This window comes from Anabrus simplex, chromosome 5 (assembly GCF_040414725.1).
Source record: "Anabrus simplex isolate iqAnaSimp1 chromosome 5, ASM4041472v1, whole genome shotgun sequence".
In the NCBI taxonomy this organism is placed as follows: Eukaryota; Metazoa; Arthropoda; class Insecta; order Orthoptera; family Tettigoniidae; genus Anabrus; species Anabrus simplex.
The window spans coordinates 232,750,844-233,185,785 of record NC_090269.1 but is presented as its reverse complement, the minus strand read 5'-3'; the positions used below and the strand labels follow the sequence as shown (position 1 = coordinate 233,185,785).

General features: G+C 39.4%; 1 protein-coding gene and 1 pseudogene across 1 annotated transcript; one reads left to right on the top strand and one right to left on the bottom strand.

The window, feature by feature from the left end:
- Positions 1 to 14,247: 14,247 nt before the first annotated feature.
- LOC136874793 (uncharacterized) lies at positions 14,248 to 325,830 on the bottom strand. Its single transcript, XM_067148465.2, has 10 exons — positions 325,746 to 325,830; positions 296,531 to 296,840; positions 266,602 to 266,734; positions 250,325 to 250,467; positions 174,703 to 174,859; positions 140,123 to 140,328; positions 121,391 to 121,526; positions 85,953 to 86,104; positions 65,619 to 65,742; positions 14,248 to 15,737 (listed from the first exon to the last, which is right to left on the bottom strand). Exons 2-10 carry the CDS (start codon positions 296,785 to 296,787, stop codon positions 15,144 to 15,146), a joined length of 1,902 nt encoding a protein of 633 aa, XP_067004566.1. The 5' UTR covers positions 296,788 to 296,840; positions 325,746 to 325,830; the 3' UTR covers positions 14,248 to 15,143.
- Positions 81,383 to 82,190, top strand: LOC136874231 (tigger transposable element-derived protein 6-like; annotated as a pseudogene).
- Positions 325,831 to 434,942: the final 109,112 nt, after the last annotated feature.

Sequence of the window (434,942 nt, the reverse complement as noted above, 5' to 3'; positions counted from 1 at the left end):
TATGGGAGTCTAGCCGCTGCTCGAATGCATTTGTTTTGTATTAGTTCTAGCTTATCCAGGTTCGTCATAGCAGTGTAGCCCCAGGCGGGGGCTGCGTATGTTATTATTGGCCTAATTAGGGCCTTGTACATGTTGATTGCTACTCTCTTGTTAATACTGGATCTTTTATTCAGTATAGGATAGAGCTGCCTGACAGTCGTGCATGTGTTTTCCTCTGGATTTCTTTAATGTGATATAGCATGGTTAGTTTTCTATCTAGGACTACTCCTACATATTTGACCTTGTCGTGCCATGCTATATCTTGATTAAATAGTTTGAGTGGTTTTATATTGGCTGGCCTATGTGTGCGTCTGTTCTTCCTAGTGAACATCACAGCTTGGGATTTGTCAACGTTGACCTTGATACGCCATTTGGTTAGCCAGGGCTCGAGGGTTTGCAGTGCTACTTGTAGTCTCTTTCAGGTGCATGCTAACTGAGGGTGTTGTGCTGTGATAGCAGTGTCATCTGCGTAGAGGTGGGTGGTAGCAAGTTCCGCTGTCAGCATGTCATTCGTATATTGGACGAACAGGATTGGGCCTATTAGTGACCCCTGGGCTACGCCCGCCCTGATCGGTTGCATGCTTGACAGTGTGTTGTGGACATCTACTTGGAATTCTCGGCCTTCCAGGTATGATTTAATTAATCTTATGTACCCTGGGTGGAATTTGAGGTCTATTAATTTTGCTAATAGGCCTTCGTGCCAGACTTTATCGAATGCCTTCTGGATATTGAGGAATACAGTGCCTGTGTCCCTCCGCTTGTTTAGTCCGATGGTCGCTTGTTCTAAGACCCGGGTAAGCAGTTGTGGGGCGGAGTGGCCGTTCCTAAAACCGAATTGTTCGTGTCGAATGATTCCTCTTTCCTTAATATGTGCTATTAGCCTTTTCAGCAGTATTTTCTCGAATACTTTGCTGAGGGCGTCCAGGAGGCTGATGGGCCTGTAATTATTAGGGTTAGATTTGTCCTTGCCTGGTTTGCCAAATACAAGGATTCTCACCCTTTTCCACTGTTCCGGATAGTACTGCAATTGAAACATTGCATTGTATATTTTAGTGAGTAATGCAAGGGCTTTCGGTGTTAGCTTTTTTAGTATTATATTCTGAATCTCATCTGGGCCGGGTGCCTTCTTCGGGTTAAGGTGGTCTATTATCCACTTAATTTCATGGATATTAGTCTTCTTAACCTCGGGCTTGGGTGCGTTTGCTAGGAATTCCGCTACCTTGGCCTCTGTCTAATAAAGGCGGGATCTGACCGTTCGTCATTTGGCGTGAAGGCAGCTTCCAGTGAGTCAGCTATCACCTCGGCTTTATCATGGTTTTCGTATACTGGTCCATTAGGTCCCTTGATTGTTGGGATCACGTGTGGTTCTCGCATGAAATATCTCGATAAGTTACATACCGGTCTGGTATTAGTGTCAAACGTACTCTGTTATTCCAGATCCGCGACCTATACTCCATTAGCTCGGTTTCGATTTCGACTCTGAGTTCATTTTTACGTATCCGGTCTTCATCGCGATGGTATCGGGCCCATTTTCGCTTGTGTTGGTTGCGCTGGCGTATTAGATCTTTAATGTGAGCCGGTATTTTGATGTTAGTGTGTTGTCTGGGTTTGTGTACCGGGATGCTCGCAGTTGTGGCTGCCTGGATTGCATTTATGAGTGTTTTTAGGGATTCATCCGTTTGGGCTGGGTTTACTATTTGTATGTCCTCAGTCCCCTGTTGGAGTGAAGCGAGTTTTCTTTCAAATTTACCCCATTTGGCTGCTTTATAGTTGAGTTGGCGCTTGGGGTTATTCTCATATTCCTCTGGGTTCACGTCCAGTGTAAGTATCGCTGGTTAATGCCTTGATCCTAGGTCGTTAATGACTTTAATGCTGTGTCTTTGAGGAATATGTCGCAGTAGGGCTATGTCTACAATATCGTCGACCTATTCGTTTGGTGCTAGGAACGTGGGTTCACTGGGGACTGTTACCACAGTCCTGGGATAGCATGTGGTTGTACAGCCTTGTGCCGTCTGTGTTAGGTTTCAGGCATCCCCAGCTGGCGTGTTTCGAGTTTAGATCTCCTCCTAGGATCGTGTTTCGATTTAGCCTTAGTACCGATTCAATGTCTTCTTGTGTGTGAAGGTTTTTAGGTCTGGAGTAAGCCGATATGACATTGACGAGTGTTCCTCGCACTGGCACGGCAATTCCGCATGCTTCCAGCTCGACCAGTTCTGGTAAGTCTATTTCCATATGTTTAACGTCCTTCCTTACCAGAACTGCCACCACTCCGACTCTATTGGCCTTAATATATAATAATAAAGTTTTATTATGAATCCACCTGTTCAATACATTATAATGTTGTTACATTAAATTAACTTCATTAGTTAAAAAGTTATATATGGGACATGTTTCGCTCCCCTATAGAGCATCATCAGCCAAATCCGAATCTCAAACAATTGTTATTTACGTAAACAAAGACTTAAGAACCATTAGAACACTTTTGACAAACTTAAAACTTATTCTATTAGAAAATCATAAAATATAAAATCCTTGTATACATGGCTCAATTACATGTGCTTAATAGGAACATACATTAAAATTGTGGAAGAGAGAGTACTAAAATATAAAATAAATAATATATATATCATGTCCAAATTCTAGAAAGACGTGAAGATCAATCTTAGGAGTCAAATTTGAGGATCTTCTTAGCAATGAGATCTGGTAAAAAAGTTATTTATCCCTTGTGGATAAGAGTCTATAAAGATTCAAATTTATCGTCAATTTGATGATTGAACTTATAACGGGATGAAGACCAACATTTATCCTGTTATAAGTTCAATCATCAAGTTGACGATAAATTTGAATCTTTATAGACTCTTATCCACAAGGGATAAATAACTTTTTTACCAGATCTCATTGCTAAGAAGATCCTCAAATTTGACTCCTAAGATTGATCTTCACGTCTTTCTAGAATTTGGACATGATATATATATTATTTATTTTATATTTTAGTACTCTCTCTTCCACAATTTTAATGTATGTTCCTATTAAGCACATGTAATTGAGCCATGTATACAAGGATTTTATATTTTATGATTTTCTAATAGAATAAGTTTTAAGTTTGTCAAAAGTGTTCTAATGGTTCTTAAGTCTTTGTTTACGTAAATAACAATCGTTTGAGATTCGGATTTGGCTGATGATGCTCTATAGGGGAGCGAAACATGTCCCATATATAACTTTTTAACTAATGAAGTTATTTTAATGTAACAACATTATAATGTATTGAACAGGTGGATTCATAATAAAACTTTATTATTGTATATTAACAGATTTCAATACGGATTAAAACATGAGATTAGTCACTTGCAATCTATTGGCCTTGTCGCTTCTGTGTAATCTGTAGCCTCTTATGGTGAACTTCTTCCCCGGTGGGAGGAAGGTTTCTGTTAGGAGAGCTTCGAGTTCGTATTTTCTAGACCTGACGCCCTGGCAGTTCCATATTAGAATTCGAAGCTCCTGCGTGTTATTATTATTGTTATTGTCATTATCATCTTCGTTGGTTTGTTCAGCCATCTAGGGTCAGGAGTTCGGAGATCGTGTTTGCCATGTCCCCTAGCCATGGGAGTGATAGGGTCGCGGCCAGCATTTTGGCTACCGTAACTCCAGAGGTTATGATCACGGTTAAGTTCAAGTTCGGAAGGACGTTTTTCAGAATTTCGTCTATCTTCTCCTTGAACACCCTTCCTGCCATGTTCCCTTCTGGCTGTTGCACCTGTGTTAGTATTTCAGGTATAGGTGGTGGGATGGTAGTGGCTGGTGTAGTGGTGGGGGCGGGCCCTCAGGTAACTCGGTGGGATCTCGCGTGGGCTTAACCTGCCTTTGTTTCTTTACATGGGACTGGGCCTTTTTGTTGTTGTTGGCTAAGGTCTTAGCTTGGACAGTGGTGGGGGCTGGTTGGGCTGAGGGCCCTGGGTTGTGTGTACCCTCCGTCCGTGTGGGTTTGAAGTTTAATAGACCTCTACCTGATGGGCGCTGGTTGCCTGGAGGGCCTTGGTTTTGGCCCTTTCTGCCTGAAGGGCCAGCAGGACCTGAAGGGTCCTTTTTGCCTGACGGGCCTGGATTCCTTTTGCGTGAAGCGCTTATGCCTGAAGGGCCTGCTTGGGCTTTGGCCCTTTGCCTTGAAAGGCGGCTTCGAAGTCACTGCAGCTGGGACATTGCTTGAAATTAGCCGCGTGTTTCCCCCCCGCAGTTGGCGCACTTAGAGTGTGCGGGGTCGCTGCCGTGGGGGCAGTCGCGGGACAAGTGGGAGGCGGCGCATCTGCGACATCTGGGCTCCAGTCAGCACGCTGCCCCTGGATGGCCATGCCTCTGACACACTCCACATTAGGGGCCAGTGGCTGGGGGCGGTACAGCTCGACCGACACCAGCATGTTCGCGAGCATCCGCATTTTCCGCAGATTGTCCGCTTCTGGGGTGTCGGCCACGGCAACTTAGGAATAGGTTGCCCTTGACTGGCCTATTCCCTGCTCGCATCCGCACCACGGAGAATGCGGGGATATCCTGTGCTTTCAAGGCAAGCTGGATTTCGACCGCATTACTTCCGTTAATGGGGGTCCTCACTACGAACCGCTTCCTAGTGCTGTTGGGCAATACTTTTACAAAATTAATATTTAGCCCTTTTAGCACTCCGATAGCAATTTCGTAGCTCTCAAAGCTTTGCATGTGCAGCCGGATTGCTTCGTGTGCATCCATTCTCGGCCTGGAGAAGTAGTATTTTCCCTGGTCATGTGGTAGCTTTGTGAGGAGCTTCATTTCAAGTGTCTTAGTGTTGGTGGTGTATACCGTAAGGGGTGGGGGGTGTTTGGTTTCATTTGTTGTTGTGGTTGAGGTGGGCTCTGACGAGTCTGCCTCTTGTGTGTGGAGTGCTGGGGCTGGGTAGAGCCGATAGATGTTTCGGTGCTACTATCGACTCGGGTACTTGGTTTATGTGTCCCGCCTTTCTGGGCCTTGCGGCTCAGGGGCTGGGTCACATTGACTTTCCCCTTCCTCTTCTTCCTCCCTTTTGCCTCCCTGAAGCCGTCACCCTGGTTTCCCGGCTGGGTGGCTGGGACCTCGGGTTCGGTCACCCCGTGCTCACTGAGTCCCTCTCCCTCGGAGCTTTCAGATTTGGTCTCCCGGGATTTACCTGACAGGTCAATCACCAGTGGAGCCTCGTCCGAGTGTCTCGTTTGCACGGGTGGGGGTGGACTTTATTTAGCGCCATCCGCAGAGTCCGTCTCTTCCTCTCATTCCTTCCCTTGTGCGCTGTTGTCTCTGTGCTCGGGTTGGCGGAACTGGGTCCCACTTTCCCGGCATCCGACGGGCTGACCACTGGGTCGGGTTTGAGGGTTCGGTTCATGTTAGGGGGAGAAGTAGCCTCCAGTTTATGTTTGTGTTGCTCCAGTTACTGGCTCAGTGGAGCCATACGACTGTTCCTTCCTGTGTTCGGGTTCCGGCACATCGGGGCCTAGCCCCGGTTCCCGGTCGCCCTCACACAACATCACGCACTCAAGCTCAGCTTCCAGGCTTCGCCTGCTCTTATTTCGGGGGTCAGCCCTGAGGCTGGCCAGCCGATTGGGGAGTGGCTGCACTGGTATGTGCGAGCTGGCTTGTACTGACGGGGTGGTGATCGGAGATGTCGTGGTGGTGGTAGTATTAGTAGTGGTGGTGCACGCATAGTTGTGCATAGCGCGCCCCGCTAGGTAAACTCCAGTCGTTAGGTTTACTTGCCGAGAGTCAGGTGTGCAGTCTGCTCCCACCTCCTCTAACACTTGTCGTTTCCCGCTCGTGGAGCATGCTAGGTGCTGAGTCACCTCCAGCTCCCGCTCGGCCGGGTCATTGACCTGAGCGAGGGCCGGTAGCGACACGCTATGCGCGCTTGTAGCATTGAATCCTACTGACATATTCAATACATTATTACTAAAGAATAATATATTGCCGATGGGAGTAATTGGCGGCAGGCGGCGCTGTGATAACTGCGCTTTGCCCTCCGCTGATGAATTGACGGCCGTAGAGTGGTCAGAGTGCCATGATAACGACAGCTCCTCACTCTCCGTCAGTTCTTGAAGTTCGTTGCTGGTTGTCTGTATGGTTCCAGGCTTGCCGACAAATTGCTCTTTACGGGTCCCTGGGCCACAGATTCCCTATCCAACCCTAGGTACTGGCTGGGACAGGTAGTGTATCCTCTCGATGTTCTCTGAAGGTCTCAGTGAAAGGAGAGAGACAGCGGAGCGAGAGGCACGTATATCATTTCACTACGACTGTCAGCTCTTCCCTCATACAGTGATGTCGAAGTTTATATAAACATCCGCTTCTCCTTTACTCTCATATGATACGTCTGGATTGGTCCTTGCCAGCCAATCATGAGTGATCCTCAAGTCAAGACTATACCCTGAACTCATACTTGGTCCCAAGACATAAACAAATGCTCGGGTGTTCCACATGAGTCATAGAACTTTCCTACTACCACAACAAGCTCATCTCATCAGACACTGGGATGCCCACATGAGGTCATACGAATTACCAGAGTCCAAGATAGCAATGTTTTCCCACTCATGCAAAACAAATTACTCATACTACATATATGGTTACCTTCCAAATTACAAAGATTAATGACAAAATATACAAATGAAATACTGAAAATAATAATAATAAATCAAATACTGACAATAATATCTCTAACTTCTACATACAGTGCGAGGATGTGATATATGTACTATCACAATATTAATAATTTAACAGCATATAGTGCTGACAATGCTAATGTGAATTTTGGCAGGAAACAATCTGTTGTTGCTTTCCAAGAATCCCAACCTGCAGAAAACAGCTGTTCAAATCACATGGTTCATAACGCGTGAGAAACTGAATCATTTCTTGAATTTATGGATTTTGAGTGGTCTGAAATATTAAAACATGTACCCACAAGATGGCCCTCCTTAACTCCTGCCATTAACAGACTGAATGAGTACTGGCCAGCTATAAAGTGCTATTTCAAGAGCATGGATGCCTGTCCAAAGCAGCTTGCATCAGACCCAGGGAAGGAAATTATTCCTGAAATATATTTGCATTTTGTGTCAAATATAGGAGGTCAAATGCAATCAGTATCAAAATACCTGGAAAAAATGGAGATAAGTACTATTGAATCTCATAACAGTCTGTGCAAGATCTATAACAAGATCACACAAAGAAAGAACGATAAATTCTATGGGAGTGAAACTAAGAAATTTATGAGAGAGATTTCATCAACATCCCTTAGGAAGATTTCATGTGAATTTGATCGTTTCTATGACACATGGCTGAAATATTTTGAAAACAATTATGACTTCTCAGCTAGTAATTATGCATGGTTGGAACCTCTTTCTTTGAATGGGGAAATACAATATTGTGACTTTGAACTTACGGTTGAAATCCTCAATCTACAAGATCAAGTCAACCTGGACCAGCTATATGAAGAATTTTGTGAGGTGAAATATAACTTTACTGACTGTATCACTAAGGATGGAGATGTGTCTAAGTGGGTGAATTTCATCACACTAGTGCCTCAACAAAAAGTGTTTTATACTAAGCATACCAGGTTCAAATGCTTTTGTGGAACGAGTGTTTTCGATGATGGACAAGTGGACTGATGTTAGGAACAAGTGCTCACCAGAACTCATAAAATCAAAGCTTCAAATTGTAATAAATTTTGACATGTCCTGCAAAGAGTTTTATAACCTAGTAAAGAATGAGAGTAGATTCCTAGATTAAGCTAAATCAGTTTCAAAATACGAAAGTGATACGAAGCAGTAGGGTTTAAGACGTAAATGTGAGTGGTTTTTGATTGAAAATGGCATTTAATAAAAATATGTCCATGAAAAATCTTCCTTCTTTTTGTGAAGAAAGTGGCAACCCTATTTTTTGTAGGTTGTGTATTAAAATAAAACTACCAGAGATGGTTTTCAGTAGGTCATAAAATCTTCCTTTTTTTCCTGACCAAAACCTGAAAATCTTCCATTTTTTGCTGACCAAAACCTGGCAATCCTAATATTGGCCCATACAGGATTGTGCATCTATATGAGATAATGCATATAAAGTAAGAAGTATGGAAGACACCGTAGAAAAGACATTTAACGCCACAAATTTAAAGTTCTACTATCAACCAGAGCAACTCGGAATTGATGAGATGCAAGACTGTGGAGCACTGGAAGACGAGGAAGATGATGGCAATGGGGACGAAGAAGATGAGGTTGTCATTCCAGAGGAAGGAGAGGCTGAGGAAGATGTGAATGTAATTGAACCCGAGACTTCTCCCGAAGAAATAGATTCTAGATGTACCAAATGCAATGGGAACCAAAGAAAATTCTTGGCCTTATTGGATGTCTACTATCAAGGAAGGAAGGAGCAAGAGGAACTCATGGAAATTAATAAGCTCAGGCAAGAGAGATAGAGAGCACTCAGAAGAAAATACTACCGAGCTCGATAGCTGCAGTCGCTTAAGTGCGGCCAGTATCCAGTAATCGGGAGATAGTGGGTTCGAGCCCCACTGTCGGCAGTCCTGAAGATGGTTTTCCGTGGTTTCCCATTTTCACACCAGGCAAATGCCGGGGCTGTACCTTAATTAAGACCACGGCCGCTTCCTTCCACTTCCTAGGCCTTTCATATCCCATAGTCGCCAAAAGGCCTATCTGTGTCGGTGCGACGTAAAACAAATAGCAAAAAATAAAAAAATATAAAATAAAATACTGAGGATGGCATGTAATAGAAGTTTGGAAAATCACCACATTTCAAAAAACCGTCGTATTGTTTTTCGACAGAATAAGAGAGGAATGAATCGTATAACCTGTTCACAGCCCAGTAATCATTATATTATTCATGGCATAGTAATTAATTTATTCAGCCTGCATATGGACTCTTCCTGATCAAAGCGTCAACCCCACCCAACTCATTAGATCCTCTCCCCTCTAGGTCTTCCTAGTCTTCCCCGATGGCTGCAACACCTACTTCCTCCTCCCTTTTCTCCATCTCATGACCCTGTTCCACCTCTCTCCTCCCATCCTCTGTGTTTCTCTTTCCACTTAACCACCCCCATCCTCCGCACCAACTTCCCTATTCCTCACCTTTCCTCTGCTGTTCTACTGTACCTACAGTGACTCATACCGATTCCTCAATGATACCTCTCCTGAACTTTGCCCCTGACTAGATTGCTTGAACCTCAATTACCTTCCCCTTAAAACATTAGTTCATCTGTCTTCCAAAACTTCTTTCTTTGCTTCCCTTCTGTGTACTAGCTATCCTGTACGTTATTTGAGGGACAACTACCTTCATTCCTGTCCTCCCTTAGAATCCTAATTATCTCCCTCAAACTCTTTCTTCATACTCCTGTGCATGAAAACTCCTATCATATGAAGTCTTCTAACTGCCACCGAATTTCATTACATCAATATTTCTAGCCTGAACTTCTACCAGCAGACTACATTATAAGATATTATCATGCCAAAATTGCTGGTAATAAAGTTCAGGAAAGAAAGTTGCAGACTTCTTAAAAGATCATAAGGCCGGTATTCACAGTAGCAATAAGTAATAAGTTACTTATGTTCAAGTCGAATTTAAATCTCGACTTTATTCCAGATTCTTTTTTTTTTTTTGCTAGTTGCTTTACGTCGCACCGACACAGATAGGTCTTATGGCGACGATGGGACAGGGAAGGGCTAGGAGTGGGAAGGAAGTGGCCGTGGCCTTAATTAAGGTACAGCCCCAGCATTTGCCTGGTGTGAAAATGGGAAACCACGGAAAACCATTTTCAGGGCTGCCGACAGTGGGGTTTGAACCTACTATCACCCGAATACTGGATACTGGCCGCACTTAAGCGACTGCAGCTATCGAGCTCGGTATATTCCAGATTCTGGCACAAGTAAGTCCTACTTAATAGCGATATACTTCATAAAGTCTAACTTACTGGAATTCATGGCCATTTAAGTGCTACTTATGTGATGAAATAAGTTGAATTTTGTCAAGTCAATTAGACCCTTGACTTGTTTCGCATCTTAAACCTATAAAATGGATGAAGATTTTGAGGACGTGTTGGAAAAAATCTGTGCTCCAAAGTGATACTTGCAAAATGTTATGGACCAATTTGAATTCTACAGTGAAGTGGAATTCAAAAGGAGGTTCCTGTGATGGCATTCCATATTTGCCCATACCTCTTGCAATTGTTTTTCATCTCGCTACAATAAATTATAACCAAATTAGTGCTAGGTATAATAATACATAATCTTCGCTTCTGTAATAGTATTTTTACCATTATAAGAACATTACTTACATTTTCTACAGTATGTGTTGAGAAATTGAATTCTTCAGCAATAGTTAACCAAGCATCTTCCCTTTGCTTAGAAGATACCACGTCCATCTTCTTATTCTCTACTAGCAAATGTACCCGTGCTTTGCTACGGTATTCTATACTGTATACGGATTTCTACATGAATTACTGTAGGCCCACACGCGGTGAGTGAGATTTTATGAAATGGCATGTCTCTTAGCGTTATCGAAGAAACGCCATGGGGAGGACCCCATTTGTGGAGTTCTGATGATAACGGCAGGCTCATTTGCCTAATGCCATTCACAATCGAGTTGGCAAGTTTCATTATAATGGCAAGCCCCTTTGCCTACTGCCGGTCACAATAAATTTGGGGAGTTTTCGTTACAATGGCAGGCTGCCTTTCCTACTTCCGGACACATTACAGTTGAGGAGCTTTCATTATAACAGCAGGCACCTCCCCTACTGCCAATCAAGATTGAGTTATACTGTTATCATTCTAATGGCAGGCCCCTCTTCCTAATGCCAGTCACACTCGAGTTGGTGAGTTTTGATTATAATGCCAGTCATATTTTAATGGGTAAATTTGTTTATAATGGTGGGCACCCTTGCCTACTGCCAGACACAATCAGGTAGAGGAGATGTGAGCAAAATTGCAGGCTCCCTTGCCTTCTGCTAGTCAAACCGAGAAAGGAATTATTCATTAAAATGGTAGGCCAGCTACACAGTAGTTGGAGAAGGACCCCATTCCTACTGCCAGTCAAAGTAGAAATGGGGAGAATTGATTACAACAGGAGATGCCCTCCTGCTGGCAGTCACTATCAATTTGTAAAGTATTAATAATAATAATGATGCACACACCCTTTCTAGATCACTCCAAACTGACTTGCTTTTATATGTAGATGACAGATAAGCATGGGCACATTTATAAGTGCAGATCTTCATTTCTATATTTACTGCTCCTAAACAGTTCATCATATCGACAAACGGTTTGCGCCATCAGACGCCCCTTTTATCGTTGGTCGTGAAACGTTTTCTCGCATCTGCCACATTTATGGGTACGACTGAGTTAGGAAATTTGAATGGGGTGAAATTTGGGTACATTTTTAACACTTTATATATTATTTTTTGCATATTTATGTGGAAGCTAGAATCATGAAATTTGGCTCGCATATGGTCACCATTGATCATGTCAGTATGTGTGCCAAATTTGATGACTATCTTCCCAATAAGTGTGTCAAACTATGAAATATAGTTGTAAAAATCACAAAATCGATGTAAAATCGAGGAATACAGCCAAATCTAACGTATAAGGGAGAGAGATATGACAACAAGTCAAAGGACCAAAGTTGTAGATCACTCCAATTTGAACCAAAATTGTGCCATCTGCTTTGTGAAAAGACTTACCGTTTAGTCACCAAATACCTTGAAAGGAAGGTTTGTACCATCATTAAAATGGCTTGCTTACAGGCTAAAAGCTATAATTTCACCAAATTTCAATTTTCTAGCTCGTCTGGCAGATTGTGCCACCATCTTGATTTGGGGGAAAGGGGGATAAAAATTAGGAATTTCCTGAAATCTTTTAAGCCCAAGAAACCTATAGGTTATCGCTTTGGGTAAATATTTATGACTGCGTTCCTATGCCGAGTCCAAAATTGGAACCCCCCCCGTACCCTGAGGGAATTTTGAGAATTTTTTATTTTTCTAGGGATTCTGAGGTCATCAGCTTCTCTGGTACCAAGTTGTAAGTTTCTGAGATGCCTGGAACTGCCTCATTAATTCACGTCTATTTTCATTTTTATACCTTTATATACATTCATAGATCGACCTGCTTATATACAGTATATAGATAGGTAGCTAGATAGATGATTTGAGAATGTTTCAATAAAATATCCTTGAAACCTCATTTTCAATGGAAGTAAAATGTTTGCGACTGCTTTTCATATCCATTTAAGAAAAAGTAACTACAATTTAAGCCGCAGAGGAACAGGTAAAAGGACAAATAAATAACAAACTCAAAATAAGGAGTGCACCGTAGATCTAGTTGGCCGTGTCTGAAGCAAATCACAGTAATTCCTCTCCTAAACCTAACAGCAAGTTTCCTATCTTACGTCTGAAGGATGACTCGCATATTCAACTGTTGTTTGTTTTTTTGTTTTTTTTTTTTTTTGCTAGGGGCTTTACGTCGCACCGACACAGATAGGTCTTATGGCGACGATGGGATAGGAAAGGCCTGGGAGTTGGAGGGAAGCGGCCGTGGCCTTAATTAAGGTACAGCCCCAGCATTTGCCTGGTGTGAAAATGGGAAACCACGGAAAACCATTTTCAGGGCTGCCGATAGTGGGATTCGAACCTACTATCTCCCGGATGCAAGCTCACAGCCGCGCGCCTCTACACGCACGGCCAACTCGCCCGGTATTCAACTGTTGTAATGATGGCTGTACTATTTCTCGTACTATAAAGTTTGACTTGATTGTGCAGAGTGTTTGCATAATAAGTAACTCATTATGAAGTCTAGATTAACAAAGTAGAACTTGACCAACGACTATGAATATGAGAAACGTTTAAATTAACTTCACGAATAAGTAGAGCTTTGGTAAGTCATTTTTATTAAAGAAATAAGTCACCAACTATGAATAGCGGCCTAAAACTAAGGTAAGAACAAGTTATGGATTATTCGCCTTTTCTGATATCTCTTCCTCCCCTTCATTACACAGGATAATTAAGGTCCTACTGTACTAACTTGGCACCCCAGGGAAATCTTCCAAAAAAAAAAATTGATCTGGGTTATAAATGGTATTTCGTGAATACAACTCAGTTCAATAAAGCCACAAGGACTATCGCCTGTGAAATCTACTTTACAAAATTTGTAACAGGGTATTCTTTCCTTTTATTCCAAATGTAGTCTTTTATTAAAATGCTGTGTTAGAGCTTGTAAATCCCAAATGAGAAATCTATGTGAAAAGCTTTCATTTTCTGACCACAGTCTTCTCTCAGCCATAGGTTGACACTGTCGTTTCATGTCCTGTGGAACAAATGTTTTCCTGGTGTATGATGAACAAATATTCTGCAGTTTTGCTGTAAAAAGAAAAGAGTTTTACCAGTGTAAAGCCCAGAGAGTAATTTGTATCAGTATAAAGCCCAGAGAGTAATTTGTGCAAAGTGGAACCTTCAATATTGCTTCAATATCAATGGCGTCGGCTAAGGTGAAACTTTCCCTGTTAACATTGTTCTTATTTGATACAAGTCATCTCTGTACAGGCCATGAAGGCCCTTGGAGGGATGGAAGGTGAAGGCTTCTACTATCCGTAACCTCGGCACTTGGTGGGGTAATGGTTGGCTCTACACCTGACCCCCTTTGCCCCCAGGAATTAACCTGGTACTCATTTTTGGTGAAGGCTGAGTGAATCTCAGGGCCATGTGCACCTCTGAAAGTGGAAATCTCGTTTCTTAATTTTTTTCAACTTGTTAACGGGGAAACGAACCCACGTCCTTCAAGGTGAACCGAGCACGCTTTTGCCGCCTCGACTAGGCAGCCCCTTCATTTAATGCATACGATATCATTATTGTACCCTTCAGCAGTGTTGGTAGCTCTTCACTGAGTATCCATAACCAACGTCAATGACATGCACAAAATTGTATGGAACTTTACATTAGTGTAAACACACTGATGATGAACAAATACAATAGTAGTTCCACTAACATTTTTTAACCCACCCATTCCCTTTGATTCCAATACCATTCTTCCTGGTGATGTCATTTTTACCCCCATCATTTTGGTATCATTGTGGTCATGGGATTTGTCCCCCAGTCTCTTTCAGCTTGGGAGCAGGACCACATAGTACTGTTGTAAACAAGAACAATACCTTGCATGAAGTGAAGTGATACACAACACATGGCTAAATAAAAATATGGCCTTTTATTTGTACATATAAATTACATAGACAACATAAACTTACAGTGCACAAATACCATACCATAAATATATAAGATTTTGAAATAATTATTTTCTAATTTTAAAGAATACAAGAGACACTGAACCAAATTATTTTTATGTTTTTTTTATCTGGTGATTTAAAATTGCACAATGACAAAGTCATCATTGATGGAAGTGCTCCTTTCAAACAATTTTTTGTTTGTTTCTTACTACATTCACAAGGTACGGAAAGGACACACAGATCGTTACAAACAGAGCCCAGGAAGACCATTAGGTTTGTAAAATAATACACACTGTACGAAATGAGAAGACTATGAATATGGGATACAGTTTTAAAAGAAAGTAACTATCATGTAAGTTGTATCATGATTAAAATGGTCTACAAAAGTATGCTGCCCTACAGAAATTTCTGCAGAGGTCATCTAAATGGCAATACATGCAAAAGTCCTGTACCCACCTCAGAGTAAGAGGCTATATACATCTTCCTTTTAAGTAAATTGAATGAACTGTTGTATACTAGAAAAATTGCACATAAGACATTCCTTAATGACAATTCCCATGTGAATTAAGTTTGGTTTTTCTTAAACTGTGGGATATATACTATTATGCAATAATACTGAACTGCAATAAAGATAGAGTACTAATCACCCTCAATCCTCCACAAGTAATTTACTTTAATATCTTTTCTCACTGAAAAATATCAATGGGGTCCTATTAAACCAACAAGTTACACAGACAAAATTAGGATTTACCTTCTCCATATTAGCATCAACTTACTTACTTGTTTCTGTGAAACTAGGAGGAATTCTCTTACTACATTAACCTAATGGACTTCCATTTTAAACCCAGGAACAGCTAGTAATAATAAGAGCTGTTTGAACCATATGAGTAATTTGACCCATAGCTCTTACTCGAACCACTATAGTAATTATTCATACCAGATTTGCGTGCTTCAAGTTCAGTTAGTGCTGCTAGAGCAACTTGTTCTATCTCTTTCCTTTTTGCTTCTTCTAAATGTGCACTGGGTCTTGTAAAACTACTTGACCTGTAAGCATTATTCCAGCCATCGTTATAGTGACCACTGCCAGACCCATAACTGGTCATATAAGGGTCATATGCCGCATAGTCCATGCTACCCTTCATCTTCTTCAAAGGAGGGATGTACATGGCATCCAACTGCAAATTCCGTGTCCCCTTCCTCCTATTACTTCTTGCTTTCCTTCTAGCATTTGGTGAATTGTATTTTGATGCTTTCCCTTTGTTGTTTGCAGGAGTGTTTTTCCCTTGGTTTGCAGGAGTATTTTTCCCTTGGTTTGCAGGAGTATTTTTCTTAGCATTTGCCTTCTGGGCCGCAATGTCCAGCAAATCTTTGGGAACAAGTTTGCTTGTTGTAGGCAGCACACTAATGCAGTGTTTACCAAGGAAAGTGTTACTTAGGCTGATTGCTTTCTGCAAAAGAACAACCCATTTCATTATTTAATGACATGTGAAAAATATGTTATATAATTTTAACATGGTGTTGTAAAAATTCCTGTACAATGTGATATAAGAGTAGAGAACACGAATATGAACTTAGATAGCAATGTATGTATGCTGAAGACAGCTGATTTAGAAAGCTATATCTTTTCTCCTTTTTACATAGACTCCTATTAACTAGATGATGAAGAAATATAAACATGCACTTCTCCTCATCTGCAGACATACATCGTTCTCTGCACAGTGAATATGGGAGTGTTTCAAGACAGGTGAACTGGCAGACATGCATCTGGTGTATGAACAACCAATGGAAATAACTATGTTTCAACACTGATGCTAATGGTTGAACCTTTGAGGTTCCATAATAAATTAATAACACAGCTCCTCCCTTCTAAAATAACCCTCAACAACTTGTAAAACATCCTGTAGAACTGCATCAACAGCTGATTTCCAAATGATTAAACCTATTACATACTACATAATGAATATTTCAGGACTTTCTTTCATTTAGGAATGAGGTATAAATTATGACTTCAAGCCTTTCAGAGGAACAAAATTATGGAATTAATACAGGAGTACCTAAGAGGTGCTGGAAACTAGAACTTAGGGAGGGTTATTGCTATTCATTTATGATCAAATCCCCAAACTTTTTGGGAAGTGTGTGTGTATATATACATATTTAAAAAATAAAGCTTTATAAATGCCTTCTGTACGTGGTGGGAAAGAATAATTTCAGTTATAAAATTGTCCGGCTCCATGATTAAATGGTTAGCGTGCTGGCCTTTGGTCACAAGGGTCCCGGGTTTGATTCCCGGCCAGGTCGGAGATTTTAACCTTAAATGCTTAATTCCCTTGGCTCGGGGACTGGGAATTTGTGCTGTCCCCAACATCCCTGCAACTCACACACCACACTTAACACTATCCTCCACCACAATAACATACAGTTACCTACACATGGCAGATGCCGCCCACCCTAATCGGAGGATCTGCCTTAAGGGCTGCACCCGGCTAGAAACAGTCACATGAAATTATTAGTTATAACATTGATACAATCTATGTAACTGAATGGAAGTTAGGAAAGTATACATGGCAAGAAATAATTTTTTTAAATACGTATATCGTAGGATTGTAGTAGTTATATTTAGTGTTCGACAGACTAGAGAACTTAACCCTTAGCACTCGTGCAGCAGACCACGCCCGACGAGATATCCTGCGTAGGTCCTATGTTGGGCAAGTTGGGCAATGCCCAACTTGCCCAACATGATTTTCTTCCCTATATAACGCCTTTGTCGGGTTATGCATGCATGAATTACAGGTACAGTAATCTACTGCCATCTTTCAACGACAATTTGAAACCATGTACAGCTATAAACTCTTTGAAATCAGGCTTTGTGGGCATTCTCTGAAGATCATGCAAGTTTGAAAAATAGACGTTGTTTATCAACATGGCGTCGTTCGAGCAGAATGAGAAGAAAATAGCCAGACTTTTAGATGAATGTGACGTTGATTTCAGCGATAGTGACAGTGATTTTCAATTAAGTGGTGAGAAGATATTGTGGAACTGGACAGTGTTAGTGAGTTGAGTGATAAAGATCACGATAATGAGAAAAGTATGCTAAATAACAGTGCTGGTACCTCTACTAATGACTGGAGAGAATACTGTGACACGGACTTGGACTTCAAAGGAACTCCATTCACAGGTACGTCAGGTTATAAGTCACTACAAGGGACTAAACCTAAGAGTGAACTTGACCTTTTCCAATTATTCATGACTGACGAGTCATTGGAAATTGTGCACAAGACTAACTGGTATGCCAGAGTAAACATTCAAAAGGTTATGCCCTTCAGATATGAGACTATTTGGAGGTCGTGGATAGATATTACTCTTCCTGATTTCAAAGCATTTTTAGGTGTAATCCTAAATATGGCAATGAACAGTAAGCCTGAATTACATGAGACTGTTTTTCTGCAATACTTCTAGAAAATAGCCTGGATTTCATCCTGGTGAGTGCTTTGAGAAGTTCCACACAATGCACAAGTACAGATAAAAAGTGACAGATAATTTCAGACTTAAATATGCTGAAACCTGCACCTGAATATTGTTATTATTATTGTGCTTTTACGGCCGCAGTGGACCACTGTAGTCAATTTCTGTCCAGTCTTCTATGATGTTTTATGTTTTTTCTTTTCTGATGTTTCAGTATTTCTTCAATCTATCCGATCTTCGTTGTTCGTTCTTCTTCTGAAAATACCCTTTTTGTTGTTTCTCTTTTATCACATTTTGGTAGAAATCTAACTTTACTATTCTTCAATTTATTCTTTAAATCCTCCAGTGTTATGTCTAATTCTTTCATGTCTTCTTTTATTTCTTTTAACCAGACAGGTTGTTGCTTTTATTTCCAAAGCTTTTCTCCAAAATTCTGCGTATTAACCTGTCTTGATGTGTTCTTAACAGATGATCAAAGAATGATATTCTCTTCTTTCTCATGAAATTTGTTATAGGTTCTATTTCCTGATATACTGCTGAATTTGGGATGATGCACCATTCTCCTTCTTTTTGGTATTTCTTATTAATGCATGTTCTTACTATCCTTCTTTCTATTTTTAAAATTTTGTCTATGTTATTCTTTTGCTTTAGTTTAAATAATGTTTCACTTCCATAAGTTATTTCAGGTTGGACTACAGTCTTATAATGTTTCAATTTTGTATTTATTGACAAACATTTCTTGTTGTATGAATTTCTGGTTACTTTTTGGGCTCTGGATAATTTATTTGTTCTCTCTGTCCAAGACATTTTTTTCATTTAAATTGTGTGTTATAGTTTCTGCAAGGTATTTAAACTGTTTTACAATTCCTATCTCTTTTCCACATATCAGAACACTACTTATTAAAAGGCGATCTATTGCCATTACTTTAGTTTTTTTTTTTCAAATGAAATTGTTAATCCTATTTTTCCAGCAATAGTTTGGAGACTTGTGATTTGATTCCGAGCTTCATCAAGATTATTAGCTAGTAGTGCCAGGTCATCTGCAAATCCTAAGCAATTTAGGTTAATTTCACCTTTAGTGTATCCAATTCTTATATTTTTGTCGTACTTGCTTCGGCGGTACGTTGTCTTTATACCATTCTCTCATCAAGTATTCCAGAGTACAATTAAACAAAAGTGGTGATAGAAGATCACCTTGTCTTAGTCCTGTTCTGATTGAGAATGCTTCGGATTATTCTCCTCTAAACTTCATCTTTGACTTAGTGTTTGTTAATGTTAAGCTTATCATTTTAACTAATTTAGGATGTAATCCAAAATTTCGTAATTTTTTAATACTGAAGGTCGGTGAATGTAATCATAAGCTTTCCGAAAGTCTACGAAAGTGATAATAATTTGTTTCTGTCTTCTTTTGTAGATGTCCATTAATAATTTTAGTGTTATGATTTGATCTGGACAACTGCGCCATGGTCGAAATCCTCCCTGGTACTCCCCTAATTGTTTTTCCAGTTGATATTTGCACCAATTGTAAATTATTCTCGAGAATATTTTATAACTACAATCCAGGAGTGATATTCCTCTATAGTTATCAGGATTTGTTCTATCTCCTTTTTTGTGTAAAGGGTGGATTACTGCCGTTGCCCAATGGTCTGGTAATTTTTCATCATTCCAAATTTTAATCAAGCATTATATTTATTTTGTGTTTGCTTTATTTGATTTTTATAAATATGTTGTCCATATGTTTGTGCTGTCTCTTATCCCTCTGCAAGCATATTCTTAAATGGAGCTAGAGAGGCAGGAGTGTTCTGAAAAAAAGGAGGGTTAAGGGTTAATGCTACCTCTACCCATGTCAAAGCCAGATGTATTTCTTCTCAGCCCCTACTTTCACTTGAAGGGGACACCTTATATTCGATCTGAACCCTAATTTATTTTATTATTACTACCGGAATTACGTATGCTCAAGTAGGGGTAATACATATGTAAATTTTGAGCCCTGTTGAGATAATAAAGGCATGTAAGGAGTCACAAGAACAGTTTCCTTTAGGAATGACCCTACCATTTGAGCTGAGTACAACTCAAGTACATCTGATTAATAAGATTGTGGATGTTACAGCATTTGTTAGCAAAGATATGGTGGTGTACATTGTGTTAATGCTGCTCAGTGATGATCAAAATGATCAATTTGTAAGTGTACAAATAGAAAAAGGCTTTGTGCTTATAGACTCTGAACAACAATTCTATGCTTATTCAAGCAGAAACCAAATAAGCAATTGTAAGCTTGTAACTACAATGTCTAGAATGTGTAAATCAGAGTTCATAATGAAAATGGTTCATGGAACAGAGGAACGTGCAATTATGTTGTTAAAAGGTGTTACGTCAATACACAAAAGATGTAAAAAGAATGTGATGCACATAAAAGAGTTAATATGGTTACGTATAGACACAAATAAGTATTTGTATTCAGCTCCTAAACCAGTAAAGGTAACGGTTGTCTGTAAAGAAACTAGCGACGTATTATTAAATGGTACAGGTATATTGATATTGTATGAGCCTTGGACAGTTTATGGGTTTAACATCAAGATTAAAATTATTAATAATGTTAATGCTACTTACGGGAAGGATATAGTTCCCAGTATACCTCTTGAATATGACTGCTGTGAATATCTAAATTCTAAAATCAAATTACAAGATTTAAATGTAAAAGAAAATGTGCTACATGATCTCTTAACAGATGTTGATGACTTAAAACATGCTGGTAGAAAGGTCAACGACGGAGTTTGAGAGTGTTGTATTTGAATCCCGGAGCTACACATCCGCGTGAGCCAAACATCGCATCATTCAACGCGACTACGGTATCGTGGGCGCAGAGAAGAATTCAAGAGACAAGACGACGCCGAAGATTGAAGAAATCTTCAATCAAAAGCTAAGTAACCACCAAGCTTGTATGGTACGATCTTATTGTATTATAGAATGCAATGTAACTGGTTAGTCAAAGTCTTTGAGAAGGACTATCTAACCAAGAGCTAAAGGTGTAAAGTACAAAGAGTTTCAAGTATATGTGTAAATATGTAATGCATCTCTTTTATTCAATACAGTTGAAGGGAACAGTGTGAGTGTGTAAAGGTAATCTTATTATTTTAAAATTAAGCTCCCGTAAATCCGAACCCATACCCCCAGCCTGCCAAGTCCTTAGGATCATGACAAGTACCAATATTAGACTGCACGCTTTCGGCACAATCTGCCATTAAGACCAAGTCATCAGCATAGGCCAAACTGCTTACTACATTTCCACATAACTGAATCCCTCCCTGCCACTTTATACCTTTCAGCAGATGATCCATGTAAACTATGAATAACAAAGGTGAAAGATTACTGCCTTGTCTAACCCTTGTAAGTACCCTGAACCAAGAACTCATTCTACCATCAATTCTCACTGCAGCCCAATTGTCAACATAAATGCCTTTGATTGATTTTAATAATCTGCCTTTAATCCCATAGTCCCCCAGTATGGTGAACACCTTTTCCCTTGGTACCCTGTAAGATGCTTTCTCTAGATCTAAGAAATATAAACACAACTGTCTATTTCTCTCGTAGCATTTTTTCAATTACCTGGCACATAGTGAAAATCTGATCCTGACAGCCCATCTGTGGTCTGAAACCACACTGGTTTTCGTCCAACTTCCTTTCAAGCACTGACCGCATCCTCCATTCCACGATGCCAGTGAATACTTTGCCTGGTATACTAATCAACGAGATACCTCAACAGTTGCTGCAATCCTTCCTGTTTCCTTGCTTATATATAGGTGCAATTACTGCTTTTGTCCAATCTGAAGGTACCTTACCAACACTCCATGCTAATCTTATTATTCTATGAAGCCATTTCATCCCTGCCTTCCCACTATACTTCACCATTTCAGGTCTAATTTCATCTATTCCTGCTGCTTTATGACAAGGGAGTTTATTTACCATCCTTTCTAGTTCCTCAAGTTTAATTTCACCAACATAATTTTCCTCCTCTCCATGAGCTCCGTTGTTCGCGACACCACCATGAACATTTCTTTTTACATTGAGAAGATTAGTCCAGTGATTCCCTGGGATCTATTATGAGTTCACCTGAATCCCCTAAAACACTGTTCATTTCCTTTTTCTCCTCCCTTCCTAAGATTCTTTCTTACTGCCCAGAAAGGTTTCCTTGCTGCTTGACCTAGCCTTTCCAGGTTATTACCAAAATCTTCCCACGACTTGTACTTGGATTCTACAACTATTGGTATCGCTCTGTTTCTTTCATCTATGTACAATTCCCTGTCTGCATCAGCCCTTGTTTTGAGGCATTTCTGATAAGCCTTCTTTTTTACGTTTACAAGCTGCTCTCACTTCATCATTCCACCAAGATGTTCGCCTTTTCCCATCTTTACACACAGTTCTTCCTAGGCATTCCTTTGCTATTGCTACTACAGCATCCCTGTATGCCACCAATTCTCTTTCCATATCCTGAACCTACTTACTGTCCACTGTTCGGAACTTCCTACTAATTATATACATGTACTTCTGTCTAATTTCCTTGTCATGGAGATTTTCTACCCTTATTCGTTTGCAGTCAGATTTCACTTTCTCTATCCTAGGCCTAGAGATACTTAGCTCACTACAGATCAGATAGAGGTCTGTTTCATCAAAAAACTCTGGAAAACCTGTACATTCCTAACAGATTTCCTGAATTTGAAGTCGGTTAAGATATAGTCTGTTATGGACCTGGTACCCCTAGCCTGCCTTGTGTAGCGGTGAATAGCCTTATGCTTGAAGAATGTATTTATAATTGCTAAACCCATACTAGCACTCAAGTCCAGCAAACGCTTCCCATTCCCATTAGCTTCCTTATCTTCCCCACATTTACCAATCACCCTTTCGTATCCTTCAGTTCTATTTCCAACTTTCACATTGAAATTGCCCATTAGCACTATTCTATCCTTGCTGTTGACCCTCAATGCTTCATAAAACTTGTCAATTTCATTCTCAACTGCACCCTCACATGGTGTATACACTGAGACAATTCTCGTCCTAATTCCTCCAACTGCCAAATCTACCGACATCATTCGCTCGTTTACGTGCCTAACAGAAATTATGTTGCATGCAATAGTATTCCTGATGAAACCCCAGACTCTGCGCTTCCCTTTCTAACACCTGTCAAGTACACTTTATAATATCCTATCTCTTCCTCGTTATGTTCTGCGCTCAGTAAATTTGTGAAGCAGGGTGGTACCCTACTTACCCATATTCCAAGTGAGGATCTCTCCTCTAACTGGTTAGGGACTAACAGTGGATTGTACAGCCCTAGCCGCCTGAGCACAAAGAAGGCCATGACTCAGAATACATCAGAGATGCCCACTCCCATTCCGTAGCAACTGGTATCCCGAATCTCAGGACCACTTACTAGGCCACTCAGCCGTTGCCCATGGTTCACGAACTAGGACGTGACTACAGTAACCCACACCATGAACCATCCAGTTACTGAAGTAAAAAATGTGGAAGAGGAGTGGGTCAATTTTAAAAAGGCATTTGTTAGTCCAGCAGAGAGTGCTTGTGGCATGACATCTACAAAAGTGAAAGAAAAGGAGACACTGTGGTGGAATGAGGAAGTGAGGAAAGTGGTAAAAGAAAAGAAGACAGCCTGGTGAGAATGGAACCGAGATCAAACCGAAGTAAGCTAAATAAAGTATCTCAACATTAAATGGAGATATAAGAAGGTGGTAGGAGAAGAAAAGAAGAGAAGAATTTACACAAAAAATGGAAGCTGGTGCAAGTGGCAGTAAAAGGATGCTGTATGGACTTATAGGAAGTAAGAGGACAGAAAGAGTTACCACAAAGCTAGTCATAAAGGAAGATGAGGAACTGTTAACACACCCAGAAGAGATAAGGAGAAGATGGAAGGTGTATTTTGATATGCTACTGAATGTGAACAACTATACAGGGGAGACAGAAGCAATACAGTGTGAGGACTCAACAACAGAGGATGATATAACAATGCAGGAGGTGGAGTTAGAGGTATAATAATAATATCGTGTGGCTATTTCTAACCGAGTGCAGCCCTTGTAAGGCAGATCCTCCGATGAGGGTGGGTGGCATCTGCCATGTATAGGTAACTGCGTGTTATTGTGGTGGAAGATAGTGTTACGTGTGGTGTGTGAATTGCAAGAATGTTGGGGACAGCACAAACACCCAGCTTCCGGGCCACTGAAATTAACCAATGAAAGTTAAAATCCCCGACCCGGCCAGGAATCAAACCCGGTACCCTCTGAACCGAAGGCCAGTACGCTGACCATTCAGCCAATGGGAGTTAGAGGTACAAAAGATGAAGATGGGAAAAACAACAGGGATGGATGAAATCAGTGTGGAAACGATAAAGGCTGCTGGACCTGTTGGTATACAATGGTTGAACTGACTAGTAAAGTACATGTGGTGACACCGTGGTTATGTTCATTTACCTTCTCCCCTAACATTTTAGTTGTGGGCTAACCGCCATTGAAATTCGTGTCCTATAATCCTAATTTTCTTCAAACCATCTTTCCTTACTTTTTCTAGTCATTTCATGTTTTATTTAATTCATATATTCCCGAGCCTAGCGCTCGATATCGTGGTTTATTCTTAAGGCATGAAAAGTTCCTTGTATGTGCTGTTCTCTCTACGGAGAGTTCGTACTGTGATGCTCCGCCCGTTAACCAATAAGAGCTCTCGATCTTGTGAGCTCTGTCTCCCTCATCTAGCGGGCGAGGGCCGCCATTACGGTTTTGTTGCTTGAGTGAGATGGATCATCGGCGTGCTTCGTGTCTCATGCAGGACCAGATTTCAGCCTGCATTATGGATAATGGATAATTCATCTGTGTGAGAGGGCTCTCTCTCGCCTTCAGAGCTGTTTTTTACTTCTACCTTCTGGAAACGCCCCCAGACCGTATGGATTATTTATTAATTTATTGGATTATAATTTTGACGTGAGTATGGAAAGTGGCGCTAACGTGTCCCTGCAAGCTTCCTGGAATCTCTTCATGTTCTTAAGTGAATATGATGATCTTACGGCATCCATGAGTTTGGAAAAACTATTATTTGAACTTGAGGCATTTTAGGTCTCCTAAAAATCTTCAGTCTTCCTATCTCGTCTTTTAATTTCAATGATTGCAACTTAAAACATATTCGGGTTTCGGGTGTAAAACTAGGTTAAATTTATTAATATCTAAACCAGATAAACGTATTCTGAATGCATATTAATGCTTTTCATATCAGTTTCGTCGAAAGGATAAAGAATAATGTTATTAAAGTTGGCAATGAAATCGCCCCACTATGTAAAGTTTTTGAGCCATGCGAGTTCTCCCCAAGAGGATGGAAATTTTATTTAATTTTCACTGTCTTAATTTCTTTCCTGGTCTTTTCTTTTTTATTATTACTTGTAAATTTGTGATTTTGCCCCTTGAAGTTATGGCCATTGTTGCTGTTGTACTGATTGGTCATGGCTTTTGTTCATGGCGTGTGTTCGTTGCCATGACGATGTGTTGTTGCTGGTGATGATTATTATGATTCCTTCTCGGAGACTGTTGACCTGGTGGTGGAATTCTATTAAATTGTATGACTTTCCCCTTGCTCTTGTGGATTTTTGGAGCATGTTATTTGGCAATTAACTTTTCCTTTGAATTTTTCTCTATGTACCTATGTTTTTTTCCTTTAGTACTTGCGGTAGTCGTTTGTGTTAATGATAACGTGTGCAGTTAGTATCTGATTCCCTTGGAGAAAACTCCGTGGTTAATGGAGCCGGTATGTTTAACTGCAGTCAAATTTTAAATGGATAAGTAATAAGGACTTTCTGAAACCATAAAAAGAATAATCTTTAATATCCAGTTTCACTGAGATGTGGGGTTTCTGGAATAATTAGCTTGTGTAATTATTATTTATTATTTTCTTCTTGTCTTGGTCGACCACAAATAGGAATTTTAATCCTTCCAATTTGTCATTTAACTTAATTTAAATAGACTATTAATTTCCTTTTTTTGGGTTAACGTTTTTCCTGTTATGGCATTTAATTTAATTTTCTTGAAATAAAGGTATTAGATTTTTCTTTAAAGGTAAGACATGTTGTTCTTCATTTAATTTTAGTATTTTGATACCAGGTACAGTTGTTGTTTTTAATCCTCGGGTTTGAGACACCTCTCCACCAGTTCTGGTAAGTTCTTCCTTGTTTATTTTAGGTGGTGTTTTGGGGTGTCTGTACTCGCTTCCCGTTTTCTTTGGTGAACTAGCTCATTTGCTGTACAGCTAGTTCGTTTTTTCTTTTTCTTTTTACTGCCGTTTAAGTGTAGTTGTGTTTTACTACGTAACGGGTCAGTGGAAAGACAAACATGTACCAGAAGACTGGAAAAAGGGATAATAATACCAGTGTTTAAGAAAGGGCACAAGAAAGTTTGTGGTAACTATAGAAGAATCACACTTATATCATAGGTAGTAAAAATACTGGAAAGGATATTAGAAAGAAGAATAAGAAGAAAGATTGAAGGAGTGTTACAAAAGGAACAATAAGGCTTCACGGGTGGAAGATATACAGTGGACCCAATCTTTAGCATGAGACAGCTGATGGAAAAGAACAGATAAATTGGAAAGCATCTGGTCATGACTTTCATAGATATAGAAAAGGCATATGATAGTGTACCCAAAGAGAAGGTTTGGGAAACCACGGTTAAAAAGAGACTCGGAAGAGAAATGTTAGAAACGGTGCAAGCAATGTACAACAACTGTGTTAGCAGAGTACTGACCCCAGTTGGAAAAATAGAATAGTTTAGGAATAAGACTGGACTAAGATAGGGGAGTGTGCTGTCACCTCTTTTGTTTATTATGGTCATGGACGAAATTGTAATGGAAACAAAGGAAGCGTAACAGGTTGTAGATCTTCATTTTCAGCATGAAAATCACTACAGAGAGAAGCAAGACTATGGTGAATTTGAGACGGAAAAAAAAAGGGGGGGGGGGGGGCACTGTGAAAATTGGAAGCCAGGGCCTGGAAATTATGGACAGCTTTAATACCTAGGAAGTGAATTAATGCAAAATGCTAGGGTGGACATGGATATTAGCAGGCGGGTACAGAAGTTTAATGCATTCTATCCAAGTGTGAGAAAACTTGTTTGGAGCAAAGAAGTACCAAGGAAAAGTAGAGAGATAATGTACAAAATGTACTATGAAAATCTGAAGGAGTTTGGAATGGTAATTAGTAATAGTAAAAAGAAAACTGTAGTCATGCACTGTGGAAAAGAGAAAAAGAGAAGCCAAGTGAACATAGACAGAGAACGGTTAGAGAATGTAGAACAGTTTACATATCTGGGTAGCATTATTAATGGAAGTAATGAAATCAACCCCGAAATTAATAACAGACTAAGTAAAGGTACAACATTTTATCATCAAGTCAGAGAGCTTTTATGGGATGACAAAGTACCCAAGAGAACGAAATTAACATTATATAAACAGTATTTCATACCAATTGTAATATACGGACTAAGAAACGCTGGTAACTAATAAGAGACAAGCAGTAGAAATGATATTTTTAAGAACATCGGTTAAAAAGACAAGAAGAGATTGAATTCAAAATATTAAAATCAGAGAAGAGCTAAATATAGAACCGTTAGTACAGAACATACAGACAGCAAGACTGAGATGGTTTCGGGACATGTAAAAAGAATGGGAAAGGAACGGGTAGCAAGAAGGGAATTGGAAAGAGAAGTTAAGGGAAAGAGACTAGTTGGAAGACCGAGAAGAAGGTGGATGGATAAAATTTGGAAGGACATTAGAGAAGTTGGATTGGATGTGGCGGAAGTAATGGAGCAGAAAAAAGTGGAAGGACAGAAAGGAGTGGAGGAGGCTTGTTAACCACACCTGGGCAACTGGAGTGGGACACTGATTATGATGATGACCCATACTGACTTATGCAGCTGAGACTTGGACTTTGACTAGCAGGCAACAGAGTAGAATTCAAGATGAAATTCCTAAGAAGTATGATAGGAAAGACAAGGAAAGGCAGAGTGAGAAATGAAGATGTTAGGAAGGAAGTTGGAATAGGAAAGCTAAATGAGAGAGATGAAAAGAATAAACTAGATAGTTTGGACATGTAAAGAGGATGGAGAAGAATAGAATTCCAAGATAGATGCTGGAGGCAGAGTGCGAGGGCAAGAGAGTAAGAGGAAGACCGGAACAAGATCGTGGAAGAGGAATGGTGGAAGGAAAGAGGAAGATGGAGAAGTACCATATATACCCCGACCCAGCAGGAGCTAAATAAGGTGAAATGATGATGAGAGTATGCTAGTAATTTAAATTACCTAACTTCATCTGAAACATCCTATACTATTGTTACTAGTTTATTTATTTATTTATTTATTCGTATCAGAAGCATTAATACTATAAATACATATATATACTCTTACTGAATTATAAACATTATATACGAAGTCACACTTATAAGAAAAATTCTATACTACTTTTGCCCAGAAATTGGCGACATCCAGTGGATTTTCTGTTGCCTGAAGTAGATCTTGTACTGTTACTAGTTAAATAAATATATTTTTTGAAAAACTTTTTTCAAAAAGGCCCATAATCATTATGTGATTTCACTTTTATATGGAATTCTTTAACAATTCTATTAAATTCGTATGATTGGATTTCTTTCTTGTTCCAAGATTATCTTTGGATTACTACCTTTCTGCTGTATTTACCATACTGTCAAACCAACTGGTATTACGTAGCTGCTAGAATTACCATCCTTGGTATATTTTCTACTGGTAAACTTATTGTGATAATTTTCAATAAGGACCATAATGAAATTAATTTCACATAAGATGGCCATCGCATTGGTTGGGGACTCATACTAATTTGTTATAGTACAATTATCTACTATTTTTATGTGCGCATGTCAATGAACCAATCTCAAAGGTTAGAAATAAACTGACAAGAGGGTCTACCTTTTCAATACAATATATCAAGTAAATGATAGCTTGTTACATCAATCTTGGAACTAGTTTCAGCCACTTAGTGGCCATCTTCAGCCAAATAAAAATTATGTGATAACTAAAACATATGTATACCAGACAAAGACAATGTTGCAGGAATAATTATAACATTAAAATACATATAATTAAACAATCATGGTTCATAATATGATGCATTTAAGTTCACTTAGGACTTCAGGGAAAGAAGTAAATCTGGAAATGATAGCCAGAATTAGGAATGAATAAACACACAGAAAAGAAATTAAAAAGGAGAAAAATTATTTATGAGACTCATCTCTAATGTCTGATGTAGAACGAGCACTGACTCCTTGTAGGAAGCAGGCAATGTAAACAAAGGAGTAGATAGGAAGAGGAGGGGACGGGGTAAAGCAGGGAAGGGGAGGGGTGGGAAGACTGAGAATGGGTGTCTAAGGTGTGGCTGAAGGATGCGGAAAGAAAGACTGCTGCTGAGAAGGGAATTTAAAGATATTATAAACAAAAGAATTCTTTTTATCTGAGACATAATTACTAAAGACAGGAATTGAAAGGTCAAATAAAATGTTTGATTTCTCTGAAATTTTATTTGGATTGAAGTTACGATTGAAAAACTGTTCCGGATGGATTTACATTTACATTGTCGTGTTGTACATTCTATGATGGTTTTTATTACAATCTCCACATTTTCTATTAGTACTATATTATTTTTTAAAAATTTGTTGTATTTAAATATTATACTGTATGTATGTTAATTATTTCAAATATTGTGGTTAAGTGTAAGAGAGGTCCTTGAGCCCTAACTTCACCACGAATAAAGACGAATTACTTACTTACTTACTTAAAACAATTTTCTGTAATATTGAGCAGGGGGCCTCATTGTATAACTTTGAGAATTTTCATGTCTTGGTTGTTATTAGTGAACTTATGGTATCACTATGCATGTTGACAATCTTGAGGTTGTTATCCTACATTTAGTTTATTATTCTCTATTGTTAGTGGCATGTTTACTTTATTATTATTATTATTATTATGGCTATTTTTTCAGACTCCTTTCCTTTCTTGGAAATAAATGTAAATGTTCATGATTTAGTATGTGAAAATTTCACATTACCAGCAATGCATATACAACAATTAAGAGGGCTCTAATGTAAACTTACAAAGCCCTACTACTTCTGAATCATCTTTACCACCCTACATTAACATCCCTGTTAAAGATAACCTGCAACCTGCCTCTACGCCACATAATGTGGACTCGATAAGGAAATTTCTGTGTTTCCATTTACCACCAGAAAATTATACAAAAGTATCCAGTGCAGCGAGACTAATAGACTTTTTCAAAATCCAAAATTGGCGCAGCGATCTCAGTCTGTACTTCAGCCTTCAACTTCCAGTAATAACTCTTTAAGTCACTAACTTAACTTTCACATTATTAAACAGTCTCTTACCTAAGTATCTCAACTTGTTGCAACAGATCCGCGATCATTAGTTAATTCATATTAGGTCTTTAAAAAAGAATTGGCTCCTTTTCAACAACTTATTAGTCTTCTCTATCCTAAAACTTCTTCCCATTCAAGTAGTTTTTGGTTAGAACATATGAATAAATATCCAAATTGGATTAAAATCCAGACAGTTTTACACAATAATTTCTTACCTTATGAAGTTCGTTCCAGTTTTAGTCATGAGCTAATTACATGATACCAACGTTGCGATGAATCCACCCATGATTATTTGGACTTAATCATCACAGTGACATTCTAGCTATCGCCGACCATCCTCAAGAACTAATTTCCACAGTTCAATTCTATGCGTAACCATCTTTCAAACACTTGATAAATCCCTTCTTACCCCCAACCTCGATTGTTCAGGTATATATCATTGCTCAGGACACACTTACTAGATCGCAGAAAACTTAAATGGGGGAATTGATGATTGGAATGCATTACCTCGAGTGTCTGAGAGCCTTTCCCATAAGTGTAAGATGCTTCAAGAATAGACTCCAACGATCTGTTAATTTTGTGTAAATTTTTATGTAATGTCATGTTTTAATGCAATGCTCAACCCACTGTAAATTGTAGTATTAAGGCATATGAATTATTTAAGGAATTTGTGAATTTGTATATGAACGTGCTGTATTTACAATGCTAAGATAATAGTAATTGGACCACTCAATCTACTTACATACACACATGATCATTATAGACTGTTATGCCTTTCAGTGTTTAGTCTGCAAGGCTCTGTGAATTCACTAAATGTTGCCACAATCCTCTTGGTCTCCGTCTACTTCTCTTACCCTCCATAACAGAGTCCATTATTCTCCTAGGTAACCTATCTTCCGCCATTTGCTTCACATGACTCCACCACCGAAGCCGGTTTATGCTTACACCTTCATCCATACAGTTCAATCCTAACTTTGTGTTTATCACCTCATTCCAACTACCCTCCTGCCATTGTTCCCACCTGTCTGTACCAGCAATCATCCTCACCACCTTCAGGTCTGATACTTCTAACTTAAGAATAAGATATCCAGAGTCCACCCAGCTTTCGCTCCCATAAAGCAAAGTTGATCTGAAAACAGACCGATGTAAAGATAGTTTTGTCCAGGAGCTGACTTCCTTCTTACAGAATACTGATGATAGCAACTGCGAGATCACTGCATTAGCTTTACTGCACCTTGATTCAATCTCACTATATTACCATCCTGGGAAAACAGACGTCCTAAGTACTTGAAGTTATCCACCTGTTCCAGTTTTGTACCACCAATCTCACTTTCAATTCTGTTGAATTTCTTACCTACTGCCATGAATTTAGTCTTCGGAAGGCTAATTTCCATACCATACTCATTGCATCTATTTTCAAGTTCCAAGATATTAGACTGCAGGTTTTCGGCACAGTCTGCCATTAAGACCAAGTTGTCAGCATAGGCCAAACTGCTTACTACATTTCCACCTAACTGAATCCCTCCCTACCACTTTATACCTTTCAGCAGATGATCCATGTAAACTATGAACAACAAAGGCAAAAGATTACAGCCTTGTCTAACCCCTGTAAGTACCCTGAACCAAGAACTCATTCAACCATCAATTCTCACTGCAGCCCAATTGTCAACATAAATGCCTTTGATTGATTATAATCATCTGCCCTTAATCCCATAGTCCCCCAGTATAGTGAACATCTTTTTCCTCGGTACCCAGTCAGAAGCTTTCTCCAGATCTAAGAAACAAACACAACTGTATATTCCTCTCGTAGCATTTTTTCAATTACTTGGGGCATACTGAAAATCTAATCCTGACAGCCTCTCTGTGGTCTGAAACCACACGGGTTTTCGTCCAACTTCCTCTCAACCACTGACCGCAACCTCCCTTCCAAGATACCAGTGAATACTTTGCCTGGTATACTAATCAACGAGATACCTCGATAGTTGTTGCGATCCTTCCTGTTTCCTTGCTTATATATATTTAAAGATAAAAACTTCATTGTTCCGTATTGAAATTATTGATGTTAAAAATTAAATAATTGAAAAGGAGGTTCAACCTATTCAATACTTAAAAGAAGGAAATGCAGTAATCACATTCCTATTTAAATGGGACCGGTTTCGACCTTAGTCCAGGTCATCATCAGCCGTAAAAAGATGTACAATGTTTATGAATATTGGAGGTCAGTTTAACACTTTGATAGGCACAAAGACACGACACCACATTCTGTATGCACAAAGTCACAACACTATCAACTAATATACAAAGATCAAAAATAACTAGAAGTCGCAGACGAATAAATTTGTAGTAGAAAGCCGCCAGCTCCTGGTGATCAGCGCGGCACATTCAAGGTCATGCGCTGCGGTCGAACGCCAAAGTAGAGTGGAGAATGTTTTGAAGGTCTAGAATTTGTCACGGTTGCGGGAAGTTAAGTACGTATATAAAAATATACGACGCAAATCAGAATAATTGAGTGAGTATTTGTACTCCTGCTAAGTTCTTGGAAAACAGTTGACTTGAAAAAACAATTGTAGAGAGAAGAAAAAATGTAGTAAAAAGCGCAATATCGGAAAACAAATGAAAACTTATATGCACAGTGCGCTATTTTTAAATGAAAAATTTTTAGGTTATGATTGAAGTAGTCGAAGTTGGTGCAAGACAAGAGTTAAAATTTGAAAGAGGAGAACCGAAATGAAGGTCGTGTGTTTTTTTTTATAGAGAGAAGGAAGAATAAATTAAACGAGGAAGAGTGATAGTGAAATAAGAGAAAGAATAAAAGAAATTGAAGTTAGATGGTAATGAGGAAGGATAAGAGGATAAGATAGGGAAAATGAAGGAGGGGTAGTTTAGGGTGGGTTAGGAGGGTGGGTTATTGGAGGTAGAAAATGTGGGTGGGAACTATGTAAGGCATGGAAAATAGAATTGGGGTTTTGGAATTTGGAATTTTTGAGAAGAAGAATTAGGAAGTCAAAAAGGATATTGGGTTTTTCAGAAATGTCGTTTAAATTGAAATTAGGGTTGAAGTACTGGTCAAGGTGGATAAAGCAATTTTCAGTAATGTTGAAGAGGGGGCCTTTGTTAATGATTTTAAGTATATTTAAGTCATTGTCAATACTGGTGAAACTATGCTTGGAGTCTTGTATGTGCTGTCCTATGGCAGAGAATCTGTTGTATTTAATGGCGTTGACATGTTCAGAGTACCTGATATTGAAGTTGCGGCCAGTTTGTCTGACGTAGGAGGAATTGCATTTGTTGCATTTAAATCTGTATACACCAGATTTAGAAAAAGCATTAGACTTATTTAGAGATTTAGAGTTGTGTAAGATATCAAGACTTCTATTGTTAGATCTAAAAGAAATTTTCATATTATGTTTTTTAAAAATATTAGTTATTTTATAAGCATCCTGAGTGAAAGTGAAGGTGGAAAAAGCAGTTGGTTTAATTGTGTCTTTAGATAAAGTGGTTTTTGGACGGTGTTTGAATTTGTTGATGATGCGGTTAATGAAGGAGTTGTTAAAGCCATTAAATTTAGCAATGTTGCGGATGGTGTTTAATTCATAATTTAAATCTTTTTTGGACATAAGGGTGTTGAAAGCACGAAAAATTAAGCTGTTATAAGTAGCACGTTTATGAGCTTGGGGGTGCGAAGAATCTTGTCTTATTGTAGTTGCTGTTTGGGTTGGTTTTCTTAAAATTTTGTAAGATAAAGAAGAAGGATGTCTAGTAATAGTTAGGTCTAGAAAATTAAGAGTTTGGTTGTGTTCTGATTCGAGGGTGAATTTAATGTTAGAGTCTAAGTTGTTGAGATGAAGAAGTGTAGAGGCTGCGTTGGTTGATTCCTCATTTAATATTACTAAGGTGTCATCGACATATCTCGCCCAATGTAGCCACCAATTTAATTATTGAATCTGAAATAGCCATTAACAAAATGCCAACAGATGAACAAGATGAAATCAGATATGAAGTAAAAAGGAAACTTGAAAAAATCTTCATTAACAATAACAAAAACACTTCTCTTATTAATAATAATAATAATAATAATAATATTAATTTAATTAAAGATAATAAAACCATTACAGATCTTAAAAAGAAAATCAATGACAATAGCCTCATTATCACCAAATCTGATAAAGGCAACACTACTGTCATAATGGATAAAACTGACTACTTAGATAAAACCAAAAACTTTTTCAGTGACCCTTCTTTTTCTATAAAAAAAAAGACCCAACCACAAAAATCCAACGCCTACTCAAACATACTTTAAAAAATGCTTCCTTTCTCCTCACAGATCAAGAAAAAACTAAACTAATAAACATGAACCCTGGACTACCCACTGCCAAAGCCCTCCCTAAAATTCACAAAACTAACATTCCTATCCGTCCAATTATCAATTACAGACCCAGTCCCCTATACAACACTTCTAAATTCATCCAAACATTTTTACTAAAAAATTATCGATTTTTATCCAACAAATCTATCAAAAACACTTCTGATCTAATCAACAAATTAAAGAATTTTGAAATCCAACCAAATTTTTCTCTCCATTCTTTTGACATTGTCAACATGTACCCTAGTATTCCAATTCCAAAATTATTCCCCATTATAAACAACAACCTAAACAAATTCCGTAACCTAAGTAAACTTGAAATTCAAGACTTCATGTCTATTTTAAAATTAGTTCTTAACAATAATTATTTTACCTTTGACAACACCATTTATCAACAAGATGGCTCGGCTATGGGCTCACCTGCTTCTGGCATTCTGGCTGAAATTTACCTCGACTTCTTAGAAAACACAAGAATTAATAATAATAATAATTTCTCCAACATCCTCTTTTGGGCGAGATATGTCGATGACACCTTAGTAATATTAAATGAGGAATCAACCAACGCAGCCTCTACACTTCTTCATCTCAACAACTTAGACTCTAACATTAAATTCACCCTCGAATCAGAACACAACCAAACTCTTAATTTTCTAGACCTAACTATTACTAGACATCCTTCTTCTTTATCTTACAAAATTTTCAGAAAATCAACCCAAACAGCAACTACAATAAGACAAGATTCTTCGCACCCCCAAGCTCATAAACGTGCTACTTATAACAGCTTAATTTTTCGTGCTTTCAACACCCCTATGTCCAAAAAAGATTTAAATTATGAATTAAACACCATCCGCAACATTGCTAAATTTAATGGCTTTAACAACTCCTTCATTAACCGCATCATCAACAAATTCAAACACCGTCCAAAAACCACTTTATCTAAAGACACAATTAAACCAACTGCTTTTTCCACCTTCACTTTCACTCAGGATGCTTATAAAATAACTAATATTTTTAAAAAACATAATATGAAAATTTCTTTTAGAACTAACAATAGAAGTCTTGATATCTTACACAACTCTAAATCTCTAAATAAGTCTAATGCTTTTTCTAAATCTGGTGTATACAGATTTAAATGCAACAACTGCAATTCCTCCTACATCGGACAAACTGGCCGCAACTTCAATATCAGGTACTCTGAACATGTCAACGCCATTAAATACAACAGATTCTCTGCCATAGGACAGCACATACAAGACTCCAAGCATAGTTTCACCAGTATTGACAATGACTTAAATATACTTAAAATCATTAACAAAGGCCCCCTCTTCAACATTACTGAAAATTGCTTTATCCACCTTGACCAGTACTTCAACCCTAATTTCAATTTAAACGACATTTCTGAAAAACCCAATATCCTTTTTGACTTCCTAATTCTTCTTCTCAAAAATTCCAAATTCCAAAACCCCAATTCTATTTTCCATGCCTTACATAGTTCCCACCCACATTTTCTACCTCCAATAACCCACCCTCCTAACCCACCCTAAACTACCCCTCCTTCATTTTCCCTATCTTATCCTCTTATCCTTCCTCATTACCATCTAACTTCAATTTCTTTTATTCTTTCTCTTATTTCACTATCACTCTTCCTCGTTTAATTTATTCTTCCTTCTCTCTATAAAAAAAAACACACGACCTTCATTTCGGTTCTCCTCTTTCAAATTTTAACTCTTGTCTTGCACCAACTTCGACTACTTCAATCATAACCTAAAAATTTTTCATTTTAAAAATAGCGCACTGTGCATATAAGTTTTCATTTGTTTTCCGATATTGCGCTTTTTACTACATTTTTTCTTCTCTCTACAATTGTTTTTTCAAGTCAACTGTTTTCCAAGAACTTAGCAGGAGTACAAATACTCACTCAATTATTCTGATTTGCGTCGTATATTTTTATATACGTACTTAACTTCCCGCAACCGTGACAAATTCTAGACCTTCAAAACATTCTCCACTCTACTTTGGCGTTCGACCGCAGCGCATGACCTTGAATGTGCCACGCTGATCACCAGGAGCTGGCGGCTTTCTACTACAAATTTATTCGTCTGCGACTTCTAGTTATTTTTGATCTTTGTATATTAGTTGATAGTGTTGTGACTTTGTGCATACAGAATGTGGTGTCGTGTCTTTGTGCCTATCAAAGTGTTAAACTGACCTCCAATATTCATAAACATTGTACATCTTTTTACGGCTGATGATGACCTGGACTAAGGTCGAAACCGGTCCCATTTAAATAGGAATGTGATTACTGCATTTCCTTCTTTTAAGTATTGAATAGGTTGAACCTCCTTTTCAATTATTTAATTTTTAACATTGCTTATATATAGGTGCAATTACTGCTTTTATCCAATCTGAAGGTACCTTACCAAAACTCCATGCTACTCTTACTACTCTATTATACCTGCCAACTTTACAAAACCAAATATTCAGGAGATTTTGATATGAAAATCAGGAAAAACACAAGAAACAATTGGTCAAAACTCCTTATTCTACATGTCTTGCGCAATACAATACTATGATATATTTATAACATTTATTGTCTCAAAGCCCGACTGTTGCTATAACGAGGCTACAAGGCTAAAAATTACAAATCTCTATTATGTCACAGGAAGTATGCGAGTAAGATGATAAGTCTCTGATAAGCCTTTCGAAAATAGTATGAACTCATGCTACACACGTATGAATCGGTCATGCACTTAAATGGCATTACTTAGCAAATGCATAGATTAATATATTGCATCAAGCGCCTGCGTGATTATGCGAAGCGCAATGCTATCTGTATGAAGTAACTAGCTGTTGTACTCGTGCTTCGCTACGCAACTCTCAGAAAGACTGTCCGTATAGTTTTCCCAACTGAAGTTAATACAGGTTATTACAATGACGCCAGTATGAATGTCACGATTAAAAGTAATGCTGTCATATGAAATATTCCCTAAAATGAAAAACAGCACATTTTCTCGCTTTTAAAGAAAAGTACCACAGTGTTGATCTAACAGTTCAAAGTTCCAAAGCTAGAATGACCAGGCCGCAGACAGCCGTGAACACTCCTGTGTCATTATTCCATTTAAGATGGATGCTTGTTGTTTAACGGGACCTAACATCTAGGTCATCGGCCCCTAATGGTACAAAATTAGACGAAATGTAATGACAATTTACAAGTCCAAAATCATCCACTGACCAGAATTCAAAACGTGGTGTTCCTGACACAGTGGCTACTAATCATAGGCAAGACAGATTGTGTTGCTCATAAGAGTGGTACTAATCACAGGTACTGTAAAACTCACCCTGATTCACACACTCTCACTACTAATCACAAAGCTATTGTGTACCTAACATAGTGGTACTACGCGCAAGTAAAAGCGACCCAGCGTGGTGGTACTAATTATAAGTAGTCTCATGGTTCTAATTCAAACATCCCTAGGTCACCCCTTTTAGTCGCCTCTTACAACAGGCAGGGGATACAGTGAGTGTATTCTTCGCCTGCGTTCCCCACCCACAGGGGGGGGGGGGGGTGTTTGGTCCGCAAGAGATATTTTATTTTGCTCAAGTCCGCCGGCAAGCCGGTTAGGAACCCCCTATCCACTACCTGGAACGCGCCACGTAGTAGTATTACCTGTCACCCCCTGCTACGCCAACGAAATAGAATCGTGGTTGTTCCATTTAAGTGTGCACACTGCTCATTCCAACCACTGCCTCAGAGCAGGGATCGTATAGCTGGAATACTATGATGATTCGGTGTGCTACGTACCAGTAGTATCAAAATTTATGAACCAGAGGAATGGCACGCTAAAGAAGAGAGAGATCTAACTCCCCAGCTACTTCCTGCCAATATTCAGGCAAGCTGTTATACTAGGTACGCAACAGTAATCCCATCTATCGGAGATAAATGGCAAAAGAATACACAAAGCACATCACAACAAACAATGGTCAATGAAATGTTATTGTTGATCAATTTTATCAGCTGTCTATACTGCAGGCCTTCATATTTAGTTTTCTTCCGACTCTGCGATATTAGAGCATCTAATGTAAAGGGAGACGTCCTTTCTTTTACGACTCCCTCTTGTATTATTATTCAAGCGATCGTTTCTTCATGACTGTTTTCTCATTCTTATAATCATCTTCAAAATATTAGTATAGTCGGTGCGGTAAGACTGAATGAGACATAAATAATAATAAATTGTACTCTCTATAACTTTTCTAATGTAGTACTTTTGATATGACCAATTAGATAGGTAATTAAAAATTAAATTTTGGCACCTTCCCCTAAACTACCATTTTGAAGAGGGTGAATAAATTATTTATAGCATAGACTGTAGTTCCTTATTGCCCAACTTTACATACTGATTTTCATTAAATTCTGTTCACCCATTTTCTCGTACCTCGGCGCTGATAGGGCCAATCTATCTATATATATAAAATAAAATTTTGTCTGTACATTGCTCAGAATTTGAAAATAATGGTATTTCTGTATTGGTCATGTCCACAGTAACAAGGAAATGCACTTTATACTTTTCCGTAATTTCTGTCTATCTGTATGTATGTATGTACATGCATCACAAGAAAATGGTTGAAGAGAATTTAATGAAAATCGGTATGCAAAGTCGGGGGATGAGCCATACAATCTAGGCTATAAACAATTTTACTCACACTGAGTGAAATGGTAGTTTAGGGGAAGGCCTACAATTTAATTCTCAAATATTTATATTATTAGTGGTTCTATCGATAAATACTACATAACTGAAATTATATACAATTAAATTTCCGATCATTTATGTCATACATTTTTACCATACCGGCTATGAACACAGATATTCATTAACTTGTATTTTTGTTGCTAAGTCCAATTCAACGCCGAGCCACGAGAAAATGGGTTGACAGAATTTAATGAAAATCGATATATAGAGTCGGGGAGTAAGAAACTACAGTCTAAGCTATAAACAATTGTATTCACCCTGGAAGAAACGGTAGTTTAGGGGAAGGGGCCTAAAATTTAATTTTTAAATACCATGTTATTGGTCCTATCAAAAAGTACTACATAACAAAAGTTATAGAGAATACAATTTCTGATCATTTAAGCTTTATTCAGTCTTACCGTACCGACTACGATAAGAGTGGTATTTCAGAGTCGGAAGAAGTTCATCATAGTATTCCAGCAATTTGATCCCTACTCTGACGCGGTTTTTCGAATGAGCAGTGTGCTCATTTAAGGCGGTGGCTGACTTAATGGTGGTAGTATGACATGGTCTAGAATTACAATTTATGCCTATTCCAAATTATAGTACCACAATTCAATAATAAACTCAAAATTCAACCCTGAAAAGAGCCGTTTCTTAAGAAGGGCTTCTTTCTCTTCACTTTTATTAAATTCTACATTCGTTTTATTCCAAATTAGCAGTGAAGAGGGGGTTTCTCCTCTGGCTTGGAGTAAAAATTTGCCTCCAAGGCAGATTTTTCCGCTGTCAGTGTAGTGAATTGAGATTTCACGACTCATCGGGTACTCCTAGGAAACAGATTAGTAAAAGGGCATAGGTTTTGCCCTGGGACTCTCCACTATTCGACACTCCACTCACCCCACCGAAAAAAGACGGAGTGTGTTCACGCATCACGGCTGTGTGCGGGTTGGTCATTGCAGCTCTGGAACTTTGGACTGTTAGATCGGCAGTGTAGTACTGTTCGTTAAAAGTGAGAAAACGAGTGGTTTTTCGTTTGATCGAGTATTTCATATGAAAGCATTGCTTTTAATTGCGCCATTCCTACTGATGTCATTGTAATGACATATGTTCATTTCAGTTGGGAAAACCACTAAGACCGTCTTTCTGAGGATGTCAAAGGCAGATGGACAGTGAGTGTCTGTCATTATAATAAAAACTACCCAACCAGATTGTGACTGATGGTAGGCAAGCGGGCCTACCATTACAATGAAAATTACCTAAGCCAGTCTTCATGTGAGAAAAGGCATTTTGTGACTTCTCCGTCGCGTTTCTAGGGTAACGTTAAGTGCGATGCAGTTTAATACAATCTTGCTCACAACGTGTACACTACCTAACCTAGAATTCTGTATACAATGTAGAATTCCGTAGCGAAGCACGGGTACATCAGCTAGTAATAACATAAATATGAGAGAATTAAATTTTAGGCCTTCCCCTAAACTACCATTTCATTTAGTACAAACACAATTATTCATGGCCTAGATTGTAGCGACTTATTCCCCAACTTTATATACCGATTTTTGTTAAATTCTCTTCAGCCGTTTTCTCGTGATGCACGTACATACATACATACATACATACATACATACATACATACATTACGGAAAATTAAAACGTGCATTTTTCTTTGTTACTGTGGTCACGACCAGTACAGTAATATCATTCATTATAAATTTTCAGCAATGTACAGACACTCTTATTTTATTTATATTGAGATAAATTAAAATTAGTCAGAACTGTCTCCAAATGGCTCCTAAAATCCCTAGAAAAGTCACATTGAAATTCTATCACTAAATTACTAAAAAAGACTCAATATCTAGTGACTAGGCTCTAGAATCGACTAGACTGATGTGAACGAACACGAACACAGCACGCGAGAACAAGAGATTGACGATCGATATATGCGTCGCGATATACAGGTTTCAATAAACGTCGTACATTCGCGCACATTTATCGCAATAATAAATGCTCAATGAGCGAAGGACTTCCGGCCACTCACATAAACAAGCTGAAATGGCAGGATTTGAAAACAAAGGTCTGAAGATCACCAAAAAAGAAGCTAAAATCGGGAGAAATAATAGACTAATCGGGAGGCGGGGAAAACTGTTGAAAATTGGGAGTCTCCCGCCTAAATCGGGAAAGTTGGTAGGTATGCTCTATGAAGCCATTTCATCCCTGCCTTCCCGCTATACCTCACCATTTCAGGTCTAATTTAATCTATTCCTCCTGCTTTATGACAATGAAGTTTATTTACCATCCTTTCCAGTTCCTCAAGTGCAATTTCACCAATATCATTTTCCTCCACCCCAAAAGCTCGGCTGTTCGCGACACCACCATGAAGATTTCCTTATACGTTGAGAAGATTTTCAAAATATTCCCTCCACCTGTCCAGTGATTCCCTGGGATCTATGAGTTCACCTGAATTACCTAAAACACTGTTCCCTTCCTTTTTCCCCTCCCTTCCTAAGATTCTTTATTACTGTTCAGAAAGGTTTCCCTGCTGCTTGACCTAGCTTTTCCAGGTTATTACCAAAATCTTCCTCCGACTTCTTTTTGGATTAAACAACTATTTGTTTCGCTCTGTTTCTTTCATCTATGTACAATTGCCTGGCTTCATCAGCACTTGTTTTGAGCCATTTCCCATAAGCCTTCTGTTTACATTTACAAGCTGCTCTTCTTTGATCGTTCCACCAAAGATGTTCACTTTTCCCCATCTTTACACACGTCGTAGCATAACATTTTGAAATACTTAAGGTACGTGTGAATTTGCATATGAGGGTGTTGTAATGTTAAGCTAGTAGTAAATTCAACCTATATTACTGTAAGCCGTAATGTTAAGCTCTGGAAATACTGGACTTAAGTTGTGTGTGAATTTGTATATGATGATGCTGGATTTAGAATGTTAAACTAGTAGTATTTGTTGTAATATTTTCTTTCGATGGAATTGCTTGTTGTACTCTTGTTATTGTAGTTGTTGCGGGTAATTGTGTTTTAACTTTATTATATTACACTACTGTAAGTGATCATTGCCACCGGGGTATTTCCCAATTGCGATGTATTTGTTAATAATAATAATGTGTGTAATTTTAATTTTAATTTTTTAATTTAGCGTATGATGAATGTGTGTAATAGGCAGTATACACAAAAAGCGATCTTTCACATTATTCTGCTGTGACTCCACCAAATACTACTCTGGTGGCAAAAGTTCCTGCAATTTCCCAACCATATATCAGACCTTCTCGTCAAACATCACATCATCCTACCTCTAATCAGACATATCATCCTATAATAAGATAATTTTGTTGAAATGGTATTGGCTATATTGCTGAGAGTTGCCCTAAACCTCGACAGGGAAATGGTTACCACCCTTGTCATTACGCAGTGGACGACAATCTAGGTTAAATCTGCCAGTTTCTTCTCTACCATTTCAGCCTTTCCCTGTGCTACCACCCCATACATCTTATATTATTGTTCAATTGAATAATGTCCCAACCACTGCTCTCTTAGATTCTGGGGCTTCAATTTCCTTAAATAATATATATTTTTTTTCCCTTCAAGATCTAAAGCAAACATTCCCAAAATTAGAAACCTGTTCTTCTATGTTACAGTGTACCTCAATTTCTAGTCATGTTTTAGAAAAATTTGGAACAATTCAACTTAACTTAAAAATTAATCGGTTTACTTGGCCTTATACTATTCAGATCATTAAATACTTTCCATTCCTTCTTATTCTTGGTTTTGACTTTTTTTTTTCATCATACTGGTCTAATTTATAACTCTCATACTTCTACTTCTTTCCATTTTCAACTAAATACCACGATCCAAACCAAACCAAACCCCATGGCACTAAAGCCCTTGAAGGGCCTTGGCCTACCAAGCGACCGCTGCTCAGCCCGAAGGCCTGCAGATTACGAGGTGTTGCCTGGTCAGCACGACGGATCCTCTCGGCTGTTATTCTTGGCTTTCTAGACCGGGGCCGCTATCTCACCGTCAGATAGCTCCTCAGTTCTAATCACGTAGGCTGAGTGGACCTCGAACCAGCCCTCAGGTCCAGGTAAAAATCCCTGGCCTGGCCGGGAATCGAACCCGGGGCCTCCGGGTAAGAGGCAGGCACGCTACCCCTACACCACAATACCAAGATACCTTTAATAAACTGTTCTGGTTATCCTATTTGTACAACTAATACTACATCTCAACAAAATACTTATTGTACCTCTAGCCAACACGACTCCAATGTATTTGACTGTGTGAAGTAATGACCTGTCTCTGGAGTCCTGGAGGAACAGTCATCGTGTGTTGTGTGGCCAGTAATGCTGTGTTCAAACTTAGCTGTCTGTAAACAGCTGCTGTGTGGGGTGACTGTACTTGGAGGAAAAGTGAAAGTAAGGCAAGCCTGTCAATAAGGATTATACCCCTCTCAGGTAATACTGAGGAGCTCTACTCCCTGCTGTGTGAAGAGGACAAAGATTTGTAAATAAGCATTAATTAGTGGGTGTGGTCAGTCATGGTTGAATAGAATTAATTGTGCGTGTGTATTTATTGGGTCATCCTGAAATAAATTAGAGCAATAAAACATATAGTGTGTTATTCGTAACAATATGAGTAACAATGAAGGTATACCTCTGCTCATTTTGTATTTTCACTCAGTCAGCAACACTCTTTTATCATCGCGTATTACTTTCAGAAGCACTTGTTGGGATGGAGTCCGGAGGTTCATTCAACAAATTTTTCAAATAAATGGAGTCTCCCTTCTACCATTCTTCACTTTCCTGTCTGAACATATAGCACTACATTTGTTTTCTTGTCCTCTAGAGCAGGGTTTTTCCAAACAGTGTCCTTTGTAGGTAAACGGCGTTTTGTGAAGTATCTGGACTCGGAAAGTGGAAGACAGCAGCTATGAAATGTTGCAAAATATAGTACTCAAATGCTCAGAGATTTACCAGATCTGAAAACAAATGTTTATGAATGGATAAGAAATCCATTTCTTCCATCACAAGTTGTTGGACTTTCCTCGGTAGAAGATGATTTTGCCCATTTGGCTAAACAAGCTCTTACGTTTTCTTACAGCTTTTAACCACACGTTCTTGCAAAGTAGGACTTTCCGTGGTGACCAATATCAAAACAGTCAAAAATATTTGTTTAAAAAAAGCTGGATGGAAAAATGCATGTGAATTTATCCCATATTCATTCAAACATTACAAAAGACTCGCCAAACACAAATGAGCCACTAAACAACTAAATGTAAGGGTGAAAATATATATGTCTGATTTCCTCCTCTTAGAATTGTATATAAAAATCTTTTTTTTAAATTTTACCTGCTGTAAATTGTAAATAATACTGGACATGTGTGTGTTTTTTTTTTTCACCTTATGAAGGGTAAGTAAGTAGCCTACTAATGTGTGGGATATTTTATTGAGGGGTAGGATGTTGTACAAAACTTTAGAGTTGTAAAGGTGCCGCCATGGAAAAATTGTGGATAGCTGTGCTCTAAGAGCCGTGAAACAGGGCTAAGGGATGGTCCACATGTTAATACAATTAATATACAATAGTATAGGTTTACTCATTTACTACATTCTAACATCGTACATGTTTCGCTAACAGATGTATTATGTATTTTCTTCTTCAGCGACTAATAAACATCTCTCTATGGATTTTGAGATTGCCCTCCTCCCCAAGACCTCAGTTGTTAATGATGTCAACAGAAAGATTTCCTGTTACACTGAGAAGATCCACCTGTCCAGTGATTCCCTGGGATCTACTATAAGTTCACCTGATTTACTCAAAACACTACTGATTTTCCATTTTCCCTCCCATTCTAAGAGTCTTTATTACTGCCCAGAAATGTTTCGATGTCGCTTGGCCTAGCCTTTCCAGGTTATTACCGATATCTTCCCATGACTACTCCTTGAATTCAACAACTATTGTTTAGCTCTGTTTCTCTGGTCTATGTACAATTCCTGCTCTGCCCACCCTGTGATAGCCCCTTTTGGTATTTCCTGTAAGGCACTAGCGAGTCAGACCTGACAGTGTTTGTTTGGTGCACAAAACATCATTTGGATTCTGAGGACAGGACTACAAACCAACTGCCTGTGCACACTCCCGTAGTGAAATAGTTCATTTAAGAATGTTGTATTTCATGAATTTGTGCATTTTAACAGATGATCTGATTTCAAAGGATAGATATTTTATGTTTAATAAACAGCATTTTCAGGGAAAATAAAATAAAATGTACCACCTGGTAACATTAAGCACATAAAAACAATAACATAATAATAAGGAAGCAAAGGGAAGATTAAAAAAAATAAATGCAAAACACAGATGAGTAGCCTAAAGGTAATATGAATACACAGACAACAGAATGTGGCAGATACTGGAAAACCCTACCGGGATCGTAACTTGGTAGCGCATTCTCAAGCAAAACTATCGGGTTCCTTAAAATATAATTTATTAAATTCCTTAACAGCCTTCAAAAATTTGATGTTTATAATACATATATAGCTTAACTATATTAACAGACATTGAAACAGTGCTCGGCAGCACTAGCAAAATGATTTGAAGGTATTATTTATGATGTTAATCTGAAATCGTCACCTGCCTTACAAATGTGACTATTCAGTTCTATGACTGTAAAACAATAAATATTACATTAAGATACTGTACTACCAGGGAAAAAAAAAAAAAGCAGAGGTGCCAACCTTTGAAGTGGATTATCAGTAATCGCTGTCCGCCCCCGAGAAAAATGTCGAGTCAAGTCCAAGGCAGACATGTTAAAGAAATATTAACACAGGTCAAAAAGATTAGGGGAACATGTTTTTGAACACCCCTTTTACCCTTCCCTCTAGCAATCTATTCGAAAGTATATCATATTACACAATAACATTTGCACACAACCTGTTAGTTCTGTGATAATACATTCCTTGTAGGTTATTTCTCACGCAGCAGCTGCTTTTCAGTGTAGTTTTTCTTGAAGCATCCTTCCCACTGTGGTGACATTTTCGTCTTCTGAACCATAAGCAATTCCTGTGCAGATGTGCTTAATGTAGGCCTCACTTCTTTATCAATCTTCCTGTCAACTGCCAGGTACAGTTAACACAGCAAATACATTATTGAAGGATTTATAGTGGAGAAGAGGAGCGCCTGAGCTCCTTCATTTCTTCTTCTTCTTTTATGACCACATAGGATCACTTTAGTCAGTCCGTCGTTCAGGTCTCTTTGAAGGGATTGTTCGGGCTTTGCGGTCCTCCCAGTACTTCTTCAGACGCCCCGATCTTCGTGCCCTTTCCTCAGTTGAAAATGTGCATGTTGTTGGTTTGTTTTGTGTAAGGGTAAAGCGGAGGTTTGTATTCTTGAGTTTTGTATTCAATTTTATCTGTGGCGTCTTCTGTTGTAAGGCCTACTTCCTTCAGATCCTCTCTTACTTCTCTGATCCATTTACATCCTGTTGTGGTATTTTTTGAGACGAGATTGTATTGTACTAGTTGTTTCAGAAGTCTCTAATCCTGCATCCTCATATGTCCAAAGAATCCCAGTCTCCTCTTACGCATAGTATCTGTAATGGGTTCTAGCTCTTTGTACACGACTTTGTTAGGTATTAACAGCCACTGTCCATCTTTCTGGTATTTTTTGTTGATGCAGGTTCTTCCAATCCTCCTTTCAATTTTCTGAAGTCTGTCAGTCTTTGATTGTTTATTCAGGTAAAAGAGTGTTTCTGCTGCATATGTAGCTTCCAATTTTATAATTGTGTTGTAGTGTTTTATTTTTGTATTTATTGATGGACATTTCTTTTTTGTAGATATCCCATGTTAATTTTTGTGCTTTAGCTAATCTATTTGTTCTTATTTGGATTGAGATTTTTTCATTTAAGTTATGTGTTATTACTTCTCCAAGATATTTAAACTGAGTTACTATTTTGATTTTATTACCATTTATGGTGACTTCTTTTAGCTGTGTTGGTTTTTGGGGCATAATTTCTGTTTTTTCAAATGATATTTTGAGGCCAATTTTATTTGCAATGTTTTGAAGTTCTGATATCTGGGTTTTGGCTTCTTTTATGTCCACTGCTAGTAATGCTAAATCGTCAGCAAAACCCAGGCAATTTGTTTTGATTTTTCGGCCAATCTTTATTTTGGGTGGACATTTTCTAAACCATTCCCTCATTACCATTTCTACAGCACAGTTAAATAATAGTAGTGAGAGCCCATCTCCCTGCCGTAGTCCAGTTTTAATTTCAAATGTCTCTGATGTTTCACCCTTAAACTTCACTTTTGATTTGGTATTGGTGAGAGTCAATTTTATCATGTTTATTAATTTGGGGTGTAGTCCAAGGTGTCTTAAAATTTTAAACAGAGATTCTCTATGGATGCAATCATAAGCTTTCTTGAAATCTACAAATGTTATCACCATACCTCTGTTTCTTCTCCTGTTATAGTCCATTATCAACTTAAGACTCATGATCTGATCAGGACAGCTCCTCCAGGGTCTGAAGCCTCCTTGATATTCTCCTAGTTCTTTCTCAAGTTGTAAACGTATCCTATTAAGGATGATTATTGAAAGTATTTTGTACGTTATGTCTAGGAGCGAGATTCCCCTGTAGTTATTAGGGTCGGTTTTGCCCCCTTTTTTGTGCAGTGGATGGATGAGGGCTGTTGTCCAGTGTTCTGGTAGTTCTTTAATCCAGATAGAGACAAGTTGTTGATGGAGGGCAACTTTTGCTGATGTTCCTGCATATTTCCAGATTTCCGCAAAGGTCTGATCTTCTCCTGGTGCTTTGTAGTTTTTTAATTTATTCAGAGCTTGGTAAACTTCCTTTATTGTGGGGGGGATTGATGTTCTCTGGTGATGTTTTTATCGGGGTGTTGGTGTCCAAATGAAGGAGTTCTGTAGGTTCCTCACAATTTAAAAGCTTGTTGAAATGTTTAGCCAGAATTTCTGCATTGTCTTTATTGTTATGGGCCAGCTTACCATCTTCATCCTTCATCAGTAGGGTCGGGGGTTCATATTTTTGGAGCTGCTTTCTGAAGGTTTTGTAGTAGTCCCTTGATTGAGTTTTACTGAACTGTTCTTCAATTAACTACAGGGTGTCCTTATGATGTCTTTTTATTCTTCTTAAGACTTGGGTAGTTTCTTTTCTCTGTTTTACTAGCTTTTGATAGGATATTTCTGTCTTTTGGGACTGATGTAATAGCCATGCCTGATGTCTTTTCTCCACTGTTTCATCACATTCACTGTTCCACCATTCGTGTTTTTTACGTGGTTTAATTGGAGCCAGGTCTTCTGCAATTTGTTTACGGTTGTGTACTAAGTCTTCAAGTTTATCTGTCATTTTTATTTTTTCAGTTGCTTTCTAGTAATTTTTGTTGTTGATTAGCTGGGTAGGATCTATTTTTCTTTTAGTTTTAAGGGCTTGCTTTTGTTGTCTCCTCTGGGGAGCGAGTTTAATTTTAACTACGTAGTGATCTGAACCTGTGTCTATTCCTCGGAGGACTTGGACGTTATAGATCTCTTTGTGGTGGTATTTGTCCATGCAGACGTGATCCAGTTGCCATTCTCCTTTAGTGTAGTCAGGATGTTTCCATGTTTTGAGTTTTTGAGGTTTCCTCTTAAAACATGTAGATTTTGAGATTAAATTATGGTTTCTACACAGGTCAACTAGTCTCTCTCCATTTTTATTTGTTTTCTTGTGTGCTGGCCATTTACAATGAATTTTACAACACTTATGGGTAGCAAAAGGAAGTCACGATCGAATAAGTATCGTTGCCAACTCACAAGCATTGAAACGAGGACGATTTAGGAGAAATGTTCAATCCCTTCGAGCCTTTTTCCTTCTTTAATTTTTTTCGTAGAAAATTTTTTTTCTTGATAATGTCGCCTTTTCCGTTATAATTTCCCCTTTGACCGTAATTCCGCAATTGTGAGGTGAAATCCGTAATAGTTGGCACCTCAGGGAAAACGATCAACTTGACAGCTGTGTTCCTAGGCATGTGAAGGTTGATAGTCCCGTCCTCAGAACCATGAGTGATGCTCCATGCACCAAATAAATGCTGCCAGGTTTAAAAGCGATATCAAAGGAATTTACAATTTTAGAAACAAGGTTAAACAGTAGCAAATTAGAAAACACAAATAACCTAATGGACATAAAGTGGATTCTAAAAACATGACCATACAATTACTTCCATTTAATGAATACATATTGTGAGGCAGCAGCATACCCAATTATGAACCTATTTTGGAACTGAAGATTTAATTAATTAATTAATTAATTACAAATTAATTGCCCGCTCCCACAACAAACTGCGTAGCATAGCGCTGAAAAGCGCTTCTTCTGATTAAATTAAATCATCAAAGATGCAAGCCTGCCCTGTAAAATTCCTGCACTTGAAAAGGTTAAGACATGTTAAAGAAATATTAACACAGGTCAAAAAGATTAGGGGAACATGTTTTTGAACGTATGCCATGCTCCACAAAACAATACACCCAGGTATATTACCAACCGAACCTTTATTCTTCACTGCTGAAGTATACAAAAGAACATCATCGGATTTGAGTTCATTTTCAGAATACAAACAGAAATGTCCAAATAGGGGCAAAAACAAAGTATAACTGTCCTCCAGTGTGGATTTTTATCACAGTTGAAGATTTTCAGTATGGTGTACGTCCTCCGCGAGCACTTATCACAGCTTGGTACCTACATGGCATGCTCTGTATAAGTCAATGGAGGTCACATTGCGGTATCAGGTCCCATTCTTCAATGACAGCCAGTTCGAGGTCTTGGAGAGTCTGTGGTGGAACAGAACACCCATGAACACTTCTGTCAAGCCTACCCCACACATGTTTGATGGGATTAAGGTTGGCACTCACTGCTGACCAGTATATCTCTTGAATGTCCAGTTCTCACAAGACAGCTCTGGTGATGCGCGCTGCATGAGCCCTGGCATTGTCGTGCATGAGTACGAATTCAGGGTCAACACTGTATGCAGCAACCAACACATGCTGTAGCAGTATCTGCTTGATGTACCCCGCAGCGGTGAGATTACCACGGACGATGACAAGATACGTACGGCCATCAATACTGATGCCACGACACACCATCACAGAACCTTGTCCGAATCGGTTGTTTTGCTGGACAACATTTGTCATGTACTGCTCACCACGGTGTCTCTATACACGTTGACGTCCATCAACTGGACTCATCTGTGAACAACACAGGTCTCTATTGGCAAAGTTGCCAGTTGACGTATGTACGGGCAAACAGAAGGCGAGCTGCGTGATGTTGCTGCGTTAAACAGGGCACTCAAACAGGATGTCAGGGTTGTAAGGACACTTCTGTTAACCTGTCCTTACAGTCTGATTAGACACCCTGGTCTTGCTGCAGTTCTCTGGCAATTGCTGAACGACGCCGCAACGAACAGATGGCCAGATATCAGTCATCCTGTGGGATTGTCATGCGTCCACGACCTTGTCAAACCCTCCTTGTGAACTGGCCTGTCTCACTGTAGCGATTCCACAAGCGCTGAATAACAGACGGAGAGACATTGAGATCCACAGCACCACGATGAAAAGTTCATCTTTCCTGGATCAAAGTGATGGCCCTTGTGACTTGAACCTCGTTAAGATGTCTCGTGAGATGTGCTGATTTACATACAACGTGCTCAAATGACCGCAGTAATGTGTGTACCTCAAAACGACACACGGACGCACAGAATTGACTATTTTCAGCATTTTGGTCCGTATTGACTTATATACAAATTTCTATAAAATAATTTTCCGCCTTGTCAAAACTTTATACACTTCATTCTATTTAATTACTGTACATGTACATGTTTCGAGAGCCTCTGCTCTCTTCCTCAGCGGCGCCAAATACTAATTTTCTTAGGACTATGGTTCATTGGTATGTTTCAATTATATATTAAAATATATGAATTTTAAATTAGTTACAATATTACTCTAAGTTTTTCTCTTGCCCATTTACATTGTCATTTGTCACATATTTTACCAGAATTTTACCAATCATAAATGATAAAATCTAATTAAATTAATCTCTCTATGTTAATATATGTCCTTATTAATATCTGAAAATAGTAACTCTTTCTTCATCTTCTATAAAATCTATAAAATTAGTCTCTATCCTGAATTATAAAATAACAAACAATAAATAGCCACTTTGTAAATTAAATTAATAACCTACATTTATGAAGTTAGTCATTTTTTAAAAAATATTTCTTCTCTTACTCTCTTCCAATTCCTTAAATAAACAAAACCAAACAAACTAAAATTTAGAGACTTTTTACGAAAAAGAAAACGACGACTCAGATATTTGGAGAATTTTCATTTAGGTCTACTTACTTCATTCCTTTAATTTATCCGCAAATTGAAATGATGTGATGTTTGTCTGAACCCAAACAATATGTCCTCCTTCCCTCCTTGTTGCTACTTTGCTACTGGTTGCGCGATGATCTGCTCATTGTTTCTAAGCGTCAAATTCCTTAAATAAACAAACTAACAACCAACCTTTAGCGAAGTGTTTTTTTATAAAAAAGACGATATCTAGATGTTCAGAGAATTGTATTTTACTTACTTCAGTTCGTCTTGATGTCAAATTTTAACCTTGCTCTCAATATATACTTGTGCTAGTTTGAAAACAAACGTGTCTGCTGTCAATGACCTTGTTGTGCTCGCTGCTACTATTCGCTGCACTGCCGGTTACGTAACGTAGGGGGTGGAGGGGAAGCGTACTTGTGGCTCGGAACTATTTCTTTCTCTCTCTCTTTCTTTCCTTCCTTCCTTATAAGATTGTATGCCAATTTGTACATCGCATTTTAAGTTCATTTAAGTTGTTTTCATTATTGTTTTTCTGATCAATATATATATATTTATCTTCTCCAGAACGTCCATTAGTTTTTCTTTTGTTGTCGTGTGCAGTATTTCCATATCTTTGTCTATTTCCGTAAAATTATGATTGTGTTCCTCCATGTGTTCGCCCATTGCTGAGAACCTCCTATGTCTTACCGCATTCACGTGCTCCTTGTATCTCGTCTCTAAACTCCTCCCTGATTGTCCAATGTATTTTTTCCCACAATTTTAGCACTTGATACAATATACTCCTGATTTACTAAATCTGTTGGATTTGTTGACCTCATGCGAGTTAAATAAAATTTTCTTGTTACTGTTGTTTGTCTTAAACGCGACCTCAATGCCCTTTTTGTTGAATATCTTTTTTATTCCGTACGAGTGAGTGTTATGGAAAGTTATTACTGTTACGTTCCTCCTTTCTTTCTTTTCTTTTTCCAAAGTTGAATTTTGTTTATTTATTAACTTGTCCTTTATTTATCCACATATTTCTTGGTGTATTCATTTTTCTTCGCGATCTCATATATGGTGGTCATCTCTTTTTCGAACGCTTGTCTTTTTAAGGGAAACTTAAGGGCTCTGTTTATCATATTATAAAATGTTGCTTTCTTCTGCTGTCCTGGATGGTTGGAGTCCTTCCTAATAATTGTACTAGCGGTCGTTTCTTTTCTATAAACTTGATATTCTAATTCCCTCCCATTTCTCATTATTTTGACGTCCAAATAGTTCAGTGATCCTCCTTCCTCTGATTCTATTGTGAATTTCATATATTTGTCTATTTCGTTCACCCTTTTTAGTATTTCTGCCAGGCTTAATTCTTTCTCATCTATGATAATAAACACATCATCTACATATCTCAACCATTTGACTAATCCCTTAATTTTCCCAATTATTTTATTAGATTCCACATGGTCCATGTAAATATTCGCCAGAATACCCGACGCCGGGGAACCCATAGCCAATCCCTTTTCCTGTTTGTATATCTTGCCGTTGAATCCGAAATAATTGTTCTCTATTACGTATTCTAACAATTTGATAAATTCTTCGACCTCTACTTAAACTGCTATGCTCTGTTAAGTTTTTCCTAACAATATTTATTGTTTTAGATGTGGGGATGTTGGAGTACATGTCTTTAATATCTAGACTATGAACTGTGTAATTTTCTTCCATTTCAATAAACCTTGTTTTGTTACAGAAATCGTTTGTGTTACTGACTGTTGTCTCAGCTGTGAATTTAAAGTGTTTTTTTAAAAATACTTGTATACATTTGGCTAACCCGTACGTTGGACTATTTCTATAGTTTACTATCGGTCTTATGGGAATGTCCTATTTATGGATCTTGGGCAATGCTCTCATGGTGGGCATTGCCGGGTTCATATTTATTAGACTATTCGCATCCTTTGAGTCCATAATAAATGTTACCTCTTTCAACATCTTTTTTTAAAAAATTTGAACTACGTTCGTCGGATCTTTCTTAATTAAACTGAACTTGCCATTCCTTAGAAATTCTTCTGTTTTTTCAATGTATTGCTGTTTATTCATTAGAACCACTGTGTTACCCTTGTCTGCTTTGGTTACTGTGATGTTATTGTTTTCGATTTTCCCTTTCAATCCTTTAATTTTCTTATTCATTACATTCGCTTCTTTATCTTCGTACTCTATTATCTTAGACAGTATTTTCCCTACTTCATGTCTTGTTGCTTCTTGCTCCTCAACTTCTACTTTGGATATGACTTGTTCTACTTCTGCTACTATCTCCACTATTTCCGTTTTATTATTATTATTATTATTATTATTATTACCCATTTTCATCCAATTATGCTTTGGTCCCTTTTCCAATATTGCCATTTCTTCCGCGCTAAACTCCGTTTCTGTTAAATTCTTAACCGGGGGATAGAAACTAATTTCATCATGATTCGATCTCTTATTGTCGTCTTTATCGTCTCTTTTCTCTTCATTCCGGCCCTTCAGTAATTCGAGTTTTTTATCTAATGCATTCTGCTTTTTTTTTTTGAGAATGAAATACAACGAATTCTCTACATTATCTACTATATCATCCCATACTAGACCTGATACATCTTTCGTGATCTGCAGATGAAAGTCATATAAGTCCTGGTTCAGACGACATTTTTTAATGTATAAAAATCTAATTTCACTTTTTAACCATATTTGATTCACCTTTAACTGAGTCTCCCTCTCATGTTTACGCAAAATGCCCCTTCTCTCTACCGACTTCAAGTGTTTTGGAATTAAATTATTTGCTAGACAATCCTTAAGAAATTTCAAGTCCTTAGATATTTTGGCTATTTTTATTTTTGTGTTTTTAAATTTGTTCATTAATTTTCTAGCCTGGCTGGCATGCTCAGAATTGACTATTTTCACCATTTTGGTCCTATTGACTTATATACAAATTTCTATAAAATAATTTTCCGCCTTGTCAATAATGTATACACTTTATTCTATTTAATTACCGTACATGTAAATGTTTCGAGAGCCTCTGCTCTCTTCCTCAAAAATACTAATTATCTTAGGACTATGGTTCATTGGTATCATATTTCAATTATATATTAGAATATATGAATTTTAAATTAGTTACAATATTACTCTAAGTTTTTCTCTTGCCCATTTACATTGTCATTTGTCACATATTTTACCAGAATTTTACCAATCATAAATGATAAAATCTAATTAAATTAATCTCTCTATGTTAATTTATGTCCTTATTAATATCTGAAAATAGTAACTCTTTCTTCATCTTCTATAAAAATCTATAAAATTAGTCTCTATCCTGAATTATAAAATAACAAATAATAAATAGCCACTTTGTAAATTAAATTAATAACCTACATTTATGAAGTTAGTCATTTTTTAAAAAATATTTCTTCTCTCTTCTTTCTTAACGTCTGCTTTAATTTTCTAGACTTCTTATGAATCAGAATTTTCTCCTCTTACTCTCTTCCAATTCCTTAAATAAACAAAACCAAACAAACTAAAATTTAGAGACTTTTTACGAAAAAGAAAACGACGACTCAGATATTTGGAGAATTTTCATTTAGGTCTACTTACTTCATTCCTTTAATTTATCCGCAAATTGAAATGATGTGATGTTTGTCTGAACCCAAACAATATGTCCTCCTTCCCTCCTTGTTGCTACTTTGCTACTGGTTGCGCGACGATCTGCTCATTGTTTCTAAGCGTCAAATTCCTTAAATAAACAAACTTAACAACCAACCTTTAGCGACGTGTTTTTTATAAAAAAGATGACATCTAGATGTCCAGAGAAATTTGACGGTTAGAAACGAGCAGATCATCGCGCAACCAATAGCAAAGTAGCAACAAGGAGGGAAGGAGGACATACTGTTTGGGTTCAGACAAACATCACATCATTTCAATTTGCGGATAAATTAAAGGAATGAAGTAAGTAGACCTAAATGAAAATTCTCCAAATATCTGAGTCGTCGTTTTCTTTTTCGTAAAAAGTCTCTAAATTTTAGTTTGTTTGGTTTTGTTTATTTAAGGAATTGGAAGAGAGTAAGAGGAGAAAATTCTGATTCATAAGAAGTCTAGAAAATTAAAGCAGACGTTAAGAAAGAAGAGAGAAGAAATATTTTTTTAAAAAATGACTAACTTCATAAATGTAAGTTATCAATTTAATTTACAAAGTGGCTATTTATTATTTGTTATTTTATAATTCAGGATAGAGACTAATTTTATAGATTTTATAGAAGATGAAGAAAGAGTTACTATTTTCAGATATTAATAAGGACATAAATTAACATAGAGAGATTAATTTAATTAGATTTTATCATTTATGATTGGTAAAATTCTGGTAAAATATGTGACAAATGACAATGTAAATGGGCAAGAGAAAAACTTAAGAGTAATATTGTAACTAATTTAAAATTCATATATTTTAATATATAATTGAAATATGATACCAATGAACCATAGTCCTAAGATAATTAGTATTTTTGAGGAAGAGAGCAGAGGCTCTCGAAACATGTACATGTACGGTAATTAAATAGAATAAAGTGTATAAAGTATTGACAAGGCGGAAAATTATTTTAGAAATTTGAAATTTAAACGGAAGCACCGTGATTCACTTTGTTTTGAAGGGTTACCTGCCAGTTTAATGCATGGCTACGCCTACAGATGGAGTATAACTTTGATTTGACATACCCTGAGTAGCTAAGGCCTCAAGGTATGATGTACGACCATTGGAACCCCATCTACCAAATTTATGTTCACATACCAGACGTTACAAAACATGTTCCCCTAATGTTTTTGAACGGTGTCTTATGAAGGTGGGAATAATAAATGTTGTGACCCTAACGGGAAAAATCAGAGGAGGCGATTGATTTTATGGAGAAAGAGAATGTTGCAATGATGAGACAGAGTGAGGTCAAGTGGAGGGGAAAGGGAGTGAAGAAGAGGAGTAGAGGGTACACCTTATACTGGAGTGGAGGTGAGGCAAAGAATGGAGTAGGAGTGATTAATAAAATCCTGGACGAAAATGTGGATATGTTAGTGATAGAATAATCAGAGTATGACTGAGGACGGAAGGAGTGAAATATATCATCCAAGTTTATGCACCCCAAACTGGAACAGTGAGAAAAATATAGAGGAATTCTTGGAGACACTCAAAGTAATCACCGATGTGGAAGTGATAGCCATGGGGGACCTCACTGCACAGGTTGGAAATGATAGAATTGGTAAAGAAGAAGTAATTGATCCATATGGATATGGAGAAAAAAACAGCGAGGGAGATAAGTTGATTGATTTTTGTGAGAGAAATGGAATGATTGTGGGTAACACTTGGTTTAGAAAGAAGAATAGCAGAAAGATCACTAGACATGGCTGAGGTGAAAGGACAAAAACAGTTTATTATTTTTTTTGGTTGAGAAAATATATCAAAATATTAATGGATGTAAAAGCACTACCAGGTGAGGCATTTGATAGAGACCACAGAGTAGTGGTAGCAAAATTGAAAATGGATAAAACTGTGCAAAAGTAAAACAAATAAGACAGAAGAAAATACAAGTATGGAAATTAACAGATAAAAGAACTCAGTAAAAATTTCAGGAGGAATTAACACAGCATATCCCTGTATCAGAAACAGAAAGTGTGGAAGAAGAATGGACCAAATTTTAAAACACATTTGTAAGCTGTGCAGAGAAGATTTGTGACAGAACTTCAGTGAGAGTGAAGGAAAAGGAGAGACCTTTGTGGAATGAAAAGGAGAAAGCATGGCAAGAATGGAATAGAGATAAGAAAGAAGGTAGTAAGCAAATTAAAAAAAGTGGTAAATGAGGAAAAGAAAAAATGTTGGGAGAGATTCATACAAGAGTCGTTAAAGGATGTGGAAGTGACAGTCATGGGGGACCTCACTGCACAGGTTGGAAATGACAGAATTGGTAAAGAAGTAATTGATCCATCTGGATATGGAAAAAGGATGTTGTATGGATTGATAAAAAATAAGAGACAAGAAAAAATATACAGAAAACAAGTGAAGGAAGAGTGGAAGTGTAATAACAGACCCAGAGGAGACGAAGAATATGTGGAAAGACTATTTTGATGGACTCCTGAATATGAGAAATGATGCAGAGAGTGTGGTGGTAAATGAGGATGATCTAGAAATGGAGAATGATATTGTAATGGCAGAGGTGGAAATGGCTGTTAAATGAAAACAGGAAAAGCAGCAGGGATAGATGAAATGTGTGTGGAAATGGTAAAGGCAGCCACACCTATTGGTCTACATTAGTTATATAGGCTACTAAGGTGTACATGGAGGAAAAAGCAAGTACCTGATGATTGGTGTAAAGGTGTAATAATACGAATATTTAAGAAACGTGACATGAAGATGTGTGTCAATTATCGAGAATTACACTGTTGTCACAAGTAGCCAAAATATTGGAGAGAATAATAAGAAAGGAAGATGAGAGGAAGTGTGGAAAGAAATTTAGAAGAAGAGCAGTATGGTTTTTGGCAGGGCAAGTCAACAATAGACCCTATATTTACCATGAGATTACTGATGGGAAAACAGTGGAAATATGGAAAAGATCTGGTGATGGATGGTATTTCTGGATCTAGAGAAGGCATATGATAGTGTTAACAGAGAAAAGGTGTAGGAAACCCTGGAGAGAAAAAGATGTGGAAGGCAATCAAGGGAACTATGAAAGCAATGTATATGAATTGTTTCAGTTGTGTTCAGACTCCAGTGGGGAGAACAGATTAGTTTAGAAACTAAATTGGACTAAGACAGGGAAAAGTGTGTTGTTGCCACTTATGCTTATAATGGTTATGGATGAAATTCTAAAAGAAATAAATGCACGATATGGAAGGGATATGAAAATATTGTTGTTTGCAGATAACATACGAACTGGAGAGTCAACAATACAGAAGTACAAATCCAACTAGAGGTTTTAAATGACAATACTGAGCGATATGGTATGAAAATCAGTGTGGAGAAGAGCAAACCAGTCGTGATGACAAGAGGAGAAGGAGAAGGAAAAGGAATAGTCAGTATCAGGGGACAAAACCTTGAGGTTGTTGAATACATCAAAATATTTGGGAAGTTCCAACCTATCTATATCTTATTATTTTATGGCTCCCTCTTCAGGTACCATGTGTTTTGTACGCGTAAGTTGTTTTGCATGCCGCATTCAATCAAACTGTCTCCTTCGAAGCTTCTGTTCCCAAAGCCACGAAACATTCTGCACTGACATGAACTTGTCATTTTAGCCTCAACATAGTTTTAGCTTAAAGTTCTGCTCTATGATACCTTTTGTTTTTAGTTTTAAATCATGTAACATGTACTAGGCTACTCAACGTAAATAAATTGAAGAAACTTGTATTGTACAGGCGGGAACTTTGTGACTCTCTTACAAGCCTCAAACAGGATATATCGAAGATGACAAAGAAGAATTCCTTACTGAACTTTAAGAACAGTGAATGGAGGAAAACACCACAATTATGGGTAATTTGAATGCCCAAGTTGGTAAAAAGAGAGAAGGTTGTGAAAACATCATTGGCTCTCATGTCTTTGGGAACAGAAACTCTGAAGGAGACAAAGTGATTGATTTCATATGTGGAACAACTTAAGTATACAGAATACATGGGAGAGTAATAAAATAACGAGATATAGTTGGGATGGAAAGCTCAACGTGACAGACTACATCATCACTGATGGCAAAGCTGGTCGGTATGTTAGTGATGTCAAAGTCATACCCAGTGAGCGCCTAAATAGTGACCATCGGCTATTAATAGCTGATCTCAAAGATGTCCATGTCTCCAAACCTAAGAACATGAAAATGCCAAAGATCAAGACCTGGTTGTTGAAGGACTCAGAGAAGAAAGAGAAATACCAAACATGGACAACAAAATGACTCAACACTGAGATTAGAGGAGAAGAAGAATAGACCCTGTTAAAAGAAACTCTCATAAAGGAAGCTGAGGAAATCTGTTGGAAAACAAGTGCAAAACCAATAGAGATGGAAACACCTTGGTGGAATGATCAGGTGAAGACAGCAGTAAAAGGAAGAAATATGCTGAAAAGAAAATTGGATCAAGTAAAACAAAAAAGGGGCGATAGAAGAAATGAGGTAGAAATAGAAGAGTGAGCACAGGAATATTGGACCAAGAAGTTGGCTGTGAAACGACTAATCCAAGAATAAAAGAGAAAGTGCTGGGATGACTTTACTACCAGGATAGAGGAAGACTGCCAAGGAAGTAGGAAGCTACTATATAAAGTAGTAAGAAGTAAAAGGAGTGAATATGGAAACATCCTTGCGCTGGAAACGAATGATGGTAGTTTGATAAGAACAGAGGAAAGGATCAGAGATGAAATAAAGAAGTACTTCAGCATGTTAAATGGAGATGGAGACGACAATACCACCACCACCAACCATAGAATAAAGGAAATCAAGAAAAACCAAGCCCCATTAACATGTCTTGAAGTCGAGCACTAAAGAACATGCAATACGGGAAGTCCTCTGGCTTCGATGATCACACCTGAGACGTGATAAAGTCAGCTGGAATACCACTCCCTTCGTCTGTACTCTCATCCGTGAATGGTCATCCGCAGATATTGTAAATATTTAACTAGAGTATACTACACCCAAGGTATTGTAATGGATAGATCAGCTAACATAATACAATAGGCCTGATACCTGGCACCAGAACCTGTACAGTCACAGGTTTATGAGGGATTTTCTCTTACAACAACTACCGTCGTACTGACCTTTGTCACCTCCTTCCACTAACCGAGGGCAGGAGCCAGTTAGGCTCAGGTGATATCCTTATGGTCTCAAGGCTCTTTATATATATCACCATTTTCCAATATCAATGTCAATGGTTGCCTAACCACAAGCAAAAGTAAGAGTTTACCTGAGTGAAAATTAATAAATTTCATTATTTAGAAATTACCAGCAAAGTTATCCGCACTGCCATATAGTTTGCATCCGCCAAGACACTAACTTCGCGGATATCAGCATCCATGTAGGCTCTACTCATAGGTAGCACAGATCTATTCTGAACCCAGGGGAACCGACACATTCCAGCACAGCATTACGGCATATGGACATTAGTTCATGCAGCTGAATGCCCACTCCCCCCTGCTTTAGTGGAATACATACAATCGTAGACCCTACTAACCACAGAACCGTGGTGTTCCTCACATAAAGGCACTACTCATTGGTAACATAGATCCATGGTGTTCTTCACATAATGGTACTAAGCATAAGTAGTTTCATGGTTCTAATGTCATAATACCCTGGTCACCCCTTTTAGTCGCCGCTTACGACGAGCAAAGTATACTGCGGGTGTAGTCTTCGTGAGTGCCCCCCAGCCACAGGGGATGGAACCTTTGCTTGAGGAAGAACAAAACGGATTCAAAAAAGATTGAAGTACTATGGATCTCATTTTTGCCATAAAAATGCTTTCTAAAATGTACTGGGAACATGGAAGGAATTTTTTTCTTTTTGCTAGTTGCTTTACGTCGCACCAACACAGATGGGTCTTATGGCAACGACAGGATAGGAACAGCCTAGGAATTGAAAGGAAGCGGCTGTGGCCTTAATTAAGGTACAGCCCCGGCATTTGCCTGGTGTGAAAACGTGAAACCACGGACAACCATCTTCAGAGCTGCCGACAGTGGGGCTCGAACCCACTATCTCCTGATTACTGGATACTGGCTGCACTAAAGAGACTGCAGCTATCGAGCTCAGTGGAAAGAATCTTGGGATTACATTTTTGAACATTGAAAAGGCCTATGATAGTGTCCCTCGGAACAAGATCTGGGAATGCCTGGAAGACCTAAAGGTGCAAAAGTACCTGACTGACAAAGTGAAAATGTTATACCAGAATTGCTACAGCTGTGTTCATATAGGTAGAGCCCTGCGTGGATATCCGCGATGTTGGTGTCTTGGTGGATACAAACTGTACGCCAGTGCGGATAATTTTGCTGATAATTTCTAAATAATAATAATTATTATTATTATTTCGCCATTGTAAAGTAAATTTCTAAATAATGAAGTTTATCAATTTTCACTCAGATATACTCGTATATTTGCTTGTGGTTAGGCGACCCTTGACAGTGGTATGGGAGAATGGTGAGATATAAAGTGCCTTGAGACCATAAAGCCGTAAATATGACCGTGCCTAACTGGCTGCTGCCCGCAAGTAATGAGAGGAAGGAACAAAGGTCAATATGTTGGTAGCTGTCGCAAGAGAAAATCCCTCATAAACCTGTGAATGTGGGGGTCTGATGCCAGGTATCAGGCATATTGTTTTATGTTAACAGATTTATCTGTTCCAATACCTTGGGTGTAATATTCTGTATTTAAATACTATATTTACAATATCCATGGATAACCATTCGCAGATGCGGGTAACTATTTGCAGATGCGGATGAAGGAAGTGCGGATGAGGAGTGGATATTTTTTATATCCGCGCAGGGCTCTACATATGGGCAATGGACGATCAAAATGGTTTGAGACAAAGAGAGGTGTTCAACAAGGAAGTGCCCCATCACTACTCTTATTCATAATAGTACTGAACAAGATCATAACGTTTATCAAGAAAATGGACAACAGACCAAATGCCTTGGAATGTGCTGTTATGGAGAGAAACAGAAGCTGAGGTACAAAAAAATTGACTGAGTGGATGAGGATAAGCACAACAAAGACTGCAGAAATGACCAACAGGAAAGGAACAAACTCAAACTGCTTTTTGGAAGGAGCAAAACTAGAATCAGTTTCTCACTTAAAGTACCTCAGAAGCACAATCTCCAAAGTAAACACTGTCAAGCAGGAAATATTCAGCAAAAAGCATAAAACTTTTACAATCAAGTCAGAAATCTACTCTGGGACAGCAAAATACCGTAAAAAGCAAAACAACCCTGTACCACACCCACCTACTTTGTACCGATTCTCATGTACGGTTTAGAGACATGTACTCTACTAAAAAATTACTACAGCAGAATTCAGGCAATAGAAATGAGATTTATTAGAACTATGAATCAAACTACTCGAAAGGACAAAATCAGGAATGAAGGAAACAGAAAAGGTAGCTAGCAATGAGGTACCTATTACCAACATAATAAAGAAGCGCAGACTTCAGTGGTATGGACACATTATGAGAATGAAGAGCAAGAGAACTGCCAGAAAATACTTTGACCTTACTGTCCAAGGAAAAAGACCGAGGGGAAGGCCAAGGAAAAGCTGGATAGACACAGTGGGCCGATTGCAGAAACGATGACTAGTTTTAAGCGTTAGACATCGTCTACCTAACCAACGCCTAAATCGTTCATGATCTTCCATTGCATAAACAATGTTCAGTTGATGTTTAACTAGACATCCCTTAAAGTTTCAATTTTGGTTTGAAAATGGATACAGAAGTATCTTTCATGCAACTCTTTGCTTGTCGCAACCAATTAAATTCGCCGGTGCGCGCGCCGAACGCCAGTCAGCTGTTTGTCTTCCTATACATTACTCAAATATGGCTGAGCATGACTTGCCTACAGATAAGAGTATCGTTTTCGGTGGAAATTAAATCTCATCATATTATCGACACTAAAGCGACACGGCACCGTATGGGGAAGTGTAGCTTTCATTATAGCGTTGTTACAGTGAGTGTAATCTACTCATAAATACGGTAGCTTCGACGAAGGGAAGATGAAGCAATAGTAATGTGTAACCGAGTGTGTTGTACGGGCCATATAGATGTAGCTTGCATTCTGGAGATCGTAGTTTCGAAACGCATCATCGGCAGCCGTGAAGATTGTTTTCCGTAGTTTCCCTATTTTTACACCAGGCAAATACTAGGGCTGTTATTATGGCCACGGCTCTTCTTCCTCAGGCCTCTTTAAACGATAATCACCACCACTTGCCTTTTCCTATCTGATAGTTGCCGATGATATATATATAAAAATCCCATACAACCTACTTTTTAGTTTTCACTACTATGTGTGTTTACTTGGCAGTAAATATAAGTGAATCCCTCCTGATTGATATATGTGACAGCCCTCAGACGATCGGGACACATAATTCCGATATGTATGTAGTCGAAGTGACCTATAATTCCATGGAAATTACCTCATGTACATAATAAAATATATCGGTTGCCAAGAATTGTATTCAAGTTGACAGTTACCGGACTGTCACTTTGTCAGTCTCAAGAAACAAGTCTCTCGTAAAGCGAAATCTTATTTTATTGTTATCTCCCCGTGCATGTCAAACGAATTGCTGCGATTTAGCAGCGGGCGACCCACAGAGAGGCCGTCGGACTAACCTTTCTTTCCGGAACCATTTCAACATGATCATACAAATTACATATTTTATGGTACATAACCTCTAATTGCGATTCACTCCTCTCATTTGAGGTTAAACAGTGCTCTCGGCAGTGTTTAAACATGACCGGTTGAACATCGGTTTTAGACAGTGTCTAAGTGATAAATAACGTCTCTGCAATGCGGCAGCCATGCTTAGGCATTGTTTAACCGTAGACATCGTCTAAATACCGTTTCTGCAATCGGCCCAGTGAAATCAGATGCGGAGGAGAGAGGCCTTAAATGGGAAGATGTCCTGGAACAGAAGATGTATGCAGATAGGAAGAGATGGCGAGCACTTGTACACCACACCCGAGAAACTGGAGTTGGAAAATGATGATGATGATGATTACACTGTCAAGTATATGGAGAAGAGAGAACACACTGGCTAGAAAAGAAGAATGCTTTGAAACAAGGAAATACACTCTCACCATTACGTTTCATTGTGGTAATGGACGACATAATGGCGAGAGTGAAACAGGAGACTGAGGGGGGAAAAATCATGCTGGTGTGGTGAAATAGGGAGGAGAAAGTTCAGGAGCAGTTGGATCCATGGGATGAAACAGTATAAGAATATGGCAGGAAATAAAGCGAGATGACTCTGACCACCAGAAAGGATAGACCAACAACAGGAGTAATGATTATTGGGGAACAACTGAAGAAAGGGAGTGAGTGAGTGAGTGGAGCAGAAACATTCCTAAAAAATGTTAGAAGCTTTGTGTGGAGTAAAGATATCCCCCAAACCAGCAAACGAATGATACAAGACGTACTATATCCCAATGCTGACTTATGCTCCAGAAAATTTGGGCAATGAGAGGAAGAGAAAAGCAGGACCCAGGCCAGTAAGATTAACTTGAAGTATTTTTATTTTTTGCTACTTGTTTAACGTTGCACTAACACATCAAAGGTTTTCAGTGATGGAAGGATGGGAAAGGGCTAGGATTAGGAAGGTAGCGGCCATGGCCTTAATTAAGAAACAGATCCAGCTTTTGCCTCGTGTGAAAATGGGAAACCACAGTAAACCTCTTCAGGGCTGCTGATAGTGGGATTTGAACCCACTATCTCCCGAATGCAAGCTCACAGTTTTAAAGTAGAATAGGAGTAACAAAAATAAATGATAAATGAGATGGTTAGGGAACAAGTAAAAGTGGAAATACTGCAGAACGTGATAAAGAAATCTAGTCTTAGATGGTATGGACAAGTGAAGAGAAGGGAGAAGATACTCAGGAATATATATGAGATGGGAGTGGAAGGCAGGAGACCAAGAGGAAGACCAAGGGACACATGACTGAAAGGAGTGGGGAAGCAGATGAAGAAACTAGGGGATGACTGGACCAAAGTGTTGACAGAGTGATAGTGGGAAGTTAGATGATGGAGAGGCTTATATTTTAAACAAATGTCTGGCCAGTGGCTGGAAGCTGTGCAAGATGATCATGATAATGATGACTAAGACTAATACACAGTATATACAAAGGGATCCGATTTGTAGCAACACCAGAGGGCAGAGTGAGTTCTTATGTACAGATAATTATTTATATTTGTCTACAAAAAGAAAACTATCTTTTGGCTATAATTTCAAACTTTTTTTTTTTTTTTTTACAAACATGTTTACTAAACTGTAAATGTCTTACATACCTCATAAGCTTCCTCATTGCCCAATTCCATGTAGGCAGCTTTCAGAGTCTTATCTTTAGGAAACCGTACACACACAATTTCTCCAACAGATTCAAAGTGCTTTTTCAAATGGGTGTCTGTAGTCCTAGAAAAAGAAACAACCATAATTCTTTACATGACATGAAGTTCAATATGAAAAATACAAAATGAGCTCAGCCCCTCCAAACATGCAAACTTGTGTGTTTGGATCATCAGGTGGTGGTGATGATTATCACTTGAAGAGGAACTACAAATTAGCAATATCCTCTATGGATCATCAGTCCATACACTGGTTTCATACAGGTCTCATTTCTGTGCAAGTACTCCATCCCATATCTACTGAAATCTGCTTGCCATATTCATGCATTTGTCTACCTCTACTGTTCTTACACCTTCCTCAGAAACTAACTGACCAAGTCCTGGATATCTCAGAATATATCCTATCAATCTCCCTCTTCTCCTGGTCAAACATCACCAATTCACTTTTCTCTCACCAGCTCGGTTCAGAATATCTTCATTTGGGATTCATTCCACCAAATTCGCCTTCATCATTCTTATGCAACACAATATTACAAAAGCTTCAATTCTCTTTCTTTCTATGCTAGTTACAGCCCCATTCTTCATTTTCATACAGAGCCAAGTCCCACACAAAAGTCTTAAGATGACACTCCTGAGATAAACATATTTTTACCTAATGCATGGATTTTCACAAAACTTTGCGAGAATGTCACCTACATAAAAGTAGAGATATCACAAACATTTCTTTCATATACAATTAACAGTCTTTCAATATTTTTTGAAATTTTTAATTTCATTTTTTCATGAAATTTAATTAACATGTTAATGAAAATTAGTGATTAGGTATATAATACTTCTTTAAAAGGCACTACGTATCGATTTTTCTGTACATAATCTATATAATATCATACTGAAGTTTGTGTAATTTTTATGTTCTAAAATTTTGTACTTAAAAATCCCTACTACTTGAAAAAACTCTGCAATCAAAAATTCCATATGCAGGTTTCCTAACAGAGTTGTGATACATATACCCATACCTGCCAACTTTTAGAAACCAAAAATAGGAGGATTTTTTCATTCTTGGATTTTATCGCGTATAATGCGCCACAGACTCGACGAAAAACGGCCTATAGTTACAAGGCGAATTGAACATTCAATTTAAATTCTTAAAGTAAGAAAACAAAAATGGTTACAAGAAAATGTAACAAACACGGAACAGAGTGCATAATAGTTTCCTTTCTTTCTTTCTTTCTTTCTTTCTTTCTTGTGAACCGGTCAAACTTAGGACCATGCCAATACCACTTCACTTCCTTCTTATCATCCCTTCTTCCTCTTTCTCCACAGTGCCTTCATTCTTTCAGAATGTTGCCCTCTTCTCTCTTCAGTCCATATTCCCCTCTTTGCGCTCTTTCTTTTCTTCCACAAGAACTTTTATGTTGGAAAGTCTTTTCCTGAATTGGTCTCTATCATGACATTCTTCATCTGCAATTCCTAACCTCTTGAGTTCTTCCTTAATCTGCTTGGCATATCCCCCCTGGCTCTTCAAGTAGTATATTTTATTAAAAATGTGTTTATTTCACCTTGCTGGATTCATTCTGGCCATGTGTCCAAAGAATCGCAGCCGCCTTTTCCTTATCGTTGTTTCCAAGTCTTCTGTTCTTTTGTGCGAGTATATCTCCTTATTTGATCGTAATCTGTAGTTTCTCTCTACCACCCTTGGGCCGTAAATCCTCCTTAATATTCTCCTTTCAACCTTTAGCAGTTTTTCCAGGTTCGTTAGTGTTGCTGTTTCCACCACATACAGAATCACTGGTTTTACCACAGTATCATAATGTCTTAGTTTGGCATTAATGGGAAGATTCTTTTTGTTGTAAATGGCTCTGGTGGCAGTGTTTAGCCTTTCCAACTTAAGTCTCCTATTATCCATGGCCTCTTTATCCATCCCGCTGTTGCTGATAATCTCTCCCAGGTATTTAAACTGCTTTGTGACCTTCACTTCGCTATATTTCGTCTTCATTGTTCTCTTCACATAATTCCTGTCCGTGCTCATCATTTCTGTTTTTGCGAAGGAGATTTTTAAACCCGTTTTCTCGGCTATCTCCTGTAGTTAATTTATCTGTGTTATTGCTTCCTGTTCTGTCTCAGCGAAGAGTGCCAAATCATCAGCAAAGGACAAACACTTGGGTTTGACATGTTTATTTTTACTACCTATTATAGCACCTGAGTCATTATGTTTCCACAGTGTTTTCATGACCTTATCTAGAACCACACTGAACAGTGTTGGTAATAAGCTGTCACCCTGTCTCAGACCTGTTTTTATCTGGAAGGGTTTGCTGATCTCTCCTTGAAATTTCACTTTGGATATGGTGTTTGTTAGTGTTAACCTAAGTAAGTTGAGTGTTTTTTAATTGATGCCATATTCTCTCAAAATGTCCATCAATGTGTCTGTATCTATTGAATTGTATGCTTTTTGAAACTCAACGAAAGAGAGGAAGATGTTCTTTGGTCGCGCATTGTAATATTTGATTATCATTTTTAGACTCAAGATTTGATCCTGACAAGAGCGCCCTCTCCTGAAGCCACCCTGATACTCTCCCAACTTGTGGTCAATTTGCGGTGTCAGTCTGTTCAATAGGAGTTTAGAAAAAATCTTATACATGACAGATAACAGTGATATTCCTCGGTAGTTGTTGAGATCTGTTTTCGGTCCCTTTTTATGTAGTAGGTGTATTAATGCCACTAGCCAGTCTTCTGGTATTTTTTCATCTCTCCAAATATTCCTGAACACTTCTGTCACTTCAGAGATAAAGGCGTCATTGGCTATCTTCCACAGGTCTATTATTACTCCATTTTCACCAGATGCTTTGCTGTTCTTTAGGGAGTTTATTACTTCCCTTACCTCTTCCTCGTCTGGTGGTTCGGAATCTGGGTTCTGGATTGTGTCGTCCTCAATCTCCAATTTTTCCCGTGGTGATTCACAGTTAAGGAGATCTTCAAAGTACTTTGCAAAGATCTCACAGTTATCTTTATTGTTCAGGGCAAGAATTCCGTCCGTTTTCTTGAAATGCAGGCTCGGTATTATGTAACCTTTGATTCTATTTTTAAAGGCTGTATGGAATAATCTGGTATTGTTTTTCTTTGAAGTTCTCATCTATTTCTGTGACTTCTGCCCTAAGGTGTTCTCTTCTGATTCTTCTCAGTGTTTGGTGTGTTTGTTTCCTTATTTCTCAAAATTTTTCCAAATTTGTCACAGTTCCATGATTTCCACATCTCAAATCTTTCTTTGATTGCATTTTCGCATTCTGCATTCTACCATACATGCTTGCTTCGACGTTTTGTAGATGTTAATTCAGCCACTGGCTCCTTTATTAGACTAACACGAACGGAAATTCAATTTTATAGGTATCTCTCAACACTTGGAGATAACGTTTGTTATGTTTTGTGGTCATAATCTGAAGAGAAAATACCATAAACTATCACCAACACTGCTCTCTGAAATACACTCTATAACAAAAAAAAAAAAAAAAAAACAAACAAAAAAAAAAAAAAAAAAAAAAAAAACAACGCAATGGGAAAGCGGTGTCCGACTGTAAGGAAATTAAGTATGCAAAGGCATTCGGACCGAACATGCAAATGATTAAAGTTTCGTGTCCAATGAATGAATAGCGGGAGCTCCCGCACATTCGAACTGCGCATCCATCAGGTGTATATAAGGCGCGATTCTGAAGCGTATGCTCAAAGTAGCTGTTGCATTTAATTGCGCTATCTTAACGTTCGCTGTAAGAATGCCACGCCGAAGGATTCGTGCTCATTACGAGCAGATGTCACAGAGTTTGAAAGAGGTTGTGCGATCGGATTGAAAGAAGTTGGTTGGTCGAATCGAGCTGTCGCTGGACATTGCAGTGCTTATCATCGGTGGGACGAACTACGTAGCTCACGACGACGCCAAGAATGTAAGATCACAACTTAAACATTCACTAGGGAAGCTGACCCACACTAACGTCTTTGTAGTGAACGTGCCCCACAGGCATGATTTGAGTAGAGACTCGTGTGTGAACATTGAAGTGGACAAGGTCAACACAGATATTGTTAAAATTTGTAAACATTTTCGGAATACTCAGGTTATTGAATGGAGCAGTTTTGAGAGATACTTTTATACAAAACATGGCCTCCATCTAAACAATTCAGGTAAACGAAAGATAGCAAATATTGTTCTAGATTTTATTAATCTTAAGATATGTACTGTAAAACAGGCAACTCCCTTGAGTTATAATACTGACCAGGAAAACTAGTAGAAAGAGCCAGCTGTACTTCAAGCTGGCACAGTCAACTAGAAAAAGAAACTCAGGATAATAAGGAATTTCAAGTTACCCAATTGCAACAGTCAATTTTTAGGGAGGAAGGGGGTCGGAGATTGCTCTTGGTAAACTGTCATAGTAAATAAACAATTAAAATTCGGTACATTGATGGAATCTTATGAGACTGATGTGGTGATAGGAGTGGAATCGTGGTTGAAAGAAGGGGTGGATAATAGAAAAGTATTTCCAGAAGGGTACACAGTCTTTCGTAGAGACCGAGCAGACAAAAAAGGAGAGGGGGTGTTTATTCTGGTGAAGGAGACTTACTGTTCACATGAATGGTTTACCGATGAAAGGAATAAAATATTAGGGATAAAATTAGTTTGTGATAATATGAAGGAGGTGGGAATTATAGGAACATACAGGCCTGGAAGAGAGGAAAGAGACATGGAAATATTTGAGAAAATAATAGATTATACTCATAAAAACAATAATAATGATATGGTAATAATTGGGAGAGATCTAAATTTGCCTGAAGTTGAATGGAATGGAGCTGCAAGTGAAGCCCATGAACAGAAACTGGCAAATAAGTTAATTTGGGAGGGAGGATTTACACAAGTAGTACAAGAACCGACTCGTCTCAATAACTTACTAGATGTATTCTTGGTTAAACCATGGGAAATTGTTGATAAAACCGAGGTAATTGAAGGAATAGGAGACCATAAGGCTGTAATAATGGATGTAGGACTCGTACCAAAAAGGCTTAATAAGAGGGTTACACAAGACAAGAAATTGTACAGAAAAACTAAAGTTGTTGAATTTGGGACTTCCCTTAAATCACAATTCAGTTGTTGGGTAAGTGAAGGGAGTAACGTGGATACACTTTGGGCTAAATTTAAAGGAATCATTTGGGAAGGAGAGAAGAGATTTGTACCTGTTAAGAAGGGTAAAATGACCTCAGACCCTGTTACAAGGGAAATAAGAAAATTAAAAAGAAAATGTAGAATAGTAAACAGGAAAATCAAAGTTGGTAGGGAGAGTAGAGAAACTAGAAAACAGCTAATGAGGGAACTGAATAGAGTGAAAAAGGAAGCAAAAGAAAATTATATGAATGGCATACTTCAAGAGGGTAATGACCACAAAGGGAAATGGAAAAAGCTGTATTCATATATCAGGAATCAAAAACGAAAAGGAATCCAAATTCCTACAATGGTGGGAGAAGGGGGTGAACACTATTTAACAGATACTGAGAAAGCAAACCTATTTAGTAGGGAATTCAGGGATTCAGTAGATGACTGTCAAGAGTTGGAAACCGAAACAGAAGATAGAAAGGGAGAGACACAGAGGGAAACAAGAAGCTTCTCATTCACAAATGAAGATATTTTCAGAGAAATCCAACTGCTTCAGCAAGGAAAAGCAGCAGGAAGTGATCAAATTACTGGGGAGGTATTAAAGACAATGGGGTGGTACATAGTGCCTTATTTAAAATTTCTGTTTGACTATGTCATAAATAATACTGTAATACCAAAAGAATTAAAGGAATCTATAATAATACCAATTTATAAAGGAAAGGGTGATAAAAGGAAACCAGATAACTACAGATCAATCAGCCTGACCAGTATAGTTTGTAAAATACTGGAGAGTTTAATATCGAAGTACATCAGAGGGATATGTGATGATAAAAATTGGTTCATGAGGAGCCAGTATGGATTTAGAAAGAAATTTTCTTGTGAGGCACAAGTGGTGGGATTTCAGCAGGACATATCAGATCAATTGGATTCAGGAGGTCAGTTAAATTGCATAGCCATAGATCTTTCCAAAGCCTTTGATAGACTGGAACATGGAATATTATTAAAGAAATTGGAGGGAATAGGATTGGACGTAAGGGTTACACATTGGATAAAAACATTTCTAAATTCAAGGGTTCAGAAAGTCAAAGTAGGAAATAATGGGCCGATTGCAGAAACGGTATTTAGACGATGTCTACAGTTAAACAATGCCTAAGCATGGCTGCCGCATTGCAGAGACGTTATTTATCACTTAGACACTGTTTAAAACCGATGTTCAACCGGTCATGTTTAAACACTGCCGAGAGCACTGTTTAACCTCAAATGAGAGGAGTGAATCGCAATTAGAGGTTATGTACCATAAAATATGTAATTTGTATGATCATGTTGAAACGGTTCCGGAAAGAAAGGTTAGTCCGACGGCCTCTCTGTGGGTCGCCCGCTGCTAAATCGCAGTAATTCGTTTGACATGCACGGGGAGATAACAATAAAATAAGATTTCGCTTTACGAGAGACTTGTTTCTTGAGACTGACAAAGTGACAGTCCGGTAACTGTCAACTTGAATACAATTCTTGGCAACCGATATATTTTATTATGTACATGAGGTAATTTCCATGGAATTATAGGTCACTTCGACTACATACATATCGGAATTATGTGTCCCGATCGTCTGAGGGCTGTCACATATATCAATCAGGAGGGATTCACTTATATTTACTGCCAAGTAAACACACATAGTAGTGAAAACTAAAAAGTAGGTTGTATGGGATTTTTATATATATATCATCGGCAACTATCAGATAGGAAAAGGCAAGTGGTGGTGATTATCGTTTAAAGAGGCCTGAGGAAGAAGAGCCGTGGCCATAATAACAGCCCTAGTATTTGCCTGGTGTAAAAATAGGGAAACTACGGAAAACAATCTTCACGGCTGCCGATGATGCGTTTCGAACCTACGATCTCCAGAATGCAAGCTACATCTATATGGCCTGTACAACACACTCGGTTACACATTACTATTGCTTCATCTTCCCTTCGTCGAAGCTACCGTATTTATGAGTAGATTACACTCACTGTAACAACGCTATAATGAAAGCTACACTTCCCCGTACGGTGCCATGTCGCTTTAGTGTCGATAATATGATGAGATTTAATTTCCACCGAAAACGATACTCTTATCTGTAGGCAAGTCATGCTCAGCCATATTTGAGTAATGTGTAGGAAGACAAACAGCTGACTACCGGGCGAGTTGGCCGTGCGCGTAGAGGCGCGCGGCTGTGAGCTTACATCCGGGAGATAGTAGGTTCAAATCCCACTATCGGCAGCCCTGAAGATGGTTTTCCGTGGTTTCCCATTTTCACACCAGGCAAATGCTGGGGCTGTACCTTAATTAAGGCCACGGCCGCTTCCTTCCAATTCCTAGGCCTTTCCTATCCCATCGTCGCCATAAGACCTGTCCGTGTCGGTGCGACGTAAAGCCCCTAGTAAAAAAAAAAAAAAAAAACCAGCTGACTGGCGTTCGGAGCACGCACCGGCGAATTTAATTGGTTGCGACAAGCAAAGAGCTGCATGAAAGATACTTCTGTATCCATTTTCAAACCAAAATTGAAACTTTAAGGGATGTCTAGTTAAACATCGACTGAACATTGTTTATGCAATGGAAGATCGTGAACGATTTAGGCGTTGGTTAGGTAGACGATGTCTAACGCTTAAAACTAGTCATCGTTTCTGCAATCGGCCCTATGTATCTCAGGAAGAGAAAGTTTGGAAGGGAATTGCACAGAGTAGTATAATCGGTCCGTTACTTTTCTTAATATACGCAAATGATTTAGGGAACAATATAACATCAAAAATAAGATTGTATGTAGATGACATAATTTTTTATAGGGAAATAAACAACATTGAGGATTGTTCATAATTACAAAGGGACCTTGAAAGTATCCAACAATGGGTTGAAGAAAATAATATGAAGGTTAATGGAGGCAAATCAACTGTTACAACTTTTACAAACAGGAGCTTTAAAACTGAATTTGAATATACTTTGGATGAGGTAGTTATCCCAAAAGATGGCAAGTGCAAATACTTAGGTGTGAGATTTGAAAGTAATTTGCACTGGAAGGGTCATGTTGATGACATTGTTGGGAAAGCATACAGATTGTTACATGTCATAATGAGGCTACTTAAAGGATGCAATAAAGAATTAAAAGAAAAAAGTTACTTGAGTATGGTTCGTCCATTATTGGAATATGCAAACAGTGTTTGGGATCCTCACCAAGAATACCTAATAAAAGAAATAGTGTGCAGAGGAAAGCAGCAAGATTTGTAACAGGGGATTTCAGGAGAAACAGTAGTGTATCCGAAATGTTAAAGGAACTTGGGTGGGAAACTTTTAAGTAAGAGAAGGGAGAAAACTAGACTTATAGGATTATATAGAGCCTATACAAGAGAAGAAGCATGGGGAGATATCCGTGAGAGGCTTCAGTTGGAAAATAATTATATCGGCAGGACTGACCACAAATATAAAATTAGAAGGAATTTTAGCAGAAGCGATTGGGGTAAATTTTCATTCATTGGGAAGGGTATGAAGGAGTGGAACAGTTTACCAGGGGTAGTGTTTGATCCTTTTCCAAAGTCTGTACAGATATTCAAGAAGAGAATAAACAGCAACAGAGAAAATAAATGAAGTGTTAGAGGGCATTCGACCAGTGCAGGTTATTGTAAATAAAAAAAATTTGTGTGAATAAATTAATTCCATCCCCTGGTCTAAGGAGTTTGGACAGCCAAAGTAGGGGACTGCCTGTAGGGGTGAAGTACAGTGGGGATTTTGAGGGCTCTGGGACCGCTACGGTAGCTGTGAAGGCCCTTCAGGAACTCTGAAAAGTGGTGGCAAAAGGGGCTCTGGTTAAGAAGCAGCAAGTCGTTATGCAACTTAGGTTCCAGAACTGGTAAAAAAAAAAAAAAAAAAAAAAAAGTAAATAAGTAAATAAATGAAATGTAAATATTAATCTTATACCAGTTGTATACTATCATTTGAAGTAATTCCACATACTGTATATCAGTTGACTATATTTGTAAGTAGTACAGGAGATATTATAAGTAGAATTTTGTAAACAATATAAATTTATTAAGGATGAGCTGTGTGTTTAATAGAAAATATTGTTAGCGTAAATTGTATAATATTGTATTATAGGAAAATTTTCTTCTCTTGTTAATTTAATATTTAGTGCTTGACAATAATGTATTTTAGTGTACCATTTGCCACCGAGGTAGACACCTCATTTGCAAATAAAGAGACTTTGATTTGATTTGGGTCGAAGTAATGCGGCGATCAGACGATGCTGGCAAACGTGGGTCAGCAACGGCAGGCATCAGTGTCAGGACTGCAGTGGTCGACGAGGGCCACAACAGCACGGGCAGACAGAGCAATTGTCAGAACATCTGTCACAGCACCAGAGTCATCGTTATCAATGATCCAGCGTGTGACCCGCACACATGTGTCCACCCTGACCATCAACAGACGCCTGAGCGAGAGGAATTTGCGCTCGCGCCGCCCGTTACACCGCTTACCACTCACGCCTGTTCACCGTCAAGGCAGATTACAGTGGTGCCGCACTCGAGCAACATGGAATTGCACTGACTGGGGACATATAGTCTTTAGTGATGAGTCCCGCATTCAGCGGTGCCCTGACGACGACCGCAGACGTGTTTGGAAACGTCTAGGCCAGCGTGGGGATCCTGCCTTGACTATTGCACACCACACAGCCCCACAACAGGGGAGTGATGGTCTGGGCTGCCATCTCCTTTGATAGCCGGACCCCTCTGGTAGTCATTCCTGGCACACTGACAGCACAGCGGTATATTGATGACATTCTACGGCCGGTTGTATTACCGTTCCTTCAGTGACATCCAGGCCTTACTTTCCAACAGGATAATGCCTGGTTGCACATGGCACAAGTTGCTATGAATTGTCTTCAGGCTTGCCCTATCCATCCTCGACCAGTTCGGTTGCCAGATCTCCCTCCCATAGAGAACATTTGGGACTTCATGGGAAGGCGATTGCGACCATCCCGGAATGTCGCCGATTTAGCCCAACAGTTACAGACCATTTGGCATGATATTCCGCAGGACACCATCCGGGAACTGTATCAGTCTATGCCACATCAAGTGACAGCTTGCATCCAGGCCACGGGTGAACCAACACCTTATTGACGTCCTCACTTTGTAACGCTCTAACTCTGCAATAAATCATTTGAGTGTTCTGCACTTTTGATCGTTTGTTTTTCTATGTCTGTTCCTCACATCCGATTTTTATTGCCATCGGACAATTCCTTCCTGATGCGTCTTTTTTTTGCATGCCTGCCAACTTTACAAAACCAAAAATCAGGAGAAATCAGGGGATACAACTGGTCAAAACTACTTATTCTACATGTCTTGCGCAACATAGTACTATGATATATTTATAACACTTATTGTCTCAAAGCCCGACTGTTGCTATAACGAGGCTACAAGGATAAAAATTACACATCTCTATTCCTTCACAGGAAGTATGTGAGTGAGATGATCAGTCTCTGATAAAACCTACCAAAAATAGTATGAACTCATGCTCCACATGTGTGAATCAGTCATGCACTTAGATGCCACTACTTAGCAAATGCATAGATTAATATATTGCATCAAGCACCTGTGCGATTATGCGAAGCGCAATGCTATTTAGATCAAATAAGTAGCTGATGTACCCGTGCTTCGCTATGGAATTCTCAGAAAGACTGTCATTATAGTTTTCCCAACTGAGTCAACATAGGTCATTACAATGACGCCAGTATGAATGTCGCGATTAAAAGTAATGCTGTCATATGAAATATTCAATAAAATGAAAACAGCACATTTTCTAACTTTTAGCGAAAAGTACTATGGTGTCGATCTAACAGTTCAAAGTTTCAGAGCTAGAATGACCAGGGTGCAACAGCCGCAAACACTCCTGTGTAATTGCACACTACTCATTCCAATCACTGCCTCAGAGTAGGGATAGAATAGCTGGAATACTATGATGATCCAGTGTGTTAAGTACCAGTAGTATCAGAAAATGTGTGAACCAGAGGAATGGCAGGCTAAAGAAGAAAGAAATCTAACTCTCCACATCCCAGCTACTTCCCGCCAATATTCGGGCAGGCTGTTAAACTCGATACGCAGCAGTAATCCCATCTATTGGAGATAAATGGCAGTAGAATACACAAAGCACACCACAACAAACAATGGTCAATGAAATGTTACTGTTGATCAATTTTATGAGCTTTCTATATTGGACGCCTTCACATTTAGCTTTTTTCCGAACCTGTGATATTAGAGCATCTAATGTCAAGTGAGTCGTCCTTTCTTTCGTGACAACCTCTTGTGTTATTTAAGCGATCGTTTCTTCATGACTTTTTTTCTCATTCTTATAATCATCACAATTTAATCTACATCCCCACCAATATTATTATAGTTGGTATGGTAAAAAGCAATAGAACATAAATAATCGGAAATTGTATTCTCTATAACTTTTGTTATGTAGTACTTTTCAATACGACCAGTAAGATAGGTAATTAAAAATTAATTATTTGGCACTTTCCCCTAAACTACCATTTCGAACAGAGTGAATAAAATTATTTATAGCACAGACTGTAGTTCCTTATTCCCCGACTTTAAATAAAATTCTGTTCACCCATTTTCTCGTACCTCGGGGTTGATACGGACTTAGCAAAACAAAAAAAACAAAACATGAATATCTCTGTTATCATAGCCGGTACAGCAAAAATATATATGTAAGACATAAATGATAGAAAAATTTAATAATAATTTATAACCTTAGTTATGTAGCATTTATCAATAGGGCCAATAATAACAAATATTTGAGAATTACATTTTAGGGCCCTAAACTACCATTTCACTCAGCGTGAATACAATTACTTATAGCCTAGATCGTAGCGACTTATTCCACGACGTTATATACCGATTTTCATTAAATTCTCTTCAGCGCGCGCGCGCGCGCACACACACACACACAGAAATTACGGGAAATTAAAATGTGCCTTTCCCCTCGTTAGTGTGGTCACGACCGGTATGGAAATATCATTCATTTTAAATTCTGGGCAATGTACAGACAAAACTCTTATTTTATTTATATTGAGATAAATTAAAATTAGTCAGAATTGTCTCCAAATGGCTCCTAAAATTTCTAGAAAAGTCACTAGTCGTTATCGTTGAAATTCTGAACTAAGAATGAACACAAATGCACTGAAATATGCAAAATTACCACATACAAAACAGATCAACATGTCTCATACGGTACACTATTCACACACGACTTCGACAGGGGGAAAAGCACAGAACCGCAAGAGAAATCACGTGGCCTACAACTCCAACAAAACTACGCACAAAAATTGTTAACAGTGCGCGAACAAGAAATCCAATCTGTCGTCCCGATTAACCGAGTCGCTAGCGCACGCTAGCCTCTCTCACTTGTAGGACAATTGCCGCCCCGAATTCCCAGCTGTAAAACACACACCATGCTGTAGTGAGTAGGAAACATGATACACGAAGATGACGGATGATACACTTGCCAAATAAATACACTTGAAAATCAGGCTGCGTAAATTACACAAGCACATATTAATTTATCCATGGGGAAGAGTACTGACCTCCGATTGCTCAAAAATAGGAAGAAGTGTAAAAATAAATCGGAATGGTTGGCAGGTATGTATACCATACAAATTTTGTTACATTTGGCAGAATATTATGGGAGAAAGTTTAAAAGTTTAAGAAGCCTTTCTCGTGGATAGTCGAGAATTCTTCTGAGGACGCAGAGCACAATTTTCTGCGAAACATTAAGAATTTCACCTTATTTTCTTGACACGGCACAAGCCCAAAAGCCTATACAATATCATATCTATTTTGAATAGATTGTAGATAACCATTCTTTCTCAGTATTTAATCAAGAATTTACATTCTTCTTGTACCTTGCGATGTCGAGGTTTGGCAGAAAGACCACCAGGCTTTCTTGTCTTGTGTTATATGTTGAGCTTCCCTGCACAGGATACCTCTGGTTTCTAGGCTGGACTTGATATTATCTTTCAAATTAATACGGGGTCGTCCTCTCCCTCTAGCTCATTCACACCGGGCTTCCTACACTCTGCATGGCAGTCGTGTTTCCAACATCCTCATCACCTGTTCAAACCAATGTTAATTGAGCTCCTTCTATGGTGACTTTCAATGGTGTTACTCCCAATGTCTTCCTAATAGTACTGTTCCCAATATGGTCTCTCCTTGTCTTGTGTTCTATTCACCTTAGACATCTCATTTCAACTGCTTGCAGCCTGTGTGTTTTGTGCCAAGTGCTCATGATTTACAGTTGTACATGAGTAGTGGTAAGTATACTGACTTGTATACTTAAAGTTTGGTCCTCTTACTCACTTCTTTCTTATTGACAAAGCTACGAGGTAAATATAGGCGTCCAGAAGAGGCAATTCAATCGTTAAGTTCATCATCCATCTTCACTCATGATGGCTCCCAGGTACTTGAACACTCTTACCTGTTCCAATTCTGTGTCATCGTCCTTCATTTTTATATATTTTTTTCTTTCTTGTGACAGCCATCACTTTTGTCTTGCCTGGGCTTATAACCATGCCCCTCTTTTTCATTTCTTGATTCCAAATATCTAGATTGTATTGAAGATCCCTGGGAGATTTTACTAAAATCGCAATATCATCAGCGAGTGCCAGCTATGTTATGTATACAGGTTTCAATTTGTAGTTTCCCACTTTAAATTTTTTAACCTGTTCTTTACAGCTTCTCATGATATCAGCTAGGAGGATTATGAACAAGTAAGGTGACAATACGTCTCCCTGTGCACTCCGGCTGTTGTGATTAACCCTCCAGATGTACAGTTGACTGTCCGTAACTGGTTTCTGCATTTTCGGTAGAAACTTTTAATTGCTTGCAGCAGGGAAGGATCCACTTTTAATTTCCTCAAAATTTCCACAATACCTTCCATGGTACCTTATCGAATGCATTGACCAAATCTAGGGAGCAGACATAAGTCTCACGCTTGTGCTCCAAGTTCTTTTCACATACTTGTCTGATAGTGAAGATCAAATCCAGGGTGATTCTTCCTCCTCTGAACCCACATTGCTCTTCCTAGAAGTGTTCCTCCACTTGACTTCTCAGTCTGGTTTCAAGGATTCTCAAATAGATTTCTCTTGGGATACTAAGCAGTGATATGCCTCTATGATTTTCAAACAGCCTATTGTCTCCCTTTTTGAATATTGGAATGATTGTGGCTAGTTCCCAATCTTGAGGAATTTCTTTATTTTCTCAACAAATGGCCTCTTCAATGAATAGATAGAAATGAACGACTCTGAAAATCTACTATACTACATTTAAAAGTAGCTATTTCAAATAATACAGTACAGTTAATCCCCTATATATCGCCACGCTCACTTATCGCCCATGATGAGCAAAGAAAGGATATTCCTGATGAACTACGTCAACATAATGCCACCTCTTCCTGCCCCCATCCACCATTGGCAGCACAGGTACAGAAGTGTTGTACAATGTTAAATGTGTACTCGATATATCGCCAACTGTTTATTTAAAATTCTTGGCACAGAGGTGCCAACCTTTGAAATGGCTTTTCCGTAATTCCCCTCCCCTACCCTTCGAAAAGTTTTGGAGTCAAATCCAAAGCACACTCATCCCTTCTGGATAATGACACCCTCTTTGCCCTTCCCAACAACAATTTATTCTAAGATATAACCTATTACAACATAAATTTGCACATAACGAGTTCTGTCATAAAACATTCTTAGTAACTTGTTTCCCCACGCAGCAGGTGCTGTTGTGTGGGATTCTTCTCGTAGCATTCTTCCGCCCTGTGAGGACATTTTCACCTTATGAACAATAAGTGATTCCAGTGTAGATGTGATTATTGTAGGCCTGAAGTCATTCTGTTTTTTTTCTATTACCACTGAAAACTCTGTCTGTGGGAGACTTAATGTCAGGTACACTTAATACTGCAATAATACAAGATTACATTTTTAGTGAATAGGAGAGGAGAGTTACTTCATTCACAATGAATTTCACATCGCTCGCGGGTAGCAAAAGGAAGTGACGATCGAAAAAGTATCGTTGCCAACTCACAAAATTTGAAACGAAGGGAGTCGAGTACCAATGCTCGAAAAGATTTAATTCTCCTTGTTTCCTCATTTTTATCCGTAGAAATTATACTTTCATTATAATGTCGCTTTTCCGTAATAATTTACCCTTGGACTGTAATGCCGTAATCGTCAGGGGAAATCCGTAACAGTTGGCACCTCTGTTGGCAGGAACCCAGATACTTCATCTTCAAATGGAAATATGGCTCTTGCCTAATCCTTTAGGAATGTGAATCGGCTGGATGTTACTGACATTCATTAGTAGCTCATTATCTCAAATGGCGTTGTGCAAGAATGACCGTGGCATGCGATGAGTATTTTCTTATGGCTTATCACTGTGGACTGTTTCTGAGATTAGCTTTGGAACCCTGGACAAAGCAATTTGAAGGCAAAGAGCTTGGCAGTAGCTCACCTTGACATGTTATGAACTTTAATCCTGTCTGTGTTATCTGCTTTGTGTGCTTATAAAGAACAGTATCCTCCTGCTAGTCAGCAGAACACTGCACCCCATTTTTCATTGTTGTGAGATAAAACCATAAGCAAACGGAATATTGGAGACATTTAAGTGAAAAACATAAATGGACGGATGAAACATCTCTGCCAGCCACAAAACTGAAAAGTGCTAAGTGAGACAAGCTAGAAGAAGCTTTGGTTATTTGGATAACCCAAGTTAACATGTAAAATGGAACTGCAACTGATGAGGTACTTGAGGAACAAGCAAAGCTTATTAGTGAGAAATTAGGTGTTACAGACATGGCATACAGCAATGGTTGACTATTTTGTTTCAAGAAACGCCACGGGCTGACACAGCATGATGAGACAGCAACAAATGACCTGGCGGTTGTACAAGAGGGTCACAAAAACCTTTCAGCAATCATTTAAAATGATGCAAGTAGTGATAGGTACAATATGGATGAAACTGCTTTATTTAATCGTATGCAACCTGATAAAACAATATCAAAAGCTACTGTAAGGGGCTGCAAGAAATCCAAGGACAGAATAACTGTTGTATTTTGCACCAATGCCAATGGAAATAATAAAAAGAAAGGTGGCAGTGAACAGTAAGTCTGCTAAACCTCAGTGTTTCAAAAATGTTAACCCATCGGTTTAAGTCAATTATAGGAACAATAGAAAGGCATGGATGACTGCCGTTAAATTCGACAGATGGATCAGATTTTAACTGTGACATGAGAATAAAGAACCACAACATGTTACTCATTCTTGACAATGTGCCATGTCATAAAATTCCAGCTAATACTGTATAAGCAACATTATGGTGGAATAATAAAAAGTTTTAAAGCACATTACAGGTGGAATCAAGTACAAACATTTGGCAGTAGGCTGTCACTATTGTAACAGCCATAGGGTTTTGAGGATTTTGTACACTTACTTACGAGAAATAAAAGACAAATACGTATTCAATCTATGCAAGATTTTAAGAAGATGCGGCCAGCAAATTTCATTTGCACTCATTGTCAGTTTACCCAATTGTCGGATCATTGCAAACAATTCATCTTTGCTAGCTTGCCAATAAGCTATAGAATTCGGGAATGATTTTAGAATGCGAAGTTCTTGTCCAGACACTCGCTGATAAATTGTGGATCTTCTATTTCTTTCCGAGTTATGTTCTCTGTGCCATGAACACATCTGAACGAATTTCTTATATCGTCAACCACACGCAATCGCAAAATATTCATCACCATATGGAGAATATGCTGAGGTGTTACACCACATTGATCTCTTCATCGTATTTCACTTGTTGCCATCCTGTAAGGAGTCATATGTACATCGCTATTGAATTGTTGCAGAACACCATAGTATATTGACAGAAACAATAACTCTTCAGCAAATGTATTGTACAACAAGTTAACTGGTTTGCACAGTGTTGTCCCGGATCTATATCTAAACAGAACTCTTCATTCCACATTAATGTTTGTCTGTGAGCTGCTAAGATTTCTCATTTGGGGAAAAGCGCTCATTGATTTCTTCAAGTTTAAACTCTTCTTCATTTCTGTCAACAGCAGGCATTAAACTATCAAACACACTATAATCAATCTTGATACTGAAATATCTATATAGTGGTTGCTTCTCCAAGTATTCTAACCACGCTTTCACCACACACTTATTCGTGGTGCCACTCAAGTATATCGACTTGTGAAACAAACTCTTCTTGATATTTACATTATATGATTATCATTAAAATTTCGAGGCAATGATGTTACCACAGTATTCACATCCACTGGCACATTTATTACTTGGCCTAAGGCTGCATATCCCTCTGATCAATATGTTCGACTCTGTATAAATGGCAACTTTGCTGAAATCAAACACCTGCTTATTGGATCTACCGGCAGCAAATATGCAGTATTCAGATAAATGACGGTGGAGGTATCTTCTTGTTTGATATGTTTGTTTTATTGTACACTTCTCTGGTCGCAAGATAGATAGTCCTCATCTTTTTCACCCTCTCTTTTTTCCCCATTGGTGATCCGTATCCCTACCCTTCTGGCAATCTTGCTCATGCTGTCAAGTTGTTTCTTTGCATCTTCGTCCATCTCGCTTGCTATGGCCATCTGACTTCAGTGGAGAGAAGAAAATGTTCTTCAATAGGTCCACTTGTAAGTTATATATACATAATAAAATTATTTAAGAAGCAGGACATGTTTTGCCTCTATTTTGAGCATCTTCAGTTGCTTAGAGAAGATTAAACCACTAAAATTCACTTCTTTGGTTATGTTTATAAACGTTCTTGAAAAACATTTTTTTCCTTCAAAATGTCTAGAAAACGCTATAAAAATGTATGAAGACAACATCACCTGAAAGGTTTTTAGATAACATGTATGACAACATTAAATGCGAATAAATAATAAAAATGGAATAAAACACAACTTTAGAAGTTTCTTTGAGTCTTATCGACGAACATATGATTAGAACACCACATAAACACTGTGAGAACTTATCTTCTCGTTTCTGTTATTATAGGGGGCTACACTTGTAAAATTTATCCATTAAAATTCACTTCTTTGGTTATGTTTATAAACGTTCTTGAAAAACATTTTTTTCCTTCAAAATGTCTAGAAAACGCTATAAAAATGTATGAAGACAACATCACCTGAAAGGTTTTGTAGATAACATGTATGACAATATTAAATGCGAATAAATAATAATAAATAAATAATAATAAAAATGGAATAAAACACAACTTTAGAAGTTTTGAGTCTTATCGAAGAACATATGATTAGAACGCCACATAAACACTGTGAGAACTTATCTTCTCGTTTCTGTTATTATAGGGGGCTACACTTGTAAAATTTATCCAAGGAACAATTTCAGAAATGCTATAGACTATCAGAAACAGTCATCAGTGAGGTCATTGATGAAGTTTGCGAGATGTTAGAATACACAACAGAAAAAAGCAAGCTCTTCTCTCTCTCTCCCTCCCTCCTGTATTCTGCAGGTATTGATTGTGTTAAGATTTTATGCCACAGGGTTGTTTCATACAACAGTCGGAGACAACAATGGGGTATCAGAAGTTACGGCAAGCAGATTGGTATCTAAAGTGTCTGCAGCTATAGCGTTAATATTTTTGTAGAAAACACTTTTTTCAACACTTGCTTGCTAGTTTGCACTGTCACATGGGCAATGCCATTAAATTCGCCTGTAATTTCTTCCTGTGAGTTGTCTTTTTATCTTAATTTCTCACCATCACTCCTCTTACATTCTATGATGCTTTGATACTTAGTGACAAACTCAGTAATGATTTTTATAATTTTTATTTTCTAAAGCACAAAAATGTGTGCCTGTGTTTCACTTCTGAGTCTCTTACAAATGCTTCACTGCTATCAGATCTTTTACAAAAGAGTAATTCAGGCTATCACGGACCTATGCAAGAAAACAAGACACCGCACAAAAAAGAACTGTCCAAAAAGTGTGTTCATAACCTCTAATTTTCAGTCACAACCTCCTTGATTGGTACGGTAGCTGCTTCCAACGAGGGTTAATGCGGTGTTAGTTAACACTCTGCCAAAACAGCTTGGTGAAATGTGTGACTCACAAGAACAAGTTAAAATATTAACCTGAAGGTAACAAATCCAGGGTTAAAGTATATTTAACCCTCCTTGATGAAACTGGGCCTAGAAGTAGCTCCCTCCATGGATCAGTGATAGGGTGCCGGTCTCTAGACCCGAAGACTAAAGGTTCAAACATGGCAGAGATACTCAGATTTTTGCAGGGAGGAAAAAGGTACTTCTGGCACTCCACGTCATATGATGACAACATGTAATAGATCTCTACCGACATATTTTGCATGTACCAGACAAATTTAATTGAAACTCAGGAATAGACAGCCCAACAAAAGTCCATTTCTCTGCCTTCTGGTAGAACCAAACAGAACAATGAACACTGACATGAAGGCTGCCTACATAATATCAAATCAAAATGCCTGCACATGGTAGCTGAGGCCATATAATCATCATCATCATCATCATCATCATCATCATCATCATCATCATCATCATCATCATCATCATCATCAATAATAGAAGTACAGTATGTTCAAATTATTTGGTTTGTATCAAGTTTCAGGTAGCAGTTAGGCTATACTCAATCCCTGACAACCCAATGATACAAGATTGCTTTAATCTGGATGTCTACAGTCAAAAGATAGAGTAAACAAAACAACTAATTCATAAAAAAAATTCTGATACTCAGCATGCTTGAAAATCACAGCATTTATTGTGATGCTAAAACACGTGCTTTTATACTCATTATTACCTTTATCATTTTCAAGTATCACACAGTTACTTAGAATAGGGTGACACTTCAGAAACTATGAACTGCTTTCAAAAAGGATGACATAGTATTTTTAAACATATCTCACTTCCAGAAAAATAACTTAGTTTCTCATAATTTTCAAAGACCAATACTACCCTAGGTTTGAAAAGAAAGACTATCTTAAATTTTATCATATTTGAATAATCTGAATGGTTATATCACAATTTTTATTATATTCTGTAACTCATACTTACTTTAAAGGAATGTTTGATAAGACTACAACAAGAGGTTTCTTCAGCCAATGTGCATCAGCAACTATTCTGCCTTCCCTCATTTTTCCTTTCACAAAAGGAGTGATTTTCAGAGCATTCTCTTCTAACTTGGAACCTGAAAGCTCCAATGCTTTCTGGAAGAAAAAAAAAAAAACAAAAAAAACGCCAGTTACACACTACCCCGAAACAAGTAGAATGAAATGTTTGTAAGAGTGTGAAGTGTGAGATGAACAAATAAGGAACATGAATGCAAATGATACAAACTTTACGAACTAAAAAAAAAAGTGGGGGGAGGGGGCAGGATCTCCAAGGAGGGCATCATATTACATGACACACAACATGATACTGTATGTAATTCACAGTAGATGCCTACTACTATTCCGCTACAAATACTGATGCATATACGATCCAGATTAGTGATGTGGTATTCTTTAGATCAAAGCTGTGTGAAATGGGTAAAAAACTTTATAAAGGCTTGCAATGGTGGTGGTTAACTTTTGAGGAAATGGAACAAAGACTTACTATGACAGTGGTGAGGAAGTGGTGCTATGACTTAAGGGCTTACTACAACAATGGTGGGGAAGTGGAGCTAAAACTTACAACAGTAGTGGTTCACATGTGAGCAAGATCTCTAAGGGAAGCATCAAAGACTTAGAACAGTGCAGAGGAAGAGGAGCTAAGATTATAACAGTGGTGGATCACTTGTAAGCAAGCAGAACAAGACTTGCTGCAACAGATGGTGAGGATGTGGAGCTACAACTTACGGCAATGGTGGTTCAATTGTGAGCAAGTGGAACAAAGACTCATCATCATCATCATCATCACTACTTTACAGTTCTAATTTCCCGGGTACAGTTCGCGAGCCTCTTCCACTCTGTTTTACTGAGACACGTTCTGTTGTCAACGGCTTCCTCCAATGTCCTACCCCGAACTGCAATGCCCATCTTTATGTCCATCCAGTGGGTTCTTGGTTTTCCCACCATCAGTTTTCCTTCCACATGTCTCTCCAAGTTAACATAAGCTGTCCTTGTTGGCTCCAACCTCATTACATGCTCAAACCACCTCAATCTGGACATGCTGACCCGATCTAACAATGATGTCTCAATCCCAACTTCCTTTCTAACCATGCCATCAATAAGTTCAGTTTTGTTTTTTGAATTACAGATCGCAGGAACTTCATCTCAGATGCCTGCAACCTTGTTGAGTCCTTTTTAGTGAGGGTGCAGGTTTCAATAACATAGGTTAAGATTGGCATGAAGTACTGAATGTCTCCAAAAACCATAAAAGTAGTTAGTGGGATGTAAAGCAAACATTATTATTATTATTATTATTATTATTATTATTATTATTATTATTATTATTATTATTATTATTATTATTATTATTATTATTATTAAGCACTGATAGACCATCACCAGCTTTGATTTTGTTGGTACTTTGGGGTCCCAGAGGAATGTTTGTACTTGCTGGTAAAAGTGAGAGCTCTTCTGCACTCTATTTGCCACCTCCTTTGCAGCTAGTGTATCTTGAGATATTACACTACCCAAGTACGTACAGTTTTCCATGCTTTCCTGTGGATAGTTTCCCAGCATTACTTATAACAGGAAGATCTTCAGGATACGGAAATCAGCCAGACGTGCAAGGAAATAAATAGTGAAAACTTCTTAAGAATAAGCAGAGTTTACTGGGAGCAGAACAATGCTGCCAATGAAATCACACTTGAAGTAGAGGACGCTATATAAACCACAGTGTCAGCAGGAATAGAAGAAATTTGACCTGGAATGAAATATTTAGAAACCAGGAATAAAATAGCTTCATAGAATAATAGGATTGGCATAAAATTTAAGTATGATACCTTTCAACTGCTTAAAAGCAGTTGCACTAATTGAACAGGAACTTCAGAGTATCTCTTAGAGAAGTTTATAACAAAAACTGTTTAAAGACCTTTCAGAAAAGAGAATGCCATCAATGTTGGTGTAAAAGTTGGATGAAAATCAGTTGCCTCTGTGGATCAGTGGTAGAGTGTCGGCCTCTGTGGATCAGTGGTAGAGTGTCGGCCTCCGGATCCCAAGATAGTGGGTTCAAACCCGGCAGAGGTAGTTGGATTTTTGAAGGGCGGAAAAACATCCATTCGACACTCCATGTACGATGTTGGCATGTAAAAGATCTCTGGTGACACATTTGGTGTTTACCCGACAAAATTCATTAAATCTCAGCCATAGATGCCCAAGAGAGTTTCGGTTTACTTGGTCTGTCATCTAGTGGGCCTAGAGTAAAATGGAACGTCGAAACTAACGAGCAGACAGCCAGATGGCATCAAATTGAAATGTCTGCACACGGTAGCCGAGGCCATATGATTATTATTATTATTATTATTATTATTGGATGAAAATCAGATATTTTCAGACGATAGAGGGCCTGTCAAGACCATATTTTCAGCATTTTTCAAGAAATTGAAAAATGCTAGACAGGAATAGATAATATTCCTATGTTCCACAAATTCATAGATCTAGGAAGTACCAAAGGAATTTTTCTGGCCTTACTGAGAGATAATGGAATCAAGGGCAGACCATTTAAAATCAGGTCGTAGAGAAAACTGGTGGAAGAATGAGTTCTTGATTCAAAGTAGTTACAGCAGTTAAACAAGGTTGTAACTATTAAAATGGTTAAGTAAGGTACAAAATTGCAGGGAGGCATTCAGTTGGGTTTGGCCTATGCTGACAACCTGGTCGCAATGATAGACTGTGTTGAAAACTTGCAATCCAGGACTTGGAGCCTGAAAAGAATGCAGCCAGTAGGATATGAAAATGAGCATTTCTAAAGCTGTCAAGGATGTCACAGTTGAGAGGATATCTAAGAGGACCAAATGCCAGGTAGAGAATACAAAACTAGGACAGGTACTTATGGGTGATTCCATATCAGATCATAAGTGCTGTCCACAATGAATTCAACAATTTAAATACTGTACAACAAAATGCTATTTATCTATAGATGGTATGAATCCACATCATATTTTACTCATCATCATCGCTGAAGCCCTCCAGCATGCTGGATAGGTGGTTGTAAATGAGCATTCTGCAATGCTGTCTGTCCAAAAATGTTTTGTTGTTCATGACAAATTCCCAACTCCGTCCTATGCTCTCCTCGTCTTCATTCAGTTGGTCTATCCATCTTTTTCTTCGTCTTCTAACAGGTCTTCTGCATGTTAGTTTTTTTTCTCCATATAAACACATGGCATTCTTGTTGTTCTTTTAACATGCCCAAAAAGTTTTAAGTCTGGAAGACTTTAGTCTTTCCTCCAAAAGGTTCAATTAAGCCTAGGATTGTTTGGATCTCTTTGTTCTTTATACGATCAAGCCATGTCTTTTGGAGGGCAGTTCTGAAGGGAATATTATATAGGATGCGGTAGAAGTAACTCCTGAATGTTGAATGTACATAACAAAGCAACGCTAGAATTGGGACGATACGACAGTATCAATATTTTTCATTTGGGATCTGAATATTATACGAGACATATAATTTAATCACGTGTCTGCAAGGCACGGTTCATCTTATATGATGAATGCATGGAGCGCTTGAAATTTCTGTGTTGGCAATATGTGTGTGTATCAGACTGTAAATCGTACTCTGACGCCATTGTCCGCAAACGGTGGAACTAGTATTGTGTACGAACTCTTATCTCCAGAGAGCACTACGTTCGCTAGACTCTACCGCTTTGCACAGACTACTAATGAAAGTGACTGTCTGCTGTTAGAACTGCTCGCGAGTGGACACCTTTGGTAGTCATGTCTGACTTCCCATCTTCTAATATGATGGAACAACCGACCAGCATCAATTAAAATAGGACATTAAACTCCATCAGGGGATTGGTTATTCATTTTTTTTTTAAAGTTAATATGTTAAACCAAATGTAAAATTTTAATATTGTTTAATTCTTCCCTGTGAGTGTTACTAGTACATAGGTCAATAATGGTAAGTTATCTCGCTACGATGTAAGTACTCATTTAATGAAATTTCTTCCGTTCATGTAATTTTATTTTTATGTGTCATTTAATTTATTTTGGTGTGCTTCTTGTGATGAGAATTCTATTTTGGTATTCGCTTTGGTACGCCGTTTAAGCTCCATGTGGGTGCCATGTAAACGAGATGCTATTGTCTGACCGGTAACTTTATAATTTTTCTTTCCCTTTCTAAATTTTATTTTTCACCTCTGATCTATATGTTTTTCTGCTTGTTTGGCATGTGTTTCATGGTATTATTTCCTTGATGCATGTGTTGTTGCTATTTAAAAATTATTGCGGGTCGTCGCTGTGTTTTATTGCCCGTAGCGGTGCTTATTTTCATTTTGTCATTCTGATCTGATTTACTGACACATCATTCCGTGTGTTTCTACTCCATTATGCCCATGTATTGACCTATGCGCTACGTAATCACTAATCATCACAGCTTTTTATTATTATCATCAGTATATTAATTTTCATAAATATTAAATTCACTTTCGGTATTGTATATAATTATATGTTTTGATTATCACTACGAATTATTAATTAATTTATACGTCACGTAAAATTGGTTTATCCCTATGTTATATTTAAATATGTAAGATTCTAAAGTGGTAGTTCTTGTAACAATTATAGTTTTTCATTGGGGTTCTTTGGGCAGCCCTTAGTGTAAGGTATCTAACATTCGTAGTTCTTATCTTTTCTTCACATTGTTGTGTTATCTTATCCAGACTTGTCAGTTACGTAACTGGCTCATTGTATTATCTTGGGATTTTTCTTCTTGTTCTTGCGTGGCGTTGTTAATGTGATAATGAATTGTTTTCATCCTGAGGCGAAATAGTGGTTGATTCTCCTGTTGTGTGGACGCCTTTGGTTACTGAAACTGCCTTGTTCTCTAACTTATTGACTGTGGGTTTTAAATTTGTTGATTTTCTTAGCCATTGGATTGTGTTTGTGATTTAAGTTTATTTGTGTCAAAATTTTCTGATTTTGTGCGAGCCTTGTGTTAAATATTTTCATCAGGATATGTTTATGTTTTAATTTCAAGTGATGAGTTGTGGAACTATGTTTCCGTGGGTATTGTGGGTGAATGATCCTTTCACTGGGGTCTGTCAAAAGCCACTCAAAGTTATTCAACCTACGTTTCATTCTTCATTTATAAAATTTTAATTTAACATAATGTATTTTAATAACTTATTAAGATTAAGTCAGGTATGGTGCACCATTTTTATTTGTTAATGAAATTGAATTATATTAAAACAATATATTTATTTAAATTTTCATTCATCTATTTATTAATTTTATTTATTCAATTACTGTTCTGTTTGCTCATATTTAAAGTTTTCTTTATTTTAAAAACCTTTTATTTTCAATCTTTATTTAATGTAAAATTGATTTACACTTTTTATATAGTTTTTCTTATCCCTTGTGTGTGCTTCTTCAATTGTAGGGGGCTAACCTTGGTTACCCTCTTCAATTGAAGATCCTCTGCGTGGTGAGGGGGACTAGTAGCTCCTTTCTTGAGATGCCGAATGGAGCCCTGTTGGGTAACCATTCGGTATACAAGGAGGAGGAAGCTAAAGCACCACCCAACCCTAAGGTGTAACGCGACCTGTGCCGATGAGGTGCATGGCACATGGGAGATGTGTCTTGAACGGAGCCTTCGAGATACCTGGCGCCCTCTTGAAGTAAGTAGCCTTACCCGGGTATCCGGGGCTCTGCCTCGGCGGACATCATATTTCCCTAGCTACTCGTGGGACCTACATGAGTACTGTAGCAACCCAAAAACCAGAGAGCTCCTCTGGGGCCTCTGAGAGAAACACTAACTCGACGATAACCGATGGGGACTCTTATAAGATACCCTCGGACAGCATGACCTCGACTATAAGAGAGCTCACTTTAGAGGTGGGCAAGCTTCTAGTTCCGAAGAAGAAGAAACAGTGCTCTGGTGTTGAGAAGAGAAGGTACAAGAAGGCTTTAAAGGCCCAGGAGCAGGCCAAAGAGGGCCTGGACCTGAGAGGCCTTCTACTGCCATGGCAACGATGACTATGAGGGGATCCAATGTGCACAAGAGATGGGACTCTGAAAAGGGCTCTGCTTCCAGGGCACAGAGGACTCCTCCCACCAAGATGCCAGTGGGAAAACGACTCCTGTCGGTAGGGGGGGGGCAACCCCAGAAGAAGATCGGCAAGCCCACAAAAGACCCAAGGTGGAGTATGCCAGGATAGCTAAAGCTGGGATCAGGATGGCCATAGTGCCTGAAGGATATCCAGACCAGCAGCTAACTGAAAAACGGGTGGAGTCTGTAGAGGAGGCTATCACCAATCTGACAGATGAGCTTCCGGAGCAGGGGTCCATTAAGCCTAAGTTCCTGGACTGCTATCTGTTGAGAGGTGCGGCCATCACTATTGCAGAGAATGACAAGACTGCAACATGACTCTCTAGTCTTGTTACAGATATGCAGCCGTGGGAAGGAGCCAGGCTCACAATTGTGGCCATGGATAAACTTCTCTCCTATAAGAGAGTCATGGTCTGGATACCAGGACAACCAAAGGACAACAATGTCCTTTTGAGAAGAATGGCACGCCAGAACTATGGTCTAAACCCCAGTAGCTGGAGAATCTACGACCGCAAGGAGGAGAAGAAGGGTGTCCGCCTTGTTGTCAGCATGGACTCCAGGGATGTGGAAAAAGTGGTGGGAAAGAAGATCTTCTGCGGGGTGCATGTTGCTACCTTCACCCTGATGGAGGGCAAACGCGACAAGCAGAGGACCAACCCCATCACAGACAAGACTGCGACCAGCAGGGGCAAGGAGCAGGAGCCTGGACAGGAGCCGGGGCCAGCCAAGCCTCAAGATGCATCGCGGGAGACGGAGCTGAATGTTCTGGAGACCGCATAAGGTAAAGCATTGCATGAAGGTAAGAAATGATTACTTTCATACAATCAAACATACAACATTGTATAGCAGCCTCTAGGGTACTTATAAGAAATATCCAGAAAGGTGGGTTTTCGGTCGCCTTGATACAAGAACGCTGGTTAGACAGGGACATATCATGGGGTTAAAATGTGCAGGCTTCACTCTCTTCAGTGGAATAGTGGAGGAGAAGCATAGAACATGTATACTAAAGGATTATAACGCCTAAGCTATACCGGGCTTCATTACTAGAGACCTAGTAGCAGTCCTAGTGAGATATGAAGAGGGCGGACAGCCAAGAGATTTGGATGTCTGCTCTGCATATTTCCCAGGAGACTCTGAATTTCCATCCCCACCAGAGGAGTTCAAAAGACTGGTGACATACTATAGGAAACAAGGACTTAACCTCATAGTAGGATGTGACGCCAATGCTCATCACAGCATTTGGGGAAGCAAATGTACAAACCGAAGGGGAGAGAATTTCATAGAATTTCTATGTACAACCGATCTTGAGATCATGAACATAGGTAATACCTCTACCTTCATCAATAATAGGAGTGAGGGGAGCACAGACCTTACCCTGGGTTCCATGGGAATCATGCAGGAATTTAAAGACTGGAAAGTTTCTATGGAGTCTTCCTTGTCAGGTCACAGACACATTGTGTTTCATATAGAGGGCTCCTTCGAGATCCCATCTTACAGGATTCCTAGATGAACAAATTGGGCATCTTTTAGGGAGGATGTGAGGAGGGGACTGGAAGGGGTCCAATATAATCAAGAATAAGGAGGAGCTACAGCTCGGTGTGAGTTTTCTCACACAGACACTAGTTACCTCTTATGAATTAAACTGCCCAGTGGTTAAAGCAAAAAGAACAACACGAAGCTTCAAGTGGAACAGTTATCTGGAACACCTGAGGAGAAACACACGAAGGCTCTGGAACAAATACAGGGAACTTCAAGACCAAGAAAGTCTAGATTCTTACAAGGAATCACTAAGAAAGTACAAGTCAGAAGTCAAAAAGGCTTCTAGGAAATCCCGGAGACAGTTTTGTGACTCCATCGAGAGTCAACATGAAGCGGCAAGGCTTCATAAAATTCTAACCTTGGATGGAAGGGCAAGGCTGGGCTTATTGAAGCCTTGTTTGGGTGGATATATATCCAAAGAATGCCCACTTTCTAGGTTCAGTAGTCACGAATAATGAAGTAGAATTGAGCGGATCCTTTTGACCCGATAGAAGTGGTTGGAAGGAAGCTGAAGAGATTGTTACCCCAAGAAGGGTGAAGTGGGCATTAGAATCTTTTGCCCCTTATAAAAGTCCAGGAATAAATGGGATATTCCCAGCACTTCTTCAGGAAGCGGGTGTGGTCCTTATACCTTACCTAGTCAGAATTTTTAGAGCCTGTCTCACCATGGGGTACGGATACTCCTTGTGGCATCAGGTGAAGGTAGTGTATATACCTAAACCCGGAAGGTCTTCATATACTAAACCTAAGGATTATAGACCCATTAGTCTAACATCTTTTCTTCTTAGGACTTTGGAAAGACTGGTGGATAGGCATATCAGGGAGAAAATATTAAGAGACTGTCCCCTGCATCCTCATCAACATGCATACCAACCAGGGAAGTCAGTTGAGATGGCACTACACCAGCTTGTTTCCAGGCTGGAGAGCGCTTCGGATCATCAACAACTTGCTATGGTGATATTCCTAGACATAGAAGGGGCCTTTAACTACACATCTTTAGGCTCCATAGAACTTAGTCTAGACAGAAGAGACGTGAGCAGGATGCTCACCAAATGGATTATGGCCTCACTGCAGGGCCGTCAAGTTCTGTTTACCCTCAACGCAGTAATGTTGAGAGCTAATACAGACAGGGGGTGTCCACAGGGAGGAGTATTATCACCAACATTATGGTGTCTAGTAGTGGATGAACTACTTATCAGGTTAAATGTTGGAGGAATTTATGCCCAAGGCTATGCAGATGACATTAGCCTGATGGCGGTGGGAAATTTCCCCAGTACGGTTTCAGAGCTCACACAGAGCTCCCTACGCAGGGTGGAAAGATCGTGCCACAATACGGACTTGTCGGTCAATCCCGACAAGACGGAGCTCGTGGTGTTTACCAGGAGGAGGCTAGACGAACTGTCAGAGCCATTCCTATTTGGGAAAAAATTAGTTAAGACAACCTCAGTTAAGTACCTAGGGGTAATCCTCGAGGCAAGACTGAGTTGAAAGAAATATATAGGTGGATAAGGCTTGCAAGATTATGTAGGCCTGTTGCAGGGCCTTCGGAAAGACTTGCAGCCTAGGACCTAGGGTAGTCCAACGGCTTTATATTTCTATTGTACGGCCCACGATAACCTATGCATCTTTAGTCTGGTGGTCAGGTTCTGAGAGTAAAACTGTGACCACCAAGTTAAACAGTGTCCAAAGACTTGCGTGTCTAGGAATAACAGGGGCACTGGATACTACACCATTATGTGCAATGGAGGCCATCCTATGCCTTCCCCCTTACATTTATATGTTAAGGAGATAGCGGGAATGAGTGCTTACCGCCTCTGGTCACTCGGAGGATGGTCTTTCAAGAATACGAATAGAGGTCATGCTTCTATTCTTACAAGGCTTCACCAGACTTGGCCTACGACAATGATGATCGGGGACCTGATGAAGCCTAGTTTTAACCTGTATTATAAGTTTACAGTGGTGATACCCATAAGGGAGGAGTGGGCTTCAGATGTTGGGGCCCCTCTTAGGCCTGGGGGCTATACATGGTACAAACATGGCTCGCGGACGGAGACGGGCTCGGGTGCCTTGGCCTGGGGCCCTAAGACAAGGCTCTCCCTTACCATGGGTGAATATGCTACTGTTTTCCAGGCTGAAGTATATCAGGGTGTCCACCAAATCCAGATTTTAAAATTCCCTGACATTTCCCTGTTTTCCAGACATAAAAACCAGTTTTTTCCCTGACACATGATGACAAAAAACATAATTATAAAGGAAGTGTCAGTAATATTAAAAACATTTTTAAAACTTAACATCCAAAAAAATAAATGAGCAATTAATGTGCATATTAAAACTTGGAAGTTTAATTTAGTCTGATTAAATTCACTTCAAGTTTTTTTTTACATGTATTACCATTACTGCTTCAGCGAAGAAACTTCTTTGTAGCCACCAACGACTCGAGCTTCTGCCATCACCCTCCACTTCTTTTCTTCTAATTCCTTCAGCAACAAAGCGGCCTTTCTCTTATTTTTTGCAAAGAATCTTCTACTTCCAATATTTCAGGTTTCTCCTTTAGATTTTGAACGTACAAAGCATGAGCACTCCTTGCAGCATGGAGGATGTTCTTATTAATGGAGACCTTTTCAATTCCATCAGGGTTTGGGATAGAATCATATATTATTCTTTGTGCTACAAGGGATACTTGTAGCATGTTCTCTACTATAATTTCTTTATTAACAGGAAAACCACATTCAAGTGAAGCATTTCCATGAAACAATATTAGTATCATTTTGAGAAATGAAGCCAACTTTTCTGTTTTCAAATTTACTATTGGAAGAACAGTGCGAAGCCACAAGTGATCTAACCTCTCGTCTTTAGAATACAAAGAATTCACTTCTTTCAAAGTATCATTCTCACAAACAGAAGTGAACTCCCTTTGTACATGAACGGCTTCATTACCCGAGATCCATTTGTTTTCAACAAAGGCATTTAAAGCTATCCTTAGCAGTCTGCTGCTCAGAGGCTACTTGGCTACACTTGGATCAAAACAAGAAATTAATTTAGTCAGTTTATAAGCTAACGGTGAGCAGATACGGCCAACAGCTGGAAACTGCAGATGATGACGTTGATATGCCAGCGGTGACCTTTCCAGTAACTATTTGCACAAAGCTACCATTCCTCTTACACAATCTGTGCAAAACACCAATATATCTCTATCATTTAATCCAGGATTGCCACAAAGTGCTGCTTTAGCAGCATAACCTATGTCAATTTTAGAAGCAGGCAGAAGATTTTCTTTACTGTCTAAATACGTTTTAGGAGATCTTCTGAAGACTGCAGTGACTCAGACTTAACAAACCTTGTCATGATATTTATCATCAATGAAAGATTCATAAAGGAGTGATGCAAATGGGAGACCTGTCAAACTTTTAGGAATGGTTCCAAATCTCCAACAAGTGTTAATAAAAATGACAACTTGACCTTAAGAACCTTATCTTTAAGTGAAGTTGATACTATTTTGAAGCTGTTACAGCTTGGGATTTTCTTGTCTCTGTTTGTTCCTTCCACATATTTTTTGACATTAGGTAGGATATCTATAGGATGTTCAATGACTTGAAAATTTTCAAGCCATCTTATAGCACAATATTTCGAAGGAAATACATTTGAACCTGAATAATGTATATAATCAGCACGACTTGCAGGAGCGCAGCAAAAAGAGAAGTGAAGAGCATGAAGAAATTCTGCAATATTCCACTGGGTTTCTTTTACTCCCATTTTATATGAATTGTGCACACTATGCAAGCCACAAGATCCAATGTTCAACAAAATAGGAACATCTAGATCAACTAATAAATTACCAAAATCCTGAAAGAACATTTTATTAACATTTGGACCATCCACTGAAATTTGTAATTTATTTTAGATACGGTCCTTGCTGTGCTTCCAAAAAACCATAAACAAATCTGAGGAGGTAGAGTGACCAAGAAACATAGAATCAAAATAAGAAGTGCATACTTCATTAGTATCAGGATTGAAACAATGAACTACAAGTTCCATTTGGCCTATCTGAGAAACTTTATTCAGTGACTCATCAAACCCAATGGTGAAATGTGTGCACTTACTACCCATCTCAGGAACTTGTTTATGGAAATAGAGAGCCAAACCATGAGTGATTGTATATGCAACTTTTGTTCTGTGCAGTTGAACATTCGAAGTTGTTTCAGAGTCTGGAAACATTACTGGAAAAAACTGAGAACGCAATATAGGTCTAATTCATCGAGCTCACCATTCCCCAACAACACAGAATATTCAATAGTAAGCAGATCAAAACATTGAAAATTCGATCGATCAATCATATAGCTATTGATATTATTGATTACTTCACATTCGAGATCACACTTTTTCATTAAAATTTATTCCTGGCATAAAAGACATGCCCTAGATTAATGTTATAAAAACTGAAAAATGTGTTTGTATTACACGGATAAATACGGTATGTCAATTTTATCTGGCAGAAGAATGAATTTCCAGATTTTTTCCTGAATTCCCTGACATTTCCAGGTTTTCCCGTTAATTATCTAATTCCCTGACATTTCCCTGTTTCCCAGGTTTTCCATACGGGTGGACACCCTGTATATGCAATACTGGCCTGTGTTGTACATGTATGGAACATGCCTGGGCATAGAAGATGCATCACCGTTTGCAGCGACAGCCAGGCAGCGTTAAAAGCACTATGCGCAGTTAGAGGACATCCAAAATGGTATGGGAGTGCCAAAGGATGTTAGATAAGCTGTGTGAACTTAGCCCAGTTACCCTGTTATGGGTTCCTGGGCACATAGGAATCAGTGGAAATGAAGCTGACAAACTAGCGAAACAAGGCTCAAAAGGTCCTTTCATAGGACCAGAGTGTCACTCCAAAGTGTGAAACTGGTAATATCCCAGCGGACAAACCAGTCTTACTTAGACATTTGGAAGAGGCTAACCACAGCAAGGCATGCACGTGAACTTATCAAAGGGCCTAGCCAAAGTTATAAAAAGGTCCTAATAAATTTGAATAGAACCAGAATACGAACGCTAGGCCACAATACCTTACAGAGACACCTACATATCATGAAAATCAGTCAGGATCCGATGTGTAGAAGATTCGGTAGGGAGGAAGAGACATACGCGGATGTGTTGTGTCAGTGCGAAGCTCTTGCAAGCACTAGACATCGATAACTTGGCTCACATTTTGTGAACCTGGAAGACATCAGGAATGCCAACATTCGGACACTGGTAGCCTTTATAGAAGCACTAGGGCTGGACTCGGCAAACCCGTCTAAGGGACACAAAGGGTCTTCACAGATCTACGTGTGGAGCCCTGCGACAGCAGGGCTCACCCATTCCCTATCTATCCATCTATCTATAGTTTTTCTTTAAAAATTGGAGTTATTTTTGGTCCCTGCCTCAGCATTTCCTGGGGACCTTAGGCCTTTTTTTCTTAATGGGATGGGCCTTGCTGCGATGTTTGTTGCTTCCACTTATGTATCGTAAGTTATTCACCTAAAGCTGTGTACTGTTTTATTGTTTGTGTTTCCATCCTTGTCGTGCACGTTACCCTATGGCGTTGTCTAGACTAAGGCCCCTTTCATACGAGGCAACTAGTGGCAGCGATCGGTGGCGGCAGCTGGTCGCCTGTCCTTTCATAAGAGGCAACTAGTGGCGGCGATCGGTGGCGGCAGCCGATCACCTGTACGGAAAACAGGTCTACTCCCGATTTCTAAAATGGTATTTATGAGTGAGAAACTGCTGCTTGCTTTGCTAATCCAAACGAAATAGATAAATAAAAGCAGGGTAAGAGCAATGAAGGTGTATCCTCCACCACAGAGGTCGTACACAGGATTTGATGAATCAATGCCCTTTGTATTTGTAGCTGATGAGGGATTTGGTCTTTCCCGTCATATACTGCGACCATATGCGGGCACTTTTCTGAGTGTAAAGAAACGCGTCTTTTAATTACAGACTTTCAACGGCACGCAGGTACATTGAATGTACCTTCGGAATACTTACAAACAAATGGCGTATTTTCCATAGACCAGTGGATGTTGACACCACACTAGCAGAGGACATAGTGTAAGAGTGTTGTGTTTTGCATAATTTTGTACGAGAGAGGTACGGTGTTCAAATAGAAGATACGTTGACAGCAGATGGATTGTTTGAAATGGGCCCTGCTTCAGGACCATCATCAAGGCTTGCCAGAAATTTACGAGTTTGCCAACTATTTTATCAGTGAGGAAGGTGCAGTTTCATGGCAAATGGATCGTATTTAGAGACATAAGTATTGTGTCTAGAGTGCTATACAGATCATAGATGGACACCCAAAACACAATTGTACTTTACATGCGTTTAGTAATTTTCAATTTGCCAATGGGCTCTTTTTAATAACATTAGTTAACTAGTGATGATCTTTTATCTTTCATTCTATTGCTATCTTGCTTACCATGTAAATCTCCTTCATGATTGAAACTTTTCACTACAATAAAAATAATTGAGGCAAATAATGAATGAAATACTCTTTTCTGAATATACTCTGTAATTTACAGAATTGTTTTGCTAAATTGAGTTTTCTTGCAACAAATTAACAAAAGGTGGTACGCAAATTATAAGGAAAACGCTTACTTATCTAGTTTCTCTCTGCTGGTGTTTTGTCATGAAACTCGCGAAGAACCTCAATATAATGCTACGCCATGCGTTTCTTCGTTCACTTTTCCATACTCATCGACTGAAGCGTTCCAAATTGTGGGATATTTTTCAACTCCATATGTCAGGTCTTCCGTTTCACTTGTTCATCTGTTAATCTAATTAATTAAGTGCGGCCAGTATCCAGTAATCGGGAGATAGTGGGTTCGAGCCCCACTGTCGGCAGCCCTGAAGATGGATTTCCGTGGTTTCCCATTTTCACACCAGGCAAATATCCGACTCGTTGGCTGAATGTTCAGCATACTGGCCTTCGGTTCAGAGGGTCTCGGGTTCGATTCCCGGCCGGGTCGAGGATTTTAACCTTCATTGGTTAATTCCAGTGGCTCGGGGGCTGGGTGTTTGTGCTGTCCCCAACATCCCTGCAACTCACACACCACACACAACACTATCCTCCACCACAATAACACGCAGTTACCTACACATGGCAGATGCCGCCCATCCTCATCGGAGGGTCTGCCTTACAAGGGCTGCACTCGGCTAAAAATAGCCACGCGATATTATTATTACCAGGCAAATGCCGGGGCTGTACCTTAATTAAGGCCACGACCGCTTCCTTCCAATTCCTAGGCCTGTCCTACCCCATCGTCGCCATAAGACTTATCTGTGTCGGTGCGATGTAATGGAAATAGCGAATCTAATTAATTAATGGCGTATGGCCTCCGGAGAGGCCTAGTGCAGGTCTTTTTCTAGCAGACGGTCTATTAGGCGACCTGCATATCTGTGAAGATGAGGATGATTTCTAATGTTGAATACGCTACACACGCCCAGCACCCCGAGCCATTGGAATTAACCAATTAAGGTTAAAATCCCCGACCCGGCCGGGGACCGAACCCGGGACCCTCTGAACTGAAGGCCAGTACGCTGACCATTCAGCCAACGAGTTGGGCTGTTAATCTAATAAGGCTACTTCTTTCCACGTTTACACTCATATCTGACAATGAACGCAGTACGCTTGTTATTCAGGACTTCCTAAATTACATGAACTGGAACAAACTGGAGTGGACAGTGAGAAGTAGCTACTAGTGGCACCATGTGAAAGCTCTCATTTAAAATAATGCTTCACCTCGAGTGGCGGCGACTCACGGTGGCGGCCGCTAGCTGCGCGAGCGAGCGACTGTAAGCGACTGTTTCCAGCTGCCGCAGCTGCAGTCGCCACGTATGAAAGCTCTCATTTAAAATAATGCTCCACTGTAAGTTGCCGCCACCGGTGGCCGCCACTAGTCGCCTCGTGTGAAAGGGCCCTAAGGTCATTCTTAGTCATAGCTTGGGGGCGTTGCAGAATCTATTAAAAAATTTAACAGTTTGAAAGAGCAGCATTTGCCATTTACGTCACATACATAATCACTTGGTTTTGAAAATGATTTCCTCAAAACGCAAGTCTCTCCCTAAAGTTCCGCTTTACTTTCATGGTCATTCTATTGATATTGTCTAGATTTCTTGACAGATGGCAACTGTCAGACTGTAATTGTGAAGTCTTTTAGTGTTCGCAACTTAAGTTTTTGAACTTCAGCCTTCAAGTATCCCCAGAGAGAGAAATTGCAAGATCGGCAGAAAGGGCTGGGCAAAAAATGCCACAGAATGCCATCTTGTAAGGAGACCAGGAAACATTTCTCTTAGAATATGAAGGCTTTCACGGCCGGTGTCAATATAATAAAAATCTTCCGGGCTATTATGCCGTGGTCCACTCCTCTCGCTTCTCCCAGACGTTTCGACTACTACTGCTGGCAGTCGCCAGCGAGATACAGGAGAGCGTATCAACACGACGCCTCAGAAGATGACTACCGCAGCAGTAGTCGAAACGTCTTGGAGAAGCGAGAGGAGTGGACCACGGCATAATAGTCCGGAAGATTTCTATTATATTTCTCTTAGAAGGTTTATCAATGACTTTGCTGTGTGCGCTGTGGCACTGTCCTGCTGGAACCATAAAGCAGGATTCCCTACATCGAGATTTCGCACTAGAAAGTTTAGTAGCACTTGAATGCAACAATCAGAAGTTACAGTCAAAGTTCTGTCCTATTAAAAAAAGTAATGAGACTATAAATCCAAACTTGTTGACAACACACCAGACAGTATCACATTCACCATGGAGAGATCGAAGATTAGTTTTGGTCTAGTACTGAAAATGTTATTTATTAGCTTAGTCTGACAGATTAAAGTGAGCTTTGTCACTTAACCGTTAACTGGCGCCAGCTACAACAACTTCCAGGATAGTCTCATGAAATGCTCTGTAGCTGGCAAGATCATGTTCACGAAGTTCCTGCACACCCACCATTTTGTAAGGATGGAACATTATCTCTGTTTTGGTAGCTGGCGATGTCACCAGGAAGATTTCTTTATACATTGAGAAGATTTTCAAAATATTCCTTCCACCTGTCCAGAGATTCCCTGGGATCTATTATGAATTCACCTGATTTACCCAAAACACTCTTCACTTCCTTTTATCCTCATGCTCTAATATTTTTTATTACTGTCCAGAAAGGATTTCCTTACTGTCCATCTTTTTGGAACTTTTCACTAATCATATCCATGTATGTCTGTTTAATTTCCTCGCCCTGGAAATTTTCTACCCTATGTCGTCTGCAGACAGATGTCACCTTCTCTATCGTAGGCCCAGAGATATTAGTCCACTACAGATCAGATACTGGTTCGTATCATGGAAAAATCCCCGGAAAACCAAAACATTCCTAACTGATTTCCTGAACTGAAAGTCAGGTAAGATATAGTCTATTATGGATGTTATGCTTGAAGAATGTATTTGTAACTGCTAATCCCATACTAGCACAGAAGTCCAGCAAACTCTTCCCATTCCCATTACCTTACATATCTTCCCCACATTTACCAATCACCCTTTTGTATCCTTCAGTTCTATTTCAAACTCTCGCATTGAAATCTCCCATTAGCACTATCCTATCCTTGTTGTTGACCCTGACTATGATGTCAGTCAATGTTTCACAAAACTTGTCAACTTCATCCTCATTTGCACCCTCACATGGTGAATACACAGAGGCAATTCCCGTCCTATTTCCTCCAACTGCCAAATTTACCCACATCATCCACTCATTTATGTGCCTAACAGAAAATATGTTGTGTGTAATAATAGTCCTGATGAACAGTCCTACCCCACACTCTGTCCTTCCCTTTTTAACACCAGTCAAGTACACTTTATAATTTCCCCTCTCTTCCTCGTTATCTCCCCTTACCCGAATATCATTATCTCCTAACACATCCAGATGCATCCTCTTTGCTGACTCAGCCAGTTTTACTTTCTTTCTTACATAAACCCCATTAATATTGACAGCTCCCCATCAAATTCCATTTTGTTCGCCAAGTTGTTTCCAAGCAGTCCTTCGCCTGCCAAATGGGAGTGGGACTCCGTTACTCCCACAGGTCCGGGGCCTGCTTGAAACGTTCTGAGCGTACTCTGTGAAAACTTTGTGAAGCAGGATGCTACCCTTACTTACATATAGTCCCAGTGAGGATCTCTCCTGTAACGGGTTAGAGACCACCGGTGGCTTGTACAGTCCTAGTCGCCTGAGCACATGGAGGGGCCACAACTCAGAAGATGTCCGAGATGCCCACTCCCATTCCATGGCAACTGGTATCCCGACTCTCAGGACCACTTACTGAGCCATTCAGCAGTTGCTCATGGTTCGTGAACTAGGACGTGACTACAGTAACCCACACCACGAACTAGTACGTTCTGATAGTAAATTAGGATGTGAATAAGCAACTTATTCCTACCTCTGGAACATTTTCTGCATGAAGGTCTGAAATTGGTGCCATACTGATATTCTTACCCCTTCATGAGGAACTTAATCAAAACATGTTTAACAGGTACAGTACCCAGATTGACTTATTATTACTGTGTCATGCTCAAGGCCAACTAGATAGACAGGCCATAAGGCTCCCACTCCACTTCGAACGCTACGTCACACAAGTCGCTGGCCGCTTCACTTCTCGCAGTGACTTGTAGGCTGATCTGAACCTCGCAGCAGTGAGGCTATCTATGGTGTTGAATGATTTAAACGTGTGTGAACATTGTGAATTATGCCCAAGTCCTGTTGTGTACCTGGTTGCAGAAGCAACTATAGTTCAAAACAGCATTATATTTCAGTGTTTAAATTTCCTACTGACTTGGTTCGGAAACAAAAGTGAATCTTAGCCATCCATCGAACCAAATTTGTCCCTCCAGCAAACTCAGTTGTGTGCATAAAACACTTAGACGAAAGTTTCTAATTAGGGAGGATTCAGTTAAAAGACCTGATGAGTTTATTTTAACTGTAAAACGTAACCATTTAAAACTCTCCAAAGATGCTATTCTTACTAAGTCTGAAAATATGTCTGCTCATCTGTCTAAAAATCTTCCAATACCGAGGAGAACTCCTATTCAAAGACAAGAAGAAATTGCAAAACAGGAAGAAGAAAGAAAGAAAGAAAGAAAGAAAGAAAGAAAGCTGATGAAGAAGATGACAGGATCAAAGACTTCGATGGTGTTAATTGCAAATGAGATTTTGACAAAGTTTTTGTCAATTTTCAAAACTTATATGACTGAGGAAAGAAAATATTCCGAAAATTGGTACTTCTTTAACATTAAATGAGGATCTTGATTTTAAAGCCATAAAACATTATATTTTCATGAATGATAACCCTAATACACATGCAATGGATGACGGGGGACAAGATATAAAATGATCAAATTTGGTAAGTATCTGTAACTTTCTGTTTAGTCCTGTTTGTTACTAAAAAGTGACTGTCGACGACAAAATAGAAACTGTGAACAAAATAATCGATGAAATTGAAAGTGAAGTTGATGACTGTATCATTACTGATAAATTAGAATTTTGCAAGGAACAGTTAAATTTAGCCTTTGCAAAGAAAGTGTCTTACTCCGGTGTGCTAATAACATGGTTCGCTTCAATATTTTTCACATTTCCTGTGGCATATAAGATAAGATCAACTCAATAATGGCTGCTAGCTGCTAGTCGCACGCAAACTTTCTCTCGCAAAAATTGAAAATCGCAGGTGATATAGTGCTTGAAGTGAGAAATACGTTATCAGATTCGTGCTGAAGTTACATGTGCTTGAAGTGATAAAGTCGTTATTAGATTTGTGCTGAAGTTAAACGTGTGCAGTTAACTAAACTGCCACTGGTAAGTTTTCATAATGGCTCCTAAGAAGCTTCCCCAAGCCAGCCTGCCGCATGGCGCCAGCATACAAGAATTACAAGTAACAACTCTCATTATTGTTCCGTACTGAAGATGACATTAGGCATAAAGTCTCAAAAATAATTTAATAAAACCACTTATTCAATACTTTCCACATTTAATGTGGTTTGAATCTACATGAATTTATGTATACTTATCAGGTACGTGTTTCACCCATTATTTGGACATCTTCAGCCTGTAGACAACCCTTAGGTAAAGGTTTGGGACCTTATTTAACCAAATATAGTATATGAACGTTAATAATCTCTTAAGACTAACATGTCAGGATAATAATTTAAACAATGTGAACAATGGAAGATAGGAAACTTAAAAGGGTCCACCTTTTCAATACAATAAATGTTATAGTTTATTTACAACATACACTGACTGACAGAGCAAATGCAACACCAAGAAGGAGTGGTTCGAAAGGGATGAAAGTTGGGGAAAAAACAGAGACGGCACGGACGAATAATTGATGTTTATTTCAAACCGATATGCAGGTTACACAATGCGCATGGCATCGACTCAGTAGGATGTAGGATCACCGCGAGCGGCGATGCACGCAGAAACACGTCGAGGTACAGAGTCAATAAGAGTGCGGATGGTGTCCTGAGGGATGGTTCTCCATTCTCTGTCAACCATTTGCCACAGTTGGTCGTCCGTACGAGGCTGGGGCAGAGTTTGCAAACGGCGTCCAATGAGATCCCACACGTGTTCGATTGGTGAGAGATCCGGAGAGTACGCTGGCCACGGAAGCATCTGTACAGCTCGTAGAGCCTGTTGGGAGATGCGAGCAGTGTGTGGGCGGGCATTATCCTGCTGAAACAGAGCATTGGGCAGCCCCTGAAGGTACGGGAGTGCCACCGGCCGCAGCACATGCTGCACGTAACGGTGGGCATTTAACGTGCCTTGAATACGCACTAGAGGTGACGTGGAATCATACGCAATAGCGCCCCAAACCATGATGCCGCGTTGTCTAGCGGTAGGGCGCTCCACAGTTACTGCCGGATTTGACCTTTCTCCACGCCGACGCCACACTCGTCTGCGGTGACTATCACTGACAGAACAGAAGCGTGACTCATCGGAGAACACGACGTTCCGCCATTCCCTCATCCAAGTCGCTCTAACCCGGCACCATGCCAGGCGTGCATGTCTATGCTGTGGAGTCAATGGCAGTCTTCTGAGCGGACGCCGGGAGTGCAGGCCTCCTTCAACCAATCGACGGGAAATGGCGGTGGACGTGGCGTGCGGGGCTGCCACCGCTTGGCGGCGGATGCACCGATCCTCGTGTGCTGACGTCACTCGGGCTGCGCCTGGACCCCTCGCACGTGCCACATGTCCCTGCGCCAACCATCTTCGCCACAGGCGCTGCACCGTGGACACATCGGCTGCGATTTGACGAAGCGAGCAACCTGCCCTTCTCAGCCCGATCACCATACCCCTCGTAAAGTCGTCTGTCTGCTGGAAATGCCTCCGTTGACGGCGGCCTGGCATTCTTAGCTATACACGTGTCCTGTGGCACACGACAACACGTTCTACAATGACTGTCGGCTGAGAAATCACGGTACGAAGTGGGCCATTCGCCAACGCCGTGTCCCATTTATCGTTCGCTACATGCGCAGCACAGCGGCGCATTTCACATCATGAGCATACCTCAGTGACGTCAGTCTACTCTGCAATTGGCATAAAGTTCTGACCACTCCTTCTTGGTGTTGCATTTGCTCTGTCAGTCAGTGTATATTTACACTTGGAACTAGTTTCGACGCTGTTTGGCGTCATCTTCAGCCAAAATGTGGCAAATAGGCTAGCATGTAGACATTTATATTACACAAGGCGTTATGTTAAACAATACACATCTTACAAGGGGATAAAAACAGGGACGAATATAGAAACAAATGAATCGTTGAGAAAGCAAAAGATATACATATTAAAAATAACCTTAACCACACATCTTGCAGTGCGAAAATATTCGCCTTGAATGATTTCTGAATACAAAATGCACACGCACACACTTCTGAAGAGCCAGCAGGCAGGAAAAAGTAAGGTGAAACCTTAAAAGTTCTTCTGAGAAGAGTTCATCATTTTTTCTATGTTCTGACAAACTAATGAAGTCTCCCTTGAGTTCCTGATAAACATACACAACAGGAAATTCTCCTTCACTCTCAACAATAGCTATAAAGACCAACGGTAAATTGTATTTTAAATACTGTGCAGAGACATGAAAGCATGATCTTGAACATGATATAACTTCTTCATTTAACCACCTTTGAAAGTTTCTCTCTATATTACATAGCTTCATTAACACCACTATTCTGTAGATGCACAAAATAATCTTGTAATCTTCACAGGTCCGGTATTCAGCTCGACAAGAATATAAAATTGGTATTAAGGAATACGTTTTTGAGAGTTTGGAGGTTGACTGTGCCAGTATTTGTGGTGTATTGTTGCAGCGTTACGTGTAGGGTGGGGGCAGGTTTCTATGATGTTTATTGCGGGACATAAGGCGGTAAAGCTATGGCGCGAGATGAAGAGGTACAGAGCGTGTTGGATAGTTTAGGTCTGGGGAGCGGCCATTGTTGGATTAGGAGGGGAGAGGGAAGGAGCGGTAGGGGAGGAGGAGTGGAAGGAGGGGAAATATGGAGGGTGATGTGGTGAAAGTGTATGGCGTGACAAAGTATTATGCATAATGTGAAAGACAGATCTGTTTTTCGGGATATTCATGTTTTTGAAAAATTCAATGAGAAAGTCGAATAGGATCTTTGGTTTCTCTGAGATATCATTTAAGTTTAGGTTGGGATTGAAATATTGGTCTAAATGAATATAGAGGTTTTCAGTGACGTCTAGGAAAGAACCTTTGTTTAGAATATCTAATACCTCAAGATCTTGACTTATTTCAGTAAAGTTGTGCTTAAATTCTTTTATATGTAGGCCGACCGCGGAAAAACGGTTGTGTTTTATGGCATTGACATGTTCTGCATATCTGATTTTAAAGCTGCGTCCTGTTTGCCCTAGGTAAGAACTTTTGCAGTCTTGGCAAGAAAACCTATATACACCTGATTTAGAAAAAGGACTACTTTTATTTATTGATGAAGAGTTGTGTAGGATCTCTGTGCTTCTATTGTTAGTACGAAAGGCTATTTTAACGTTGTGTTTTTTAAGAACGTTAGTGACGTTGTAAATTTCTTTATTGAAGGTAAATGTGGAAAACGTGGCAGTGCTAGTATTGTCTTTTATTAGGGTGGTTTTTGGGCGGTGTCTGAATTTATTGATTATTCTTTCAATAAAGGATTCATTATATCCATTAAATTTTGCTATAGAGCGAATGGTGTTCAATTCTTTATTTAAGTTTTTTCTGGACATCGGAATTTTGAATGCTCGGTCTACTAAGCTACTATACGTAGCCGCTTTGTGTGTTTGGGGATGTAGTGAGTCATTTCTTATAGTAGTGGCCGTTTGAGTGGGCTTTCTATAGATGCTATATGTGAACGAAGAGGGGTGCCTATTGATTGTTAGGTCTAGGAAGTTGATGGAGTTGTTTATCTCTGATTCTAAGGTAAATTTAATGTCATGATCAATGTTATTAAGGTTTTTGAGGGTGGATGGCGCGTCAATGGAGCGTTCATCTAGGATTATAAATATGTCATCTACGTACCTAGCCCAGAAATGGATATTAGCAAATTTGATGTTATTGTCGATGGCGGTGTGCTCTAGGAAATCAAGGTAGATCTCTGCTAAAATTCCTGAGGCTGGTGAACCCATAGCCAAACCATCTTGTTTGTAAATGATCTTATCGAATGTGAAATAGTTATTGTTAATTAGTAATCTTAATATGGTCATAAAGTCTTGAACTTCTAGTTTACTTAGTTGATTGTTAGCAAGTAAGTTCTTTTCGATGATCGGGAATAATGAGTTGGTTTTTATACTAGGATACATGTTGACTATATCAAAGGAGTGCATTGAATGATATGGTTGAAGTTTGAAACTGTTTAGTTTGTTCACTAATTCTACAGTGTTCCTGATGGATTTATTTGATGAGAATTTATAATGTTTATTAAGAAATTGTTGGATAAATTGAGATAATTTATATAAGGGGCTTGGTCTGTAGTTTATTATGGGTCGAATAGGGACACCGGTTTTGTGGATTTTGGGTAGTGCTTTAGCTGTTGGTAGACCTGGGTTCATAGTAATTAACTTTTGTTTTTCTTGCTCAGTGAGGAGAAAAGATGTGCTCTTTAGAATTTGTTTCAAATGCCTTTGAATTGATCGTGTTGGGTCCTTCTTAACTATCGAAAAGGAGTCATTATCTAAGAAATTTTTGGTTTTTTGAATGTAATCTGTTTTATCCATAATGACTGTTGTGTTGCCTTTGTCGGCCTTTGTAATGATGAGTTGGTTGTCTTTGACTTTCTTTTTAAGATTGAGAATTTGTTTTCTTTCAGTAAGGGAATCTTTGTTGATTTTGGTGATAGGGGTCGCAGTGCGATTTTTTGAGAAAAAAACTTTTGTTTAATTGTTTTTTTACGTCCATTCTGAGTTCGTCTTGTAGTTCATATGGCATTTTGCTGATAGCAACTTCTGATTCAACTACGAGTTTGGAGGCTGTAAGGGCCGAGTTGAAACAGGGCCAGTTGTGCTTTGGACCTTTCAAAAGAATTCTTCTATCGTCCTCATCTAAGTTGGCGGTACTACTAATGGTAGTATGGATTCAAGAAGTTATATCATGTTCAAGATCATGCTTTCACGTCTCTGCACAATATTTAAAATGCAATTTACCGTTGGTCTTTATAGCTATTTGAGAGTGAAGGAGAATTTCCTGTTGTGTATGTTTATCAGGAACTCAAGGGAGACTTCATTAGTTTGTCGGAACATAGAAAAAATGATGAACTCTTCTCAGAACTCCTCTTAAGGTTTCACCTTACTTTTTCCTGCCTGCTGGCTCTTCAGAAGTGTGTGCGCGTGCGTTTTGTATTCAGGAATCATTCAAGGCAAATATTTTTGCACTGCAAGATGTGTAGTTAAGGTCATTTTTAATATGTATAACTTTTGCTTTCTCAACGTTTCATTTGTTTCTATATTCGTCCCTGTTTTTATCTCCTCGTAAGATGTGTATTGTTTAATATAACACCTTGTGTAATATAAATGTCTACATGCTAGCCTATTTCCCACATTTTGGCTGAAGATGACGCCAAACAGCGTCGAAACTAGTTCCAAGTGTAAATATATGTTGTAAATAAACTATAACATTTATTGTATTGAAAAGGTGGACCCTTTTAAGTTTCCTATCTTCCATTCTCAGTTCAATACGGACAAAAATGAAATTCTTAGATTTAAACAATGTGAACAATACATAAATGCGAGTAACATATTCTATCTAACTATTATATCTAAAAGTCTTACAGGGGGGCTCAATAGACCCACATATATCAATTTCATGTTCTTGACGTAACTAATATTGAAATGTGTTGTCAACCACAAGTGGGGATTTAGAACTGATAGTTATAATTATGTAGACTGGTCAAGATTGTTGTTGTGAATGAAGATATTAATTAATGGTGTTTTTACACAGTTAAAACTTGTCAGTCCTATTCTATCTAGCTTAAAAAATATGTCCAAAACTAGAATGGATCTTCTCCCTCTAACATAAAAGTATTGTGTAAAAAGGATATTCATACAAGGGCTTATTTGACCCTCGCATATCATTTTCATGTTTTTGACATAACTAATGTTGAAATGTGTTGTCAACCACAAGTGGAGATTTAAAACATTGTTATATGTAGACTGGTCGAAATTGTTGTTGTGAATGAAACTATAAGCGTCTTAGCTTCGGGTCCTATGTGACAACAAGGAATTGTAAAGAGTACAATCTTAGGCTGTTTCTTAGTTTTAGGCTACTGCTTAATTGAAAAGGAACATCCAACACACTTAATACAGTCTTGTATATCATTCCCGTTGATGTGCTGCTTAGCCTTTGGGAGGGATCTTAAGATAAATTCATACTAGGTGGACCTGTCTGTTCCGGCAGCGCTTGCCTTACTAACATTTCTATTGCTGGTAGATAACAAATGTGCATTTATGGTACTTCTGCACCTTCTTCTTTCCAACCACCATTCTTCTTCAGTAATTCTCTTCAATTCCACATTCCTTCTTCCTATAATGGTCTTTGTGCAAGTCCATCCACCTTGTTTATTACTGTGATGGATGAAATTCAGAAAGCAGTAAAGAAAGAAAAAAGAAGTTGGGTCACGAAATATTGAGAGCATGGTTATTTTCTGACGATATTGTGACATGCAGAGGTGCCAACTATTACGGCTTGTCCGTAATGATCACTTCGCGGTTACGTTCGAAGAGGAAATTGTTACATTGTCATGATAAAAATTAAATTCTACAAAAAAAATGAAGTAAAGAATGTTCAATCTCTTAGAGCATTACTGGTCAACCCTTCTCATTTCAATGTTTGTAAGTTGGCAACTAAAGATATTTGGCAGTTATATGGGCGTCACTTCCTTTTGTTTCCCATGAGCATTGTGAAATCACGGCCAGCTACATAGATATACGCTGCTCTCTTAGCTAGAGTGACGCATCAAGTCGGCCGTGAGGTAGGCTCTGCTCCTTGCTCTGCTGTTCTCCAGTGCGCGCATTCGGCTCTCTGTCTGTTGTGTGCATAGAATGAGTGGTATATTTAGCACATTTCAATTCTAATTATCCTAGTCGTAGATTCGAAAAGTGATTGGTTTTGTAAAATGAAGCGGAGCAATTGTCAAATTGCCATCTTCTTCTAAGAAGATGGCAGTGTTACAGATATATAGAGACGGTTACACAAAGGAATGGTCATACCTACTTGCTTCACGTGTTAATGAAAACCATATGTTCTGCAGTGTGTGTGTATGTGTGTGATTTCTCTGTGGCTCACGGTAGACGAGATGATTGCAGAATACACATAGAATCCAAAAAACATAACACATACGGTGAATCAAAATTATGAAACCAGTCTGTTTCATCGTTCTTCGTAAAAAATAATGTGGCAAATGCCGAATTGCTGTTCATATAATTTCTTTTGGAACATAATATTCCGTTATCAGTTCCAAAGCACGCTGGAAATTTGTTTAGATCAATGTTCCCTGACTCTAAAGTATCTCAGAAATATGTTTGTGCAAGAACTAAAACCTCTGCTTTAGTTCTATACACGGCATCTGACACAAAAAAATATGAGTGAACGTTTGCAAATATATATATTTTTTCTATTTGTTTTACGTCGCACCAAGACAGATAGGACTTATGGCGATGATGGGATAGGAAAGGCCTAGGAACGGGAAGGAAGCGGCCAAGGCCTTAATTAAGGAATAGCCCCAGCATTTGCCTGGTGTGAAAATGGGAAAAAACAGAAAACCATCTTCAGGGATGACTTTTGCTAATAACGCCTTTTTCTTTGGCTACTAATGGTAGTATGGATTCAAATGCATTTAAACTATATCCTATAGTTGTCTCTTTTTTTGATGCTTAGAGAGGCCAACTATCAAATCTTCTATTGTCATTGTTAGAGAGTACCGACAATGCAGGTGAGGGAATTTTCTCTGTTATTAATAGTGAATTGTCTTCTTTAGCCATTTCAAGGGAAAATTGCACTCCTTTTTCATCTGACAATGCATACACAATGATAGGAGCAAATAAAGGTGTTGCCAAATTTGTGAAGGACAGGCATTCTTCTGTTTATGTCCCAGGTTGTTCATGTCATCTCATACACATCTGTGCACAAAAAGCAGCAGCCCAGTCAATGTAGATAAGGCACAGAGGGTCACAAAATTTTGAAATATGTTAGTCTATTGATAGAGTTCTTGAGCAGTGGGAAGCTTTGACACTCATGTTTTGTAGTGAGACCCACCACAAAAATGAGACCACAAAGCAGTTTGAAACTGTGAAATCTTTCATACAAGACCCACACACAAAACTGTTTTGCTACTTTCTTCAGAGTACACTTCTTGTTTTTAACTCAGTGAACATATTTCTGCAACAAGATGCTCCAGTCAACTGACTGGTCTTTTAACTGACCAATTGGTCAGATTTGTTCAACCATGTTCTATTCAGTCAGAATCTACCTCCCTTTCGATTGTTGAATTCAAGAGGAGGAAATACCAGAAAGCCAATAAGGACTTGGTTATTGGAGCAAAAGCCGGGGCATACTTGGAAGATAATGACTGTGATGAAGGGATGTTTTATAATTCTGTAAGAGAGTTTTATATGGCAGCTTGCAGTTACATTATCAGGAAATTTCCCCTTGATGATGAATTTCTTCATCATGCCAAAGTTGTAGATATTTCTCTCAGAATGAAGGTTTCCTATTCATCTTTTGAATATTTTGTTCGAAGATTCCCAAGTTTGGTCAAGGAAAGTGAACATGACAAACTTGAAGAGGAATTTGCAGTTTACCAGTGTGATACTTTCCCTGAATATATTGTACACGGACCTAACATTGATGTGATTGGGGCAACATTGCAGAGCTTAAAAATGAAAGTGGACAAATTAAGTATAAAACCTTAAGTAATGTTTTATTTGCAGTACTAAAGTGTACCTCATAGTAACTTTCCCACAGAAAGAGTTTCCAGTATTGTTAGGAAAAATCAGACAGAATTCAGACCTACATTAAGTACATCTACACTGGAATCGCTTATGGTTCTGAAGACGAAAATGTCATCTCAGGGGGAAGTATGTTTCAAGAAAACCTACAATGAAAAGCAGCTGCTGGGTGCGAAACAAGCTACAAAGAATTTTTTTCCGCAGAACTAACAGGTAATGAGCAAATTGTATTATGTAATAAGATATACTTTAAAACCGATTGCTGTAGGAAAGAGCAAATGGGGTGCTTTGGATTTGACTCTTAAACGTTTCGATGGGGAGGTGCGAGAGTTAAAAATGGGATTACTGATAACCGACTTCAAAGGTTGGCACCTCTGGACATGAGATGAGAATAAACAAGAGGTACAGAGCGGGTTAGATACACTGAGTGCAGTTATCGAGGAGTGGGGTACAAAATAAGGACAAAAATAAAACGATGGTTGTGACCAAGAAAAAAAGAAAGCTTATATGAACCACATAATGAGTCATGAGAAATGGCAGAAAACTTCAAATATCTGGGAAGTGCACTGTCACAGAATGGTACAATAACTAAGGTTACCAACGGGGTACAACTTGCAAGAAGATTCTATCAGAGTGACAGACTTAGTGTGGAATGAACAAACAAGATAAGAACCAATACAATGCAAAGAGGTGTTGTACAAGAATTATTTTGTCCCACTTTTAACATATGGAGCATAAACATCACTTACAACTACCAGACAGGAAAGTAAAACACAAGGAAGTGAAAACAAAGTTTCTTGGAAGTATGCCACAAAACACAAGGAAGAATGTATGAAGAACAAAGTGACATGAGACAGGCTGGGAAATGAGAAACTATATAATAGAGAGAAACAGGCTGAAATGCCAGAAGGATGGAAGAAACAATAATTCCTGCTCAAATGGATGGTGAATGGGAGGAGGCCAGGAGGTAGGCCAAGAAGAAGATGGATACAGAAAGTGAAGGAAGGAGTGCTGCTGATGTGCTGAGAGTTTTCAGAGAGGAATGGTAGAGAAACAGACAGAAATGGAGCTCAGCAACCCATTACCCTATCCAAGAAGAAGAGAAAGAAAAAGAAGACACAGAATAAGAAGAAGACTACCTAGGAGTATTTTCTATTGCTGCCACCACCCGATCAGAGGCGAGAAGGAGAAAGAGCGAGTAGAAGGAAGAATGATAAAGAGAATGATATCTCGTAAGTATTCATATTCTAAGTATTGTGTAAGAAAATGATGGCATTAAGACATCAGACCTAAATACAGGCCCAAATTCTAGATACATACCTTAGTATAGGAAGCAGTACAGAAAAGAGCTGCTGATGTGCGAAGAGCATTCAAAGATGAGCAGTGAAAGGAAAGATCCATCACTCTACCCAACAGGGAGTGGTTGTTGTAGTCTGACCAGGGACCTGTTCCATGAATGAACTTTGCAACTTTTCACTTTGCACTTTTCAGTTCAGATTTTGTTCCACCATCACTTTTCAGATTTAGCTTGCAAAGTGAAAAGTGAAAAGTTAGGGATCTTTTCACTTTTGAAGCCTGTTATGCTCCTCCATTGGTTCAGAAATGCAAAGTGCAAAGAAATGAAGTGAAAAGTTTTCAGAAATCTTTTTTTTTCTTTCTAGTTGCCTTACGCCACACCGACGCAGATAGGTCTTATGGCGACGATGGGAAAGGAAAGGCCTAATGGGAAGGAAGCGGCCGTGGCCTTAATTAAGGTACAGAACCAGCATTTGCCTGGTGTGAAAATGAGAAACCACGGAAAACCATCTTCAGGGCTACCAACAGTGGGGTTCGAAATCACTATCTCCCGGATGCGAGCTCACAGCTGCGCTCCTAACTCGCCCAGTATTCAGAAATCTTGCGAAGAGATGATTCCCTTTTCATCTGTTAATAATAATAATAATAATAATAATAATGGAGGTAGCGTTGCTCACGTCCGTAGGTTTAACCTCTAATTGCCCTACACGTGCCTCCTGGGTGGTGCTAACTGAGCAACAGTGAAAACAGGCAGCCAGACTATCCACAGGATCTCCTGGCAATGACATATTTTCGACGAAATAATAGAAACAGTTCTTCTCAGAACTCACTAGTGAGAAACATTGGTCCATCTATCAGACTCCTACAACTGAATGTCGAGGGCATTAGCAAGGCAAAGTGTGACTATTTGTCGAAATTCCTGTTGGACAATAACATCGACATTGTCGCCATTCAGGAAACTCATGTTTCCAACGAAGAAGCATTCCGAAGCAGAGGTCGAATTCCTGGATATACTGCTCTTGGTGCAACTTATCACGAGGTATATGGTATTGCTACGTATGTTCGGAGCAACCTAAACAAGGCTTCACTAATATCTGTTAATGTGGAGGAAGATATACATACGGTTGTCATGCAAGTGCATGATATCACTATAACAAATGTTTATAAGCCACCTAAGACACCCTGGCCCGATTTTGTCTTACAAACTGCAGAACATCCTGCAATTTATATAGGGGACTTCAATAGTCACCATGAATTTTGGAAATACTCTGACAATGATGAGAATGGAAGTATGCTTGCAGAATGGGCTGAAGTGAACAATCTTCATCTAGTGTTCGATGCCAAAGATCAAGGTACTTTCAGGTCAGCTGCTTGGAGTAAGGATTCTAATCCTGACTTATGTTTTGTTACCTGCAATGACAGAGGTTTCCCGATCAATGCCACAAGAAAAGTGATAGATGCCTTCCCCCACAGCCAGCACAGACCTGTAATAATACAAATTGGTTGCACGGTCCCTGTCATACGATCAACTCCACATGCTCGATGGAACTTCCAGAAAGCTGACTGGGCAAAGTTTTCGAGGGAACTGGATAAGTGCATTCGCTGGATCCCTCCATCTCATAAGAACTACCATCGGTTCATCGGTGCAGTAACAACAACAGCTAAAAAGTGTATGCCGAGAGGATATCGAAAAGAATATATCCCAGGATGGAGTGATGAAAGTGAAACACTGTACCAACAATTCCAGCAAAGTAGTGACCAAGAGATAGCTACAGAACTTTTGACCAGCTTAGACTTATCTCGTAGGCAGAAATGGACAGACACAATTGAAAGTATGGACTTTACCCACTCAAGCAGGGAAGCATGGAGTCTTCCGAGGAGATTGGGAGGAAGTGGATCAGTATGCAGGAAACCTTCAGGAGTAACACCTGACCAAATTGCTTCCCACATCATTACCACATCAAGAGTGCCTCCCGACAAGAAACATACCAAACATATCAGACGGCAGCTTCGTGACTTGAAAAAGACAACATCTCCCTCATCTGAATATGCACGCCCCTTCACAGTTTTAGACATTGACATGGGACTGAAGGACCTCAAACCTTTTAAGTCACCTGGTTTCGATGGCATCCATCCAGAATTTCTTATTCATTTGGGAGGATATGCTAAGAAATGGTTGGCAGAGTTCTTTACTGACATCCTACTGACTGGTCAACTTCCACTGGAGTTCAAGAAGGCAAAGATAATTTCTATTCTGAAACCTGGCAAACCCAGCAACAAGGTAGAAAGCTATCGACCCATTGCCCTTCTTAGCTGCTGTTACAAACTTTTTGAAAAGTTGATATATAACAGAATAAGTAGCGCAATCCTAGAGCATATTCCAGTTGAACAGGCAGGCTTCAGACCAGGACGTAGCTGCTGTGACCAAGTATTGTCTCTTACATCCTTCATTGAGGCAGGATATCAAATGAAGCTGAAAACATCTGTAGCATTTGTTGATCTTACTGCTGCCTTTGACACTGTATGGAGGGAAGGCCTTATCTACAAATTTCTTCGTATCATACCATGCAGAAAGATGGCTCAACTGATTAACAACATGTTAAGTGATCGGAAGTTCCAAGTAATCACTGGATGCAAGATAAGCAAGGAGAGGAAGCTGAACAACGGATTGCCCCAAGGATCAGTTCTCTCACCATTATTGTTCAACTTATATCTCTCTGACCTTCCTGACACTTCATCCAGAAAATTCTGCTATGCCGACGACTTGGCTCTAGCTGTACAAGATCAGGTAATGGAGACGACTGAAGAGATTCTGACCAAAGACCTGTCTTTACTGGAAGACTACTTCAAAATCTGGAGACTCCAACCCAGTGCGAGCAAAACAGAAGTGTCCTGCTTTCATTTAAATAATCGTTTGGCGAACGTGAAACTGAATGTTAGTTTCAGAGGGAGAATTCTTCATCATAACTGGAACCCAAAATACCTTGGTGTCATCTTGGACCGTACACTATCCTTCAAACAACACCTCCTGAACTTAGCACAAAAGTTGAAGTCTCGAAATAACATCCTTCATAAACTGTGTGGAACTACTTGGGGATCTTCAGCAACCACTTTGCGATCTTCAGCCCTGGGTTTGGTGTATTCAAGTGCCGAGTATTGTGCACCTGTTTGGATGAACAGTCATCATACAAGGCTTGTTGACACCCAGCTTAATACCACAATGCGCATCATATCTGGCGCAATCACATCTACTCCAGTTCATTGGCTTCCACTGCTAACTGGTATAATGCCACCTGATCTACGCCGATCTAATGCCCTTATGAAGGAATTTCACAAGATCTCAAGAAATCCTAGTCTACCCGTGAATAGTGACCTGCCACTTCTGAATCTTAACAGACTAAAATCACGCCATCCAACTCTGCGTGATGCCTCTAACATGGATGCTAAAGATTTTAAATCTCTTGATGAGTGGAAAAGTAGATGGGAAGCAGCAACGGATGTGCGCCTTCATACCTTCTTCTCAGGTCCCAGACTTCCAAGTGGATCCCACCTACCACGCAAGACCTGGACTGCCCTGAATAGAATCAGAACAGGACATGGTCGGTGCAGAGCCGCTCTCCATAAGTGGAAAAAGCTACCTAACCCAGACTGTGACTGCGGAGCTCCACACCAGACTGTTCGTCATATCGTCAGGGAATGTAGGATTCGAGCCTATCACGGTGATGAGGATGACTTCCTGCTGCTAACTCCGGATGCTGCACGCTGGATCGAAGAATTAGACATTCAATTGTGAAGCACAAGTTGCTTTGTTTCTCAGCTGTAAATATGTATATATGTATATTACTGATTATGTCTGTATAAGCCATACGCTAAATATAATAAATAATAATAATAATAATAATAATAATAATAATAATAATAATAATAATCGTATGGCCTCAGCTACCGTGTGCAGACATTTCAATTTGACGCCATCTGGCTGTCTGCTTGTCAATTTCGACGTTCCGTTTTACTCTAGGCCCACTAGATGGCAGACCGAGTAAACCGAAACTCTCTTGGGCGTCTATGGCTGAGATTTAATGAATTTTTTGGGTAAACACCAAATGTGTCACCAGAGATCTTTTACATGCCGACATCGTACGACATGGAGTGTCTAATGGACTTTTTTTCCGCCCTTCAAAAATCCGACTACCTCTGCTGGGTTTGAACCCACTATCTTGGGATCCAGAGGCCGACACTCTACCGCTGATCCACAGAGGCAGCTATCTGTTAATTAACATGTATGTACACGAGTTTCTTGGCATAGAATTTGGTTTAGTGATATAAACACGTTACGATGAGAGCTTTTGTTAGCATCACGTGAGGACAGTGATGAAAAATCCAATAAGAGAACATGCAAAGACAGGATTCATTTTCATAACCTCACTTAGATGGAATTTCACGAGTGATTTCATATTACCCCAACACAGGCTGACTATATTCTTGAAATGATTGGTCATTTATTGAAACAAAAGGAAGTCAATCCCTTTCCGAAAAAGAACGAATTCTTATATGCTTACATTGGTTAGTAAATGGTGTAACAGCAACGCCTGGGACATCAAAAACAATTATTTGCAGAACTGTCACCAAAGTCGTAGATGTTATAGTAAATGTAATATTTTCTAACATAGTACGTTGGCCTTCTAATGAAGGCTGAATTTCCCTCTGTGTGTGGATGTGTTGGCGGTACTATTGTTAATACTGATACGTGTCATCATTCGACAGGTTATTTTAAAAGTTCCCAAAAGGGATGTCCCATCTCCTTGACAACTTCCAGCACAGCCAGCTTCTTGTACTAACCTTCGTTTCCCATGATAAAAACTTTAAAACTAACGGTACCACAAATACCGTCAAGTTTTCCATGAAAAATAAAGCATTAAAATTATAGAGTATTAGGCCTATACAGTTTGCTCATGGACTAAACTTGATCGGATCACTCACTCGCAAAGACTTTTCACTTTGCGAAGAAATTGAAAAGTACAACCTAGATCATGGTGGAACAGAAAGACTTTGCACTCTGCAAGAACTGAAAAGTGCAAAATTGAAAAGTTGCAAAGTTAGTTCGTGGAACAGGGGTTTCTTGCAATGGGACAGAGAAGACCAAACAACCAGCGACTCAATGCCGAGTGCTAGGCGGGGGTAAATAACGTGGCTCTCTAAAGGGGCCAGTGGCTTCGGGCAGAAGAGTCCCTATATTTGGGTACTGTTTCCCCCAGTGGAAGAAATGCCGTGGAAGTTCAGCAGGCAGCATCTGTTTTGCAAGTTAGGGGCAGAATCAGTAAGACATGGCATTAAGGTATGAAATGTTTTTGCGTAAGGCCAATCCACCATCATAATAGCCTACTTGAAGCGTCAAAATGGTTCAGGACAAAGAGCTGAGGAGTACTCCAAAAGTGATGCAGATATCCAGAGAGGTGCGAGAAGTGGATGGAGGTCATCAATCCACTGTTCAACCCAGGAAGAATGGATAAAGGTTATGTAATAATAAAATAATAATAATAATAATAATAATAATTACTAGTTGTTAGGGTTGGTTATTGTTGTAAGGATAGGGATAATCTTCCCTTCTTAATGCTAACCAGAAGAGCAAATGGGAGAGTTTCCACCCTTCGGACAATGAGGGTATCAGAAAATAAGTTGGCCATTTTGAGTCCAAGTAAGAATAAAATTCCCTCTCTACAATGGGTGGAGAGGTTGAAGTAAATTGTTTATTGCTTAGTACACATAATTTACTTATTTCGACTGGATGTGTGACAAAGACCACTCAGAGCTAGAAAGTACTTTATTTCTGAACAATTTGCTTCAACTGTGACAAAGACAACTTTAACACATACTAAGCTGGTTGTGTTTCTTTTTTCTTTTTTTGAACAATTTAGAAACCGTCATACAAATTCCTTTTTAAGCACCCAAAGATAAGGAACAACCAACTATTACCTTGTAGCTCTCTTCGTCAGCCATTGTTACAGAGGCTATCTGTGGACGTTTTCTCGTTGAACACTCATCTGGCATCCAGCAACTAACAACTTCACCTGCTTGTGAGAGATGTTCTATTATCTGCTTACTGTTCACCCTGGAAAAAGAAAAAACAATTTAACAATTTACAACTTATGGCAAACATCTGCTACTTCTGCTTGGTCTGAAAGATTACAGTAGAACCTCGATAATTCGAAATCGGTTAATTCAAAATCCTGCCTAATTCAAAGAAGCTCTCGTTCCCGGAAACATGAGATACAGTTTTGCATGTTATTTAAATGTTTAATTCGAAATACGGATAAATCGTAATTCGAAGTACAATGTCGGCCCCATTACCGAAATTCAGACTTTTAATTCGAAACTGCCTTTACATTTTAAAACAATAGTATGTTACAGAGTAATTTCAACTCGAAATTTATCCGCTCCGCGTCATAATAGAACGCGCGTTCCGGAACGTGGAAGGGTAGCTTTCCGCACATACACTCACTTCGGTGAGTCTATAGGCACAGTGCGCGTCGCTCTAGCGGCCGGGCGGAGAACAACACGTGAGGCAGAATCCAGACTCGCAGTAGCTGTTCTGTTATGACAGCGTTTAGTCACTCAGATGATAATGACAGACAAAAGGAGATCAAGTAAACGCAATTGTTGTGTTGTCAGATGTTCCAGTACTTACGCAAATACGGGAAGTGAAGTACAAATTTATTGTTTTCCAAAACGAGCGATAGATGTGGACTGAAGGAGGCGATGGATAATACAAGGAGTTAACCGAACGAAGTAAGCAGGCCTACACATACATACTGCACATGTTTGCAATAAGTTCAGTTGATCCGATTTAATTTAATTTTTAGCACTGATGGATCACTTTGGCAACCTACGACATAATCAAGAATATGTAGTGCACATTTCATCGGAAACAAAAGATCTGGACATCTACTAAGTCCAGCCTATGTTCCAACAATATTTCCGGATGAATCCAAGAAGAGGAATGTGTCGCCGGGATCCAGCTTACAGCGCTTTCACTGACAACTCAAGCGACTGAAATGGAAGAATCAGACGGAAAATTTTCAAGTACAGTTTGCCCAAGTAACATAACCAAGGATCCATCCGTGGGAACAGATGCATCTGAATTTCATTGTTCAGACTTCATGTTTTCTTGTTCAATAAATGAAAACGACGTAAATACACAAGCATGCATTCCACTTAATTTCGGTCTGGGAGGGGACATTACGAAACATGATAAAATGTGTGGAACGGAAAACGATCATGCAAATATCTAGGGTCCAGGTTTCCAAGGCTACAGTTCCATAAGGAACAATACACAAATGTGTGATTTAACAGGTGTGAACTTCAACGACTTTGCCTTGCGTTATTACCAAACTGTAACGTTTCGAAATTATGTAAAGAAACCAGATTATTCATTTCCCTAATGAAAATGAAAATCGGACTGTCCTATTCTGCTTTGAGAGTGTTCACAGGACAACAATTTCACGTATTTTTACGACCGTGCTTATGCAACTGGCACTGCATACGAAACATTTCATATTCTGGCCTAGTAAGGAAAGTGTTCAAGAAACAATGTCTCGATCATTTAAAACAAATTACGGTAATTGTCGAGACATTATTGACTGCACGGAATTTAGGGTTGAACAGCCTCCCCAAGTAGATCAAGAGATTGTATTTCTATTCTCAATACAAGGCTTGCTACACTGCAAAAGTTTTAATTGCAATCACGCCTAATGGTATGATCGCTTTAAATCTAAATGTTACGGTGGAAGAGCTAGTGACTCGTTCATAACAACCGTCAGTGGTTTACTTTCCTTCAACCTGGCGATGAGGTCATGGCTGATAAAGGAGTTAGGCATCAGAACTAACTTATCTGGCCGCGGTATCATAATCGTGACACCACCGTTCTTACATGACGGGAGATTAACAGCTGAGGAAGTTGAGAGTACTTCCAATATTGCGAGTGTTAGAATTCGCGTAGAAAGGTGTATTCAAAGAATCAAAATGTACAATACATTACAGAAATTGCCAACACGACTTTTTCCACACGTGGAAGACATCGTCTATGTGTTGCGTGTTAATGAATTTGCAACCTCATCGAATAACACGAACAATAAATGAACTTCCATAGCATTCTATTGCTTCACTCTCCATTTCACTTCCGTAAGAATGTTCAAAGAAGCTCCCCCAATTGGAGATTCATTTAAAAAAGGCGAGAGCTAAAGTATCAAAGTTATGTCGCCTAGTTTTGATCCGATTTGCTTTCGTGCTAGCAGATATTCTTATCTTTTTTTTCTTGAAACCATCGAGGGCTTCCTGATTGAGGGAGATTTTAATTATATGATCTGTATCAACCTGCACTTTGCTGGTAAAAAAACATTTCGTCACTCACAGTGCGAAAGGTGTATTTGTTGGGCATGCGCACGTCGTTAGAGACTTGTAAATGTAATAGCTGTGTCACAATTTCCTCACATTCTTCTCTCTCCACATCATTCACTACCCTGTCTGTCAATAAGGTGACTACGGCCCTGCACGATTGTTCGATTTCAGTACCTGCTTCTGCTGGATGCTTTGTACAAAGACTGCAAGGGATGCGTTTTAAAATATCCTCAGTTAATTCGAAGGGGGATGTCCTCAAAGTCTTTTTACCGAACAGTTCTTCTACATGTTTGCCTTTTCTATATTATTATGTTGACATTGTTTTCGGGCTCGGTTTTCCCCACTGTTGCGGACGGTCTGTTTTGGAGACAACACTTTCATTATTTATATAATACACTACCGCAGCTACGCGTATGCAAGTTCTTCTGGCACCGGCAGGACAGGAACATTCGCTGGTAGAGACATTACTATTCTGGTCAACCTGAACACAAAATAAAAATGCGTACAACTTAGCAAACATGCATCAATTAATTCTTACTAAATAAACTATATAAATTTTTACCTAACACTTGCCTACCTCAAGTTTCACGATATAAGGCGGCAAATTGCCAGACGTTTGTCGGGTGACTTTTCCTGTGATGTATCCGAAACCATTCGAAATTAACTCTTCAGCGCTGTTCACGTGGCCACTGACAACAAGGTTTCTTCCTTTATTGCATGATGATTTACTTAGATTCCCGAATTGAATTACTTTAAGCCCGCCACTCTTTCGAATGTTACACACGTTGTACTGAGACTCTCGCACTGCGCCTCACCTCTTGCCACTATGTAGCGCTAGTAGTAGCATTTCGATCTATCTGCACGGTGCCTATAGTGCGCTTCATGATTGCTAAGTAGAATGAAATCGGAATTCTTTTGTATTCAACCTTTTAAGGAACGCCGTAATATCACGCAATAGGCACTGTGTGGAAAAACAGAATCCGTGAACACTGGCGATGCCGACAGTTGATGAAAAAACGTACGGTAGCTCATGTAATAAATTCGTAGGCACATAACAATATTGTCATTGCCGGTGAAACTGCATTGCTTTATTTTAATGCAAAGCCCAACCGGTCTTATGGTTTTAAATGGGACATAGTAGTGCGTTGCAATGCACATGCGATGGAAGCATCACAGGAAAGTTCGATAAACCACAATGTTTTAAGGGCGTCGGGCACTTTCCATGCAAGTACAAAGCATCTAAAAATGCAAACAGTACAGAAATCCAAAAAATAATGCATTTGCACAGGGGGACCGGCATAATTTTTCCTCGTCTTTGAATTGTGTGATTTATTTTTTCTTTCGTTGCGTGAGGTTATGTTTGTCAGTGATTTATCCAATTGCATTATTTGAACATTGTAAATGCACCTTGTTGGATACATTTCGGAAAGCCGGGCTGAGTGGCTCAGACGGTTAAGGCGCTGGCCTTCTAACCCCAACTTGGCAGGTTCGATCCTGGCTCAGTCCGGTGGCATTTGAAGGTGCTCAAATACGACAGCCCCGTGTCGGTAGATTTACTGGCACGTAAAAGAACTCCTGCGGGACTAAATTCCGGCACCTCGGCGTCTCCAAAGACCTAAAAAGTAGTTAGTGGGACGTAAAGCAAATAACATTATTATCATTTCGGAATTAGTTTTTTCCATGGCATTTGAAAGGTTTAAACTGTGAATCAAGGTGATTGCATGTATTAATGGGTCTTAGAATAATTTGTGACGCGGCAAGTGTTTACATTTCTGAAGTACGAGAAAAGTACCATGGCGGGAAATCGTACAAGGATAGAGTCATAGAAAAGTTCAATTTTAAGGGCATCTAAAATGCATACAGTATAGTAATCCAATTAATAAAGCACTTGCACATGGGAGCCAGCATAGATTTCTCCTCATCTTTGAATCGTGTTTTTTTTTTCTTCTTTCTTTCGTTGCGTGAGGTTATGTTTGCCAGTGAGATATCTGAGTGCATTACTTGAATACTCTAAATGCACCTTCTTGGATACATTTTGGAAATAGTTCTTTTTTCATGGCATTTGAAGGGTATAAAACTGTGAATCAAGGTTAACTGCATGCAGTAACGGGCCATAAAATATTTTGTAATGCAGCAAGGGTTGGTACTTCTAAATTGCGAATTGGCGGTTAATTCGAAATCACGTAATTCGAAGTCTGATTTTTGAGTCCCAACGACTTCGAATTAACGAGAATTTACTGTATAATATTAATTATGTTGACCGACTGACCAACCACGATTGATCTGCATTTAAGGCTGTTGTACAGGTGGCAGATTCCCGACCTGTTGTTTACCTAGTTTTCTCTTAAATAATTTCAAAGGAGCTGAATTTAATGCTGATAAAACAGAATACCAGGTGTATTCATAAGTTTTTTTGCCAGTTTTTGTGGTAAAGAAAACACATAATTTTCAAGGGAAATTCATTTTTTGTTTTTTCAAAATATTGGCCATAGGCTTCTACACACTTCGCCCATCTTTCAAGTAAGTAGTGAATACCACGCCAGAACGCAATGTGTCGGCTGGAGACGTCCATCAGTGAGGTCAAGGTTGATGACATGATAATTGGCGCATCAAATACTTTCTCGGATCCCACGTTAAACTGAACCAAATTCGACATTCCCTGAGAACTTTACAAAAGTGAAAAAAATGAGTGTATCCTCCTAATTCAATACATCATACATTCCATCATTAGACGGAGTAATCAAATTCAAACATGTTTCGGCTTGTTTGAGCCATCTCCAGTGAAAGGGGGGGGCGAGTGTGTAAATAATTTACATAATACAAGCTAAAAAAATGCCAAAAAACATAATGAAGGAACAAATTTAAAAAACAAAACAAAAGAGAGCCTAGATGGAAACAGAATTAGCACAATATAAAATATTCCCATCATCATGTGGAGCAAAAAACAACTCCCTGCGACAAAATTCAGTGAAACAGGGGATAATACAAAACATAACCTGTTGTTTACCTAGTTTTCTCTTAAATAATTTCAAAGGAGCTGAATGTTATGTTATGTTTATGTTTTGTTTTGTATTATCCCCTGTTTCACTGAATTTTGTTGCAGGGAGTGTTAACCTAAGAAGAAAAGAAATGAAAACAAGCGATACAGATGGAAATGAACAATAAGTAAGTGCACATAGTGAGGTTGCAGACCTCTTAGTTTACAAAATATTGGTTTTGTAACAATATAAAACAGGATGAAATCACTGTCAAAAATTCAGGCAGAAAATCTATCTTTGTAGAAACCCATCACATCGAATTGGCTATGAGGGGAGCGGGAGCGAATTTTTTTTTAGAAAACTAAGCCTGACATAACGTGCAGGCTAAAAGCCTGTGACAAGGAAAAACACAGATGAAATTTAAAGCTTTAGAACAGCAGCATTCTCAATATCTTCTCAATCTAGCAGTCCCATTCTTGATTATCGTTTCAGAATGTTGGCTAATTGGTTTGCCTTATTATAAAAGGCCGCAAGGGCCGCGACATAAAATTGAGAAGATGTCTTAGGGAGGTGACAGATGCATGGTAAACTGTAAGTGACCTAGTGGATGGAAGTTCTGACAAATATATGGAATGAATGTTTCAAGTAGTGCGTTCTTTTTATCGTTGACTTCATTTAAATTGTGAGAGGGGTTCATAAATTGATGAAAATCGATGTGGATGCTCTTGAGAACGTTGAGCAAGGAGCGTTTTTGCTCATAATGCAAGATTCTAAGACCTTTATTTATTGAAGTGTATATTTGTGGCTGGATGCTTTATGATGTTCACTCATAGCTGAAAAACGATTATATTTGAGAGCGTTGCGATGTTCGGCGTATCTTATGACAAAATTGCGGCCTGTTTGACCAATATAGCTGGAATTACAGGATTGGCATTCTAATTTGTAAATTCCAGAGTTCAAATATTTGTTATTAATGTTGTTATTGTTATTGTTGACAGTGCATGGATTGAAAATGAGTTTGGAGTTGGTGTGGGAGGTTCTATATGCTATTTTGATGTTGTGTTTTTTAAAAATATTAGAAATTTGGCAAATGCTACTATTATTGAAAGAGGATGCGGAAAAATTTCTTTAGGAGCGGAATCTTTTTCTAGGGTAGTCTTGAGCCTGCTCTTATATGCATTGATTATGCTGATGAAGGTTCTACTGAAACAAATGTGTTCTGCAATATTGTGTAATTCTTGCGAGATAAAGGAGCAGTTAATGCTCTGAGGACCATGCTACTGTAAGCTGCTTTTTTATGTATGTCTGGGTGCACAGAGGTCTGATTGATGGTATTGATGGTGTGGATGGGTTTCCTATATATATTGAAGGATAAAGTGTTGTTGCTGTTGCGCATAATGGTTACGTCCAGGTAATTAGGGGCTTTATTGTTTTCTGACTCTATGGTTTATTATTTTTGCTAGTTGCTTTACGTCGCATGACACAGATAGGTCTTATGGTGACAATGGGACAGGAAAGGCCTAAGAATGGGAAGGAAGCGGCCGTGGCCTTATATTAAGGTACAGGCCAAGCATTTGCCAGGTGTGAAAATAGGAAACCACGGAAAACCATCTTCAGGGGTGCCGACAGTGGCGTTCAAACCCACTATCTCCCAGATGCGAGCTCACAGCTGCACACTCCTAACCGCATGGCCAACTCGCCCGGTGACTCTATGATGTCCAGTTTTGAATGCCGTTAATCTTGCTAATAATGTGAGACGACACGTTTGTTATTTTAGACTATCGTGTTACTAACAGCAACACAGTACTTTAATTTATCAATTCCATTGACCCACATATAAAATTCACCATAGAGTCAAAAAACAATATAGCCGTTAATTACCTGGACTTAACCATTATGCGCAACAGCAACAACAATTTATCCTTCAATATATACAGGAAACCCACCCATACCATCAATACCATCCATCAGACCTCTGTGCACCCAAACATACATAAAAAATGCAGCTTACAAAGCATGGTCCTCAGACCATTAATTGTTCCTTTATCTTGCAAGAATTACAGAAGAGAAATTCATACTATTTATAATATTGCAGAATACAATGGTTTCAGTAGAACCTTCATCAGCAGAATCATCAACAGATATAAGAGCAGGCCCAGACTACCCTAGAAAAAGATTCCGCTCCTAAAAAAATAAGTTTTCCACATTCACTTTCAATAGTAGTAGCATTTACCAAATTTCTAATATTTTTAAAAACACAACATCAAAATAGCATATAGAACCTCCCACACCAACTCCAAACTCATTTTCAATCCACCTACTGTCAACACTAGCAATAATAACATTAATAACAAATATCTGAACTCCAGTGTTTACAAATTAGAATGCCAATCCTGTAATTCCAGCTACTGTATATTGGTCAAACAGGCCGCAATTTTGTTATAAGATACGCCGAACATCGCAACGCTCTCAAATATAATCGTTTTTCAGCTATGAGTGAACATCATAAAGCATCCAGCCATGAATACACTTCAATAGATAAAGATCTTAGAATCTTGCATTATGAGCAAAAAGGCACCTTGCTCAACGTTCTTGAGTGCATCCACATCGATTTAGATCAATTTATGAACCCCTCTCACAATTTAAATGAAGTCAACGAGAGAAAGAACACTCTACTTGAAACATTCATTCCATATATTTGTCAGAACTTCCATCCACTAGGTCACTTACAATTTACCATACATCTGTCACCTCCCTAAGACATCATCTCAATTTTATGTCGCGGCCCTTCCGACCTTTTATAATAAGGCAAACCAATCCGCCAACATTATGAAATGATAAATCAAGAATGGGACCGCTACATTGTGAAGATATTGAGAATGCTGCTGTTATATAGCTTTAAATTTTATGTGTTTTTTCTTATCACAGGCTTTTAGCCTGCACGTTATGTCAGGTTTAGTTTTCTCAAAAATGTTTCGCTCCCGCTCCTCTCATAGCCAATTTGATGTGATGGGTTTCTACAAAGATAGATTTTCCGCCTGAATTTTCAACAGTGATTTCATCCTGTTTTATATTGTTACAAAACCAACGTTTTGTAAACTAAGTGGTCCGCCACCTCACTATGTGCACTTATTGTTCATTTCCATCTGTATCGCTTGTTTTAATTTCTTTTCTTCTTAGGTTAACACAGTTTTTAGTTTCAGTTATGTTTTGTATTATCCCGTTTCACTGAATTTTGTCGCAGTGAGTTGTTTTTTGCTCCACATGATGATGGAAATATTTTATATTGTGCTAATTTTGTTTCCATCTAGGCTCTCTCTTGTTTTTTCATTTGTTCTTTCATTGTGTTTTTCTGGCATTTTTTAGCTTGTATTATGTAAATTATTTCAAACACCTCCCCCCCCCCTTTTCACTGAAGATGGCTCAAATGAGCCGAAACATGTTTGAATTTGATTACTCCGTCCAATGATGGAATACATGATGTATTGTATTAGGAGGATACAGTCATTTTTTCACCTTTGTAAAGTGAGAATTGCCAATACGGAATTATTCTAATATCTTGTAATAAATCCCTGAGAAAGTGGCTGGAAATCCTTTAGGTTGACCAACCTGGACGCAAGGAAGGGTGCAGTTGTAATGGCAGAAACAGAGGCTTCAACTCAGATACAGTTGGGGAATATTAGCAATACTGCACCACAACTGGACCTCATAATAAATGCAAAATCTGTACATGTAGGAGTTAAGTACAACTGACTAAATGGTGAACCTGATGAACAAGTACATGCACATTTTTTAAAATATTTATTTATTACACATCACATCAACACGGATAGGTCTTATGGTGATGATGGGATAGAAAAGGCCTAGAAGTGGGAAAGAAGCAAACGTGGCCTTAATTAATGTACAGTACCAGCATTTGCCTGGTGTGAAAATTGAAACCACGGAAAACCATCATCAGGTCTGCCGACGTGGCAGTCTCAAGTGATACCACTGCCCAAATTGACAATACCCAGGCATTTACGAGCTTAAAATGGTGTTTGTGGAGAAGAAAAACAATGAGTCTGAAGACCAAACTAAATGTTTATAATGGTGCTATTATTTCATTTCTTCTGAATGGTTCCAAAACCTGGACAGTGCTAGCTGCAGACCTCTGTAAGCTGGAGGTATTTCAAATGTGGTGTTTATGTAGATTTCTTGGCATCTTGCTTTTGGACTGTTGGTAAAATTCGCAGCTTAGAAAGGCATGTTCTAATCAAGTAGTCATCAAATGTAAAATTAATTAATTATGAGCTTTCTAGAAACTCTGTTTTGGATAATACCAGTAGTTTTGAGTAGGTAAGATTTGACTGGTTAAAGAAATACGGCAAGGTAAACCCTGCATTTGTAGTGGTCACATTTTGTGCCTGCCCATTTCCTGTTTCATCATGAATGCTGGCTCCTTGGTGGGAGTGTGTGAAGATGTGTCGTCATGAGCTCCTCTAATATGAGGAGTGTAGGCACTTTATTAGTTGCTAATTTTTGGTTGTAACTTCTTTTAAATTTCATGTAATTTGTTTTCTAAAATGCAGGAGGTTTCCTTTGGATTTTACCTTAACTTCTAATTTTGTATTGCTTTATGATTCAATTACGCCCATCTTCAAATTAGTTGAAGGCAAGCCTTTTACGAATGGTTTTGTAAACCTTAATTTTTAATCATTCATCAGTATTTTCTCATAAAACATATTGTTCACAAAGTTGTTATCCTTTGCAAATTTCAGAAGAATTTTGTTCTAAGCAATATTTTTCTCTCTTATTACAATTCTTTCTTGCAGCTTGGACTTAGAATGGAAATAGCCCACTGTAAAAATGGATGTAAAATATCCAAGTAGGATTTCAGGTTAAGTGCACTGAGCACGAGTTTTAAGTAGATCCACTCTGTGTAGTGGAACTGGTAACTATTTTCATTTTATTTTACACTCTTCCTCCTTTTCCTTTCTTTTCATGATTATTCTAGGTTATTTAGTTTTTATGTAATTTTTTAGTTTTTTCCACTTGAGTCTTGAAAGTCATCGTCCAGAAAAGACTTTGTACCCACATATCACAGGGTCCTTCCTCTGACATATCCTTGTCATTAAATGTCATTAGAGATGGGCCAGAGCCGTTCAGTGGAAAGAGCACGCTCTATTGCTCCGCTCCTTATGAGTCGCCTCAATCTCATTCAAAAGAGCGGTTAGCTAGTTACACACCTCAGCTCTCAGTACACCTCTCTTCCCAACTCTCCCTCCCTCCCTCCAATGTTCAGCACACACATCAATATATTGCTTCGTCACACTACCGCTCCTACTACAGCTTCGCCTCTTGTTGTAATATCACCAATAAAATTTTATGAAACTCTCCTAGCAATGAGGCAAAAGGCGCTACTATCCTATATAATAGAGGAAGTTAAGCTTTTGTCTATCAAGGATGTTCAAAAATACATTTTTTAAACAGTATAAAAATAATATTTTGTCCACGAAAAATATTGCCTTATTAGAGTGAAGTACCAACGTTGGCAGCTTGTAGCAGGATTAAACACGAGACCAATCTTCGACAAGACATAGTGCACCAGACACTCAACAGACAATGCTGCAAGCCAGTTTTGATTCCTAGTATACCTGCAGAACACAGTAAGTGAGATGTCGACATCAGGAAACCACATGGGACAGAACCCACCCCAAGTCATAAAGACATGGTAACCAACTCAAGTAACACAAAACTGTTTTATAAAACCCTACATTTTGTTGTCCCTGTTATGTATAAACACTAAATCCTGCCAAAATTCAATTTTCATTTATTTAATGTTTATTTCAAAAACCATTGAGCTCTGAGTTGGAATTTCAGAAGCAAAGAAAAATTATCTTGTACACAGGTCGGTAGCTCAACCTCATTATAGTACTTTGCGTCACGTTCAAAACTTGCATCCTACTATAGTGTTATCTGTTGAACGTATAAAGCCTGCCAATCTTCCCGCCGATGAAACTCCTGATGAACCATTAGTAGCAGATGACAAATGAAGAATGTTCTACTGCAGCAGCAGCAGCAGCAGCAGCAACTAGTGCCACACCACATCAGGTCACAACTGCCCACAATAATCCTAGTCAGTCTTTCGTTAGATCATTTTCATAAGCCTCTTTCCAATAAGAGGAATAAGGAAATAGATTTTTACTTTTAGAGACAATCATTGAAAATTACCTATGATTCAAAATTGTGGAGAGTAAAAAAATCAGGGAAACTGCTTCAGTAACTGAACAGTGTATGTACATTACCAACCAGAAAAACCCTTACAAATGTAATTCCTCCTCAGACGTACAGGATGACGAAGGAAATGGTCAAAGTACCGTTGGAATTTGCAGCCTTTTCACAATAACCACTGATGACTGGACCTTGATAAATGATTCGTATTTGTCCATAACAGCCCATTTTATTAAGGGAATGAAATTTGTAACTTGAAAAGTTGTTTTTTTTTCTTAGTGAGGGTCATCCTTTGCCTTCTTCAGTTTATAAATAGTCTTCATACAGCAGTAAAGCTTTAAACTTACACCTTCTACATGCCTCCATTTTGAAATTTTAACAGCTGTTAAGAGGGTTAACACAGGGTTGCTGCCATGTTAATTTAACAAAAGTATTAACAATTTGTTAGAGTTAACAATTCTTGATGAGACGACCATTTTGTTAAATTATGTGTTAAGTCTCCTTAACAGCAGTGGTAACACTTAACATTTGTTGAAGCAACAGGGCCGTAGTGATCTATTGTTTAATTTGGTTTGAAGTGAAAGTCCCTATGTTCCTCGTAAATTGTGTGCACTTGGCACGGACACCAACACCAGATTGACTGTTGAGAGGGAGCAGGAGCATAATAAGGAGTAATTTGTCGGTCTTCATCAATTTTTTTAAATTTAGATTTTAAATCGAGACATACCAGATTGTTTTCTTCATTATTGGTTGTATGTGATGTTTTCCAACTGGATCGTGGCTGAAGATGACCCAATGTGTATGGGGTTGAAACTAGTACTAGTTATATAGGACACTATACAAGCTAATGGTATTGAACAGGTGGACCCTTCTCTACCCTTTGATAGTATTCATCAGTAGAAATCGAAAAAGCGCTGTAGTGGACAGAGGTGATATTACTTTGTGGCCCAGGTGTTTTCTCCGCAAAGTAAGAGAATTTAGTCAACAGGGGAGGAAATTTTACTATTTGGACGAGACGTGGATTACGAGAGGGCACACATCAAAGGCATGGCGAGACACTACTTTAAAGTCGAAGAAACAGGCATTTCTTTCAGGGTTTTAGCACAGGGCTAAACAATCCAACAGGGAGGGGTAAGCGACTAACACTGTTACACATTGGAAGTGATGACAGTTTTGTGGAGGGTGGTAATCTTGTGTCCGAGTCTAGGAAAAACGGAGACTATCACGATGAAAATCCGGCCCCGAGGTGTAGTCACCCGGCGGTCTCGGGTTCGATTCCCAGCCGAGTCAGGGATTTTTAATTGTAAATGATTAATATCCTTGGCCTATGGACTGGGTGTTTGTGTCCTCTTTAACGTTCCTTTCCTCACATTCAACACTCTACACTTCCGCAATTCCATTTACACGAAGGTTCATTTCATATGGTGAAAGTAGAGGCAAAAGATCTGAGGTCGACGCCACAAACAAATATTTTTAAAACAAATCACGATGAAATTACTGTTGACATATTTAAATTGTGGTTTGAAAGAATACTAACAATGCTGACGCCTGGTAGTGTTATCGTGTTAGACAACGCTCCTTATCACAGTGTGAAGTTAGAATGGATCCCAAACAAATCCTGGAGGAAAGCTGAAGTAATTTCCTGACTGAGAAGTAAAAAATGCAACATGCGATGAAGGACTCGTTCAAAACCAAATTGCTGGAATTGATGAAGACTTGCAGGCCTTGGTTCGATAAATACGTAATAGATGACTTAGCTGAAAAAGCGGGCCACACTGTACTCAGACTGCCCCCGTATTGCTGTGAATTAAACCCAATAGAGATGGTGTGGAGCCAGATCAAACATTATGTTGCCAGCCTTAACACCACTTTCAAACTTTGTGATGTGCGTAAACATCCTGACACAGCATTTTGTGAGGTGACAGCTGATCAATGGCATTCCTACATTCAGCATGTCGTATGTGAATAGAAAAAGACCTGGAAAGTGCCATAGATGCTGTAGTTATAAAAATGGTTATCAATTTAAGGGAGGATTCTAGTGTTGCAAGTGACAGCGAATCGTCCGGTCTATAGGGAAGCAACCTTCTTGCCAGTTTGGATTAATGGAATAATGAAATTTCATCTAAGTAGGCATATTTTTTAATTTTCATGGCAAATATATTTTATAGCAATGATGATGTATTTTTGTTACCATAACTCAAATATGTTCATATGTCTACATCCATCAACTTTCATTTATGTTCATACTGACATAAACAGGCAGTGAGACACATGGGTACGTGGAGTGATACAAAATGTTTGTTTATGTCTACTTTATTCTTCCATTGGAAATAGTTTAGTTAACTTCAGAAAAATTGACACGTAACTCCCTGCGCTCAGTGTAACACCATGTGCTAAGCATGTTAAATGCACCATTGTTGCAATAGAGCACATGTAAAGAATCAGCGGCCTTCACCATACAGGGTGATGGATCTGTTATTAATAGTAACATATGGACAATGTACCAATCCAGTTGGACAGCAACATTCTCAAGGATTGGTCAGTAACTCTGCTGTTCATTGAGTAGTTTTTGTCCAACTGCTCATAATGTACCAGAAATTGTTCTGCAAAGCTCCCTGCTTTATGTATTTTCCTAGAGTATTTTCTCCTCAACAAATACTTTTTCACTGAACGCTTTCTCTTATTTGTTGCGAAATTTTGTCATAGCACCAGCACCAGTTCTCCACATTCTGGTTCCAAATTTATTTTCCAGTCTCCTCTTCTAAGAAACTGTGCAGTTTTGTTTGATACAATTTGTTCAGTTGAAGATTAGCATGAGGTAAGGCTGTGTATAATTTTTCACAAAATGGTGAAAATGTTATGAGTTTCCCCTCTAGGTATACATACAAGGATATCTTCATGTCGTTGCAGACCTATTTCTCCTGTGACATGTAAACAGTTTCTCATTACACAACTTGCAGAATAATTCTTCCCCATACTGCAAAACAACTCTTAAATTGTTCTACACCGAGACAGTATTTTAAGTGGAAGTGTACACGAATAATACCAGATTTACTCGCCTATAAAACCCCCATTTACCCTAATTTTCAACTTTAAAAAGGGGGAGAAACTAGGGGAGAGTTGAATACTTGAAAATTTCACATAATAGAGGTTAAGTTGATATGGTTAAGCAGAGAAAGGAACATTCAGAATGGTTAAATTGGCACACAAAAGTTATTTAAATATATACTTTATGCAAAACCAGTTTTGTATCAGCCCCCTCCTGCATTATCAAAGCTGACTGGTCACATGGCTAAGCACCATCCCACAGAACCACATGGAGTTCAATGTCACCATGCAGTAACTGCCTGAAATACAAAATATTTGTTCTTAATACCAGCTGACTTTTATAGAATATTTTCTTCTTCTTCTTCTTTGATTTGCCTCATGACTGAGGCGTCGTGACTATCATAAAATTCAGCTATCTAGCCGATGAACCATACTCCGCCATTCTTCCCTATCTAAAGCTTTCAATGTGGTTACTCTGAGAGAACTCTGTAGGGGGCTGTTCACCATGTCAATCCATCGTGTTGGTACTCATCCTCGTCTCAGTGTACAGTCCACTGGGAGACCTTACACGATAGACAAACTTTTATCTGAAGTTGGTTCAGGATTGATGCGTTCGTGCGATGAGCTGTCCAAGGAATCCTCAACATTTTCCTCCAGCACCACATTTCAAAGCTTTCTATCCGTTCACGATCACGTTTAAGGATGGTCCACTTCTCTGCGCCATACAAGAAGACTGAGAAGACTAGAGATTCAACAAGCTTCTTTTTAGTATTGATGGTGGTGATATTATCTTTCTCCAGATCTTCTGCAGACGGATCATTGCTACCTTTGCTATTTCAATTCTTCGCTTTATTTCATCTTTGGAACCACCAGAATTGGATAGTAAGGAGCCTAGATATACATACTGATGTACAACTTCACAACTACAATCTGTTGGATATGTGGACTGTTGTTGTTCTTACGATCAACAATCATGACTTTGGTTTTCTGTCGATTTAGGCGTAATCCAATTTCAATCCTCCACTCTCTTGATCAGCTGTCAACTCCTCTTCAGATGATTCTATCAAGTGTCATCAGCAAATCTCAAGTTGTTGATCTTGCATCCCCCAATGGAAAATTCTTTGTCCCAGTCATCTAATTGCTTATTCACCATAGAGATTGAAAAGTTACGGTGACAGGATACAACCCTGTCGAACTCCAGCCCTCGTACAAAACTGCTTTGACCGTTTGTTTTGAATCTTCACAGTGGCTGTATTTTCCTTACACAAGGACTTGACGAGATCAATCAAATGGAGTGGCAAACCCATGTCATCTAAAATGTTCCAATGATGGTTCCATTTGACGGTATCAAAGGCCTTTTGGTAGTCAATAAAGCACAGGTATACCGGAACATTGAATTTAGCCTTTTCTATGATTTGTCTTAGGCTTAAAGATCTGTTCTTGAGTGCCTTTTCCTTTCATGAATCCAGTCTGGACTTCAGGAATTTGATACTCCAGGAATGCCCGGAGTCTCTTACGTAGGATATGAAGCATAACTTTACTGGCATGTGAAATCAAAGCAGGTAAGCGGTAATTTCCACATTTTCTCACTCGATCCTTTCTTGTGGATTGGGACAAAGATTGACTGTATCCATTCCTCAGGCCAGCTTCTAGAATTCCATATACGTAACTATTAATAATTAATTTCTTGTTACCTTTTGCACAAGTGTACTTCAGATTACTCAGTGGGATCGTTACTATAGTCACTGCTTTCATAGTCTCCTGCTCGATCAGAATCCTCATTTTTCACTCTTCTCTTTCCAGAACAGATCGGCTTATAATTCCGTCCACAGCAGAATAAATTCTTGTTTTCTTAAAACTGTTTTATAGACTATATTGGGCATGATTAGTACCCACACACTTATGACCCACTTGCACATTACAAGAAAGCAACGTGATTTTTGAATGGCCTATTTATGGAGACGTCCAACGACTGTACAATTCACGTAAGGCCACCTGGGATGATGATTGGACATGTCTGTGCCATGTTTATCTGCTTTCTCTTAATACAGAGTGGCAGAAGCTGTCTAACACCACCACCACGGACTTCTTGTTCAACAGGGCTCCTGGTCAACATTCCCACACTGTCTTCAATTAGCCCTCCTTTAATTTAGGTTTCATCCAATCTACCTCTTGTACTTGGACTAGAATACCACTGGGAAAATCTTTTGGCAGCATTCTCCTTTTAAATATGTAATGACGTGGAAGCTTTCTGCTGTCAGCGGCCACTGTTAACATAAAAATGCATTATAAATGTTTTATTTTTTTATTTTTTAAATTTCCAGCAGTTTTATTTAGAACGCTTGATAGGCCGATGACCTAGATGTCAGGCCCCTTTAAACAAGCATCATCATCATCATCAGAACGCTTGATGCAATGGAGTCAGCTGTCAGGGCTAACATAACAGTGAATCACAATCTTCCATTTCCTGTAGAACCCTTGATGCACCAGCTGCAATGATTGTGGTACTTAACAGTATATTGAAGAACAGTGGAAATGATCAGCGTTGCCAATTTGAGATAAGAGAACCATGCTCTTTGCGTAGCCTTGCGACAAAGCGGTGAAATTTGATCACTTTGTAAGTACAATCTGCTTGAAACCACTGACACAGTGGTGTCTTTCTCCGCAAACTTAGTCTATTTTGACGCACAGTGTGATCTGACGAACCTCTAGTCGCTTTAAAATCCTTCCCTGCAATACCAAGACTTCGTGAAATTTCATATGCTTTAAAATGCATCATTTCAAGATTTACAGTTCTGACCTTATCTCTTGCTTCTCTAACGCACTCCAGAACTCTTACGTCCACATTTGGGGCCAATGACTGTGAAGTTAGGCCCCTTTACACAACAAGCATCATCATCATGTCCACATTTTTGAATTTTCCTTTCTTCACACCACAAAAGGAACCAGATGTTTTCTTTGCCCCCAATAATTTGTCTCTGTAGTTATGCCAACAATGAATCATACACGACTGCAATTTGTATTTACGACTTGCCGCTCTCACTCAATTTTCTGTAGTATAGTCTATCACTTTCAATATAAGGATGCCATAAAACTTATTATCTTGCTCATGTTCTCTCCTGCTTGTGTACTGGACACTTCCCAATTAAACACTACACACGAGCGCTAGGGACATGGAGCTCGGGAGCCGGAAGGACATTGAGAAATATGGGGTGGTGAGAAAGTGAGAGAGGGGGAGAAGGATGGGGGGGTTAGCCAAGGCCAATGCACAGGGGAAAATTCCTACTGGACGCCAGACTGAAGGCTACAATGTAGGACATGTCCGGGAGAAAGGAGGATGTCTGATTACTCTGTCATTGCTCTAGTAAGTTACTGGAGTTGACAAATGACCGAAGGTAACAGTAACATTAGATAACATGTTATCCTGCATTAACTGTTAACTGAAATGTTGCAGTTGCTGTCTGGTCACTTGAAAGGTTTTTTTGCAATCCAGACCTGGTAAGTCAGAAATTAAGGGTATGTGTTATAGCAGAGTAAACACTGTAATATTATTTACTTTATGTCCCACTGACTATTTTTAAGGTTTTTGGAGAAGCTGAGGTGCCAGAATTTTAACCTGCACGAGTTTCATTAGGTTCAGGTGTATCTACCAATATGAGGCTGACGTCTACCACCGGACAGAGTAGGGATCAAACCCAACAACTTGAGTGTTCTACTGTCTGAGCTACCCAGAATGCAGTATGCAGAAGTGCAGGGAAGTCCAGCATATTCCTCGAAAATTCAGGGTAAAAGCTATTGCTATACATCTACTTCTTACCTGGAAATTTGATGACGTGTGAGGACAAGCAGAACAAGCAAGAATACTATAATTAAAACCTCGAAGTATAAGAAAAATGTCTGCCAGCAAATAAATAAAACTGCTCCCAAAATGACTAGGAAAAAAGGCACAAAAAATGAATGCCTCAACAAATTGATTTCTTTCAATTATTTCACATTACACATTTCCGTATATGCAAACACTGTTTCAACCTTCATGGAAAAAATTATACCTGGCAGCAAAAGCTATGGTACTTACGAGGTTGGAACGTTCCCAACAAAAACTTTGAAAGGACTTTCTTCCTCCTCCTCCTCCTCCTCTTCATCTGAATCCAACAGATTTTTCATAACAATTTCAGGATCTGCTTCAGCCAATTTCTTGTATGCTCCTTGTGCATCCATTACAGCGGCTTCCACTTTTATTGGTTGCCCACCGAGTACTGAGCCATCCATTTTTAGGACATTCTGCAACATACAAAACACATTCAGTAATCAATAGCAAGAAGAAGGTTTCTCGCAATATATTCTGCATTAAAAGGAGCAGATAATCTCACTCTTCATTTAAAGAGTAAATTATAAATGTTGTAAAGTACAGTACAATACGGTGGTGGTAAAGACTAATACAACCTGACAATGCTCCTCTAACAACACAATGAATGTACTAATAAAATAGTAAATCAAGTACATCAGAATGAGGTGATGGTATAAATGAGTACAACCTGACAATGACCTCAAATAACAGTTGAATGAAGGTATTGAAAAAAAATGTATATAAACTACGGTATGCGCCAAAATATACTGTACAGCATTTGATTTTGCACAGCTCTAATAAGCATGTCTGTTCGTCGGCATATCATTGCATCAGCATTGTGTGTTCCTAGTAGTGCAAAGAACATTGTGCTGTGAGGTTGGAGTTGAAAACAGGTCTCACAATGGAGGAAAAAGTTTTATAGTACAATATTTTGCTTGTATAGAAATGGCTAACAAGGCAGGCCGAGCCTGAAGTTAGTAGTGGAACAATTTTGTGAACAATTTAATAAGGTACCAAACAACAGTTATTCTGCAAACTGTTACAAAATTTTGTCGAACTGGTAGTGTAAAATGTCAACGGAAGGGAAGGTCTGGTAGGCCTGCAACTGTGTCCAGAAATGAGAATCATGGATGAGTCCTCAATCAAATCTCGGGAGTCACTAAACGAAGTCCTTGAAATTGAACATCAGCATTGCGTTGCTTCGGCAATGGTTTAAAGATATAGGTGGATTTCCGTACCACATACAGGTTGGGCAGCAATTGACGGAGTTAGATACGCATACAAGATTGTGCTAGATCTTTGGCCATGGTGTACAAGGATTCAGATTTCTTGCTCTTTGCATGGTTCTCCTATGAAAGTCACATTCACTTAGATGGTTTCATCTATCACCAAACAACCCGCTTTCTTAGTTTCGAGAGGGCAAATATTAAAGGAGAAAGTGTTCAGCTGTACAGATCTAACCAGAATTGTGCTGCATTACGTGAGAAGATCGACTTATTTTTCAAGATTCTCCAGCAACCTATGTTTCAGGCTGTTTCAAAATCTGGGTGACCATTATGAACACTGCCCACAGTGCAATGGCGCACATTTTGAACACTTACACTACCGTCCAGTTAATCAATAAATAACAGCTCCAATACTGTACACTGATCCACTACCGTATATTTGGCACACAATGAGGTGGTGGTTAAGATGAGTATAACTGGACAATGAACCTTAATTAACAGTACATTAATTTGTCAAGAAGATGAAATACAAAAAATATTACAAATGAAGTTAAATGGAAAAACAAGAAATAATTAACACAACTGAAGAAAACCCACATATTACCTTATACAGGCTTGAAGCAATTTTGATTAGTGTCACTGAACCCAAAATGGAGCATAACAGACAAGCAAAACCATGGTACAACAAAACCTCTTACAAAGCTAGAAAATAAGCTCTAATTGCTCTACCATTCATGTGAGTTCACCCTCAAAAGAACTTTTATTGAAATACTCTTGCACGAGGAATACCAACGAGATCCTCAGAGAAGAGAGAAAGTAATTCAGTTCTGCACAAGAATGAAAGAATCACCTTATAACGCACTTCAGCCAAGGAAGCCAAAGGTCAGCAGGAACATACCTATGGACGAATGGGGAAACACGTTTTATAGACCTTCTACAGAGTAATGACACCACACCAGTTTTACAACCTGTGAATAACAATACAAATCATATAACATTGATTACCTCAAAGAAGTGGAAGATGACATACCATTAACTATGTCAAAAGAAGTGGAAGATGTCATCAGACGCACAAATAATGCAAAAGTCTGCGGACCTGATCATATATTATACGAACACCTGAAAGACAGATGTACGTTCTTGTCAAACGCCTGGACAACATTATTCAATCAATGTTTAACACAAATTGCAATTACCAAGAAATGGAGATATTTAATACAGAGATTACTATACAGTGTGTTTCTAAATTCCCATTACAGTCTTTGAGGGCTTGCAGTGGGGACCAAGACTGTTAAGTTTATCATGGGAACTTGTGTCCGTAAATGTACCGTCTTCCCTCTACCAGCAAAAAAAAATCACAGCACACGTTCACAGCTCCCGAATTTTCGGAGCTCAGTCCGACTTCTGTTGTTTGTCGTCTGGGTCCAATTACAGTTGGGGCTCGATGTGACGACCACCGATGTCAACACAGACACGGTACCTCCGCACCATGTTCTCGCACACATGATCACCAATCCCTGGTCTTCCAACATCCGTTGCAGCCATAACCCGCGCCAGTAGGTCTTCCACGGATTCCACAGGGGTCTCGTAAATCAAAGTTTTCATGTCGGGTAAACGTGCAGGCCAAGCAATCAGGCCACCGCGACCTATCCACTGTTGCCCAAATCTTTGGTGCAACGATCTCAGACCACAAGTGAAAATGAGGTGGTACGCCATCGTGTTGAAACCACATATTTTGACGCAATGCAGTGGCACATCATCTGAGAACTCATGCAGTACGTCTTCATGGAATACTAAGTACGCGACACCCATGAGATTTCGTGGAAGAAGGTATGGCCAAACCACACATCCATTCAGGAACCCTGCCCAAATATTCACGCCGTATCGTTGCTGAAACCAATGGGGGCGCGCAACATGTGGGTTTTCAGCAGCCCACACATGACTGTTGCGGGTACTGAAAACACCTTCCCTGGTGAACTTTGCTTTATCAGTGAAAAGGATCCGATGCGGCAAGTGGGGATCATCCAAACAACGGTGCAAGAACCACCTGCAGAAGTAGGCTCTTGATGTGAAATCCTGTGGCTGCATTGCCTATACCCTCTGGGGGTGGTACGGGCGTAGCTGCTGCTAATGCAGAACATGCAGACAGTTGTGTGAACCACATTTGGTGTCCCTGCTATGTTTCTGGTACTCGTAGTATCGACCTCTTCCACTACGTGGAGTATAGCCTCTTCAAACTCGGGTGTGCGCCGCAGTCGTGGAGCACCACAGTCGTCTCTGTTGGCCGTGAATCTACTGATCTCCAAGGCTCGCTGATACACCTTAGAAAAGAGCGTGTGGGAAGGTGTCCGGCGGTTGTGGAAAACGCACACTATACAACTGATGAACAACTCTCCCATTGCACTGAGCTTCACTGTACAATATCAACATTAAAACTAAGAAACAATGTTAGGTTTTGGTCCACCAGTCAACACACATCACTTTACAAGTGAACTATTTAATTAAAAAATATATTAAATATAATTAGGGACATATTTCATCTCTATTTGAGACTTCATCAGCCATAAAATCACGTGGTAGATTACAAAACTCAAAATTCAGAAAATGAAAAAATGGAAGAACCCAATGCCTTTTTAAGGACATTTTTGAGAAACGCAAAAGATATAAATATAAATACATATTTACACAAACTGACCTCACTTCTTATAAAAACTTTTGTTGTCTTCAATGGTAATGTAAAAAAATGAAATATAACTTGAAATATGACAAGCCTGCCATAACGTCTTGTACGGAATCGATGTCCATTGTTGTTGTCCGTATTTAAAACGGAAGTCTCTTTTGAACTATTGAGAAAACATTGGAGAAGAAACATACACATATTTAATGAGGTAGTTTAACAGTTCTTGCAAACAATCTTTCTGCATTTTAACAGTTCTTGCAAACAATCTTTCTGCAAAGTTATATATGAATGACCTTACTTGAAAAACGTTGCAAGCATTGTAGAAAAGGTTGTTCATATTTAACTTTTCAAAAAGATTGTTTGCAAGAAGTGTTAAACTACCTCATTAAATATGTGTATATTTGTTCTCCAATTTTTTCTCAACAGTTCAAAAGGAACTTCCGTTTTAAATACGGACAACAACAATGGACAATGATTCTATATGAGACGTTATGGCAGGCTTGTCATATACACAAGTATGAAGGATGAGTTTTCCACCTAATCAATACTTTATTTTACATAGTGTCAAATATTATTTACATTAAAAGACAGTACCGGTTCCGACCTGTGAATAGGTCATCTTCACCTGTTGAAGAACCTGCTTAATGGCGACTGTACAGAATAAATACTACAAAATTATAACAAGAATGCCATTAAAATTAAACATGAATGCCACTATTCTAATAAATACTTAACGTTAAGATATTTGCTTATGGTACAGTTTTGGAGTTAAAGGGCTTTTATCCTGGCCCAATGATTGCCACATATTTCAGTAATTATATTTTCTGAGGTTAAAATTGGAGACAATTCTTAGAGTTTATAAAGAATCACTGACATTCTGGTGTCAAGCTCGATTATCTAATGTTTAATGCCAACACTATGTCCAACGGTTTTATGATATGATTCAAAGTGCATTGTTGGTACGCAAATATGCGGGGAACATTGTGTTCATTAGAATAAGAGGTTCAGTAACCTGTTTACAGATACATAGCTTATTCTCAGTCTATATCAATGCTGAAAAGCATGCTAGATTATATTAGACTCCCTTGTTGAGGTTTACGTTGCTGTGTGACATACTGAAATCAATGATAGTAAGTTGTGGGTGCTCCCCTCTTCATACTTGTGTTCCCTCAGATAAATTTTAAAAATCTGAGAAAGAAGAAAAGGAAGGTAGGAATTAGAATAACTGATACAGAGTGCCCGCTAAATAGGTTGGGTACTATGGTGTGTGTTACTTACGTGTGAACTGGATATGTCCTCGAGCATAGTTAGGAGCGTGTTGCACACTGTTGCGTGAAAGTCGTGTGGCTGTCGTAGCATTAAAAGTGAGAGGTAGTGGGGAGGCAAAAGCAGCTTGTGGAGGGGGTGGAAATTTTAAATATGAACCCCACAGGCCCATTGCTCAATATAATGGAAGATTTTTACATCAGAATGGACCAATACGCTAATCCTAACTTCAACTTAAACTAAATCTCAGAGAAAGCAAACATTCTTTTCAACACAGTCATGCCCATTCTAAAAGACACATATTTAAAAAGAATCAGCAAGCACAAACCCCACTCCACACCACCCCCTCCACAAGCTGCTTCCGCCTCCCCACTACCTCTAACTCTTAATGCTACGACAGCCAAACAATGTACACGCAACAGTGTGCAGCAAACTCCTAACTATGCTCGAGGACATATCCAGTTCACACATAAATAACACACACACACACACACACACCATAGTACCCAACTTATTTAGCAGGTCTTCTCTATCAGTTATTCTAATTCCTACCTTGCTTTTCTTCTTCTCAGATTTTTAAAATTTCAATATGTCACACACAGCAAAATAAACCTCAAGAAGGGAGTCTAATATAATCTAGCATGCTTTTCAGCATTCATATAGACTGAAAATAAGCTATGTATCTGTAAACAGGTAACTGAACCTCCTATCCTCATGAACACAATGTTTCCCGCATATTTGCAGCCCAACAATGCACTCTGCTTTTGCTAGAGACTTTACGTCGCACCGACACAGATAGGTCTTATGGCGACGATGGGATAGGAAAGGCCTGGGAGTTGGAAGGAAGCGGCTGTGGCCTTAATTAAGGTACAGCCCCAACATTTGCCTGGTGTGAAAATGGGAAACCACGGAAAACCATCTTCAGGGCTGCCGATAGTGGGATTCGAACCTACTATCTCCCGGATGCAAGCTCACAGCCGCGCGCCTCTACGCGCACGGCCAACTCGCCCGGTACAATGCACTCTGAATCATATCATAAAACCGCTGGACACAGTGTTGGCATTACACATTAGATACTCGAGCTTGGCACCAGAATGTCACTGATTCTTTATAAACTCTAAGAATTGTCTCCAATTTTAACCTCAGCAAATATAATTTTTGAAATATGTGGCAATTATGGGACCAGGATAAGAGCCCTTTACTCCGAAAACCGTAAAAATAGTTAGTGGGACCTAAAGCAAAAAGCCCTTTAACTCCAAAACTGTACCATATGCATATATCTTAAAGTTAAGTATTTATTAGAATAGTTTTAATGAAATTCTTGTTTTAATTTTGTAGTGTTTATTCTGTACAGTCCCTATTAAGCGGTTCTTCAACAGCTGAAGACGACCTATTTACAGGTCGAAATCAGTACTGTCTTTTAATGTAAATAATATCTGACACTATGTAAAATAACGTATTGATTAGGTGGAAAACTCATCATTCATAGTTGTGTGCTTGAACTATCAATACAGACTATAATAATAATAATAATAATAATAATAATAATAATAATAATAATAATAATAATAATAATAATAATAATAATAATACATACATACATTATCATTATAGACTGTTATGCCTTTCAGCGTTCAGTCTGCAACCCTCTGAGAATTTACTAAACTTCGCCACAATCCTCGATTTGCCACTAGTGTTGTGGCCTCATTTAGTTCTATACCTCTTATATTTAAATCGTTAGAAACCGAGTCTAACCATCGTCGTCTTGGTCTCCCTCTACTTCTCTTACCCTCCATAACAGAGTCCATTATTCTCTTAGGTAACCTATCCTCCTCCATTCGCCTCACATGACCCCACCACCGAAGCCGGTTTATGCGTACAGCTTCATCCATCGAGTTCATTCCTAAATTAGCCTTTATCTCCTCATTCCGAGTACCCTCCTGCCATTGTTCCCACCTATTTGTACCAACAATCATTCTTGTTACTTTCATGTCTGTTACTTCTAACTTATGAATAAGATATCCTGAGTCCACCCAGCTTTCGCTCCCGTAAAGCAAAGTTGGTCTGAAAACAGACCGATGTAAAGATAGTTTCGTCTGGGAGCTGACTTCCTTCTTACAGAATACTGCTGATTGCAACTGCGAGCTCACTGCATTAGCTTTACTACACCTTGATTCAATCTCACTTACTATATTACCATCCTGGGAGAACACACAACCTAAATACTTGAAATTATTGACCTGTTCTAGCTTTGTATCACCAATCTGACATTCAATTCTGTTGAATTTCTTACCTACTGACATCAATTTAGTCTTCGAGAGGCTAATGTTCATACCATACTCATTGCACCTATTTTCAAGTTCCAAGATATTAGACTGCAGGTTTTCGGCACAGTCTGCCATTAAGACCAAGTCGTCAGCATAAGCCAAACTGCTTACTACATTTCCACCTAACTGAATCCCTCCCTGCCATTTTATACCTTTCAGCAGATGATCCATGTAAACTACGAACACCAAAGGTGAAAGATTACAGCCTTGTCTAACTCCTGTAAGTACCCTGAACCAAGAACTTATTCTACCATCAATTCTCACTGAAGCCCAATTGTCAACATAAATGCCTTTGATTGATTTTAATAATCTACCTTTAATTCCATAGTCCCCCAGTATGGCGAACATCTTTTCCCTCGGTACCCTGTCATATGCTTTCTCTAGATCTACGAAACATAAACACAACTGCCTGTTCCTCTTGTAGTTTTTTCGATTACCTGGCGCACACTGAAAATCTGATCCTGACAGCCTCTCTGTGGTCTGAAACCACACTGGTTTTCATCCAACTTCCTCTCAACGACTGATCGCACCCTCCCTTCCAAGATGCCAGTGAATACTTTGCCTGGTATACTAATCAATGAGATACCTCGATAGTTGTTGCAATCCTTCCAGTTCTCTTGCTTATAGATAGGTGCAATTACTGCTTTTGTCCAATCTGAAGGTACCTTACCAACACTCCACGCTAATTTTACTACACTATGAAGCCATTTCATCCCTGCCTTCCCACTATACTTCAACATTTCAGGTCTAATTTCATCTATTCCTGCTGCTTTATGGCAATGGAGTTTATTTACTATCCTTTCCACTTCTTCAAGCATAATTTCACCAACATCATTTTCCTCCTCCCCATGAGCTTGGCTGTTTGCAACACCACCATGATGATTTCCTTTTACATTGAGAAGATGTTCAAAATATTCCCTCCACCTCTCCAGTGATTCCCTGGGATCTATTATGAGTTTACCTGAATTACTCAAAACACTGTTCATTTCCTTTTTCCCTCCCTTCCTAAGATTCTTTATTACTGTCCAGAAAGGTTTCCCTGCTGCTTGACCTAGCCTTTCCAGGTTATTACCAAAATCTTCCCATGACTTCTTTTTTGATTCAACAACTATTTGTTTCGCTCTGTTTCTTTCATCTACGTACAAATCCCTGTCAGCCTCGGCCCTTGTTTGGAGCCATTTCTGATAAGCCTTCTTTTTACGTTTACAGGCTGCTCTCACTTCATCATTCCACCAAGACGTTCGCCTTTTCCCATCTTTACACACAGTTGTTCCTAGGCATTCCCTTGCTGTTTCTACTACAGCATCCCTGTATGCCACCCATTCACTTTCTATATCCTGAACCTGCTTACTGTATACTGTTCGAAACTTCTCACTAATCATATCCATGTACTTCTGTCTGATTTCCTCGTCCTGGAGATTTTCTACCCTTATTCGTTTGCAGACAGATTTCACTTTCTCTACCCTAGGCCTAGAGATACTTAGTTCACTACAGATCAGATAGTAGTCTGTGTCATCGAAAAATCCCAGGATAACTTGTAAATTTCTAACAGACTTCCTGAATTCAAAGTCGCTTAAGATATAGTCTGTTATGGACCTGGTACCCCTAGCCTGCCTTGTGTAGCGGTGAATAGCCTTATGCTTGAAGAATGTATTTATAATTGCTAAACCCATACTAGCACTCAAGTCCAGCAAACGCTTCCCATTCCCATTAGCTTCCATATCTTCCCCACATTTACCAATCACCCTTTTGTATCCTTCAGTTCTATTCCCAACTCTCGCATTGAAATCGCCCATTAGCACTATTCTATCCTTGCTGTTGACCCTGACCACGATGTCACTCAATGCTTCATAAAACTTGTCAACTTCATCCTCATCTGCACCCTCACATGGTGAATACACGGACACAATTCTTGTCCTAATTCCTCCCACTGACAAATCTACCCACATCATTCGCTCATTTACGTGCCTAACAGAAACTATGTTGCGTGCAATGGTATTCCTGATAAAGAGCCCTACCCCAGACTCTGCCCTTCCCTTTCTAACACCCGTCAAGTACACTTTATAATCTCCTATCTCTTCCTCATTATCCCCCCTTACCCGAATATCACTTACTCCTAGCACATCCAGATGCATCCTTTGTGCTGACTCAGCCAGTTCTACCTCCTTTCTTCCATAAGCCCCATTAATATTGATAGCTCCTCATCGAATTCCATTTCGTTCGCCAAGTTGTTTCCAAGGAGTCCCTCGCCTGTCAAATGGGAGTGGGACTCCATTACTCCCATAGGTCCGAGGCTTGCTTAAAGTGTTCTGAGCTCGGTAAATTCATGAAGCAGGATGCTGCCCTACTTGCACATAGTCCAAGAGAGGATCTCTCCTCTAACGGGTTATGGACCACCGGTGAATTGTATAGTCCTAGCCGCCTGAGCACAAGGAGGGCCACGGCTCAGAATATGTCTGAGATGCCCACTCCCATTCCATAGCAACTGGTATCCCGACTATCAGGACCACTTACTAGGCCACTCAGCCGTTGCTCATGGTTTACGAACTAGGACGTGACTACAGCAACCCATAAACATGAACCATGTGTAATTTTAAGTCCATATATAATTCCATATTTCAATAAAAATAACTAAATATATATGTACATATTTCAATAATTATTAGTACATATAAATCCGTTCCCTGGTTATCACTAACCCCGCTGTATTAACTAAACGTATGTACAACAGGGATATTGTCACTTTTTGTCCAGTTCCAGTCCGTCAAGTTAGTCTGCGCCGAGGTACGAACTCGTTTCAAAAGACTTGGCCCACCGTCGTCATTTGTATCACTTTCAGTGTTATCTGCTCTATTACATGCATCACTCAAACTTTAACTAATACCTTCAGGGTCTATTTCATCATCACAAACATCACTGCCTTCATAATCACTCTCTAAAACACTATTTATTAGCTTTCGTATTCCATCTCCATCAACACCAACACATCGCTTCACGCCATGATTGCAACTGACGGGAGCGAAATAATATGAACAGAGATTCTTTTATCTCTTGTTCCAGAAGTGTGTGACAATCTGGAGCATGGGAAATAACTGAAGCTACATGTCTGCACTTCAGCTCAGAATGCATACTGGTACAAGTGGCATCTCTGAGTTAGTTAATGAACTATGTATTGATTATACAGCAGGGCATTGCTGCGAGCTGAGCTCGTCAGTGAATTCATATGCCACAAATGACTTTTGCGGGCTAGGGTCGTCAAATGATGCGATTGGGTTAAGGGGAGGTGGTACCCCCTCTGGTTCAAAAATTCTTTACATTTTTAGGGTGGATTTTTAAATATTGAAGTGTACTTAATTATGTATGAGTAATAGGATTAGCCACAATCATTCCTAATGCTCTCAAATACAATTTAAATAACAATTTGACACATGAGGTTACGGCCCATTTTCAGTTTAAGTTAAAATGCTTAAATATACTCTGATATTCTCCTTTCTGTGGTGAAAGTAATGTTGATCACCAAAGGGTATGTTTTTGTTGTGTTCATTTGTGTTATGGCAAGCCTGTGTCACATATTCCCACTCTTCTGTTCATTGTTTGTTTCCCTCGTATGAAAACATGTTGTAAACAAGTCTTCAAAATGCCTAGACAGAAATCAGTTTTTAAAATTCAAAAATGTCGAAAAGCAGGCCCTAGTAGAGGAAAAGTCACATCTATAAATACAGGTGTCGATACAAATGATAATATTAGTGAAAATAGTGCAAATACAGTTGTTAGTGAAGGAAGTGTGAGGTTAGAAGAGTCACCTGTAGGAGCATGCTCCTCCGTAAGTACCCCTGGTTCTTCAAAGAGAAAAGAGAAAATCTTTTGCAAGCAGGGAATTTGACAATAACACCACATGTAGTGACAAACTGACTAGTGGAAACCAGATTATTCATTTAGGTATGCTTTCTGCTGCTGGTATGCAATAAAAAGGTAATCTTAACTTGTTCCTTTGTTTTCTCCATTTGAGTTTTTTTTTTTTTTAAAGAAAAGGTATCAACATTTCAGGTAGTACTAGACATATGAGCATACAATTTTAATCACTTATACTATTGGGTATTTTACAAATTTCTGTGTTTTCATAACATCATTACTTAAAAACTGTGGATTTTATTTGGTTACAATGTGTTAAAAAAATTAATAAAAATAGATGTCCGTTAAAAAATTATATAAATTCAGTCGGTTAATTATTCAGTCTAAAAACAATTGTTGTTGCAAAAGCCCTTAAGCTGTATGCATACCAAATTTGAAAGTGATATTATTGATTGTTATCACAAAATGTGTACCTGAAGTACGTAAAATTAGCATTGCAAAGATAGGGGGTAGCACCTCCCCTTAAACTAATGCAGACAATTCATAGAGACATGTACCGTGTGTGTGTGGACAAGCATTGTCCTGTTGAAAAATGTCACCACAATACTGTTTTGATCCTTGAAGTTCATGATAACCAAAGCCACCATTAGGCGGATTATCAGTACCCACTTATCTTCTTATCAATCACTGTCCGAACTATCAATAGTTTCAGAGGAAGGATCTGACTGCTCGTGTTCACTAACAGAACTACTAGGAACTGGAGCTACATTTGTCACATGGCATTGCCTAGGCAGCAGCAGACTTACAGAAATATCATCACTGTTATTAGAGGATGCAAAGTCATCATTGTCATCAGTCAATAAATCAATCACTTAATGTTAAAACATCATGTATTCAAAATCTCTTATATATTTTTCCATTTTATACTGTCGGAGGTAAATAAACAAATGTACGAAGGTTGATCAAATATAAACAGAATTTTTGTTCCTGAACATCAACGGTTGGTAGGACTGACCCCGCGCTTCTGCTATGCTTACACGGGACCGTTAGGAGTGGGGAGAGTGTGCTTTCAGATATTTCCCGCCGTTTCATCAGTAACGCTCACGGTGTCAGAGCAACAGGTGCACCCCTCCACTGGGCAACGCAAAAAATGAAATTTCTTGCTCATGAAGGAGATTTGCCGGAAATTGATCAAACATTGTCAAGGACGTGTGTGTGTAAGAAGTGGTGGCGGAAAAGGGAGGCTGCACCAGTTAAAGCCAAGACTTGACTATCAGAAGGCAAAGTACTTGCAACTGCTTTTTTGAACGGCGAGGCATTTTGCTCATTGATTTTTTGCATGAGCGACGCAAAATCAATGCCGATTACTACTGCGAGCTGTTGAACAAGGCAAGGGTTGTATATCGCCGCAAAAGACAAGACCAACCGATTCAGTAATGCGCGGCCACATACTGCAGCTCTGTCTCCAAGCTACAGGAAATGCACTGGACTACACTTGATCATCCTCCTTTTTAAAGCCCAGACTTATCACCCTGCAATTTCCATTTGTTTGGACCGCTTAAAGAAGCTCTAGGAGGGGAACGATTTGAAGATGATGAGATTGTGGAAGACTTTGTGCGCAACTGACTGGTGACATGACCCTGTTCTTTTGACGATGAGGGCATCAAAAAGCTGCCCATACGCTGGGACAAATGCATTTCCAAATCAGGAAACTATGTGGGGGGAAATTGTAATTGCCTTGTGTTTTTCAATAAATGAATTTAAATAAAAAATAAAATCCTGTTTATATTTGATACTCCCTCGTATAAGTGAACGAGATAATAAACGATGCGAGTGGCAGAGCCACCAAGCATAAAACATGCAGTACATCGAAAGGAAGTGTTTTATAAAAGTTCACTGATATTGATACTACCATACAGTTAGTAAATAATATACTAGAGGTAGCAGCGGCTCTACCGCCTGCGAGAGAATCACTGTAGCCAGCGGACATTGCTGAAATCTCAGCTGTTTGGCAAAAAGCTCGCTCCACTGTGCTCATCAATGTAAATAGGAGACTTTTAAACCTTTTGTATATTGATATGGTTTAAAATTCTTACATGTAAACATTCTCAGACACTACAGTATACTTGCGAAGTTTCTCTCCCGCAGAAAGAAAGCCAGAAAGAAGAAATACAGGACAAATGCTTGATAAGAAAGGACGGTGTTCAATTGCAGTTAAGTAAACAAAATCATTTACAGTTCATGTTAAGTCTTTTAACAACATACCTTTTCAATGGGAATACATATATTTCGCTATCTTTTGTGTAAATATAATAAATGGTCAGGACTTCGACATAATTCTGTTCAATGACCGAAAACATTCCCTCTCGTATGAAGCAAATAAGAGAGTTTTTAGGCCTAAAAACGTTGGCGATATTTTGGAGCAAAACAGAATAAATATTGTCATCCTCTTGTTAAGGCACCGGCTTTCTGAGCACTAGTTGGCAGGTTCGATCCCAGCTCAGTCTAGTGATATATATATATATATATATTTTTTTGCTAGTTGTTTTACATCACACCGACACAGATAGGTCTTACGGTGACGATGGGACAGGAAAGGGCTAGGAGTGGGAAGGAAGCGGCCATGGCCTTAATTAAGGTACAGCCCCAGCATTTGCCTGGCGTGAAAATGGGAAACCACGGAAAACCATTTTCAGGGCTGCCGACAGTGGGGTTCGAACCTACCATCTCCCGAATACTGGATACTGGCCGCACTTAAGCGATTGCAGCTATCGAGCTCGGTGTAGTGATATTTAGTGCTCAAATAAGTCAGCCTTGTGTCGGAAATTTGCCGGTCTAAATTTTGGCACCTCGGCATACCCAAAAAGTGTAAAAGTAATTAGTGGGACTTAAAGCCAAAATTATTATTATTATTATTATTATTATTATTATTATTATTATTATTACTACTACTATTATCATCATTATCATAACTGTTTCCTAAACGTGGTTACAAATGGAAATATAACACTCTGTTGTGGTTTCAGTCTATTATGAAATTTTTTATTTAGCTTTTGATGAAATGTTTGATTTGCTTTAAGACTTTAAGTTGTAAAATGACTTCCTTTAATGGAAAGTGAGAGTAGTAAATGATATGATTGAAGAGACCTGAACAAATCTTTACAACAATATTTTGTTTGTTTACAATTTGCTTTACGTTGCACCGTTACAGGTAGATCTTATGGAGACGATCCAATAGGAAAGGGCTAGGAGTGGGAAGGAACCTGGTGTAAAAATGGAAAATCACCGAAAAGCACTCTCAGGGCTACCGACAGTGGATTTCAAACCCACTATCTCCTGAATGAAAGTTCACAACTACGCGACCCAAAACCCGCATCCACTTGCTCGATATCATGCACATCAGTGGCATTAAAAGACAGGAAAAGAAATACATTAAGTTAACCTCTAAACACTGCGTAATCATGGCCATGAGGAGCCAATTATACCAGTCAATATAATCAGCGCTGTAGGAAATATGTTGAGAAATCAACATTACTTTCTGATTACAATGAAGAGTAACAGTGTATCAACCTATTGGTTACAAAACATAATTGTCTTTGTTAACCTACTTCTAGCATAGGGATCATTCATGTATGATCTGCCAACATGATGTATACATAGGCCTATATTCGTATAATCTTTCACTGGATTTTCCAGATATTCGCTTTCAAAGACATGGCCATTCAGTGAAAGAAAAATGTCTTCTCTTATATTTCCCAAAACATTAATTTCAGTCTTCAAGGAGGTCGAAAGAATCTTGTTCACGCCGACAAGGAAAGAAACCGCGAAGTCAGCGCAAGTAGGCCAATCCACATGGTGATAAGTGTCACACAAATTATTATATCTTATTCACATGAAATGCCTTTGCTGGCGAGATGTAGTGTTTATAGTGCACTATGTCTTCTGGTATGGGCTATATCAAATTTGTTACTTTCATTGACCTGTCTCAGTCTCATCCTTGGCTTTGACAATGTGAAAGTGACTGAGGTATGAGTGATGCTAGTAATACCATTCCTTATGCAGCCAGTCCCTGTTATGAATGGTGTGAAAATATCGCACATAGGGTTGGTTGTTGCATGCATTTCAGTGGGCTTGGCAGACTGATATGTAATAGCAACGGCTGACTCAGTGAGGAAAGCAACAGGAAACTACCTCACTCCTCATTTCCCTAGTACGCCTATTCAGTGACGCCTAGGCTATTTATGACAGCTGTTGGCGGAGCTGCAGAGGATCAAACCAGCCTTCGGGCTGAATACCCAACATACATTCACATGAAAATGAATTTCAATACACATACCTGTGAAATGATACGCCTCTGCCCTTTATGAACCTCCCTGTGCAGCCATAAGCTGCCCAGGAGACTGACATTTTCCTTAAGAGGAGTATCAGACTTCAATTTAGCAAGTAACTCCAGTAGTGACAGTGCCAAACAATCCAGCTTTTGCCAAACAGCGCGCTCATTCAACTCCGCACGCGACTGCAACACCATTGCTATCTCTAGTGTATTATTTACTACCTCTATGGATATTACATACATACATACATACATACATTATCATTAAAGACTGTTATGCCTTTCAGCATTCAGTCTGCAAGCCTCTGTGATTATACTAAAAGTCACAAGAATCCTCTATTTGTAACTGGTGCTGTGGCCTCATTTAGTTCTATACCTCGTATCTTTAAATCATTAAAAACTGAGTCTAACCATCGTCGCCTTGGTCTCCCTCTATTTCTCTTACCCTCTATAACAGAGTCCAATATTCTCCTAGGCAGCCTATCCTTCTCTATTCGCCTCACATGACCCCACCATTGAAGCCGGTTTACGCGTACAGCTTCATCCACAGAGTTCATTCCTAAATTAGCCTTTATCTCCTCATTCTGAGTACCCTCCTGCCATTGCTCCCACCTGTTTGTGCCAGCAGTCATTCTTGCTACTTTCATGTCTGTTACTTCTAACTTATGAATAAGATATCCTGAGTCCACCGAGCTTTCGCTCCTGTAAAACAAAGTTGGTCTGAAAACAGACCGATGTAAAGATAGTTTCGTCTGGCAGCTGACTTCCTTCTTACAGAATACTGTTGATCGCAACTGCAAGCTCACTGCATTAGCTTTACTACACCTTGATTCAATCTCACTATATTACCATCCTGGGAGAACATGCAACCTAAATACTTGAAATTATCAACCTGTTCTAGCTTTGTATCACCAATCTGACATTCAATTCTATTGAATTTCTTACCTACTGAAATCAATTTAGTCTTCGAAAGGCTAATTTTCATACCATACCCATTGCACCTATTTTCAAGTTCCAATATCTTAGACTGCAGGTTTTCGGCACAATCTGCCATCAAGACCAAGTCGTCAGCATAAGCCAGACTGCTTACTACATTTCCACCTAATTGAATCACTCCCTGCCATTTTATACCTGTCAGCAGATGATCCATGTAAACTACGAACAGCAAAGGTGAAAGATTACAGCCTTGTCTAACCCCTGTAAGTACCCTGAACCAAGAACTCATTCTACCATCAATTCTCAATTGTCAACATAAATGCCTTTGATTGATTTTAATAAGCTACCTTTAATTCCACAGTCCCCCAGTATGGCGAACATCTTTTCCTTCAGTACCCTGTCATATGCTTTCTCTAGATCTACGATACATTAACACAACTGCCTATTCCTCTCATAGCATTTTTCGATTACCTGGCGCATACTGAAAATCTGATCCTGACAGCCCCTCTGTGGTCTGAAACAACACTGGTTTTCATCCAACTTCCTAACCCCTGATCGCACCCTCTCTTCCAGGATGCCAGTGAATACTTTGCCTGGTATACTAATCAATGAGATACCTCAATAGCTGTTGCAATCCTTCCTGATTCCTTGGTTACAGATAGGAGCAATTACTGCTTTTGTCCAATCTGAAGGTACCTTACCAACACTCCATGCTAATCTTACTACTCTATGAAGCCATTTTATCCCTGCCTTCCCACTATACTTCACCATTTCAGGTCTAATTTCATCTATTCCTGCTGCTTTATGACAATGGAGTCTATTTGCCATCCTTTCCACTTCCTCAAGCGTAATTTCACAAACATCATTTTCCTCTTCCCCATGAGCTTGGCTGTTCGAAACACCACCAGGAAGATTTCCTTTTACGTTGAGAAGATGTTCAAAATATTCTTTCCACCTCTCCAGTGATTCCCTGGGATCTATTCAGAGTTCACCTGAATGACTCAAAACACAGTTCATTTCCTTTTCCCCTCCCTTCCTAAGATTCTTTATTACTGTCCAGAAAGGTTTCCCCGCTGCTTGACCTAGCCTTTTCAGGTTATTACCAAAATCTTCCCACGACTTCTTTTTGGATTCAACAACTATTGTTGATATTACATGTTATAGATATTTCTAGAGAGCAAAAGCTTCAATTTTCCAGCAGTATTACTTCTGTTGCCACTGTGCAGTAGGGATTAAAGATACAGGTGAAAGAAGAACGTGTCTGACAGAATGGCCCCTTGCATTTTTAGCAGCCGTTTAATTGGTAGATAGATTGGCAGTCAGGACTAAGAGAGTTAAGCAGCTTCAAAGGCTTTCAATACAGATATCAATTAGTCTATTTCTTATCAACATCTCTCTGATTATAACTCATAGCATAGAAATAATACACAGTATAGGAATACCACACAGAGACTAACCATTAATCAGATAGAGTTAAGAATCAATAGACTAAGCGCCATTTGACGAAAATTAACATTTTAGCACTATCTTGTAGAGGAAAGCTTGAACTACTTTTTGTAACTTCCCCACTGTCTTACAAGAGGGCATTAGTTGTCAGTAAACTGAAAACCTAAGCGACATAGCAGGAATCAGTTAAACTGTAAATTGCATCAGTAGATTATGTGATGTTCTATTCTGCATTATTAGAACAAGCGCCTAATTCTTCATACTGCGTCGTGGATGACAGCGTGGGAGCCCGCATTTTTGATCGTGCTAAGTTATTGACATGGTGATACATTGATTGGTTTATCAAGTGACGAAGTTCAGCGATGTATCAAGTACTATTACAGGTCATTATTCTCATGGTTGTTCTGTACTGAATCATGTTATTCACAGCAATTATTATAAGAAGCATTTCTTGTCACCTATTCAATACAAATCACCTTTATTGATGTTTACACTTTCATACAATTAATTCTTCAAAGGGACATGTTTCACTCATATAAAGAGCATCTTCAGCCTTAATTTTAATCTTAAAAAGATGTTCTTGAACAGTCATAAACATGTTAAAAAGACAAGAGTCAAAATTTAAATTACAGTAGTCTAAAAACAAAATTACATTACATCTAAAAAACAATATTAAAGCACTTCTAAAACCGTGATAACATGAACAATTAAAATTATCACAATGTCAATTCGAAACCTTGTGTCTGGAACTATTATTGAATCTTCATCTTAAAAACAGTAGTAAAGGTTTTTCTATAAAAACAGCACAAAGGTGAACACCAATCTTATGGAAAAATGAAAATTAAAATGCAACTTATGTGACATGGTGTTTTCAGAATGTAAGTTAAAATAGAGTGCCCACAAGCTGAATTATGAAAACACAATAATCCATATTGCTTTAAACATAACAGACAGGACGCAGAATGTGTGCAGGAGTCAAATTGTGGGCTCTAGTTGAAAATGCTGATCAACTGTTTTTAAGACGAAGATTCAATACATTGAAGAATTCTGGAATTTTTTAAGCAACCAGCACAAATTTTAAACTTCTCTTTCCCATCGGAATTCAGTGCTGAAAAACATGATTTGGAACTAATCGTATTATGTGCACCACGGTGAACGGTTCAAAATATATTATGTTCACAATCATGTTTCCCAGCCTGCATTTATCGCACTCTTTTGTTGGCTGTTCCTGATATCGTACTTGACAGTGTGGTATTGCTTGCATGCCCGATCACTTTCCATCAACATGGATGGCAACTTACCCATAGGAAAATGTTTCCGTGGACCTGAAAGTGAAAAGGTGGTTCTTCCAGAATATTTTCCGTACACAGTTCAACATTGGGTTTGGGACACCATCCATGGATGCTTGTGGTTACTGCGCTCGAATGCTCTTTCTGATAAAAGAACCCTTTACTAGCTGATTTGGGAGCAGATAAAATTCACTCACAGGCTTTTCACAAACTTATTAGGGAATGACTTGGTGACACAATGTCCTTCTGCTTTGATTTGCAACAGGCACAACCACTTCCTAAATTATCAATTGGTGAAGTGTTCTATTCGCGCCCAATGTCATTTTATGCACTGTGTGTTAGCGATGTCAGTATTCAGAATCCAAAATTTTATGTATGGAATGTGGCTTAGGCTGGAAGAGGGCCAAACGAGGTGTCATCAGCCATTACTTCGTTTTTAGATGAGGTACATTTCGATAAATCGAATCACCTGTATCAGGCTGTTCGCAGACGGAAATGGAGGCCAAAACAAGAACATGCATGTAATCCATGCTCTAGTTTACTGGCTAAAAACCAAAGCACCCGCTAACATTTCCATGATTCTTGTCATGTTTTCTGTCAGAGGACATTCATTTTTACCTGCAGACAAGGTTTTTGGCATTGTAGAAAAGTTTTTTTGTAAGTGCTCTGACATCGTTACTCACAAGGAATACCGAGAGATCTATCAGTCCATGGGGACTGTAAAACATCTAGGAAAAGAACGGGTTATAAGGGACTACAAAATCCTCGCCAAGCATTTTAAGAAATTGGGTGGGATTAAAGAAATGAAGACGGTGATTCTGAAGAAAAGCGAGAAAAGTGATCAGTACCACGGTACAGTAAAGATGGAACCGACACACAGGTTTGATGACCCCTCAAAGCGATTCGTAACCCTTCTGAAACGAAACATAAGGCTGGGACAGGTACATGAACCTCCGGTAATCGATAAACCGTGAGCATTACCTGATGCTAAATCACTGGATGACGAGAACCTGCTGAGAGCAAGATTTAGAGACAACTGGAAGGAGTTTGACAGTTTACAGTTTTATGTTTAAGCACTAAACATCGTTTCAACGTCAGATAGTGGTAGGCTGACTCACGATGACGACTGTGACTGTTTGCATGAGGAAGGAGAATTACTTGAACAACTGTAAACATCCATATAGCATTTTATTTATTTATATCGTGTCAGAAGCATACGTAAGTTTCAAATTAAAGATAAGGAAAAAACATAAAACATAATATAAATACTCCAATGGTGAAGAGCCACATTAAACTATGTGAGCCCAAAACCTTGCAACATCAAGTGCATTTGGCTTCGCTTTAACCAGGTCTTCTGTTGTGCAGCTGAATGGGCATGAACTGCATTGCAGCAAATGGGCTGTGGTCTGCTCTTCTCCACATACACACAAGGTACTGTCCACTTCGAAACCCCATTTCTTCTGGTTTACCCTGCACCGCGTAACACCAGAGCGCAGTCTGTTCAGTGCTCTCCAATTCACCCTATCTGTGACATGGCCAGGAGGGAGTTCCTCTTTTGGGGTCATCCATTGACTGATCCTCGTATGTTGACTCCTGACGCGCCATTCTTGAATTCTTGCTTGCTGCGCTGCTCCTGCAAGTGTTTCCATTACTCTCAAGAAGCTTTTCCTAGACTTAAGCCGCTGGCGTAGTGGCTCATATCCAAACAAAGGATGGGCTTCCGATGTCAACACCTTTCTCTTTCTTGGCTGCCACTTCACGGCGAATATCGGGAGGTGCTATCCCTGCAAGGCAACACACTTTTTCCAAAGGTGTAGGTCTCAAACATCCAGTAATAATGCGGCAGGTTTCGTTGAGTGCTACATCAACTGCTTTGGTATGGCAAGATTTGTACCACACCGGGCATGCGTATTCAGCTGCAGAATAGCAGAGCGAAAGGGCAGATGTCCTCACTGTGTCTGGTTGTGCTCCCCAAGATGTTCCAGTTAGCTTCCGCACAATATTGTTTCTAGCAGCCACTTTCTGCTTGATGTTCAAACAATGTGTTAATAAATAATAACTTAATTTACTGTACATGATGCGCCGTAGCTAACAATAAAGCCAATAAAAATCTTTGGAATCAAATGAACGGTTCACATCGTATTATGTGAATAAAAGGTTTATCAAAACTTATTTTGTTCAGTGAATCGGTTCAAAACGTATTAAGTAAAATTTTGTAATTAGAATGACGCCTTCATGTATTGGGAAATGATTTTAATCATGACTGATTCAGGAACATAACCTCAATACCTAGATTTTGCCGTATAGAATTTTGACATGTCTTATTTCGTTAGGAAGTAAAACGTTTTTTCAACTTCCTGTAACATTATAATCTGTGCATTTAATACGATTTGAAACAATGCTCCTCAATTGCTGTGAGTATCAAGTACTTCTGAAAGTAAGGAGAAGGACAATGCTACTAATGCAGCTTGGTAAAATGGTTACATTGGAGAATAATTCTAGAAGAACAATGAGATTGCTGTACTGTATCTAATACGGTAGTCTGAAATGTAAGTCGGCCTAATATTTCTGTATCGATATACTTATTTAAAGAAGCTGCAAAGGCTTCACTGTAACAGTGTTTTAACATGTTATGCTAGGTAATATGCACCAAATCAGTGAATTCCAGATTAGAATAATGAATGCAGTGACTTTGCAGATATTTAGTGTGCCATCAAATTGCATCAGCGTTTATACACTGCAGAGGATTACGTAAACATAACGAGGAAGTGCAGGTGGAAAAACCCCACTGTTGTTCGCCAGATGGAAGACGTTAAAATTGAAATAATAAATAAAGAGGTTTAACCTATTCAATACAAAAGAATAAGAAATGCAGTGAAATAAGTAGAAGTGGTACCAGTTTCGACCCTAGTCCAGGTCATCATCAGCCGATTAAAACATGAAAAACAATGCATAGGAAAAAGAAAAGAAAAGATCAAGTTCACTACGGATCGGTAGAAGAGGCAATATAAAAATGACGGAGGTAGACACTGTAAAATTCAGAAGAAGTAAAATGTAAGTCACTTAAAAGAAACAGTGCGTAATTTTCTGAACGGCAGTATGGCACACGCAGTGTTAGGCAAAGTCTTATAATATTTATGAAAAGCAGAGAACGGTTAAATGAGCTAGATTGTATACACTGTCAGGCACAAAGTCATAACACAATCGAACACACATGAAGATCCATAATCGTGCTGAAGCTGAAGATGTGTAGATCACTTGAAGTAACTTGCCAGCTCTCGGTGATCAGCGCGATATATTCAACATCAGGCACTGTGGTTTCAAACGCCAACGTAAAATGAAAAATAGCTCAATGATCCAGTATTTGCTTCGGTTGCGGGAATGTAAGTATATATAGATACATATAATATAATTCAATATAATTGAATAAGTAATTGTGATCCTGTAGAATTTTTGGAACAGTTGACGTGAAAAAAACGGAACAATGAAATTTGTATCTTTAGATGGAAGACGTGTCGTTCTTCAGTTCAGCAGAACTTGAAAAATTGATTGTGAATCAGGAAACAAATGTCCACGGTTGCAAGATAAACTGGCAAAAACTAAAAGAAATCCAGTTCTTGAAATTGCAGCCGTTCAGCATGTAAGTCAAAACTAAATTTGATGGTAAATATATGGAAGTAAATCTAAATACGTCAAGACTGGGATGGCCATGGAAACTAGAGTTCCCTTTAATCAGGCATTAATACCTTTGTGTCCAAATGGAAAACCTATCTCTGAAGCCAAACTTGGAAACCTTAAGTTATTGATGCACCTAATACACTGACTGACAGAGCAAATGCAACACCAAGAAGGAGTGGTTCGAAAGGGATGAAAGTTGGGGAAAAAACAGAGACGGCACGGACGAATAATTGATGTTTATTTCAAACCGATATGCAGGTTACACAATGCGCATGGCATCGACACAGTAGGATGTAGGACCACCGCGAGCGGCGATGCACGCAGAAACACGTCGAGGTACAGAGTCAATAAGAGTGCAGATGGTGTCCTGAGGGATGGTTCTCCATTCTCTGTCAACCATTTGCCAAAGTTGGTCGTCCGTACGAGGCTGGGGCAGAGTTTGCAAACGGCGTCCAATGAGATCCCACACGTGTTCGATTGGTGAGAGATCCGGATAGTACGCTGGCCACGGAAGCATCTGTACACCTCGTAGAGCCTGTTGGGAGATGCGAGCAGTGTGTGGGCGGGCATTATCCTGCTGAAACAGAGCATTGGGCAGCCCCTGAAGGTACGGGAGTGCCACCGGCCGCAGCACATGCTGCACGTAGCGGTGGGCATTTAACGTGCCCTGAATACGCACTAGAGGTGATGTGGAATCATACGCAATAGCGCCCCAAACCATGATGCCGCGTTGTCTAGCGGTAGGGCGCTCCAGAGTTACTGCCGGATTTGACCTTTCTCCACGCCGACGCCACACTCGTCTGCGGTGACTATCACTGACAGAACAGAAGCGTCACTCATCGGAGAACACGACGTTCCGCCATTCCCTCATCCAAGTCGCTCTAGCCCGGCACCATGCCAGGCGTGCACGTCTATGCTGTGGAGTCAATGGTAGTCTTCTGAGCGGACGCCGGGAGTGCAGGCCTCCTTCAACCAATCAACGGGAAATTGTTCTGGTCGATATTGGACCAGCCAGGGTGTCTTGCACATGCTGAAGAATGGCGGTTGACGTGGCGTGCGGGGCTGCCACCGCTTGGCGGCGGATGCGCCGATCCTCGCGTGCTGACGTCACTCGGGCTGCGCCTGGACCCCTCGCACGTGCCACATGTCCCCGCGCCAACCATCTTCGCCACAGGCGCTGCACCGTGGACACATCCCTATGGGTATCGGCTGCGATTTGACGAAGCGACCAACCTGCCCTTCTCAGCCCGATCACCATAACCCTCGTAAAGTCGTCTGTCTGCTGGAAATGCCTCCGTTGACGGCGGCCTGGCATTCTTAGCTATACACGTGTCCTGTGGCACACGACAACACGTTCTACAATGACTGTCGGCTGAGAAATCACGGTACGAAGTGGGCCATTCGCCAACGCCGTGTCCCATTTATCGTTCGCTACGTGCGCAGCACAGCGGTGCATTTCACATCATGAGCATACCTCAGTGACGTCAGTCTACCCTGCAATTGGCATAAAGTTCTGACCACTCCTTCTTGGTGTTGCATTTGCTCTGTCAGTCAGTGTACTTGCAGTTGCCGAACAATTTTACCAGAAACTTTAAGGAGATTTTGACATCGTGGATGGCATAGATGGATTCAATGGAGATGCCAATTTCAAGATTGAATGAACTGAGAGTAATGATCTTATTACCTGTCCAGTGTTTTATATGAATTTATGCGAGCAAATATTTTAATCACATTTCCTGTTCCTGTTCTGTTCGACTGAGATAAGTAAAGAAAATTCTAGACTTTCCTTCAGAATCGCTTTATTTTTCTAGGAATAAGGTGTTATTGGTGTAGCACTGTGATGCATTATTCGCATTTGAGAAATACCTTATATTGCATCAGTCGACTAAGCGCCATTTTTTCAAGAAAATCTATGAACTGTGAGTATAAAAATGTTGAAATTTGGTGAGAAGGTACAATCTATTAGTGATGAGAAGCGATTTGCACACCTGCTACTAGATCACTGCTAGTGTGAAATCACAGTTCAACCTGCTAGCGGGTTGGCCAGAACAGGTCTTAACTGTGACTTTCATATTTCGCAGGTGGCAACACTGAGAGAAATCATTAAACTAACGTGATCAACCAGCGTGAAACGCACAGCAAAGCCAATAGTAGCAGCCAGTAGTAGTTAGCAGACTAGTAGTTAAGAAAGCATTAGCAGATAATCTAATCAGTACTGGCAGCACTGCGCTGTGAGAAATAGATAAACTAATGTGATCAACCAGCGTGAAATGCACAGCAAGGCCAATAGCAGCAGTCAGTAGCAGCTAGCAGACTAGTAGTTAAGAAAGCAGTAGCAGCTAATCTAATCAGCAATCACAGCAGCACGCTCACAAGCTTAACTGTGACCCACACCACAGTCGCAGTTGTAGTTGCGCTGTGACTGTAACCAGCTATTGTCGAGATTGTTGTACAATCGGAGGAAAAGAATCTGTGGCATGAAAGCCATTTTTCCCATCTTTGAAAGAAGCTATTGTCGTGCTGTGGGATTTATAACCTCCTAACCTGTGATTTCTTTTAGTCTTCTCATTATCTCATTCTATTTATTGGGTTGTGTCTTGCGGCTGTAGGTCTAAAAGTGAAAAAGTGTGATAGTAGCAGTTGACTATGTATTTTAATCAGTGATTTGTGACGTTGTAGGCATAATATTTAGCCTACTGTTTTTGTTTTTACACTACTGTACAGTAGTATAAGTAGTCTGTACTAAAACGAGTGGTATCGCTAACAAGAGAAGTGGCAGCAGGCGAACTCTGAGTGAGTTCTGAACATTTTTTACACATTTTATCAGAATTGTCATTTCCTCCTCCTCATTCCCTGCTTTTATTTCTTCCTTAATGAGCAGCTCTATAATTCCAATATAATTACACCAATGATTTTGATAAAAGACCACTGGTTAACCCTCAAATCTATATATATAAAATAAGAGTTTTGTCCGTACATTGCTCAGAATTTAAAAAGGATCATATTTCTGTATCAGTTATGTCCACAGTAATAAGGAAATGCACTTTTTAATTTTCCGCAATGTCTGTCTGTGTATGTATGTACACGCATAACGAGAAAACGGCTGAAGAGAATTTAATGAAAATCGGTATGCAAAGTCGGGGGAATAAGTCGCTACAATCTAGGCCATAAATGATTTTATTCACGCTGAGTGAAATGATAGTTTAAAGGAAGGCCTAACATTTAATTCTCAAATATTTATGTTATTAGTGGTCGTATATTAATGGAAATCACTAAGCAAAGTCGGGGAATAAGTCGCTACAATCTAGGCTATAAATAATTGTATTCACACTGAGAAAAATGGCAGTTTAGGGAAAGGCCAAAATTCAATTCACAAATATTTGTTATTAGTGGTCCTATCTTAATGAAAATCGGTATGCAAAAATCGAGAAATAATTTGCTATAATCTAGGCCAGAAATAATTTTATTCATGCTGAGTGAAATGGTAGTTTAGGGGAAGGCCTACAATTTAATTCTCAAATATTTATGTTAATAGTGATTGTATTTAAAGATAAAAATTTCATTGTTCCGTATTGAAAAGTATCACAGTTAAATTGAAATAATAAATATGGTAGTTCAACCTATTCAATACAAGTAAATAAGAGATGTAGAGATTACATTCTTATTTAATTAAAAGTGGAAATGGTACCGGTTTCGACCCCAGTCTGGGTCATCATCAGCCGATTATAACCCGAAAAACAATGCATAAGTAAGAAAGAAGTTAACGGTCAAGTCCATACAATATCAGTTGAAGAGGCGATATAAAAATGACAGGGGTAGGCACTGTAAAATTCAGACGAAGTGGAATGTAAGTCACTTAAAAGAAGTAATGTGTAATCTTCCGAGCATTAGCACGGCACACGCAATGTTTGGCACTGTCTCACAATGTTCACGAAAAGCAAAGAACAGTTAAATGAGCCAGACTGCATACACCGTCAGGCACAAAGCCACAACACAATCCAAATATGAAGATCTAAAGTCGTGAAGAAGCCGAAGATGAGCAGCTCAACCGAAGTAACTTGCAAGCTCCAGAAGATCGGCGCGGTGTTTACAACGTCAAGTGCTGTAGTTTCATACGCTGACGGAGAATGAAGGGTAGATTAATGATCAAGTATTTGCTTAGTTCACGAAAATGTACTTATATATATATATACTTATAATACGTAATTATGATCTTGAAGATTTTTAGAAAAGTTGACGTGAAAAAACAATAGTGAATAGAAAAACTGGTAAAAAGCGCAATACCGGAAACAAATAAAAACGTGTATGCACAGTACTCTATTTCTTGAATATAAAAAAATTCAGGTCGTGATTGAAGTAGTCAAAGTTGGCGGACGCAAGGCATGAGTTTAAATTTGAAAGTGAGGGCCCAAAATGAAGGTGGTAATGTAGCTTCTCTTTTTTTAGGTGAAAAGAAAAATAGGTTAAGTTAATAAAGAAAATTAGTGGATAAGAAAAGATTAAAAAGGTTTAAAGTTAAAAGGTGGTGAGAAAGGATAAGATAGGGATGAAGGAGGGGTAGTTTAGGGTGGGTTAGGAGGGTGGGTTACTGGAGGTAGAAAATGTGGGTAGGAACTTTGGAAGGCATGGAAAATTGAATTCAGTTTTGAAATTTAGAATTTTTGAGAAGAAGAATTTGGAAGTCAAATAGAATGTTGGGTTTTTCAATGTCGTTTAAGTTGAAATTGGAGTTGAAGTATTGGTCAAGGTGAATTAAACAATTTTCAGTAGTGTTTAAGAGGGGGCCTTTGTTAATGGTTTTAAGTGTTTTCATGTCTTTTTCAATATTAGTGAAATTGTGCTTGGAGTCATGTATGTGTTGTCCTATGGCGTTGATATGTTCGGAGTATCTGATGTTGAAGTTGCGGCCAGTTTGACCGATGTACGAGGAGCTGCAGTTGTTAAATTTGAATCTGTATACTCCAGATTTTGAAAAAGCATTAGATTTATTTAGTGATTTAGAGTTGTGTATAATTCTGAAAATGAATATTTGTTTTCAGCATTAGCGCGAGTTCATCCATGTACTGAATGCTACACGACATCGTGCACCTCGGTACTCCAGTAGGCCACAGAGTGATGTTATATTTCGAGTGTACCGGCCTTATATCCCAGGTGGCGTTGGCTGAATCACAGTTGATGACAGTTAGAATCACTGCTACTTCAAAATAGCAATCACAGTTTGACCTGTGAGTGTAAAATCACTGCTAGTCACACCACTACAATCTATTATCCTACAACACCAGAAATACCATTATGTCTGCTCGAACTTACACAAAAACCTAAAGTAAAATGCTAATATCTCAAAAACCAACTTTAGGCGCTTGGTCTAATGATGCATAACGGCATCCAATTGAAAGAGTGGGGAATACACTTTAAAAAAAGACTCCTCGCCTATCGAAGTATACATCATCGAGGCTAGTTTATGAGCTAACCCAAGAACACTTCTATTTGAAAGAACTCTGAGTTTCCATTGCCATCAAAGGCTCAATACCAGACAGGACCTGATTAAATGTCAATAAATCAGGCATCTGGAGTGATGTTGTAAGGAGGATGATCAATTGTAGTCTAGTGCATTTCCTGTAGCTTGGAGACAAAGCCCAACATCTCTACGGGAAGTCTGTTTGTAAGTATGAGAGGGGAACACATATAAATGGGATATTATTTTTTATTTAAATTCATTTTTTGAAAAACACAAGGCAATTACAATTTACTTTTCCACATAGTTTTCTGCTTCGGAAATGCATTTGTTCCAGCGTATGGGCAGCTTTTTAATCCCCTCATCGTAAAAAGAATAGGGTCATGTCACCAGCTGCGCATGAAGTCTTCCACATCTTCAAATCGACCTCCTAGAGCAGGGATGGCGGACTTTTTTCCAACTAGTATGCCATTTTAAGTCTGGTTTATTTTTCTGAACTGTATACTGTGCCACTTGTTTAATAATATGTTATTACATATACAGTGGAACCTTGGATTGTGAGCATAATTCGTTCCGGCAACATGCTCGGAATCCAAATCGCTCGTACATCATAGCAAATTTTCCCATAAGAAACTATTGAAACTCGGATGATTCGTCCACAACACAAAAACATTTATTCGCATAACATTTCTAAAACAAAATATAACATAAAACAATTAAACTGCACTTTACCTTACAACAGAATCATTGTTGGTGTGAGGGAGACGAGAGATGACATGAGAAGAGTTACTGTGTAGCACGAATTTCATTAACGGAATCACTGCTATCGGTTGGCTCATTGGAAGTGTTTTCTTTTCGTGCAACTTTAACGAGGAACCTGTCCAATGACTGTTGCTTTTGCTTCTTTTTGAGGATTTCACGAAAATATGACATTGCATTGTCATTGAACAGATTCATCCACTGTAATCATCTCCTTCTTCCGACTGAATTCCTTTTTTAGCCTTCTTTTCGTTCACAGGGCCCATCGTTGCAGAACAGTTATATCACAGATGACAGAAACAAAACATGTACACTTGTACGGTGTTGACAATGCGAGCGAGGCACGCCAACTGAAGTCCAGCGCAGGAAATGATTACACACACTTTCCCAGGGAAGAGAGTGGCAGGGGGAGGGGAAAACAAAGGCACAAGGGAGGTGGAAACGTACGTACATGTGACGCTCATATTGCGAAACTTCACTCGCTTATCAAGTCACAATTTATTTAAAATATTTTCCGTCTTGCAAAACAAGTTACTCACAATCCGAGGTTCCGCTGTACACCGTAAAATAATAGCATACATTTCATCGCATGTTCTGTGGTCGTCTTTTGCCAATACTGCCAAAATACATTTTTAATATGCAAGTTTTAGAATACCTAACATTATTTTTATTTAAGTATAATAAGCGCCCATTGTAACACACTTCGTCACTGAGTATTTGGGTATAGAAATCAAATATACTAATATTGCCAAAGAGCTTTAAGTGAAATGTCATTCTCAACTTTAGTGTGAAACTTGTTGCTGAATCTTAGTAGCCATGTCATTTATGTTAGGTTCTTAACTTCTTGTCTTCGATAAGTTGCTGAATCTTAGTAGCCATGTCATTTATGTTAGGTTCTTAACTTCTTGTCTTCGATAGTACACAAGAAGCACTAGGTTGGAACTAAGACGGTTTCTAACAGTTGGCTTCACAAGGTTCATGGCATAAAATAGCTGTTTGGAGGCGTATGATGATTCAAACAAAGTAACTAACCATGTAGCAAGTTTCTTCATGGCCGAAAACATTTGTGGGAGGCTGTTCCGCTGTTCAAGTATTATGTATAGTGTTTGGTGACAACGGACTTAACATCGGCAGTCTAGATAAGCACGTAAGTTTTCATTATATTAATACTTGTATATGTTTTTATTTTTATCATTACTGTTTCACGTTATCACTAAACTCTCTATCATTGACAAGTTTACGCTACGTAAACAATACTGTACATATATAAGCTTGTTTTTAAGCGATTTGATAGATTCTGAGAATGTTCTTTTAGGACGAAACATGTCATTCTTTGTATGTTAGTGTGTATTTTACAGGTATGTTTATAGTGTTATAATTTACATTGTATTTGCTGTGTGTTTGACAGACTGAAAACCCTTTGTTACATTTAACTAAGTCAACACTGGAAAACATGGCTTCATTCTTAAAGTTCAAGTACTAAGTTCTCTAGTTTATGGAAATAATATTCACCATCAACATCACACTAGATTTTCAACAATTCTTCACCAAGTTGTAGGAATTTGTTAACAGATGTATTGCTTTGTAGAAATTCAGTCAACTCCATTTCTTAACTGTCAGTATCTAACCACTTAAAAAATTGACCTTGATATCAATCATTTGTGCAAAATGAGGTTTTGAAATAAAGTGCGATAGTTTCTCCAAACCTTGAAGTTGGGATAGTCTCTGGGCAACTATTTATTTGTCTTACAAAATTTGAAACAATAAACAGTTACACACTACGAATAATTACGCGATGCTGGCAACCACACACAAGCTAAACTTCACTAAGTGACTGATGTGGTTGAGTGAATGGTTCGTCGGGCACATCTGATATTTATCTCACTTGACTCCCGGATGTATCGGTGTTGATGTGTTGCCATAATGCACGTCCGAATGGAACTAGAATTAAGGTTTTCGGCATTTGTTTCTGAAACTTGAAACACTATAACTATACCCTGTATGAGATATGTAATGTGGCTGAGTGAATGGTTCGTTGGGCGCATCTGATATTCATCTCACTTGACTCCCGGACGTATCGGTGTTGATGTGTTGCCATAATGCACGTCCAAATGGAACTAGAATTAAGGTTTTTGGCATTTGTTTCTTAAACTTGAAACACTATAACTATACCATGCATGAGATATGTATAGTCTGTAGTACAAGACATACATAAAAACGTTAATATGTGCATGTGGTGTGCCACCAAAATCGTGTTCACGTGTCACTAGTGACATAGGTTCGCCATCCCTGTCCTAGAGCTTCTTTAAGCCCGAACACATGGAAATTATGGACGGACGGAGCTCTTGTACAGGACTGGGTCCATACGGTGTGGGGAGCACGGCCAGGGGCACTGCTTCGACGCCCAGTAATGGTAGTGTGGGACAGTTTTCGTGGGCACTTGGTGGAAGACACGAAGAAAAGTGTTCAGGAAATGAAAACTGATCTCGTAATTCCTGGTGGACTCGTACATTGTCTAAACCCTTAAATGTTTCCGTCAACAAGCCCTTCAAGGACAAAATACTGTATGCGCACCTTTTAGTGATACATTTTTGTACTGGGTTGAGGAGTAAGGAGAGAGCACTGCCGGTTCTGGCAATACTGCCAACTGAATGGAAATGAAATCTGAATTGAATCAATAATATGATCGATCGATATGAATTTTCTAAACCTTTATTATCTTACGCCAACAACGGTGTCACACACACAATATATAATACTATATAACATGCCTCGATGCAAAACGTGTTCCTAGCATGAATTCTACAGTTTGGCTTTGCTGTGTAAAGAACAACAGTACGAGTACGTAAAGTGTACGCCAGATGTCGCACAGCGATCATAAGCGTTTCTTAGTTTGTGTTTCTAAGGTTGCCAATACGAATCTCGAAGATAACTGAAGTCGACCGATTCAGCACTAGGGTGTAAATCTATCGCTAAAAAATGTGCAGATAATACGTAAATTGCACACCAAATGGATGGCAGGAGGGAAGCATGAGCTAACACCAGCAGGCAAAATAAAGAGACCGTCAGTTGAACTCATGTGTGATTGGGTTATGCGGGCATGGGTTATGGTGTTGACAGACGTTATTGTGAAGAGTTTCCTGAAGACAGGCATCGCAAATGCGCTGGATGGAATTCAGGATAACAGGAGTGTGGGATGTGACCAAGGGCCTATTCCACAAAAGTATGGTCTTGTACATTACAAGTTACTACTGTGGGTTCTTGTAATGTATGGAGTTGTTCATTTCTGTTCCACAAAAGATTGAAAGTCTCTTGTATATTACCAGTGAATTGTTACAAGTTTTACAAGTGACGACATATCAATAAACATACTACGTCATAGCATGAATCAGCTGTTTATCTTCGTATTCCATTCGTTGAATTAGGTTATGCTTGCCTCATTTATCGTAATATCATATTTTAAGGTAAGTTATGCACCAGAGATTCAAAGTACTCTAATATTTCTGTGAATTTCTTAATGCTACAATGTTATTTTTCAGTTTAATTCTTTGATGACAGGAAATCAGTCCATTATCACCACCCATTCTGTTCTTCCGCAATGCTCGCATATGTTCCATGATAGTCTGACATACCCACCTTGGTCTGTCATTATGAATCGGATGTCGCTAGTAATGATATCGGCCACCAAACTTAATTGTTATCAAATTGCAAACTCAGCACGAATTGTTAAAATGGTGTCAAGAGAAACAAAGTTATTCAATTTGAAGGAAATAGAAAGAAGGAAATATATTATTTTTGGTGCATTCAGAGAGAGTCTGAAAAGACAAGACAAAATAAATAGATGGATGGAAATATTTCACTCGGAAAAAGCTCATGGAGCTGGATGCTAGATGTATGTAAGAGATATACTGCTCATTAATGATTCCAGGAATGTCCTTCTTGGAACATGTTTGTTCAGTATTTTCAGGCCAACGAACAATTTGAGGAAATTTTATATCATTTATTGCAGCTACCTCAGAATGTATTGACCTACAGACGGAAGATTTTGCCATCCCATGCATTTCTGCAATGCCATGGTACTGACCACCATTTCCTAGCCAATGTAGTGTTGTTAGTAACTGTTCTTTAGCAGAGATAGATTTACTTCCATTCGTAGAATGTTTTAATCTATGCCCAATATCCATCAAAAGTTCTTCCATTTGTATTGTGCTTAGCCTAAAATGCTCATTGTATTCAAATACAGTATTAAACTGGAAATTTATTCTTTCCCTACACAGATGGTAGTTTTCATTTTCATCACCATCACTATCACTACTGCTTGACCACATATTTATCAGATTGTATCTGAAATAAGTATATTTAAATAGCACTAGTACATTTATATATTACTGTCCTTTCACTGGCAGAGAATACTTCCCAATTCACTAGTAAGTTACAAGTACTAGTACTTTCATGGAACACACCCATAACAATTCACTGGTAATTTGTAAGATTGGAGTAGTACAGTGCAACTGTAGAAAATTCTTTTGTGGAACAGAAACTCTGGTATTTGTACTAGTTACTAGAGAATTTACTTGTAATGTACAAGACCATACTTTTGTGGAATAGGCCCCAGAATGATGCACGCGAGAATAGCTTAGAGACTGAAGGCAGTGACAATGAATAGGGTTAGTATGCCAGTTGTTTTATTTCAATAGCCTAATGCAAATTTTACATTTTTTTTTTCTTCAGGAATACGATCTTTTGCACACAAATCCCCGCATATATAATGCACGGAAAATGTTCACACTTATTTTTTGTCAAAAAAGTGCAAGTTGTATGTGAGCATATACGGTATATCATCTTGAAATTAAATATATTTCCGTTGACTTTTCAAGAAACGCAATATTTTTCCTGTACTACTGAGATGATTTGGAAGATTATGGTTCAAACGGCACCTTTTAACTCCCTCTGGTTTATGAGCTTGAGTTTTGTGAAACATACACGTTAGCGTTTTATGTACACTAAGACAGCATAGTAGCAAACATATTTTTATTTTATGTTATTTATGTATTCACTGGTTAAGTGTAAGACAAGAATATGTCCCCCTAGCATTGCCAGTTAAAAATGAACCATATATCTATCTATCCATCTATCTGCATACTATATTTCTGTTGTATCACTGAAGTTGGTTAGTCTTCAGAGTGGAGTCTGGCCCGATTAAAAAAAAAACAATCCACCATCAAACCAATATCTAATTTTCACATCTGTGCTTTTAGCAGACATCTTGTTGAGCATGGTTGCCAGGTACAGGAGAAAGAATGTTAGTGCAAGTATACAGCCATGCAAACGACCTGCATAAGTAGAAACCTATCAGGAAGAAGAAGATACAGCCATGTTTAAGCCCTGCACCTGTATTTTTTTAAATGCCCCCTCCAACCCCACTAGTAGTTAATAGTTACTAGCAGTTAAATGACAACCTACAACTAATTTCATCATGTCCTCTTCAGCTAGTGCTTTGGTCCAGTTCTAAGTGTAAAGACTATATACTGTACTGCTACAGCAGGTTAGTGAAGACTTACTGTGAAAGTTTCCAGGTTTTTAACTCTGATGTTTGCTGACCAGTCGGCTTCAAATAGACCATCTTCTGTTGTTCCAATCTTCCGTGAAGTCTTACGAAGAAATCGTCTATAGAGGCCAGCAGAAGAGAAAAATTTCTTAGCTTCTTGGAAAGTAGTCCTATGAAGAAAAAAGAGTCGTGCAGAATATTGACATTTGACAGTATAGAATTAGCAATTCTAACCCAATACAGCAATAACTCACTAAATACAAGATTTAACTATTTTTCTTTATATTTATCTTTAACTGTTGTTTTCTGAGAAAGCAGCTGCTGTAAAGTATTGAATATGATTTCTTGTTATTTTCAATGCATTATCCTCCTTCCATGACGGTACAGCCCTAATGAGCCTTAGCCTACCAAGCAACTGCTGCTCTGCCCAAAAGCCTGCAGATTACGAGGAGACCCATGGTCAGAATGACACATCCTCTTGGCTATTATTCTTGACTTTCTAGACTGGGGCTGCTGAATTATTCTCATGTAGGCTGAGTGGACCTTGAACCAGCCCTCAGATCCAGGTGAAAATCTCAGACATGGATGAGAATAGAATATGGGGCCTCGAAGTAAGAGGCTGGCTCACATCTAACCAAGGGGTTGGCACATGATTTCTCCAACTACTCGGAAAATTTTTATGTTCGTAAGGTGGTCAATTTAATGTCTAGTTTGTGGATCCAGGAGTGGCTCCAGGTAATGTCCACGTGAAACTAAATGGGATTGACGTTTAAGAGAGCAAGATGCTCAATGTTGCCACTTGGTGTTACACAACAAATGCCTCCTAGCAATGAAGTCAAGTACTGGGTATTAGAGGAGATGTATTTTAAAGAATTCAACCAGATATTTAAGGTACATTTTTAAAAAAATTCTAATTCATATTAGGATGAAAGAAGTGCAGAAAATAACCCACTGTATAGACTAGCATATTCTCATTTAAGGAACAAAAAGAAGAAAAAAGAAGACAACTTGAAGATCTCAAATTTATATAAGTATTATCATTCAGTCCAAGAAAATTGTATGTATTAATCATTTCCATAATATTTTATAAGTTTTCTTTAATCATTGATATGGTGAATTAGGACACAATACTTCTTTGAATTGTAAGAACAAAAGATAGTGTTATATTGTTTTATTCTTTGTACTGACCACTGATGAAGGGAATGGTTGACTTCCCAAAACATGTATGGTTAAATAAATAGTTATCTTTCATTAATAAGTGTATTGACAAGGCGGAATCAAATAAAACTATTTTAAATAGTTCTGTAATACATTTCAGACTAGTCAATATGGATCAAACAACCATATTAACCTATCATGGCTAAGTTCATCAACAATTAATTGTTATTCAATATTCTAATTGTTACCGTATCTTATGAACTTTTGTACCTGAATTATAAAGTTTGTTTTTGAAAAACCAAAAGATAACTGAGAAAAGAAATATAACACTAATTTTAAAGTTTTTAATTAATCTTTTTTTTTTTGCTAGGGGCTTTACGTCGCACCGACATAGATAGGTCTTATGGCGACGATGGGATAGGAAAGGCCTAGGAGTTGGAAGGAAGCGGCCGTGGCCTTAGTTAAGGTACAGCCCCAGCATTTGCCTGGAGTGAAAATGGGAAACCACGGAAAACCATCTTCAGGACTGCCGATAGTGGGATTCGAACCTACTATCTCCCGGATGCAAGCTCACAGCCGTGCGCCTCTACGCGCACGGCCAACTCGCCCGGTTTAATTAATCTTTTGATTATCTTAGAGTGAACCGTTCATGCCCGCACCTACTTTCACCTCTGTCCACACGGTATCCCCGTAACAGTCAATATACATTATATTCATTTATTTGAAATACATTTTCTAATATTCGAGCCAAATTTTCTTTGACAATCCTAATACTGTTTGTATTATCATCGGATCCCTCTCACTTTTTTTTTCTTTTTTCGTGTGGCTATTTCTAGCCGAGTGCAGCCCTTGTAAGGCAGACCCTCCGATGAGGGTGGGCGGCATCTGCCATGTATAGGTAACTGCGTGTTATTGTGGTGGAGGATAGTGTTATGTGTGGTGTGTGAGTTGCAGGAATGTTGGGGACAGCACAAACACCCAGCCCCTGGGCCATTGGAATTAACCAATTAAGGTTAAAATCCCCGACCCGGCCGGGAATCGAACCCGGGACCCTGTGAACCGAAGGCCAGTGCGCTGACCATTCAGCCAACGAGTTGGACTCCCTCTCACTGCCCAGCATGACTCATGGAAAGCATGCACATTCTTGCATCAAATTGGCCAACTCTAATTTATCTTCTAATTTACTAGTATTATTAGCTGGTGGAATTACAATTTGACTGGTTTCTTGATCATGATGATAATAATAATAATAATAATAATAATAATAATAATAATAATAATAATAATAATAATAATAATAATAATAACAATAACAATAATAATAACAATAATAATAACAATAATAATAACAATAATAACATTGATCTACAAACCTAAAGTGTGTTACAAAGATGATAGAATTTGTTACACTTCCTCTCTAACACTTCCCTGCTGTTCTACGTGCAATGACTCATACCGATTCCTCAGATAGCTCTCCTGAACTCGCTCCCTGATAGAAATACTCAGCCCTCATTTTCTTTCCCCTTAAAACATTAACCTACCTCTCTTCCACAATCTCTTCCCTTTCTTTCTTCCATCTTTCCTACCTACCATATCTTAAACATTGATCAAGAAAAACCTACCTTCATGCCTCTTCTCCACTACAAGCTTAATTATCTCCTTCAAACTAGCTATCTCTTTCCAATTTTCCTTGATGCCAGCTCCCACCTGCAGTCCCTACACCTGTCTCCCTTAGTCATTCTTCTTCACAGAAATATGAAATAATATGGAAACATGAACAAAAATAAACCGTGTATTCTGTGAATTATTTATTATATTGCTCTTAGCGCCACTAGTGTCCGAAGATTGGCTCACCTGGTGCAGGTCTTTCTATTTGATGCTGATGGGCGACCTGCACGTCTGGGTGTGGGAAGATAATGAGGTAGGAAGAGGGTGAAACCCACTGTCAGGCCATAATCTACTAATGATGATTAACTCCAAGGGATCAGTTCAAGGCTTAAAATCCCCATCTCATGGACAAATCACTAACAGCATCATATGCCCTCACTCCATATGAACAATGCAGAGAGGTTTCTAATTAAATCCAAGCTTCTGGCATGCAATCTAGCAATTAGGAATTGTATACCAGCACCCATTTTTACCAACAGGAGCTATACTATGCTATTTGGAAATACTATCTATTGTGTCTCTCACCAATACCCAAATTCCAGATGATTGAAGCAAATATAATCCCGATTTCTAAAGGGGGCAACAGACTGTTAATGGACAACTATAAATGCATTAACTGTATTGAGCCGTATCCTGCCAGCCCATAAGAAACATTCAAGAGTATTATTTGACATAATATATAAATTTTATTCATATAAATTACAGTCATAAATGGCAGAGTATTGAATCCCAAGATAGTTGAGACAGGATGTCTATGGAGACATCAAGTCGCTGGATATTGCCCAACATATCCTCGAGACCGTGAGAATAGCTTAGCGTAACCAAGCATTGGTAAAGATTGGCACGTGTACAAGGTGCTGACTAAGCTATATATTCCGCCAATGAGAACGTGAGGATACGGCAACCATGGAGTCTACATCACGCCAAGTGATAATCCCAGGTTGACCAACGTGTACAGTTGCTTGAGTTTAATTCTGTCATTTGTCAGTTTTCCACAGGTCTATAAGTGAAATATTAGAAATACGATCTAAAAATTATAGGAAGAGATTTGCCATAGTTCGAATTGTGTTTTATAAATGTATTAAAATTAATATTGTGACATTATATATGGCAAGCTTTCTGATTGGTGGTTTGTCTAGACAAGCGGGAACCCCATAGTTGAAACGATGTCACCGAAGCTTCCTCAGCACCCCAAGCTCAAGAGAGCATCATTCTGACCGGATAGTTTGGAGAGAGTAGAAGTGTCATTGTGATCGCGGATACTGAAGTGTTATATAAGTAACAGTATATGATTTTAAACAAGTGTTTCAGTTGTGCAGTTGGATAAAATAACTGTTCCAGAGTTAATTGCAGATTATATTATTGCAAAGTTTACTATCAACATATAGAGACGGTGATAATTAGCCGCAGTGTAGCAAGTGCAGGAGAGACGTGCCATTGTCTCACATTTTCGTGTCTGTCGCGTTTCGCGAGGAACTCTCGATCCGTACCGCGTGCCGCTCTCAAAAACTGTGTATATATACCCTTAAATATAAAGTTTGCATTATTAATGTGCCAGTGTGCTTGGCTGAATTTATAACCAAGGATTGTTCGGCACTTATAGAAGTGAGCGGTGAAGAGATATTCATCCAAAGCTTTCTGTGTTCCAGTGTTAAACAACTTTTCAGCAAGAAGATGGCTTCGCCTAAGGAAGAAGGAAGTGCATTTCCACATGTTGAAGCTGTGATCGACATGGAGTAAATCCCTAATATAGCAGAGATGTGAGCTGCTACCATGTATCCAGAGAGTCGCCACAAATTAAGATAAGACGCATGTGTTAATTATGGAATGTTATATGGGTTATGTTAAAATACTAGTGCAGTTTAGAATAGAGATTTTATTTAATGTAAAGTAAGCCTGACGGCATGTGTTTGATTCATTTTGATATTGTTGTATATACGGATAAGAGAGTAATGCATGTTCTTTTTACTTTATTTTGATTTATGACTAGATAATTGGGATAATGAGGGATTTGTTAGGATTAGATTGTTGTTCATTTATGCATGTTTATTTAGTGTAGAATATTCTGATTTTTCCTTGTAAAATAGTGCTAGGAGGATTAGATTGACAAGTTCATCCAAGTTCAAAGTTAAATACTTACTACGTCATTTCATTTTGATCATTTAGAGAGACAGTTATAGCTAATTGCATGACAAATGGTATTTCAGAAGCTGTACGTAAGAAGCTGCATAACGACGTTGAAAGAATAGGATCTTTGAATTTAGGTTGGAATCTGTTTTTGCCCAATGATTTGCACAGGAAACGAACTGGGTCTCATAATGTAGAAAGCTAATGTGATTCATAAGAGATATGAGAAATAAGATTGCATGCGGAATGATAAAGTGATTATGCAGGCTGATTGCATGCCAGATATGTAAAAGAATAATGTGCAGTGGACATGTACCTGCCAATTGTCTTCTGAGAGTATATTGTTATCAGAATTGACGGAATTGATTCCAGACCAAGGAGTCTGATGTGTGCTAATTTGTAAAAGCATGCTAGGAAGGAATGATTATACGCGTGTTTCCGTATAGCCGACGAAAGACGTTACCTCATTGCAAGCTGATATATTGGCCGTGTTTTTATTAGACGGCGCGAATGAGATGATATTTCCGTGTCACAATCTTGGGAGACAGAAACCAAGCCTTAGTACAATGTTGAGTTCAACATTTCCTTTCAGCTCACAGCCCACCCGGATATACACGACGGATGACCGCGCCGTTGAGCACTCAAATGCAGCCGGAGGCAATGTTGCCCATTGCTTTCTACATACTATTGATGGTTATTTATATGTTTTTCCCTTACAGGATGATGTTTTATATTGTTACATGTTGTTTGAATACCTTGTCTCGTTGTTTTAATGGGGAACAGCCCGAGTGCTGAGTTTTATTGATGGTCAATCTAGTTCTCACCAGATCATTTGTGGTGAACCGCGATTCACGTAGAATCTGTGTAGTATGTAAGACTTTTTCTCTTTATCCGATGTAAATAGATGTGTTTAGTGTTGTTTATTTGATTTGTTGTAAATACACTGACTGACAGAGCAAATGCAACACCAAGAAGGAGTGGTTCGAAAGGGATGAAAGTTGGAGAAAAAACAGAGACGGCACGGACGAATAATTGATGTTTATTTCAAACCGATATGCAGGTTACATAATGCGCACGGCATCGACTCAGTAGGATGTAGGACCACCGCGAGCGGCGATGCACGCAGAAACACGTCGAGGTACAGAGTCAATAAGAGTGCGGATGGTGTCCTGAGGGATGGTTCTCCATTCTCTGTCAACCATTTGCCACAGTTGGTCGTCCGTACGAGGCTGGGGCAGAGTTTGCAAACGGCGTCCAATGAGATCCCACACGTGTTCGATTGGTGAGAGATCCGGAGAGTACGCTGGCTACGGAAGCATCTGTACACCTCGTAGAGCCTGTTGGGAGATGCGAGCAGTGTGTGGGCGGGCATTATCCTGCTGAAACAGAGTATTGGGCAGCCCCTGAAGGTACGGGAGTGCCACCGGCCGCAGCACATGCTGCACGTAGCGGTGGGCATTTAACGTGCCTTGAATACGCACTAGAGGTGACGTGGAATCATACGCAATAGCGCCCCAAACCATGATGCCGCGTTGTCTAGCGGTAGGGCGCTCCACAGTTACTGCCGGATTTGACCTTTCTCCACGCCGACGCCACACTCGTCTGCGGTGACTATCACTGACAGAACAGAAGCGTCACTCATCGGAGAACACGACGTTCCGCCATTCCCTCATCCAAGTCGCTTTAGCCTGGCACAATGCCGTCTATGCTGTGGAGTCAATGGTAGTCTTCTGAGCGGACGCCGGGAGTGCAGGCCTCCTTCAACCAATCGACGGGAAATTGTTTTGGTCGATATTGGAACAGCCAGGGTGTCTTGCACATGATGAAGAATGGCGGTTGACGTGGCGTGCGGGGCTGCCACCGCTTGGCGGCTGATGCGCCGATCCTCGCGTGCTGACGTCACTCGGGCTGCGCCTGGACCCCTCGCACGTGCCACATGTCCCTGCGTCAACCATCTTCGCCACAGGCGCTGCACCGTGGACACATCACTATGGGTATCGGCTGCGATTTGACGAAGCGATCAACCTGCCCTTCTCAGCCCGATCACCATACCCCTCGTAAAGTCGTCTGTCTGCTGGAAATGCCTCCGTTGACGGCGACCTGGCATTCTTAGTTATACACGTGTCCTGTGGCACACAACACGTTCTACAATGACTGTCGGCTGAGAAATCACGGTACGAAGTGGGCCATTCGCCAAAGCCGTGTCCCATTTATCGTTCGCTACGTGCGCAGCACAGCGGCGCATTTCACATCATGAGCATACCTCAGTGACGTCAGTCTACCCTGCAATTGGCATAAAGTTCTGACCACTCCTTCTTGGTGTTGCATTTGCTCTGTCAGTCAGTGTATAACGTAGGAAATGCCACTAGTATTTTACATAATTCAGATCATATTCCATTGCATCTTAGTTTTTCTTTTTCATCGTAACTTTTCTTTATATTGTAATTTTCTTTAACAATAAAATTTTGGCAACTCTCGATTTAAATTAAATTCGTAACCCGTATCGTTGCGATATTTTCTAGTGTGACTCCATGTGAAATAACTACATATCAGTGTATTACTTATTACCATATCACATGAACTATGGACAAAAAAGAAGATCATTTCTGAAAGTATGCAAGTATTCAATGTTGTGCTTGATATTTTATTCACTTTGTTTCTTTAAATAATTAACATTGTCAATGTCCAGCTATTTCTGTTATTTTGAGATTTTATAATGCTATTTTATTATTTGATTTAATTGATTTCAAGTAAAATGATTCGGGGATATTCATGAATAAATTCATCCTACCCCATATGATTGTTTCTCATTCGAGTTATACCTCCATTTTCCTGTCATTTACTTATATTTAAGTGTAGAAATTTTATTTTTATCCTGACCCAATTGACGACCAACCCACTCTCTGCCCAACCCTGAGTTAGTCGGATGTTCGTACAGAAATGGAGACATCGTCCTAGAGGATATTTACCCCTGGGTACGGTACAGTATACCCATTGTATGTAAACAAATGGAACACCTCATTTCAGAATATTTAAGGGAACAATGGGAGAAAAGTTTGTGGATTAATGGTCGGCAACATGGTTTTAGAAAAGGTTTCTCCTGAGAGAGCCAGATGATGTCGTTCTTTCAAGATATTAGTGAGTCATTAGACAAGGGCATGCAAGATGATGCTTTGTGATTGATTTTGCTAAAGCATTTGATGTAGTACCATATGACATTCTGATCCAAAAATTGGTGGAAACAAACATTGATAAAAGAGTGGTTCTGTGGATCTGGGAATTTTTGACAGCCTGCACGCAGAAAGTCAAGGTGGGAAATTAAGACTCTGACAAAGAGGATTTCATGGTTTGAACTGTAGAAATGTTCTACTATGGCAGACTGGCTTGTAGTATTCTCTGTGGAGGAAGAACGATTGACATTCTTTTTTTTTTTTTTTTGCTACGGGTATTACGTCGCACCGACACAGATAGGTCTTATGGCGACGATGGGATAGGGAAGGCCTAGGAGTTGGAAGCGGCCGTGGCCTTAATTAAGGTACAGCCCCAGCATTTACCTGGTGTGAAAATGGGAAACCACGGAAAACCATCTTCAGGGCTGCCGATAGTGGGATTCGAACCTACTATCTCCCGGATGCAAGCTCACAGCCGCGCGCCTCTACGCGCACGGCCAACTCGCCCGGTACAATTTTATTCTAGCCCATACCAGAAGACATAGTGCACTGTGATTGACATTCCTGATCGATCTGATGTGTTCTTTCACCCTGGTGCTAACAAGCCTTTTTGTCATGCCAATAAATGAGCAACCAGAACTACGTGGAACTTCATACACGCCCAGTGTTTCAAGATGTGGTTTTTCTTTGACTGGTCGAAACATGGATTTGAGCTTCCGGTCTGTGGTGAAAACTAAACTTATAATGTACTTCCTAAGAATGCACCGTATTCTGTCAGTTATACCTGCCACGTAAGGAAGGAATACTTTTTACCTTTTACTGTAGTCCTGGTTGGTACTATCCCTGTTAGACGTCTTGATCATCACATGATTTATTTCTTTATGTTAATACAATGAGCTACGAAAACTAACGTTCATTAATGGTAAATATTTGTTCGTAAATTTCTGTGATGGTGTCATATTCTAATGTAACGGTCAACCCATTGTAAATCATAGTTTTAAGGTAATAAAGAATCTGAATTATTTAGGGTATGTGTGAATTTGTATATGAACGAGTTGTATTTACAACGGTATGATAATAGTTAGTGTAAAAACTTTGAAATACTTAAGGTACGTGTACATTTTTATATGACGGAGTTGTAATGTTAAGCTAGTTTTAAGTTTACTTCATTATCATACTACTGTAAGTGATCACTGCCACCAGGATATTTCCCAATAGTGATGTGTCTGTTAACAACAACAACAACAACAACAACAATAATAATAATAATAATAATAACAGCAACAACATTCAGAACCCATCTTGAGGCAACCTCTAAGGCTTATTACCTTAGTTGTAACACTGATATCGACAATAGGGGGTCTCCCCATTACCTTTTACATTTTAGCATGATGGAAATGTCAGCAGGCAAAGAAACTACTCCAGGCATTAATGAGAGATTCTGGGGGACCGAAAACATCATGCGGAAATGTATCAGAGCTTCCCAAATCTCGTCACCCCAATTGCAAGCATTTTCTTGGCACCATCAACATCAATAGACTTCTCAAGACTGACAAATTGAAGCTATTAACAGATATGTTGGACAGAATAAATATCCAAATTTTAGCTCTACAAGAAATCAGATATACGGACAAAAATCACTTAGAGCCAGGCAAATACAGAATATACAAAGGTAAACCAGCAATTCCAGTCTTTAATACACCATTGCAATTTGGCACCGCGTTTGCAGTACGACAGAATACCATAAATTCAGTTATGAGTTTCACATCTCACTCTGAAAAAATTTCAGTGCTAGCAATCAAATCAGGTAACAAAGCCTGTTTACTAATCAACGCTCATGCACCTACAAAGAGTTACAACCAAAAGACCCAGAAAAAGTGAAAGAATTCTGGGACCCACTAGAAGAAACAGTAACCCAAATTCCTAAACATGCCAAGAGTTTTGATGGGAGATTCCAATGCACAAATAAGCAAAGAAAAGAAGTACAAAGCTACAGTCGAACTCTACCCTGCCCATAAAAGAAGCAATAAAATTGGAGAAGGATCAATCAACTTCAGTGAGACCTTTGATCTGAAAATAATGTCAACTAATTTTCTAGCACGTCCGCAGAAGAAAATACCCTACAAGTCCCCGAATATCCATTTAGGAGAATTTCACATAAACCTTTTGGATATTGCAAAGAGAAACCAAAAGGGGATCATGAATGTTAAAGTCAAGAAGGGTATCCGACTCTGATCACCATCTATCAGTAATTGAAGTTTCAACCTAACAGACCCAAATGTAGATCACGGCGAAACCCACGAATCGACCCAGAGATTCTGAGGCAAAACTGAGGCTCTTTCCTGGCCAATATCTCCGAACAAAAATGCTATTGGTTGGTCAGAACTTAAAGATGAACTTGTAAAAACAGCCAAGTGCACTGACATGCCACCCTGAGGAAACTTAAACACAAGTGGTAACTTTGGGCTGGAAAGACTTTGGAGAAAGGAGAAGAGATGCTCAACTGTATATGTTTTGAACTGTCAGCAGAGAGATGGTGTGGAATGACTTTAGTAGTTGGAATTCAAGAGGACAATTTGGGGAAAATATTCATTTATAGGATGAGGAGTAAGGGATTAGAATATATTATCAATGGAAATGTCCTATAAATTTCCAAGATCTTTGAAAACTTTAAAGAAAAAACTAGGTAAACACCTCGGCGATAGCCCTAAATGCAGATTCCTGATGACTGAACACTGCTACCCAACACCCTGTATACCTTTCCTTTTCTTGTTATGACTTCTTCACCAGGTCCCGGATTCTTCTGTACGCTCATTATGTTTCCCTGGACTAGTGATGAGTCGTTCATGAATGAACTGACTCCTTTGAACGAGTCATTCAAAGGAGCTAGTCGAACGAGTTGAACGAATAGCCTAACCATCAACTGCAGCTCCAAAAAGGAGCCAGCTCATATCATCAAGAGCGAATTGAATTCAAGACTGACAAGAAAAATCAGCGAACGCATCTTCAAGGAAAGAATAGCTATTTGGAAAGTTAAGTGTCGAAATATTAAGAGTAAATTAATAGAAAGCAGAGTGGCAATATACGTCTATACATATATGTATAATTTATTATCAAAACCAAAAATATATCGTCAGAATACTGTAATGGTTGTAGAGTCCGCCATGCTAACTCGCTACCTGCCAGGGGCGTCACCCATCGCCCCACCCCCCTTGCGCTCGAGCGTGCCAATCCGCGAGCAACACTCAAGCGCTGGGCCGGCCCTTCTCACTTCTATCCGTGGTCGCGCCGCAGAGGACTACGGAAACGACTGGAAGATTAATCTGGAGTCTTCTATTTCGCGAGGTTCCTCGATCCATCGAACATCCGGACTATTCCAGAAGGGCTGGCGCAGGTATATAAGAGCAGTTACTTGCCTGCAGTGGGAGTCAGTGAGAGCGGTCAGTGAGAATTGGAGAGTGAGAAGTGGAGAGCGAGAGTTAGTTAGTGAGTGAGTGGGAGCGAGATTGAGTTCGCTGGAGCGCAGTTAGTGATAGCCTGGGAGAGTGCAGCCTGATAGAGTACCTGTCTGTTGGAGCCAAGGACTCGTTCCTGTTTTCCTGATGTCGTGTGTGTGTGTCCCTTGAGGCTGGCAGCTGGAGGAGAACCTGGAGTGTTCTGGAGCAGCGAAGAAGGGAACACTAGGAGATGACGTGTGAAGACTGCGGAGATCAACTGAACAGCGGATACTATCCCGACCTGCAAGGCTGACATGTAGGCTGTGGACCGTGACAGCGCTAACGAGTGTGACTGAGTGGCTGAGAGAGTGTACTGCAAATAATCGATGACTTTGTGTGTATGTGTGTGTGTGTGTGTCATTGTAGATGGAACATAAGAGAAACTAAGAGAGAGAGAGAGCGCAAAACGTCTGTAGGTGTATGACCGCGTAAGTGTGTAAGTTGTAAGCTCGGCTATCGTCTGTGTGTGTGTAAATCTGTAATTGTAGTGCTTAGCTAATAAATCTTAGAAATAAGTTGCTACCAGGTGCTGTACGCATTTTATTTATTTATCTACACCGCCAACACGTTACAACTGGAGTCAGAAGTGGGATGGACAAGTGTGATAAACTAGTGGATAAACTCTTAAGTAAAACTGGTGTCAGAATCGAGTACCTGGTAGCGAATTTTGTAGTCGACAGAAATATCTACTAGCGAAATGAATTCCGAACAGCTTCAGATTTTTCTACGCAAGTTTAGTGAGCTTGAAAACAAAATCTTATCTTCCTATGGCGAACTCATTAGTGAACTGAGATCTGAGCGGAGGTCAAACCCGGACCAGCTGAAAACCGATTTGAGTGAACGGAAGAGTGAGAAGTCGGGAGACGAAGTGCGCTCTATCGAAACCGAGGTCGACGATGACGATATGCGGGATGGCAACAAAATGGACGAGAAGGGATCTGAAGAGATGCTCGCGGTTGTGGAATCCGGAGTTCGAGGCCCAGGGGTGGAAGTGAGTGCCCTGCGTGCGAAAACGATGGCTGTGGAGACGCGAATAAATCCTGCCAGCAGCGACGGCAGCTCCACCATCGTGAAGTTCGAAAACCTACAGGACGACGGGATTACTTCCAAGAGAACATGCCAGACCCAGTTCGAGACCGGATCGACGTCCAAGAAGAGTGCCGAATATCCGATCGCCGGACTACGTGTACAACGCAGCTCCCAGCCAAGTTCGACCTATGAGGAGGTTATGGGAGTGCTCGACGTACGCTGCGGTGTCCACCAACAGAGATCCACCTACCGAGTCCAGTCGCAGGTGAGGACTCAGCGCACAGATATAACGCTGCGGATAATCGACGCCGAGATCGAGCGACTAGGCGACGTGACTGTGGAAGAGTTATCGCAAGGTGAAACCAAGCTCGAGGCGGCCGACGCCTGTGAGAAACTACGTGGCGCTGAGATCCGTCCAGAGAGGACGATCGGCAAGAAACAGAACTACGGAGAGACTCTGATGATGGCCCACGAGACAGAGGCAGCGATTGCAATGGCACGGCTGGAGGGACCCCTACTAGAAGACGAAGCAGCAATGGAAGACAAACCGATGACCAACGGACAAGGATGCCACCTGACTAGGACACTTGTTCCGGCACGAAACTGCATGCCGGTACGAAGATCAAATTCCGCACCTCGGAAGAAGAAGAAATCCAGCAGGGCTAAACCTGGGACGAGCAAACCAGTCCCGGACATCACACCAGAGGACTACGAAGGCGCTCAAGCCCTGAAAATAGACGCGAATGTGGACGAAAGGAAAATCACCAAAGTTCCGGCTGCCACACGAGGAGTTGCTGATCGTTACCAACGGGAACGAGGACACCGTCGACCGGACCCAGCGGATCCCCCATGGGAAGGTGGTGGCCAACCGAACAAACTGTATTGCAGCGAATCGTGGAGCTGCTCGGGACGAGCAGCCTTAAGGAGAGGGCAATGTAATGGTTGTAGAGTCTGCCATGCTAACTCGCTACGCGCGTCACCCATCGCCCCACCCCCCTTGCGCTCGAGCGCGCCAATCCGCGAGCAACACTCAGGCACTGGGCCGGCCCTTCTCACTTCTATCCGTGGTCGCGCCGCAGAGGACTACGGAAACGACTGGGAGATTAATCTGGAGTCTTCTATTTCGCGAGGTTCCTCGATCCATCGAACATCCGGACTATTCCAGAAGGGCTGGCGCAGGTATATAAGAGCAGTTACTTGCCTGCAGTGGGAGTCAGTGAGAGCGGTCAGTGAGTATTGGAGAGTGAGAAGTGGAGAGCGAGAGTTAGTTAGTGAGTGAGTGGGAGCGAGATTGAGTTCTCTGGAGCGCAGTTAGTGATAGCCTGGGAGAGTGCAGCCTGATCGAGTATCTGTCTGTTGGAGCCGAGGACTCGTCCCTGTTTTCCTGATGTTGTGTGTGTGTGTGTCCCTTGAGGCTGGCTGCTGGAGGAGAACCTGGAGTGTTCTGGAGCGGCGAAGAAGGGAACACTAGGAGACGACGTGTGAAGACTGCGGAGTTCAACGGGTTGAGTGAACAGCGGATACTAACCCGACCTGCGAGGCTGACATGTAGGCTGTGGACCGTGACAGCGCTAACGAGTGTGACTGAGTGGCTGAGAGAGTGTACTGCAAATAATCGATGACTCTGTGTGTATGTGTGTGTGTGTCATTGTAGATGGAACATAAGAGAGAGAGAGAGAGAGAGCGCGAAACATCTGTAGGTGTATGACCGCGTAAGTGTGTAAGTTGTAAGCTCGGCTATCGTCTGTGTGTGTGTAAATCTGTAATTGTAGTGCTTAGCTAATAAATCTTAGAAATAGGTTGCTACCAGGTGCTGTACGCATTTTATTTATTTATCTACCCCGCCAACATGTTACAATACGATATATATGTATATATATTTATTTATTTATTTATTTAATTCACCATGGGGGGAAAAAAAAGGAAACAAGAAGGCACTTAACAGGCCTAACTTGCAAGAAAAGGGTTCTTTAAGAATCGTATCTTAAGAAAATGTGTTCATATAACAAATACTATTGAAGTAAACTACATAAAGTTACAAAGGATATTTTGGTAGTCTGCATTACAATTCAAGCATAGACGTTTATCTAAGCCGATATATATATATATATATATATATATTTAACACTACTGGGATACAAGAAGGATGTGCATTTGGCGAGATATTTTAATTAATTTTTCTTTGAATTTATATTCCTTAAATGCGCAAGAGACCGACATGATGGGCCTGTGAGATGAAAATGGGGAAACCAGCCAACTTAACGGGCAGATGAGAGCTCGATTCCCAGAGGAGAGATTCCCGATGAGCGATCCCAGACCATCGAAGAGGACCACTGCAGCTGATGGTGTAGCTGAACCAACCCAAATCCCGGCAGGCTAATACAGAATAAGGTAAGTTGTGAGAATTATCAACTGATTCTTTGTTCCTTGTGCAGCGTAGACGGTTTATACTTTGTTTGGAGTGTAATAGGTCATCATATCATCGTGTTATATTCAACATCAAATCTTTTCTTGCAACTGATCTAAACAGTGTGATATGTTTATGGAGGTTATAGGTAATTTTCATTATAAATAAAGTTTATATCTAACTAGGGAAGTGACAAAACATTACTATAGTAGAATGCCTACGATATCAGTCAATTATAACAAATCATGTCATTAACCGAACAGAATATGTTGAGAATAGAATGTATAGGTATTCATATGAAATGTAGGATATCAGGTTTGTAAAGATAGATCATTTAATGCCATTAATAAGTCGGTTGAGGTTAAATGATACATGAGAAAGGAAATATGAGATGATCATCATCTTTTCTTTGTGGGGCCTCTAAATATTAGTTCCTAATTAGCGTCGACCTCTAAGATCTTTTGCTACCATGTTTACCTTCATTCCCACCGAGATATACCTGCTCCCTCCACAAAGCTGCAGGTTGTTCTTATTGAGTCTTCTTGGATTTTTTCTCTCCCTTCACCAGGTAGTCCTGGAGTTGAGAGTCTGATTCTACCCACTACCTTACATTTGAAAAGTATGTGTTCAGCTGATTCCTCTGCTTCATTGCATTTCCTACATATATTGTCTCTTATTACTCCAATCCTATGTAGGTGTTTTTTCAGATGGCAGTGTCCTGTCAACAGTCCTACCACCCATCTTGTATTTTCTCTGCTGAGTTTCAACAGTCCTTTAGTATTGTACCGTTTTCATCGTCCTGAAAACGGAATAAATGATGTCATATGGCGTTAAAATTTGCCATGCACGGTAATGAGATCACAGAGATTATGTAATTGAGCCATACATCTAAAAAGAACGAATGTATTAAGGTAATAGGCCGTGATTTCATGATATATAATACGGACGCATAAAATCAAGGAGGCCATGAATGTGACGGCAAAGATGTTCATTTGGCGAATCAAGTATGCCTAGGTCACGAAATTAGACATAAAGATATAAAGGATCCATGCGGCCGTTATAAAAAAATAATAGAAAGTTTTAAAAATTGTTAAAAAAAGAAGCGAGTGAACAATAAAAAATTTTACGCAAGACTTCGAAGCAAGTTCATCCACGAAGAAAATAGCCCTCGCGGGAAGAAGAAGGGAGATATATAAATGAGCAAGAGCTAAAGATCCAGCACATTGAAGAATTTTTAAAGTTACGCCGATATCTGACCTAATATCGAGGCGGAAAAGCAGAAGAAATTAAATAATATTTGGACAGTAGTCGGAATAAAAACTGAAGGTCGACGCGAAATACCAAAACAAATTAGGCTTCTCATATGCTGATTGAATGAAAAATTAAGAGCTAATTCGATAATTCACTTGTTAAAGTCTGTTACGGGAAATTGACATTGAATTTCTGCTATAATAACCTGATACAAAACTATAATCCAGCTTCTTTGTAGTACATTTTGAAGGCTATGGTCGTGACATTAATTACGATGCTGGAAATGTTTCTTTCACATATGACTAACGGCTACAACATGAGAGGCTAAATCGGAGATGGGGCCGACTTTCCGACGTAGACCGCCCAGCTGTTCCTGCTAGCCCGAGTCTTGAGACTACCGCCTGATGATGACGTAACGGATGTTGGAGACTATCTACGCAGCCCTAAGATGACAACATCGAAGCCTAACCCAGTCATCTAACATCGGCAGTCGCAAGTTAAGTTCCAAAGAATTATTTTATAATCTTGAAATTTATGTGTCGTAGACGTAGTATATAAATATTTGCAGTAAACATTGGTATGTAGCTTGTTATGAAGTTCTTCGTGATGAAATCTCAATCGATACTATCTTTGCAATGAGGTTATCCTAGTTGATTTATCATTATGGGAGTAGGTATTCTTCGAGTGTATATAATCAATGTCATGATATAGGAATGCTTAAAGTTAAACAAGGAGAGATTTCTAATGATGTTTTCAACCATTATGGAATTGAAACAACGTACACAATGTGATATATTCCAGACGTAACGTTTTAAAGAAGATAATTAATTTCTGAGTTGCTTAGACTTGGTTACTATTACGACGCGACTACATGTGAGTAAATATTAACTTATTTTGTTTATACATGTGTTTCCTTTACAGAATAACGTGATCATGTGTATTACAAGTGAAACTTAACCCAGAAATGCAAAGCTGTAGTATATTAACGATATGTTAAGATGATTTGCCGCCAAGATGGAAATGATTAATGTTTATGTAGGGAAGTAAGGATTTGGGCGACATGTTCATGTGGTTTTACGTATAATTATTCGTTGAGATATATTTATGGTAATGAATGACGTGGTATTATAATATTTAATATTGGTATATGGAGAGATAAATATACTTATGAATTTTTGGTGGTAAATACGATGTGTTACTAACCGATAATGTTATTTAACGTATGCGGCATGATTTTAAAATAGTAATGCAAGATATATTGGGTTAATGATACATGTATACAATGAAATACGTCGCAGAATTCGTATGTTGGTTACCGTAAATTGTCTTCAGGTTAAATATCCAAATAAGGAATAAATAAGGGTAAACTTGTTGTCTTCATGGAGAATATGTCAACGTTGTAATGAATGTTATTTGATGTTTGGTCTCAAGGATATATTTTAACGAATAAAGCGACTTAATAATTTGAATCTCTCCCACAATTAAATAAATAATGTTACTAAATACATTCCTACGAATTTTATGGTACTTGATTGGACATAGGTGCAACCATAAATCATGATAGGTATAATTTCTGTTAGAATTACAATAATAACTGATCATTATAGAGCAGGAATTGGCAAAATTGAAGAAGTTTCCCAGATGAAAACCGGGTTAAGCGAACTTCGAACCGAAATGATGGAAAAGATGGAGGATAAGAACAAAGAGATCCATAATAAAATGAATAAAATTAGAGGAGAACTAGCAGAAAGTAGAAATTACATCCAGGAATTGAAAGAGGATGAAATCAAGAAGCTAACGGAAAATATGGAGTCGATGAGAGTAGATTCCCAAGAAAAATGGAATCAGTATGATGAGAAGTTGAAAGACATAAATGAGAACGTATTAACAGCAAATAAAACGCTGGGCGATAATTTTATCTTAGCACGTGACCATGTTGGAGACGAGATGAGAATTATAAATGAAGAAATGAAGAAGAACAAGAATGAAACGGAAAAAGAATAATTATACTCCGCACGGCCTTACTTCTAAATTGAAGTTTCGCAAAACAAATGAGCATCGCTTTCCCTCTGTTGCCAGCGCGCTACGCCTGCGAGAACAGCTGAAGCAATATGACCGCGGTAAACAGCCCTTGTAAATTGTAAAACAGTACTCAGAAAAACGAATGAATATGGATTGAAAACAAATTCACAAGAACTACACTTTCTAACAATATATATATATATATTATATATTATTAACAATAAAAGAGAATGAGGAAATAACACATCACTAACGACTAATGGCTGGCAAAGAAAGGAGGTTATGGCCTACAAAGGGAACACTCCACTGATCTCAGAGTCACTGGAACCCTCCAACAATATGAAAAACACACTAAATATTGAAGGAAAATGCAAAAGATCGTGAACCGTACCGAATACCATACACGCTGAGCGAGATAGGTTAACCACGTGGCGAATGTAAATATTAGAGTTGGCAACTAAGTTTCGAGACTGTGCTCTGCCGATATAAATCGATATGAATGGCAGCTTTGGATTGGCTGGATATCTATGCTTCAGCGCATAACCACCAGACAGAGCCAAAATCTGCTAAAACGTCAATTTAGAAGTAGAGCCGTACGGAGTATAGAACAGAGCAGGGAATCGATGAGATGAAGAAAGAAATTCAGAATATTAGAGGTGAAATTCAAACGACAAAATTGGAAATATCAAAACAGTTGAATGAACAGGGAATCGTAGACATAAATATAAACGACAGGGAAGGAACACCGACAATATCGGGCGAAACCGACCAGAGTAGTAAGAATGTGATGGTTGGAAATATTGGAAATGGAAGCCCAGCCATTATAAATATTGTAAAAACGTACGATGACAGACCCAAAAATTTTAGCAACACTGCGGCAATGTCACCAAAGAGATTCTTGCGAGAGATGGAAGAATACTTTAAAGAAAATAGGATACCTGACGAAAAGAAACTCAGGATAGTTGAAAAATCAAATTTGTGGTATCAAGCATTTAAGTATACTTTCCACGATTACAATGAGTTTAAGGTCGCATTTCTCAAACGTTTTTGGAACCCCGAGATACAACAAAACCTTAGGTTGGAATTGTACTCGAAAAGATATTCGTCAGTGGGACCAACGAGATATAGTGACTACTTTTCGTACCAGTTTCACAGGTTCCAGGATCTCGATTCCGCACCCAGCGAATTAGAGGCGATAAAGACAATACGAAAGCAATTTCCTCCGGAAACTCAAAGATTACTAGCTGCCGCAAATGTGACTTCCGCGATCGAAATGGAGGGCATCTTGAGGCAGCTAGATATGACATCGAGTCACCCGGCAGCAAGAATCCACAGGAACACAAATAATCAAGAAGTAAACGTAATAAACTGGGAAAACACTCAGAAGAAATCAGTACCTGAGAAAAGAGATAATGATACAAGCTCAAGGAAAAGAGAAATTAGTGAAGATGAGGAGAGGATAAATGATCGGAACCGATGCAGATGCAGGCAAAATGGACATGATGGTGGAAGGCAGAATGAAGATAGACGATTTTTGTCATATCATCGACCGCCTAGCCGGTTTAGGAATGAAAGGGAAAGAGGAAGTTACAGACAAAGGCCGCTGTATCATGGAACGCCGATGAACAGATACAATAACAGGGAGAATAGGAATAGGCAGTATGTTCAGGAATTGAGAAAAGAAACTAGAGAAAAGAAGATATGGGAGGAAGCGATCAGAGATCGAGACATCAATGGAGATATAGAGGGAGCCGAGAGTTTAGAGCTTCAGGAGTATAAAAGAAAAGATAGAGATGGGCAGAAATTGAATCCAGAAGCCCAATCGTATCAAACAGACTCCCAGAATAAAAAACGCCAATTTCAATTTAGAGATCAAGAGAGATGATATTTTGGAAAAATTGGGTAGCAAAATTAAAAGTTGCTATGTACTGCAAATTGAGGCCTGGGATATCGATCCGGATGATTTACTGGACGAACCGCAAGAGATTAACAAAGAAAATAAATTGCACTTACCCATTATTACCGCACGGATAAATGGCTTGAGGACACATTGCTTGATTGATTCGGGGGCGAGTATAAGTGTAATATCAAAAGCGCTATTTGTTGAGGTCAATTATTTAATTATTTTATTTAATTATTTAATTTTTAATCCAGATAAATCTGTCGAGTGTAAAATATAAACTTATTTAAATATCAGGATTGGCAGGTTTATATTTGAGCACCCATTCATAGTTATGAACGAAATCAAGTACAATGTGATTCTTGGGGTAGATTTTATAATAACAACAGAAATGATAATAGACCTGAAAAAACAGGAAATAAGATTCCCAATTGTTAAGGACAATGGGAAGATAACCAAAGAAAGGATAAAATTAGAGGAAAAGGCAGAAGAGACGGAACATATGAAATTTGAAGGTGTTGAGACACAAAAGCAAATGGAAGAGGCAACATCGTTAAATGAGACTGAGGAAATGGAAGGAATTATACATAGTTTGGAGAAGATCTTGATGAATGATGATGAGAAAGACGAGTCAGACATATCGAGAAAAATCGCAGAAACAAAGTTGGGTCCTAAAGAAAAGCAGAAACTATATTCGATCATAGAAAAATATTCAGGAATATGCAACCATAAATCATGATAGGTATAATTTCTGTTAGAATTACGATAATAACTGATCATTATACGATACCTACATTTAATTTTAGGATGTAATATGATTATTTTTACCAAATGACATGGTCAAACTGACCAATATTTTTCATTTAATGATCGATATATGTTCGAAATAGCCATTTTAAGCTATTATATACTTGGAACTTACTTGCAACTGCTGACGTTACGATTTTGGAAGATATGCATTTGTTTAGTGACAAAATATGAATTCAATATCAACGAAAATAAGCATTATTTAAAAAGAAAACAAGAGCCGAGGGACTCCAATTAAGCATATTTATTATGCATTTTTCTAAGGCTTAGGGACTTGGTTTTTTAACCAATGTTAATTTATCTGCTTACCAATTGATTGTCGTTATTAATATGAGATACTTAATTTCAAAGAATATTTGACTACATCCTCATCAAATATGATTGATACCTACGATTTATGTGATTATGAGAATTTTTCTTTGTTTTTATGATGCGGATAACAAGTATTTAGCAAGAGGATTAATTGAATCAGATCGCAGATAGTTTAGGTTTATATTTTTCAACAGAAAGAGAAAGGTGATTGATGTAAATGGCTGTTATCATATTTTCTTTTATGATTCTAGAATCATAAATACAATTGTAGATTTATACAATTTAGAGGTTATTATTGAAAATAGGCTGATATAATTATGATAGATAAGATGATTTTGAATTAATTAAAAAAAGATTATTATTATTTTTTCTTTCTCGAATGAATGGACATGGACAACTTAACATCGATTCCGACGGATGGATGGTATCGCTGGTAATTTATTAAAAGGAAATGCGGTTTCCCAGTTGACCTCACGTAAAAAAATACTGTTCACAGATGCATTTTAATTATCCCTGAGAGGTGTCGCGTGGCAATTTAGGAACTATTTTGATGACAAATGTGACATGTGAAATGAAAATTGCGGCGTTGCTTAATTTTTTTTAATGGCGCGGTCACTGATTTATTCATTGATTGATAGAAGCAAGTATAGCTACCGATGCTAAGCATCGTTTTCATAAATGCATTGATCCATTCTACTGATCCGAAGAGATGATAGTCGGAGGAGGGGAAAATAGCCGGAGCACCTGATAGGTCGCCCATGATGGTGCAAGAAAATTATTCCCCGCAGGATGGTGCAGTATGCTTCTTGTTTGGTCCTTTTATCAGTTCCTTTGCAAGCCAGCGTCCTGGAGTATTTTTCTAAAGTGTAGCTTCCACCGAAGTCCCAGTTAACATCCATGGCTGTGACAATATGGAAGTTGCTGGGGTATGGGTAGTGCTGAGTAATGACATTCAGCACATGACTAGTGCATCTGAGTGTTATGAAAGGTGCTGCTCATAGGGTCAGTCGTGCTGCAATAGTACTTTCTGACCCAGCGAGGAAAGCAATGGCAAACTACCTCACTCCTCATCTTGCCTAGTACACCTCATTTTGGTGCTGCCTTTGGTTTTTGGGGTTTCCTTATAACCGCATAACCTTTGGTGGTGCTATTTGAGGATCCAACCAGCCTCTGGGCTGATGACCTAACAGACAGACAATTTGTTTCTATTGTATCCATTTTCCTATGTAGTGTTGGGCTTGTCGATGCCCTAGTACCCATATTATTTTGACAATGTTGTACTTTGAGAGCTTCACGAGAAGTGAATGGCAATACCAGACAATTATGGATATTATCCGGACTGCTTCTAGTGCCTAAATGGCCACCTGGCTGTCCGTAAATATGAAAATGTTCTTATTCCTATAGTTCAATTTCAGATTTTCTTCAAGACATGTGATAGCTATCACTTCAGCTTGAAAGACTGCAGTTTGTGTGTACGGGCTCATCTGTATTGATCTCTCAGGTCTTCCCCCGTTGATCCCTCAACCTGTGCCATCCACAGTCTTTGAGCCCTCAGTCCACCACACTCTTATCTTCTTTTTCAGTATTCCATTTGTTGATATCCCAGTCTTCCTTTTTAATTATCGGGGTCTCAAACGATTTTTCAAAATTCTACGTTGGTATCATATGATCAGAAGGCATGTGTAGAACTTCCCCTGTTATTACTATGTTAATTTTACAGTGTCCTAGATTGGATCTTTGTGCATTACAGCACTCTGATTGTGCTAATCTATATGAACTCATTCTAGCCTGTCCTTTTATGAAATTGCATAATGATGGGAGGACTAGTAAACTATTCAAGGCTTCTGTCGGCGTAGTTCTCATAGCCCCAGTTATGGCTATGCATGCCATTCTCTGTAGGCTATCCAATCTATTGCTGACTTTTCCTTCACTTACTTTCTGCCACCAGATGATTGCAGCATAGGCCATCAACGGTCTAATGATCATTGTGTATATCCACATTACCACTGATGGTCTTAGGCCCCATGTCTTACCGACGGCTCTTTTACATGCATACAGCAAGTTCTTGGCCCGGGTTATGCTCCTTTCTATATGTGGATTCCAGGTTAGATTTTTATCTAACACTACACCTAGGTGCAGTGCCTGTTCTTCCATATATATATCTTGTCCAAATAGCTTCAGTGATCTCTTTCCCTCTAATTTTCTCCTTCTTGTAAAAGGGACTGACTGATAGTTGTTCTTCCCCACCAGTTCTCCACAAGGTGACCTTTGCATGAGGTCCTGGGTGACACTCATCACCTTACCTCGTACCACAATCACTAGGTCATCTGCGTATCCTTGTGTATAAAAAACCCTGTTCGTTGAGCATAGCTATGATTTTGTTTACCACGAGGTTCCACAGCAGAGGCGAAAGAACTCCTCCCTGAGCACAGCCTCGGGTGGCCCTAACCCTCAGCGTTTCTTCAAACAGGGTTGCATTTATCTTCTTTCCGTCTAACATGGATTTAATCCATGCAGTTGAGAATAAAAATGGAAACAGTGTCAAGACAGGATAAATCAATTAAATGAGGGAATCGAAATTAGGAATAAATCGATGAAGTAAACTTTATTGTGGCCCGCGATCAGATAGCAGACAAACTGGGCGTAATAAAAGAAGAGGTAGAGCACAACAAGAGCAAAACCAATGGAAGAATTGACAAAGCGGGAAGTGAATTACGAATTATTCGTAAGGAGATACAAGAGCTAAGGATAGAGAACCAGGCCACGAAATCCATTCTACCGAGAACCGTGGACATTCAAGTCAATGATACAGAAGCGACACCAACAGTGACTACTGAATCAAACCAAATTACTAATGATATTATGATAGGAAATGGAACTAATAACAATGGAAATCCGGCAGTAATAAATATAATTAAAACATTTGACGATAGGCCGAAGCATTTTAATAATACCGCGAGCATATCCCCAAGCAAATTTTGAGGAAAATTGGAAGATCATTTTTAGAGAAAACTGAATTCCTGACTAGAAAAGACTCAAAGAGTAATTGAGAAACAACTTGACTCCAATCCCAACATATGGTATCTAGCATTCAAGTATAGTTTCCATGATTATGAGGAGTTAAAGACAGCATTTTTAAGGAGATACTGGAATTCAGAAGTCCAACAACTCACGATGGAGCTCTATTCCCGAAAGTATGCTTCTACAGGACAAACGAGGTTTAGCGACTACTTCACGTACCAATTTCACCATGTCCAAAACTTGGACGCTGCACCAAGCGAATTAGCAGCTATAAAAACCATCCAAAAGCAATTTCCACCCAATGTACAGAGATTATTAGCAGCAGCAAATGTAGAGTCAGCGATCGATATGGAGAACATTTTACGGCAGCTTGATATGACGACGATGCATCCCACGAGTAGGTTGATTCGAAGTTTGGGAAATGAAGAATCCATAAATGTAATAACACAGGGAAACTTGGAAAATGGTATATATAGTGAGCATAAGGATAACACCAGAAACCAAGAAAGAGAGGGAAGAAGAGAATCGAGCAGATGCCAATGTAGGAATGGTCATGAATTTCCCGGGAGATATCAGACAAATGATAGGTATGTACCGTATTACAGACCGAGGGAATGGAAGTCGGTATAACTACTGAAGAAAAGGTCTTTATGACGATCGGAGAGAACAGAACTTTAAGGAAAGGGAATTTGCGAATAGGAAGAATATACAAGAACTGAAGGAGAACACATAAAGTAAAGAAAGATGGGAACAGGTGATAAAGGACAAAGATGTTACTGGAGAAATGGAAAGTGTGGAGAGTTTGGAGCTCTAGAAATACAAGAACAAGGAGAGAGAGGAGCGACGACTCAACCCGAACGCACCAAACGTCAGTACTAACTCAGATGTTTCCGAGAGAAAGAAAAAACTTTGACTTTAGATTAAACCTTGACATAGATAAATATAGAGAAAAGAATAAGGATGAGTAAATTTTAAGTTGAGCATTTGCCAAGTAATATGTTGGAAATCTGTGAAGAGGAAGAGTACTCTGGCATGGAATATGAAACACATAGTGGAAGTGAATCTATTTAGGCAAAGAAAAGAAAGATAAAGCGTAGAGAGTAAGCTTAAAATAATATTAATCATTTAAATTCAAAGAAAATTGCGAAACGAAAATCAGAAGGAAGAAATTGAGTAACGTAAAGGTCCATTAGATGTGAGATTGAAAGGACATTATAAATATATTGCAAGCAATATATTTAAAAGTAACTGAGAGGTGAAATATACCATTACGTTACATTCAAGGCGCTCATACACATGGAAAAGGAGCGGACAAAATGGCCCGCGGCAGCATCAAGCAGTACAAATGCATATAAATTCTTACCAAGATACAGATTAATCTAAGTCTAGAAGGTGCAGAATCATAGAGACCTTGCAAAGGAGTTTCAAGATGGAACAAGTATTGTTTTAGAAAATAATTGAAACCAATTCATTCTTAATACTGAAAGAAAAAGATCGTATGGGAAAGTCAACTCAGAAGCAAGAGGAGGCAGTCTTAACATTAAGGAAATAAATAACAGATTAAATAAGTAGATTGGAATAGAATTCCGAGTTACGTAACTGCAGAACAACAAGTCATGTTGTGGAAAGGACCGAAGACCTTGAAATTCAAAATATTAGAGAAGGGAGATATTGGAGCCGCCGAAAGAAAACGTGAAAGGACAAATTTCTGTGCTACAAGCAATCTAAAAACACTGAAGAATATCTTAACCCTTTCAGTCCCAATGTTGCTTTAGGTTAACATGATATTCAGTGCACACATGCACTAAGCTTATTACTTTCCCCTAAGTCCCAATGTTGCTCTGAATTAACTACAGATATAAGCTTCCATAATCAGTCAAGAGATGGCAGAAAAGTTGAATATGATTTATCTTGGATAAAAAAGTTGACAGAGGTGCACTCCATGGTCATGGAGGATGATGTCTTGGTGTTTACTTTCTGCATTTTATAAGTGAGGGTGTGTTGAATTAGGAGTGTATTTATTATGTTTTGTGTAAAAACCTTTCAAAATACCGTGTGTATCACATACACTTACATTTAGCAATATCATTTTGTTATAAATATATCTGAAGTTGTTGTTAATCTAAAGCAACATTGGGACTCAAGGGGTAAACTGTGTTACCATATCCTAACCTCAAAACAATAATGAGCAAGATGAAGTGTTTTGGTAGGGCACTGAAAGAGACAGAAATAGAGGATATTCTCGAGAAGCTTATTGACGGGACAATCTCTGACTTTGAAGATAGTGATTCAAGTAATGAATTTTGTAACTATATAGGCCTATATATAAATAGTGTATTATGAACATCATACTCGCCTTGATTTAATAATTTGTTCTGTAGGTCACAGATGCAAATCCAGATTATGGAGAACAATGTGCTGGAGGAAGTTTAGACAACAAGATAAGTGAACATGTCCCAGAAAAGAAAAAACGTCCCAAGTATCGTTTTGAATTTTATACCGGGAAGGGTAGTTGCAAAGATGTGGGTCTAGGTTTTTCTGGCGACATTGTAATGGCTCTCACAAGTGAACTTCCTGATCATAAACATTTTAAAGTTTACTTTGACAATTCGTTTTCCTCCCTACAGTTAGCTATTGCCCCAAAAGAAAGGGGTATTCTTTGCGTTGGTACCATCCTAAATGACAGAATGGGGAAATGTCCGCTTATGTCTGAAAATGACCTAAAGAAGAAAGGAAGAGACACCTATGTCTACAGAGTGGAAGAGGAACACAACATTGCCCTCATTCCGAGGTTCAGTAGGAAGGCAATCCATTTCATTTCTACATATATCCGTGTAGACCCAGTAGATACGTAAATGCCAACGATGGTGCCAGTCGGAAAAGAAAACTGTGGGAATAGTGTGTCCCCAAGTGGTGAAAGAATAATAATCATGTTATTTGCTTTACGTCCCACTAACTACTCTTTTACGGTTTTCGGAGACGCCGAGGTGCCAGAATTTTGTCCCGCAGGAGTTCTTTTACGTGCCAGTAAATCTACCGACACGAGGCTGACGTATTTGAGCACCTTCAAATACCATTGGACTGACCCAGGATCGAACCTGCCATGTTGGGGTCAGAAGGCCAGCGCCTCAACCGTCTGAGCCACTCAGCCCGGCGGTGAAAGAATACAATCAATTCATGGGGGGAGTAGATCTAGCAGATATGCTGCTTGAGCTATACAAAATAGACATCAGAACGGTCAATTAGTATATGAGAATTGTGTTTTGGTGTATTATTGTTGCAGTAGTCATGGATGGCTACTGTACGGTAAACATAAAAAAAAGCACCAAGGAGAAAAATGCATGTATTCCCTTGTACAATTTCAGTTAGAAATATCTCAAGCATTGACTAGGGCAGGGAAAGTTCTGAATCAAGAGCATGGCTGACCAAGTGACAGTCCAATTCCAGAACCCAGTCGAAAAAAGTTTGCTCGAAGACCAGTCGATGATGTAAGGTATGATGCATATCCACACTTGCCTCAGTATGAAAAAAGGAAAGGCTGGAATAGAATTCCGAGTTACGTAACTGCAGAACAACAAGTCATGTTGTGGAAAGGACCGAAGACCTTGAAATTCAAAATATTAGAGAAGGGAGATATTGGAGCCGCCGAAAGAAAACGTGAAAGGACAAATTTCTGTGCTACAAGCAATCTAAAAACACTGAAGAATATCTTAAGTAGCAATTGGAAGCCGTAATTAGCCTGAGGGAAAGATATATTTATTAAAAGAAGCCACAGCTGAATAATTATACAGACGCAGTTTCAACATAAAGACAATAATATATATGTGTTGAAAGGCTAAAATGAATGACTCACTTATATGTTCTGTCAGTATACTGTCATTTTCTACTTTCATGAGCAACTGTGACATCATGAGATCCACCTAAACTGTTGGGAGAAGATTGCCTGGGATACCATAACGAGGTCAAGCAGTACCATGCTGTGGGACCAGAGATGACGTCTCGAGAGGTGGAATCCAGCCACATGGAGATGGCATAACGAGCAAGCAGAAGCCAGCAGTCCCCAGAAGAGAGACGAGATATAAGTTTCCTGTGTAAAAATATTTGTAGTATTTGATAGAAATAATTTGTGTTAGTGAAATATTTACTATATATGAATCCTACGTGCCAAATTCTAAATGTTAGCAGTACGCCGTGATCATATAACCACGAATACTCAATAATTTAAGCAGCAGATATACTCGAATGTGAAGTGATAGGGTTATATTGACATATTTAACGAATGTATATCGACTTAACGTACCAATCTACATGGAAAGTCTAGTCAGCTATGAACTGGGAGATATTGGGAAGAATACATGTATTACAGAACATAGTCGAGTTTTAAGAGAAAACCAGATCGACAGACATAACCGTACCTACTTGATTAATAAGAAGAAATGGATCCTGCTTGGAATATGAGATTATTATGGAAAAGATATTGTCGATGGAAAGTTGTATCGTAACAAATATGATATACAAGGGAAGAGTAATGAGATGTTAAATATAAGAAGAATGATTAATAAGAAGAGATGGATTCGAATTATGTGTTAATAGAGATGATGAGATGTAATGTTTATTTCGTCGAGAGGTTATGTGAAAGAAGATGTTACGAACTTGTATGATATATGTTGGTAGAGGATCGTATTTGAAATGAATGTCCCAAGGTTAGGTCATAAATCAAGAATGTCAACAACAAGAAGACCCAACATGAAATTTTCCCCATAATGAATAAAAATAAAGATAAAAACCTTGTGTAGGGACAACCCAAAGATCAATTATGAACTTACTTGGAAACTAATCAATTTTTGAGCATTTAATTTTCAATAGGCTCGTTGTTCACTTAGTAAAACTAACTTTTCACCAGTTGAGTTGAATTACGAGTTGGAAGTTGTGTAATGATATTAATGAATTGAGAAAAGCAACTTTTGGCATTTAATGAGTGTATTAGCAGAAGAGACCCCATTTCAGCTAGGAAAACAACAGATAGGGAATCTGCCACCTGGGCGACTGCATTCTTGCATTACTATTTTAAAATCATGCCGCATACGTTAAATAACATTATCGGTTATTAACACATCGTATTTACCACCAAAAATATACCATATTATAATACCACGTCATTCATTACCATAAATATATCTCAACGAATAATTATACGTAAAACCACATCAACATGTCGCTCAAATCCTTACTTCCCTACATAAACATTAATCATTCATTTTCCATCAAGATGGTGCGCCACCTCACTGGCATAACGACGTACGCGATTGGTTGAACGTCACTGTGCCCGAGCGCTGGATAGGCCGCAAGGGCCCCAACGACAAGACTTGCTTGGCATGGCCTCCACGTTCTCCCGACCTAACGATATGCGATTTTTTCCTTTGGGGCTTCATCAAGGATCGTGTGTACATGCCTCCGCTACCAGCTGACTTTTTTTTTTTTTTTTTTTGCTAGTTGCTTTACATCGCACCGACACAGATAGGTCTTATGGCGACGATGGGACAGGAAAGGGCTAGGAGTGGGAAGGAAGCGGCCGTGGCCTTAATTAAGGTACAGCCCCAGCATTTGCCTGGTGTGAAAATGGGAAACCACGGAAAACCATTTTCAGGGCTGCCGACAGTGGGGTTCAAACCTACTATCTCCCGAATACTGGATACTGGCTGCACTAAAGCGACTGCAGCTATCGAGCTCGGTCCAGCTGACCTTCCTGAATTAAGAAACCGGATTGAAGCAGCTGTTGCTGAGATTACTGAAGACACACTTAATAATGTTTGGGAAGAACTCGACTAGAGACTTGATGTATGCCGTGTAACAAATGGTAGTCACATTGAACATTTGTAAAGTTCGTAATAAAACTGTTTGAGTTGCTCTTTCATTTGACATTCAATTTATAACTGTAAGTTTAATGTATTCAATATTATAAGGCGTTAAAACTCCGATATTCATTTGTAAACACCCTGTATTCTGTCTTGATTAACCCAAACACTGCAAAACCTGTATATATGCGTTTTGGTGCCGTGTGTACTTCAGCAATCTCACAAATGAACGCGATACTGTAATGCCTTGAGATTCCATGGAAATGCTCAAATAAGTTCTATACTGCAGATAAACCACTACATTTTGCGTGTTTTGAAAGCGATCTGGTATTATTTCAGCTTCGTTGGAGTGGAACATCTTTCCGCACACGTGTACTCATCATGGCGTCTTGAAGTATACATTCATCTCTTGTTGACGAAGAAATTGAATGTTTCCTCATAAATAGTGATTATGGACTGCTATATTTTGATAATGAAGGTGAAAATTATCTAAGTGGCGACAATAAACTGCAAGAAAGTGCGAGACAAAGTAGTAATGATGAGTCTCGTGCGGAATTGTCACCTCTCCCTCAGATATATTATTTTTTCCCCAAATGTAAATGATTTTGATATTACCAGTTCTTGGATAAATACTTTTATATTATATATCAGTAATAGTATCACCGAGCGGGGTAGCGCGCATATTAACATGCTATGGCTATGGAGCCAAGCTCTGCACTCGGCAGGCGAGTGGGTTCGAACCTCATCGTCAACTCTCTTGAGAATTTCTTTTCTTTTCTTTGTGGTTTCCCTTTTGCACTCCCAAGTAAATGCTGGAACAATTCCTATTCATAAGCCACAGCCAATTCCTTCCATTTCTGTACCCAGTTTCATTTACCATCATCATCATCATCATTTCATATTCATTACCTTCTCAACTGAGGTTTGCGTCGGGAAGGGCATCCGGTCGTAATATAAGGTGTAAAATATAATCTCACTTCATCCCTGACATCGTATTGGGCTGTGGGGCTAAGGGGACGATATGCATTCCATTAATAGTATCAGTAAATATGTATCTGTCAAAGTGCTTCTTCCTTTAAAAAACCCGGCCTACAGGACTCGGCTGGTCATCAAAACTCGGCAGTGAAAAGGTTAAATCATACATGAATTACATATACTAATTAGGTACATGTTTTGCCGTAGTTTTGGACATCTGCAAACTAAAACAATGGTCTTATACTCATTTTTTTTTTTTTTTTTTTTTTACAAAAAGTTGTGTTATAGGTTATACTTACATAGATTTAAAATGTGTACATTAATTAAAACCCAGAATTTGTGACAAGGAAGCAATTAAAATTATCATACAATGACTAGAAATTGTCCAAAGCGTAAGTTGGAACTTCTCCAACTGTATGAATGAATCATTAGGTTGATAGTTTATACAAATGTGTTCTCATTGACTAGAAATTGACCGAAGCATGAATTGGAACTTCTCCAACTGTATGGATGAATCATTAGGTTGATAGTTTAAACAAATGTGTTCATTCAAAGGTGGTTATGATCACCTATGTTGTTAAGTACACAGCTACAAAACCGGAACCGTGGTATAATGTCGATCTTGTTGGGCTTGGATATCCCATTAGAAAGAAGCGTGGTTGGATGGTATTATTTTAAGAGGTAAAAAAAGTGTATGTTGGAACATGTTGTCAACATCATTCATTAGTCAGCGGATCATCTGTTAAAATGTTTCTTGGAATTTTGTGCCATGAGCACCTGACTAATGAATGATATTGACAACATGTTTCAACATACATGTTTTTAACCTCTAAAATAATACCATCCGACCACGCTTCTTTCTAATGGGACATCCAAGCCCAACAAGATCGACATTATACCACGGTTCCGGTTTTGTAGCTGTGTACTTACGACATAGGTGATCATAAACACCTGTGAATGAACACATTTGTATAAACTATCAATCTAAGGATTCATCCATACAGTTGGAGAAGTTCTAATTTACGCTTTGGTCAATTTCTAATCAATGTGAACACATCTGTATAGACTATCAACTTAATGATTCATCCATAGTTGGAGAAGTTCCAATTCATGCTTTGGACAATTTCCAGTCATTGTATGATAATTTTAATTGCTTCCTTGTCACAAATTCTGGGTTTTAATTAATGTATACATTTTTAATCTATGTAAATATCACCTAAAGCACAACTTTTTGTAAAAAAAAAAAAAAATGTAAGTATAAGACCATTGTTTTATTTTTAAGTTCTAATGTTTAATTGGTTTAAGGACTTGACCTTCAAGGTTATTATTAGGCTGAAGATGCCCAAAACTAGGGCGAAACATATACCTAATTAGTATATGTAATTCATATAGGATTTAATCACTAAAGAATATAACTGTATTGAATAGGTGGACACAGTAAATTTTATTCCTGAAATTGTTTTACTTAATGTTATTGCTTTTCGATTAATTTAAATTCATTCTTGTGTTTCAGCCTTTTCTTATTTAGTGTAATCTTCGGTGGTAATGTAATTGTTTCCGCGTAATGGAGTTTTTCCCTAGATTTCCATATTCACCCATTTTATATTTTTAATGACCGTGCCTTGATGGACGGTCACAGCAATAGTTGTGTTTTCAGAGGCAACTCTTTTTTGTTATAAATTTGTAACTTATGTAAATTATAATTTATGTAAAGTTTACTTTCTTTGAGCTCGCCTCCTGTAATCTGAGACGAGTTCTGTGTTAAAGCCTATATAACCCACCATCAGAAAAGCTGTAGTTTTCTATGTTAGTATGTATTTTAGTTTAGGGTACATTAGTTTTATTTCCTACATTATTAGCTGGCCTCTTTCCCTTTAATGTTTTAAGTTTGTATAATATATATGTTTGTTTTTTTAGGGTGGTTGCCACGCGTTTCTCTTTCCCCACAATGGGATACGATCCCATGGCCTCAATAGGGTTCCTTCCACGTCCCACAATCCTTCTGCAGTTGCCGTCGTTAGACCTGTAAGTTTAAAGTTGCCACAACACGAACTTGGAGATAAATTTGTTTCTTCTTTAATTTCATATATTCCACTTTCATTGTTTATTACGTAGACACGAATTACTGCTACACTGATAGCAGAGCGTGAGTTGGAATAAAGCGAGACTCGCAGCAATTATCCTTAGCTAAATTTAAAAAAATTGATTTATGAGAGTTTTTTTTTATAGGATGTAATTGTTACATGTGCATTCCTAAACCTTGTTTGTTTTTCATGACCCTTGTTTGAGTTTGAGATAACCTGAGAGAGCTGCCTATTATCTCTGAGATAGACGCCTTTTGTCCGTCATGCGGAATCTGTGTTTCGCTGTTCGTAACCTCTAATTGCCTGAACTGTTGGAGGAAATGGTAAGTCACTGTCTATAACAAATTCTTTCAGTTTCATTGTCATTAAGTTTCCATTGTGGCAAGCCTTCTGCTGACGTGTTTTTTTGGCAAAGTTATATTATCATATTGCATGTGCCGGGTTCGAATTCTGTAGATCTTCTATAATAAGTTTCAATGTGTTTTTGATCATTTAAAGTTTTCTTAATCTGTGTGTCTCTAAAGTACCATCTGCGTAATTACCAGGTGCTTTAGGCCATGTCATCAATTTATGCCAAATGCTGTACTTCCTTGTCTGACTGCATGTTATCTTTCAAATGGCTGGTGTGCTTTATATGTTGGGGACAGCTGATAACTTTTTTTTTGCTATTTGCTTTACGTCTCACTGACACAGATATGTCTTATGGCGACAATGCGATTGGAAAGGCCTAGGAATCGGAAGTAAGTACCCATGGCCTTAATTAAGGTATAGCCCCGGCATTTGCCTGGTGTGAAAATGGGAAACCACGGAAACCATCTTCAGAGCTGCTGAGAGTGGGGCTCGAACTCACTATCTCCCGATTACTGGATACTGGCCACATTTAAGCGACTGCAGCTATCGGGCTCGGTACAGCTGATAACTGACCTACCTTGAGTCTGTGCGTAGATTTTACATCTTTAAAAATTACTCGTGTCGTAATTGTCTTGTCTTCTTCAGATTTCATAATAATGTAGTGTTGATCATTGTACCGGTCATCGTATAGGTATGGATAAATTTTAGCATGGAGTTTCATTGGATTTTGTCAAACATCTGTTTTCGTAAAATTTCAGGAACAAATTTTTAGGTTAATGTTCGTAATTTATAATTAACTCTCAGTTCAATACGGGAAGATGTTCTTAACTTATAATAAAAATCATAATTTACAGTCTGTCTTTTGGGAGTTTTGTAAATTTCGTTTTTCAGGAATTTATTTTCAAAATGTATATCTTGTCGCCTGTTATGTTTTATTTGGCATTATTCTTCGTGTGTAATCTTTTAAAAATTATCTGTTACGTCGTGTTTTGGCTCAGTGTATATCTAAATTTCTGAACATGTGTTGTGTTCGGTCTTCTACTGTACCTGGGTTCGTTTCCAAGTAGGTATGGGACTATTTGGGGCGGTTCCCAGCCAGTTACTAAATTCTTCAATCAGATAAGAGATTATGGGGTCTCTGAATCTGCGTGAAAATGTTCCTAGTTCTTACGTTGAGCGTTTACATTGTGCCGCCTTCTATTTCCTTGTCAAATACTTTTATTTACCCGTGTATTCCTATACTTGCTAGGGAGGGTTCTATGAGGACTTGGATAGTCTCATAGGGTGAAACGTGCTCAGCATATTTATAGATCAGCTTCTGCTGAGGCCATTATGGCAAATTTTGATGGATCTGCAATTGTGCTCATGACATTTTTGAAATCTGGTGTGCATCTGATATGAGATTCTTCTGTAATCTTTGGTCCAATATTAGGTGACTAGATGGAGAATAATGTCCATTGTTATTGTAAATAGGAAGATTTTCTTTAAATGTTATTTTGGTATCAATATTCTGAGCTATTAAATTCAGTTATATTTGCTGTTACTTTGTAGGTCATCAACATTGTGTTTCAGTTATTCTAAATTTGTCATGAAAATTTGTAGTAAAATTTTGTAGGTGTTACAATTTGGTAAAGGTTTATTTTTGTTCATTTCTGGTTTCGTGTCTTCTAAATTTGTGGACTGAATAATATTTTCAAAATTCTATAATGAGCTGTGTCGTGTCTGTCCATCCATATTTATAAATCGTTGTAAATATTGGATGCCATTTGTGTTTGTCTTTGGTGTCTTGGGAAGGCATGTACGTACTGAGACTTAGGACTTTAGGTGGTGAGAAGCCATTCCTCTCCTGGCAGTAAGTAATTGGTTCTAATAGTCTCATTGTCGTGTGATGGATTCAAGAGTACTTGAGGTCATGTTCTGCCCTTTTTTTCCTTTTGCGGGGTTGATGTATGGATAATCGCATGGGGTGTATTGGTGTGGAATTGTGATGTGTGATGGAATCAGTAGTATTGAGGTTATGTTGTGACTTTTTCATTGCTTGGTACAGTGTGATTCAGGAGTCATAGCACTTGTGTTTCGTGTGTTGGAGGACAGATAAGATTGGTGATCACGGTGTCTCATGCTGTAATCTCATATTCCCTCGTATGAAGGTGTTATTTGTGCTTTTTATTTGTATGCACACTTTTGAACTGTTTTCATTTTTCTTTTGGATTTTCTGTTCATCGGTAAATTTTGTGCGATTTTAATTCTGTATTCCTGGCTTAACTGCGTTTTAATTTGACTGGTGTGACACGTGATACGTAAAGTGAGTTTTATCAGCATTAAAATGTTAAAGTAATGTGCACATGGCATGGTAAAGGGACAGTGACTTACTAATCTCATTTCAATATATGTAGTAATGTTGCAAGCTAACGTAATAAAGGTAACTATCTCCCTGTTTTAAATTTCCTTGCAACATTGTAATTTTCACCTCCTATTAATTTTTTTCTTTTTAATGTTGGATAATTAAGAATGCACGTAGTAAATCAATTTAGAGAAAATTTTTAGTGAGGATATGGGTAGTACATTGCGTGCCCAAATGGTAAAGTTTTATGTGTGTAGTACTTCAATCAATGAAGGTCTAGTTTGGGTAATTTATTACTTGGAGGATGTTTTCTCTTTTATGCTGACCTGTCGTACCTGTAGTACTTGAAAATGTTGATTGTGAAATGTTGTAACGGAATTGGGTGAACTGTAATGTGCCATGCTGTATCATCAGTATCATTTGTTTTTAAAATTAATTTTCCTGGTAAATTTCCTGTATTTGAATTTTGGGTTGTGTAAAATCTTGATTTCTTCCTGTAATTTGTGGATCTAGGGTAAACTCCAGAAATTTTTTATTTGTTTTGCCTGCTTTCTTTCTTTTGAAATTTTATATAGCGCTTGCCTGGGGAGCTGGGGTACCCCAAAGTTATAGCATGGGAGGGACCTCCCTGAGGAGCCTTGTGGAGTCACCAGTTTGGTGCCTAAAAAAATATTTAGTTAATGAAGAAAAACTGAAAACCCACCTTTCGGCCCTTCCTTTGTATTAAAAAGCTCTTCTGGAAGGCAGGACAATGGTTTCCTTATGTCTTCTTTACTCTGCTGCAGACTGATCTCTCTTACAGTGACTGCGATAACCGGGTCCATCCAAAGAAGAACCTGCCGTGCCTATGGGAAGGGCACTACGAATTTCCTGGCCGATTAACATCCGACCTTAGAGTGGAAAGACCAAAAGTTTCTGGTGGTGGCAGTTGCTCTGTACTGTGCCACGGTTCACTACTTGCTCACTGTAAGTTTCACTGGTGGCCTCGGTGGGACTGAATGTGGATGGAGATCGTTGGCGGTCAGTCATAGTCAACGCCTACAATGAACACCAATACCGGTGATCAACTTGTGACTCTTCAACCAGTATGGACGTTCCTGGCGAGAACGAGGTCATGATTTGTGTTCCAGAAAGTGTTGGATGGGATATCAGGTCAACTCCCCCCCACCCCAGTTCACTTATTGGTTTTGAGCAATACTTAAATTCAAAGAGGGGGAGGAAAGTTGCAGTTTGAACAGTCATCAAGAGCTTTGATGTAGATGTTGATTCCCATAGGGAACCTAAAATATTTGTCCTGAATGAGTAAATTTATAATACCAATATTATGGTCCGTTATTGGACATTATAAATTTTCCAGCTTTGTGTTTTAATTGTAGTATATTTTTTTAATGCAATTTAGGGAAGCCTCAAGATAAGACTTCAATTTTCTTTATCTATCGAAATTTGGAAATGTGGAGAAAAAGAGACATTATTAACTGGTAATCATAAGAAGTTTTAATCTTTGAAGATGTGAAGGTTCACTGTTGATTTGCAGGGGTTTTATCATACTGTGTAATTGTGTTCTAAAATTGGTAACTAAATTTTGTGCCAGCGGGCTCGTGTAATTTTAATAACAAAATTTCTACATGTTTTGCATCGAACTCCCTCGAACTTTCCCTGCAGAAATCTGAAGAGTTGGGATTGGTCGGAATAACGACTTTTTCCATTTGTGAATATGGATACCTAGAGAAATTCCCCGTGTTTTCATTAGTCTACTTGTGATCGCACTATTTTCGGTTTTGGGCTCCTTGTGTGAGCAATGCTTATGTCCGTGTCTTTGAATTCTGATCGCCTCAGCGGGCGGACACGCTTTGCGTCCGTCCCACCTTGGGTCCCTGGTCTCTTATGGTAAGCACTATGTTATTGCTTTTCGATTAATTTAAATTCATTCTTGTGTTCCGGCCTTTTCTTATTTAATGTAACCTTCACTGTTAATGTAATTTGTTTTCACTAACGGAGTTTTTCCCTATATTTCCATATTAACCAATTTTAAATTTGAATGTGCCTTGATGGACAGTCAAAGCAATAGCTGTGTTTTCAGAGGCAACTCTTCTTTGTTATAAATTTGTAACTTATGTAAATTATAATTTATGTGAAGTTTACTTTCTTCGAGTTTGCCTCCTGTAATCCGAGACTATATAACCCACTGTCAGAAGAGCTGTAGTTTTCTATGTTAGTATGTATTTTAGTTCAGGGTACATGAGTTTTATTTCCTACATAATTAGTTGGCCTCTTTCCCTTCAATGTTTTAAGTTTGTTTAATATATATGTTTTTTTAAGGGTGGTTGCCGTGCGTTTCTCTTTCCCCACAACGGGATACGATCCCATGGCCTCATTAGGGTTCCTTCCATGTTCCACAATAATTTTGTAGTTGTCGTTGTTAGACCTGTAAGTTAAAAATTGCCGCAATGCAAACTTGGCATTAAATTTGTTTTTTGTTTTCAATTTCATAGTTTCCATTTTCATTGTTTTATTACTATTATTATTATTATTATTATTATTATTATTATTATTATGTAGACACGAATTGCTGCTACAGTCATTAAAATGTCTTTATATTCTTCTAATGTTTTTTAATGTGATTCAATATTTTATTACATGTTAAACATTTTGCTGTGTTATTTTCTTGAACTATTAAACACTCTTCTTCTCAGGAAGGTTTGGACCTTGTTGGCCTAAGCTCTGCTGAACTCTCTTCCATAGTAAATGCAACATTATCCAACTAGATTTGAATGTCGTGTGGTGTGAGGATAAAGACAGAAACACACTACTGTCACCTCACATGAGTTCATGCGTATCATGTCGCAATCTAACATGTCCAGAAAGATGTACTACACCTTTGTGCAACTGGCCTGCAGTACGTACTACGTCATGCACTTCCCCTACTTCTTCCCCCACTTGCTCGCTAAGCTGCTCTCGTTCCTCGAGAGAGGGGAGCAAACTGCTTCCGAAGGCATTCCGCTCTCGATTGACGATGCCTGATTTAGAGTGACCGGCAATAAAATTGAAAATTACAAAAATGAATGAATATAGGGAAATTACAGTCAATAATTGTGCAGCCTGTTTTCTCAATGTATCATTGTAAAAGGTGAAGGTAAAAAATATCGACTAAGTACAGTACTATATCTACTAAGTACAGTACTAAGATTCTCGCATAATATAGCACACAATACTGCTCCCTCTAAACACATGTCCAGACCTGTGCTACCTACCAGTGCATTTTACTGAACTAGCAAAGCAGTTCCATGGAGGTGACTCAACTACCCTGGGCACAACTTTGTGGAATTTGCATCAAATAACCTGAAGTCCTTGTCGTTCTGATTTATAATATTATACTGTAAATGGAGTATGTCTATGATGTGAAATAAATGAGGACTCTATTTTCATAACAGGACAAGTCCATCTAAACAGATTAGAAGAAATCGAAAATAAACTGTTAGGGATACATAACATTTTTTACTACATACTGATGTACTTGGGGTTATCATCATGTTTGGTAATTATTTTAGGGTTGTAGCCTATCTTTTTGATATGGAAGACTATCATTTATATGGGAACAATCTGGACTTGTCCAGTTTTGAAACCAAGTCATGGATGTGACCTGTTATAAAAGTTAACTACTCTGACAACTAACTCCATTTTAGCTGTGGCTCTGTGAAGAGCAGCTGTGGCCTAATGATTGAATTCAACATTTTAAATCAAATTCTGTAGTTTTAATAAATAATCAAATAAATCACACCAGAAAAACTTACTACAACCAAAAGCAGGTCAAATAAAAGGGTTAACTAACAAAATTAAGTAAAAGGCTAAAAAAATTAGTTTACAAAATTGATAAACTCATAAGTAGGTTATAACACAGCCAAACACACTAGGTCAGGTAATATTACATAGAAACACCAATGTCATGACAATCACCTTCACAGAATTCTGGTTCAATGACATCAGAAATTTCACAAGCATTAGAAACTATGTCTTTATAGAACTGTAGTTCGTCCTGAATTTTCCAGTCTTGTCCAAAATGTTCTTTTAAGAGCTGATCGATATCTTGAATCTTTTCTACCTTCAGTTTATTCATACCAATGAGTGCTTCAAGAGGAATGATCACACTGCTTGTTTGTTTCATTTTCGTGATTGTGCCCTCCACTCCTACATCAGTTCTGTAGTGTTGCTCCCCCCTTATATGAATATTGTTCCCCCTAGTCTTCCTGACTACAAATCTCTCGCAGTGTGATATTCTGAAGGGAAGGGATTGAGTAGATTTCATCACATTCTGACATTCAGTTTTCCAATCATAAATGGACCAGTCCTTTCCTATAACTTTGACAGTTCCATGATTAGAGAACACTTCGTGATACGCAGAAGGTTGGACAATAGTATCTATTCTTTTCAGCTCCTCCTCTATTCGTACAAAAACTTGGTCTTGTGGAAGAAACGAGTGGCGAGTAACATGGAAGATTATCACAATTTTCTTGAGAGGAGCACTGCTTAAGCCATTTAGATAACACTGTCAATAGCATTAAATTCTTATTTTCCCCAGGGCATCCTTCGGCAAATAGTCTTATTATGTTTATATCTTGAAGATCAATAGTTTGCAGCTCATGATACAGGGCGGACATCACTTCATTTGATGTTTTAGGATGTTCATTTTTGGTCCAAGTATAAACTAACACTAGATTTGGACATACTGCTCTTTGAACTGCCAGTAACAACCGTGAAGTTTTAGAGATTTACTTGACGGGAATAATATGCTGACTGGTCTGGTAGTTTTGGTAGAGCCTGATTTTTCTGGCAGTTGAAAGATAGTGTTACCATGCCATCTCTTTCCTCTAGAAGAAACTCATAGAATGCCCTGTATTGGAGTTTATGAACTCTCTTCTCTATAATAAGGTTGATCTTTCTAGAAACGTCTTTCTCATTTTGAATGTATGCATTCAGTTGAATGCATTTTGAACAAGCATCAGTTGCCGGAGATCGAAATCCAATATTAAATTTGGTGTTAAACACTTTCCGGAAATAACTTTCTTTTACCCTAACTTCCAAGGGCACTGATGTATTGTACATCCGGCACAATTTCTTGATGTTCAGATTTGAGGCAAGGTACACTCTTTCAGGCTTATTTCGACAATAGTGAGATTCTATCCCTTTCAAGTTCAGTAAGTATGTTATCACACTTTCCAGTTTCTGAGCCTAAGACTGTGAACGATGGTCCCCACCTCTTCTTTCACAATTTGCAGATCCATTTTGCTTTACTCAGCTGAACCCACTAAGTACTCTGTACTTAGTTATACACAGTATTCCAAGAAATGCTTCACGACACACTTGCATTCTATTTCCACACACATCTGCCACAGTATATGTTATAACCTCACTTCTAAGTCTCTTCGGGCTGGTAGACTGAACTCTGCGTCATGAAGGAGGAACAGAATTTTAGCTTTAAATGCATCCTGTTCAGTTTTTACACTCGATGCATAAAACAATGCGCGGAACCTCTGTATGTCCCTCATTGTAAGTCCCCGACAATTTTTGCGACCTTTCCCAAGGCACCTATGATTGCAGTCTAGTTATTTTGGTAGATTTCTCGCCATACCTATCAACAGAGTTTAAAATGAAGTGAGATTACAGATCAGAGGCTACTAGCAGCACACGAAAGGTATATCACAGATGAAACACCCGTCAAAATAGAAAGAGGTAGTAAAAATTGAATGTATTTGGCAATTCAATTTACACATTTTACAGTTTCCTCTCGCATTATCAATTATATGAATAATTTATTATTTCAAAATGACGTTCACTTGGATTGAGCCCTCCAAAGTTTCAAGTAATTCCAAAAATACAACTCCGTCTACATACCTCTCTTTCTTTCCTTTTGCACGTTTCCATTTTTGAGGATTTCATTGCTTTCTCCGAGCTCTGTTGCCTCCAACAACTTCCTCAGTCGTGTTACATGTTAAAGAACTCATTTTCTTTATTTTCAGATTATGAATATTCACATTAGTAATCAAAAGTAGTATTAAACTTGTAAGAAATCAGTAAACATGTTATCAAACAGCAGCCATGACACTACCGTTGTCACGTGATCAATATAAGTTGTTCTCATTGGTGATGGAGAACTGGTCCGCTTCTGAAACTAGCTTATTGAAGACAAGTTCGTTTTTGATGCTAATAGGCACTTTTAAAGAGACAAATTAGATTGATTCTGTCCGGTTTTGTTCCTCACAAGCACTATGAACGCAAGCAGCTTTCAAAGCTGTTTAAGATTCGAGATTTATCCCAATTACCATGAAGAGTGGACTTGTCCAGTTTTGAAATTACACGCTTCAAATGGACTTGCCATATTCTGCAAAGTTTGTGACAAGTGTGTGGACTATCCATGCAGGTGATGTTCAACATAACTAATAGGTATTATTGCACCACTTACATTTATTCATTATTCTATTATCCCCTTATTTCCCCACATTATTAAACTCCTCCTGCTCCTTCCCATACACCCATAACATAACAGATACTAGGAATCATGTGATTCAGCCCTTTCTTTTATCTCTATTTTATTTACCATTTCTAAAATATCTCCTGTACACGCACCCCAATCTATTATACTACCTCCGTGCATTTTGATATATGTCAGCTTTCTCATTTTATCTTCCTGCCACCAGCCATTCAGAATATATAGGTTTTTTGCAGCACATAGTTCTGAGAATTTTTCCTGTTATAAGCTCACCGGACAAAAAATTAGTCATCCTAGCGCGCACGCCTGTCCTGTACAGATGACGCAGTGAACGAGTCCTACGCTCAACCGCACATGCATTGCCTCTACATGAGCATAAGGCGAGTGAGACATTGATGTTTCAATGTCACTTTTGTGACAGTGGCAAAAAAGGGTCAATTGTGTTTGGCCGTGCCCATGACCATACAATGTGTGAAGTTCCTACTAGATTTGTTGGTGTTTCACAGCGGACTGTTCAACGTGTCTACAAGAGTGGTGTACTACACGTTACCACGAAACAAGACGCTAGAATTGTGGTCAGAAAAAGATCCTAACTGAGAGGGACCGGAGATGCTTTTCACAGCTTGTGAAGCAAAATCGCTTCTAAACCTGATAGGAATTGCTGCAGTCAGTGAATTAAGGTGCATCCCAACCAGTTAGTGAGAGAACATTGTAATGGGAACTGCATGCACTGAAAATTTGGAGTCGGTCACCTCGCAAAAGGCCAATACTCACAAAGGCACATGAAGCTGCGCATCTGCAATGGGCTAGATATCATCGAATGTGGATAGTTGTGGCGTTATTAAACTAAATACGCTTGTTGTGTCATGTACTTTGGACAATCTACTGTCTACGCGACATGTATTTTAATTGTGTCTCATCGGCACTTGTAATTTTGGGGAATTATTTAATTCCTCTATGGACCTCGTGTTCACGGCCTAGTTATTGTACAGAGCTGTGATATACCACGATTATATGAGACTGGAATTCTACTATATTTGAAGTACTGAATTAATAAAAACTTTGTATCTCGTGGACTCTGATAATATCTGCCTTAGCACCTTGGAAGCTTGGCCTACTAGTCATCTACTCTGTCTATACGAGGAGAAGTGAACCTTTCGTCACATAGTTACACTGTGTGTTATTATTTCTAAGAGTATAATTGCACTTCGGACAACTACACGTACTCTTATGCCATCTATGAGACTACATTTGGTATTACAGTGGGTGGATCGACATTGCCCACCAGGGCGAGTATCTGGTCTATTCTGTGTCGTTCCTAGCGGGGACTTGGAAGTGGGGCATTTTGCGCAGGAAGCTTTGGAGAAAAGACGCTGTCGTGAACATGGCTAACGTTTCCATTGCAAAAACTATGCATTCGCAGACTGGTATAGGGTGATAACCTTAAAAAACTTTCCCACCTGGAGAATTTTTTTTTGAACATGCAGTTTGTATAATAGTTCCTTTGTGTATATAAGTAGATATGTAGTTTGGTGTTATTTTGGTACTTGTGAAGTGATAGTGATAGGTCAAATATGAGGTGAGTTATCTTGCATAAGGCCTAGTTGTAAATGTGTTTAATGTATTATTTCTGTTAAAATTATTTTACTGTGTATGTATTATATTCAGTTTGGTGTGTTATATGGACGTGATGGATATCTTAAGTTTGGTGATGCTGTGTTCTGCTACAAGTGTGTGCGTGTGGTATGTAACGGATGGCCATTATTGTGCTGAGATAATATTTGAAATTTTCAGTTTTCTTGTTGTTTAAATTGTCGTTCTTTTCGCCCGGGCTTATTTTTCGGTGTATTTGATGGTGATTTTCTATGCTATGCCCTTATGCGTGTGCCGTTATTCCTTGAAATTTGGTATTTTATTTGTCTCTTCTATCGTGATGTATTGTGGGTTCATATTCAAGTTTGTGGTTACTCTCATGGGTGTGATTAGTGCTTCTTGTCGCGTGTTTTGGCTTTCGTGTGCCCGTAATTGACCTAACACTGCACTTACACTTGTCTCTAATTTTTTTAAAATTTACATTATTATTATTATTATTATTATTATTATTATTATTATTATTATTATTATTATTGGTAATTTAAAATTTGTTTTTCTCTCTCTCTGAATATTTATTTTGACTTGAGTTTATTTTCATCCCTATTGCGAGCCTTTAATGAGATCCTTGTTCTAAATTATTTTAATAATAATAATAATAATAATAATAATGTTATTTGCTTTACGTCCCACTAACTACTTTTACGGTCTTCGGAGACGCCGAGGTGCCGGAATTTAGTCCCGCAGGAGTTCTTTAACGTGCCTGTAGATCTACCGACACGAGGCTGTCATATTTGAGTACCTTCAAATACCACCGGACTGAGCCAGGATTGAACCTGCCAAGTTGGAGTTAGAAGGCCAGCGCCTTAACCGTCTGAGCCACTCAACCCGGCTCTAATTATTTTAGTAAACCCGTAGTTACCTTAACGTTTGTCAACAATGCCATTATAATTTTTCATTTTAATCGAGGGCTTAAACAACCCGAGTGCAAAAGATAATGAAGCCTGGTCCTTATCTTATATCTCCTGATTTGTATTGTTGTGTTATCTGCTCTGGCCTGACGGTTACGTAACTTATTGTCATTATTATTGGGGATATTGTGAATTGTCGCCGGTGCGATAAGTGCACCTTGTGGATTGCTCCGTGAATATTATTATGACTGTTTCCTTCTGGAACTGCTTTCTCTTTGGGCTCACGGTGAAGTGATATGAACTGGTTCTATCCAGTAAATTATGTGTTGGTATTTTTATTTATTGCCTCTCCTTAACCCATTAACGCCTAGCGTTACCATATGGTAACACATGTAACACATTATTAAAGCTGTTACTGTACTTTCAACAGTTGTGCTGGAGGATTGGTACCACTGCTTATCGCTCTGTAAGGGAACCGCGCTTACGACAATGTAGTGCTCATTGACGTGTTTGTTACAATAATAAGATACAGACAGTTCAAAAATTGCTATCGCTGAATGTGCAGCAAAAATGGACATCCGCTTCGAGTAAGTGCATTTTTATAAGCTTATAATTATTACATGGATTATTTTTTGGTGTTATACTTATTTGTATAGTGTAATATACATTCTATGACTATAACAAATTATTTTACTCAAACCATGTGGAAGTTATGGCTTCCGAATTTCAAGTTTACCATATGGTAACGCTAGGCGTTTATACTCAGTAAAACGTATATTTTGCTTTATTGTTTTAGGAGCGGGTTTTCACTTGCTGAAGCACTGGACATCATTTACAATGATGATATTGACGGTGATGTGGTTATTGGACCACCAATACCAAATATAGACACAGATGAGGATTCTGGAAATGAGGATGAAGGTGGATTAGCTGACAATCTGACGTCTCGTCAATTACTGGCTAACGCTGAAATAAAGTTATCCAACGAAGAAAGAATAGGTGTGGACGAAAACGAGTACAGCCCATCGGTACAGCCACCCACACTAGCGGCAGCTTCACCTGAAATTATATCTACCCCAATAGCTGAAAATGTTATCAAGTGGATCGCTGAGAAGAAAACATCCGACACGCGATGGGAGAAAGGAGCTGATTTTGACATTGAAAAACCTACTGCATTCCCCCTTCCAGATTATTCAAGATATGAACACTTGTCAGTAATGGAAATTTTTGAATTGTTTATAGACAAAGAATTCATAGAACATTTAGTGGAGGAAACCAGACGCTATGCATTATTTTTGAATTATCAGGACCCAAAGATAACAGCAGAAGAAATGCGCTGCTTCATTGCCATTCTATATGTCAGTGGCTACAACAACATGCCTTCTAAAAGGCACTTCTGGGATTCGAATGATGACTTGAAGAACCTGGCAGTTTCTCGGTCAATGAGAAGAGACCGATTTCTTCAAATCTGTAGGTTTTTGCACTTTGCAGACAACTCTAGAATTGACCCTAATGATAAGGCATGGAAAATAAGGCCTATAATGGAAAAGTTAAAGAAGAGATGTATTGATAATTTCATACCCGAGGAACATCTATCATTTGATGAATGTATGGTGAAATATTTTGGCCGCCATGGGTGCAAACAATTCATTCGTGGTAAGCCCATTAGATTTGGATACAAGATCTGGAGCCTGAACACCAAGGATGGATATTTAGTGAATTTTGAGTTGTACCAGGGTAAAGGACCAAAATCTAATGCTGACTATGATAACTTATTTGGTAGGGCTGCAAGTCCCCTCTGCTTGAGGAAGTTCCAGATGAGAAAAGAGAACTAAGATACACCTTTTTCATGGACAACTTATTTTCTAGTACACGACTTTTCTCATTTCTCAAGTATTGTGGCTATTCTGCCATTGGTACTGTTCGAGAAAAACAAATTCCTAAAGGATGTCCTCTGGAAAACAAGCAAATATTTTCCAAAAAAGATCGTGGGACTTATGAGACAGCATTAGAGAAGAATGATGGACTGCTTTATGTCCGGTGGATGGATAACTCCGTGGTAACAATGATCTCTTCTTCATGTGGTGCACAAGAAGTCGGTCAAGTAAAGAGATACTCACAGCAGCAGAAGCGAACTGTAATGATTCCAGGCCAAGGCTGGTCGCCAAATACAACACCTTCATGGGAGGCACTGACCAGATGGATCAGAATGTTGCCTGCTATCGCATTGGGATACGAGGCAAAAAATGGTACTGGCCTTTGTTCACATGGATGCTAGATGTGGCTGTTCAAAACAGCTGGATTTTATACAATAAAGGGAGAAAACAAAAAATTGCTCAGCTGGATTTCAAAAGAGAAATAGCTACAATGTATCTCCAGAGATACCAGAATATACCAAAAGGAGCTGGAAGACCAGCAGTTTCACGGACCTCTCTTCGCGGCCGCATATCAGATTCTGTAAGACTTGATAAAACTGACCACCTTGTCCAGCACACAGAAGGAAAGAAGAGGAAAAGGTGCGCTAATGAAAACTGTAAATCCAGTGTGAGGACAATGTGCCTGAAGTGTGGAGTGAGATTGTGCATCGACTGTTTTGTTCCTTTTCATACTGGCTAGACCGTGTGGTTTTACAAACACAGAAAGAAGTGATGTGTGTAATATATCAAATGTAAAGTTCTAATTGTTATTGCATTTTAGTAGTATTACATTTAATAATAATAATAATAATGTAGAATAGTAGCCTGCTGATGATTCAGAGTGTAAATTTTTAATCAAAGTGATACCCAGTATAAGTAGGTAGTAGACGCGCCTAGCGTTGCCATATGGTAACGGCAAATATTTTTAAAACTGAGTGATGAATAACATTAAAAATTTCTTTTTCCGTGTGTTTGTGTTACTTAGAGTCATAATAATTTCAGGCGTTAATGGGTTAACATGACGTTGTGGTCTTAAATTTTGGTTTTATTTAGGTCGTAGTTTTTTTCCTGGGCATGTCTCCTGAGGGGACATTATGTCTGTATTTGCTGTGTTCTGGGTTTATGGTGATACATCGGGTTTCCTCATTTATATGTGGGTTGGTGGGATCTTATTTTTCCACTGGGGTGCTGTCGAAAGCTCTCGATTCTCATTTTAAAAGCTGTATTAAATTTTAAATTAATTTAATATTAACACTCTTCAGACATGCGTCTATTAATAATAATTATTTAGTTAAACTGATGCATCAGTACATATGTATATATATTTTTGGGAACAGAAAAGTACTATTTATTTGAGATACCATTTAATTTACATTTATTTAATTTTATTTAATGAATTTTCATCTTACCTCTTAATGTTGTGTTGGTTTTCTCTTGCAATTTTTTTAATGATTCCTCTGAGGTATTTAATTTTCTTTAAAATTGATGTATTGTAGAAACCATTAATTATACTTTTATTTTTATTTTATAAAAATTTTAGGTGTCATTTTGATGTTGCTTGTCCCGTAGTCCCTTGATCAACTCCTCTCTCATTCCTATTTGGGTTGGTTCCAGTACTCTTCCTTGCTTGTTGTGTTGTTATTCTGATTTGTTTTGAATTATTGCTCTTTCTATATTGGTCTTGTGTGTGCATGTCCCTATGACATACGTCATTTTATTATTTTATTATTAAGGGGCGTTGCGTAGTAGATGACTGGCAGTACATAATGTGCCCTGACAAATCACATTTTTGTCTGAATTCCAATGACGCATGTCGTCGAGCGCACCAAAGGCCAAATTCAGTATTTCATCCTAGATGTGTGCAAGGTCAGGTTCGAGCCGAAGGTGGGTCTGTGATGTTTTGGGGGTGTTTTTCGTATCATGGATTGGGCCCAGTCACTAAGGTGACCACTAACATGAACCAGCATGTTTATTTATGTTACCGAGGTAACGTGTTTTAGGCCCTCTCCTTAACTCTTTCCGGTCTAACTGCGATCATAGCTCGCAGCAGCCGAAATTACGCTCAGGCCGTGCTGCGGGCATAGCTTGTAGTAAGTTTTGACAATTCATTAAAAATCGAGAACGAGCTATGCACGCATTCTGGTGGTTACATCGTGTTTCTTTACGTATTCGTTATGAGAGTATTTAAGCAGATGGCAGTATTATATGTCTATTACAGAGAATTTACGATATTTTCGACCAGCAGTAATGTTGTCACTCAGTGAGCTCTAAGACATGGCTTCTCGCGGTAAACATGTGCATGACGAGTGATATTTTCAATATTTTATGATATATTACAAGTTTATGTGCAAATGAACATATTATTGACATATGAATTCAAAAAACTTCTTACATTTCATTATGATTGGAGTTCGTTTTACGGCCTAACGCATGTTCCTGCGTATTTCATATTTGCGTGAATAAGTAAGATTGTCTACATCTTAGTAAAGTTGTCTGTTTAGAAGACTGTATTTTCTCTTTCTCAGAAGTCTTTCGTGGTAAATGGAACAATATTTTTACATTTGAGTAACTTTTGACAATATATATCAATTAAAATAAAATTTGATAAGAGCTCCCATTTTCATTATTGTAATTATTATTATTGAATAATTATTATTTTTATATTGTGCTCATTATTGTTGTTTTGTAATTGCAATACACATTTTATATTAGCAAAATAGGGTAAATATAACAGTATTTCAGAAAATCGTTCTTGCTTAGTTATCTGTCAGGGTTTTTTCCATTTGCAAAACATGGTATAATATATAAACAATTTTAAAATCTCAAGTGATAGTTGACATGATACAAATAGAGTTTTTCAAAACTAGATGCTCAAACAAGCACAAAGAAAACAGAATCATGTAAATATCTCTTATAGGTACAGAGATATGATGTTTTAAAAATCCTTAAAAAAGTCCAGTCCAGAACGTTTGTTAGGGATATTAAGGCCCAGACTGGAATGGGTTAAACATTTCAGATGTGGCAAACTCACCGTAGAAATCTGTGTCACTGGGCATTTATTGCCAATGTGTCTTCTACTGTTATTTTCTAATGTGACTTAACGTCACACTTAATATTTATATCCTCTACGTCATGAGCATTAAGCTCCTACTCTTTTAAATACTTCATATGTATTTCGTCAACTAAGCACGTCATGTGCTTGTTCGCTTCTGCTTTGTGCTGCCCTCTTCGGCAGCCGGTCTAAATTTGTTGTCTCTCTCTCTCTCTCTCTCTCTCTCTCTCTCGCAGGCCAATCAACGCACGGCTACACCACTGAGCCAGCCAACGCAACACTGTGAGCTTGGATCATCCATGACTGTATGTTCAACAACCATGAAGGAAAGACGTGTTTGGAGTCCACACAGTGTCCTAGCTTCGGCTAGTATTACGAATCCGGGATAGATCTATTAACTCGAGGGTGTTTTCAACCACAGAAGATTTAGATTCCTTTCTAAAATCATCCTCGTTTTCTTCAGTAATTTATAGAGAATTGAGTGTCTTCTGATAAACCTCGTCCATTATGGATAATGGCATGTGATACGCATGTTAAGGTATTTCTACAAGATTCATCTGAAACTGCAAGTTTTCTTCATATTTTATTTTCTTGATTCTGGATTTTCTTTGTGCACTGCGAATTGCGCCCATACGGAATCTACTACTACTCTTCGGCCTTTGTGTGTTTAATGAAACTCCTACCAATTACAGTATAATCCCGAATACCACCCGCCACCGAACAAGACCCGCACCCTAAATTTGAGACTGCAAAATACGGCAAAAATAAAACTTACATACATATTTAATTTTCTTCAAACATACCACAAAAATAAATTCCAACAGCTTACAATTAATAAAATCATCACAAAAACCGTCAATAAAATTGGTTCAATACTTGGATCATTCACAATTCATCGTCGTCATCTGAAGTTTCACCATAGAAACTTTCGTCGCTGGCATCCTTCCACAAATACCTGTCCTCACTACCGTCCACTGAATTTGATATTCCACATTTCTTAAAGCTTTTGGACACTAGATCGTTGGGAATGCGCGCCCATGCGGTCTTGATCCAGCTGCACATTAGTCCCACTTCAGGCCTCTTCACTCGTCCAGTTGGTGTTAACACGTGATCACCATCAGACATCCATTTGGTGTACAACTGTTTCATTGCAGTTTAGAAAGACCGGTTCACGCACACATCCAACGGCTGTAGAATAGAAGCGAGTCCTCCGGGAATTATCGCAACATCGGTTTTTCCTTTCCTCATCATATCTTTTACAGCGTCAGTTGTAGGTCCTTGGTAACTGTCCAACACAAGCATGTTTCGTTTTTGTACCAAAGCTCCCGGGCAATGTCGCCAAACCCACTTCAACCAGTCCTAAACAAAGGCACTGTCCACCCAGCCGGACTCGTGTTCTAACAATAACACCAACCGGCAAGTTTCCTTTCGGAAGTGTTTTCCTTTTCAGAACCACACATATGGAGGGAGTTTGGTTCCATCCACTAATACGCACAACATTATCGTGCATCGTTGCATTTCGTTACCACCTGTTCTGATGGTTACACTTTTAGAACCCTTTGTTTCCACTGTATTTTCCAACGGCATTTCAAAATAGACAGTTGTCTGGTTAGCATTCCCAATTTGCGACAGCAAATAAAATTTTGCTTCCTCAAATGAATGTGACGCTGAAAGGCCGTTAATTTCTCTTCATACGGCACACGGAGACGTTGTGAAATAGACGTACGTCTCCAAATGCACAATCCCTTTCTCCTATAAAAGTTTCGGATCATCCGAGGCTTGTAGTAAAACCCTGTGTTTGAGTTCTTTTGAAATTAGTGCTTTCAATTGACACATTTCACTAGGAACACCATATCCTTCCTGACGTTATTCTATCACAAATTTGTGGAGACTTTCTTCAATTTCTGGAAACACTGCACTCCACCTGCGGAATGCTCTACGATCGCCGTTACTTTTTAGAAGTTTTTCCTTCTTCTTCCGCCAATCATGAATGCAAGACTCATCAATATCGTACTTTCTGCCAATGGCACGATTTCCATATATTTCAGCTTGGCTTACAACTTTAAGTTTCTCACGCACAGTAAACGACCGCAGATGCAGTTTTGAATCTATTGCTTACTATCGAGACAGCTCTTTCGCGGGACAGATACGGAACTCGAATGTGAGCGAGGTAAACTTCCATAACCAACAGTCTCGACTCTCGTAAAGTATGATACCCTGCGACATTAGCACCCAGCATGCCAACAATACTTGTGAAACAAATGACTATCAAACATCCGCAGCAGCGGCTTTCATGTTTATCGCATATTTACCCATATTCTTTGATTTACCGTATTTCGTTACCTTACATTTTGCGTTTACATGCCACTGTAACCGTATTGAGAAAAAAATCAATCTTGTTTTCAAGCACGCAACTAAAACACAATAAGACCTGAACACCCGTTTACATGTGGTATATTGAGTACGTTAAATGTATTCAAATCTATTTCAATACTCCATGTAAACGTAGTAAATATTTACAAGAATGAACGGCTTGAATATGACACGCACCCAAGATTTAGAACCAATATTTTGGGTATTCGAGATTATACGGTATGTCCACATTCTGAACTTTAAATGATTCTTTTTCTTCTTAGTTTTGACTGGGGAAATTGGGTTTCGAATGCTATTATCATCTACATTCCCTAAAGGGTCTTGCATTAATTGTCACATTAAATAGTTTACTAGCATATATTTGAATTAGTAATTTATTACCGTATTATAATTACTTGTTACGAGGCATCATTGCCCTCTTATGTATTTCTTAAATATAAGATGTTAAAAGGGGTTTAACAGCCACGCCAGTTTCCGCAAGGGTTTTAATATTTGGATTTTATCCCATCCTTAATACTTAACTTCTGTTTCTCTTTTGATTTTAATTTATCTTAATATTTTTGGGTTTTAAAGGTTCACCTGTTTTTCACTTGTTCTTCCCATGAAAATTACTATTGTTGTGTTTCAGCCTTGGGATTCGTCCTTCCCTTTTGATTTTAGCGTGTTTTCGTTACCTTGGAAATGATGATGATGATGTGGATTGTTGATTGACCATTTTGGCTGTAATTGAGTTTCCTACAGAAAAGATTTGGATCTTGGTGGAGTATTTCAAGTTCATTTTCCCCTTTAATGATATTTGTGAATTTCCTTCCCTCTTTGTGTTTATTTCTGTCCCTCTACGTGGGTTTGGTAACCAATAATTATTCAATTTGATGAGCGAAGATAGATATTTTCTTGCGGAAGCTCTCGGGAAGTAAACCAATGCTTCTAACCAATGTTTTCAACTTACCTGTTTGTTCTTGTTTAAGTCGGCTGGCTGCGTTTAAGTTTAACTATTAACTCAACACTAATTTAATTATCTTTGTCGTAGGACAGGTATCCTAATTATGATAAAATCTTCAATACTCGTATTTTGAAGTTTTATGATGAGCCAAAAGTATTATGTTATTATATTTATGTTTCGTGTCCATGGACGTATAACGTGCGGACGTACGGACACACAGACTTCCAATATGGCGTCAGGGAACAGCACCATTAGGTCTCTGATGTGAAACAAGTATATTTTTTCTTTGTAGATTGTTTTTGTGACGAGTGATTGTTTTTCTTGATCTGACAGGATAAGTTCGTAGCGATAATAAAGTTGTTTTTTTTTAGAATTACGTAAAAGTGTTCTCGTGTGATATTTTTATTGCGTAAAATAGAAAATCGCATATAGAGAACGACAAATTGGCGACCGTGACAGGACTTTCGAAGTTTAATGATGAAGATTGATCAAATGACCGTCGTGATTTTACGAAAGGCGCTGATATCCCGGACAGGCCCCCAAATTTGTCGTTCTCTATATGCGATTTTCTATTTTACGCAATAAAAATATCACACGAGAACACTTTTACGTATTTCTAAAAAAAACAACTTTATTATCGCTACGAACTTATCCTGTCAGATCAAGAAAAACAATCACTCGTCACAAAAACAATCTACAAAGAAAAAATATACATGTTTCACATCAGAGACCTAATGGTGCTGTTCCCTGACGCCATATTGGAAGTCTGTGTGTCCGTACGTCCGCACGTTATACGTCCATGGACACGAAACATAAATATAATAACATAATACTTTCGGCTCATCATAAAACTTCAAAATACGAGTATTGAAGGTTTTATCATAATTAGGATACCTGTCCTACGACAATTATCCCCCCCTAAAACCTTCAATACTGATTCCGGACCTTTCTGTTTCTAGGTCTTAAATTATACCTAGAGATTCCGATCTCCATGTCTTCAGTTCTCTCATCCTCCAAGGTCGGTACCGACACATGTTGATCCTCTCTGGAGTTCGTGTCCTTCTGGGGTCCTTTAGAGAGTTCCCACTCGCCGGTCCCTCCGCCTTCTGTTAGGGTTTGAGGCAATACCTTTAATTCAGACGTATGCACCTTCGTCGGCGGCATAGTTTTCAGAAGATACACACCATTTCCCAACTTTTTCTCCACCTCAAAAGGTCCGAGCCATTTTGGGGCCATCCCAGCGTGGAACTTCTGAGGCTTGTTGCTGAGGGGATGGTTTCGACGAAGAACTAGTGTTCCCGGTCTGAGCTCCGTTTCTTCTGGTGTATCGTTGTTCTCGGCTTCTCTCCTGGAACGCTGTTCGGCTTGGCTATGTGCCTGTTGTATTCGCTGCTGATTATGTACATACCATGTATCCAGACCCTCCGGTTCCTCCTCTCGTCTATGTATGAAGTCCCACTCACCGGTTCTCTTAATTGGACGTCCAAGAAAAAGTTCTGCGGGCGAGAAACCTGTGACGCGATTAATCCGCTGTCTGATGGCCAAAAGGGACTCAAGTAGCTGTTGGTCCCACTTGGTATGTTCTTTGTCAACCAAGTGAATTCGGAACATCTTCTTCAGCTCCTGATTTCTCCGTTCGGTTGGATTCGCTTGTGGGTGGTAGACTGGTGTCGTCCAGTGTTCGATTCGCCATTCTAACAAAGTTTGCAACCACTGTCTTGAAGTGAATTGACTACCACTGTCTGTGAGTATACACCGAGGATATCCATAACGACTGAAGACTTCTGTCCTTAAGAGGTGTATGATTCGTCCCGATGTAGCTTCGGGGATGGCGAATGCTTCCACCCATCTGGTGAATAGGTCAGTCACCATGACTATTCCCGTTTTTCCCCGAGATGTCCTAGGGTAGGGTATACATAAGGTCAATAGCGAGTACCTCCCAAGGTTGATGGGGTCGTCGTCCTCTCATGCTGGTACTCGCCTTCTGATTGTTCGCCTTAGTGCGAGCACAGATAACACATGCTTGGATGTAGCTCTTAATTTCTTGACGCATGTGTATCCAGAAGAAACGTCGCCGAATCGAAGAATATGTTTCCTCTTGACCAGGATGCCCTGCTTCTGCATCATCATGATATTTATTCAGAATCCTCGTGGTTTGCAACTTCGGGATGACGATGACCGGGGAAGATCCAGGCAGATGTGAAATGTATTTGAGTATGCCGTCTTCGAGTCGGAAGTTCTTATAGCACATCTTAAACTGGACTGGGACAGATTGACGATTAGTGCTGCGTTTGCTGATCCAGGATTTCATTCGGTTACAGGACATGTCCTCAGTTTGCCATTTCCTTATTAATTCCAAATCGATCTCATTATTCCTTCGATGGATAGCAAGAAGCACATGATCGGTTTGAGGCCTCTTAGTTGGCAGAGGGATCTCTCTCTCTCTAATAAATTCGTCGCTGATACCTGCCCGTCCTCAGGATTTCTTGATAGGCTATCCGCCGCTTGATTGGTCACCCCACGAACGTGACAATCTCGAAGTCAAAGTCGGCAAGGATCAGGGCCCATCGCATGAGTTTGGACTTCGATCCAGATACTTGGTTCAACCACTGAAGTGAAGAGTTATCCGTAAATAGCCTGAACTTCCTTCCCTCTAGGTAACCTCTAAACTTCCCGACAGCCCACACCACTGCTAATGCTTCCTTCTCGGCTGTACAATAGTTTCTTTCGGAATCTTAACTTGTTGGTTGTACTCTGAGTTTACCAATAATAAGTTTATTTTTTTTATTCACACGAGGATGATATTTCTGATTTTTGACAACATTAATTTAATTTTCCTTTCTGAATTAAAATTATCTATCAAATTTTAAAATTATTTTTTTCTTAACTCTTGTCAAGTCGATACCATGACAGAATTTTCTTGAATCCGCGGGTAATTAGTGACTCCCTAACCTGCTGAAGGTAAGTCCCATGTCTATTTTGTTTCATGCTGTGTTTTTTGGGGAGGATTTTAGCTTCCTTGAGCATTTATACTTGTACCAGTTCAGTGGCAGTACCAGGTCGGTACAATTAAAACATTCTGGATGATCCGGTGTTGCCTTTCAGTCAATCTCTGCATATTGAGTATGCTAATGATACCCCAATTTTTCAAGATGACAACAGCAAAGTTCAGCGGGCTGGACGCATGTGTGACTGGTTTTATGAACACTCCCCAACCCTATTACATCTCGATTGGCCTGCAAAATCAACTGACTTAAACTCCATTGAAAATCTGTTGGAACAGCAGGTAAAATGCCGTCATCAGCATCCCCGCAATTTGGTGGATTTGCGCAATCAAATCCTCAACAACTGGCTTAACCTGGATGCGATGTACCTAGGACTTCTAAAGCCTAGGTATGCTCACCCGCAATTATGGTTCATTCCTGCACTACGTTGGTACGGCAGTTACCCGCCCCAGCCTTGTATATCCCTCATTTTTACTGTTCTCCACGATAGAAAATAATGCTAAACTAACATAGACCTACTGTAAAAATACTCATTCTCAGTATTACTCAAACGGTTATTCAACATAAATATTAGTATATTTCATACATTATTGTGTAATTTTTATTCGAGGCGGTGATTGTAAAAGCAAGGTCGTTGATAATTTAGCTTTTAACAAACTAGGCAGGTACTCTCACTGGAAAAATATTAGAAAAAAATAGCTTACTAATAAATCGGTTTTTTATTATTAATATATTATGATATAGGCCTTTGCTGGCAAGATGTAGTGTTTACAGTGCACTATGTCTTCTGGTTTGGACTAGAATAAAGTTGTTACTTTCATTTACCTGTTCTCAGTCTTATACTTGGCTTTGACAATATGAAAGTGGCTGAGGTATGAGCGATCCTAGTAATGCCATTCCTTATGCAGCCAGTCCCTGCTATGAATGGTGTGAAAATGTCACTCATAGGGTTGGTTGCTGCATGCATTTCAGTGGGCTTGGCAGACTGATGTGCAATAGCAACTTCTGGCCCAGTGAGGAAAGCAACGGGAAACTACCTCACTCCTCATTTCCCTAGTACGCCTTTTCAGTGACACCTAGGCCATCTATGACAGCTAATGGTGAACCTGTTGAGGATCCAACCAGCCTTCAGGCTGAATACCCAACACACATATTATGATATATATTATATAAGTTTATGAACGGTACCAATAAGTAGAATAGGTTTTCGTAAGCTATGCATGGCGGTACCGTCAAATGGAATGAGGGACACCGTGGTATTGATATAGGCTAGTCATCCTTAAATAGCGGAATTCAACGTGGTAATCAGTCAGTGTCGAAGATATATAAATTTTGATAGAAGATCTTGATACCATATGATCTCAGTCGGTATGTCATACTTGCGTGAAATTGATTCAGCGCAATTTCAATGTTGTTGAAATAATAATAAAAATATTCTTCGAACAAAAATAACACTGAAATTTGATGTGCGAAGACAAACACACCCAAGTAACTGGGATTCTTTAAGTTTATTTCTTTCTTCTAAAATTTAGTCCTTTTCTTATTTACCACTATTTAAAAAAAGACATTCTATGCTAAAGTAGCATAGGCCTACTCTAAAAATAATCATTCTCAGTATTAGTCAAACGGTTACTCAACATAAATATTAGTATATTTCGTACATTATTGTGTAATGAAGCTCATCAACTTACGCAGTTGTAATGAACAGAGGATTTTAGTTTATTCAACCGAACATTTATGTAACAAATGTTATTATAAATTACATTCAGAAAGAAAATAGGAGTAGAGCAATTACTTCTATAGCTGAATCTTCTCTCCCAACCTGAAATATTGTACTGATATCAGTTACCAGTGACTTGTAAGGGAAGAGACCCGAGAGCTGTGGAGAATATTGAAAATTTTTGACTTTCGTAAAGTTAACAGTACTTTCTTTCTCTTTTCAAAGATTCCTCAGGCTTGAGGAGAAGTAGTATGATTTCTAAACACGACTCAAGTTATTAAACTTCAAAGGGTTGCAAAATTGGTTAACTTGCTCAGGCACCACATTTAAAAAAAAATATGGTATTTAAGTAATATTTTACAAATTTACTGTCTCCTTTTATTACAGTATACCAGTATACAAAACAATAACATTCCATTCCTTGTTTACATTTTCTCTTCTTTTCCGAAGCAGTCCAATACATTTTACCTCGTTTCCGTACATTCTTGTTGAAGTCTACAACAGCACGGGATCGAATTTTGAAGAAGGGTCTAACATTTTTTCTTCTTTTAAATTACAGCACATTGGAAAACATGTACTGATACATTAATTCAAAATTCAAAATTGTTTACATTACAAGATTTGCACCATTTTGCACTACATAATTTTTATTGTCCCTATAGAAGTCTTCACAGTTATAAATTAATTTCATAACTTCACAATTCGTTTTCCTTAGACCACCCAATTTCTTTTTTAAAATACGACTGTTTTAGAACTTGAGTCAAAAAGCTCATAGTTTAAAACCTGTCTGCATATAGGCCTACCACACTTCCTGTTTTCAATATGCATTTGTTGTACTACCACCAATGTTAAACGAATTATTTCTTTTTATATGAAGTGGTCAAAACATGTCCTGTAAGTTTTAATAATTATTCAATTTTGCCTGAGGCATTAATAAAGTATCGTTTAGGTGGTTATTTATACTTACTTCTTGATTAAACATCGATACGGTCATGAAATGGACAACTTGTAATTTGAAGTTAGTTTTGACAAATATTGTAACTGTGGTGTTCAGATATTGAGCTCCTGTTGCCAAACTTTGGGGGCAGAACTGAATATTGAATGTTCAATGTGACTGAATTAAGGAGTATAGTGGCGTCAGTGGGAGCTGGATGCAGGTTTAAGTCAGCACTTGAAGTAGAAGGTGTAGCAGAGGCAGAGGAGGCATAATGCAGACCAGAAGGGAATCTAAACAACCTGTATCCCGCAGTAGACACATTACCGAACTACAATTAAGTGCTGAACAACCCACCATTATGTAATAAATATCCACATAAATATAGCACTATTCTGTCCCTGCACGTGGTGATTAAAGCAATACATTCAATGTGACAAAGCGAACGCTCGTAGGAGAAACTAGAGTTTGATCACATGACCCATTGCTCATGTATGAACCAAAATGGCGGCTAAGCATACCCATCTTATAGAGCCTTAGATGTACCTGTACAACATTGAGGACATAATTCCTAACCGAATCCAGGCGGTTATCAAGTCCAGTGGCGGAGTTACATGATATTAAATGATGCTTGTAATGATTTCTCGAGGGGTGACTAATTTTTTGTCCAGTGAGTTTACATTCCATTCTTTGTCATGACCGCTTCTGCTACCTCTCTTTGGCTCCAATCCCTCTTTACTGTATGTTGCGATTGACTCCCCAATTTGTGCATTACAATCTCCCAACATAATAATTCTTGCTTCTTCAAAGTCACCTCTCATTAAGTTAATCTCCTCTATTAAATCCGCAAAAAAACTAATGTTTGTACAGTATATGGTGACCCTGTTGGATGATTATATAGGAAGTCTATACATACATCTGTCCACTACCTTCTAGTTTGAGCTTTATCCAAACTACATCTTCCATATCGTTAGGTAATTCTTCTATCTGATGACTAATATCCTCCTTTAATAGCAGTGATATTTCTCTACGCGCTCTCCATCATTACCCTCTCTTTCTTTTCATTACACTTCTCGTAACATACCCCTTCCACGATAAAATCCTTCCATCAGGCATCCATGTTTTTAAAAGGCAAATATCTCAAAATTTTCCACAAGCTCAAACACTTCATTAACAAAGTAAACTCTCCATTCCAGTTATTTTGATTTTCTGTTAACAGCAACACTTCCTGTTTTACTTTGTTTGTTTACCGTCTTATCAATTTGTACTAAACTTCTATGAGGAGAGCTATAAATTTGCCATAGCATCTTTCCTCCCTGTTAATTTCCGTTTACCTCTACAGGATTCCCGTCTCAGTCCAAATGCTTTTCATGTTCTGTCCTTGTTTCTTATGATCATCTATTTTACTAGAACTTTTTACAGCTACAGGTGTTCTACAAGTGCTAGCACCCGATTCAACATCAAGTGTTAAGCATTTACTCACAGGGCGCCGCTGACTACTGGGGACAATGCCCTCATTCACTACAGTTGTCAGCAAACATACTGGCATGTGCTCCATGCCTGTTTCTTGCTCGTCATCATTCCTTCTTCCGTGTTGTGTCTCTGGCGCTGCAATTCCTTCTCGTGCCAAGGCTTCCAGCTGGGATGACTAGTAGTTCATTCTCCAAACATCACCTATGATGTAAAGTCTCTTGCCCCCTTATGAACACTGTAAGGCCCACTCTTCTTACTTTCCCCATGTGGAAGCGAAGAACTCTAATCTCCTTTCTCTCTTCAACTCCCAAGTCTCTCTGGATCCAAACTTCTGTCCCTTTTAATTTCTTCTCATTCCAGAGAATTTGAGTCTCTCTCATCCCGGATACAAATCGTCCTATTTTCTAGAGACCTTCCTATTCTCCACACGTCATCCACATCTGATTCCATGCAATTTACTTTCATTCCTGCCATAAGCACTTCTAACACAGAAAATAATAATGCCAATTTACCCTTGCCCGTATTCTCTTTAATTCCAAATATTATCAGACTTCTGTAATGTAGGGCAATTGTTGAACTCTGGACCTCCAGCTCCTGTTTGTGCTGCTCCAACACCAAGCAATGTTCCTTCGCAATTTCCACTTTCTCCTGATATTTATCTAGGCATTCTCTTATATCTTTCATGTCACCTCTCAGACTATCTTTCAAGTCCTGAATGTCCTTATTCTGTTTCATGATCAGCTCCCTCGTCATGTCTGCTTGGCTGACCTCTTTACCACCTCTTTAATTTTTTTAATATGCTCCCAACTCAATGGCCCAGGATTGCTTTCCACTCCTCCAATTACCAATAACACGGCGATCACTATCGCTGCCAAAACCATTTCAATGTAATTCCAATCACATTTTAGTCCACGTACCTGGTATGTTATGCGGTTCTTCCATCGGCCAATAACATTCAGTAGAGTTCTCTGCCTATCCACATTTCACTTACGCAACAAGCACTCAGCACTACCACAGACACATCTGCTTCGCTTACAGCGCTCCAATCGACTCACTAATCGTTATCAAGCAACATATTTCTGAGAATATCTGTAAATTATTCTGTAAATTATTACTGTCTGGTTAGATAATCCAAAATAATTTGTGAATAAACAGTAAAATTTCACTGAAGATAACAATAAAAACAGAAATGAAAGGACAGTCACAAATTTTCGCTTAATTTCGGAACCATCCAAACACACAGTTCATACTGTCACACTTGCCAGCCTTGCCAGTTCTGAGATGTATGGGAAAAATATCTCACAGAACATACATTTAGAGGAGACTAAACTGCTTTCCTGATCATATCTTTGCTGTATGTATTAGTTTATGAGGCTGTGGGAAGATGTTCCTCATCACTCAAGGACAGGTCCAGCTGACACAACCTCCTAGTATAATAATATAATAGAGTTTGGGGGGGTGTTCCACCATTCAACACATTGTACAATATATTAAATTTATTGGGCAAAGACCGGTTTCAACTCCCTTGGAGTCATCATCAGTTCTTGATGAATATCAAATCAAGGGGAATCTGAATAACATTCATCATTAGGGTTGCCTACATACATCTCGGTTGGTTGACATAAGACATAATAATAAATTATATACATAACGGCGATTGCCCAAAAACACATAAATGGGTTGCAAAACATACACTTTGAATTGTTAACGTACACATGGTATGCAATACTTGGAACCCTTTCAAGGTCAGGTTTTCTAAACGCTCACATACCCCACAATTTAGGATTTTACAGGCACATAAATAAATCTCTCTATAAATAGCAAAACAAACTCATTGGGCATTATATTCACAAAAGTGGATAAAATACAGATGAATGAAATGAAAAACAACAATATCACACAATTTATCTGCTTAAAAGTTTTTTGTATGATATTCCTCAAAGCATGGGGCTGGCCACAAACCATTATTCTTCTAAGCTATGTTTGTTTACATGACCCATTAGCATACTTATTGCTAAAAATAAATACATTTCTTCGACAGTAATATCAGTCCATTTTGATGCTCAGGATGTGGGAAAAATGACCAAATTATTCTCTACGTATTGCGCATGATACAAGTTTGTTTCTACGACTATTTTTTCCACTAAGGTATGCAGAAAAATTCTTTTGAAAATGTCTAGTTCTGGTGAGTTTTCAGTCAAAGATTGGTCCTGGACTCTGGCTAGATCAGGCTTATAGCCGAAATCAGTAGGTAAAAATGTATTATTACCCATTTCTTTTTCCCAGACCCAGTGATCATTTAATATATTTCGTTCCTGCCTCTTCGCGGTAGCTGGTTGTAATTCTTCATCATTGTCACTTACACCTTCATCATCAACAGTTGAAACTTCGGGTACAATATCGTCAACACTTTCTAAATCACTTTCACACAAATCTGAACCCTCACTTTCATCACTCATTAATATTTCACTTTTTCATCACCTTTCAAAACTTCCGCTTGCCTGCGAGCAGCCATGCTTATCAGATCGCATTGACTCGCAAGTGTGGTAGACGTTCACATGAAAAATTAAAGTTAACAGTGCTCCCAAAGAGAATACAAATTGGCGCATGCTTCCGTAATATAGCCGATAGATGGCAGATACGACAAATTCTTCAATCATTGCTGAAAGTAAAAGAGAAGCGAAGATATGACGCTCGGAAGTTCGACACGTAATATATTGCGCCGAAACTGCTGTGCGTCGTGACCCGGAAAGGGTTTAAAAGTTCTTAGTTCTGCTTGAAACTGTCGTTTGTTCATGGAACATGGTACACTACAAATCGACATGAAACCCATATAATGATACGAAATGTTTCATTGTCAAACGTATTTCAACTATGTCACATATTCATGTTGATTGAAACAGGACCGACAATTATGTTCCGTGTTCCACAAACACACGGCAATAATTTTAAATTAGATCCAAGAACTTTTCTAAAATATCAAGCGTTTCAAGCCAATGTACATATTTCAACTGATTCATTTATCCAAGTAGATGAAACAAATCTAACAAGTCTACTCCACATTCTTTAAACACACGTGCAGTGTTTCAGCCCAGATCCAAGAATTTTCGTCAATTACCAAACGTTCCATGTCATTGTGTGGTATAATTAGTCATAAGTTTTGTTTCAGAAGGTTCACATGTTTTCAAGATGATGTGGCAAGACTATTAAGTCTGTTCCAAGTTATACAAACATACAGCAGTAATTTTCAACCCAAATCCAAAAACATTAAAGTGCCATGTGTTTCAAGTCAATGTATAAATTTTCATGTCAATATGTATATTTTCAACTAGTGCATTGTTTCCAATAGATTGAAACAAGACCAACAAGTCTATTCCATGTTCCATTAACACACAACGTTTTTTAAAAACCAGAACCACCGAGCTCAATAGCTGCAGTCGCTTAAGTGCGGTCAGTATCCAGTATAAGAGAGATAGCGGGTTTGAACCCCACTGTCGGCAACCCTGAAGATGGTTTGCCGTGGTTTCCCATTTTTACACCAGGCAAATGCTGGGGCTGTACCTTAATAAAAGCCACGGCCGCTTCCTTCCCACTCCTAGCCCTTTCCTGTCCCATCGTCGCAATAAGACCTATCTGTGTCGGTGCGACGTAAAGCAACTTGCAAAAACCAGACCCATGAAACTTTTGAAGTGCCAAGTAGTTTATGTCCCTGTGCACATTTCATTTCAATGTATATATTTTTCATCTAGTTTAATTAGATTGAAACAAGACCTGCAAGTCCAAGAACATTCTTAAAGCACCATGGGTTTCATATCATTATATGGGTTTCATGTCGATTTGTATATTTTCAACCAGTGCATATGTTTCCAGTGTTCCGTGTTCCATGAACACACGACAGTTTAAACCAGAACTAAGAACTTTTTAAAGTTTCAAGTATTCATACCATGTGTACGCTACAATTCAAAATGTATGTTTTGCAATCCATAGATGTGTTTTTGGACAATCGCCATTATGTATATAATTTATTATGATGTCTTTTGTCAACCAACCGAGATGTATGTAGGCAACCCTAATGATGAATGTTATTCAGATTCCCCTTGATTTGATATTCAACAAGAACTGATGATGACTCCAAGGGAGTCAAACTGGCCTTCGCCCAATAAATTTAATATATTGTACAACGTGTTGAATGGTGGAACATCCCTCAAACTCTATTATATTAATTATACATCAACAAAGAAAAGAAAATCATAACCTATGACAGCCTCCTAGCTCGCAAAAACAGCATCGTTATCACTTGTCTCTGTTAAGAGTGATGACTGGAGCCCTACTGAGATGATAGTGAATGTATGTTGGTTGGCATCTCACCCACCTGACAAGCACATTCATGGGTGGGCATTTGACCCTCGATCCCCTTCTCTCCCCACTGTGAACAGAACGGTTGTGTGGATACTGCTGAGATGCAGGTAAAAATGTTTGAGCAGCATTTGTTCACCACCTGGCCAATGGACAGAAGTACCATTCACATAGTGGTTACCATCTTGTGGGCTTATGCATTTCAGTGGTGGTGGTGGTAGTGTTGGTTGCTGTTTTAAAGGCAAATTAACAACTAGGCAACCATCTTCTATCAACACTAGTCAAAGGAAAAATGGAAGAGATCCGATACTTCGAATAATGAAGATTTTGGCAAAAGAGGGGAAAGGGCCACAAAAGGTGAAAATGGAAGACACTCTAGGCCTCGCAACTCTAACATCAAAAATTACGTTCCCAGAAGGAAACCATAATTTCCTTGATTGCAAAAGATAAAAATACTGAAGCTCCATAGGTCTTTTCAACTGTGGCAAAACACTGGCAATGGTTGCCACGCTCCTTGCTCCCACTTTTAGTCACCTCTTACGACAGACAAGGGATACTATGGATGTATTCTACTACCCTGATCCACAGCGGGGCTTGTGCATCTCAGTATCTGATGCTGACTTCTTAAACTTTTCCGTGTAAGAAGACTTCAGGGGCTATGCTCCATCTGTTCCACTGACTTCATCACTTTGTTTGTATCATTTGTCATTCCACTGAAAGTGTATGGCCTGCTATTATCATTTCTCCTCAATTTCTCACAGAAAAATAGTACAACCTCATTCAAACTGAAGAGCTTCGATCTCAAGAGATGAAATGAAATGTCGTATGGGTTTTAGTGCCAGGATATCCCAGGACGGGTTCGGCTCGCCAGATGCACGTCTTTGTATTTGACTCCCGTATGCGACCTGCGTGCCGTGATGAGGATGAAATGATGATGAGGACAACACATGCACCCAGTCCCCGTGCCATTGGAATTAACCAATTAAGGCTAAAATCCCAGACCCGGCCGGGAATCGAACCCGGGATCCTCTGAACTGAAGGCCAGTACGCTGACCGTTCAGCCGACGAGTCTGACATCTCAAGAGATGATATCCTTGATATGAGTGGGGACAAAATTACTTCCTCTTTGCGAGAACTGAGTCTTCTTCCATTATCTGGTGGTTGGAGAGACCTGAAGAGAAACCTCACGACAAGGAAACACTAACATTACATAAATATTATTACAAGGATAACACTGGCAAGATACTGGACCCCAACAACTGTAGGAATGAATCGCACGCATGCAGTAGTGAACTCTCAGGGAGGCCACAGTCCAATAACTCCCTCACACCGCTTTTAAGACATGATATCTTGTGAGTACAATAGGCTTTCCAACCTACGAACTATTCAAGTACCTGCAGTATCATATCAAGAACTTGCATCTTTTTTTTTTTTTTTTTTTTTTTTTTAGTTGCTTTACGTCGCACCGGCACAGATAGGTCTTATGGCGACGATGGGACAGGGAAGGGCTAGGAGTGGGAAGGAAGCGGCCGTGGCCTTAATTAAGGTACAGCCTGGTGTGAAAATGGGAAACCACGGGAAACCATTTTCAGGGCTGCCGACAGTGGGGTTCGAACCTACTATCTCCCGAATACTGGATACTGGCCGCACTTAAGGGACTGCAGCTATCGAGCTCGGTCTTGCATCATTAGGATATCTGCACGATGGGATAAATAACATAAAGGCTAAACAAGGACAAACTTCATGGATGAAGCTGTAAATATATCTGGCTTTGGTAGTGGGGTCAGGTGCGAAAAATGGAGGATAGATTATTTAAGAGAAAAACTGACTCAGCCATGGAGAGTAAGAGAAGTAGAGGGAGACCAAGGTGATGTTGGTCAGACTCTGTTTTAATGATATAACGTGTGGAACTAAATGAGAACAAAGAGCTAAGTGCAAGTAAGGATTGTGGAGTCAATTAGTTAATTCACAGAGGGTAGTAGACTGAAATGCTAAAAGGCATTAATGAAGATTTATGTATGTACGCACTGCATGTAATAATAATATTGGTTTTACGTCCCACAAACTAATTTGATATGTTTAGGAGAGACAGTGTCCAGAAGTTTCTCCTGCAGGAGTTGTTTTACACGCCAGTAAATGTACTGACATAATTCTGACATATTGGAGCACCTTCAAAAAACATGGCACCGAACCGAGATTGGACCTGCCACCTTGAGCTACTAAACCAAAATGAATGTATGTATTATTTTGGCTACAACCTGCCCGTGTCATGCTTGCCTCTGCCAAGATGCTACTAAAATAATGAAGTAAAACCTGTGGTCACATTGCAGGCAAGGTGTTGGTACAACACGAAACATCAAAATATTTGGAATGCCTATGCAGCCATTATATATATATACAGGGTTAGGGGTATACGTGCAGATATTAAGCTAGTCGGCAAAGAAAAATACATCTCACAATATATGCTATGTACTTTTTACCTTGTCCTATTAGTTTGCCCATAACTGAGAAAAATATTTCAGGAAATAATGTGTTTTGAACGGCCGTAGCAGGATATGCCAGTTACGTCATTCTGTCCACGCGTAGTGGAAGTACAGTAGCAGAGTACAGGGCTTGTTGAACCTGTTTCTCATCGCAGACCAACACATGTTGTTGTGCACTTCCCCTAAAGGCTTGGCAAGTAGGAGAGGATGACTCACGTGCCAGGCCACTTGCTGTACTCGAAAACTGGTCTAGGGTACTCTGTGTGAAATGTACACAGAATCATTACAGTGACCTCGAAGATACGTACCAGCACATACATGCGAATCAAGTATTGTGTAGTTGTGTGTGATTTATAAGACGTCAATGGCATTACTCAGTGATCCAAGCTGACATAAAGAAATGAAATAGTTAATAAGTAAATGAAAAATGAGCGCAACATTTCTGTGCTGTTATTGCGACAGTCTACGATGAATTTCTGACAATAGACAATGCGAGTTGTCTATGCTTATTCATAAACTTTTCAGGTCAATGAGAGGACGGTGGACACTGAAAGAAAAGGCTGTAAGTATTCAGTCATATTGTTATTAATGAGACAGATTTCAAAAACCGTAGTTGCAACCATGCGTGAACATTCATCGAAGGAAAAATAGCTACTGTGGATTTTTTTTTGCTAGTTGCTTTACGTCCCACCGACACAGATAGGTCTTATGGCGACGATGGGACAGGAAAGGGATAGGAGTGGGAAGGATGCGGCCGTGGCCTTAATTAAGGTACAGCCCCAGCATTTGCCTGGCGTGAAAATGGAAAACCACGGAAAACCATTTTCAGGGCTGCCGAGAGTGGAGTTCGAACCTGCTATCTCCCAAATACTGGATACTGGCCGCACTTAAGCGACTGCAGCTATCGAGCTCGGTCTACTGTGGAACTGCCGCCGGGCATTTCTAAGAGAAGTCTTATTCTTCTTTTTCCTAATCTGTTTACCCTCCAGGGTTGGTTTTCCCTCGGACTCAGCAAGGGATCCCACCTCTACTGCCTCAAGGGCAATGTCCTGGAGCGTGAGACATTGGGTCGGGGGATACAACTGGGGAGAATGACCAGTACCTCGCCCAGGCGGCCTCACCTTCTATGCTGAACAGGGGCCTTGCGGGGAAATGGGGAGAGTGGAAGGGATAGACAAGGAAAAGACCGTGGCCTTAAGTTAGGTACCATCCCAGCATTTGCTTGGAGTAGTGGGAAACTACGGGAAACCACTTTCAGGATGGCTGAGGTGGGAATCGAACCACCTCTACTCATTTGACCTCCCGAGGCTTAGTGGACCCCGTTCCAGCCCTCGTACCACTTTTCAAATTTCGTGGCGGAGCTGGGAATGGAACATGGGCCTCCGGGGGGTGGCAGCTAATCACACTAACCACTATACCACAGAGGTGGACAGAAGGCTAATTACTGGACAGTAAGTGCCGATAGGTAATGTAACGGACCCGTTTAATTAAAACTTCCGTAATAATAATAATAATGTTACTACTAATACTACTACTACTAATATCTTTACGTTCCACTAACTAATTTTCACGGTTTTCGGAGACGCTGAAGTGCCAGAATTTTGTACCGCAGAACTTTTTTTAATGCAAGTAAATCTACAGACATGAGACTGGCGTATTTCAGCACCTTCAAATACCACCGAACTGAGCCACCATCGAACCTGCCAAGGTGGGATCAGAAGACCAGCGCTCTATCGTCCGAGCTACTCAGACCTGCATTGTAGCTTAGAGTAAGTTGATCGTGCGGTTAGGGGCGTGCAGCTGTGAGCTTGTATTCTGGTGATAGTGGGTTCGAACTCCACTGTCGGCAGCCGGGAAGATGGTTTTCCGTAGGTTCCCATTTTCACATAGGGAAATGCTGGGACTGTACCTTTATTAGACTTCGAACGCTTCCTTCCCACTTGTATCCCTTTTCTCTCCCATCGTCGCCGTAAGACCTATTTGTGTCGGTGCGACGTAAAACAATTTGTAAGTACATGTTTTGGTAATTTCGGAGACATATCTGCAATTATAATATTAATAATAATTCGGACCTGTTAAAAGTTCACTATTTTCTTTAGTGTTTTCTGACAGATTACGAGCTACGAAGTTTGAGTGGGGCGATTAACTTTTTTCACAATAGTTAGTAATAATAGACTAACACACTTTTTATAATAATAATGTTACTAGCTTTTCGATGGATGCAAGCTGACAGCTGCGCGCTCCTAATCGCACGGCCAACTCGCCCAGTAGTAGTAGTAATAATAATAATAATAATAATACGCGAATCTTCAAGTATCTTTGGGAAAAGAAATCAACTACCACCTGGATTCAAGAAGTCAAGAAAGACCTGGAAAGGAACAAGATACGAGAAGAAGAATTATTGGAAAGAAAGATTTTTAGGAAGAAAGTCTTACAAATGGAAGGATTCCAAGGGAGGAAGGTAAAGAAAACAGGCACAAAGTGGACTGAAGACAGGAAAAAGAAACACAGTGAAACAATGAAAGAATACTGGAAGAAAAGGAAAGAACAACTAAGGAGGAACAATTGAAATTGTAACTTGGTCCTTAGAAGGCCGGAACGCAAGAAGAAAAAGAATAATAATAATAATAATAATAATAATAATAATAATAATAATAATAATAATAATAGTAAATCTTTATGTGCCAATGGAGACGCGTGGTGTCGGAATTTTGCCCACAGGTATTCTTTAACGTGCCTGTAAATCTAACGATCAGAAGCGGTCGTATTTGAGCACCTTCAAATAATAGCGGACTGAGCCAGGATCGAGCCTGCTAAGTTCATGAAACCAGTGCTTGAACCGTCTGAGCTACTCAGCCTGGCAACTTTTATTTTGATACGTTTAATAGGCACTGCAAAATCAGCAGTAAGCTAGAACGCTTTCATTTACATTTAAGCATGTTCTCTTCGGTTGGAAGCACGAAAGGAAGGTACGTTTAATTTATTTATTTTTATAACATGTCCCTTACTGGTATGAAGTAAAACGTTCGATGTGTTTTGACATTTCAATTCCGATACTACTCACTTGGAAATCCTATCCCATGCATTCTTTCGTTGACGTAATAAACTTTATTTACGTACACGTAAACACGGGATGTTTCTGCATACGGCGAGTTGGACTCCCAAAAGACCATGATATTGAAATCGCACTGTGGGAGAATATTCCACGTAAGCAGTTCGACAAAAGCACTAGACCTGTCACGTGCCAGTTCGGTTGTCTGCTGTTCCTAGCGACGGGGATGTGGCTGGACGGGTTCCCGCCCCAACATGAAACCGGTTTGTCTGACCATGACCTTGACCTGTCAGAGATGCGAATCATCGTCCGTACTAGTACGCGAGTTACTTCGTAGTAGTAGCATCAGTAGTAGTGTTTGAATAATGCCAGTGTATTAACCTCTTAACATACCAATTATTTACAAAATTGTGATCTTTTTTTACCTAATTTTTTTATTGTTAAAATGGGCTATTTATTGAAAACTAATGACAGTGGTAACAATGAAAATACATTTTTGAACTTAACAATGAAATATAAGGCACTGAAAAGTTCTTGTTTTAAAATCCCGAGTATACTCGTGATATTTTTTTACGGGTTCTAAAATAAATAACACAGCGCTAAACAGATGGCAAGTAATACAACATGACACTCAATACTGTTCATATGTTTGTGGCTGTGTGAAATGCCCTAAAACAAGGATCAACACAAATTCTACATCGGGAGGGAAAGCCGTGAAAACGAACTGCCTGAGTCACCGACATCCACGACGGTTGAGTCAGAGACGTCTGTTAGCAAAAATAGGACTCTGAAGTAATAATTTCATAAACATTTGGCGGAAATATTGAAAAACAAAAAGAAATGAGTATATTCGGGCTTTTAAATTAGGCATCGATCAATGAGCGACATTCCCGAATATACTCGGGATTTTATTTTATATAAATATATAAAACCCCGAGTATACTCGGGCTTTCATGTTAAGAGGTTAATACCACAAATACCATGATATGCTGCTAGTGTATCGTGTGGCAGAACAGAACACGGGTCGCCCTTCATGAATCTATCGAGAAAGGCTTCGAGCAATTTATATTTTGTTTCTTATTCACTACGAGTTAAAACAGAGGACACTTTGCATTTTTAAGGGCCAATGACATTAAGACAGCAATCATCATCATCGTCATCATCATCATCACGTATAAATATTCAATAAAATAATTGTTTTATATTCATCATTACTGAAATAGGAACTATAAGTTAACATTTAACTTAAGTAGGTTGCCTACAGTGTTTTGTTAATTTACAAAACAAAGTTTAAAATTTATTTTAGTGTAAGCAATCTGTATGTTTTTGTTTTCTAAACTGTTGTATACTAATATTTAACATAGGTACATTTTTTTTGTTCACAGGTGTTTTCGTGTACGTTCGTAAATCCGTACTTTTCTATTTGAGATAGTCTTGTTACCGTCCCCCTGGAATTACGGAGCCCGTACTGTATGTTAGTTCATTATTTTTCTGCAACAGAGTGTTACTAATGCGACTGTAGTTCCTACGACCACGCCACTCTTATGTCTGTGTCACTAATGTGCGCTTTGTTCGGCTCTGTTCTGTTGACTATGTGGCTCTCGTTACCTTCTTCTTCCTCTTCTTCTACTGCAGCCTTATGTCTTAACAGGTATACTGTATTCTACCGACATGATCTTAACACGCAGTAGCGTAATCTGCTGCGATTTACCAAGCTCGATAGCTGCAGTCGCTTAAATCCGGCTCCATGACTAAATGGTTAGCGTGCTTGCCTTTGGTCACAGGGGTCCCGGGTTCGACTCCCAGCAGGGTCGGGAATTTAACCTTAATTGGTTAATTTTGCTGGCACGGGAAGTGGGTGTATGTGCCATCTTCATCATCATTTCGTCCTCATCACGAAGCGCAGGTCGCCTACGGGGGTCAAATTAAAAGACCTGCATCTGGCGAGCCGAACTTGTCCTCGGACACTCCCGGCACTAAAAGCCATACAACATTTCATTTCAGTGTGGCCAGTATCCATTATTCGGGAGATAGTGGGTTCGAACCCCACTCTCGGCAGCCCAGAAGATGGCTTTCTGTGGTTTCCCATTTTCACACCTTAATTAAGGCCGCGGCCGCTTCCTTCCCAATCCTAGCCTTTTCCAGTCCCATCGTCACCATAAGGCCTATCTGTGTAGGTGCGAAGTAAAGCCAATAGCCGCTGCGATCTGTTATTAGCACCATCATAGTAAAATGTAATATAGTTGTGGCGGAATCTTCTTAGATACGTTCGACATCTGTGGACTGTGTATAATTTGATAACTCTTCTGTACTCATAAAAACGACCGTCGGCCTGGCGTTCAGGTTAATAGCTACATGTCTCTAACGTGTAACCTTGTTTATGTTTCTTAGATTTGTTGATGTGTATGTTTGATGTTTATACACAATACGAGATTACAGTTGACTCATCCCCACGAGCTTGACCTGGTTCTCGTCTTACGCATAGTAATCTGTAGGTAACTACTGCGACCGACGCTAACTCACGTGATATACATTTCATCTTGTTTCCTCTTAAACCACGCATATTTTACTACTTTCTTCCACGTATTTCAGCTTTTAATGACCTGATATAATAATAATAATAATAATAATAATAATAATAATAATAATAATAATAATAATAATAATAATAATAATAACGTTAAGTGCTTTACGACCCACTACTTCTACGGTTTTCTGAGACGCTGAGATGCTCGAATTTAGTCCCGCACGAGTTCTTTTTATGTACCAGCAAATCTGACGACACGAGGCTGACGTACAGTATTTGAGCACCTTCAAATATCACTGGACCGGGCCAGGTTCGAACCTGTGAAGTTGGAGTCAAAAGGCCTCAACCGTCTGAGCCACTCAGCCCGGAAGGAGGCACGCAATGTAGGTACGTTTAATTTATTTAGTTGTATAACATGTCCATTATTCCTTTGAAACTAAACGTTCGATTTGTTTCGATAATTCAATTCCGATGCCTTCATTTGGGCATCCCATGACTGCTTTCGTTGGCGTAAGGAACTGCCATATTTCTTCTACCTTTACGCAATGCACAACGGGAATCGTACCGTATTTCACATCCCGGCGCGCCTCTCCCAACCAATAATTATATCACACGCTCGTACAGGTCCCGCACCGATACAGGTTTTCAGGTCATTTCTATACTCACTAGACCACGGGGCTGATGACCACAGATATACCAATCCCCTAAAGGACATAACAGCAAATGAACCAGTATTAACGCTGAGAATTCGGTACATCTCCAGGGTCCGAAACCGATGACCAGGGTTGTCTGAAGCCCCTAAGACGGAAACTAAATACTGACAACAACGAAACCAGTCTGGCGAGAATATAACGTAACATGGCATACACTACTGTAGTAGCCACCTTCAGCTGTTATCGTAGCTTAGATGCTCTTAAACATAAAACCAGTTTGACAAGTATGTTACATAACATCTCGTGCATTGCATAGGTAGCGTTCAGCTGTTACAGTAGTACATTTGCACATAAACATAAACAGAAACCAGTTTGGCACGGATGGTGCGTGACTCGCCTGTTCTCAAAGGGAAACTATTCATTCACAAGAACAAGGCACACTACCTATTCTAAAAACATCGTATCTCTTTGCTCTCGAAAATAACTTCCGAGGATTACTAAAAGTTTGATATATAATGGTTCGTCACATCGTTCTCTATTGCTAGAAGGAATATCTGCAGGTATACACCTAATTTAAAATATCCATCAGGTGTCGGGTGAAACCACTCAGCAAGCGTACACCAAATGACTGAGAAACATGTTTGTAGTAAAAATGTTTGTATGTCCCTGTACTGGAGGTACACCCGCCCCATGCTTTTAAAATAAGTGCCTTTTAGAAGGCCATCGATAACAAACTCTGAAACTGCTAGCAGAAGAAGTTTGAATGTTTTTCGACAGAGGTCTTTACTGTCAACCTAGGTACTCCCTCTGATGAGAGGATGGATAATCAAAATTCAAGATAAATTTGGTAGTCATTAGTTGGGAAAACCGAATTGTTCGTGGATTGTTTTTCGTATTCTTAAGTTATCATCACTTTTATCTCTTCCCGCCAACTTAATATTGTAACCAATCAGGAATTTTTAATATTTATTAAATTAACCAATAGAAATGGTGGGTGTGTCAGGGCTTCGGCCCAGAGAAATCTGGAACCTTCCTCTCCGCTATAAAAGCTGGGACCGTTCAGGACATGTTGTCTTATGATCGCTCCAGTCCAGCAGTAGAGTGTGTTAGTACAGAAGGCAGGGGAGGGCTTGCCTCATTCATCTCCTGAAGGTCCACCAGCTCAAGGTAATGGCAAACTCCGTGTAATCATGTAATAGTCTCTGAAAGATAGTTCGAGGGGAAGGTTTCAAATTCTTTTGTAATGTAACTTCTATTTCTCAATGTAAATTCTCAAACAAGTCTAAAGATCTTAATGAGACTTAGGGAATAAAGAGTGAGAACCCACTTGTATTCCCTTTCAACTTGATACTGAGGTGACTATGATTTTGTAATCTTTAAAATCTACCTCTAAATTTTGTAAATTAAAACTTTCTCTCCATCTAGTCACCTCCGTAGTATAGACTTAGCCCCTGTAACTTCGGGCCATAAGCCCAAATAGGGTGTTTTTGAATGATGTTCTGGTGAATTCCAAAGGAGTGTTCGTCTCCTAACATTTTGATTTTTTCTTTTTAACTAAGGCCACGTAGAATGGGCACTTATTGCCCCTGTTAAAGTTCACTATTCTCATTGAATTTGCTACATACTTTCGACTGTTGAGCAAATAAGACAGTGTCTACTGTTTCTTTTTGTTAAATGTAGGTTGTGCCTTTGATAGACCTGGAACTTGAAAATTCTGGAGAATAGTCGCCTAAAAAGTAACTGTGTGAAGCAAAGACGCTCTTTTTCTACTAGTGTAAATTCTCGAACTTGGTCACCTAGAGTGTTGGTTGAAGGGAGCAGTAGTGCTCTTGTTAAATTTGTAACTAGGGAGCTTCAAGCTCATGTTGTTAAATCTGATTATTCTAGATTTTTCTGATATTGTTACTCAAGGTCACGAGCTAGACTTTGTACCTGATTGTTTGTTATTTGCTTAGCAAAGTGTAGACCCATTCAAGCCTGTACCTTCTTTCATCTCTGCATTCCACAGAATTCCCGGAACAATCCTTACAGGAAAGTTTATACCAGGTGATATGGACACCACTGATGTGAACAGGAGAGAGTAATGTTCTGGTTGCATGTTCTCCTGTTAAAACAGCTCTCACATGCAAAACTTGGGGCAGAGTTCTCTAAGTCACAAATCACTAATGCTCAACAAGGTACTTACGATTTTGAAATATTGCTGACCAACAACTTAAACTGCTTCAATCCATTCTTGCTCTCTGATGTCGGTGTCGTAGACATGGACCAGTGAGGTACAACATACAGGCTGAAATAATCCAGCTTTGATCCCATCAGTTTTAGAGCACCCTGGAAAGAAGACAAATTATCTGTAACATTTCAAGCAGCCCATGTCACACCACAGGGTAGTATTTCACCTGTTACTCCCTACTATATGTTTTACATCACACTGACACAGACAAGTCTTATAGTAATGAAGAGATAGGAAAGGGCTAGGACTGAGAACAAAGAGACTGCGGCATTACTTGAGGTACAGTCCCCACACATGCCTGTTATGAAAATGGAAAACTACAGGAAACCATCTTCATGGCCCCCAACACCGGGGGTTCAAACTCTATATCCTGAATGCAAGCTGACAATTACATGACAAACTGCGTAGCCACGTGCTAGGTCCATCTAATCTTCTCTATATCAGAGCTTCAAAAGTATCAATACAAGACATACAACATATAGGATTTATTGGAAGCTTATTTATGATGCTCTACAGGAAATCACACCTGAAGTCGCAAGACACAATTTTATGCTATGAAGGAAAAAGGCAAGAAATATTAATTTTTAGATTCTAACACCATCTCTTAGCCTGATCCCTTAACTATCTGATGAAAGAAGTGACAGTGATGTTACCATACAGAAAAGTCTTCAAAATAACCTCGAACACATGCTGTGCAGTCTAACACAACATTGGAGAGTTAAGGTATGGTTTCTTCAATGAAGTTCCTACATGTCTGCTTGAACCAAAATATGAAATAACCAGCTTATGTATCAAGATAATGCATGCTTACAATAATTATAGGCTTCATTTACTGGACCAAGGACCCAGCCATTGTACTCTGATTTGTTTCTTCAAGCTGACAAGTGCGTCGTACAAAATAAAAATATTATCATGTGAAGAGTTTTGTGAAGTTTACATGAAGATAGAACTTTTTTTTAACCAGTGGGTCATATGAAATGTTCTTGTGACTGGGCTTTTGGTCATGTAAAGGAAGTACAGCGTGACATGTACTTCTTCTCTGAGAGATATTGTCTCTGTCGTTGAAGATAGCACTCCTTAGTCAAAACTTAACAAAGCTGACATCATTGTAAAATAAACTGGCAAGCTTTTAATAAATATGTTTGACGGACAACATATGTTCACTGCTCACGGCAAGAAAAAAAAGTTCCTCAGATCACATCTTTCAGTCATTCTAGTGTGAAAAAGGATATGCCCGGGGTCAATTTGCGACAACATAAACAGGATGGTCCAACTGCAATCGTGAAGATGGAAGTAAAAGGCATGACTGCAGAAAGGACTGAAGTTCGACAACATTCAAGAGTACTGCACAGCAGAAACAAGGGATTTGTAGTCCACATGACCAGGCGCATTAATGTCGGTGAACTTGAGCCAAGTAGCGAGATGGACTGTGCGCACAAAAGGAAGACATGCATAATTAAGAACATTCCAGAAAAATTAGCAATCATTCAGTTTTGTTACTACAGGATACAAGATAGATTAGTAATGCAAATCCTTAACTGGATACCGACTGTGAAGTTTCAGAATGATTTTTTTTTTACAATATCCAACATTGTAATCATCATCATCATAGCTGCCTCTGTGGATCCGTGGTAGAGTGTCGGCCTCTGGATCCCAAGATACCGGGTTCAAACCCGGCAGAGGTAGTCGGATTTTTGAAGGGCGGAAAAAAGTCCATTCGACACTCCATGTCGTACGATGTCGGCATGTAAAAGATCTCTGGTGATACATCTGGTATTTACCCGACAAAATTAATTAAATTTCAGCCATAGACGCCCAAGAGAGATCCGGTTTACTCTGTCTGCCATCTAACGGACCTAGAGTAAAACGGAACGTCGAAATTGACGAGCAGACAGCCAGATAGCGTCAAATCGAAATGTCTGCACACGGTAGCTGAGACCATACGATTATTATTATTATTATTATTATTATTATTATTATTATTATTATTATTATTATTATCATCATCATCATTACTACTATTATTAAAGTATACTCTTGATTATCCAGGCTAATGACTGGGCTGAATGGCACGGATAACTGGAAAACACTGATAATGCAAAACCTTGCATTTACTGCAAGAAAAATGCCTTCTATACATATATTTTTTTTAAACTACAGTACCATATAAAGCAGGTTATAATATATTTATAAAGATAACTCACCCACATTATTGTGCTATGAAGAAGTCTAATAGTTCTCTGCTTTTGGTCGTTCATCTGCTACCTTACCTCGAGACGTATTTTGCATGCGTCAATAATGTCACTATATTCAAACCCCCTTTGTCCCAGATAATCTGTCGAGCCACAGAATGAAAAACACTTTCATCACCTTTACCTTCAACCTCACCTAAACTGTCAACGTTGCTACCATTTCCAACATAGACATTAGCAATGCCTTCATCACTTAACTGTTGAAAGCCTTGTTCACACGAATCACTCAAAAACCATTTAGTTATCCTCGTCAACTTCTTCGAAACCTTCAACTTTCTTAGCATGAGCAAGAATTTCTTGAGAACTATCTCCTTCACGGATATCCTATTCTATTTTCTTCCATGATCGCGATAGTGTGCACGGTTTTACTTTTCCCCAGGCTGCTGCAACACCATGGACTGCATCCAATAAAGAATATCTTTTCAGAAATTTGATAGATTAACAACATTTTCTTCCATGAAATTTTTCAGGAGTTCGGATCTATAGATTTGCTTCACAGATGCAATAACGCTCTGATCCATAGGCTGTATCAGTGCTATCAAATTCAGAGGAAGAAATGTGGCAACAATGAGTCCATCGTCTGAAGTTAACAAACTTTTGTTTGGATGTGAAGGTGTGTTATCCAAAAGCAGCACTGCTTTCTGTGGTTATCCTTTGTTTTTAAGAAATTTTCTTACTTCCAGTACAAGATATTCTTTAAACCAATTGAGAAATCTTTCCCTTGTCATCCATGTCCCCTTCTAATTGTAATAAACAACAGGCATGGTTTTGGCTTCAATCCCCTTAAAAGAAAGGGCATCTTGGCTTTCCCAATCATTACAAGCTTTATTTTGTGGTTTTCAGAGGAATTTCCAAAGCACATGAATGTAATGCGTTCTTTTGAAGATTTGTGTCCAAGAGGATTCTTTTTCCTTTTGTGAAGCAAGAGTTTTTGTAGGAAGACATTTCCACATCAGCCCTGACTCATCAGCATTATAAATTAGGTCAGGAAGACAATTTTCCACTGCTATAAATTTCTTAAAGCTATTGCAAAATGATGCAGACACTTCTGCATTCATACTACGACACTCTCCTTCCACCCTTAATTGACCAATAACATGTCCCTGTTTTGAAGCGTTAAAATCACCCTCTAAGCCTAGCGCTTTATGAAAAAACAGGCTTTATCGGCGCACATAGCACCACAAATCGGTATTCCTTCTGCTCTCTTCTGGTTTTATAAGAGAAGAATCAAGCTCCCATTAAGATGTCTTCATACTTTTCTGTTTTTTAGCACCAGAATCACTATTGCAGTAACTTGGGAAGACTATGAGTTTTTGTTGATTGTTTTAGTTAACAAATGTTAACTAGCGATTGTTATTAATTTAACACTTTAGTTAAAAGTCCCCTGTTTCACAAACGCATTTCCAACATTTGTTTTGAACCAGTTGTTAAAGACAAATAAACACGTTTCTGTGAGATTTCTGAACGTGTTTGGCAGTGAACATCTTTTGTTTCTTTACATAAAATGGCCAGACCGGAATATTGGAATTGTGTTTTGTCACACATGGTTGATTTTTGTTATAATTTATGATTAGTGGAGATTTTGAAGACTTAAACTTGTTACGTAACAGGCAATATAAGTGTTATAATTGAATACGCGACAAACTTTATTATAGATTTAATTTGAATGTATGAGGGTGTGCTTGAAAAATAAAATAACGTACGGTTATATCATAACATTCAATATATTCGTGTATGAGTTCAATCAAAAGCTCCTACAACACCGGGACAATGTGAAAATTGATAAACATCTTGAATGATTTATGAGCATTCTTTTACTGCAGGGAAAGTAATGTAATGTTTTGCAAAGTAGCGGAACCTCTTTGCACAATTCTAAACACTTGGCTTGTACACGAGCTTAGTCACCTACAATCACATTAAAAGTATCCGAAGCATAATATCTAAGAACTGCAAGCTACTCCTGCACTAGAGACACTAATAAGTTATCTTGTTCATAATGGCTTAGGTAATTACATACCTTTGAAGAAAAGAAGAATTGCTCGCGTATCAACCCTCCCCCCCTTCTTTTTTCCACAGTTACAGCCAAAAAAAGTAAAGGGGAATCCTATATGCGACAACCTCAAATTTTGTGCAGTGAATACATGACTTCTAGGCTATAAAGACCAATAAATTGTACTTGTTAACATTCAACACTATTCTTTAACAAACCTACGCATGTATTCTGAGTTTAACTGGCTATTTTTGTTGGAAGGCAGTATTTCTAAATAAAAAGAATAAATGGTGAACACATGACTTTTAGGCCTACATGTAAAGTGAATATATATATATAAATAAGCAACGGCTGAGTGGCCTCGTAATTGGTCCTGAGAGTCGGGATACCAATTGCTGTGGTATGGGAGTGGGCATCTCAGACATATTCTGAGTCTGGCCCTCCTTGTGCTCAGGCAGCTAGGACTATACAACCCACCGGTGGTCCCTAACCCGTTTAGAGGATTTCACTTCCTCTACCCTAGGCCTAGAGATACTTAGATAACTACAGATCAGATAATGGTCCCTATCATCAAAAAATCCCCAAAAAGCCTGTACATTCCTGACTGACTTCCCAAATTGAAAGTCAGTTAAGATATAGCCTATTATGGATCTAGTACCCCTAGCTTCCCCTGTGTAGCGGTGAATAGCCTTATGCTTGAAGAATGTATTCGTAACGGCTAAACACATAGGGCCGTTTTCTCCAAATGAGTATAAACTAGGTTTATTTTAATCTGGTTCAAGTCTGAGTTTAAACTAACATTTATTTTCCCCACATTGGTTTAAACTTTGTACCAAGTTTAAACTTGGTTCAAAGTTAAACCTTCTATATTGTAGGTTTAAACTGCTGTTTACATTCAGCCATCTTTATATTTGATTAACGTATCTGTGATTTTCCTAGTAGAATGGTTAGTTTTGACTACCAGTACTGCAGTACTTATATAGAAAACGTACTAAAATTACAACGTAATATTAACATTAGAAAAATGGAAGAATTTATTAAGTTTTTGATTTATAGGAAATAATTCTGATGTGCAACTGAGGTTAAGACACCGCATTCCAACAAAAGTTTACAAATTTGGAAAATAGGATGTAAGGGAGTTTTTGGTGGATTTATATTTCATAAGCGAACAGCAATGATTGTCTTGTATCAAAGAAAGATTCATTTAAAAGGTCAACTGCACGAAATAATGCCACTTTGCTAGAAGCAATGATTCTGATTGCTTTAAGATATTATGCAGCAGGCATTTTTCTCATTTACAACGGGGACCACAGACCTTAAATTGCAGTCTCCTTATAATATTATATAAAATAGTGTTGATGGCATGAGTACTGTAATGTGAAGCATAAAAATATTCATACATAAGTGGTGTGATACATCAGTTCTCCGTGTGGTGTCTGATGGCTGTGGTTGTTAAGTCTTTCCGGTCTGACTGCGAGTATAGTTTGCACCAGCCGTAATTACGTTCAGGCCGCGCTGCGGGCATAGCCCGTAGTAAGGTTTGACAATTCACTAAAAATCGAGAACGAGCTATGCACGCATTCTGGTGGTTACATCGTGTGTCTTCATGTATTAGTTACGAGAGTATTTAAGCAGACGGCAGTTTTATATGTCTAAGTCAGAGAATTTACGATATTTTCGATCAGCATGCATCAGTAGATGTTGTCACTCAGTGAGCTTTCTCTTTGGCGAGCTCCAAGACATGGCTTCTCGCGGCAAACATGTGCTTGACGAAAGTGATATTCTCGATATTTTATGATATATTATATGTTTATGCACAAATGAACATATTATTGACATATGAACTCGAAATAACTTCTTACATTTCATTATGATTGGAGTTCGTTTTACGGCCTAGCGCATGTTCCCACGTATTTCAAATCTGCGTGAATACGTAAGATTTCTACATATTAGTACAGTTGTCTGTTTAGATGACTGTATTTTCTCTTTCTAGATGTTTTTTGTGGTAAATGGAACAATATTTTTACATTTGAGTAACTTTTGACAAAATTTATCAATTAAAATAAAATTTCATAAGATCTCCCATTTTAATTATTGTAATTATTACTATTGAAAAAATATTATTTTTATATCTTACTCATTACTGTCGTCGTTTTGTAATTGCAATGAACATTTTTATTAGCAAAATAGGGTAAATATAACAGTATTTCAGAAAACTGTACTTGCTTAGCTATCCGTCTCCATTCGCAAAACATGGTATAATATATAAACAATTTTAAAATCTCAAGTGATAGTTGACGTACTAACAACAGCGTTTTTCAAAACTAGATACTCAAACAAGCATAAAGAAAAAAGAATCGTGCAAATATCTCCTACAGGTACAGAGATATAATGTTTAAAATATCCTTAAAAATGCCCAGTCCAGAACGTTAGTTAGGGATATTAAGGCCCACACTGAAATGGGTTAAAGCGTTATGTCAGCATCGTACGAAACCGTAATTAGACAGTTCGAATCCAGGTGGCCGAAAATGTTTTTACTCAGAATGTTGGCCAGCACGTAGGAGAGGTGGTGCTATACAATTTCTAATGGCCAGATTGCGTCTCGAAACCCTGTATTCAATCCCAAACTTTCTGCCGTGTTTATATGGAGTGGAGGCATTGACGCTGTTGATGGTGATTTGTCCATCGGATGGCAATGCTAAGTCCTGAGTAGAGCCCTCGGTGTTATTCGGATAGCAGTACGCTATGTCGACACTAGGCTTTACCCTTCCCACTCATAATAATAATAATAATAATAATAATAATAATAATAATAATAATAATAATAATACTGCTCCTATGTCCCATTAACTACTTCTGACAGTTTTCGGAGATGCCAAGGTGGCGGGATTTTGTCCCGTAGGAGTTTCTTTTACGTGCCAGTAAATCTACCGACATGAGGCTGATGTATATGAGCACCAGACTGAGCCAGGATCGAACCCTGGGTTCAGAAGGCCAGCGCCTCAACTGTCTGAGAGACTCAGTATTATCATATACACTGACTGAGCAAATGTCATGGGATAGCGGAGCACTGATGCGCAGGTGTGCTGTCTGCGCACCACACGCCCCCTGTGCCAGCAGCAGTTGTATAGGAGACCTTGTGAGCAGTGGCTGTGCTTGTGACAGGTGTAATATGGAACGTCATCGTGAGCTGACACCGTTCGAATAGGATATGTGGTCGCTGCCCGCCGGATGGGAAGTGCGATTTTGGAAGTGGTGCGGGAATTCGGCTTCACACGATCAACCGTGTCCAGGGTGTATTGTGAATGGTTGAATGCGGATGTCACCGTCCACAACAGACGAACGACCGGCCGTCCAGCCACCCTCGATGACCACGAGCGGCAACATCTGATAACGGATTGTCAATAGTGACAGACGGGCAACTGTGCAACAAATCACAGCTCAATTCAACACAGGCCATGCTAGACATGTCTCCCAGTGGACAATCCGTAGGAATACGGGTTCTGTGGGGTATGGGAGCAGGCGCCGCACACGGGTGCCACTGTTAATCCAACGTCATCGGGCACGACGACGCGCATTTGTCGCCAGTCACCAGGGATGGACAGTGGAACAATGGCGTAACGTAATATGGTCAGACGAATCACAATTACAACTGCACCATGTATGGCGCAGACCACATGAAGCGATGGATCCCGCCTGCCTCAAAGGTGTGGTCCAGGGCCCTGGTGTCTCTGTTATGGTCTGGGGTGCATTTTCCTGGTATAAAATGGGCCCCCTAGTTGTTCTGGAAGAGACTTTGAATGGTACGCGGTATGTTGAGCTGCTCGGAGACCATCTCCACCCATTTTTGGCCTTCCAGCGCCCAGACGGTTCTGCGGTGTTTCCAGATGATAACGAGCTGCCACATCGCTCCCACGTCTCCTGGGAATGGTTCCAGGAACATGCAGCGGAGGTCTGAAGGTATGAACCCTATCGAGCATATTTGGGATGTCCTGGAACGCAGGCTCCGTGCCATGGATCCTGTACCCACGAAGAGACCAGGATTGGTGGCCGCTCTGCAAACAATTTTGTGTCAGCTGCGTCCAGAGGACTACCAGGGACTTGTCGACTCACTTCCACGGCATCTCACTGCAGTTTGTAGGGCCAGAGGAGGCCCCACACGCTAATAGGTGACTATCCCATGACATTTGCTAAGTCAGTGTATACTGTACTTCAATAAATATTTATGGGATCAGAACAAGAATAAAGTGTTTCATACTTGCTAGTAAACTAGTCATAAAATAAATTAGAGTTAAGAATGTTTCATTCTAACCATTGCCAGCATACCAGCAATAGAAATATTAGTGCTATAGGAAGAAGAGTATTATGCATACTGCAAACTAGATTATGTTATAAACGAGTAATATAGAATCAGGTAATACATCTCCAAATAATACATCCTCACCGGGCTGTCTGCAGGATCCGAGGTTTACGAGACTGATCCCGGCCGAGGGCGACGGATTTTAAAAGGAGATAAATATCGAGCATGCTTGGAATTTGTTTACTTGAAATTCACATAACTCTTGATTTTCTGAGGAGAGGAATATTGCTAAAAGACCAGAATTTTAGTATTTCAACGTTCCTGTGTGTTCCATAAGACAATACAGACATCAAAAAACACATATTATGCCAATGATACTTGTTTATGGTAAGGCATGTTAGAAATAAAAGTGATCTCCAAGAAATTGTAAACAACAATGGGTAAAATTATACGACACAACACTTCACGTAAATGTAAACTAGTTATTTATCAGTAGAGCTAATATCCCGCTGAATTTCTACTTTATTCACTACATACGATTGCATTAGTTTGCCACAAAAAGCTGATATTAATACAAAAAATTCAGTCATTGAATTACTTGGCTCTGATTGGCCAATTCCACTCCACCATGCCTTTGACTATTCTCTCAGTGCAGCGAACGCTAGCGCAGACTTGATATCATCAGTTTAAACGGCCGAGCTGTCGTTTTAACTAAACGAGTGTCAGAAATTAGTGGAGAAAATGGACGCAGGTTTAAACTAGGTACTAATGTTAAACAGGTTTAATTTATACCAGGTTTAACTTGATTTGGAGAAAATGGCCCATACTGGCACAGAAGCCCAGCAAACGCTTCCCATTCCCATCAGCTCCCATACCTTCCCCACATTTACCAATCACCTTTTCGTATCCTTCAGTTCTATTTCCAACTCTCACATTGAAATCGCTCATTAGCACTATACTATCCTTGCTGTTGACCCTGACTATGATGTCACTCAATGCTTCATAAAACTTGTCAACTTCATCCTCATCTGCACCCTCACATGGTGAATACACTGAGAAAATTCTTGTCCTAATTCCTCCAACTGCCAAATCTACACACATGATTCGCTCATTTACGTACCTAACAGAAACAATGTTGCGTGCAATAGCATTCCTGATAAACAGTCCTACCCCGTAATCTGCCCTTCCCTTTTTAACACATATCTATTACACTTTATAATATCCTACCTCTTCCTCATTATCTCCCCTTACCCGAATATCACTTACTCCTAGTACATCCAGATGCATCCTTATTGCTGACTCAGGAAGTTCTAATTTCTTCCTTCCATAAGCCCCATTAATATTGATAGCTCCCCATCGAATTCCATTTCGTTCGCCAAGTGGTTTCCAAGGAGTCACTCACCTGCCAAATGAGAGTGGGACTCCATTACTCCCACAGGTCCAAGGCTTGCTTAAAATATGCTGAGCTCGGTAAATTCATGAACCAGGATTCTACCATGCTTACACATAGTCCAAGTGAGGATCTCTCCTCTAACGGGTTAGGAACCACAGGTGGATTGTATAGTCCTAGCCACCTGAGCACAAGGAGGGCCATGACTCAGAATATGTCTGAGATGCCCACTCCCATACCACAGCAATTGGTATCCCGACTCTCAGGACCAATTACGAGGCCACTCAGCCGTTGCTTATGGTTCACGAACTAGGACGTGACTACATTAACCCACAGAATTTTGGACAACAATAATAATGATTTTACGTCCTCACCACTTACTTTCACGATTTTCGGAGACACCAGACAGAACATACTATGCGTTAATAAAAAAATATGGAGGCAACAAACTTCCGAAATTAAACATTACGATAATAAAACCCATTACCGCCCCACATGTAGATATACATAAATACGACAAGCTTTCCTGTTAGTTATTTTTATTCCTTCCGTTGTGGAACTTCAATGCTATCTGGGCACTTGGTAGCATACCAAACCTACACAATGTGGTCTCTCTTATTTCAATTACAGCTGTTTAGGTAAATCCTGATGTGATAAATGTAGAGAACAAGCATGAAATATACTTAAAAAAATCCAGGTCTGGCTTTCAATAGCCACAGCTATTCGAAGAATGCTTTCAATCACTACGTATTACATTCAGAAGTACAACTCGTAACATACGCTAGTTATCAGCTTTTTACAGCATGAATTCTGCTACACATACACCAACTGGGAATAACATAGACCATGTCCAGAAACATTTGCGAATAGATTCTCATTGTTTGGACAGTATAGCCGGGAAAGAAACTATTTGTTAAGTTGCAAAAAGACGGATCTCAAATACTTGGATTGCCGTGAAGACGACGTCATTTGGCATGACGACACGCAGGTAGCTGGAAAGTTGGCGGCACAAGATGATGATAATTCAAATGAAAGCAATGATCAGGTTTACTGTGTGGTAGGCCTACTGCTTAACTGGCAGGCACAAAAGACTTCCATTATGTTCTTTTGTATTAATATTGCATAATACTATACGATACCCTTATCCCTTTTCTCTACAGGGTCGAGTATGAAGCGAGACGAATCTTCGCAGTGAGTTTTTACGACCGCATGCCCTTCCTAACGTCAACTTCATCAGAGGAGTTAATGAGATTAAACGAATTACATACAGTAATATAAGCGTAACTAAAACTGACTATATTCAATTTACATGTAAGCCTAAAAGTCATGTGTTCACCATTTATTCTTTTTATTTAGAAATACTGCCTTCCAACAAAAATAGCCAGTTAAACTCAGAATACATTTGTAGGTTTGTTAAAGAATAGTGTTGAATATTAACAAGTACAATTTATTGATCTTTATAGCCTAGAAGTCATGTATTCACTGCACAAAATTTGAGGTTATCGCATATAGGATTCCCCTTTACTTTTTTTTGCTGTAACTGTGGAAAAAAAAGGGGGGGTTTGATACGCGAGCAAATACTGTAATTCTTCTTTTCTTCAAAGGTATGTAATTACCTAAGCCATTATGAACAAGATAACTTATTAGTGTCTCTAGTGCAGGAGTAGCTTGCAGTTCTTAGATATTATGCTTCGGATACTTTTAATGTGATTGTAGGTGACTAAGCTCGTGTACAAGCCAAGTGTTTAGAATTGTGCAAAGAGGTTCCGCTACTTTGCAAAACATTACATTATTTTCCCTGCAGTAAAAGAATGCTCATAAATCATTCAAGATGTTTATCAATTATCACATTGTCCCGGTGTTGTAGGAGCTTTTGATTGAACTCATACACGAATATATTGAATGTTATGATATAACCGTACGTTATTTTATTTTTCAAGCACACCCTCATACATTCAAATTAAATCTATAATAAAGTTTGTCGCATATTCAATTATAACACTTCTATTGCCTGTTACGTAACAAGTTTAAGTCTTCAAAATCTCCACTAATCATAAATTATAACAAAAATCAACCATGTGTGACAAAACACAATTCCAATATTCCGGTCTGGCCATTTTATGTAAAGAAACAAACGATGTTCACTGCCAAACACGTTCAGAAATCTCACAGAAACGTGTTTATTTGTCTTTAACAACTGTTTCAAAACAAATGTTGGAAATGCGTTTGTGAAACAGGGGACTTTTAACTAAAGTGTTAAATTAATAACAATCGCTAGTTAACATTTGTTAACTAAAATGTGACACAGAGGCCAGGTTTCTTCAACCGTTACATACGAGTTACAGCAGAGTGTACTACAACAGGTACATTGAAGATCATTAAAATCGGCCGGATGCAGCGCCTGGCCTTTTCTTGTAACAACCATAAGCAACTGCTGCACTGGAGACACAGATAAGTTTCAATCCGTTGGAAACTCTAAACTATTTTCTATTTCTTCTAGTACCCTGTTCATTATGGCTTTGGAAATTAGATATCATGGCAGAAAACTTTGTTCTGACAACTCTAAAAATAGTTTTTTTCTTAGTATGGGTCGTCATTTGACTTCTTCAGCTTATAAATAGTCTTCATACAGCAGTAAAGCTTCAAACTTACATCATCTATATGCTACCATTTTGAAATTGTAACAGCTGTTAAGAGGTTTAACACAGGGCTGCTGCCATGTTAATTTAACACAAGTATTAACAATTTGTTAGAGTTAACAATTCTTGATGATACGGCCGTTAAATTAGCGTTAAGTCTCCTTAACAGTCTCCTTAACAATTAACATTTGTTGAAGAAACAGGGCCAGAGTTGAAACTGGGCATTAGGTTATTCCATCTGTTGAAACTAATTTATGAATAAATAAATTACAAATTATCTGGAAAAGAAAATATTGTAACAGAAGTATACACCCCCCCCCCAAAAAAAAAGGAAAAACTTAAAAATAGAATGACTCATTTTATTCCTGAGAGAAAATCAATTGCTATCAAATCACAGTCAAAATTATTTAAAAATTCTGTAAGATTATTATTTGGTGAAATTATTTCACTAACTCACCAAATTTATTTTGTTTAATTTTACTTTAACATTTTAAGCAAGCCTCGGACCTATGGAAGTAACAGAGTCCCACTCCCTGGAAACAACTTGGCGAACGAAATGGAATTCGATGGGGAGTTTTCAATATTAATAGGGCTTATGGAAGAAAGAAAGTAGAACTGGCTGAGTCAACTAAGAGGATGAATCTGGATGTGTTAGGTGTAAGTGATATTCGGGTAAGGGGAGATAACAAGGAAGAGATAGGAGATTATAAAGTGTACTTGACGGGTGTTAGCAAGGGAAGAGCAGGGTATGGGGTAGGGCTGTTTATCACAAATACCATTGCACGCAACATAGTTTATGTTAGGCACGTAAATGAGTGAATGATGTGGGTAGATTTGTCAGTTGGAGGAATTAGGACGAGAATTGTCTCAGTGTGTTCTCCGTGTGAGTTGTGCAGGTGAGGATGAAGTTGACAAGTGTTATGAAGCATTGAGTGACATCGTTGTCCGGGTCAACAGCAAGGATAGAATAGTGCTAATGGGCGATTTCAATGCGAGAGTTGGAAATAGAACTGAAGGATACGAAAGGGTGATTGGTAAATGTGGGGAAGATACGGAAGCTAATGGGAATGAGAAGCGTTTGTTGGACTTCCGTGCTGGTATGGGTTCAGCAGTTACGAATAAATTCTTCAAGCATAAGGATATTCACCGCTACATGTGAGAGGCTAGGGGTACCAGATCCATAATAAAATATCTTAACCGACTTCGAATTCAGGAAATCTGTTAGGAATGTACGAGTTTTCCGGGGATTTTTCAATGGTACAGATCACTATCTGATCTGTAGTGAACTAAGTATCTCGAGGCTTAGGGTAGAGAAAGTGAAATCTGTCTGCAAACGAATAAGGGTAGAAAATCTCCAGGACGAGGAAATTAGTACATGGATATGATTAGTGAGAAGTTTCGAACAGTAGACAGTAAGCAGGTTCAGGATATAGAAAGTGAATGGGTGGCATACAGGGATGCTGTAGTAGAGACAGCAAGGGAATGCCTAGGAACAACTGTGTGTAAAGATGGGAAAAGGCAAATGATGAAGTGAGAGCAGCCTGTAAACGTAAAAAGAAGGCTTATCAGAAATGGCTCCAAACAAGGACCGAGGCAGACAGGGATTTGTACATAGTTGAAAGAAACAGAGCGAAGCAAATACTTGTTAAATCCAAAAAGAAGTCGTGGGAAGATTTTGGTAATAACCTGGAAAGGCTAGGTCAATCAGCGGGGAAACCTTTCTGGACAGTAATAAAGAATCTTAGGAAGGGAGGGAAAAATGAACTGAACAGTGTTTTGAGTAATTCAAGTGAACTCATAATAGATCCCAGGGAATCACTGGACAGGTGAAAAGAATATTTTGATCATCTTCTCAACATAAAAGGTAATCTTCCTGGTGGTGTTGTGAACAGCTAAGCTCATGGGGGAGGAGGAAAATTATGATGGTGAAATTACGCTTGAGGAAGTGGAAAGGATGGTAAATAAACTCCATTGTCATAAAGCAGCAGGAATAGATGAAATTAGACCTGAAATTGTGAAGTATAGTGGGAAGGCAGGGATGAAATGGCTTCATAGAGTAGTAAGATTATCATGGAGTGTTGGTAAGGTACCTTCAGATTGGACAAAAGCAGTAATTGCACCTATCTATAAGCAAGGGAACAGGAAGGATTGCAACAACTATCAAGGTATCTCATTGATTAGTATACCAGGCAAAGTATTCACTGGCATCCTGGAAGGGAGGGTGCGATAAGGGGTTAGGAATTTGGATGAAAACCAGTGTGGTTTCAGACTACAGAGAGGCTGTCAGGGTCAGATTTTCAGTATGCGCCAGGTAATTTGAAAAATGCGACGAGAGGAATAGCCAGTTATGTTTCGTAGATCTAGAGAAAGCTTATGACAGGGAACCGGGGGAAAAGATGTTTGCCATATTGGGGGACTATGGAATTAAAGGTAGATTATTAAAATCAATCAAAGGCATTTATGTTGACAATTGGGCTTCAGTGAGAATTGATGGTAGAATGAGTTCTTGGTACTTACAGGAGTTAGACAAGGCTATAATCTTTCACCTTTGATGTTCATAGTTTACAGGAATCTTCTGCTGAAAGGTATAAAATGGCAGTGAGTGATTCAGTTAGGTGGAAATGTAGTAAGCAGTCTGGCCTATGCTGACGACTTGGTCTTAATGGCAGATTGTGCCCAAAGCCTGCAGTCTAATACCTTGGAACTTGAAAATAGGTGCACAGAGTATGGTATGAAAGTTAGCCTTTTGAACACTAAATTGATGTCAGTAGGTAAGAAATTCAAAATAACTGAGTGTCAGATTGGTGATACAAAGCTAGAACAGGTCGATAATTTCAAGTAGAGGTGAATAGAACAGGATAGGTTACCTAGGAGAAAAATGGACTGTGTTATGGAGTGTAAGAGAAGTAGAGGTAGACCAAGACAACGATGGTTAAACTCAGTTTCTAACGATTTAAATATAAGAGGTATAGAACTAAATGAGGCCACAGCACTAGTTGCAAATAGAGGATTGTGGCAACGTTTAATTAATTCACAGAGGCTTGCAGACTGAACGCTGAAAGGCATAACAGTCTATAATGTATGTATGTTTGCATGTATGTTACTTTAATATTGAATGGTTAGTAGTCCAAACAAATCTCAATTTAAATACTATTTTACCAACCTCTACTGCGACTATTAAACATGATTTTGACTAACTTTAAATTACCTTAATTTACATTTTAATTTCTTAATTGTTAAATAAAATTTTAATGAAAATTATTTGTTTTAACTGATCAAGAGGCAACCGTGGTGGTGGTGGTGTTGTTCCACGATGTTGATTTATTCTTGCTTTCTTCTTACAGGCAGAAGCGGCAGATCACATACATCTACAATGTGAACAATATTCTTCAGTGCACAACCTGTCAATACTGTATCTCTTCAAAACAAAAAGTTATCAGCAGTCATGACAGAAACAGAAATGATACTGTGCAGTAGTCACTGTGGTTAAACAAATAAACAAACACACACACACACACAATTGCTGGGAAAAGGAGTGCCAGCAATATATTTAAGCTCTCCTAAATACTAGTCAAGTGTGATGGGATTTGAATATACAACGTAATTAATTAATGAAATACAAATGGAACATGCACAACTAGCAGAATGTTATGTAACATACCTTAAAAGCACTTTTATCTGGCAGTTCAACAGTTGCACAGCCGCAAAATTTTCCATTGGCGGCAGTTATGAAGGATACAGATTTGACAGCAACTTTTTGTTCGAAGTGTTTTTTCACATCCTCTTCTGAAACACTGAAAAAGAATAGAATAAAACAACCTGCATGATCTATCATTCAGAAATAGAAACTCCTGATAAGTCTTCGTCCAAATCTAACATTTTGTAGTTCAAATTTTCATTTAAAGCTCCTTTCCATTAATCAAATAAGGTAAGACTACATAGAAAAGCACTCTCAGCATTACAAGTTACAAAAAATGCCAAAGTTTAACTTAGATATGTTTTAAAGGCAGTAGTAAAAATCCAGGCTTGTGATTATGGCACATAGTAACAAGGCAAGTGCTGAAATAATAGCAAAAGCGTCCAATGAAATTTTAAACTGTGAAGAACCTACGGAACTTAAAAATAAAAAAACACACACACACACACAAAAAAAAAACAAAAAAAAAAAAACCAACAGTTCAAGAAGTGGAAGCAACACTCGAGGAGTTGAAAAATTACTCTTGCTTACCTACCGTATTCTGTACATAGATTGAGGGAGACCCGTCTTCATTCCTGTCCTCCGTTACAAGTCTAATTATCTCCCTCAAACTTGTTATCTCTTCCCTGATATTAATTTGTTCCACTCACACCCACAGTCCTTACACCTGTCTCTCTCAACCATTCTTTTGTCTCTTCATAGAAATGTGAAATAATATGGATATGTCAACAGAAATGATGATGATGCTTGTTGTTTTAAGGGGCCTAACATCAAAGGTCAACAGCCCCAACAGAAATGAGGTAGTGTATTCTATGAATAGAAGTATGTATATAACTCAGCGGGAGGAAATAATGTATACTACAAAAAGATTTCACGACGATATTGCAATTAGGAAACCAACTGATAGAAGAGAGGTGCTCAGCTGGGCGCCCACTGAGACTAGCCCAGTGCGGCCGGGCAGACGTGACTTAAATGAGGGCAACTTACGTAGAAAGCATACATCACAGTGAAGCGAAAGAGCACACACTCTTTGGAGGGAAAGGAACACTGACGTTTAATTGTCATTACAAAGCTCTCCTCCCCCACTCAGAGAAATACGGACTGGGCTACAGCATTTTAAAAGAAGAAAAACAGCTATAATCGCAAGAAAACCGACCCTTTCTAGATATTCTGGTTTGATTTATACTGCGCTCGGTATAAGCAGTCAGTTTTACAGGATTTCAGCATACAAGCTACGATTTACAATTCCTTGGATGGGAATGACAGTATTTCCATTTCTTAAACAGAACATTCCTGATATTAATTCAGCATAAATTAATGTAATATATTTACATAATTTAACAAGTTTACAGTTTGATTTTGCACAGTTGTGTAGTATTGTTTGAATTTCCCTGTTCACTGAATTTGAATATAGTATTTAAAACTTATCAGGCGTCCAATGATAATAGCTAGCCTCTAAATGGCGGGGAATTTTCATCACGAGTGGGGACAGAGATAATTACTATCGAAGATTAAAGTACAACAACAATGTAAATGTATCTGCCAAATAGATATACAGTATTCCCTCAAATAAGTAACATAACTGATGTTATTCCCGGTAAGCATGATTGGATTGTTGATGAGTTTAAGCAACCACAAGCCACAGCTTTTCCACTTTAACTCTGTATTATATTAGAAATGCTCCTAAAGCACCTCTCAAAATTTAATAGTGAAATTGTAATTCATTACGTACATCACAAAAATATTCCAAGGTTGTAGGCCTCTTTATTGTAACGGGTCAAAATACATAAACTGCAATGAACATAAATAACTTATTTCTTACAGCGTAAATTGAAAGTGACGTGGATTTCCACACGCATTCTTTCATTATTTTGTGCGTCTATTTCAAACTTGTGTATCGCCACAGTGATTGAGAGTGACTGGGAGAACTTCGCCAACCTTCACGGCTTATGACATAACCACTTATCGCCCATCATCTCCTGCCTGGCCTCCCTCTTACAGTGCAGGGCACCCACTCGACTAAATGCCCAGCATGAGCACCTCTGTGATAGAATAGCTACACTACCTTTATTATGAGTATTATAGACCATTCCAGATGAAAATGTTCCTCTAAACACGTGTCCAATTTGCGGTGTGTGTATAGTACACATTAACAAAAGAGAGAAATTGGTCACAAGCTCTGCAGACAAGACCAAGTTTTTGCAGAAATGTAGAAATATACTAGTGACACTGTTCAGACCTTTGGATAACAGAAAAATTCCTTGAACACTGGCCCATGACTCTAATCTCCACAAAAAAGGAGATAAGAGTAATTCAGATAACTAGAGAGGTATATCCCTCATGGACTGCACATACAAGATTATTTCTAGAATCAAATATGGTAGGATTAAAGAACTACTCAAAACTGGAAAACTCAAGAACTTCACGGAAAAATTATTAAATAGAACATTTTCTTTAGCTGTGCTACAGGAAATCTTAAACACAACAGAAGAACCATTTGATTCTCAAGGATACAGAATTTACAACGGGAAACCTGGACAAAGGGTCATGAGATAATGCCCCAATTTAGAAAAGGGTTTATAGTAAGTGTAAAAATAATAGATTCTCTAATTGATTTTCAAGCCATCTCACTAAGAATCACAACTTTAATCTTAAAAACAAAAAACAAACTTTATACCATCATAAATGCCCATTCCCCTAAAATTTTCTAACAAAGTCCACGAAAGAAGTGAAAAGATATTGAAATCTCCTTGGACAAATGATAAACCAAGTAAATAAAAACAATGTTAAGATCCTATTAGGGGACTTCAATGCCTAGCTAGGAAGAAAAAATAATACCAAGATATAATCGAGAAACAGTTTCCACATTAAACATACCAATTGATCTCTGCAGAGAGTACAACCTAATCCCCAAATCCACGTACTTCAAAAGAAGATCAAACAAACTTGGAAATATCTAATTTGGAGAAAATGGAAATAGCAGCTGGATCACATACGCATGGACAAATCCTTTCACCGAGAAATCTACAATGTTAAAGTATTAAGAGGAATAGATACTGGTTCAGACCAATATATAGTTGTTCATGCTTGCACCAAAGATTCTGGAAGTTTGAGACATGATATAGGCTTTTGGCCTTACGCCATGTCAAGAAAACAAGGTGAAACTCCTTACATTTCGCACAGAACTTTGCTCTGAGTCTTCGGAAGACTTTCACAATAATGAGGGTTTGAATTTAAGAATGCTCTACCGTTGGAGCTGTAGAGCAACGCTCATTCGTCACCAGGTGGCTCGCTGTATGCTGGCACAGCGCTCCAAGCGGGAGATGACAACATTAAGGTCCAATTAAGACGTTCTCTCACACTGTGTGTGCGTGAGAAGTAACAGACTGGACATCACATGAATCAGGGATGAATATGGTAGAAGAAATAAATAGAAACTAATAGAATAAAATGCAACGAAAGACACCAGGAAAGAATAGAACAGACCTGAAGAATGGAAAGAAAGTATGTGGAGAAAACGGAGAGAGATCCAGATTAAGGTGGTTGGAAATGATCAAAAATAGTATTAGAAGAAACCTGGATTGGAACACAGTTTAGGAGGAACAATGGTGGTGGGATAGAGGTAGATGGACAAGTGCCTTAAACATCCTATCCCAGCTCAGCGGGAGCTGGATGAAGGAATTTGATGACTATGATTTAATCACTTACCTACAATCTTGCATTCAACTACCAGATGAAACAATCTATATACTGTATTTGCTAGCATATAACTCACACTTTTTTGAGGAAAAGTATGAATGAATATTTTCAGTGCATGATACAGACCTATAAATATACTGTCAATAGTAGTCAAGGGACTCGAACTCATTGTGCATAATCAAATCACCAACTATCTCAACGACCACGACATATTAGACCCACACCAGTCAGGTTTCCGACGCAATCACAGTACATGTATTGCCTTACTAAGCGTGACTGACGATATAAGACAGGCTATTGATGAGCAAAAACTGACTATCCTAGTATTATTGGACTTCAGCAAGGCATTTGACTCTGAAGACCATGAATTGCTCCTACCCAAACTTTATCACATAGGTAGGGACCTGAAAAAATCGCATTTGCGATAAATACAAATTTTTGAATCTTGTACTGAATCTAAGCCTACGGTTATTCTAATGTGGAATAAAATCATTTTTATGCATGAAAACAGAAGTGCGACAAAATGCGAACTGTGACCCAAAATGCGAAATTAGTATAAATATGCGATTTTGGTGCAAATTCTGCAAAAATGTGCCATTTTACTGGCAAAAACGACATATTTCGGCAAAATCCTCAGAAATACTCAAAATATGATGCATAAATCTTTCGACAGTTCCGATCGATGAAGAAAAGTAGCCGATCGATTGCTGCTTGCTGACTTTAATCGATATTTACAATGGGAATAGTAAGGGGAATAAGATCTGTATAGATTATTATCAAAATGTAAATCAAGTGTCACCGAAAAAACGAGATAGGCGCAGCGTTGTTTTCCTGTTGTTCAAAATTGAATGTAGTGAAGAGTAAAAAGTCGAGCGATTGTTTAGGTTATGGGGCGCACGACAAAAACTGCGCACAAAAGGGCTAAGCAATATGCAAAGGATGGTTTATATGCCACAGATTCAGCGAAAGTGTTTTGCAAGTATTGTAATTGCCGAGTTGGGTGGGGAAAAAAAGGATAGCATTGTGAAACATGTTAAATATGAAAAACACGTGGGTAAGCAACGCGATAACGAAAGTTAAATCCCTGCTGCTAGTACGTCTCAAAGAAAGCAATTTTCTGTGCTTACACAGTTAGATAGTTGTAAAAGACGAAAAATGTCCAGAGATAACTTCTCGAAACGCACAGTTGAAGTATTTGCCAAAGCAAATATACTTCTAGAAAAGCTGGAAAGCAAAGAGCTAAGAGCCTGGATTACTAAGTTTTCAAATGAAGAGCTGCCATGTGTAAGAACTCTACGTGAAGTATATTTACCGGGTAAGTTTTGATTTCATTGATCGGGTACGCTTTAGGTATTACGACATCGAAACCACGCCCAAAATTGGATACCGAATTTGAGTGTGATTTTCATATCGACGTATCTTACCCGTACCCAATTCATCCAGTAATTTTAAATTATTTTGTTATAATTTGAGGTCGTTCTTCCTTTCTAGAAGTTGCGTCTGAGCACCAGAAAAGAACAACAGAGGATCTAGTGGGGAAGAACATCAACATACTCTGTGATAAAACTACAGATAGAATGGGCCGTTGTGTTTTTATCATCATATTCCAAGTCCCAGCTGGATTGAAAAGAGAGCCGCACGTTGTTTCTGTAAACTATCTTGATGCAGGAAATGCTACAAACTGCTCTTGTGCTGTTTTAGAAGCTCTCATATGATGCAGTTAAAGTGTTTGTTAGTGACAGTGCCCCGTACATGACCCGGTGTTATGAAATATTAAGTGTGGTCATAGGGGATCATTTAATGCATGTACAGTGCTGGACACATAAGATCAGCTTGGTTGCATATAGTTGGGTTGCAGTGATGACCGATTTAAATCATGTGGTTGCAATGGTAAAGTCAGCATTTTTGAACACAAGAAAGCAAAAACATAATTATATACAATTCTTAACATCGAAGTATGGTGCTTCAAAGGAAGCAAAGCTTTTTCCTGTACCTGTCACAATCCGATGGAATAGCTGGTTTCAGGCTGTCTTCTACATGAGTGCTTACTTTACTGGTGTTGTTATATTTTTCAAGATGTCTGACATGAAAGACATCAACAACTGTGGTATTAAGTACCTGACTGATCTGAGTGACCGAGTAGTGAATAGGCTTCACTCCCACATGGTTATTGTCACAGATCATGCAGCTGGATTGGTTAACCTCCTTACTGAACTTGAAGGGTCTCTGTATCCTACCTCTCATCTCCTTTACCCCAAACTGCATAACCGTGACGCAGTTTTACCTTCATTTGTGAGGGGAATTTTTCTGCAACAACTAATGATACTTTGATTAAGCTCACTCCTCTACAGCAGGCTGCATGTAGAGACAAACTTGTCAAAGCTGCTCATTCTTCACAGTGCAAGCTAGCCACATTGAAAGCTAAAGACCCCAACCATAAGCATTTTGTGTCAATTTCTCAAGCTTTGTATCCAAGAAATATAATTTTGAATAACACTGATAAATTAGATGAGCTTGAGGAATTGTTTGGAGTAACAGATCTCTCACGAAACGATATCCGATCTGGTTACTGTTCTCTGAAACATGCAATTCAAACGCAGATGAAAGAAAGTGAAAAATGTGATGTCATGCTTGCATTAGCTGCAGTTCAGACAGAGTTCAGCATATTTGCTAAATACTGTCTTGAGCTGTTGTGGACCCCAACGAACAATGTAGATAGCGAGCACGTGTTGTCTCATTACAACACAGTTGTTACAGGCAGACGGTGCAATTTGAAAAAATGCAATGCCGAAGTACTGACAATGCTTTCGTTTGAACAATGAATTTGTATTGTGTGTGAACCAAGGACAATAATTGCACTTCATAAACTTGGAATCGTTAAAATTAATAATACCATGCGATTATTTTAACTTTGTAAATAGATGCTAATTTTGGAAAAAATAGATGCTAATTTTGAAACAAATAGATGCTAATTTTTCAGGTCCCTACACATAGGGTTCTCCTACAGTACTCAGATGGTTGCGAGCTTATTTACACGAACGTCAACAACGTGTCATCAATCAAGGTACATTTTCTTCATGGCAATATGTGAAAAGAGGGTCCCACAAGGGTCAACCCTTGCTCCTTTGCTATTTTATGTCTATATCAATGACCTAGCTAAACAGCTGACACATTATAAACGTCACATCTATGCTGACGACGTACAATTGTACATCCATGTAAAACCAACAGACGTTTCGTCAGCAATCGAGCAAATTAACATGGATCTAGAGGCCATAAGTAAATGGTCTTCCCAGCATGGACTTATTTTGAACCCAAAAAAGTCCCAAACTATAGTAATTGCCCACCCAAGACTTATTTCCAGTAATTACCGCATGTCCATCCCTGACGTACAACTTCAAAATCAAGCTTCGCCCTTTTGCAAGAGCGTAAAAAATCTCGGAGTAACCACTGACCAGCACCTCTCGTGGACGGATCAGATAATATCTGTGAGTAGACGAGTTTTTGCTACGTTGCACACATTAAACAATTTCAAATTTACTTTTCCGTTCAGTTTAAAGAAGAAACTAGTTGAAACCCTCGTTCTTCCAATATTCAATTATTGTGACGTAGTTTACAAAGATGTGAAAACCGAGCTTCGAGATAAACTACAACGTGCACAGAATGCCTGTGTAGGATTTATATGCAATCTGAAATTTTCAGATCATGTTACCCAGTCTGACGTCAACCTCAGATGGCTACGCCTTGAAGACAGACGCAAACTGCATACCCTGATTTCATTGCACCGAATCCTTACATTACAATCCCCATCTTACCTGTATGAACGATTTCATAGCCTTTCTGAACATCATGATAAAAATACCAGAGCGCTGAGCTCGACATTGCTCACTATTCCTAAGCATAAATCCTCAACCTACAACAATTCCTTCACTGTTGTGGCCAGCCGTGAATGGAACTTCCTTCCACAGGTCAGAGGGATATCAAACCACAGAAGATTTAAAAGTATGTGTTCAAAATATCTCTATGAAACGAGCTCGTAGTGTGACAGTCTTCTTCTCCTCTTCATGGTCCTTCTTCTTCTTCTTCTTCTTCTTCGTTTTCTTCTCCTCATGGTTCTTCTTCCTATTATTATTATTCATCAATAGTGTTAGAAAGTACTCAGCTGTGGTTTCCTGCATAGTTATCCTTATCCCTATCCCCATTTTGCAATGTTTTTCACCCACAGTAAACACATGAAAACTGTAACATTCGTCAATGTGATATATTTCTGGAATTGGACAAATTAATTGTAAATATTAGTAGGTTTATCTATATTATTATTATTGTACCAGGCGGTACACCTCCACACCGCTAATTCAAATATTGCGCCAATTGAAACTTCTCTACAGGAGAAACTTGGAACTTTAACTACTGAACTAATTCCACGGTTATTCAGAACATGTCACTGAGTGTTTTTTATTTGCCTTTTGTTTTTCAACGATTAAGAAGTGTGGACAATCTCTAACAGATGTCGCTACCCAAAACTATGATAACACACTCTGGTGCAATGGAATGAACTTTCTTGAAGAAATATTGTATTCCTAAGTTTTATTTTTACTAAATTTTCTTCTGTGGTTTGTGGGTTGGCAATATAAATCCTTTCTTTCCGCCCGTTTTGAATGTAACCAATCGGGTATTTACGTAATTAATTTTCCACCAATAAGGTGTTTCTTCCTCGTCTTGTGTATTAGTTTTTGCTGTTATCCAATAAAAGCGAAAGGGTGTGTCTACTCATTCCTGAAAGGTCTCGAATGTTCCACGAGGGTATATAAACTGCTGATTTTCTTGTCTCGGTGCCACTTCAGTAACATCTCTCTTAGTGTGTGAATATGTAGCAGGGGGCAGGAAGCGCCTCTTTCTTCAAGCAGCAGCTCTTCTACAAGGTAATGGCCTGTTAACATCTTCATTTCTTGCTAGCTCAGCAGTTTAACTCTCGGGGAGGGTTCGAAACCTTTAGTATGTAACCTACCTTTTTAAAATGTAAATTCTTTTCCGTCTATGTAAAATCTATAAATCTGTAAAGCGGGGATAGAGAGTGCTTCACCCTCTCAAAATCCCCATCATTTTTGAAAAAGGAGGTGACTACGTTTTCATAACCGTTCTTCTCTTTAATGTAGTAAAGTTTTCTCATATGTGTCACCTCCCTAGCTTGGGATTAGCCCCTGTATGATCGGCCTAGCGCCACATAGGTTTTAGACAAAAACTTGGTGTAGGAGTGCAAGTTATCGCCTCCATTCAATTTTGTATTTTGGGCCATTTATTAACCCGTTTTGTTTTCCTTCCTGCGAAGGCCCAGTAGATTGGGTATTAGATACCCCTGTTTCACTGTGTGTGCCTTGAGAGCAGTTAATGTAAAGTCAGTGTATGGCCTCTTAAATAGGCTTGAAGACTTTGAGAGCGCATTTGCTCTTTCTTGTGTGTGAAACGTGCCTCTAGGAGGCTTAACATGGTAATTGGGAGCAAGTGCTCCTTTGGCATGATTGGGGTTTTCTGCCCCTTTGTGTGAACTGGGTATGTTGGTAAAGTTGGGCTCATAGCTCAAAGATTGTTATTGTGGGACTAGAAGCCCAGATCTTGTATTATCCCCTAACACTTATAATTTCTTGGTACCTGATTTTGGTTTCTTGTTGACTTGTTAAGTTTTCAAATTCTATGTCACCACTGTTAAGTTTTGAAAATATAACCTTTGTTAAAGTTTTAAATTAACTTTAATTTTGTAGCTGAGACCTATTCCAGCCCGCACCTTCTTTCACCTCTAACTACCACGAATATCTCCGTAACAATGATTATTATTGAAATTGTAATTCGTTGTATGTTGTATGTTAATTTCTTCATAGGAAGCAAAATGTTAATTTATATTGTGTATTATAATAGTTATTTTTATGTACAGCAGGATAGCATAGTACCATAATAATTTGTATCAGTCTCTTTTTTCATTTATTCAGTATTTTATATATTTTTATGTTATTTATGTATTTCACTGATTAAGTGTAAGACAAGGACACGTGTCCCTAACTTCGCCAGTTAAAATAAATCATATCTATCTATGCGGGATTTGTGCGCAAAAGATTGGATTCCCGAAAAATACGTAAAATTTGCTTTAGGCTATTTAAACAAGACAACTGGCATACTCTATTCATTGTCACTGCCTTCAGTTTCTGAGCTATTCTCGCGAGCATCATTCTGGTCACCATCCCATACTGCATCATCCTGACTTCCGTCCAATACATTTGCAATGCCTGTCATCTAGAAACTCTTCGCAATAGCGTCTGTTGACACCATAACCTATGCCTGCATAACCAAATCACACAGGAGTTGCTGGCGTCAGCTCATGCTCCCCTCCTGCCATCCATTCGGTGTACAATTTACATATGTTGTCCGTGAAGGGCTTGTTGATGGAAACATCTTTTTTTTTTTTGCTAGGGGCTTTACGTCGCACCGACACAGATAGGTCTTATGGCGACGATGGGATGGGAAAGGCCTAGGAGTTGGAAGGAAGCGGCCGTGGCCTTAATTAAGGTACAGCCCCAGCATTTGCCTGGTGTGAAAATGGGAAACCACGGAAAACCATTTTCAGGGCTGCCGATAGTGGGATTCGAACCTACTATCTCCCGGATGCAAGCTCACAGCCGCGCGCCTCTACGCGCACGGCCAACTCGCCCGGTGATGGAAACATCTAAGGGCCGCAGACAATGTGCGAGTCCACCACAAATTACAAAATCAGTTTTCATTTCCTGAAATGTTTCTTTATGTCTTCCACCAAGTGTCTGCGGAAACTGCTCAATACTAGCATTGCTGGGCGTCAAAGCAGAACCCCTGGCCGTGTTCCCCACACCGCACGGACCGAGTCCTGGACAAGAGCTGTGTTCATCCATCCTTTCTCTTGAACACGCATACATGAACGCCTTTGGGAAACTTTGCTTTAGGCACTGTTGTTCTTTTGAAAACACACACAGTGACAATTTTCTTCCGTCTGCGGTCACTGCTAGCATGACAGTGCGACACTGTTTTTCACACCCAGTTGTACATACAAGCGTTGTAGATTCTCCCTTCTTGTTGATGGTGGTGTTGCATGGCATGTCGAAGTTTATCGGTGTTTGATCTGCATTGCCAATTTGACATAAGAGGTAACTGTTTTTCTTCCGCATTGCTATCACATGGCAATGAAAATCTATGATTTTGTCGCTGAAATCGCTTGGCATTCTCTGGCAGAGAGATGGTCGCCTTTGCAGACACAATCCCTCTTGTGTCATGAATCTACGGATCCAACACCAGCTTACTTTCAGATCCAAACAGCTGATTCCTCCTTTAATCGCTAGTTCACACTATTTGAAATGTAGCATCTCGTGTGAGATACTAAAGACATCATTTCACAACTCTGTAACGTAATGAACCAACTCGTCTTCCAGCTAAGGAAACTTGCCTGTTTCCGGCCCTCTGAATGCCTTATGTGTTCGGTTGGTGGTTTCTAGCGCAGCTTTCTGTTTACGCCCATAGCGAACATTAAACTCAGTCACACTGAATTTTCGACCGGCATCTCTATTACTATGTTCTTCAGCATATTTTATCACTTTGAGTTTAAACCCAGCTGTGTAAATCCAACGTTTCTCCATAACTTAAAGATCGACCTCTTCTTCTCTTCATCCATTCCCTTTTCCAGATTCTCTCTGGGTAAGGTAGTGTATGAAAGCCCTCCACCTAACTCCTCCTTTCCACCACTCCTCTTCTAGTACTTTATTGCTATTGACTCTTGTATTTTCAATACAGTCCTCAACAGAACTCCTCCATCTCATTTTAGGTGATGCCCTAGGCCTCTTTGCAGTCTCTGTATTCATGAATGTTCTCTTTGGTATTCTCTCTCCTGGTATTCACATCATGTGTCCAAACCATTTCAGCTTTGCTATATCAATCTCTTCTTGAAGTTTACACACTCCCACGCACTCCTTATTTCCTCATTTTGTATTCTATCTCGTCTTATTTTTCCCTGTATGCTCCTCAAGCACCTCATTTCAGCTGCTTGTATCTTACCTTGGTTCCGCTTAGTCAACGTCCAGGCAGCTGAAGCATAGGTCAGTATAGGTTTATAATAGGACAAGTATAAAACCTTCTTGCACTTTTGAACTTCATTGGCACATCTTTGTTCCATACAATGTGTCACACATACCGGTAGAAACTTGCAGCATGCTGTATTCTTAAATCAATTTCTCCATCCAAATTTCCATCTTGTGACATCATGCTACCCAAATATTTCAAAATTACCACTACTTGAAGAGGTTCATTTCCTATTTTTATCACTTCCCTGGATTTTCTGTTATCTCTCGTCATGATCAAAGTCTTGTTTTTCGCAGTACTAATCTTCATTCCAAAATTTCTTATATCCTCATTCCATAAATCAACTTGTGTCTGTCGTAACATGATACTGTATCCTAATCCATAACAGTAAGGTGTTCCAAAAATATTATGTTCCTCCGGACACCCTAATACTAAAGTAACTGTCTCAGCGAAACCAAGGGAAGGGCAGGGAGTTTCTGATTGGCTAACGGGTATTAGGGAGCATAGCAGCTCGCTTTAAGCGTGCACTCCTGCGCAGGCGCGAGCGATACCTTTGTAACAGTTTAGTGGCAATACTGATATTCCTATCCTGTTACTTGCTGGTCGGTTACAGATATTCTTTAGTTATTTGAAGTGCTTTGTATTAGGCTTACTGGTGGTAATACATACAGTGGCTTAGTTTCTCGAAACAATTAAGCGTGGTCTTTCCACCTTGCATCTCGAGTTTCACTCCGTGTTCTGGACATTGAGTGAGTAGATGTAATATTAAATCCGGTACGATTGACGTGGACAAAAACTCAATTACAGGAAAACGGTTTCTTAGAAATGTGTTGAAATAAGGTACCCAATAATAATAATAATAATAATAATAATAATAATAATAATAATAATAATAATGATAATAATTATTTAATTAAAAATTCTACTGGTTCATATAGTTCTGATAATGTGCATGGTACTCAACTATTAGGTCCTGAAAAGCTATTGCAAGTCCCATCACGTGAATCTGAAATTTCACACTTGACTGCAACCTGTGAGGCAGCGCAGCAAAAGCTGCTATCGTAATGTTTAGCAGAACAAAAGAGGAGTGATATATATAGAAGAATAAACGACCCTGGGCAAGCCACTTCCACTGTTGTTTACCAAATATCCACAACCTTCTGTATATGAAGAAAGACGATTTTGGAGCCTTTTATACTGGATTTACAGACAGAGTTGGCTACACGGTTTGTGTTACGTAACTGTTAGCTTGTATTCGGGAGATGGTGGATTCGAACCCCACTGCCGGCAGTCCTCAAGATGGTTTTCGGTGGTTTCCCATTTCCACATCAAGCAAACGTTGGAACTGTTCCTCAGTTAAGTCCACGGTTGCTTCCGTCCTAGTCCTGTCCTATCCTATCGCCACTGTAAGATCAGTCAGTGTCAGTGCAACATAAAAAAACAAATAACAAAAAAGTACTGGATTAAACTCTGCTTACGTATTGCCTGGAAGGGCTATTACTTCATGACCCATTCTGGCGGCATCTGAAGTGTATATGGCACTCATTCATCAACATATTTTATAAAGTCTGGCCCTAGTGTCTGTTTAACTACAGATCCTTGGACATCTACGAATACACATAGCAACCCCGGCGCTTTTCATACATGAAAGTTTCGAGGTATTGGTTCTCGGAATGTAAATGGGTCATTGCAAACATTTTTCTAGGAATAGTTAAGAATGTGAGTGACGAGCTGGTGAAAGACACAGTGGGAGAAAAGGAAGCGAGATGAAGTTATAGTATTGCTATTTATAAGTACTTACTAAGGTGCGGTTAGGGGCTACAAGAGACAACAGGTATGAGGAATGTTCCTTCTAAAAACTGACTTGCAACTTGTATTATGTTACTTTTATAACCTAATACTACAGTGTAACGAATACACAGGAACATAGTACTGGAAAGTAACCATTTGTCCCATCCCTAGTCTGTACTTTGTCTTCATTATCTTCCCAAAGTACAATGTCATCAGCAAAGAGCATAGACTTTACTTGCTCACCCATCATCTTCCCTTGGACATTATGTAGAATTCTATCAATGATGATAATGAAGAGTAAGGGAGACAATACACTTCCCTGTCTTCAGCCTGTCTAAACTCTGAACCATTCAGTTTAACCCACTTTGGTTCTAACACAGCTTTTGCAATTTTGATACAATGCTATTACCATCTGCACTGTTTCATTTCCAATCTGTGCCTCTGATGTTTTCCATACCAAATTCATTGAAACACTGTCATCTGACTTTTCAATATCTAAAAACGTTACTACCATGTCTTTTCCATATTCCCAATACCTTTCCATCACCTGACGCAATGTAAATATTGGGTCAAATGTGGACCTGCTTCTTCTGAATCCATATGTGTTCTGCCAATTTTCCCTCCACTCTGTCTCTTATTCGTTTATCCAAGATTCTTTCAAGGATCTTAGCTGCATAAAGTATCAGTGTCACTCCTCTGTAATTTTTACACTGCTTCCGGTCTCCTTTCTTGTAGATTGGTATTCATCCATTCTTTTGGAGGAGTCTTTTCTCTCCATATTGACTCTTCAGAGTATACAACAACTGTAGGCCAATTGCTCCTGCTGCTATTATCATTTCTATGGTGACCTCGTCAAATTCCAGCTGCCTTGCCTCGTTTCATCCTTTTAGTGGCCCAATGAGTCTCTGCCATGGACACCTTGTTTTCCTTATCTGCCATCTGCACTATATCTGGTTCTTCGACTTCTCCTTGTACTGAGGTATTTTGTGACATCACTTCCTCCTGTTCATTTTTTATGAAGTTAACACCTTCACCTGGGTTTTTTCCTTTTTACCCACTGGAATAAGATCTTTTAGCTTCCAGTTGTATCTTCTTGCAGAGATTCAGTGAATTTTTCCCAGCATTTCTTTTCCTCTTCTTGAACCATCTTGGAGCACACCTACTTGCAGTGCCTGTATCCTGTTTTGAATTTGTTGCTCTGTTTCTCAGCCATTATTTCCAAGCTTGTTTCTTCCGTTTAACTATATCTTTTACCCTGTCATGCCACCAGGATGTTTCTAGATCTTTCTTCCTTCCTGATACTCTTCCACAGGTCTTTTCTGCAGACTCCACCACGACTGTTTTAAAGTATGCCCATTCATCTTTGACCATTTCGATGTCTTCCTTAGGTATAATTGTTTTAATATGTATCTGGAACTCTTCATTTATTTCATTCTCCTACAATTTCCACACCCTTAGCTTTCTCTGCCTAATCTCAGTCATCTTTTGTATCTTTCCCATCTTTAACTTAGCTTTCACAACTCTGTGATCTCCTTCAAAAGATTCACTTGGGAGGGTTGGTACATCTACCAACATTTTTTGTGTTACCTTTCTCGATCAAAATGTAATCTATCAGAGTTTTGATTTTGTTATCCCAGCAATTGTTGTTATCTTTGACTGTTATTCTTTCGAAACCATGTGTTACCAATGATCATCTCATTTCTTCTACAAAAGTCTACCGAAATATCTCCTGCCTTGTTTCTCTTCCTATGTCCAAATGGTCCTATAAGCTCTTCATCTTCTATGATCACAACTTGTTTGTCCTGTACATGGCCATCCAGATATTCAAGGTATTCCTCTAGATTCATATTTGTATTTCCTGTTTGCGGAGCATAGCCTTGAATTACATCTGTAACACCAACTTAAAGTCTCAAGCTGACCTTAATAAACCTGTCATTTATGTTTTCCACCAATTCTAGGTATTCCTTTAGGTCTTTTCTAATTATTCCAAGACCTACACCATTTTTGGTTTCTCTTCCTCCACTACAGTAAAAGGTGTATCCTTTCTTTAGTTTCCTCTCACCTCTTCCTTTCCATTTGGTCTCACTGATTCCCAGCAATGCTATATCTTTGTCAACCATAAAATCTACAATTTCTTCCACTTTCCCTGTTAGTGTCACTACAATTGTGGTCGCTATCTTGACATATTTGGTTGCTGGTTGCCCACTTCTCACATTTCTCCCAGCATCACAACAACTGCACGTTGCTTGTGGGGAAACACCCTAGCATTTTCCAAGGCTTCAGTACACTTGCCATCATATAGGCAATTATTACAATGAGTTCGCCACTCCCACAGGCATTTTAAAGCTACTGCCAGCCGAAACTTGTAGGCTGCTCCTAACACAGAGAACAGATGCCTTTTGTAGCTGCTCCTCTGGAGTACAGGTGCTACAGTTGATACGGGGTTTCAGTTTAATTTCCTCCTCTGAAAGCCCATTTCCCTTCCGTAGGCGTTGGTCCTTATGGTGGGTCACGCTATTTACCACCGCCCAACACTGGGCGTGGAGACACTGGCTATATGGTTTATTCCATTACCATAGCAGATTTAAATGACCAGACACTTTAAAGATCGACCTACACAAAAAAACTTAACTGAGAAACAAGAATGTAAAGTGAAGACAATACTGGTACTTGCATGTAATAAACTTCATGGTTGGTCAGTATTGAAAATTGTATATTAATTTGAAAGAATTAAGTTTATTGAAGTGGTCAACCTATTAAATACAATACATTCGTGAGAATGTTTGTAACTTAAGCACGACACAAACTGGGACATGTTTCGCCCTTGTTGTGGGCATCATCAGCCTATCTATCAGCCTTAAAATCAATTGTCATCAGGATCCCGATATATTCGTATTAAACCATCTTGTAACTAAAATAGTAGTACGAGTTTAAAATACAATGTGACGGTCCTTTAGTAACAGGTAAACAAGATTTAGTGGAGTTCTAAAAAAGTCTTTGAAATAATTTGTAAGATACCTGCTGTTCGCACCTATTAAAATAATTGTCATGTGGTTAGGCACTCTCTGTCTTATGAAACAATGTTTAACGTTTAAAGAATACATTAACGCTTGATACAAAATGAACACCACGTTAAGACACTATGTACAGTCACAGGATAAAGATTTAAGTGAAAGTTGTCTGAATGCTAATTAAAACGTTTGATGTCTGATAAGTGTAATAACATATCTATTAATCGTACCCGAAGGATATTATAAAACCTCTTGATGTTTCTATAATCATAGCTATGTTTTTCTATGTTGAAGTCTTCTTTACAAAAGGCATATCAACAGATTGTGGAATTGAAACAGCTGTGAGTTATATTGTAGCCAAGCCCTTGGTTCATGCTATTTTAAAAAACGGGCCGTTATTGACTGGCGATCTAATTTGGACGCTGTAATGGTTTAGAAAATAAGCGAATAATAAGGATAGGTAGATCAAAGATAGTTCCAATGTGTTGATAAACTTAACCATAATTGGTATTTTATTTGATCCTGTATTGACTTGTCTGAATCTATTAAGCAACTATTTAAAATAGTTTTTACTTGAGTCCGCCTTGTCAATACACAATTAGTTATAATAATATATATATTATATATAAGATAATATAATAACCTATGATTGCCAATACACTTTATAATGATAGAAAACTATTTATTTTACTATACATGTTTCGGGAAAATCATCCATTCCCTTCATCAGTAATGTCAGTTCAAGTTTTCTATTATTATTAAGTGTATTGACAAGGCGGACTCAAGTAAAAACTATTTTAAATAGTTCTTTAATATTTCCAAAGTGTTCGAGATGTGGCGTCGGCCACTGTCTTGATTTTGGTTGAATGGGAGACTCGCAAAATACTAAATTTTTAGATGGAAGAATGATATCCACTGAGGAAATGAATTCATTAGAATGTCTGTAACAAAATTGAAAATGATGTCTTACAGAAAGATGGTGTTATTAATCCCTTAAAGAGCTAAGTTATGGAACTTTTTTTGCTTAATTCCTTGTGTTGTATGCGGCAAGATCGTGTCATTCTTGTCGCCAGCTCGACTGACAGTTACTGCTTTCATACTTTGTGTGCTGTAGCAGTGTGACGTCTTAGGTAGAGGGAGGGTAGGGGAAGGAGGGGTGGGCGGAGTGTCACGTGCCTGGTTGGTCAGTGTTAGTGTGGGGTAACCACGGGGATGTTACGTTATTGGAAACTGTAGGAGTATTTGAGGGGCATATTTTAAAGATACTCTTGACCGTGCAACCCTTTATATTTAATCATTGTGGTAAATTAGGTAAAGTTTCGTAAGTGGGATTCTTAGTATCTGAAACGTTGTTTAAATTAGGTCTTTATTAAAATACTTATCTAAAAAAATGTAGATATTCTCATATTCATCCATTAACCTTCCTTTGTTCAATTTCTTGAGGATTGTAAGATCTTGATTTATGGTTGTAAACTGATGGCCTGTATCTTTCATATGGATGCTCATTGCAGAAAATGTATTATGTTTACTCGCGTTATAATGCTCCCGGTATCTAGTGTAGAAGCTACGGTCCGTTTGACCAATATACGAACAAGAACACAGTGCACATGTTAGTCTGTAAATTCCTAAACTTGTGAAAGGATCCTTATGTGGTTTACATGTTGTGATTAAAAAATTTACTGTAATTATTGTTCTGAGTTTTGTATGTTATTTTAATATTTTGTTTCTTAAGGGAGTTCGAAACGTGGTGGATGCGTGAATCACTGTAAGTGAATGATGCGGAATTAGACTTGTCTGGTTTATCTGGGATGAGGTTTGTCAATGACTTAGCTTTTACTTTATCAATGATCCTGTTAATCCATACTGTGTTGTAACCATTACGTACATTTGGCTAAATTTCTAATGTATACTAATTCATTCTTTTGGCTATCTGCTGACAGGGGAATCTTGAATGCTCGATAGACTAAGCTGTAGTATGCGGCCTGTTTTTTGAGATGTCTGGTGCAGCGAATCACTTTTAATTGTTATGGGGGAATTAGTAGGTTTTCTGTAGATTTGAAAACAAACTATTATTTGAGCGTGTTGTACTTATGTCTAAGAAGTTCAATGAACTCTTACTCTCGTCTTCTTTTGCAAATTTCATACGATTGTCAAGGGTATTGAGAAATTCTAAGATTTGATCACTATTATTTCGTTATCAATAATAACAAACGTGTCGTTCATATAACGTAACCATAGTTTAATGACTTCAATCTCAGTCAAAATTTTATTATTTTCTAAGAAATCCCTGTATATGTCTGACTTATATACCTGAAATGGGGTCACCCATTACCAGGCCTTTCTGATGATATATTTTGCCATTAAAAGTAAAATAGTTATTCACCAGGCGAGTTGGCCATGTGGTCAGGGGCATGCAGCTGTGCGCTAGCATCCGGGAGATAGTGGGTTCAAATCCCACTGTCAGTAGCCCTGAAGATGGTTTTCCGTGGTTTCCCATTTTCACACCAGGCTGTACCTTAATTAAGGCCACGGCCGCTTCCTTTCAACTCCTAGGTCTTTCGTATCCCATCGTCGTCATAAGAACTATCTGTGTCGGTGCGACGTAAAGCAACTAACAAAATAATTGTTATTAGTTTGTACAAAGTTCAATAACTTAATGAATTCTTCAATTTTGAGTTTACTTAATTGGCTGTATTTGTCAAGATTACTTTTTATAATTTTGATAGTTTCATAGACTGGGATGCTGGGATACACGTTTGTTATATCTTACGAGCACATTACATGATTAGGTTGCAATGTGAACTTATTTAACCTGTTTTAAAAATCTATTAAGTTTCGTATGGGTTGGGCTGTTTCTGCAATTTATTACGGGTTGTATGGGGACTTCTTTCTTGTGAATTTTCAGTAAGGCCCTTGCTGTGGGTAGCTTGGGGTTCATGTTGATAAGTTTTTGCTGTTCTGTCCTTTTAGTAGGAAGGTTGAATTTTTTAAATGAAGATTTTAGGCTTCGTTAAGTTTTGCTTATCGAGTCTTTATTGATAATTGAGTATGATTTGTCCAAGAAGAATTATTCCATTTTGCTGATGTATTCACTTTTATTCATCAACACTGTGGCTCCCCCTTTATCTGCTTTGGTAACAATAATACTATTAGTTTCTATCTTAGTTTTTAGTTCTTGGGATAGCTTCTTTTTAGTATATTCTGAGTTGATATTTACGTATTTCTTTGGGTAAGGTAGGTAATTTCTTTTTGATCACACATCTTATATCATTCTGTTTTTCTGAAGGGAGTTTGGTTATGTTTGATTCGATTTTGGCTATAGTATCAATAATGTCCTTCTCTTTACGTCTATTAGGCCAATTAAATTTAGGTCCTGTGTTGAAAATATTAATTTCATTTCTGAAACTGTGTATTTGTCAAATTAATGGTGAGTTGGGTATTATTACTTGAATGTTTGTGGTTTGTGTTTGCGTTATTCTGATCGTTTTTGTTACGGTTAGAAGCTTTTAATGGTGTGAGTTCTTTGTTTAGTGCTTAAAATAACTGTCAATTTATTATTAACATGTGTTAGAAAAGAGTTCCATTCGATTGGAGCCAAACTTAGAGAGACAGAAAGATGTGTGTTGTATAACTTGGGGTTGAGGTGTTCTTTCTTTTTGTATCGTAGTTTAATTTAATTCTTTATCCAGATTCGGTTAACTTTATTTTGAGTTGGTAGTGTAACTACCTTTTCTTTGCAATGGTTTCAGAAACTTGGGTATTATGTTAGAGCTTAAACATTCTTTAAGGAAACTAATGTATCTCGTTAATTTGCCAATTTTGATTTTGAGGTTGAGGAACTTGTTTTGTTGAGCCTGGTTGGCTTTTGCATTGCATGTAATAAACTTCATGATTTGTCCGTTTTGAAAATTGTATATTAGTTTGAAATAATTAAGTTTCTTGAAGTGGTCAATACAATACATTCGTGAGAATGTTTATAACTGAGCAATTTAAGTGTCATGCTTAAGTTATAAACATTCTCACGAATGTATTGTATTGAATAGGTTGACTACTTCAATAAACTTAATTGTTTCAAATTAATACTGGTACTTGTCAACAATACAACAGATGGACTATACCTAATACCGTGATCACTTGACTACCAGGAAACACTCCCAGTTCACGCGATTATCTCTGCTGGACAGGTAGATAAGCATACTGACAAAGACGGAAGAGTGAGAGGGATGGCCAAGTGTGACTGACTGGCTAGGAATGCGGCCTTGGCGCAGGGTTTGTGTGTTAGGTATTTTTGTTACAACAGTTAGCCTCAACCATTTTGCAGGTAGAAAAAAAATGCAGCAATTGGTACAATCCCGATATTTAATGAAGGCACGTCCATGGAATACCCAAACTTTGTTTCGTGTATGTACCGTATGTCTTTATGACAATGTCAGAAGTTAATAAGAGTTATGTGCGGGAATTTTTTCCCTGCCATTTCAAATATTTAAAATGTGGTACGAGATATACGCTGTGGCGAGTTATATGCGAGTAAATACGGTATATAAAATAAGAGTTTTGTCTGTATATTACTCAGAAGTTAAAAAGGATGGTATTTCTGTATCGGCCATGCCCACAGTAACGAGGAAATGCACTTTTCTTATTTCCGTCATCTCTGTATGTATGTATGTATGTACAGTAGAGTCTCGCTCATCCGACCTTCGCTTATCCGACATTCCGTGTTATCCGACACTGGTAGACTTAATTTGAACTTTTGGTGGAGACTAAATTCAGGCACACCCGCTGTGGAGGGTGCGACCTTGGGACAAGCACTGACCTGACCGCTGGCGGTAGGGCAGGTTTTTTTTTTTTTTCTCAAGGACAGGTGCAGTGAGTCTTCAGTCATTGTTCATTGTAGTATTGGTTGGGTGCAGATGTTGTAGTTTTCATATCCTCTGTGAGTATAGCGAGTAAATGGAAGAAAGTGATTGTTTCTATGGAAGACAAGTTGAGTGCATTAAAGAGACTGGACAAAGAGGAAATTCTTCAAAATGTGGCTTCAGATTATGGACGTTGGATGTGTTACAGTGGGAGACTGGAAAAAAACAGAGGGAAGAAATTTAAAAGTGCTTCTCTACCAGAGCAGAGAAAAAAATGAAAAATGTGAGTACGAAAAAGTAAGTGAAGCACTATTTCTTTGGTTATCTCAACACCGGGAGAAGGAGCTGCCAATATCTGGCCCCATTCTGCAGGAAAAGGCTGCGTATTTCCAGAAGGAGTTTAATGAAGGGGACCCTAATTTTCCTGCCAGTGCTGGGTGGCTTGATTGGTGGAAGAAACGATACGGCATTAGGCAGCTTAATACCTGTGGAGAAAAGTTTCTTTTCGTAAGACATCTCGAATGTTTTCGTTCAATACTGCATGTACTGTACAATTGAATTGATAATTCAATAAACAGAGCACCGTAAAACATATCATTGTTTTAGTACTAGAGTATAGCCTTCCTGTTTGTATCAGTTCATTTTCAAAGTTATTCCGTATTATCCGACATTTTCGGTGATCCGACGTACTCCAGGTCCCGTTTAGGTCGGATAATCGAGGCTCTACTGTACATGCATCAGGAGAAAATGGCTGAAGAGAATTTAATGAAAATCGGCATGTAAAGTTAGGAAATAAGCCACTACAATGTAGGCTGTAAATCATTTTATTCGCACTGACTGAAATGGTAGTTTAGAGGAAGGCCTAAAGTTTCATTCTCAAATATTTATGTTATTAGTGGTCCTATAAATAAATACTACATAACTAAAGTTATACAGCATTAAATTTCCTATCATTTATGTCTTACACGTTTTTACTGTACCGGCTATGATAGAGATATTCATGAATTTGTATTTTTGTTAAGTCCACATCAAAGCCGAGCAACAAGAAAATGGGTAAACAGAATTTAATTTAACGTTAAGAATTTCATACTTAGGTTCCGTATTGAAACAAGATTTACATGTAAACAGAATTTAATGAAAATCAGTATGTATAGTCGGGGAATAAGAAACTACAGTCTAGGCTTTAAATAATTTTATTCACCCTGGATGAAATGGTAGTTTAGGGGAAGGCATCTAAAATTTCATTTTTAAATACCTATGTTATTGGTCCTATCGAAAAGTACTACATAACAAAAGTTATAGAGAATACAATTTCTAATCATTTATGTTTTATTCAGTTTAACCACACCGACTATGATAAGAGTGATATTTCAGTCAGAATAAAACTAAATGTGAAGGCCTACAATATCGAAAGCTCATAAAATGTTATCAACAATAACATTATATTGACCACTGTTTGTTGCGATGTTCTTTGTCTCTTTTGCTATCACTCATCTCCTATAGATGGGATTAGTGCTCTATACCGAGTATAACAGCCTGCCCGAATATTGGTGGGAAGTTCGATGACATTCTTCTTAAGTATGCCAAGCCTTTGGTTCATACATTTTCTGATACTACTGTTAGGCAACACAATGATGGATTATAACATTTCAGTTATTCGATCCCTACTCTGAGGCGCTGATTGGAATGAGCATTGTGCATATTTAACGGCTGTCCGTGGCCTGGTCATGCCAGCTTTGCAGTATAGTACTGTTTGTTAAAAGTTAGAAAATGCGTAGGTTTTCATTTAATAGCGTATTTCATATGATAGCATTGCTTTTAATCACAACATTCCTAGTAACTTCATTGTAATGACCTATGTTCATTTCAGTTGGGAAAACCACTGAGGATGTTAAAAGACAGTTAGAGAGAGAGCATCTGCCATTATAATGAAAACTCTCCAACTTGATTGTGGCTGATGGTAGGCAAGAAGGCCTAACATTACAATGAAAATTCCCTAACCCAGTCTTGACATGAGAAAAGACATATGGAGACTTCCCCGTTGCATTTCTGGGGTAATGTTAAAAGCTATGCAATTGAATACAATCTTACACACAACGTGTACACTGCCTAATCTAGAATTCTGTATACAATGTAGAATTGCATAGCAAAGCACGGGTACATCAGCTAGTAATTATTATAATTAAACTATCCAGTTCAGCATACAAGTTAATTACAATACACAATGGAAAAGGTTAAAATAAGACAAAAAGTGAGAGAAAACAGGGGAGAAACAAAGAACAGCATGAAAATTAAAAAAAGGTTTAACTCCTCTCAGAATCCTGAAGAGCACTTTCTGTACCCAACTCCATCAACTGGCAATCCTTCAGACTCACTGAGGAGACCCTACTAGAGTTCTGCTTTCTTGAAGAGGAAAGGCTATTTGCTTTACGTCGTGCCAACACAGATAGGTCTTATGGCGACGATGGGACAAGAAAGGCCTATGAATGGGCAGGAAGCGGCCATGGCCTTAATTAACGTAAAGCCCCAGCATTTCCCTAGTCTGAAAATGGGAAACCACAGAAAACCATTTTCAGGGCTGCCAACAGTGGGGTTTGAACCCACCATCTCCCGGATGCGAGCTCAAAGATGCGCGCCCCCAACTGCACAGCCAACTTGCCCAGTAAGAGGAGGAAAGCACAAGATAAGAAAACACAAGAAAAGGAGAATGGTAGAAGACAAAAAACATGGGATTTAAGGTGGTGGTGATTGTTTTAAGAGGAAGTACAACAAGGCAAATAACTTATGTCTAATGGGAACAAAAAAAGTGGGGTCAACCTATTCAGTACAATACAATGTTATAAAACGAATTATAACATTTCATTTTTAATGGGACTAGTTTGGATTCTAAATTGAACACAATCTTCCATTGCATAAACAATGTTCAGCCAATGTTTAACTAGACATCGCTTAAACTTTCAATATTGATTTGCCTGTCGCAACCAATGAAATTCTTCTGTGCGCGCACCGAACGCCAGTCAGCTGCTTGTCTTCCTAAACATTACTCAAATATGGATAAGTATGAGCATGATTTGTCCACAGGTAAGAGTATCACTTTCGGTGGAAATTCAATCTCATAATATTATCAACACTAAAGCGACAAGCCACCGTACGGGTAAGTGTAGCTTTGATTATAGCGTTGTTACAGTGAGTGTAATCTACTCATAAATACAGTAGCTTCGACGAAGGGAAGATGAAGCAATAGTAATGTGTAACAGAGTGTGTTGTACAGGCCATATAGATGTAGCTTGCATTCTGGAGATCGTAGGTTCAAAATGCATCATCGGCAGCCCTGAAGATTGTTTTCCGTAGTTTCCCTATTTTTACACCAGGCAAATACTAGGGCTGTTATGATGGCCACGGCTCTTCTTCTCCAGTCCTCCTCTATAAACAATAATCACCACCATCACCATCACTTGACTTTTCCTATCTGATAGTTGCCAAAAACTTATGTGATTATATATATAAAAAACACTTACAACCTCCTTTTTAGTTTTCACTATTATGTGTGTTTACTTGGCAGTAGGCCTAAATATAAATGAATCCGTCCCAGTTGATGTATGTGACAGCCCTCTGACAATTGGGACAAGTTATTCTGACAGTGGAGGTGACCTATAACTCCATGGAAATTATCCCATGTGTATAATAAAATATATCGGTTGCCAAGAATTTGATTCAATTTGACAGTTACCGGACTGTCCCATTGTCAGTCTCAAAAAACAAGTCACTTGAAAAGCGAAACCTTATTTTAAGATATATCTCCCCGTACGTCACATGAATTAATCCGATTTAGCAGCGGGCGACCGACAGAGAGGTTGTCGGACTAACCTTTCTTCCAGAAATCGTCTCAACATCATCAGTTTTCCACTCCAGTTGCCCGGGTGTGGTTTACGAGCACTCTCCACTTCTGTCTGTCCATGTACCACTCTTCTCTCAAGACGACATCCCAGCTGATTCCTCTTGTTCCTATGTCCTCTTTCACTTGGTCCAGCCACCTCTTCCTAGGTCTTCCTACCAGTCGTTTTCCGGCCACGACTGTGTGTAGCCATTGTTTTGCTGTCCTTCCATCGTCCATTCGTTTGACATGCCAAACCATTTCAAACGGGCCCTTGTCACTTTTTCATTCAGGGATGGGTACACACCAGCTTGCTCCCTTATTCTTTCATTCCTTACCCTGTCCCTTTTTGTCTTCTGTACCATAGTTCGTAGGAACTTCATTTCTGCGGCTTGTAGTTTGCTGTCCACTTGTTGGGTTGTTGTGCAGGTTTCTAGGCCATATGTTATTATGGGGGTGAAGTATGATTGAAATAGAATCTGCTTTGATCTTAAGGGAACTTGTTCGTTCCAGAGGAGGTTCCGAACTTGATGGTAAAACTGAGCTGATTTTTGAATGCGGTTGTTAATCTCATGCTGTATTCTATTATCACTTGAAATGATGCACCCAAGATATTTATATTGGTCTACTGTTTCTAGTTGTGTACCTTCCAGCATTATTTTTCCTTTCTTCTTCTCCTGTTGACAGACATAGTAACAGTTTTCGATTTATTTATTGTTAATCCGTGTGCTTTCAAATGTTCATTCCAGGTGTTCAGCCTCTCTTGGACTTCCTTCTCTGTATTTCCCCAAATTACTACATCATCTGCAAATGCATTGATGTCCATATTGTTCTTCTGCTTAATTTCTTTCATGACTTCATCCATGACAGTGAAAAGTAATGGTGAAAGGGTACTGCCTTGTTGCACTCCTTTAGTGGTTTGGAACCAATCAGAATTACCGTTTCCTATCTGTACGCAACTGCAGCAGTCTTCGTAAAGCATTTTAACTTTCTGGATAAGCCCTTTGGGTACATTCTTCTTTCTTAAACATTCCCATATAGTCTTCCTTGGAACACTATCAAATGCTTTTTCGAGATCCAAAAACACTAGTGTTAAGTCTTTGCCCTTCTCCCAATGCTTTTCTAACAGTATTCTAAGTGCAAATATGAGATCTGTAGTTGATCAGTGTTCTCTGAATCCATATTGTTCTTCCAGTAAATCGTCTCAACATGATAATACAAATATCATGTTTCATGGCACATAACCTCTGATTGTGATTCATTCCTCTCATTTGAGGTTAAACAGTGCTGTCGGCAGTGGTTAAACATGACCGGTTGAACATTGGTTTTAGATAGTGTCTAAGTGAAAAATAACGTCTCTGCAATGTGGCAGCCATACTTAGGCATCGTTTAACCATAGACGTAGTCTAAACACAGTTTCTGCAATTGGCCCATACTGTTCTTCCATTTCTCCTTCTAGCTTCCTCCTCAGTCTTCCATCTAATACTCTCTCAAAGATCTTAGCTATTTGGGCATTAAGGGTTATCCCTCTTCAGTTATTACATTCCTTTTTATCACTATTTTTTAAGTATCGGGATAATTAAACCCTTTCCTCACTCTTCTGGGATCTCTTTCTTCCTCCAGATCATTCTAATCTATACAACCACTTTAGCCCTCTTGGTCCTGCTGCTTTTATCATCTCCGTAGTTACGTCATCCACTCCTGCTGCTTTACCGCTCTTCATCTTTTGTATGCCTTCCTCTATTTCCAACACTGATATCTCCTTTCCTTGTTTTTCTTCTTTCCCCATTGTTTCTTCTTGCTCCTCCTCATCTACCAGTGCACTGTATTTGATATTTAGCAATTCTGAGAAGTATTCTTCCCATCTTTTTAGTATATCATCTCTCTGCATCAATATCCCCCCTTTTTCAGTTTTTACAAATTTTGTATCTTCCCTCTTTCTTACACTGTTCTTCACCAAACCATACAAAACCTTTTTACTTCCCCTTATATCCTCCTGTAAAGTTTCTGTGAAACTTTCCCAGCTCTTCCATTTCTCTTCTTGTACTATTTTCTTACATACCTTTTTGGCTTCTTTATACAGGGTCTTTCATAAAGAATGAACCAATTTCATTAAGCTATATTTTCCCAACAGTCAGTAGTACAAGATTAAACCTAAGACGCATGTGTTTGGCTGATGTTCAAGTTAAGTCCTAGAAGTGTTCAATATGACCACCACAGCAGCACCGACCACATCAAGGCGACAGGACAATTCCTCCCAAACACGTTGCAGCATATCATGATCCACTGAGTTGATCATACATGTTATCCGCTCTCCAAGGTCAGCCAGTGTAGTAGGTAGTGGCGGAACATAAACTTTGTCCTTGACGTATCCCCACAGGAAGAAGTCGCAAGGAGTGAGGTCTGGGGATCTGGGAGGCCATGAGAGTAGAGCACGATCCATAGCAGTGCAACGACCAATCCACCGTTAAGGCACTGTTTCATTCAGAAATGCTCGCACTGGTAAGCTCCAATGAGGTGGGGTTCCATCTTGTTGGAAAATGAAGTCGCATGAGTGTGTTTGCAGCAGAGGGAAGAGCCAGATTAGTAACAATGCAAGTTAGCTTTGTCCTGTAACAGTGTTGGTGTTGAAGAAAGGGCCATAAACCCTGACATTACTGACCGCACAGAAAACATTTTCCTTGGGAGAATTCCGCTCATGCTCGATTGCAGCATATGAGTGTTCGGTTCCCCAAAAACGAACATTGCGACTACTGACACAGCCATTGATATGGAAGGTTGCTTCGTCACTAAAAATGACGCGCAAAAAGGTGTCTTCATCATTTTCCATGTTCAGCATCACAGCACACAATTCCATCTGTTGTCCCTTGTCAACATGTCTCAGTGCCTGAACCAGCTGAAGTCTGTATGGTTTCATGTATAGGTATCTTTTCAGGACACGCCAGATACTGGTACTGCTCACCTGAAGCTGACGGCGACCTTGAGATATGGATTTCCGGCGGCTCCAAGTAAACGGCTCTTGGATTCTCCTCACATTTTCTTCTGACTGTGCAGTTCACGGTCGACCAGGGCTTTTTCCTTTACACAAACATCCTGTTTCCTGGAACTGTTGGAACCACCGTCGGATGTTGTTGGGAGAGGACCTGTACGAGTCGTAGTTAAATCTCCTAAGGAACTCGCGTTCCACTGTGACCACAGACTCGGTCCATAAGAACTAAACACAAAACGCTTTGTGCTGAGGTGTAGCCATTGTTAAACTCACACGGCAATTGAGTGATGTCACTGCTGTGTAGGGTGAATGGAGTCAGGGGAGGGGCAGGGTGGGGAGGAAGGTACGGAGCACTCTACTGACTACTAATAGAAATGTGAGGCCACGCCCTTTTTAACGATATGCAACTCGTTCTGCTGCATGGCTTGAGTACTGCGCAATAAGCTTTCGAAATTGGTTCATTCTTTATGAAAGACCCTGTATTTCTGCCAATTCTCTGTATTACTGCTGCCTATCCACTTCCTCCACGCCATTTGTTTCTCTTTAACTGCTTCCTTTACCCTGCTGTTCCACCAAGGAGTCTCCTTTTTCCTGCCTGATAGTCTCCCATAGGTGTTTACTTCACACTTTAAAAAACCCTTTCTGAAACATGTCCATTCCTCTTCCTCATTGTTCACGTCATCTTCGGGAATTTCTTTCTTCAGATCCTCTTGAAACTTTTTCCTTATTTCTTTCTCTTTTAACTTCCATCCCTTTATTTTTCTTTCTCTTTTTTCTATTAACTTCATTATTTTACCAAGTCTTAATATGGCTACCACACTTTATGGTTTCCTTCAAAATCTGCTCTTGGCATTGCTGTCACATCTTCCAGTTGTCTACGTTTCTCCTTCTCCACCTGAATAAGATCAATCACTGTCTTTGTCTTTCTATCTCCCCAACCATATCTAGTTATTTTTTGTGAGTTCTTTTTTCTAAACCACGTATTGCCAACAATTAATCCATTCCTTCTACAAAAATCTATTACCAAATCTCCTTCTTCAACTTGGTTTCCATAACTATAGGGGCCAATTATCTCTTCTTTTCCCTGTCTGTCTGTTCCAACATGTGCATTCACGTCTCCCATTATTATACCCTCTTTGCCTTCCATACAACTTTCCAGTTCTTCTAGAAACTCTTCTAAACATTCATCTGCATTCCCTGATTGGGGTGCATAAACATGTATAAAATCCTTGATTCCACTCAAGTCCAAGTCTAACTTTAATTATCCTGTCACTGATCTGGTCAATTTTGTCCACATATTGTGCTAGGTCTTCTTTACTATCCAATATGCATTTAAAAAACAAACTTTGGGAAAGAAAAGTGCTTTCAGATCACTGTTGGGAGCTCTATACAGACTGCATCTATCTGTACAACACATTAATACCACATCTGATTTAGGAAATATTAGCAGGTGGTATACACAAGCAAAGACAACTGTGTAAAACACCAACTAGCAATGAGTACATCCTTCAACCCAGACAAATCTAGTTTTCTCTTATCTCCAATACAGTATAAGTGAAACAATATAAAAGGAGCTACTCACGTTAATGGAATATTCATCACGAAGACAGCATAATTTTCACCATCCTTGTCAATGGACTTTGCTTCTTTCACATCACCATCCACATTTGCTTCTTTCACATCACCATCCACATTATCCACATTATCTACACTGCTATTAGTCTCCTGGGCAGCAATGTCAACCACAGTCTCAGCAGTCTGTGGTGAAGTCATTTCTTCAGTTGGCTTTTCACACCCACTCTCCTTGTCTGAAGTACTACCATTAGTTACCTCTGACATTCTTACATTAGTACCTTCTTCTTCTTCAGGCAATCCCCTTCTATACCTCGAAACTATACATAGGGGAAAAGAAAAATTACCATTTAAAATGCAGAACTATAATATGGAGCAATTCAGACAGACACCAAATGCCACTGTCTACATCTGTTATTTACTGTGCATTCTTAATAACCCTCACCAGGATAAATAACATAATAATCAAGGCTGATGGTGGAGCGAATGGACTCTGCCATTGGTTGGAGAAACGTCACTCCCATAATTCAAGACAGCAAGAAGTTATGGCCAACTTACACAATATAAAATGACCTAAAACAATGAGGCAGTGTTACAAACAAGATAATCATCGTTGTAATCCAGAGTAAGAATGGAAAGAATAAGCCTATGAAATTAATAAGAATGAGAACATCTCGGTGTCTTGAAGGGTGGGAGTGTCGTTTCATAGGGCAAATATTCAGACATTGGCCAAGTCCATTCGTGCCGCCGCCAGCCATGATATAATATGAATAACAAAGACAAATAACATGTTTAAATAGTTGAGAGGTAGGGATGCAATAATTACGGATCTCAACCTGGCAAAGCATAGATTCCACCACTTATGATTTAATATGAATAAGTAAGACAAATAATAACATGTTGAAATGGTTCAGAGCTAGCAGTACAGTAATTACAGATCTCATCACTGTAAAGCATAGATTACGCTGTTGTCACTCTTGGAATTCATACGACCCAAATAATGGAAACAGAATAATATGTATTCACGAGGAGCAGTAGCATTTGTAAGTGGTCCAGATCTGGCGGTAACGTAATTAAACACCATCCGCAACATTGCTAAATTTAATGGCTTTAACAACTCCTTCATTAACTGCATCATCAACAAATTCAAACACCGTCCAAAAACCACTTTATCTAAAGACACAATAAAACCAACTGCTTTTTCCACCTTCACTTTCACTCAGGATGCTTATAAAATAACTAATATTTTTAAAAAACATAACATGAAAATTTCTTTTAGAACTAACAATAGAAATCTTGATATCTTACACAACTCTAAATCTCTAAATAAGTCTAATGCTTTTTCTAAATCTGGTGTATACAGATTCAAATGCAACAACTGCAATTCCTCCTACGTCGGACAAACTGGCCGCAACTTCAATATCAGGTACTCTGAACATGTCAACGCCATTAAATACAACAGATTCTCTGCCATAGGACAGCACATACAAGACTCCAAGCATAGTTTCACCAGTATTAACAATGACATGAATATACTTAAAATCATTAACAAAGGCCCCCTCTTAAACATTACTGAAAATTGCTTTATCCACCTTGCCCAGTACTTCAACCCTAATATCAATTTAAACGACATTTCTGAAAAACCCAATATCCTTTTTGACTTCCTAATTCTTCTTCTCAAAAATTCCAAATTCCAAAACCCCAATTCTATTTTCCATGCCTTACAAAGTTCCCACCCACATTTTCTACCTCCAATAACCCACCCTCCTAACCCACCCTAAACTACCCCTCCTTCAATTTCCCTATCTTATCCTTCCTCAATACCATCTAACTTCACTATCACTATCACTCTTCCTCTGTTAATTTATTCTATCTTCTCTATTTAAAAAAAACAAAACAAAAAAAAAAAACAATCGACCTTCATTTCGGTTCTCCTCTTTCAAATTTTAACTCTTGTCTTGCGCCAACTTCGACTACTTCAATCATGTCCTAATAATTTTTTCAATTTAAAAAATAGCGCACTGTGCATATATGTTTTCATTTGTTTTCCGATATTACGCTTTTTACTACATTTTTTTCTCTTTACAATTATTTTTACAAGTCAACTGTTTTCCAAGAACTTAGCAGGAGCGCAAATTCTCATTCAATTATACAGATTTGCGTCGCATATTTTTTATATACGTACTTAACTTCCCGCAACCGAGACAAATATTTGACCTTCAAGACATTCTCCACTCTACTTTGGCATTCGAGACCGCAGCGCATGACCTTGTATGTGCCGCGCTGATCACCGGGAACTGGCGGTTTGCTTCTACAAATCTATTCATCTGCGACTTCAAGTTTATTTATAATCTTCGTATATTATTTGATAGTGTTGTGACTTTGTGCCTGACAGAGTGTGAAACTGACCCATTTCTCCAATATTCATAAACATTGTGTGATTTCGCCTACTTGTTTTTACGGCTGACGATGACCTGGACTAGGGTCGAAACCGGTCCCATTTAAATAAGAATGTAATTACTACATTTCTTTCTTTTATGTATTGAAATGGTTGAACTTCAATTATTTAATTTTTAATGTTACAGTAAGATGTACATTGTGCTGATGCCGACAAGCCTAAAGCCACTTCGTGGCCCTAACCTGGGGGATTATCCCCCCAGACCCCCTTTCCTTGATCACAGGTGGTGATTATTGTTTTAAGAGGAAGTAACAACTAGGCAACCATCCTCTATATAACACTAATCAGAGAGAAAAAATGGAAGTTGTCCGACAATTCAAAAAATGAAGGTAACGGCCAAAGTAAGACAAGAGCCACAAGGGCATGAAAATAAAAAGACTCCCTACATAATACCATCACGGTAGGAAAAGAACAAGAGTTGAACAAAGGAGGTCCGATAGGATAGATGAAAGTGAGGAGCATGGCACAAATGGAAGCTTCATGCTTGTTGTTTAAAGGGGCGTAACATCGAGGTCATCAGCCCACAAGTGGAAGCAATGCCAGGACTCAGCTAAGGGTCCCGTGGTTGCCAACTCACGCTCCAAAGTACAGAGCCCCTGGGGCCCCTTTTAGTCGCCTCTTATGACAGGCAGGGGATACCATGGGTGTTATTCTACCGCCCCCACCCACGGGGATTCCTTGATCACAGTTCAATGTGTTTGCCACTAGCCGGACCTAACCAACCCAGACCAATGGATTTGTCACTAGCTGGACCTAACCTACCCAGACGTCGAGCTCCATGGCTAAATGATTAGCGTGCTGGCCTTTGGTCACAAGGGTCCCAGGTTCGATTCCCAGCAGGGCCGGTAATTTTAACCTTAATTGGTAAATTACGCTGGCACGGGGGCTGGGTGTACGTGTCGTCTTCATCATAATTTCATCCTCATCACAACGCGCTGGTCGCCCACGGGAGTCAAATCAAAAGACCTGCATCTGGGAAGCCGAACTTGTCCTCGGACACTGCCGGCACTAAAAGCCATACGCCATTGCACATACCTATCCAGACCAATTGTTTTCTAACTAGCCAGACTTAACCCATCCAGACCAATGGTTCTGTCACTAGCCGGACCTAACCTATCCAGTCAAATGATTTCCTGACTAGCCGGGCCTCTGAAAAGTAACACTAATGGTCCAGGGTAGGCGAATGCTGAAAAATATTTCATACACACAAAAACAAAGTTTAATGTACATAGGAGGAGGGAAGGAAGGAAGGAAGGAAGGAAGGAAGGAAGATTTAAATAAACATTTAGCATATCTTATTGGAGAGCATCTAAAGAATAATTCATTCCCTCGAAAATCAGTACTTCTGACATAGCAACCTCTGTACGGAACAACATCCATGTTTAACAATACCTTGCTGATTACCATACCAACGAAGTATTATTTATGACCGTAGCAACTAACCACGAATAAATTAAACAGCCCGACCAAAGTTGGTACTAGGTACTAAGTGAAGTTGGTACCAGGAACAAATTACATCACATCAGTTGGTACCAGTAGCCAAGAACTTACTGACATCCCCAAAGACAAAATTAAAATTAAACAGCGGTTCCTGTGCTGGTGAGTGTTAGAAAAAGTTGTACTGCGAGCAGCTGTGAGCTTGGGAGATAGTGGGTTTGAACCCCATTGCCGGCAGCTCTGAAGTTGGTTTTTCATAGTTAGTACCCCGCAGTTTCCCATTTTCACATCAGGCAAATGCTGGGGCTTACTTAATTAAGACATGTAGGCTGCCTGCACATCATTTTCAACGTTCTGTTCTGCCAGATGGAAGAGTAAACCGGACCTCTCTGTGGCCGAGTTCTAATAAATTTTGTCAGGCAAACACAAACTATGCCTACATACTACCCATTTTAATGGAACTAGGAGGCTAACTTATTTTCAGGAAAATTCCATCCCGTGACTTCCAACCTTAGTAACAATATTAGGAAGTGGAATTTATGGTAATCTTACTTGGATTATATGTAATTACTTATTATATGTAATTACATATTCTGTTCCCATATATGTAGCTAAAAGACCTCTCTGTGGTTGAGTTCTAATAAATTTTGGCAGGCAAACACAAACTATGTCTACATACTACATATTTTTAATGAAACTAGGAGGCTAACTTATTTTCGGGAAAATTCCATCTTGTGACTTCCAACCTTAGTAACATTATTAGAAAGTGGAATTTATGGTAATCTTACTTGGAAATCCTTTTAGAAGAGAAATGTGTTCATTATAAGATATAAACTTCATGTTTTTGTTCTGTATTGAATTGTAATCACCAGAGCCCGGATTATATGTAATTATGTATTCTGTTCCCATATATGTAGCTACAAGAAAAGCTAAAATGTCAGCATATCACACTAAAAGGACCTTTATTCCAGGAGTTTAAAGTTACATATTTATACATATTTCGATGCATAATAAATATTTTAAGTATTACATATTTTAAATATTTTAAAGGATTTTGCGCACCTGAATGAAAACACAATTCTTTTTTCACTAACTTTACAATGATTTAAGTTTTTTAATTAAACACTTGAAAATAGTTTTAAAAGCCTGTAAGTCTCTAACATATGAAAATAATAATTTAAAGTGAAGTATTCTCTCAAAGAATCACATCCCGTAGCTATGTTGGCGGTTTGTACATCCCTTAAGAATTAACAGTACAGTTTGAAAGGAGGGTCAATGACACGTCGCTGCTACTACGAAGAAAGACACAAAGTAAAAGTATGATACACTTACTGGGTGCAACTCCCTGAAAATGAGAACATATCTTCCAGTATCATTCCTTATTTGAAATACGTGTCAGTGACTTCATTGAAATACATGTCAGTGACTTCACGTGAACTGAAAGGTCCTTATATATATATATATTGTAATGATTATAGCGTCCGCCATGCCAACTGGCTATGGGCCCGGCCCGGCACCGCATAGGCCCACCCACGCTTCAACCGCGCCAATCACAAACAGTGATTAAGTGCTGGGCGGGCCCTTCTCTCTTCTGTCCGTGGTTGCGCTGCATGGAACGACGGAAATTACTCCACTATTAATCTGGAGTCTTCCATCTCGCGAGGTTCCTGGATTCATCGAGCATCTGGGCTGATCTAGAAGGGCTGGCGCAGGTATATAAGAGCAGTTGCTTGCCTGCAGTGAGTAAGTGAGAGCGAGATTGAGTTCGCTGGTGTGAACTAGCGAAGAGCGCAATCAGTGATAGCCTGGGCTGAGATGTCAGCCTGATGGAGTATCTGCCTGTTGGAGCCAAGGACTCGTTCCTGTTTCCCTGATGGCATGTGAGTCCCTTGAGGCCGGATGCTGGAGAAGAATCTTGGGTGAAATGGAGCAGCGCGAAGGGAACCCTGGGTGCCGACATGTGCAGACTGCGAACGGGGTTCGACGGATTGAGTGAACAGCGGATACTATCCCAACCTGCGAGACTGACATGTAGGCTGTGGACTGTGACTGAGTGAGTGTAGTGTAAATAATCGATGACTCTGTGTGTGTGTGTGTGTGTGTGTGCGTGTGTGTGTGTCATTCTAGATGGAACATGAGAAACTAAGAGAGAGAGTGTGAACCGCGTTAGTGTACTTGCGTAAGCTATAAGCTCGGCAATCATGTGTGTGTGTAAATCTGTATTTATGTAGTGCTTAGTTAATAAATCTTAGAAATAGAACGCTACCAGGTTCTGTACTCATTTATTTACTTATTTACCCCTCCGAAACGTTACAACTGGCGTCAGAAGTGGGATGGACAAGTGTGATAAACTAGTGGATAAACTCTTACGTAAAAACTAGTGTCAGAATCGAGTACCTGGTAGCATATTTTGTAGTCGACAGAAATTTCTACTAGCGAAATGAATTCTGAACAGCTTCAGATTTTTCTAAGCAAGTTTAGTGAGCTTGAAAACAAAATCTTATCTACCTATGGCGAACTCATTAATGAACTGAGATCTGAACAGAGTTCTATCCCAGACCAGCTGGAAACAGACTTAAGTGATCGGAAGAGTGAGCTGTTAAAGTCAGAAAACGAAGTGCGCTCTCTCGAAACCGAGGTCGACAATAACAAAGTGCGGGACGACAACGAACTGGACGAGAAGGGGTCCGAAGGGATGCCTGCTGTTGTGGAGTCCGGGGTTCGAGGCCCAGCGGTGGAAGTGAGTGCCCTGCGTGGGAAAACAATGGCTGTGGAGACGCGAATGAATCCCGGTAGCAGCGATGGCGGCTCAACCATCGTGAAATTGGAAACTCCACGGGACAACAGGATTACTTCCATGAGAACATGCCGGACCCAGCTCGAGACCAGATCAACATCCAAGAAGAGTGCCGAATACCCGATCGCCGGACTACGTGTACAGAAGTTGACAGTTCAACGCAGCCCCCAGCCAAGTTCGACCTACGAGGAGGTTGTGGGAGTGCTCGACGTACGCTGCGGTGTCCACCAACCGAGAGCCACCTACCGAGTCCAGCTGCGGGAGAGGACTCGGCGCACAGATATAACGCCGCAGATAATCGACACTGTGATCGAGGGACTAGGCGACGTGATTGCGGAAGAGTTGTCCCGAGGTGACACCAAGCTCGAGGCGGCTGACGCCTGTGATAAACTACGTTGCGCTGAGATCCGTCCAGGGAGGACGATCGGCAAGAAACAGAACTACGAAGAGGCTCTGACGATGGCCCATGAGACAGAGGCAGCGATTGCAACGGCACGGCTGGAGAGACCCCTACTAGGAGACGCAGCAGCAATGGAAGACGAACCGATGACCAACAAACGAGGATGCCACCTGACCAGGACACTTGTTCTGGCACGAAGTTGCGTGCCGGTATGAACATCAAATTCCGCACCCAGGAAGAAAAGGAAATTTAGCAGCGCTAAATCTGGGATGAGCAAACCAGTCCCGGGCATCACACCAGAGTACCACGAAGGCGCTCAAGCCCTGAAAGTAGACACGGCTGTAGACGAAAGGTTTGCTTTTTTTTTTTTACGCCGCACCGACACAGATAGGTCTTATGGCAACGATGGGACAGGAAAGGCTTAGAAATGGGAAGGAAGCGGCCGCGTGGCCTTAATTAAGGTACAGCCCCAGCATTTGCCTGGTGTGAAAATGGGAAACCACGGAAAACCATCTTCAGGGCTGCCGACAGTGGGGTTCGAACCCACTATCTCCCGGATGCGAGCTCACAGCTGAGCGCTCCTAACCGCACGGGAAACTCACCCGGTGTGGACAAAAGGAAAACCACCAAAGTTCCGGCTGCCACACGAGGACTTGCTGATTGTTATCAACAGGAACAAGGACACCGTCGACCGGACCCAGCGGATCCCCCATGGGAGGGTGGTGGCCAACCAAACAAAACGTATTGCAGTGTATCGTGGAGCAGCTCAGGACGAGCAGCCTTAAGGAGGGGGCAATGTAATGGTTATAGCGTCCGCCATGCCAACTGGCTATGGGCCCGGCCCGGCACCGTATAGGCCCACCCCTTATGCTTCAACCGTGCCAATCACAAGCAGCGATTAAGTGCTGGGAGGGCCCTTCTCTCTTCTGTCCGTGGACGCGCTGCATGGGACGACGGAAATTACTCCACTATTAATCTGAAGTCGTCCATCTTGCGAGGTTCCTGGATTCATCGAGCATCTGGGCTGTTCTAGAAGGGCTGGCACAGGTATATCAGAGCAGTTGCTTGCCTGCAGTGAGTAAGTGAGAGTTAGTGAGTTTGCTGGTGTGAGTTAGCGAAGAGCGCAGTCAGTAATAGCCTGGGCTGAGATGTCAGCCTGATGGAATATCTGCCTGTTGGAGCCAAGGACTCGTTCCTGTTTCCCTGATGTTGTGTGTGAGAGTCCCTTGAGGCCGGCTGCTGGAGAAGAACCTTGGGTGTTCTGGAGCAGTGCGAAGGGAACACTGGGTGCCAACGTATGCAGACTGCGAACGGGGTTTGACGGATTGAGTGAACAGCGGATACTATCCCGACCTGCGAGACTGATGTGTAGGCTGTGGACCGTGACAGCGCTAACGAGTGTGAAAAAGTAGCTATTTGCATTCTTATTGGCCAATGTAAAGTCGCACGTGAAGCCATTCCCGTCAATCATAATAACTAGATTCTATAACCAGCCCGGGCAGAATAAAGCACAAATAGAATTGATATAGAGGACAATGTGCATTTTGAAAAAGTATGGGAAAAAGTTCTAGTTTAACTTTCCACTACTAGACCCTATAGAACGTACTGTAATCGCCCCACATCAATCTCAATAATGAAAAAGTATTACCGTTCTAGTTCAACTTTCCTCTACTAGACCCTATAGAACGTACTGTAATCGCCCCACGTCAATCTCAATAATAAAAAAGTATTGCCGTTCTGGTTCAACTTTCCACCACTAGCCTACATGAAATGCACTGTCATCGCCCTGATCCTACTTTAACCAGCCCAGACCAATGGTGTTTGCGCAGGGGGAACTAGAGGCCTAAGGTCACTTCACGGCTTTAACCTGGAGGCTTATGCCCCCCAACCCCTCTTTGCCTGTCCCCAAATCACTGGTCTTGTCCAGGCCCTACCCTAATTAGTCCAGACCAATGGTATCTTAGAAGTGAAGCTTCCACAGTGTGCAGAATTAGTTCTTTTTCCGGGCTGAACCGTGTTGTTGTTTTCTGTACATTACGTAGAGTTTGCCGACGCTTCAAATACATTGCAGTATTCTTTATCAAGGCGATTGATCTGAGGTAATCAGTCTCCCAGGCAGCAATCACACTACAAGAATGGTCCCTGACCTTGGTCTTATATATCCTAGCCTTTCTGGCTGACGTAAGCCCCCTGGCTGTCTAGGAAGGCTAGGATATATAACACCAAGGCCAGGAACCACTCTTGTAGTGTAATTGCTGCCTGGGAGATGATTACCTCAGATCGAGTAACAGTACTTCAGTCGCCTTGACAAAGAATACTGCAATGTATTTGAAACGTCGGCAAACTGTAAGTAATGTACAGAAAACAACAACACGGTTCAACCTGGAAAAAGAACTAAATAACAGACCAATGGTGTTTGTACACGAAACTAGAGGTCAAAGACCGCTTCATAGCTCTAATCTAGGGGCTTATGCCCCCAGACTCCCTTCGCTTGTCCACATATAACTGGTCTCGACCACTCCTACCCTAACCTATCTAGACCAACGGTGTTTACACAGCAGGAAATTGTCTTGTATTACTTTAACTTCCATTCTTTCCTCTCCTGGGTGTATACTCCTCTTCTCCTTAGTTCTTAACTAGAGAGGTTGGCAGCCTTGTCGAACGCCTCGACCATGTCCTCCAGAATGAGAAGTAAACAAAAGAAAGTCGCTCCGCGTGGAGCCATCTAATGACGGAAGTCATGGGCTAGAGTTTTGATTTATTTTCCTATTTTTATTACTTGGGCTTAATTCTATTCAAAGTAGATTTTACATTTTTAGTGCCACTGGTATTTACTGGAAGGTACTCATCTGGACCAACAGAGATATTACAATATAGCCTACACACACACACCACATCGCTATCCTTTCAGTCGAGGTCGGCTCTCAGGCAATTCATGGATTTTGGTTCGCCATGCTGCTCTGTCTTGCACTGCTTCTTTCAGATGTTCCATTCCCATCTTCTTGTCTGCTTTGATGGTGTCAATCTAGCGGATTCTTAGGTAACCTAGTCTTCGTTCACCGCTGACTACTCCCAGCATAACTGACTCCAATGAACCAGCATGCTATAAAAGACCACCATTTTGTTATTTTGTTCTCCAGTCATACTTGGTCCAATTTGGTCAAGGACTCTTATTTGTTATTTTTGTTGACCAAGGAATGCGCGGAAGTCTCCTCCAGTGCCACAATTTAACGACATCTATCTTCCTTTGGTTAGCTTACTTCATTGTCCATGTTTCAAAGCTATAGATTTTAATGGGGAAGACGATCATTTTAACTATGCAGGATTTGTTGCAATACTAATGTCTTTACTTCTTCATAAATGGTTCAGACATAGCATTGAACTGCAGTCAAGGACTACATGACACATTTCAGGTCTGGAATCTCCGTTGTGGTGGGTATTTGATTTAAGGAAAATAAAATCATTGAGTTTTCTATGCTTTCATTGTTGCTTTAGATTGATGCGGTATTATTCAAAGCTGTTAGGATTTTTATTTTTGATATTTAGATATGGACCTGCCTTTTTACTTTCTGCTTTGATTTTAAGAATCAGATATTCCAGACCTTACAAGGGTAGTAGGGTTATGTCATCAGCATTAACAAAGGTTATTGATATTCCGGCCTCCAATTTATGCTCTGATGTCAGGGTATAAGTCCAGGATCTGCCAGCACGGGCTCTGCGCCTGTGAGGCGTATGTCTGTGTGATGACATGAGCGACGCCATTGGAACATTGAGAATTACAGTAATGGCAGATAATTTGAAAGCAGACTTATATTGGGTTTAGATTAAGCGAAGCAAATCAAGGGGCCACTAGATTAGGTAAAACATGTAACTGGTTTGTAAAAGGGAGGTTCATATCATGGCTAACATTACTTAAAATGGCTAGGGGCAAGAACATGACAGAATATGAGATACGCGCGACTAGTGGACTGGTTAGATCCGGCTTGTGCCAAGACAATTGGTTAGGTACATAGACAAATGTCTATTGGTGTAGTTAAGGCCATTAGGCCTTCTCTTACACTAAACCAGTTATATACAGTACATTAGAATCAAAATTAACTGGCTGAGTCAGCAAAGAGGATGCATCTGGATGTGCTAGGAGTAAGTGATATTCGGGTAAGGGGAGATAACGAGGAAGAGATACGAGATTATACAGTGTACTTGACGGGTGTTAGAAAGGGTAGGGCAGAGTCTGGGGTAGGGCTCTTTATCAGGAATACCACTGCACGCAACATAGTTTCCGTTAGGCACGTAAATGAGCGAATGATGTGGGTAGATTTGTCAGTTGGAGAACTTAGGACTAGAATTGTCTCCGTGTATCTCACCATGTGAGGGTGCAGATGAGGATGAAATTGACAAGTTTCATGAAGCATTGAGTGATATTGTGGTCAGGGTCAACAGCAAGGATAGAATAGTGCTAATGGGCGATTTCAATGCGAGAGTTGGGAACAGAACTGAAGGATACGAAAGGGTGATTGGTAAATGTGGGGAAGATATGGAAGCTAATGGGAATGGGAAGCCTTTGCTGGACTTCTGTGCTAGTATGGGTTTAGCAGTTACGAATATATTCTTCAAGCATAAGGCTATTCACCGCTACACATGGGAGGCTAGGGGTACCAGATCCATAATAGACTATATCTTAACAGACTTTGAATTCAGGAAATCTGTTAGGAATGCACAAGTTTTTCGTGGATTTTTCGATGATACAGACTACTATCTGATCTGTAGTGAACTAAGTATCTCTAGGCCTAGGGTAGAGAAAGTGAAATCTGTCTGCGAACAAATAAGGGTAGAAAATCTCCAGGACGAGGAAATTCGACAGAAGTACATGGATATGATTAGTGAGAAGTTCCGAACAGTAGACAGTAAGCAAGTTCAGGATATAGAAAGTGAATGGGTGGCATACAGGGATGCTGTAGTAGAAACAGCAAGGGAATGCCTAGGAACAACTGTGTGTAAAGATGGGAAAAGGCGAACATCTTGGTGGAATGATGAAGTGAGAGCAGCTTGTAAACGTAAAAAGAAGGCTTATCAGAAATGGCTCCAAACAAGGGCCGAGGAAGACAGGGATTTGTACGTAGATGAAAGAAACAGAGAGAAACAAATACTTGTTAAATCCAAAAAGAAGTCGTGGTTAGATTTTGGTAATAACCTGGAAAGGCTAGGCCAAGCAGCAGGGAAACCTTTCTGGACAGTAACAAAGAACGTTTCGAAGAGAGGGAAAAATGAAATGAACAGTGATTTGAGAAATTCAGGTGAACTCATTGTACCGGGCGGTACACCTCTACTCTGTTTATTTAAAAGTTGCGCCAGTTGAAACTCCTCTTCTGGAGGAAGGTTGAACTTTATCTATTCTATTAATTCTCTACTTTCTCAGAAGATGTCACCACGTGGAAAATTTTGAGTTTTTGAACTGTGTCACTTTTGATGTGTTTTTGTTTCGCTTGAAGTAAGAAGTGTGAACTTTCTCTTCTAGAGGACACTACTGAAGAATTACAATAGTGCAACCTAGTGCGAAATCAAAGAACTATTTTGTTGGAGAAATTTTTATTTCAAAAGTTTGTTTCTTGTTAAATTTCTTTCTGTTATTGTTTAAGTTGGCTGTATACCCCTCTTTTTCCCCTAGTTTGGATCTAGCCAATCCCGAATTTCTTTAATTAATTTTCCACCAATAATGTGTTTCTTTTTCCTCTATGTAGGGGTTTCTTTTCCCGAACCAATAAAGATTTTGTGGGAGGGTGTTTTATTTCCCCTAACGCCTAGAATCTTCCGCGAGGGGATATAAACTGCTGATTTTGGGGTCTCCGGGCCACTTCTGTTCCATCTTTCAGTGTATTAAGTACATAGCAGGAGGCGGGAAGCGCCTCTTTCCTCGGCAGCGATCTACTACCAGGTAATGGCCTATTAATATCTTCTTTTCTTGCTAGGTCGGCAGTTTAACTCTCGCGGCGGGTTCGAAGCGTTTTCCATCATGTAACTACTCTTTTCTTCTTTTTCTTGTAAAGTTACATATTGGGATAGAGAGTGCTAACCCTCTCGAGCTCCCACTCACATTTGTTTTGAGGTGAACTTATTTTCTCAAACTTTTCTTCGTTTATGTAATGTAAAGTGTTCTTCTCTAAGTCACCTCTGTAGTATGGGATTAGCCCTTGCGTTAGTGGCCCAGAGCCAGATTAGGTTTTAAAAGCAAAGTGTATTAGGAGTGCAAGTTCGCCTCCTCTCAAGTTGTATTTTAGAGGTCATGTATTAATCTTTTCTCACCTAATAGACCTCAGTAGGTTGGGTATTTTACCCCTGTGTATATGTCCTTTGAGGACAACTTGAAAGTTGAGTTTGGTGTGGCCTGGAAGAGGCTTAACTTTAAGAGCGAGTGGCTCTTTTCTAAAACTGAGAGTCGTATGCCTCGAGGAGGCTTTGCTGTGTAATTTGGAGCAAGGGCTCCAGGGTTTGAGTGGGGTCTTCTGCCCCTTTTGTTGAAATTGGTATATCGTAAAGTTGAGCTAGTTGCTCAAGAATTGTGTTTTCAGGGCTCGAAGCCCAAATTCTTTAATCCCTGTAATTGTACATTTCAAATTGTATTTCGGCTACTAAGTACCTGTTCTATTTGTTGTTACCTAATTTTGAAAAGAAAATATAACCTTGTTAAATTTTAAAATTTAATTTCTCTTTAGTAGCTTGAGACCTATTCACCACCCAGCACCTTCTTTCATGCTTAACTACCGCTAAAACACGGTAACAAGTGGTAGCAGAGCGTGGTTGAATGGGTCTCAATTTAGCCCCTTTTGACGGCTAAACATTGCTTTGATTCGAACTCTAACAATTTTCTCAGTTGCTGGAATTTTTTGAGTTTTTCAAAATTGTTCTGTCATCATGCCCGGCCCTCGCGATGTTCTCCTCCTTAACTACTTGCGCAAAGAGGAGTTGATATATGAGTTAACTATCAGAAACGTTCAATCTGGAGGCACGGTTGCAATAGACACTAACAAGCTTAGAGAGTCCCTTGATTTGCCCATTTCCATCCCCAATTTGGGAGAGAAAGAAATTGACGACTCTCTTTCCACGATTGTCGAGAATATTACTGGGCTAGCATCGGTAGTCAGCTTTTTTGATGAAAACGATCCATCTCCTAATCAAATTAAGCGTGTGCAAGGCAGGCTGTATCACTTTGCAAATAGAGTTAATGATCTATTGTCTCTAAAGGTGAATGACGTTCAGAGGAAGCAAGCTAATACGCTCCTTGAAACTATTTCTGAATTGTCTAATAAGGTCACTCAATTGCTAACCGGCGAAGCTCCTCCCAAAACTGATCAACCCGCCACGGTGAATGTAGGTAACGAGGAAGAGCCTCCTCAGGGAGAAGTCAATAGGATAACCGTTGCTGCTCAAACTATCTCTGCCCCATCGAACAACGAATCTGAACGCCGTGCGTCATTGAGTAACATCCGCTCTGAATTAACTTCCTTGCCCTTGAAACCTTTAACGACTATGTCACCTGGGTTCAGCAGCTTGCCTCATCCATTGGCAATGTTGCTTAGAGGTATCTCTAAGTTTTCCGTCAACACCACCAGTGACGTAATTTCATTTTTAAGATTTCTAGTGGAATTTCAGGATCATGCCCTTGTGTTTTCTCTTTCCCCATGTCAAATTTTGCAAATTATCTATCCTTATGCTATTGGTGTTCTATCTGACAAAATAGTTAGAGCCATTGCCGAGCAATCTTCTATTGAGGATTTCCACGCCCATTTGCTAGCTAACTTCATCCCGGCTAGGGCCAGGTCCTCCCTTATTCAGAAATACTATTATCGGGTACAGCGCTTGGATGAAAACCTGGCAGACTTCATCCAAGATATTAAGTTTTATACTAGGGTGTTTGCTCTCCACTTCCCCGAGGATCAGATCGTGCAAGCTATTGTTGAAGGGATTTCACCACCCTACAGGTCATATTTGTGTTTCGCGGCGTGCCCGCAAACCTTCTCTGAACTGGAAGCATTAGCCGTCTCTGCGGAAGGAGTTAGGTATGCCGATTCCTTGCGTGTCGCGAAAGAACCCCCGCCTTCCTTTAGTAACACTCGGCCTCCACCTCGCCGACCAGTCAATCCCCGTAAATGTTATGCTTGTGGGTCGCCTGACCATCTGCGGAATAAGTGCCCTCTGATCAAGTCAAGTGGGACAAGGAATGGAGTAGGGTCATCACAAGGCTGTTTTAAGTGTGGGGCCTTCTCACATATCGCCAAGAATTGCCCAAACTCAAATAGCACCCCCTCCTGCTCAACTTCTGGTGCAAATTCCAGCTATTCCAATAATAAAAAGTGACTAGTGGCGTCGGCTGAGCCGACTAATCCATCTTCCCGAGACTTAGCCCCTAGTAAACAGGTTGTAAATGCAGAGAACGACCAGCCTTCAAATTCATCTTTTGAATGCCCTAAAGAGTGTCTTAGGATTGCGGCGGATACCCCCGCACCTGTTCCTTTTCTTAAGATTGAGTTAAATAACGAGCCTATAACAGCTCTCTTAGATTCAGGCAGTGTTTGTTCCATTATTTCGGCTGATTGGTATTCTAAATTGAAATCTGTTTGTAAACTCCCTGACTATGTCTCTTCTCCTGTTCAATATGTTTCGGCTAATTCATCTCCATTAGAAACTCTAGGTTCCATACATGTCAAAATTCGGGTTTTTAAATTTACATGGAAGATCAAATTGTTTGTGGCCAAGCGTTTGTCTTGCCCCATCATATTGGGAGCGGACTTCATTTCTCACACTGGTCTTGTGCTCGATCTCCAGGGTAGGTCGTGCATATTCAAATTTGCGTCCAATTGTAGAATTCCCTTGTTAAAGTGTAATTCTGTATCATGTTCATCTATTTCGCCTACCCAGGATGAGATGTTGTTAGACCTTAGACATCTACCTGAGGAGCAGGCTGATAGTATTCGGAAACTGTGTCAGTCGTTTCCCGAGGTGTTCTCTGATACTCTTGGTGTTACTGACCTTATTGAATACAAAATTGAGGTCACGGATTCAATTCCTGTCCGTTTTCCACCGTATAGGCTATCTCCACCTAAAATGAAGGCTCTGAAAGAAATCATCGATCAGATGTTGAAGGATGGTATTATTAGGCCCTCTAAGTCAGCGTATTCATCGCCTATTTTTCTAGTCCCGAAACCCCAAGGAGGCTTCAGGCCTGTCATTGATTACAGGGCTCTCAATCGGAAGGTGGTGTTGCAATCTGTGCCCCTTCCCGACCTTCATTCTTGCTTTTCATGGTTTCGTAAGGCCAAGTTCTTCACTATCTTGGACTTGAATCAGGCCTATAATCAAATTCCCCTTGCCGAAGAGTCTAAACACCTTACAGCGTTTGCCACGGACTGGAATTTATATGAATACAACCGCGTGCCTTTCGGGCTCCCCACGGGAGCAGCTGTGCTCACTAGGCTACTAGATAGGGTCTTTTCCGACATCAAATTTGAGTACTTATATCACTACTTGGATGATGTCGTCGTATTTTCCGAAACCTTTGAAGAACATCTAGATCATTTGCGAGAAGTTCTCAATCGCCTTCGTAAGGCTGGGTTAACTGTTAAGTTGTCCAAGGTTGCCTTTGCTAAGCCCTCTATGTCATTCCTAGGGCATATTGTGTCACCTGATGGTGTAGCAGTCGATCATTCTAGAACACAGGCCATCCGTGATTTTAAACCTCCTAAGGACATCAAAGGTATCGCTAGATTCATTGGTATGGTGAATTTCTTCAGGAAGTTTATTCCTAACTTCGCTAATAGAGCGGCGCCCTTAAACCTTCTTCGTAGGAAAGGCATCAAATTCGAGTGGGGACCTTCTCAACAAGCCGCTTTCGAAGATCTTAAATTAGCTCTCTGTAATGCCCCTGTACTTGCTATGCCTGATTTCTCGAAGAAATTCATCGTCCAAACGGACGCGTCGTCGTCAGCTGTAGCTGCAGTCCTTCTTCAAGAGACTGAACTAGGGAGGCGTCCCATCGCCTATGCATCTAGGACTCTATCGGTTCAAGAAGCCAAGTATTCCATCTATGAGCTCGAAGGGTTGGCAGTCTTATTCGCCTTAGAAAAGTTCCGTCTCTATCTGGAACATGTCAAATTCGACCTGGAGACAGATAATCAAGCCTTAAGCTGGGTCTTAGGTAGGCCGCGTCGTACTGGTCGTATAGCCCGTTGGGCCATCCGTATTTCTGCCTTCCAATTTGATGTACGACATATCAGAGGTACCGAAAATGTTGTTGCTGATGGACTCAGCCGTATGTTTCATAACGACGTCGAGACCCACGAACCGGTCGATAGTTCATCACCTTCCGAGTCCATACTATCTGGTGTTAATGCCATCTTAACAGGTGCTCCCATGCTTTTTAGGGATATTGAGAAATACCAACGTGAAGATCCGACGCTGGCTCCTATAATGGAAACCCTTTCTTCTGGGGAACATGTTGTCCCTTATGTTCTGAGGAATGGTGTTCTATGTTGCCCTTCGAGGCATGATAAGTTGATGAAAGTTGTTGTTCCAGCGGTTCTTGTACCTATGATCTTCAAATACTATCATGAGACCCCATTGGGGGGGCATCTTGGAATCTTTAAAACTCGTGAAAAGATTCGTGAAATGTTCATATGGAAAGGTATGGACGGTGAAATTCGAGAACTTGTAAAAGCTTGTAAATCTTGTTTGATCAGTAAACCCACCATGTCCACTAAAGTAGGCCTTTTGTCTTCTCATCAAGCGTCGCGCCCCATGGAACGCCTGTATATCGATTATGTGGGACCCTTCCCCCAGTCAAAGGGTAATGCCAACAAGTTCATCTTTGTGTGTGTAGATGGTTTTACAAGATTTTCCTGGTTATTTCCGACTAAGCTGGCTACCGCTCAGTCCACCATTACTTGCCTAAATTCTATTTTTGCTTCTTTTGGTCCGTGCCAATACATTGTATCTGATAATGCTAAAGCTTTTACATCAAATCTGTTTCGTAAATTCTGTTTTGACTTGTCCATCTCTCATGTAACTACATCTGCTTATTACCCTCAACCATCTCTGGCTGAACGGGTTAACCGCAATCTCAGGTCCGCACTTATTGCCTATCATCATGAAGATCATTCTAGGTGGGACACGTCCCTGCATTGGTTAGCTTTTGCTTTGAATTCGGCGGTTCATGAATCTCACAAATTTACTCCAGCTTCTTTGATGTTTAAGTTCGTTCCCAACACGCCGCTCTCTAACCTCTGGTCTCTGAATGACATTCTGCCCGAGACAATAGATCCGGACAACATTAAAGATCTTTGGAAGAAGGCTAAAGCTAATCTTAAAGTGTCTCATGAAAAGGTTAGGGAAAGGTATGATCGTGGACGGAGACCCACCACTTTGAAGGTAGGTGACCAGGTTATGGTCAAAAATTTTGTTCCCGCGGGCAAGCTTGCCCCCAGATTTCATGGGCCTTGTATCATTCTCGATTTTCTTACGCCTGTTACCTTATTGCTAAGTAATCCAGCCACCGAGAGGATATTTAGAGTTCACCTGTCCCAGGTGAAACCGGTGTAATTTCTGTGTTAACTTGCTCCATATTATTTTGAAAGGATATGAAGGTTATATTTTTTTTTTGAGTTTCACTTTTAAGGCATTCTGCCCCTTCTGTAATATTTTGGTTTTAGATGTAAGCCTTATGTAAAACCTGCCCCGACCCGTTAAACTGCCATCCTGTTCTTGCCACGGCCATTACCACGCTCCCGTCTCCTGCTCCTCTCTACACAGTGGCTTAATGAATACCATGAATATCTGCACGCCGCTGGCCCCTCACTCTCTCTACAAGCCTGTACCCTCAAAGAAAATAATTGTCCAACACAATTCTGCCGCCTAGCTTTAATGTTTCAGCGCCCCCGCAGCCGCGCAGCGACTGGGGAGGGGGATGGGCCCCCTCCTCTCCAGCGAGGACGACATGTGCACGGCGAGCCGGAGCTCACCTCCCGGCCAAGGCTGATGTGCGGCGCACGACCTGCTACATGCCCGCAGCCTGTATCTGTTCACCGCGGGCGCGGCGTACTTCAACACCTCTGCTCCCCTCATAGTGCGGGCGAGCGGTATCTCAGGGTACTTGAGGGGTCCGAGCGGCCTCCGTTGGACGCAAGCTGCAACGGCCGGTCTGGCCATCCGACTCAATCTACATCAACTACATGGACAGTCACCATAAGCAATAATTACATTTGGGAATTTAACAACAATATTTGGCGGACATTGCAAAATTTTTCTTCACCTTTAAGTAGTAAAAGTTTATCTTCAGAAATACAAATTCTACAAACATAAAAACTCTACTGCACCGGCAACAACAAAATTTTGAAATTGCAACCAACCAAATTACTAAAATCTTATAAATGCTTCCGCAATTTATCTTAATATCAACATCAAAACTTGGACCTTATTTTGGAAACAAAGCTTATGTTCTTCTGTGTTACCCCTTGGAGGAACTTTTGGGGGGGGAGGTCTGTACCGGGCGGTACACCTCTACTCTGTTTATTTAAAAGTTGCGCCAGTTGAAACTCCTCTTCTGGAGGAAGGTTGAACTTTATCTATTCTATTAATTCTCTACTTTCTCAGAAGATGTCACCACGTGGAAAATTTTGAGTTTTTGAACTGTGTCACTTTTGATGTGTTTTTGTTTCGCTTGAAGTAAGAAGTGTGAACTTTCTCTTCTAGAGGACACTACTGAAGAATTACAATAGTGCAACCTAGTGCGAAATCAAAGAACTATTTTGTTGGAGAAATTTTTATTTCAAAAGTTTGTTTCTTGTTAAATTTCTTTCTGTTATTGTTTAAGTTGGCTGTATACCCCTCTTTTTCCCCTAGTTTGGATCTAGCCAATCCCGAATTTCTTTAATTAATTTTCCACCAATAATGTGTTTCTTTTTCCTCTATGTAGGGGTTTCTTTTCCCGAACCAATAAAGATTTTGTGGGAGGGTGTTTTATTTCCCCTAACGCCTAGAATCTTCCGCGAGGGGATATAAACTGCTGATTTTGGGGTCTCCGGGCCACTTCTGTTCCATCTTTCAGTGTATTAAGTACATAGCAGGAGGCGGGAAGCGCCTCTTTCCTCGGCAGCGATCTACTACCAGGTAATGGCCTATTAATATCTTCTTTTCTTGCTAGGTCGGCAGTTTAACTCTCGCGGCGGGTTCGAAGCGTTTTCCATCATGTAACTACTCTTTTCTTCTTTTTCTTGTAAAGTTACATATTGGGATAGAGAGTGCTAACCCTCTCGAGCTCCCACTCACATTTGTTTTGAGGTGAACTTATTTTCTCAAACTTTTCTTCGTTTATGTAATGTAAAGTGTTCTTCTCTAAGTCACCTCTGTAGTATGGGATTAGCCCTTGCGTTAGTGGCCCAGAGCCAGATTAGGTTTTAAAAGCAAAGTGTATTAGGAGTGCAAGTTCGCCTCCTCTCAAGTTGTATTTTAGAGGTCATGTATTAATCTTTTCTCACCTAATAGACCTCAGTAGGTTGGGTATTTTACCCCTGTGTATATGTCCTTTGAGGACAACTTGAAAGTTGAGTTTGGTGTGGCCTGGAAGAGGCTTAACTTTAAGAGCGAGTGGCTCTTTTCTAAAACTGAGAGTCGTATGCCTCGAGGAGGCTTTGCTGTGTAATTTGGAGCAAGGGCTCCAGGGTTTGAGTGGGGTCTTCTGCCCCTTTTGTTGAAATTGGTATATCGTAAAGTTGAGCTAGTTGCTCAAGAATTGTGTTTTCAGGGCTCGAAGCCCAAATTCTTTAATCCCTGTAATTGTACATTTCAAATTGTATTTCGGCTACTAAGTACCTGTTCTATTTGTTGTTACCTAATTTTGAAAAGAAAATATAACCTTGTTAAATTTTAAAATTTAATTTCTCTTTAGTAGCTTGAGACCTATTCACCACCCAGCACCTTCTTTCATGCTTAACTACCGCTAAAACACGGTAACACTCATAATAGATCCCAGGGAATCGCTGGACAGGTGGAGGGAATATTTTGAACATCTTCTCAACGTTAAAGGAAAACATCCTGGTGGTGTTGCGAACAGCCCAGCTCATGGGGAGGAGGAAAATGATGGTGAAATTACGCTTGAGGAAGTGGAAAGGATGGTAAATAAACTCCATTGTCATAAAGCAGCAGGAATAGATGAAATCGGACCTGAAATGGTGACGTATAGTGGGAAGGCAGGGATGAAATGGCTTCATAGAGTAGTAAAATTAGCATGGAGTGTTGGTAAGATACCTTCAGATTGGACAAAAGCAGTAATTGCACCTATCTATAAGCAAAGGAACAGGAAGAATTGCAACAACTATCGAGGTATCTTACTGATTAGTATATCAGGCAAAGTATTCATTGGCATCTTGGAAGTGAGGGTGCGATCAGTCGTTGAGAGGAAGTTGGATGAAAACCAGTGTGGTTTCAGACCACAGAGAGACTGTCAGGATCAGATTTTCAGTATGCGCCAGGTAATTGAAAAATGCAACGAGAGGAATAGGCAGTTAGTTGTATTTATGTTTCGAAGATCTAGAGAAAGCATATGACAGGGTACCGAGGGAAAAGATGTTCGCTATACAGGGGGAACATGAAATTAACGGTAGATTATTAAAAATCAATCAAAGGCATTTATGTTGACAATTGGGCTTCAGTGGGAATAGGGAACATGCATGATCCGGGGTTTTAATTAAAAATATGCTAATCTGATTCAAAATTTCATGCAGAATTCAAAAATGTGATCAGAATGTACAAATAATAACTCCAAACGTGAAAAAAATCTACGAAAATGTCACGTCACGCAAGCACGCGATCTCATTGGTCTGACGTCATCGTACAGGTTGACTGAATTAGCAGACGAAGTAACACATAGTGTGCTGTGAGAAGCAGGATACACCTCGCGTATTTCTACTTTACGTTAGTGTCTAGTATGATTGAATTCGAGGTCTATACATTGGATAATAATCTGAGTGGTATATTTTAGACTTAAAATGAATCCTGCGCAGACAGTGAGGCAGAAAACTTATAAATGGTGTAGAGTTCCGATGTGCAATAGCACATCGCATACCATACCAAACAAATTGTTTATAAATGTTCCAAAGACGCTAAAACTAGGGAGAAATGGATTTTGGCGAGCCGAAGAAATGCTGGTGATATATCGGAAAAGTCTACAGTTTATTTTTTTTGAAGATTTTAACGTAAGATGAATTTGTTTGAATTTTCAAATCACTTTTTCATGTCAGCTGTTCTAGTGGTAAAACTTTAAATTTTAATGTATGATGCTTTATTTAAATGCTTCAATTACATCTTGGAATATGAAAGTAAAAAACAGTACATTAAATAATGCTGATTATTAAAGTATTCTCCAAACCTAACCTATGTTTTGGGTGATCCATGTCAAGATAATAAATCAAAGGGGTTATGAACCATTTTGACAGCTCTAATTCTACCAATATATCTTGGCATGGGACAGTTATGTATGTCTTTATTGAGGAGCTTAATTGGTAAAGAAATTTAGGCTATATCTAAATACTCTATAATGTAACAAAGAATAGGCGTGTACATCATGAAAGGAAACAATGTGAATTTAACAAATGTATAACTCTGCACAAAACCAATGCTTGTCTGTTGGGGTCTTATAAGTTAACAATGCTCAATTATAATAATTATCATAATATTAATGAAATAAATAACATAATTGCACACAGGTGAAAATAGTGATGTAGGTGTTTAAAATATTATCCAACTTAGCATAAGTTTTAGGTTATACAAGCCAAGTCAATAAACCGAAGGGTAAAAATACCGCACGAGTTGGCCGTGCGGTTAGGAGCGCGCAGCTGTGAGCTCGCATCCGGGAGATAGTGGGTTTTGAACCCCACTGCCGGCAGCCCTGAAGATGGTTTTCCGTGGTTTCCCATTTTCACACCAGGCAAGTGCTGAGGCTGTACCTAAGGCCACGGCCGCTTTGTTCCCATTCCTAGGCCTTTCCTGTCCCATCGTCGCCATAAGACCTATATGTGACGGTGTGACGTAAAGCAAAAAAAAAAGTCACAGCACCCAAAGATATTCCTGTATTGAGCGCCTAAAATGTCACCGGGACACTTTTCTTTCCTGATATGCTCAGCTTGTTAAAAGCCAAATGTAATTACTGTTATTGGCTTCACGCCCCGCTAACTACTTCTACGATTTTCGGAGACGCCGATGTGCAGGAATTTAGTCCTGCAGGAGTTCTTTTACGTGCCAGTAAATCTACCAACACGAGGCTGACGTATTTGAGCACCTTCAACTACCACCGGACTGAACCAGGATCGAACCTGCCAAGTTGGGGTCAGAAGGCCAGCACCTCAACAGTCTGAACCACTCAGCCCGACTTGTGAAAACTAGATGAAGTCATATTTATCTTTATCATATTTAACTTTTTCCCTCCACAAAGATACTTAATTCTCTTTCATGGGCCCTGGAAGTGGGTAGGCCAGTTGTCCCAACCATAAATATATATTTTTTTGGGAATGATAGATTATAGCCCTATAGTACTATGATCTTTCTTTCCTTCTTTCTTTCTTTCTTAATCAGTGTATCCTTCAGGGTTGGTTTTCTCTCGGACTCAGCGAGGGATTTCACGTCTACCACTTCAAGGGCAGTGTCCTGGAACATGAGACTTTGAGTATGGGATGTAACTGGTGAGGAGGGCCATTACCTCGCCCAGGCGGCCTCACCTGTTATGCTCAACAGGGGCCTTGTTGGAGGATGGGAGGATCGGAAGGGATAGACAAGGAAGAGGGAAGGAAACGGCCGTGGCCTTAGGTGCCTGGAGGAGAAGTAGGAAAATACGAAAAACCACTTCGAGGATGGCTGAGGTCGGATTCAAAACCCTTCTACTCAGTTGACCTCCCGAGGCTGAGTAGACCCCGTTCCAGTCCTCGTACTATTTGTTTTCATCTTTCATGGCAGAGCCGGGAATCGAAACCGGGCCTCCGGGAGTGGCACACATTAACCACTACACCACAGAAGCGGACTAGTACTATAATGCTACCTATATGTTTATGTTAGTGCTGAAATCCGATTTCTTACTTTACTAATGCTGAAAGCCCGAAAATGTAATGTTCTTCTTTAATAGGGGAATCAGTCTAGAAGGAAATGTTGAAAGTGATGTGATATCTATCCAGGTTCGTTGTTATCCTAATACTATGGGTTACAGTACATTGCACGTATATAAAAGACGCCACTTACAAACTTGCTTGTTATCCGCGAATTTCTGCGGCCACAAAAGTAACATTTTTCAAGAATGATGACATCTACACATGGTAGATTGTCTGACTGTGCTGTTTCGAACCTTTCTTCTGTCATTTCGAAGTTATTCGCGATCGTGAATAATAAACAATCGGCTTTTAGCAACGGCTGATGCACAACGGCTGTTAGAGCTCCATGCGGTACTGGATCGTGACGTCACAGCGCGCCGCTTACGTCAGAGGCCGTTTCACTCGCCTTGCGGAAAGGCACTATTAAATATTTTTTTAATGGTAGAAAACAAGGCAACATACCACAATGTAATACGTTAACGTACTATTTCATTGGTGTACTTCTCAAAAAAAATATTTTTGAAAATGATGCATGTTCCCAATTGATGGTAGAATGAGTTCTTGGTACAGGGTACTTACAGGGGTTAGACAAGGCTGTAATCTTTCACCTTTGCTGTTCGTAGTTTACATGGCTCATCTGCTGAAAGGTATAAAATGGCAGGGAGGGATTCAGTTAGGTAGAAATGTAGTAAGCAGTCTGCCCTATGCTGACGACTTGGTCTTAATGGCAGATTGTGCCGAAAGCCTGCAGTCTAATATCTTTCAACTTGAAAATAGGTGCAATGGGTATGGTATGAAAATTAGCCTCTTGAAGACTAAATTGATGTCAGTAGGTAAGAAATTTAACAGAATTGAATGTCAGATTGGTGATACAAAGCTAGAACAGGTCGATAATTTCAAATATTTAGGTGTTGTGTTCTCCCAGGATGGTAATATAATATGTGAGATAGAATCAAGGTGTCGTAAAGCTAATGCAGTGAGCTCGCAGTTGCGATCTCAACAGTATTCTGTAAGAAGGAAGTCAGATCCCGGACGAAACTATCTTTACATCGGTCTGTTTTCAGACCAACTTTGTTTTACGGGAGCGAAAGCTGGGTGGACGCAGAATATCTTATTCATAAGTTAGAAGTAACAGACATGAAAGTAGCAAGAATGATTGCTGGTACAAACAGGTACGAACAATGGCTGGAGGGCACTCGGAATCAGGAGGTAAAGGCTGATTTAGGAATGAACTCGATGGATGAAGCTGTACTCATAAACCGGCTTTGGTGGTGGGGTCATGTGAGGTGAATGGAAAAGGATAGGTTACCTAGAAGAATAATGGACTCTGTTATGGAGGGTAAGAGAAGTAGAGGTAGACCAAGACGATGACGGTTAGACTCAGTTTCTAACGATTTAAAGATAAGAGGTATAGAACTAAATGACGCCACAACACTAGCTGCAAATCGAGGATAGTGGCGACGTTTAGTAAATTCACAGAGGCTTGCAGACTGAACGCTGAAAGGAATAACAGTCTATAATGATAATGTATGTATAATTCATACTAAATCATCGCCAGTCGCGGCTGCAACTCGTATTTGGGTAAACATATTCTTCAGCAATTTACATTTTCACACTCACAAAGCTTTGTGAATATGTTTCATACAATTTAGTAGCCCAATCTTGGCGTGAAACATACGTCCACACAGATCACATGAAATGGTTGGCGGAGTGCGGAACTGAGCTCCTCTTCAAACACCAAAACTGATGTAGAAACAGTGTGGCATCAAAGTGTATGATTCTCAGCAAGCGTATTCTGGGATTGAGTGTCAATTCCAGCTCTTTTCATAGGATGCTTTAGCTGAGCCTTGAAACACCTCAAAGGGGCTCCATGAGAGCTTGTGCTGGAACAGAGTTCACCAGTTGACGAGGAAGCCTGGTTTCATTCACGCGATGGAAGTGCCCTATCCATCTGAGACGGTGGCCAATGATGGTAGCCTCGATGCTTAGAGCATGTGCTTTCTGAAGAACTGCAAGTTTGATGACCCGGTCCTCCCATTTGATGTTCAAGATGGATCTAAGTTTTTGGAAATGGAAATGCTCTATTCTCCGGCCCACCTTTTGAGAAGACTAAAGCAGAAGTGAGTGTATAGACCAGGGGATGGGGCGGGCGACAGGGGCAGAACTTACGGTGTTGTCACACGGTAGGTGAGGGGGCAAGGGGGCGCGCTACTCAAAACGAGTTTTGGCAATGGTGCCGTCAATGCGGAGCTGCCATACTTACTTACTTACTTACTTACTTACTCAGTGGATGTCTTGAACACGTGGGTGCAGTTCCAATCTTAGTCTGTTTAAAACAGCAGTGAGAGAATTTTCTGTGTGCTTCGCTTTTATAAGAACAGTGTATGTGTGTATTGTGTGCTAATTCATAATTCTTGTAGTCTCTTGTACGTTTGTAGGTTTCTTCTTACACGTTATTGGATATTATTGCGCAATGGATCCGAGCAAAAATTCACCAGACTGTTATCAGTTGAAGAAACGCAAGATTTTTACGTCCGGCAAGAGAAATATGATTGAAATCGAAACAGACTTTCAACGTATTAGGTCCTGTTACGTACATGTAATACATGTTGAAGAGATGTTAAGTACAGAACAAAAATGGCCAACCGGACACCAGTGGGATCCGAACCCACAACCTCCCGATTTTGCGTCGGTCGCTCTACCAATTGAGTTATGGTGGCCTAGGCCATCTTTGTTCTGTTTGAAAGGATCCACCTGGCCTAGGCCATCTTTGTTCTGTTTGAAAGGGCTGGGTGTGTGTGTGCCATCTTCAGCATTAGATTTCAGCATAAGTAGGGTCCCATCCTCACCGATGGGCAGGTCTCCTGTATGGTGTCAACCTGAAAAGACCTGCATGCAACAGGCCTCTTCGGAGGCCACACACTATTATTATTATTAGAGTGATTGGAAATGGATCAGAGATAATATTTTGATGAATGACTTGCCCAGACATGTTATCATGAAGAGCCTTCACTAGATCTACAAAATGCTGTGGACAGTCGGAAGTGTTTCAGTACTGTCCACATGGCTGGTCTCGGGACTGAGTCAAAAGCCTTTTTCAGATCATAGAACACTAGGTATAAAGGAGTCTGTTGCTCTTTGCATTTTTTCTGGATTTGCCTTGTACAGAAGATCATATCTGTTGTGCCTCTGGACGTCTGAAAACCACACTGCGACTCGGGTAGGATCCTCTCGGAAATAATCTGCAGGTGATTGAGCAAAATTCTAGCAAGAATTTTACCTGCTATAGATATCAAAATGATATACGATAGTTGCCACAAACACTACAATGACTTTTTTTTTTTTTTGAAAAGAGTAACAATAGTGGAATTTTTAAGGTCACCAGGTACTTTGCAGGTTTCCCATATTAAGAGGATAAAAGTAAAGTCTGGTCTTTAGAGGTAGACCGCCAGTTCCAGAAGAATGTTTTCTGGGCCAGGAGCCTTGCCAGGTTTCAGTTTACTGAGAGCAGCATTGAATTCCTTGAATGTTGGTGAAAGAGCCATCGTTGGTCGTTGGGGATGTAGAGGCACATCATTGGGAAAGTCTTCAGCAGCATTTGAATTCCAATTGAGAAGAGTGGAGAAATGTTCTTTCGAACGTTCTAGGATTTCTTGACTATCAGTAATAGTGGTAGTATTAGTAATAGCAACTTTCAGAGTCCCGAAGGAGTAGCGAGTTGAGCCATAAAACTCATTTATTCCTGCATAGTCCCTGAGCTTTCAGCTACCACCAGTTGTTATCTCTCTTATTTGTCCCTGACAGTTACGATTGAGTAGTAGAAAGGGCACTTTCTTTGCGCCTGAAGATGTATATTGAATAAGGGAGAGATGGGCTTCTCGTTTAGCATTGATGAGACACAAAATCTCTTTTTTGTTGCATCAAACCAGTCTTGTCTTACATTTTTCTTAAAACCAATGGTTTTCTCAGCTGATTCTGTGATTACCTTCCACAATGTAGCCCTTTCCTGCTCAACCTTCTTTTTGTTGACTGGAGCACTTGCCAGCATGTCGGAGATCATGCTGTGGAAATTAATGGCAGTGGGCCCATCTCGAAGTTTAGATGTATCAAACTTCTGGCTGGACGAGGTTTGAAAATGCCTGGGTGGTTTACGGCAAAGACTGATTCTAAGATAAGAGAACAGCAACTTGTGACCCGTCCAGTAATCATCATTTCTAGCTCGACCGGTACGGCAACTGAGGCAACACAATTGTTATCACTGATAGTGTAACTAATATAAAAATTCATCGTACTTGTAAAGGAAATTTTTCCCAAGTACAGTTTACTGGTCAACAAACTTCCTTAAGTATAACTTTCAAAACAAAGCAGACACAATATAATCGTGGCATATATATTCTACAAAGACATTTACTTTAAACTTTTCTCTTTTTAATACAGAAAATACACTGAATGAACACTCGCACTTAAGTACACACAGTGGATGTGACAAAAAGCACTGCCATGCATTATGGAATGAGAGTGACCGGAGAACACCAATTAAATAAGAAAATAATCCAGGTAAGCAACAAAGGTCAGAGGCAATAACCATGCAATTTAAGGGAGTCTAGCCATGTAAATAAGAAAGAAATCGTCTGGCCTATGTCAAATGGTTAAACACCTGAAGATTAATCAACACCAACAAATGACAGAAGCTCAATCCATAAGTCTCACACTACACATGAAATGAAATAGTATCGCTAATAGCAAGAAATTAAGCAAGGTAGCCCATCGGGATCCCTGACTGCCCCATAAAGTCGCAATAAAAGGCTATATATTCAACACATTTTGATTGAAACCGGCAATGGCTACGAAAATCAAAACGCTGCAACAGCACCTTACACAAACAATGAAGGATAAAATTACGAAATCGGCAGAAATTTAGCCTTCATCCCCTTGCTCTGAAAAAAACATATACACAATCATCACTACAAAAAACATACCACTCATTAACCAAGTTCCTTAAAAATAACTCACCGAAGTACACAACGTATGTATACACAAAATGTAAGAGTAACTTCTTATTCTTCTTCTCCTTCTCCTCCTTCTCCTTGAAGGTTGATGGGCTACTATTAATTTTGCCCAGTCACATATACAGTAGAATACTTTATATAAGTATCCAAATCACTGCCTGATCGATCTGCATCCGATGGCTGCTTATTCTGCCTACTCATTACAACATTTTAACATGGCACAAGGGCCGTATTCATGAATGTGACTTTGACTTCGACTTACGTAAGTTCGCTTAGTTGAGTTTCGTGGAAGTCTGCTTCATAGACGCAACTTTTACAAAGTAGACGCTGGCGTAAGTAGACTTTGGTAAGTTACGTTGTGAAGAATTAGATATGAAGTTGGCAATGAAAACAATGGCAGAGCAGTGTAGCATCTCCCATCACTCAGTTTTTTCTTAATAAAGGGGTAGAAGAAGAAGAAATTCAGCTGTTTCCTGCGTTATAGACGTTGCCTATGCTATAATATAAGGCCTTGAAATGCACTAATGAAAACGGGTGCCACCTTAGTTCACCGTTTAGCCACTAGGCTCGCGCTGTTGCCCCCTTGTGTTCGCATGGCCGTGTATGTCTATAAGTAAATTATATCCTAAATAAAGAGAGCTGAATGTTGTAGGTGTCTACAGTTTTAAAACTTTCCCACTCAGGGGCTTCTTATCGAGTTTCAAAATTTTCTCACTTCAACTTGAGAGGCTCGAAGCAATGTTGTCTAATAGAGGTATCAGAAATTTTTGGAGTAGAAAAAGAGGTAGTTTGTCGTCTTTAAACTCTCTACACTTAATTTCACTGATGAAACTGGTTTTCAGAAAAAACGTACACATTATTAGTAACTGTCGTCGGGGTAAATACTGCACAGCAGAGGTGACGAATTCCGTCATGCGCTGCAGAAGAGTCACAAACGATGATTTCGGGTATCTGAGGGTTTATCGATCTTGAAAGCGAATAAGGCACAATGTTGGACTTTCACTAGCTGGAGAATTGATGTGTTCTAAACAGCTTTCACAGTCTGTTTGTTCTTCTGCCACACGCACTAAGTATCCTGCTACCATAGCTAGAGAAATACCAGGTATTGTAGCTGTTGAATCTGAAACAAATTAATCATATTTATGTACTAGCGAACACTTAAATAAAAAAAGTATTGTTCACACAGATCTGATGTACCGTAATTTACCTTGCAAGGGTTTTGCAATGATAGACATTCCGTATTCAGGAACCTGCGGAATTTGCACATCATCGCGACTTTCATTCCTTCTATACCTTTCATCCATCTGGCACATTCTTGGTTGTAGTAAACTGGTTCGTATATTGCGGATCTTATTTTCATCCCTCAGCTCAACATTGCCATGTTTTGATTCCGCAATAATTCCTGTATGGAGCGTTGTTTCGATTGCGTTAAGGCATGACCTTGCGTCCATTGTGTCATTGTATCCCGCTTTGCGTCGTAGGTGGCTAAAGAAAAGCTCGATATCATCGCTTGTTAGATTCCTCGTCAAGACATAATGAAAATTTATACTTATGAGGTATTTTACGCAGGCCACAGTGGATTGGGTAGTCAAGACCAACACCTGATACGTTTCCCTCGTGAATCTTTTCTCTTTCTCTGGATGCATTTGAATGTTCTTCATACATGACAGGAAATCATTTATTAACCAACTGAGGCGTTCATCTTCAATGCTGAAAAATGCCAGTTTGTTCTCATTCCTGGAATATGTCCCATACGAAGTGTTGCAGACATCATGGGCGTCGAACCACTTCATAAAATGCTCCATGAAAGAAATAGTTTCTTTTAAACTGTTCCCGTCTTTAATGCTCTCGGGACAAACCACCTCCATACTCTTCAAACCAGCGATTGTTTCAGGGGAAAATACAATTTTGGCTCTTGCTACATTCATTTCCTCCAAATTTGTAGGGTAAACTATTTTTCTGGTTAGTTTCCTCACCGGCTTCATAATTGAAAATTTCTGCAGTTTGAAAAGACCTCTCAAATGATCGCCGGTCACGATAGCATTGTTTACAAAAAAGTCTCGTGACAAATGTTGGGATCGCAAGTTTTTATGACGTGACTGGGATCGAAACTTAGGAACAGAGGCCTAGTTTTATCAGCTGGACGTTGTATCTCATGCGTAATGCTTCCTCCACATAATGTTTCGAACATCGAAACATTTACCTGAGAATTGTCGGTCACAATTCTGATCACTCTGAAACCACACTCTTCAACAGCATTTAACGCATCCAAGGTTAATTTTGCAAGTTGTGAGCCCGTAATGGATGAAGTGAAATAGAAAGACACCGGTATTCTGTAATATGTAGAGAGTCCCTTGAACAAAATGCAGAGTAGTTTAATGGCCTGCTTCCAAGAGCGTCAATGTCATTTAGTCCAACAAACATATCTAATTTCCTGTCATACATAAGTTTCGGCTTTATGGACATTTCATCTATTATAAGGGAACCAACCTTTTCGTCATCGTTCACTAACGCCAGTTTTTCTACCACTAATCGGGCTTTAGTTAGCGAAATTATGCCGGTCTCCCCTTTTGAGTATCCAACATACGATTTCAACGTTCTTGGATGAGGAAGAAGCAAAATATCGAGTGTTCTGAGAAGCCGATAATCAGTTGGCGACCTTGAAGATAATAGCACACAAATTTTAACTGTAGTCTCCTGGTTTTTACATTTCTTTTTTCCAAAGCTCTGAAGTTGTTCTAACAAAAAGTTTTCTTTCATATTACCTCCCTCAGCTTCCTTCTGAATTTTAGAAACTCGACTTGCAAGATTTCCGGGATCCTTCTTTACCTTACTAAGTTCTGCTTCCAAGTTACGAATTTTTACGCGCAACTTCTTAATAATTGTCACGTGCTTTCTATTTCTTCTGATCTCCTTCCTTAATTTCCTGGTAATGTATTTTGGTACTGTTGATTTTAGGACAGAAGAAAACTGTGTACCTACTGTTGTGGTGCCTACATTTATCAGGTCAGATTCTCCAGTATTATCAGGCACAGGAGAATCCGATTGTTCCACACATTTTCTCTTATTTCTTATATACTCATTTTCATTGTCCGTTTTTTCAAGCTGTCTTTTCTTAGGGGCTTTCCTACATTTTAAAGTGACTTGTTTGTGTTTGGGGAACTCTGTAAAAACTGAAGGGACTTTATTAGGCAGGAGCGTCTTTTTAGATGTACTTATACTAAAGTCTTCTTCTCTGAAGTGTTTACTGCACACCCTCGATTTTTCTGTAGGAACCCAGAGAGATCCCGGCTTGTCTCCTCTGCGAGATATAGCAACAAGCCACCGTTCTTTTAAAGCACTATTCACTGGAAACTTGTGAAATGAAATTCCACTATCTTTAATTTGTCGTGAATGACAAGGAACACAGCAATAAACCATGATTGAACCTGCGAGTGCTTATTATCACAAGAATACACACATTCACAACCAACTCAATACACACGTTTAAAGGCGCGAACCTGGTAAACAGGGGGCATGGTAGCGATCCTAGCGACCCGCCAATGAACTGCAGTGTGACCACTTCTATAGCGTTTTACGGGCTCTATTTCCAGGCCTTGTATTATAGCGTAGGCAACGGTTATAGATCGCATTGGATTCTAAACTCAATTCAATCCAGTTAATACAGTTAATTTTTATTTCTCGACGATGGATGGAAAAAAATGCCTTCAACAACTATGAAAGGGAGATGTTACTAGAACTAGTGAAAGAGTAGAAAGATATACGGTAGCCGAAAACGAAATCAAAGAACTTCATCTCGTGGTTGGCTATGCCCTGATAATTGAAACTAAAAATCCCTTTCCTATTACGGAAAACCTCATCATGGTTGCCACCTGGACTTATTATTGGTACATGGGTGCAATCAATAGGCTAGCTCCAACCACTCCAGGGAATCGGGATCTTTCATACACACGTCGCGCATTATTTCGACATTCAGCTTCATTTGGGAACGAAACAAACTGTGGTCTCTTTCGGGCAGTCAGGATCGATATTCGATCTTCTTTTGATTATTCTACATACTGAGGGCTGGTTTACTCCTCGTACATCAGGGGAATCAATTTGGAAGTTACCTCAAAACCATGGAAGTGTGAAAGACTATTGTATTTACCATAAACATGCATTAATCTGTGCTGATCATCCCTTAACCTAAATAGATAACACGATGAGCAGAAAGTGCAAAAACTTTGTGCTATACTAACTATAATTTTACTCTCACCTGTTGCATAATATCTTAACGACCGGGCGATTTGTCCGTGTGGTTAGGGGCGCGCGGCCGTGAGCTTGCATCCGGGAGATAGTGGGTTCGAACCCAACTGTCGGCAGCTCTGAAGATGGTTTCTCGTGGTTTCCCATTTTCACACCAGGCAAATGCTGGGGGGCTGTACCTTAATTAAGGCTACGGCCACTTTCTTCCCATTCCTTGGTCTTTCCTATCCCATCGTCGCCATAAGACCTATCTGTGTCGTGGTGACGTAAAGAAAAAATCTTAACGAAATTAGCAAGCGTATTATTGGAGGCATGGGTGATCCTCGATTATTATATTTCTGTAATTCGTTTTCAAACAACGTTAGTACATCTAATACTGTACGATTGTCGAATCTATATCGTTTTCTGAACTCATTGTCTTAATTTCCTTACCTCCAAGTGGCGATTATGAAATGGAAATGGCGACTTACCGCCTTCTAAGTCCAAGTCAAAGTCTCATTCATGAATACGACCCTAAGGCCGACACACATCCAAATATTATTGGGTAATTAAATAAATACCAGAAAGCTGTGATTGGATGAAAAATAAATATATTGTCTGCGCACCTTTTCTGGATACATTTACACCCTAGTGCTGAATTGGTCGACCTCAGTAGAGATGGGCAAAAAATAACACAACAGTAATTTTGGAACTGTTCCGAACTCGGAACTGGTCTCTAAGTGAACAGTACGCCGGAACATCCTGTTCCGAAAGAACAGTGCTCCCTATCGCCTGCACTTGGCGGAACTGGTCTACCAACAGCCTGTTCGGAAGGAACAGTGTTCTCTAACACCCTGTTTCATAAAACTAACTGATACTATCAGAACTCATAAAAATATTTATTGGTTAACCAAATTCTGTTTCATAAAGATGTATACATGACTAATAAAATGTCTTCACTCATAATATTAGTTAATTAGTCAGCTGATCCAATTGGAGGTTAGAATCGGTTTGTTGCATACGTGTTGGTTTGTGTTTGTTCCCAGCAGTAGGCTATTGCTTGACTACAACTGGATATTAATCCATATGTTCAATAGGATCACTTGACATTTTCGTTGTTCTGACTTTCGGTACATAGGAGAACGGGTACCGGTAAAAAGATTTAAAGTAATGTGAGAGAAGAAATGTTCTTTGAGGTAAGTTTTTGGGTTGCAGCCTATTGCACACTCTATAACTCTCCTTGATTTTTCCTTTTTACGAGCTCTTAAAAATCTCTATTGAGATGGAGTAGCAACATCTTGGTTTACCGGTGGTATAAGCGGAGCATAAAAGGATAGACTGAGCCTCCGAGCAGAACTGCACCAGAAAGAGTTCTCCAACCATCAGTCATTTTATTGTTCAAGTCACTTAGCCTTGGAGCCCTAGCATCGTTGACACTATCAGGCCAATTCTCACACATAATAGAATTCTAAGTGGTTGTGGTGGTGGTGATGATGATTATTGTTTTAAGAGGAAGTACCACTAGGCAAAAATCCTCTATATGATACTAATCAGAGATAAAAATGGAAGGGATCCGATACTACGAAAAATGAAGGTATCGTCCAACGGAAGACAAGGACCACGAAGGGCGTGAAAAAGAAAGACTCCCTAGGCCTCACAACCTAATACAATCGGGGTCAGAAAAGAACAAGAGTTGACCAAGGGAGGTCGGATAGGGTAGATGGAAATGGCACAAGTAAGTGGGAGCAATGCCAGGACTCAGCTCTGAGCCCCGTGGTCGCCAAACCACGCTACCAACTGTATAATTCTAAATTTGACCCACATGTGAGCACTACAATCAAGGAATGTTTCCCATACCGATCAGCAAATGCTGTTTCATACGCACTTGGTGCATCAATTTTTGGCGTTCCACCAAGTACTCCACAAACTAAAGGAATACCGCCAAGTTCAGTGAATATGACAAATGCAGCACTTCGCCATATTCAGCCAACCAACATGCGACATCATGAGGAAGGTTTGTCATCTGGAGCTGACATAACTCTGCAGACGGTCGTTTTTGAAATACAATCAATCAATCAATCAATCAATCAATCAATCAATCAATCAATCAATCAATCAATCTATCTATCTATCAATCAATCAATCAATCAATCAATACTGATCTGCATTTAGGGCAGTCGCCAAGGTGGCAGATTCCCTATCTGTTGTTTCCCTAGCCTTTTCTTAAATGATTGCAAGGAAATTGGAAATTTATTGAACATCTCCCTTGGTAAGTTATTCCAATCCCTAACTCCCCTTCCTATAAACGAACATTTGCTCCAGTTTGTCCCCTTGAATTCCAACTTTATCTTCATATTGTGATCTTTCCTACTTTTAAAGACACCATCCAAACTTATTCGTCTACTTATGTCCTCCCACGCCATTTCTCCACTGACAGCTCGGAACATACCACGTAGTCGACCAGCTCGTCTCCTTTTTCCCAAGTCTTCCCAGCCCAAACTTTGCAACATTTTTGTAACACTACTCTTTTGTCGGAAATCGCCCAGAACAAATCGAACTGCTTTTCTTTGGATTGTTTCCAGTTCCTGAATCAAGTAATCCTGGTGAGGGTCCCATACACTGAAACCATACTCAAGTTGAGGTCTCACCAGAGACAAATATTCTCTCTCCTTTACATCCTTACTACAACCCCTAAATACTCTCACAACCGTGTGCAGAGATCTGTACCCTTTATTTACAATCATATTTATGTGATTACCCCAATGAAGATCTTTCCTTATATTTATACCTAGGTATTCACAATGATCCCCAGAGGGAACTTTCACCCTATCAACGCAGTAATTAAAAATCAATCAATCAATACTGATCTGCATTTAGGGCAGTCGCCCAGGTGGCAGATTCCCTATCTGTTGCTTTCCTAGCCTTTTCCGAAATGATTTCAAAGAAATTGGAAATTTATTGAACATCTCCCTTGGTAAGTTATTCCAATCCCCAACTCCCCTTCCTATAAATGAATATTTGCCCCAGTTTGTCCTCTTGAATTCCAACTTTATCTTCATATCGTGATCTTTCCTACTTGTATAAACGCCATTCAAACCTATTCGTCTACTAATGTCATTCCACGCCATCTCTCCGCTGACAGCTCGGAACATACCACTTAGTCGAGCAGCTCTTCTTCTTTCTCTCAATTCTTCCCAACCCAAACATTGCAACATTTTTGTAACGCTACTCTTTTGTCGGAAATCACCCAGAGCAAATCGAGCTGCTTTTCTTTGGATTTTTTCCAGTTCTTGAATCAGGTAATCCTGGAGAGGGTCCCATACACTGGAACCATACTCTAGTTGGGGTCTTACCAGAGACTTATATGCACTCTCCTTTACATCCTTACTACAACCCCTAAACACCCTCATAACCATGTGTAGAGATCGGTACCCTTTATTTACAATCCCATTTATGTGATTAACCCAGTGAAGATCTTTCCTTATATTAACACCTAGATACTTACAATGATCCCCAAAAGGAACTTTCACCCCATCAACGCAGTAATTAAAACTGAGAGGACTTTTCCTATTTGTGAAACTCACAACCTGACTTTTAGCCACGTTTATCAACATACCATTGCCTGCTGTCCATCTCACAACATTTTCGAGGTCACGTTGCAGTTGCTCACAATCTTGTAACTTATTTATCACTCTATAGAGAATAACATCATCCGCAAAAAGCCTTACCTCCGATTCCACTCCTTTACTCATATCATTTATATATATAAGAAAACATAAAGGTCCGATAACACTGCCCTGAGGAACTCCCCTCTCAACTATTACAGGGTCAGACAAAGCTTCACCTACCCTAACTCTCTGAGATCTATTTTCTAGAAATATAGCAACCCATTCAGTCACTCTTTTGTCTAGTCCAATTGCACTCATTTTTGCCAGTAGTCTCCCATGATCCACCCTATCAAATGCTTTAGACATAACAATCGCGATACAGTCCATTTGACCTCCAGAATCCAAGATATCTGCTATATCTTGCTGGAATCCTACAAGTTGAGCTTCAGTGGAATAACCTTTCCTAAAACCGAATTGCCTTCTATCGAACCAGTTATTAATTTCACAAACATGTCTAATATAATCAGAAAGAATGCCTTCCCAAAGCTTACATACAATGCATGTCAAACTTACTGGCCTGTAATTTTCAGCTTTATGTCTATCACCCTTTCCTTTATACACAGGGGCTACTATAGCAACTCTCCATTCATCTGGTATAGCTCCTTCGACCAAACAATAATCAAATAAGTACTTCAGATATGGTACTACATTCCAACCCATTGTCTTTAGTATATCCCCAGAAATCTGATCAATTCCAGCCGCTTTTCTAGTTTTCAACTTTTGTATCTTATTGTAAATGTCATTGTTATCATATGTAAATGTTATTACTTCTTTGGCCTTAGTCTCTTCCTCTATCTCGACATTATCCTTGTAACCAACAATCTTTACATACTGCTGACTGAATACTTCTGCCTTTTGAAGATCCTCAAATACACACTCCCCTTGTTCATTAATTATTCCTGGAATATCCTTCTTGGAACCTGTTTCTGCCTTAAAATACCTATACATACCCTTCCATTTTCACTAAAATTTGTATGACTGCCAATTATGCTTGCCATCATGTTATCCTTAGCTGCCTTCTTTGCTAGATTCAATTTTCTAGTAAGTTCCTTCAATTTCTCCTTACTTCCACAGCCATTTCTAACTCTATTTCTTTCCAGTCTGCACCTCCTTCTTAGTCTCTTTATTTCTCTATTATAATAAGGTGGGTCTTTATCATTCCTTACCACCCTTAAAGGTACAAACCTGTTTTCGCATTCCTCAACAATTTCTTTAAACCCATCCCAGAGTCTGTTTAAATTTTTATGTACCGTTTTCCACCGATCATAGTTACTTTTTAGAAACTGCCTCATACCTGCTTTATCAGCCATATGGTACTGCCTAACAGTCCTACTTTTAAGACCTTCCTTTCTATCGCATTTATTTTTAACTACCACAAAAACAGCTTCATGATCACTAATACCATCTATTACTTCAGTTTCCCTATAGAGCTCATCTGGTTTTATCAGCACGACATCCAGGATATTTTTCCCTCTGGTTGGTTCCATCACTTCATGAATCAGCTGTCCTTCCCATATTAACTTATTTGCCATTTGTTGGGCATGCTTCCTGTCGTTCGCATTTCCTTCCCAATTTACATCTGGCAAATTCAGATCTCCCCCTACAATCACATTTCTTTCCATGTCGTTTCCCACATAGCTGACTATCCTATCAAATAATTCCGAATCCGCATCAGTGCTACCCTTTCCCGATCTGTACACTCCAAATATATCAAGTTGCCTATTATCTTTAGAAATGAGCCTTACACCTAGAATTTCACGTGTCTCATCTTGAACTTTTTCGTAGCTTACAAATTCTTCTTTCACCAGAATGAACACTCCCCCTCCCACCATTCCTATCCCATCTCTACGATACACACTCCAGTGCCGTGAGAAAATTTCTGCATCCATTATATCATTTCTCAGCCATGATTCAACTCCTATTACAATATCTGGTAAATATATATCTATTAAATTACTTAATTCTATTCCTTTCTTTACAATACTTCTACAGTTCAGCACTAACAATTTTATGTCATCCCTACTTGATTTCCAGTTCCCTGTTCCCTTATCACCGCTCCCTAGGCCATCCCGTTTCCCTGAATGTACCTCCCTATTACCCTTCCAAACAAATTTCCTAACTTATACGTGCCACTGCGGTTTAAATGAAGGCCATCCGAGCGCAGATCCCTATCTCCTACCCACCCATTAGGATCTAGAAATTTCACTCCCAGTTTCCCACATACCCACTCCATAGTCTCATTTAAATCCCCAATCACCCTCCAGTCAGTATCCCTCCTACACAGTATTCCACTAATAACAATCTCCGCTTTCTTAAACTTCACCCGTGCTGCATTTACCAGATCCCATACATCTCCAACTATGTTGCTACTTATATCAGCTTGCCTTACGTTGTTGGTACCAACGTGAAACACTACCACCTTCTCCTTCCCCTCCTCCCTCTCTTCTACTTTCCTCAACATCTGCCTCAACCTAATTCCTGGATAACATTCTACCCTGGTTCCCTTTCCTCCACACACTTTCCCCACGTGTCTAACGATGGAATCCCCAATGACCAGAGCCTCAACCCTACCCACCTCATTTGATCCCCTCCCCTCCTGGTCAGCCCTATCTTTCCTGATAGATGCAGAAGCTACTTCCTCCTCCCCTTTTCTCCCTCCCATGACCCTGTTCCACCTGTCTTTTCCTATCCTCTACTCTACATTTCCCTTTCCTACCTTTTCCCTTCCTCCTACTTCCATGCATCTCAGCAACAGTTCCCTGTCCCTCATCTTCCCTCTGTTGTTCTACCTGGAGTGACTCGTACCGATTTCGCACAGACACCTGTCCTGAATTCTGATCCTGAATAGAGCCCTTGGCCTGCAATCTCCTTCCCCTTAGAACATTAAACCACCTGTCTTCTACAACTCCTCCCTTTCCTTCCCCTCCCTCTTGTACACCTACTGTAACCTGTACATTGTTTGAGGGAGTCCTATCTTCCTTCCTGTCTTCTGTGAGAATCCTAATTATCTCCCTCAAACTTTCCAACTCCTCCCTCATACCCCTCAATGCCTCACCACACCCACAATAAGTACACTCGCGCTCCTTAGCCATTCGGTACGGGGGGAAAATTATAAATTAAAAAAAAATTAAGTAATTTATTTGCAAAAAAAATAAATGAACGGAGGGATATATTGTCTGGGATAGTACACAACAATAAGGTAATTAATATACGACTACACTACAATACTACTTAGTCGTGCTCTATTTTTTTTATCCTACACCCCCTAACAGGATAAAAACTGCTGTTAATTACTGAATATCGAAAGTAATACACAAGAACTACACAATTCCAAACTGCAATTAAGCCTATCCTAATTTCAACAATATTTTAGTAAGAGTTTCTACGGATACCTCTACTACACCAGTACTACACAAATATTTTACAATAATAAAATAAACACACTAAATTCTAATAGGATATTACTCGTATACTACTGTACAGTACACTACAGTAATTTTAAACTACTTTCAGACGTATCCTAATTACGATACCGGTACCGTACCGTATGTCACTACTAAGCACAACAGAAATGAAATTTGCAAGAACTACTGTACTCAAAGATTACCAACGAAGCTAAATGCTTAGAAAAATTATTATTAGTATTAGGGTCTAATAGATACACACGGAAGATAACACACGAAAATGACAGGACTTTTCCTATTGGTGAATGTATATATGCTACTGTGTACCACTACCTAACCAGTTGAGTGCAAACTGAAGCTGCTGTTTTGAGGTTAGTGCTTCATTCCTTGCATTCCCCTATCAAGCACATATTCAGATATTCTGTAATCCAACGTAAATCTCTCATTGTATTCATATGTTTGTTCCCCACCAGTGCATTCGCTCCTCATCACTATTTGAATCAGAGTCAACCAGTTCACTGATCTTCACAATTTTATGCCAAAATATTAAAATACCACTCTCTTTGCTTTTTTTGCTATTGGCTTTAAGTCGCACCGACACAGATGGGTCTTATGGCGACGATGGGACGGGAAAGTGCTAGGACTGGGAAGGAAGCGGCCGTGGCCTTAATTAAGATACAGCCCCAACATTTGCCTGGTGTGAAAATGGGAAACCATCTTCAGGGCTGCGACAATGGGGTTCGAACCCACTATCTCCCGAATACTGGATACTGGCCGCACTTAAGCGACTGCAGCTATCGAGCTCGGTCCACTCACTTTGGTTTCACTAATAAGATAGATTATGAGTCGAAATACACTCATGAAAATAATCTCAATAATATGAGTAACTTTTATTAGTCATATTGTCCTTGAAACGGTTTACAAATATTATTAGGAATATCTACGAATAATTTTTACTCATAAACTAATAGGCCTAACTAATATTATTACCTAATAACTGTATGAAACGTAATACTCAATCAATCAAGCAATCAATCAATCAATCAATCAATCACTACTGATCTGCATTTAGGGCACTCGCCCAGGTGGCAGATTTCCTATCTGTTGTTTTCCTAGCACTTTCTTAAATGATTGCAAAGAAATTGGAAATTTATTGAACATCTCCCTGGTAAGTTATTCCAATCCCTAACTCTCCTGCCTATAAACGAATATTTGCTCCAGTTTGTCCACTTGAATTCCAACTTTATCTTCATATTGTGATCTTTCCTACTTTTAAAGACACCATCCAAACTTTTTCGTCTACTGATGTTCTCCCACGCCATCTCTCCACTGACAGCTCGGAACATACACTTAGTCGAGCAGCTCGTCTCCTTTCTCCCAAGTCTTCCCAGCCCAAACTTTGCAACATTTTTGTAACGCTACTCTTTTGTTGGAAATCGTCCAGAACAAATCGAGCTGCTTTTCTTTGGATTTTTCTAGTTCCTGGTCCAAGAACGAATCCAACGGTCCTGATTGGTCGAGGTGTTTGAGAACCGCGCATGTTCCTCTCCACTGGTTGGCTGATTGTTCCGAATCTGGGCCACAGCCGTCTCGATCCTCTTTGCCAATCTCGGCAAGGTGGTTTGCAGCCAGAAAAGATAGGATCATGAAATACCGTCTAGAAGTGCTCTATGCCACTATTTTAACACAGGAAGGCGCGACTACCGACATTTCTCCAAGTCGCCGTAGGAGTGCAGCAGTAGACGCACAATCTTCCCTGTCAGTGTGGGTGTAGCACTGTATTATTTGTGCATGAATGTGTGTGAAATCTGAGTTATTTCGTACAATAAGTAAACGTGTCTGGTAACTTTCGTTCGTACAAGAGATATTTTGTATAGAACTGTGAAATGAATTAATCATGTTATGCTAATAGATATTTCAAAAGTGATTTTAAGGTGTTGGTACTTGTTTCTTTCCGTTTGTGTAAGTTCTATTTTTCTTAGAACGGAAAATTCAGATTCTTTCCCCGAAATATTCAACTGCTGTGTACCATTTTGCCAATCTCGGCAAGGTGGTTTGCAGCCAGAAAAGATAGGACCATGAAATACCGTCTAGAAGGGAATTAAGAGAAAAGCGGCTGTCGGCTTTATCTAGGCAAGGACCTAATAAATGAAGTAATTGGTTATCCTCAGATTACTCTCGCATCTGTGCCTTTACACCTTATTTCAGAAGGTAATGGAGCCTCCGCGGCTCAGGCGGCAGCGCGCCGGCATCTCACCGCTGGGTTCAGTGGTTCAAATCCCGGTCAATCCATGTGAGATTTGTGCTTGACAAAGCGGAGGCGGGGCAGGTTTTTCTCCGGATACTCTGTTTTTCCCTGTCATATTTCATTCCAGCACCACTCTCGAATATCATTTCATCTGTCATTCATTAATCATTACCCCGGAGGAGTGCGACAGGCTTGGGCAGCCGGCACACTTCCTATCCTCGCTGCTAGATGGAGGCTTTATTCATTCCATTCCTGATCCGGTCGAATGACTGGAAACACGCTGCAGATTTTTTTCAGAAGGTGATTAAAGCCGAGGAGGATAGTAGATTCCTTGTGATAATAATTGTGACGGACAATCAAAAAACAAACGTCTGCATGTTTAGACATTTTGGACAACCTCAGATATCCAGTCGATAATATTCCAATCAAACTAAAAACAGGAAATCAAATCCTAATTTGTGGGTAATAGGTTCATTTTGTTGAAGAGAGGATGGAGTGTGACATTTGTGTCAGCAACATCTCATTGCCTAGGGCTTCGACACCGCTAAATGGAACTGATTATGCATCAGGACAGAGGAGGAGTTCGATACCCAAAACCTTGTTTTGTTGCTCTGGTGAAGCACCTGCAGGAGTTCGCTGAAGCTGCTGTGCCTTATTGTCGACGTCCTTCAAACGGTCGAGCTTAATACGAGGACTTGCGACGTCTTCCCTTTCAGAATACCGGGCGAGTTGGCCGTGCGGTTAAGAGCACGCAGCTGTGAGCCTTCGTCCGGAAGGTAGTGGGTTCGAATCCCACTGTTGGCAGCCCTGAAGATGGTTTTCCGTGGTTTCCTATTTTCACACCAGGCAAATTCTAGGTCTGTATCTTAATTAAGGCCACGGCCGCTTCCTTCCCATTCCTAGGCCTTTCCTATCCCATCGCCGCCATAAGACCTATCTGTGTCGGTGCGACGTAAAACAACCAGCAAAAAAAAACCTTTCAGAATGTGCTTTTTACAGTGTGAGGTCAAAGAATATCAGCAAACTGTTAGTGATATTATCCTAACCAAGTTCGTAAGACCTCTATTTGTTTATATTGCGTAGGCAAGAACACAAAATGTACGATACCACTCCAAGCCTTCGTCCAGGAAAATCTTTAAATTGTGCATGAAGAGGCCAACTGCAACTTCATACAGGTAATTTTGCCGATATTTAATATTACTGATGTAATTTACGAGCTTCAGTGAACATATGACCATACTGCATAGTGTTTTGTAGGCTGTCGTCATTAGAAAAGTTTAGAACATTGTGCGCCTATGTCTGCCACCTAGCGGAGAAATGATGTCGCAGCGTAGTCGCAAAAAGGCTCGCATAGAGCAGGCAGTATAGGAAGATCGAGACGGCGGTGATCTGGGCGAACGTAGTGCTATTTCTCTGCACTGCCTTCGAAGTTCTTTGAAACTTGACTGCACTGGAGCATCAATGAAAGGGGAAGGAACCGTTGCCTACGTTATAATACAAGGCCTGGAAATAGAGCCCGTAAAACGCTATGGAAGTGGTTACACTGAAGTTCAATGCTGGGCCGTTAGGATCGCTATCTTGCCCCCTGTCTACCAGGCTCGCGCCTTTAAACGTGTTCATTAACTGAGTTGGTTGTGAATGTATTATGTATTTGTCTGATGTTAAGCATTCGCAGTTCCAGTCATGGTTTATTCACGAGAAATTAAAGGTAGTTTTACAATTTCCAGTGAATGTTCAATGTTCAAAACATTATACAGAGGAAGTATTACGCATGAGTTACGAATTCAAGCTGATCGAAGTAGGCCTCTGTTCCTAAGTTTTAATCCGAGTTACGTCATAATAATCGGGCGATCCCAAAATTTGTCACTTGACATTTTTAAAACTATGCTACCGTGACCGGCAATCATTTGAGAGGCATCTTCAAACTCAAAAATCTTAAATTAGGAAACCAACGAGGAAAATAATTTGCCCAACAAATTTCACGAAAATGAATGTAGCAAGAGCTAAAAATATTGTATTCTCCCCTGAAACAATCTCTGGTTTGAAAAGTAAGGAGGTGATTTTGTTCCGAGAGCATAAAATACAGTTTAAAATAAGCCATTTGTTTTATGGAGCATTTTATTAAATTGTTCAATGCGCATAACGTCAACAACACCTCACATGGGACATATTCAGGAACAAGAACAAACGAGCATCTTTTAACAGGGCGAGTTGGTCGTACGGTTAGGGGCGTGCGGCTGTGAGCTTGCATCCGGGAGATAGTGAGTTCGAATCCCACTGTCGGCAGCCCTGAAGATGGTTTTCCGTGCTTTCCCATTTTGACACCAGGCAAAATCTGGGGCTGTACCTTAATTAAGACCACGGCCGCTTCCTTCCAACTCCTAGGCCTTTCCTATCCCATCGTCGCCATAATACCTATCTGTGTCGGTGCGATGCAAAGCCACTAGCAAAAAAACATATTTTAGTACTGAAGATGAACTCCTCAGTTGGTTAATGAATGATTTCCTGTCATATATTAAGAAACTTAAAATGCATTCAGAGAAAGTAAAAAAGAATCATGAGAGAAATGTATCAGGTATAGATCTTGACTACCCAGGCCACTGTGGCATTATGCATTGACGAGGAACCTAACGAGCTATGACATCGAGCTCTTCTTCAGCTACCTAAGACGCCAAGCGGAATACAATGACATTATGGTTCGTGTGGCAAAAGAAAAAAACAGACTGTAAAGGCTGTTTAGAACATATCTGTTCTCCAAATACTCAAAGTCCAACATTGTGTCTTATTCGTTTTCTAGATCGAGGAGCCCTCAGATACCGAAAATCATCGTCTGTGGCACTTCTGCAGTGAACGACGGAATTTGTCACTTCCGCTACGCAGTACTTGTCCCGAAGAGAGTTACTAAAAGGTGTACGTTTATTTTTTCGAAAGACATGTTCAACAGTGAAATTAAGTGTGGAAAGTGTAAAGGCGACAAACCACCTTTTTTTCTACTATGAAAATTTCTGAGACCTCTGTTAGACAACATTGCTTTGAGCCACTCAAATAGAAGAGAGAAAGTTTTGAAACTTGATAAGAAGCTCCTCAGAAGGAAAGTTTTGAAACTTCAATGACATATCCAAACCAATGCAGCAACGCTCTATAAATAAAGTACTGTCAATACTCGCAAAAACATTCAGTTTTTTTATTTAGGATAGGCTATACTTTACTTATTGACATATACGGCCATGCGAATACAAGGGAGAAACACCGCGATCCTAGCGGCTGAATTGTGAACTAGGAAGCAACCCGTTTCCACGAGTGCATTTCAAGGCCTTCTATTATAGCGCAGGCAACGGAAGGAACCCACAAAATATGAAACTGTAAGACGTAGAGGCGCGCATCTTAGTCAGCATTTTGACAGACTGCGAAAGTGTGCATGGCACTGATTTTTAATCTTTATTCGTACGAATTCTTGCTGCGTGAAAACACGTGCAACGTCAAAGTATTCTTTTAGCGCGATTTACGGCTGTTTGTGTTGTGCTATCCACTGCAATTTGTTCATAAGAAGTGTTAGACTATTATACATACCGGTATATAAAACATGGCCATATCAATATACCAAATGTTATTGAACAAGGCCTAAATATTTCATATTTTACTGGTACCCGTCTTCTTAGTTAATCTATAACTGTTATTCTGTCTGTCGAAACGAATTTATTTATTACGCTATAAGATACCTGAAAATGAAACATTTAACAACAGATCACACCTGAAAATTAAATTCAATTTCATTAATGTGCTTCTTTCTCAAGCTTCATTAATACCCAATTTTTGTGATAAAAATCATATTTCAGCGTTCTCTACAGACCTTAAGAGTAAAGCATGAAACTAACAGTGAGGAAACAATTTTAGAATGAGCATTTATGAGGCTCTTTAATATTTTCTAATTCCCCACTGCCTAAACCTTTTACTGTTGTTTCGGAACTGTTATTCGGAGCATAGAATTTTTTCGGAACGGAAACAACCGGAACTGTTCCGCAAAAAGAACAACTTCGCCCATCTCTAGACCTCAGCAATCTTCGAGATTCGTACAGGCAACCTTTGAAACACAAACTATGAATCGCTTATGCATCGCTGTGCGACGTCTGGCGTACACTTTATGTAATAGTACTGTTGTTATTTACACAGCAAAGCCAAACTATAGAATTCACTCTAGGAATAAGATTCGCATCGAGAAATGTTATATAAGGTGTGTGTGACACAGTTGTTGGCTTAAGATAACAAAGGTTTAGCAAAATTCATATCGATCGATCATATTATCGATTCAATTCAGATTTCATTTCCATTCAGTTGGCAGTACTACTGGACCCGGAATTGCTCCCTCCTTACTCCTCAAACCCGTACACAAATCTATCGATAAAAAGTGCGCAGATAATACAAATTTTTCTGTTGGCCCTTATCTAAGTTGGAGGGAAGAGATAGAAGTGTTGTAAATTTTAACACACCAAAAACAAAGAATAACCAACTCAGTTTAGTAAACTTTAAAATACAAAATTACTTTAACCCGTAGAGAGCCAGACAACGATATATCGTTGTTTCGTATATACGCGAAAAGTGCCAACCACGATATATCGTTGTTTGGATAGCGCGCATTTCTATACGAGTTTGTGCAACTTGGTCCGTCAGATTGCAACATTTTATGTATCTAGTCCATAGAAAACTGCCATTAGATTTTAACTACGTGGCTAGATAGTGCATTCATTCATTCGTTATAATGCGTTGAATGAGTAGTTCATCTACGACGTATGATCTCCATGCCGCGTGAGTAAAATGGCGACTAGTGGGAGAAGTTATATTTGTTAACGATAGTAGTATAATTGGATGGTTCTGGCGCCACCGCCACCTCCGGCTCCCAGTGGCCACCTCCACCTCAGCCAGTGGCCTCTTCCAGTACTGCCAACTTAACCTAACTAGCGCGACAGTACTGCCAACTTAACCTAACTAGCGCGAAATTTGAATTTGTAAACAAAGCCACGTGCTTTTTGACAGCTGTCATCGACAACAACGCATCGCTAACCTCACTGCTGCCATCTTGACGGGCCTAAACCTCACTAGTGCCAACTTAACCTCACTAGCGTGAGGTAAACAAAGCCACGTGTTTTTTGACAGCCACGTGCTTTTTGACAGATTTGTAAACAAAGCCACGTGCTTTTTGACAGACGACAACGCATCGCAAACCTCAGTACTGCTATCTTGATGGACCTAAACCTTAGTGGTACCAACTTAACCTCACTAGCGCGAGGTAAACAAAGCCACGTGCTTTTTGACAGCCACGTGCTGTTTTGACAGCTGTCATCCGCCATCTTTAAACCACAAAGCACTGTGCTGCCCTCTATATCGCAGTAGCTGCAAAATTCGTCACCTGTCATCGACAGTGCTGCCATCTTGACGGGTCTAAACCTTAGTGCTACCAACTTAACCTAACTAGCGCGAGGTAAACAAAGCCACGTGCAGCTGTCATCCGCCATCTTTGAGCACAGTGCTGCCCTCTTTAGCTACTTACCTTTGAAATGTGGTGGCGGATAATTTGAAAAATGCTTTTTTTGATAGCAGTCATTTTGCATCGCAAACCTCAGTGCTGCCCTCTTTAGCTAGATACCTGTGGTAGCAGACAATTCCACGTGACAGCAGCCATCTTTAATCAAGAGAGCACCGTGCTGCCCTCTATGTGGTGACGGCAAATTCCACGTGCTCTTGTTTGGAAACAAACTCACATGCTTTTTTTTTGACAGCTGTCATCTGCCATCTTTAATCAACAGAGCACAGTGCTGCACTCTTTAGCTAGATACCTTTGAAATGTGGTGGCGGCAATTTGAAAAATTCTATGTGCTCTTGTTGGGAAACAAAGCCACGTGCTTTTTTGACAGCTGTCATCCGCCATCTTTAATCAATAGAGCACTGTGCTGCGGGCAATTTCGTTAGCTGTCATCCGCCATCTTTAATCCAGAGAGAACAGTGCTGCACTCTATGTGGTGGCGGTAAATTCCATGTGCTTTACAAACCTATGTGCTTTTCTGACAGCTGTCATCCGCCATCTTTAATCCAGAGAGAACAGTGCTGCCCTCTATGTGGTGGCGGCATATTGAAAAATTCTACGTGCTCTTGTTTGAAAACATACTCACGTGCTTTTTTGACAGCTGTCATCCGCCATCTTTGAGAACAGTGCTGCCCTCTATGTGGTGGCGGCAAATTGAAAAATTCCACGTGCTCTTGTTTGAAAACATACTCACGTGCTTTTTTGACAGCTGTCATCCGCCATCTTTGAGAACAGTGCTGCCCTCTATGTGGTGGCGGCAAATTGAAAAATTCCACGTGCTCTTGTTTGAAAACATACTCACGTGCTTTTTTGACAGCTGTCATCCGCCATCTTTGAGAACAGTGCTGCCCTCTATGTGGTGACAGCAAATTCCACGTGGAAACAAGGCTATGTGCAGCTGTCATCCGCCATCTTTAATCACCGTGCTGCCCGGTGACGGCAAATTCCACGTGGAAACAAAGCCATGTGCTTTTTTGACAGCTGTCATCCGCCAACTTTAATCACCGTGCTACACTCTATGTGGTGGCGACAAATTCTAAATGCTTTACAAACCCATGTGCTTTTCTGACAGAGCTGTCATCCACCATCTTTAATCACCGTGCTGCCCCGGTGACGGCAAATTCCACGTGCTCTTGTTTGGAAACAAAGCTTTTAATCCAGAGAGAACAGTGCTGCCCCGGTGGTGGCAAATTCTACGTGCTCTTGTTAGTTCGTGATTTAAAATCTAAGCTAGCTGTAAATCCCCGATTCTCGACAGATTCTTAATCCGAGTTGTCAGGAAGGGTAACTAAGAGCTTAGATACTACTAGTTTTGCATCAGGGAGGGCGACTAGTCTTAAAACAAATTCTTGCGATTTAAAATCTTAGTTTTGCGTCAGGAAGGGCATCCGGCCGTAAAACAATAGTTCGTGATTTAAAATCTAAGAAGTGCATCTAGCTGTAAATCCCCGATTCCCCGTGTTAGACGTTGTAAAACAGATTCTTAATCCGAGTTGTCAGGAAGGGCAGCCGGTCGTAAAACTATGGTGTATGAGGTTAGATACTGCTGGTTTTGCATCAGGAAGGATAACTCAACACATTCATGTGATTTAAACACATTTTTATTCCCAAGAGAATCGAACCCGAGACTACCGGGTGAGAGGCATGCATACTGTAGGCTATAGGTTTGTTCCACAGTCCTAGAAGTATCGGCACAGTCATTCTGGGCGAGTTGTGTGGAATGCATGTGTTAGCTGAAATTGTATACGTATCTTCCGGCTCAACCTTGAGCGAGGACACTGATAAGCGACTTGTAACTCGCGAACGTCTTCTTAGCTGAGTGTAAGCTCTTAAAACACAGTACCAATTAAGGTTGTAAAATATTCTGAAATTGTCCTCCTCTGTGGTGTGATTAGCTGCTACCCCCGGAGGTCCGAGTTCGATTCCCGGCTCTGCCATGGAATGTGTAGCATTTAGCCTATGTAAGTTCCTAACGTAAAATATCATGATTGTACGGAGAGGTTAAAACACACACAGTGCCTACTCCTATCGAAAGAACCTGCACGGTACCGGCATGTAGGCTTCTCCTGGTGAAGGAGCCTGCACATAGTTTAACGCCTCCTATCAACAGCCCTTACTTAATGCTGGCTTTTTTTTTCGCACACCCCGCCTCACACCATAGTTTTATACGACCGGCTGCCCTTCCTGACTAGGATTTTAAATCGCAGTATACGCGATAAATTTGTTGTAGCGGGTTTTATAACTAGATATCCCGGTACCGACACATAGCCTACTCCCGACTAGAAGAAGCCTGCACACGGCTTATTGCCTCCATCCGACAAATGAATCACCGTCAAGTCATGTTGTTACGGTGTAACGCAATTTACCCTACCCTGTGAACCTATTTTGAACTGGCAATATCGCCGTAGAAAATCTTAATCTTTCTATATGTCTAAGCGGATGGTTTCCCTCGTACTACTACGTGCTTTGGTGATACTCACCGAACTTATTTATATTTCTTATTGTGGACTGATGGCAACGTCTTTGGATTATCGCATTTCTGAATTGTACGGACTGTTTCAGTTCTCTTCTAATAAGTGCTGCAATCTTCCGCCAGACACCCACAATAAGTTTCCCCTCCCCACCGCCATCTCGATCCTCCTATACTGCCTGCTCTATGCGAGCCTTTTTGCGACTACGCTGCGACAAAATTTCTCCGCTAGATGGCAGACATGGACGCACAATGGTCTAAACTTATTCTAATGACGACAGCCTACGAAACACTATGCAGTATGGTCATATGTTCACTGAAGCTTGTAAATTACATTAGTAATATTAAATATCGGCAATATTACCTGCACGATGTCGCAGTTGGCCTCTTCATGCACAATTTGAAGATTTTCCTGGACGAAGGCTTGGAGTGGTACCGTACTTTTTGTGTTCTTGCCAATGCAATATGAAATAATAGAGGTCTTACGAACTTGGCTAGGATAATATCACTAACATTTTGCTGATGTTCTTTGACCTCACACAGTAACAAAACACATTCTGAAAGTTTTTTTTAAAATATTTGTTTTACGTCGCACGGATACAAGTGGATCTAATGGCGATGATGGGATAGGAAAGGCCTATGAATGGGAAGGAAGCGGCCGTGGCATTAATTAAGGTACAGCCCAGAATTTGCCTGGTGTGAAAATGGGAAACCACGGAAAACCAACTTCGGGCTTGCCGACCGTGGGGTTCGAAACCACTATCTCCCGGATGCAAGCTCATAGCTGCGCGCTCCTAACCGCATGGCCAACTCGCCCGGTATTCTGAAAGGGAAGACGTCGCAAGTCTTCGTATTACGCTCATACGCTTGAAGGACTTCGACAATAGGGCACATCAGTTTAAACGAACTCCTGGAGATGCTTCACCAGAGCAACAAAACTAGGTTTTGGGTATCAAACTCCTCCTCTGTCCTGATGCATACCGGTAATCAGTTCCATTTAGAGGTGTCGAAGCTCTAGGCAGTGAGATGTTGCTGACACAAATGTCACACTCCATCCTCTCTTCAACAACACGAACCTAGTACCCGCAAGTTAGGATTTGATTTCCTGTTTCTAGTTTGATTGGAATATTATCGTCTGGATATCTGAGGTTGTCCAAAATGTCTAAACATGAAGGCGTTTTGTGATTGTCCGTCACAATTTTTATCACAAGGAATCCACTATCCTCCACGGCTTTAATCACCTTCTGGAAAAAAATCCGCAGCCTTTTTCCAGTCATTCGACCGGGCCAGGAATGGAATGAATGAAGCCCCCATCTAGCAGGGAGGATAGGAATTGTGCCGGCTGGCGAAGCCTGTCGCACCCCTCCGGGGCAATGATTAATGAGTGACAGATGAAGTGAAATGATATTCGAGTGTGTTTTTGGAATTAAATATGACAGGGAAAATCGGAGTATCCGGAGAAAAACCTGTCCCGTCTCCGCTTTGTCCAGCACAAATCTCACATGGAGTGACCGGGATTTGAACCACAGAACCCAGCGGTGAGAGGCCGGCGTCTTCCGCCTGAGCCGCGGAGGCTCCATCAAATTCTGAAATAAGGTGTAAAGGCACAGATGCGAGAGTAATCTGAGGATATCCAATTACTTCCTTCATTAGGTCCTTGCCTAGATAAAGCCGACAGCCGCTTTTCTCTCAATTCTCTTCTAGACGGTATTTCATGGAGTCGTATATTTTCAGGCTGCGAACAACCTTGCCGAGATTGGCAAAATAGTATACAACAGTTGAATATTTCGGGGAAAGAATCTGAAGTTTCAGTTCTACGAAAAATATACCTTGCACGAACGGAAAGAATCAAGTACCAACACCTTAAAATCACTTTTGAAATATTTATAAACATAACATAATTAATTCATTTCACAGTTCTATTCAATATACATCTTGTACGAACGAAAGTGACCAGACACGTTTACTCATTGTACAAAATAACTCACGTTTTCACACACATTCATGCACCAATAATACAGTGCTACACCCACACTGACAGCGAAGATTGTGCGTCTACTGCTGCACTCTTACGGCGATTTCGAGAACTATTGGTAGTCGCGCCTTCCTGTGTTAAACTAGTGGCATAGAGCAGGCAGTATAAGAGGATCGAGACGGCGGTGCCCCTCCCCAAGCGCTCTTCTACCTATCAGAGCGCGGCTACTTCCTGATGGAGCAAACCTCGCCATTTTGACCCCCGACAGTACGCATTGGGAAGTCATGGCATGCGGTTGTGTTAATTGGATTGTTAAGATGTTGGCGTCATGTTGGAGTATAGACCCCGGTTGAGGGTCTTGAGATGTGGGTTTTAAACCCAAATTACTTTGTTTCCTGCATCGTCCTATTATGATACTTTTCAGCTAATTCTGACCAGGGAAACCAAACTCATCAGCAAGCATCTGTAAGTATGTGAGGAACTAGTTCATCATGCCTGAGCGTCAGCTTCACCCAAGTAAGTGGCTTCATCATTTGGCAAGTTATATCCTGTGATTATGAAACTGCAAGGAAATTCGTGTGATTCGTGTCTTGAAAATTAACTCTTTCAAGGTGGAATTTCGTGAAAATAATTATTTTGGAAATTACTAAGCGGACGGACGTGTGGTTAATTCTAATAATATATCAAAATTATTGGTATGTAAAGACTACGAAAATAAGGAAATCCTTTTTAAATTAACTATCATTTTCACCCGTTAATGAACTTCATTGATCATGTAAATTAAAAATGTGTCGGGCACTTAGTGCCCTTTATACTGCGTGAGGTTCTGCAGAAGCATATAATTCTAGTTTCCTTGGTTTAAAAAAAAACCTTGCTTCTATTTTTCTGGTATTTTAAACTTTGGTGTTTCCCGATTTTTAATTTTTTTGTTTCTTGCCTTTGTTGTGCCTTGTACCATGATTGGTTTGCGGGCGTATGTTTTCGTTGCTATGGTAACGATTTGCCTTTGGGGGCGTGTTGGTGATTGTTGCCTGTGGGTTTTGCGTGTTTATTGTGGAGCCGGAGTTTACTTAAGAATTTTCGATTTATGTGGAAGTTTTCTTTGCTCCTCACTTGATCTCTTACGGTTTTCTTCCTTTTCCCCCCGTTTACTGTGTGTGATTTCCGGTCGCTAATCTTATTTGACCCCTCGTAGTTTATTAATTGGGCTAGAGTTCTATGCTCCTGCGAAGCCTCCTCTTATTAAGAAAGTTCAATGAAACTCGTTAATTGAGTGGCTTTCCCTAGGTTTAATACGTTAGTTTTAATTTCATTTTAGTAAGTCTAACAAACGGGCCCCGTTTAAACCTTCTGTGAACAATTTAAGTTTTAATTCGAATCATTTTCTGTTATTATGGTAATGTTATCAAAGTGTACTATTTCTGGTAATGGATTTAGTGTCTTTAATTAGTACAATTTTCTGTTTTTAAGTTAATGATTTCCATCAGTATCATTTTCTGAAAAGGACTACGTTTTTCAGTTTCATTCGTGTATTTTCTATTATTCACTAATTGTTTTTTTGAACTACTTAAAATACTTTTATTCCCTCAGATAGGACGATGTTCTTTTGGTTTCATGTTAAGTTTTCATTCTTTAATTAAAAGTTTATTTGATTGAAACCAGTGTCTCCTCTTATTATCTGTGTGGTTCAGCGCCGGAACAAGGAATTTTTATCCATTTCCTCTGGGAGTTTTATTTGGGCCTTGCTGGGTAAGTAACTGTTGGATGTAATTTTCCTATCCTTGTGACTGATTGCCTTAATTTGTTTAATAAACATTGTTTATTTAACACCGGTTTATAGGTAGTACCGACCGGTGTTTGTTTGCTAACCGCTAGTGTAGTGTCTTACTGCGCTGGTGGCTTAGTAAAGTGGTAGCAGAAAGCTCTGGTTGTTTTTTTTTTCTTGAGGGCGCTGCTAACCATTGTCCTCCTTTCCCTTTTTCCCCTGGGTAATTGTACTTGTGACGGCGTTGAATGGCTGGATTATGAGGGAGGACTATGTATGATAACTATATGTATAATTGTGAAAAGAAGTGCGAGTATCTTTCCTAATTCTTTTGAACTCTGTTTCATGTTAATTCATCATGTCCCGAGCGGTGTTGTTTCCATATCATTTGCGGAAAGCCGAACTCCTGTATGAGCTCCAGGTTCGTGGCTTGGAGACTGACGGCACTGCTACTGAATGTGCAGCTCGTTTGTCATCCCATCTCCAGGTTCCGATTGATCTATCTAAGGTAGAAGTTAACAACTCCGGTGAGTCCATTCTTGAGATTAAAAGTAACGTAGAGGAGATTCAATCCTTCAGAAATGAATTTATTGAGGTGACGCCTACCAAGGCCCAAGTAGATCGGCTCAAGGCTAGATCATTCCACTATTGTGGGCGGATTCAAGACCTTTTAACCATTAAACCTGCTGCAGAAAATGTTAGTGAGTTAACACGTTTGTTATGTCTCGCCTCTAGTATCTCAACTGAGTTAGACCTGATGTTAGCGTGTAGAGAGGTAGAAAAGTTATCTGAGGTTGACAGGCAAGGTCCTTTGTGTCCTAACCCTAATAACCATCCTAACCGAGTTGCTTCCAATACTAATGAACAAGAGTCTACCTGTGTTCCCACTTCTGTGTTAGAAAGCCTTATCTCTAGGTTAAACGTTAACCCTTCTCATAATTCCCTTAAGGAACTGTTTAACGGAGTTAAGAATTTCACTGTGAATTCGATCGAAGAAACTTTAAGATTCCTAAGATTCCTTGTAGAAATCAAGGAATCCGCTTGTGTATACTCTGTTGACGATCTGGGTATGTATAGAGCCTTATTTTCCCATTGCGAGGGTATTTTAAAGAGAGAAATTTCTGAGGCTATTTCTCAGAGGTGTTAAATTGATAATTTTCATGAATTAATTCTTGATAAATTTATTCCCTCCTTAGCCCTTCAGAGTCTCATTCCACAGCATTGCTTCAGGACTCAGTACCTTCATGAAAACTTACTAACATACATTGTTGATGTGAAATTCTTTTGTAAGGTGTTCCGAATTACGGTCCCTGAAGAAGAAATGGTGACTCGTATAATAAAAGGGATATCTCCTGCCTATCGGTCTTATCTTTCCCTCACGAGGTGTCCTACTAATTTCAGTGAACTTGAGGCCGCGTGTTCCTTTGCAGAAGATGTAAAGCACGGAGACGCGTCCAGATCGGTACACCTACCTCCCCCTATTTATCCCAAGTATCCAGTGGGTCCTAAAACTGGTAATGGTTCTAATCTTAAAGCATGTTTTGTATGTGGTTCTGTCGAGCATCTCAGGAATTCTTGCCCTTCCAAGAACAGAAAACTGGATATTTGTTGCTATTTGTGTGGTTCTCGGCAACATTCCAAAAATTCCTGCCCTAACTCCTTCCATAGACGTAGTAAATGACAAAAGGGTAATGGTAAACTATCTGCATTTCAAAATTCTGTGAATTCAAACAATGTGAATGAAGTTCTCTGTCCCCCCGAATGTAATAAAATATATGGGCTTGTTTCTTCCCATGGTGCTTTCACTAAGGTGGAAGTAAATAATGAAGCTGTCCTTGCATTGGTGGATTCGGGTAGTATGGTGAATTTGATTGATTTTGATTGGTATAATTGCCTGAAGAGTGCCTGTAAATTTTCTGAATTGCAACCCGTTGGCATTAAATGTGTTGCAGTTAATGGTAACAAATTGGATATTTTAGGAACTGTGAGAGTAAAACTAAGAATAGGAAATTTCACTTGGAAAATTACCTTCCTAGTGGCATCCCAACTACCCTGCAATGTAATTTTAGGATCTGGATTCTTGTCAAAAACGGGGTTAGTTCTTGATCTTCAGGACAAAATGTTTTTTTTTAATTTTCCCCCACCTGTAAATTTAAATTGATTGAGAGTTCTAGGGGTACCCTTAATGTCTCTTGTGTATCTGGGTCTGTACCAGATGAAAGTAGTGGTATTGAAAACTTAAAACTTGATCATTTAAGTAAAGAAAAGGCTGAGGTAATCCGTGTTCTCTGCAGTGAATTTCCTGAAGTATTCACCAGTAAATTAGGGCTAACTGATGTTCTTGAATATGATATCGAACTAACTGATACCAAACCTGTGAGGTCTCCCCCGTATAGACTCTCTCCTCCACGTATGTTGGAATTAAAAAAGATTATTGAGAAAATGCTCGCAGAAGGGGTTATCCGTCCTTCTACCTCTCCATATGCCTCTCCTGTTTTCCTTGTACCCAAGCCCTCTGGTGGCTTCCGTGCTGTTTTGGACTATAGGAAATTAAACCAGAAAGTGGTTCTTCAGTCTATTCCGTTACCTGACCTGCACACCTGCTTTGGGTGGTTTTCTGGGGCAAAGTTTTTCACAGTACTGGACCTTAACCAGGCCTACTATCAGATTCCTTTATCTAAGCGGTCGATACCTCTTACTGCCTTCATTACTGACTGGAATTTGTATGAATTTCTCCGGCTCCCGTTCGGTTTGAATTCTGGTGCTGGTGTTCTCACTCGTTTGCTTGATTCTATCTTTTCTGATATCAAATTTAAATGCGTTTTTAACTATCTTGATGATGTCGTTATATATTCTAAAACCTTTGAGGAACATGTGACCCATGTTCGGGAAGTTCTTGAGCGCTTGAGGAAAGCTGGCCTCACCGTTAAGCTATCTAAGGTAGCCTTTGCCCAACCGAGTATGTCCTTTCTTGGACACGTTGTCTCTTTAAATGGAGTTTCCATTGACCAATCCAGGACACAGGCCATTCGTGAGTTCCAGCCTCCTAAAGATGTCAAAGGCATTGCCCGTTTTGTGGGAATGGTTAACTTTTTCAGAAAATTTATTCCCAATTTCGCTGAGGTAGCTGCTCCTCTCAATCATTTAAGGCGGAAAGATGTGAAGTTCTTCTGGGGTCCTCTTCAACAAGAAGCTTTTGAGAAATTGAAACTTGCTCTGTCGAACGCCCCTGTTTTGGCCATACCTGATTTTTCTAAACGCTTTATTGTTCAGACCGACGCATCTGGAAAGGCTATTGCTGGTGTTCTCCTGCAAGAGTACGAGGATGGACGCAGACCTGTTGCATATGCCTCCCGTGTCCTAACTGATCTTGAGAGTAAATACTCTGTTTACGAGCTGGAGTGTCTTGCAGTCCTGTTTGCCCTCGAAAAGTTCCGGCCATTTGTTGAACATGTAAATTTTGACCTGGAGACAGATAATCAGGCTTTGTCGTGGGTTTTGAACCGGCCCAAAAGAACTGGGAGGATCACTCGATGGGCACTTAGAATTTCTGCCTTTAATTTTAAAGTTAAGCATATCAGAGGTACAGATAATGTCATCGCCGATAGTCTAAGCAGAATGTTTGATGGGGAACCTTGTCCTAAGGAAAAATCTGATGTTGTAAATTTTGATGAAAGTAACGTCGTTGGAGTTAGTGCCATCCTTACTAATCTACCTTTACTTTACCATGAATTTGAAGATCATCAGAAATCTGACCCTGAATTAAGTGAGATCATCGACAAAATTAATAATGGAACTCTTGTGAAGCCTTACTCTCTTGTCAAGGGGGTCCTGTGTTGTAAAGGTCGAGGAGACCATAGTTTTAAAATTGTTGTGCCCAAGGTGCTAATACCGATTATCTTTAAGTATTATCACTACTGTCCAATCGGAGGTCATTTAGGTGTGTTCAAGACAAGGAAGAAAATTAGGCAGTTTTTCATTTGGAAAAGGATGGACTGTGACATCAGAAACATGATTAAGTCATGTAAAATTTGTGCCATCAGTAAACCTAGTTTGAACAACCGTGTAGGTTTGTTATCATCCTCACAAGCCTCTCGCCCGATGGAGCGACTATTCATCGACTACGTGGGACCAATGGTTCGATCTTCTCAGGGGAACACTCATATCTTTGTGTGTGTCGATGCGTTCTCACGGTTCACTTGGATCTTGCCTACTAGGTCTACCACTTCTCGGACTACTATTAACTGTCTAAATTATATCTTTGCTTCTTTCGGCCCTCCCAAGTTCCTTGTTTCTGATAATGCCAGTGCTTTCACTAGTCATCTGTTTAAAAGATACCTTTTCGAGTTGTGTATCTCACATGTCACAACCACTCCTTATTATCCAAACCCATCTTATGCTGAAAGAGTAAATAGAAATTTGAAGTCTGCGTTGATAGCCTATCATTACCATAATCAATCTAAGTGGGACTCCTGTTTGCATTGGTTAGCTCATGCTTTCAACTCTGCAGTCCATGAGTCTCATGGAAAAACGCCCATGTCCCTTATGTTTTCTTACATTCCATATTCCCCAATGTCAAATGTGCTTGCCATTGATGATCTTTTGCCTGATCTCTCTAACCCACATGATGTTCGGAAGGTTTGGGAGGAAGCAAAGAAAAACCTGTCCGTGTCATATGAGAAAGCCAAGAAAAGGTACAATTTGGGTAGGAAATCAACTAGAGTGAAGGTTGGCGATTCAGTCTTCATTAAATGTTATCCAATCAGTAAAGCTGTTAATAAATTTTCTGCCAAACTGGCGCCTAGGTATCAAGGTCCTTGCACCGTATTACAATTTCTGTCCCCGGTATCTATGTTAGTGAGTGACCCGGTTGCTAAAAGAATTAGGCGTGTCCATCTGTCTCAAATTAAACCTGGTTGATGTACAGTACTGTTCTACTATTTCCCTTCCTTTGGGGTTTCTGTTTTGTCAAGCACCTGGGGTGCTGGAAGCAACATACAACTGAGAACTGCATTTCAGTGAGCTAATTAAACAATTAACACGTTACGGTTTATTGTAAGTGTACTTGTCAGTTTCATTTAGGTACATGTTTCTGTGACTTTGGAACCTAAGGTTGTTATGCTTCTATTTGTTTTGGTACTGCTGATGTTTCAGGTGTGAACATGGTGGTTTGGTGGTGTGTGGAATTTATCACATGTCTGTTTCTTGGGGTTTGTTACCAATAAGTTTCCTGAGCTGTACACCTAATATCTTGCCTTTTCTGGGTTTAAATTTTTATTTATCATGTCAATTCTGCCTTGGCTGTAAGTAGGATTTGATAAAGAATTCTTCGAGTCTGCCTTTTGTCATCCTTGATACTCATACTGTGGTAGTGCAAAAATGTTATGACCGTGTCCTGTTGATATGTATTTAACCTCCTGTGCAGGGTATGTAGTTGGTAGCCTTCTGAACTATTGGTTACTTGTTTTAATTTTGTCACCTGGGTGATCGTTCTAAAATATATTTAAAAAAAATTGGTGGAGTTTTAACTATCTGGTGGTTGATTTAATAATGGAATATTTTGTTCATATCCTTGACTTGTTTCTGGTGTTGGTGATCTTATCATAATCTATCTCCTTGAAATTAGGTTTAATATCTTATTCTGTATCTTATTTGTGGGCTACTATCGACTTTCAATAATAACTGTGCCTGAGTGCCATTTGTTTAAGCTTCGAAGATTAACACAGTTACTTACCGCTGATCAGTTTCTGCAATCCTTTTGTTTTGGTGAAATCCTTTGGGGTGGTCTGTTAACCTGTGTAGGAGTTGGTAGACCGTTTGCTTCGTGCATGGATCTTGGATCTTTATGGTTTTTCCATCTCTAGCTATTGGTTTCAGTCCCTCTTCATATCTAATGATGAGTTGCCCTTTGATAATTATTCTAAGAACTGACAGTGGTACCTCTATTCATAGTTGTTACGGATATATCCGTGGTAGGTAGAGGTGAAAGAAGGTGCGGGTGTGAATGGGTTTCAAGCTACGAAATTAACGTGCAAGGTAAAATTAATTTAAAATTTAACTAGGTTATATTTTCTTTTCAAAAACAAGAGATAACAATCATAACAGGTACAGAGTAGCAAAAATGTAGGTACAATATTACTGGGTTCGGGCTCAGTGCCCTTACTTCATAACTCTTGGGCAATCAGCCCCGCCTTACTCCAAAAAAAATTTTAGCCAAGGGGCAGAAAACCCCATTCATTCCCAGGAGCACTGGCTCCAAACATTACACATAAAGCCTGCACGAGGCATACAGAAACAAATTTCAAAGCGCGATCCGCTCTCAAAATTGTAAGCCTATCACAAGGCCACACCAAACTCTACCTTCAAGCTGTCCTCTAAGGACGTATTTACAGGGGTAAAATACCCAAACTACGGAGGTCTATTACATGAAAAGAAGGTTGATTACATGACCTCTAAAATAACAATTTGAGAGGAGGCGAACTTGCACTCCTAATACACCTTGTTTTTAAAAACCTAATCTGGCTCTGGGCCACTAACGCAAGGGCTAATCCCATACTACAGAGGTGACTTAGAGAAGAACACTTTACATTACATAAACGAAGAATAGTTTGAGAAAATAAGTTCACCTCAAAACAAATGTGAGTGGGAGCTCGAGAGGGTTAGCACTCTCTATCCCAATATGTAGCTTTACAAGAAAAAGATGAAAAGAGTAATTACATTTTAGGAAAAGGTTACATGATGGAAATGCTTCGAACCCGCCGCGAGTGTTAAACTGCCGACCTAGCAAGAAAAGAAGTTATTAATAGGCCATTACCTGGTGTTGAACGGCTGAAGAAGAAAGAGGCGCTTCCCGCCTCCTGCTATGTACATAATACACTGAAAGATGGAACAGAAGTGGCCCGGAGACCCCAAAATCAGCAGTTTATATCCTCTCGCGGAAGATTCTAGGCGTTAGGGGAAAGAAAACACCCTCCCACAAAATCTTTATTGGCTAGGGAAAAGAAACCCCTACATAGAGGAAAAAGAAACACATTATTGGTGGAAAATTAATTAAAGAAATTCGGGATTGGCTAGATCCAAACTAAGGGGAAAAAGAGGGGTATACAGCCAACTTAAACAATGACAGAAGGAAATTTAACAAAGAACAAACTCTTGAAATAAAAATTTCTCCAACAAAATAGTTCTTTAACTCCGCACTAGGTCGCACTATTGTTGATCTTCAGTAGTGTCCTCTAGAAGAGAAAGTTCACACTTCTTACTTCAAGCGAAACAAAAACACATCAAAAGTGACACAGTTCAAAAACTCAAAATTTTCCACGTGGTGACATCTTCTGAGAAAGTAGAGAATTAATAGAATAGATAAAGTTCAACCTTCCTCCAGAAGAGGAGTTTCAACTGGCGCAACTTTTAAATAAACAGAGTAGAGGTGTACCGCCCGGTACAGACCTCCCCCCCCCCAAAAGTTCCTCCAGGGGTGACACATGAAATCAGTTTGAAACAAGGTCCAAGTAATGATGGTGATACGAAGATAGATAGCAGAAGCATTTACAAGATTTCTTAATTCAGTTTCAAAATGTTGTTGTTGCAGGTGAATGAAAGTCTTTATGTTTGTAGAATTTGAATTCCTGAAGATAAACTTTTAATGCTTAAAAGTGAAGAAAAGTTTTGCAATGTCCACCAAATATTGTTGTTGAATTCCCAAGTGTAATTATTGCTTATGGTGACTGTCCATGTAGTTGATGTAGATTGAGTCGGATGGCCAGACCGGCCGTTGCAGCTTGCGTCCAACGGAGGCCGCTCGGACCCCTCAAGTACCCTGAGATACCGCTCGCCCGCACTATGAGGGGAGCAGAGGTGTTGAAGTACGCCGCGCCCGCGGTGAACAGATACAGGCTGCGGGCATGTAGTAGGTCGTGCGCCGCACATCAGCCTTGGCCGGGAGGAGAGCTCCGGCTCGCCGTGCACATGTCGTCCTCGCTGGAGAGGAGGGGGCCCATCCCCCTCCCCAGTCGCTGCACGGTGCTGCGCGGCTGCGGGGGCGCTGAAACATTAAAGCTAGGCGGCAGAATTGTGTTGGACTATCATCTTCTTTGAGGGTACAGGCTTGTGGAGAGGTTGAGGGGCCAGCGGCGTGTAGATATCCATGGCATTTACTATTATGAAGCCACAGTGTAAGGTGGAGCAGGAGACGGGAGCGTGGTAATGGCCGTGGCAAGAACAGGATGGCAGTTTAACGTTTCGGGGCAGGTTTTACACAAGGCTTACATCTAAAACCAAAATATTACAGAAGGGGCAGAATGCCTTAAAAGTGAAACTCAAAAAAAATATAACCTTCATATCCTTTCAAAATAATATGAAGCAAGTTAACACAGAAATTACACCGGTTTCACCTGGGACAGGTGAACTCTAAATATCCTCTCGGTGGCTGGATTACTTAGCAATAAGGTAACCGGCGTAAGAAAATCGAGAATGATACAAGGCCCATGAAATCTGGGGGCAAGCTTGCCCGCGGGAACAAAATTTTTGACCATAACCTGGTCACCTACCTTCAAAGTGGTGGGTCTCCGTCCACGATCATACCTTTCCCTAACCTTTTCATGAGACACTTTAAGATTGGCTTTAGCCTTCTTCCAAAGATCTTTAATGTTATCCGGATCTATTGTCTCGGGTAGAATGTCATTCAAAGACCAGAGGTTAGAGAGCGGCGAGTTGGGAACAAACTTGAACATCAAAGAAGCTGGAGTAAACTTGTGAGATTCATGAACCGCCGAATTCAAAGCAAAAGCTAACCAATGCAGGGACGTGTCCCACCTAGAATGATCTTCATGATGATAGGCAATAAGTGCGGACCTGAGATTACGGTTAACCCGTTCAGCCAGAGATGGTTGAGGGTAATAAGCAGAAGTGGTTACATGAGAGATGGACAAGTCAAAACAGAATTTACGAAAAAGATTTGATGTGAACGCCTTAGTATTATCAGATACAATATATTGGCACGGACCAAAAGAAGCAAAAATAGAATTTAGACAGGTAATGGTGGACTGAGCGGTAGCCAGCTTAGTCGGAAATAACCAAGAAAATCTGGTAAAACCATCTACACATACAAAGATGAATTTGTTGGCATTTCCCTTCGACTGGGGGAAGGGTCCTACATAATCAATATACAGGCGTTCCATGGGGCGCGACGCTTGATGAGAAGACAAAAGGCCTACTTTAGTGGACATGGTGGGTTTACTGATCAAACAAGATTTACAAGCTTTTACAAGTTCCCGAATTTCACCGTCCATACCTTTCCATATGAACCTTTCACGAATCTTTTCACGAGTTTTAAAGATCCCCAGATGCCCTCCTAATGGGGTCTCATGATAATACTTGAAGATCATTGGTACAAGAACTGCTGGAACAACAACTTTCATCATCTTATCATGCCTCGAAGGGCAACATAAAACACCATTCCTCAGAACATAAGGGACAACATGTTCCCCAGAAGAAAGGGTTTCCATTATCGGAGCCAGCGTCGGATCTTCACGTTGGTATTTCTCGATATCCCTAAAAAGCATGGGAGCATCTGTTAGGATGGCATTAACCTCAGATAGCATGGACTCGGAAGGTGATGAACTGTCGACCGGTTCGTGGGTCTCGACGTCGTTATGAAACATACGGCTGAGTCCATCAGCAACAACATTTTCGGTACCTCTGATATGTCGTACATCAAATTGGAAGGCAGAAATACGGATGGCCCAACGGGCTATACGACCAGTACGACGCGGCCTACCTAAGACCCAGCTTAAGGCTTGATTATCTGTCTCCAGGTCGAATTTGACATGTTCCAGATAGAGACGGAACTTTTCTAAGGCGAATAAGACTGCCAACCCTTCGAGCTCATAGATGGAATACTTGGCTTCTTGAACCGATAGAGTCCTAGATGCATAGGCGATGGGACGCCTCCCTAGTTCAGTCTCTTGAAGAAGGACTGCAGCTACAGCTGACGACGACGCGTCCGTTTGGACGATGAATTTCTTCGAGAAATCAGGCATAGCAAGTACAGGGGCATTACAGAGAGCTAATTTAAGATCTTCGAAAGCGGCTTGTTGAGAAGGTCCCCACTCGAATTTGATGCCTTTCCTACGAAGAAGGTTTAAGGGCGCCGCTCTATTAGCGAAGTTAGGAATAAACTTCCTGAAGAAATTCACCATACCAATGAATCTAGCGATACCTTTGATGTCCTTAGGAGGTTTAAAATCACGGATGGCCTGTGTTCTAGAATGATCGACAGCTACCCCATCGGGTGACACAATATGCCCTAGGAATGACATAGAGGGCTTAGCAAAGGCAACCTTGGACAACTTGACAGTTAACCCAGCCTTACGAAGGCGATTCAGAACTTCTCGCAGATGATCTAGATGTTCTTCAAAAGTCTCGGAAAATACGACGACATCATCCAAGTAGTGATATAAGTACTCAAATTTGATGTCGGAGAAGACCCTATCTAGTAGCCTAGTGAGCACAGCTGCCCCCGTGGGGAGCCCGAAAGGCACGCGGTTGTATTCGTATAAGTTCCAGTCCGTGGCAAACGCTGTAAGATGTTTAGACTCCTCGGCAAGGGGAATTTGATTATAGGCCTGATTCAAGTCCAAGATGGTGAAGAACTTGGCCTTACGAAACCATGAAAAGCAAGAATGAAGGTCGGGAAGGGGCACAGATTGCAACACCACCTTCCGATTGAGAGCCCTGTAATCAATGACAGGCCTGAAGCCTCCTTGGGGTTTCGGGACTAGAAAAATAGGCGAAGAATACGCTGACTTAGAGGGCCTAATAATACCATCCTTCAACATCTGATCGATGATTTCTTTCAGAGCCTTCATTTTAGGTGGAGATAGCCTATACGGTGGAAAACGGACAGGAATCGAATCCGTAACCTCAATTTTGTATTCAATAAGGTCAGTAACACCAAGAGTATCAGAGAACACCTCGGGAAACGACTGACACAGTTTGCGAATACTATCAGCCTGCTCCTCAGGTAGATGTCTAAGGTCTAACAACATCTCATCCTGGGTAGGCGAAATAGATGAACATGATACAGAATTACACTTTAACAAGGGAATTCTACAATTGGACGCAAATTTGAATGTGCACGACCTACTCTGGAGATCGAGCACAAGACCAGTGTGAGAAATAAAGTCAGCTCCCAATATAATGGGGCAAGACAATTGCTTGGCCACAAACAATTTAACTTTCCATGTAAACTTAAAAACACGAATTTTGACCAGTAAGGAACCTAGAATTTCTAATGGAGATGAATTAGCCGAAACGTATTGAACAGGAGAAGAGACATAGTCAGGGAGTTTACAAACAGATTTCAATTTAGAATACCAATCAGCCGAAATAATGGAACAAACACTGCCTGAATCTAAGAGAGCTGTTATAGGCTCGTTATTTAACTCAATCTTAAGAAAAGGAACAGGTGCGGGGGTATCCGCCGCAATCCTAAGACACTCTTTAGGGCATTCAAAAGATGAATTTGAAGGCTGGTCGTTCTCTGCATTTACAACCTGTTTACTAGGGGCTGAGTCTCGGGAATATGGATTAGTCGGCTCAGCCGACGCCACTAGTCACTTTTTATTATTGGCATAGCTGGAATTTGCACCAGAAGTTGAGCAGGAGGGGGTGCTATTTGAGTTTGGGCAATTCTTGGCGATATGTGAGAAGGCCCCACACTTAAAACAGCCTTGTGATGACCCTGCTCCATTCCTTGTCCCACTTGACTTGATCAGAGGACACTTATTCCGCAGATGGTCAGGCGACCCGCAAGCATAACATTTACGGGGATTGACTGGTCGGCGAGGTGGAGGCCGAGTGTTACTAAAGGAAGGCGGGGGTTCTTTCGCCACACGCAAGGAATCGGCATACCTAACTCCTTCCGCAGAGACGGCTAATGCTTCCAGTTCAGAGAAGGTTTGCGGGCACGCCGCGAAACACAAATATGACCTGTAGGGTGGTGAAATCCCTTCGACAATAGCTTGCACGATCTGATCCTCAGGGAAGTGGAGAGCAAACACCCTAGTATAAAACTTAATATCTTGGATGAAGTCTGCCAGGTTTTCATCCAAGCGCTGTACCCGATAATAGTATTTCTGAATAAGGGAGGACCTGGCCCTAGCCGGGATGAAGTTAGCTAGCAAATGGGCATGGAAATCCTCAATAGAAGATTGCTCGGCAATGGCTCTAACTATTTTGTCAGATAGAACACCAATAGCATAAGGATAGATAATTTGCAAAATTTGACATGGGGAAAGAGAAAACACAAGGGCATGATCCTGAAATTCCACTAGAAATCTTAAAAATGAAATTACGTCACTGGTGGTGTTGACGGAAAACTTAGAGATACCTCTAAGCAACATTGCCAATGGATGAGGCAAGCTGCTGAACCCAGGTGACATAGTCGTTAAAGGTTTCAAGGGCAAAGAAGTTAATTCAGAGCGGATGTTACTCAATGACGCACGGCGTTCAGATTCGTTGTTCGATGGGGCAGAGATAGTTTGAGCAGCAACGGTTATCCTATTGACTTCTCCCTGAGGAGGCTCTTCCTCGTTACCTACATTCACCGTGGCGGGTTGATCAGTTTTGGGAGGAGCTTCGCCGGTTAGCAATTGAGTGACCTTATTAGACAATTCAGAAATAGTTTCAAGGAGCGTATTAGCTTGCTTCCTCTGAACGTCATTCACCTTTAGAGACAATAGATCATTAACTCTATTTTCAAAGTGATACAGCCTGCCTTGCACACGCTTAATTTGATTAGGAGATGGATCGTTTTCATCAAAAAAGCTGACTACCGATGCTAGCCCAGTAATATTCTCGACAATCGTGGAAAGAGAGTCATCAATTTCTTTCTCTCCCAAATTGGGGATGGAAATGGGCAAATCAAGGGACTCTCTAAGCTTGTTAGTGTCTATTGCAACCGTGCCTCCAGATTGAACGTTTCTGATAGTTAACTCATATATCAACTCCTCTTTGCGCAAGTAGTTAAGGAGGAGAACATCGCGAGGGCCGGGCATGATGACAGAACAATTTTGAAAGACTCAAAAAATTCCAGCAACTGAGAAAATTGTTAGAGTTCGAATCAAAGCAATGTTTAGCCGTCAAAAGGGGCTAAATTGAGACCCATTCAACCACGCTCTGCTACCACTTGTTACGGATATATCCGTGGTAGGTAGAGGTGAAAGAAGGTGCGGGTGTGAATGGGTTTCAAGCTACGAAATTAACGTGCAAGGTAAAATTAATTTAAAATTTAACTAGGTTATATTTTCTTTTCAAAAACAAGAGATAACAATCATAACAGGTACAGAGTAGCAAAAATGTAGGTACAATATTACTGGGTTCGGGCTCAGTGCCCTTACTTCATAACTCTTGGGCAATCAGCCCCGCCTTACTCCAAAAAAAATTTTAGCCAAGGGGCAGAAAACCCCATTCATTCCCAGGAGCACTGGCTCCAAACATTACACATAAAGCCTGCACGAGGCATACAGAAACAAATTTCAAAGCGCGATCCGCTCTCAAAATTGTAAGCCTATCACAAGGCCACACCAAACTCTACCTTCAAGCTGTCCTCTAAGGATGTATTTACAGGGGTAAAATACCCAAACTACGGAGGTCTATTACATGAAAAGAAGGTTGATTACATGACCTCTAAAATAACAATTTGAGAGGAGGCGAACTTGCACTCCTAATACACCTTGTTTTTAAAAACCTAATCTGGCTCTGGGCCACTAACGCAAGGGCTAATCCCATACTACAGAGGTGACTTAGAGAAGAACACTTTACATTACATAAACGAAGAATAGTTTGAGAAAATAAGTTCACCTCAAAACAAATGTGAGTGGGAGCTCGAGAGGGTTAGCACTCTCTATCCCAATATGTAGCTTTACAAGAAAAAGATGAAAAGAGTAATTACATTTTAGGAAAAGGTTACATGATGGAAATGCTTCGAACCCGCCGCGAGTGTTAAACTGCCGACCTAGCAAGAAAAGAAGTTATTAATAGGCCATTACCTGGTGTTGAACGGCTGAAGAAGAAAGAGGCGCTTCCCGCCTCCTGCTATGTACATAATACACTGAAAGATGGAACAGAAGTGGCCCGGAGACCCCAAAATCAGCAGTTTATATCCTCTCGCGGAAGATTCTAGGCGTTAGGGGAAAGAAAACACCCTCCCACAAAATCTTTATTGGCTAGGGAAAAGAAACCCCTACATAGAGGAAAAAGAAACACATTATTGGTGGAAAATTAATTAAAGAAATTCGGGATTGGCTAGATCCAAACTAAGGGGAAAAAGAGGGGTATACAGCCAACTTAAACAATGACAGAAGGAAATTTAACAAAGAACAAACTCTTGAAATAAAAATTTCTCCAACAAAATAGTTCTTTAACTCCGCACTAGGTCGCACTATTGTTGATCTTCAGTAGTGTCCTCTAGAAGAGAAAGTTCACACTTCTTACTTCAAGCGAAACAAAAACACATCAAAAGTGACACAGTTCAAAAACTCAAAATTTTCCACGTGGTGACATCTTCTGAGAAAGTAGAGAATTAATAGAATAGATAAAGTTCAACCTTCCTCCAGAAGAGGAGTTTCAACTGGCGCAACTTTTAAATAAACAGAGTAGAGGTGTACCGCCCGGTACAGACCTCCCCCCCCCCCCAAAAGTTCCTCCAGGGGTGACACATGAAATCAGTTTGAAACAAGGTCCAAGTAATGATGTTGATACGAAGATAGATAGCAGAAGCATTTACAAGATTTCTTAATTCAGTTTCAAAATGTTGTTGTTGCAGGTGAATGAAAGTCTTTATGTTTGTAGAATTTGAATTCCTGAAGATAAACTTTTAATGCTTAAAAGTGAAGAAAAGTTTTGCAATGTCCACCAAATATTGTTGTTGAATTCCCAAGTGTAATTATTGCTTATGGTGACTGTCCATGTAGTTGATGTAGATTGAGTCGGATGGCCAGACCGGCCGTTGCAGCTTGCGTCCAACGGAGGCCGCTCGGACCCCTCAAGTACCCTGAGATACCGCTCGCCCGCACTATGAGGGGAGCAGAGGTGTTGAAGTACGCCGCGCCCGCGGTGAACAGATACAGGCTGCGGGCATGTAGTAGGTCGTGCGCCGCACATCAGCCTTGGCCGGGAGGAGAGCTCCGGCTCGCCGTGCACATGTCGTCCTCGCTGGAGAGGAGGGGGCCCATCCCCCTCCCCAGTCGCTGCACGGTGCTGCGCGGCTGCGGGGGCGCTGAAACATTAAAGCTAGGCGGCAGAATTGTGTTGGACTATCATCTTCTTTGAGGGTACAGGCTTGTGGAGAGGTTGAGGGGCCAGCGGCGTGTAGATATCCATGGCATTTACTATTATGAAGCCACAGTGTAAGGTGGAGCAGGAGACGGGAGCGTGGTAATGGCCGTGGCAAGAACAGGATGGCAGTTTAACGTTTCGGGGCAGGTTTTACACAAGGCTTACATCTAAAACCAAAATATTACAGAAGGGGCAGAATGCCTTAAAAGTGAAACTCAAAAAAAATATAACCTTCATATCCTTTCAAAATAATATGAAGCAAGTTAACACAGAAATTACACCGGTTTCACCTGGGACAGGTGAACTCTAAATATCCTCTCGGTGGCTGGATTACTTAGCAATAAGGTAACCGGCGTAAGAAAATCGAGAATGATACAAGGCCCATGAAATCTGGGGGCAAGCTTGCCCGCGGGAACAAAATTTTTGACCATAACCTGGTCACCTACCTTCAAAGTGGTGGGTCTCCGTCCACGATCATACCTTTCCCTAACCTTTTCATGAGACACTTTAAGATTGGCTTTAGCCTTCTTCCAAAGATCTTTAATGTTATCCGGATCTATTGTCTCGGGTAGAATGTCATTCAAAGACCAGAGGTTAGAGAGCGGCGAGTTGGGAACAAACTTGAACATCAAAGAAGCTGGAGTAAACTTGTGAGATTCATGAACCGCCGAATTCAAAGCAAAAGCTAACCAATGCAGGGACGTGTCCCACCTAGAATGATCTTCATGATGATAGGCAATAAGTGCGGACCTGAGATTACGGTTAACCCGTTCAGCCAGAGATGGTTGAGGGTAATAAGCAGAAGTGGTTACATGAGAGATGGACAAGTCAAAACAGAATTTACGAAAAAGATTTGATGTGAACGCCTTAGTATTATCAGATACAATATATTGGCACGGACCAAAAGAAGCAAAAATAGAATTTAGACAGGTAATGGTGGACTGAGCGGTAGCCAGCTTAGTCGGAAATAACCAAGAAAATCTGGTAAAACCATCTACACATACAAAGATGAATTTGTTGGCATTTCCCTTCGACTGGGGGAAGGGTCCTACATAATCAATATACAGGCGTTCCATGGGGCGCGACGCTTGATGAGAAGACAAAAGGCCTACTTTAGTGGACATGGTGGGTTTACTGATCAAACAAGATTTACAAGCTTTTACAAGTTCCCGAATTTCACCGTCCATACCTTTCCATATGAACCTTTCACGAATCTTTTCACGAGTTTTAAAGATCCCCAGATGCCCTCCTAATGGGGTCTCATGATAATACTTGAAGATCATTGGTACAAGAACTGCTGGAACAACAACTTTCATCATCTTATCATGCCTCGAAGGGCAACATAAAACACCATTCCTCAGAACATAAGGGACAACATGTTCCCCAGAAGAAAGGGTTTCCATTATCGGAGCCAGCGTCGGATCTTCACGTTGGTATTTCTCGATATCCCTAAAAAGCATGGGAGCATCTGTTAGGATGGCATTAACCTCAGATAGCATGGACTCGGAAGGTGATGAACTGTCGACCGGTTCGTGGGTCTCGACGTCGTTATGAAACATACGGCTGAGTCCATCAGCAACAACATTTTCGGTACCTCTGATATGTCGTACATCAAATTGGAAGGCAGAAATACGGATGGCCCAACGGGCTATACGACCAGTACGACGCGGCCTACCTAAGACCCAGCTTAAGGCTTGATTATCTGTCTCCAGGTCGAATTTGACATGTTCCAGATAGAGACGGAACTTTTCTAAGGCGAATAAGACTGCCAACCCTTCGAGCTCATAGATGGAATACTTGGCTTCTTGAACCGATAGAGTCCTAGATGCATAGGCGATGGGACGCCTCCCTAGTTCAGTCTCTTGAAGAAGGACTGCAGCTACAGCTGACGACGACGCGTCCGTTTGGACGATGAATTTCTTCGAGAAATCAGGCATAGCAAGTACAGGGGCATTACAGAGAGCTAATTTAAGATCTTCGAAAGCGGCTTGTTGAGAAGGTCCCCACTCGAATTTGATGCCTTTCCTACGAAGAAGGTTTAAGGGCGCCGCTCTATTAGCGAAGTTAGGAATAAACTTCCTGAAGAAATTCACCATACCAATGAATCTAGCGATACCTTTGATGTCCTTAGGAGGTTTAAAATCACGGATGGCCTGTGTTCTAGAATGATCGACAGCTACCCCATCGGGTGACACAATATGCCCTAGGAATGACATAGAGGGCTTAGCAAAGGCAACCTTGGACAACTTGACAGTTAACCCAGCCTTACGAAGGCGATTCAGAACTTCTCGCAGATGATCTAGATGTTCTTCAAAAGTCTCGGAAAATACGACGACATCATCCAAGTAGTGATATAAGTACTCAAATTTGATGTCGGAGAAGACCCTATCTAGTAGCCTAGTGAGCACAGCTGCCCCCGTGGGGAGCCCGAAAGGCACGCGGTTGTATTCGTATAAGTTCCAGTCCGTGGCAAACGCTGTAAGATGTTTAGACTCCTCGGCAAGGGGAATTTGATTATAGGCCTGATTCAAGTCCAAGATGGTGAAGAACTTGGCCTTACGAAACCATGAAAAGCAAGAATGAAGGTCGGGAAGGGGCACAGATTGCAACACCACCTTCCGATTGAGAGCCCTGTAATCAATGACAGGCCTGAAGCCTCCTTGGGGTTTCGGGACTAGAAAAATAGGCGAAGAATACGCTGACTTAGAGGGCCTAATAATACCATCCTTCAACATCTGATCGATGATTTCTTTCAGAGCCTTCATTTTAGGTGGAGATAGCCTATACGGTGGAAAACGGACAGGAATCGAATCCGTAACCTCAATTTTGTATTCAATAAGGTCAGTAACACCAAGAGTATCAGAGAACACCTCGGGAAACGACTGACACAGTTTGCGAATACTATCAGCCTGCTCCTCAGGTAGATGTCTAAGGTCTAACAACATCTCATCCTGGGTAGGCGAAATAGATGAACATGATACAGAATTACACTTTAACAAGGGAATTCTACAATTGGACGCAAATTTGAATGTGCACGACCTACTCTGGAGATCGAGCACAAGACCAGTGTGAGAAATAAAGTCAGCTCCCAATATAATGGGGCAAGACAATTGCTTGGCCACAAACAATTTAACTTTCCATGTAAACTTAAAAACACGAATTTTGACCAGTAAGGAACCTAGAATTTCTAATGGAGATGAATTAGCCGAAACGTATTGAACAGGAGAAGAGACATAGTCAGGGAGTTTACAAACAGATTTCAATTTAGAATACCAATCAGCCGAAATAATGGAACAAACACTGCCTGAATCTAAGAGAGCTGTTATAGGCTCGTTATTTAACTCAATCTTAAGAAAAGGAACAGGTGCGGGGGTATCCGCCGCAATCCTAAGACACTCTTTAGGGCATTCAAAAGATGAATTTGAAGGCTGGTCGTTCTCTGCATTTACAACCTGTTTACTAGGGGCTGAGTCTCGGGAATATGGATTAGTCGGCTCAGCCGACGCCACTAGTCACTTTTTATTATTGGCATAGCTGGAATTTGCACCAGAAGTTGAGCAGGAGGGGGTGCTATTTGAGTTTGGGCAATTCTTGGCGATATGTGAGAAGGCCCCACACTTAAAACAGCCTTGTGATGACCCTGCTCCATTCCTTGTCCCACTTGACTTGATCAGAGGACACTTATTCCGCAGATGGTCAGGCGACCCGCAAGCATAACATTTACGGGGATTGACTGGTCGGCGAGGTGGAGGCCGAGTGTTACTAAAGGAAGGCGGGGGTTCTTTCGCCACACGCAAGGAATCGGCATACCTAACTCCTTCCGCAGAGACGGCTAATGCTTCCAGTTCAGAGAAGGTTTGCGGGCACGCCGCGAAACACAAATATGACCTGTAGGGTGGTGAAATCCCTTCGACAATAGCTTGCACGATCTGATCCTCAGGGAAGTGGAGAGCAAACACCCTAGTATAAAACTTAATATCTTGGATGAAGTCTGCCAGGTTTTCATCCAAGCGCTGTACCCGATAATAGTATTTCTGAATAAGGGAGGACCTGGCCCTAGCCGGGATGAAGTTAGCTAGCAAATGGGCATGGAAATCCTCAATAGAAGATTGCTCGGCAATGGCTCTAACTATTTTGTCAGATAGAACACCAATAGCATAAGGATAGATAATTTGCAAAATTTGACATGGGGAAAGAGAAAACACAAGGGCATGATCCTGAAATTCCACTAGAAATCTTAAAAATGAAATTACGTCACTGGTGGTGTTGACGGAAAACTTAGAGATACCTCTAAGCAACATTGCCAATGGATGAGGCAAGCTGCTGAACCCAGGTGACATAGTCGTTAAAGGTTTCAAGGGCAAAGAAGTTAATTCAGAGCGGATGTTACTCAATGACGCACGGCGTTCAGATTCGTTGTTCGATGGGGCAGAGATAGTTTGAGCAGCAACGGTTATCCTATTGACTTCTCCCTGAGGAGGCTCTTCCTCGTTACCTACATTCACCGTGGCGGGTTGATCAGTTTTGGGAGGAGCTTCGCCGGTTAGCAATTGAGTGACCTTATTAGACAATTCAGAAATAGTTTCAAGGAGCGTATTAGCTTGCTTCCTCTGAACGTCATTCACCTTTAGAGACAATAGATCATTAACTCTATTTTCAAAGTGATACAGCCTGCCTTGCACACGCTTAATTTGATTAGGAGATGGATCGTTTTCATCAAAAAAGCTGACTACCGATGCTAGCCCAGTAATATTCTCGACAATCGTGGAAAGAGAGTCATCAATTTCTTTCTCTCCCAAATTGGGGATGGAAATGGGCAAATCAAGGGACTCTCTAAGCTTGTTAGTGTCTATTGCAACCGTGCCTCCAGATTGAACGTTTCTGATAGTTAACTCATATATCAACTCCTCTTTGCGCAAGTAGTTAAGGAGGAGAACATCGCGAGGGCCGGGCATGATGACAGAACAATTTTGAAAGACTCAAAAAATTCCAGCAACTGAGAAAATTGTTAGAGTTCGAATCAAAGCAATGTTTAGCCGTCAAAAGGGGCTAAATTGAGACCCATTCAACCACGCTCTGCTACCACTTGTTACGGATATATCCGTGGTAGGTAGAGGTGAAAGAAGGTGCGGGTGTGAATGGGTTTCAAGCTACGAAATTAACGTGCAAGGTAAAATTAATTTAAAATTTAACTAGGTTATATTTTCTTTTCAAAAACAAGAGATAACAATCATAACAGGTACAGAGTAGCAAAAATGTAGGTACAATATTACTGGGTTCGGGCTCAGTGCCCTTACTTCATAACTCTTGGGCAATCAGCCCCGCCTTACTCCAAAAAAAATTTTAGCCAAGGGGCAGAAAACCCCATTCATTCCCAGGAGCACTGGCTCCAAACATTACACATAAAGCCTGCACGAGGCATACAGAAACAAATTTCAAAGCGCGATCCGCTCTCAAAATTGTAAGCCTATCACAAGGCCACACCAAACTCTACCTTCAAGCTGTCCTCTAAGGATGTATTTACAGGGGTAAAATACCCAAACTACGGAGGTCTATTACATGAAAAGAAGGTTGATTACATGACCTCTAAAATAACAATTTGAGAGGAGGCGAACTTGCACTCCTAATACACCTTGTTTTTAAAAACCTAATCTGGCTCTGGGCCACTAACGCAAGGGCTAATCCCATACTACAGAGGTGACTTAGAGAAGAACACTTTACATTACATAAACGAAGAATAGTTTGAGAAAATAAGTTCACCTCAAAACAAATGTGAGTGGGAGCTCGAGAGGGTTAGCACTCTCTATCCCAATATGTAGCTTTACAAGAAAAAGATGAAAAGAGTAATTACATTTTAGGAAAAGGTTACATGATGGAAATGCTTCGAACCCGCCGCGAGTGTTAAACTGCCGACCTAGCAAGAAAAGAAGTTATTAATAGGCCATTACCTGGTGTTGAACGGCTGAAGAAGAAAGAGGCGCTTCCCGCCTCCTGCTATGTACATAATACACTGAAAGATGGAACAGAAGTGGCCCGGAGACCCCAAAATCAGCAGTTTATATCCTCTCGCGGAAGATTCTAGGCGTTAGGGGAAAGAAAACACCCTCCCACAAAATCTTTATTGGCTAGGGAAAAGAAACCCCTACATAGAGGAAAAAGAAACACATTATTGGTGGAAAATTAATTAAAGAAATTCGGGATTGGCTAGATCCAAACTAAGGGGAAAAAGAGGGGTATACAGCCAACTTAAACAATGACAGAAGGAAATTTAACAAAGAACAAACTCTTGAAATAAAAATTTCTCCAACAAAATAGTTCTTTAACTCCGCACTAGGTCGCACTATTGTTGATCTTCAGTAGTGTCCTCTAGAAGAGAAAGTTCACACTTCTTACTTCAAGCGAAACAAAAACACATCAAAAGTGACACAGTTCAAAAACTCAAAATTTTCCACGTGGTGACATCTTCTGAGAAAGTAGAGAATTAATAGAATAGATAAAGTTCAACCTTCCTCCAGAAGAGGAGTTTCAACTGGCGCAACTTTTAAATAAACAGAGTAGAGGTGTACCGCCCGGTACAATAGTAATCTCTATTTATTCCTTATTTGGCTTATGGTTTTCCTTTGGTTGAATGTATTATTCCATCGTTTTGAAATTTGGTCCTGTTTTAAAACTTCTCTTCCTCTATGGGAGGTATTAGGTTGTCCTTTATGACGTTTATGGATCTTGTTGTATTTTAATCCACGCATTACCGTTACCGCCACACTACTGAAATATTTTCTTGAATTTACTATCTTCTTGTTGATCTTATCGTTCTGTGCGAGTTGTGGAGTGTATGTTGGGGTGTTATCTGTACCATCTTCCATCTATTGATATTATGTTGAGTAGAGAAGTCAATACATGGACTTGAAGCCTGAGAAGTTATCTTCTTTTACCTTTGTGCTTGGTTTCCTGGTCCTGAATTTGGTGGTGGTGTGGTTTTGCACCATGAATTGGTTAAGATGTTGTGTGGCATGTCGTGGTAGAGGGACCCTGTTATATTGTTTCTTAGTGCTGGTTACCATTGCTCCTGTGAGGATTCTGTGAGTCAATATTAGTTGTGTTATTGCACTTTGGGGGGGTGTGTAAGCACCTTTGATTGATCCATTGTGTCTTTGTGAAGATGGAAATTAATTAAGCAGTTTGTGCCTGCAACTCGTATGGTATGTTATGGACTTGGTGAGTGAAAATTGTAATTACCCGCATAACCTATTGTCCTGATGTCATCCTTATTTCCACTTATAATATTGTAAAGTTCAATTTTGCTAATCCTACCTTCTATGGTTATTTTTTCCTTTGGTTAATTTGCTAACATTTGTAGTTATCGTTGATTTGTCTGCTTACCGTTCTGCATTCTGGATTGTTGAGCGTGTTATTGCTTACCTAGGTGCTATCTCCTTTTTGGAGTCATCCTGCCTATTGATTTGATGATCCCTTAGTGGAATTCATCCTTCTTCTGTATGTTGTCTAGTAAATTATTATCACCAACATCGTTACCTACTACATATATGTAATATTTCCACTCTCCTGTTGGTGGGGAAGAGGTCCTGCTTACTCATGGGCAGCAGTGTGTATCTACGGATATAACCTATTTTTAAATAACCGCGTAGTGGCGAGGTTCTTTGGGCTACCAGTTATGTGCGATGTTGGGTTATTGCCCATCACGTCCCCAGTAGTCATCTAATTGAGGTATCTCATTACCTTTTCTGTTTTAATTGGGTGTGCTATTGTGGAAGGTGCTCTAGTTTTTCCTTTTCCAATGTGGGTTGGTTATGTGACTCCGTGTTATATCCTCCTGAAGCCTTATCCATCAATTCTTGAATGGTACTTTCATCTGTGCTAGTTTGTTCCTTGCTTTGTGTACCCCCGCGGAATGATTGTCGATGACAAACTGTTGCGCTCCCTACACCTGATAGTACTAGAGGTCTCCAACTCATTCTACCTAGGGTTTCCTTTGCTTGGAAAGACAGTTACCATTAACTCAGTTATGGCTTCACAATGTTTGTGCCCTGATCGGTAGTTGCTCAGCTTGATGTGTCCTTTTTGAATAATCTCTTCTTCTGGGTTATGCGAGGTCAATTACTTATGATTTAAAATCTGCCATCCTTTATGATCTAATTAGTTATTTGGGTTGAGTCATGGTGGGTTCTTAACAATTAATGAACCAGTGGCTCACTGATCTGTAGATCTCAGTCTGTTTAAAAAAAATAGAAAAAAGAAGGGGTTCTTACTCATCTTATCCGTCTGTGGGTGTTTAAGTAAAGCTGTGTTTTGGGGGATTGTATCTTAGTATATCGCTGGTTTTGGGGATTTTTCTTATAGTGGTAAGGGTTCTCCGGTGGAGCACGTGAATTGATTGTTCTCCTTGTGGCTCCCTGTATAGGTAGAAAACCTTAGTGGATGTCACGTCCATTGTTCTCATTCACCTCCTACGTTTAAGTTTAGTGTACTGAACCATTTGGTACTTTGAGGTAAGTACTGTAAGCTTGACATTTATGTTCCACCCTTGGAGTAGGGTGGATTAAAATTACCCTTGCCTGTGACTATCTATTATGTGTAGTAATCTTGTGATTTTTTGGGTGCTGGTAGATTATTAGGTTCGTACCTACTTAGTTTAACCTAATTTGTTTCCTTGTGTAATTTTGTTTGGTGGGTCAATTGGTACGATTTAGTCTTGAGTCCGCCTTCTACTAAGTTAAGCTATGTGTGATTTATTATTGATTTTATAAATTTTCTTTACTGTATGTATCACCGGACTTGTTTCTTCCTTGTGATTTTTCCTTTTCTTTTGCTTGTATGATTGACTATTATGTCAAAAGGAAATGGGCGAGATATTGCATTTCTTGGAAACCTAGCGAATATTTATTTCCTAACCTGTAATAAAGTACTTAATCTTAATATTCTTTAAACGGGTGAATTGTAATATGTAACAGGCTTTACTAGAAGCGCAATGCCTAAAGAGTGTAAATTCAGCTAAACCTAGCTGTTTTAAACGTTAGGTAAATAGAACCCTGTTTGAGGGAAGCGTGATGTCTTTACTAAACTCTTGCCACCACAAACTTGAACTGAAGTGAGGATTGTGATATTAATATGACTCAAGGTTGGTGTGTTATTGTTATGCATACAAGAAGTCGTCATTTGTGGTCTCTATCTAATGTGGACTTGATTTGAAATTTAGCTTACTTCTTGACCACTAAACTGAACTGGAAGCTATAGCAGTGAATACACTAAGCTTCGGGGGGAGAGGGCTGTTACGGTGTAACGCAATTTACCCTACCCTGTGAACCTATTTTGAACTGGCAATATCGCCGTAGAAAATCTTAATCTTTCTATATGTCTAAGCGGATGGTTTCCCTCGTACTACTACGTGCTTTGGTGATACCGAACTTATTTATATTTCTTATTGTGGACTGATGGCAACGTCTTTGGATTATCGCATTTCTGAATTGTACGGACTGTTTCAGTTCTCTTCTAATAAGTGCTGCAATCTTCCGCCAGACACCCACAATAAGTTTCCCCTCCCCAAGCGCTCTTCTACCTATCAGAGCGCGGCTACTTCCTGATGGAGCAAACCTCGCCATTTTGACCCCCGACAGTACGCATTGGGAAGTCATGGCATGCGGTTGTGTTAATTGGATTGTTAAGATGTTGGCGTCATGTTGGAGTATAGACCCCGGTTGAGGGTCTTGAGATGTGGGTTTTAAACCCAAATTACTTTGTTTCCTGCATCGTCCTATTATGATACTTTTCAGCTAATTCTGACCAGGGAAACCAAACTCATCAGCAAGCATCTGTAAGTATGTGAGGAACTAGTTCATCATGCCTGAGCGTCAGCTTCACCCAAGTAAGTGGCTTCATCATTTGGCAAGTTATATCCTGTGATTATGAAACTGCAAGGAAATTCGTGTGATTCGTGTCTTGAAAATTAACTCTTTCAAGGTGGAATTTCGTGAAAATAATTATTTTGGAAATTACTAAGCGGACGGACGTGTGGTTAATTCTAATAATATATCAAAATTATTGGTATGTAAAGACTACGAAAATAAGGAAATCCTTTTTAAATTAACTATCATTTTCACCCGTTAATGAACTTCATTGATCATGTAAATTAAAAATGTGTCGGGCACTTAGTGCCCTTTATACTGCGTGAGGTTCTGCAGAAGCATATAATTCTAGTTTCCTTGGTTTAAAAAAAAACCTTGCTTCTATTTTTCTGGTATTTTAAACTTTGGTGTTTCCCGATTTTTAATTTTTTTGTTTCTTGCCTTTGTTGTGCCTTGTACCATGATTGGTTTGCGGGCGTATGTTTTCGTTGCTATGGTAACGATTTGCCTTTGGGGGCGTGTTGGTGATTGTTGCCTGTGGGTTTTGCGTGTTTATTGTGGAGCCGGAGTTTACTTAAGAATTTTCGATTTATGTGGAAGTTTTCTTTGCTCCTCACTTGATCTCTTACGGTTTTCTTCCTTTTCCCCCCGTTTACTGTGTGTGATTTCCGGTCGCTAATCTTATTTGACCCCTCGTAGTTTATTAATTGGGCTAGAGTTCTATGCTCCTGCGAAGCCTCCTCTTATTAAGAAAGTTCAATGAAACTCGTTAATTGAGTGGCTTTCCCTAGGTTTAATACGTTAGTTTTAATTTCATTTTAGTAAGTCTAACAAACGGGCCCCGTTTAAACCTTCTGTGAACAATTTAAGTTTTAATTCGAATCATTTTCTGTTATTATGGTAATGTTATCAAAGTGTACTATTTCTGGTAATGGATTTAGTGTCTTTAATTAGTACAATTTTCTGTTTTTAAGTTAATGATTTCCATCAGTATCATTTTCTGAAAAGGACTACGTTTTTCAGTTTCATTCGTGTATTTTCTATTATTCACTAATTGTTTTTTTGAACTACTTAAAATACTTTTATTCCCTCAGATAGGACGATGTTCTTTTGGTTTCATGTTAAGTTTTCATTCTTTAATTAAAAGTTTATTTGATTGAAACCAGTGTCTCCTCTTATTATCTGTGTGGTTCAGCGCCGGAACAAGGAATTTTTATCCATTTCCTCTGGGAGTTTTATTTGGGCCTTGCTGGGTAAGTAACTGTTGGATGTAATTTTCCTATCCTTGTGACTGATTGCCTTAATTTGTTTAATAAACATTGTTTATTTAACACCGGTTTATAGGTAGTACCGACCGGTGTTTGTTTGCTAACCGCTAGTGTAGTGTCTTACTGCGCTGGTGGCTTAATGTACTCAAAAAATCATTTTCGATGGAGTCTGCACAAGGTTTAACGCCCCCATCAACAGCCCTTACTTATTGCTAGCTTTTACACACACCCCGCCTCACACCATAGTTTTATACGACCGGCTGCCCTTCCTGGCTAGGATTTTAAATCGCAGTATACGTGATAAATTTGTTGTAGCGGGTTTTATAACTAGATATCCCGGTACCGACACATAGCCTACTCCCGACTAGAAGAAGCCTGCACAAGGCTTATTGCCTCCATCCGACAAATGAATCAGCATCAACACTCTTGTACTCAAAAAATCATTTTCGAAGGAGTCTGCACAAGGTTTAACGCCCCCATCAACAGCCCTTACTTAATGCTAGCTTTCTTGCACACCCCGCCTCACACCATAGTTTTATACGACCGGCTGCCCTTCCTGACTAGGATTTTAAATCGCAGTATACGTGATAAATTTGTTGTAGCGGGTTTTATAACTAGATATCCCGGTACCGATACATAGCCTACTCCACTGAAGAAGCCTGCACAAGGCTTATTGCCTCCATCCGACAAATGAATCAGCATCAACACTCTTGTACTCAAAAAATCATTTTCGAAGGAGTCTGCACAAGGTTTAACGTCCCCATCAACAGCCCTTACTTATTGCTAGCTTTTTTTTGCACACCCCGCCTCACACCATAGTTTTATACGACCGGCTGCCCTTCCTGACTAGGATTTTAAATCGCAGTATACGTGATAAATTTGTTGTAGCGGGTTTTATAACTAGATATCCCGGTAACGATACATAGCCTACTCGACTGAAGAAGCCTGCACAAGGCTTATTGCCTCCATCCGACAAATGAATCAGCATCAACACTCTTGTACTCAAAAAAATCATTTTCGAAGGAGTCTGCACAAGGTTTAACGTCCCCATCAACAGCCCTTACTTATTGCTAGCTTTTTTTTGCACACCCCGCCTCACACCATAGTTTTATACGACCGGCTGCCCTTCCCGACTAGGATTTTAAATCGATATCCCGACATAGCCTACTCCTACCGAAGAAGGCAGCTTAACGCCTCCATCCAACGGGGATAGCGGGTTCGAACTAGAAGCCGTAAATGCTAGGCGAGGGGCCTGCGCGATCGTCATTACATGATCTAGCTTTAGCTCAATACCTACAGGTAAGGAATACCGCGTATGTACCCTCGAGAAGTCGAGGATCACACGCTAACTTTCCAAGGATCGAACTCTTAAATTCTGACACCTCGGCGTCAACAGGAGGTTCGATTCCGGCTTAAATACGTCAGCCTGCGGGACTATAGGTGGGAGCTCTTGTTGCATTCTTTCCGACTGTACCGCAGTTGTCAGCTCAGCGATTTTTCCACATCCGCTTGGTAACAAGCAGAATATTTAGCCGCAGCAGTCTGCGCGAAGTGCTCACAGTTCTCTGTATGCGTTTATTACGTACACACACATCTCCCGTCTGCAGTGAATATTATTCTTCAGCCTTTATCTTAAGGTAAGGTAGAACTGTTAATTACCTTTTTTTATTTGCAAAGCAACTTCTACGCTAGACATCTACATTCATATATGTTTGTTCTTTTTTTTTTTTAGGTACCGTTCGAAAGTACGCAACAATTTTATTCATCCGAGTAACAGTCTGCAGCACATGCATTTTTAAGGTATGTTTTCGAACTTTGAGTTGTAAAGATAACTAGGCTAGCTGATACACCCTACACTGCATTCATATATGTTTGTTCTTTTCTTTTTTAGGTACCGTTCGAGTTACAGGCTTGAAAGTACGCATTTTATTCATCCGAGTAACAGTCTGCAGCACATTCATTTTTTTTAAGGTATGTTTTCGAACTTTGAGTTGTAAAGATAACTAGGCTAGCTGATACACCCTACACTGCATTCATATATGTTTGTTCTTTTCTTTTTTAGCTACCGTTCGAGTTTCAGGCTTGAACGCACGCATTTTATTCATCCGAGTAACAGTTTGCAGCGCGAAGATTTTAAGGTATGTCTGACCTCTATTCGTTGAAACTTGGTTTCTTCTAAAACATCGTAACTTTAGTCTATTGATAAATAGTTGTTCTCTTTAATCCTCACGCTATAGACGAGGTGCGTACATAGCTATGTCTGCCCTCAACAGGTTGAAAGTTGGTTTCTTCCGTAACTTTAAGCTATTCATAAATAATTGTTCTCTTCAACCTACATACTATAGACGTGGTATAATTTCAAACACGTACACATAGCTATGTCTGCCCTCAACGGGCTGAAACTTGGTTTCTTCTGTAACTTTAAGCTATTCATAAATAGTTGTTCTCTTTAATCTACATACTATAGACGTGGTATAATTTCAAACACGTACACATAGCTATGTCCGTCCTCAACAGGCTTAAACTTGGTTTCTTCCGAACATCGTAACTTTAGTCTATTGATAAATAGTTGTTCTCTTTAATCTACATACTATAGACGTGGTATAATTTCAAACACGCACACATAGCTATGTCCGTCCTCAACAGGCTTAAACTTGGTTTCTTCCGTAACCTTAAGCTATTCATAAATAATTGTTCTCTTCAACCTACATACTATAGACGAGGTGCGTACATAGCTATGTCTGCCCTCAACAGGCTTAAACTTGGTTTCTTCCGAACATCGTAACTTTAGTCTATTGATAAATAGTTGTTCTCTTTAATCTACATACTATAGACGTAGTATAATTTCAAACACGCACACATAGCTATGTCTGCCCTCAACAGGCTTAAACTTGGTTTCTTCCGTAACTTTAGTCTATTGATAAATAGTTGTTCTCTTTAATCTACATACTATAGACGTAGTATAATTTCAAACACGCACACATAGCTATGTCTGCCCTCAACAGGTTGAAAGTTGGTTTCTTCCGAACATCGTAACTTTAAGCTAATCATAAATAGTTGTTCTCTTTAATCAACATACTATAGACTTGGTATGATTTCAAACACGCACACATAGCTATGTCCGTCCTCAACAGGCTTAAACTTGGTTTCTTCCGTAACTTTAAGCTATTCATAAATAGTTGTTCTCTTTAATCTACATACTATAGACGAGGTGCGTACATAGCTATGTCCGTCCTCAACAGGCTTAAACTTGGTTTCTTCCGAACATCGTAACTTTAGTCTATTGATAAATAGTTGTTCTCTTTAATCTACATACTATAGACGAGGTGCGTACATAGCTATGTCTGCCCTCAACAGGTTGAAAGTTGGTTTCTTCCGAACATCGTAACTTTAAGCTAATCATAAATAGTTGTTCTCTTTAATCAACATACTATAGACGTGGTATAATTTCAAACACGCACACGTAGCTATGTCTGTCCTCAACAGGTTGAAACTTGGTTTCTTCCGAACATCGTAACTTTAGTCGTTCTCTTCAATCCTCATGCTATAGGCCTAACTCACAGCCATGTCCAACCTCTATAGGTTGAACATCGCAACTTTAGGCTAATCTCTATTGGTGGTTCTCTTTTCAGAACTTGTTGCATACGCTGTTCACCTAAACACTTTATTCGAAGAAAGAGAAGACACTATGTTCCCATGCGAGCTGTGTAAGGCAATGTTCACAAGACGTGACAGCCTTGCACGCCATGTAAAAACAAAACATCATCAGCTATCTGCTTGCGACTATAACCCTACTATGTTCCCCTGCGAACAGTGTAAGGCAACGTTCGCAAGACAGGATAACCTCGCACGTCATATAAAATCAAAACACCCTAGCATAACATCTGCTTTATGTGATGTTTGCGGGCTGTACTTCGCTAATGTAGAGCAATACCAGGCTCACTTAGCAGAGGTACATCAAATATCTACTTGCCCTCAGGTAGTAGTAGGGAAAAAGCGTGCAGCTACTGATGTAGCTGTAGAAAGTACTAGTAGTAAAAAACCTAGGAAAAATGAACTTCAAACTATTCACTGCGAGCACTGTAACACTGATGTACCATCTTCGCATTTTCAGGGACACTTACGGAGTAATGCGCATAAAAATAATGCGTGTAGAAGTGGTAGTAACGCAAACATCGAGGAAATTAATACAGCATTTAAAAGTAGGATTGCTAGTTACCGAATTCGCACCAGTCAAAAGTTTCAGAGCACTTCAAACTTTTTAAATTGCGTTCAACCGGATGTACAACAGCTTCTTGCTAAATCTTTGTCCAATCATAGTTTATTTAAAGTTAATTTTGAACTTTTCGCCTTGTACATTAAAAGCACGGATGAATCCGAAATAACGGACATTAAATCATTTAATACGAAGAATTTTGTCATAAGTGAGTCGACTAATTTTGGTGATGTACTTAGGGATGTCTCTAACATTATTTCAACTAAGAGCGAGGAATTTCAGGAAAAGGAATCAGGGTGGGCTTTAGTTGAGATAATGTATCTAGAAGTTAACATCAATAAGTACAATCCTATGCGTGGATCTTCGCACATCGAGCTGCCGACATGGATTCAGCAAAGAAAAGCTGTTGTAAACATCCAAAACAACGACGAAGCATGTTTTGCATGGGCGGTGATGTCAGCTTTAAATCCTGTGAAACGGAATGTAGCGAATAGAACATCATCCTATCCACACTATTCAACGCAGCTAAATTTCGATAGTATAGAATTTCCTGTGCAGATAAAGGATATTAAGCGCTTTGAGGAACTAAATAACATTAGTATTAATGTGTATGGTGTAGAGAAAAAGTCTGTAGTAGGTCCTCTGTATTATACATGTCATAAGAAGAGTACTCACGTTAATTTACTCTATATTGAAAACAGTGAGAATAGCCACTTTTGCTGGATTAAAAATCTGAGTAGACTTGTTGGCAGTCAGTTGTCAAACAGGTGTAACAAAAAGTGGCTATGTGATGGATGCTTGCAGTATTTCAGAAATGAAGATCAGTTAAAGAAGCATTCCAAGAATGACTGCAATCATGTACGTACAGAGATACCTACTACAGGCAATAACGTTTTAAAATTTACAAATTTTCACAAGCAGATGTGGGTACCGTTCGTGATTTATGCAGACTTTGAAGCCATCCTCACGCCATGCAACACATGCTCACCTAATCCTGACAACTCTTTCACTAATACTACGCACATGCATGTCCCGTATAGCTTCGCGTATTACATCAAGTGTAGTTACGATAGTACGCTTAACAAGTTAGAGCTGTATCGAGGACATGATGCTGCTAAAGTATTTTTAGAAAGACTTGAAAGTGATGCAGTTCGTCTCGGTCGTATTCTGAATAGTAATATTCCTATGAAGCCACTCACCGAAATTCAGTTAAATGATCATGAACGTGCTACAAAGTGTAGCATTTGTGATGGGGAATTTTCCGAAAATGACCCTAAAGTTTTTGATCATGATCATTTAACTGGTTTCTACAGATGTGCCGCTCATTATAGCTGTAATCTTAAGTATAGAGTTCCTAAATTTATCCCTGTAATTTTTCATAACTTATCTGGTTACGACTCTCATTTCATCATTTCACAATTTGGAGCTTCGGATGAAAAAGTAGATATAATCCCTCAGAATAAAGAGCGGTACATTGCGTTTGCAAAGTCTGTAAAAGTAGATGCTGAGCATTCTATAAAACTGAGATTCCTTGACTCGTTTCGCTTTATGGCGAGTAGCCTCGATAAACTTTCTAGTCATTTACAGCCTGAACAATTTACGGAAATTCGACGCGTTTTCTCTGAAGAAGCGCAGTTTAATTTACTTCGGCGTAAGGGTGTTTTTTGTTACGAATATCTCGACTGCTTAGACCGCCTCGAAGAACGTGCCTTACCATCGAAACAATCCTTTTACAGCTCGCTGAATTCAGCAGATATTAGTGATGATGACTATTTACATGCACAACATATCTGGGAGCAGTTCCACATTCAAACGCTGGGTGAATACTCCGATTTATATTTAAAGACAGATGTACTTTTGTTAGCTGATGTTTTTGAAAATTTTCGCTGTGTTTGCATGAACACCTACAGCCTTGACCCATGTCAGTATTTTACTGCACCTGGGTTAAGTTGGGACGCGATGTTGAAACACACGCGTGTGAATTTGGAGCTGCTAACCGATATCGATATGGTGCACTTTATAAAAGCATCCATTCGAGGCGGTCTGAGTCAGTGCAGCGGCCGGTATTCGAGGGCTAATAATAAGTACATGCCGAGTTTCGATTCCAGTCAGGAATCTCGGTATATCGTTTACCTCGATGCTAATAATCAGTATGGGTGGGCGATGAGTCAGCATCTACCGGTGAGTGGTTTCCGCTGGCTGACGCAGTGCGAAATTGATGCTTTACAGCTACACGTCCTAGGTGATGAAGCTGATAAAGGTTATTTCCTCGAAGTTGACTTACAGTATCCTAAAGAGTTACACACTTCTCATAATGACCTACCGTTCTGCCCTGAAAATATGAAGTCCCCCTACATTGCATCAACGACGAAAATGCTCATTGCTAATTTATGCGATAAATCTAAGTATATCATTCATTACCGAAATTTAAAACAGTGTTTGCAGCATGGTTTGAAGTTATCCAAAATTCATCGCGTACTAGAATTTAATCAGTCACCGTGGCTAAAGCCATATATCGATCTGAACAATAATTTAAGAACGAATGCGGTTAACGAGTTTGAAAAAGATTTCTACAAGCTCATGAATAATAGTGTGTTTGGTAAGACTATGGAGAATGTTGACAAACGCGTTGATGTAAAACTGATTACAAACTGGGATAATATTAAGAAAAGGTATGGTGCTAACTATTTAATAAGTAAACCAAATTTCCACAGCTGCACCATCATACACGAGAATTTAGTTATTATACAGATGAATCGTGTCAAGGTTAAGTATGACAAACCTACCTACGTCGGCTTCACAGTACTTGAATTGGCTAAAACACTCATGTATGAATTCCATTACGATTATATGATGAAGAAGTACGCGCATAATGCGCAATTGCTCTACACAGATACCGATTCGTTTATTTATCAAATCAAAACTAATGACTATTACAATGATATAAAGCCTGACTTGGGTAGGTTTGATACGAGTAACTATCCTGCAGATAATCAATATCATCTACCGCTAGTGAACAAAAAGGTTCTAGGTAAAATGAAAGATGAATGTGCTGGGAATATTATCGATTCATTTGTAGGTACTAAATCCAAGTCATATTGCATAAAACTCTTAAATGAATTACAAATAAAGAGATTGAAGGGGGTTAAAAAGAATGTCGTTCAGAATCAGCTAAGTTTTGAAAACTATAACAATTGCATTAAAAGTAATCCACCTGTTTTGCATAAGCAAATGTCTGTCATTAGAAGCAAGAAGCACCAGTTGTACACTCATTTAATTAGTAAGGTAGCCCTTAATAGCGATGATTGTAAACGGTTTGTCATTCCAAATTCTACCAACACGCTAGCCTGGGGGCATAGTAGTATTGATAAGTACTACTTTACATAAACATTATGCTAGAGGTGTGTGTACTTACGTTACGCTGTCTTACATCACAATTCGGGAGAGGAACGCTGGTACGGCAAGTCTAAACTTGTACATTCAAGAATTGCATCGAGAAGTACGCTAGGGTGAAATGATTCGAGATAAAACTTGTACATACAAGATGTAAATAAATAATGTAGAATTGGCATATTCTTTTATTTTAGGTTAGGTATCACCTTCCTCCCGCTCCTTATTTGCAGGATAGCGTTTTTGTTTATTACTCATAGAAGAAAGAAGGTGATGAGCAGTTTCGTGAGTATAGTTCGGTAAGTATCTCGAGAGCAGAATTTTTTTTTGTCAAAAAAGCACATAGCTTTGTAAAGCACGTAGAATTTGCCACCACCGGGGCAGCACGGTGATTAAAGATGGTGGATGACAGCTCTGTCAGAAAAGCACATGGGTTTGTAAAGCATTTAGAATTTGTCGCCACCACATAGAGTGTAGCACGGTGATTAAAGATGGCGGATGACAGCTGTCAAAAAAGCACATGGCTTTGTTTCCACGTGGAATTTGCCGTCACCGGGCAGCACGGTGATTAAAGATGGCGGATGACAGCTGCACATAGCCTTGTTTCCACGTGGAATTTGCTGTCACCACATAGAGGGCAGCACTGTTCTCAAAGATGGCGGATGACAGCTGTCAAAAAAGCACGTGAGTATGTTTTCAAACAAGAGCACGTGGAATTTTTCAATTTGCCGCCACCACATAGAGGGCAGCACTGTTCTCAAAGATGGCGGATGACAGCTGTCAAAAAAGCACGTGAGTATGTTTTCAAACAAGAGCACGTAGAATTTTTCAATTTGCCGCCACCACATAGAGGGCAGCACTGTTCTCTCTGGATTAAAGATGGCGGATGACAGCTGTCAGAAAAGCACATAGGTTTGTAAAGCACATGGAATTTACCGCCACCACATAGAGTGCAGCACTGTTCTCTCTGGAGTAAAGATGGCGGATGACAGCTAACGAAATTGCCCGCAGCACAGTGCTCTATTGATTAAAGATGGCGGATGACAGCTGTCAAAAAAGCACGTGGCTTTGTTTCCCAACAAGAGCACATAGAATTTTTCAAATTGCCGCCACCACATTTCAAAGGTATCTAGCTAAAGAGTGCAGCACTGTGCTCTGTTGATTAAAGATGGCAGATGACAGCTGTCAAAAAAAAAGCATGTGAGTTTGTTTCCAAACAAGAGCACGTGGAATTTGCCGTCACCACATAGAGGGCAGCACGGTGCTCTCTTGATTAAAGATGGCTGCTGTCACGTGGAATTGTCTGCTACCACAGGTATCTAGCTAAAGAGGGCAGCACTGAGGTTTGCGATGCAATATGACTGCTATCAAAAAAAAGCATTTTTCAAATTATCCGCCACCACATTTCAAAGGTAAGTAGCTAAAGAGGGCAGCACTGTGCTCAAAGATGGCGGATGACAGCTGCACGTGGCTTTGTTTACCTCGCGCTAGTTAGGTTAAGTTGGTAGCACTAAGGTTTAGACCCGTCAAGATGGCAGCACTGTCGATGACAGGTGACGAATTTTGCAGCTACTGCGATATAGAGGGCAGCACAGTGCTTTGTGGTTTAAAGATGGCGGATGACAGCTGTCAAAACAGCACGTGGCTGTCAAAAAGCACGTGGCTTTGTTTACCTCGCGCTAGTGAGGTTAAGTTGGTACCACTAAGGTTTAGGTCCATCAAGATAGCAGTACTGAGGTTTGCGATGCGTTGTTGTCTGTCAAAAAGCACGTGGCTTTGTTTACAAATCTGTCAAAAAGCACGTGGCTGTCAAAAAACACGTGGCTTTGTTTACCTCACGCTAGTGAGGTTTAGGCCCGTCAAGATGGCAGCAGTGAGATTAGCGATGCGTTGTTGTCGATGACAGCTGTCAAAAAGCACGTGGCTTTGTTTACAAATTCAAATTTCGCGCTAGTTAGGTTAAGTTGGCAGTACTGTCGCGCTAGTTAGGTTAAGTTGGCAGTACTGGAAGAGGCCACTGGCTGAGGTGGAGGTGGCCACTGGGAGCCGGAGGTGGCGGTGGCGCCAGAACCATCCAATTATACTACTAACGATGACGAACTGGCTGTATATCTTAATGATTTTTTTGTAAAGAAGGGGATCATGAAGACCCAGTTAAGGAATTCACTCGTCCAACAAGTGAGGAACGGGAAAGTGAACGTGTTATTTGGAGTGGAAACGGCGAATTTTCTGTAAACACTCAACCGCGTGTTCATTGTCCGAGTGTAAACATTGAAAGTGGTAATGACCGTCTGAGTGACGGTACCGATGATGATGGCTGTAACAGCAAAAATTTCATGTTTTCCGTGAAATTCAATTAGGTCAAGATGCAAAATACCAACTTTAACCTGATTATTATGATACTCCTGGCCCGAGACACGCCCCTTCGTCAGACGCAAAACTATACCGCATTTTTTTTTCACCTTTCAGTCATAGGACCTCATAACTACAGGGACAAATGATATGAGAAATCATGTCTTGTCTCCAAATGCCACAACACAGCAGTGGCGCCCTAATACACTGATTGAAATGAAGGTTATCATTGCTGTTTTATTGGAAATGGGTATAACTAGAAGGCCGAGCATATTTTCTTAATGGGTAAAAAACTCCCGTTATATTCCATGCTTTGGAAATATGTTCTCAAGAAACAGATTCCAATTGATCTTGAGATTCTTTCATCTTGTGGACAATGATAATCTATCACCATCTGGTCACCCTGACTACAACCCATGTGCCAGGTTCGATCCCATTGTTGGCCATGCCAATTGTATATTGCGATACCACTGTGCATAACTCTTAAAATACACAAGATAAAAATGTGAAACATTACATGGTTATTCATCTGAAATAGGACATTGCAAAGAAGTCATCAATATATATCGTTGAGTTAAATTTTATGTTTTTCTCTGTCTTGTTTCTGAATTTTAAATTTTGGTGTTTGAAAATTGTTTGGATAATATTTTTTTCAAAATACCTAAGGGCATTTTAGTATTTTCATTTAGTTCAGCAGTTCTTGTTAACATTCATTCATTACAAATTTCAAGTCATAGTATAACATTTGTGAACTATTTAGTCCAGTGAGTGAGAACCTGCAAAATTCTCTAAATCTGTCTAGCACTCTTGATATACTGTGAGCACTCGGGCCTGGCACTAAGAGGGTTAACATTTTAATAGTCTATCTTCATACCAGAGGGTATAACATAAGTATACGGTAGAGACGTCTGTAGGGTAATGTCCAAACTTCTTGTATTAGTTGTCGCGAGTTTTAGATTGTATATGGCACTCTCCAAGGCGCTTCATTTAAATGAAGGGAGCGGGTGTATACAATTATTATTGTTGTTGTAACTAACCTATTAACATTTTTTCTTTTTTGCAACTTGCTTTACATCGCACTGACATAGGATGGCATAGGGAGCGGGAAGGAAGCGGCCGTGGCCTCATTTATGGTACAGCTCTAGCATTTGCCTGGTGTGAAAATGGGAAACCACGAAAAACCATCTTCAGCGCTGCCGACAGTGCGTTTCAAACCAACTACCTCCCAAATGCAAGCTCACAGCTGCGCACCCCTAACCGTTACATGCTCGGTCCTTTCACTATTAATAGTGAATATTAGAAAAGGTAAGTTTTACTAGGATTGTCAACAGCCACATTCAGTGAGGATTATACAAGAGTTGGAAGTTAAATAGTGGCAACACTGATGTGGAGACGCTATGCAACGGAATATTAATATTGTCGCTCATAGCACGCGTTGGTTACATAATTACCTTACCTCAGAGCAAATGGACTCGCCCTTCCCACATCACCTGCATGCGCACAAGCGAGAGAAACACAGTCACTTGTGAGCTAGCGGTGTAACGTAACGTTGGCACTATGTTTTCCAAACAGGAACAACGGAGTTGGATCAAGATTGAATGTGCCAGAGGTTGTACAGCAAGACAGTGTCATCAAGGTCTTCAAGAGGCTTGCGGGGTATCTGCATTGCCTTACAGAACAGTGGCACGTTGGGTAAAAGCCTTCAACGATAGTCGGCAAACTGTGGCGGACATTCATCGGGCAGGTCGTCCTACGAGCATCAGTGAAGAAGAAGTGCATCCTCTTGCCGCGTTACTGGACAGTGGTTGAAACCAGACGATTCATGATTTCAGAACTGTTGCAGAGATTCGACAGGCAGTAGACCGCTCCATTCGCACCATCAACAGAACAGGCTCTGCTAAAGGTATACTACTACTTGTACATCGCTGGCAACGGGTTATACACAATGCTGATGACTACATTGGAGGACAGTAAAGGTTGCTAACAAGTAACACTTTTGTATCTGTTGTAAAAAAAATAGTTGCCACTATTTAAGTTCCAACCTTCGTACTTGCTGAAATGTCCTGGGAATGAATTTTCTTTTAAACATCTATAAATACTGAACAACTCCGAAATTATTTTTAAAAATAAATAATAAAAGCACACAGCATCATGTGAACCAAATACTTCCTGCCATGTTCGAACAGAAAGAACGAAGTCCAGTTCTTTGGAAATATATCTTCTGAATTTTTCCCCAAAGACGGTATACAGATCCTTACCATCAACTAGAAACTACAAGCTGATTGGTACTTCCTTTTTAAAAAAAGTAATGGTCAAGTATGAACTGAGTTTTATGTCAAGTGCAGCTATGTTTAGATTATTCACTACCAAGAGAGTTGGCTGTGTGGTTAGGGTCGCACAGCTGTGAGCTTGCATTCGGGGGACAGTGGATTCGATCCAACCGTCGGCCGCCCTAAAAATGGTTTCCTATTTTCACACTAGGTAAATGTCTGGGACCTTAATTAAGGCCATGGAAGCTTCCTTCCCAATCCTCACCCTTTACCAATTCGCGCATCGCCGAAACTCCTAGAGTGTGTTGGTGCGACGTTAAACCACTAGCAAAAAATGAAATACAAAATGATTACTCACTGATACTGTCCAAAAAGGCATTCAAATTTCTGTACAATGAACATATCAATATCTGCTACTATCTCATAGGTAGGACTGCAAGAAGAAGGCTGAATACAGCATGGATTAAGAAACAGATATTTCTGTTAAACAAATTTCTTTCATGTAAAGAAACAGTTGTTGCTACTTTGTGCAAGACTAGCCAGAAATAGAAGCCCTTTCCTTTTTTCTCCTTCTGAACAGTGTACAGGAACACTGTATCACCAGCTGCAAACATCTTGTGGGTAAAAAGCATCACTACCTACTTCTGCATGTTTTCTAATATAGACATGCCAACTTTCCAAAGTAAAAAATCAGGAGAAATTTGGTGGCGAATCACGACATATTACGACACATCACTGATGACAGAACATGCACTCATTCATTATAATTCAATACACTAACAACTCTATTTGGCCTACATATATATATATATATATTCATTATTTACATGTGAATACTAAATACTGGACATACCTGAACAATAGGAACATGTGACTTTAACCCTTCAACATGCTGATCACATTACGACTAATTGCTGTTCAACACACCCGTAGCTGACTTAGACCTCTTCAGAAACTCGGAACTACATTTTTGCTCAAAGCACTTGCCTTGCTGACTTGATTTTAAGGTTAAAATTTCTCCACTCTGTTCAGACAGCAAGGATATGAACTGTGTTTTTGTCTTTGTGACTCTGCTAAAAATCCTTTCACATTCTGCATTCTGTGGAATTGATAAAATAGCGAGCATCACCTTAGCGAATCTGTCATATTAAAGTACACCATCAGCAGATTTCATCAGAACTACCAATGTCCATTAAATATCAATTCTTCCTTTTGCCAGATCTCTTTCTTCGAGCTGAAAGTTACAGAACTGGGAGTGCAGAATATCAGTTTCTTTATCTAAATGTTTCGTTTCACTAGTCAGAATGTTCGGAAACTTGTTAATGAAATATCGAAGGCTAGAAAATGATGCCTTCACTTATGGTAGAAATATTTGCAACTTCTGCATTAATTAAAACTTCATCCTTGAACGGAAATTTGTTTATCATGTAGTAACATGATGAAGAAAAACACTTTCTAACAGACTAAAAGAATATGCACTTTTCCTCAGACTTCAAAGTGTTCATTAAAGTAAACGAAAAGTTCCCTATCATCAGATCACAATAATCCTGTTGATTTGCTGGAGTATGATAATCTACATCAAGGAGAGAGGAGAAACTTTTAATAAAGTGTGGTTTCACAAACACTGCCGTCCCATTCTTCAATAGTTCCTCCAAAACTGACCTCAGTAAGCAGATGTGCGTCATACTTGACTGAAGAGTTACATTTGAATTCTCAAAGATATCCATAAAAATTGAGAGAAAAAAGGCAAAATGATTTATGTAAATTTGATGAAAGGAACATGAACAGTCGTTCTTCACGTGACAATGCATGGCTCTTAGTGTCATCACTAGTTTCATTCTTTTTAGTGAAATGAGGACTGTGTTTTCCTTTTAACTGAGGAGTGTGGTGAAATGTTATGAATAGGGCTTGGATTCAAGCATATTAGTATATTTTTTCCTGAATACTACACATTGAAAGAAGCCTTTCGGTGGTATTTTCATCTCTCTGGGACCAACGGAATTTAAGTTTATCGAGCGCATAAATGCATAAAACTGCGGTTTTCAGAATAGAAGCATATAAATGTATATTCTTGTGGTTGTTGTCTAAATAGTTTGTTTTTCTTCAAATTCCCCCTCCGAATTCGGGCCCTGACTCTCCTTAAGGTTCTAAAACATAAATAATTATTGAAAAGCCTATCTGGTGCGAATAACACAACAGCAGTTTTTTTTAAACTTTAGTGAGGTCATTCAAACACTCTAATTGGCCTCTGCCGGATTAGAGTGCGACTCGTCAGATAAGCTCTGGAAGTCCCAAGCATCCTTTAACTTCGAAATGTGAGGTATTTTAGTGGTATGCCTATTTTGGAAACCGGTATTTTTTAGGTGGCTTTTTCCATGAAGTGGTGGAAGATCCGACCTGATCAAGTGAAGTTTCTGCATTCTACTCTCAGTTCGTAATCGTATCCGTACGTACCTATCGAGTTCTTGTGATTTCTAAGTACGAAATGCCTAAAGTTAAGGAATCTCTGAGTGTTTTACTCCGACGATGTGCAAAGGAAGACCCTGACTCGTTTTCTACTGACGAGAAAATTCTTTTCTGCAAAATGTGCGAAAAAAGGTAAGTTCTTATTGACATTTTCACATCTACGTTCTTAAAGATATTACTGGTCAAACAGTTGAAATTTCAAGTAAGCCGTATGTGCAGCATAAGGTGCCTACCTACTAGGTAAGTAGAGAGAAGTCTAAGAATTAGAAGGGTAAACCCTTTAGATCCTCAGATTTTACATTTCCGAGGCGGAAATTGACATTTGGGTTTGATGGTTTTTCACGAGATCGTTGAGAGGGTGCTCGTATTTCTACTGCAATATTTGAAAATAATTTTAGAGTCCACAATGCTTTATTTTTGTTCATTCAATGTATTTTTTCACACTTATGCGTACCTACCTATTTATTTTCAGAACAAGGTTTCAAAGGGTTTTCAATTTCCCCAACATAAAGCCACAAGTGGGCACTCAGCAAAAGTCAAAGAATTAAAAAAAAAGGAAATCGAAGAAACAAGCACTGATACAACCTTTGTTCAATCAGCAACAGCACTCGGACGAGTTCTTTTCCAGAGTTTGTAGTGCGTTCTTAAGCGCCAACATACCCCTCTACAAGGTCGAACATGCTGAGATTAGAGCTCTCTTCAAGGACTTTGCAGGAAGTGAGTTGCCTCATGAGTCGACCCTTCAGAGTATGAAGAGGTATTCATGCATGATTGTCGTATTCCGCATTCTCGTTTAAACAATTGAGAAGTAATTTTAACATGGATCTGGCTCTGTCGAAATGAAGGCAATCCTCTCGATAATACCTTCATCCCATGAAGAATATTCATTCAGGTACTTTTTTCACTAGCTTCTACACGCAATCAGGGACGGCATCCGGAGCCACACTATTTGGTTATCTATCGACGAGACCACAGACAGTTGTGGAAGATACATGGCCAATGCTATTGTTTGAAAACTCAGTCCCAGTGAACCGAGGAAGGGCCAATTAATTCAGTGCTGGGAGCTAGATGTGACAAACCATGGTACCAAATTGCGAACAGTGCAAGCAGCTCTGCATAAGTACATTTTTGTTAATTTATTTTTCGAACGTTTTACCAAAGAAGAATAAGTAGTCTGGCTATAATTTCAATGCATTCTACATATACTTAGTGAAGACTCTGATAGTTAAATATCTCTTACAGTCGTACGACATGTCAGCATCCCATTAACTGAACGGTTCACCCTTCACTTGATGCATTCCTGTTTCAGGCTTGCTGTGGCCAACCTTTTCAGATGAGGAGGTAAACAAAGTACTCGCACTGGTGACTGACGCTGCTCCCTACGTGATTAAGGCAGGGAATAGCCTCAAGCTTCTCTACCCGAAGATGTTACATGTCACTTGTCTTGCCCATGCAATGCACAGAGTTGCTGAGGAGCTGCGCGAAAAATCGTCGAGCATCAACAGTGTCATTTCTTCAGTGAGGAAAATTTTCGTCAAAGCTCCTTCTCGCGTCCATGCCTTCGAGACGATGCGTCCAGAGCTCCCTTTACCTCCCGAGCCCATATTGACGCGATGGGGAACTTGGATCTTGGCTGCCTTGTACTACGCTGAAAATCATAGGGCAATTGAAGAGGTAAGACTATTTGTAACGTTTAAAATCTTCTCATTTTCGAGGTTTTTTCTATCATTCTTTCCATACCTTTTATGTTTACTCCATCATACTGTGCCTAATTTTGTAATTTTCTCAGTTATTCTCCTCGGCTATTTTCAATTACATTTTTACCAGGTGATCACTACGTTTGATGAGGCGGACAGCAAGTACATCGCAAAACCTAAGGTTGCTTTTAAAATGAAGGGTTGATGCCATCCTTGACTTTCATAAAAGCCTACATGAGTGTCATTCTTGAGGACATCCTAAAGCTAGAATTGCGAGGGATGGAGTTGGTTGAAGTGGTCGCTACGATACAAGGAGTCATCCAAGAAGCCGACTCGTGGCCTGGAGAGACTGGAAAAACCATGAAACAAAAGTTGGATGAATGAATGAATACTGATCTGCATTTAGGGCAGTCGCCCAGGTGGCAGATTCCCTATATGTTGCTTTCCCAGCCTTTTCCTAAATGATTTCAAAGAAATTGGAAATCCATTGAACGTCTCCCTTGGTAAGTTATTCCAATCCCTAACTTCCCTTCCTATAAATGAATATTTTCCCAATTTGTCCTCTTGAATTCCAACTTTATATTCATATTGTGATCTTTCCTACTTTTATAAACGCCACTCAAAATTATTCGTCTACTAATGTCATTCCACGCCATCTCTCCGCTGACAGCTCGGAACATACCACTTAGTCGAGCAGCTCTTCTTCTTTCTCTCAATTCTTCCCAACCCTAACTTTGCAACATTTCTGTAACGCTACTCTGTCGGAAATCACCCAGAACAAATCGAGCTGCTTTTCTTTGGATTTTTCCAGTTCTTGAATCAGGTAATCCTGGTGAGGGTCCCATACACTGGAACCATACTCTAGTTGGGGTCTTACCAGAGACTTATATGCCCTCTCCTTTACATCCTTACTACAACCCCTAAACACCCTCGTAACCATGTGCAGAGATCTGTACCCTTTACATACAATCCCATTTATGTGATTACCCCAATGAAGATCTTTCCGTATATTAACACCTAGATACTTACAATGATCCCCAAAAGGAACTTTCACCCCATCAACGCAGTAATTAAAACTGCTAGGACTTTTACTATTTGTGAAACTCACAACCTGACTTTTAACCCCGTTTATCAACATACCATTGCCTGCTGTCCATCTCACAACATTTTCGAGGTCACGTTGCAGTTGCTCACAATCTTGTAACTTATTTATCACTCTATAGAGAATAACATCATCCGCAAAAGGCCTTACCTCCGATTCCACTCCTTTACATATATCATTGATATATATAAGAAAACATAAAGGTCAAATAATACTGCCTTGAGGAATTCCCCTCTTAATTATTACAGGGTCAGATAAAGCTTCACCTACTCTAATTCTCTGAGATCTGTTTTCTAGAAATATAGCAACCCATGCGGTCACTCTTTTGTCTAGTCCAATTGCACTCATTTTTGCCAGCAGTCTCCCATGATCCACCCTATCAAATGCTTTAGACAGGTAAATCGCGATACAGTCCATTTGACCTCCAGAATCCAAGATATCTGCTATATCTTGCTGGAATCCTACAAGTTGAGCTTCAGTGGAACAACCTTTCTTAAAACCGAACTGCCTTCTATCGATCCAGTTATTAATTTCACAAACATGTCTTATATAATCAGAAATAATGCCTTCCCAAAGCTTACATACAATGCATGTCAAACTTACTGGCCTGTAATTTTCAGCTTTATGTCTATCACCCTTTCCTTTATACACCGGGGCTACAATAGCAACTCTCCATTCATCTGGTATATCTCCTCCGACCAAACAATAATCAAATAAGTATCAAATAGTATATCCCCAGAAATCTGATCAATTCCAGCCGCTTTTCTTTTTTTCAACTTTTGTATCTTACTGTAAATGTCATTGTTATCAAATGTAAATTTTATTACTTCTTTGGCCTTATTCTCCTCCTCTATCTCGACATTATCCTTGTAACCAACAATCTTTACATACTGCTGACTGAATACTTCTGCCTTTTGAAGATCCTCACATACACACTCCCCCTGTTCATTAATTATTCGTGGAATGTCCTTCTTGGAACCTGTTTCTGCCTTAAAATACCTATACATACCCTTCCATTTTTCACTAAAATTTGTATGACTGCCAATTATGCCTGCCATCATGTTATCCTTAGCTGCCTTCTTTGCTAGATTCAATTTCCTAGTAAGTTCCTTCAATTTCTCCTTACTTCCACAGCCATTTCTAACTCTATTTCGTTCCAGTCTGCACCTCCTTCTTAGTCTCTTTATTTCTCTATTATAATAAGGTGGCTCTTTACCATTCCTTACCACCCTTAAAGGTACAAACCTGCCTTCGTATTCCTCAACAATTTCTTTAAACCCATCCCAGTCTGTTTACAGTTTTATTTACCGTTTTCCACCGATCATAGTTACTTTTTAGAAACTGCCTCATGCCTGCTTTATCAGCCATATGGTACTGCCTAATAGTCCTACTTTTAAGACCTTCCTTTCTATCGCATTCATTTTTAACTACCACAAAAACAGCTTCATGATCACTAATACCATCTATTACTTCAGTTTCCCTATAGAGCTCATCTGGTTTTATTAGCACCACATCCAGGATATTTTTCCCTCTGGTTGGTTCCATCACTTTCTGAATCAGCTGTCCTTCCCATATTAACTTATTTGCCATTTTCTGGTCATGCTTCCAGTCGTTCGCATTTCCCTCCCAATTGACATCTGGCAAATTCAGATCTCCTGCTACAATCACATTTCTTTCCATGTCGTTTCCCACATTGCTGATTATCCTATCAAATAATTCCGAATCCGCGTCAGTGCTACCCTTTCCCGATCTGTACACTCCAAATATATCAAGTTGCCTATTATCTTTAGAAATGAGCCTTACACCTAGAATTTCACGTGTCTCATCTTGAACTTTTTCGTAGCTTACAAATTCTTCTTTCACCAGAATGAACACTCCCCCTCCCCCTCCCACCATTCTTATCCTATCTCTACGATACACACTCCAGTGCGGTGCGGTGAGAAAATTTCTGCATCCATTATATCATTTCTCAGCCATGATTCAACTCCTATTTCAATATCTGGTAAATATATATTTATTAAATTACTTAATTATATTCCTTTCTTTACAATACTTCTACAGTTCAACACTAACAATTTTATGTCATCCCTACTTGATTTCCAGTTCCCTGTTCCCTTATTACCGTTCCCTAGGCCTTCCCGTTTCCCTGAATGTACCTCCCTATTACCCTTCCAAACAAATTTCCTAACTTATACGTACCACTGCGGTTTAAATGAAGGCCAACTGAGCGCAGATCCCTATCTCCTACCCACCCATTAGGATCTAGAAATTTCACTCCCAGTTTCCCACATACCCACTCCATAGTCTCATTTAAATCCCCAATCACCCTCCAGTCAGAATCCCTCCTACACAGTATTCCACTAATAACAATCTCCGCTTTCTTAACTTCACCCGTGCTGCATTTACCAGATCCCACACATCTCCAACTATGTTGGTACTTATATCAGCTTGCCTTACGTTGTTGGTACCAACGTGAAACACAACCACCTTCTCCTTCCCCTCCTCCCTCTCTTCTACTTTCCTCAACATCTGCCTCAACCTAATTCCTGGACAACATTCTACCCTGGTTCCCTTTCCTCCACACACTTTCCCCACGTGTCTAACGATGGAATCCCCCATGACCAGAGCCTCAACCCTACCCACCTCATTTGATCTCCTCCCCTCCTGGTCAGCCCTGTCTTTCCTGATAGCTGCAGAAGCTACTCCCACCTCGCTTTTCTCCTTCCCATGACCCCGTTCCACCTTTCTTTTACTATCCTCTACTCTACATTTCCCTTTTCTACCTTTTCCCTTCCTCCTACTTCCACACATCTCAGCAACAGTTCCCTGTCCCTCATCTTCCCTCTGTTGTTCTACCTGGAGTGACTCGTACCCATTTCGCACAGACACCTGTCCTGAATTCTGATCCTGAATAGAGCCCTTAGTCTGCAATCTCCTTCGTGCTGTCTCGAAATCCCTGTTGGAGTGCAGCGTTGGACTTGGAGAGGATGATGTGTGGCGAGTCTGCACCGTCAGAGGATTTTCCGAACTACTCTGCACAAGAAGCAGCATCATTCAAGTATTTAACTAACGTGCCAGTTGACGTCGAAAGATCGTTCTCATCATTGAAACTTTTATCGTCTGATTTAAGAAAATCATTCAAAACTGAAAACATAGGAAACATTCTTGTTGTACAGACCAATGCAGATTTACTTCATTGGCTCATCTAATTCTGAACATTTTGTAAATTAACTTTTAAACTGTAACTTTTATAAGAAAAATTCTCATATACATACTTGAAACTTGAATGCGAGTATGTCGCATTATATCATAAAAACAAATAGAAAATAAAGCTCGTATATAAAGATGTGTTATTGGATTTTTCATTTCACTTTCCTTCTATAGTTTCTATCGGTGTTTTCGAGTATATTTTGCATATTTGACTGCATATAATGGGTTTTTCAAGCATATCTATGCAGCATATAATGGGTTTTACGAGCATATGTTTCGAGCATATAACACATGGTTCCCGAGCATATCTGGAGATTTTATCGAGCATATCGATCCGAGCCCTAATTATGAAAATGCTTCACCTTTTCAGACAAACAAAACACATCTGCACTTATACTGTGCTTAGGAATTTGTTAAGACTTCAAAGTTCCCAACTGAGAATCCTTACTCACAATTTCGCTCCTGAATAAAGTAACTAAATGGTTCCACTGCAGAAAAATCCTACCTAAACACCTTCTTAGTGAGAAGTGATAAACATCGAATAGGCACATGCTTCAGAATTTTTCTGATCTCTGTGATGTGTAAAGTCTGAAATTCTCTGAACTATTCTTTCCTCTTGGCACTCCTTTCCAGATAATAAAATATATTAATTATAATTCCATCTACATTTACGAGCAAGCCCACTGCACCCTTCTCTGCAGCAAGATTAATTAGGAGACAAAAGCAGCCTACGATGATTATGTTACTATTTTCCCGTTTCAAACATCCTGCAACACCACTCTTCAATCCTACCATTACTGGAGCATTATCAGCACCAAGAGCTAGGCAAAAAGTTGAGAGCAAAAGATTGGCAATATTAGCTACAGTAGCATCCTCTTCTAAATTAGGCACAGAGAGTAGGCAACTCTGAATTTCATTGAGTTCAGGCCCAAAAAATATTACAACAATAGGATATATTTTCAAGTCATTTTATTGCTACCATCAGCAGCAACAGAAAATGCATTCACCTGATATTGTGATACAATTTTTGCCTTTTCTTCCGTGCACATTTCTGTAATGATATCCGCTGTTTTCATTCTAGCACACCCATTTCGTTTAGCTATTTCCGAATTGGGAAATATTTTGTAAAACAAAGGCCCCGCATGGTCGGCACAATTTACAGGCAGGTTTATGTTCTACGATAAATGACGTAAATACAGCCTCGGCATTCGTCACAGGATTTACATCTTGGTTTTTACATGAAAAGTTCAGTTTCTGGTTTCTTTCTACACACTGGGCACTCTCCTTAGTCTATGTTTTTTCGTTTGCATATGTTTGAGTATATCGCACTTCCCGCCATGTGCGCCTGAAAAATCACACATACATATAGTACAAAATGTGAACTTGGGTCCCTTCCTAGATTCACTGAAACACGGAGACTCTTCCCTACAAGCACTTTTAAACACTGCATCATATTTCTTTTTTTGACATTCTGGCCAAAACAAACATTAAGACATACAACACGAGCACTTATGCAGGTCCTGGCCCGGGCAGGTTAGGTTACTCGCTTGCGACTTAAACTTCCTCTTCTTCTTCTTCTTCTTCTTCTTCGTGAACTGTTTTTGAGCTCCTTATTTATTAATTTTTTCCCAGTCAATATTCTTATGTAGTTAACAAGAACTATATAGACACCTAACCGTACTGAGCACTGAATAAAAACACTCGACAATATATACAATATACACTTGATAAACTCATATAGCGGAAAGAATAATTAAAGCAAGTGCTAAAACTTCGTATAGAAGGTAGAAAGGCAGGTTCAGGGAAGCAGGAGGAGATGAATGATCAGATATACAATCGAACACAAAGGAATCCAGGAACATGTCTACTCACTTCTTCTTCTTCTTCTTCTTCTTCTTGAAAGGTGTGGTTGGACTCATGTGTTATCGTCCAGTCACGAAAACATTAATTACTTTAACACTGACACATGTATCACTCGCATTGTACTTTAAAATGTAATTGATAGAAAAAACATACCATAGGAGTCACACAAGAAACGATGATGACATATAGACAGAGGGTAAAGAGATTTATATCCTACCAAAATTATGATAAACATTTTGCAATGGAAGAGAGAGCATAAAGAGACTGTCAGAGGATTATAATATAATATGTGCATCATCAAGAAACTGATTTATGCTGTTCACAAGAGTAGGAGTTAGAGAGGATAATAAACACGAAATACTTGTGGGGAAGGGGATGCCCATGTTAAGCAAAGAGGATAGGAAGCGCTGGCGCGGAACATCAAAAGCAGGACATTGTAACAGAAGGTGATTACTGTCAGTATCAGACAAGCCACAAGCACAGGAAGTTGGGGGGAAGAAGATGAAAACGATTTTTATATTGGGGAGTAAGGGCATGATTAAAACGTAGACGTATAATAGATGTGATATGGTGCCGAGAGTACGTACCATAATAAAACCACGGTTTAAGAGGAATAACAGGTTGTAATTGATGATAAAAACATCCCTTTTCTCGTGACGTTTCATTCCAATCGGACTGCCAATGTCGATATGCTATATCCCGCACTTCATGAATGAGATCAGAAGGGGGGGATCGCAAGAAAAAGAGGGGGGATTGTTGTGATGCTCGTTTAGCTGCCTGATCAGCAGTCTCATTCCCCGTGATACCAGAGTGACTGGGAATCCAAACTAGAGTTATATAAACACCAGAACGAGTAAGGATATATAAGAGATACTTAACGCTATATAAGTACCAATTAGGGGAAGAGAGAGGCGAGCATAAGGCATGCAGAACATTTTGTGCATCCGTGAAAATCGACACCTTATCATAAGCATGTGACCTGATGGTAATGAGGGCTTGTCTAATAGCAAACAATTCGACGGTAAAAACAGAAAAGGCAGAAGGGAGGGAAAACTCAGAGAGAGTATACGGTTGGGGGATATAAAAGGCTGCTCCAACGCCGTGTGCTGATTTTGATCCGTCAGTAAAAATGCTTACTTCCCTTATGTAGGGGGAAAGTCGAATACGTTTAGTTGCAAGAGGGGAAAGAGGAGTAGAATGTGTTAGACAAGAAAATGATTCAGAAGAAGATATAATTACTTGAGGACAAAAGGACTGACTGTCATAAGGGATAGAGTATAAAGGCAATGTGGGTAAACGGAGGAGCTCAAATTCTCTTGGTATAAGAGAACGAAATGCGGTATATAAAGCAGGGACACGGTTTCCACGGGGAGATTTGGAAGAATAATAAGAATGTAAAAGTCGTAGCTTGGGGATAAGCTGAGACCGGGTGACAGTAAAATGTTTGAGGACATACTTAGCGGCTATGGAACATGTCAAATTATAAAGTAAGCAAGATATGCTAGAAGGCAAAGGAATTTTATGCTGAACAAGGTGATGTAAAAAACGGAGTCTAGCTGAACGATATAAAGAACAATTGAAAAAGATATGGTTAGCATCTGCGTCGGGAGAACAACATACACAGTGAGTTGACAGGTGAAATTTATATTTATACAATGCTGTAAGCGCATGATTAAATCTAAGACGGATGATAGTAATGATGTGTTGTCTGGAATACTTACCTGATACGAACCAGGGTTGTAGGGGTATGAGAGGTTGAAGTTGGTAGTATGATCGACCCTTGTAGTTTCCAGTATTTTGCCATTGTAATTGCCAATCTTCACGGGCCTTATGTTTAACATGTATAAAGTAATCAGTGGGTGGAGTAGCTATAGGGAAAGCGGGGAGTGGAAGACGTGACGCTTGTTTAGCAGCATTATCAGCTTGTTCATTAGCGTAAATTCCAATGTGAGCTGGTACCCAAACAAAAGTAAGGTAGACATTTGAACATTCAAGGGTGTAAATTAAATGTTTCACGTTATGTAAATACCAGTTGAATGAAAAGGAGATGGAGGAGAGTGATTGTAATACACTCATTGAATCAGTGTAAATAGTTACTTTGGTATAATGATGTTGTATAACATAAAGGAGGGCTTGTCTGACGGCAAAAAGTTCAGCAGAATAAATGGAAAAATAATTGGGTAATCTAATTTGTTGGACAAACTGTGGTTGTACAGCAAAAAAGGCCGCTCCAACACCAGTCGATGACTTCGATCCATCTGTGAAAATGTCTACAGAATTAGGAAAGGGGGAGACACATAATTTTTGTGAATCTGTACTTGTGTACTGTGCAAAGTAACATCGCGGCTATAATTAGAAGCAGGAGGTATAATAACATAAGGGCGATGGATAAAACATTCATAAGAAAAGGAGTAAGACGGTAGCTTTGGCATACGTAAAATGGAATCTCGGTGTTCATGTAAAAAGCTATATGCATGATATAGAGCCGGCATTTTAATAAGACGATGACGGAAATTGTCAGAAAGTTCAAATATAAGTTGTAATTATGGAATGAGAGGAGTAGCGATTATGGCAAATTTCTTAAGTAGGTATTTTGTGGTTAACATAAGGCGCCGTATTTGGAGAGGGGGATCGACAGTTTCCACAAGTAGAGCATTAGTAGGCGTAGTACTAAGAGCACCGATACAAATGCGTAGTGCACTAAACTGGATTGTATTTAAGTGCTTTAAGGTCGTGGTAGAAGCCATATCTAGCACATGGGCCCCACAATCCATTTGGGAGCGGAGTGTAGCCTTATATAAAGAAAGAGCAACGACTGGATCAGCTCCCCAATTTCTGCGTGTAACAGTTCGGAGGAGATTTAAATAAGAATTAGCTTTGTGCCGTAAATATTTTACATGCTGGGTCCAGGTTAGTTTATGGTCTAAGAATATTCCTAAATATTTGTGATGAGTACTTCCTCTTAAGTGCGCGTATAGTATTTGAGTATGTGACCAAAGGGAATGAGTATTTCACTGTATTATAGACCAAAGAGGAACACATGACTAGCCACCGTGCCCCGTACTGCCATCTGGCTTCATTATCAGAACTACTATCGACCAGCCATAGTCAGCCATATATCGACAGAACGAGGAAACACGCGGGAGTTTCAAGTAATGATATAGATGTTGATTCCCATAGGGAAACTGAAATATTTGTCCCAGATGGGTAAATTTATAATACCAATATAAATGGTCCGTTATTGGACATTATAAATTTTCCACTAGCCATGCGGTTTGGTAGGTGTGCTATTTACTAACTGATGAGCCCAACTTAGCACACTGGGGCGAAACGCTGGCAACCAGGAATGAGTTAGCTGGAAAATTTATAATGTTCAATAACGGACCATTTATATTGGTATCATAAATTTACTCTTTCGGGACAAATATTTCAGGTTCCCTATAGGAATCAACATCTATTTCATGGCCAGGCAGGCATCAGTTTTTTGTAACGAGACAAAGTCTCTCACAGTGCATTGGCACTGCCGGTGGCTCCAAGTAGCCTACGCAGTGGCCTACACGGTATGCACTAGCCATACGCCCTGGTGGGTGTGCTATTTACCAACTGATGAGCCCAACTTAGCACACTGGGGCGAAACGCTGGCAACCAGGAATGAGTTAGCTGGAAAATGTATAATGTCCAATAACGGACCATTTATATTGATAGTTTAAAATAATACGAAAATTACTGACACTGCTCTGAAAATTGGGAGATCGGGAATAACGATGAAAAATTGCAAGTCTCCTGCTTAAATCGGGAGAATTGGCACCTCTGTTGTAGCAATTCTTTCCATGAACCTTCATATATTCAATTATGACTTGTTGCAGGGTCAGGAAAACATTGTTCAGTGTCTCAGCAGGAAGGACCTTGAAAACTTTTAAAACAGCAGAAACAAGTTTAGCTACTGTGGATGAGTGCTATTGATTTTGCAGAGACTGTATGGCGCTGAAGAAGCCAAGATCGAGGACATTCAGATCTGGGCTATTTGGAGCATGAAAATACAAATGTATGGTTAGACCAGTATTAGTAGAGGCAGCTAAAAACTCAGGATTAGAATGATCAATGTGCGGTTTTCCATTATCCTGTTGTATGTAGACGGGTTTTGATGATGTCCATGAAGGCCATTTCGACTTGATAGCAGGAACTTTCTCAATGAAAATTTTCCTGTATTCGTTTTGTGTAACAGACTGGATAGGTTTTGTAACCACTGTCCTGCCTATTTTTTGTTACTCCGTTTTGGCTGGCTCCTGGACAATAAATGGAAATAGCTCAAATTTTACCTTCACAGAACTGATTATGTATTGAATAAAGACTGGACATGCCAATGCTGCTAGAAAGTTCACGTTTGTGATTATTCTGCCAAGTTCCACATGGATCAGTTTCTTCTGCTGCAAGGTAAAACTTGCCTGTTTATTCAGTAATGTAAAACCATTTTTCATCAGAATCAGAAGAGACAAGATACAAACTATGACCAAGACAAAGTCTAAATTTTTTCCAAGGCAAAGTCGACGAGTGTGATAGACTGTTGAAATTGTTTCAAGTTATAGGGAGGATATTGATGCAAGTGCAATGGACTAGTTAACTTGAAAACAACTCTCTAACCCATGGGTAAATAATGAAAATATCAAGCTCGACGAATTATTATTATTATTATTATTACTTGTAAGGTATGGCTATGAAGTTGTTTACATCTGTTAGTATTATTTACGTGGTTATGTACGGACGATCGTATTATTTGTGAGGTTATGTCATGAAACATCTGCTGTATGTATATTAATATGAGTTTATTTAAGGTAAGAACACGTAATTAATATTATATAAATTATTACCCGTATATATATATATAAGAGTTTTGTTTGTACTTTGCTCAGAATATGAAAATAATGGTATTTCTGCACCGGTCATATCCACAGTAACAAGGAAATGCACCTTTTTCTTTTCACGCATAAATAGAAAACGTCTAAAGAGAATTTGATGAAAATCGACATGCGAAGTCCGGGAATAAGTTACTACAATCTAAGCCATAAATAATTTTATTCATGCTGATAAAAAATGGTAGTTTAGGGGAAGGACTAACATTTAATTTACAAATATTTATGTTATTAGTTGTCCTATCTTAATAAACATTGGTATGCGAAGTCGGGGAATAAGTCTCTATAATCTATGCTATAAATACGTTTATTCACGCTGAGTTAAATGGTAGTTTAGGGGAAGGCCTAAAATTTAATTCTTAAATATTTATGTTATTAGTGGTCCTATCTCATTGAAAACTGGTATACGAAGTCGGATAATGAGTCGCTATGATATAGGCTACAAATCATTTTATTCGCGCTAAATGGTAGTTTAGGGGAAGGCTTAAAATTTAATTCACAAATATTTATATTATTAGTGGTCGTATCGAAAATACTACATAACCAAAGTTATGTAGAATTACATTTCCGACCATTTATGTCTTATACATTTTTACCGTACCGGCTATGATAACTCAGATATTAATGAATTTGCTTTTTGGTTGCTGAGTCCATATCGACGCCGAGCCACGAGAAAATGGGTTAACAGGTTTGAACGAAAATCTATATATATATATATATATATATAGTCTGGGAATAAGAAACTACAATCTAAGATATAAACAATTTTATTCAGCATGGATGAAATTGTAGTTCAAGGGAAGGCGCGTAAAATTTAATTTTTAAATACCTATGTATTTGGTCCTATCGAAAAGTACTACATAACAAAAATTACAGAGAATACAATTTCCGATCTTTTGTGTCTTATTTAGTTTTACCGTACTGGCTATGATATGAGTGGTATTTCAGAGTCGGAAGAAAACTAAATGTGAAGTCTACAATATCGAAAGCGCATAACATTGATCACAATAACATTACATTGACCATTGTTTGTTGCGTTGCCTACGCCAAGACCGACTCCAATCCTCAGACCTTAATGCTACTCTCGATCGTTCAAAGATGGCGAATCGAGTAGCCGTACTTGTTGGAAATCTGGATTTGTTTTGGTTTGTTGTTATGGTATGTACTCTGTGTAATTTGATGAAAGTTGACGATAAATGTTAGTTTCTTTGTAGAATATAAGTGTGCGAGTGTATTTATATGAGTCAGTGGACACATACGATCTGTAATTATACGCAGTAATGTGAGAATATGCTTGATTTGATCGTGTTTTTACCCAGAACATGAGTGCATTAGGTGGACAAGGGTTTAGTCTAACTATGACAATGCCTCTCATACAACTATTCTTAAGTTTCCTACGGAATAGAACATTAAGATAGAAATGGATTATGAATATACATCGTGATTATTTTGAAGTCCATGACAAAACTGTAGCGTGCATACATTTATTTATTTATTTATTTATTTATTTATTCAGGATCAGCAACAGCATAACGCCGAATTACAACGATCTGAGCTATGTACAACAGATATGAATCTAAAATGAAAGATATATAAATACTTACAAAGGACACGAATATACACAATCAAAACTGTACAATCATATATAATACATATTTACATAAACAACGTTATTAAAAAAGAAAAATACATTTACAGTAAATACAGGAGCAGAACGGGAAAGACCAAGAAGGAAAATTAAGTTATATGATAAATATCATGACAGAAGGAAGGAAACGTTACGAAGAGATCTAGGTTGTTGTTGATAGATAATGTATTAAACATTGCTGGAATACGTACCGAAAGGGACCTTTGGGTGAGAGAAAGCCGGGAGTAAGGAGTATGGAATAGGGTCTTCATTCTGGTATTACGGGATGGGACGTGGAGGGGAAATAAGGAAGCTAAATCTGGAGACCTAAACAGACCATTAACTGCTTTGTATAGCAGCTTTAGGTCGGCTACTTTCCTCCGAGCAGAAAGAGTCTTGAGGTTCAGTTTCCCAAGCACTTGGATAGTGCTTAGATTGCGACATGCAGGGACCCTGGCTCTGACGATAGCACAGAAAAAAGATTGTACACGGTCAAGGTGGCAGAGGTTTGAAGAAGCAGAAATGGACCAGACTGGAGAGGCGTATTCAACAATAGGTAAGATACAGGAAACGTAGAATGCTCGGAGGGCATTCACATCTGTGATGTCAGAAAACCTGTACAGTAAACCAAGGAGTGACATAGCACGTGAGGTAACCCTGTTTATGTGCGAGACAAACAACAATTTACTGTCAAAATGCACTCCTAAGTCTTTTTGATTGTCAACAAGAGCAATCGGTTGGTTCAGTAGGTGATATTGTTGTAGAACGGGGGATTTACGAAGTGTGAACGAAATGGTGGAACACTTGGAGGGATGAGGTTTAAGACGCCATGTAGTACACCAACCTGATAGTGAATCAAGTGCATTTTGCAATTGGATCGTATCTGTAGGAGAATCGATCTGCTTGAAGATTTTACAATCATCAGCAAAGAGCAGTATTTCACATGAATGGTGGGAAACAGTATCGATAAGGTCATCAATAAACAGGGCAAAAAGAAGTGGACCAAGGACACTACCCTGCGGGACACCAGAGAGGGTGGTGGTGAGAGAAGAACTGCATCCATCAAGAACAACGCGCTGTAGTCTTTCGCTCAGAAAGCTATTAATTAGAGCTAGGAGTCTCCCATGCACGTTAAACCGTTCAGAAAGTTTGTGCACAAGAAGAGTGTGATCCACGGTATCAAAGGCCTTCGCGATGTCGATATAGCATACATCAAGTTGAGAGCCCGCGTGGATGGCAGACGTGGCATGATGGAGGAGGATAGCCAAGTTAGTTACGCAGGAGCTTCCAGGAAGGAAACCATGCTGCTGAGGGGATATATAGGGATTTGTAAACGCAAGCAAATGCTGATGGATGATCCTTTCACAAATGATTGATAAAGCAGGTAATATAGAGACCGGGCGATAATTTGCAATATCCGACCTCTGTCCACCTTTAAGAACTGGTGTGATATACGCAAGTTTCCAGGAGCTCGGAAAGTAGCCGACTGAGAAGCACCGATTGAATATCACACTAATAGGGTATGAAAGACTTACTGCTGTATTCCTAAGGAAGATAGGACTGAGACCATCAGGACCAGTGGGTTTATTTTCTGACAAAGACGAAAGTAGGGAGTACACTTCAGATTCAGTGGTAGAAATATTACTGAGGCTATGGGAAGTAACAGGTTTACATTTAGGAAACTCAACATATTGCACAGGTTTAACAAAATTAGAGGTAAAATATTCATTAAATAATTCAGATCTATCTGCTCCACTGGCTACAGACTGGTCCCAGGTTACTACTTCCGGTATTCGTTTATTGTCTCTTCTGTTATTTATAAGTGACCAGAACCTTTTACTGTTGTGTTTTACTTCAATGCAGGCTCCGTTAATATAGTCAGAGTAATCCCGCCTTAATAAGTACTTGTGGTGTTTGCGAAGGTCCGAGAATATTTTATAATTACTCTCGGAAGGTGCATTCTTCCATTGTCTCCAGGCTACCGATTTTTGTAGTTCAGCACTTTTTGTATCACTCTTCTTCCATGGAGGGAATTTTCTGGACATCGAACGAGTAGGAATGAGGTCCCGAATCACAGCAAGCGTCCAATCATAAAATAAGTCCACCGCATCTTGAACTTCACCCACATGCAACAAATGCCATGGTAACAGGGACAGGGTACGATTCACAGTCTGCCAGTCAACTTTACGCCACACAGGCACAGAGCTCCTAAGGACAGGTCGATGACATCTCGGAGCACGGGGAGGGGTGAGAGTGAAAGTTGCTTCAAAGGACTTGTGGTTGGATTTAAAAATATTTCGTCCCACAGAAACAGATGAGGGCTCGTTATAGGAAAGCAGGTAGTCAAGAAGTCATTTTGAGAATAAATCTGAGGTTAAGAAAGCCATTTCTCTACTTCCAAATTATTCATGTTCCTCGAACAATTTAATTTAGATAAAATATAATTGATATTGTGTTATTCCGCCAGTGTCTGTGTGCTTCAAAGTGTCGAGTGATTTAGATGCAAGTTTGGCTGGATTTTGGAGTATAACAAAACTTATAAGTGTGACAGTTGTAGCAATCTGTATACTGTTACACAGAAGAAATAGTGACTTAGAGGAATTAGCTGGGTTTGTAACGTAGAGTTTTACACTGCCAACAACCTTCCGATTCATGTTGTGGTTATCTGTTATCAAGCAGACTGCACCTAATTGAAGCTCGTGCATGTGGTTAAACATTAATGTTTAGTCATAGAGTTCTTGCTCTCATGTTCTTTAATGGCTAAAAACCTATTATGTCTTTAGTGTCTGAACGTTTCATTACTAAGTTTACTATCATTGTGTGAAGTGCTGTTATGTCATATGTCAACATTATGTTAACATTACCAGGGCCGTTCGTTGGGTTAACATAATCATTTCGGGTGTACTTGGGCTAAGTTAAAGCGCTGGCCTTCTGACCCCAAGTTAGCAGATTCGATCCTGGCCGTCTGGTGGTATTTGAAGGTGCTCAAATACGCCAGCCTCGTGTCGATAGATTTACTGGCATCTAAAAGAACTACGACAGGACTAAGTTTTGGCACTTCGACGTCTCCGAAAAGCGTAACAAATGTAGTTAGTGGGACGTAAAGCGCATAACATTATTATTTCGGGTGTACTTCCTATTCGTTGGGTGCTGCATTTAAGAAATTGTCCACCACTTCAAAACTTTTTTTTTCTAGTTGCTTTACGTCGCACCGACACAGATAGGTCTTATGGCAACTATGGGATAGGAAAGGCTTAGGAGTAGGAAGGAAGCGGCTGTGGCCTTACTTAAGTTACAGCCCCAGCATTCGCCCGGTGTGAAAATGGGAAACCACGGAAAACCATCTTCAGGGCCGCCGACAGTTGGATTCGAACCCACTATCTCCCGGATGCAAGCTCACAGCCGCGTGCCGTTGATCGCACGGCTAACTCGCCCGGTACACTTCAAAACTAAGGCAACAAATTGTGTTTCACAGTTCTCATGACAGCGAATAAATCGAGGAATTTCATACCTTAATTTATTTTGAGTCCGCCTCTGTGGTGTAGTGGTTAGTGTGATTAGTTGCCACCTCTGGAGGCCCGGGTTCGATTCCCGGCTCTGCCACGAAATTTGAAAAGTGGTACGAGGGCTGGAACGAGGTGCACTCAGCCTCGGGAGGTCAACTGAGTAGAGGTGGGTTCGATTCCCCCCTCAGCCGTGCTGGAAGTGGTTTTCCGTGGTTTCCCACTTCTCCTCCAGGCAAATGCCGGGATGGTATCTAATTTAAAGCCACGGCCACTTCCTTCCCCTTCCAATATTCCCATCTCCCACCAAGGCCCAATGTCTCACGCTCCAGGACACTGCCCTTGAGGCGGTAGAGGTGGAATCCCTCGCTGAGTCCGAGGGAAACCAACTCTGGAGGGTAAGCAGATTAAGAAAGAAAGAAATGTATTTTGAAACATTCAAAATGATGTTTGAAGTATCATTTCAACAGTTTTATCATGTATTTTGATCTATCCAGCGAAGCGAAGTCTAAGAAAAAGCGTTATTTGACGAATTGAAATTTGTTGGTCTCTTTTCTAGTAGAATGTTGGCGAAGCGTTTTCATACGCGTAAAAGTGATTTTCCCTATGATGTCACATGTATCATGTTAATTTACCGCCGTTTATATAATATGTAATGATATTTTCGTGTTAGCCAATACCAGCAATCCGGCTACTTCGGCCGCCATGTTTTTTTATATTACGGTCTGAGGATTGGAGTCGGTCTTGCCTACGCTATAAAACAAGGCCTTGAAATGCACTCGTGGAAACGGGTTGCTTCCTAGTTCACCATTCAGACGCTAGGATCGCGTTCTTGCCCCCTTGTATTCGCATGGCCGTATATGTCAATAAGTAAATTATATTCTAAATAAAAAGAACTGAATGTTTTTGCGAGTACTGACAGTACTTTATTTATAGAGCGGTGCTGCATTGGCTTGGATATGTCATTGAAGTTTCTTAACTTTCCTTTTGAGGGGCTTCTTATCAAGTTTCAAGACTTTCTCTCTTCTACTTGAGTGGCTCAAAGCAATGTTGTCAAACAGAGGCCTCAGAAATTTTCATAGTTGAAAAAGAGGTGGTTTGTCGCCTTTACACTTTCCACACTTAATTTCACTGTTGAACATATCTTTCGAAAATATATTCGTACACCTTTAAGTAACTCTCTTCGGGGCAAGTAGGTGACAAATTCCGTCGTTCAGTGCAGAAATGCCACAGACGATGATTTTCGGTATCTGAGGGCACCTCGATCTTGAAAACGAATAAGACACAACGTTGGACTTTGAGTAGCTGGAGAACAGATATGTTCTAAACAGCCTGTGCAGTCTGTTTTTTCTTTTGCCACACGAATCATAATGTCGTTTTATTCCGCTTGGCGTCTTAGCTGGAGAAGAGCTCGATGTCATAGCTCGTTAGGTTTCTCGTCAATGCATAATGCAAATATATACTTATGAGGTATTTTACGCAGGCGACAGTGGATTGGGTAATCGAGATCTATGCCTGATACATTTCTCTCGTGAACCTTTTTTTACATTCTTTGAATGCATTTAGAATTTCTTAATATATGACAGGAAATCATTAATTAACCAACTGAGGCGTTCATCTTCAGTACTAAAAGATGCTTTTTTTGCTGGTGGCTTTACGTCGCACCGACACAGATAGGTATTGTGGCGACGATGGGATAGGAAAGGCCTAGGAGTTGGAAGGAAACGGCCGTGGCCTTAATTAAGGTACAGCCCCAGCATTTGCCTGGTGTCAAAATGGGAAACCACGGAAAACCATCTTCAGGGCTGCCGACAGTGGGATTCGAACCCACTATCTCCCTGATCCAAGCTCACAGCCGCGCGCCCCTAACCGTACGACCAACTCACCCGGTTAAAAGATGCTCGCTTTTCCTCGTTCCTGGAATATGTCTCATGTGAGGTGATGCAGACGTCATGCGCATCGAACAATTTCATAAAATGCTCCATAAAACAAATGGCTTATTTTAAACTGTATTTAATGCTCTCGGGACAAACCACCTCCATACTTTTCAAACCAGAGATTGTTTCAGGGTAAAAAAAAAAACAATATTTTTAACTCTTGCTACATTCATTTTCGCCAAATTTGTTGGGCAAATTCTCTTCGTTGGTTTCCTAATTTAAGATTTCTGAGTTTGAAGATGCCTCTCAAATGATCGCCGGTCACGGTAGCATTGGTTACGAAAAAGTCCAGTGACAAATTTTGGGATCGCCCGATTCTTATGACGTAACTCGGATCAAAACTTAGGAAGAGGGGCCTACTTCGAACAGCTTGAATTCGTATCTCATGCGTGCTTCCTCTGCATAATGATTCGAACATTGAACATTCACTGGAAACTTGTGAAACGAAATTCCACTACCTTTAATTTCTCGTGAATAAACCATGACTGGAACTGCGAATGCTTAAGATCAGACGAATACATAATACATTCACAACCAACTCAGTTAATGAACACGTTTAAAGGCGCGAACCTGGTAGACAGGGGGCAAGAAAGCGATCCTGGCGGCCCGGCATTGAACTTCAGTGTAACCACTTCCATAGCGTTTTACGGGCTCTATTTCCAGGCCTTGTATTATAACGTAGGCAACGGTTTGTTGTGATGTTATTTGTCTCTTATGCTGCCTCTCAACTCCGACAGATGGGATTACTGCTGTGTACCGAGTACACCGCCGTCTCGATCCTCCTGTAAGAGGTGACCGAGTATAGTAGCCTGACTGAATATTGGCGGGAAACAGCCGGGGAGTTTGAAAACTTTCTTCTTTAGCATGCAATTCCTCGGCTTCGTAGCTTTTTTTGATACAGCTGGTACGTGACACACTGATTCTTCATAGTATTCCAGTTATTCGATCCCTATTCTGATGCGCAGTTTCGAAGGAGCATTCTACATACTTAAGGCCGAGGCTGACTTAGTATTGGAACCGTAGTGGTAGTATGGCCTGGTGTAGAATAATAATTTAGGCCTATGCCAAATTATAGCAACACAAGTCACTAAATAACTCAAAATTCCTCCGTGAAAAGAACCATTTCTTAAGGAAAGCTTCTTCATCTTCACTTTTATTAAATTCTATATTAATTTTATTCCAGATAATCAGTGAAGAGGCGGTATCTCCTCTGGCTAGGGATGGCAAAAAAAAATTTAGATACCGATATATTGATATTGCGATATACTGAAAATTTATTTTCGTTAATCGATATTTATTGCACATAATATATCCAAGACCGACTAAATATATTGTAGTCAGTCTTGATATATCGGTATATTCAAACGATATTGATACATCGTTAATGATAACCAAGACCGACTACAATATATTATCAGACCAGGACTCTGGTGACAACGGACTTAACATCGGCAGTCTAGATAAATACGTACGTTTTTCATTATATTAATGTTTGTCCAGCCCTTGTCCCGTTTCCCTACGGGGTCGGGTATGAGGTGAGATGAATTTGTCGTGGCGGTTTTTTATGACCGGATGCCCTTCCTGACGTCAACTTCATCAGAGGAGTTAATGAGAGATGAAATGAATGACGTGATATATGATAGTAGGGAGAGGGTGAAACCCGGTGCCGGCACATAGCCTACTCCTGTCGAATAGCACCAAGGGGTCTGCTCAAGGCTTAACGTCCCCATCCGACGGACGAATCACCATCAACAGCGTCATATGCCCTCACTCCATATGAGCACTGCGGAGAGGTTTGGAATTTAATCCAGGCTTTTGGCACGCAATCTAGTGATTAGAAATTGTATACCACCACCTCCGCTACCCTGCCGGCCAACATTCTGATGGTGAAAATTTTTTCGACCAACGGGACTCGAACCGGCTAACCTCGGTGTTAGACCGTTTTAGACTTCAGCGCCTTAACGATCATGTATATATTTTATTTTTTGTCATTACTGTTTCATGCTATCACTAATCTCTCTATCATTGACAAGTTTACGCTACGTTTTTAAGTGATTTGATAGAATCTTGTAGAACGAAACATGCCATGCCATTCTTTGTATGTTAGTGTGTGTTTTACAGATATGTTTAAAGTGTTTTAATTTACATTGTATTTGCTGTGTGTTTGACAGACTGAAAAGCCTTTGTCACATTTAACTAAGTCATCGCTGGAAAACATGGCTTCATTTTTAACTAATTACAAATGAGAAAAAAGACAAATCCAACCGTGAGAGTTCAGGCAGGAATGCTAAAGCTAAAAAAGTAATGCATAAATGAAAGATCAAGCCATTTCACTTCTTGTTTATATGTCTAATTTCAGTCTTTGAATAATAACCTTTTAAATAATTCTTCATTAATTTATCCAGAATTGCTTTAGAAACTTCGAAGTTAATATCTCAATAACACTTTCTAGACGTAATTTATTTATACATTTCCATTGATATTTGAATTTAGCGCGATTTGTTCAGGGCAAGTCACTAGGAGCGCCATCGTCGAATTGTCTCCCGTTTTAGCAAGGCGAAATCCGCAAGTGTCGCGTATTATCTCTACTGTATTTGCTCTGACTTGGAGGAAAAAATTGCCAGATAGATTTTTCCGCCGCCAGTATAGTGAATTGATATTTTCCTACTCATCGGGTACTCCTAAGAAACAGATTAGTACAAGGGCCTGGGAGTCTCCATTATTCGACCCTCTCCCTGCCGAAAAAAGACGAAGAGTGTTCAAGAATCACGGCTGTCTGCGGCTTGGTCATTCCAGCTCTGGAACTTTGGACTGTTAGATCGGCAGTGTAGTCCTGTTCTTTAAAAATGAGAAAAATATGTGGCGTTTCATTTGATCGAGTATTTCATATGAAAGCATTGCTTTTAATCGCGCCATTCCTACTGACGTCATTGTAATGTATATTCATTTCAGTTCGGAAAACCAAGACAGTTTTTGTGAGGATCTAAAAAGGCAGGTGGAGAGAGTATATACCATTGTACCGTTTTCATCGTCCTAATGTCGGAATGAAGGTCGTCATACGAAGTTATAAGTTTGCCATGCACGGTAATGATCGCGAATATTACGTAATTGGGCCATACGTCACAAAGGAATGCATATATTAAGTAAATTAGGCCGTGATTTCGAAGTGTATACATTTTACGAGCGTGTATATATTCAAGAAGGCCGTGCACGTGACGGCAAAGATATTTATTTGATGAATTAAAGATGCCTAGATCACGGACCGAGACGGAAAATTGTCAAGGATCCATGCGGCCGTGATAAAATAATAGAATGTTTTTCAATATTGTTAAAACAAGAACAAGAAGCTGAACAATAAAAAATCCGCAACGTAAAATCGAAATAAATTTATCCTCAAGAAATATAGCCAGTCTTCGTGTGAATAGAAAGGAGATATTATACAAGTTACCGAGTGGAGAAATCGCGAAGTGAGAGAATAAATTGGAAAACAAACATTCACAAAGGAATATCGTGAAGAGAGTTAGGAAATACCCTAACAGTAGTCGAAGTGGATATTCAAGTCCGTACAAGCAACCAAGTTAAATATTACGAAGTATAAATTGATGAGCCGAACAGAAAAGAGAATATTTACAGAAATAACTTGCAATAATTTAACTGTCAAATTGCTACTAAAGATTAATATTGAAGTATTGTTTTAAAAACCTGACATTAATTACAAGCCTGATATTTATTCCTGAGAGTATGGATATGAAACTAATTCATGGTTTGGAAATGTTTCTTTCTGTTATGATTGACTGCAACATCATGATGCAAGGCTAAACTGGATATGGAGCCGGCTGTCTGACGGATACCGCCCAGCTGTAACTGCTATTCCGAGTCCCGAGTCACAACCTGATGGTGACGTAGCAGAGGATGCAGCTGTACGACGCAATCCCTAGATGACAACATCCAGTCCGAAGCCGACCATCTAACGTCAGTGATCACAAGATAAGTTCCAAAGAGATATTTTATTTTCTTGAAATTGATATGTAGTAAATTTGTAATGATATTATAGTGTATATTTGGTACGTTGTTTAACCTAGTTCTTCGTGATAAAATCACAGACGTTGTTATCTTCGAAATGAAATTGTCCATGTTGAGCTATTATTACTAACAGGGGAATAGGTACTTCTTCCAGATTCTACAATCTATGCCATAAGATAGGAATGCGTAAAACTAAACCAGGAGAGTTTTGGAATGTAATTTCTAACCAGTATGGGATAAAAACTTCGTATTTAAAGTGACGTAACCTTAAATATATTCTTGAAGAAGATAGTTGGTTTACGAATAACCTGAATGTGTTTACCGATACGACGCAATGAAATGTGAGTAGATATTAACTTATTTGATTTATATATGCATTTCATTTTTAAGCTAGCGTGTTTACGCGTATGATATATGAATTTTAACCCAAAAGAGTACCATTGTAGTAAAGTAATGTGATGTTGGAATGATTTGCCGTCATGTTGGTGATGATATATGTTTACAGAGAGAATTTATGATTTGAATGGCATGTTTATGTGCAAATGTGAATAATTATTCGTCGTGATATGTTTATGAGATTGAATTATATGATATGATGGTAATTAATCGTAGTAGACGGAGAGATAGATATATTTATGAGTAATTTTGGCGGTAAATACGACGTAATATGGGCCGATGGTGATGATTACCATTTGCGGCAGAATAATAAAATGGTTATGAGTGGTATATAGGGTTAATGGTACACGCGCACGATGTAATACACCGCATATTTCGTATATTTAGGTTACCATACACTGTCTTCGGAAGAAATATCCAAATAGGAAATAAATGAAGGGAAACTTGTCGTCTTCATAGTTAATTTATACCAACGTTGTACTAAATATTACTGGAAGTTTGTGTCAAGAATGAATTTGATTCAAATAATAATCCCATAATTTAAAATCTTTACCGCAATTACATATAAGAGTTAACCAAATGCATTCCTACGGAATCAGTGATACCTGATTAATTAATGCTAAACCCTAAAACATGTTTGGTACAATTTCTATTAGAAATACAATGATAATTAAACTTTGAACGATACCTACATTTATTTAAGATGTTATTTGAATATTTTAATCTAATGATACTTTCGAGGAGACCAATATTTTTCAATTTAAGAACAAAATATATTTGAAATAGCCATTTTTGGGCCAAAATAATTTGGAACTTACTTGTGATTACTAACGTTAAGACGCCGAAAAGAGTGAATAATGAAATAATGTTGAAATAATGACGAAAATAAGCATTTTTTTTCAAATCATTTTTTATTATTTTTTTAATTACCAGTTGATTATGTATAAAAGTAACAAGAACTGTTGGACTTAAACTAAATAATGTTATTAAGAAATTTAATTAGGATTAGGGACTCAGACTTATTTTTCAACCAAAAGATTTCTTTATTATAGAAGAAGAAGAAGATAATTGATGATAAATATTATTTTCTTTTGTGATTCCGGAATCAAGAAATAAAATATAGATTTTATAATTTAGAGGTTATTATTTTAGGAGATAGGCTGATATTATTAAGATTTATGTAATTTTTGAATTAATCCATTAAAAATATTTTATTTATTTTTTTCACTTATATTCGGATGACTGGACTTGGAAAACATAATAATGATTTTGGATGATGAATGGTACCGAGAATAATTTGTTGATATGGAAATGTGGTGCTTCAGTTGACCTCACGTTAATATAGTATTTTTCGAAAAAGTAATTTAATTATCCCTGAGAGGTGTCACGAGGCAAAGTAAGGATTACCACATCATATATTCTGATGGGAGAATTCTAAGTTACGATTTCGCTAGAATTTTATGAGGCGATAACTGCGTATTTGATGAATATTTAAAGCGAACTTAGCCAACGACACTTTGCATCAAATTTATTATGCATTCATCCATTAAATGAACTATTAGAGTGATGGGAGATTGAGGGGAAAATAGCCGGAGCAATCGTTACCCAAGTTAATGTTCATATTAAAAATGATCGTCCAATATGGTGCAAGGATGAAACTACCCCTCAGGATGGTGCATATTAAAAATGGCGCCCAACTTCGGAGCAAAACTGAGGACACCCAGGCCATATTAAAAATGACGTGTAATTTCGTAGCAAAACTGAGGATACCATTTATGGCGCATATTAAAAATAAAATAACGCCAAACGTTGGAACAAAAAAATTGAGGATACTCACAGGTAGTGACAAGGTAATTGCAGGATATAGTAAATTGATGCCCAGTAATAAAGTAAGATTGAAGATACCTTAGCCCAAATGTTGAGTTGGCAATTCGCCGTTGAAACATGATTGAGGATACTCGATATGGGAGTATGGGAGAAAATAATGAAGGAGGATGGCTGAGAAAGATAATAAACAGCAGTGAAGTGAAAAATAGATGATTATCTGAGACCGGATATTTTCAGAGGATACCAAGAAGGAAAGGAGTTGAGAGAAAGACAAACAATCCAAGGATATGGAAGAAAGGCGGAAGAAGAGATGGATAAAAATTATTAAAATAGATTGCATTAATAATTTAAATAATTAATTGGTTAAGATAATTTATAATATTGTTTTCAATCATTATATTGTATTATGTTTAGATAGCAATAGATAATAGGGTAGTAATGTGAAAAAAATGCTTATTTTCAATATTTTGGATGACTGGGATGGTAGGACGGCTGATTAGCGGGGGAAGTCAGATAGTCGGTTTTCCATATTGATTGAGCAATTGATATAATCTTTAGTGAATTTAAGTCATAATTTAGAGAATTTGGAATTTTAAGAAGGTTGGATAATAGTAAATGCAAATATGACGAGTTTGAACCAACTTCGTTTACAATTAGAGGAATATCAGAAGGAGCAGGGAGAGAAACTGCAAGGACAGGATGAGGAGATAAATAGAATGATAGAGGATGCAGAAAAGGCAAAAAGAGAACAGGAACAGAAATTTAAGGAGAAGGATGAGCAGATAAACCAGATAACCGAAAAGTTAGACAAGACAAAAGACGAACAGAAGAGAATAATGGAAATGTTAAAAGAAATGATGGTGGAGATGAGAAATATGAAAGAAGAGCAAAAAGAACATAATCATAAACAAGAAGAGAAACAGCAAGAAATGATGAGGAAACAAGAAGAGAAACAGCAAGAAATGATGAGGAAACAAGAAGAAAAACAGCAAGAAATGATGAGGAAACAAGAAGAAAAACAGCAAGAAATGATGAGGAAGCAAGAAGTGAGACAGAAAGAGCAATTGGAAGAAATATTTGGAAGATTTTGAGAAGAATACCGACAGAAACAAGAAGAGTGTAATCAGAAACAAGAGGAATACCAAATAAAACAAGAAGAAAGGCATCGAAGCCAGATTGAGGAGATGAGAAGGATGGAGAAGAGGCAAGAGGAGATGATTAGAACAGGAATTGGCAAGATTGAAGAAGAAGTTCCCCAGATGAAAAACGGGATAAGCGAACTTCGAACTGAAATGATGGAAAAGATGGAGGATAAGAACAAAGAGATCCATAATGAAATGGATAAAATTAGAGGAGAATTAGCCGAAAATAGAAATTATATCCAGGAATTGAAAGAGGATGAAATTAAGAGGCTAACGGAAAACATGGAGTCGATGAGGGTAGATTCCCAAGAAAAATGGAATCAATATGAAGAGAAGTTAAAAGACATAAATGAGAACGTAATAACAGCAAATAAAACGCTGGGAGATAATTTTATATTAGCACGTGACCATATTGGAGATGAGATGAAAATTTTAAATGAAGAAATGAAGAAGAACAAAAATGAAACGGAGAAGAGAATGATTAGAACGGAGCAGGGAATTGACGAGATGAAGAAAGAAATTCAGAATATAAGGGGTGAAATTCAAACTACAAAATTAGAGATGTCAAAACAATTGAATGAACAGAGAATCGTAGATATAAATATAAATGACAGGGAAGGAACACCGACAATTTCGGGCGAAACTGATCAGAGCAGTAAGGACGTTATAGTTGGAAATATTGGAAATGGAAGCCCAGCCATTATAAATATTGTAAAAACGTACGATGACAGGCCCAAAAATTTTAGTAATACTGCGGCAATGTCACCAAAGAGGTTCTTGCGAGAAATGGAGGAATATTTTAAAGAAAATAGAATACCTGAGGAAAAGAAACTTAGGATAGTAGAAAAACACTTAGATGCAAATCCGAATTTGTGGTATCAGGCATTTAAGTACACTTTCCACGATTACGATGAGTTCAAGGTCGCATTTCTCAAACGATTTTGGAATCCGGAGATTCAACAAAACCTTAGATTGGAGTTGTATTCAAAAAGATATTCGTCGGTAGGACCAACGAGATTTAGTGACTACTTCTCGTACCAGCTTCATAGGTTCCAGGACCTAGATTCTGCACCCAGCGAATTAGAGGCGATAAAGACAATTCAAAAGCAGTTTCCTCCAGAAACTCAAAGATTATTAGCTGCTGCAAATGTGACTTCCGCAATCGAAATGGAAAGCATTTTAAGGCAGCTGGATATGACGTCGAGTCATCCGACAGCAAGAATCCATAGGAATACAAACAATCAAGAAGAAGTGAACGTAATAAATTGGGAAAATACTCAGAAGAAATCGGTATCCGAGAAAAGAGAAAACGATAGAAGCTCAAGGAAGAGAGAACTTAGTGATGATGATGAGAGGACAGGTGATCGGAACCGATGCAGATGCAGGCAGAATGGGCATGATAGTGGAAGGCAGAATGAAGAGAGACGATTTTTGCCATATCATCGACAGCCTAGCCGATTTAGAAATGAAAGAGAAAGAGGAAGTTACAGACAGAAGCCAATGTATCATGGAGCACCGATGAACAGGTACAATAATAGGGAGAATAGGAACAGACAGTATATACAGGAATTGAGAAAAGAAACTAGAGAAAAGAAAAGATGGGAAGAAGCGATCAGGGATCGAGATATCAACGGAGACATAGAGGGAGCCGAGAGTCTAGAGCTTCAGGAATACAAAAGAAAAGATAGAGAAGGGCAAAAACTGAATCCAGAAGCTCAATCGTATCAGACAGACTCTCAGAGTAAAAAAACCCGCCAATTTCGATGTAGAGAGTAAGGAAGATGATATTTTGGAAAAATTGGGCAACAAAATTAAGAGTTGGTATGTACTACAAATTGAGGCTTGGGATATCGATCCGGATGAATTACTAGATGAGACACAAGAAATTCACAAAGAAAATAAATCGTACTTACCCATTATTACTGCACGAATAAATGGCCTGAAAACACATTGTTTGGTTGATTCAGGAGCAAGTATAAGTGTTATATCGAAGGCGTTATTTGTTGAGGTAAATCAAGAAGGAAAGTTGCCAATTATACCAGTTGCACAAATGAAAATAAGAGGAATTATACCAGATAAATCTGTTGAATGTAAAATACAAACTTATTTAAATGTCAGGATTGGTAGATTTATATTTGAACACCCATTCATAATTATGAACAAAATTAAGTACAATGTGATTCTTGGGGTGGATTTTATAGTAACAACGGAGATGATAATAGACTTGAAAAATCAGGAAATAAGATTCCCAATCGTTAAGGAAAGTGGAAAAATAATCAAGGAAAGGATAGAGTTAGAGGGAAAGGCAGAAAACACGGAGCATATGAAATTTGAAGCTATTGAAACTGAAAAGTTAATGGAAGAGGAAATACCGTTAAATGAGACTGAGGAAATGGAAGAAATTATACATAGCTTGGAGAAGATATTGATAAAAGATGAAGAAAAAGAAGAGTCAGACATTTGGAGAAAGATCGCAGAAACGAAATTGAGTCCTAAAGAGAAACAGAAATTATATTCGATAATAGAAAAGTATTCAGGAATATTTAAGGATAAACCGGGAAAGATTCCGAATTTTAAATATAAAATCATCGTAAATGACTGGACACCATACAAAGGAAGGTTATATGACGTACCTGAAAAATATTTCCAGGAAGTAAGAAAGATCATCCAAGAGATGGTAGCTGATGGTATAATCATAAAGACTATTACACCTTATTTGAATCCATTAGTAATTGTAAAGAAAAGTAACGGAAAACTAAGAATTTGCCTTGATTGTAGAAAGTTAAATGAGAAATTAATACCAGAATATAATCAGGTTCCAAAAATTAAGGAGATAATAAAGAAATTTAAGGGCAAGAAGTATTTTTCGAGTTTAGACTTTACATCTTCGTTTCATCATATAGTTTTAGAAGAAAAATCTAGACTTCTAACCGGATTCATGTTTGACAGTCAAACATATGCTTATTGTAGGTTGCCTTTCGGATTAAAGAACAGTTGTGCCGTATTAATAAGAGCATTAGATAGGAACCTGTTACCTGACGTGAAAGAATATGTGACATGCTATGTGGATGACATGGTTTTTGCAACAGAGACATTTGACGAACATTGTAGTAAGCTAAAGCAATTATTAGATAATTTGGAAACTACAGGATTCAAAATTAACCTGGCCAAATCAAAAAATTGTCAAAATGAGATATTATTTGTCGGACATGTAATTGACGGAAACGGGGTGAAACCTAATCCGGTTAAAATTCAAGCAATTTGCGAATTTCCTAGACCAACGCGCATAAAGCAAGTTAGGCAATTTTTGGGAATGACCCAATTCTTTGCAAATCACTGTAAAGGGTATACAGAAATCGCAGCGCCATTGCAGGATTTGTTAAAATTAAAACAACAAATGGAAATGGAATACTCAAACAGAAGAAGCTTTCCTGGCAATGAAAAGATTAATGGCAAATAGTATCAAGTTAGGATATCCGGATCATACTAAAGAATTTATCATACAAACGGATGCATCAAATGTCGGTATAGGAGCATACTTATACCAAGAGGCACCAGAAAATGATGAGGATCGAGTATACTTGGCATTTGCAAGCCGCAAGTTACGCAGCCATGAAGTAAACTATACAACAACTGAGCAGGAGTTACTAGCAATTATTTATGCTCTGCAACAGTGGAAAAAGATTGTATATGGATTTCCAGTTACTATCCGTACAGACCACAAAGCTTTGGAATTCGGTCTTAAGGCAGCGATGCTAAGTGAAAGAGTCACACGATGGATTTTATTCGCCCAACAGTTTAATATCAGAATTGAGCATTGTAGTGGGAAGGACAATATCCTCGCGGATGCATTAAGCAGAAATCCTGTGGAAAAAGAAGAAACTATAAATCAGATCGAATTAGTAAGACAGGACGAAGAATTTTTAGAAAAACTAAGGGATATATCAGCATGGCAAAGAGCAGATGAGAAATTAATGTTAGAAATAACAAGGATTGAACAAAGTGATTTCGATGACGACAGGGAAAATAATAGAGATGGTAAATATATAATGGAACATGGAATATTGAAGCAGTATGTCGGCAAGGATTCGAGAAGGACCAAAATAGTAGTACCCAGATCTTTGCAAAAAGGGATAATTTGGCATTCCCATAGGATAATTGGACATGGGGGAATAGAAAAGGTGGTGAGGACGATAATGGAAAGATTTACATGGACAGGAATGAGACAAACAATTAGAGATGTAATCAAGACCTGTGATACATGCCAAAGGACAAAATATACCCCTTTCCTTACCAAGCAGGAACCAATTGCAATAATACCAACAGCTCCTCGTGAGATCTTTGCAACAGATTTATATGGAAGGTTACCAACAGCTGTTAAAGGAAATAAGTACATAGTTGTCACAATGGACATTTTTTCAAAATTCACAGTCCTACAGCCTATACAGAGAGCAACAACAAAACAAATATTGAGAGTTATAAACAAAAACGTTATACCTCAGATGAGAAAACCGAAAAGAATCTTAACTGATAGAGGAACACAGTTTACGTCGGGAGAATTCCAGGATGCGAAGCAAATTTTAGGAATTAAACATGTCTATTGTTCAGTAAGACACCCGTCAGCCAATCCAGTGGAGCGATGCATGCGAGAAATTTCTAAATATTGTAGGATATATTGCTCCCAAAGTCATTGGAAATGGATTGAAGTGATAAAAATAATCGAGGCATGTATGAACGACACTGTCCATGAATCAACGAGCCAGATACCGAGACTCGTACATTTGAACGAACGACCAGCTCGACCATGGGATGAGATTATAGGAAGAGATGAAGAACCAAAACCCACTTGCGAAGAGTAGTAAGTGCCAAATTAGAAGAACAGGCAAACAAACGCCGAAGAAGAGTCCGAAATAAGAAATTCCACCCACCATTCCGGGTTGATGACTTGGTAATGATAAAGAAAGTACCAATCTCTAACGTTTCAGAAAGAATATTCGCCAAATTCGTTCATTTATATGATGGTCCATATGTGGTAAAGAAGGTTTATGGAAACAACGCCTATATGATAGAAAGTCTGGATGGGACATATCAAAACGTATACAACGCATCAAACATGAAACCATATTATAAAGAAGATCAAGAATAGAGTACTAATTAAAATCTGAAAAACATGATATAAATGGGCGAAGTCAGACCGATGAAAAGCTACATCAGTTTAGAATAATAAAAATTGAAATAAATATACTGCGAGCAGCATATTTATTTATCTATGGCAGGAGGATAAATGTACCGTTTTCATCGTCCTAATGTCGGAATGAAGGTCGTCATACGAAGTTATAAGTTTGCCATGCACGGTAATGATCGCGAATATTACGTAATTGGGCCATACGTCACAAAGGAATGCATATATTAAGTAAATTAGGCCGTGATTTCGAAGTGTATACGTTTTACGAGCGTGTATATATTCAAGAAGGCCGTGCACGTGACGGCAAAGATATTTATTTGATGAATTAAAGATGCCTAGATCACGGACCGAGACGGAAAATTGTCAAGGATCCATGCGGCCGTGATAAAATAATAGAAGGTTTTTCAATATTGTTAAAACAAGAACAAGAAGCTGAACAATAAAAAATCCGCAACGTAAAATCGAAATAAATTTATCCTCAAGAAATATAGCCAGTCTTCGTGTGAATAGAAAGGAGATATTATACAAGTTACCGAGTGGAGAAATCGCGAAGTGAGAGAATAAATTGGAAAACAAACATTCACAAAGGAATATCGTGAAGAGAGTTAGGAAATACCCTAACAGTAGTCGAAGTGGATATTCAAGTCCGTACAAGCAACCAAGTTAAATATTACGAAGTATAAATTGATGAGCCGAACAGAAAAGAGAATATTTACAGAAATAACTTGCAATAATTTAACTGTCAAATTGCTACTAAAGATTAATATTGAAGTATTGTTTTAAAAACCTGACATTAATTACAAGCCTGATATTTATTCCTGAGAGTATGGATATGAAACTAATTCATGGTTTGGAAATGTTTCTTTCTGTTATGATTGACTGCAACATCATGATGCAAGGCTAAACTGGATATGGAGCCGGCTGTCTGACGGATACCGCCCAGCTGTAACTGCTATTCCGAGTCCCGAGTCACAACCTGATGGTGACGTAGCAGAGGATGCAGCTGTACGACGCAATCCCTAGATGACAACATCTAGTCCGAAGCCGACCATCTAACGTCAGTGATCACAAGATAAGTTCCAAAGAGATATTTTATTTTCTTGAAATTGATATGTAGTAAATTTGTAATGATATTATAGTGTATATTTGGTACGTTGTTTAACCTAGTTCTTCGTGATAAAATCACAGACGTTGTTATCTTCGAAATGAAATTGTCCATGTTGAGCTATTATTACTAACAGGGGAATAGGTACTTCTTCCAGATTCTACAATCTATGCCATAAGATAGGAATGCGTAAAACTAAACCAGGAGAGTTTTGGAATGTAATTTCTAACCAGTATGGGATAAAAACTTCTTATTTAAAGTGACGTAACCTTAAATATATTCTTGAAGAAGATAGTTGGTTTACGAATAACCTGAATGTGTTTACCGATACGACGCAATGAAATGTGAGTAGATATTAACTTATTTGATTTATATATGCATTTCATTTTTAAGCTAGCGTGTTTACGCGTATGATATATGAATTTTAACCCAAAAGAGTACCATTGTAGTAAAGTAATGTGATGTTGGAATGATTTGCCGTCATGTTGGTGATGATATATGTTTACAGAGAGAATTTATGATTTGAATGGCATGTTTATGTGCAAATGTGAATAATTATTCGTCGTGATATGTTTATGAGATTGAATTATATGCTATGATGGTAATTAATCGTAGTAGACGGAGAGATAGATATATTTATGAGTAATTTTGGCGGTAAATACGACGTAATATGGGCCGATGGTGATGATTACCATTTGCGGCAGAATAATAAAATGGTTATGAGTGGTATATAGGGTTAATGGTACACGCGTACGATGTAATACACCGCATATTTCGTATATTTAGGTTACCATACACTGTCTTCGGAAGAAATATCCAAATAGGAAATAAATGAAGGGAAACTTGTCGTCTTCATAGTTAATTTATACCAACGTTGTACTAAATATTACTGGAAGTTTGTGTCAAGAATGAATTTGATTCAAATAATAATCCCATAATTTAAAATCTTTACCGCAATTACATATAAGAGTTAACCAAATGCATTCCTACGGAATCAGTGATACCTGTTTAATTAATGCTAAACCCTAAAACATGTTTGGTACAATTTCTATTAGAAATACAATGATAATTAAACTTTGAACGATACCTACATTTATTTAAGATGTTATTTGAATATTTTAATCTAATGATACTTTCGAGGAGACCAATATTTTTCAATTTAAGAACAAAATATATTTGAAATAGCCATTTTTGGGCCAAAATAATTTGGAACTTACTTGTGATTACTAACGTTAAGACGCCGAAAAGAGTGAATAATGAAATAATGTTGAAATGATAATGACGAAAATAAGCATTTTTTTTTCAAATCATTTTTTTATTATTTTTTTAATTACCAGTTGATTATGTATAAAAGTAACAAGAACTGTTGGACTTAAACTAAATAATGTTATTAAGAAATTTAATTAGGATTAGGGACTCAGACTTATTTTTCAACCAAAAGATTTCTTTATTATAGAAGAAGAAGAAGATAATTGATGATAAATATTATTTTCTTTTGTGATTCCGGAATCAAGAAATAAAATATAGATTTTATAATTTAGAGGTTATTATTTTAGGAGATAGGCTGATATTATTAAGATTTATGTAATTTTTGAATTAATCCATTAAAAATATTTTATTTATTTTTTTCACTTATATTCGGATGACTGGACTTGGAAAACATAATAATGATTTTGGATGATGAATGGTACCGAGAATAATTTGTTGATATGGAAATGTGGTGCTTCAGTTGACCTCACGTTAATATAGTATTTTTCGAAAAAGTAATTTAATTATCCCTGAGAGGTGTCACGAGGCAAAGTAAGGATTACCACATCATATATTCTGATGGGAGAATTCTAAGTTACGATTTCGCTAGAATTTTATGAGGCGATAACTGCGTATTTGATGAATATTTAAAGCGAACTTAGCCAACGACACTTTGCATCAAATTTATTATGCATTCATCCATTAAATGAACTATTAGAGTGATGGGAGATTGAGGGGAAAATAGCCGGAGCAATCGTTACCCAAGTTAATGTTCATATTAAAAATGATCGTCCAATATAGTGCAAGGATGAAACTACCCCTCAGGATGGTGCACCATTATAATGAAAACTATCCAACCTGACTGTGACTACTGGTATGCAAGTGGGTCTACCATTACAGTGAAAATTCCCTAACTCAGTCTTCATATGAGAAAAAATGTTCAGTGACTTCCCGGTCGCGTTCCTAGGGTAATGTTAAGAGCTATGCAATTTAATACAATCTTACTCGCAACGTGTACACTAGAATTTCGTATACAATGCAGAATTCCGTAGCGAAGCACGGGTACATCAGCTAGTGATGTTTAAATCCCATGCAATACTGTGCAATACATGGTAATGGTCCAGAAACACATCGTCACTAGAATTGTATAGAAAATTCTTTTCATTGTCAATAGGCTATTTGAGACCCTCGAAATTACGAGAAAACATCTTGTCATATTCTTCTAGAAGCCTGGCCAGGCAACATATATAAAGAAGCAGTCTTGGGAGTAGAGTAAGTTGTTTTAACAAGACTTGTGTGGAAGTTGTGTTAGCTGAGTGTTTGAAGTCAAGTATGTGAATTTGTTACGTTGGTAGTTGTAGGATATAAACTTCCAGGTATTTGATCCGTATTGAACTGTAATCACAACAATAATTAAACTTATGTTTTTATGGTCCACCTTTTCAAAACTATATCATGCAATGTTTCTGGACCATAACAAAAAGTTTAATTATTACGTTGGTAGTTGGTTGACATGCAAGTGTGCAATCTTCTTCTTATTCTCCGTAGTAGTGTTTTGTTCATGATGGCAGTTTATTAGTATGTGTGTAGAATATGTATATATAATTTGTAAATAAAATAGTGTACACAATCGACAGCAATTCGTGTGTACGTCTTTGTGGTAACATCACGTTGGAACTCGCACCTTTGGGTTTCGAATCACTCTCGAGTTGGTCGAAATTTGATTGTATTCAAAACGGTGGCCACAGTCATTCCTTGCAGTCACACATGGTTGAATGTAACCTCCAATTTCATTGTCTAAGAGTGTGACTAAAAAGTAATGTTTAATAACCCACTGGTCTGATATATAAGCCTTCTCCTAACATTTGTTTTACAAAGAGTGTGATCTGCATTTTTACAGGCCAATGTACAAATGTTTTCATACCATATTTGTTGTCTGGTGTTTTTTTTTTACCCCTTTCAGTCCACTGTTCTTATTTTATAAGCTCCAGTGGAAAATGTTTTCATTGTTCATTCATGTTTTTCACACTTTTTAATACCTTCCTCTCATTTTTAGAAAAGGCAGATATAGTTTTCACTGTAGGCCTACCTGCAGATACTCAACATAAATTGCTCTCATGTCAGAAAAAATCATCTCTAGTGTTTCTATATCCCCATTGGATAGTTTTTATTCATATATTCAGTAGTACATTTTCTCGCTTTCCTTGCCCCCTGCAGACATGTCTAGACAAGGTTTTACTGTTTATAAGAATTTACGTATCTCCTCCTAAACCAGTGAAGCATTTTCAACCAAACTAGGTGCAGAGGACTACCTAATACCTAATACCTAATAAGAGATAAAGAAAGAGATAGTGTGCAGAGGAAAGCAGCAAGATTTGTAACAGGGAATTTCAGGAGAAACAGTAGTGTATCAGAAATGTTAGAGGAACTTGGGTGGGAAACTTTAAGTAAGAGAAGGGAGAAAACTAGACTTACAGGATTATATATAACCTATACAGGAGAAGCAGCATGGGGAGAAATCCGTTAGAGGCTTCAGTTGGAAAATAATTATATTGGCAGAACTGACCACAAGTATAAAATTAGAAGGAATTTCAGCAGAAGCGACTGGGGTAAATTTTTTTTTTTTTTTGCTAGTTGCCTTACGACGCACCGACACAGATAGATCTTATGGCGATGATGGGATAGGGAAGGGCTAGGAGTAGGAAGGAAGCGTCCGCGGCCTTAATTAAGGTACAGCCCCAGCATTTGCCTGGTGTGATAATGGGAAAGCACGGAAAACCATTTTCAGGGCTGCCGACAGTGGGATTTGAACCTACTATCTCCCGAATACTGGATACTGGCCGCACTTAAGCGACAGGGGGTAAATTTTCATTCATTGGGAAGGGCGTGAAGGAGTGGAACAGTTTACCAGGGGTAGTGTTTGATCCTTTTCCAAAATCTGTACAGATATTCAAGAAGAGAATAAACAGCAACAGGGAAAATAAATGAAATGTTAAGAGGGCATTCGACCAGTGCAGGTTATTGTAAATAAAAAATGTGTGTTAAAAAAAAAAAAAAATTCCATCCCCTGGTCCATGGAGTTTGGATAGCCAAAGTAGGGGACTGCCTGTAGGGGTGAAGTACAGTGGGGACTTCGAGGGCCCTGGGACCGCTACGGTAGCTGTGAAGGCCCTTCAGGAACTCTGAAAAGTGGTGGCAAAAGGGGGCTCTGGTTAAGACGCAGCAGGTCGTTATGCTACTTAGGTTCCAAAACAGGCATTTAAAAAAAAAAAAAAAAGTAAATTATGCAATGTAAATTTTAATCTTATACCAGTTGCATAGTATTATTTGAAGTAATTCCACATACTGTATACGAGTTGACTATGTTTGTAAGTATAGGATATAAGTAGAATTTTGTAAACAATATAAATAAGATCTGTTTGTTTGATAGAAAAAAATTGTTAGCATAAATTGTATATTATTGTATTCTAGAAAAATTTTATCTTCTCTTGTTAATTTAAAATTTAGTGCTTGACAATAATGTATTTTAATGTACCATTTGCCACCGAGGTAGACACCTCATTTGCAAATAAAGAGATTTTGATTTGATTTGATCTAGTGAAAAGCACTGTGGGGGTAAGCCACCCCTAGCACCCTAGGAGAGGGTGGTAAAATGTAAAAACAATCGAAGACAACCAATATTAGCATTGAATCCATAGTTTTTTGTGTTGCTGGGATGAACTGTGACACTCTGGATGCTGTTTAAGTCGAAGTTCAGCCCCAATCAGAACAGGATTTAGAAGTGGTGAAAAACAATGTTCAAACTGACCAAGATTATGGATGTGTGTGTGTGTGTGTGTGCCAACTTCTACGTTGTTCTCCTCTAATTAGAAGGTGTTCTGAAAAATGAGTAGCAAGAAGCTGTATTTCACTGTTGCCATAATTTTTCAATTGTTTTCCTGATGGCCAGGAATGTGTGTCAAAAACACCAGTGGCACTTTGAATATATTCATTTTGAAGAAATGTGTCTTTCAGAAAGTTAATCCTATTTGCCAAAATATGTTCTTTGTCGCTCGTGAAATTCTTATCCGACACACCTGATAACTGTATTCCACTGAAAACTCCTGAAAGTGTTGTATCAGAAACAAACTTTTCTTCCATAGGGCCCTTTGTGTTCTGAAGTTGCTGCAATGAATTAATTGCATTATTTACATGCACTCCTATCTGACTTAAAATAAGATCATGCCTCTGAAATACAAGTGAAAGTCTTTTGAATATACTCAGATAATCATACAAGAAGTAAATTGTGATGACAACTTTGAAGTTCTTGATCTTCTGTAGAAGACCTTTAGCGGTGATTCCTTCTTCACCTTTCCTTTCAGAAATATTCTCTAAATGCACCACTAGGCATTCCCTGTCTTTGACAACTGCATGCAAAGCATTTAAGTTGCTTGCTACCCATCTAACTTGGTCCAAGTACTGCAATTTAGATATTTCACATTCCAGCAACTCCGAAATTTTCTCCTGTTCGCGAAGTTGTTTTGGTGAATGTCGATAAAACTTACATAGTTTCCCGAGTGTAGAATCAATTTCATCAATGATTTTATGTTTCACGTTTTTCAGCGAGTGAAGAACAGTGAGTTGGAGTTGATGTGCAACACAATGAACATTTACCAAGTTCTCATTGTTTTCAGATATTTTTGTTACCAAACCATTACGAACACCAATCATACATGATGCTCCATAAGTCCCTACGCCTATTAGTTTTGTACCCGTGAAGAGGTCTCCAAACCCTAACTGAAGCAATTCTGTTTCTAGAGCTTCCATATAGCCATCACTTGTTGCATTCTCCAATGACACAATAGAAAGAAATGTCTCCATCTTATTTTCTTTTAAAAAACAAATGTAAAGTATGAGCTCCTCGTCATCAGATTTATCTGTTGATCCATCAAGTAAGATACTGACATTTCACACACCAAATCTTCACAAAGATCTGAGGCAATGTATGAAGTAAATTCTCTGCATTGTTTATCATTCACATACTTCTCTGAATCAGTGACATTCAACTTGCTCAACAATGCAACCAAACCTTCAAAATCAGTGTAGGGTCTGTTATATTTTGCAATATAAGATGCCACGAACAATGCGTTCATATGCTGTAACATATCAGCATCCATTTTCTTTACGCACATAGCTAAAGGTGCACATTTAAGATTTTTCTTGAAACTTCCAGCCTCCTGACACTTCGAGTGAGGATAGGATTTTTTGTGTTTTTTAAAAGTTTCCAGTTTAAATGTTCCTGAAAATCCGGATACAACTTTAGAATTTTGGTTGGCAATACTAGGAAATTTACTGCACAATTCACACTTCGGAATTCCTTCTTCATAGCGCAGCCACGGCAGTAATTCAGGACAAGATTGCTGAAATTCAGTTTGCCTGACAACTGAAATTTCGACGTATTTTTAATGTTTGACGTATCATGTCTTGAACACCATAAATTTCAGACTGATCATTGTCGTCCTGGACACTACAATCGGCACTTCCATCAAGTGTTTTCTCACATTCACTCGCTTCTGTCCCACTTTGTGTTACATTTACTTACGAAGAAATGTGAACGAGTACACTGGTTTTTACTCGCATCAGTCAATTTGTGCGGCTTTGTTAGTTTCATTTTGCCAATTTTTTTAAAGTATAACAAAGAAACTTAAAACATGTAATAGACTACAATAAATCACCAGCGTTAAATGGCTCTCGAGTTCGCGGGCTTCGATGTCAGATGCAATGCTGCCAATTTTCCACCACCGCACAGGAATTAAAACAACCATATTTCTAAAGTGCAAACCGTTCAATACAAATATGCAGTAAATAAATTAAAAGTACAAATAATGTTCAGTGAAAATACAAGAATTGATAAACCATCATTTCGTATGTTTTAAGTGCAAAGAATGAATTTCACAGGAATTTATCAGCACTGCTTTGGCGGCAATAGTTTAGGAACGGCTAGTCACTTTTGTTCTAGCGCCCGACATTCAGGAGCCGTCATCGGCTAAAATCGCGCATTATCGTTGTGGCAGGATATTTACTCTGCTCGACCTTTTCAAAACTAAGGTTTTTCACTTTCCTCGAGCTCAGTGTATTGCGGAGTATTGTGAACATAATTATAGGCTCACGCTCATAATGCTATTGCATGCCCAGTTTATAATCAGTTTTAATGCTACTTCGTATACATGCATTATCTCAAACATCCCAAACAGAAAATAATTGGCTAATATTATTATAAAAGGCATACATCTACTTACAAATATTCACATTATTATATCGTTATGATGGAAGCCCATATAATATTGTAGATGCAGAAGTTACATGTGAATATCACTGCTTCACTTGAATGTTTCATCTTAAAACGATGATTCAATTTTCTATAATTAAAGCATGCAGAACACATGTTGAGCACACATCAAGCTATTCAGGACTACTTTAGAATAACATAATACACTAGCTTCATTAATAATTTCACTTAAGAATTCTCAAAAATGAAATAAAGTCTTCGTTTTAACAAACTTCACCTGACTACCGCAAGCTACAGATTGAGAGATAGCATACTTTTGCGCGGGATCTTTGCGAAAGCATACACTACAAAAAAGGAAAGAAAGTCTAGTCTGTCTATAATTAAAGGATGTACCAGCAGAACATATGGGCACACCAAGTTATTCATGACTCTTTTATAATTCAATAGTACAGTAACTTAATTAATAATTTCATTCCTAGATTCTCAAGGAATCAAAGGTGAGCGGAACTTGTGAGTGACGACATGATGCGTTTGGCTCTATGAGCCAAGTAACACGAATATAGCTGATGCCGGCTCCTGATTGTCAGTCGCTAGATGGAAGTCGGCTAGTCATGGGAATGAAGGCGGTAATGAGGTGTTTGTGGAATTATTTAATGTAGTAGTTCTCTGCATTTCTCCACAACTCTGGTCTGATCCTTGTACTCTGCTACCGATAACTGATCATCTGTAATGGAAGTCGATTTGTTATATGTCCACATGAAAGGCTACTTGTTTGACGGGTTACGACAACGTCTCTCATGATCGCGAGGCAGCTCTCGCGCAGAACTGAAACGTCAAGTTCCAAAGTACGAAGCGCCAATTACAGAATTCCAAGACTGCCAAAAGCAGTGAAATCAGGCACCAGATAAAAAATTTCATGCGCCATGGCAACTGGGCACTCGATACTTATCGACCCCTGGTTCCTAGGCTGATTGGTGACAGTTGGAATTATGTACATTATGTCTATAGTGCGATATGTAAATGCAAGCAGTTATAACTTTTATTTGTTTGAAATGGAACTCTTAACGATTTTTGAAAAATTCAGCTTTGTGTTTTTGATTGTGGCCTATGGGGAAAAACAAAAATAACAGGTGAGCGGTTGTCCTAATTGAAAGAATGAAGTACACCATGTGGCTTTGAAATTAAATTTTCTACTAAAAACGTCATAAGCATTTTCTTAGTAAGACGAACGGTTTTAGAGAAAATTCACCTTTCACTAACGAATAGGCTACTTGTTTCACGCGTAAGTCTTCGTTCGTTTGGTAACAGGTCAGTTAGAGAATGAGCGGGCCATTCTGTGGAAAGTGTTTGGCATCTACAGTTGTACTGTTGAGAGAGTTAAGCGTTCTAATCCATAATTGAGAACTGCTGTGGGCTGTAGTTTATTTATTCATTTACACTGTCAATGTACTAAATCGTATGTATATTCCATGTTTCTATCTTTTAGGCATGGTGTAGGTTTACGATTCATATTTAGTGGGTTTATATTCCACTAACGTCTTTTGCAGTTTTCGGAGATGCAGACATGCCAGAATTTTGTCCAGCAGGAGTTTTTTTACATTACAGTACATCTATCGACACGGGGCTGACGTATTCGAGCACCTTCAAAATAGCACTGGACTGAGTCAG

What these genes read in the sequence shown, in the direction of transcription:
- LOC136874793 (XM_067148465.2), bottom strand. Translation starts at nt 296,787, where the DNA reads ATGTCAGAGGTAACTAATGGTAGTACTTCAGACAAGGAGAGTGGGTGT. An exon ending in CAGATAAAAGTGCTTTTAAG is followed by an intron (nt 250,468 to 266,601) that starts GTATGTTACATA and finishes TCTTCTTTCCAG; the next exon opens with GGTGCTCTAAAACTGATGGG. An exon ending in GTCAGCAATATTTCAAAATC is followed by an intron (nt 174,860 to 250,324) that starts GTAAGTACCTTG and finishes TTTTCTTCATAG; the next exon opens with GACTACTTTCCAAGAAGCTA.